Here is a 576,716-nt window from a genome sequence, read left to right on the forward strand (position 1 = left end):
CTAATTTCAACAAGCCCAAAAGAAGCGAGCCACACAAACATAATTCCTCCTCTAACAACACAAGTAATAGTAAACAACAATCATTGGTCCCTAATATCTCTCAACATCAATGAACTCAACTCCCCAGCAAAAAGACATAGACTAATAGACTGGATATGTAAACACAGGAAACACACTTCGGTGACAAAGATAGACACTTCTTTAGAGTAAAAGACTGGGAAAAAATTTTCCAAGCAAATGGTCCCAAGAAACAAGCTGGGGAAGCCATTCTAATATCAAATAAAATCGATATTCAAACAAAAGTTATCAAAAAAGACAAGGAAGGACACTTCATACTCACGAAAGGAAAAATCCACCAAGATGAACTCTCAATTCTGAATACCTATGCTCCAAATGCGAGGGCACCCATATTCATAAAAGAAACTTTGTTAAAGCTCAAAGCATACATTGTACCTCACAAAATAATAGTGGAAGACTTCAATACTCCACTCTCATGAATGGACATATCATGGAATCAGAAACTAAACAGATACAGATACACAGAGAAACTAAAAGAAGTTAAGAACCAAAGGATCTAACAGATATCTATAGAACATTTCATCCTAAAACAAAAGAATATATCTTCTTCTGAAAGTACCTCATGGTACTTTCTCCAAAATTGAGCAAATAGTTGGTCACAAAACAAGCCTCGACAGATACAAGAAGATAGAAATAATCCCTTGCATCCTGTCAGATCACCATGGACTAAGGCTGGTCTTCAATAGCAACAAAAATGACAGAAAGAAAACCTATGCACACATGGAAGCAGAACAATGCTCCACCTAATGATAACTTGGTCAAGGAAGAAATAAAGTAAGAAATTAAAGACTTTTTAGAATTTAATGAAAATGAAGGCGCAACATACTTGTACTGCTTGTTTTATGTGTCAACTTGACACAAGCTGGAGTTATCACAGAAAAGGAGCCTTAGTTGAGGAAATGCCTCCATGAGACCCAGCTGTAAGGCATTTTCTCAACTAGTGATCAAGGTGGGAGGACCCAGCCCATTGTTGGTGGTGCCATCCCTGGGCTGGTAATCTTAGGTCCTATAAGAGAACAAGCTGAGCAAGGCAGGAAAAGCAAGCCAGTAAGTAACATCTCTCCATGCCCTCCACATCAGCACCTGCTTCCTTCCCTGTGTGAGTTCCAGTCCTGACTTCCTTTGGTGATGAACAGCAATGTGAATCTGTAAGGTGAATTAACCCTTTCCTCCCCAACTTTCTTCTTGGTCAAGATGTTTGTACAGGAATAGAAACCCTGACTAAGACAATACCCAAGCTTCTGGACACAATGAAAGTAGGAAAACTCTTTGAGTGCCTCCAAAAAGAAACTGGACTGATCATACATTAGCAGCTTGACAGCACACCTGAAAGCTCTAGAACAAAAAGAAGCAAATACACCGAGGAAGAGAAGACTACAGGAAGTAATCAAACTCAGGGCTGAAATCAACCAAGTAAAGACAAAAAGAACTATACGAAGAATCAACAATACTAGGTTCTGGTTCTTTGAGAAAATAAACAAGATACATAAACCCTTAGCCAGTCTAACCAGAGGGCACAGAGACAGTACCCAAATTAACAAAATCAGAAATGAAAAGGGAGACTTAACAACAGAAATTGAGGAAATTAAAAAAAAAATCAGATCCTACTACAAAAGCCAATACTCAACAAAATTGGAAAATCTGGAGGAAATGGAAAAATTTCAAGACAGATACCAGGTACCAAATTTAAATCAGGATTAGAAAAAAACACCTAAACAGTCCCATAACTCCTAAAGAAATAGAAGCAGTCATTAAAATCTCCCAATCAAAAAGAGCCCAGGAACAGACGGGTTTAGTGCTGAATTCTATCAGACCTTCACAGAGGACCCAATACCAATACTCTCCAAACTATTCCAGAAAATAGAAACAGAAGAAACACTACCCAATTCTTTCTATGTAGCCACAATTACACTTATACCTAAACCACACAAAGACTCAACAAAGAAAGAGAACCTCAGACCAATTTCCCTTATGAATATCAATGCAAAAATAATCAATAAAATTCTCACAAACCAAAACCAAGAACACATCAAAACAATCATCCATCATGATCAGGTAGGCTTTATCCCAGGGATGCATGGATGGTTCAGTATTCAGAAATCCATCAATGTAATCCACTATGTGAACAAATTTGAAGGAAAAAACCCCACATGATCATCTCATTAGATGCTGAGAAAGCATTTGACAAAATTCAACACCCCTTCATGGTAAAAGTTTTGCAAAGATCAGGAATTCAAGGTCCATACCTAAACATAGTAAAAGCAATATTCAGTAAACCAGTAGCCAACATCAAACTAAATAGAGAGAAACTTGAAGCAATCCCATTAAAATCAGGGACTAGACAAGGCTACCCACTCTCTTCCTACCTTTTCAATATAGTACTCAAAGTCCTAGCCCAAGCAATTAGATAACAAAAGGAGGGCAAAGGGATACAAATTGGAAAGGAAGAAGTAAAAAATATCACTATTTGCAGAGGATATGATAGTATACTTAAGTGGCCCCAAAAAGTCTACCAGAGAACTCCTAAACCTGATAAATAATTTCAGCAAAATGGCTGGATATAAAACTAACTCAAAAAAATCAGGAGCCTTCTTCTACTCAAAGGATAAACAGACCGAGAAAGAAATTAGGGAAACGACAACCTTCTCAATAGTCACAAATAATATAAAGTACCTTGGTGTGACTCTAACCAAGCAAGTGAAAGATCTGTATGACAAGAACTTCAAGTCTCAGAAGATGGAAAGATCTCCCATGTTAGTAGGATTAACATAGTAAAAACAGGCATTTGCCAAAAACAGTCTACAGATTCAATGCAATCCCCATCAAAATTCCAACTCAGTTCTTCACAGAGTTGAAAAGAGAAATTTGTGAATTCATTTGGAATAACAAAAACCCAGGATAGCAAAAACTATTCTCAACAATAAAAGAACTTCTGGTGGAAACACCATCCCTGACATGAAGTTATATTACAGAGCAATAGTGATAAAAGCAGTATGCTATTGGTACAGAGTTAGGCAGGTAGATCAATGGAATAGAATTGAAGACCCAGAAATGAACCCACACACCTATAGTCTTGGTCTTTGACAAAGGAGCTAAAACCATCCCATGGGAAAAAAGTCAGCATTTTCAACAAATGGTGCTGGTTCAACTGTTGGTCAGCATGTAGAAGAATGCAAATCAATCCATTCTTATCTCTCTGTACAAAGCTCAAGTCCAAGTAGGTCAAAGACCTCCATATCAAACCAGATACACTCAAACTAATAGAAGAGAAAGTGGGTAAGAGCCTCGAACACATGGGCACAGGAGAAATTTTCCTGAACAGAACACTAATGGCTTATGCTGTATGATCAAGAATAAACAAATGGGATCTCATAAAACTGCAAAGCTTCTGTAAGGCAAAGGACACTGTCATGAGGACAAAACAGAAACTAACAGATTGGGAAAAGATCTTTACCAATCCTACATCTGATAGAGGACTAATATCCAATATGTACAAGGAACTCAAGAAGTTAGACTCCAGAGAATCAAACAACATTATTAAAAAATTCTCAACTGAGGAATATCAAATGGCCGAGAAGCACCTAATGAGATGTTCAACATCCTTAGTCATCAGAGAAATGCAAATTTAAACAACCCTGAGATTCCACCTCACACCAGTCAGAATGGCTAAGATAAAAACTCAGGTGACAGCAGATGCTGGCAAGGATGTGGAGAAAGAGGAACATTCCTCCATTGTTGGTGGGATTGCAAGCTGGTACAACCACTCTGGAAATCAGTCTGGAGGTTCCTCAGAAAATTGGACATAGTACTACCTGAGGACCCAGCTATATTACTCCTGGGCATGTACCCAAAAGATGCTCCAAGGTATAACAAGGCACATCCTCCACTATGTTCATAGCAGCCTTATTTATAATAATCAGAAGCTGGAAAGAACCCAGATTTCCTTCAGCAGAGGAATGGATACAGAAAATGTGGTGCATTTACATAATGGAGTACTATTCAGCTATTAAAATCAATGACTTCATGAAATTCTTAGACAAATGGATGAAACTAGAAAATACCATCTTGAGTGAGGTAACCCAATCACAAAAGAACATGTATGGTATGCACTCACTGGTAAGTCCATGTTAGCCCCAAAACTCATAATACTGAAGATACAATTCACAGACCACATGAAGTTCAAGAAGAAGGAAGACCTAAGTGTGGATGCTTCAGACCTTCTTGGAAGGGGGAACAAAAATACTCACAGGAGGAAATATGGAGACAGAGTGTGAAGCAGAGACTGAAGGAGACTGCTCTACCTGGGGATACAGCCCATATACATTCACCCACCAAACCCAGTCACTATTGCAGATGCCAAGAATTGCATGCTGATAGGAGCCTGATATAGCTGTCTCCTGAGAGGCTCTGCCAGAATCTGACAAATACAGAGGTGAATGTTGCAGCCAACCATTGAACTGAGAATGGGGTTCCCAATGGAGCAATTAGAGAGAGGACTGCAGGAGCTGAAGGGGTTTCCAACTCCATAGGAAGAAGAATATCAACCAACCAGACCCCCCATTACTCTCATTGACTAAACCATCATACCAAGGGTACACACAGATAGACCCATGGCTCCAGTCACATATAGCAGAGGATGGACTTGTCTGGCATCAGTGGGATGAGAGGCTCTTGGTCTTGTCAAGGCTGGATGCCCTAGTGTAGATGAATGTCAGGCTGGGGAAGGAGTGAGTTGGTTGGTGGAGGAGCACCCTCATAGAAGCAGGGGTGGAGGGTACTGGGTTTCTAGATGGGAAACCGGGAAAGGGGATAACATTTGAAATGTAAATAAAAGTTATTCAATAAAAAATAAAATACAATACATTTTAAAAAAGAAGAAGCAAATCCCGTGGGGAAGAGAGTGGACTACCCAGGAGTGCAGACATCCCGAGGCCGCAGGACAGACTGCTATCTCTGCACACCTTGGCCCACATCCCTGGTCCAAGGGGAAACTGCACAGTGCCTCTGGACAGAGGGATATAGGAACAGACATCTGCTGGTACCCACGGTTCTGGTCTGTGCCCTGGAGCGAACTGATCCCACCAAACACCTCCCTGCACCAAATCCGTGGGAGAGAGAGCTGGAACCTCAGAAGTATGGCTACTCCTGAGAAGTCAGAGGAGAATACCCTCTGCCTACAGTCCAGACCCAAGAGGGAATTGCATAGTGCCAACTGTGCTCACTGGGTGCAAGGACCTACATGAGCAATCAGGGGCAGGACCCTTTGATTCCTGTCCCCACCTAGAGCTGGAAGACAGTCTCCAGGAGTGCCGCCATAGCTGAGAGCAGAGAACCTGTTCTCAGGAAAGGCTGAAAAAAAAACAGGAAAACAGTTCTACAGGAGTGCTGACACAGAGGCCTACAGCAGGGTCAAGTCACTCTCAGAAACAGCAAGACAAGCAAACATCAGAGACAACCCAGTAGCTAGAGGCAAGGGCAGGAACCTAATCAACAGAAACCAAGACTACTTGGCCTCATCAGAGCCCAGTTCTCCCACCAAAGAAAATACTGGATATCCAAACACACCAGAAAAGCAAGATTTAGATTTGAAATCACATTTTTTGATAATGATGGAGGACTTTAAGAAGGACATAAAGAACTCCCTTAGAGAAATGCAGGAAAGCACAAATAAACAAGTAGAAGCCCTTAGAGAGGAAACACAAAAATCCCTGAAAGAATTACAGGAAAACACAACCAAACAGGTGAAAGAATTGAAAATGGAAATAGAAACAGTAAAGGAAGCACAAAGGGAGACAACCCTGGATATAGAAAACCAAAGGAAGAGACAAGGAGCTGTAGACACAAGCATCACCAACAGAATACAAGAGATAGAAGAGAGAATATTGGGGGCAGAAGATACCATAGAATACATTGACACAACTGTCAAAGATAATGTAAAATGCAAAAAACTCCTAGTCCAAAACATACAGGAAATCCAGGACATAATGAGAAGATCAAACCTAAGGATAATAGGTATAGAAGAAAGTGAAGACTCCCAACTTAAGGAGCCAGTAAATATATTCAACAAAATTATAGAAGAAAACTTCCTTAACCTAAAGAACGAGATGCCCATAAACATACAAGAAGCCTACAGAACTCTAAATAGATTGGACCAGAAGAGAAACTTCTCCTGTCACATAATAGTTAAAACAGCAAATGCACAAAACAAAGAAAGAATATTAAAAGCAGTAAGGGAAAGAGGTCAAATGACATATAAGGGCAGACCTATAAGAATTACACCAGACTTCTCACCAGAGACTACGAAAGCCAGAAGATTCTGGACAGATGTCATACAGACGCTAAGAAAACACAAATACCAGTCCAAGTTACTGTATCCAGCAAAACTTTCAATTTACATAGATGGAGAAACCAAGATATTCCATGACAAAACCATCTTTCTACAAATCCAGTCCTACAAAGGGTAATAGATGGAAAATTCCAACACAAGGAGAGAAACTACACCATACAAAAAGCAAGAGTATAATTTTCTTGCATTGAAACCAAAAGGGGGACAAACAAACATAGTTCCACCTCTAACAATGAAAACAACAGGAAGCGACCATCATATTCCTTAATATCTCTCAACATCAACGGACTCAATTTCCCAATAAAAAGACACAGACTAACAGACTGGATATGTAAAGAGGATACAGCATTTTGCTGCATGCAGGAAACACACCTCAGAGACAAAGACAGACACTACCTCAGAGTGAAAGGCTGGAAAACTACTTTACAAGCAAATGGTCTGAAGAAGCAAGCTGGAGTAGCCATTCTAATATCAAATAAAATTGACTTTCAGCCAAGAGTCATTAAAAAAGATAAGGAAGGTCACTTCATATTCATCAAAGGAAAAATCCAACAAGATGAACTCTCAATCCTAAATATCTATGCTCCAAATAAAAGGGCACCTACATACATAAAAGAAATCTTACTAAAGCTCAAAGCACACATTGCACCTCACACAATAACAGTAGGAGATTTCAACACCCCACTCTCATCAATGGACAGCCATGGAAACAGAAATTAAACAGAGACATAGACAGACTAAGAGGTCATGAACCAAATGGACTTAACAGATATTTATAGAACATTCTATCCTAAAACAAAAGGATATACCTTCTTCTCACCACCTCATGGTACTTTCTCCAAAATTGACCATATCATTGATCATAAAGCAGGCCTCAACAGATACAGAAAGATAGAAATAATCCCATGCATCCTATCAGACCACCACGGGCTAAAGCTGGTCTTCAATAACAATAAGGGAAGAACGCCCACATATACATGGAAGTTGAACAATGCTCTACTCAATGATAACCTGTTCAGGGAAGAAATAAAGAAAGAAATTAAAGACTTCTTAGAATTTAATGAAAATGAGGATACAACATTCCCAAACATATGGGACACAATGAAAGCTGTGCTAAGAGGAAAACTCACAGCTCTAAGTGCCTGCAGAAAGAAACAGGAGAGAGCATATGTCAGCAGCTTGACAGCACACCTAAAAGCTCTAGAACAAAAAGAAGCAAATACACCCAGGAGGAGTAGAAGGCAGGAAATAATCAAGCTCAGAGCTGAAATCAACCAAGTAGAAACAAAAAGGACCATAGAAAGAATCAACAGAACCAAAAGTTGGTTCTTTGAGAAAATCAACAAGATAGATAAACTCTTAGCCAGTCTAACCAGAGGTCACAAAGAGTGTATCCAAATTAAGAAAATCAGAAATGAAAAGGGAAGCTTAACAACAGAATTTGAAGAAATTAAAAAAAATCACCAGATCCTACCACAAAAGTCTATATTCAACAAAACTGGAGAATTTGGAGGAAATGGACAATTTTCTAGACAGATACCAGGTACCAAAGTTAAATCAGGAACAAATAAATCATCTAAACAACCCCATAACTCCTAAAGAAATAGAAGCAGTTATTAAAAGTCTCCCAACCAAAAAAAACCCAAGTCCAGATGGGTTCAGTGCAGAATTCTATCAGACCTTCATAGAAGACCTCATACCAATACTGTCCAAACTATTCCACAAAATTGAAATAGACAGAGCACTACCAAATTCCCTCTATGAAGTCACAATTACTCTTATACCAAAACCACACAAAGACCCAAAAAAGAAAGAGAACTTCAGACCAATTTCCCTTATGAATATTTATGCAAAAATATTCAATAAAATTCTTGCAAACCGAATCCAAGAACACATCAAAACAATCATTCATCATGATCAAGTAGGCTTCATCCCATTGATGCAGGGATGGTTTAATATACGAAAATCCATCAGTGTAATCCACTATATAAACAAACTCAAAGATAAGAACCACATGGTTATTTCATTAGATGCTGAGAAAGCATTTGACAAAATTCAACACCCCTTCATGATAACAATCCTGGAAAGATCAGGAATTCAAGGCCCATATCTAAACATAGTAAAAGCTATATACAGCAAACTAGTAGCTAACATCAAACTAAGTGGAGAGAAACTTGAAGCAATCCCACTGTACTCAGAGACTAGACAAGGCTGCCCACTCTCTCCCTACTTATTCAGTATAGTACTCGAAGTCTTAGCTAGAGCAATCAGACAGCGAAAGGGGTACAAATCGGAAGGGAAGAAATCAAAATATCACTATTTGCAGATGATATGATAGTGTACTTAAGCGACCCCAAAAGATCCACCAGAGAACTAATTAACCTGATAAACAACTTCAGCAAAGTGTTGGGGTATAAAATTAACTCAAACAAATCAGTATCCTTCCTCTACTCAAAGGAAAAACAGGCTGAGAAAGAAATTAGGGACATGACACCCTTCACAATAGTCCCAAATAACATAAAATACCTCAGTGTGACTCTAAGCAAGCAAGTGAAAGATCTGTATGACAAGAACTTCAGGTCTCTGAAGAAAGAAATTAAGGAAGTTCTCAGAAGATGGAAAGATCTCCCATGCTCATGGATTGGCAGGATTAATATAGTAAAGATGGCCATTTTGCCAAAAGCAATCTACAGATTCAATGCAATCCCCATCAGAATTCTTACTCAATTCTTTATAGAGATAGAAAGAGAAATTTGCAAATTCATTTGGAATAACAAAAAACCCAGGATAGCAAAAACTATACTCAACAATAAAAGAACTTCTGGGGGAATCACCATCCCTGACTTCAATACAATGCAGAGCAATAGTCATAAAAACTGTATGGTATTGGTACAGAGACAGGCAAGTAGATCAGTGGAACAGAATTGAAGACCTAGAAATGAACCCACACACCTATAGCGACTTGATCTTTGACAAAGGAGCTAAAACCATCCAATGGAAGAAAGATAGCATTTTCAACAAATGGTGCTGGTTTAACTGGAGGTCAGCATGTAGAAGAATGCAAATTGATCCATTCTTATCACCATGTACAAAGCTTAAGTCCAAGTGGATCAAGGACCTCCACATCAAACCAGATACACTCAAACTAATAGAAGAAAAAGTGGGGAAGAGTCTCAAACACATAGGCACTCGGAAAATTTCCTAAACAAAACACCAATGGCTTATGCTCTAAGATCAAGAATCAACAAATGGGACCTCATAAAACTGCTAAGATTCTGTAAGGCAAAGGGCACTGTCATGAGGACAAAACTGCAACCAACACATTGGGAAAAGATCTTTACCAGTCCTACATCTGATAGAGGGCTAATATCCAAAATATACAAAGAACTCAAGAAGTTAGACTCCAGAGAGCCAAATAACCCTATTAAAAATGGAATACAGAACTAAACAAAACATTCTCAGCTGAGGATTATAGAATGGCCAAAAAGCACCAAAAGGAACACCCTTAGTCATTAGGGAAATGCAAATCAAAACAACCCTGAGATTCCACCTCACACCAGTCAGAATGGCTAAGATAAAAACTCAGGTAACAGCAGATACTGGCAAGGATGTGGAGAAAAAGGAACACTCCTCCATTGTTGGTGGGATTGCAAACTGGTACAACCACTCAGGAAATCTGTCTGGAGGTTCCTCAGAAAATTGGACATTACACTACCTGAGGACCCAGCTATATCTCTCTTGGGCATATAGCCAAAAGATGCTCCAACATACAACAAAGGCACATGGTCCACTATGTTCATAACAGCCTTATTTATAATAGCCAGAAGCTGGAAAGAACCCAGATGCCCTTCAACAGAGGAATGGATACAGAAAATGTGGTACATCTACACAATGGAGTACTACTCAGCTATCAAAAACAATGACTTCATGAAATTCATAGGCAAATGGAATGAACTAGAAATATCATCCTGAGTGAGGTTACTCAATCAGAGAAAAACACACTTGGTATGCACTCTTTAATAAGTGGATATTAGCCGAAAAGCTCAAATTACCCAAGATGCAATCTACAGACCACAGGAAGCTCAAGAAGAAGGATGACCAAAATGCAGATGCTCCCACTCCTTAAAAGGGGGAAAATATTCATAGGAGGGGATATGAAAGCAAAGTTTAGAGCAGCGACTCAAGGAATGACCATTTAGAGCCTGACACATATGTGGCTCATATAAATACAGCCACCAAAACTAGATAAGATTGATGAAGCTAAAAAATGCATGTGGAAAGGAACTGGATATAGATCTGTCCTGACATCTAGAGAATGTCCAATACAGAGGTCAATGCTAGCAGCAAACCACTGAACTGAGACTAGGACCCCCTTGGGGGGAATTAGAGGAAGCATTGAAAGAGTTGAAGGGCTTGCAACTCCATAAAAACAACAATGCTGACCAACCAGAGCTTCCAGGGATTAAACTACTCCCGAAGGACTACACATGGACTGACCCTGGGCTCCAACTGCATATGTAGCAGAGAATAGCCTTGTTTGGGCACCAGTGGAACGGAAAGCCCTTTGTCTTGCCAAGGTGGGACCCCCAGTGCAGGGGAATATGGGGGAGGGCAATAAGGGGGATGTATAGGGGGAACATCCGTATGGGGGAGGGGGAGAGGAGGGAATGGGGGTTTATGGACAGGAATTTGGGAAGGGGAATAGCCTTTGAAATGTAAGTAAAGAAATATATAATAAAAAATTAAAAAAAGAAGAAAAGGAAGTTTTAGGTAGGTGATGTTGAAAGATAGGGTCAGTTACTATTATGATTATTATATTTACTGCCCATTTTAGTAGAGAGAGAAAATGCCCCCTTTCAAGCAAAGAATGAACAGGATTGTTTGCATCTCATAACAAAATTTGCGGCTCCTCTAGATCAGTGGAAACTCAACAGACCCAAACCTTTAAGAATGAAGTCTTTCTGTCATTCCTGGTGGACGAGGGAGCAGTGAAAAATGACGTTCTTCAGTAGTGTCATTTTCTGCCGTGCCTTCTGTTTATAGATAAATACCCACATCCCTACAGAAGGATTATCAGGAAGAGCTCAGACATTACTACCTACTGACTTTTAGAGCCGGATATCTTACAAAATGCGATTACAGTTCTAAAAACAGTTTGCTTACCTGTGATATCTGTTCTGTGCCGGTTCTTGGCATGGTAGAATGTAGCCTCCTCAGACATGTAGATTCATTGTATCAAAAGGAGCTGAAAATGTGCCAAGTTTTCCTCCGACATTCATGTCTTTCCCCTAGTAATGAGAAGAAGAGGGCGGGTAAGAAATGACGTAATCAGTAATGTAAGATGTAAGAAAGTACATCTATGAAATTAAATGTCATAATTTTCTACTGAAAAATGAACAAAACACACATTTTTAAAAGAAATCTTCTCATTTAAAATGTATTCTAGGATTGGTAAAGACTTTCCCCAATCTGTTGGTGTCTGTTTTGTCCTATTGACAGTGTCCTTTGTCCTAGAGAAGCTTTGCAATTATATGAGGTCCTATTTGTGGATTGTTGATCTTAGAGTGTAAGCCAGTGTTCAGTTCAGGAAATTTTCCCCCGGGCCTTTGTTTTTGAGGTTCTTCCCCACTTTCTTTTCTGTTAGTTTCAGTGTAACTGGTTTTATGTGGAGGTCTTTGATCCACTTGATCTTGAGCTCATTTTGTATCCTAGCCTGAAGCAGGAAAGAACCCTGAAGTCCTTCAATAGAGTAATGGATACAGAAAATGTGGTACATCTACACAATGGAGTACTACTCAGCTATCAAAAACAATGACTACATGAAATTCATAGGCAAATGGAATGAACTAGAAAATATCATCCTGAGTGAGGTAACCCAGTCACAAAAGAACACACATGGGATGGGTTCACTGATAAGTAGATATTAGGCCAAAAGCTTGGAATACCTAAGAAAAAATTCACATCATATGAAGCTCAAAAATAAGAAAGACCAAAATGTGGATTCTTCATTCCTTCTTAGAATGGAGAACAAAATATTCATGGGAGGAAATACAGGGACAAAGAGTGTAACAGGGACTAAAGAAAAGGTCATCCAGAGACTGTCCCACCTGGGGATCCATTCCATATGCAGCCACCAAACCCAGTCACTATTGCTGATGACAAAAAGTTGCTTGCTGACAGGAGACAGATATGGGTGTCCCCCGAGAGGTTCTGCCAGAGTCCTACTTATACAGATGAGGATCCTTGGAGCTAACCTTTGGACTAAATAATGGAGTTCCAATGGAGGAATTAGAGAAAGGACTGAAGGAGCTGAAGGGGTTCTTCCGTAGGAAGAACAATAGTATCAACCAACCAGATCCTACCAGAGCTCCTAGGGACTAAACTACCAACCAATGAGTATACATGGAGGGACTCATGACTATAGCTATATATGTAGCAGAGGATGGCATTGTCCAGCATCAATAGGAGGAAAAGCTCTTCATCCTGTGAAGGCTCATTTCCCCAATGTAGGTCAATGCCAGGGTGTTGAGTTGGGAGTGGGTGGGTGGGAATGGGAGCACCCTCATAGAAGCAGGGCGAGGGGGAAGTGGTATGAGAGAGGGGGGAAAGGGGACAACATTTGAAATGTAAATACACAAAATATCTAAGAAAAATTTTAAAAAAGTTGAAACAAAGGAGCTCTGATCATCCAAAAAATAAAATAAAATAAAATAAAATAAATAAAATAAAATAAAATAAAATGTATCCTAACCTAAAGTCCTGGTTACATTTTCATCATTCTCAGATGTCATTTGGTTTCAGATTTCCTATACATAGAAAGTGTGGAATTTACAAGGTCACAAAAAAGAAGAAAAAAAAGAAGAAGAGGAGGAGGAGGAAGAGATAGAAGAAGAAAAAGGAGAAGGAGAAGGAGGGGGAGGGGGAGGGGGAGGGAGAGGGAAGGAAGAAGAAGAGATGGACCATGAGCACATGACCAGGAGAAACAGCAAGTATTTAGGGAGCACCACTGGGGAAGTATCCAGGCTAGCAGTGAGAAAAGGAGATTAGGGGTGACCCCCAGTAATTGTCAAAGCCAAATAAATTAACCATAGTTGGAGATAAGTTAACTAGTTGGCGATAAGTTTAAATTGGTTGTACTATACAACTTTGATGTGGTGGATTTTGTTTTGTCTTGTCCTATTTTATTTTGCCACATTTTGTTGTTATCTTTCTCTCTTTTTTTAAAGTCTGATAGAACTCTATGCTAAAACAACCTGGCCCTGGGCCTTTTTTGGGGTGGGTTGAGAGTGGGGAGGGACACTTTTAATGACTACTTCTATTTCCCTAGGTATAATAGGTCTATTTAAATTGTTTATCTTTTCTTGATTTAAATTTTTAAGTGGTATCGATCAAATAATTTATTGCTATAGTTGTTAATTTTGTACAGTACAAATTTTTGAAGTATGACCTAATAATTATTTGGATTCCCTAGCTGTATGTTGTTATATCCCCTCTTCTTTGTTTCCGATTTTATTAATTTGGATCCTCTCACTGCCTTTAATGTAGTTTGGCTAAGGGTTTGTCTATCTTGTTGGTTTTCTCAGAGAACAAACTTCTTTGCACTGTTCCATTTGTTTAAAATTTTTTTTTAAAGATTTTTTAAAAATCAAGCCCTGAGGTTGATGTTCTAGAGCTTTTAGGTGTGCTGTTAGGTTGATGATATGAGATCTCTCTAATTTCCTTTATAGGCACAGTATCAAAAACTGCCTTCTTACACCATTTTTTTCTTTATTAACTTGAGTATTTCTTATTTACATTTCGATTGTTATTCCCCTTCCTCATTTCCGGGCCAACATCCCCCTAACCCCTCCCCCTCCCCTTCTATATGGGCTTCCCCTCCACATCCTCCCCCCATTTCCGCCCTCCCCCCAACAATCACGTTCACTGGGGGTTCAGTCTTGGCAGGACCCAGGGCTTCCCCTTCCACTGGTGCTCTTACTAGGATATTCATTGCTACCTATGAGGTTGATATCTGTTATTTTCTTATGAGAGACCAAAAGGGAATAGATCAGGGTAGGAGGGAAAGTGAGGAAGACTAGAAGGAGTGTGGGGGGAGTGTAACCAGAATAGATTATGTGAGAAAATATTTCATTTTCAACTAAAGGGGGGAAGAATTGCTAACATCTTCTGATTTACTTTTACTGCTTTGTTCTGTTTTGTATTGACTGTATCTTCTGTTCTCAACATTTTCCTCTTCTAGGTCTTCACTTCACTTTTGCTATCTTATTCTTTTACTCAGTGGGAACTTTATTTTGTTCCTTTGGTTAGTCTCCCCATCCAATCATGGATATGAATCAGGGTTTTTTTTTTTTTTTTTTTTTTTTGCATTCTGAGCACCCTTTAAATTTACTATGAATACTTGACTAACCACATCAACTGAGAGAAAATAAAGTAATATCTGAGTACCTTAGAGATTACTAGTGGCTATTTACATTTTCATTTTTTATTTTTCTACAATTGAAAGATTTTTTCATACAACACATTCTGATTATAGTCTTCCCTCCCTCAATTCCCCGAAGATCCTCCCCACCTCCTGTCCCTTCTGTATCCATGTCTTTTCTGTCTCCCCTTACAAAATAAAGAGGTATCTAAAAATAATAACGAAGTAGAACAAGACCGAACAAACCAGAATAGAAACAAACAGAAGAAAGAGACCCCCCCAGAAAGGCACAAATAATATGTAGACACAGACACAGACACAGACACACACATACACACACACACACCCCCACACACACACCCACCCACACACACACACACACACACAGGAATCCCATAGAAACATAAAACTGGAAGTCACAATATACACATAAAAGATCTGTAAAATAAAAAAGAAATAAAAATTTCCTGAGAAAGCATTAGGAGACAACGGATCTTCAAAGATTCTGTTAAGTTAATTTTGTATTGACTGTCTACTGCGGGCCGTGGGGCCTGCCATTAAAGGTGGTTTGTATCTCCCTTAGACTCCGTTGGAGATAATTAAATTCTCACTTACAAGTGGTTATCAGTTGCAGATAGCTTCTGGGTTAGGGATTGAAGCATGTGTCCTCTTCTTCTTTCAGCACTGTGTGCACATCTGTCACAGACCTGTGAAGGCCCCATGCATGTTGCCACAGTCTATGGGTTCATATGTGTCTAGGTTGAGCTGTGGTTGGAAGGCTCCTTTCCTTTTGCTGTTCTCTGTCCTCTCTAGCTCTGACAATCTTTGCATCTCCTCTTGCTTCCTCTTCCAAGGGATTCCATGAGTGTGTGTGTGTGTGTGTGTGTGTGTGTGTGTGTGTGTGTGTGTATCCATTTTAGTTTAGGACTGAGTGTTCCAAGGTCTTTCGCTCTCTGCACATTGTCAGGCTATGGGTCTCTGTATTTGTTCCCACCTGCTGCAGGAGGAAGCTTCTCTGATGATGCATTGACCTACGAGTATAGCAGACTACCATCATGATATCGATGTTATGAATATATATATATATATATATATATATATATATTAGAAAAGTAGTATTTAACTTTCCCCTAGGTTCCTGGCCTATCTGGGCTCAGATTCTTGGTCACCCAAATAGTGTCAGGGACAGATTCTATTTCATGAAGTGGATCTTAAATAAAATTAGATATTGGTTGTTTACTCGCACAAGCTTTGTGCCATTATTGAACTAGCCCATTTTGTAGTCACTGTAACTAGAAGAGTTTGTCACTGGATGGGTGTTTCCTTTCTCCTTTGCTAGCATGCAGAGTGAACACGGCTCAAGGTACACACGACTTCATCTACAGCCTGCACTCCACCAAGAGGAGCTGCTTGCTCAAAGAACTGCATCGCTTCCAGCCCATGGCCATCGCACAAGAAGAACTGGAAGCTCTACCACCCACTCCAGGACAGCTGAGATATGTGTTCTTCCACAATTTGATACCTTTCATAGGATTTGACTTTTTGGATAACGCAATTATATTGTTGCAGGAACCCAAGTTGAATTGTCTATTAGAATTAATTTTGTAAATGTCAACAATGGCAGTCAACATGTTATCTTTTCCTTCTATGTATCAACATAATATTTAACTTTCAGTTATTGATACTGTACTGTACTGATTGGGATTTGCTTATTTCTGACATAACATGCATGGGATACCTATTTATGTCCTTTTTTTTTAACCTTATTCTTCACGTCCTGAGTGACTTCCTGAGTCCTGTTACAAAAGGTAACTGTAGAATGCTTATCCCATCACTCACCACTGAGATCTGCGTCGTCCGGGGAGAAACACACACCAAGCCTCTGAACCAAGGTTGGGCAGTCCATGGTTGCCAGAAGCGGGGGAGCAAAGGCTCCAAGGGGGGAGTAAAAGCTCTGAGGGGGAGCAAAGGCTCCAACGAACCAGGAAGACAGGCCTGCTTATTCACGGGGGACGATGTTCTCCTCCAGGAGAACTCCAAACGGCCCTACGTTAGGCACCATTTTTACGTGACAGGTATGAAGGTACCTGGAAGAGAATGGGGGACAAGAGACACGAAGAAGGACGCCAAGAGTCTGATCAAGGCAACAATTTTATTTTTCCCCAAGGCTGAATTTATACCATAACATGGGTAACAGAGGGAGGGGGAAGTAAGAAACATTTACGCAGGTCAAGAACACAATATTCATGTGGTCAGGGAGTAGGCTGATGTCGACAGGTTGTCAGAAAAGTCACAGGTTTGTCATATCTATTAGTCAGCAGGATGTTGGTTTTAGCTTTATCATATCATTCATCCTGACCACCAGATTTGTATTAGTCTTCTGCAGCTGGCTGGGGATTTTCCATGAACCCAGTCATACTTAATTCTAACCATAATAATAACATCAACAATGGAGGGCTTCAAGGGCATCACTCCCAACAGCAGAGTACCTTCCCATACCATGAATACTGGTCTATAGGGGTGAAGGCTCCAGTTAGGCACCAGCTTAACTCCATGTTTGGTGAGGTGTGTAGGTGGTGTGTTCTACAACAGGGCATTACTGTCAGTTTGTGGAGAGAGACCAATGACTTTGACAATACCCTGGGTTATTTAGGGGATCCCACAGGCCCCTCTGGTCATTAGTTGGATTAGATGCAACACATTTGCAGCACTGGAAGCTTCATTTGGTAATGAAAGATATCCAGTTGCAGAACCATCCCTGCCCTTACTTGGCAATTCCGTTTAGATCACCTTCATACAAGTATATAGTTTATGAATCTTCTTCTATATTAGATTTACATGACCCTTTAAATGGCTCTTAGTTTAATCAGTTCTTCCTCATTAAAAGGTAGGAGGCGGATACCTTTTAAATTTTCATTTATTAAATTTTCTGTTTTCTTGTTATTTTATACTTATCTGTAAAATTCAGTTATTTATTTTCTATTATCCTTTAGACTTACTGATTTTTTTTGGTTGCATCTCATATTCTGTTTTTTCCCCCAAACTCTTCTCCTTTGAAACCTATGCCTTGGACTTCCTTCTCTGCAGATCAGGAAACCATAAACTCCATATCTATAAAAACCAACAACCACAACACGCAACAAAAATTACTCTGATTTTTCTAGTTACTCTAGGTTTTAATTTTTCATTAAATTATTTTTATCTATTTACATTCCAAATGTTGCACCCCTTCTAGGTCCCCCTTCAAGAGTTCTTCACCCCCTCTCCCCTTCCCTTTGCCTCTGAGAGGGTACTCCCCCTACCTTACCCCCCTCAGCATTCCCCTTCCCTGGGGCATCAAGTCCTTACAGGATTAGGTGCATCCTCTTCCACTGAGACCAGACAAGGCAGTCCTCTGCTACCTATGTGCTGAGGGGCCATGAACCAGCCCATGTGTGCTCTTTGGTGAAGAATGGATACAGAAAATGGGGTTCATTTACACTACAGAATACTACTCAGTCATTAAAAATGAGCACATCATGAATTTTGCAGGCAGATGAGTGGAACTAGAAAGCATCATTCTAAGTGAGGTAACCTAGACCCTAAAGGACATGTATAGTATGTACTCACTGATAAGTGGATATTAGACAAAATGTATAGAATCTCTGGTACTCAGAACAGAACTCTATTTCTCTAGAATATTTTCTTATAAACCCTAGTTTTGTCTTCTTAGATCACCCAGGATTAGTACATTTCTTTACGTGACAATTCCAAAATGTTTGAAAAGCCAATGCTGAATTCTCTTTCCTTGGTGACAATCTGAAGTAAAAACAGGAATAGGTTAAATGTGTATCCTTGAGGAGTTCTCTCAGCAACAACACAGACAGTAGAGACATCATGTCTCTACAGGGAGAGCAGGGATCATGGAAGGTAGTGCTTTTGGTTGTTGGGGAAGGATGATAGGGTATGAACTCTTACTGTGGAATGACTGAATTTGAACATATAAAGGTAAGAATCATAGAGTGTTTAAGAGAAACTTTGACAAGGTATTTTAATTATGTTACTCCTCAAGCAGATATACATTTTTTGTAGTTACAAGAAGACCATAATGTAGACCAGGCCATAGGCAGAAGCATCATATTCTGAACCCTCCCAAAGATGGCAATGGGGCTTAATACATGTCCTTCCCATGAGAACATGGTGAGGACCTTGGAGGAACTGCACTCGAAGATGGCACCATTTAGTGCCTGCTGCTGACCGGAGAAGGCAGGACAGAGAGACAAGAAAGAGCTTTTGACAAATTCTAATTGGTGTAGCTTGAGATAGAAGATTATTTGTGATTTGCTGTTGGATGTGGCTTTAAGTATGGTCTATATGTATTCCAGGCTTCTGACTTCAAAGCAGGCGCCAGTGAGTAGTACTGTTCATAAGGGCCAATGAGCAATGAGTAGTACTGTTCGGGAGGTTTGGGGGAGGGAAAAGAAGAAGAAGAAGAAGAAGAAGAAGAAGAAGAAGAAGGAGAAGGAGAAGGAGAAGGAGAAGGAGAAGGAGAAGGAGAAGGAGAAGGAGAAGGAGAAGGAGAAGGAGAAGGAGAAGGAGAAGGAGAAGGAGAAGGAGAAGGAGAAGGAGAAGGAGAAGGAGAAGGAGAAGGAGAAGGAGAAGGAGAAGGAGGAGAAGGAGGAGAAGGAGAAGGAGAAGGAGAAGGAGAAGGAGAAGGAGAAGGAGAAGGAGAAGGAGAAGGAGAAGTGGAAGAAGAAAAGTATTGACTTGCATCAAAGCTTTGTTCTACATCTAAGAGCAAGAAATGCATTCTGCTTCACTCAATATTTGGGTTGATGTTGACCCAGGTCCTGTGTCAAAGATCCAAGGCAGAAGCCATTTTTTGTGACTCTAAGTAATGAGGAGAGCTTAGATTGAGCACTCTCAGTTCATTTTTTTCCTCACACCTTGCATCTGGTGGTAGTTTACTGGGGTAGGTAGATTTATAGGTTTGATTGCTATAGCTCAGTAAAATGACTCTTTGTAAAAGAAACACATGGCTTTAAGATTATAGCCTTGAAATCCTTAACTAATGATAGTAATAATGCAAAACAGGTAAGAAGAGAGTCTGTGCTGACACTTCTCTGATGCTCAGTGTGAAATCAAGAACATAATGTCATGTAAACAAGAACTTGAAGATCTCTTGTGTAGTTCCTTCTCCACACTACTGTATGCCAAGTACCTGAAATTCTACCAGCCATTGGAGTTGGGTTTGAGGCTTCACCAAACAAAGACACCACTGATGAGGCACACAACCTGAATTTCTGGAGCTGTCTTTCCAGCTTGCAAGGAAATTCTATCAGAGTCTCCTTTCCTCGGCTATTGTTTATGGCCTTTATAACCTTGGGGTGGGGCCTAGTGAGTACCATTCTTTTCAGGAACTTCCTGGGCCTTGCAAGCTTCATTGTCTTCAGTGTTATGAGTTTTGCTTCAAAGCACTACCTTCCCATCTCCATTCAGGAAAGAAATTTCAGTTTCCAGGAAATAGCTACACAACAGAAGGGGTAATGGCTGATGGATAATTGTTTCACAGTGAACAGTCTACTGCAGTCTTAATGTTCTGGAGCATCAAGACCAAGGCTGTCACAGAAGATATGTTTAGTATATGGCCATTGCTTAGAAGAGTCTCCCATAGAAACCTCTTTCTCATCTTAGGACATAGATCATTGTGGAAAATATGTTTTTTAATTTTTTTATTTTGAAATTCTCAAGTTTACAAAAGGTCTGAAAGATTAGTGCTATGAACAGTTGTACAACTTTTAACCAGAATCACCATCTGTGAAAATTCTCTCCCTAGCACTTTTCTGTTGTATCTCTTGCTCTGTCTCTCACCTGCAGATAAACTTAAACATATACTGCAAATAAAATGCCCACATTATGGTACTTAACTCCTACTTTCCCCTATCTCTTAGAAATAAGAATGTTCTGTTGCATAAACACAATGCTATTATACCACACAGTATCACCATTATACAATATTCATTATTCAATAAGACCATGTATACATTAAAATCCCCTCGTTTATGTTAGAGTTGTCATTTAGTGTTCAGATATTTTCATTGATCATTATAGCACTGTAGTCTCCTTTATTTGGAATAGAGCTAAGATTTACTGGGAATGTTGATTCTTTTTCTCTCATTTTTTCAGTTGTTCCTTAATTTAATTCATGCTAAACATTTTGGCAGCAGTATGAAATATCTGTTCCTAGTGCAACACATCAGGAGCTGCAATGTGTCAGGTCGACTGGTAGCCCGTTTACAAATGGTGCTGTTTGATTAAGTGGTAAGTTGACGAACATCACATCTTTCTACTAATAAATCTTTCTCAGGTGGCACTGGCTTACAATCTCAACAAATGGTAGTAAAAATGCATGAACATGAGGCCATCCCAGACTGCTTGCACACTGAGACCGAGTCTTAAAAGTAAGAATCAACCAAACAAACAAACAACTGTTGGAAACAGCTATGATTTTCTAGGGGGTCAGAACGGGGAAGATGCTTTGAGACTGTCAAATGTACTTTTAAGGTTTATTGTTGCTTAAACAGTCTCTCTGAGATTTTAGTAAACCAAATTCATTCCGCTTTTAATTATTCTTCATGGTCATGTTACATCTAAGCTTCTCAAATTATTTCAAATGACGTTTGCAATAAAATGGTAGTAAATGTACCTTTTCAGCCTCTCCTTATAAAGTCATCGTTGGAGTATTTCTGTGTGCATTTGAAAATCCAGTTGTAAAACTTGCCTAATAAACATGTTTCCCCTTATTCTTAACTAATCTTAAGATACATGGCTTAATTAAAACTAGTTGCATAAATATTTATGTCAATATGAGGTTACACACTTGTGAGATGCATGATAACTAATACGGAAATAAAGAAAAAACTGACAACACAAACACTTTTGACCCAGAACAGATGAGAGAGGGAGGCCCGAGAGTGTTTGACCACACGGGTTCTCAGGGGCTTGAGTATCCGTTCTCTCTGAGTGAGGATGGCAGCCCGAGCCCCAGCCCATTTTCCTGGCCCCTGTAGACGGTACTGGTAGGAGGTGCAAGGACCATAGAAGATTTCCTTGGCCAGCTTTGTATCCCAGAGGAGAAGAGAGAGTAAATTAGGTTTGACACCTATCTCAGAAGCAATTTCATCCATGTAGTCGATGAACTGTACTCGGCGGCTAGAGTCTTTGAGATTTTTAATAGCGCTGGAGTGGGAACAGAAACACACAAGCATTAGATATTTCAGTCACCACTGTCCCCGAGATTCCAGTACAATTTGCTTTTATTTGCTTCTTCGCTGCTTTAGACTTGTCAAATCTTAATTTAATACACTCTCCTCAACTCCCTTAGGCACACTATGGTCTCTTAACACATGACGTAAATCTCTGAGGGTTTTAAAGTTCCCACATACCCAGCAGAGTGACTGGCATATATAAAAAGGAGTGACATATCTGGATTTCCCTTGTAGATACAGAATCCAATTCTATCGTAAGAATTAAATTACCAAGGAGTATACAAGTCACAGTGTATGAAACGCCATTGCTTACTTCATGGTTCCAAACTGCGTAAAGTGTCTTCTCCATGTACTAATTCTGTGTACAGTTCTTCCTTTGGATATTCCTAGATAACTATAAGTTACTATCTATTTTTTTGTAATTTTCAAATACTCGAGAAATAGAAGCTCCTCTGCAAGCAGGCACAGTGGCACACACTGGTAGTTCCAGTGCCCAGGAGGTCAAGGAAAGAGAATCATAGTAAGTGCAAGGTCAACCTGGGCTATGCAGTGAGTTCAAAGCTAGCTTAGGCTATGAAATGAGGCCCTATCTCAAAATAAAAGAATACAAAACCAAGAAACCACTCTTTTAAATTATCTCTGGGGGTTGGGAGGACCACAAATAGAAAGTGCGTCAATTTAAAAAAAATTAGAACTTTTCACAATGTTGAGAGGAGATAAATTTGTATCATTTAAGATAAACATAATAAAAAATAAGTTAGAAATAGATGCAATAAGGCTAAGGAAAGCAGCACTAAAGCGCTTATTACCGAATTCATGTTTGCAGAGGAAGAGTGGCCATTATTGATCTTACTCAGCTGTGAACCTGTCAGGCAAGCCCTGTGCCCACTGGTACGTCAACAGCAAGACTGATCAGGGAGCATCCAACCAGCCTCTGACTGGATCTGAGGCCTGCTCCTCAGGAGGAGACTTATGCCTCATCCTCTAAGCTCCGTCATATGACAAGCTCCAGGAATGACAAGTTTCGAGGCGATAGGAGAGAATTTACTATTTTGTAGTTAAACTTGTGTGGCTCCAAACTACCTTCTAGACATTTGTGTTTCTACTCTTAGGCAAATATTGCTACTCTCAGCCTTGATCGAGCAGTTTCCCTTTGTAAGGAGTGGTGGTGAATTCATGACTGCTGGGTCTGAGAACAAGCAATGGCTAAGTGCTCAACCCTAGGCAGGGTATGTGTATTACCCTCTCTAAGGGTTAGGGAATACCAGAGAGGACCAGAAGATAAACCAGATCCACTGGGAGACAAAGAGAAGGGCTGCAGAATGCTATTTTCTAGGTATGATCCACCCTTCTTTGTTCTGCTTTTAAAAAATTAAAAATTTAAAAAATGACACAGGGTTACCTAAGAGAACTTTCATACAAGTATATGATGTATTTTGAGCATACGACCCTGACCTCCCTACCCTTCCTTTCTCACCCCATTGTTCTCTCTAGTTACCCATATTGCTTTGTTCCTATTTCCAAGTCACCGGTACATATGACTGTATTTATCTGTACTGTCTGGGACCAACAAATGAGAGAAAAATACAACACCCTTTTCATTTATATATCTATTCTTGCAAGTGGTGTACTTTATTCTACTTTAGATTGAACATAATACACAACTTCACCTTATTCCTCCGGACATTGCATTCCTAACCGAGCTAACTGTGACTAGGGCTTGCCGGACATACTAATATGCAGTTTGACTCCATGCTGTGCTGGCCTAGAGTCTTTTGGGTAAATTCTGAGAAGTGATATATCTGGTCGGTATAGGTTTAATTTCTTTTTTAACCTCTATTCTTATTTCCACAGTGAGTTTATTTTCGACTCATCATGCAGACTTGGTGTTCTGTGGTTATTTAACACATCGTGTCAGATTTAGGTTCCACAATCAGACCCACGTGAAAAATGTCAACAGAATATCACTAAGCTAAGCTTATTATATTAGGGCACATGTAGGTGTAAACTATATAAAAAGCAAAACCAAATATCCCCCTCTGAACAGGTTTCATTTACTTTAACAGAAAATTAGGCTCCTTACTCTTTGTCTGCTTGATGCTTTCTGTAGATGTCGGCCATCATGGCTTTCTTTGGGGGTAACTTTTGGAGTCCTGAGAAAACAATATATAAGTATTGGAGGGTTGACACGTGGACCAAGGTACACACATAAACAAAAATAATGATTCTGAAATAGAACAGAATCTCCAGACCTCTATAAAATTAATAATCAAAGCCTCAAGGTAAAAACCTTGCAAAGGAAGAGAATTTCTTCTACACCATCATGCCCAGGAGGTCACTTCTTAAGTTATTTAGCTTTCTTTTCAGATAAATAGCGTTTCAGTGTACACTCAACATTCCTGAATACTATGAATACCTTTCAGGTGTTTTGAATAGTCTTCCAAAGATCCTCAACCCAAACTGGGACCTGACTCAAAGTTTCATGTATCTGAACATTGCCTAACATTGAGCTTACATTCCAAATGCATTTTCCCTGTCTTTTGAGTTGAGAACATCTCTTAGTTTTTCCGAAATCATACACTGATAGAAACGACCCCTGAACTGGGATAACTACATTTTGAAAGGAGAGTAAGTAATTGCTGACAGAAATTCTGTATGTACGAATGTGTCACGGACAAAGAACATCAAACCAACAGAATGTTAAATTATGCTAGAAAGACAGGACAGTTGTAGACATGATGCTTATAGACTGTTTGCCTTGTTCTTTCAGCAGGTGTCATACGGAATTAGTATCTGCAAAAATATGACCTACACACAAGTATCCTCAGATGTTTCAAAAGACATTTTTAAGCATGAGTATGCAAAGCATGAAAAGGAACAGGACTGCAGAATCGAAAGCTCATGAAGCACACTTTAAATTACTACTGTACATGTATACATACATTGCGAAACATCAATTGTTCTACAAATACACCAAATGAAAAGGAACTTACTCAATGAAATACACATGTGTCCTTTTCCATGCATCAGTGTTTATAATAATTCTAAGTGGCCCGTTAATATAAAATAAGTTGTATGTATACATACACACATGTATATGTATGTATGTATATACATATACATATATCCCATATGCCTATATTGAGTGGATAAGAATATGGAGTGCTATATTTTAAGTGAAGAAAATGACTGTAAAAACAAGGATTCATTTGACAATATGGTGCTAAGAGGAAGAAGCCAGACATCACACAGTGCATAGTCATCCAGCATTCCTCCTTCAATTCCTTTAGATTACTGTGTTCTACTGCCCACCTCTACTATATTTTTACTTGTGTTGTGAGACCATAGGTTCCTATTTATTTTCCTTGTGCACACTTCATTTTGGCCAAGGCTTTCTCCACCCATTTTTTTTCCTCCCTTCACATCTCTCCTCTATCTGCTTGAACTGCCCTGCCCCCAGTGTCCATATAATCTATAATTCCATTTGCACAAAGGAAGATTAAAGCTGCCTATCAGAAATGAACATTGTTTTCTTCGGTGATACTGGAGAAAGGTGAGGCTGGAAATGCATAAAGAGGGAGTTTCTGAATTTTAGTTATTCCATTTGTTTTTTTTATCTACTTCGCAGTTGATTGTGTATGTGTATACACATAGTTGTATGTATATTTGATTCGTGAAAATTGTTCAGTGTGTGGTATATGTGCTTCTGGATGTGTATATTTTACTAGACTAGTTCATCAGATAAATTTTCTTTACCAAAAGGCAATTCAATATGAAGAGAAGACCCAAAGTATAATAAATGTTGTAAGAAATTGTGTAACTACTTTCTCATATGTTCATTATCATATTATCCATTTGATGGAAGTCAGCAAAGAAGACATAGTCATCAGGACAAACAGAAGCAAGAAATACAGAAAACAGAAACATAGAGCTATGCTGTAGAGCTTTGAAAAAGCTTCAAATGGGTTCACCTGAAACTTCAAAAAATAAATGGCATAAGAGAAGTTTCAGGAGCCACTATTTCCACTTCACCATGGAAACATGTTCAAATCTCGCTTGGGGAATTGCCACATTAATGAGTGCTGAGGCCTTAGCAAGGACGTTTGTCACAGTGTGTCAGACTGAGGAGGAACTGTCCTCATAAGGAAGAACCCTGGCTACTCATTAAATAAAGTATAGAAAACTTGGTCAAGATTGTTTGGGGCCTCGAGGGGAAGGCTGTATGTGATTCAATCTCAGAGGCTGCCAGGCAATTCCTCGCAAACTGACCTTGATTTCATTCTACTAGTCAACCTGTTCTGCTCAGAAGCATCACTTTGGGTAATTATTTGGGAACAAATTGAGAATATGAACCACAAACTTGGAGTTGCTTACTACATATCTGAAATGTGTCCCGGGGGTTCATATCTTGTTTGTTTTCCTACTTTGGATCATTTCTGTGTCCATAAAACCTTACCCTAAATTAGTTTCTGCTGAAAAGAAACAGATAAGTAGACAGTCACATTAAAATATGCCCTCATTATGATTTTCTTGGTTTTACAGTTTTTGTAATTTGTGTTTTCAGTTTTAATAGAATTCTCTTGGAAATGAAGTATCAACCTTGAGAGGAACCCATGGTAGTTTACTTTTAATGGTGAAATTTCAGACAATTTAGTAGAATGAGAGAAGCCAACAGAATAGTAGACCTCTGTGTTACTTTTAAAATCACAGAGAATTTGGATCACACTCTACTCATGGGAAGACAGGTACATACCTGTGAACACACGCACAACCCATCGGCTTTGGAGCTCAGACGTGGGAATGATGGCTCCTGCTGGCTGTAGGATTCCAATGAAAGCTAGAGTTGGCTTCTCTAGCTCAGGAGGGAAGACATATTTAAACATGGAGTACTGGCTGTCTAGTATTCCTGAGTCATCACTCAAGAAAGGGAATGTCAATTTATAGCCTGTGGCAAAGATGACAACGTCTATGTTCTCCTCGGTTCCATCCTCAAAGATGGCTGATGTTGAAGTGAACGTTTTAACATTTGTTTTTATCTTTACTTTTCCAGTAATGATATGACTTGGCAGGTCATCACTGAGAACTGTTCGGTGGTCAAGAATTCTGTGTATAAGGAGATAGGTATACAACTTTTTAATAAAAATGCAGAAGCATAGGCAAAAGCTGTGGGAAATGTTGCACAGCATCAGCGATTTTCATTCTGCTTTTCGGCATCCTCAGAAGGCCACATAGATCATTAGTAAAGAGCTGGTCGTCTGATTCAGAACTGAACTGTGATACTTGTTCAGTCTCTCATCCATTGGGAGACCTTGGACCAGCCATGAAACATTTTGATTTCACTTTCCTAATTGTAGAACTGTAAGAATGTTGTAACACCAGATCAGATTTGTTAATATATACCAAATATCTTTAGATAATAATATTTTTTCAAGGAATAAAGTGTTTTCATCATTTAATGAGTCAGGAACTCACTATGTAACCCTGGCTGGCCTGGAACTCACTTTGTAGTTCAGGCTTCTCTTTAACTGACAGAGGTCTGTCTGCCTTTCCCTCCCAAGTGATGGCTGACAGAGGTCTGTCTGCCTTTCCCCCCCAAGTGATTGGATTAAATGTATGTTAATTTTTGCTGTATTTATTTACTCTTGATACTATGTAAAATTAGTTGACATTAATATTTTATTCATTTATTGATTTATTTTATGTATTTAGCGATCTCACCCTCTCTCTCTCTCTCTCTCTCTCTCTCTCTCTCTCTCTGTGTATGTGTGTGTGTGTGTGTGTGTGTGTGTGTGTGTGTGTGTGTGTGTTTGTGAAGATGTGGAGATCAGAAGGCAACTTGTGGAAATGATTCTCTCCTTGTACCACGTGAGCTCCAGTTTCAGGCTGCGTGACAAGTGCCTTTACTTGCTGAACTAGCCTGCTACCCCAGTTGCTATTATTTTTAAAGACCTAAAAGATACATCTGCAACATTTAAAAATGAATCTTGAATGAGAATATTTGTGACTAGTGGCACTGAGACCTTTGGTCAATTTTAATTGAAGGCTTTAGTTATGAATTAGTATTAGTCTCCTGTTCATATATTAATACAAAAGTAATATTATTAAACCTATCTCATATATTCTGAATACTTTCTTCCCTAAAAAGAAATCAAAGTTATACATCTGACCTTGGTTAAGCACAAAACTATGTATGTATACTTCCAGATATCTATTCATATTGATTTTCTGTTTTCATTAATTCAAACCTTTATTATATTTTCCTGGAATTAAACTTTTATTTATTTATTTATTTATTTATTTATTTATTTATTTATTTATGCCCATTAAGTGTGCTGCAGTGCATGTGTGGAGGTCAAAGAGTAACTTGTGGGAGTCAGTTCCCTCTTCCCATCATGTGGATTCTAGGGGTCAAATTCTGATCATCAGGGTTGGGAGTGAGTACCCCTATCCACTGAGCCATCTCTCCACCCATAGGATTTGAAATTTTAATACATGTCTTAGTGGGGAGAAGAAGAAGGAGAGGGAGAGAAGGAGAGGGGAGAAGAAGGGAAAAGAAGAAGGGAGAAGAGAGAGGGGAAGAGGATAGGGGAGAAGGGAGAAGGAGCAGGAGGGAGAGGAGGAAGAGGAGGAGAAAGAGAAAACACAGATGCAGATGCAGAAGCAGAAGCAGAAGCAGCAGAGGAAAAGGTGCCCACAAAGTCATAAGAGTCAGGGAAGGCAGTCGTGGGATCAGAGAAATAGACAGAACTGGCTGGTGTTGTGTGAGGTAAAAGAAAGAAAGCTAAGGATTCTCAAGTACAGAATGAGTTTTGGAAAGATGTCTATAAACATTGCAATTTTCAGTGTTAAGGGCTATCTTGACTGGGGCTGGTAATCATGCAAATGGGATAGGACAAAAAGTCAGTGCAAGTGAAGAGGTCGAAGGGCATGAGGTTGTTGTATATGGGTAATGGTCTTGGTTGATGGTGGGTTTAAAGGTAAGCATGCAATCAGAGTTCTTAATTTAGAGAGTGAACACACGGTAGTTCACAGAAGATGGTAGGAAAGCAAGAGAGTGTGGCATATTGACCTTGTGTGAATTTCAAATAAGTCAAGGCTTTAAAGTCTTCACTTCCCCAGCTGTACAACTCTCACACCTCAGTGGAGTGGTTCTCAATCTGTGGGTTACAACCTCCCCTCCAAGGGGAGACATATCAGATATCCTGCATACCAGGTATTTACATTAAAATTCATAACAATAGCAAAATTTACAGTTAGGAAGTAGCAACAAAAATAATTTCATGGTTGGGAGTCACCCACCAAAACACAAGGAACTGTTACAGCATCAGAGAGGTTGAAGGTCACTACGTTAGTGGGGTCACAAAGAGCTTTCAATAAGAAGGAAATAATTTGGATATTCCTCATAAAAACAAATACTGTGTGGAATTAATGGAATTGCTCCTCCCAAATATGAGGACATATTTAATTGACTTAACTATTCCAGTTACTCAAAAGTATTGTCTGCTTCAAATTCACAACTTTACCTGTGCTGGGGCAGCAGCCCGAAATTGGCGTGGTTAAACCTTGCATTTAACTTTTTCTCCATCTGTCTGTTGATCAGGTATCTGGGGCAGAACTTTTGGACAGCTCTATTATAACGTGTGAAGAGTGAGGCGTCCATGGGGTTCCCATGATCCCAAACTCGACTCCATACCCATGCCCCTCGTCTTGTGCTGAGGAAAACCTTCAAGAGAGGAGTAGTTGCTTAGTGAGAATTTAGCTGCTAATCAGATCCTCAGAGATTTTTGTTGTTGTTTGGTTGTTTTTGTTTTTAAGTTCTTGTCCCCCTCGCCTTCTTTTCCCTACCCCTAATTGAGCCTCGATGGGAAAGGATGCACCCAATTCTGTAGAGACTTGATGCCCCAGGGACCGGAGATCCGTGTGGGGGGCGCGGGGTAGTTGGAGAGTAGGTGTGTGGGTGGGGGAAGATAAAAGTGGGGGTGAGGATGGGGGAGTACTCGCTCAGAGGCAAAAGGGAGGGGATATGGGGTGAAGAACTCTTGGAGGGAGGACTGGGAAGAGGGGCAACATTTGAAATGTAAATAAATAAAACAATTTTTAAAAAGAATAAAATATATAAAGACTACCACCACCAACCACAAGGTAAAAGATCCACTTACTGAAAGTCATTTCAATTAACTTAATGTTTGTCATGGATCTACCCACCTTGTGACATTTGCCCCTGCTATACTAGATGTCTGAAGTGTCTGAGGTCCCAAAATATAGAGAAAACCCACAACACCGCAATAGGTTATTACATTGAGTGTTAGAAAATAGTATTCAGATTCCATGAGCTCTCTCCCTTGAAATTTCCAAGAGATGAAGAAGCACATGTTTAAAATGTTTGGGATCAAAACAAAAATCGGGTACAGAAATCCACAGTGGAATTTACTCACTTTTTACAACTGGAAAAACCCTAACAAAATGTTTGCAGTGCAAAAAAAGGGGGGGGATATATCTTTTGATAAATTGATAAATATTTTGGTCTATTTTGTGTTATTTAACAGAGACCTTGAAAAGAAAGCTTTTTCTTTTTCTTTTTTTGATGTTACAATCACCAGTGTGATGTCACAGATCAGTGACTCAGGTGTCTCAGAATCATGGCATGGTTAACTTAATTTCCAGTGCTCAGTACTGGAAATCTTGTGTCTTTTCCTACTATGAAGTAGGAATCGAGAGTTAATTTTGACTTGTACGACTGTCCTTCCATGCTCTTTACGAGTAAGCAACAGTTCCTGCAGAGGAAGGATTGCTCCTCCTTTCCTGCATTTATTTCTTCACAGTCTTTGGGAAACTATTAAATCTCTCCTTCACACAGACCAACTATATTTGTGGACATCGATTGCTCTTTAAACTTCATCTCTAATCTGAAACAGCGCCTTGCAGTAAAATTAACTTCATTTAGAGACTTCTCATTTAGCTACCTGTATTTAATTATAAGTTTTCTGACTCTGGTTGGATTGCTGCTTCCCCTACTCCAGTGCATTATGGGCTTGGAGTTTTGCTACTTTGGAATTCTGTGCTTTCTTATCCATATTTAGTCAGCAGAAAAACATGTCCTCACACTCCAAAGGGGAACATGACTGTTAAAGGACGTCTGAGGACGTCTAGACTCACAGTCTCTGCAGGTATCAAGGTTACACCCAAGAGCAAAATCAGGATATGATACCAAACCTGGTCAGCGACCCTGCTGATCTCGCCTGCCACGTCTGCTCCAGAATTCCCAATGCCAATCACGACCACTCTCTTACCCGAAAAAGAGTTTGGGTGTTTGTACTCCCAGCTGTGGAGGCAGCTGCCTTGGAACTTGCTGATTCCTGTGAAGGAAGAATCAAGGCCCTCAAGTCGCAGCAGAAGTAGAAAACACAGCTTGATAAATTTCATTCCTAAGCTTGAAGTTCATGTTATTTTATTCTGTTCTTTGCGCTTGGACTCCATGCCACTGTTAAGGAATATTGTCTTCCAGGGAATAAAGCATTCAAAGGCAGTGACTGGATGGCCAAGACCAAAATTGGAGCAGAGTTTTTTTTTTAAGTAGTTGATGAAAATATACCCTTCTAAGATTTACTCAGTGTGCTAACTCTTTGTCACTTTAGAGTGCTATTGTATTTTTGTAATTTTCTACTCAGAGATATAAGACTGTCTCTTTACTTTTTATAACTCTTCCAAAATCCACGTTTGCAAAGATCCTAAGTAGTGTATTGGTGTTATTCAGAAGCAGCTGAATGCCAGCCACACATTTTTTTTCAGTTGCTTGTTCAATTAATACTGTTTACATGCAGTAGGGGAGTAGAGAGATAGGAGTAGATATAGAAATTAAGAAGAGGAACTAGGGGTTAATATGATCAAAATACAATGTATGGAATGCTCAAAGAACTAATGGAAGGAGTTAACAAAACTCAAAAGAGAAGAAGAATTTAGTTTTGTCATTGGCACCTACCTATAGGGTAGTGAACTACCCCTGGACTCTCCCGTATCAGAGTATTGTACGCAAAACACATAAGACATTATCTGCTACATTTTTCTGGCATGAGAAGAATTTTTTTTAAAATTAAAAAAATGTTTATCTTTATTAACTTGAGTATTTCTTATTTACATTTCGATTGTCATTCCCTTTCCCGGTTTCCCGGCCAACATTCCCCTAACCCCTCCCCCTCTATATGGGTGTTCCCTTCCCTATCCTCCCCCCATTACCGCCCGCCCCCTAACAATCACGTTCACTGGGGGTTCAGTCTTGGCAGGACCAAGGGCTTCCCCTTCCACCGGTACTCTTACTAGGCTATTCACTGCTACCTAAGAGGTTGGAGCCCAGGGTCAGTCCATGTATAGTCTTTAGGTAGTGGCTTAGTCCCTGGAAGCTCTGGTTGCTTGGCATTGTTGTTCATATGGCATCTCGAGCCCCTTCAAGCTCTTCCAGCCCTTTCTCTGATTCCTTCAACGGGGGTCCCGTTCTCAGTTCAGTGGGTTGCTGCTGGCATTCGCCTATGTATTTGCTGTATTCTGACTGTGTCTCTCAGGAGAGATCTACATCCGGTTCCTGTCGGCCTGCACTTCTTTGCTTCATCCATCTTGTCTAATTGGGTGGCTATATATGTATGGGCCACATGTGGGGCAGGCTCTGAATGGGTGTTCTTTCTGCCTCTGTTTTAAACTTTGCCTCCCTATTCCTTGCCAAGGGTATTCTTGTTCCCCTTTTAAAGAAGGAGTGAAGCATTCATTTTAAAATGCAGTTTTAAAGTCCAGGGAGCCCAAAAGTACAGCGAATGGTAGTAATTTTAGTCCGTATTTTACTTAACCCAGGATACTCTGAGATGCTAATATATGGTTATTGGTGAGATTCTCTACTGTGTTTTCTAAGTGTGGTGAATATTTTACAAAGGAAACATCTTAATTTTGTGTGTTTCACATATTAACTGCTCATCAGTGACATCTGGCTAGTGGCCACTCCCTACTCTCTAAAATATAAGCATGGGATAGTAGAAGTTTCAAGGCATTCTGGAAAAATTATACTTCAAAAATTATAATTGTCATAAATTATAAAATTCCATGATTCATAATCTGTCATTCATTGAGTGTTCCAAAGACTTCTAAATTATCTCCACAAGTCCCTACTTCTGTTCTTTTGTTCAGTTTTCCTCATCGTTATCTCTGAAATGGACTGTTTAAAGTCTTTATTCCTGATGCTTCTGATTCAACCATATTCCCCTACTAATGTTCCGCACTCTTGCAGAGATGATTATATACTTGCCTCTTCTGCATGCATGTGCATACATGTGTGCATGCGCACGTATGCATACACACACACACTGAAATGCTTTCCCACTAACTCTTACATGCTTCTCCTAGTCACTCCAAGTGTGGACCAACTCCTGAGCTCTCTCCAGGATTGCCAATCTACTGGCTTTCCTCCACTGCTTCCTCATCCATGAACGTCTCTCCTGGACCTTGTTTGTCCTAGGAACTCTGGTTTACAGCTCTGCCTTTACCTTCTTGCTAGACCTTCCCTGACTGTTCTATGAACTTATGACGCCCCCTCTTGGATCTCCTCTGTATAAACACCGTTTGGCCAATGCCTATGATAGGAGAGGCATTAAGATATTTAGAATCCTAAGGTTTTTCTCACACACACATTAGAGAGATACCTTCAAAGTCTTGTAAAGGAAAGTGCTTCTCAGTGTAGTGACCACTGCAAACCATTATCCCATCAAAAATGTAGGTTTTCTGCGTCTCCCCAGTCTCTACCACCACGTCCCATTGACCAGAAGATGAAAAATCAGGGCGTTTCTTTATACTGCACACCTTTGTCTAGGAAACAAAGAACAAACAAAGCCTTATCTCAAGGAAATTTTTATCCTTTTTCTTTTCCTCCTGTAGAATCCTATGTTTAAGTAGCTCTACATGGCTCCTAGGTACTTAGGAATTGTGTGCACATAAAATTCCTAAGATGATTACATCCCAAATGTCACAGCTTGTTAGAGCACAAATGCATTGGTTTTATTTTCTAGGACTTATGTATATTTACTTTACAAAAATGAGCAAAAACTTAGAATTTGGGTTCCAGCTGAGACAGTGCTCATATGGTGGGCAGATAAGACAAATATATCTTGGCAAATTGTGAGCATGGGGGCAGGTGGGAAATGCAGGCTGAAACTGTGCCCAGCTGGCTCTGTGTGTGGACTTTGCCTTGACCAATGGGAAGGCAGTGGGCGGGGTTTCGCTCCTTACCTGGAACTGGATGTGTTTCAGGAGCCCGAAGTGCCTGGCATACATCCTGAGATACTCCATCATTTTGGAGTTGTGCATGTAGTTGGGGTAATGGTCAGGGATGGGATAGTCGCTGAAGGCTGTCATCTCCTTGGATGTATTGCAGGTTAAAGATTTGTATATCCCAAGATTTCCACTTTTTGATATTTCCTAAAGGAAACAAATTGACCCATGGCTTTGGGCATGCAATATAGAACCAGAACTGAGGTGTTTGAAAAGCCACAAATGGGGTTGGGGATTTAGCTCAGTGGTAGAGCGCTTGCCTAGGAAGCGCAAGGCCCTGGGTTCGGTCCTCAGCTCCGAAAAAAAAAAAAAAAAAAAAGAAAAGCCACAATTTCGTTTTCAGATTTTGTGATAGAATTCACCAGGATGAGGGCATTAGACTCCTCATCTAGGGGGTGGTGGCAACGATTGTTTTATACCAGTATACCAGGAAAGAAAGAGATAGCAGGTTCCAAGTATGCACATAACACAAACTAAGGAAAAAGTAGAAAAATAACACAAAGAAGGATCCAATGAGAAACTACCAATGGGCAAAATCTGTCTCCCAACTGAGGGGATTTCATTTAAGAGAATGTAATAGAGCATGAGACGCTTATTGGATTTGGGTTTAAAATATATTAAAATATAAAGGAATAATGATGACTAAGATAAAAGTGGCGATTAATAAGGACTGCTCTTAATGATCTTATATCGTGCTTCAGTAAGACATACCCAAGTTAAGACTCCCCTTCACCCTTCTCACTCCTGGAGACACTGTGAGATAGGCCCACTCTTTTAAGCTACTACTCTTGACTCTGTAAGCAAGCACACACACCTTTCCTGGTAGTGACATGCCTTCCCAGTAACTAATAAGTGACACAAAGCAACACATGGAATGATTTACAATACAGAAGAAAATGCCACAACTAAGAGTTTGTTCGAGGCAGAAAACTGTTCGCATGCATGTTCTTTGAGTTTCAGAACTCTTAGGCAAAATCTGGATCTCAATATCCTGAATGTTATACGTGGGTTTGTGAGGGACACAAAATTAAATAGAATTGTGCATGTCCCCTAAGACATTTCAAATTTATCGAAAGATTTATCACTAATTTGGAAAGTGTACTTAAGGGACAATTTATGTTTTCAGAGTTTATTTCTGAGTTGAATAGAAACAACTCCCATACACACAGATCATGTCATATTCTGAAAATATTTATAAAATTACCTCATATTTCCACAGTCCTCCAATGTCACTCCTCTTCTCAAAACATGTAGGTTCCAGTCCCTCATCCAGACAGCACTTAATGGCGCCCAATCCACTGACCCCTGCACCAATCACTGCTACTTTTTTTACCCCCATGGTTTCTGGAACTAAGAAGAATTATTTCACTTGGTTTTGAGCAGCGATGCCCAGGCTCATCACCGTGTTTGTGTCCAACCTCGTTCATTTTAGCCTTGACAGATTTCGAGGCCACAACTTTAACTGCTTTTATTATACCTTATATTATCTTGGCATATATATTCTATTTTAATTCTATATTATGTAACTTTTTCTCCATTTCAGAACACTCTGCACCCACATATTCAAACAACAACAGATGGAAATTTTTCTTAAAATGTACATTTCTACATTTCGTTGTTATCTCTTAGAAACCTATTCTTTTGTAACGAGAGACAGAAAAGGAGATCTGGATTGGGAGGGAGGAACCGAGAGGAGTAAAAGGAGGGGAGACGGTACTTAGGATCTATTGTGAGAGAAAAATCATCTATCTTCAACTATTTTTTAAAATGCAACGAGAATTCTAACACATGATACATGTGATCTCAGCGACTCTATCTGGCTCCCAAGGCTCTTGGCAAGTGAGGCTTCACCTTGCCCTTCCGTCTCGCCCGACACTGCTCTTGCTGCTTTCCTGTCAGCATGCAACCACAGAGCACTGTGACCATCTTCCTCTGGTGTCTTCCTGCTTATTTCTCCTTCTGTACAGAGATTATGATCTTTTCCAACTACGGCCATCTGTAATTTTCACTGCTATCTTCTCTTCTCACAGCTGACAAAACACAGCTCCGCACTTCACTCTACATTCTAATTCCCCTTTAACGTGATTAGAGTATACCATGCCTCTTCCTCACTTAGGTGGTGACATGTGAATATAGGGACATCACATTCTCTGAGAGTAAATGTCATGGTGCCAGAGGGCAGTGTAGGGACTCAATGACAAGTAGGTCCGGTTTCTTGAAGGCCAAGAACTGTTTTTCCTAGTCTTGTCTCCATAGAGGGATTCCCAGTGTGCTTCTGTTTTAAGAGCCACTTTCAGGTATTCTTGTTTCTTCCTCTCACTCTACGCTATGACTATTAAAAATGACTTATGTGTATGGTGTGTTTCGCCTACATGTATGTCTGGGCACCACTTGAATGCCTGGTGCCAGCCAAAGTCAGAAGGTGTGGGCGTCCATGGAATTGGAGTTACAGGGAGTTGTTGAGTCACCAATAGGTGTTAGAAATGGATGGGGTCCTTTGCAAGAGCAGCCAGTGCTCTTAACCTTTGAGCGTCCTCTTTAGCCCTCATACATTTGAGGAATGGCCCTACTGAGGTGGGTTAAAACTCTGCTGTTCTATTTTAGGAACTGAAGCAAGAGTGGGGCTCCCCTGTCTCTTTTTCTGAGGTTCTTGCTTCTGGTCTTGAAGGGGACGGAATATACAGCGGTCATCCATACAAATGATAAGCTATCTGAAGTGTTCAGTCTCTCAGCTCTGTAGCTTTCAAAGTATAATGGAAGAAAAGAACAGTAATCCTGTTCAGGTTGAAGCGTTAGTCACATTCTGCAGCTTGGAGTGTATAGGGAGGCATGGGCTTTGTGAAATAAAGCCACTGTGGTGTCTTAATGCCCAGCTTTCTTTCTTTTTCTCTCTTATTAGAACTAGTAAGTGATATTTTATATATATATATATATATATATATATATGTGTGTGTGTGTATTTTTAAAAAGTAAGATGTATATATTTATATAAAGTAATACATATAGATTTAAAAAGTAATATATACATATATAACATACTACATAAAACACATTGCTTTATAAAACAATTTATGAATCATAATCACATAGGATTTTCTATATATAATTTTTAAATGGATAGTTTAGATTTTCTTCCACTATTATTAGTGAACCAAAGCTTTCTTTTTGATGCATCTTTTCTTACTATAAAGGTAATTCTGCTTCATCTGCATCTGTTATATCTATCATTCTTGGGCTCCAAGGACACAGGCATCACTCTTGGAATGGTGCCTGGGGCATTGTACCTGTTTGTCAGCGAATGAGTCTGCTGGGCTCCCTACCTGCTTGTATATGCTCTTTCCATTCCGTTAGCTGTCATTTCTGATTTCCCCCCTCTTTCCCTTAATTTAACGTCCATATAAAATTTCAATAGAACAGACTTGTATTAAGCAAGCATAAGGTAAACTGAAACAGTTTATATATTGTGAGGAACATTTGGTTGGAACCACATGCACCAGGGTAGCAGTCGGGATGGTACAGAGTGAAACCTACATGCCAAGCTGAGAACTGCTACGTCACAAGAGTATATAGTAGGTGCTCATTTAAATTGCATTTTAATCTAGGAAGAAAAACTATTTTAGATCAAGAGATCCTGGCAATTCGGAGCTATAGTTTCGCAGTTGGAGAAGAATGGTCAAAAATGAATGCAATATGAATTTAGGGAAGAGGAGACAGAGGAAGGCAGGGAAATCTATGGAAGTGGCTTACTAAGCACAATCCCTTGGTGTCCCCAAAGTACTGTTGTCCAACTTACAGTCTTCGAGGAGGGGGGTTGTCCTTTTACTGGATTCAGCGGTGTTGGTTTTCCTGCCCTTGATCCCTCAAGTCGGGTGCTTATGTACCCTGGTGTGCTCAGGGATTGTGAGCAGAGCAGAGCTGCAGTCAGATCTCCTTGCCGCTCCCTGTGGTTCCTTTCCTGGGTGGCTTCTCCCTGTAGAAGAGTTGAGCTACTGTTAGTTCCTTCCTGTTCTCAATCCGCTTTTATGTTAATCTCGTCCCTTTTTTTTCCCATGAGAAGGCAGGATCTTTCTACATCTTCGTAGAAGGACCCACCCTTTCTGATTCTTAGGAAAAAAAAAAGTCACGATCATTGCAGATAGAAGTAAATGTTTCCACACAGCTGCCAAAAATCATTTCCAAGAAACTTTGGTCTCCAACTTCCCCTTTTGGCACTTTCAAGCACAAGTCAATTCTCCTTCACAAGTTTGTTCAGGAAAAACACCTTGGAAGGAGGAACGAAGCATCACAAAGTCAGTCCCAACAGGAGGCTCCTTACCTCCTGTGTTAGGGCTCTCCGGCCCGCATCAGCAGACACCAGAGCACAGATGAAGCAGAAGCAGAGGCATGGCAAGGGACTCTCCGTAGCAGTTTGCTTATGTGGCCATGCCACTTGGTGGCAGGAGTACCTCAGGCCAGGCACTTGGTGGTCACAGCTTTCCAACCACAATTGGAAGTCTGGGATCCAGAGAACTGAAGTATGTTTGTTTGCTTTTAATATTGATTTCATTACTTTATACTAGTTGCACAAAGTATAAAGTTTATAAAGCTGCACAGTTTTCATTGAGACATTTCCATGTACATATGAAATGCCATTTGATCATATTCCAATCACATCTCTTCTTTTAAAACTTTAATTTTCTGAGAATTTCATACATGAGAACTATGTTTAAATCATTTACACCTCTTCTTCTCCCACTTCAGCTTCTTCTTTGCCCCCCTCGTCCCTTCAAATTGATGATCTCTTCTCCTTAACTATCTTTGACATGCACACAATTTTTAATTTTTTTAAATGGAGTTAGGTCACACAGGGTGATAATGATTTCTCCAAGAGTCATAAACTAGCAAAACCCCCAGTGCTAGGTCTGGAAAATACCCATTTGAATGGTTGCCCCAGGGAATTCAAGAGACTCCTCAATCAATATATTACCATCGCCTCTGCTTGCTCCACAGAACTTAAAGGCAAGGACCTAATGCTGAAGGCATTATACTTTGGGCACAGATCTTGGAGGACTTGAGCTAGAACTGACCTGCAAACCTCCTCCTGAGGACTAGCTCCCATGTCCTCTGAAGGAGTGGTGCAAGCAGCCATGGAAGACAAGTGACCAGTAGTTCTACCCGATGTTAGAGCCTGTGAATGACACGAGTGTCCTGCTCAGCAAGACATCACGGTGGTGTGATGGTGGCACTTCTGTCATGAGAGTAACCCCTAGCTCTCTAATGGGGACTGAAGGGGCACTCAACAAGAGGAACTCCATTCCTGTGGCTGCTAACCTGGCCAACGACTCATGGCTGGTGAGGTCATAGACCCTAGAGGAGAACCTACTACTACCATTTTCCTGGACCAGTATAACTCTAGTTAACTGTATTCTAAGTAGTTAACCTTATATCCACAGGTCAATGCACCTCTCTTAAGGATGCTTCTGTTTGCAACAGATGGAGCCCCACTACAGATAAACTCAGCTGCACATAATAGAGAGAATGAGTGACCTTGGGGTGCCCAGTCCCAGTCGATATGTCTGTAGTACAACCTGTATACCAAAGGCTTAGGGAAGATCAAAGAAGAGGGGTGGAGAGATTGTAAGAGCAAGAGGACCAGGATGCCTGCTGCAGGATAGTTCCTTCTAGACATGACATGGGAGATGTGCCCACAAAATTGCTATTGTCAATGCTGGAATCCCAAATCACAAGAGCTTGGAGTTCTGACGTCCAGAGGTGGAAGAGCATTCCAAGTCAAGGAAAACCAAGAACTCTTTTCTTTCGCACCTTTACTCTATTTTATGCCCCTGATCATTTGGATGGTGTCTAACCACACTGAAGTTGGATTATTCCAATTCAGTGGACATTTGAGTCTCACACCAGTCTTTGAAGACAGCTTTGTGGACACACCTGACTTAGTTAAATCATTCTGATGAAATGCCAAAATATCTATTTCCCATCCAGCAAAAGAGGAATTGGCTTACTGCTTAGTGACCTTTAAGAATAATGCTTCGCCACCTTGGTATCCTTTAATCCTGTCAAAAGTGTGTAAAACTAACCACCTTTTGTTATTTGGCACCTTTATGCTTGTCCTTTAACCCTACTTAATCTTCAAACAGGCTTTTCTAACGATACAGAAGTTCATAACATGTATGGACTTCAGGCCTGCTTAATTTGTGTGTGTGTGTGTGTTTGTGTGTGTGTGTGTGTGTGTGTGTGTGTGTGTGAGAGAGAGAGAGAGAGAGTTTATTTCTATGTTTTTATAATAAAGTTTATTTTAAAAAGCAAGTGAATTCAATGAAAATGTAATAGCTTCACCCAACATGTCAATGTGCTATAACTATTCTGCAGGTGAGGGAAAGAACACCAAACTATTCCCTAAAGAGGAGAGAATAATACTTGAGTGAAGTTGTTTATCTTCAAATGTCCCTAGTCTCAAATGCTATGATGGACATGAAATATAAAATTAACACTTAGGTATTGATGTAAGTAGCATGTACATGAAAGGGTGATGAGCAGAACTAAAGCTATGCCAGATACTCACAAACACATTCATACAAAACATATCATAACATAGTAAAGACGGAATGTTCCCAGCAATCATAGTACCATTCTTTCAACCGTAGTCATAATTGGTCGGCACCTAGAATTTCTAAATCGCTGAGTCAGCTTGTGTCCATTCTTGACGAAGTGAATCTGTACAAAATCATGTTTACCCACAGGTGCCAAGCTCGGGCACCACGAAACACTGTCTTATTGCTATACATTGCAACTTGTGCAGCTTCTGTACTTGGCCTTGAAACAAAAGGTTATCCCAGGTGTGGCATGGCGTCTCCAAATCCACGCCAAGTACTCAGTGTTATGAACCTTTTGGGACTAGGCTAACTTAGTATTTCCTTTTCAGGCAGTGGATTCTTGTCAATGTCAACCAGTGTGTGATCTGGGCGCTCACAGAGGTCTACTGCCAGGGAAAGGCCCTTTCTGGGCCCAAAGTACAAAGTTTCCCTCAGGCCTTGGGTAACAGTCTAGAAAAAGAGTCTTCCAAGCTTCTTGAGTTCTATTCGGACTCTGGATTGTTTTGGGAATCTGATTTGATGGTACTCTGAAGTCTTGGTCTTCTCGGCCACGTGGACCTGACAGTCATCTCAAATCTATTATCTCTACTTTCATCCTTGAATAATCTAGAATTTGACTTCTAGAATCAGGACTCAAAGAATTGGTCTTGTTTCCAATTTTTCTCAGGACCGGGATCCTGGTCTTGTTGGGTCTGGAACATGTAGGAGTGGAATATGGGGTCATCATTTACTCATTGTCAATACCCCTGGTGATCTCTGATGCATGTTGATGTCTTCAGCAGTGAGCCTGACTATGGAGCCACTCACGTCAGGATCCTGAACTGCTGCTGCATTGAGAGGCCTATTGGGAACACAGACTTGCTTCCTGAGTGACAATGGTCTAGTCCAGGAGATGCTGGTGAAGGTGTCCTGCGGGCAAGTAAGGTATTTAGTGCTTTAAAAGGTGTAGATGATTTCTGTCATTGGAAAGGCACTAGGCAGTGTCAAGAGCGAAGAATCTCTCTGCCAATATGGAAGCTTATTATTGCTCCAAGTTTTACATCATAAGGAGTAAGTGTTTGGACCTCAGTTATAACAGCATCTTCGTGTGGCCTACTACAGTAGCCTGGTTCTTGATGATGAAGGCTCAAGAGAAGTGCAGAGCGAAGTTCAATTCCATTCCTTGGAACTCCAAATGCTCCATGTGTAGCCATTCAAAATAATGTTATCCATAGACTTGTGGCTGTTTAAGTACTCCAAATAGGACAGTATACCTTGTATATGTAACTCAACTTGCCCCATGGAACATTGCAGGTAGCAGAGGGCAGGCCGTGATTTGCTCACCTTCTTTGCTCACCTGGGAGAGGGAACTTGGAGTCACCAGCACACCCCTGAGCTCCACTGCTTTTGTCCAGCTCCATCCTCAAACCAGACTGTATGATTAATCTTCTGGGCTGTATTTAGATTCATCAGGAGGGCAGGACATTTTGCCTGTTGAGGTGAAAGTGCTCAAATCCTTCTACTGGTGTGGAATATCTATCTATCTATCTATCTATCTATCTATCTATCTATCTATCTATCTATCTATCTATATCTATGTATCTATCTATATCTATATCTATCTATCTATATACATATATATGCTATGTTTTTTAGGCAACTGGGGGACCCTGAGACTGAAAATTACTCAACATTACTCTCTTGGCTACTCATAAGCCCATCTGGAAAAATCTCACTACCAGCCCATTTTTAACTTCTTATAACAGGCCTGGATCACCAGCTGGCTAGAAGCAGAGGTCTTGGAGGCAGACCTATCAGCTTTGCTCTTAACTGTAGTGACAATGGCAGCCCTTTACCCCCTGGTTGAATGAACAGAGCCTTTTACTACTCAATGGGTTTTTCCATTCAACTTCCACTTGAAGGGTTTTTTTTTGTTTTGTTTTGTTTTGTTTTTTTTTGTACCTGGGAGAGTGATCTACACATTCTGTTTGAGAAATCTGAGTAACTTTCATTCTTATCTAGATCGTGTTGTAATTTCCAAAGTGTTTGGAAATCAGTCTAGACTCCAAGTTTAATGGAAAACACCAAATTGCAAAGAGAAAGAAAGCATTCCTTTCTAAGGAACAAAGACATCTAGGTCAGCAGAGGATAAAAATCAAAGGAACAGGAAGTAAGTATTTGCTAATGGGCCATTATTGGTAACAGTGACTAGGTCCACTTCTCATTTCTCTCCTCTGATTCTTGTCTTTGTGAATCCCAGTGATGGAGGAAATGATTCATCATGTTAGGTGCTGCCTAAAATCCTATGCAATGGGGCTCCAGGGTAAGATGGGAGATTAGAAACTGACTAGGTAACAGAGGAGAAGGAGTGGAGTAACAAAGAATGGGTTATGTTACAGAATCAGATATCATAAAAGAGATGTTAGGGCAGCTGAAAAGTGGAGAGAAGAGAGCTACACAGCGAAATGCAAGAGCTGGTGGCTTCCCACTAAGGCCCAGAAAAATATTTCCCACAAAGTACCCTAAAGTTGCCAGTGAAAAGAAACTAGAAGTCTGTTAGAGCATTAAGTCCACGTCTCTCAAAACCCTTAAATCCAGTAAGGGTGCTTGGCCTGACTATGGGTCCTCTTTCATGACAGTTCACCATTGGGAAAAAAAAAACCTGCTTATATCTTGGAGTGCTATAGCCAGGCACAATCTCGAGAGAGTACACTGTTTGAAAATGAGCTACGCACAATGAGAGCCTGAACCGAGGAGTAATCACAAGTCAGAGAGCCTGGCACAATGTCTATGTGGGAGATGGCTATGCCAGATAGTGGCGGACAGGAGAAGGCTGAATTAGAACACAGGAAAGAGTCCAGGTGGAGGAGACTGAGGGTTTGCAGGCATAGTGAGAGCAGCCATGCAGGATGTAGTAGGGAGCAAACCCATCGCTTGAGGACACCTATGGAAAGGAACAACTGCCCCCTGAGGTCGTCAGAATCATTAGCCCTAGCAGTTGCCTCTCTGCTGCTCAGCTGTGTGGGTACTTGCTGGCGAGAATGCTTGGAGCTTATTGGTTACTTGCTGGCGAGAATGCTTGGAGCCTATTGGTTACTTGCTGGTGAGAATGCTTGGAGCCTATTGGTTACTTGCTGGTGAGAATGCTTGGAGCCTATTGGTTACTTGCTGGCAAGAATGCTTGGAGTTTATTGTTTACTTGCTAGTGAGAATGCTTGGAAGTTATGCCCAGTTTCCACAGCTTCCTCATTCCTACATGATGTTTAATGCTAGGTGAGATTTGTATGCAAGGAGACCAGTGCTGTGGTCCACATCCCACTGCTGTTTGTTTCCCACACTCTCTAGCACACTTGGGTAGTAGCCCTTGGCTTACATATTAGCTACTACAAGAAGACTGATTTTGAGAGACTTTGGAGTGAATGGGAAAATGCCCAGCCCACAGGCTGCAAAACTAAATGAAGCCAGTAATGTCTGCTGGTACTCAGAGAAGTGAGGGTCTAAAGTGAATACAGATCTACTAGCAACCAACTCTAGGGTGATCTAGGACCATCACCTGCCTGGACATCAGAAACACAAGGAGTTTCCACTCTAGACTTAGAAAATGCCAGTACTAGAGGAGACAGAGAGAAGCTGAAGTAATACTTTGAAATAATAATTTGTCCAACTATTTCTTCCTTAGTGTATTCCCTTTGTTGAACTTGTAATAATTTTTATTACCTTTTTACTTAATAAAAGGGGCTTGTTTTATTTATTTGTGTGTGTGTGTGTGTGTGTGTGTGTGTGTGTGTGTGTGTGTGTTCGTGTTCACTGAGGCTAGAAGAAGACTTTGTCTCTGTTGGCTTCGAGTTACAGGTTGTGAGCATGTGCACTGGGGAGTAGAACTCCGGTCCTTTGAAAGAGCAGCAAACTTTTACCACTGAGCCATCTCTTCAGTCCTGCTACTAAGGCCCCCACCCTCCCGCAAAAGCTTTTCTGTTTTATCCTCGTTCTTCTTCCTATTTCTATGAAACTTCTTTTGCATGCTTTACTGATCCCTCTCTCCCTAACATTCTTCACTTTACTTGTTCTTTCGCCTCTTTTATTTCAACTTTCTATTTCTTCTTTCATTTTTTCCTTTTGTGGTTTGAATGAAAAATGTTCCCCCTTGGATGCATAACTTCGAACACTTGGTCCCTACCTAGTTAGTGGCAAAACAAACCCTTTCTTCCATAAATAGTTTTTTGTCTGATTTATCTCCACAACAAGAAAGCAACAGATACATCTGTCCCCTCCATTACCTGCCTATTTGTCACTTGCACTTTGACTATAATTAATTTTAACTTTATGCCCTGTGCTACCTGACTTTTGTCGTTTTCTTTTCTGTGGTTATTGGTTTGGTGGTCTTGGTTTCGCATGGCTTTGTTCTAGTGGGACTCAGAGCCTATAGGAGATGGCAGCTCACTCAGGACGCTCAACATTGTATAAACTGGATAAAAATATATGAAACACAAAGGTATCGACCCAAACGCGTACCTCAGTAAGCAAGTCAGAAGACACTGAAGTGCTGAACGGGGAAGATAAAAATGAACAGAAAATTCAAAGCGCTATGAGGTTTGAATCATTCTTGCTTTTCCAGGGACACCGGGTGCATCATTAATTTGTGCAGCCATTTTTAACCTTCCCGGTTTTTAAATGTAAGTACTCACAGGCACACGAATGATTCTTTAAATAGCCTTACCTGTCTCAAAGGTTCTGCTCATTCGTGCTTTCATTTTCATTTGATTCTGTTAACTTGAAAATTCCTTTTCTGCCATACGGGACATTAAAGAATGTATTGTTCAGTCTCCATCTTTTTGTGTAGTTTTTGTAGTCTTTCTTGTTATCTATTTCTAATTTTATTATTCTATGATCTGATAAGATAAAAGAAATTATATTGATCCCTTTGCCTTTTGAATCAAATTGTTTTGACTCTTTGATATTTATTTATTTATTTAGGATTTTAAAATTTACATTTCAAATGTTATCCCCTTTCCCAGTTTCCCATCCATAAACCCCCATCACATCTCCTTCCCCCTTCTTCTATGAGGGTGTTCCTCCACCCCTCCACCCACCCCTTCCTCCATCCCCACCCTGACATTCCCCTACATTGGGAGGATCCAGCCTTGGCAGGGCCAAGGGCTTCTCCTCCCATTGGTGCCCAACAAGGCCATCCTCTGCTACACATGCAGCTGGAGCCATGAGTCTGTCCATGTGTAGTCTTTGGATGGTGGTTTAGCCCCTGGGAGCACTGGTTGGTTGGTATTGTGATTCTTTTTTAAGACTTCATTTGTGGCCTGTAGTGTAATGTATTTTAGTTTATTTAGTATTTAGTTTCCATGGGTTTCTGAGAAGAATTTGCATTCTGTATGTTAGGTGAGATACTCGGTAGATGTGTTAAGTCCATTTGCTTTATGATATAGTTTAACTATGAATGATCTTTGTTGATTTTTTAGTTTGAACGACCTATCTGGAGATGAGTAGTTTACTGAAGTCACCTACTATCATTGTACAGGGACCTACTTGACTTATTATGCTTAATAAACCTTGTTCTATGACATGGGAAGTCTGGGTGTTTAGTGTATATATAATATATAATATTGATATAGAATAAATATACCTAGTATATGTATAATGTATACATATATATTTACAATGGTTATATCTTCTTGATGGCTTGTGCTCTGATTAATATACAGTGGCTTTCTTTATCTTTCATAATTTCTATGTTTACTTTATCTGTTATTAGTACCACTATCTTAGCCTACTCAAGGTTTCTGATGGCTTGATAAATTATTTTCCATTCTTTGGCCCTCAGTCTGTGGGTGTCTTATATATGATATACGTTTCTTAGGAACAAAACAGATAGTCGGCTAGATGTTTAACCCACTCATCCAGTTTCCAGTTTACTGAAGTGAGTCCATTTATATTAATAGCTGTCACCGACAGATATATACTGATTTCTGCAACATTGTTGGTTGTTTTCCCTTGGTAGTTGGACTACTCTGTGTTCTCTGCTTTCTCTTCTGCTTGTAGCAGGGTTCTTTTTGTGCACCGCATTAGACATATTTGATTCCTTCTCGTCCTTCTTTATCTATTACTCTCACGAAACATTTCCTTCCCTGTGCTCTTGTGACTAAGACTGTGGCTCTCCAGTGTGTATAGTAGTCTAGTCCATTGAGTAACTTCCGTAGTGCTAGCTGGCTGGTCATAACATGCTTTCATTTGTACTTGTCATGGAATGACTTTATTTCTATGTCTGATTTTATAGGACAGATTACTAGACGTAGTAATTTTTATTGGAGGTTCCTGTTTTCAGAGTTTGAACCATAACTCCATGATTTACTGGCTTTTAGGGTTGATAAGAGGCTGATGGTGTTTGTGTGTTTCTGCCTTTGTGGTTGTGTTGTAGATTTAATCTTGTTTCTTGATTCTGTATTTTTGACAGATTGATGTTAATATCTCGTGGAAAGATTCTTCTCTGATCTTGTGCATATAGGTTATAAATGCTTCTTATGTTTGCATACCTATTTCCCTTATATCCCATTTCCCTCTGGATTTGGGATTTATTTTTACTCTAATTTCATTGAATACATTTTTTAATTCTTTTCATGTTTTTTCTAAGCTCCTTTTATCCCATAGAGTCTTAGGTTAGTTTCTAGGTCATAGGTCATTTTTAGAGCTCTTGGACTTTATGACCATGCTCAGTTTGTTTCTTTTCTGAAATTATTTTCATTCTGTGTGTACAAGTGCTTTACCTACATGTGTGCTTGATGTGCATGCTTGTGCCTGAAAAGGCCACAAGATGTCACCAAATGCCCTGGAACTGAACTCATAGATTGTTCTGAGCCATGTGGCTGATGGGAACTGAACCTGAGTCCTTGGAAGAGTAGCCAGTTCTCTTAACCACTGACTCATTTCTCCAGCCACTCTTTTTTCTTTCTTTTTTTAGTCATTCATTTATTCACTTTACATCTCCATGGCTAACCCCTTTCCAGTCAACCCCTCCCACAATCTCTCTCCTCATCCCCCTTCCCTTTTTCCTCAGAGAGTGTGGAGAACCTCCTGTCCTCTCCCACAGTCACCCTGGTACCTCAAGTCTTTATGGGGCTAGAAGAATCCTCTCCTGCTGAAACCAGATAAGGCAGCTCAGCTAGAAGAACATGTCCCATAGACAGAGAACAACTTCTGTGACAGCCCCTACTCTAGTTGTAAGAACCCACATGACGAGCAAGCTTCACAGCTGCTGTGTATATGCAAAGGCCTAGGCTAATCCCTTGTGTGCTCTTTGGTTGGTGGTTCAGTGTCTAAGACCTGCAAGGGTCCAGGTTGGTTGACTCTGTTGGTTTTCTTGTGGAGTTCCTATTCCCTTTGGGGCCTCAGTCAACCTCCTTAGTCATCAGGGAATGCAAATCAAAATGACTCTGAGACTGCATCTTGCACCAGTCAGAATGACTAAGATCAAAAATTCAAGTGACAGCACGTGCTGGTGAGGATGTGGAGCAAGGGAAACACTCTTCTACTGCTGGTGGGAGGGCAAACCTGTACAACCATTTTGAAATTAATTTGGTGGTTTCCTCAGAAAACTGGGAATAGTTTTACCTCAAAACTCAACTCCTGGGCATATACCCAAAAGAGGCCTCACTATATCACAGAGACACTTGCTCCATTGTGTTCATAGCAGTTTTATTTGTAATAGCTAGAAATTGGAAATAACCTAGATGTCTCCCAACTGAAGACTGGATAAAGAAAATGTGGTACATCTACACAATGGAGTATTACTCGGCTATTAACAACAAAGACATCATGAATTTTTCAGGCAAATGGATGGAACTTAAGAATATCATCTTGAGAGAGGTACTTACTTACATCGATACTCCTCATACTATCCCATAAAATAGAAAAGAATAAACATTGCCAATCTCATTCAATAAAAACATAGTCACCCTGATATCTGAACCATACAAAGACTCAAAAAGAAGGAGAGCTTTAGACTAATTTATCTCATGAACATTGACGCAAAATTACTCAATAAAATACTCTCGAACAGAATCCAGGAACATATCAAAAACATCATCCACCATGATCAAGTAGGCTTCATCCCAGGGATACAGGGATGGTTCAATATATGAAAATCCACCAATGTAATCCACCACACAAACCAACTGAAAGAAAAGAATCACATGATCATCTCATTAGATGCTGAAAAGGCCTTTGACAAAACCTAACCCCCCTTTATGTTCAAAGTCTCAGATTAGGGATACAAGGCACAGAACTAAACATAGTAAAGGCAACATGCAGCGAGCCAATAGCCAACATCAAACTAAATGGAGAAACTTAAGGCAATTCCACTAAAATCAGGCACTCATTTTCTTTTATGTTTGCGTGGGTCAACTTTTTCTTCCATCTCTAATATTTGTTCTTTAGCTTCATAGAATCAATTGCCATTTTTTACATTTTTTAAAACAAAATTTGTTTCATTACATTTTCATTTCCAACAGTATGTTAACTGTCCCTCAAATCTCTGTTGTTGAGCTGTCCTTCCACACTGCTGGCATTCTACTCCGGTACCTGATTTTGTTCTCATTGCTCTGTTTTCCCTATGTGTAGCTGACTTTCCCCTCCAGTCCTGTGTCAGCTGCATCTGCTTGATTGTATTCCGTTTAAGGTCAATGGTCTTTTAAAATCAGAAAGCTTTTGAAATTTCATCTGGCATTTTCTCGATTTCAGTGCCTTTAAGGGGTTGCCACCTTTTGGAGGAGTCATCTCACACAATTTTCATGTTTATCGTGTGTCTGTCCGGCACTCGGCACATATGTTGGCGTGTATATCTCTTGGTTTTGTGGTGGGGAGTATATTCTTATCTGTCAGCCTACTCTCGAAGGCTCCAGATCACATTATCTCCCAGTGATGATAAAACAAGTAAAAATCAAATAGAGGTTCTGCTTTCCCTCCTGTCATGGGACAGAGCATGCACGGAGGTGTGCCAGGCAGAGCATGCATGCATGTCTAGCTTACTCATCTGTATAAGCTGTCCTGTTATTTTTCTCCCCAGATATGTTTTGTGGATTTCCAAAGCTTTTCCTCTCTTTTTCTGTCTTGAAAAGAGCCTATTTTTTCTTACTGTCTCTAAGTCTACATCACCTTACCCAGAAGGCCTAATTTTTGTTGTTGTTAATTTCGTCTCGTTTTGCTGTTTCTTAATTTCCTCTAATTACATATATTTAGGGCAGGAGAATTGAGGGTTATATAATGCTTCTTAAAGGAAGTGGGACTACAATCATGCTTTGAGAGATGAAGGACAGTGTTTATGTCAAAAAGAGAAAAGTGACTGTTCCCAAACAGATTAGTCTATACAATGTGAAACAAAATGCACTTGGATTCATATGCCTGGAGTGTAGGAATTAACATCACAAAGAAATGTCTTCACAGAGGAATGAGACAGAAAGAGTGGGTGAAGGGTGGTTCTAGACAGCTATTCTTTTTGTAGCTGAAGAGATTTTAAGGGATAGGGAAGGTGAGTTTTTCTCCCTCAGATCTAAGCCTGACCATGGTGTTGAGGAGGGTGGGCCAGGGAGGAGCTGGACAGATGACAAGATTATCAAAGGGAAGAATACCTAACTTGTTGAAACGTGAAATTGTAAATAGTTCAACTTTTTCAGTGGCAGTTCTCTTGGGAAGGGTAAAACAGGTTTTAGGGATGCCCAGAAGAGAAAACCAGGGAGTATTAGAAACACAATCTGCAGCTGGAGACGGAAGAGCATCATAAACCTCTAGACTTTTCTTTTAGACATTATCAGGTTGAGAAGCACAGAAGAAAACATATTCTGTGTCAATGGAACAAGGTCTTTCTTATGTTTTTATCAATTGAGGAATGGTGTTCCTTTGATGTACTTTTGACATTAAATGTGAGGTGTGGGCCAAGAGAGAAGCCAGTGCTCCAGTGTTCATTCCTACATGAATATTTTTTAAAATTTATCTCAATCACATCTGCAACGTTCCCTGTCTTATATTTTTAGCTTCTGAGAATTAGTTTCCAGCAGTTGTCAATGGTTCCTGTGGTCAAGTGCAACTGCGTCAGATGACTACGTTATCATCTTGGGTAGCAGTGGAAGTCCCGAGACACAGAATTCTCTTCACCCCTTTCCATTCCTGGAATGCATGTGGGCATTTTTTTCCCATCTCAGAAAAACAAGTGGGCTTTCAATTGAGTTACTCTGCTGAGCAACTAAGCTGTTTCTCAGTGAGCAAACTTTCCTCGGGATGCTTCAGCTGAGTGAGGCTTCTTCTGGGATGCAAGTTCTCGTGCTCCTTCCTCTCCCCACTTGGTCTTCACAGTTTTGTCCCATGGTTGTTTGGCATTTTATAATCAGGAGAACAAAATGGCAGAGGTGGAGTCTTAGGAGACACTTTCTGGTAGTTGGTGGAATGAGAAGCCATGTATCCCACACAGGGAGAGAGCGGTCAGAAAGCCAGGTGAACTAACAGAGCAGCCGGAGACTCCTGGTTGCTCGTTAAATCTCCATTCCGCCTTAACACAGCACAGCAATGACCTATTTCTAAGTATTGAGAGTCAAAGTAGGTTATTGACAGCTCTGACACATACTCTGTTTTATTCTTTAACTCTTTAAACATCATAATTTAAACGAAAAGTAATTTTATTGGTGCTAATCAGTTGAAACACAAAACATTCTGACATATTTTTAAGCTTCCATGTTTTAAACTTAAGCTTTCATGTCTTGACACAAGTTAACAGAATGAGTTGGATGGAAAAAAAAACTAAGTGGAAAATAAAATCAGTGCGGAGTTAATATTTATAAATTCCCACAAATATAACCAACCTTGGTGGAACCAGTTATGTTCCACTTGGGGGCAAAAGTCTCTCCAGCTTTAAATAAGGTCTCAAGACTGTTTTAAACATAAACTCTTCTTATGCATTCAAAATGTTTTATAAATGTTAATGCACACCCATCTTAAAGGACTATACTACTTATAAAGTATATCTAAACATTTCTGTAGCTATAGCAGGGTTAAATGAGATTTCTGTATGCTACTGACTAAAGGCTTTGCCATAGTCTACAATTAGTAGAAGTACATGTTTTCCCTGCTAAACAATTCACTCATTCATTTACGTTTCTCATAACAAATATAACTAAAGTATATTAAGCTTATAACCAGAAATGCCAGGCCAAATAGTGTCATCTTTATCCAAAAGAGACCTGGGGCAGAGTGACTCTTCTCACTAGTAATTCGAGTCTTCAAGGGCTTGATGATCCGCTCTCTCTGAGTTAGGATGGCCCTCCTGGCCCCATCCCATTTCCCTGGACCTTGCAAACGGTATTGGTATGGGGTACAGGGCCCAAAGAAGACTTCCATGGCCAGCAATGGATCCGACAGAAATAAGAGCAAGAGGTTGGGCTTCACCCCAGCCAGAGCGGCAATCTCATCCATGTACTCAATGTGGTCCACTTGGATTGTGTGCCTGACTGTCTTCACATACCTTAAAACACAGACAGAATATGCAAGATTCAGCCTCCAGTACTGGGCAGGAGCTTTAACTATGTCTACCTTAGAGGTAAAGAAATTGAGAGTGAGCAAACTTCCCCGAGAAGAACCCAGCACCACCCAGATGTTGAGGAGAACAGAGGACACTGAATCCATGTTTTCATTCCCCTTGTACCATCATTGACTTTTGGTATTAGGACGTTGAATTGCAGACCACATTCACAGTGATCTCTATCCTTTAAGATACCTTTCTTAGAAGGGATTCTTTCTTTCTTTCCTTCTTTCTTTCCTTCTTTCTTTCTTTCTTTCTTTCTTTCCTTCTTTCTTTCTTTTCTTCTTTCTTTCTTTCTCTCTTTCTTCTCTGTGTGTATGTATGCTTGTGTGTGTGTGTGTGTGTGTGTGTGTGTGTGTGTGTGTGTGTGTGTGCATGCACATAAGTGCTGCAGTGCACATGTGAGGAGGTCAGAGACAACCTCATAGGAATTGGAGCTTTCTACCAAGCCCGATGATGTGAGTTTGATTCCCAGAACACATATAGTGAAATGGTAGATTGTTTTTAAATGAGAGTTTTTGATGTAGCCAAACAGCTGTGTGGTGTATAGATGAGATGGAGAACTTAGCTTCTAATCCCTCTCTGTATTTATTGTTAGCTAGAGATGAGTAATCAGATAATCACTACTGCTCTGGCCTCAGGTCTTCAAATGTACCTTAGCCTTAGGCTACTAGTTGGTCAGTGAGAAATATGGTTGTGGTGAAACCCAGAGACTATCGTCATTTTTGGGGAGTTGGTTAAGCTTCCATGGTGAGATGTGAAGTCTGAAGTGGTGAGTGCAATTGCAGATTTAATAAGAGTTGGAAAGGATAAATACACAGTCCGGGCCACAGGACCAGGCCAGAGGCCTAATGGGTGCTCTTGATTGTAGGGAATGGAGAAACGTGAGACAGGGAGAAAGAACAGAGTTAGAATTCAGCACTAAGAATCCTGCCATCCTTTGATGTTTCCAAATGCTTGCCACTGCATTTTTACTTACCGTTTCGCCATGGCCTTTTTCCTTTGGGCCATGTCTGCATTCATGATCTTCACTGAGGGCAATTTGCTCAGCCCTGGAAGTGAAAATTCCATCAGGATTTGCAAGAATAGGAAGGGCATGTGTAACTTTAAGACCTGTTCAACATCCTTAGGCATTTGAGAAACGTAACTCAAAACTACTTCGAGATTTCATCTTGTACCTGGCAGAATGGCTAAGAAAAATCACACATGTTCTAGCTCAGGAGAGCATCCATCCATTGCTGATGGGAACACGGACTTGTAGAGCCAATATGAAAATCAGTGTGGTGGTGCCTCAGAAAAAGGGAAACCCATCTACATCAAGATCCAAGCTCTAGCACTCTTGGCATAACTCCCAAAGAAGTTTTATCTTACCACAGAGACACTTGCCCAACCATATTCACTGCTGCTTATTCATAAGCCAGAAGCTGGAAACAACTTAGATTTCCCTCAAATGAGTAATGAATTTAAAAAATGTAGTGCATTAACCCAATGAAGTATTACTCAGCCATTAAAAATGAAATCCTGGAATTTGCAGGAAAATGGATGAGGTAACTCAGATGCAGAAAGACAAATATGGTATGTATTCACTTATGTGTGGATGTTAGCTGTTAAGGTAATGATAATCCACAGAACCACAGAAGTTAGCTATAGAGAAAGGGACTAGAAGACAGATAGATCTTACAAGGAAAAAGAAATGAAATGGCTTTGAATGGAAGACAAGGCTGTAATGGGAGGATCAAGTGGGGAGAGGAAGGGAAGCAGAGACAAGGGAGGGGATTTTGAAGAGTTAACTAAAAGTAAGTGTAGTGGGGGGGTGGTCTTATGGAAGCCTAGTACAGTAGACTCTTCCCAAAATTTATACACATATGAGGGAAATCTAACTGAAATTGCCAAGTAACATGGGAGACAGATCTCTACCTGGCCATCTCTTGTCATCAAGTGAAGCTTCTAGTAATGGGACTGGGTTGTATCTAATTGAGTTGTTGACCAAAGGGTTTCCATGGCAATCCCTAAATAGCCCAGGTTTTTGGTTGTTCCTCACGCACTGACAGCCAGGCCCCACTGCTGAGGACAACTCCATAGAACTCCTTGAACACAGACATTGGACCAGTGCACACATAGAACCATCACCAGTATGTGCTAGCGTTCATACAAAAAAGTACTCTGCATGCACCCAAAGAGAAATCGAAACACCAGTCCAGCTACAAACTGTTTGATCTACAGTGGTGTCCTCGCTCTATGATATGCTTGGACAATGGAGACACAAAGCTTGTGAGAGTAACCAACCAATGTCTGATTTGACCTAAGGCTCACACCATGAAAGTAAGGTTACCACCCATACTCAGCACTGCTTGGGTGACCAAGAACCTGAGACTAGATATCTCCAGTTACCTAGGTTAAAGCAAAATACTACCGTTCTAAAAACAAACAAACAAACAAACAAACAAAAATACAGCAATGAAATGACTCTTAATGCCATTGTGCTATAATCATAGATAAGGCCGTGGTCAGCCACCATCACAGATGGAAACAAACATGGAGGCCCACAGTCAGACATAACGCAGAGAACGCCAGGTTCCTGGAGCCCGGCCCCAAAAGGAATGTTTCCATCAAGTGCATCTCCCTCCATCTCCAGGTCTTAGGGAACGCTGATGTAGAGGAGACAGAAAGAGTGTAATAGCCTTAGGGGACAGAGGCATCAAGCAAACAGGCTCTCTCTAATCAAGAAGACTGACACAGAGCCTGAGGCGGCATGGACAGGGCCTGCACAGGTCTGCACAAGATGGGGTCCTAGAGCTGAAAGGAGAAGTGGACAAACACTCCAGCCCTAACTCAGAAGCAATTTCCAACTAATCAGCACTTGAAACTGAAAATTTATTTGTCTCCAAGAGAGTCTCACTGTGGAAACAAACTGCTCTTAAGAGTAGGCTCCATAGCCAGCAGTAGATGGACAACAGAAAACAAACTTGACAGCCTTGTCGCAGGTTCCTTGCCTCTTAGTGTGACAGTGCTTTTCTATTATTTAAAAATTACATTATTATTATTAGTAGTAGTAGTAGTAGTAATAGTAGTAGTAGTAGTAGTAGTGTTGTTGTTGTAATAGTAGGAATAGTAGTAATAATAGTAATAGTAGTAATAGTAGTAGTAAAGTAGTAGTAGTTGTTGTAGTAGTAAAGTAGTAGTAGTTGTTGTAGTAGTAATAGTAGTAGTAATAGTAGTTGAGTAATAGCAGTAGTAGTAGTAGTAGTAGTAGTAGTAGTAGTAGTAGTAGTAGTAGAGAAAGAGATCCTCTTTCTCTGAGTAATAGTCCTGGATGACTTGAAACTCACTTTGTAGACCAGGCTTGCCTCCAACACAGAAATCCACCTGCCTCTGCCTCCCAAGTGCTGAAATTAGAGTCATGCACCACCAGCCTGGCTTTTCTTTTTAATTTATTTATAAACTTTTCTCTCTCTTTTTGCATTATATGTCCTTTGCATATATATTATGGGTTCCAGTGTAGTGTTTTTATGGGATTCCTTAGTGTGTGAACAAATGGGTCTCTGTTTTTTGTACCTTCTTTTGGGCTCTTTTCCTTTTATTTGCTTGTTTTGTCCAATTCTGATATGTTAGTTTCTGTTTTATCATTATATTATATTATATTATATTATATTATATTATATTATATTATATTATATTATATTCCCTTAGAAACCTGTTTGTTTTCTAATAAGAGACCCAAAGAGGTGGATCTAGATTGGAAAGGAGGTCAGGAGGAACTGGGAGGAGTAGAGGGAGGGGCAATCATAATCAAGATATATTATATAGGAAAAATCTATTTTCAATAAAAGCAAATGGAGGCCATGAGTAATCAGGAAGAGGAAACTACCATGAAGAGAGAAGAGGGCTCACTGTAGGGGAACTGGCATACAGACCTTTGAACACCCGCACAGCCCAGCGAGACTGAAGTTCTGCGATAGGTAGGACGATACCCAAGGGCTGGATGAGTCCAATGACAGCCAGTGTTGGCTTCTCCAGGTCTGGAGGGAACATCAGCTTATACAGGGACACCTCATTGTCAGTAACTGCAATCAGATCCTCAAGGAATGGGAAAGAAAAGCTGTATCCTGTGGCAAAGATGACAACGTCAATCTTCTCCTCCACTGTGCCATCATCAAAAACAACGTCTGTTCCCCTGAACTCCTTCACATTAGGTTTCACTTGGACTTTCCCGGAAATGATGTGGTTCGGAAGGTCATCACTGACGGTGGGGTGCTGACTCAGCGGCCTGTGTATGAAAATAAAAGTCTAAGCAAATCTAAGGAAGAGAAAGCAAGGTATGGGAGAAGGGATTGAAACTCCTTGTCGGTTGTCTCTGCAAACACACACGCACACACGCATGCACATATATGCACAGGTATGCCTACATACACAAGCAGGCAGCGGTCTGAGAAGGATGTAAGGCATCTCACTCTATCACCAGCTCTTATTCCCTTGAAATAAGGTCATTTACTGAAGCTAACGCTTGAAGTTTTGGCTAGGCTGCCTGACCATTTTGTTACTGGAACTACCTGCTTCTGCCTCCCAAATTTGAGATTCAGGATTTGGCAACACCTAGCTTTAAACTTTATTGTTTACATGGGTTTTGAACAGTCAAACTGTGGTCTTCATGCTTGCACATCAAGCACTCTTATCTACTGAGACATCCCCTTTCTTCTGGAGTATATTCTGTACTCTTGACTACTTAGTGGCCTTCTCAGATCTACTTTTCTTCAAGCATTTTGTGTTGTATTTGATCTTGAAAAACATGCATGCATGTATCATTCATTCAGATAGTTCTCATTTGTTTTGTTAAAAAATATTTGCACTTTTTAGATTTTAGGGAGAAAAATGATGCTGGACTTTTGAAAACAAGCCATAGGCTACTTTTAGTTTTCCTCCTTTCTCTCTTCAGACCAGATAATTGTTGCTTGTAGGGAGATTAAAGTCTAAAATAGATGTAGGAAGCTTCTGCAGCATGGGTAGCCACAAGGCTGCCTGGCACCTTAGTAGCTGCTCAGGTATTTGTAAAACAGGTGAAGTGTTGCCTTGAGTAACTGAGCCCCAGGCACTGAACCCTTACTCCAGTGAGGAATTGTGACAGAGAGAGTGGAGACTACACATTCTGACTGTGGCCCTCTTCTGGGTACATACTCATCTCCTCAGAATTATATTCAAAGAAGTCCCATTGGAGGAAGTCACGTCACCTGACCACACTGTCCAGCCAATCTTCTGTTCCAGGACAGAAGAGGTATGTAGTAAATAACTGAACAAAGCTCTTCTACAGAGGTAAGATTTGGACTGAAAATAAAATAGAGAAGTGATTTACTATGATTTTAAGCCACATATATATATATATATACATATATATATATATATATATATATATATATATATATATATATATAGTCAGGTCAGGAAAAGTAAGAGTAAATAGTTAAATAGTTATGTGCTACATTCAGGGTATTTGTTAAAACCTAACCCACCAAAATATATGAGTGATGTTTTAAAATTGCGTTTGAACAACAAGAATGTCATTTAATGACAACATAGCCATCATAATGTAGCCCACTGCTCATGTGTGTGGTGATGCTGGCATAAAGCAGACTACTGACTGTCTGCCTGGCAGGTGAAAGCCAGCATGTACAATTATGCACAATATGCAATAGCTAGAAATGATGATAACTAGCTCCCATGTATTTCCCTTACTATATAAACACCTAGTGTTATTTCTGCTTATAAATAAAAACATGGCTGGAATCAGTATGTTGTATTACACCATCAGCCTTGTATACAAGTATGTGTCTTATGATATGGTGTGAGGATAGCTACAGGATGGAGTGAAGGATTCTCAGAGTGTAGGGCTAACTGGTTTTCACTCAGCCTGAGGGTTTAGGGCTTCTGATTAACGTGTGTTGCTAGATCTCCCCCTTTCAATCATCATGGGCAAAGAAATTCTTAAGTGATTAAATATTTATGCTCAAAAATATTTAAAAATTCTAAATGTAGTGAGTAAATTTTGAAGACTAATTTTATATTCTTGAGGCAGGTGAGCCTATCTTTATCTAGGTTTTAAAAATAAATTATAAGAGGAAAGATGGACATGTGTGAATTTTTTAAAATTTAAATCTTTACATAGTAAAGCAGTGTCTCAAGCTAAATCAATGTGAAAATAGGCTTAAAAGAAATATGATACATATTATTTTAAAGTAGATTGGCTTCCATAATATTTCAAGAGTACCATGAAAAAAACATGTGTCTAAATTAAGAGGGATCTTGATCATTCAATTTATAATTCCAGCAGTTTGTACATTTTCTGAAGTTACTTTTTATCTCATATAAATTCCCTCATCATTCCGAGAGTTTATGAAGGTGAACTACATTCAGGTATATTTCCGTTCACTAGCACTTTGGCCACATAGCTCCAGAGGACATGAACTATAACTTGCTTCTTTAATCCATCCATCCACCCACCCATCCATCCATCCAATACCAAAGGGAATGAGCTATAGCTTGCTTGCTTCAATTCATCTATCCTTCCTTCCATCTATTCTTCTGTCTGTCCACTCACCAACCCACCCACCCATCCACCTACCCCTTACCCATCCATCCATCCATCCATCCACCCACCCATCCATCCAATCACCTGTCCATCCATCCATCCATCCATCCATCCATCCATCCATCCACCCACCCACCCACCCACCCACCCACCCACCCACCCACCCATCCATCCACACAGCACCAGAAGGAATGAGATTTAACTTGCTTGTTTTAATCCACTCATCAAACCACTTACCCATCCATCCATGCATCCCCAGAGGGAATGAGCTGTAGATTACCTGCTTTAATATATCCTTCCACTCATTGCTACTTCCTTCCATCCATTTATCCATCTGTCTGTCCACCCACCCACTCACCTACCTAATCCCATAATCATCTGCCCTTCCTTCTTTCCTTCCTTCTATCTTTTTCTGTCTGTTCACCCAACCACTCACCTACTCCCCATCCATCCATCTACCCATCATCCACCCACCACCCACCCATCCATCCATCCATTCACCATTCCTTCCTTCTTTCCTTCATTCTTTCTTATTTCTTTTTGTGTCTTTACTTCTTTTTTTAATCTACCTCAACAAACATTTAATCACACATACATATCTATATGTCACTCGTCACCTTTCTCCTTTTTCTTCCTCTATTCTACTGAGCTACCAGCTCTGACTCTTCTTTATTGTGGACCCAAACTCACATGACTTTCTTCTTATGGATTTGGGAGTCTGAGATTGATACATTTTCTAGCAGAATCTGTAGATTCCATTGCAGTGTAGTCCACATGTGTAGATCAACAAGAACCAGAGTGTGTTTTCTTTCTGCTACTTTTTTTAATGAGTGGAGTCCTATTGGTACAATTTACCTAAGAGTTTTGTCTGTCTAAGTGTTTGGACTGGAGACACTCGAAGCAACCCTAAGAGGTTATTGGGTAGCATTCTGAAGTAAGGCGTACGGAAACAGGCTCATATGTTTGAGGAATATACTAGAGGACATCCCTGGGTGCTGCAGTGGGTCCTGGTAGAACAAGATAAGGGATGACCCAATGAGCAGACTGGGCCATGGAGTTTGTAGATGCGTTAAAGAATTTAACTTAAGGATGGGGTTTTAGTGTTCTGAGAAAAGACCTAAAGGCCTTCATAAATGCCTGGGGTTCTTCAAGACCAATTTCAGGCTAACCTGCAAAGACAAAACATATGGCTGGTCAATATGGTTCATTTAGGAAGAAAAAACCTGGGGAACTGAGGGCCTTAGATGAAGAGTGTCTATGTGCATGTGTGTGGTCAGTATTGTATCCTGGAATCCAGCAACCCCCTTTTCAACCTGGAAAACCTTTTCTTCTGTTCCTTATTTAAGTATTGAATGTCTTCTATATTCTAATTTTTCATCTTTCTAGCAAGCATTTTCCCTGCTACTTGCTTTGGCTGTTAATTGGGAATGGTATTTTTAATTACCAAAGAATAATTCTATGTAGCCTTGAATCTCTTTATGAATGCTTTGTATTTTCATGCAAGATGACTTCTCTTCTCCACTCAACTTCCTAATACTTGCCCTGATTCTCCAATATATCATCTGTCTGGATTCTGGTCATTGACATAAAGAAGTTATTCTCTTGACACATTCTATGTTCTACAAGCTGCCTTCAGTGATGGCAGGAACCTTGGGTTCTGCATGTGGAACAAGGTAAATGGACCAACTCTGTGAACTAAGATGAAAACTCCTAGCAAACATCCCTGTTCTTGCTGAGCTATCCAGAGAGAGCCTTCGTCTCCTTCCTGGGCTCAATGACCTCAGTCAGGATTCAGTTTATCCTTCATCATCTCCACTTCATCAGTGCTAGGGCACTGCTTCAGGAAGAACTGATGTTGCCTTTTAGCAGAATCATATGCCAAGCTCTTCCCAGGATGCACTGGTGTTTTTACCTTTGGGATCCTTAAAATTGATCTCTGGGTACTTATCTGACCTATGGAGAAGAAAGACCCACGCTGTTCAAAGACATAATGGATCCTATTGCCTCTTAGCCCTAGACATTTAAAAATGTAGTCGTATCATATGAGCCCCGAATCTTTATTCTTAGTATATACTCAAAAGGGATAAAGTCATGGCCATCAGGACATATCTGCATCCTTGTTCATTGACTCACTCATGATAACCAAAAATAAATAAATAAATAAATAAAGAACCTAAATGCTGGTCCATAAACTAATGATTAAGAAACATGTTTCTCTAATCTATGACTATGATACATGCATACAATGAGATGTTATTCAGCTTTAGAATTACATGGTAGAACACCTGTCTAGTAGGTGTAAGAGCCTAAGTTCAAAGGACCAATGTCAAGCAATACATGGTCAGCATAAAGTGGACCTGATGGTTTAAAAAAAAATCACAACTGGGGTGTGCAGATTTGGCAGGAATTTGGGGAGGGGTGGATATCATCAAAGTACATTATAGAAAATTCTTTTAAAAACTAATAAAATCTGATAAAAACGAAAATACTGCCAGTTTTCACAGTCAGTATAATGAGCCTGAAAAATAGTAGGTTCTGTAAAATATGCCAGATACTGAAAATGAGTATCATAGTATATTCTTACAAGTTGTATGTGGAAAAAGTTAGAAGAGTAGAGATTACAGTGGCTGTTGACAGGTTTTAGGGGTGGAGGAGAACATGGAGAGAAGTAGGCTAAAGGATATAAAGTTGCGAGTCAAGGTTCCAGTTCACAGCATGGGGATAATAGCCAACAACACTATAGCCTGAAGAATTTGCATGCTTTTACCAAAAGGTTTAGGTGAGATCATGAATGTTTTGATTTGCCTTACTATAGTAACAGCTTCACTGTGTGTGAATAACAGAACATTATAGACTCCTTAAAATTATGCAATCATCTCAAGAAGGGACAGAATCCAAATTTCGGCCCACGTCCCATCCACATTTGCCTTGGCTTCTGCCTATTTGTGATCCTCTTGTTAACGTCATCATGGTGCCAGATTCTCTTCTGTTCCAACTTTTGTAACTGGCTTCTTCCTAGCCTGAGAATCACCCTAGAGTCTTTTTGCCTGGATGACTTTTTACGGTGGCTCCTCCTTGCCTGTTAAGTCTTAACTTGAACATCACTCCTTAGAGTTCTTTCCTCCACCATCCAATTAGTCGATCCACCTAGCTCTACCCCTAGACAGTCTACATCACGTCCTAATCCACTTTCTCCATAGTTTTAATGACATTCTATAGATTTAAAATGCATTCATCATAGAATGTAACATTTTCATCCACAGCATAAGAGGTCACTAAATATATTTTAGTGAACAAACCAATACATGTCACATTATTTTCTCCCTTCTAATGAAACGTGTGAGGGGTTAAGGAAGCCAAATAGCTAAGTCCATAAGTTCTAGCGGTGTAAGGATGAAGACCTGAGCTCCATCCCCAGCACCTGCATCAACCTGGGCACTGTAGTGAGTACCTGCCTTCCCAGCTGTGAGAAGGAGAAGACAAGAGGGTCCTGGGACACGCTGCCTCTCTAGTGCAACTGAATTAGTGTGCACCATATTCAATGAGCGATCTTGTCTCCAATAACTAGGTGGAGAGCAATTTTGCAGGACATCTGACATCAAGTTCTGGCCTCCCCACGAACTGACACACACACACACACACACACACACACACACACACACACATACAGAGAGAGAGAGAGAGAGAGAGAGAGAGAGACAACTATTCATATTAGAAAGATAATATTTGTTGTCTTGTCTATTTATTAGTACAATATACAAGACTGGGTAATTTATAAAATTGTATAACACTTATTGATTTAGATGAGTTATAGAGAGTCAGTGTCAAGGAGTCACACCTAGTGATTTAGAAAACCACATGGAAAGACCGAGCAAAACCTCTTAGTTATCTCTTCCCCTTCTTATAAAAACCCTGAGCCCTCATATGGGCCTGATCCTCATGATCTCATCTAATATCATTTACTCTTGATGGCAGCACCTCAACATATCATTGAAATATGAATTTGAAGATAAGCGAATTCTGGGGAACTTAACTTGTTTGAATATTTCTTTGTTATGTTAATTTTTCTCTTAACTCAGCCTAGCCCTGGTCCTACTCTATTTTTTGCTTATTAATTAGAAGCTACTGACAAATTTTGAATCATGAAAGACTCATGGGTTAAGACTGGAGTCAGAGGGGTGGCACTCTTACAGAGGGGGGATCCCTTAGGTAGCCCCCCTTCCATGAGAATTTCACTGAAACTTCTACCCCAGCTTCAATGAATGAAATTCATTCTACCCCAATTTGGACCCAGATGCACCCTGCTCTAATATCCACCATGTCGTCTAGCACTGTTTTAGCACAGACCTAGGTCTATGTCTTCTCTGACCTGTATGGCTAACATCTATCAAAGGGAGGAGTGTTCTGTTGCCTTTTGTCTGAATTTTTAACATATACCAATCAAGTGTTAACTGATTGATGAACGGATGAGAAAAATACAAGTTGTGCCAAGGAGTATGTGCACATTTTCATGCAGTAGTGTCTACTATACAATTTTAAGTGCTTTTCCCTCTTAAAGGCATGAGGTCAACCAGGAACCAAAAGTTGACTTGTCTTCAAAGCAAAAAGCCTGCATATCTCTTCATGATTACCCACACCCAGCTCCTTGTCACCTGTGCTGTGGCTGCAGACCATAATGGGCATGGTTGAATCTCGAGTTCATCATCTTCTCTAGGTACTTATTTACTGCTTCTGTGCTTAGTAGCTTCTGGAGAAAGCTATTGAACCGAGTGAAAAATGAACTATCCATGGGATAGCCATTGTTCCAAACACGGTGCAAAATCCATGATCCTCGCCTGGTGCTGAGAAATACCTAGAAGGCAGAATACACAGAAGACAGAGGAATGTTTGTTTACCTGTCGTACTGTTCAAGTGTTAGCCATTACCACTGCAGAACAAAAGGCAACGTGCTGTGCAGTGGCCACCACACTGTGCTTTGCCAGAACTTTTACTGAGCCCTAGAAAACCAACACCAAATTTTTAAATAAAAACTAAAATGTAATTCACTTATCTACCTGTAACTGAAATATCATTAAAAATACTCCTGGATATTGACATATTAACTTCATATGTAAATAAGGATTTGAAATCATTAGTTAATTGCCTTATTGATTGCTTGAAAAAAATCTATATTGTTTTCTCTTAAATAAACCCATGGGAAATGTCTCACTAGGTAGGTGACAGAAACCCAGACTCAGGAAGACAAATACCATGTGTTTTTCCTCATATGCAAATCCTACCAAGAAAATCAGACTAGTTATGGAACATTGCGCCCTATGATTCAGCCACTTGGTAAGTCGTTTACATGCCTGTTCCCATTGTATAAGGGCTTTATTTTACATTCATTTTCTACTCAGAATGAACTAAACATCTTGAGGGTAGGCCCTTAGATTTCTCCACATTTCTTTTCTGTCCAAACTCGCATTCATGGTGACATCTGTAAGTGCACAGGACCCCACCGGTAGAGTCAAATTAGTGGTCACCAACAAACCTGTTTTGCTACACGACCGAGTTCCACAGCGATATCCACACCGGAGTTCCCAATGCCAACCACTATGATTCTCTTTCCCACATAATCCTCAGGACTTTTGTATTCCCGGCTGTGGAAATAACAGCCTTCGAACTTCTCAATACCTGTGGTGGAAGAGACCAATTTGGTCCTCACGAGGAGAACTTTCACATCTTAACACAGAGAAGAAAGTTATGTTCTAAATGACCCGGAATACCAGGAAATAAAATCTGAGTTAGCCACCTGATGATCACATAGTCTTTAAATGTCCTTTATCTTTAAGGGAGCTCAGGGAACGGAGGGCAAAAGTCAGAATTGGAGCCCATGGGTTCCAAATACAGACTTGTGACCTTATGAAGTATTTACGAAATAATAGAATGTCTGTCTTGACTGTGCATAAGTGAAAGGTGTTACAACAGCACCAGGATCTGACGCTGCTCACTATTGTGCTGCTTTCATGGTTCTAAGAAAAATAACAAAGCAGGGTGCTGGGTGTTGTACTGTTTTACAATTCTCTAGGATTCAGGCTCCTTCACTTCATTGGTTTCTCCTCGGCCCTAGGTGCCTGATGCCAGTACCCGATGCTGTACCTGGCTTAGCTGCATGGTTCATAAAACCCCCAATCTGTCTGGAACTGCCAGGCTGCGCCCCATCAACACGTTTATGCTTCTCTATAGAGGGTGTCTCTTTTCTAGGAAACATCGACCAGATGTTGATATAGTACCTCATTGGGTAATCTTTAGATTGTTTCATACTTAGAAATGTTTTCCTGAATCTGTTGCATTATAACATTCAAAAAATCAGGAACTTTTATAGATATTTGTATTGGTGTGCAAAAGGATTATTTTTATTCGTCCAATTCACTCAGAATTCTGTGCAACCATTTAAAGTAGTCTTATTTACTTTAAGTCCATTTCTCATACTATAGAAAGAACTTGAAATATAAAACACCTTCTAATTGATTCCTGGTGGTAATCTGATGGAAATAGAGGGCAAGCCGGTCAAGAGTAAGGGGAGGGGACTTGTTAGGGAAGGTAGGGAGCTAAGATAGTCCCTCTCGAGATGGGTACCATTTTACTACCCAGAACTACAAGGGAGTGATAAACTGCTTGTTTGGTTTTATTAACCAATGAAAACCAAAGATGTGGAAGGGAGAAATCTATGGACCCCACATCCAGACTGCAGGTGAGCAAGAAATGCTAAGAGTTAGAAAAATATTCTTTTCCAGAAAAAAGCCCCTTTAACTAGTTATCCAACACCAAGTTGCCAGCCCATATATATATATATATATATAAAATATATATATATATAATATATATGTGTGTGTGTGTCTAGAGATAGAGATGTCATATGTATCATATGTGTGTGATTAATATGTATGATTTATGTATTATGTATATTAGTAATAATTGAAGAAAAAGGTCATGACTTTGAAGGGAGCAGAGAAGGGTACATGGAACTAGTTGGAGTGATAAAAGGGGAAAATAAATGATTATATTTGACTTAAAAATTAAAAATAAACTCATGGTAAATAAATGTGCTGAAGTTCATTCCTCATATGTTAAGATTTCTAAATTTATGGATTTGCCAGCTGTTTGCTTGTCATTTGTCTTTGTGCTTCATTTTTATTAATTCCACTTTCTCTGTAATAGGCTGAGATCAAATAAATGGAGAAAACGGAAACCATTTGAATGTGGGCTGACTTCCATTATATATTAGAAGCTGTCTGCAATGGCAGAAAGCAAACAAGTGTTGTGTTTTCCTTTTAAGAGAGGATGAATGCTTTGCTACTGAGGGGCACCAGGGGTAATTCACTGAAGCATAATGAAACTTAATAACATTGATGCCCACTCCTTCCTGCCTGGAACATTTGGATAGTAGAGTCTTCATGACATACCTGGGAAGGACTTGAGTGGCAGGTGGGGGTCAGTGTGATGGCCACTGCAGACCAGAATCCCATCAAAGACTAGGCTCTCCTGTTTCCCATCTGCCTCCACGATGACATCCCATTGTCCTTGGACACTGAAGTCTGGACGCTTTCTCACACTCCTCACTGTGGTCTAAGGGCAGAAACACAGGTAGAAACTCACTTCACAGTTCCTGCTAAATCCTCCTCTTTAGGCCCCACAAATCCTGACAGAACACTTATCTAAGGCATTCACACCAATATAGTTCCTGGTTCTCCCACAGGAGGATCATTATTGAGGGTGTTTTTAACATATTAGGGATATTTTAATAGGAACAGTTGAGGCTTTGTGGAGAATTGGGGTGACTGAACCTATAGCATTAATGTCCTCCTAGGAAGACGGCCGTATGCAGGGAGATATCCTTCATGTTCCCTTATTTAGCACCGGCTTGTCCACTTGCTTCAGACCTGTGTTTTGAATTTTAAAAAATTAAAACTGCATCTGAAATTAAGATGGGTTTGCATGTTTGAGTGGTAGTGCTGGCCATAGACAGATAGAAGGTAGGAAATAAATGAGTATTCTTTATATGTGAGCCTTCTTTCTTTGTTCTACAAGAAACATGATTTGGCTCAATCACCATTGCTATCATTCTCAGTTTACAGACATTTGGATTTATGTCTTAGAAAGAGGGCTGCACCACTGCACTGCACTGTCAGAATAGTTCTGATGAGCAAAGTCTTCCAGCCTCAAGGAAAACTGTCAAAATATTTCAATCTGTGATGATTTTCTAATGTAGGAAGCTCCCTGATAACCTCTTCTTTATCTGGAAAAATCAGAATGTGCTGGATAAATCTCTTGCATGTCCACATGCATGTTCAAGTGCACATGTGTACACACACACACACACACACACACACACACACACACAAATGCACACACGATGCAATGTTTCACCTTAAATCGAATGTGATCCAGAAGGCCAAAGTGCTCTGCGTACATCCTGAAGTAGTCCATGAGCTTGCAGTTGTGCATGTAGTTGGGGAAGTGGTCAGGGATGGGAAAATCACTGAAGCACATCATCTCCTTTGAAGTGTTGATGGTCACAGATTTATAGATACTGGGCATTTTCTCCGAAGGGTTTTTCTGCAAGAGAAAACTCCTCAATACAACAAACTTTGTAATTACAAGGTAACAACATATTTCTAAATGTCTCCAAGTATAAAAAAAGCAGAACATTGCTTTTTATGGATTGTCGAACATCCACTAATGTTTACCCCTACTTCCTATATTTTCTAGAGGGCAAAACAAACAAACAAAGATCCCTACACATCACATTGAATCAACAACAAATGTTGTGTCTGACTCCTTGATCAGAAAGATGGATGTCAGGGAAAAGAATAATGTCTCTTAAATGATAAAATCAAAATGATTGCCTAGATTTTGAAGTCCAGTAAAAATTCCCTTAAAAATGCACAAGGAAAGCATTCGAGGTGAGCAAAAGATGGGCAACTACTGGCCATAAAGACTGCACAAAGTGTGAAGGGCTGGCACAGTTCCAGACATGACCCATTCCTGCAATCTCCACACTCCACATTTTGATGGGGCTCGTGGCTTTATGTATAAGCTCTAATGAACAGCTAACTTAATAATCATAGTAACACTAATATTATGTAATGTTAGGTAAACATTCTCTTTTTCTAAAGAAACAAGATTCTTTTATATATTAACAAAAGGAACTACCAATTAAGATACGTAATAACAACCACCTTATAAGCATATCAGTGAACATTTGTGTATATGATAAAACTGCTAAGAGGAATGTAGTAGATGTCAACATGGATGATAAATTATATCATATTTTAAATGAAACGAATTGCTACACTCTCATGAATCTTGATACGGTTTGACATAATATCATATTTATCTTATTATTGAGAATCTTTGAAACTAGGCACATTTGTTTATCCTTCTTTTTAGTCTATTCTCTGCATAGCAGGTTGGTCCTTCTCCAGTTTAAGAATGTTGCTCTTTTCTGCAATCTCAGTATCTGTCAAGTCCTTACTACAGTCTAAACCCACTGACAAAGCCCAGCCTCCCACATCCCTCAGATTCACATCTTAGCTTTCTTTCCTTAGGTACTACAAGTCAACCATAGAGATTTCTGAGTCTCCCTACCATGCCAGACATATTCCACCTCATAGATTTGTACCTCAAATTTCCTCTAAACCTCTTTATTTAAATAATCTCGAGGATAGCTTTTTAGATTTGAAATCTTTGTACCCAAATCACTTCATGTTGAAGTTGGCTGCGACTTTTTATTTAGATGATCTTTCGAACCCTCAGCTCCTGCTGTACTTTTGCAATATGCTCACTGATATTAACTATACTATTTATTTCATTTTCTTTCTCTCATACTAGTGTTGAAGCTCTCCAGCACCAAGGATTTTGCATTCATACTTATTAGTATATTCATCAACTATAAAAGTTCCTTGTATAAAGCAAGTATTCAAAAGGATTTATTGAATGAATGAATTCTTGCATTAAGGAAGAAACAGTGTGAATATTGATATTTAAAATGAGAATGTTAAGGCAGTCCTTGGAAAAGTCCCATGGGCTGCAGAGAAGCATTTGAATCCTGTCAGTACCATGTTTGGGAATGAGTGGGAATCCTTCTTGAACACTCATTTGTCCAAGATGAAGGGGAGATCCCTATACGACATTTATGCACATTACTTTGTTAAAGACATTTATGCACATTACTTTGTCAGAACAACTGCTGTCCACAGGAACGAAGGGATCTCATATTTTAGCTGTTGATATGCATATTGAATGGGGCTAAAACCTAAGACCAATAGAAGAAACTTAACTACACTGTCATAAGACCACCCTTGATTAGTGATTGGAATGATTCTGTAGGACAGCAGAACTGGAAAGTGTTGATCACGAGTCCTGGATTTCATGGGCATGTCTAATAGTTGATAAGTGAAGCACTAAGAAGATGGCCACTTGGAAACTTGAGCCTATAAAGCGTTTAGCACCATGTTTGCATCCATCAAGGCCCTTCATCTCTTGCTACTTAGAAATAACAAACACTAGCAATGGCCTGTAAAACACACATGCATAGAGAAATACTCATGCACATGCACAAACACATGCACATACAGAGATCTAGATCCCTCTACTGTGCCCTGAGACATTTAAGAAAAGATAGCATGCAGACATTACCTCAGGATAGAAGATCAAATTACATAGAAGAGGGTCAGCAATGGGTCACCATCCAATCCTGCAGCCCAGATCTTTGCCATCCCTAACTTTGAACACCAGCACATCTGAACAATTAAGAGGAAACTCTTTGCCACCACCTCCATACTAATGTCTAATCTCTGTGATGGTCACAAGGGCTTTCAGCTGCCTTGAATACAATCTTCCAAGTTCCATTCCTCATCTAAAGTTGGCATGTATCTACACAGTTCCTTGCTCAGTGACTTAAGCACAAAGACTGGGGTCACTAAATGACCCTGATTGTGTGGTGTGCTTAATGTTTCCTTTATCAAAACCATTTAGATTGTTATAGCTACTTTACAAAAGAGTACTTAAGGTCAAAGAAAATGCAAATATACTTGAAATTTCCACAGGCCTCCGATGTCATCACTTCTTTCAAAGCAGGTGGGCTCCAGGTCTTCATCCAAGCAACACTTGATGGCTCCCAGGCCACTGATCCCAGCTCCAATGACAGCTATCCGCTTCTTGGCCATGGCGTTACCACTGATCGATAAACATTGAGAACTCCCACTGTCATCGGATCCATTAAAGCAAGATTGCTTTGTCACAAAGACCTCTTGTTTGCCATCCTAAATTCTTTTTATTGGTCTTACTAGCAGTGCGAACACTAATATATTGACTCCTGCCTCGGATGACAGTAAAGCCACCGCACACAACAAATGCACACACGTCTACTTCTTCTGCCTGCAAAATCTTATTTATGGTCAGCCAGAGAGACACAGATGTGTAGGTCTAGGCTGTTTCATAAATGCAATAACAACGCTACACCGCATGTACAGGCGGGCAGCACAGGGAAGACAGAGGAAATGCAAGAGATGTAAAGTTAGCTAGATGTGTGTGTGTGTGTGTGTGTGTGTGTGTGTGTGTGTGTGTGTGTGTGGTGTTGTGTGGAATGTGCAAAATGAAGACAATCTAAATGATGGTAGAAAGATGAAAAAAAAAAAACCCAGCATGGGTGGGCAGAGCTAGAAGCTGTCTGGTTCAATATGACAGGGCCTGAAGTAGGTCCATTATGTGCCAAAACCGTGAGCTTATGTGACCTTTAGCAGAGAAATTTCAACAGCACGCTGGGGTAGAAGGCATCAGAGGAGAAAATAAGACTGGTAAAAGCGGATGGTGAGCAATGATTATGCTCCATAAATGCTTATAGAAGCAAAGTTAATTGCATGTGATGCAGTCCTCTCTTTTTAAATGGCATTATGAAAGCCAAAAGATATAATTGGGGAAATTATAGAAACTATCATTCAGAGTGTTGTCATATCAACATTTAGTATTTCAGAGCCATAGACTCATTCATTTACTTACCCTTTTTATAAATTATTCAAACTGTGGGTTGACCCCAACTGTGATTGCTGAAGAGGCCACAAAAGAAGCTATCACACGGTCTTTGAATTCAGAGGATCCAGCCTAAAGGAACAGAGAGGTGCAAAGAAAGGGGAGACACCACATGATGGTGAGTGTTGTGACAGGGGCATATTGTGTTTCAGTCTCACTGAAGCACCGCCAAGTCTGGTACATCCTGCTCTTCTCTGGTGAAGATGCCCTTTGCTGAAAATGCTGGTTCTACTACCCTCTTTTCTTTTTTGTCTAATTAGATATTTTATTTATTTACATTTCAGATGTTATCCCCTTCCCCAGTTTCCCCTATGCGCTTCTGTGTAGGTCTCTGAGCAGGTTGGCTTAAGTAATTAAGCCCCTCTTTCTCTGTAACCATAGTGACTTGTGCAGATTTCTTATTACAGTTATGACACACCTTTATTGCAGTTCTGTCTTCCTGTGGCTGAGCAATAAACTCTTGGCAACAGTTGAGATTTATAAGATGCCATGGCTGAAATCTAATAAATGTCTATGGGCTGAAAAGAGTGAATAAATTAATTCCTTAATTTTTAAGCTCGCTTCCATGGTTAGAAAGTATTCTGCCATCTACTATAATCAGATAAAATATATTAACGTCTATCTCAAACTTCACCTACACGAAACTGAATATTGTAAGGAAAAAGAGAAGATACCAACCCTTGGGAAGGAGGAAATTGAAGTTTAGTTTGGGCTTCTTAATGAAGGTAAAGATGTCCTTCCTCCCGTGCTCTTGAAGATGAAGTCAAATTCCACAGCAATGTGAAGTCTTTTATAGCTGATTGAATTGACTAATGTATAATCCCTTCCCATGACTCTTCCCATGACTCTTCTAATTTGGATTTAAAAAATGTCATGGACATATTAGGGAAGGGACTATATCTAATGTGGAATTTATAGTTATCAACTGACACTGGTCTAATCTGCATTTTAACGCTGATTGACACTTCGTAAAGATGATCTAAGTGAAATAGTGTTTGTCAGCCAGGGACAGCATAATAAAAATTGAGAAATATAAGCAAGTTGCTTTTTAACTGTACAAGTGTTTCTTTCTCTTTTTTTTAAATTTTATTTTTTATTAAGTATATTTTTTTATTTACATTTCAAATGTTATTCCCTTTCCTGGTTTCCTGTCCATAAGCCCCCATCCCCTCCCCTCCCTCATACGGGTGTTCCTCCATCCAACCCCCCTTATGGCTCCCCCTCCAACATTCCCCTGCACTGGGGGTCCAACCTTGGCAGGATCAAGGGCTTCCCCTTCCACTGGTGCTCCAACAAGGCTATTCTCTGCTACCTATGCAGTTGGAGCCCAGGGTCAGTTCATGTATAGTCTTTGGGTAGTGGTTTAGTCCCTGGAAGCTCTGGTTGCTTGGCATTGTTGCTCTTATGGGGTTGCAAGCCCCTTCAGCTCTTTCAATCCTTTTTTTGGCACTTTAAATAGTTTTAAGACAATATGGTCCACAAGTTAATGTTCACTTCTTAATCCTTATAATTTAACTTTTATAAAAACCAAACAGCTTGTAAATTACAAGCAACCTGCTAAGGAATAAATTAAAAAACTCACTGTTCTCAGTTTATTAAGTGTAAAAATGCCTATGACAAAAAATGTTTTCTCAGCTAAAAAAAAAATACTCATGATTATATCCCTAAACCGTCTGTGAGCTGGGGTATTCTATAGGATCAGGGACACTGGGGTGGTCTAGAATCCTGCCCACTACCCTTGCCCTGTCTCCCTTCCCCCTGACCTTCACGGGTTCTGCACACCGGCATCGATAACCTTTGCACATAGTAGGCTGCCCTTTTGTCGGTCACCACACGTGTGGTATCTGACCGCAGAGTGGAGCTGATGCAACGGGAAAATTGTCTTTATTTTCCAGCTTTTGACAGTGTCCTGAGATCTGTGTTGAGGAAATGCCTCTGTCCCTATGCATGTTGACCGACTACAGTAAGTGAGGATGAGAAGGGATCCTCGGGTCTTCATATTGAGGGGGAAACATTCTCAACACACGACTGACAGAACATTACGTGCAAATGTAGACAGAGAAAGATCTGAATGCACAGAAGGTTTTCGGACACACTTTAATTTTTTACCAAGTAGAGGTTGGCGTTCTGTTTATGTGAACACCATCTGATCCAGTGACTGCCTTTAGCATTTCCTGTCAGTGTCTCAGAAGTTGCAGCATGCTGAAGAAATTATACATTTATTCAATTCAATGAAAGCCTCAAACGAGCTTCTTGCTCCTCTAAAATACCCTGCTTTCCCCTTTCCCCGGGCTCTATTCATTTAACTTTCTTTAGATTGTTAGTGAGCCCTGTCCAAGCGCGTGATGGCACAGCCTCTCCAGCCCTGTAGGCTTCTTCCTCAGCAGAAGGCAAATATCATCCTCACAGCTACCGGCTCACCGTCACATTTGACCCTACGTCTTTCAGCCGTTGATGTGAAGGGAAGTCCAGACATAAGCACACAATATACAGTGACAAACACATTTCCCTAAAATGTTCGCAAACCACTTGTCTCTACCATATAAAGCGCAGTAATTGATCTTAACTCAAAGGCTGTCAAATTATACCATAAATTCCTTGGTGTGACAGATAGATTAATTTCTCCGTGCTTACAAAGTGATGGATGAGTGCATTGTCTCCTGTGGGTTTTTTATTTTTATTTTTTTTAAAAACCTGGATTAGGTTTATCTTTTTGGTGATGGTTCACATACGAAGATACAAAGATAAACTTGTGTTCACCTTTTCCCTCAGCTTGGTGTATGACTTGTCGGGGCAGAAGTTAGCTAGAGGTTTGTACTGAAGAGGAGAATCTGTCGATCAAGAGTTTAATTTTGGTAGAGGGACTGAAAGAAATAATATCGTGGTAGTGCAGATTTCTTTGAACCTGTCACCACACCTACTGTGTTATTGCCACTTCTCTCTGCTCGAAGTTCATGCCCTGCCGCTTGGCTCCTCTCACACTTGGGAAAGTCTGAGAGATCACACTCTGCTCACCCTCTGAGGTATTTCTGGATCCAAACTATATTTTATTTCTTTTTCTTTTTGGAAAACTTCTGTCTTTCTCTCTGAATCTCTCTAGATCTTTTTTTTCCCAGAGAATGAGATCTCAAGGTTTGGACTCAGTGTCATTTAGCTGTTCTGTAAGGACACAGGGGGAAAGGTAAGAAGAGAGGGCAATCATTATAAACAAAAATATAACGGAATGACTGCTTCTTACGAAGAAGAATGGCCCAGTGTTTAGTGCCTCAAACATGAGCATTCAGTAGACTTTCAGCACGAATTTCCCCACAGCATGAACTTTATTCAGAGTTTCAAGACTCTTCGACAGAAACAATCTCTATTGAAGGATCTAATTAAAGATTGGTTAGAGCAAAGCAGTATCCAAGTCTTAGCATGTTGGGCCAGGGCATTTCAGGGCAGTCCGCTTGCCTGGATGGACCCACAGGTCTCACTCTAGCTCCCCATCCGTGACCTTCCCTTCTGTCCCTTGTACGCCATGTATCTGCCAGGCCACCTTGCTTCAGTTTTCCTCCATCCCGCACCTCTGTCCAACTTGTGTTTGAGAACATTGATTGAGGGTGCTAAGAGATACTCCTTTTCAGATTGGCTTTTCAGTATCTCAACTGCAGAGAAAATCCTGGGAAATAGTAAAAGGCAGAGCACCTCACTTGCATATACAGGAGACCGGCCTAGTTATAGGATTCTGGGTTTCATGAATCCCTTCAGCCCGTCCTGATGTTTGAGAGGGTCCCGTGGCTGCTGGCTCACCTAGGCCAGTTGTGTTACTCTTCAAAATCCTCATGTATTCACTCACCTACAGTAAGCATTTAATTATATTAAATAATCTGTCTTGAAGCTATAAAATAAAGAACTTTCTATTTCAGGCCCATCTATCAATAGGTACATTTTATTTTTCTTTCTTTCTTTCTTTCTTCCTTCCTTCCTTTCTTCCTTCCTTCCTTTATTTCTTTCTTTCTTTCTTTCTTTCCTTCTTTCTTCTTCCTCTTTTTGTACTAATAAGAAATGTGACAATAAAATGGTTGTTTCTTACTGATAAGTAGGTTTTTCTTCCTTAATGCATTTGAGTTTGTTTTTCTTTGTTGCAAATGTTATGAATCTTCTTTATGTTTTTGAAAGCTAGCCATGGGCCAGACCTCACCTGGGGATGGCTATGGCTCTTCTAGGGCCTGTAGTTAGTTCCCATCAGAACAGACTGAGGGCCTTTTACTACTAGTGGTAATGGAAAGGAAGTGCCTCAATCAAATTCTAAGTTCTAATTATTTACTGAAACGAAAACATTTCTCTGGTTTTTCACAGGACATGGGTTTGTGTTTGGCCTGTCAGCTACTAATATACCAGACTTACAGTCTACAAAGGAGGTGGTGGGTAAAAGCATGTGTTAAAAAAATTAATAAATCTGGCATAGCTACCATATATTTGTTCTAAATTCACTCCCCTGCATTTAACCTATGGGCTAGCACTGGCACAAATCCTGTGTTGTCGGAAGGTTTGAGGCACAGATAATTTGTGGTGATCCGTGAAGATGTACAGTGCTGGAACATGTCCTGGATCATAGTCCTCGCTGGGTCCTTTGCTCTTAGCATGTTATGGTAGGTAGCTGTTTACCTGAGCTCTAGCGCATAGATTTTTAGAATTTATCATTCAAGTGCAATGAAATGTTTCATCACAAAAAAAGGACATGCAGCTTCAAATAGGTATTGCTAAAAGATCCTGCTTGAAAATAATATAAATAATACAGTCACAGGATTTTGTCATACCCAGTGGAAGTCGTCGTGCCCCATTAAGAGACAGAAAGTTAATGCTGGGCACATTAAATTGTTCCAGTATTCCTGTTTGATCTCTGTAGAGAGGTGCTGAGGTGACATATAGCAGAACACCAGGCTACTAAGAGAGCCCTCCTAAAGCTGCTTGAATATAAGTTCTTCGTTACACTTAAATTGCTGGTGTATAAAAATGTGGCATCTCACCGAAAGTGTTAAACTGTGATCCATGGGTCAAATCCAGTCTTCAAAGCAAAGAATAGACTTTGCTCTCTAAATAGCTGTGGTGAAAAAGACTACTTCATGATACTCAGAATTGCGTTTGGCAGTTATTGGTAATGTTTTACTGCAACTTTTCGACTTTTCGGTTTCTGTTTAATTTATATTCTGTTTCTGTTTATGGACTACAAGAAGAGGGGTGGATATTTGTATGGAGACCTCATGTATTGAAATTCTAAAATATTTAATTTAGGGGGTGTTCCCCTAATCATTTCCCTGATTGTTGATTGGCTAATAAAGACAGCAGAAGGCAATCTCTGGGAAAAGCTATGGAGGTGGGATTTTCCAGGCAGGACAGGAAGAAAAAGAGGGAGAGGATTAGGAGTAAAGAAGTTGCAGACATGTAGGTTTCTCGGGGCACTGATAGTTTGTGGCCTCCGCAGGCTGGAAGATGGGGCAGGATATTCTTTGCCCAGGAGTTGGCTGGTGTTTTCCATTTGCAACGATTTAGGTGGGTGAAAGAGAGGGCGAAACTGGAGTGGTCTTTGGCAGTCAGTTTAGCCAACCACCCGGGTGATCAGTCCGTGGAACTCCGGCGGTAGGTCCAGGCGATCACTGGGTTTGGGCAGATTGGCAAGACAGCTGGCGAACCAGGGCCGTTTACAGCATCCGGCAAAGAAGGAATGGACAGGTACTAAGTGTAGAGCATAGCTGAAGCCAGCATGGATTTTTAAAATTACACGCAACAATTTAACATCTGATCCTTCGGAGAAAAAACTATCTTGGCACTTTGTGGCTAATGAAAGTAGATTATAAAACTTACATGGAAGAAATTTGAATGTGAAATTCTTTATCACCGTGCAATTATTATGTCTCGTGATATCAACTGTGTGAATGAATAATGAAAATACATTGGTTGGAAAAAACAAATGTGCCTCTTCTCAGAGAGCTTAGTCTTTAATGAGAGGACCTGTCAATAAGTAACCAACAAAAGGTATACAGCATGGTAGTTGATGGAAATGGACATAAAAAAGGAAAAGCACAGCCTGGAAATATAGCTGATGGTGTGGAGTATGTGAAACGCGTTCTATTTTGTTTCCTTCAAAATATATACACAACTAAGTTGCAGTTGGTAGACTCATTACTCCAGGGTACTAAGCCTTTCTGTGAAAAGTATGCATAACACACACACACACACACACACACACACACACACACACACATAAAACAAAGCAAATCTATTGGCTTTCTTAACTGTAGGAAACAACTTACATTTTTTTCTAAAGTTGCTTTACCTATAGAGGGATGGTTATCTGTTTAAAGTGTTCCTGAATCAAGATACATTATTCAAAGTCAAAATAAGCTAATGATCTACAAGGTTTCTATGTTCTGGGTTATCTGAAACACTGTAAATAAACTCTGCAGATTAAAGGTTCTCCACCCTGGCACACCTTCCTACAGAAGCCAAACTCTGACAGGTGAAGCAGAAAATCCTCTGACATGGACCGTAAGCCCAAGTCAGCAGTTTTCCAGTGAGATTAGCCATAAAGGAGCAATGTTTTCACAGCGATATTCTGTAGTGACAGCTGTGGATGAAACAGCTAAGCCGCACAGATGAATTCCTCTACCAACAATTCTATCCTGTTTTAGTCTCATGGGCAACACCTCTGTGATCATTTCAAAGGTTTGGTTCACATGAAAACCCCGATGACAGTGTTACTTACCATGGCTGCCTGTGCCCATGTGGCTAGACTAGAGAGTTTGTTCTGCAAGAGCACATCTATTAGTAGCTGCCTTCTTTTCTCTAATCCATGCAAAGTTCCATGAGTGCTTTTATATGACTGTCTAGCTTCTAAGTATTATGAACACAAACGAACAAAATAAATGAAAGAAATGGGAAAAGAGGCCCAAGGTCTATCCTAACATCTGAAGAATTGTCATGATGAAAAAAATTACTAAAAATTCGGTGTTTCCAACATTTCTAGTCTGACAATATTGATTTTGACTCCCTTAATTGACAAGCCCAATGTCTTTCTGCTATTTGTCTTGCCAAGAAAATAAACCAGAACTCGTCATGAATAAAATCTCAGTTTATAGGTCTATTGTAAATATGGTCCCTGAACAGAGATGGCTCCATGAAATTTCATTTTTAGGAGAATTAATTTTCATAACCTGTTTAAAGCATGTATGTATATTGAATATTAATGTTAGTTATCAGACATCACTATGTAGCCTGACCTGTAACATGATGTGATTCTGTTGGGAGATTACGGAGTAGTTTCTTCAAACCATTTTCTTGACCCCTTTATTACTTAAATAATAAAAATCAATTCACATATCTACAAAGATGCCAAGGACCCTACTAATTATTAAAATAATTGACAATATGATGGGGAAGTAGTTTCAGAATTAAGCACAAATTGTTTTTATGATTCAGTGCAGTGGTTCTTACCCTGTGCATCATGACCATTGGAAAACATGTATTTCTGAAGGTCTTAGGAATCCATAACCATAAATGTATTTGTGTTGCTGCTTCATAACTATAATTTTGCTACTGAGTGGTATTTCAATTCCTAAGACCATCAGAAATGAGTGTTTCTCATGACCCCCAGAGTATGAACTGCTGATGTAGCTTAATGACAAGTGTATCACATGTAACAGAATTTAAATAGATTTGATACAAAATTTGTAAGTTATATCTATTTCTTCCTTTCTATAAACAAGAATCGGCATTGAACTTTGAACAATATTTGATAGGCTCTGGTTCTTTGTGTAAGTTCTTTGACTTGACATACTGTTTTTAAGATACAGTCTCTGTTGAGTACACATAAAACTGAAGTAAGGAATGAGATTAGGACTTAGATCGAAGTCACTGGATTGAGGGCAGAGAGTAGGAACCAGAACAGAAGCACAGCAGTTGAAGAAAAGGCGATGAATGGATGAAGACGAAGATGTTTAGCATCAGGACAGGATGAAAAATGTATTGCCCACAGTAGAAATAGCAGAGAATAAATCCTCAACAGTGTTCAGTATTGGAAAGCTCCCATCATGCCTGGAGGAGTCCTCACAGTGCAGAAATCATGAAGTTATAAGAGGACTGGATTATCCTAGCGAAACCTCCCCTCTCTAGAATCTCAGGAGCAAATTAAGTTTGATTCTTCAGTGATTCTTGAACAGTGTCCAACTTGTGGCCAACATTTCTATTTCCTTGTGGATCCTAAAGGTACTATGATACACCAAGGGAAGGCTTCTGGGCACTCCCAGGTCCTACCAGGCCAACTTCAGTAGACCAGTAATGATACCATGTCTTATATCTGGAATGAAGTCGGCAATCTACACCTTAGAAGAAAGGTTCAACAAGGGCAATGTTGGCTAAGTTGTGGTAACAGCGTTGAATGAAACATTCTCAGGAGCATAGACTTTGGATTCTTTCTTGTTTTAGTGAGTCTCAAATAAATGGTGCCAGTAGGAAAAAACCAAAACCAAAACAAAAAGCAGTTAAGACATAGTCAAAAGTAGTAGGAAGAGAGAAACAGCTGTCACATTGAGCAGTTAGTCTCTCTGCATTTCTAAGTCTGTATGTGTGGTAGCAAACAGCCATGGTGAGCAGGGTATTCATAAAGATGGCTCAGAGAGCATGATGTTAAGCAGAGGCTACAAGATCTGGGCCTTGGGTGTCTGTGCCCTTCAGGTACTATTAGGCTAATGCCTTGGTTCACTGGTCCAGTCCTCATGCTCTCTACACTTAAGGCACACACATATATTTTTCTATACTCATTTTGTGATAATTCAGTTTTGTTCTATTAACTTGTACTGTCTGTATCACTTAAGGTCAAAAATCAAACAGCCTTGATAACCTATGTGTCCTCAATGCCTGACATACAGTTGTAAGTAATCTTTTTAGGTATTTGTATGGCTAGACTACCGGTTTTCATGGTCAAACAGAAACCTAGATGTGAATTTTTTTTCAAAATAGCATTTAAATTAGGAAGCCTTGAATAAAGAAAAAACTTATTTTTTCTGTGAATGAGATTCATGCAATCAGCTGAAATCCTTACTGAATGGGGAGGAAGTATCAAGGAACTCAAGAAAAGAATTCTGTATTCAACCTCTGAACTACAGAAGCTTGCCCCTGGACCTGATGATGCTGGCCTACTGCATAGATCTCACAACTGTTAGTCCTGACAATCTTATATGTCTTATCTGTGGGCTACTTACCTTAATATTCAGAGATATGGAAGGAACAGGTTCTTCTAGGGTGGGAGTAGATTGGCTCCTGGAAGATAATTTCTCTTCAGACCAATTTTCCCAGCTATGGAGGAACCTTCCAGACCTTTCAAAGAGAAGAACATGTACCACACCACAAATAGGCAGGCTATATATATTCTGACTCCAGTTGTCAAAGATGAATCCAAGATAAGAGAAAGGACACAGCAGGACACAAATGTGGTGGTTTTTCTAAAATGGAAAGCATCTTTGTGAACCCATCTTGGCTTAATGAGATTGGTGGCATCCTTGTGAAGGCTACAGACACGTGCTACACATACTGCCTCAAGTGTTTGGTGTCTGCTTTGTCAGATACTGTGTCCTCTGTGGTGTTGTAGGGTTCTCACAAACACCATCCCCTGAAGAGAGGACTGAAGGAGGAGGATGGAGAGGAAGACTGATAGTATTTTCTAGTATTTTTACCTTTCATGATTTCAAAGAAGTAATTATGATCTGGGGTATTAAATAAGTCTCCATCTTAAAGATTTCATGGAGGGGTTTAAAATAAAATTAAAAAATGAGTTACTTGTCCTAAGTGTGTGCTCAGTTTCCTGTATCCTTAATAAAGGCTAACATTTCATGTCAGCATATTAGTACTGTTATCACCATTGATTCAGCCTGATTTTATTATAAAGCTTATTTTATCCTTTGCAGTCTGATCTCAGGGTCACTAATCTCCTGTTTTAAAAAGTGAAACAAAACAACTTGTGGTAATTTAAATAAGGAATGTCCCATATAGACTCAAGTATTTGAGTACTAGGGTCCCAATAGGTGGCACCGCTTGGGGAGTAGCAGCCTTGTGGGAAGCGGTAGCCCAAGGCACGGGCTTTAAAAGTTCCTAGCCTCACCCTCACCCTAATTTGCTCTTTGCTTCATGTTTGCATTGGAAGCTAGCCCTGCTGCTGTGTCTGCTGCACGCTGCTCTAACTTTTAGAAGTCTGACATTTGGGGGCTATTTGTAATGCCAGCAAAATCTGGTCTAAAATGACAGCGGAATTGGCGTTTGGAGTAGAAGGCTGCCATGGCGAAAGTCTAGCAAAATGTTAGTTGTCTCAGTTGTGCAGAGCCAAGGCTTTGGGTAAACAACCCCAGTGATGACTTGGAAGACAGGCAATGTGCCATATAGCTCCAGAGCAAGAGTTGGCCAACTACCACCAATCTGGTCCATTGCTGCTTTAGTAAGTCCTTTAGGCTAAGAATAGTCTTTATATTTTTAGATGGCTGACACATAATACAAAATTCAAATCTGAATGCTTATACATGGAGTTTTATATGAACCAAGCCCATTCCTCCTGTGGCTGCTTTTGTGTGCCCCAGGCAGAGCAGAGTTCTGAGGCAGGACTACTTGGTTTATAGATCTGAAATGGTCTCTCTCTTGGTCTTAACTTACAAAATCCACAGACCCCTGTTCTAGACGCTAGTCAAAAATATGGATCAAAGTACTAGGGGTACACATTGCTGTTAATTGGTTTAATGCTGAAAGGAAAAAAGAAGTGTGGGCTAGAAAGTTATCCAATTAGCAGTCAGGGAAGACAAAGGATGAAGAGAATACAACCATTTCAATTCTTAAAAGAATGCAAGGTAAGTTGCTCTTAACACAGAAAGTGAATTATAAAACTAGGAAGAACTTTGCACAATAAAGCTGACCTTAAGACCAGGCCAAATTCATTGTGCAGCCTGTGAGGAGATTAAAAATGTCAGGTACAGCCAGGGCCCTAGCACCCAGAAAGTCTTTGTAGTAGACTCAAACCATGCCAGCTATTACCGTCTCACTGAGATACAAGAGCTCCAAGTCTGTAATGACTTCATGGAAGGGACAGTGAAGAGAGAAATGCAAGAAAGAAGGTAGAGGCTGTTGGAGTGGAGAAGTGTAGACAGGAAGGCAAAAAAAAAAATAACAGTAGTGGACACCTCCCACTTGGGAGGGAGAAGAAAGCAACCTCAATGGGGGAGGGAGGGAGGGATAGGGGAGGGAAAGAGGATGGGGATTGGAGGGAGAGGAACATGATCTGGTATTGGATGGGGAAAAGGATTGAAATCCTAAGGGCCAGTAGAAAGAATGGAAACAGGCGACCTTGGGAGGAAGGAGGTTGGGAGGACCCTCCAGAATCTACCAGAGACCTTGGAAAATGAGAGACTCCTAGGACTCAAAGGGGATGGACCTTAGATGAAATGCTCTACAGTGGGGAGAGGGAACTTGTTGAGCCCACCACCAGCAGAAAGACAGGGCATCAAGTGAGGGATGGGGTTGTTATCCCACAGCCAAAGCTCTGACACATAATTCTTCCTGTCTGAAAGAAATGCAGGAATGAAAATGGAGAAGAGCCTGAGGAAAAGAAGGTACAGCGACAGGCCTGAAGTGGGATCCAGCTCAAGGGAAGGCCCCCAAGACCTTACACCATTACTGAGGCTATGGGGTGTTTACAAAAAGGGACCTAATATGACTGCCCCCTGAAAGGCCCAACAAGCAGCTGAAAGAGTCAGATGCAGATATGTGCACCCAACCAATGAACAGAAGCTGGTGACCCTTCTGGTTGAATTAGGGAAAAGCTGGAGGAAGCTGAGGAGGAAGGCAACCCTGTAGGAGGAACAGCAGTCTCGATTAACCTGGACCCCCTAGATCTCTCAGACACTGGATCAACAACCAGGCAGCATTCACCTGGCTGATATGAGGCCCCCAACACATATACAGCAGAGGACTCCTGGGTATGGGCTCAGTCAGAGAAGATGCACCTTACCCTCAAGAAACTGGAGGCTCCAGGAAGTTTAGAGGTCTGGTGGGGTGGGTGGGGTAGGGACATCCTCATGAAGATGGGGGTAGGAGGGTGAAGGAAGGAGGAGGTATGGGATATGGAACAGTCAGAGGGTGGACTGGGAGGGGAATAAAATCTGAAGTGTAAAAATAAATAAATAAATAAATAAATAAATAAATAAATAAATAAATAAGTAAGTAAGTAGAAGTGACAGAGACTCTGTGATGAATGGCTACTTGTACCTGGAGTATACCAGAAGTAAGTAGACAAGCACTAACTTTAACACTAACTTTTTGAGAATTATTCTTACCAGGCAGTCTTTGTAAAACCAAATAGAATTGTTTGAAACTAAAAATGACCACTGGCCTGGCCAATCTCTCTCAATATTGACAGTAAGTGGGAATATCAGCTTTCCTATTCAGTATTGGGCTCAAAGCTTTAAAAAAAAATTGTTGGGTATTTCTAAGTATCTCTAGTTTCTGAAAACAATCTTAACTCTTAACTCCCAAGATCTTTGTTTTTGAACTCTTAGGTTTTTTTTTCCTTCTTTGGGGACTTTCCACGGCTCCACAAAGGCTGAGTAACTGAGCGATGCCGTTGTTTCAAGCATAAGACGTAGAGCTTAGGTGTCAATGGTTTGCGTCTCCACACCCAGTGACTCAGTGGAGCCTTAAGTCATACAGCTTAACAGATCTGTTTCACTTACCAAGATGAAAGGCTACTGAGCCTGACCTCTGAAAGATCTTAACAAAGATTTACCCAATATAAAAAAAGTTTACAGCACAAACACAATTATTACTTCTGTGTAATAGACACCACCAAAGATTCAGGATAAGCCCAATGACAAGTAAAATACATGGAAAGTGCTTTCTCTATCAAATTTGGGTTCAGTGAAAGCCATTCAAGTGAGTCAGCAGTAAGCATGGGACAGGCAAAAGCTGAAACAGCAGAATGACTTGGCCCATTGGCTGATGGAGTCTCTGAGTCAACCCAGCGCTAACCTTTATCATTTCTCTGCAGTCTCTCCAAAGGAGGTATTGACCTACCTCTCCAGGGTTTCAGAGCATCTGGTACCCCACTATCTCTCTGTACCTCCAAACACTGTACAGCAATAGATTGGGGACTTTCACTCCACACTTTGGTCATCTTGGATGAGTTTATCTCCCAAGGACATGGGAAATGAGGTGGAAAGTTGTCTTGTCCACATGACCACATCTGTTGAAGGACAGTAATTCTTAGACTATGGTCCCTGCGGATCAGCATTGTCTGTCAACTTGGAACTTGTTAGAGATGTAACCTCTTGAATCATACCTAGACCTACCTAGTCATAGTGTCTGGGAAGAACATAGAAGCCTGTGCTTTGAAAACCTCTCTGGGGGATTCTGAGGTCCATCGGCATTTATGGAATCATGGTCCTTAGAAGAGTACTTGTCAGTGAGAGTTTCAGACCACAGCCATGAAAGCTAAAATAAAACAGCAGTGAATGTGAGACAAAGGCAAAAATGTTTCAGCTGATTATAATTGACCTGCTGTGATAACATCTAAAAGAACCTTGTGGGGAGATTAGGCAGGTGGAACTGTCTTCTCGGAAGTGCGAAGCCTGCCGACAAACAACTGCTGTGGGGCAATTGAAGTGTGTATCAGCTTAGAATTTGAATTCCAGCATTGCCTTCCCAGATTAATAAAGAAAACCGGAAATAACCCAATTTTTAAAATGGGGTATAGAGATAAACAGAATTCTCAACAGGGGAATATCAAATGGCTGAGAAACATTTAAAGAAATGTTCAACGTCATTAGTCATCAGGGGAAGGCAGATCACAACAACCCTGAGATTCTACCTTAAATCAACCGAAATGGCTAAGATCAAAAACTCAAGTAACAGCACATGCTGGCGAGGTTGTGAAACAAGGGGGACATTCTCCACTGCTGGTGGGAGTGAGAACTTCTATAACCACTCTGGAAAATGGTGGTTCTTCAGAAAATTGGAAATAGTTCTACATGAAGACCCAGCTATACCACTCCTGTGCATATACCCAAAAGATGCTCTACCATCCCACAAGGACACCTGCTCCACTGTGTTCATAGCAGCCTTATATGTAATAGATAGAACCTGGAAACAACACAGATGTCCCACAAACAAGGAATGGAAAAAGCAAATGTGGTTCATTTACACAATGGAATATTATTCAGCTATTAAAAAAGGAGGACATCATGAATTTTGCAGGCAAATGAATGGATCTTGAGAATATCATCCTGAGTGATGTAACTCAGACCCAAGAGGACATGCATGGTGTGTACTCACTGATAAGTTGATATTAGCCAAAAAAGCACAGAGTACACAGAATACAACACACAAACCATAAAAAGTTTAAAAAGGAGGGCCCAAGTGAGGATGCTTCTAATCCAACTTAGAAGGAGGAACAAAATAATCATAGGAGGCAGAGGAAGAGAGGGAACTGGTTGGAAGAGGGAAGGGAGAGGGAAAAAGGGAAACAGAATCAGGTATGGGGTGGGATAACAGAGAGAGGCCCAGAGGACCAGGAGAATGAATGAAATTATGGAGCTTCTGGGGATGGGGGTGGAGCTCTAGAAAGTCCTGGAGACCTGGGATATGAGAAACTCCTAGGACTCAATGGGATTACCTTGGCAAATTGCCCAATGGTGGGAAGAGGGAACTTGAAGAGTCCACCTCCAGTAGAAAGACAGGGCTCCAAGTTGAAGGACAGAATACCAACTCAAAGTCAAAATTTCTGACCCAGAATTGTTCCTGTCTAAAAGAACTACAGGAACTAAAATGGAGAAGAGACTGAAGGAAAGACTGTCCAGGGACCAACTTTGGCTCTATCTCATGGGTGGACGGGCATTGGTGGGGGCATGACACTATTACTGATGCTATGATGTGCTTACAGACAAGCATCTAGCATGGCTGTCCTCTGAGCTGTCCTTCACTTGAGCGACTGAGACAGATGCAGATACTTACATCCAACTATTGGGCTGATGTTGGGGACCCCTATGGAGGAATTAGGGGAAGGATTAAAGGAGCTGAAGGGAAGGACGACCCCAAAGGAAGACCAGCAGTCTCAACTAACCAAGACCCCTGGGAGCTCTCAGAGACTGAGCCACCAACCAGGCAGCATACAAGGGCTGGCCCGAGGCCCCCAGCTCATATGTAGCAGAAGACAGTCTGCTCTAGCCTCATTGGGAGAAGCATCCTTTCTTGGGTCTTCCTTCTTGTTAAACCTCTTGAGGTCTGTGGGTTGTATCCTGGGTATTCTGTACTTTTTGACTAATGTCCACTTATATGTGAATACATACCACGCATGTCCTTTTGCGTTTGGGTTGCCTCACTCAGGATGATATTCTCAAGATCCTTCTTCTATTTGCCTGCAAAATTCATGATGTCTTCCTTTTTTAATAGCTGGATAGTATTCCATTGTGTAAATGGACCACATTTTCTTTCTTTATTTTTCAGTTGAAGACATCTAGTTTCTTTCCTGTTTCTGGTTATTACGAATAAAGCTGCTATGAACCTAGTAGTTGAGCAGGTGTCTTTGTGCGATGGTGGAGCATCCTTTGGGTATATGCTAAGGAGTGGTATAACTGAGTCTTGAGGTAGAACTAGTCCCAACTATCTGAGAAACCACCAAATTGATTTCCAAAGTAGATGTACAAATTTGTACTTTCACCAGCAATGGAGGAATATTTCCCTTGCTCCATATCCTCGCCAGCATGTGCTGTCACTTGAGTTTTTGATCTTAGCCACTCTGACCAGTGCAAAATGGATTTTCAGAGTTGTTTTATTTACATTTTCCTGCTGACTAAGGACTTTATCCACTTCTTTAAGTGCTTCTTAGCCATTCGAGATCCCTCTGTTGAGAATTCTCTAACTCTATACCCTATGTTTTAATTGAGTTATTTGGGGTGTTGGTGTCTAACTTCTTGAGTTCTTTATAAACTTTGGATATTAGACCTCTGTCAGACGTAGGGTTAGTGGAGATAATTTTTACAATCCGTAGGTTGCTGTTTTGTCCTATTGGCAGTATCCTTTGCCTTACAGAAGCCTTTCAGTTTCTTGAGGTCTCTTTTATCAATTGTTGATCTTAGGGCCTGACCCATTGGTGTTCAGTTCAGGAAGTTGTTTTCTGTACCAAGGAGTTTAAGGCTGTTTCCCACTTTCTGTTCCATTAGATTTAGTGTATCTGGCTTTATGTTGAGGTCTTTGTTCCACTTGGATTGAGTTTTGTGGATTCAGTTTGATGTCAAGTGAATAAATAAAAAGAAAAACGAAAATACACCATAGGCTTACTCAGAAGCCAATCTAGTGGGAACGTTTTCTCAATTGAGGTTCTTTCTTCCAAAATTATATAAAAGTAGGCAGCATAGCAACTAAAAGGAGAGATCTTAAAGGAAGAATTATAATGGTCAGGAAACACTTCAAAATTGTTCAACATCTTTAGCCATCAAAGAAATGCAGATTAAAATTATTTTAATATTCAGTTCACAACAACCAGAATGGCATCACCATCTGTACAAATGACAATTGCTGGTATGGATATGAGGAACAGAGAAGGTTTGCATGTTGCTATGGAGATATAAACTGCACAGCCAGTTTAGAAATGTGTCTGGAGGCTCCTCAAAAAATCAAAACAAAATAAAACAAAACAAACAAAAAAACAGAGCTAGATGCACCATATGACCCAGCTGGACCACTTTACATTTCTCAGTGATTTCTAACAAAACAAGTCAGATGCATGCATTTCTCCACACGAGGGCTTTAGATACTGACAGGCAGGCTTCAGAAGACATCCGTGTCCTAACAGTGTTCTTAAATTTTGTGTCGTAGTAAGCATTTGGCTCTCATTTGAAACACAAACTCATCTTGTTTTGGTCGTGAACACCATGGCACATGAATTGTGTGGGCTGGATATTAAAGATGTCTATGACATGAATATTATTTTAATTGTTATTAAAAGGCAATTTCTGGCTGAACTTCTTACATTAACTTGACATCTGGCTATCCTTAAACAGACACCCTTTGCTTTTTCAGAGAACATGCTGTAATACACTGTTCATTCCCAGAGAATGTTTCTTGAATAGAAATAAATCAATTCTCATAAACAGATGAGAATAATTTTCCGTTATGAAAATCTGACAGGGTCTGAAAACCTCTGGCTTTCTATTGGACTTCTCATTAGATCCTGTGGTGATCTGTAAGCTCATTTTGCACATTAATTTATCTCCTCAACTCCATAAAACAATCGGTTTTATACCACTTTCCTCTGTCATATACTTTGAATTTCTAAGGTTATAATAAATCTGTGACTGTTAAAAAGATTCTTGTGCTTTAAACAGAAAATTTGGGGTCTCACAAAGGACCGCTCTCAGATCTGTTTTGCTCTAAGCAAATTCCATATATGAAATGTACAGCGAACAGGACGTGAGTGAGTTGGTGGTTATGAGATTACAGATTATACAGATTATAAACACTAATGGTGCTGCGCTAGCTCCTGATCGTGTGTGTGTGTGCGTGTGTGTGTGTGTGTGTCTGTGTGTGTGTGTCTGTGTCTGTGTATCTGTGTGTATGTCTGTGTGTGTGCATATGTGTGTGTGTCTGTGTGTCTGTGTGTATGTCTGTGTGTGTGCATATGTGTGTGTGTGTGTCTGTGTGTGTGTGTGTACACATATATGGTAAAATGCCACCCCACAACCTCCTGAATTTTGAGAGACTGAATATTTCAGGGGGGAAATGAGAACCTTCTTAAGGCAAAGGAAAACAAATGAGCCAACTGACTTCAGTTTGAATAACGTCACTCCATAAAGATAGTCTCTGGCTCTTACAATCTCCCTGCCCTATTCGCCTCTTCCACTCTGTTCCGCAAACCTTGAGTGTGAGAGTTCTGTTGTAGATGCATCGGTTAGGCACAGACACTGCATGTTCACGTATTCTCTGCATTTTGATCTGTTGTGGATTTCTGCAATGGTCTCTGTCCGTTGCAAGAAGATATTTCTTTGGTGAAGAATGAGACTTATTGTGGGTATGAGGGTGAATAGCTAGATGGTAGCTAGAAATATCAAAGAAGCTATACCCAGAAATTCTCACCAACCTCTATGCTTAAACAAGACCAGAAAAAGGACAACACCAGGAAACACACTACTGTCGAAAGGGGAAATCTAATGGGGTCTCAACCCTGCACAGGGAACTACAGAGAGCTAAGGTATGCAGAGAGAAGGGGAAATAGTAATTCCCAGGGAAGACCCTCTAAGTTGGTTATGTAATACCAAGTGACCAGCCAGAAATAATATACATGAAAATAAAAATATATGTGCTGGACAGTTTGTATTTATATGTTTGTGTGTACATGTGCATGTGCGTGTGTGTGTGCATGTGTGAGGGTGAGTGTTGACAGATGAGTAGAGTCCATGTGTTTCATAGCATACATAGGAAGGAGTGGAGGGGAGAGAGGAAAGGGAAGAGGGGAAATGATTTAATTATGTTTTATGTCCAAAAATTGAGAAAAGATTTTGAGCTTATCTTTATTTCATGATTAAATCAAGCATTTAATTTGTTCTCTGCATATCTTTTAATTGAGAATGTAAAGGTTTTTCAAGATAATTTAGATGTATGAAAAAGATGGTGTCTGTGGATTTTAGGTCCATGCATCTAATCATGATTAAAAAAAAAAACAACAGGGGAAATGCAAATAATTTAAAAATTTCTGCTTTGTTTAACACTTTAAATAGTTCTCATTTGGCTCATGAGGATATTTCATCGAAAATTGTCTCCTTATCTTGAATTAAGGTAGACCAACACACACACACACACACACACACACACACACACACACACACACCCCACATACACACCACAACACCACATTCCACACATATGCACATATACTGCACACATACACACACACACACATTCACTCCTCACCACACATACAAACATATACCGCATACACACACACATACAGACACACGTACCATGCACACACACACACTACAATATACAACTCACATACAGATACCTCTCTCTCTCTCTCTCTCTCTCTCTCTCTCTCTCTCTCACACACACACACACACACACACACATCAAAATTTAATGATGTTTATCTAGTGTTCTCATTTTTTTAAGTGTGTCTCACCTGATGAAACCTTACACACTCTTTGGGAAATGACACTCAGTACAATTTAAAATGCCTATTTTTATCCCATTCTTAATCCCCACTGTATTTCCAAGTTGTCAGTCAGGAAAACAGGTGTGAAGATGCGATGACCAATCAGGACCTAAGCACAGGCTACAAACAGGTAGCAATGCTTCTCCACCAGAGCAGGGGACAAGTACCAAACGGCAGAGTTGTAGGAGCCACACAGAGCTTAGCTTACAAATTAGCTTGAACTTCCAATGCTGGCTACAATTATTTTCATCTCCTGAAATGTCTCGCCACACAGAGCTTAGCTTACAAATTAGCTTGAACTTCCAATGCTGGCTACAATTATTTTCATCTCCTGAAATGTCTCGGTGTTCTTGTATCCCCAAATGTGTATGTCTTGATTTTTGAACCTTTGAATCTTCGGTACAGAAAAGAATTACTTGAGTGTTGGTGGTTGTTTTTTCTTACCTTACTGGGTTAGTTTTTTCATCACTGACAAGTTCCATGAGAAAATAAACGTAAAGAGAAAAAAGATTGATCCTGGTCTCCAGAGTCTGCATCTAAGGTTGGCCTAGTAGCTTTGAGACCTGTGGTAAGTAACCCACTGTGATCGCAAGAGAACGTGGCAGAGCTGATTGCTTACCTTACGGTGACCATGAAGCAAGACTGAAAGAGGAGGGGCTAGCGTCTTAGAGTTTCTTCTGTTGCTGTGACGAAACACCATGACCAAAATCAAGTTGGGGAGAAAACGGTTTATTCAGCTTACACTTCCATACTGGTTATTATTGAAGGAAGTCAGGACAGGAACTCAAACAGTGCAGGATCCTGGAGGCAGGAATGAATGAAGAGGCCTTGGAAAGGCGTTGCTTACTGGCTTGCTTCCGATGGCTTGCTCAACCTGCTTTCTTAGAGAATCCAGGACCACTAGCCCATGGATGGCACCACCCACCTTCCCCATCAATCACTAATTAAGAAAATACCCTAAGGCTGGATCTCATGGAGGCCTTTTCTCAACTGAGTCTCCTTCCTTTCTGATGACTCTAACTTGTGTCACAGTGACACACAAAACCAGCCAGTACAGCTAGGTTTCTAATATCCTCTTCAAGGACCTGCCCCTGGTGATATAACCTTCCTCTTCTAGGCCCTACTATTGGAAGGTTCCACCAGTTTCCAATATCAGAATCAGCTGGAGACCAAAACTTCTACTAAAGACCCTTGAGCAATATTTAAAATAATTCTAAACCACAGTATGTTGTTTTATTTTATGTTTATTATTAAAATTATGAAACTTGTGATGTTTATTATTAAACTCACACAACACCCTGCTTCAACTTCTCATTGCTGGTCTACTGAGCCAGTTCTGTGAACTATGGCTGCCCGATCACTTCAGGCAGAATGAATTCTCTGACAGCTCCATTCTAGACTGTAAATCTCATGCTCGAGCAATGCTCTGGAGGTTTCCGTGAAGCTCAAATAGGTATCTTATTCCTGCCTCCTCTTCACCCATATTCATACACCCTGACAACCTTTTGAGGCTTTTATATATTAAGGACTGAGTTCTTCTTTAAGTAATGCATCTTTCTTCTGTCACATATTATTTGCCCAAGTCTGGCTTCCTTAATCCCAGTTCCATCCTTTCTGGTTCATTCTTCTCTGCTAAGACCATTGCTCTGTTCTACTAAAGGTAAACATAAAATCTGAAGCTAAGGTGGTACCTTGTTCCGAGTAGAAGAGAAACTTCACATGCCAATGGCCCAGAAGCTGAGTGATTTTTTTTTCAGGATTTGATTAGTTATGTCTGCACATATGGACTTTCTTCTTTTTTCTCCAGGACACACGATAGCCCTGTTTCATCCAGATTAAATCTTTTCTGTGTTCCTTTTTCCCTGCAAAATCTGCTCCAATATTCCACCCTTTCCTTGGGAACAGTCTTTCAACACTCACTGGTAAACTCATTGTTCTCAAGCTCTGGCTTTGCCTGTAGGTAGAGTAGACTCCCTGTCAATGAACTCACTGAGGTCATTGCAGTTATTTTCCTTGTCTTGGGTCCTACTGTGAGCTTCTCTTTTCCTAAAACTCTTTAGCATTCGTATAAATACATTATTAAGTTTCAGAACTTTAAAACTGGCTGGTTTTAATCTACTTTGGCTGTAGAGAAAAGGTGCTCTCTTCTGTTTAAACATGAACTCACTGCTTGGTAAGCCACTGTGGAAGGGGACACTATGCCTCCCTTTGAGGACATCACCAGCTCTTTCCTTGGGGATTGCATCTACAGGGTATAAAGTGGAAATCACTCTGTCTCTTTCACAGGAATGGCTCAAGGATCCCTTGGAAAGCTCTCATTTTGAGCATTTGCTCTTCCCATTGTCATGTGCCTTTTCTGAATGAGCAGCTCAGGGGCCTAGTGATGCTTCCAGTTCCCCACCACAGCCCCTGTCCTTCTCTCCTCCATCCTCTCTCAGCATCTCTGCTTGGTTAGCATTCTTTATATCAGATAAGCCTCCTCGCTCAAGCCCATGGTAGCTCTGATTGCCTTCAGGATAAACCAAACCATTTGAACCATGAAGTTGTGTCTAAGATCCAAGCTCCATCTCTAGTGCCATCACTCTGGCCCATGCTACTTCTGTCTCTCGTCTCACCCTCAGTTGAGTGCAAGAGGCTCTTCCCTTGTCTCCAGCTTTCTGTTAATATCCATTTTCCAACCATCCTTAACTCAGGAGCCAAAGTGGTGATGTATGCCTTTCCTCTGCGCAGAGCTTCTGACAATTTCATCTCACTCAAAATCAATAGCCGAAGTAGGGTAGCTGGAGAAGAGATTTCTTCTTGATCTGATCTCCCATTACTGTGTGACATCATCCCACCCCACTACTCTTTACTCCAATGGAGAAGGGTTTTTCTTGATCTGATCTCCCCATCACTGTGTGTTATCTTTCCTTCCAACTTTTTCCTTTATTCCAGTCAAACATAATCCTAAACAAACCATCTGCACTCACTCTTTCAGAAAAGTACACTTCCCAATATCATGCCATCCCTTCCTCAGCTTTGAATAGTTACTCATTGTCCTTTTCTCAATAAAGCCCTGCCTGGAAACCTTATCTGATCTCACAACAAAGCATTCTGTTCCTGAAACCTCTTCTTTTTCTTTTTAAACGTTACTGCCATTGACAAGTTTGCCTATTGTTTATCTTCATACCCTGGTAAACTTCTGACTCACATTTGAACTCAATAAACATTTTCAGAAATAGTGTTGATTGAATGAATAAAACAAGAGTAATTAAGTCTCTAATTAACAATACATTAAAAATAGTTCTCCCTTGGCCAATTATCACCCTGTCGTCTTGCCTATTAGAAAATAGGCATTCTTAGCAACTGCAGTGGGAGATTCCAACATGCCACTGAGATCCCCAGGGCTTGACATTCTTCAAGAAGGCTAATTAATTAGACCTCCCACTCAGCCCCAGAGCAAGCAGGGAGTGGTGATGGGGGAAGTCATCCCTTCCTCATTTGTCAAAGACAGGTTGCTTTAACTTCCAAATAGCAAACAATAGCACCAAGTTCTGTTCTAAGATACACTGAAATAGCACATTGCTACTTGTATTTGCCATGATATCTATAGCTATCTCTATGTGTGAGTGTGTGTGCTGCATTATATGTATGTGAACACATTCAGAAATGCAGCCAAATCTTAAAATGTCTTTAACTCTGTTCTTACTATGTACTCTACCAACACAAGACAGTCTTCTGAATGTGGTAAAATATACCCCAAGGGATGGGATAGTAATGATATTTTTTGTACTTAAAATAAATTACATTTTTATTTACTTAGTGTGTGTGTGTGCGTGTGTATGCATACCATGGGCATACATGTAATGGTCAGAAAACAGCCTGCAAGAGTCAATTCTTTCCTTTAATGATGGAGTCAAACCCCAGGGATTGAAATCAGCTAGTTAGGATTGGAAGTGCATTTACCTGCTGAGCCATCTTGCTGGTTTAATGTTCAATTTTATAGTCTTATGAATGATTTGATTAACGTTTCAAAATATATTCATTATTTTGCAATCAGAAGAGGCAATATCCACTGTGAAAATAAAATGAGGATTGGTTTCAGAGTTCTAATCTCTTTTCAAAATATAATGGTGACCCCGATACCCCCTATAAAACCAGTGCCATAGCGTTTGGAATGACAGGAATGGAACATTCTGCAACAGGGAAATTTAGGTGAGTAAAAGCACTGTGTACCATAGTTGAATCAAAGGAACAAGCCTCTGCTTCCTGTCAGTCTCACTCTCACCACAACAGAAGGCTCAGCACCGAGAATGGAGCACTTGATGTCACAGCTGCCCTTCCTTCCAAGAGTTGCCAGCCTCAGTGAATAATGTTGGGTTTACCCCCCTCTCCTCTGGGCTGCAGTAAAGACTTCCTTCAGGGTTGTTTGCTCTGTTGTGGGTTTTTTCAGAAGAGGTGTAGTCTTACTTCCAACTGAGATTCTTCTTGTGTGTTTATTTTGTCAGGTTGGAGATCACAGCCTTGTTCATGACAAACATACACCCCTCCCCCTGTGTTCCCAGCCCTTCCACACACACCCCACCTCCCATGTGCCCAGCACTTCTGGCTGTTGTTCTAAATGCAGTGGTAAGTCGGCCTCAACAGGCTTCTATCCTCGGTATCTCATGCCATCAGAATTAAGAGATAAGTTATTCATATACAGCACCGGAATCAGTCCTATAAAGCACATTTTTCACCTTCATTTTCAAATCATAATTAGAAATCTGTTGAATATACAACATACCTCACAGGAATTAGAAACCACTCTTGAGCTTTCTGAGTGGAAGCTAGACAGCAAAACAGGACGTACAAATGTGGAATCCCTGTTATTTCCAGTGAAAGAACTTGTATAATAATCACAAAGATATCATTTTGCTTTATACACACACGAGACAGGATTTCTTGAAAACTCATGTGCAATATTGGTAGAAGATTAGTAGTTTATATACTGTGAATATCCTAAACTTTAAGGTGTAAAATGTCAAATACAATTGTTGGTAAAGAAAATGAGGCCAACGAATTGCTGTGTTTTCTTTTAACAAGTTGCTAGAGTTTTATTAATAAAACTAATATGCCAATACCTTTGAATCAGCACCCCTCCTGATAAAGACAGTCTTTTAAAATGCGATGGATAAGTTTTTATAAGTGGGAGCTTAGCATCTGAACATCTTTAGTGAGTCGGACAGCATGGTGTAGTATTGTGTGACTTTCTGCCGTGTCCCTGGGCTCCATCGGAGCACAACGCATAAAAGCAAACTCTGTGGGCTTTGTCGTTGTTTCATTTTGCTTTGCTTTTGTTTGTTTGTTTTATTTTTGTTTTTGTTTTTGTCTTTTGTTTTTAAATGACAAGAAGAAGCAGAGTTAGGTTGAATTGCAAAAACCAGGAAAGCATTTGCCTGAAGCAGGGAAGTTAGGTAGCTGTTTATATTGAGAACCAGAAGAAGACTTTAGAAAGATTGAAAATAGAGAGGCCAATGAGACAGACCTAGCCAGAAAGGCCTTGTGTTGGAACAGTGATGGCTAGGGTTGTACTGGTAAGAATGGAGGGAACTTACAAAAGTGAACAGAGGAAACAGAGTCCACCAGCACACAGGGGGCCTTGTGATGTAAGCTTATTCTAGACTGGTAAAGTCTCTTGAGAAGATAATTGGGAGAATCAGGTTTTACAAGGTTTTGCTGAAAGCTGAGAGTTATCTTCTGTTGGGAGAGCCCTGCCCACCATTTCATTTTTTTTCTTCCCCTCCCCCATCTATATTTAGTTGGGTATTTCTTATTTACATTTCAAATGTTATTCCCTTTCCCGGTTTCCAGGCAAACATCTCCCTAACCCCCCCTCTCCCCTTCTATATGGGTGTTCCCCTCCCCATTCACCCCCCATTACTGCTCTCACCCCAACAATCCCGTCCACTGGGAATCCAGTCTTGGCAGGACCAAGGGCTTCCCCTTCCACTGGTGCTCTCACTAGGCTATTCATTGCTACCTATGAGGTCAGAGTCCAGGGTCAGTCCATGTATAGTCTTTGGGTAGTGGCTTAGTCCCTGGAAGCTCTGGTTGCTTGGTATTGTTGCTCATATGGGGTCTCGAGCCCCTTCAAGCTCTTCCAGTCCTTTCTCTGATTCCTACAACGGGGGTCCCGTTCTCAGTTCAGTGGTTTGCTGCTGGCATTCGCCTGTGTATTTGCCTTATTCTGGCTGTGTCTCTCAGGAGAGATCTACATCCGGTTCCTGTCGGCCTGCACTTCTTAGTTCCATCCATCTTATCTAGTTTGGTGGCTGTATATGTATGGGCCACATGTGGGGCAGGCTCTGAATCCTGAACTGAAGTTTGAACAAGGGAGCAGAGACATGTTCAGATTCAGTGCACACACACAGAGACAGAGAGAGAGAGAGAGAGAGAGAGAGAGAGAGAGAGAGAGAGAGAGAGAGAGAAGAGTCGAGTCTTTTATAAAGTAGAGGTAGTGTCCAAGAGCTGGGAAAATCCAAGGAGAGGAGAGGTGGTTGGCCCACAGCTGTGATGACCTGTCCTGATTGGCCTTGAACTCTTCCCCTTATTCCACCAACCCATGACCCTACTGACAGGGAGATGAGAAGAGATACTGAGCCGCACATAGCTAGCCTCTCGGCCAGTAAAGTCTGCTCTTGCCTTTTTGAGGTTAAAAGAAAAGCAAACTGATATGAAATCGTTTCTCTGAATTGAATTCGTATGTGGTTCTTCTGAGACAATGTCTTCTCTTACACTCCAGGCTAGCTTCAACCTTGCTGTGTAGCCAAGGATGACCTAAAAATCCTGATCCTCTTGCCTCAACCTCTCAAGTTCTGGGATAACAGGAATGTCCTGTCATGCTATGTTTGAACCTTTTTTATTTTTTAAGCTAAGGTTTCACCATGTAGCCCAGGCTAGAATCTTACTTTAGCTGAGGCTGACCTGGAACCCACTACATAGCCCAGGCTAGCCTCAGATTTATAATGTGAATCAACTTCTTCTTCTTCTATAGATTAGTTGTTAAAGACTCCCTAATTCTCATATGATACTTTAGGCCTACAATACCACCCAGTCTGAAGAAAGTAACACAACTCATGCACCATATACTGTAAGTCTGAAGCTGGAGATCCAATGATAATTGCTTAGGCAACTGAAGATATTTTCTTGTGTCCCTATCAATAGGGATGCAGAGTTTGACTGTGAAAAAGTTTAGCTAGCCAAACACACATAGCTAGGCTATGCTAAAACTCTAAAGATAAGCGTGCACATTTTTGTGGCTCCTGAAGTCATGGGGATGAGGAGGCAGCTAAATAAACCTTCAAGGATCCACAAGCAGCCAGAGGCTGAGGTCAGGTGGCAATGATAAAAAAGCAATGGGAACCAGAATCCCAGGAACTAAGGAAAGTATCTTAGAAAGAAGTTGGTTTAGAAAAGAGTTGTTTTAAAAAAAATCAGAGATGCCTTTGAGGAAGCAAGAAATTCTGAAAATCTATTCATTTAGACAGTTGTAGTAATGAATGTAAGAACACTTTTGAGGAAATGCTGGGATTTCCCACAGTCGAGCAAGCAGTTGGGACATGTAGAGAAGTGTACCCTACTCCTGCAGATGCTAAACTTTGGGAGACAAAGGGATTGTTTGAAAAGCAACCGTGGTTTGTAATAGCAACACTAGAGAATTTGTGTCTCAGCTAATTAAGTAAACCGTAATAGCATAGCCCCATCACACTTGGAGGGATTGGCATCCAGCAATGGCTACAGCGATGAATACGAACTACTGTTCTGGTAAAGCCATTGCAAATAAACATTGTAGTTGTTGTATCCTTATGTCCTAGACTTGGGAAAATGTCATCATAGATAATACTCATAAGACTATCTGAACACACCCCATACTTGTGTGGTCCCCTAAGGCAATTGCTTCTCTCAGAACAGGTGGGTTCAGGAACTTCTCCAGTCAGCTCTCTGTGTCACTTGACCCTGGTCCCCAGCTCCAATGTCCACAATCTTTTCCTAAGTACTATGTCTTAAACCAAAAAACTTTAAAATGTGAAAGCAGATCTTCTTGTTACATGTAATATATATATATGCATATATATATGCATATTATGTAACAATGAGCACTATTTCCTTTCTAAAGCTGCTGGTTAGTGCACAGAAGACACTATAGAGGCACTTAACTGCTTTCACAAGCTCCTCGATGAGTAACAAATGCTACCTCACACAGCTTCCTCATTCAGTTATCAAGTAGTTGTGAATGCTTTAGTTGAAGAATTTCACTCCGAAAATGTGTCTAGCCCTGAGATTATTTTTTATATTCGCTTTTTGATATTTTCTTTTACCTGACCTCTCTCTCTCTCTCTCTCTCTCTCTCTCTCTCTCTCTCTCACACACACACACACACACACACACACACACACAGAGAGAGAGAGAGAGAGAGAGAGAGAGAGAGAACACTCAGTACACAGATTTTTACCAAAGCTGGGCTTTAATTTCCTATGTTACTGTTACTGCGACTGTGAACACACTTACGTGGGGTAGCAGTTTTCAGTTTCTTCAGGACCGGAGTCTTTACTTTCGCCTGATGGAAGAGTTTGACATAAAGGGAGACGGAAGCCACCACGGAGCATTTCAGCGTCGTCCCTCGTCTTCACACAAAGAACGTGCCGTGTGTGCCCCTTCCCCATGGCATCCAACCTCATGACTATCTGCTCATATTGGCTTCAGTAAACTGCTCTTAGGTGCCAGTTATGTTCCCTGCACTCCTTCAGTGGAGGCCGATACAAGAGAGAATACATCAAACCCGATTCCTTTAAAACGCAGAGAAAGATGAAGCAGGGGAGAAACAAGGTGTGAGCCACAGAAAAATCTGTATTATCCAGAAAAGAGAGCCAGACTTGGAGTGGATGGCGAGAGGCAGAGGACTTAACACTGAAATCAGAGAGACCAAGGTGGATATGAGCATCAGAGTCTGATCAGGCTGTGACTGCTTCCGAAGAACGAGTAAAGAAATATAGAAACTAAACAATGATGACAGATACTCACTAAGGCTACCTTCCTGTCTGTGGCTCTGGATGGACACCTCTTGGAGGGTCTATTCTACAAGGGTGCATTTCATCCCAAACCATTGAGCCAAATCACAAGACGACGATAGGTTTACTTACGATTGGTTTCTTTAATCAATTTTACACTGGTGATTTTCTCCATGCTCCCTACCTTGGGTTAACAGTGAAACTGAAGAGACTTCAGGACTGCATTCCAGCAAGTTCACAGCAGGTATAGCTAAGAAGTGAGGGCTTTGTAGACTGAGAATCCCTTAGTGCATTCTGTCTGCTTAAGGCTTTTACCCTTGCACGGAGTATGGTGTGTTGCTACTACTTAAATAGTGTGCACACACTCATGACCAATGTAGCACCTCATACTACTAACAGACCAGTTCACTGAATACATGTGTTAGCATTGAGGTTTTCCTAGAATCAATGAAGTCAGTCAGCCAAAAAAAAAAATCTATATTTTTGAGGGAAATAAAATCACAAATGTCCACAAAAAGAACATTTCATTTATTGATTTATAAAATAGACCCATACATTCTGTACCTACGTTAAAATGCCAAACATCTTGTTTCCATTTGGGGAAAAAATAGCTTTTAAATATTATGTCAAAAAATGTGCAGGTGAAGCGGTTTCTTTAGGTATATGAATTCTTGAGTTGTTGGAGAAAACAAACTTCCAGCACAAAGATACACACTTGATACCATAACGGTATCAAGTGAATTAATTAATTAATTAATTCTACCAGGCCATAGAATGATCAAGGCAACAAAGATCACACAACTAACTTACAGGGTTGAGAGATGGCTCAGTGGTTAAGAACACTGACTGCTGTTTCAGAGGTCCTGAGTTCAGTTCCCAACAACCATGTGGTGGCTCAGCCATCGATGTGATCTGCTGCCTTCTTTTGACATGCAGGTGTACATGCAGATACAACACTCATATATGTAAAATAAATCAGCAAATCTTTTTTAAAATGCTAAAAATAAAGCAACAAAACTAACTCCCACCAGAAAGGAAAGAAAAATCAAACTTCCTCCAAAACCCTCTGGTACTGAGGTAGGCAGGCTCCAGGAGAAAGCTGGCCACCGCAGGGCAGCGGTGCACCTCTCTCCACTCCACCTGGCGCTGAGGAAGTCCACTGAGGCAGCAGCTGGATGTTGTCCTATGATCGATAAATTGCAAAACCTCTATCTTGTGCCTCCTTCTCTTTTAGTGGTATGTTGTCAACATTTTCTAAACACAGTAGTTGTGCTGAAGATACGAAGTCTAATTAAACTCCAGGCATGAAGAAACCCAAAAGGAATCTCCTTTTGTGATGGTCTGTAGTCAGGAAACTGATCCGTAGCGAAACTTGCAAAACACAAGGAAACGTCGCAGGAGTGGATATATATCTGTCTCAATGGGCAGAGCTTAGTCACAGCGCTAGCCCTAGCGAGGTCATCTAAGAGGTTAACCTGAAACCACCTCATGTAACTTTGTGTCAACTTCACAAGTTCTCTTCGTGATTGGTTCCTACAACAGGTATGACAGCAGCTGAAGTCGTAGGAGGAGCACTTTGTTTTCATGATGGAATAACCCATAATGTAGCATCTCCCAGGATTAAATCAGTTTCGATGGTGATAAGTGATGTCTGAAGATACTTCCTTTCTTCATGGTATTTTCAACTGGAAATATTAGTCACATCAGAAGAACATGTCTCATTCTCTCCTTCCTCTGGATGTCTTGGGACCTCAGGACATATGAATTCTGTTAATATATTTGAAGACTACTTGTCTTTCCTCAGGTGACATTGGTGAGTGCAATTTCTACATTTCAGTGGGGCTTTTTGTTTGTTTAAGGAAGCTTTTCATATTATAAAGCGAAAAAAATTCCCTTAATATTAATTAAGAATACATTTTGTATATTTTTTCCATTTTGTCATTTGTCATTTAGAAAAATCCATTGATTTCTCTCCCTTGCTAAGGAACTGAGTGTGCACTTTCTCTCAGAGTTGCTTGTTACTGGGCTGTTGAGGTGGCTTTGCAGGAGAGACAGCAGCTGGCAAGTCTGGTGGCCTGAGCTTCATATCTAAAACTGCTGACCTGTACACATGTCCTGTGTGCACACATCCACATGTGTGGATGCACACAAAATAATTAAATATTAAAGACAAAATTTATAGTTATTGGTTATCGTGTCATGCTCTGTCATAGACCTCTCTGTCTTCAACATTTTAATTGTTTCTTCATATTACCTCTTAAGTGACACTATTATTGTTCCCGAAATTTATTTATGTCTCTAAGTGTGAGTTGCAATTATTTCTCTTCTTATTCAATGTTTTCTTTCTAAAGGTGCATTTAGTCTTAGTTTGTGTGCCTGAGTGTTTTGCCTGAATATGTATCTGTGCGCTACATGTATACAGTGCTGGCAGAGGCTGGTAGAGGCTTTACCGGAGTTATGGTGGCTGTTAGCCACAGTGTGTGTACTGGAAACCAGACCTGGATCCTACAGAAGAGTAGCAAGTGCCTTTAATTGCCACATTGTCTCTCTAGCCCTCGATATTTTCTCAACTTTTCTATTAAGATCATTTCCGTAATTCAGGAAATAGACTGTGTCTTTGTGTCATGGTGCATACCTAGAATCTTGGCGCTTAGGAGGTGCAGGCTGGAGGACCCTGCGTGTGAAGGCCAGCCTGGGCTACACAGCCAGACCCTATCTTAAACAACAAAGAAACAATTTGTTAAATTTACCAGCTCATTATGACACAATTGATGCCTTTAGAACACAGGATTGCTTTGCTCAGTAATATTTTTTGTTTCTGACAGTAACATTTTCTTCAGTGGGCTCACAGATTTACCATCAATTTCTAATTCATATCTTCATATCTTCCTGTTACTGGCAACGGTGATTTTTCTAGTAAAATTCCTAACTTACTTTTGCTGGTGATCTGAAGAGTTAATATTCCTATGCATTTTACTTATTTTTAATAAAACCACACATACACTGTATTTTAATAGCACATGTATACACATGTAACTTAAGTTGCTTTGTAACCCTTGTTCTGAATATTTCATTTTCATTCATCAGTTCAAGACTCAGAGAATCAAAATTATAATATTACATGTTTCCCCCCTTCAAAGTCCCCACATTCCTTCTCATTCACTGGGTTGTCTAGGACAACTTCTGATGGAACATGGTTTCTTTTATGTCATCCTGTGTCATCGGCACAGAGAAACATATGGACCATACAAGATCATAGTTTGCTTCTGTATGATTTCTTTTAAATTATCAGTTGCTTTGTCCTTGTATCTGGACAAAACACGACAATCAACAAACACTAAATGGCAATAGGTTTGGATTTTATTATCGAAGTGGCCCATAGTTTTAGAGAAGAAATAGTCATGATGTTGAAGGTTATATTTTCACAGAAGTAATATACATGCTAATGGCACAGGTGTGCTATTAACATAATGCATTAAACTGTAAAATTACATAAGAAAAAAGACTGAGATAAAACAAAAATTAGAGTGATAAGATTCTGTGTAACATTTTCCCCTGTGACTAAAATTTTACAATATTACGGTGACATTTTTATTATGGAGAATTTTAATAGGGAATACTTTCTTGATGTTTATTTTTATAAGGGAAATTTTAATAAAAGTTCTTCCTCAATAGCTAAATTATTTAAAACAGATAAGACAACTTGATAACTTAAAACTCAGGCATCTTAAATGAAGAGAAATTTACTTCGCAGCATGCGTTAAATGCTTATTTCGCTTTTCATTTTGAGATATGGTCTCTCGGTGTAGCCCAGCTGGCCTGGAACTATGGATCAAGTTGTCCTCAAACTCATAACCTCCTCCCCCAGCCTCCTGAGTGCTAGGATTGTAGGCAATGCCCACCATCAAGACTCTTATATTTTAAAGATAACCTAAGCAATATCGGGCCTGTTCCTGGAGAAGTAGTAAATTCTTGGAGAGCCTTACTCAAAATTAGGAAAGGTCTTTATAGAGATTTCTGAGGAACCCTGAGACCTGTGGACGTACTGATTAAAGCTTTTCCCTTAGAAGTGTCAGAAGACAAGCTAAATATGACACTTTTCACTGATGCTCAAGTTGGAAGTCAAATGATTGCTCCAGTACGAAACTTCTGCCAAAAGTGTTGAGGCAGGATAAAAAGATGAAGAAATTATGGAGACATGGCAAGAAAGGAAGCCCACACCCTGGGGTCTGGTTAGCGCTTCTTGGCATCTGAGAGTCAAGAGTTCCAGCACAATTTATGATGTAGGGCAAGGTGACAATTAAAAACTAACCACCGCGCCCTTAATTGAGGCCACACATTAATGATTCTCCCTGGTACCTCTTGTTCAGCCTTGCATCCATAAACTGCTCTTGAACATCAGAGCTGTAGAGATTAACCCGGTGATCATGCTGCCAATCAGATGGGCGGGGTTCTGTTGCTTTACCCAGATAGGAATTGTGGGTAATTCTAGCATTGGTGCTTAGCGTCTCTCAGTAGGACTTTTCTCACTGCTGTGACAGAGCAGCTTAAGAGAGGGGAGATTAATTTGAGCTTGTAGAAGCGTCTCCTTTCCATGAAAATTGGAGATTATAACAGATAATGTTTCGTACAGCAACTTGACTAAGAAGCAGAGGGTTAGATCAGAGCGTAAGAGGGGACAAGTGTTAATGGCGCATCCTTACTAACCTAAATCTCCCAACCAGACTTCACAGTTCGTGTAGTGCCACCAGCTTGTGGGGCTTCCCAAAACAGGGTCTCTTGCCAGGGACCAAGTGCTAACAACACTTAAGAATGATAAGACCATTACAAACTCAAACCATAAAATTCCACCTCCTCCAGCCTTCATATACCAAAGGTTCTGTAATTTTACCAAAACAGCACCACTAACAGCAGTGAGTGGAGTGGGGAGGGACATTATGTCATGGGGACAAAGGCTCATTACATGAGCCCGTGAGGAATATTTTAGATTCAAACTGTAACTCTGTAACTGTGGCTTTGCACCTAAGAGCAGTAGATTACATGGCAGACTGCATTAAGGCATGGTAGACAGTGTTCTCAGGTGTTGGCATTCTCCTGGGGGCCTCAGGTATTGAAACACGAGATCCAGTGGTAACCATGGTTACCAACTCAATGGATGCCACCACTTATCATTGCTGCCACCTCCACCATTGCCATTGCCACACTCTATTGCTCCAGTGTTACTATCTCAGCTCTCACTACTACTGATATCATTGTGGATTTTGTCACTATAGAGGATCCTTCAACTCCTGCCTCTGCCACTGTCACCATCCCTCTGTAGCTGCTCCATTGTGTTGTCAGACCTGCTGTACCAAACCAAGACACAACAGTCCACAACACTGAGGAAACTTTCAGAAGGAATCTTCAAGCTAGGAATGCCCATGTTAATAATTTTAGTTTAGAAAGTAGATGTGTACTTCAGATCTTAGCCAGCAGGGCTGAGGAGTCGAAATGAAATATGATGCCTCACTGTGTGTGGGATGCTGAGGAACACAGAAGGCTGAGTGTTTGGAAATTATTGCAAAATTACAATTACGATTACCCTTGCAGGTAAAGATAGCAAGGATGTGCAATAGGACCCGTGTTATAAATTCAAAACTGCAGGATGGGCAGTGTAGGAGGTAGAGAAACCTCGAAGAGATTTCAATCATTTTATATCCACTTTATATTCACTTGGAGCCATTGACCATGGACTTTCAATTCCAGTCAGAACTGCTACCAGCCCCTCCTTGATTGGTTTTAACACTTCCTGAAACCTGGGTTGTATCCTCTGGCCTCCACCACATATGTAAAGTAGAAAACCTCCTGAACTCCATTCCTGCAGATTGAATTTGCAGCTAATTCTGTATGATAGACATCACCAAGTTTTCGTGTCCATCCTGGTACATCCTAGTACAGCATTGCTTATTGACACCTAACTTCCAGGATGTCAGAGCTCCTCTGGCCCTACACTCCTGCCTTGGTACCACATCACCCTGACAACTTTCTGAACTAGAAACTGAAATATAAAGTCATTGTGTATCTTATTGTCCCCCCATTTTTTGTCCTCGGTCCTGTTTCCTTTGATCTCAAACTCTTCTTTGGGATTCAGAAAGCAATAAACCATCTCTTACTGGTTCTAAGCCACATGGATCCCTAAGATAGGACGGTCGGGTCTAGGGCTCAAAGGCCTTATGCGTGCAATGGCAGTTTGGAGGGCAAATCCAAAAAGTTCATCTTCACTGAAGGAATATCTGGACATGAAGTTCAAAAATTAAAAGGTCCTTGTCAGGAGTTAAAATACAAAAATCTTAGAAAGCCCCAAATATATCTAATTAATCCATGAGAAAAGAAATTCTAAAGACTATCAAGAAATTTGAGAATATGTTTTCACCGCAGTGGTGGGCAATCACACGTGCATACTGACTGATGCTAGCCAGGATTTGTAACTGAAGAATAGGTAAAGTTGGTGGACAGAAACCATAGTCAGGTGAGGCTCATGTTCCTCGGTGATCTCTGGCTTTCTGAGGTGACCTGGGACTCCACAGTAATGTCTAAAATTGATCATAGGAGCTGTAGATAGGAAGACATGACCATGGGACCTGGACGAATGTTCTTCACACTTTATAAACTGTGTCGTTGCTATTATCCTCTGATTATTTTCCAAAGTGAGAGGTCCCAAAACAAACCAAAAAAAATACTTAGTTTACTTACTTGGGAGATTTTATTTCCAAGCCTATAGGTGAGGAGACCTCAGAAATAAAGCGTTGATAAGCTTAAAGCACACAGCAAAGGAAACAAGCCCCTGGGTGCAGAATACACGTGGAAGTCGGGCTTCCCTCAGTCTTCACAGGGCTCAAAGCCCTCTTGGTATTGACACACAGAAAAGCAGTAGAATTCAGAAGCCCGAAGTGCAGGGAAAAAGCCGGAAGAAACCACCTTGTCTGCAGCATCTCACCTGTCGGAGGCACAAGCCTCACAAATGCCTCGTGGTAGTCTTAATTATGAAAATGTTCTAAGAATCCAGTTTGTGTTCTCCGAGGTGCTGACTCAAGTTTTGCTTTATAAATGATGAAAAATAAATTGAAGGCGTAGACAATTGTTTCTTGATACACTTAATTTCGGGATAATGAACTATGACATGATAATCACATCTTAATAACTTTGCCTTAAATCTGATTACCATTTAATTAAGTCTCTTGCCAATATCTCTCTAGTTAATTAAAGTTAGGGTGTCTCCTTGATGGTTAATGTGATTATTATAATTAATTAAAATCAGACAAGGTGAAAAGTCTCTGAACTAGAGATATGAAGGATTGTATTTTTTTTAAATATTGAGTCTCCAAAGCCAGCAGCCACAGGTCTCCTTTAGAGAGTCTGAAGAGAATGAAGAAAGAGACAAACTGGAAGTTAATACCCTGACTAATAAGTTCACACACACACCTCACATACACACATACACAAACACACACACACACCCCACATACACACATACACACACACATAGACACACAGAGACTCATACATATATTACACAGACACCACACAGATATATACACAAACACACACACTCTCACACACAAACACACACATACACACAGACACAGACACACACAGACACATACATATACACAGACACACAGAGACTTATACATACATCATATATACACACAGATATATGTACAAACACACATACTCTCACACACAAGCACACACATACACACAGACACACAGAGACGCATACATACATCACATATACACACAGACATACACACAAACACACTTACACACACACACCCCACATACACACACACATAGACACACATAGATTCATACATACATCACATAGACACACAGATATATACACAAACACACACACTCTCACACACAAACACACACATACACACGAGCACACACAAATATACATATGAATATGCATATATACATTTTGACTATTAAATGTTATTTATGATCACTGGCTGTCACACTATTTGTGTTACATCAATGACACAAAACCCAACTACTGATGATTTAAGCGAAGGTAAAATACAAACGGAAACTGCCAGAAATCCTGGACCACAGAGTCAGAAGAATTTTGTATTTTCTGTGAGAACATAGGCAATGACTCCAGTTTCTAACCCTGAAGTGGAATAATTAATATCAACTTACAAATTCTCATACAGCTTAAATTTAAAAAAGAAAAAACCCTCCACTTTGAGACGTTTTCTTTTTTTTTTTTTCCTTCGGAGCTGGGGACCGAACCCAGGGCCTTGCGCTTCCTAGGCAAGCGCTCTACCACTGAGCTAAATCCCCAACCCTTGAGACGTTTTCAAAATAAAGCATGACTTAATTTTTTGCTTTTTAACCCAGAAATTTACTGAACTTGATCTCCAAGTCTGGTTGGGATTTAGAATCACTTGGAAGGTAAGTGAGTGCAAACTGATCTTATTTATGTTAAATCTGAATCTGAAAGAACAGCTCTAGGCATCATGGTTTTTATTAAGCCACAGAGTCACTAGAGACCTGTATCAATAAAAGCATCAATATCACTGTATCAGGTACTGTGCTCATACAGGTTGTCAAGCGCATACTTGGCATCTCATTTAGACGTCATGAGAACCCTGGAAGTCAATATCATCTCCATTTTACCCATCAACCAAGAATAAACTAAGTGCTAAGTTTCCCAACCTCACACAGCAAGTGCTGGTTAAACCTCATTAAAACCTGAAAACCTTTCTTATTTTGGTATTTTCAGCTTTCAGATTCTTGCAGTGCATTTTAAGATTAGAGCTTGTACACTTGAACGGTAGAGCAGAAAACTCTGTAAACTTGATGTAAGCCATGACCAGCGTCTTACAGTATCCTAAGCAGAACACTGGCATTTGCTGCCTCCTGTTAGATCAGGAAGTGTTTCATGCTCTACCGGTCATGTGAGCAGTCTTGGGCACTAGCTTCCCTGCCACCTTGTGCCTTGCATTTCTTAGAAATGTTCAAATCTTTAACATCTAGCAGCTGGATGTGTCTCTGTCCCTAGGCTGTAGGTACTTGGACAAAAATACTTTGTGCATGGTGACAAAAAAACTGACAGTCCAATAAAGAACTTGCCATGTTCCCATTGGCTGAGTGGGGGCCTTTCTTTGGGAGGAGTGAATACGGTTAAATGCTTCAGGTTGTGGAAGGGAAGTACTGAACTCCAATATTAAATTATTTTGTTCCTGTTGTTAAAGGAGAGGGATGAATGGCACAGTATATATAAATAATAAACATGTAAATAAAGGAAGAGAGAAATCCTGGGTTTGCCTGCTTGTTTATCTCACACAAGTGTAATCAATACAACACAATGAAAGTGAGTGCATAAGAAGGGGTGCTGCTTCTGCTCATTTTGGAGGCCTAGCATCCACATGAGACCTATATGCATGCATGTGCATGTATATGCAGTAGCCTCCACATGTGATGTATATATGTATGTGTATGCACACATGCAATATATATGTGTGTATACACATATATGCAGTAGCCTCCATATGAAATTAATACGAATATATATTGTATGCTGAATACATGTAATACATATGCAGATGTATACACATGCATAGGCATATATGTTACTTGCTGAAACATAAGAATATATACATTTAGGTGTGATATATTGAGTAAAGGAAAAATATTCACCCCATACTTATCAATTCTGATATTTTTGTCCTTGTGGGTTCAGACTTTTTATTTCTCAGTAATGAGAATTGAGCAAAGACCTCAGACATAAAAGGTAAGGGCCATATCACTCCTGCACTCTCTCTCCATTTATGTATATATTACCATTTCAGTGTGTGGGAGTGTACATTGTACATATGTGCATGAGTAGGGACATGAGTGTTCGTGTATCTACAAAATCTTTACCACCTTCTAAAGTTATATGAATTTATTAAAGCTACTATAAAAATATAAAAGCTATACATGCACACATCTATGTGTATATAGAAGTATGTGCATGGGAGTGTGGTGATCAGAGGAGTTGAGTCCCTTGAACTAGAGTTACTGGAGAAAATAAAGTGCTTTGCATGGATGCTGGGAACCAAAAACAGATCCTCTGGGAGAGGAATTGGTGCTATTAATGGCTGAGACATTTCTCCAACTAATAACACCTCATTGTAAGTCTTACTTATTTGTTTAAATTTTAATTGTCTAGAAAGGCATATAACTTTCAAATATTTCTTCTTATCAATAATCTACTGACATGATATAATTGCTTCTTTGCATAATAGGAAACAATAAGCCCTACCATTAACCCTAACCCTAACTTAACCCAAACCCAAACCCAAATCTTAACCTAACTTTTACACTAACACTAACGCTAACCCTAACCTTAATCTAACCCAAACATTAACCCTAAAACTAACCTAACCCTAACTCAACCCTAGCCTAACTCTAACCCTAACCCTAACTCAACCGTAGCCTAACTCTAACCCTAACCCTAACCCTAATCTTAGCCTAAATGGAATTTGGGCTTCCATTTTCAATAACAAAAAAAAAAATTGCTGCTGTATAAGGCTGAGGACAGAGTTCCAGCTTGTCAGCTCCCTGACTATTTTCTGACTGCAAACCTTGGGTTATCTTGCTATCTAAGAAATGTAGAATGGAGATGTGAAAGTTTTATAAGTACTTTTGTGTGTGCTATCACTATTTCTTCACTATCACTCTTAGGCTCCATAATTTGTGGATCTGTTTCCTCTTCCCCAGAGCTGGTTTTTCTTCGTGGAAAGGTTTTTAAGTCTTGTTCCCTAAGCTTGGCAAAACTCATGAAAGATAACACTCAGAGCACCTATCCTTCTTGTGCTGAGTGAGGAGTTACGGTGAAACTAACTGGACCAAGGCTCAGTTTTAGAAACCAGATTAAAACCGTTAATTGGTTTTTCGACACTAAGTAGTCAACCCTGGAATCACGTACATCTAAGCAACTCTAAAGCGACCGAGCACGTTGTAGTTGAACATTTATGTACACACTTACGTAACAATAATAATAAAGGAAAAGAAGGCCATGGGCTTGAAATTGTTTAAGGTGAGTGGATATTAGGAGGAAAGGAAAGGGGGAAGTAATGAAATTATATTTTGATTAAAACAATAAGGAATATGCATTTTGTATATCAAGATATTAAAATATCACAATCAACTCCTCAATTACATCTATCTTTAGAATGGGGTAAAAAACAAAGCCATCATCACCATAAAAAAAAAAAAAAACCCAACCGCTGGGTTCTATTAAAGCAGTATTTTGGGAGCAGATGCTAAGTCATAAATGGTTTTTGGGATTTGCATTTAAGGACAGTATAGTAAAAGACTATGTACTCAGACGGTTTGACAACCCACAAGCTCATCTTATTGATTCAACATTATGTTTCTCTACTCCAATACTGCTAGCATTTTGGGTCAGGTGGTTTTTGTTGCTAAGGAAGGGTGCTGCCCCGCCCTATCACAGAATGCTAGCAACATGCCCACCTATAGTTCTATGGATGCAATAGTAAACAAAATGGTGATAAAATTCAACCTCCAACAATAAGTCAGAGAACGGTCAGGTGGACACGTGCCTCAGTAAATAGTGTAAAGATAACGTCAGCTGGTTAATGCATTAAAGATAAACTCAGGGGCTGGGGATTTAGCTCACGGGGCTGGGGATTTAGCTCAGTGGTAGAGCGCTTACCTAGGAAGCGCAAGGCCCTGGGTTCGGTCCCCAGCTCTGAAAAAAAGAACCAAAAAAAAAAAAAAAAGATAAACTCAGACACGGTGATGTCCACGCAGCTGTAGGGAATGGAAACAATGTAACTTTCTCTCGGATTAGTTTAACCAACAGGGAACCCACATTTGAATGAACAAAGCAGTTGAAAAGACAGGCCTTCTCCTTCATTATAGGGTTTCTTATACTATAGGGACAAACCTGTGTACGTGATCAAAATTAGCATACTGAGAAGAACCCAGTGGGATCAATCATTCCAAGTTGCATTGAATCCACTTAAGTCTCACTCGAGGTTTTATTAAAGCAGACAGATGCTTAACGAGGGATCTGGAAGTTTCTTTGTGTAATGAAGGAGTTGGATGAGACCTTGAGGCTGTGAGTAGAGATGGAAAAGTCTATAGATGAGCAGGACCTCATCTGTGGAAGTCCGTCACCCACCTGCGTTTAACTTAGGCTTCCTTTGGTTTTGATCTTGGGCCGCATCTCACCTACCAAACAGTAGTGTGGCTTTTGCACTGCTCTTACAGTTAATCTTTCAAGTTTACTTTTATTTGAAGCACACTTATTTATTTGTGCTAAATTGATTGATTGATTGATTGATTGATTGATTGATTGATTGATTTTTGAGAAAGGGTTTCTCAGTATAGCCCTGGCTGTTCTAAATCTCACTCTGTGGACCAGGGAGTGTGTGTTTTAAAAGGTACTATTAAGATTATTTTTTAACTTTAGTGCTATTTTAGGTTCATAAAGAATTGACTAAAACACACAGAGGTTTTTCCTTATAGCTTAGACTCCACATCTCACCGCTGCTGGGCACAACCTGCAGCGTTCACCCTTGGTGTTGTATGTCCTAAGAAATGTATAATGGCTACACATCCCACAAGTGCAGTATCCCAAGAAATGTTTGCACTGCCCTGAGACTGCACTCTGGCTCCTTCTCCTTTCAACCTGGTCCAACCACTGTATTTTTTTTCTGTCTCCATAGCTCTGTCATTCTGGAAGAGAAGTCGGTGTCATAGGGTGTATAGTCTTTTCCAGCGGCTTCTCTCACTTAGCCATATGCATTTTACTTTTCTGTGTCTTGTCAGCCTTGGGTAGTAATCCATCATCTGTGTGGACTGTGCTTTCATTGTTCAGTACTGGAAAACACCCCCCCTTGCTTTCAGGGTTTTTTTTCAGTCATGAATAAAGCCGCTATGTGAATCCTGTGCAGGCTCTTTTGCGTACATAAATTCCCACATCCTTTAGATGCCTGAGAATGCTGCAGTTGCCAATGTGTTTTTGTTTCAAAGAATACTCTGGGCTGGCAAGATGGCTCAATGAGTACAGCATCTGCTGCTGAGCCATGGTGTTCTGAGTTCGACCCCCAGAACCCACCCGGTACAAGGAAAGCGTGCATCAACCCCCTCGGGTTGTTACCTGGTCTCCACATGCTCCCATGCCACCCTTCACCCCAAAATCAATATGACAAATAAATAAAAATTTAAATTAATATTTAATCTATGCTGTTCATTTTTTTAAAAAAAATTTCCACAATTTACTGTGTTGTCGTTCGATAGAAGTAGATCTGGGTGATCATAGAAAATTTAAGTGTCACGAGGTTGATGGGAAGTGCAATCTGCATGGCTGTCATAGTTCTCTCATTTGTTCATTTGTGCGTAGTGAACGGACATGCGACATCCTAGAATAAAGACTTTGGTATGGATCCATCATACAGCAAGCATTATTTAGTCTCAAGATTTTAAGTCAACAATCCTTGGAAGAATTAGAACAGGACTTCAATGTTGAAGGACCGCCGTCTGCTCTTAGCATCTGACGTAAGGATCTAGTTTCATATGATGAGATGTAGACTGAGTAAACATGTTAATTAAGATTTGTGATCTTTTGTATGTAAATAACTACTAGGTAGCCCATTTACTGTCAAAGCATGTTTGGTAAGGCCTTTATTTTTTCCTTTAAGCATCTGTATCGTGCATGCTGGAGTTTCCTCCTCTGATTCCAGTTAAACCCCATAGCTCCCACTTCCTGCACAGCTCCCAGGTAAAGCTGAAGGAGCGGCAACGATGGTGGGACTGATGGTCCAGATGGTGTCACCGCTAACACCTAGTCCATCTTTACTTGACCCAGGAGCTGCTTCAGGCTCTCCTGTGAGTCTTTTATGCTTTTAAATTAATAATTCCATCCCTTTACTTCTCAAATGATATCCCACGTCACAGTTACCCCTCCACAACCCCCCTCCCACCCCTGCCCTCTCCCCCCCCACACCTGCCCTCTCCCCCTCCCCTTTGCCGCTATGAAGGTCCTCACCCACCCACTCACCCTTTCCCACCCCTCTGCTCCAGCATCCCCCTGAACTGGAGCATCAAATCTCCACAGGACCAAGAGCCTCTCCTCCCATTGATGTCAGACAAGGCCCTCTTCTGCTATATATGTATCTAGAGCCATGGATTCCCTCCTTGTACTCGCCTTGGTTGGTGGTCTAGTCCCTGTGATCACTGGGTGGTCTGGCTAGCCAACGTTGTTCTTACTATGGTGTTGCCATCCCCATCTACTCCTCCAGTCCTTCCACCAGCTCCCCACCAGGATCCCGAGCTCAGTATGATGGTTAGCTCCAAGCATCCACATCTGCATTGGTCAGTTGCTGGCTGAACTTCCCAAGGAACAGCCACACCAGGTTCCTGTCAGCAAGCGCCTCTTGGCAACAACTACATTGCCAGGGTTTGGTGACTGCAGACAGGATGGATCTTCAGGTGGGGCAGTTCCCGGATGGCCCTTCCTTCAGTCTGTGCTCCATTTTTGTCTCTGTCTTTCCTTTGGACAGGACATTTCTGGGTTAAGAACTTTGAGATGGGTGGGTGACCCCATCCCTCAACCAGGAGCCATGCCTATCTACTGGAGGTGGTCTTTACAGGTTCTATCTCCCCTTCGCTGCACACTTCGGCTAAAGTCACCCCTGTTGGGTCCTGGGAGACTCTTGCTTTCCTGGCATCTGGAACGCTCAAGCGGCTATTTCTAGTTCCCCGTCCCCCCATCATTTAATTCTACAAACCAGGTTTTATTAGCCCACAGTTTTCAGAATAAAACGTCATGAAGAATAGAAGTTCAGCAGCTTTACCAAGGTCACACCCAAAGCAGCAAGTGGCTGACCTTGGATGGCCTCAAATAGTCCAGGTCCTTAGTCATCTCTGTTGATGAGTGGTGACAATAATATAAAGGTTATTCTTTTGTTCTGAAATTGGCAAATATCCACTTCTGGATATATATATATATATATATATATATATATATATATATATTTTAATTGTATGAAACTTAGGTATGGATCTCCAGAGAATAAGCCATTGTTTTATACCTTTAGTCCTACATACACCGCTACATCCTACATATAGTTGTAGTATTGTTTCCTATTCAAAATGATATTCTAAGATATCCCCCCGCCATGTTGTCAACTGAGTGTTTCAACTACCATCTGAGAAGCTAATGATAGAACATGTGTTTTCCCTCATTTACTTGATGAAACAAACTATACTGGTAGTTTGTCTAATGTCCAAGGATTCTCAGCTCTTAAGGGCCCTGCTGCATGGTGGTGATGATAATTTTTCTCAGAACTCTTGATTAGTTTTATTATTCTATTTAAATTGGATTATCTAGTGTTGATTATATATGACAGTCTTTGAAACTGTCAAATTCTCCATCATTTTTATAGTCTGAGATAATTTAAATAACGTAAGATATAACCATTTCTGATATTTATGAAAAAGTCATAGAAATACTCAATCAGACTGAGTTTTGATGGTGTTTACAGTATCAGGCATGAGTTCCCTTCTGAGAAACAGGCTTCCACCCAACTACAAAGCATCTCGTTAACCTGTAAGACTCATATTACCATTGTACCAGTGGGCATATCTTGCCAAGCAGGTCAATATTACAGTACGCAGGCTCCAGCACTGGGTAAGACCATGATGTCTTTTCTCCCCCAGTTACTTACATAGACCCTCCTGGTACAATGAGAAGGAGACAGCAAGAAGTGATTTGCTGGTTGGTTTAAGATTAGTGTGAAGTCTTCAGGAATGGGGTTTTATCACGTAGTTATGGTGGGTAAACAAGGGCACATACCTTCCTACCACAATTTTCATGTAGCAACTTGTGTCTTCTGGAAGCAGAATTGTCTATCCATGCATGGTACCTCTAATTAAACTCCTTCTTAAAGATTTACTTTTATTTATGTGTGTTTGTAATATGTCTATATGATGGTATGCAGTGTGTGTGTGTGTGTGTGTGTGTGTGTGTGTGTGTGTGTGTGCCCTCAAAGACTAGAAGAGGGCATTAGGTCCCGGGGAGGTATAGTTACAGGTGGTTGTGAGCCACATATGTGGGCACTGGGACTCAAACATGGGTCTACTGGAGTAGCAAGAGCTCTTAACCACTGAGCAATCTCTTCAGCCCCGTACTCCTTTCTAACGAGCGAATTTCCATGAAGTTTTCCATAAATCCTCAGTCTTTGCAGTATCCCTTATAGTTATTCTTTAAATGTTTTCCATTCTACTTATTTGCATTCTTTTCAGGTGAACACATTTTAAGTTTTTTGAAGCCTGTCAGTAACCTTAAATTTGTTCTCTATTGACTTCTGCATTGCCTTGCTCATCTTCCTTCTTTCTGATTTCTTCATGGTTTATTTTCTTGTTCATGCTCTGATTTTAAAAATCTAGTATCTTAGAGCTGGAAAGAAAGTTGGTGGTTGAAAGTATGTACTACTCTTATAGATGACTTGAGTTCGGTTCCAGGCACCCATGTGAGACACTTTACAGCTACCTGTAACTCTAGCTCGGTAGGATTGAGTGCCCTCTGCTGGACTCCACAGGCATCTACACTTACAATGCAAATTCCTATATAGACACACACATACACATAGCTCTAAAATGTTTTCAATCTTTAAAACATCGAATAACTTTTGCCATGTTTTTTAAGACACAGTTATTAGATCTTCCTACACAGGTGCTTGTTAGTCCCTGAGCAAGAAATACATAAAGCTAATTCTCTAACAAAAGAGAGAATCTGGGCCTAGTAGTGTGTACTTTCAGGCCCAGCTATCAAGAGAATGAGGCAGGTGGATCACTTGAGCACAGGAATTTGCATCTTACTTGGGCAACACAATCTTCATCCACTAGAAAAAAGGAGAGAGAGAGAAAGCCAAAGAGACAGAGACAGAAGTATCAGGCCATGGTTTCAGATTTTAAAAACTCAACTATATCACAAATTGTGTCCCTTAGAAAAAATAATGTATTCAAAGAAGAAAACTTAACGAGGTCAGAAACAGAGGTATGAGAGGTGATTTTTCCTGACTGATGTTTCTTGAGTTGAGTGTCGCTGACCATCTCGCTATATTTCTGTGAAAATATGCTAAAGAAGAGGGCAAGCTGGCCTGTAGGTGCTCAGAATTGGCTCCAGGCATGAAATACCTATTTCTTCTTGGGGTTTCTTAGGATCATAGATTCTCAGGCCCACACAGAAGCACATGAAATGTTTCTCATACTGAAGAGCTCTCACTTTATTGGGACTGAGGCTGAGAGAAAAAGTGAAGCTATGAACAGTGGGAAAGCAGCCCTGACTAACCCAGTGGCTTCTGGTTCATTCTGCTCTTTGCAGAAAGCTTAGTTTTCTAGTGGCCCTGGTGGCTCTGGTGGCCTTGGAGCAGTATCATTAAAGTTCTGCTGACATATTTCAGGGATGTCAATCAAGCAAGGCACAGGTCTATTGTAGACAGTCGTCCCTGTGTGAGGGAGGTCGCAGGTGCCTAGCCTAGGAGCTCTGATAGGTGACACCTCTTCCTTTAGAGTTGCTGGTATCCTTACCTCTTCTTCCTCATCTCTGGGATCTGGAACAACTTTCTCCCCCTACTTTAAATCATGGTCTGGATTATGTCCTTATTTTCTTTTCAATCAGAATTCTCTCAGTCCAGTTGGACACTCCAGGCTCCAGTGTTTATCTCCATAAGCAATCAGAGGTGAATAACAGTTGTTTGTATTCTGTTTCTCTATCTCCATGCACTCCTGACACTCTGCCCTGCATCAGAGTGCACTGGCCATCACACTTCCTGGAATATTGATTATTTGATTTCTCAGGAAGTCTGTCTTTGACCAAATACTCTATGTAAAACAGAAGTTCATGTTCGGTATTTCTATAGCCCTTTGGTTAGTCCTACATTTTCTGATGTATTTATCATCTTGTATGTTATATAGTTTATTAACTTGTCATATCTAGAAAAAGACAAAGACCTTTTAACTGTGTCATTTACAAATGTATCCTATGTAAAGTAGTGCTTTGTCCTACATAGAGCCTCCATAAATATTTGTTGAACTGACTTGAGTTGAGCTGAATTTTATTGAAGAAAAAATCTATCATCATGAGAGGTGAATGGTACATGTGATCCCCTGTGCACCATTGTCTAGCTTTGGACTTGCTCCTGGAGGAGCCTGCAGGACCCAAGAGCATCCTGCTTCCATGTGGAAACCTTAAGGGCCCCAAAACTAACCATCTTGGAACCCTGCCTGACCACCCATTCTAGTTGGATCTGCCCACTACCCCAGCTGGGCTTGACTGGGACACAGCCTGAAGAGTAGGGTCCACCCTGACACAGTGTTCAGAGTGGGGTTCCCTGACCTTCATCATCTGGCCCATGACTCCCCTCACCTTCCTGCTATCAGGATCATCCAGCCAACACCAGGGAAAACCAGATGCCTAAAGGATAGTGTAAGAACACAATCAAGACCTAGGGCAATATGGCCACCAGAGTCCAGCTATCCTGCAACAGGAAACCCTGGATGTCCTAATTAAACTGGAGGATAAGAAGAGAATTTTAAATCCAATCTTATAAAGATGACAGAGGACTTTAAAGAGGACATGAATAAATCTTTTAAGGAATACAGAAGAATACATTCAAACAGGTGAAGGATATGAATAAAGCTGTCCCAGACCTAAAAAGGTAAATGGAAGCAATAAAGAAAATACAAACTGAGGCAATCTTGGTGATGGAAAACCTAGGAAAGAGAACAGGAACTACAGACGTAAGCAACACCAGCAGAATACAGGAGATGGAAGAGAAAAATCTCAGGTGGAGAAGATACAATAGAAGAGACCAATACATCAGTCAAAGAAAATGCAAAATCTAAAAAATTCATGACACAAAATATCCAGGAAATTTGGGACACTATGAAAAACCCAAACCTAACAATAATAGAAAAAGAGGAAGAAGATGCCTCCTTCAAAGGCAGACAATATCTTTAACAATATCATAGAATAAAATTGTCCTAACCTGAAGAAAGAGAGGCCTATAAAGGTACAAGAAGCTTACAGAACACCAAACAGATTGAACCAGAAAAGAAAATCCTTCTTCCACATAATAATCAAACCACTAAGTATACAGAAAAAAAGAAAGAATATTAAAGGCTGCAGGGGGAAAAGACCAAGTAACACATAAAAGCAGACCTATCAGAAATTACACTCAATTTCTCATCTGAGACTCTAAAAGTTAGAAGGGCCTGGGAAGAGGTCTTGCAGACCCTAGGAGACCACAGATTGCAGCCTAGACTATTATACCCAGCAAAACTTTCAATCACCATAGATGGAGAAACCAAGATAACACATGGTAAAACCAAATTCAAACAATACCTCTCCACTAACCCAGAGCTACAGAGGATATTGGAAGGAAATCTGCAACCAAATAAGGCTAACTCTACTCAAGAAAACACAAATAAATAATGTCACACCATTAAAACTAATAGAAGAGAAAGATACACACACACATACACACAATCAACCATGACCAACATCAAAATAACAGGAAGTAACAAGCATTGGTCATTAATATCTCTAAACATCAATAGACTTAGTGGATTCAATACCCCAGTAAAAAGGCACAGGCTAACATAATGGATGTGTAAACAGAATTCATCATTCTGCTATATACAAGAAACATATTTCAGCAAAAAAAATAGTCATTATCTCAGAATAAAGGGCTGGAAAAAGGGTTTCCAAGCAAAAGGACCCAAGAAACAAGCTGGAGTAGTTATTCTAATATCTAATAAAATAGACTTTCAATCAAAAGTAATTAAAAGAGACACAGAAGGATACTTTATATTCATCAAAGGAAAACTCCACCAAGAAGACATCTCAATTCTGAACACTTAAGCACCAAATGCAAGTGCACTCATATCTGTAAAAGAAACATTGCTAAAGTTTAAATCACACATCAAACCACACACATTAATATTAGGGGACCTCAACGGCCCACTCTCACCAATAGATAGGTCACTGAGACAGAAACTAAACAGGAAAATAATGAGACTAACAGAGGTTATGAGGCAAATGGACCTAACAGATATCTATAGAACATTTCACCCAAACATAAAGAATATATCTTCTCTCAGCACTTCATGCAACCTTCTCCAAAACTGACCATATAATTGGTCACAAAGCAAACCAACAGATACAAGGAGATTGAAGTAAACCCTTGCATTTTATCAGACCACCATAGATTAAAGCTGGACTTCAACAACAGAAAAAACAGAAAGCTCACACACTCATGGAAACTGAACAACTCTCTACTCAATGATCACTGGGTCAAGGAAGAAATTAAAGATTTTCTAGAATTCAAGTGAAGGTGAGGGCACAACATACCCAAACTTCTGGGACACTGTGAAAGCAGTACTAAGAGGAAAGTTCATAGCACTAGGTGGCTACATAAAGAAATTGGAGAGTTCTCATACTAACGAATTAAAAGTGCATCTGAAGACTCTAGGAACAAAAGAAGCAAGCACACCCAGGAAGAGTAGAGGTCAGGAAATAATCAAACTCAAGATTGAAATCAATCAATTAGAAACAAAGAAAACAATACAAAGAATCAGCAAAACCAGGAGCTTGTTCTTTAAGAAAATCAATAAGAGTAGACAAACCCTCAGCCAAACTAACTAAAAGGCAGAGAGACATTCCCCAATTAATAAAATCAGAAATAAAAAGGGAAACATGACAACAGATATTGAAGAAATCCAAAGAATCATTAGGTTTTTACATCAAAAGCCTGTACCCCACAAAATAGGAAAATCTAAATGAAATAGATGATTTTCTAGATATCTATCAATTACCAAAGCTAAATCAAAATCAAGTAAACTATCTGAATAGTACTATAAATCCTAAGAAAATAGAAGCAGCCATTAAAATCTCCCCAATCAAAAAAAAAATGCTCAGGGCCAGATAGCAGATGGTTTTAGTGCAGAATTCCACCAAATTTTCTTTCTTTCTTTTTTTTTTTTTTGTTGAAATATTTTTTTTTTATTAACTTAAGTATTTCTTATTTACATTTCGAGTGTTATTCCCTTTCCCGGTTTCCGGGCCAACATTCCCCTAACCCCTCCCCCTCCCCTTCTATATGGGTGTTCCCCTCCCCATCCTCCCCCCATTACCGCCCTCCCCCCAACAATCACGTTCACTGGGGGTTCAGTCTTAGCAGGACCAAGGGCTTCCCCTTCCACTGGTGCTCTTACTAGGATATTCATTACTACCTATGAGGTCAGAGTCCAGGGTCGGTTCATGTATAGTCTTTAGGTAGTGGCTTAGTCCCTGGAAGCTCTGGTTGCTTGACATTGTTGTTCATGTGGGGTCTCGAGCCCCTTCAAGCTCTTCCAGTTCTTTCTCTGATTCCTTCAACGGGGGTCCTATTCTCAGTTCAGTGGTTTGCTGCTGGCATTCGCCTGCCTTTGTATTTGCTGTATTCTGGCTGTGTCTCTCAGGAGAGATCTACATCCAGCTCCTGTCGGCCTGCACTTCTTTGCTTCATCCATCTTGTCTAATTGGGTGGCTGTATATGTATGGGCCACATGTGGGGCAGGCTCTGAATGGGTGTTCCTTCTGTGTCTGTTTTAATCTTTGCCTCTCTATTCCCTGCCAAGGGTATTCTTGTTCCCCCTTTAAAGAAGGAGTGAAGCATTCACATTTTGGTCATCCGTCTTGAGTTTCATGTGTTCTATGCATCTAGGGTAATTCAAGCATTTGGGCTAATAGCCACTTATCAATGAGTGCATACCATGTGTGTTTTTCTGTGATTGGGTTACCTCACTCAGGATGATATTTTCCAGTTCCAACCATTTGCCTATGAATTTCATAAAGGCATTGTTTTTGATAGCTGAGTAATCCACCAAATTTTCAAAGAAGAGCTAGCACCAATAGTCCTTAAATTGGTCCACAAAATAGAAACTGAAGAAACACTGCCAAACTCATTCTACAAAGTCAGAGTCACCCTAATGCCTAAACCACACAAAGACTCAACAAAGGAAAAGAACTTCAGTCTAATTTCTTTTATGAATATTGATGCAAAAATATGCACAAACAGAATCCAGGAAAACATCAAAAACATCATTCATCATGATCAAGTAGGCTTCATCCCAGGGATGCAGGAGTGCTTCAATTTAGGAAAATCCATCCACATAATCAACTATATAAACAAACTTAAAGAAAAAATTCCATGATCATCTCACTAGGTGGTGAAAAAGCATTTGGCAAAACCCAACACCCCTTCATGAGAAAAGTTTTGGAGAGAGCAGAGTTATGAGGGGCATACCTAAACATGATAAAGGTAGTATACAGCAAGCCAATAACCAACATCAGATTAAATGGAGAGACACCTAAAGCATTTCCACTAAAGTCAGGGACAAGGCTGTCTACATTTCATATATCTCTTCAATCTAGTACTTGAAGTTCTAGCACTAAGAAAACTAAAGGATATTGAAGAAATACAAATTGAAAAGGAAAAAGTCAAAATATCCCTATTTTCAGATGATATGATAGTATACATTCTTCAAAGATTCTACCACAGAACTCCTGCAGTTGATAAACACCTTCATCAAAGAGGCTGGACACAAAATTAACTCAAAGAAATCAGTAGCCCTCCTTTATACAAGTAATAAATGGCCCGAGAAAGAAGTTAGGAAAATAGCATCCTTCCCTCATAATAGCCACAAATAATATGAAATAACTTGGTGTAACTTTCTAATCAAGCAAGGGAAAGACCCATATGACAAGAACTACAAATATCTGAAAAAGGAAATTGAGGAAGATATCAGAAGGCAGAAAGACCTCCCTTACTCATAGATCAATAGGGTTAAAATTGTGAAAATGGCCACCATGCCAAAAGCAACCTATAGATTCAGTGAAATTCCCATCAAAACTCCAACCCAATTCTTCACAGATCTTGAAAAGATAATTCTCAACTTCATATGGAAAAACAAAAAAATTCAGAATAGCTGAAATAATCCTGAACAATAAAAAAAAAGTTCTGGAAATATTTCTATCCCTGAATTCAAGCTGTGCTACAAAGCAATAGTAGAAAAAACTGCCTGGTATTGGTATAGAAACAGAGAGATGGATCAATGAAATCAAATCAAAGACACAGAAATAAACCTATGAACACTTGATATTTGTCTAATAAAACAGAGAGTGGAGAATACCCTTGAACTTGTCAGTGCAGGAGACAACTTCCTGAACAGAACATTAATGTCTCAGGCACTAAGGTCAACAATTGATAAGTGAGACCACATGAAACTGAAAAGCTTCTGTAAGTCAAAGGACACTGTCATCAGGACAAAATGGCAGCCTATAGATTGAGAAGAGGTCTTCTTCACTAACTCTACATTTGACAGAAAGCTAATATACAACATATATAAAGAACTCTAGAAGCTAGAGACTGAAACTGGGATACAGAGCTAAGCGAAATTCTCAGCAGAGGAATCTCAAATGTCTGAGAAGCTCCTACTGAAGAAAGAAATCAAAGAAGTTCTCAGAAGATGCTCATGGTAGGATTAATATAGTAAAAATGGCCATTTTGCCAAAAGCAATTTACAGATTCAATGCAATCCCCATCAAAATTGCAATTCAATTCTTCATAGAATTAGAAAGAGCAATTTGCAGATTCATTTGGAAAAGCAAGAAACCCAGGATAGCGAAAACTATTCTCAACAATTAAAGAACTTCTGGGGGAATCACCATCCCTGACTTCAAGCAGTATTACAGAGTAATTGTGATAAAAATTGTATGATATTGTTCTAGAGACAGGCAGGTAGATAAATGGAATAGAAGACCCAGAAATAAACCCACACACCTATGGTCACTTGATCTTTGACGAAGGAGCTAAAGCTATCCAATGGAAAAGAGACAGCATTTTCAACAAATGGTGCTGGTTCAACTGGAGGTCAGCATGTAGAAGAATGCAAATCAATCCATTCTTATCTCCTTGTTTAAAGCTCAAGTCCAAGTGGATCAGAGATTTCCATATTAAACCAGATACACTCAAACTAATAGAAGACAAAGTGGGGAAGAGCCTTGAACACATGGACACAGGGGAAATTTTCCTGAACAGAATACCAATGGCTTATGCTCTGAGATCAAGAATCAACAAATGGGACCTCATAAAACTGCAAAGCTTCTATAAGGCAAATGTCACTGTCAATAGGACAAAATGGCAACCAACAAATTGGGAAATGGTCTTTCCCAATCCTACATCTGATAGAGGGCTAATATCTAATATATACAAAGAACTCAAGAAGTTAGACTCTAGAGATTCCAATTGTCCTATTGAAAATGGAGTATAGAGCTAAATGAAGAACCCTCAGCTGAGGAATATTGAATGGCTGAGAAGCACCTAAAGAAATGTTAACATCCTTAGTCATCAGGGAAATGCAAATCAAAACAACCTGGAGATTCCACCTCACACCAGTTAGAATGGCTAAGATCAAAAACTCAGGTGACAGTAGATGCTGGTGAGGATGTGGAGAAAGAGGAACAGTCCTCCATTGTTGGTGGGATTGCAGACTGGTACAACCACTCTGGAAATCAGTCTGGAGGTTCATCAAAAAAATTGGGCATAGTACTACCTGAGGACCCAGCTATACCACTCCTGGGCATAACATAAAGAGGCTCCAACAAATAACAAGGACAAATGTTCCACTATGTTTATAGCAGCCTTATTTATAATAGCCAGAAGCTGGGAAGAACCCAGATGTCCTTCAACAGAGGAATGGATATTGAAATGTGGTACATCTACACAATGGAGTACTACTCAGCTATTAAAAATGACTACATGAAATTCTTAAGCAAATGGGATTGGACTAGAAAATATCCTGAGTGATGTAACCCAGTCACAAAATAACTCTAATGGTATGAACTCCCTGATAAATGGAGCCCAAAAACTTGGAATATCTAAGAAAAATCCACAAATCATATGAAGTACAAGAAGAAGAAAGACCAAAATGTTGATGCTTCAGTCCTTCTTAGAAGGGAGAACAAAATACTCACAGGAGGAAATACAGAGACAAAGAGTGGAGCAGGGACTGAAGAAAAGGCCAGTCAGAGACTGCCCCCCTGGAGATCTATCCCATATGCAGCCACCAAACCCAGTCACTATTGCTGATGACAAGAAGTGCTAGGTAACAGGAGCCAGATATGGGTGTCTCCTGAGAGGCTCTGTACAAGCCGTACTGATACAGATGAGGATGGTTGCAGCTAACCATTGGACTGAACAAGGGGACTCCAATAGAGGAATTAAAGAAAAGACTGAAGGAGCTGAAGGGGTTTGCAACACCATAGGAATAGCAACCATTTCAACCAACCAGACCCTACCAGAGCTCCCAGGAACTATAGTCACATATGTAGCAGAGGATGGCATTGTCCAGCATCAATAGGAGGAAAAGCCCTTGGTCCTGTGAATGCTCATTTCCCCAATATAGGGCAATGCCAGGGCATTGAGACTGGAGTGGGTGGGTGGGAGTGGGACCGTCCTCATAGAAGCAGGGGGAGGGGTATGGGAGAGCTGGGAAGGTGGAAAACACTTGAAATGTAAATACATAAAATATCCAAGAAAAATAAATTTATGCACGTGCTGGTGAGGGAATGGAGAAGGGAACACTCCTCCACTGCTGGTGGGAGTGGGAACTTCTACAACCTCTATGGAAATCAACCTGGCAGTTTCTTAGAAGACTGAGAATAGTGCTACCTCAAGACCCAGCTATACCATTCCTGGGCATATACCCCAAAGATCCTCCACTTCGCAAGAACACTTGCTCAACTTGTTCATAGCAGCTTTATTGTATTTGCCAGACACTGGGAACAATCTAGATGTCTCTCAACTGAGGAATACATACAGAAAATGTGGTGTATCTACACAAGGGATTACTACTCAGCCATTGAAAACAAGGACATCATGAATTTTGCAGGCAAATGGATGGATCTAGATAATAGCATGCAGAGGTAACCCAGACCCAAAATGACATGCATGGTCCGTGGTCACTAAGTGGATATTAGTCATAAAGTGCAGGATAATCATGGTGGGGAGTAGGGAGGCGATACCCAGAGGGGGGGTTCCCTTTCTCAAAAGAAGGGGAAGGGGAGGTTCAGGGAGGACTTTGATGAGGGGGTACTGAGAGGAACAGAAGGGCTGATATTGGGTTGTAAAGAGAATAAATAAATACTTTAATCATAATTAAAAAGAGCTGTCACTCACTACTTAATAAAACCCACACCCAAAGGGCTATTGTCTCAAAAATGATTCCCATCAGAAGATAGAAGTATTTATTTTTTTCATCAAAAACAAATCTCAGGAGTGGTGAAATGGCTCAGAGAATAAAGCACTCTCTGGGCAAACCTGATGGTCTAAGATCAATCCCCAGGACCCAAATAAAGGTAGGAGGAGAGGACCAGCCCCACAAAGTTGTCCTCTAATGTCTATCTGTATACCATGACACATAATTACCTATGTGTCATTTTACACACACAGACACACACACAGACACACAGACACACAGTCATACATACACATACACACTCAAACCACACAGTGACACACAAACTCACAATCATACACAAACACACACACAAACACGCCCCACACACATGCACATACATAGTCACACCTTACACTGATACACAAACTCACAGAGAGAGAGACAGAGACAGAGACAGAGACAGAGACAGAGACGAGTCTGTTGACATCTGTTCGTCTCTCATCAACCCACCACCTAATCTCTGCTCCTTTTGGAGTCAAGATTATTGAAAATGTCAATATCTCTACTCGCTTGCTTTTCCCTTTCCTGGGCACACATACCACCACCCATAGAGCCCTGTCTTCTCTCTTCTGGGTTCATGCACTATTCTCTAAACTCTGTCTTCTGTATGCATTTGTTCCCCCTGAAATCTGTTTACAACACAGCAACTGATACATTGGCCCCAAACCAAATGGCTTCCAACTCTCCACTTCAGTGTCCAGTTTGTCTGTCAGGCTAACACAGCGAGCACTTTTACCCATGGAGGCAGCGAGCTGACCCCTTAGAGAATATCTTCAGACAGTTGTTGGTACATTCATTTTATCGGAGGAACCGATGTGGGAAAATGGTAGGATTTATCATCAAGTTACAATGAAGTGATCCTAGCTTTGAACTCCAGCCTGACAGTAGGTAAACCCCATGCCCAGTACTAATGGCAGTAACTAATGTGCTAGAATAAGGCATTGTAATGGGGGCCTTTATCTCTGAAAACTGCTTCCCAGCCCAAAATGTCTTCTATTTCTCAAAATGGTAGTTTTTTCAGCATCCTCTTATAATCAGGCATACAGTTTCTCACTTAGAAAAATTACTTTACATTTTTTTAGTTTCTCTTGAAATACAGTATTTAATAATATTGTCCATTATATTTTCATCACAATGATGTTATTTTGGTTTGGATTCTGTCTCTATGATGTAAACACTGCTCAAAAAGGAACTTGTGGGAGGCAAAGGCTTGACTTACAGATTGCATTCCATCATCCAAAGCTGGAAGTTGGAGGCAAGAACTGAAGCAGGGATCATGGAGGGGTGCTTCTTACTAGCTCCTTCCTTGGTCTGCTGAGCCACCTTCCTGATACAGCCAGGCATGGCACTGCCAACAGTAAGCTACCCCTCCTACATCAATTAACCATCAAGAAAATTTCCCAGAGTCATGCCAAACTGGAGGCAAGCCCTCATTTGAGGATCCCTCTTTTCAGGCGTGTCCACGCACCTGTGGTTCTGTCTGCAGCCTAGGCAATTGCAAAGTACTATCACATGTTACTCACATGGTACAACCATGCTTTGAGAATGGAAAACTAGAAGGTGACTAATTGAATCTTATCGGTGAGATGAGGTATTGGAAAGAGCTAATGATGTCGTACAAGTGCTGATCTGACAGTGTCACTGAGGGTCTTGCCTTTGTGTGCCATTCATAAATCGTCACCCTCCCAACCTTCGTGCAGAACTCACCTTCACCATTGGGTTGTTGCTTTTGTTTCTTGGTCACTGAAACGCAAGGGAAAACAATCCAACTGGGGGGAGGCTAAGACAGAAAGAGAGAGAAGTAACAGAAGGAAAGCACCAAGCAATCGGATCAGAGCTGGGGTCTGTGCACATTTCAAATGTTTGCATAGATGGCTAACTCCATCGCTCTACAAAGTATTTCCCGAATGATAGCTACAAATCACTGAGTGCCTCCAAAAGCAGTGTTAGACAAATAAGAAAAACTAGGAGTGTAAAAACAGACAACAAGTTCAGATATACAGCCCATGCATTAGAAGAAATGAAATTGCTTTCTTCATCAAAATGATCAATGTAAAGAGAGAAGGCAGAGTTATTGTGTTTTCTGGCGGGGTGACCAGTCTGGTTTCCTCAGGATTAATGTTGTGTAAACATGTTTACTGTCAACTGAAGAATAAATCCTCTGGTTCAGTGGGAGGGTGAAACACTACTCGTTTGGTCTCAGTTAAAGCGATCCTTCTATCTTTGGGACACTTAATTTGTATAACTTTAAGCTATTTATGGTAGATACAAAATTTTATAATCAAATACCATTTTTTTAGTAGGACCTCAGTATGGAGCCTAGGCTGGCCTGGAACATGCTATGTAGTCCAGGCTATCCTCCAGCTTGTGCTCTTCCTGCCCTAGGGTACAGATATTATAGATGTACACAACCACCCTTGGCTCAAGTCGTATACTTTTTCTATAATCAATGTCTGGACCTTCTGGAGAGACTATTCTGACATTCTGTCTTGGACAGTTGAGTCTTATGCTCTGAAAGGGTGGCCAAATAAAAGGAAACAGAACTATTTCAGTTTTGTTATCGCTAAAATTATGTACGAATATCCAGAAAAGGTTCTGCGGGTTTAATTATAAAATACCTGACTAGAAAACTGAAAGAAAGAAAAGAAAATTATCTTATTTTTACCTCAAAGGCATTTTTTAAAAGAGAATTCAGCTGTATATGTCTGGAAACACTTAAGAGTTCCATAATTTGTAACAAAAATAAAGGCAACTAAGTTAATGCTACATACCTGTAGAGGTTGGTCTAACAGGGCATTAGACAGTCAGCAAACTGATGAACATTCCGTCTGACAAGACTAAGAGAATATTTGCAGCATAATATTTCGAAAAGTTTAGCACAGAAAGTTATATCTACACACTGTAATTACATCCACATAGAAACTATTTATACAGGTAAAATGTGAAGGGAATATGCAGAAGGCGAATGTGCATCACATTAGCTCATCAGGGAGTAGATTCTGTTACGTTATGGTAGTGAAGGTCCCTAAGTATTTGTGTCTCAAGGCAAAGCACTGTACACTGCAAGGCTCACTATCATCGCTCCGGAACTTAGGCTAAAGCTGCCCTCGGTTGTCAGCCTTGTCAGAGGAACATGGCTGCTACTGTGTCTTGTAGATGCTGCAGGAGGGTAAAATAGGTCACTCTGCTTGGGTTTACCTGCCCGATGAAAACCATCACAACCATCACACGTGGCATCAGAGGCGATGAGGGAGAGAAATCGTACCATGTGATCAGAAAGAGGACAGAGAAACACTGATGGGCGATGCTACTGATCTCAACGAGATTGGTGGAACTAGGTTTTTCTCAAATGTCTTACCGTGATCAAATATGTTTTCTGTGATCATTACTTGCAATTCCCTCTGGGAGGCAGAAATTGAGAGTTGGGATGTAGAGCATGAATCTTTCAAAGGGAGACTTGGAACGGGAAATTCTTTCACACAAACACTTAAAGTGCATCAAGATGATAAACAGGTTCATGTTGGGAAATACGATTTGATTGAAAAATATTTCTGATTTCACATCCCTCTAATATGCAATTTATCAATTACACAGAAGAACCGCACTGTGAGGAGGCGCTCTGCTATAAATATTTATAAATGTAGTCAGGAGAATACATATTTTGCCTTTGTCTATTAGAACAGTTTGCCTCAGCAAGCAATCAACAGTAAAGAAAATACATATTACAGGAGTGAAATTATAAATATCCAAGTAAGCGAATGCCTGAGAAATATCAATGGACAATGAATGGGATGTTTAGCAAAGACGGCAGCTTTCACGTCAAGTGTTCAGACTTTGGACCACGATTTATTCATTACACAACCTCAGGCAATTTGGACTAACTGAGTGCAAGTTTTCTCCCTTTCAGGCATTAAAACTTAAAAGATAACAGATAGAAGCCACTTAGGGGCACACCTGACAGCCTGCAGATTAGTGCTCATTTATTTGTGTGTGGGTTGGGTATTGCATAAATGTTTGTAAGGATCCAACTTCTCAGAAGTGACTTTCTGTTAAATTCCTCTCTGTGGGGCACAGAGAGACTTAGGTAAAGCCACAACCATCCAGCTCTTCTTCCTAAATGAAGACACTGTTCAAATGGGATTTTACAGGTGCCCGTCTTGCAAGACGTAGTCAGAATGGGATGATAGCTACTGCTGTGTACGAAGTTATGCTCATTGTAAGCACTGGTAAGTAACCAAGGGCAATCGTGGCAGCCAGTCAAACACTCTCTTGATGATACGTGATGGACAAACTCTGAGAGCAGGCCAAGGGACAGGAACCAAGCCAGGCCCAGGCAGGAGAAATTGTGCAGGAAGTGGGAGCTGGTTTAGAATCAAGCTGCCTTGGCTCTGTTCTGTCATCTACAAAGCTAGAAGGGGTTACTCACAGGTCACCTCTAACACTGAGGTGTCCGTGTTATGGAGCAGAGAAACCAGAGTCACATTGGTTTGTGGGACTGAGGGACACCTGAGTCTTCGTGTGACTGACTGAATCCATTCCTCTTCTTCCTCTTCCTCTTCCTCTTCCTCTTCCTCTTCCTCTTCCTCTTCTTCTTCTTCTTCTTCCCTCTCTTCCCTCTCCCTCTCCTCCTTCTCCCTCTCCCTCTCCCTCTCCCTCTTCCTCTTCCTCTTCCTCTTCCTCTTCCTCTTCCTCTTCCTCTTCCTCTTCCTCTTCCTCTTCCTCTTCCTCTTCCTCTTCTTCTTCTTCTTCTTCTTCTTCTTCTTCTTCTTCTTCTTCTTCTTCTTCTTCTTCTTCTTCTTCTTCTTCTTCTTCTTCTTCTTCCCTCTCCTCCCTCTCCCTCTCCTCCTTCTCCCTCTTCCTCTCCCTGTCCCTCTCCCTCTCCTCCCTCTCCCTCTCTCCTCCCCCCACCCCATATGTGTATGAGAGTGGTGTGTGTATGTGTGTGTGTGTCTGTGTGTCTGTACTGTGTATGATATGTGTTTGAGTGGGTATGCTCATCTGTACGTGGGCACACAGAGGCCAGAGGCTGATTTCTGGTGTCTTCGTAATGCTTTTCACTTTAACTTTTGAGGCAATGCCTCCCACTGCACCTTGAACTTGCTGTTTTGGCTAACTCGGTTGGCCCAGGACCTGCGCTTCTCCTTCCGCCTGGTGCTCCAGACGTACACCTTTCACTTTTACTTGGGATCTGCGGATCTGAACTCAGACTTTCATTCTTGGGCAGTGAGCATATTACCTATTGAACCATCTACCTAACTCCATTCTTCCCTGCTCGGGATCGTTCTGTGGGCCCTGCTTCCTTTGTTTGGTACCTTCAAGCTGTGTCGGGATAGGCGCACAAGCCAATGGAAACCTCCAATACAGCTAGGGCTGTATTGAGTAAGAGAGACGACAAATTGGATTGGTTCCTGCCAGAGAGGTGGGATTACTCGTGAAGTTCCTTCTGATGGTGAGCTGAGGGGCCTGAGAATACCCAAATGCACCACAAAGAAAAAAAAGATGTCAATGTCACCATGGCCTCAGCCATGGTAAAGCCTATCTTCAGTGAAAAGCCTGTTTCTGATCACTTTCACTTCCCCAGATGGCCATGACAGTCCACTGCTGTGTTTCTGTGCTTTCCGGACTATCTGAGTATGTTCCTTCGTGTACAGGAGTCTTGTGTTTTCGGTAACACTGTGAGCTGTTCACAGATAAAGACAGGATCCCGTGGTCCTTGGCTCCTCCGCACAGGATTCACCAGTGTTTGCATACAGAGGGACTGTTGACTTAAGTGTTCTCTGAAATTACAAGGGTTTACTTGGAAACCTTGATGCAGAAAGGGTAGATTTGGTTTCTTTCCAATCATATTCTAAAGACCCAAATACAGACATATTAAAAAACTATTAAATTACATTTTAATCCTTTCTCTCTCTCTCTCTCTCTCTCTCTCTCTCTCTCTCTCTCTCTCTCTCTCTTTGTGTGTGTGTGTGTGTGTGTGTGTGTGTGTGTGTGTGTTTCATGATGTGTTTGTGGAGGTCAGGGGACAAGCTTTGGGAGTTGGTTTTCTTTTCCTACCATGTAGAGACAAGCAGACCCTGGGTTCTAGAATACTGGAACAGGAAATCTCAAAGGCAGTGAGAGACCCTGTCTCAAAAAAGAAGATAAAAAATGATAGAAGAGGATACTCAGTGTTGAGCTCTGGCCTCCGTAAGCACACACATGACCACACAAGCCTGTGTATACACACACGAACACACATGCGTATAGCACACAGAGAAAGAAACTCTTTCTTTTGCTTCCCTTGAACTTTCACTTTACAGTTGCAAGAAGCTATTATATTACTGTTTGGTTTCTCAGCCAGGGTTCAGTAAATGTAACGTGACCGTCCTAATGCTTGCTCTCATGTAAACACCATAATTACTGCCTGACTACCATGTGTACTGTTCATCCTTGCAGCTCTTGTCAAAGAATATGCAGCCCACACTGCTTCCTTTCTCACTTGATACATAAACCCGAAACAGACAACCTGTACTTAGCATTTTCAGTGAAATAATGTCGATAAATTTTGCATGATGATCTCTAATCTTGGCTCATTAGTGAAAGCCCTGGGTCATGGTGGCTAGATGGCTGTAGTATTTACAATTACAGCAAACAAGACAAAATCAATGTGCCCCCAAAATAGCAGGAAGACTAGGTCATAGAGCCTATGATTGAATCTTGAAATTTAGCTATTCTCTGACTACTTATTTGACATAGATGATTATCATCAAAGTCTTCTTGATTTGTATTGAAATGAGTGGAAATGGCAGGGCCCAAGAGAAAAGCCATCCTCCTGAACACAGTGAGCTATCTAGGACTGTCATCTGGTCTGAACAGGGACTTGAAATAAAATGATCTTCAGAGTGGGTTGAGTCCCCCTAGGCAGCATGCGAAAAAGCACAGAAGCTCCCTGATCACTTTAGTTAAAACAGCCCTACGAGCTCCCAGAGGGTGAGTCCCCAGCCAAGTTCATTTGCAGCATTTCCGGCCGAGGCGGGCTCATCTGCAGTACTTCCGGCTGAGGCAGGCTCTCTGAAACCTGTACGGAGCTACCGCTGGAGAAATCATGCTGATGGTGCTGTCTGGAAAGCTGCACTCCACTCCCCCATGCTTGAGTACTCATGAAAACAGGACAAGCGTCCCCACATGAGGTGACTCTGCCTTCTTCCTGCTAATGGTTGGGTCTCTCTCGGGATCAAGCACTTTATCTACGAGCTCTTCAGCCATGCCTGGCCTGCCACAGCCTCTTGTGTCTTCGACCTTCCAAACTGTATCAGGCTCTAACCAGGGCTCCTATTCTTCAATGCTGTGGAGGTCTAGGATCAGCTTTCCTAAGATCCAAAGGTCTAAAATCCTCATGTTCGTTCTTCAGTTTACTGCCTGGTATCCTCGACCACTCTGTAACTTCAGCCATTACCTTCTAGGAGAATTAATTTGAATAACTATGTAAGGTATAGGTGAGTTATTCTGTGTCAAATTGGGGACCACTGCTCACTACAAAAGCAAGCAAGCAAGCAAACAAACAAACAAAATACACACGTCTAACAAATTCACTAGGAATGAAATCTCAATTTTTGTACTGTCCTTTTCTCCTTTTGTTCTTACGTTAAATGTTAATGCCTTGAAGTTTCAGGTTTTATTTTAACTCAAAAATAAATGGCACCTAAGTAAAAAAAAAATGTATTCATCACTCCCCAGTTCTAAAATACCTTTTATCAATGAATACGTTCAGCTCATTTAACTGGTCCAAGTAACTATCAAACTTTCTTTTAAAAATACAAAGTTTTCTAAACCACTACTGAAAGACTATACATGGACTGACCCAGGGCTCCAACTGCATATGTAGCAGAGAATAGCCTTGTTGGGGAACTAGGGGAAGGGGAAGCTCTTGGTCCTGCCAAGGTTGGACCCCAGTGTAGGGGAATATGGGGGAAGGCAATAAGGGGGATGTCTAGGGGGAATACCCATGTGGGGGAGGGGGAGGGAAGGGAATGGGGGCTTATGGACAGGAAACCGGGAAAGGGAATACCATTTGAATTGTAAGTAAAGAAATATATCTAATAAAAAATGTTTTAAAATACAAATTGCAACTTCTTGAACACACCAAAATGCCTCAGACATGAGTATCGTACTTGATTGTATATGACGCATAGAAGACGAATGACAAATGCCTTTGGGTAAAGAAAGAACGGGCGCTATAAAATCTCTGTGCTTTTCCCCGATGTGGCCAGCAGATGGCACAATTGCACACGCACAAAACTGTCCCTTGATTGTTGTTACCTCCCCTCAGCGTTCGATCAGATTATTGTACAAGTGTTTAGCGCATTTCCAGCAGCTGTTCTGCTTGTATCTTGTTACCTATACGAAGTGAGCATCGCGCTTGTTAGCGAATTGTCCTTAGGCCTCTGGGTGAGCACATCATTTAAACAAAACAAGATTTGGAGACTGTGCTTCATTCATGGCAGCCTTCTTTTGCCGTTCAAAAGCCTAAATATTCTTTGGTTCCAGAGAAGTTCCAACCACCCCATCCAAGCTAGCAAAAAAAAAATTGTTGGGATTTTTTTCTAAGCTCTTGCTCATTTTCCTTGTGGATGGTCAACAAGCTGCCAGGGGAGGTAATCAATCACCGATTACAAAGACATCAGGATGAGAGGGAGATCAGCACAGGCTTTCTAAGTTCAAGCGTCTGGGGATCTGTATAGATAATGACAGTCAAGCTCTCTGAGGCTAGAATGGGCCCCGGAGAAAATGTTCTGCAGTTCATTAAACAGCGACTCCTCTACAGAGAATATTTTAAAAATATTTTGAGTTTATAAAACACAAATCCCAGAGAGAAAGTCACATTCTTGATGTATATATACTCCCAAAGATCCAGTATGCAAGCAGCAAGATTTTTGCAGATAAACTCAGTATTGCCTTCAGTTCAATGGCCTTTTAGCAATGACTAGAGTGGAGTTTACACTTCTCTGAAATGGGATTTAAAATGTTGTGTTTGTGTTTCTGGGAGAAAGGTAACAATTTCCCTCATCAGATTCTCAAGGGTTGGTTCATTTAACAACAATAAAAAAATCCTAGTTTTATCTGGAGATAGACGCAGTTCGGATGATCAGAGTGCATTGGACACAGAACTTAACTAAGTCCACGGTCACCGTAGGGACCCCCAAGTCATGTGCAGAGTTTAGAAAGTGATTAGACCTGGTGACACCGCTAAAAAAAAGCCACTCCTTGGCCATGTGATGGTCACAGATCAGAAGAGTTGGGCCTTCCTTTGGACTACTCCTTAGAAACAAAGAGAAGCACTTCCAGTGGGCCTCTCGCAAATAATGCAGTGGGTGATGCCTGTGTTTCAAGAGGAGCCTGCAAGCGGACTCAGAGCCCAGACTTCGTTGGGAGGAAATTATCAATGGGATAATTGATAGGTCTTGTAATCAAATGCCCTTTCCCCTGCCTGCTTTCTCTGACCTGAGTCATACTTAGTCTCTTTGGAACTGTCCTAGCGGTTCATATCAACAAGGAGAATAGATGAGTGAAATTAAGCTCTGGGATCCTAGGTCCTATGCTCTCAACGATTTCACCGTTAAAGGCACAGATGTAGCTGGGCACAGTCCTCAAGCTCCCCAACCCTGGAATCTGCCTTCCGGCATTCTTAGGAGCAGCATGAGATGTCCCTGAGATCTGTGCAGCTCTGGCCACTGTCACTCCTCCATTTTTCTTCCCCCCATCTGCCCTGTATCATCTAGAAGAATAGAGACTAATGCAGCACTGGCAATCCTGAGAAATGACCATGGGTAATCAATCACTCAATCCAGAGAACTCTCTAAGTGTGTTTAGAAATTAGCCAGTGGCCTAGAATGTTGGTCATTTTCCTCCTACCTTCCCCCTTTACTGTTCTTTGTCTTTTTATCGTTTTATTTATTTACATTCTAAATGTTGCCCCTTCCCATCCCAGAGTTCTCCGTCCTCTTCCCCTTTGCCTTGGAGAGGGTGATTCCCCCTCATCTCATCCCCCATGCCATCCCCCTTCCCTGGGGCATCAAGTCCCTACAGGATTAGGTTCACCCCCTCCCACTGAGGCCAGACAAGCGGTCCTCTGCTGCATATATGCCACAGGTCACGGACCAGTCCGTGTACACTCTTTGGTTGGTGGCTTAGTTTCTTCGTGTGAGGGGTCTGGGTTAGTTGATCCTTCAGCTCCTTCAATCCTTCCCTGACTCTTCCACAGGGGTCCCTGGCCTCAGTTCCGTGGTTGGCTGGTAAGTATCTGCATCTGTCTCAGTCAGCCGTTGGTAAAGCCTCACAGAGGCCAGCCATGCTAGGCTCCTTCCTGTCTGCAAGCACAGCATAGCATCAGCAATAGTGTCAGGATCTAGTGCCTGCCCATGGGATGGATCTCAAGTTTGGAACAATTCTGGGTCAAACATTTTGAAGGTAGATGAGTAGCTCTGTCCCTCCACTGGGTACCCTGTCTATCTACTAGGGTGGTCTCTTCAGGTTCCAACTCCCACTGTTGGGCATCTCTGCTGAGGTCATCCCCATTGAGTCCTGGGAACCTCTCATGTCCCAGGCCTCTGGGACATTCTAGAGGTTCCCTCTGTCCCCAACCCCAGAAGCTGCATGTTTGCCTTCATTCTCCTGGCCCTCTGAGCGTCTTGCCTGTTACCCCCTATACCTGATTCTGTTCCTCTTTTCCCTACCCCCTCCCTCCTTCCACCCAGATCCCTCTCCACCCCCTGCCTCCAATGATTATTTTGTTCCTGCTTCTAAATGGGATCCTTCGTGTTAAACTTCTTATGGCCTGTGGGTTGTATCCTGGGCATTCTTTTCTTTTGTGCTAATATCCACTTATTAGTGAGTACATACCATGTATGTCTTTTTGGGTCTGAGTTACATCACTCGGGATGATATTTTCTAGTTCCATCCATTTGCCTGCAAAATTTGTGATGTTCTCATTTTTGATAGCTGAATAGTATTCCATTGTGTAAATGAGCCACATTTGCAGTATCTATTCCTCCTCTGAGGGCTATTGCCAGCTTCTGGCTATTATGAATAAGGCTGCTATGAACACAGTGGAGCACATGTCCTTGTGGTCTGGTGGAGCATGTTTAGGGCCTATACCCAGGAGTGGTATAGCTGGTTTTTCAGGTAGATCTAATTCCAATTTTCTGAGGAACCCCCAAATTGATTTCCAGAGCGGTTGTACCAGCCTGAAATCCCACCAACAATGGAGGAGTGTTCCTCTTTCTCCACATCCTCACCAGCATCTGCTGTCACCTGAGTTTTTGATCTTAGTTATTCTGATTGGTTTGAGGTGGAATCTCAGGGTCATTTCATTATACATTTCTTTTTTTTTATTAACTTGAGTATTTCTTATATACATTTCAAGTGTTATTCCCTTTCCCGGTTTCCGGGCAAACATCCCCCTCCCCCCTCCCTTTCCTTATGGGTGTTCCCCTCCCAACCCTCCCCCCATTGCCGCCCTCCCCCCATAGTCTAGTTCACTGGGGGTTCAGTCTTAGCAGGACCCAGGGCTTCCCCTTCCACTGGTGCTCTTACTAGGATATTCATTGCTACCTATGGGGTCAGAGTCCAGGGTCAGTCCATGTATAGTCTTTAGGTAGTGGCTTAGTCCCTGGAAGCTCTGGTTGCTTGACATTGTTGTACTTTTGGGGTCTCGAGCCCCTTCAAGCTCTTCCAGTTCTTTCTCTGATTCCTTCAACGGGGGCCTATTCTCAGTTCAGTGGTTTGCTGCTGGCATTCGCCTCTGTATTTGCTGTATTCTGGGTGTGTCTCTCAGGAGAGATCTACATCCGGTTCCTGTAGGCCTGCACTTCTTTGCTTCGTCCATCTTTCATTATACATTTCTTAAAGTGCTTTTGGGCCATTCAAGATTCCTCTGTTGAGAATTCTCTGTTTAGCTCTCTACCCCATTTTTAAAATCGGGTTATTTGGGCCTTTGGAGTCTAACTTCTTGAGTTCTTTATACGCTTTGAATATTAGCCTGCTATCAGATGGGAGGTTAGTGAAGAACTTTTCCAAATCTGTGTGTTGCTGTTTTTTTTTCCTATTGACAGTATCCTTTGCCTTACAGAAGTTTTTCAGTTCCATGAGGTCCCATTTGTCAATTGTTGACCCTAGGGCCTGAGCCATTGATGTTCTGTTCAGGACATTTCCCCCTGAGCCCATGTGTTCAAGGCTATCCCACTTTCTCTTCTATTAGCTTAGTGTATCTGGTTTTATGTTGAGGTCCTTCATCCACTTGGGCTTGAGCTTTGTACAAGGTGATAGGAATGGATCTGTTTTCATTCTTCTACACACAGAGTGCCAATTAAACTAGCACCATTTGTTGAAAATGCTGTCATTTTCCACTGTATGATTTTGGTTTCTTTATCAAAAATGAAGTGTGCATAAGTGTGTGGGCTCATTTCTGGATCTTCGATTCTATTCTGTTGATCAACCTGTCTGTCTCTGTACCAATACCATGCAGTTTTTATCACTATTTGCTCTGTAGTACAGCTTAAGGTCAGGGATGGTGATTCTCCAAGAAGTTCTTTTAAGGTTGAGAATGGTTTTGGCTATCCTGGGTTTTTTGTGTTCCCATATGAAGTTGAGAATTGCTCTTTCTCTAGGTTTGGATTTTATGAGCTCTTATGTTGGACGTTGTTTGTAACTGGGCTTTTCTAAGTCTGCCCAGTTCCAGAATAAGGACACAGAGGTTCATTTTTATTTACAGTGCTTATGGCCTTAGCTTATGCTTCCTCTCAAACTAGCTCTTAACTTATATTAATCCATTTATACCATTCTATGTCTGCCAAGTGGCTGGTTACACTCTTCAGTTTCATTGTCCAAATTCCTCTGAGTCCAGATGGTAAATCTCCCTGCCTGACTTTTCCCTAGAGTCAGTTGGTCTCCCCTCCCCATCTCTCTCTCTCTCTCTCTCTCTCTCTCTCTCTCTCTCTCTCTCTCTCTCTCTCTCTCTGTGTGTGTGTGTGTGTCTGTCTGTCTGTCTGTCTGTCTGTCTGTCTCTCTGTCTATCTCTACTGCACTGATGTGCACTAGAACAAACTCATCAATTTGAGCCAGGACTCAAAATGAAAAGATAAAACTTTTAAATGAGGACAGTGCTTCCGAATGTACATGAAGGATGTCATAGCCTTCTGCTCAGCACCCTTAATCCCTGAGAAAGAGTCTCAGGAAGGAGCTAGAGCAAAAGTTGCCCTGCTTCGCTTTGTTCAAGCCACCATGTGCAGCTGCTGGAGACCTTCATCGAGATTTAAAGAAGTCTTATCTGAGCTGCATTTTCACACACTGGCTGCAAAGCATTACAGAAAGGGACAGAAAATATATATCAAAAGCCCCATATTGATCTGTCAGCCGTTTTATGATCAGATATACAAAAGTGGGGTGATAACATGGAGGCTATTAGCTTACTGCAGTAGCAGCAGGGAAATAGATTAGTCTTGAGGTATTATAATGAAATGCCTGTGGTCTCTCACAAGCCAAGGTTTATTTAGCTCCTTGTTCTGGGTTAAGAGGATGATTCTAACACAGGGCAAGTTCCCAGCGCCATCGTCAGGCAGTTGGTAGCAGTAGGCATGGACGATCAAGAGATGACTTAGTGGACCAAGAGCATCACTAGATAGCAATTGCGTGGAGCCAGACGTGGTTCTTTTATAACCACCTTCTTGTGTGAGCCCCAGGAGTTGCATGAGGACCACCAAGGAGATGCCACAGGAGCAGCCGCAGGCTCCACTGAGCTCACAGGCCCCACTGCGTCATAGATGCAATGACCTAATGACCTCTGCATTAGTCTTTCTATCTGGATGAAATAATGGACTCATAAGGAAAAAACCTATTATTGTGGTCACATTTGGAGGTTCTAATTCATGATCAGATAGACACACGGTTTTCAGGCTTTCGGGTAGATCACCAGAGGGCCATGAAGCCAGTATATGGCAACTCAGAACAACTCACCTCATGGGCCGGAAGCAAAAAAGAGAATAAAATGGGCCTAAAGGCCAACAGTTCCCTCAAGGGCCCGCCCTCATGACATGCTGACCTCCCAGGAGTCTCCACTTTGCAAAAGCTCCTTCAGCTCCCAAGAGTACAAATCTGCACACTAGACTCTCAGTGACCTTCGGCAGGGACACAACTAAACACCTTCACACCACAGTGATAAGTGGAAAGAGTTTAAAAGGGAAAAAATATTAAGCATTAAATTTTCAACATGAACTTAAGAAAAGCAAATGGCTGAGAAGCCACCGCTTCAGAGACTCCATCAATTCACAGATGCCATTAAGAGAGCCAGAGAGATTCTAGTCAGTGATTTGTGAGTTCACCTTACAAATGAGATTCCCAACATCTTAATACTATTGTGGAAATGAAGAATCGTTCTCTTCAGATAATCTGCATGCTCCAAACCAAAATTAGTTGGCTAAGAGACCTTTGCCAGAAATTTGAAAGACATTATTCACAAGAAATTGGTGCCCAGGTGTTCGTCTTATTTGATAAGCTCATTAAGTTGAGTGCTATTTCTCCAGTACGTGGATCCCACCATGGAAGGGTTCAAGAAAACTGAAGATGTTTCCCTCAGTGGACACATCTGGCCACTCCCTTAGGCACCATGATAAATCACTCTTTGACTGATTTGATTTCTGTAAAATGAATTGATGAAAATATAGAGCAAAATTCATTTGTAAAATCTTGGGAAAGTTTTTTACGTGAGGTAATGTGACAGCCTTTAAACGGGTCACCTGCTTTTCTGTTTTTCTGCCTAAAACCATCAGAATTATCTTTGAAATGTCTAGCCATGTCACTTTGATGTTTAATTCCCTCTGGCAGATCTCTGTGGCCCCCAGAGTAAGCTGAAATCTCTTTAGCCTGGCACTCAAAGTCTCCATTCCAACATTTTGGCTTCCTCCCCCTTGCCATGAGTATGTACACATGGCACTCTCTGTGAGCTAGAAACTATGTTCAGAATTAAATTCATTGGCTTTTAGATCTCATGAGGAGCCTTTTAGAAGGGTTCTTTGACCACCGTATGATGAAAAAGGAAAAAAAAGCAGACTAGAAAAGGCCAACTAGGCTGCCCACCCACAGCAGCACACACAGCACATGACTGTGTTAGGGGTTCTCTTGCTACTCTGCCCATTCAACTGACCTCCCCTCACCTCTTCAGTGAGGGCCTTTAGTCTGCAGTACTTTTTTTCCTACACCCTCCATCCATCCCCTCAGGAGCCAGTTCAAACCCTTCTCCCTGGCAGATGGCTCCTGTCAGGGCCCCCCCCCCACCTCTCCCTCTCTCTCTCATCTGCTCCTTATAGCATTTCTTTCCTGTTCACTTGTCTTATTTGAAACAATCCCTCAATGGCAGGGTCTGCTTCTTCTTTGTCCCACAAAGAACTTATGTGGAATCAATTATTAATTTGTGTAGAGCCAGTTTGGGGGAGTTCAATTGAACGTGGCTGATTAATAACTCACTCCATTAAATTGCAGACAGTCTCGTTCATTAATAGAACAGCTGGGAGCAAATCCAGGGTGAAGACCTACAGGATAAACACAGATCATTTAACTGAAAAAGAAATGTTTCAGTTAGACAACCTGAGTTCCAATAGTGGATCCTCCTCTTAACCAAACATCCTTGGGGACATTTTTCAATCTTTCCTAAACTCTTCCTATCCCTTAATGGGTATGCTAGCACACGGAACCACATTTAAACAATTGTAGCCACCGTCATGGCATGCTCATGCGGTAGCTGATGGCAATGCCTTTAATTACTGTGTGTATTTGGCTGTTATGATCTTAGTATAAAATGTCTCCAATTTGTTCTTGTTTTGAATGTTTGAGGGGCGGAGGCTAGCTGGAGCATATAGGTATCTAGGAGTGTGCCCTTGAAGGTTATATGGGGTCTGAGGGACCCTTCTCCATCTCTGCTTCTTGTAAGAAGCACTTACACACCATGCATTCCCTCCTCCTGGTGCCAAGCAGCCATGGACTGCACTTCCTGAAACCATGCACCAAAATGAGTCTCTCCTATCTCGTTTCTATATGTCAGAGTGACAACAAAATATATTCTTGTCATGTCCTCTAACTGGCACTCAACCATCTCCATCTTCCTCCTTCACCAATTAGCATCGCCCTTCCCACAGTGCTTCCGTGGGAATGAAACGTTTACTCATCACTCCCTCATAACCAGGGTTCCACACTCCTTACCCCCTCGTGCCAATACAGCAGAAGACTGTGCTGCCCCAAAATATCTAATATCTGTCTGTTTCTCTGTCTGACAATGGCTGTCACTCTATCCTGAATCACTGTTAATTATTCCCTTCCTTGGTTTTTGCAATAGATTCTAAACAAGTTTCTGGATTCACTTAAGACCATCATTCCACTGTTCACACTGCAACTCCTCGTCTTTTAAAGGTGTCAATCAAATCACACAAGTCCATGCTTGAAACCAAATGAAGTTTCATCATCTGTGAGTTAAAATATGGCCCCTGGGTGACCTAGCTGTGCTGGTCATCTGACCTACCACACCATTTTTATCATCCTTTCTCTCGGTCAATTTGACTGTCTTTTCTTTTTTCTCTAACATGCCAAGCCCACTTCTAATGTCCACTGGCTTTTCTACCGTCCCTCAAGCTCACTGTTACAGTTATACATGTTGATACACACTCTTTGTGTGATCCTTTATTGTCAAATTTTAATTAGCACAAAATGATGGCTTTCATCATTTTCAAACATTTGCATGCAGATTAATCATTGTCGTTTGCTCTCGATTGCTCTCCACTAGCTACTCTTGCCCAATCTCCACTGGCCCCTACCTCCTTCCAACCAAGTTTGCCTCCTGCTTTTGTGTAGTGTGTGTGTGTGTGTGTGTGTGTGTGTGTGTGTGTGTGTATCTGTGTGTGAGTATGTATGTGTGTGTAAGTGTGTCTGGGTGTGTGACAGTGTGGGGTAGGAGGGTTGCGAGTGAATGTATGAGTGTATATGTGTATATGTGTGAATTTAAACCTAACTTCTTCATATGAGAAGAATGCATAACTTTTCCTCTTGTTCTGCTCCTTACCCTTTCTTGTTCCCTCAGTTTCCCGTACAACACACACATGTACATGCCTGTGGAAGCCAGAGGTCAACCTTGGATATTTTGAATCACTCTTAGTTTTTGAGGTGTGGTCTCTCACTGCACTTTGGATACGCTGATTCAGATAGACTGGCTGGCCAGTTTGTTCTAGGGATCTGTCTGCTCTGCCTCCTAGAATTGCGTGTGGATTCCACTCCACTCAGCTTTTTTATGGGGACCTGAACTTGGGTCTTCATGCTTTCATGACATACTTTACTGAGCCATCTCCTCAGCCCACACTTTACTATATCTACATATAGTGTAGAGTCTTCACATGAGAGAACATGTAATGCTTGAATTTTTTTCTTGTAGATTTCATTTGGCTTTCATCTTTCGTCTATTAATGTATTGCCTCTTTGTTTCTTTGTATTTGCATTATTTTACACACACACACACACACACACACACACACACATATTTTCAAAACCTGCTTTGTAATTAAATTTTTGTTGTTGAAAGGATAAGTCATCATTTTGCCTGCTGTAGATAATAAACACATATTTGCTAAACATCACTGGACTTGAATAGTAGAACACACTGTAATATAACAACTATAAAATTATTATATCCATTTATCAAGCACTTGTTACTTAGTCTATTCCAGATATTATGCTGTTAGTGGAAAATGGAAAGTAAAGCACATCATTAGCCTCCAAGGAGCTAACATTCCCATGCTGTCTTTGTTGTGGTAGATAAGACCCTTTCACACTTTCTGTCACGTGTGAGTATGTGTATACACACTCCCAGGCATTCCAGGTCAGAGACTAAAGACTGGAATCCTTCTCCATTGCTCTTCCTCCTTACGCTGAAGCCCTGTCATGGCTAATCTTGGATGTCAACAAGACACAACTGGGAAGAGAGAATCTCAACTGAGGCATAGCTTATACCAGAACGGCCTGCAGTCAATGGCTGTAGGGCATGTTATACTGCTAATTGATCTAGAAGGCTCCAGCCCACTGTGGGTGGTACCATCACACCCGATCACCCCAGGCAAATAGGCCTGGATTATAAAATAAAGGCGTGTGATATAAACCTGGGATCCCAGCCAACCAGTAAGGAGCATCCCTCCATGGTCTCTGTCAGGGCTGTGTCGAGGTGCTGTCTTTTATCCCTGGACGATAACCCATACGCCAAATAAACCTTTTTCTCCTCGAAGTTACTTTTGGTTAGTGCTTTGTTCTGATAGAAAAGCAAACTAGAATGCAAATGGATAGCACTGACTGAACTTGCTGTAATGGGTCTGACCACACGGCTTTTATGTCTTAGAGTTTTATTGGAGGAAGGTGGGGGTTTGGGGAGGGTTAGAAAGGCCACTGAGTGTTCAGAGGCTATTACACTGTTGTTGGAACTCAGAGGATAATACTGAGAGCAATGAAGATGCTTGGTTTGGGAAGCTTGGGGATGGGAGGGCAAACACTCTACCAGGTCTATTCGTGTGGTAATATATTTGAATCAGGAATCTGTGAAAGTAAATCTTCTACTTTACTGGAGAAAGTGTACTTATTGGCTCAAGCTGAAATATTGATCACAATGAATAAGAGACCAGCATTGAATGGACAGAGGTCAAAGTTAGAATTTTAACAAAGAGAAAACATTCAAAACAGACATCTTGGAAGAGAATACTGTAATTGAGTTTAAAAATAATAGAAGTGTTTAAAAGCAGACTGTATTAAGCAGAAGAAATAATTATTCAAGTTGAACACAGACCATTTAAAATTATCCAAATAGAGCGGGGGGGGGGGAGGAGAAAATAATAAAGATGATTTCAGGTGCTTATCAGGCGCCATCAAACGTACGCCATTAGAGTCTTTAAAAGAGAAGAGAAAAATGACCAAAGGCTTTATTCAGAAAATTGATGGCTGGAAACCCCATATGTACAAAAGGAAGTGATCGACCAGATGTATAAAACCCAAATGATCTCAAATAAGATGAACCCCTCAAAAGCACATGCTGATAACTGAAAGTGAGCAGAGTTAGATTTGGTGGCATAAGGCAAAACAGCCTTTAAGTAGGGAACATCCAAGAGAAACAAAGAGAACACTACAGAGAAATAAAAGGGTCGACCCATAATAAAGATATAACAATTGTATATAATTATGTTATACATATGTAATTATATGTAAAATCGATATATTTGTAGTTAAAATATATAATTATATATGTATGTACATGTGTATATATGTATACCCACACCTATATATGTAGACACATACACACATATATATGTATATATAATTATATATGTATGTACATGTGTATATATGTATACACACACCTATATATGTATACACACATATATATGTATATATGCTACAATATTAGAGAACTTAAACAGCCAGAATGAACACTGATGTCAGAGAAAGAATAAATGGATGGTCATATGACGACAGCAGGAGATGTCAATTTCCCCTCTTGATCAATAGACAGTAACGGCAGAAAATATTCAAAACGCAAACTTGAACAATGCCCATAGGCCTAATGCACCTGAACATTTAACCCTACAACAGCAGAGCACACATGTTTCTAACGTGTGTCAAGGGCATTCTCTAAGACAGACCACATGTGAAGGACAGGCCTTAACAATATTAAATAGATTGAAATTCTACAGAGAGTCTTTACCACCAGGAAATCAAGCATTTGATTCAGTATCTGAAAGAAACCTAGACATCACACACTAGAAGAAATTAGAACACACACAAACTCACTGCACACATTCGAAGAACAAGCGGATCAACAAAGGAAGCAAGGGAAAAGTCAGGAGTTTCTTGAGACGAACGCAAAGGATAACACAGCATGCGAGCCACTGTGGGGCGTAGGAAAGCAACACAAGTCGAGCATCCTTCATCTGCAAACTCAAAGCTACCATGCTCAAAACTCTGAAGCTTTCTGGATGCCAGCATGATAGCACATGTGAAAACCTCCACACCTGACTGCCTGTGACAGGTCACAGTAAAACACAGCTACACTAAAAATACTGTATGAAATTATCCACAGCTTTTGTGTACATAAAACAGAAACGAATTCTGTGTTTAGACTTGGGTCCCATTCCCAGGGTGTCTCGTTATATATTCCAAACTCTGAATTATTTGAAAATCCTAAACACTTTTGGTTCCAAGCATAAGGTATACTCAGTCTGTAACACATTATTTTTACAGTGACAAAAACCTACATTCAAAAAGAAGTGTGTCAAATAAAAAAAAAAAAACCTAGGTTTACACCTCAAAGGATTAGAAAATTAAGAAAAATCTAAACTGGAGGTTATTATAATGGGTGTGTCATCAGAGATTCAGAGTGGAAATAAACAAAATACAGAATTGAAAAATAATCAGAAAAGTCTATAAAGTAAAATTTAGAGAAACAATAAAAGAGAACTATCAAGTGCTTAGCTAGACTAGATAAGAAAGGGGGGGGGGGACAATGGTAACAGCTGAGCTTGAACATGCCGATCAATCTAGAAGAACTTGGTCGACTCCTAGAAACACACAACCTACCAAGAATTAATCACGAAGAGATGGAAAGTCAGAGCAGACTGATAATCATATGGAGATTAAATCAGTAGTCAAAAATTTTCCAACAAAGAAAAGCCTGAGACCAGATGGTTTCTCTGGCAAGTTCTACCAAACGCTTAGAGAAGAGTCACGGCCAATCTTTCTTCAACTGGTCCAGAAACACAGGGAAAAAAAGAGAACACTCAGCTCATATTATTAAAGCCAAAATCACTCTGATGTGAAAACCAGACAATGATACTCCAAGAAAAGTACGTGATAGTTCCCTGATTAATGTGAACGCAAAAATCCTCAACAAATAGCAAGCTAAATCCCACAACACATTAAAACGATCACACATCATGAGCAAATCTCTTTATTCCTGGGATTCAAGGATGGTTAACAATACTTAAATCAATAAGCATTTTACAGCACATTTAAAAAATGGTGGACTTTTAAAGCTGTCACCTGACCATTTTAGTGGGTGCAGAAAAAAACTTCTCGTAAGATTCAGCATCATTTTTTACAATATTAAGAAGTTGTGACAAACAATATCTATGAGGACTAATGAAGCCAGTTGAGGCCAGATACCCTCAGCTCATGCTTAACATCACAAGGGTGAGAAGTTGAGGGTCTTCTCATCAATGGCTGAAGATCAGACAAGAAATTCATTCAGCTCACCTCACTTTCGTACAAGTCTTAGCCAGAGCAAGTAGGCAAAAGAATAGATATGAAGTTTTCAAAGCAGATGAGAGGAAGTGCATTTGTCTCTGTTCATTGGCACAAGGTCTTATAATGGTCTTGAAAGCTTCATCAAAATAAAAAAATAAATTAATTCAATAAAGTTGTAGGATAAATAAAATACATACAAAATCATACAAAAACTTCTATATACTATGATCTAGGCTGTGTACAACTTCCACGTGCTAACAGATAAACTATGTGATAAAGAAATTAAGAAAATAATTCCTCTAAGGATATTATTAAAAACAAACTGAAGTACACAGAAGCAGATATAATCAATGAGATGAAAGTGGTCTACTATAAAACTTATAGACTATTGGTGAAGGAAGCCGTTGGTGACACAGAAGACCGGAAAGACGTCCAACATCTATTCCCGTGTCTCTACTAATCAGAGATTTGCATATTTAATGAAATTCCTATCATTATGCCATTTTTCTGATAAATTTAAAAATTCCTTAAGTTCATATTGAACAAACAAAAGAACTTTCAAATACACGCAAAGCGTTCTTGATTTAAAAACAAAACAAAACAAAAACAGCCAAAGGGCCATCAGTGGAAGAATGCTGTGATCCCCCTAACAGGCTCATGAGCTAAAAGCTTAGCCACTTGGAGGAACTCATTGTGTTAAAATACGTTTTAACCTTACCAGGAGATTAGTCTGTGGATAGAATCCTAAATCGATGGCATTGTTGGAAGAGTGGGACTAATCAGAAAATGTAGGTCCTGGAGAAGCCTAGAAATGTAACCAGCTGATCAGAAACCTCTGAAGCCCTGACATAAATCTTTCTTTCTTTTGTATATGTTCTCAGAGGTCATAGACTAAGCAAAACAGATAGGGTCTTTTTTTAAAAATGATGTGTATATTTATCTCAGCATACTATTTCATTGTGCCATTTAAAAGACCTAGAAAATTCTGCTTTTGTGACAGGTGAACCCAGACATTACTCTGAAATAAATAAAGCACAGGGCTACAATTACTACATGGTATCCCTTGGATGTGGGATCTAAAAATATCTACAGCAGCTGGAGGCAGGGGCTGCAGAGAAAGTGCGTATCGGAGGTGCAAAGCTTTGAATTCTGGTCATCTCGGGCCCACCCAATCACTACAGTTCATGATAAACAATGGGAGCTTAAATAGTCTAGCCACAAAATGGCAAATACTTAGGATCAGAACAATAGTGAGGTACTTCGAGGTAAACACTCGAAGACAGTTCGCTATTGCTTCATTTATCCTCAGTTATCGTAACAAACACCCCAAATGAATGACATAGGGCAACACCCACTCGCTTATGCTTATGGTTCTGTGAAACTGTAAAGTAGAGGGTGAGGGATGGGACTCAGTACCTGGGAATGCCAGAGACCAGTGTTGTCACTAGAGTTCTGTGCTGGGACCTTCTGAAGGTTTCTTTACTCCGGGGTCTGGTGATTGGTTGCTGGCTAGAAGCTATGCAGAAGCTGTCGGCCAAATACCTCTACAGCGCCTCTCCGTATGGCTGCTTGGCTTTCTCCCGCATAATGGCTGGCTTCCATTGCATAAGAGTTGGGAACAAGTTTCTTTCCCCCTTTTTTAGAATGCACCCATCACTTGACATCAGTTTTTATTTTATTTTTATAATTTCACGTATGAGTACTTCTTTTCCCATTTGTAGTCCTTTAATTTCCTTCTCTTACTTTACTGCTTTAGTCAGTGCTTTGAGCACTGTGGTGAAAAGGAGCGGGTGGGGATGGTGGATGAGGCTGTCTCCTTCCTGATTTTAACGAGATGGCTTTCTTTTTTTTCTCCATTTTTGATGGTGTTGCTTGAGGGTTTGCCATAGATAGCCTTTATTTGTTGAAGCGTGTTCCTTCCGGTAGTACACTCCTTGGGACTTTTATTTTGAAGGCACGTTGAGTTTTGTCAAAAGTCTTTTCTGCGTCTATTGAGATGACTGTGTTTAAAAATCAGAAAACGACCAACAGCACAAAAGTTAAATCTGTATCTGTATACGGATATACAGATATCAGAACAAGCCTCGTATTCAGAATCATGGACAAAGAAGGAAGAGGAATGGGGTTGGGGATTTAGCTCAGTGGTAGAGCACTTGCCTAGCAAGCGCAAGGCCCTGGGTTTGGTCCCCAGCTCCAAAAAAAAAAAAAAAAAAAAGGAAGGAAGAGGATTGGCCATGTATTCTCTCAGTAGAGGAAAAGGTCTTCACTCCCAGCCCAGGAGAGGGTCATTATTCCCGGCACCTACTACTTGGTATTGAAGCACCCACCTGGATGCTGGGACAAAGAAGGAGACATGTAGTCGTTGCTATTTTGAAAAATATACCAGGTTTATCATTTCCATTATTAATCGAAAATTAGATTTGAAATTCTCCATTTGCCTTTTAATCCATAGGCTACAACCACACGGAGCTCTAAAATGAGTTCTATTATGCAGTCAGTTACATGGTCCCAAAATGTAATCTCCTCTGGGCCTCAGAATAGCATTGTTTGTCACAAAGGACCATAAGTTTAGTTCTTAAATGTTTGCACAGTAGTTACAAACTCACTGTATGGCATCCTGATTATGACTGATGTGTGTGTTCATTTAGGAAGTGGGCAGGTGTGTATGCCTGAGTGTGCGCATGTCGAGGCCAGAGAAGTATTTGGGTTTCTTCTGTTGTTCTCTGCCTTGTTCCCTTAAGACAGGTTCTCTAACTAAACCAGGAACTCACTGTTGGCTGAGCTGGCTGGTGGTTAAGCTCCTGGGGTTTAATTCTCTCCATTACCCCAGTGCTGAACATACGGGCATGAGGAGTCGTGCCTGGCATTTTTAATGTCAGTGTTTGGGATTCAAACTCAGGTCTTTACATTTGTAGAACAAACATTCTCACCAACCAAGCCATCTCCCCCACCTTTTTTTTATACATTCATTTTAGAGCATTATCTGCTGAAAATACTATTACTAGCTTCCAAAGCTTGTTATTTGGCAGGAGGAGGGATTTTCATACTGTAGCTATATGGGTCTAGATGTTCATATACATGATAAAATGATAAATAAATATCATTAAAACACAGCCTTATAAATCAGACAGGGGGAGGGAGGGAGAGAGAAAGAAAGTATGCATACTGAGGGTTTGTAATAATTAATTTTGTCACATAGATTTTTTTTTCTTAGTGACTATGTAAACAAAAGAAAGCAATTAAACTTTCACGTGCCATGATCACAGCAAACATTCAGATGGGTTTCTCCTGGGTTCTTCAGTTTCTCCAAAAACTGTTTAAATCTCCATCAAATAAATAGGCAGCGAGTAACATCGAGAAAAGGGAGCAGGTGACTGAGTTCCTTTGCATCAGCTTCTGGGTGTTTCAGAAAGAATTCCATTAAAGAACACATCTTATTGAGCATATGATTCTGTCAGTGTGACAGAAAAATTCTAAAAATAATTTTAGCGCTAAGTTCTTAAACAGCCAGCTTTTAATGATTTCATAACCTTTGTCACACAGTCAGAAGCCAGCTTTATTAAAACATATTTAAGTTGTCAGGCATTTGCCGAGTTCCTATTATTAGCAAGGTGCTGCACTAGGCTGCATGGAGGCTACAATTCTTAAGGAAGAAATTGTCCTTCTTCCAGGAAAAGGCACAGAGTGGAGAGACATTTATGTATGAACGGCTACAATGACTCAAGACAGAAGCTGTTAAACATTAATAACAAAACTCCAGAAGCCTATAAGAGTAGATAGGAACCAAGTGTGTGGACTTAAGGCCAAGAAAACTCTCAAAAAGGAGATGCTATAATGTAAGCTGGACTGAGAAAGTAGAAATGTCACCAGATGGAGAGAGATAACAAGGTCGTCACAAGCCCAGCACCTGTCAGAAATCTAAGACAAGAAAATAATACAGTGTGCTCTTGGAGCAGCACAGACTTGGTGGTAGTGCATATCTTGAATTTCTAGAAACTTGTCTTACAGCCAGAATTCCTAGAGATTGAAATGTGTTGTAAAGGATTTAGTCTACTCCACAGCGTAGCACATGAACATGGAGAGCTTTTGCGTTAAAATGGTTACATGCAAGGAAGAAACTGGAGGTGAGAAAGGTTATGATAACAACCGAAGCACGGACAAAGGTAAGGGATGAGAGCTAAGACCGAAAAGAATCTCTAAAGATCTTCTGCCATGAATCTCAACACACAAAGTCCACAAAGACAGGTTCGATCACGAGCCTGGCAAAGAGGAATGCTTTACCTGGGAGATCCGGGATATGACCTTGGGGTGTGACCTTGGTAAACTGAGAAAGCAGAGCTCGGCAGAAGTTCATCTGAATTGGGGAAGGGTAAGGCGCATCAGGTAGATTACCCAGTGGTTGTATTTGGCCAACCCACGCTTCATGGAAAATAATCATGTTCTAAGAGGCTACGTGCTTGAAGATGACTTCAGGTAAACCCAGTGAAGTCAAAATCCCGTGTACAAACCTTGCCTGACATGAACTGACAGTATAATTCGGAATGCCTCCTTCAATTTGATAAACCTTGCTTAATTAATTGCCATTTATCATGCCTCCCTGTTAGTATTATGTAGATTAGAAGAGACACAGTAATTTCTGGGGGAAAGCACAATAATTTTGCTATTCTAGCTTTTAAAAGACAATCATTTTAATTTGATTCCAAAATGAGATGGACAGGCTTTTTCTTGTTTCACCTTTCAGTGCTGGAGATAGATCTCATTGTTTGAAAAATTCACAATGTGCACCTTACTTTTGAGCCACACCCCAGTGTGGGACTCTCAGTTTTAAAATCTTTTTTCTTTCCAAAGCTTTGTTCTGGAGCAGCTTAAAATCATACACACTGCTCTACGCCTGAACACATGCGGCTCCGTGGGATCTGATGGTGGTTCCAGGACCATGCTCTACCAGTGAGAATCTCTCTGTTATGGCTTGGATCTGAATGTCATCCCCACAGACTTATAATTTGGATCCTGTTCTCTAGAAGGCGGAACTGTTTTCTAGAGGTGGTGGGATCTTCAGGAGGTAGGACTTAGCTGTCAGAAGTTGATCGCTAGCAGCAAATTCTGAAGAGGATAACCCTGGCCCACTTCTAATATCAGATCTTCTCTGGTTTCTAGTCTATCACCCTTTAGATTATCACGGTCATGAAACCCACCATGATGGACCTGCAAACCCTCCAGGTGGTGTGTCTGCCTCACTGCTGGCATACCTGAGGGCCATCAACAAGCTTCTCAGGGGATGTAGAACACAGTCTGTAATGGGAGTCCTCAGTCCAGGGTCTTCTTGGGAGGGAAACAGCAGAGTCTGTGAGGGTTGCTCTAGTTCTCTGTCTCCTGTGTACCCAGATACCACTGGGAATTGGAACAGGGGTCCAAGGTCTGTGCTTTCCTTCAGGGTATCTACTAACCAAGCAGGAAGGGGAAGGCAGAATCTAGGACAAGGCAGAACCAGGTTTGGTTCTGAATGAGTGCCAAGTGTCCAGGAGGGCTGGGAGAAGGAAGACCTTCTCCAGAGGATTTAGGCTTGGCTCTTTATGACAAAGCCTCCTCCCTCCAATCCTTGATAAAGAGTTGGTCCCTGCTTATCCTGTTTTATTTGATGGCAGATGTGAATTCATACACCTTACTCAGGGTGAACCAAGGATTAAATACTTTTGAGTGGAGGAATGCCCAGGAAGGAAGCTCATTGGCTGAACACTCTATCTAGATACCTCATTAGCATGGAGAAGACCAGGTTTTCATGCTATGTGACTGACTACCGTGGTCCTCTAGGTGGGGTGTCATGGTTACCTGTTCTAGATTGGGCAGTTTGGCAGGGAGCGGGCTCCACTCCCGCCATTCTTAATTCTGAGATTTCCCTGGAGTCTGAGCCTGCTCAACCTTACCAGTTCTCTGTCTGGTGGCATGGTCTACTTGCCCCACACAAACCTCTTAATCATGCACCAAAATATATCTTTCTTCCCACAAGATAGTTCCATTGGGCACTCTGTTAAAGAAACACGAGAAAAAAACAAATGTACTCACTTCTGTTCTGTTCAAAGTTGTCAAGAGAACAAAATTAGAGTATTATCCAATGACAATTCAACTCAACACTTCACTCACCTTTTACTTGTAGAGGCTGAATGTAAAGAGGCCTAGCTAGGCTTACGTGTCTGGACAGTTATTTCCTGGGTGGTGGTTTGATTGGGAAGATTGTGAAACTTTTAGGAGGAGGAGCCTCGCCTGAGAAAGTCTGTCATTGGGTGCAGCTTTATAGCCTGGCCTCACTTCCTACTCTTTCTCTGGCTCCTAACTGTGGCTAGCATGTGAGCAGTCAGCTTCCTAATTTTGTTTCCATGACTTCTTTGGTGTGATGTACTGTATCCCCCAAACACACCCTTTCGCCCTTAAATTGCTTTTGTGGGAGTATTTTCATCACAGCAACAGAAAAGTAGCTAAGGGGTTGGGGATTTAGCTCAGTGGTAGAGCGCTTGCCTAGGAAGCACAAGGCCCTGGGTTCAGTCCTCAGCTCCGAAAAAAAAGAACCAAAAAAAAAAAAAAAAAGAAAGAAAGAAAGAAAGAAAAAGTAGCTAAGACAGGATGTCTACCATAAAGTTAGTGATCTTTGCATCAGTGGATTTTTTGCTGTGCATCCTGAGATCTTAAGGGTAGAGAGGCCCAAGCAACTGGGTGAACAAGTTCCTTTGAGTAGGGTTAAAACTCAGATCTGACCACCACAATGCAGCCCCCAAGGAAGTGATTGAAACAGATTAAGGCCCACCCTGGCAAGGATGGGCAGGAAACACTTCCTACCTGGAAATAAGAAGTAGGTTAACCTACTTCTAGTAAGGGGATGAACGGTCAGAAAGGAAGGAGCTGACTTATTAAGTCTGAAGTGAGAGGCAACACAAAGACCCAACCATCTGAACAGAACTGAATCTTTCCCATTTCATCCTAGAAATAAATCTAGAAGCAGAGAATGGAGGTGGCTAGACATGCCTCTCTGTGCATGCCTTCGACTAGAAGTTTGCTAATGCCAGTTAGCTACTCCATTGAAGGGAAGTGATTCACACTTGATGGAGGTCTGAAATGGAAACATTCCTCAAATGCTACACCCGAGCTTCCACTGTATTGCTTAACCCAGAAGAAAAGACTTGAGGACCATTACAAACAAAATAAGAAAATTCAAACATGGATCTAGCTTTAAGGTAAGTATAAATACCAAATGTCATAGCGATGTTCTGTCATCTGACCAAGAGGCAGCAGAGCATGGAAGTTAAAGGTGAAGATTCTGTGACTGGCTGACCTGGGCCCACATCCTGTTCTATCATTTGGTAGCCATACATAGAAACACTAATTTCTTGATTCCTTGGTTTCCCCAGCTGTAAAAGGGGAGTGCTGATAATTCTGTATAACAGAGGTTTTATAATAAACAAAAGCATGGAGCCGTATCAGCTTTGGCCAATGGTATCTACAACTGAGACAGGGTTTATATAAAAGAATATGCACTAGTAAACTTTTTTACTTTATTTTTTTTTTATTATCTTGAGTATTTCTTATATACATTTCAAGTGTTATTCCCTTTCCCGGTTTCCGGACAGACATCACCCTCCCCCCTCCCCTTCCTTGTGGGTGTTCCCCTCCCAAACCTCCCCCCATTGCCACCCTCCCCGCATAGTCTAGTTCACTGGGGGTTCAGTCTTAGCAGGACCCAGGGCTTCCCCTTCCACTGGTGCTCTTATTAGGATATTCATTGCTACCTATGGGGACAGAGTCCAGGGTCAGTCCATGTATAGTCTTTAGGTAGTGGCTTAGTCCCTGGAAGCTCTGGTTGCTTGACATTGTTGTACTTTTGGGGTCTCGAGCACCTTCAAGCTCTTCCAGTTCTTTCTCTGATTCCTTCAACGGGGGACCTATTCTCAGTTCAGTGGTTTGCTGCTGGCATTCGCCTCTGTATTTGCTGTATTCTGGCTGTGTCTCTCAGGAGCGATCTACATCCGGCTCCTGTCGGCCTGCACTTCTTTGCTTCATCCATCTTGTCTAATTGGGTGGCTGTATATGTATGGGCCACCTGTGGGGCAGGCTCTGAATGGGTGTTCCTTCAGTCTCTGTTTTAATCTTTGCCTCTCCCTTCCCTGCCAAGGGTATTCTTTTTCCTCATTTAAAGAAGGAGTGAAGCATTCACATTTTGATCATCCGTCTTGAGTTTCCTTTGTTCTAGGGATCTAGGGTAATTCAAGCATTTGGGCTAATAGCCACTTATCAATGAGTGCATACCATGTATGTCTTTCTGTGAGTGGGTTAGATCACTCAGGATGATATTTTCCAGTTCCAACCATTTGCCTACGAATTTCATAAACTCGTTGTTTTTGATAGCTGAGTAATATTCCATTGTGTAGATGTACCACATTTTCTGTATCCATTCCTCTGTTGAAGGGCATCTGGGTTCTTTCCAGTTTCTGGCTATTATAAATAAGGCTGCGATGAACATAGTGGAGCACGTGTCTCTTTTATATGTTGAGGCATCTTTTGGGTATATGCCCAAGAGAGGTATGGCTGGATCCTCAGGCAGTTCAATGTCCAATTTTCTGAGGAACCTCCAGACTGATTTCCAGAATGGTTTTACCAGTCTGCAATCCCACCAACAATGGAGGAGTGTTCCTCTTTCTCCACATCCTCGCCAGCATCTGCTGTCACCTGAGTTTTTGATCTTAGCCATTCTCACTGGTGTGAGGTGAAATCTCAGGGTTGTTTTGATTTGCATTTCCCTTATGACTAAAGATATTGAACATTTCTTTAGGTGTTTCTCAGCCATTCGGCATTCCTCAGCTGTGAATTCTTTGTTCAGCTCTGAACCCCATTTTTTAATAGGGTTATTTGTTTCCCTGCGGTCTAACTTCTTGAGTTCTTTGTATATTTTGGATATAAGGCCTCTATCTGTTATAGGATTGGTAAAGATCTTTTCCCAATCTGTTGGTTGTCGTTTTGTCCTAACCACAGTGTCCTTTGCCTTACAGAAGCGTTGCAGTTTTATGAGATCCCATTTGTCGATTCTTGATCTTAGAGCATAAGCCATTGGTGTTTTGTTCAGGAAATTTTTTCCAGTGCCCATGTGTTCCAGATGCTTCCCTAGTTTTTCTTCTATTAGTTTGAGTGTGTCTGGTTTGATGTGGAGATCCTTGATCCATTGGACTTAAGCTTTGTACAGGGTGATAAGCATGGATCGATCTGTATTCTTCTACATGTTGCCCTCCAGTTGAACCAGCACCATTTGCTGAAAATGCTATCTTTTTTCCATTGGATGGTTTTGGCTCCTTTGTCAAAAATCAAGTGACCATAGGTGTGTGGGTTCATTTCTGGGTCTTCAATTCTATTCCATTGGTCTATCTGTCTGTCTCTGTACCAATACCATGCAGTTTTTATCACTATTGCTCTGTAATACTGCTTGAGTTCAGGGATAGTGATTTCCCCTGAAGTCCTCTTATTGTTGAGGATAGCTTTAGCTATCCTGGGTTTTTTGTTATTCCAGATGAATTTGCAAATTGTTCTGTCTAACTCTTTGAAGAATTGGATTGGTATTTTGATGGGGATTGCATTGAATCTGTAGATTGCTTTTGGTAAAATGGCCATTTTTACTATATTAATCCTGCCAATCCATGAGCATGGGAGATCTTTCCATCTTCTGAGGTCTTCTTCAATTTTTTTCCTCAGTGTCTTGAAGTTCTTATTGTACAGATCTTTTACTTGCTTGGTTAAAGTCACACAGAGGTACTTTATATTATTTGGGTCTATTATGAAGGGTGTCGTTTCCCTAATTTCTTTCTCGGCTTGTTTCTCTTTTGTATAGAGGAAGGCAACTGATTTATTTGAGTTAATTTTATACCCAGCCACTTTGCTGAAGTTGTTTATCAGCTTTAGTAGTTCTCTGGTGGAACTTTTGGGATCACTTAAATATACTATCATGTCGTCTGCAAATAGTGATATTTTGACCTCTTCTTTTCCGATCTGTATCCCCTTGATTTCCTTTTGTTGTCTGATTGCTCTGGCTAGAACTTCAAGAACTATATTGAATAAGTAGGGAGAGAGTGGGCAGCCTTGTCTAGTCCCTGATTTTAGTGGGATTGCTTCAAGTTTCTCTCCATTTAGTTTAATGTTAGCAACTGGTTTGCTGTATATGGCTTTTACTATGTTTAGGTATGGGCCTTGAATACCTATTCTTTCCAGGACTTTTATCATGAAGGACTGTTGAATTTTGTCAAATGCTTTCTCAGCATCTAATGAAATGATCATGTGGTTCTGTTCTTTCAGTTTGTTTATATGATGGATCACGTTGATGGTTTTCCTTATATTAAACCATCCATCCCTGCATGCCTGGGATGAAGCCTACTTGATCATGGTGGATGATTGTTTTGATGTGCTCTTGAATTCGGTTTGCCAGAATTTTATTGAGTATTTTTGCGTCGATATTCATAAGGGAAATTGGTCTGAAGTTCTCTTTCTTTGTTGGGTCTTTGTGTGGTTTAGGTATAAGAGTAATTGTGGCTTCATAGAAGGAATTCGGTAGGGCTCCATCTGTTTCAATTTTGTGGAATAGTTTGGATAATATTGGTATAAGGTCTTCTATGAAGGTTTGATAGAATTCTGCACTAAACCCGTCTGGACCTGGGCTCTTTTTGGTTGGGAGACCTTTAATTACTGCTTCTATTTCCTTAGGAGTTATGGGGTTGTTTAACTGGTTTATCTGTTCCTGATTTAACTTCGATACCTGGTATCTGTCTAGGAAATTGTCCATTTCCTGAAGATTTTCAAGTTTTGTTGAATATAGGTTTTTATAGTAAGATCTGATGATTTTTTGAATTTCCTCTGAATCTGTAGTTATGTCTCCCTTTTCATTTCTGATTTTGTTAATTTGGACACACTCTCTGTGTCCTCTCGTTAGTCTGGCTAAGGGTTTATCTATCTTGTTGATTTTCTCAAAGAACCAACTTTTGGTTCTGTTGATTCTTTCTATGGTCCTTTTTGTTTCTACTTGGTTGATTTCAGCTCTGAGTTTGATTATTTCCTGCCTTCTACTCCTCCTGGGTGTATTTGCTTCTCTTTGTTCTAGAGCTTTTAGGTGTGCTGTCAAGCTGCTGACATATGCTCTTTCCTGTTTCTTTCTGCAGGCACTCAGCGCTATGAGTTTTCCTCTTAGCACAGCTTTCATTGTGTCCCCTAAGTTTGGGTATGTTGTACCTTCATTTTCATTAAATTCTAAAAAGTTTTTAATTTCTTTCTTTATTTCTTCCTTGACCAGGTTATCATTGAGTAGAGCATTGTTCAATTTCCACGTATATGTGGGCATTCTTCCCTTATTGTTATTGAAGACCAGTTTTAGGCCGTGGTGGTCCGATAGCACGCATGGGATTATTTCTATCTTTCTGTACCTGTTGAGGCCCGTTTTTTGACCAATTATATGGTCAATTTTGGAGAAAGTACCATGAGGAGCTGAGAAGAAGGTATATCCTTTTGCTTTAGGATAGAATGTTCTATAAATATCCGTTAAGTCCATTTGGCTCATGACTTCTCTTAGTCTGTCTACATCTCTGTTTAATTTCTGTTTCCATGATCTGTCCATTGATGAGAGTGGGGTGTTGAAATCTCCCACTATTATTGTGTGAGGTGCAATGTGTGTTTTGAGCTTTAGTAAGGTTTCTTTTACATATGTAGGTGCCCTTGTATTTGGGGCATAGATATTTAGGATTGAGAGTTCATCTTGGTGGATTTTTCCTTTGATGAATATGAAGTGTCCTTCCTTATCTTTTTTGATGACTTTTAGTTGAAAATTGATTTTATTTGATATTAGAATGGCTACTCCAGCTTGCTTCTTCTGACCATTTGCTTGGAAAATTGTTTTCCAGCCTTTCACTCTGAGGTAATGTCTGTCTTTGTCTCTGAGGTGTGTTTCCTGTAGGCAGCAGAATGCAGGGTCCTCGTTGCGTATCCAGTTTGTTAATCTATGTCTTTTTATTGGGGAGTTGAGGCCATTGATATTGAGAGATATTAAGGAATAGTGATTATTGCTTCCCGTTATATTCATATTTGGAAGTGAGGTTATGTTTGTGCGCTTTCATTCTCTTTGTTTTGTTGCCAAGATGATTAGTTTCTTGCTTCTAGGGTATAGCTTGCCTCCTTATGTTGGGCTTTACCCTTTATTATCCTTTGTAGTGCTGGACTTGTAGAAAGATATTGTGTAAATTTGGTTTTGTCATGGAATATCTTGGTTTCTCCATCTATGTTAATTGAGAGTTTTGCAGGATATAGTAACCTGGGCTGGCATTTGTGTTCTCTTAGGGTCTGTATGACATCTGTCCAGGATCTTCTGGCCTTCATAGTTTCTTGCGAAAAGTCTGGTGTGATTCTGATAGGTCTGCCTTTATATGTTACTTGACCTTTTTCCCTTACTGCTTTTAATATTCTTTCTTTATTTTGTGCGTTTGGTGTTTTGACAATTATGTGACGGGAGGTGTTTCTTTTCTGGTCCAATCTATTTGGAGTTCTGTAGGCTTCTTGTATGCCTATGGGTATCTCTTTTTTTAGGTTAGGGAAGTTTTCTTCTATGATTTTGTTGAAGATATTTACTGGTCCTTTGAGCTGGGAGTCTTCACTCTCTTCTATACCTATTATCCTTAGGTTTGATCTTCTCATTGAGTCCTGGATTTCCTGTATGTTTTGGACCAGTAGCTTTTTCCGCTTTACATTATCTTTGACAGTTGAGTCAATGATTTCTATGGAATCTTCTGCTCCCGAGATTCTCTCTTCCATCTCTTGAATTCTGTTGGTGAAGCTTGTATCTACAGCTCCTTGTCTTTTCTTTTGATTTTCTATGTCCAGGGTTGTTTCCATGTGTTTTTTCTTGATTGCTTCTAATTCCATTTTTAATTCCTTCAACTGTTTGATTGTGTTTTCCTGGAATTCTTTCAGGGATTTTTGCGATTCCTCTCTGTAGGCTTCTACTTGTTCTCTAAGGGAGTTCTTTATGTCTTTCTTGAAGTCCTCCAGCATCATGATCAAATATGATTTTGAAACTAGGTCTTGCTTTTCTGGTGTGTTTGGATATTCCGTGTTTGCTTTGGTGGGAGAATTGGGCTCCGATGATGCCATGTAGTCTTGGATTCTGTTGCTTGGGTTCCTGCGCTTGCCTCTCGCCATCAGATTATCTCTAGTGTTACTTTGTTCTGCTATTTCTGACAGTGGCTAGACTGTCCTATAACCTGTGTGTCAGGAGTGCTGTAGACCTGTTTTCCTGTTTTCTTTCAGCCAGTTATGGGGACAGAGTGTTCTGCTTTCGGGCGTGTAGTTTTTCCTCTCTACAGGTCTTCAGCTCTTCCTGTGGGCCTGTGTCTTGAGTTGTCTTAGAGGATGTGGGCAGGGGTGGGCAGTGTTGATGGTCTCCTCCGCTCTGCAGCCTCAGGAGTGCCCACCTGATCAGGCGGTGAGGTCTCTCTCCCACGGGGTTTGGGAGCAGGGAGCTGCTGCGGTCCGGGATCCGCCGGTGTGGGACTTCCGGTAAACACAGGAAGTGCCCGGCCTTAGAGGAATTTTGCCTCTGTGTGTCCTGGGTTCACCAGGCAGGTTTCTTGCAGGGGAAAAGTTGGTCCTACCTGCGGTTCCAAGGCTCAAGTTTGCTCGTGGGGTACTGCCTAAGTCCTCTCCGCTGTGGCAGCAACCGGGAAGATCTGCGCCGCTCTTTCCGGGAGCCTCCGTGCACCAGGGTTCCAGATGGCGTTTGGTGTTTTCCTCTGGCGTCTGGATGTGCGCAGAGTGCAGTCTCTTCTGGTTTCCCAGGTGTGTCCGCCTCTCTGAAGGTTCAGCTCTCCCTCCCACGGGATTTGGGTGCAGAGAACTGTTTATCCGGTCTGTTTCCTTCAGGTTCCGGCAGTGTCTCAGGCGCAGGGGTCCTGCCGCTCCCGGGCCCTCCCCTACGGGAACCCAGAGGCCTTATACAGTTGCCTCTTGGGCCAGGGATGTGGGCAGGGGTGGGCAGTGTTGGTGGTCTCTTCCGCTCTGCAGCCTCAGGAGTGCCCACTTGATCAGGCGGTGAGGTCTCTCTCCCACGGGGTTTGGGAGCAGAGAGCTGCTGCGGTCCAGGATCCGCCGGTCAACTTTTTTACTTTAAATGTACAACTGTGCCCTACTACACAAACCATTAGCAAGAGATTCGAGAAAGTATCTGACTTCTTTATCTCTAGAAATAGCTACTGAACAATGACAAAAGAGATAGAAGATAATGGAGCATTTTTTCCTGTGGAAACTTCTAAATAGCCTTGTCACCTTTCCTGGGCCTCTATGAATAATACTTAGTGATGTATATGTTATGGAGAGCAAAGAACACATATCAAGGCTCTTTAGCTCGCAGTCCTTGTAGGAGCCGACTATGGGTGTTAGTGCGTACACAGTAGGTAAGGAGGTGTAGATGAGTGAGCCTCAGACCTGTCTGCTCACTTTCTGTAAGCACCAGACTTGAAAGCAAACCTTATCTTCCTAGACAAGATGGATTGGCTTGGGGTTTACCTTCCAGTAGAAACATGGAGGAATGTTATAAAGAAACAGCCATAACAGGAAAGCTAAGGTATTTGGAAACACTGAGCTGTCAGGACTTTAGCCGTGGCCTGTATGGAGGAGTGAGGTGCCATGCACAGTCAGTCCAGTCATAAATCATTCATTTTTTTCAAAGGATGTTTTCCAGTGTCTCTGCTGCCCTCCTCGTTATAGGCCCTGGCTGCAGAACTGCCTAGCTCTGTGAGATTTGCTATGCAAAGTGGATATATTCCATTTTGTACCAAAATGAAAACAACACGTGGATATAGATGTTCTTCTATCTTTATCAGTCTCAATGAATGATTAGAGCAAATGAAGACACCTGTAAAGGGATAAAACAGCCACAGCCATCCGGTATGCCAGGATTCCAGGAAGAATAATTCCCATTATCATTGTAAAACGTGGTATTCTGAAATCCAGATAAATATTTTAATAAAGTTCTCAAAGTCTCTCTATACAGGTAATACTTTTCCAGACACATCTAAGGCAGTTTTTATTTGCTGAAGTCACATTTTCTAAACTTTTAATCTTCTTTTCAAACCATATTTACACTTGCAACTCAAGTTAAACTAAGCATCTCTCTACGGGCATTGCTGTGCGCTTCCTAAGGAGCAGCAGAGCCTTCTAGAACTCTCGATAGTTCCATAGAGTGTGGTTTGGTGGGTCTAAGTTCAAATGGCAGTGTAGCTGGGAAATGAGTGTGCAATCAGTCCCATCACCAAAAGAGAAGCAGAGAAGGAGGAGGGGGGAGGGGAAGAGAAGGGAAGGGAGGGGAGGGAAAGGGGGAAAGGGAGGGAAGGGAAGGGAAAGGGAAGGGAAGGGAAGGGAAGGGGGAAGGTAAGAGAATGGAAGGCAGAGAAGGGAGGGGATGTGAAGGGAAAAGAAGGAAAAAGAGGGAAAGGGAAGGGAAGAGGAAGAGAAGAGAAGGGGGAGAGAAGGGAAAGGGAAGAGAAGGGAAGGGGGAGGGAAGGGAAGGGGAGGGGAATGGGGGAGAGGAGCAGACCTGGGCTAGAAGAAGCAGAAGTACAAGTTTTCTTTCAAGTCAGGCATGGATTTATGACTACATAGCAGAGAACCAAGGACAGGTAAATAGCACAATGGAAGTCTATGGACCCAAGTTCAGATCCTCAGATTCTATGGAAAGGCATTGAGCAACCTGCAACTGCAGCCATGGAGGACAGAGATAAAAGGACAGAGATAGATAGAGCCCAGGGCTCACTGGCTAGTCAACCTGGCTGGGATAGAGAACTCCAGACCACACAATGAAACACCCTTTTTCCAAAATAAGCTTGAGAGCCACCGAGGAAGATATCTGACATATCCCGGGTTTCCACATGAAAATACACACACACACACACACACACACACACACACACACACACACGCACGCACGCACATTTGTACATGTAGACATACATACTTACTTACACCCTACTCCCCAGACACAATTTTAGAGAAAAAGAAAAGAAAGAAGAAAGAAGAAAGGAAGGAAAAAAGAAAGGAAAGAAAGAAAGAAGGAAGGAAGGAAGGAAGGAAGGAAGGAAGGAAGGAAGGAAGGCAGGCAAGCAAGCAAGCAGCTTATAAATTATGGTCCAAAGCTGGTAGTGACCTGCTTGGAAGACCATAGAATCATGAGCCTGCATCTTCAATGAGCTAGAGCACAATTCATGCTTGAAATAAAAGATACAGCTTAGACAATACAATGCACTGAGCCTATTTAAAGCACGCCATTCAAGTCTGAAGAATTATGTTGGCTGTATGCCACAGTGGCTAACACCTGAAAGCTTTGGTCAAAGATAGTTCTTTTTCAAGGGAGAGTGTTGCCTGTCTTGGAGAGTCTTTCTTGAAAGGAACAATAAAGAAGAATAAAATGTATACTCAAACGAAGTTATCAACATGTATTTTAAAGGATGATCATGGAGTAGGTTCTATAGCACGAGAAAGTGAGCAAGGCTGGACCTTGTTGACATTTTCTTCTGATGTTGGAATCCTGCCTTTTCTACAGCTGCTTTTGTTTTGTTTGGCTTTGTTTTCATCAGGAGATACATGATTTCCTACTTTCTTGTTTGTTTTTCACATCCGATTCCAGAGCAGCATAGGATTAACCAGAGCATGGTTCACTCATTTTCATGGGGACCAATGAGAGGCTCCCTTGATAATTCATACCTGTGCATAAATACCCACTTTAGAGCTAAGGGTTCAGTCACCCTGAGGTTAATTAGTAGGTAGTAAATTTCCAGCTCATGTCTTTCTTGAGAATTTAATGTATTAGTAGGAAGAACGTTGCTTTTTTTCCCCCAGAAGCAATGCTGCAGACTGATTATCGATGGTGTGTGCACCTGAACGGTTCATTTTCATGCCTATTCTCTTTATAATGGGCTCCTCCTATGTCTGGTGATCCAGTTTCTGGTCACGAACACAGCACATCAAGAATTCATGCAGTATCAGTTCCACAGTTCTGTCTTTATTAGCATTATTCTTTGTACACCTGAGCTAAGGGGATGCTTGTGAAACCAGGGAATGCTGTGAGGGGGGCTGTGTGGATTGAGAGCTCAACTCTACACGGGAGTTCGGCTTCCACTTACCACTGTGTGGCAGTGGGGAAGTTCCTCGTCTCCTGTGTGTCTCATTATCCATTTATCAACACAGAATATTTGCCAAGGCCTTCCTCTACCAGGGCTGTGCTAGACAGCCTCAGATGAAAGACTGGCAAACAGATCAAAGATGCTGTGGATAGGCACAATAAAAATTCATGTAGAAAAGAGACAGCATTCCACAGGCTCCATTTCTAGAAACCAAAAAGGAAGGGGGAAGGGATAGAAAACTCACCCTGACACAACAAATATTTAGCAAACACTTCCTAGAGTCAATGATGTAGGCACCACTGAAGGGGATTAGAAAGGTAGAGAAATATACAAAGATAAATAATGCAGGACTCTATTCTCCACTACCAGCTGGGGAAATGGTCATAGAAACAAGTAAAGGCAGACAGAGACAATCGCTGCTGAACTGTTACTACTTACTCATTCTAACAGGGGATTGCAGATGTAGCAGTTGGGCCAAGCTGTGAAGAAGTCTGAAAGACAAACCAAAGAGAACATAAAATATGGACACCATGTCCCCAGCACAGACCCAACTCTATTCTGAAAGGTGAAGACTGCTCTCCTTTTTTCTGTGCTACAGGTAGAAAGTTGACAATACCTTCCTCCTCCTATACATCATTACTTAGTGGTGAATACAAATATATACAAATACATAATGGAGAGATGTATACTATTTTTTTTCTTTCTCTGACAGTTGTAACTTCTTCTCCCTGCATCCTTGTAGCTTAGAAGAAGTGAAAAACAAAGGCATCTTAGGAAGGGAGTAAAGTATAGGGAAACTTGCTTTATAGGGAGCAGTACATATCCACCTTCCTCAGCCCAGTTTACTGTAGTAAGCAAAGGCTAGCAAGGTGGCATGGCTGGCATGTGTGCCCTAGCTTCCTCTTCTCAGAATAGAACATAAATGAGATATAAGATGGTCCTGCCACATTCCGATTCTTCCTGTGCCCAGAGCTGTCCTGTACTACAGCTCTCTGTACACAGATCCCACTTGGAGAAAGCCAATCTCCAGGAGACAGGCTAACACACCTGAGAGCACAGATAAGACCACAACTTCTGCTCCGAGGGACCCACATGGAGTCCTCAGGACATAAAAACCTAGGAGCAGTCTGGGACAGGATCATTCCAGTTTCCAACTCACCCAGAGCTGACCCTGTCCACAGCTCTCTGTACCCAAATCCTGCTGGGAGAATGACAGGAGAAAGTCTCCAGGAGTGTTGACACACAGGCTTACAGAAGGGTCAAGCCACTGTCAAAGACAGCAAGACCAGCTAACACCAGAGATAAGCAAATGGTGAGAGGCAAGGACAAGAACCTAAGCAAGAAAAACCACTTGGCACCATCAGAAAATCCCCCACCACAGCATTCCTGGATACCCTAACACACTGGAAAAGCAAGAGTTTGATTTAAAATCACAACTCATGATGATGTTAGAGGACTTTAAGAAGGACATAAATAACTCCCTTAAAGAAATACAAGAAAACACAGGTAAACAGGTAAAATCCCATAAAGAGGAAACACAAAAATCCCTTAAAGAATTACAGGAAAACACAGCCAAACAGGTGAAGGAATTGAACAAAATGAACCAGGATCTAAAAATGGAAACAGAAACAATAAAGAAATCACAAAGGGAGACAACCCCGAAGATAGAAAACATAGGAAAGAGATCAGGAGTCATAGATATAAGCATTACCAACAGAATACAAGAAATAGAAGAGACAATCTCAGGGACAGAAGATACCATAGAAAACATTGACAAAACAAAGAAAATGCAAAATGTAAAAAGCTCCTAACCCAAAACATTCAGAAAATCTAGGACACAATGAGAAGATCAAACCTAAGGATAATAGGTATAGAAGAAAGTGAAGATTCCCAACTTAAAGGGCCAGTAAATATCTTCAACGAAATTATAGAAGAATTCCCTAACCTAAAGAAATAAATGCCCATAAACATACAAGAAGCTAACAAAACTCCAAAAAGACCGGACCATAAAAGAAATTTCTCTTGTCACATGGTAGTCAAAACACCAAATGCACAAAACAGAAAGAATATTAAAAGCAATAAAGGGAAAAGGTCAAGTAACATATAAAGGCAGACCTATCAGAATTACACCAGACTTCTTACCAGAGATTATGAAAGCCAGAAGATCCTGGACAGGTGTCATACAGACCTTAAAAGAACACAAATGCCAGCCCAGATTACTATATCCATCGAAACTCTCAATTAACATAGATGGAGAAACCAAGATATTTCATGACAAAACCAAATTTACACAATATCTTTCCACAAATCCAGCCCTACAAAGGATGATAGATGGAAAACTCCAACACAAGGAGAGAAACTACACCCTGGAAAAGGCAAGGAAGTAATCTAATTTTAACTAATGCAGAAGAAGATAGCCACACAAACATAATTCCACCTCTAACAACAAAAATGACAGGAAACAACAATTATTGGTCCCTAGTATCTCTTAACATCAATGAACTCAATTCCCCAATAAAAAGACATAGACTAACAGACTGGATACATAAAGAGGACCCAGCATTTTGCTGCATATAGGAAACATACCTCAGTGACAAAGACACACACTACCTCAGAGTAAAAGGCTGGAAAACAATTTTCCAAGCAAATGGTCCCAAAAAACAAACTGGAGTAGCCATTCTAATATCAAATAAAATCGACTTTCAACCAAAACTTATCAAAAAAGAGAAGGAAGGCCACTTCATATTCATCAAAGGAAAATCGACCAAGATGAACTCTCAATCCTGAATATCTATGCTACAAATGCAAGAGCACCTACTTTCATAAATTACTAAAGCTCAAAACACACATTCACTTCACACAATAATAGTGTGAGACTTCAACACCCCACTCTCATCAATGGACAGATCATGGAAACAGAAACTAAACAGAGACACAGAGACACCAAAAAGTTAAGAACCAAATGGATTTAACAGATATCTATACAGTATTTCACCCTAAAACAAAAGAATATACCTTCTTCTCATCATCTTATGGTACCTTCTCCAAAATTGGCCCTATAATAGGTCACAAAACAGGCCTCAACAGATACAGGAAGATTGAAATAATCCCATGCATCCTATCAGATATCCATGGACTAAGACTGCTCTTCAGTAACAACAAAAATGACAGAAAGCCCCCATACACATGGAAACTGAACAATGCTCTACTCAATGATAACTTGATCAAGGAAGAAATAAAGAAATTAAAGTCTTTTCAGAATTTAATGAAAATGAAGGTACAACATACCCAAACTTAGGGGACACAATGAAAGCAGTGCTAAGAGGAAAACTCATAGCTCTAAGTGCCTGCAAAAAGAAACTGGAGAGAGCATACACTAGCAGCCTGACAGCACAGCTAAAATCTCTAGAACAAAACCAAGCAAATACACCCAAGAGGAGTTGATGGCAGGAAATAATCAAACACAGGGCTGAAATCAACCAAGTAGAAACACAAAGAACTATGCAAAGAATCAATAAAACCAGGAGCTGGTTCTTTGAGAAAATCAACAAGGTAGATAAACCGTTAGCCAGACTAACCAGAGGGCACAGAGACAATATCCAAGTTAACAAAATCAGAAATGAAAAGGAAGACATAACAACAGAATCAGAGGAAATTCAGAAAATCATCAGAAAAAGCCTATATTCAACACAACTGGAAAATTTGTATGAAATGGACAATTTTCTAAACAGATACCACATACCAAAGTTAAATCAGGATCAGATAAATCATCTAAACAGTCCCATAAACCCTAAAGAAATAGAAGCAGTTATTAAAAGTCTCCCAACCAAAAAGAGCCCAGAACCAGATGGGTTTAGCGCAGAATTCTGCCAGACCTTCATAGAAGACCTCATACCAATACTATCCAAACTATTCCACAAAATAGAAACAGATGGAGCACTACACAATTCCTTCTATGAAGCCACAATTACTCTTATACCTAAACCACACAAAGACCCAACAAAGAAAGAGAACCTCAGACCAATTTCCCTTATAAATATCAATGCCAAAATACTCAATAAAATTCTCACAAACCAAATCCCAGAACACATCGAAATGATCATCCATTATGATCAAGTAGGCTTCATCCCAGGGATTCAGGGATGGTCCAATATACAGAAATCCATCAACATAATCCACTATACAAACAAACTCAAAAGAAAAAACCCCACATGATGATCTCGTTAGATGCTGAGAAAGCATTTGACAAAATTCAACACCCCTTTATGTTAAAAGTCTTGGAAAGATCAGGAATTCAAGACCCATACCTAAACATAGTAAAAGCCATATACAGCAAACCAGTAGACAGCATAAAACTAAATGGAGAGAAACTTGAAGCAATCCCACTAAAATCAGGAACTAGACAAGGGTGCCCATTCTCTCCCTACCTATTCAATATAGTACTTGAAGTCCTAGCCAGAGCAGTCAGACAACAAAAGGATGTCAAAGGGATGCAAATTGGAAAGGAAGAAGTCAAAATATCACTATTTGCAGATGATATGATAGTATACTTAAGTGACCCCAAAAGTTCCACCAGAGAACTACTAAGCCTGATAAACACCTTCAGCAAAGTGGCTGGGTATAATATTAACTCAAACAAATCAAAGGATCCTATTTAAAGGATAAACAGGCTGAGAAAGAAATTAGGGAAATGACACCATTCACAGTAATCACAAATAATATAAAATACCTCTGTGTGACTCTAACCAAGCAAGTGAAACATCTGTATGATAAGAACTTCAAGCCTCTGAAGAGAGAAATTGAAGAGGATCACAGAAGATGGAAAGATCTCCAATGCTCATGGATTGGCAGGATTAATATTGTAAAAATTGCCATTTTGCCAAAAGCAGTCTACAGATTCATTGCAATCTCCATCAAAATTCCACCTCAATTCTTCATAGATTTAGAAAGAGCAATTTGCAAATTCATCTGGAATAACAGAAAACCCAGGACAGTGAAAACTATCCTCAACAATAAAAGGACGTCTGGGGGAATCACCATCACTGACCTCAAGCAGTATTACAGAGCAATAGTGATAAAAAAAAAACACCAAAATTGTATGGTATTGGTACAAACACAGGCAGGTAGATCAATGGAATAGAATTGAAGAGCCTGAAATGAACCCACACACCTATGGTCACTTGAACTTTGACAATGAAACTAAAACCATCTAGTGGAAAAGAGATAGCATTTTCAACAAATGGTGCTGGTTCAACTGTCAATCAGCATGCAGAAGAATGCAGATCGATCCATGCTTATCACCCTGTACAAAGTTTAAGTCCAAGTGGATCAAGGACCTCCACATCAAACCAGATACACTCAAACTAATAGAAAAAAAAAGTGGAGAAAAGCCTTGAGCACATGGGCACTGGGGAAATTTTTCTGAACAAAACACCAATGGCTTATGCTCTAAGACCAAGAATTGACAAATGGGACCTCATAAAACTGCAAAGCTTCTGTAAGGCAAAGAATATTGTCATTAGGAGAAAATGGCAACCAACAGATTGGGAAAAAATCTTTACCAATCCTATATCTGATAGAGGGTTAATATCAAAAATATACAAAGAACTCAAGAAGTTAGACTGCAGGGAGAAAAATAACCCTATTAAAAAATCCAGTAGAGTTAAACAAAGAATTCTCAGCTGAGCAATGCCAAATGGCTGAGAAGCACTTAAAGAAATGTTCAACATCCTTAGTCATCAGGGAAATGCAAATCAAAACAACCATGGGATTCCACCTCACACTTGTCAGAATGGCTAAAATCAAAAAATCCAGCAGCAGCAGATGCTGGTGAGGATGTGGAGAAAGAGGAACACTCCTCCATTGTTGGTGGGATTGCAAAATTGGTACAACCACTCTGGAAATCAGTCTGGAGATTCCTCAGAAAAGTGGACATAGTGCTACCTGAGGACCCAGCCATACCACTCCTGGGCATATACCCAAAAGATGCTCCAACATATAAGAAGGACACGTGCTCCACTATGTTCATCGCAGCCTTATTTATAATAGCCAGAAGCTGGAAAGAACCCAGATGCCCTTCAACAGAGGAATGGATACAGAAAATGTGGTACATCTATACAATGGAATATTACTCAGCTATCAAAAACAATGACTTTATGAAATTCATAGACAAATGGATGGAACTGGAAAATATCATCCTGAGTGAGGTAATCCAATCACAGAAAAACACACATGGTATGCACTCATTGATAAGTGGCTATTAGCCCAAAAGCTCGAATTACCCAAGATACAATCCACAGACCACATGAAGCTCAAGAAGAACAACCAAAGTGTTGATGCTTCAGTCCTTCTTAGAAAGAGGAACAAAAACATTCATAGGAAGAAATACAGAAGCAAAGTTTAGAGCAGAGAATGAAGGAAAGGCCTCCCATAGACTGCCCTACCTGGGGATCCAGCCCATACACCTACAGCCACCAAACCCAGACAATATTGCTGATACCAAGAAGTGCGTGCTGACAGGAGCCTGTGATAGCTGTCACTTGGTCACCAAAAAATGAAGGGAGGAGAAATTTGTGTCTGACTGTGGTTCTGTTATTTCTTTACTCTCATGAGTATGTGACAGATGGATGAGAGAAAAAGTGAGATTCTTGGGGTTAGGGAGATGGCTCAGAGGGTTATTACCCTGCAAGTATGAGGAGCAGAGCTTGGATTTAAGACCTCGAGTAAATCCTGGTAGGCATGGCCAACTGTCTGTAACCCAGCAAGGAGGCAAAGACAGGAAACACACAAAGCAGTCAGTTAGTCCAGGGAACTGGAACAGTGAGCTCTGGGTTTATCCAAAGATGCTGCCTCAATATATAAAGTAGAGGAAAAATCTAGGAAGATACCAAAGATATAAAACTTTGACCTCACACACATGAGTACTGGCCTGCACACACACATACATTGTAGAGGAATTTTAATCCAGCAATATGGCTACTGTGGCTGTAGTACAAACACACCTTAATCCCAGGAGACAGAGACAAACAGATTTCTGAGTTCAAGGTCAGCCTGCTACAGAGCAAATTCCAGGTACAGAAAAGCTTAGTTCCAGGCAGAGTTGGTACATACCTTTAACCCCAGCACTCAGGAGTCAGTGGAGAAGAAGTGTAGTGGAGTTTAGTGTTAGCAGGCCGTTCAGTTGGTGGCAGTGCAATTTGTGGAGTTCAAAGGCAGTTTTTACATGAACAGTTTTACAGAGATAGGTAGTAGAGAGGACAAGCTAGATACTGGTGAAAACAGAATGAACCAGAGAAAAAGAAGGAACCAGAAGATTAGAACAGATTGCCAAAGTTATTTTTGAGGTCAAGTAGGAGAATTCAGTCAGAAGCTGAGAGAAGCCAGGTTGAATCAATCAGCTTGGAAAGGAGTTTGAAAAGCTGAGTTGAACCAGCCAGCCAGAGTTCTGTTATACATTTCTTACAGGAAGTCAGTGAGATATGTTATCTTATTATCCATAGTGGGCACTATTTGACCTTCTGGGCACTTAAATTATTCCAGAGCAACCTCTCCTTGGAAGCTGCCTTGAAAGCTGACCAAACCTTTCAGTCCTAGTCCACCTCTCACATCTGCCACACGCTGAGACGTTAACCATCAGGGCATCCCCTTGGGATCCAGAGACTTCTTGTTGCAGGAGGTTGCTCTGTAGAATTTCGTGGAACTACAGCTCCTTTGCACAAGGCAGTGACCATCACTTTGTTTGTGAAGCCTCTGAGATCTGAGGGGCTGTTTGTCATAGCAGCACAACTACACTGATCAACACAATTGCCATAGCAAAGTAACATTGGCCGGGAGACATGATTCAGTTCGTAGCAAATACTTGGCCTATCTTGATTAAATCAGGAAAAAATGAACAATTTTAAGATTTTTAAAAGCATCTTGGTACTTATTTTCTGGGGTTTAAACAAAAATGTGACACCAGTTTTGTCATCGTGAATGTTACTGTCTTTGTCACTTTAGTCACTTTTCTGTCAATGTCCGGTCTGCAAATTTTAGAATTATACCCAGAGAAGCAGGTCATTGTCTCTTAAGTCTGCTAATATCCCAAAAAAGTCCACTCTATGGATCCTTTTTCATTCTTTTTTTATTGGATTTTTTTAAATTTACATTTCAAATGTTATCTCCTTTTCCACTTCCTGTCCATAAACCCCTGATCCCATTCCGCTTCCCCCTGCTTCTATGAGGGTGTTCCCCCACCTACCCACCCACCCCTTCTCACCTCCCCGCCCTGACATTCCCCTACACTGGGGCATTGAGCCTTGGCAGGACCAAGGGCTTCTCCTACCATTGGTGCCCAACAAGGCCATTCTCTGCTACATATGCAGCTGGAGCCATGGGTCTGTCCATGTGTACTCACTGGATGGTGGTTTAGTCCCTGGTGGGTTGGTATTGTTGTTCTTATAGGGTTGAAAACCCCTTCAGCTCCTTCAATTCTTTCTCTAACTCTTCCAAAGGGGACCCTGTTTCAGTCCAATGGTTGGCTGCAAGAGTCCACCTCTGTATTTGTCACACTCTGGCAGAGCCTCTCAGTTGGCCATGCCCACCAGGATTTACTCGAGGTCTTAAATCCAAACTCTGCTCCTCATACTTGCAGGGTAATTACCCTCTGAGCCATCTCCTGAGAATCTCACTCTCTCATCCATCTGCCACATACTCATGAGAGTGAAGAAATAACAGAACCACAGTCAGACACAAATTTCTCCTCCCTTCCTCGTTTAGTGACCAAGTGGCTGTGTGGAGCTTCTTTTTAAGATTTACGTCGTCTATATACTCAATAATCGCTCCACTTCTGCAAATCGGATTACAAAATAATTACGACCGCCAAATGTGATTCAAATTGTCTCTTACAGTTTGAGGCGGACAGGAAGATGGTGTTAATTTGCTGCACAATTGCTCCGTGCATTTCTGGGGCCATTAAAATAAATGTTACATCACAACAGCACACAGCATCCTGAACATAGGAATTCATGGCCCTGAAATTTCCAAATGCTGTCATTTTGGGTGAAGCTCTCTAGTTGTGGAAAGCAGGAGAGTTGTGCTAATGGAGTTTGGACTGACAGACAAAGCCTGTGGTTCGGGGACTGTGTGTTCCTGAGTTCTCATTAGTATGAGGTCACCAAGTCTCTGCTCTTGAAGCAGAATTAAAAACCTAAAAAGAATCTTCCCTTTTTTCATTTCCTCTGCCTCTATGATGTTTAGAATCAAATTTCTAGCTTTAATGATGAATGACCCTCATTAGAAATAGAAAATTCATATTAGAATTTCTATTCTTCTTTCTCTTAACTCTGATACCTCTTTCCCTAAGAGATGGTGAAATAGAAGTAAACAGGATGCAGCTAAAACTTGGTGGGAGGACTTCAAGCCTGGCGAGATTCCAAAATATATCAGGGACAGATCTTTCCACTGTTTTAAAACAAGGACGAATGAAGCTCATCTGCACAGATCACGTGACCTATTGCCTCAGTCAGTGTGTTTTCCCCTGTTGTACATGTTTATGGTTAGTCAAAGTTATAGTAAAGGATTCTGTTTCCAATACTGGTTTCACAACATATTGGAATGACAAAATACCTTTCCAGTATTGAATTAATGTCATCAAAAATCCCTATATCTCCCAGGCATACAATTAAACTCAAGAGGCATTACGCGCTGCTGTAGAAATTCACTGGTGAGACCGGGTGCAGGCTGAGAGGCAGGCACACTGGTTACCTTTTCATTACGGTTACAACGCATCTGACAAATACGAGCTAAGGAAGGAAGGGTTTGTCTTGACTCCTGGTTCACAAGGATAGAATATTTTATGGTAGGGAAGGTCTGGTAGGGTTCACAATAGCAACAGTATAGTTATAAGATTTCTCACACCTGTGCAGAACGGGAAAGAGCAAAGGGTAGGATGGTATTCTGTTTCTCCTTTTTATGCAGCCTGTGACTCTCCCTGCCCTCAGTGATGTTCGGCCAATAAGGTCCACTAGGGCAATGTGAGCAGAGAAGGCTAATGGGTGATTCAGAAGCCCTGTGAGTACAGAAGTGAGTAATCACACCTAGACCAGCTCTGGGGACCAGCTCAGTGCAACTTTACTCCAGGTGATTCAAGGTTTATGTAATTTGGGGTCATGGAGGGTAGGAATATCCAGGATGGGTAAAGGTCATTGACTGGAGGCTTAGGGTACTGGAAATGCCTCATTAGCATGGGGAAGCATTTTAGGAATCTCAGGTGCTAATCGAACAGGTTATTACCAGGAGAAAAAAAGTTGATCCTGTAATCTGACTAAGGCTATGTGGTGACATTGCTCAGGTAGAGGGGTTTGAATTCTCCAGACAAAGTCAGAGAAGGAGACACCCTGCTAATGAAGGGAGCCCTTCATATTGTGCAGAGTCCCAGAAGGCTATCAGGTCAATGGTGAACTCCGACTTTAATTAGCAGAGTTTTCCCACATAGCCTGGAGACCCAGCCCATAGGATACCACCACCCACATTCAAGGTAGCTCTCCCAGCCTCAGTCTAACCTTTCAGGAAACACACTTAGAGATAAACCCAGAGGTGGGCACCTAGTCCAGCTGACAAAGAGAATTACCTACAGCAAGTAGTATGAGCTCTTGGAAGGAATGTGAATGTTACAGTAGTTCCTATGTGATATTTTCCTCAAGTCACATGCATTTAATTATCAATAGTGGTTATTATTATCAATAGCAATTATTATCAATAGTAGTGGGATCATGGGCTCTTTGTTAGGACTGTGCTCTATTGTATTAATTTTCTTAAAAGTACCCGAGGAAATAAATGGCTGCTCTTATAAAACTCCAAGCACATGGAGCTGCCACTGGCTTATTTTGTTGCGGAACCCACGTGGAAATAGTTGCCTGTAGAGTTTGGGATCCAAAGGAAGGGAATCATCTATTTCAAAAGACTGGGAAGCTTCCTGGTTGCTGCCGCTGCAGAGAGCCCCTGGGCAGCACCCCACGAGCGAACTTGAGCCTCGGGACCACAGGTAAGACCAAATTTTCTGCTGCAAGAAAGCTGCCTGGTGAGCTTGGGACACACGGAAGCAGAATTTCTCTAGAACCGGGCACGTTCTGTGTTTACCGGAAGACCCACACCCGCGGATCCCGGCCCGCAGCAGCTCTCTGCTCCCAGACCCGGTGAGAGAGAGACCCAACCGCCTGGTCAGGTGGGCACTCCTGAGGCTGCAGAGCGGAAGAGACCACCAACACTGCTCACCCCTGCCCACATCCCTGGCCCAAGAGGAAACTGTATAAGGCCTCTGGGCTCCCGTGGGGGAGGGCCCAGGAGCGGCAGGACCCCTGCCACAGACACCGCCGGACCCTGAAGGAAACAGACCGGATAAACAGTTCTCTGCACCCAAATCCCGTGGGAGGGAGAGCTAAACCTTCAGAGAGGCAGACAGGCCTGGGAAACCAGAAGAGACTGCTCCCTGCACACACATCTCGGACGCCAGAGGAAAAAGCCAAAGACCATCTGGAACCCTGGTGCACTGAAGCTCCCGGAAGGGGCGGCACAGGTCTTCCTGGTTGCTGCCGCTGCAGAGAGCCCCTGGACAGCACCCCACGAGCAAACCTGAGCCTCGGGACCACAGGTAAGACCAAATTTTCTGCTGCAAGAAAGCTGCCTGGTGAACTCAAGACACAGGCCCACAGGAACAGCTGAAGACCTGTAGAGAGGAAAAACTACACGCCCGAAAGCAGAACACTCTGTCCCCATAACTGACTGAAAGAGAGGAAAACAGGTCTACAGCACTCCTGACACACAGGCTTATAGGACAGTCTAGCCACTGTCAGAAATAGCAGAACAAAGTAACACTAGAGATAATCTGATGGCGAGAGGCAAGCGCAGGAACCCAAGCAACAGAAACCAAGACTACATGCCATCATCGGAGCCCAATTCTCCCACCAAAACAAACATGGAATATCCAAACACACCAGAAAAGCAAGATCTAGTTTCAAAATCATATTTGATCATGATGCTGGAGGACTTCAGGAAAGACCTGAACACACTTAGGGAAGCACAGGAAAACATTAATAAACAAGTAAAAGCCTACAGAGAGGAATCGCAAAAATCCCTGAAAGAATTCCAGGAAAACACAATCAAACAGTTGAAGGAATTAAAAATGGCAATAGAAGCAATCAAGAAAGAACACATGGAAACAACCCTGGATATAGAAAACCAAAAGAAGAGACAAGGAGCTGTAGATACAAGCTTCACCAACAGAATACAAGAGATGGAAGAGAGAATCTCAGGAGCAGAAGATTCCATAGAAATCATTGACTCAACTGTCAAAGATAATGTAAAGCGGAAAAAGCTACTGGTCCAAAACATACAGGAAATCCAGGACTCAATGAGAAGATCAAACCTAAGGATAATAGGTATAGAAGAGAGTGAAGACTCCCAGCTCAAAGGACCAGTAAATATCTTCAACAAAATCATAGAAGAAAACTTCCCTAACCTAAAAAAAGAGATACCCATAGACATACAGGAAGCCTACAGAACTCCAAATAGATTGGACCAGAAAAGAAACACCTCCCGTCACATAATTGTCAAAACACCAAACGCACAAAATAAAGAAAGAATATTAAAAGCAGTAAGGGAAAAAGGTCAAGTAACATATAAAGGGAGACCTGTCAGAATCACACCAGACTTCTCGCGAGAAACTATGAAGGCCAGAAGATCCTGGACTGATGTTATACAGACCCTAAGAGAACACAAATGCCAGCCCAGATTACTGTATCCAGCAAAACTCTCAATTAACATTGATGGAGAAACCAAGATATTCCATGACAAAACCAAATTTACACAATATCTTTCTACAAATCCAGCACTACAAAGGATAATAAATGGTAAAACCCAACATAAGGAGGCAAGCTATACCCTAGAAGAAGCAAGAAACTAATCGTCTTGGCAACAAAACAAAGAGAATGAAAGCACACAAACATAACCTCACATCAAATATGAATATAACGGGAAGCAATAAGCACTATTCCTTAATATCTCTCAATATCAATGGCCTCAACTCCCCAATAAAAAGACATAGATTAACAAACTGGATACGCAACGAGGACCCTGCATTCTGCTGCCTACAGGAAACACACCTCAGAGACAAAGACAGACACTACCTCAGAGTGAAAGGCTGGAAAACAACTTTCCAAGCAAATGGTCAGAAGAAGCAAGCTGGAGTAGCCATTCTAATATCAAATAAAATCAATTTCCAACTAAAAGTCATCAAAAAAGATAAGGAAGGACACTTCATATTCATCAAAGGAAAAATCAACCAAGATGAACTCTCAATCCTAAATATCTATGCCCCAAATACAAGGGCACCTACATATGTAAAAGAAACCTTACTAAAGCTCAAAACACACATTGCACCTCACACAATAATAGTGGGAGATTTCAACACCCCACTCTCATCAATGGACAGATCATGGAAACAGAAATTAAACAGTGATGTAGACAGACTAAGAGAAGTCATGAGCCAAATGGACTTAACGGATATTTATAGAACATTCTATCCTACAGCAAAAGGATATACCTTCTTCTCAGCTCCTCATGGTACTTTCTCCAAAATTGACCATATAATTGGTCAAAAAACGGGCCTCAACAGGTACAGAAAGATAGAAATAATCCCATGCGTGCTATCGGACCACCACGGCCTAAAACTGGTCTTCAATAACAATAAGGGAAGAATGCCCACATATACGTGGAAATTGAACAATGCTCTACTCAATGATAACCTGGTCAAGGAAGAAATAAAGAAAGAAATTAAAAACTTTTTAGAATTTAATGAAAATGAAGATACAACATACTCAAACTTATGGGACACAATGAAAGCTGTGCTAAGAGGAAAACTCATAGCGCTGAGTGCCTGCAGAAAGAAACAGGAAAGAGCATATGTCAGCAGCTTGACAGCACACCTAAAAGCTCTAGAACAAAAAGAAGCAAATACACCCAGGAGGAGTAGAAGGCAGGAAATAATCAAACTCAGAGCTGAAATCAACCAAGTAGAAACAAAAAGGACCATAGAAAGAATCAACAGAACCAAAAGTTGGTTCTTTGAGAAAATCAACAAGATAGATAAACCCTTAGCCAGACTAACGAGAGGACACAGAGAGTGTGTCCAAATTAACAAAATCAGAAATGAAAAGGGAGACATAACTACAGATTCGGAGGAAATTCAAAAAATCATCAGATCTTACTATAAAAACCTATATTCAACAAAATTTGAAAATCTTCAGGAAATGGACAATTTCCTAGACAGATACCAGGTATCGAAGTTAAATCAGGAACAGATAAACCAGTTAAACAACCCCATAACTCCTAAGGAAATAGAAGCAGTCATTAAAGGTCTCCCAACCAAAAAGAGCCCAGGTCCAGACGGGTTTAGTGCAGAATTCTATCAAACCTTCATAGAAGACCTCATACCAATATTATCCAAACTATTCCACAAAATTGAAACAGATGGAGCCCTACCGAATTCCTTCTATGAAGCCACAATTACTCTTATACCTAAACCACACAAAGACACAACAAAGAAAGAGAACTTCAGACCAATTTCCCTTATGAATATCGACGCAAAAATACTCAATAAAATTCTGGCAAACCGAATTCAAGAGCACATCAAAACAATCATCCACCATGATCAAGTAGGCTTCATCCCAGGCATGCAGGGATGGTTTAATATACGGAAAACCATCAACGTGATCCATTATATAAACAAACTGAAAGAACAGAACCACATGATCATTTCATTAGATGCTGAGAAAGCATTTGACAAAATTCAACACCCCTTCATGATAAAAGTCCTGGAAAGAATAGGAATTCAAGGCCCATACCTAAACATAGTAAAAGCCATATACAGCAAACCAGTTGCTAACATTAAACTAAATGGAGAGAAACTTGAAGCAATCCCACTAAAATCAGGGACTAGACAAGGCTGCCCACTCTCTCCCTACTTATTCAATATAGTTCTTGAAGTTCTAGCCAGAGCAATCAGACAACAAAAGGAGATCAAAGGGATACAGATCGGAAAAGAAGAGGTCAAAATATCACTATTTGCAGATGACATGATAGTATATTTAAGTGATCCCAAAAGTTCCACCAGAGAACTACTAAAGCTGATAAACAACTTCAGCAAAGTGGCTGGGTATAAAATTAACTCAAATAAATCAGTTGCCTTCCTCTATACAAAAGAGAAACAAGCCGAGAAAGAAATTAGGGAAACGACACCCTTCATAATAGACCCAAATAATATAAAGTACCTCGGTGTGACTTTAACCAAGCAAGTAAAAGATCTGTACAATAAGACTTCAAGACACTGAGGAAAGAAATTGAAGAAGACCTCAGAAGATGGAAAGATCTCCCATGCTCATGGATTGGCAGGATTAATATGGTAAAAATGGCCATTTTACCAAAAGCAATCTACAGATTCAATGCAATCCCCATCAAAATACCAATCCAATTCTTCAAAGAGTTAGACAGAACAATTTGCAAATTCATCTGGAATAACAAAAAACCCAGGATAGCTAAAGCTATCCTCAACAATAAAAGGACTTCAGGGGGAATCACTATCCCTGAACTCAAGCAGTATTACAGAGCAATAGTGATAAAAACTGCATGGTATTGGTACAGAGACAGACAGATAGACCAATGGAATAGAATTGAAGACCCAGAAAGGAACCCACACACCTATGGTCACTTGATTTTTGACAAAGGAGCCAAAACCATCCAATGGAAAAAAGATAGTATTTTCAGCAAATGGTGCTGGTTCAACTGGAGGGCAACATGTAGAAGAATGCAGATCGATCCATCCTTATCACCCTGTACAAAGCTTAAGTCCAAGTGGATCAAGGACCTCCACATCAAACCAGACACACTCAAACTAATAGACGAAAAACTAGGGAAGCATCTGGAACACATGGGCACTGGAAAAAATTTCCTGAACAAAACACCAATGGCTTATGCTCTAAGATCAAGAATCGACAAATGGGATCTCATAAAACTGCAAAGCTTCTGTAAGGCAAAGGACACTGTGGTTAGGACAAAACGGCAACCAACAGATTGGGAAAAGATCTTTACCAATCCTACAACAGATAGAGGCCTTATTTCCAAAATATACAAAGAACTCAAGAAGTTAGACCGCAGGGAAACAAATAACCCTATTAAAAAATGGGGTTCAGAGCTAAACAAAGAATTCACAGCTGAGGAATGCCGAATGGCTGAGAAACACCTAAAGAAATGTTCAACATCTTTAGTCATAAGGGAAATGCAAATCAAAACAACCCTGAGATTTCACCTCACACCAGTGCGATTGGCTAAGATCAAAAACTCAGGTGACAGCAGATGCTGGCGAGGATGTGGAGAAAGAGGAACACTCCTCCATTGTTGGTGGGATTGCAGACTGGTAAAACCATTCTGGAAATCAGTCTGGAGGTTCCTCAGAAAATTGGACATTGAACTGCCTGATGATCCAGCTATACCTCTCTTGGGCATATACCCAAAAGATGCCTCAACATATAAAAGAGACACGTGCTCCACTATGTTCATCGCAGCCTTATTTATAATAGCCAGAAGCTGGAAAGAACCCAGATGCCCTTCAACAGAGGAATGGATACAGAAATTGTGGTACATCTACACAATGGAATATTACTCAGCTATCAAAAACAACGAGTTTATGAAATTCGTAGGCAAATGGTTGGAACTGGAAAATATCATCCTGAGTGATCTAACCCACTCACAGAAAGACATACATGGTATGCACTCATTGATAAGTGGCTATTAGCCCAAATGCTTGAATTACCCTAGATCCCTAGAACAAACGAAACTCAAGACGGATGATCAAAATGTGAATGCTTCACTCCTTCTTTAAATGAGGAAAAAGAATACCCTTGGCAGGGAAGGGAGAGGCAAAGATTAAAACAGAGACTGAAGGAACACCCATTCAGAGCCTGCCCCACATGTGGCCCATACATATACAGCCACCCAATTAGACAAGATGGATGAAGCAAAGAAGTGCAGACCGACAGGAGCCGGATGTAGATCGCTCCTGAGAGACACAGCCAGAATACAGCAAATATAGAGGCGAATGCCAGCAGCAAACCACTGAACTGAGAATAGGTCCCCTATTGAAGGAATCAGAGAAAGAACTGGAAGAGCTTGAAGGGGCTCGAGACCCCAAAAGTACAACAATGCCAAGCAACCAGAGCTTCCAGGGACTAAGCCACTACCTAAAGACTATACATGGACTGACCCTGGACTCTGACCCCATAGGTAGCAATGAATATCCTAGTAAGAGCACCAGTGGAAGGGGAAGCCCTGGGTCCTGCTAACACTGAACCCACAGTGAACTAGTCTATGGGGGGAGGGCGGCAATGGGGGGAGGGTTGGGAGGGGAACACCCATAAGGAAGGGGAGGGGGGAGGGGGATGTTTGCCTGGAAACCGGGAAAGGGAATAACACTCGAAATGTATATAAGAAATACTCAAGTTAATTAAAAAAAAAAAAAAAAAAAAAAAAGACTGGGAAGTGGGTGTGATTGGAGTTCATATGTAAAATTCCCAAATAATCAATAATAACATTATGTAAAGGAGAAGGAGAAATGTAAAGTGAACGAGTGAAAAAAATACCGTGTGACTAATAGATTAAACAAACAAACAAAAGTATTGGAGTCTATTAACTCAGCTGACCACTACTTCTACCAACCCATAAACTAAGACTGTTATCAGATAGTATCTTGGACCTACAGAAAGGCTCCCTCCCATCTCAGTGTAATTGCCTTTGTGTCTACTCACCAATGGCTTTGAAACTTGCCTTGACTCATGACAGTCTTTGTTCTGAGAAACTATAGCATTTCATAAGGCTGTTCTTATGTTGGTTGGAACACGGAATTTGGGGTAACCTAAATCTGTGTATCCTAGGCCACAGTTGTTCAAAATGGTTCAGGAGTAAATTATCTCTTACTCCCTTTAAGTTGAAAAAAAATGAACTGAAATACACTTTATAGAAATGAATAGTGACACTCATTGGATTTTTCTGTGATGACAATGTAAACATAGTGTGGAAATGCCCAGGTCAGCTGTGGGAGCACAAAGTGTCTGCGACTCTGTGCTGATTTAAAGTTCCTACAGAGAGACCAGAGGTTCTGTTCTCAAAGACTGAAAGCTCAGCTTTTTAGCCATAGATAACTGCTGTCCTGGAAACACTATTTTATAAATGTAGAAATGAGAGTTAGAGAAACACAGGATTCTCATGGAAGGAGAGTAGTAACCAGTCAATCGCTATGGATGGCACACGTGGGCTTCCTGGACGCAGATTCTTCCTCAGTGCCAGTCATCCCCGGGAGACTTTGTCCTTGGGTTCCTCCCCTTTCCCCACTTATACCAGAGGCTAGAAAAGAACTCAGGCTGTAATGCGCTGCCATCAGCATCTAAAGCAACAAGCTTCAGATATTGGTAAAAATAAACTGCTATGCACAAGCCAGAGTTGCTAACACACTTCGGAGGCTGAGGGAAAGCTTTCTCCTATTTGCATATGTCAATGACAGCAACCAGAGTAAGCCCTTTGAGTGGTGCTCCAGGGACCCAAGAAACCCAAGGGAGTTAAGGAAGGACAGCAAAATCTAGCTAGGTGACAAGCCGAAGGGTTACTGTTCAGCTATCTCTTCCCCTTCATATGATCCCTCCCCACCCTACACATACTTAGACACACGTGTGCACATATGCCCACTTCTTAAGCCTCTTCACCCTCATCATCTAATGAGGATTCTTAACATAATTTAGCCTCTACAGTGCTGCTATGACATCTGAGCTTCCTAAATCCCAACTCCATTCCCTGAACACTGGTGACTGAGCCTCACATGGGCTAGCCAGGTGCTCTAACAACTGAGTGGTATACGTGGCAATCAGTAGATTTTAATAAAATTATACTATCTATGCAACCAATGTGTAGATTTAAAAATATGTCACATGACCAGGACCCATGGCAAACATTTTGCTCCAGCATTGACCACCTTCTCAGTTTTAAGGCATAGATTAGTCTTGCTAGATAATGTGCCCCCCAAAATTAATTTCTATGCCATTCTGTGTCTGACTTCTTTCATTGCCAAGCTTATGATCGTCTTTATTTCATGTGGTTGTTGGTTATTTCCATTGCTGGGTTTGTTGTGTGACTATAAAAGTGCACGTATTCATTCAAATAATGCTGGACATTAGGCCAATTGCAATTTTTCTCTCTTGTACATGAAGCTTGTGTGACTATTCTTAAATGTTTTTGAAGAACCACGTACTTCTGGCATATGCCTGATGAAGATGATGCTGTTGGGTCTTTGGGGAGGCACAAAACCTAAGCAGAGGCCATTGGATTTCCGAAACGACGATACAGCTTTACACCAGAGAGAAGCACAGTTACCCTGCACCCTGGTCATTGGCTTCTCCCGTCTCAGTTCTTCCCAGGGCTATGGTCTGGCCAAGAGTTTGTTTGTTTTTCTACGAAACTGATCATTGAGTTGACTCTTTTATCCCTTATTAATTTGTAATAATTCATTTATCATTTAAAAATTGAGTGTATGGGGCAGTGCACAAGTATAGCAAGTGCTTTTGTCTATGTGGGGAACAGAGGCAGATATCTAGAGTCTATGTATGTCTGTGTGGGGGACACAGGCAGACATCAAGTGTCTATGTGAGGCTGTGTGGGGACAGAGGCAGACATCAAGTGTCTATGTGAGGCTGTGTGGGGACAAAGGCAGACATCAAATGTCTATGTGAGACTATGTGGGGAACAGAGGCAGATATCTAGAGTCTATGTATCGCTGTGTGGGGAACACAGGCAGACATCAAGTGTCTATGTGAGGCTGTGTGCGGACAGAGGCAGACATCAAGTGTCTTCCTCTAACAATTCTCCAGCTTATTTCATTTGCTTGCTCGTTTGTTTGTTTACTGTGGGAGGGAGTCAGAGGACAACTTGTGAGAGTTAGTTCTCTCCTGCCATGTGAGTCCTGGGGATCAAACCCAGACCATCAGTCTTGGTGGCAAGTGGCAAGTGCCTTTGCCCACTGAGTCACCTCCCCTGCTCCTCTTCATTTTGTCTTTGAGGCAAAGTCTTTCATTGAACTGGGAGTTTACTGATTGGTAGACTGGCCATCCATTGAGCTCCAGGGATTTCCCTATCTCTTCTTCCTTGTTTCCCCAGCATTGGGGATATGGATGCCGACTGCCACCACTGGCTTTTGCTTAGGAAATAAACCTCACAGCATTTAGAAACAAACTGGCTGGCTTAAAGGATTCTGGCAAAAAAACTGATTTATAGTACCAGACATCGTTATTATAATTATCAATATGCCAGCAATTATAAAATGAATTTAAATATTATTATATACCATTAAAGAATTTAATATTACCCCCAAATCAAGTTACAAAGCATAATGTCATGTGTAAGAAGGATTCCATTCCAGAAGGATAGAAAGTGAATAAAGATCTTGCATCTTGGTGACGGTAAATGGCGCATTTTAGCATCGACTCTTCAAAGGCACAGGCTGAGGGATCACGGTGCTCTTCACGGATGTCCCCTGTGCTAAATGCATGAACCTCTTTGTCTGAACTCTGTATGGACTTTTTTATTACAACATTTTCCTAGAGATCTGACAGTTGGCATACTTGTTACATACTGATATGTGACCATGGCATTTCCCTTCACATATCAGACGCAGCCATGGGTGTCTGCCATTGCTGCTGCTGGCCAAGTTAGGGATGTTCAACATACATGGAGTCCAGGTAATTGTTTGAAAGACACTTCACATAGCCAGAGCTGTAGGGTTTCCCAGAAGCAGTGACTGGTAGCGTGGGAGCTGGAAGGCATCAGCACACATCATGCACTAGAGGGTGCCAAAGTCCTGAGGAACTGACTCTATCCAGGAAGAGTTTGTCTTCACGTTGAAGCCTCAAAAAGGAGCAGCACCAACAGAAAGTCCCAACTCTTAGAGATGGGCTGGAACAGGACCATCAGCACTTTTGATATCGGAGGGATCATTCCAAAACATTGAACAGGTGAGGGTCCTTGCTGGTGTTAGAGATTTTCAATGGCAAGCTCACTAATTTTGGATGACTACACTAACGGCTACTTGTTTGTATAGCGTTTTTATAATTCTGTGTGCAGCTGTGAACATTTTACGGACATGGGCATATTAAATCCTCCCAAAGGGTTATTTACAGTTTGTAAATAAGAACCGATAGGAAGTTTGTTAATGACTGTAAAACCAGTAAGTGGCAGGGCAAGCTCAAGTCTAAGAGTCCAGTGTGAGTGATTCTGCCTCCGTCACAGGTCAATCCGACATGCAGAGCTACTTGCCATGCTTCTTCTTGGAAAGAAATGATACTCCCCAAGCAAGCAATGGTGCTCCCCAGACAAGCAATGGTGCTCCCCAGGCAAGCAACAGTGATGCTTACAATGGCTTACTAGAAAACTCTCCAGTTCTCCCTTTAATCTGCCCCACCTCCCACTGTGACCTCGGGTCCTTGTCTTAAAAATGTATTTGCATGTCTATTTCACCTTAATTTTTTTCATATTATGGAGTTTTGACTAAATATGTTCCCCTTCAGCAAATGGCTTCTCCATGTCAGGGTTCCAAAACCACAACTGACAAGCCTGTCTCTCAGATTTCTAATCACATAGGGCTCAGATCTCTAAGTCCCGTTCCTAAGCCATGGGGAAAGAACTGAGGGAGACCTGGAGGGTGAGGTTCAGTGACCTGTGTAAGTAACCTCATGAAAGTCCAGCCCCACTGACAGGGAATATTAGAAAAACAACTGGGTTTTAAAAGAACCAAACAACCTAAGACTCCAGAATTGGTTTTGCTGAACAAACTAATAAACAAACAAAACCCAGCACATTTAAGGTTTCCTCCTGTCTTCCTTTATTGTTGAAAAAAATCCTTAAATCTATTCAGTACTAATGAGGCCTGGGTTATTTTTAATTTAACTCCCTTTCTGGTTCCTACAGCAACCTGTTTTCAGATGTCACTGTAAAGTTTCCTCATTTCGTGGAGACAGAGAACCTACAATACCCATGATGATTAGTAGAGATTGACAACTTGACAAGATTGAGAGTCTCCTTGAAGACAAACCTTGGGGCCCAAGTATGAGGAAGTTTGTAGAATGGGTTAATTAAGGTGTGAAGACCTACTCTAAATATGGTTGCCATGATGGGCTCAGCCAAGTGTGCTGAGATCCTAGACTATATAAAAAGAAGGAAGGTGGGTGAGAGACCACACATTGTGAGGGACACAATGTGACCAGCCACCCGAGTTCCTTCTGCCATGACCCCCATTCCTGCTACCATAATGGACTGTAGTTACAAACTGTGGTCCAAAATAAACCCTTCCATGTTGAATTTGTGCTTGTTGGGTATTTTGTAAGAGCAATAAGGAAAGGAACCGAAACAATACACTTTCTTTAAAAAGCCTCAGGCACATTAGATTGTGGAAAATCAAACCATATCTTTAGGACACTGGAAAGGAAACAGTCTATTATAAGGAATCTTATGGTTATAAAGAGAAGGAGACTTCTCTCTTCTTATCTCTAAATTCCAATCTATACATACCAGGATTTTCTTAAGATGTTCAGGCCAAGTTGACTCCTTGTAGACACGTTAGGTCTAGAACAAAGTCAACTGCTTCTGAGACAGGAGTATAACACAATGCCAGAGCACAGGACCTGCTAGATCTGGGTAATGTGGTGGGGTTTCACTGCTTGCATTCCAACCCTAGATTCTCTGCTTTTCTGCTGTAAAAATCTGATCAAAAGTTGCATTTTCTCATCTATAGAATAGGACTAAAATAGCATCTATCCTCTGGAGAGGTTGCTCAGGACTGAGTACATTTACATATGTAAGGCATTTTCAACCACGCTAACTCTGAACACTAAAAAATTATATGTGTGTGTGCATGTATATATAATGTATATGCATGTTACTAGTCACATTTATAGGTACAGCCACAATTTTCATTTCAAAGTTTTCTAGAAAAGAGAGAGAGAGAGAGAGAGAGAGAGAGAGAGAGAGAGAGAGAGAGAGAGAGAGAGAGAGAGAGAGAGAGAGAGAGAGAGAGAGAGAGGGGGAGGGAGAGGGTGGACAGTGCCTCCAGGTTGCTACCCTTAGAAGGTACAAACAGAATCTGAAATAAAAAGGGAGCAGGTTTTCTCAGAATGCCTGTGCATAGCATCCCTCCCAGGCATCCCGCTGTGGCTCTGAACTCAGGTGAGGGCTGGCAAAGCGAAGCAAAGCCAGAGAATGTAGTTCAGCAAAAAGGTCAGGCTTCACTTGTCACCTGAGTCATAAGGCCATTCCAGGAAGGCTTAGAAAAGAAGTCCCACTGTTTTGCCTGCTGATTTGGCAACCGGGTCACCCCTCAAGACTCATTCATTCGACCCACAAGTGCCCCCCCCCACACACATACAACTCCTGTCTTCTAAATTGGGGGCCAGTGATTGTATAAACTGAGGATAGCAACTCAGTTGTAACTAGGACCTTACCTGCTGCTCAAAGAACTGATAACCAGATCTCACGGCTGTAGGCAGAAAGGGTACGTTGCAAACATGGTCTCCAGTAATGGCAGACACCCAGTCTAATTACAACAAGGCCAACCTTGTTTTGTAAATGCCAACCATTGAGCACCTGTTCGTAGCCAGTTTAAAACCTGGAGGACTGTAGAGAGAGACTGTGGAAATCATTGACGTCAGCTTGTAGGCCTCCTCCAAACTAAGAAAACCCCCAAGGAAATCAATAGTTGAACTGTTGATACCTATGAGGATTGAAGTGTTCTCATCTTTAGATGGGATATCACCCAGAGAGCAGATTTATTTTGTCTCTGAGAATATCTGAAAGAAAGCTAGTAGGGTGAGGTCAAGAGGAGGCCCACACAACTAACTTCCATGTCTACAGGCATGAAGATGTTTTAATAAACTTTTGGTAGTTTTGTTCATTTATAGAATGTATTTTAGTCATTTTACCCTCTCCTTTCTCCTTCCTCTTTCACTGAAAAACTCTTCTTCCCAGGATGTCCTGCCAATATGCCCTACTGTCCCCCGTCCCTTCAGGCTTCTCCCCTTTCCACCATTATCCTCTAATAGCCTTTTTCTAAGTTCCTGGCAATTAGCAGTGCTAATAATTAAATACCCTACTCTAAAACTTCATATTAGGGATCTGCATATAAGGAGAACACATGGCTTTTCTATGTCTAAGTTACCTCACTCAGTATAGTATTTTCCAGATCCATCTATCTTCCGGCAGATTCCACAATTTTATCCTTCTTTTCCATTGAATAGGACATTGTGGCTATGTACCACATTTTCATCATCCATTGATCCTCCGGTGGGCATTTGGCTGGCTCCATTTCTTTGCGATTGTGAGTAGCATGCAAATGTGACTACCCTATGAATAGCCACATGAACAGGGCAGGTCCCTGTTTAGGAGGGCATGGGATTTTTGGAGTATATGCTCAGGAATTGTATATCTGTATCATCTTAGCTATTTGAGGATTTCCACATTGATTTCCACAATGGTTGCAGCAGTCTGCACTCCCACCAAGAGTGACTGCGCGTGTGCCTTTCCCACGCATGCCTGCTAGCATTCATAGCCACTTTTTTGTTAATAGCCATTCTTATTTGAGAAAGATGAAGTCTCAAAGTAATTTTATTTTGCAATTACCCAATGGCTATATATTTTAAACCCTTTTAAAGTGCTTATTAGTCATTTGTTTAAGAACTCTCTGTTCGGTTCCGTGCTCCATTTTTAGTGAAGTTGTTTGTTTTCTTGACATTTAGTTTTTAAAGTTCTTCATATATTCTAAATACTAATCATTTGCCAGAAGCATAGTGAATAAAGATGGTCTCCCATTCTCCAGGCTGTTCCTCCACTTTCTTAAGAGACTTTTAATTTCATGAGCTCTCCTTTGACTGCTGTTCTTATTTCCCTAGTGGCTAGCATCCTGTGAGAAGCCCTAGCCTATGTCTATATCTTTATGTTACTCTCTCCTTTACCTATAGCAGTTTAGGATGATTTGCTTTTACACTGACTCTTTGATCCATTTGTAATTGATTATTGGGCAGAGTGAGAAACAAGAATCAAGTTTCATTTTTCTAAGTGCACACTTTCAGTCTTCCCAATACTATTTGTCAGAAAGGCTGTCTTCTTTCTAATGCGTATTTTAAAGCTTTATCAAAAATCAGGTGGCTATGATTTACATAGTCTTATGTTGGAGTTCTCTATTTCATTCCATTGATCTGTGTCTCTATCTTTGTGCCTGTACTGTAATTTTTTTCTTACAGTCATGTCTCTACAATAGCTTAAAATCAGGTATTGTGATATTTACGCAGTGTTCTCATTGTTCAGCATTGATTTGGCCATCCAAGATCTTTTGTACTTATACATGAATTCTTAAGATTTTTTTTTATATTTCTGTGAAGAATTGAGTTCTTATTTTGATTGGGATTGCATTGAATTTGTAGATTGCTTTTGATAGGGTGGCCACTTTCATAGTATTTAATCCTACCAAATCCATAAGCATTTAAGACCTTTCTGTGTTCTAAAGTCATATTCAATTTCTTTCTTCAGTGTTTTAAAGTTTTGTTGTAAAGTTATTTTACTTCCTTGGGTTAATTTCAAGGTATCTTTTATTTTTTTCAAGTTTATTTTGAATAGAATTATTTCTATGTTTTCTTTCTTAGTATATTTGGCATTGGTCTATAGGATGCTATTGATTTTGGTATGTCAATCCTGTAACTTGCTTCTTTGCTGAAAGTGTTTATCAACTCCAGGGGTTTCCCTCACTAGTCTTTCCACCCCCCATCTTTATTAAATTGGGTATTTCTTATTTACATTTCAAATGTTATTCCCTTTCCCAGTTTCCAGACCAACATCCCCCTAGCCCCAACCCCTCCTCTTCTCTATAGGTGTTCCCCTCCCCATCCTCCCCCCATTACTGCCCTCCCCCCAAGAATCCCGTTCACTGGGGGTTCAGTCTTGGCAGGACCAAGGACTTCCCCTTCCACTGGTGCTCTCACTAGGCTATTCATTGCTACCTATGAGGTCAGAGTCCAGGGTCAGTCCATGTATAGTCTTTGGGTAGTGGCTTAGTCCCTGGAAGCTCTGGTTGCTTGGCATTGTTGTTCATATGGGGTCTCAAGCCCCTTCAAGCTCTTCCAGTCCTTTCTCTGATTCCTTCAACGGGGGTCCTATTCTCAGTTCAGTGGTTTGCTGCTGGCATTCACCTCTGTATTTGCTATATTCTGGCTGTGTCTCTCAGGAGAGATCTACATCCGGTTCCTGTTGGCCTGCACTTCTTTGCTTCATCCATCTTACCTAGTTTGGTGGCTGTATATGTATGGGCCACATGTGGGGCAGGCTCTGAATGGGTGTTCCTTCAGTCTCTATTCTAAACTTTGCCTCCCTATCCCCTCCCAAGTGTATTCTTGTTCCCCTTTTCCTGCAGTAGTCTTCATGCTTCCTTGTGTACAGAATCATGCCATTTGAAAATGAGGATGCATTAACGTCTTGGTAACCCTTTTATTCCCTTCTCTTGTCTTGTTGCTTTAGCCCCAGGTACTGTATAAACACGAGTAGAGACAGCGGGCCTCCTTATCTTGTTTCTGACCTTGCTGAAAATACTTTGGGTCTTTCTGCATTTGGCATGATATAGGTTTGTCACATCTAATCTCTATTGAGTTGAGATATTGTCTCCTCTATTCCTAGTCTTTCTGGGACTTTTAAAAATAAATTATTCCTACTGATTCTTTGAAATTTTTAGATAATGCATTTTGATCATATTCATCCCCTACTTCTCCTCTCCTTCCAGATCCAGGCTCCACCTCCCCCTATTTCTAACTTTGTGTTTTCTCTTTTAATAGCTAACCAAATCCAACTAGTGCTGCCCATACATGTACAGGGATGTGGTCATCCACTGGAGCATGATCGGCCTTCCAGAGGTCACACCCTTAGAGAAAACAGAATCCCCAGAGGGACGTTTGATTTTGTCAAAAGTCTTCTTTACATCTGTTAAGACTATGATGTGATTTTTATCCTTGAGACCATTTGTGTTATGGGTTGCATCTAGTGATTTACATATGTTGAGTCAAGGGATGCACATGAGTTTTCTTCAGGCTAAGCAGAGGCATCAGAAGGATCACGATGTAAGATATCTTGCTGTTACCTATACTAAGAGGATTGAGCTAGAGGAAGAAAGCAGTTCTATGGGCCAGAAAGTCCATTTTCCAGAAATGATCAAATCAGAGGTTTGGGAGGACAAAGAATGGAAAGCACCCCCCCACACACACACACATTCTCAAAGCCTGAGTCCTCAAAGGACTATATTCAAAGGCTGTTATACAGAAGGCTTTAGGGAACAGTCAGTGTGAGTCAGAGGAGAAGTAGCCAAAATGGTGCTCTGACAGCACACTGGAGGAACTGACTTATCCTGAGCTGTGAAGAAGCAAGAGAGGGTATTAGCTACTGGGTCTCTTCCATAGAGCAGGCCTGTGTGTCTCAAGAACTAAAGTGATTGACACATGATGGGCTTTGCCTGAGATGTCAACAAAGACACAGAAATGGGGATTCGATGAGCAGAACACGTGATTGGAAAATGTTTGCTGTTCCCATGGAACGAAGTTCAAGCTGCCAGGAAGAGAGACACTGGATCACTTTGGCAAGGACAGTTTGCTTCTAACTAAGCCTTAATAGGTGTCTGGTTCTAATTGGTTTTGATTCTTTTCAGAATGTACTCAAATTATTCCCTGGGTTGTCGTCTTTGAGTCTGACTTGCCAATTTGGGAACTAAAGGAAAATTATCTTTAGTGTCTTGTTATGGGCATCTTCCAAGTGATATCTATTTGCGGAAGCCCACAGGTGAGGCTCTGTCCATAATTCTGTATTTCTTATGTAGATTCCAACCTGTTCATGAGTGATTTCATGTCTAGGGTCCATGAGACTTTTAGCATAATTCTCAGCTGCTGAACAACAAAAAAAGTATCATAAACTATCCTAGATACAGGTCGCTTGATAGGGAAACCAATAAGATTTTCATTTTCAATGTTTTCTCCTCTTATGAACTGTTCTTTCCATTTATATTTACCCATAACCCTTTGGGAGAGACCACATGCCATAATGAGGAGACAAAGTACCCGAATCTGGGAAGCCATACGGAACAAGATCTGAAGGTTCCCTGTATGATCTGTTTCTGGTTCAAGAGCCACCATAGGCCATCTCCAGGATACAGATCCAAGTGGGGCCCACCACCCTTTCCTGATGGTATGTTCATAATAAGAGAGAAACTCAGGCAGAAACCAAAGTGGGGAGACCAGGAGAGGAAATTAAAATCCTTTAGTTGTAGTGTATTAAGTCGTTGCAGCACTCAAAGGCAGCCATTCAAATCATGCAGAAAGTCCTGAATAAATGTTTCAGAAATGAGACATGCAGAAGGGAGTGTGTCACCCTGTGATAGCCTTCCCTCACGGAGTTTGATTTAAGGTTGGTATCAAAGCACGAACCATGCTAAAATACAATTAAGAAAGAAACGGGAATTTCATTAGTGGGCTGCAAGGAACAGCTTAGGAGGCTGGTGAGAGCTGATAGGTAAAGGCAGGAGTGAAAAGGAAAGAAAGGCAATATCCATGGAGACAGAGCCCACTGGTCTTTCTGCTGCCACAATAGACAGAAGGGTGGAGAAGCTGACTTCGGGAGAGGAAGAGAAGAGAGGATGTCCTACTTGTGCTGAGACATGAGTTTGAAGAAGTTTCCGCTGCCTGTGATGGCTACCACCCCTTTGTCTCCAGGCATCCAGCATACCCTGCTTCTCTACTCATGGGATACCGATAAGCTATCAAAAAACACAATTCAGGAGAACTGAGGTAAAAGAATCAAATGACTAGAGGTTGAAGTCTGAGCTCTCCTGTTATCGCCTATGAGCACATGGGTACCAGTAACTTCCTAAAGTGTCTTCATCTAATGCCATGCTTAGTGTCCATCTGTGAAAGAGGAACTGGTACTTACTGAGGACTCAGTAGACAAGACGGTGCTAATAGTCATTTGGTTCCAAGGGAGGAGATTGATGTGAATGCTCCCCAAACATAAGGAAATGCAACCCAAAGTGCTCAAGACACCAAAGTCATGTGACGAGAGTCTCAGAACTTACACTGACATTTATATTTTAAGTGAAAGAAAAGACTTAAGCTTTATTCATATTTACTTGAGTTATTAATTTAGATAATTATGTGACATATCCAGTGAACATTGTAAAAATTGGTATAAATTATATAATTTGTATATATGTGTATGAGGTAAGGGTTTAAAATTATTGTTTTTAATTTTTTTCTCATACATCTCAATGACAGTTTCCCCTCCCTATACTCCTTCCAGCCCCCCTCTTCCATCATCCCCATATCCACTCTTCCTCCATTTCCCTCCAAAAAAAGAGAGAGAGAGAGAGAGAGAGAGAGCAAGCTTTCCAGGGATATCAAATGAACATAGCAAAACAAGTTGCAATAAGACCAGGCACAAATCCTCATATCATGGCTGGAAAAGGCATCCCAGGAAAAAAAGGGTTCCAAGAGCTGGCAAAAGAGTTCATGACACCCTCCACTCCCAATATTAGGAGTTCCACAAAAAATACCAAACTAAGAACCATAACATATGTGCAGAGGACCCAGCATACAGACTCCATGATTGCTGCTTCAGTCTCTGTAAGTCTCTATGAGCGCTGCGTAGTTGATTCCATGGGCCATGTTCTCTTCATGTCCTAGAGCCCTCTGGATCCTATAATTCTTCCTCCCTTCTTCCTTGGGCTTCCCCGAACTCCAAAGAGAGGGACCTGGTAGAGATCTCCAACTGGGCTCTCTCTCTCTCTACCTAACCTTTGGCTGTGGTCTCTGCATTTGCCCCCATCATCTGCCCAAGAAAGCCTCTGTGATGATGTTTGGGCTGGGGACCAAACTATGAGTATAGCAGAGTATCACTGGAAATCATTTTATTGATATTCCTTAAATTATAGAGATAGTCAACTAAAAATTTTGAGACCATTTCCTAAACAATTAGTGATCTAGGCTTAAAGAGAAAGAAAAAGAAAAAAAGACATTAAAAAAAAACCAAAGACAATATCTCAATTAGACATAAGTGTCCGCAGATAAATAGTGTAGTGAACAGTCTTTATTGTCAGGGTGACTGGATAAAGATGTGTCCATGGTGACAGTGTAGCATGCTTCTGGGTGTGTCTATGATGATATTTCCAGAGACCATTAGATGACAAAGTTCTGAAGTAATCAATGGATTAATCCATTGACTGATTTGTAACATGCTAGTATTGTTGGCCAGTAACTAAAGAGGAGGTAAATCACTGAGAACATGTCCTTGGAGATACACCATGGCCTGGCTCCCTCCTCTCATCTCTTTCTATTCATCCAACTCTGGAGAACAGCTTCTGCCACATGCCTCTTATTTGTCATGATTTCCTTACCAAATGTGTGAGGTCAAACTAGCACTTGAACCCTCTGAAACCTGGAGCCAAGATAAGCTCTTCCTCCATTAAGCTGCTTCTATGGGCTACAAAGTCACAGCAATGAGAAGAGTGTTTGCTACAGATGGTGTCTGCTCAGGATTCCCCTTTCCTATCCCAATCTCCACAGAAGAGAGTCCATTCTTCTATTCTGAGAGTGACCCAGAAATTTTTATTCCTTTTGGAAGTGTGAGTGGCTGTTACTCTATTTTAGGAACAGAGGACATACTGTAAGTCTTTCTTCCTGTTCCTCTTCCCAGGTGGTATTAATGGGTGGGAGTTATTCAAGAGCATCAAGGATCCTTTTGTAATAAGGTGAGTATCTTTCAATACATAGTTTTACTAGTCATCTGATAGACTCTTACACAGAAGAGAATTTCTGCTTCTAACCATGATGGAATCTAGTAATCTGGTAATCACAGAGATAAATGGTTTAACGCATCACAAACGACTATCAGGGAATTCTGAAAGTAGAAATTAATGTTCAGATTAAGTTGGAAAGTCAAAACAATCAGTACTCAACTTGGGGAAACTCATTAGCTATTTGTTCTCTTTAGTCCCTTGGTTTTGAATAGAGGGTCCCCCTGTTGTGGAACTGGACAACATGGATGAGCTACAGAATGGTAATAGAAACCAGCTAGTCAAGGTGTATGGTACAAGAGGGAACCAGTGCTTTAAAACAAATTAAAACAATGATATTTACATAAAAATAAAAATCTCTGTCTGGAGAAGGGGAACAGTAGTTGAGTGTGTGCCTGGCATGCAAAAGTCCCTGAATCCCTGGGTTCACTTCCTAGCACTGAGAGACAGAGGCAGACAGAGAGAGAGAAAGAGAGAGAGAGAGAGAGAGAGAGAGAGAGAGAGAGAGAGAGAGAGAGAGAGAGAACACAGGTGAATCTGATACAAACTCCTACCTTAGGAAAACAAAACAAAGAGTAAATTGAATCCGAAGCAAGCAGTAGGCGATACTAAAGATCATGACAAAAATCGACGATCTGAAATTGAACAGTTTGAAAAACAATAGAGCGAATCAATGAAAGTTAGCGAAATTCTTAAAAAAATCGATAAAAACACAAATTACTAATATCAAGAGTGACATTGCCAATATCAAGATACCACTGTACCTCCCTCCCACTACCAGTACCAGTCTATCAAGTGCATGCTAGTAATTCTGAAACCTAAGGTGAGATGGATCAATACTTTGATAGATACGAGCAACTAAAACTCGTTCAACAGAAGTAGTCTCAATAATCAAATCTTTATGAAAGAAATTTAATCTGTAGTCCAATTCTCTCCGCAGGTAAAGCTCTGCCTTTTCATGCCCTACCTCATGAATCTGCCAAGCACTCATTTAGGAGGGAAATCACATCACTTCAGACCACTTCTTCACGAAGCACCTCCCAACCCATTTTATGACATCATCGTTCTGACTACATACAGCATTTTATGACATCATCGTTCTGACTACATACAGCATTTTATGACATCATCGTTCTGACTACATACAGCATTTTATGACATCATCGTTCTGACTACATACAGCATTTTATGACATCATCGTTCTGACTACATACAGCATTTTATGACATCATCGTTCTGACTACATACAGCATTTTATGACATCATCGTTCTGACTACATACAGCATTTTATGACATCATCGTTCTGACTACATACAGCATTTTATGACATCATCGTTCTGACTACATACAGCATTTTATGACATCATCGTTCTGACTACATACAGCACTGCAAGGAAAGAAACCGCAGACCCAGGTACTTATGAACCCAAGAGCAAAATGCAACCACAGAGCTGAATACCAACAAAGCAGAAGTCACTTCCAGTGATATCTAGAGATCTAGCCTGAGCAAGTGGAACTTAACTCCAAGAATATAAATCTGCTGATTTGTAAAATTCAAACAACACGATCTCCACTTCTATTCGGGAACCTGGCGCTATAGGTGAGAATGGAACACGGGGGCACATGAAAGGTACCAGGGTCATCATGCGTCTGTCACCAACAGTGGTCGTTTATCTTAATTACTTCTCACATTGTTGTAACCAAACACCCAACAGAAGCAAATTAAAGAAGAAAGGGTATTTGGGGCTTGCAGTCTAAGAAGGGATAGTCTGCCATAGAGGGCAGGCAGGGATGTGGCACATTGCATTTGAGCCAGGAAGCAGAGAGCCGGCAGGAAATGAAGCTCAGATATTAACCTCCACTTCCTCCAGTGAGGCTCTGCCTCCTCAAGGTTCCACAACCTTCTGAAATAGTCTTCCATTTGGGGGAACAAGTATTCGAATGAAGAAGCCTTTGGGCACAGTTGACTTGAACCCACAACCCAGAGTGATATCACAGAATTGCACTGGTGACCTCTTCTGGTTGTCGTTGGAACATAATCACTCAAGATATTCTTATGAGCTATCTCTGGGGAGCCGGACATGGCTGTGGGTGTGATACTGGCTAGAGAAGGGACAACAATGCAGCCCACAGCCTACCGGGAAAGATCCAATCTCGGGCCTCAATCCATATCAACTGAACCAACAGTAGCTCAGAAAAGGACAAGCAAAAAATATTTTCTGAAGAAATTAGCCAACATAGAAGCTTTCTTCAGCAGATAATGCACTTATACAAACATCTGATGACCCCTTTCTTCCTAAAGTGACACCGAGACCTGGGGACTGGCTGTTCCTCCCTTGACAAGAGGCCCCGTTGCAACAATCCCCTAGGACTGAAGCACAGACGGGTACAGGCCTGCCAAACATCCTGACTCACCAACCAAATGGTACTCCAAGGACACCCAAGGACATGGCTAGAGCTGCAGCCACCTGCGAAGCAAACTGAGAACCAGGAGGCTGCCCAGACCCAGGCTGAGTTTGTGGGATATTTTGTGGGAAGGTCAGCCAGATCTCAGCTCCACCCTCCCCACCTCTTCTGTCTTTGGTGGCTAGTTTTAGTTTCCAGTGCTCACAGGAAGGCCAAATCTCTTTCACTAAGACTCAGACAAAGATACACACATAAAGAATGGAGAAACACCTATATTTTTTATGGGAATGTTGGAAAATTAAATGAAGTGAACAGCAGTCAGAATTGAAAAGTTGACAATATATATTTGAAAAGGGCTTCCTTTTATAGAGGAAGAGATACTGGGATTCCTCCTCTTCTAGGTCAAAAAGGGAAAGTGAGCCTTGAACCTCCAAATTTATTCAACAATCAGATCAGTGCAACTGAAACCTCACAAATTTCATCTTAGACATGTCAAGGCCACATATGCCAATTGTCAACTCAAGTCAATTGTCACTAGCCTGTCCTCCTGGGATCCCTGACCAGGCATTCAGCCCATGACACCACAAGCAGCTTAGATGATGTGTACACTTCAGTTCGGACCCATCTTGGGGTGGCCGGAGGCAGGGAGTAGATTCAACTCTTCAAGCTGCGTCATATCACATGGTTCCCGGTAAAACATTTCCCCAACCAGTTCAACTGGTGCAGAAGGCAAGACCAGCTCAGCAAAGCCCTTAGCAAGACTACGTATTTGATGCTGGATTAACTGATCCTGAAATCAATAAAGAAAATACAGTCCCCAAACAGTTGTCTCCATCCTGTCAGCCTCCCCTAATCAATTTAATTCCATCTCTCTTGTTTTCTTTAAACTCCTTATGCGCTAACCCTCTCCCTGTGGCTGTTTACCCATCCTAAGCCTCATTCGGCCGAGTAGGAGCCCTCTTGTGGCCAGGATGCTATCTTCTCTGTCCTCAGATGCCCAGATCTCAGCATGGTGCACGTCACTTAGACTCAATAAATGCTGAAGGAATGGGCAGCATCCCGCTATGTGAGTGGAAAGATTCCCCTCCAAGTGTGCCATCTAAATGTTTCTCTCTGAGGACATGGGCCTGCTATTTCCCTGTGGTGTTATAAATGGGAGGAGGCTGACTGAATAATTCCATGGCTTCCTTCTGAGCTTCTCCCTTAAACACAGACCCCTGTCAAGGCTGCTAATACCGTTTCCCTGGGCGCACCATGGAGGAGGCCAAGCTTTATTACTCTAAGGTGTTTGCTTCATGTAGCAACTCGCTTTTTAATGAGCTTGTTTATCTCACCATCTTGGATGTTAATATTGTCGAGAGGGACGCATGCTGATTGACTGTTAGCAAGCTCCAGGGAGAGCATCAGATACATGCTATGTGCTAACAATCTTTTCAATAACTAAACTTTCTTTTTCAAAAAAAAAAGAGAAAACAACAAGAAGAAGTAGGAATCAAGCAGAAAATGAGTCGTAGAAAGCTAGGAAAAGTTGGAAAGTTGCTTGCATTTGCACCTCTAAACTTCTAGCTGGAGCCTGCTGGACTGTAAGCTGATTTCTGGGACATCCAGTTTACAGAGAGAGAATAACTCGAGGCATAAAGATAGCTTTAAGGCCAACTATTCCATCTCTCTCAATTTGTCCATTTCTGATTTGTTTTCATGGTAGCGGTCTGTTTACTGACCTCTGGTGCTTTCTTACAGGACAGCTCCAGCTCTCGCAGCTCTGTTTTTGAAACTGCCCCCGCTCCAGATTCAGTCTCTACTCTTCTCTGTGATACGTTGTGACCAGAGGCTGGTCTCATTGTCAACCCAGCCTAGGTGGCTTTCCTTCTGACTTCTACTGGACTTGGCCTCTCCTGTCCTATGCCACTTCAGTACCAAGTCCCCTCATAGGAGCTTCATGCTTCTAGGGTAACCACTGCTACCAGAGTTCCTTCCTCTGAGGTACGCAGTTCTAATAACACTGTCTTTCTCCCTAAGTCCTTGAGGTGACAGCTGCCTCTCTCTATGGCGGAACTCTGTGTGCCTCCACGTGTGTTGTCGGTTGCTTTAACCCTGGCCACACCTCTGTAGTTTTAAAATTCACATTTCTTAATTTACCTATTTGATATCGGTTATTTATGTAGCCTGTGTAATACACATCAAATCAGCGGTGGCAACTGGCTACCACTTTCCATTTCCTGGTTCTCTATAGGCTTTGAGAGCTCACGCCATTCTTCCATCAACATGTTTGGTCCCCACTGTAATCCAGTTCTTATCCACAATGTGCAATTAAGGAAACTGTGACTCTGAAAGTAAGACACTTATCCAAAGGTATTTAGGCACCTAGTTACTTTTTATTAAAGAAAAACAAGTTCATGCAACATAAGCAAACATACTCTGAAACAGGAAAACCTTTCAATTCTTCTTAGGGAGGTGAATAAAACAAAAATTGTGTGTGTGTGTGTGTGTGTGTGTGTGTGTGTCTATGTGTGTGTGAGTGTGTCTATGTGTGTGAATGTGTATATGTGTGTGAGTGTGTATATGTGTGTGTATGTGTGTGTCTATGTGTGTGTGTGTCTATGTTTGTGTGTCTATGTGTGTGTGTGAGTGTGTGTCTATGTGTATGTGTGTGAGTGTGTGTATGTATGTGTATGTATATGAGTGTGTGTGTATGTGTATATCTGTGTGTGTGTGTATATGTGTGTGTATGTGTGTGTCTATGTGTGTGTGTGTCTATGTGTGTGTGTCTATGTGTGGGTGTGAGTGTGTGTCTATGTGTATGTGTGTGAGTGTGTGTATGTATGTGTATGTATATGAGTGTGTGTGTATGTGTATATCTGTGTGTGTGTATATGTGTGTGTATGTGTATGTATGTGTCTATGTGTGTGTGTCTATGTGTGTGTGTGAGTGTGTGTGTCTATGTGTATGTGTGTGAGTGTGTATGTATCTGTGTGTGTGTGTATCTGTGTGTGTGTGTGTGTGTGTGTGTGTGTGTGTGTGTGTGTGTGTGTGTGTGTGTGGTGGATGGATCTCAGAGAGAAGCCAGACTATTTCTCTACGACAGGCACCTAATGGAACGACCATGTGACTGTAGGTGCAGAGGTTTGGAGAAACTGTCTCAGATAGTGAGGCACATTTGTCGGGCTGTCTTATTTGAAGCAAACACAGCAACTGAAGGGAGTAAGAGAGATTGAAGAGAACGGGGGAGGGCATTCAGCTATCTCAAAGATGGGGAGGTGAATGAACTTCTCCATTTAGAAAACACAGTTGGATGGCATGACATAGCCAGTGTAGAAAAGTCTTTCAAGGTTTGTGGCCAGAAAGCAATTGAAGATGCCCAGAAGTCTTATTTTCAAACATGTGTCCCTGTCTTTCATCCGTGCTCAGCTTCTCTCAGGCAAATGGAGCATTTGTTTAAATCTCAGGAAGACTCTGCTAGCTGTTTACCACAGGGGGCGGGGAGGGAAGCCAGGAATTTTTATGAAGGAGTGGTTGTGGTGCCAGAATGCGGACTCCAGGTGAAGAGGAAAGAGGATGAGGTGAGGTAAGGGAGGGCAGGAGCTGGTAGGGCTGGCAGATTGCTGGTCTTAAAGAGGTAGAAGGAAATGTTTAGGTTAGCTGAGCTGAGAGGACTTAACTTAATGCTTGGAGTTGGAATTTTGGATGACCTTGTGAGTCCCCGATATCTTGTTCTTCAGTTTGTCCTCAATATTTAGTGTGATGCTTGACATGAAGCCAGCAGCTCCAGATGACGCATGAAAAAGGAGGCTTGCCAGGCTCAGGGGAAGCTCAGATCTAGAAGGGGAACCGCAGTTTCTCCATCCTCTCCATCTATTTACACATAGGAAACTTCCTTTCTCTTCCCTTCCCATGCTCTTAGAGTCTCTCTGTCTCTGTCTCTCTGTGTCTCTGTCTCTCTCTGCCTCCCTCTTCCTGTCTCTCTCTGTGTCTCTGTCTCTCTCTGCCTCCCTCTTCCTGTCTCTCTCTGTGTCTCTGTCTCTCTCTGCCTCCCTCTTTCTGTCTCTCTCTGTGTCTCTGTCTCTGTCTCTCTCTCTCTCTCCCCCCTTCCTCCCTCCCCTCTGTGTAAGCAACTCCCCATTTCCCAGGATACTCTTTCTCTCCCCTTGTTCTGCCTCCTGTGATAAAACTTCTCTGATAAAACTTAGCCCAAACAGCAATCACCTTCTCTCATGGCCACAGCAGGCCATCGGTGCCCCCACTGTGGCCCCTTCTTCATTTTGTTTTAATGACAGCTATTGACAGTCTTCACTTGACCATAAGCACTTCAAAAGAGTTTTCCGGGCTGACTCAGTTTTGCAGATCCCACACTGACTACCACATAGCAGACACTCCATAAACCTTTGTTAAATAAATACATGATGTGACTAAACAAACTTCTACAAATGGGAGGGCGCTGCCTGATCAAGTGAGAGACCAGCCCAGTTTAAACTCAGGCTAAAGGAGACAATAGAACTAATGAGTGATGAACTTCTCTTGAATATGTGGAATCAAAGTCAGTTCTTATATTTAGCAACAGGGGTGGGAACTGAAATTACTGTCTCAAAAAAAAAATCAGTCTATTAGGGTAGCATCTACATAATGGCAGAATCCAAGAAGCCCTGGCTCTTTGAAATCTGCCACAGCTAACCTAGCAATGTTTGTTCGATGTGTTAAAATTAATAGTGATGGCAGACAATAGCAGCAGCTAACGTGTAAACGTGTGCTCCTAGTTAGCTATTGTGTACACTACTGGCATGCTTTAGCCCCACAATGCTGTGGGGTTGCATGTAACACACATCGCTGTAAACAAAACAAAGTCACACAGAGTTGGTTATTTATCTAAGCTTACTCAAACAACAAGCAGCCGAACTAAAACCTTAGCTCCAAATTCTGTAAACTCACTTACTTACATCCGAAAGACTTGTGATTCTGATGTTAAACAAACCCTGCATTCGTGTGCTACATAGATATCCATGAAGGCAAAATACGCATACACATGAAGTAATGAAAAAGTATAATTTTGGCCATCAGATGATCTTATATTGAAACACTTTCTCTTGTTGCTCCTTAAACAGATAAGCATCCCGCTACAGCATTGTTGATGCCATGAGAGCGGTCACCACACAGACTGCAGTACCCACGATTTCCTTCATCGTTTCAAAAGGTTCTCTGGCCAAAGACTGGCGGAGGTATCTGCTTGGCAACATTGACAATTTTATTCAAAGTGACGTTTCCATGGTGTTTAATGTTCTGCTTCTTTCTGTCTCTTGGTGACCCCTTGTTGGTTTTTGGATGAGAGTGGAGGAGGCAGAAGGTACCACCTCATCTGTGCTGTCTGCTCTGATTGGTCAGTTTCACTGTAACCATCCATCCTTCCAAGTCACAGCTTGCTTTTGCAATGTCATCACTTATGGTTTTTGGGAGGCCAAGGTGGATGTGAGGCTGACCTCACCTCTGGGGCATGTCTGGTACACCTAAGGCACACAGGCTGCAAGAGCATCTGTCCTCCCTCCTCATTTACACACATGGAAACTGAGGCCGAGGGAGAGCTGCCGCATCCCGGAGCCCACTCCGGAAGAGTAACTGGTGAAGACTCCGCCCACAGCCAGGCCACAGAAGGTGTGCACCTACTTCGATCTCGCTGGAGTCAAACATGGGACACGAGTCGGAGAAGGCTAATTTCAGATGAGCCCGGATTCAGCACGACCAAAGAAAGTTATCCATAGTCTCCTCTGAGCCAAACAATTTTTTTAAGGCTAAAAATTAAAAAAAAAAAAGTAAAACTGAACTGTCCACGTGTCTTTTCTATTTCGGTTTATGGGAGTTTCTATCACCCCAATTCCTAAGTTTAGCCCCCATTTTCTCCACTTTCTTTGGCTCTGTGCTCATCAAGTGCAGAGACTAAATGCTAGCTCCGTGTCTGCCTGCCACCATCTTGGTCTGAATCGTTTGCATCCTCCTTCTGCATCACTGTAAAAATCAGTTTTAATCAAGGCTTATCACTCCACAGTCCAACATCAGTGTAACGGCTGGGCTGCCACTAAATGTCACTCATATCCTGTCACGGCTCGTCTCCACATCTAAGCAGATCCCCATCTTATTCACAATAACTGTCAGCCCTTCCAAGGTCTTTTTGGTTACCTTTGACCATGTTCTCCGTTACCTTTGACCATGTTCCCTTCAGTCACTCCCTGCTGTGCTGCGGCCTCAGCCTCAGGTATTTACAATCTTCCCACTGATCCTTCCCTCTGCCTGACACTCGTCACTTCCTAGCTGCTTTTGCTCAGTGGTACCCTCCTCAGGGATACCCAATGCCACCCTGCTAAAAATCTCAGTATCTTTCCATGTTTCCATACATACCTTAAAAATCTACTTCTCTTGCCTGTTTGGTGTTCACATGTTAACTTCTAGCATGCTATATACCTACATACTTAAGAGTTTTGTTTTGTTAACGATCCTCCACTATCAAAATTAAGTTCTCATAATTTTTTAAAATATTTTATTAGTGTGGTCCAAGCAACTAGAAGTGCCATCTGGAACATAGTAAGTTCTCAGTAAGCAACTTCTGAATGAATACACTTTAGTACCAATAATACTACTTATTTGTCCTGGGAAGAAGACAACAGGATAAGACTCTGTGTGGTGATGTCTTCTTATCAAGTGTCACAGAGCAAATGTTTCACGGTGAAATGACTTTTAAACGTGGTGATAGAAATTAATCATTGTATAGAAACCGTAATATACTCATGCTACACTCAAAAAGAATGTGCTTTTAATATCTCCCTCTAAGTTGTTGGCCAGAAAGTCCTGTGAGGCTCCCAAAGCAATACAGACAAGCTGTTGCTCTTGGTTATCCAGCAAGACCAAAGCAGTAACATCCTATCACTGAAGACCATGCATATTTTGGACAGAGGTGTTAGAGGTAACAGAGAAATCAAACTGGAAGTGAGCTGGAAGCTCCATCTTGACTGGTATTTGTAGTGTCTGAAGGTGCTCTTCAGGATGTGAGGGAGAGAAACCATCGATATAATCTTACCCAGATGTGGACCCTGAATGCTTCAATACCAACCTTCGAGTAAAAGATATCTACTTGTGCTATAGGGGCAGGATTGTTCTTGGGTAACCAACTAGTTTTTGACCAGATCTGAGGCCCACTCTATAGGAAAACAAACATGCCAAGTATTGTAAAGTTGGTCGAAAGCTCATGGCAAGGAAGGGAAGCCATAGGCCCGAGGGGAGAACCTAGTACTGTTGGTTTGATGAATTGACATGTTGTCAAGCTGCCTTTAAATGTTTGTTTATACCTACAGACTTGTGCTGCTCTCAGCCTTGTTCAGGACTTTTGCAGTAGGTGACAGTTCAAGCACAGACCTCAGGTCCCGTAAGTGCTGAGGATAAGTGACTATTGAGCGCTCAGCCTTAAATAGGACATCTGCATCACCCCTTCAAGGTTCAGGACTGATCATAGAAGAGGCGAGAAGATTGTAGAGTTAGGGGATGAAGCGCTATAGAATTCTGTGTTCTGCGCATGATGTGACCACTGCCCTCAGGGGTACATAGCATGCTATATACTATGACCACCCACACAAAGCTGTCACATACCCACAGGCAGAGCAGGAGACAGAGTCAGAGAGGTGCAGAGACAGAGAGGGAAGCAGGAGGGAGACTAGATAGGAAGAAGGAAGGAGGTCAACAGGTACAGGAGGGGATCAGACAGTGGAGTGGTGAGAGGATAATCATAACACATTGAATACATGCGTGAGACTGCCGAAAAAGTTAAGCATGGGAAAGAATTAAATAAAAAGTTTTTCCCTATATACATTTAGGTCAACTACATTCCATAAAACAACATCATCCATTAAATTACGTTAATGCCCATTTGAATTTGAATTTTACTTTGGTTTAATCTATACATTTATTCCTTGTTTTTGTAAGTGTCCAGGGACTGATGACCACAATTTTTTTCATGTGATTTCATCTTACTAGTAATTTTAGTTTAGACAAACACACAGGTTACTTCAGAGAGTCCCAGGGATCCACAGAAACCTTTCTCCCTTCATAGAAGACTTCGTGTTCATTTGGAAATAGGGCATATCTTGACTATTTAGGGCTGTGAGTATGAGAATGCCCTTAACCTCTCTCACCTGTGCAGATGTGAGGCAAATTGGACTCATTGGTAATTCTGTCTTCTAGGTCAGCCAAGCTCATTACCACCCTCATCTCCTGCAGTTCAATGATTTGTGCTATTAGTCCCCAAACATAATTAAGCATTCATCCTATGCCAAGTCGTGACCTAAGTGCTGGGCGTGCAAACAGGAATATCTCCAAGTGTCTGCTGTCCACTTAATCCTTAACATGAATGCATTCCGTAGCCCACGATGTGCTTTGGTGCACACTTTCCCTCTGTAGCAAGAATAACAGACAAGGATGGTGACCCTCCAAGGGACTAACCGACTGACCTGCTCAAGGTCATGTGTCTTATAATGTCAAGACACAGACGTAAAAGTCCCCATTTTTAGCCCTTTGCTTTTTTGATAGCTTCTGCCTTTTACAAGCTCAGCATGTTTGGCTCCATTCTGAAACTCACACTGACCTCCCTGCCTTCTGCCAGAATTCCTGATTCCTTCCTACTTTTGTGTGGGAGGATCACAAAGCAAGAGCAACGTCCTTGTACTCTACAGTCTCCATCCTCTCCCATTCAGCTGTGAGCCCACTGGGTCAAGCATAACGTCCACAGTACAGTATGTAGCCAGGGCCACCGCTAATTAATGTCCTCTCAAGTCCGGAGGGCTTGGTGTACACAGACCCCACAAATACAGACATGGTAATGTGTTCCAGGAAAGTCAGATTATGGATCAGGAAGGATGAATGTTATGTCTGCTCAGCTTTTAATAGCATCACCTGGCAGATGGGACCAAGCCTGCGCTCTTGCCGCACTCTCAAATCCACAGTACACACTACGTTAAAAATGCCATCTGGCCATCTGGTCACATAGTGTCACACGGCACCCTCAGGGCATCCCACCAGATCGATTCTTCTTAGATTTGGCTGGTGCCGAGCCTGCACTGCGGGAAAGATTTGTAAGGACCCGGAGTCCTTATTTCACTTGAACTTAACGTTGCATGGCTACAGTCTTGAGCAGGCAGCTGAGGCCTTCTCTCGTTTCTACAGAGCACACTGTTGAGAATTACTCTGTGGATTGTTCACCCTTTGCCCTGTCTGTGCATCTGTTAAAAACAGCTAAGGAACTGACACTTCACGTGCAGCCTTGGATGGATATTTTCCCCTAAATGATGCTTCATATTAGACAGTGCTTCTCTTCAGGGATTTCAAGGGCAAGCTACTCTCTTCATCTTCATTTGCTGGATGGGAAAGTGGACGAGGAAGGAAGTGAAAGCTTTGCAGATAAGATTCTGTTTTAGGAGATGAATTTCCCAAGAACAACAACCTGGGCAAAGTACTTCAATCAGAAGTCTAACCCTGAGGACAGAGACCACAGGGGAAGGGCTAATGAAACAATATCCAATTTCTGAGTAGCTTTGGCCTGTACAGAGGGGACGCCTGATTTAAAAGAATCTCATCACATTCACTATCTGCCATGGTTAGATACGGCTTCAGTGAGTCCTCCACAGGCTCGAGTGTTGAAAATTGAGTCCTCACTGGAAGAAGTTGGAGGAACTAGGAAGGTCATCAGATTATTAAGGAAGCTTCCATTTAAAAGGATTAATATAGTTCTTGTGGGACAACAATTAATTACTAAAAGAAGTATCATTATTGAAAGAGAAATATCAGCCCCTCCCTGGGTCCTGGCTTACTATATCTTCAGGTAATGATTCTCTCCATTCTTTCTAGTTGTCCTTTTGCCATTGTGAGGGCCCTTGTCATGATATCCTCAGCCAAGCTGAGTCACTGTAATCATTACACCCTTGAATCTCTGTAACTGTAAGCTAAAGAGTCCTTTTATTTTTCTTTCATAAATATGTGTCAGGAATTTTGTTACAGCAGCATAAAGCAAACTAGCAAACTACTTCATTTTGTTTGACCTCTTAATTAACTGAGTAAGAAAACAGAGAAGGTGTGATTGTATCCTCTGTTCTTTATACCTTACTTATAGACAGGATATTGAAAGGTCAGTGATGTGGTCAATTTTATACCACACAAGCAGTAACAAAACTCCCTAGCTGTAATACCAAGGCCTTTGTTGTGTGGAACTGCTTTAGAGTCTGGACTCTGTCACTTACCAGCCAGGTCACTGGTTCAGGAGCTTCTTCAGCTAATTATTAATTAATAATAATAATGAGTTTTGGGTCTGTGTGAAAACTGGAGATAATTTACATAAAAGAGCTAGCCTGGTTGCTGCCTTAGAATACTATAGAATGGTCATTATAATTCATATTTTAGAACACATGCAGACACAATATTATTATTTCTTTTTCAAACAAGGAAGATGAACTATATAGAGATTTTTAAATGAATCCCCAAAGAATTCTGGAGTCACATCGACATCCTACTGTAGGGGAGGGTAGAAGCAAGGTAAAAACAGAAAGGAGTATGCAGGCACCGACCGGCCAGGGCCAGTGGGACATCCTCAGGACATTCCTTTTAGACATTTCTTCTAAGAGACATTTATCCACCATGCATTTCTTGCAGTAGTATGGAGCCTTTCTTTGTCTACACTGCTTCTGACCGGTTATCACACCTCGCTTGGCCCCCCGACGAGTCATGGCTCTCGCTGGCTTCTCCTCTACAAGCTCACATCCTAGTGGGTTGATGAAATTGGTGATATCCTCAACTCCATCCTGCTGAGAAGGGGTTCCAAAGTCATTAAAACTTCAGCAAGAGCTGTGCTATTGTTAGGACTAAGGTATGAAGAGATGTCATGGCTAGCCTTGAAGCACTCATTTGCAGATGGGAGACAGATGAGCGCCTCATTATTCAAGGATAACCACTTATTGTAGATAATTGGAACCGATAACCTTTGTGAAACAGACTGTTTGGAGCCACTGTGAATGGCTTCAGATTCTACTCTGTAAAGTTTATAAATGCTATCCAACTTGACCCCAGTGATCGTGACCCTGGTATTATTCTATCCTATTTTTATAGTTGAGAACATTTCAGCTTGGGTAGGCTAAATGGCTAGTCAAAGTCAGACAGTTCATTATCAGCAGAATAGTCTTCTGTCCTAATCTACCCATCTTTATATAAAATCATTCCCATAAAGATTTTTTTTAAATAGTGGTGGAGAAAGACAGGTGTTTCCCAGTCAGGAAAGTGACCACTTAAATATCTTAATAATGAGGCTTCCTTACACATTTCCGCTCTAATGTTTTGTTCAGGTTCTGGAGTCAGATGCCTAGACACAAGCCTTGGCAATACATCAATCCTCTTTGTGCCTCAGTATCTCCATCTGAGAAATGGGACTAACAGTAGTACCTCTTCTCAAGGTTTCTGTGAGGGTTTCAGATTTTTCACCTTGCCAAGAACTTAGCACAATGTCTCATGAGTGTTAAATGCCCAGTAAATGACACGCAGAACATTGAAATAATTGTTATTACTTCCTGTAGAAGCCTCTACTTCCAACCACATCCTTCATCACATCATGTACTTTCTGTCTTCACACCATTGATCAGTGTTCCTTCCAATGGAACTGTCCTTTTCATGGTCTCAGAGTCTTGTTTTATTTACCCCAACTTCTCATGTGTCTCAGCATCCTATGAGCAGCAAGAACTCCATAAATCTTGACAGTGCCACTAATGATTGGGTAAGCTAGAATTTACCCAAGATTCAGTGAGCTGCACGAAAGCAGACTCTCTTACAGTACGTTTTCTCATTGACCGAAAGGTATGCTGTGAGTCAGAGAAAAGTTATGTCCCCTATAGAAAATATGGCATATCTTACGCTGTTTTATCTCTTTAAACATTAGTTGTCCATTAACAAAATAAATGGCTTTCATCTGGTGTCTCTTCTTCAATAGAAAAGGAAGTTAACTTACAGTCAGGAAGATGACAGTCATGTCTGAATTTGAGGTTTTCATAAGCTTACCTGCCATCAGCTTTTATTCTGTCAGATTTCTCTGCATTTATCAGCAGCATGGCTCGAACTGTCTCAGGGCGCTGACTCAGTCAAGGACAGGGACAGCGCCTTGTAACCTCACCCATAGCCAACACTAAAGCACCAGAAAGACAAAGCAGGGCTTTCGTGATCAAGCTGTTGTCTCATAGACAGTAGGCCCAGGGATTGAGCACAAGCATGAGGATGAGGAGGAGGAAGAGGAAGAGGAAGGAGAGGAGGGAGAGGAGGGAGAGGAGGGAGAGGAGGAGGAAGAGGAGGGAAAGGGGAAGGAAGAGGAGGAGGAGGGAGAGGAAGAGGAGGGGAAGAGGAGGAGGGAGAGGAGGAGAGAGAGGAGGAGGAGGGAGGGGCAGCATCTGGCTGAATTCTGCCCTTTCTAAAACAGGTAGAGGTTCCCTGCCTGAAAGGTACAGCACTCCAATAGGAAAAAACATGTTCTTGACATTTACCTCTGTCTACTGAGAGGTGTCTGGTTCGATTGAATATATATAATTCTGTCATAAAAGGGAGGATGAAGTCCCGTCATTTGTGGCAACATAGATGAGTGTGAAGACCGTGTTAAGTGAAATAAGCCAGGCACAGAAAAACTAATAACCACATAACCTCCCTCAGATGTGGAATCTAGAAATGCTAACCTCATCCATTGGCTCGAGAGTCCAGTGCTTCTTAGGGAGCTTGGAAAGAGCTGATGAGAGGAGCAAGGTCTAGTGTTTTGTTACATACAGAGAGTTTAAAGATTGTAAATTTCAAAATGACTAAGGAAATGGGATTTTTGAATGTTCTTATCACAAAGAAATGCTAAATATTTAAGACTATGGGTTTGATGGTTACCCTGAGTTGATCCCTGTGCAAGGTACACATTGATGTAAACACGACTTTGAAATGAAGAAATATGAACAATTTTAGTGACAATGAAATTTCCAGCAAATTAACTTCAATTTTTCACTACCATGAAAATTTGTTCCCAGGTGTCACACAACCATTGACCAAGTCAACTTCCACTCCAATAGAGTGACGTCATCTGAAACCAACCAAGTCCCCAAGTTCTCAGGACTCTGAGAACCCATGAGAGTTCTCGCCACTGGCCACTCGCTCAGTCTCAAACACTTTACATGACCTCACCATGTGAAGGAAGAAATAAGAAAGCAGGAAATTGCCTTTGTGTTAGCAAGCAGAGAGAGCTACATGTCTGACATTTTAGACTAACCTTTTCTCCTTGTAAGAAAAGACTTTTCTTCTTGTTTCTAGTCGCTTAATGCTTCAAATAACAAACACAGGGTATTGATCAATCCAGTCATAAATAACAACAAAGTTATAATATAAAGTTAGTTGTGTTCATGATAGTTTTTTAACAACTGCTTTGACCAGATATAACGCGTGTGCTCATTTTAGGGGGAGGGATAGCTAATAGTGAGGACCTACTAAGTGGCAGTGCTAATCCGAGCACCCAACATGTATGGACCCATTTAACTTTCACAGTAATAGCAACTATTCCTCATTACTCTTATTTCAGACACATGAAAACTGAAGTATGAGGAATCTAATATACCCAAGATTGCACGGTTTAAAAATTGGCCTAGGTGAGATTTGAACTTGAGCAGTCTGGCTCTGGGGTCCCTGGCAGTTTCTTCCTCACACCCCACCTTTATATGGTCAATTGACATGGAAAGTTGATGTTTTGAAAGGGCGTGGAAGAATAAAGTATTAACTAACTGCCTGGGTCTGTTGTTGCCTAAGGAAGCCTCTACCTACACCCCTACTCTAACCATACAGAACATTTGGATTCTAAGGCAGAGTGAGTTGCTCCCATCACCTCCTTGACCCCATCCTAGGAGCATGGACAAGGAAAGATGGCAAAAGCCAAGGAAATCACAGGTCCTCAAAGACGGATAATTACACATTCTGGTAGAATGCTTCCACCAGACAAAGAATAATCATCCCGGGAGAAGCCGGGCCAGCTGTTTGACTCAGAAGCAGGATCCAGGAGATGCTGCCCCCGGTTCAAAAGGAACCCCAAAGGCTGTTCCCCTGGAGAGAGGGACAGTAGGTGTTTCAGAGAGATCATTTACCTCAAAAGACCCACCGTGCCCTTCTCCTATCTCGGTTGTAGAGGGGAACCCCAGAAATGCAGGGTAAGGGTGAAAAAGAAGAATGACACATGCATTTCTCCAAAATGTGCATTTCTCCCCTGAGGTTGTTACAGATCAAGGGAACAAACACTACTCTAAGCTCTGAGCTATGGTGGAGAGAAGAGAAGGGAATGCTATTTGAGAAATGCTTAGATGCTCATGGAGAAGTCTGATGCAGGTGTGAGTGATGCCCAGAGGAAACTAACTGAAACAGAAATGGGAGATGTGGGATATCTGGGGAGATACCAATGTGCAGGAGTGGGAAGAATGGCTGTAAAAACGATAATCTGGTTTTCTCACCTTAAGTCAGTAAGTCAACTGTGTCCTGTCCAGTTTAAGAGCACAGGAAGATGCTGGGAATCGCAGAGGAGCCATGGGCAAGCCTCCAATTTTTCCTGAGCAGAGAGGAGCTCCTCAGACACCGCCACCACTGTAACTAAACCCACTGACAATGCACTTTCTTTTGTTTCAAGGACACTTGTCTCCCTGGCTGATGGAATTGGTAATGGACACTACTGTGGTGCTTTCTTATGCCTTCATCTCTGCCCTTAGGAATGCTGATGGAGTTCCTCAGGCAGACCCTAGCACACAGTAGGCTTGCAGGAAGCACTAGTCCACATTCCAATTTGTAGGGCCTGTTTCCTAAGGCTCCTACTTTGCTATCTGCAAATGATAGTTATCTACTTCCTTCCTGTACAGGATGTCTCCCCCACGGGGCCTCTGTCAGGAGTCATGGCAGCTGGAAACTGAGCCCAGGAGAGGAAGGAGGACAAATAGGACCGTGTACTACTACCGCTAGAAGAGAAAAGTGAAGCCACACAACACCAAACAGGTCTGCCTTCTCAGGTACAAGGAATTGTCTGTAGCTTCCTGTTTACCAGAGGCCATCCCCAGAGATTTTCCAGCTGTAGATGAAACCCGCAAAGCTGAAAGGCATTTGGAACGAACGTTCGGTGCAATCACTGTGTTCCAGGCACCTTGACTTCTGCTTGGTGCAAGTCTATTACAAAAGCATCTAAGTAAATCACTGTGTTAAACATGGTGTGTGATTACAAGTGACACCCACCTAATAGAGTGATGTGCACCAGCTCCACAGGGCATAAAGCTCGCTGCTACTTAGCTGTGTGGTTACTGCTCCAGGGTGGATTCTCTGGGTAAAGGGAATATATTTCCACTAACAAGTCCAGGAGACCATTACGAGGTTGCCCACAACTGTTCGAGAGGGTTAGACAGTGTGCCCAGATGATGGCCGTTCCTTCACAAACTCTTGGCTATTTGTTTCCTCCATTTGAGGCAATCCGCGTGTTTATTCCATTTGAGGGAATCCCAAGGTTGGATTTGGAGAAAGGAAAACGGACTGGTTTGTTTGGAGTTTGGGCTGCTTCTGACTTTTTATCTTTTAGTAGCCACTGGGGATCTATGCACCAGGGGACTATTCTACACATGGATGACCGAAAGACAAATAAGTCTCTTCTTGTCACTCTCAATGCCTTTAGGAGGAAGATTCAGAAGTGTAGGAAAGTGACAATAAATTTTAAAACTCGCATTTGTACAATGATCTTGGTGCTGTTTTCGGTTGATATTTATAGCAAGTCTATGAGGTCAGTAAGTGGGAGAGTACAATTGTGTCTGGACCCAGTGGCCCAGGCCCTGAGAAGACATCCATACTGAATAACAGGTAGGTCATCATGAGAGCGGTGAGGGACCTCCAAAGTGAGGAGTGAGAAAACAGGCCCATCTGGAGCTCAAGAGTTGGAGTTAGCCATAGATAGACTGGGCAGGAATGACCTGGGGGGCTGACTGGAGGAATCTCACAGCTGTGAGACTCTGGTCCCTGTGAAATCCAGCCTGTGGGTAGTTTCATCTCAAAAAAATCAGAAGTCTGGGCTGTCTGGTGTGAAGGAGTCCAAGTATATCTTGTGAACATCATAGTTTTGATCTGATGCAGCTTGCACTGCCAAATTATAGCCCAGTCCACTGCGAAAGATAGTAATTTCCCTTTCAGTTCTCGGTGACCCCCTTTCCAGCCCAGCTGCCAGTGGAATTCCTTTTTACCCTCATCAGTTACAATTATTTCTGATTTATAAAGAAAGAAGCTCAGAAGTAGGAATGGCTGTCATCTATAGCATTCAAAGCTGCTGCGGATGGCCCGTCAACCCCCCGGACTACTGACCTCAGGCCGGATAAGTACACTAGTTCTCCCGACCCAGGCCAGCAACTCACTATAACCTGTCTTTTGCTCTATATCACTCTACCTTTCCCTCTGCCTCCCCCACTGTCTGAGTGACAGCCAGGGCTTGTAAATGTGTAGCCTAGTAGGTAGCAGTGTGGCCTTCAAGAGTGGTCTGTCTAGCCTCATAACCTGAATCTTGCCTACTTGTGTCAAGTTGCCAACATGTCTTGTTCTTGGTACCTCCTGAATTTTAAAATGGGAACAGTGTTAGTATCTCTCCTGTAAGATCATTGGAAGAATAAATTAAGTGCCTAAAATGGTTCAGGGGAATTTCTGCTGTAGTACAAAGTGCCTGATAATGAACTTAGCAAGACCATTCTCTCCAGTCTCTGTAGGACTCGATACAGTATTCTGCAAACTGATAGCTGTGGTGTAGAGGAGCCTTCTAAAATTTTAATTTGCATACAAATCATCTGGAGATCTTGTTAAAATGCAGATTCTAATCTGGCAGGCCTAAGTAGCTGCAGTTCTAGGAGCTCCTGGGTGATGCCTGCTGGGACTACACTCCGAACAGCAAGTGATTCTCCCAGCGTGTGGTTTTCAGACCAGTAGCTTTCATATTACCAGAGAACTTGTTAAAATACATGCAGATTGTTGCATGGATGCCCTCACCTTCTCTCTCTGACCCAGTGCTCTGGAGTAAGTAGACCCGGGGGTCTGTTTCGTCTGTCCTCATATAAGGATGCTGATGGGCTATTGACATGGGCTGGGGAAGAGAACTGAAAGGAACCTAGTCCTTGGCTTGGCACAGTGGATTTGCTGTGTGATGGTTGAGTGGTCTTGAAACAGTCACTTATCCTCTCTTAGCCTAGCATGGAAGGCCCTTACGTACCAAATTTTTCTAACCCACAGTGTGACAACTGCCCAGGACCCCAACTGAAATCAGGCCATATTTCACATCCTCAGATCCCAACAACGCTCTTTCTCTGTTACTCCTTCAATGTAGAACTCTTTATCAGTATGTCCTCAGAGACTCTTGCATGGTTGTGAGGAGATAATTCAAAGGCAGTTGGGAATTTTAGGAGATGAGACCTAACTGTGAAGCAATCAAAACATATTTGACCAGTGTTCAAAGAGGTAAAGTGTCCCAGGGGTAACTAACACGGCTTTGGAAAGCCTAACTATTACTAAACAAAATATCAATTATTATGAGAGCAGCATTCCTTACTAGCTTGGTATTTTCCTTGGGAGCAGATCTCTGATCACGATTGTCTTAGGAGCTAGTGTTTGACTGCAGCACTATCTGTGGGTCTGTGAGGAAGACAAATGGTGGAATGGCAACTCATTCCAGGACCCAAGCTCCTTTGTGTGATCACTTTCATCCATGGCTTAAAAAGGCAAGCAGACAAACAACAACAACAACAGAAAAAGAAAACCCAGAAAACTCTGCCACAATTGGCATTTGTTAAGCTCCCCTGTTGGCTGCAGCAGCCATTCCTTCTTCCAGCCGTGGTATCCACTCAGAGAGAAAGACTAATCGAGAAGGACGGCGAGAGTTTTAGTGTTGGTGTGTGTTTAGTAATTTTTTTAAAGTTTCAAATAACTATTAGTGGATGTCTACTAAGTTCCGGATGCAGTAATAGTAGCCAGACATTTTCGATATTTACTCACTACCATAAAACCACCTATATGAATTTGAACATCTGCATCCCAGGTGTACCTGAGTAAACTTCCACCTCAAGGAATCTTAGCTAGCCACCCCCGTCTGATAGAATCAGCGGATACAGAACATTGCAGTACAAGGGGCAGCGGCAGAATCAACAGGAAACCAAGCAGGCCTCTTTTCTCAGTCCCCTCCCTGTCATTTGGCCTCTAAGCCAGTTCTCTTATCTCCACAGTGTGACGCTAAGATGGTCTTATCACCACGTCTCCTCCGCTCCTAAGCCCTTACTTGGTGCTCATGCACATGTCCCAGGCGAATGTCACTTCAGGTGACTTCTCAGCTACACCTCCGAGTACTGCTTATCTTTCCTCTCCTCCAGGAGTCAGGATAGCTTCTACCACATGCCACTGCCTCAGGAATGTTTAATGTCATTGGCTGCAGCTGTTGTCCAGCTGTCCAGCTGTCCAGCTGTCCTGCTCCTAGCACAACCAGGAAACTAAAATGTTTTCCTGCTAAACACATTCTTTCTTGCCTACTGGTGTATCTCTCTAGTCTATTGGGTCTATGTCATAGCCCATCATGAGATGGAGACTCTGAAGATGACAGTCCTACTAGCATTTTCAGGAAACATTCACAGTTCCACATATATGTCTGTCTAACGTGGGAGAGAGGGGAGAAGGCCGTGCTGCCTGCCCTGTCTCATAGCTGCTCACTCATGAGCACCTAGCTTACTGGTAAAGTCATATTATAACCAGCGCCCATCATCAGACCACAGCACATCCAAAATTCTCACCAAGCTTCTATGCCATTGAAAGCAAACTAAGGGCTTGGGAATAGAAGGGATTTCTCCATGGTCATCTGCCCGTACCCCGTCCCATCACTCCCAGGACACGAGGGGTATTAATTCAAGTAGAGAGAGAAGTGTAAAGTATCGGACACTGCAGATAAGGATGGGTGTTCAGATAGCTTTATCTTAGCTATCTCTGGGAGGAAGCCATATTGGCTATCACGTTAGCCACAAGGAGGCCAGTGTAGAAGATCATCATGTGACACCAGTGGGGTCTGTGATAGAGACAAGTGCTATGGAGGATAGTCAGGGATGTAAAAATGTACGCGATAAAGGGATCTGACTTGGTTGCATCTACAGCAGAGGAGTAGCTTTGTCTCATAGGTCCAGAGTCGGAACGTGAGTCAGCAGTCTGGCAGCATTGTTTAACGAGGCAAGAGCAGAATTCAGAAGCAGGGAGAGGCGTAGAGCATGACGCTCAGCACGTTAGAGGGCTCTCGCTCCCTCTTATTAGCCTCTAATTGCATCTTCTGTCTTGTCCCCCCAGTGAGACCAAAAGCTCCCAAAGGACAGAGTCCACGTTTGAGTCTTCCCATGAATATTTTTACCAGTGGCAAGAAAGAAGTCTGAGAAAGAGAGATAGACATGAATATATATTTGGAATCTTAGAGCTTAGGTGCAACTGTGCACGGCTAGTTCTGCGATTCCCGAAGGCATTCACTTAGATGAGAAATAAAAAAGAACTAAAATCCAAAGCTGGCCTGACAGAAGTAATTGATCTGCAGGTAATGATCACCTATAATCTCCGGTCCTTATATTGACCTATCGAGTAGGTTTTAGTAGTCCCACTCTACAGCTAAGAAAACTGAGACCCAGAGAGCGTGAGTGCTATAACAATCCTGATCATACAGCTACCGAGTGAGGGAGTTAGAGATGTTAGAGCCCAGGGATGTCTGGCGCTGATGATCAAGTTACTTGCATTTGCCCATATGCTGGAGGGAGGCTATGTGTCATATTTATTGTAGGACAAGGAAGCAGACCCAGCCTAAGGGTGTGCTGTCCTTCTGGTAAGTAGGATAGTCCCAGCGTACACTTCCAGCCCGGCCCAGCAGCTGTGTCAGCTGAGCTGCAGACACCACAGGTCAGTGCAGAAGGTCTCAAGATCCTGTGGGTTTCGGGGAACCCTGTGGTCTCAGTCAGAGGCGAGCTGCAGACACTCTGGGGAGGGCCCAAGACTGGGTCTATTTGTGTCTTTTCCCTCCTGCTTTAGCTGACTCATCCCATTCAACTGTGAGCGTCTGTCTTGTCATGATGAAATGCGACATCTTCAAACAAGCCTCCTTACTGTAAGCTGCAAAGTGAAGTAAGCAAGAACACCCCAAAAAGAAAAAGAAGAAAAAAGTGGAAAAAGACAAAATAAAATGTTAAGTGTTAGAGTTTATTTTTTCACTTCCCCATAAACTTCTCTGAATTTCACAGATTTTTCAAAAATAAAAATCCTCTCTCTCTTTTTAAAAGAGTACTCTTTTTTCCACTTTTATCGAAAATAGATTCCTGATTACAGTTTCCTCTCCCTCTACTTCTCCCAGTTTGTTCCCACGTCCGTGGTCCTCCAGATCCAATCCCTTTCTGATGTTCAATAGATAAGAACAGGCTTCCATTTTGTCCTATTGATGGTGTCCTTTGCCTTAAGTTTTTCAGTTTCATGAGGTCCCGTTTATTGTGTTGATCTCAGTGCCTGCTCTATTGGTGTTCTGTTCAGGAGGTTGTCTCCTGTACCTGAGTTCAAGACTATCCCCCAACAGTCTCTTGTTATGTGTGCTGTGCTCATCTGATATCCCTAGGAGGCCTGCTCTTTTCTGAAGGGGAGTGGAGGAGGAGGGGGTCTGAAGGGGAGGACACAACTGGACGGAGCGGAGGGAGAGCACACTATGGTTGGGACGGAATGTATGAGAAAGGAATAAAAACAATTTTTTGAAAGATAATAAGAAGCTTTTAAGAGATAACACTCAAACATGACAAAATGAGATATCGTAACTAAATTTATTATAAGTATTAATAATATTGATATTTAATATTATAACTAAATATTATAACTACTAAAACAAAAACCATCACACTGAAGTTGGACAAGGAAAATACCCCAAGAGCAGGCACAAGAACCAGAGACCCACTTGTTCACAGGTTCAGGAGTCCCATAAAAACACTAACCCGAGAGCCATGATACTAAGCACAGAGGACCTGGGGCAGACCCAGGTTGGCCCCATGCTTGCTGCTTTAGTCTCTGAGTTCACATACACTTTGCTTGGCTAATTCCTTTTCTCCTCGTGTCCTCCATCCTCTCTGGCTCCTGTGCTCTTTTTAGTATTAAATTTTATTTGTTTGTGTGAATGTGTGTCTGCCATATCTACACAGGTGCCCGATGAGGCCAGAAGTGGGTCTTGGATCCCACTGAGCAGGAGTTAACGCGTGCCTCCACAAAGCAGCAAGTGCTCTTAACTCCCTAGTGCTCTCCCTCTCCACACAAATACTCTTCTTTCTCAACCAGGAAAACGTATAGACATATTTAAAATAATGTAAAAGTGTCGGAATAAAGAAATACCTAATGCTACAAAAGGTTTAGGAAAATATGATTCGTTGTATTAGTTTACAACTTTTCCATTGCTCTCCCTCCAGGAAATAAGCTCTGGTTTTATAATCTGAAACAGCTCCCATACAATAAGCAAAACATGAATACCAGACACACAAGCTACTTTTGAACAAAATACGTGAGCTATCAAGTTGACAAATACCATAACAGCCTTTAAAGTTCATAAATGAGAAGGGACCAAAGTGCCGGTCACAGGGATGAATTTCAGGTAGAGGTGATGTCCTCCACAGGAATCTGAGTTAGGCTAGCTGGAGGCTGTCACACAGCAGCCGGGATTCCATTCTTCTGAGGTACTAGGAGCTTCCAGAACAGAATATCCCAGCTCTGTCAGCACAAAGTTAAGAACGACTGTCCTGGCAAGGCGTGATGTATTGACCAACAGGACACTTCAAGCTTTATCCTTCTCTGTGGCTCTTTATGTTTAACTCCATCTCTGAGACGAAGAGACTCCAGATCACAAAATTATAGGGGATTGCCACTGAGCAGGATTTTAGAGTGGAGTTAACCACCTCGGGGTCTGAGGCAGATCCTGAAACTAAGTCTGAGGTGGGACCTGAAGTTCTAGAGTGCTCTCAAGCCTCCAGGTGGTGGTTTATGGCTTTTGCTGCTAGACGAGGACCACGTTTTGAACATTCTCAGCTTTATTCATCACAAGACACTGAGATTAAAGCTATACCTGGTCATCTCTCACGAGGTCTCATCATATACATTGTAGCGGTATAAGAGAGAATGACAGCAGTTAAGCGGAGCCCTCCCTCACTTCTGGTGGGAATGTCAGATGTTACAGTTACTTTGTAAAATAGTTGGTCTTTCCCTAAAATGAAACATAAATTAGTCATGTCCTCATCCCTAGAATAATCAAATCAGACATTTTACTGTAATGCATATGGTACAGTTACAGAGTTGGGAGGAGACCATCTAGAGATATCAGTAATGTGCTGGAAAACGCCCTTATCTTCTAGTCAAAGGTGTTAGTACAGACTCCTAGCTAGTCTTAGCGTTTCTGGATCTTGTTTCTTTTGGTATAAATTGAGAATAAGAAAACCTACCTGATCCTGATGGATACATTCAATTTAATTAGAAACTATGTAAGCTCCACGAACCTTCACAGATTTTATTTTATATCCTGTGATTCAGTACTCTGTACATAAGGATGACTGGTTCTGGAAGCCAAGAGGTAAATATGAAGTGAGTATGTGTGTCAATACGATTCATAATGTCCACTCAGAAGGCTGGAGCAAGCCCAGGCCCGCAGCCTGGAGGATGTTACTATTTTCAAAAATGCTATAAAGTAAGTATTTAATTACTAAAGAGAGTCAGAGTCGAAGAGATAGCTAACTAGAGTTAGGTAGAAATAGCTCCTGCAGACTGGAAGGAAGTTGGAATTGAGCTGTGGCCATGAAAGAAATGAGATCGACAGAGGGGGTGGTGAACAAAACACTTAAGGGAGCTGCGTAACTGCTTTTCTCATCCATAAAACAGAGATTAAACTAAAACTTCGTAGGACTCTTGTTGAGACTAAGTGAGATGATGTATTTACAAGGTTAGCATGTTTCTTACACACAGTATGTGCTACCCAACGGTTTTTAACCCTTTCTGCTTTATTTGAGAGAGTAATATAAGCCGTGATAAAAAGAAATTTAAAAGCATGCATGGATGAGTTTTGCTTTTAACTTTTATCTCCATTAATAGACTCCCCCTTTCTTCACAGGTCACCTCTCTTTGTAGTTCTGCAGTGTTTCTTTACACAGATAGCAACAATGGTGAACATATTCCCTTTGCTATACAAGTGAATTACCCAGTATTCAATCATGCCACCTATTTTTGTTTGCTTGCTTACTTCATTTTTGTTTCTGAGATCTTTTCTTTTCGTGTCAACCCAAACTAGTTTTAACCAAACTGACACATCTGAGATGATACTCTGAGCTTGATCCTCCTGCCTCACTCTTCCTAGTGTGGGATTAGAGGAGTGCACCACCATGCCTGGTAGGTGTGTGTGTGTGTGTGTGTGTGTGTGTGTGTGTGTGTGTGTGTGTGTTTGTGTCTGTGTGTCTGTGTGTCTCTATGTATGTGTATACCTGTTCATATGATTACATGTATGTGCATGTATGTGCATGTGTGTGCACGTGTGTACATGCGCATGTTAAGGCTAGAGGACAACCTTAGGTCATCCCACTGGCAGCTTTGTCCATGTTGTTTCTTTGTTTGAAGGGTCTCTTACTGACCTAGAACTCTTCCAGAGTGGCTAGGCTGGCTGGCAAGCCAACCTCAGAGAGCTTATCTTCCTGTCTCTGCTTCTCCATGCTTAGGGAATACACATGTGCCACATGCCTGGCTTTTTCACACAGGTTCTGGAGATTGGACTCAGGTCCTTATGCTTTTGCTGCAAGCACTTTCCCCACTGAGCTCAGTATGGCTGCCTCGCTGCCTAGCCGCCTCGCCACCTCGAAGCCACTCCCTCTGTGTTGCTGAAACTGATTAGCATTCCAATATGCAGTTAGACCACAGTTATCAAGGCCCCCATTGCTGGACCCTTGGGCTTTTTACAATATATTGGCTAAAGTGAATAACTTTTGCACACCTAACATTTTTACCTATGTACATTTTAATCTACAGATGAGATTCCAGAAGAAAGACAGGTGCGTGTGTAATTTTACTCAATGGAAGCAGCTGTCCCCTCATAGAATTCCAGTCTGTGCTTTGTGGCACTTCCTGTGTTCAGAACCTTGCCAACCGTATGCCAAGTCAATGTGGATTTTTTATCACCTTTGCTACTAAATCTACAAAATCATTTTCTTAGCTAGATCTTTTCATAGCCTTTCTAGTCTGTTTTATGGTCTTTTTGTCCACTCAGAGAAGCAGATCCCACTGTTTTAATTGCTGAAGTTGGAGAACGCCATTGCTGAAGTTGGAGAACGCCATTGCTATTCAGAAGAGGGATTTCGTCTTCACTGGTGTTTGTTCTCAGAAATCCCCTGGTTGTTCCCGTTTGTCCAACTTTCCATGTGAACTTCAGAACTAGCTTTCTTGGTTTGGGGACGAAAGAGATGAGTATCGTACCTACTGGTAATGAGAACTTTAAATGTACAAACTAAAGAGAGTTGGTGTCTCTGTGACTCTTACTCTGCCTATGTAAAGCATGACATACCTTTGCCTCTGCTGGGTTCCAGGCTTGTGTGACTTGCGTCATTCCTGATCTCACACCACTTGCTGTACAAAGGCCGTGAGATGAAGGATAACAAGTTAGAGTGACAAACAGGAAACAGATTCATCTGCGTGCAAAAGGCAGGGGGCTTCCGCATTCTGGCCACACGGGAAGAGTTAAAATTATGTCCCGAGGGAAAAGGGGGAAGAAAAAGCATTGTCTGGGCTCCGTGCTTCCTGTTGGTTATTTCAGTAAATTCTTGCTTTTCAGATCAGAACAATGCCATGAGAAAATCTGCCCCTGGGATTAATTTACCCAGAACTGCAAACCACGGGTTACCGTATGCCTCACACGGGAGCTCCACAAATGCTAGGGGTTATAGTGTTAATGAACATGAAAGTGAAGAAGCTATTATACACATGAAGTTAATTGTCAAATGTTTTAGAAGTCACCATTCAACCCTCTGTCAGCCAGCTTCTAAAACCCATACTGTACGCTGATGATTCTCTTTCGGGGACGTTCACTTAGGTCAGTTCAGTTTGACAATGTTTACCAACCATCTGCTCTAAAAACAACTTGAATATTAGCTCCCATTTCTGAAGTTACACTGGGGAAGGCTTAATAATTTATAAATAATAAAAAGACGATCATGTTCCGTGAGCACCAGAGGTGTGAAGGACACGTCAACTGATGTGACAGATTCCAGAAAGGCATAGAGTGAGGCTGGCTTCAGGAGCCTTACTCAGTGCTGTAACGGCTGTTGGGCTCAATCCTCTCCTCGGTGTCCTCTCTCTTCCAGTCACTGGCTCTCTCCTCCTCCTCTCCTCCCCATGACTCTGTGCTTGAAGTTCTCAGGCTGACTGTTATGGGAGCCCAGGCTCACATGGTAGCTCCAGGATTACCCACCTCACCCGGGTTCTCAACGAGGAATTTCTGATGAGCCATGCATCAGCCTTTCTCAGCACAGTGGTAAAAAGTAAATTGGAACCCAGCCCCTCTCTGGGCTAACATGCAGACACTTTATAATGCCTTTTAATATTAATATAACATACTAACATGGGGAGGGGTGACGAGGTGGTTGTTCTTCTAGAGGACTCAGGATTGATTCTCGGCACCCACCTGTAACTCCAATTCCAGGGTGTCTGCTCTCCTCTGCCAACCTCTGTGGGCACCAGGCACTCACACAGTGTACACACATGTGCAAGAAAAACACCCAACACATAACATAAAATAAAAATTATAAACAAATAACATGAGAATTTTTTGTTTATATTTTTAAGATTTATTTATTTATTTTATATATAAGTACACTGTAGCTGTCTTCAGACACACCGGAAGAGGGTATCAGATTTCTTTACAGATGGTTGTGAGCCACCCTGTGATTGCTAGGGTTTGAACTCGGGACCTCTGGAAGAGCAATCTGCACTCTTAACCACTGAGCCATCTCTCCAGCCCCCAGGAAGATGTTATCTCTTGGTAATAGATTAAGAAATATACAGCAGCCAATTGTGTGACTACAGCTGTGTAAAAGCTAGGTGTAAAATCTGGACAGCAAACTAAACTAAACTAAAGTTTAAAACCTGCAAAATGTGAATGCTATTCTTAGGGTGAGGTAATTTCTGATTTTTCTCCTGTCTTCTTTCTTTGCATTATTATTGCTTTTGTTGTGGCATTTGTTTCTACTTCCCCCTCTGCTGTCTCTTCCAGAAGTCTTTTTTTTTAAGTGTTTATTTTGCAGACTTGAGAGATGATTCAGTGGTTAAGAGTACATACTGCAGAAGAACAGAATTTCCTTCCCAGCACCCACAGGGGTCAGCTCATAAGTGCCTGTAATTCTAGATTCAAGAGGTCTGGCGCCCTCTTCTGGCCTCTGTGAGCAGTGCACTCACATGCACATGCATATGCTTGCATACACATATTTCTTATGTTTTTAATTCTAGGAGTTCATTACTTTTCTGGGGGTTTGTTTTGTTTTTATCACAGTATACTGTACTTGACTAATGTTTTTTCTTATGTTTGTGGTAATATAGTGTGGTTTTGATAACTTTTTCTGTTCTCTGAAGAACTATCAGTTTTCTCTAGAATTCTGTTTCTTTATTGTTTCCCAGTACTGACTTTTTTTTAACCTTTCCTCAAATAAACTCCAATAGTTCATCTTGTGTCCAATACTTCATCTTCTGTCCTCTAATTTCATGACAGAAATGATCCTCAGCTCTTGAGCTTCACCATAAATGCGGGTGGGGCAGACTCTTTATTGAGAACTCCCTGAATGTCAGTGTGTATTCAGGGAAGAATCCCTTGTTGTCCTTCCTGAAAGAAACAGAACGAGAAAATTCAGAGAAGGGAGACATGATGATGGATCCATGGGTACTCAGCTTGGTCAGTGAACTCTCTCTCTCTCTCTCTCTCTCTCCTCACACCTTCCTTTGATTTATGAAAATTAATTAATTTCATTTTGTGCTTCCCAGTTACCACATTTAAAAATCTTAGTCACGGACTGGTAAGGTGGCTCAGTGGGTAAAGGTGCTTACCACCATGCCTGAGTGCTTGCCACCGTGCCTGAGTTTGACCCCTGAGATCCCTGAGAAAAAGCCAATTCTTTGACCCTTACATATGTATGGCATGCACACACATTTACACAAACAATTAATTAACTAGTTAGCCAATTAATCGATATCTCAGTCATTTCATTTTCAAGGACTGAAGGGAATATAAATAAGACTCAGCCGACTCACCATTCCCAACTTAAAATCTCACTTCAAATCTTTGTTTTAAGCTTCGCAAAATAAATAACGTACTGTGTTTACAACTGGGGAATACAAATTTTAAATGATTAATTAAATATTTATAAGGAAAAAACCCCTCAAATGAGATTGCAAATAGTAAGAAACATTAATATGCTATTCACATATTTACATATATAAATTTACAAGTGTCCTTAATCATGAAAATGTTAAAATTTACATATAGTAGAACTGCAGTTAAGAGTATACCTGAGCAACATTTTTCATATTTTTATTATCATATATATTTTACTAATTTATAGTTGAAGAAAAGAAGGGAGGGGTTGAGAGAGGAAGGAGAGAGCTTTTGGGTTTAGCATTATAAAAAATAAAAAATTCAACCATAAAATTCTCACTTGTAGATATTAAATTTCTGAATATTTGAGGGAAAGTATTGAATAGCAAGAAAACATCATGAAAGTAACCAACAGCTTTCTGTTCCTATTTAAGTCATGCTTCACAGGATGAAACCATTATCTGGCACCATTACATGTTAAGAACATGTAGCTAGGGAGGCCATAGGACCTTGTGGAGAACTAACACTATTATTTTGCTAGGTTGACATGTATCAAATCTACCCCTAATAACTTATAGTTATACCCATGAAATAATGAGAGCTCTCCTCCCTCATCAACAGATAGTAATTAACACAGAGACCCACACTGGTCAAGGCACAGAAAATAAGACTGTAGAATACTCAGCCCTAAATGGAACACATATACTGTTCCCTTTACTGTAATCTATGCACCTTCTCCTAAGGCTCAGGGATCACTGCAGATGAGGTGCCAAAAAGAGTGTAAAAGCCGAGGAAACCCTATCTTCTAGGCACGACAGTGCAGCTGCACATAGGAACCTCCAGAAGTCACAACAGTGTGCACATCACTTGTGCAAACTTAAGACAGACTGAATCCAAGCTGGGGAAGGGGAGTTGGGCATAAGATACCACCATTAGCCATGGAGGGACTGACAGTGTTAGCTGCTGGGAGATGGAGAATCAGTTTCCCCAGAAAGTTCAATCCTTGGTAAGGTGACCGTGCTCCCAGAGAAGGCTACCCATTCAAGAATAGTCAGGTAGCACACACTGGTCTTGATTGGTTTAAAAGAAAAGAAAAGGACACAGAGTTGGAAGGAGGAGGCGTGGATATGGAAAGAGTTGGGGTGGGGTGAGTATAATCAAGCATGAATAGAACTCTCAAAGAACTAATATTTTTAGAAAAGAAAGAAAACACTAAAAGCAAAGCAAGAATGTGCAAGTTCTAAAGTTTCAGAGATGGGAGATGCTTGGATAGTGCTTTGATCTGGACCTGGGGATTATTTAAAATGAAGTATAATACAAAGCAGTGTTTAGTTAGACCATAGGAAATTGCTAGCTCAGGGGAAGTCAGTCTCAGGCAATGGCAAACCTGTCGGATGGCTGTGATGGCGAATGAAACTCTGGCTAGTGCCAGAGGCACCATTTTTGCTCACCACAGTGAAACTCCTAGGAAACCAAACAGAAGTTTAGAACTGATCATTAAAATATAGATATGTTAAAGGCATCGTGTCATTTGACCTAACTCAACTTCTACCTATTTCTAGTTTGGGGAAAGGTTTCAAGGAAATAATAAGCTAATTTATCTTGACATATTATAAGCTGAGTAAATCGTTTAGAAAATGAGCAGGAAAAAATCTGGAAAAGAAAAATAAAGGCACTGCAGAGAGCCAGGAAGTTGGTCGGTGTCAGAAGAAACCATTGCCACCAATGCCGTGCGTGGCATACACTGCTGTGCCTGTTCTAATTAGGAACAACATCACCATACATCTTCTCTATCCCATCAAAATAGGAACATTTGCTTTTTTAATTATCAAACCCACCTAACAGTGTTGATAGTTAAGAGTGTGTTGGCTCTGGAGAGAGTTGAGCAGTTAAGAGCACTGGCTGCTCTTGCAGAGGACCTGGACTCAGTTCCTAACACCATAGAGTGGCTCATAACAATCTGGAACTCTAGTTCCAGGGGGATTGGTGCCTTCTTTTGAGCCCCACGGGCTCCAAACACATGTATGGTACACATACATATGTGCAAATAAAACACTAACACACATTAAAAAAACAAACAATCGGTCTGAGGATGAGGTTCCCATGCAAACCCCTCACTGGTTGGTTGCCTATAAGCCCAGATCCGGATCTCCTGGTTTCTTCACCTATAACATAAGTAAACCATCACAGGGATGGGGATGGCTGGGAAATGAAATAAAACAGCAAGGCGGGAGACAAGTTCACACACAGTGAGAAGTCAATAATGTAAACTTCGATGTCTCCTAAAATAAAATGTTAATAATGCTCATTACAGATTCTTCCTCACTATGATGTGACAGACATCCTAGTAAACACTTAGTGTTTTGTCTTCCTAACAGTTCACTAAGCTAAGTGTAATGCCCACTTGTAGACAAGAAAAACGAGGACCGGAGAAGTGAAGTCATTTGTCCTAGCTTATAAAGAAAGTAGAGAAACGAGCTCTCAACCCGGCACTGTCTTATGCCAGGTCTCGAGCATACATTTTAAAGATGGAATTATCGATGCAACTGACCACAGCTGATCTCACAGAAACTTAGCATGTGACTGTGATCAGTAATGTGTGATAGTTTGTGGAGTCGTTTTATAACGAAAACACTGGAAGATACAATGATGACGGCCATGAACCCATGACCTTGATTCTGAAGCATGCAAGAGGGTTGCGGAAACAGAAACGTAAGCGATTTTTCTTTGGATGAGGCAATATAAAAAAAAATGTGCTAAACAGAAGAATGAGGTGGGATGCATGAGCGCGGAGGAGGAAGCAATTAATTCTGGCAGAGTGATGGGGAAAGGCTTCAGGGAGGAGCTGTAAATGAGCTGAGCCTTGAAGGTTGCAAAGATTTTGATTAGTGAGACATGTAATGGGCATTCCGTGGTGAGCGCAGGTGAGGAGGTGGGAGCGTGCTGCATGCACAGGTGAGGAGGTGGGAGCGTGCCCCCTGCCTGGGGACCGCACAAGTGATCACTGGAGAAGACTGCAGCACGCGCTAATGGCTGCAATGGAAACCGAGACTGTTAAAAAGTGGTAGGGGGTAAACGCAGATCATGAGGTCCCTGAACACTTGTTTAAAAGACTGAGCAGTACTAAGAAGTCAGCAGGGAGCCATTGGGGATTTTATGAAGACAACTCTAGCAGCTGCCTCAGAGACCACTGGGGAAGGTAGATTGACAGAGACGGGAGTGGTAGGGGGATCGGCAGTGAAGTTCAAACAGAGAGTCCGCTTTGTCCTTCCGGGTAGCTCTGTTCTAAATAGTCCCCAAACGCAAACGTGTGTACATTTACAAAACGTGATCTTGTGGGATCCTGGGGTCCCAAGAATCCCATGAATCCATGGGGATTAAGGATGGCTTATGCTCTAAGATCAAGAATCGACAAATGGGATCTCATAAAATTGCAAAGCTTCTGTAAGGCAAAGGACACTGTGGTTAGGACAAAACGGCAACCAACAGGTTGGAAAAAGATCTTTACCAACCCTACAACAGATAGAGGCCTTATATCCAAAATACACAAAGAACTCAAGAAGTTAGACTGCAGGGAAACAAATAACCCTATTAAAAAATGGGGTTCAGAGCTAAACAAAGAATTCACAGCTGAGGAATGCCGAATGGCTGAGAAACACCTAAAGAAATGTTCAACATCTTTAGTCATAAGGGAAATGCAAATCAAAACAACCCTGAGATTTTACCAGTGAGAATGGCTAAGATCAAAAACTCAGGAGACAGCAAATGCTGGCGAGGATGTGGAGAAAGAGGAATACTCCTCCATTGTTGGTGGGATTGCAGACTGGTACAACCATTCTGGAAATCAGTCTGGAGGTTCCTCAGAAAATTGGACATTGAACTGCCTGAGGATCCAGCTATACCTCTCTTGGGCATATACCCAAAAGATGCCCCAACAGATAAAAAAAGACACGTGCTCCACTATGTTCATAGCAGCCTTATTTATAATAGCCAGAAGCTGGAAAGAACCCAGATGCCCTTCAACAGAGGAATGGATACAGAAAATGTGGTACATCTACACAATGGAATATTACTCAGCTATCAAAAACAATGACTTTATGAAATTCATAGGCAAATGGTTGGAACTGGAAAATATCATCCTGAGTGAGGTAACCCAATCACAGAAAAACACACATGGTATGCACTCATTGATAAGTGGCTATTAGCCCAAATGCTTGAATTACCCTAGATGCCTAGAACAAATGAAACTCAAGACGGATGATCAAAATGTGAATGCTTCACTCCTTCTTTAAAAGGGGAACAAGAATACCCTTGGCAGGGAATAGAGAGGCAAAGATTAAAACAGACACAGAAGGAACACCCATTCAGAGCCTGCCCCACATGTGGCCCATACATATACAGCCATCCAATTAGACAAGATGGATGAAGCAAAGAAGTGCAGGCCGGCAGGAGCCGGATGTAGATCGCTCCTGAGAGACACAGCCAGAATACAGCAAATACAGAGGCGAATGCCAGCAGCAAACCACTGAACTGAGAATAGGACCCCCGTTGAAGGAATCAGAGAAAGAACTGGAAGAGCTTGAAGGGGCTGGAGACCCCTTATGAACAACAATGCCAAGCAACCAGACCTTCCAGGGACTAAGCCACTACCTAAAGACTATACATGGATTGACCCTGGACTCTGACCTCATAGGTAGCAATGAATATCCTAGTAAGATCACCAGTGGAAGGGGAAGCCCTTGGTCCTGCCAAGACTGAACCCCCAGTGAATGTGATTGTTGGGGGGAGGGCAACAATGGGGGGAGGGTGGGGAGGGGAACACCCATAAAGAAGGGGAGGGGGAGGGATTAGGGGGATGTTTGCCGGGAAAGGGAATAACATTCGAAATGTAAATAAAAAATACTCAAGTTAATAATAATAATAAAAAAGAAAAAGGATGGTATCGGCACCCGAATCTTCTCTTCATTCTAGAGGGCATTCATCTCCTCGGACTTTGCAGGGTGTTGGCATTGTGGGGTGATTAGGGACAGGGAAGGAAACTGAACAGGGGCATTTTATTCCTGCAACCAGAGTAGATCCTAGACTCGAATCCACGGGTGGGGTTTTAGCTGCTGCTGTTCAACAGTATTTCCTCAGAGTGTCCAGCACAGTGATCGTTCTGCATTTGCGGAACGAATGGATGGGAGGGCAGAATTACTGCCCAGGGTTTATTTGGAAAGAAAAGATCCCATGCAAACTGAATGAGGAAGGAGAAAAGGAGGATGTTTTAAATGATGTCTCTGAGTAGCAGTGGTTGGTAACTTTCTAGGGAGCCCACGATAGTATCTAACAAACTGAAGAATACATATATATATATATACATATATATATAATGTGTGTATATATACGTATATATAATGTGTGTATATGTGTATATATAATGTGTGTATATGTGTGTATATATATAATGTGTGTATATGTGTGTATATATGTGTATATACATATACATATATATACATATACATATAATTGCCCTAAATATTTTAGCCAGTTGTGCATGCAATCCACTTTTCTCTCTCTTGCATTACCAAAGAGGATACAAACTCACTGCCATAACTATTTACTTTTGAATCCAAATAATAAAGCAGGTCTGTGGCTCTCTTCTGTTTTTGCCCTTATCAACACAATCTTTCATAGCACACAACGCATGCCATGAGTGAAATAATGTCTCCATGCGGAGAAGCTGAGAGGCTGGTAGAACGAAACAAACTCAGTGAGATAGCTCAGAGCGCAGCCTGGAGAGCTGGAGTAATCAATCTATTCGTGAGCTGCCTGCCTTAGTTTGCTAAACCTCTGTTTCCTTCCACAATTAAATGAGACTTTTAAGTCTACACTCCATGTGAGTGTGTTGGAAATAAAGCTAAGGTGTGTCAAACAGCTCATATGGTACGTAACACACAGCACGCTAATTGTCACTTCAATGGACAATGACACAATGCGATTATAACTTTTCCTATCAAAGTCTATGTAAGGTATTGGAAAAATATTAAAAGATAAGTGATTTAAAACTAAGTCAATTGCTTTCTGAGAAAGGGAGAGAGACAGAGACAGAAACAGAGAGACAGAGAGAGACTTATAGTCAAAATTTAGAAGAAATACAGACTGTATTAGAGTACTTACGAGCAACCCAAATTTTAAAAGTCTACGTCAATAAGCCAAGAGTTCTCAAGGGAAGAAACACAAATGGCCAGTGAACACTAAAAAGTGTTCACTATCCTTAGCCATCAGGAAGACGCAGAGTAAAACTACTTTAAGATTCCATCTCACTCCAGTCAGAATGGCCGCCATCCAGGATACAAATAACAAATGTCGGTGCACACGTGGGGAAGGGGCTGTTGGTGGGAGTATAGACTAGTGTGGCCACTTTGGGAACGAGTCTAGATGTTTCTCACAAAGCTAGAAACCATATGATTCTGCCATATCACTCCTGGGCATGCACCCAAAGGATTCTGTATCCTACTGCAGAGGTCTTTGCATGGCTGTGTTCATTGCTGCTCTACTCACACTAGCTAGGAAATGGAGGCAGTCTAAACGTCTATCAGCTAATGATGGATAATGAAGATATGTTACGTAAATACAATGGAATTTTATTCAGCTATAAAGACAATAAGATTGCAAAATTTATAGGTAGATATACAGAACTGAAAAAAATATGCTGCATGAGGCAACCCAGACCTAGAAAGGGAAACACCATGTGTTCGCTCTCATTTGTGGATCTTAGCTTTGCTTTTAGTTCTGTACGTTTAATTGGAGTGCCTGTGGAAGCCAGTACACTAGAAAGAAACCATGAAAAGTGTGGTGGTTTTAATAAGTAGGGCCCCATAAGACTCATGTGTTTGAATGCTCGGCCATAGGGAGTGACGCTATTAGGAGGTGTGGCCTATTGGAGGAGGTGTGGCCTTGTTCCAGTAAATGTGTCACTGTGGAGATGGGGCTTTGGGGTCTTAGAAGCTCCAGCTACACCCAATGTGACATACGGTCAATTCTGCTACCTGTAGACCAACATGTGTAATTCTCCAGCACCATGTGTGCCTAGGTGCTGTCATGCTTCCTGCCATGATGATAATGAAACTCTGAAACTGTAAACCAGCCCCAATTAAATGTTTTCTTTTGTAAGAGTTGCCTTGGTCACGTTGTCTCTTCATAGAAATGAAACACAAACTAAGACAAGGGATTAGAGGCAGCTGTAAGATCATGGTGGGGATAGAACATTGGTAAAATAAAAATATAGAAGGGAATACTAAGGGCACTAAGGTATAAACAGGGGTGGCATGGGAGGATGGGAGGAAGACAGGTCAGGGAAGTTAATCAAAACAACTGTGAAAAGCCACCCAGCTACCTATGGTAACACGACTTTAGAATATGATAACTTGAAAGAAACAGTTTGAAGGGAGATAGTCTGCTTGGCTGGATAACACTGCTTCTAGGCACTATGGATTACTGAATCAAACTCCCAGAGTGGGGTGTGGGATACTGCATAGGAGTTGGTGAGAGAGGCCTCAGAGGCCCCTGAAACAACCCAAACTCCTGTCATTCCTCTTGGTTTCCCACCAGAATGGGATGAGTGAGTCTACGGATGAAGGTGTACACACAACTGCGAGATAAAAACAGATCGTAAGATTCAGAACAAACTGAAGCTGAGCAGGGAGCGTCCTCCCTTCTGGTTAGCTTTCATGGGGTTAAAAAGTTCTTTGCCAGCTTCTCTGAGGAGAAAAGGCATCTACAGCTGAAACCAGCCTGCGGGTCTTGTTCACTACAATACTAACCTTCCAGGCAACAAGGCCGTGATTGTTCTGAGGGTAACCAACTACTTTATGCTTGACTTTGAGGACCCAAATCCAGAAACGTGCCACCAAATAACTTGCCTGCTTCCTTAAAAATGTTTAAAGAAATTAAAGTGAAGGTGGCCAAAGGACTGTTCTTGTCAAAACACTTAATCCAAGGCAACCAAAAGCCTTGGGAATTCTGAAGTTGATCCTTTTACTACATGTCGAGCAACTGGGGAAGAAAGTCAGAGGGTAACGCATCAATGTTAATTTATTTTGATAACAGGTGATGTTTTTTGGAAGAGAACTCTCCTGTCTGAAAATACCCAACAGAGGCTGTGTAGATGGAGACTTGCAACCTCCTTTCTTAGAGTCCTGGTGGGACATGCTCTTTATGTTAGTTATTATCTGCAATTGTTTGGAAATAAGGGACACTAAAACGGAATTTCACATAGCTCAGAGACCTCCCATTCCATCCCGTGGGAGGTAAGAAGAGGAATAACTGTGCTAACAGAGGTAAGCTTCACGAGCCTTTCTACCCATTGCTTTTGTTAAGAACTGATCAGGCTTTCTGCTTTCTGTCCTTCCACATTCACTGAAGTGTTAACAACCCCCCCCCACACACACACCGCTTGCCCTCCCTTTATTATGGAGATAGATATCACCCAAGAGAGCAGCTTCATTTCTTAAGTACTTATGTCAACACGGTTATTTTCCTCTCTAGCCTTCTCAGGAAATACAAGTGTGATGTTAAGCTCCATTTCCCTTTGATCCAAGGCCGAGTCGAGTTCCTTGAGGCTTATAATTTTGTTACATGGTGTGCATCTTGTAAAAGGATCCATAGTAGAGGATTCTGGGACTGGATTCCACCTCTCGGGTATCCTGTGGGATTATTTATAGAGGTGGATGTTTTGGCAAAGGCCATGTCATTCCTGAGATGACAAGAGGGTCTTGACATGGTGAGCAAAGACTGATGAGGAACCAAGTAGCTACCCTGGACCCTGGAGGCACAGGACCGAGGTCCGGAGACGGGCTCAAGGGCTCTGACACCTATCAGAAGATGTTTGATTTGTCTCCCCTTGGTCTGACATGAGATGCAAGGAGCCAGACGGGGCTGACGTGCGCTTTGAGTTGAAAATGTTTTTCTTTCTCAACAAACAGGCCATGATGCAGCCCAATTTGATCATAGTATCTGGGTAGCCTGGACTTAGTAATGTAGCCATCAATCCACCCATTAGCTGCCCACACCCTTCTTCGCAGAGAAGACAGCGTCTCAGAATCCCCCTCAGATTCCCTTCTGCCCCCTCCTAACCACTAGATTTTTTTGTTTTTCCGCATAGCCCTTCCTTTTCTCCTGTCCTATTGTCATGTGTACTGTAACCTCTCTCCACATTTTCCGCATCTTTGATCATGGTCTCTAGGGGCCCCAGCTCTGCTACATTTAAAACTCTCTTTGTGTTGCGCAGAATGGTCTTTAAAAAGAAAGAAAAACTTTACCTTTCTCACCCTTTCTACAGATTTTATGGTGTTACCATCTTCTCAAATGCTCTCCCTTCACTGGGCTGTGCACTACTGGGTGGTCTCTCCTCACACCATCCTCCCAGCATCTTTCTCCATTGTGTCTCTCCCCAGGTTATTCTCATCTCTTTCACTCCGGTCACATACTTCGATCCCCCAAATTACCTCCAGAGCGGGCTCCAAGTGATCCGTGTATCTCCCTGAGGGACAGATGGATGGAATAACCTTCCTCCTACCCTTTACAGGGATCCGTGAAAACCCTAGGTGAGCATCCCCTGAAGGTGCTGACATTCCACAACTATGTATTCAGGTCAGATTTCTGCCTGAACTCCAGATCCGTATTCCCAGCACTGTTCATGGATGACTCAGAGCAGCATGTCCCAAATGGCACCCATCCTTTTCTTCTCTAAACCTCTTTGGCTTTCCTGCAAACCTGTGAACAGCACCACTATTAACTCAGACATCCCAGTAAGACAGCCTACAGTCAGTCATCCTGGGCTCCTCTCTTACATGAATGTCCACTCAGCATCCAGCCACGTTGCCTGTCATTTCTCCATCCTCAAGTCTCCATCACACCCCTCATCTCAGTCTCTTAGGCATAAGTCTGGGAAGACATTGTAGCCACTTAGTGTAGACACTAATGCCATTGGCCCTGCCACTAGGTTTGCCTCCCTTCTCTTTGTCTTTCTTAAAGCCCTCCAATGGTCATAATTTCTCATAAGATGCAGCTTAAACTTTATAATTAAGGAACAGACTAATGTGACTTCAACCAAAACCTCACTCCATCTGATATCCTTTGGCTACCCTCATCACCTTTTCCATTTTGCTCTGTATCTTCCAATGGTATTAACTGTAGAGTTCAAGCTCAGAATAGACACCTGCATCTATACACCTCATCTTCTGGGGTCCCACTATTTCAGCTGGATGTGCTTGGCATGCAAATTCTCTTGTAAACTCTGACTTTGTGTATCCACATCAGAAGTCTGTGACAACTGATTAATAACTTTCTTAGAACATCCAAATTTTTCTCTCAGGCCTTTACTTCCTCATTTTTATATGTATATTCCAATTTATTATTATTATTATTATTATTATTATTATTATTATTATTATTATTTCAATGTGTTCCTAATTCCCTAATAGCTGTGGTTCTCTGCTTCCTAACTGAACCCCTCAGTGGTGGAAGGTGCCTATATACACCCTTCAGGAAGTTCCCTCTGAAAAGCCTCTTGTGTCCTAGAGCTGCAGCGTTGAGAGATGAATTCAGAGGTCCCTCATGGATGCTTACTGTAGCTCTGAGCCAGTGTTCATCCTGATGCATACATACAGATTGACCCATGCAAGGGAAGCCTGGCTCTCCTTCTTGAGGTGCTGTTCCCAATGATAAATGCTTGCGTGGACACACAGACCCCATACACTACCCTCTGACTGCCCAGTAGGAGCTGGTCACTCACTGGGAGTTTCCCCATACCTTATATCTACAAGCTAAAGAGAGAAGAGCCATGGGCACCCCAGGGTGGCTCATACACATTTTCTGCTGTACCACTGCAGTCTTTGATGGGAACTTTGGAGACTGTGAGCTTCTCAAGGACTCAGGTTCTTCCTAAAGCTGTCTTATTTCTTCTTGCTTCTGGGGGAAATGCCAATCCTAGAGGAGACAAGAAAGTAGGGGAGAGCAGCAGGGAATTAGAGCAGACAGCCTGTACATTACCTAGCTGTCAACTGGGATGTTTAAATAGGAATATAATAGATGAAGCAACAGGGAATCCTTAAGCCATCAAGTGGCATCTGGAGAGCAGTGTGTCACCTCCTGCAATAAAGCAGATGGCCTAAAAGATCTGGATGCCCGGAGGGTGTTTTTTTTTAGAACAAATAACTTTTAGAAGGAATGGATGTATAGGCAGAAGAGAGGAAAAAAGAAGAGGAAATTGTGAGGCAAAGTAATTCAGGTTAATGAAAAATAGAGCCATATCTATACTTCATTCCTATACTGTGACAGGTCTTTATGTACCCCTTTCCTCAAAAATCCTACCAGATGTGGTGACTTGTCAGGGGAGGGATACAATGCTGAGAGTTCAGGGTGTAGAGCCAGCATGGAGCATTTGGAAAACTCCTAGAGCCCTGCTTCGCTTCAGGAGCATCAGGCTTTTGATGCATCTGACACTAAACAGTGTTGTAGAGACAGGGCAGTGAGAGACACATTTGATGATGCTCCAATCCCTTCAGTCTCATTTAGAGAGACATTTTCACACCACTGTGCAGAAGAGTCACCTACGGCTTAGATGGACTTGCGATTAGACCTTAAAGAGAGCAAAACATGGGGATGTTGGAACCCTTCTTCATAAACATGGCAAGTTAGCCCTTGTATTAGTTACAGTTCTGTTACAGTGAAAAACGAATGCCCTGACAGAAGCCACTTAAGGGAGAAAGGCTTGATGTTGGTTTACAGTTCCAGGGGAACATGGTCCATCATGTCAGGGAGAATAGCAGAAGTTAGAGCAGGCAAGATGACTGGCTGGTCATTTTGTATATAGACTTAGGAAGCAGTGTGAACAGGAAGTACTAATATAGACATGCTAACATAGACAGGGAAAATCTCATGGGATCCCACCCCTAGACAAAGAACTACAAACAACTAATGATGAGAGAGAGAGAGAGAGAGAGAGAGAGAGAGAGAGAGAGAGAGAGTGTTTCTCCTGGGGATGGGTTCCCTAATTGGTTATTCAATCAAATGTGGTCAGCTCTAAAATCATATACACACAAGCCACACTAAATGCATTCAACAGGATAGATTTATATATTTGTGCACATGTGTAACAATGATAATAAAAAAGAAGAAGCCATGAGTTTGAAAAGGAGTGAAGGAGAGATATGGAAGAGGTTGAAGGGGGTGGGATATGGGAATCGTTGGAAGGAGAGAATATGAGAGAGGTTAGAGGGAAGACAGAAAGAGTAAGTGATGAAATTATGTTTTCATTTTAAAACTATTTAATAAAACTGAAAAAGGAGGACACAACTGTGAGACGGATCTAGGAGAAGTAGTACGAGTCTGTGGGGATTATGATCAAAATATACTTTGTATAAATTTCTTAAAGAACTAGTAAAATGAGAAAAAACTAAATACTAAATTATTCAAAAGTAAAGTGACAGCAAAGGCTTACACTTACAGTGTTTTTCCAGCTAACCAGTAAAAACCAGTTCAGATTTAGCTGCCTAAAAGAGAATGGTTTGAACTGAGCAGGGGTGGTGCACACGGGAGGCAGAGGCAGGTAGAGCTCTGAGTTTGAGACCAACCTGGTCTATAGAGTAAGTTCCACGGCGGTCAGAGCTGCACAGAGAAACCCTGTTTGGAAAAAGCTAACAGGAAAGAGAGAGAGACAGACAGACAGACAGACAGACAGACAGACAGACAGACACAGAGAGAGACAGATGATAGATAGATAGATAGATAGATAGATAGATAGATAGATAGATAGATAGATAGATAGATGGAGACAGAGAGAATGGTTAATTATAACAGTGAATCCTTTGGCCCAAAAGTTGTACTTCTTAGGATAGTCTACAAAAATAATCCTATAAAGCAGTCCATGTATATGTGCAGAAGAACCTTCCTGAAGAATTAGCTTCAGTAGAAAAATATAACAACCTAGAGCTATGTCTGAAAATTGGTGATTAGCATGAGAGAATATTCATTGCATTTGTAAACTGAGGAAAATATAAATAAGTGAAAGAATTGAAAACAAATTGGGCTTAAGTCCAAGTGTATCAAGGACCTCCACATCAAACCAGATACACTCAAACTAATAGAAGAAAAAGTGGGGGAGAGCCTCAAACACATGGGTACTGGGGAAAATTTCCTGAACAAAACACCAATGTCTTATGATCTAAGATCAAGAATCGACAAATGGGATCTCATAAAACTGCAAAGCTTCTGTAAGGCAAAGGACACTGTCAGTAGGACAAAATGGCAACCAACAGACTGGGAAAAGATCTTTACCAATCCCACATCCAATATAGGGCTAATATCCAATATGTACAAAGAACTCAAGAAGTTAGACTCCAAAGAGCCAAATAACCCTATTAAAAATGGGGTACAGAGCTAAACAAAGAATTCTCAGTTGAGGAATATCGAATGCCCAAAAGCACCTAAAGAAATGTTCAACATCCTTAGTCATCAGGGAAACACAAATCAAAACAACCACAAGATTCTACCTTACACCAGTCAGAATGGTTAAGACAAAAACCTCAGGTGACAACAGATGCTGGCAAGGATGTGGAGAAAGAGAAACACTCCTCCATTGTTGGTGGGATTGTAAGCTGTTATAACCACTCTGGAAATCAGTCTGTAAGTTCCTCAGAAAATTGGACATTGCAGTACCTGAGGACCCAGCTATACTACTCCTGCATATACCCAAAAGATGCCCCAACATACAACAAGGACACATGCTTCACTATGTTCATAGCAGCCTTATTTGTAATAGCCAGAAGCTGGAAAGAACCCAGATGCCCTTCAACAGAGGAATGGATACAGAAAATGTGGTACATCTACACAATGGAGTACTACTCAGCTTTCAAAAACAATGACTTCATGAAATTCATAGGCAAATGGATTGAACTAGAAAATATCATCCTGAGTGAGGTAAGCCAATCACAGAAAAACACACATGGTATACACTCACTGATAAGTGGATATTAGCCCCAAAGTTCGAATTACCCAAGATACAATCCACAGACCACATGAAGCTCAAGAAAGAAGGATGACCAAAGTGCAGATGCTTCAGTCCTTAAAAGGAGGAACAAAAATATTCATAGGAGGAAAAATGGAGACAAAGTTTGCAGCAGAGACTGAAGGAGCGGCCATTCAGAGCCTGCCCCACCTGGTTATCCAGCCCATATACATACAGCCACCAAACCCAGACAATATTGCTGATGCCAAGAAGTGCATGCTGACAGGAACCTGATATAGCTGTCTCCTGAGAGGCTCTGCCAGAGCATGACAAATACAGAGGAGAAATCTTGCAGCTGAGAGTGGGGTCCCCATTAGAGGAGTTAGAGAAAGGATTGAAGGAGCTAAAGGGGTTTGTTATACCATAAGAACAACAACATCAACCAACCAGAGCTCCCAGGAACTAAACCACTACCCAAAGACTACACATGGACAGACCCATGGCTCCAACTGCATATGTAACAGAGGATGGCCTTGTTGTGCACCAATGGGAGGAGAAGCCCTTGGTCCTGCCAAGGCTGGACCCCCAGTGCAGGGGAATGTCAGGGTAGTGAGGCAGGAAGGGGGGTGGTTGGGGGAGGGGGAACACCCTCATAGAAGAAGGGGAGGGAGATGGGATAAGGAGCTTATGGCCGGGAAACCAGGAAAGGGAATAACATTTGAAATGTAAATAAAAATCCAATAAAAAATGAAAACAATATATGTTATATATGTATGTAGGAGCCAAAATAGTCTGGCTGTGGGATCAAACCTATGTTGAAAAGAGGTACACTAGTATTATTGATAATCTGACCTCTCTTATGCTTTTTCGCTTCTGCACAGTTATGTTTCCATGGGGTTGTAAAAAAGAAAAGAAAAGAAAAAAAGATTGGAGAGCACTGTGCACAGTAAGATTCACCTTTGGAAGGGTAAGAAAGACAAATAGAACGCCTTCTACAGTGCTTAAGTGCTTCATTTGGAAAGGTAGAGAGATGGGAGGGTGGCAAGTCTTCGCTTCATGTAATTTTGCAGGCTTTGAAGCTGGTAAGATGTATGTATAATTTTGTATTCATGTTCTAAAATATAGAATGAAATATATTTATATTTCATTAAAAACGAAAACAATAAAGTGTTGGGAAAGAGTTATGTGGATAAGTGAAAACCATAATATGTCACGAGCAGGAGAGCTCAGAAAAGATAAAGGGCTATTATCATATGTGAGAGCCAAAAAGCTTTCACCAGGGAGAACGACTTAGAGCTGATGACAGCCCCACAGAAATAACCATAGACCAAGGCCTGGCTTCCTGGGTTCAGTAATGCAATTCAGAAATGTGTCTGGAGTGCCTGCCGCATGCTGGGACCTGGGCTAAGTACCCTTCGTTTAATCACTTTGGCGAGCCTATGAGGTGTGAACTGCAGTTGTATCTATTACAGATGAAAAGGCTGAAAGTCAGGTGTGGCCAATCGGCATTGGACTCAGGAATAAAACCCATATCATTTCAAATATTGAGCCCAAGCTCTCACCCACAGATTCTGGTGTTTCTATTACTCCTTCTGTCAGTTTGTGTAGACTCGTGAGGAACGTTTCTAACTGAGCAGGTTAGTAGAGGATGAATATCCAGGCTATTTATGATAATCAATCCCAATATCAAAATACCTTCCTTCCCTATATGGAGGTTCTGGGACCAATAGTATCACGGCATTGATGACCAGCATTTGGATAATGTAGAACATACTTTATTTCAGCTAAGGAAAACTGGAAGGAAGAATCAAGATGCTGGGAAATAGAGTGGCCAAAACTATTGCCCTGGAGACAGACAGGCCTTTCTTTGCATCCTGTATCTCCAACTGACAGGCTTAGAAAACCCCATCGTCAACAATTTCCTCATCAAAACCTACAGATAATGATACTCTTGTGTCATATTATTCTTACAAAGATTTTTATGACATGGCCTTTGTACTCTTAAATTCCGTGATTATCTATACAAGATCTGTACAGAACTGGGCCTATCAATATCCTAGCTCATGGAGTGGGGGATGGGTTCAAGATACCCTGAGAATTTTTATACAGGTAATGATTAGTAATGAGAGGTGTTTTCTTCTGTGTTTTAGAAACTGGTGAGGTATTCATGCTTCTGTAAAAATCCTCCACCGTGTAAGCAACTCCAGTGAGACTCACTGGGTCATGCAAAAAAAGAAAAAAATGAAAATTAAATGGAGACTAACTGGGAAGAGTAAAGGGATCAGCTGAAGTGGGAAGGCAAGATAGGGTAAAAGGAGAGAGCATGATTAAAATAGATTATATATATAGATATATACACACACACACACACACACATATATATATATATGTAATTGTTGTGATGAAATCCACTGCCATGTATAGCTAAAAATATTCAGTAAATGGAGTTGCAGACACATACTTTATATTTTAACATTTTTTTTCACTCTGACTCTGTTCCTGATGCAGGTCTTTATGAGACACCGCATCTTAGTCTGACTGACAGACTTTCCACCTTGCTGAGTAAGTGAATAAGCCCCTTCTGCCTGACTCATTACCATGTGCCACACAGCCCACACCCTTCACTCGGCCAGGTCACTACTCTGTTGATTTGATTGTAGGTCTCCGTGGAAACCCGCTGCCCGTGAAAATCTTTGGTCACTTCAATTGGATACCTGCCAAGCTTTATCAGGAACGCACTCCTGGATCACCAGTAAGTTCATTTCTGACAAAGCAGGCTTTCTTTTCTATTGACTCGAAGGGGGTTGTGCTTTCTAAGTGTGCCCTGTGTCAGCAGAGCTCCCCTTGGAAAAGCAACAGATCAGACTAGAGCAATGGACCACATTTTACAAACTCAAGATTATTTTTCTTTGATCATTTCTCTCGTTTTTACTTCTTCTTCTGTTTTTTCCCAGGAGGATCCAGACAGGACATCAGCTGCCTGGTCTTCCTCACCTGGCCTGACTTTTACTCCCCTGGATGGCTGGGAGAGGGCTGTGCTCGTCATGAAGCGCTGGACTGCACGATTCACACACAAAGATGCTTCCGAAGCCTCATCTGTGGTCGATTTTCACCCTAGCATTTCCAGCTCTGTATCACCCTGGGCTCTGTCCTTTCTATAGTCTTCTAGCCACACAGCGAGATGTTTGGCTCTTGACTCTGGTCCTACATGGAAACATGAGTAAGTACCAGAAAAGAAGCTGTAAATTCTGCACAAAGACAGTGTGTTATTCTGCGGAGTACCTCCATTACTCAGCAATCTGCCAGTGTCGGTGACGAGTGACCTACAAAGATTGCATTTTCCATTTAGCCTGCTGGTACCAAAAGAGTCACCAAATAAGAAACTGACAGGCATGTGGAAGAGGGGACCAAGAGGGATCTGAGTACAGGCTGGTCACTGGATCTGTAGAATCAAAAGCCAGGAGGGCAGAGCAACTGGGACGTTGTTCTCAATGCTAGAGAGAGGCCTTGCATCCATGTAAACCATCAAAATGGTTTCCTATGACTCTCAGTAGCATTGGGTGGGGTCTCTGAAACCTTTACTTATGACTTTTGTTTGTTTGTTTGTTTGTTTGTTTGAGCTGATCTAATGCCCATCCCATCTTGGAAACACTAATCTACTCTAAGTCACTTGCGTTATGAGAAACTGAAGCTGAGCACGAAATGGTTGTGACTTAGAGTGACTTACAGCAGAAGTAGCTGGGGTTTTGGGGGCTTGGGGGGGTGTTCACCAGAATAATACCCCATCGTCAAGGCATTAGCACAAATATTGTCTCACATCACTAGAAAAGAATGCTCATATCAAGAATAAATAGGGAAACCGATGACTCAGAGAAGACAGCCACCCTGACCCCAGTGCCAGGCTCGAGGTACCGAGGCAAAGAGGAGCAACTTGTCAATTTGCAAAGGAAGATGTTACTCCTGCCATTACCTTCAAACGTCCCCTGGTGCCAACGGGCAGACTGTTGCTGCTTGCTCTCCAAACATCTCTCCCTCCTACATTCATACTTGGTACAAATGGCAGAAACCCTCCATTTGTTGCCATGGTACCCCTAACAATAAGCTGTTTTGAAGTGTTAGCTATTCTGAAATGGCAGGCTCTGTTTCAAGAAACGAGAGTGCCTCAGGGGTCAGTGAAAATTGCTGACCTTCTCTGCATCCTGGTAATCATGAATCAGCTGGGCCACTCTACCAGGGATTTATCCCAAGAGCACAGATCCTGGGTTACACCAACCGACCCCAATCTGAGGGCTGTGTGTGTGTGAAGACAGCTCATTTCTACTGGGTGCTCCGTTAAAAGGCCTCAGTCACTCAGTGAACAGCCAGGCCACGGGGCTGTATATGCCTACCCTTCAGTGGAAGGCCGAAGTACATGGATCTGAATTGTGGGAGGAGTGTTGTTCCGATGGATACAGTGTGTTCTCTGTCCCTTCATTTTTGCTTAGCTGCATTTTCCTCATCACAAAAATATAAAGATGAATTGACTGAAAGCTTATCTATGAAGAGTGCTTACATTGACACCTATGTTTTAAGCACAGCCCACAAGCAGCCGTGGTTTATTCAAGGCCTTGTCCTTTGTCTGTGGGATGTACACTCGACTCCCTCTCAGCATTGCTGAAGGTCCTAGAAGAGTCACAGTTCACTCATCTCTCTAACTACAAGTGCCTGGCTCATATTTAAGCACTCATTAATGTCCGTCAAGTATTCAAAACTAAAAAACAAAAACCACAAAACAAAGCAAAAAATAAACCATTATACAACAGAATTAGACAGACCCCAAGTCTAGACACCTCAGCGGACTTCTATAAAGTTAGAATAGGCATCATGGAGCTTCACAGAAAACTTTACACTTTTAGTACTGAATCTATTTTATGCATGTGTCCACTTTACAGAATTTATCAAATTAAAACCTTAAAGTATTCAAAACTTTAAAAACAAAGAAAATTACGTGTATATGCACACGCTACATGTGTGTTTGAGTGACATGGATATAGGCCTGGCTTAGCGAGAAAATGGTAAGAAAATCAAGGAAGAGAAGGGTGAAAGCTATCTTACAAGTTATCCCTGTTTCGCAGTATGGTGGCATGTGCCCCAGGAGTTCACTTTGGTCCACATCCCTAAGTCCTGCAATATGGGATTCATCCAGCTGAGAAAGAGGGCCAGAATCTTTTGAACACAGGTCCCCCGGGTGTTCCTCTATGCACTAAGAACTTACTGGTAGATTAAGACAGAGGGGTGAAAAATACCTAACCCTTGAGAGCTTTACGCTTATGTGATATACAGCATTTCCTCACGGTTGTAACTCGCACATACTAAACATTTTGGCGTGAAACCAAACACGCTGGATGCAAACACACGGGAAGACACAAAATGACCTGCTGTGGTGCCAAAATCTGTGTAGCAAGCGCCAAGTGCATCGGAAAGACTCCAGAGAGAGATGAGACTTAAATCGAAACATGGTCTTTTAAGGAAAAGTAGACTTTTTTGTTTTTTTTTTTTTGATGGAAATCTGGGAGAGATTTCAAAACAACTCAGGTCCTAAAGTCCATCATGTACTGAAATCCTAGCAGTTTCTGAGCGGTCTGTTAGCTGGTGAGGAACGGGCGAGATGACCAGCTGCCATTCCTGTCTCCACTTAAGGAGAGGACTCTGCTATAGGACCTGAATATACGCCCTTTTATCCCAATGTTGTGAACACTCACCATGCCCAGGCTGCTCCCAGGCTGCCATGTTCAATATCAACCAACATTTTAGAGCTATATATAAATAAAGCCACACTTGTTCTAACAGATAAGGGATAGGTCACAGAGGGGAAGAAGAAACACCAAATACCAGGGGAAGCAACCTCTGTGCACTTGACTTGCTTGCCTTCCCAGCTCTACTCTAAGGCATTCTTCACTGGGAATGAAAAGGAATTCTTTTAAAGTTAGTGTCAGATAAAGGGAAGCACAAACCTGAAAAGAATAGGGAAAGGCTTCATAAATAAACACCTGACACCAAGGGGTTAAAGCAACCTTCTGTACTTTGGGAAGAAAAAAAAAATCAAAGGAAGCGAGTTAAGAATCTGCTCTGTCAGTAAAAGCTTAGAGAGAGGAAGAGAAAGAGAAGAAGGAGGGGAACCACGGGAGATTAGGAAAATAATAAGGACCTTTTTCTTATACACCTGCCCCAGGGTAAAAGAAAAGACTGGGGCAGATAAAGCCCACTGGCAAATGGAAGGCACATTAGCTAACCGATTAGCAGAAAATGATCTACGTGCTGAGCCTTACTCACAGAGAAAGAGAAGGATGAGAAGCCAGGGACAATTAGGAGCTACAGAGACGACTCGGATCAGAAAGCCATAGGGGAGCAAGTGCCAGAAGCAGGGGAGGGCTCTGGCAGCTGGAATGCAGCAAATTAGCAGGGCCCCTGCTTCCTAGAGCCTAGGGAGTTGGTAATAAACCTGGTCTTGCCAAGGCTGTCTTGTCAGATGGAGCCACAATGTGGGGTTTCCGGGGGAGGGGGACTGCAAAAGTGTGTTTCCAAATTTCTCCAGAGGCCCCGGGAAACTGTGGATGGTGCCAAACAGTGAGACCATCCAAGCGCATCTGTGTAAACGCATGGTGCAAAGAAATAATATGTGAGCACACACTGTCGACGAGGAAGACAAGCTTGCCCATTGCGTAGGGCAAAGTACACTGCCCTTAAAATCCATGTCTCCACGCACTGAGACTATTTCCATTGGCAAATCAATCTTGCTCCAGAAGTCGCACAGAGCAAGTACTGCTGGGTGTCCCTAACGCCACTGTCGAAAACATTTACCTTTAATAATCAAGGGCCACATGTCACGTGCTACACTGTGGTTAAGCATGCCACCTGCTTTCATCTCAATCACCTCTCAGAACAACCTTAGGCTTATTCTCATTTTAAAGTTCAAAGACTGTGAATGATCTTTAAACTGCCACCACTTACCTATGGACCGCAGAGAAGGAAGGTCTGCCCGGATCAGTCTGCCTTTGAATAAACTTCAGTCTTAGCATTCGTTCACAGTAGGAACCAAAAACTGTCCCTTTACCTCCCATAGCATAACTCACATTCCTGATGTGGGGTTGAATGGAATGCCACTGTGAGTCACCTAATGCCACACGGGCTGCCCCTCTGTTACAAAGAACAGAAGCTTAGAATTTTCAGGCTGAGTTTAAATCTTTCTACAGCCGAGATGCTTTGACAATCCATCTGGACCTCAGCTTCCTCGAGTACGAACAAGGAAATCAAACACGGCACACATGATTCTTGTAAACTTCAATAAGCCAGCTCCATAGACAGCTAGCAACCTTACAAGTTTAGGACTTTGTCATAGTTGTAAACTAATCTCACTATAGCTACGTGCACTGGAAAGATAGCCCAGTGGCCACTGCACAAGCATAAGACCTGAGTTCAGATTCCTAGCACCCCACTGGTATGAAGCTGGGGGTAGTAAATGTACATTTGTAACCTCAGCACTGGGAGGCAGAGACATGGGGATCCTGGGGTCTCGGTGACCAGCTAGACTAGCAGAAACACTCAGATCCAGGTTCAGCCAAAGACTCTCATCAGAAACTAAGGTGGACACAAAGTTGACATGAGTGGGGGCAAGGCTTATGGAGGTGAGGGTGGATCTGGGACGATGAAGAGAGGGGATTGCAGGCGGGCATGCTCAAAATACATTGCATGAAATTCTCAGCGAAGTTGTTAATTTTTCATAAGGTTAAAGTGCAGAGCAACGGAGGGTTGACCTCTGGCCTCTGCATGTATGCTTCTGAGTGCATGCACACATACACGAGAGCACAAACTTCCAATCCCAAATGGTCAGCCTCAAAACCAAGAGGAAGCTGTTCTCGATGAAGGGAAGTGTCACACGCTCACTTATCACTTTCAATAAAGAGGCTGCGTTCATGTACTAGAAACTCTTGGCAGAATCTGTGCCTCTTTGTTTTAAGACAATGTGTATTTCTATTTGTAGACTCAGAAATTCTTTATTCACTTCGCCATCCACTTCAAGGGTGCAGACTAAATTAAGTGTCAGTATTTCATTGGGTCAGAACCATTCCTCCCTGAATCCATTCTTATGCAGTTCATTCACATAGGTGAGGAACACCAGAGGTGCTGGATGACTGAGTTGGATCAAAGACTGATAAGAACATAATGTAAAAAAAACACCAGGGAAATGGAATAATGAAGAAACTGTCGTATCCTGCTCTGAAGAAAGGGAATCCCAGCCAGCCTTTATGAAACACTGTTACAGGGTTTTCTAAGTTTTAAATTTGGAGTGTTATGGTTTCCATATGCTTGGCCCAGGGTGTAGCACTATTAGAAGGTGTGGCCCTATTGGAGTAGGCGTGTCACTGTGGGCGTGGGCTTTAAGACCCTCGTCCTAGCTGCCTGGAAGCCAGTATTCTGCTAGCAGCCTTCAGATGAAGATGTAGAACTCTCGGCTCCTCCTGCACCATGTTTGACTGGATGCTGCCATGCTCCTGCCTTGATGATAATGGACTGAACCTCTGAAGTTGGAAGGCAGCCCCAATTAAATGTTGTCCTTTATAAGAGTTGCCTTGGTCGCGGTGTCTGTTCACAGCAGTCAAACCCTAACTAAGACAGAGCGTTTAGTGTTCATCATACTCAAAACTACCCTATGAATGAAGTGACAGATTAACCTCATTGTACAGCTAAGGAGATTGGAACATCCCTAGGCAAGTAACTTCCCAGTCCCCACAATCAATGGGTAAAAGCGTTATCTTCATCCAGCCCTATTCTGGGCCTGAGCTTCTAACCTGAAGTCCTTATAAATAGTCAAAGCTTTTCCTGTCCTCTCTGGGTCTTGGATCCCATGGGTGTTCATTGTAAAGGCACTCCACTAAGATTTTAACTACCCTCTTACAATGAGGTCTTTTCATTAGCAATAGTGGTGTTCACACCTGTGTGGCCCAACACTGCCTACAAGTCATGTGATATGGCTCTATTCGTGACCTTTAGAGCACAGGTAGGCACAGACACTATCCGTATCTACTGCAGAGTCTGAAAGGCATGGTGCCTTGTTCAGCTCATCAATGTCACACACAAAGAGGATTCAAACCCAGTACTTGGGATTCTAGCCCTGGATTCTGCTGGGAGTTTTACAGGCCTTACGAGCTCGAACTTCACAGAACTCCCTGGACAGCAAGACTGATAATCATTGTGCATTTCTTCTGCCAAGTGCTATGTAAAACATTTTATTGATCTTGCTCGAGCCATTCATACCCCCCCAGAATGTGAGTTGTTCGGTTACATGCATTTTAGAGAGGAAGATTTTGAAGGTTGGATAAATTAAGTAGCTCACCCCAGGCCATACGACTGCACACTGACCTGAGAACCATCTACCCCAAGCTGGGTCTGATATGCGAACATCCACTTATTGGATTACAAAATCAATGTAGTGAGAGCATATTGCTTAATGTTGAAGAACATTGATTTTTGTGAGATATATGTGACCATGAACCACTATATAAACGAAAGTTCATAAATTAAAGATCTCACAAGAAACCCAGCAGCTGAGAAGAGGTACTGGGGCTTTAGAACCGACGCGAAACTGGACTTCACAAAACACGAGTGCATCCTACAGGGCAGAACCAGAGTCTGGAAGGAGTCTTCATTGGTACTCTTTGATACAAAGCCTCGATAAATCAGGGAGGGCGAGCCGGATGAGGAATCATACAAGCAAGCTGTTTGCAAGAGGCAATCTGTCAGAATGGCAGGAGGAAGGGGAGACTCTCTATATTTGGAGTGCACTGCTGCTCAGTCTGGTTTGGCTGAGGAGAATGATGGAAGGCTGGAGGAACACGCTCTGCAGACAGCATCCTGTCATAAGAAGGATCTCCTCACGCTTGGACAAATCTCAGCACCTCCCTCCCCACCACCCATACGCAGATCTCTGGAATGTTGCTCACCCAGAAGGGACAGACTATTTCACAACGAGAATCAAGTTTAAGGAATCCGTGGATACAAACCCAAAAGAAATGGAAAGGGCAACTGCTTGAGAGAACACGCACAAGAAAACGGTTGGAAGTTTTGAACAACTATTACAATTTTAAAAACCAAAATCATCACCGTTAGCAAATTCTTGAATTTGCAAAATCTCAGAAGAGATTTAAAGGCTCAGAGGAGATGGAACGATATGGCAAGGTGATGGAAATTCAAAGGTAAGGTAGTTAAAAAAAAAAAAACACTGCAATCACAAGTTAAAAAAAAAATTAAAAGCACCAGGAGAGCAAAGAAATCTTATTGAAAACGTAGCAAAGAACAGGAGTGTCAGGACAAAGGAAAGGTAAATGAAAGGAAATGAAAAAATGTAAAATCATGAAATCAGAGTGAACAAGTAACTTCCAGGACCAACCCAGCAGAAGAAAGGACACGGAACACTTGCATTTCACTCCCTAATGGTGACCCAAACAAAGGAAAAATAATGGCACTTCAACTCTTGTGATGGTCTGTATATGCTTGGCCCAGGGAGTGGCACTACTAGGAGGTGTGGCCTTGTTGGAGTAGGAGTGTCACTATACATGAGGGTCTTAAGACCCACATCTCCTGGCTGCCTGGAAGTCAGACTTCTCCTAGAGGTCTTCAGAGGAAGATGTAGAACTCTCAGCTCCTCCTGCACCATGCCTGCCTGGACGCTGCCATGTTCCTGCCTTGATGATAATGGACTGAACCTTGAAATCTATAAGCCACCCCCCCTCCCCAATTAAATGTTGTCCTTGTAAGAGTTGCCTTGGTCAGGGTGTCTGCTCACAACAGTAAAGAGACACATGGTGAGTCTCTCTCTCTCTCTCTCTCTCTCTCTCTCTCTCTCTCTCTCTCTCTCTCAGCCCTTGCAGATCCTGATCCCAGTTAGGGAAGCTGCTTGCTGTTTCCACACTGCTGTACCCACATACAGAGAAGAGTCAAGCCAATGCACACCATTCTCCAACAGCTACTTCCCAAATCCTACCCTCCAATATGAGGCTCAGCCTCCTAGAGCCCCACACGATATCCAAGCAGCCCAAATCATCCCACCACCCTGTAAGCATCCACACAATTGCACTGATGTCCAGTCAGCAGCCAAGTGACCCGACATAAATATTGTCAGCCTTGGGAAGCAGCCAGGCAATCAGCCTTGACAGCCTTAGGCCAAAGAAGCTCCCAGAGGCTCTCGGAAACAGAAGAATCCATGCTCGTCCACATACAGACTTGTGAAATATCCCTGCCTTTTCAGAATGGCTTGATTCACTCAGACACTTAGGAAGTCTGTCCTCTGAGGCCCTAGGAAGCAATGGGACTGGGAATGCCTTGCCACAATCACATGACTCCATCACAATGACCTTTACTGGACATATACAAATTTATGGCTCATCTACCCCCACAACAAGGAATACTGTACTCAGAGCTGCTCTACAAGCGAGCAATATAATCCCATAATTCCTAGACCCTAGACCACTGAGACACTCACCGATGCTGCCAATGTTGACTACAGCTAAAGAAACTGCATGGACATCAAGGCCCACTTGAACCAAATCCAAGGAATATATCAAACGATACCCTGGGGCACAAGCAAACAGAGAGGCTTTTGCTATTAAGGTCAAATTGGTCTAGGCAACCTCAGATGTCCGTACAAATGCTGACACAGGGACCCAAATAAAAATAGTAAGGTAGCATGATGCTTGCAAAGAAATGTACAAGGAGCTGATTTTTGAAAAGGAAATTAACAAAATACCTAATTCAGAAGGACAGCTTCAAGGAAAAAGATTCAAAAACAGAGTCGGTTCAACAAAACTAGTTAGAAAATTCATAGTGTGAGTGAGAAATTCAACAAGATACGATTTACAAGAGAGAATCAAGACAACATCCCAGAGCTAAACAACTCAGCAAGTTAGATGAAAAGTATGGCTAAAAGCTGCAGCAGCTGCTGCAATAAACAATAAAATGTAATAACTAATAAAGAATGAGAAACTATAAAAGCAGACAAGGTCACTATAGCATGATAAATGGGAGAATAATAAAGGATCAACAAGAAGAAATAACACTTGTAAATACTACACGTCAGATGCTGCACTGTCCAAATAAAGAACATAAACATTAGACCTCAAGGAGAAGCACATAGAAAAATAATTGAGGACCTCATGGTCTGCTTCTGTCAATGGATGGATCATTGAGTAGATGGATCATTGAGATGGAAATGTCAGTGCTGTACAGGTCTTTCCATCTCAATCAATGTAATAAAATCAAATCTTACACACAATGCTCACAGACCAGACCAACCTAATCCAGACAATCCCTCACCAAAACTTCATCCCTATGATTGTAGACTGACAAGCTGACAATTGGAACTAAAGCAACATATAAGCTGTTCTACTGTTATCAACTACATAATAGAAGGGTATAACATTGGGAATTCATTATGTTGGCAATGATGTAGCTAGACACATTCCCCTCACATAGCTGATGGTCACATAATCTATTAAAACTCTGTCTCTCTGTCTCTGTCTGTTTCTCTCTCTCTCTCCCACTCCCCCTGCCACACATGTACACATGTGTACATGTGTGGGTGTGTCTGTGTGTACAAGTACATCTTAGCAAATGTAATTTTAGGATTTTACATATATGAGCCGTACACATGTGAAGAACATGCCTGTTGTAAGTCTTTGCCTGAAGCTTTGTTCGTAGACGCATTCTATTAGAAATGAAGTGTCAGTAGGGAACTTAACAAACTGAGGTTAGTATAATCGAACAGTATGTAGCTATTACGACATAAAGGGCCAGCTGAATATGAATTGACATGATCTAATCACCGAGGACACTCTATCGTCAAGTGGAAATGTTCAGACTATAAAAGCCAATATTCATTTTTTTGAAAGAATAAGAAACACAGACATGTTTTGTGTAGGTCTAGAACGTGACTTGCAGGATGTGTAAGAATCTGCTAGAAGCAACTGCTTTGCAGAATGGAAGCTATATGGTGAGGCAATCCTGCCATTTACCGTCAGCTTTCCTGAACATTTTTACTTCAAACCATGCCTACATATTATTTACTTAAAAGTAAGATAGTATTTGCATAAAAGCAAAAAGTCATATTAGCACTTAATGTAAATTTGAGTTATAAACTGACTCAGTTATTCGGCCCCCGCTCCCTTTTCCTACAAAGTTCCATCTCCTTGAGTCTTGAAGATTCAAAAACCAGTCGTTCTGAATGGCTTTCGAGTTACGCCGACTGCTCATGATTGTAACTGTTTAACGTACACCCCTCCAGTTCTAAGTTGGCTAAAATCTCACTGCAGAAGTAAAGGACTTACAGGCACAAGAAGATACAATGGAAGAGCTCAGTCAGCAATTCTGAGGGTCTCAAAAGGGTCACAAACCCTTGCCTTTGCTTATCTGTTTGTTTTGGTTGTTATTTGGGGTTTTCTGTTTTGTTTTGCTTTTTTATTTTGTTTTCGGTTTGTTTGTTTGTTTTTGAGACAGTCTCATCCTGATTCCCTACCCTTACAGAAGAAAACCTGTAATGTACCTTATGAGATGTGTCATAACAATTCTTTGGGGAATTTTTTGGAAACTTTAGGTGAGGTCTGGCTAGAAGAGGAGGATAAGATCATTGGTGCATGTCTTAGGGGTAGGTACCTTATCCCTAGCCCGTATTAGTTCCTCTTAGCTTCTTGCCTAGTATGGTGTGAATAGCTTTCTTTCTGCCGATCACTCCTACTGCTATAGTTTTCCTACCAAGTACACAAGGTCAAGAAACCACAAGCTGAACCCTATGAACCCTGGAGCCAAAATAACCCTTTTCACTCCAACTTCCACACGAAGGAACCAGAAGACTCTCTAGATGTTGTGGTACACAGCTGCAATCCCACCGAGACAAGAGAACCACCAGTTTGAGGTCAGTGTGGCCTAACCAGTGAGATAGCATTTTATGTAAGCAGAAAATGAAAATAAATGTCTCTGTCAGGTATTTGGTCATACTAATAAGAAAAGCACTGAATATTGGTATCTCGAGTAAGTTCTTAGACCTTCACAACTAGTTCAGAAGTAGTTTGCTGGAAGAGTTTGAAAGAGTTTGGAGATGAGGGCCAGAGACTGTTGCTAACAGAGTGTACTTAACGATGCAGGTTAGAGTTGGAAAGAGTAGACTGCTAGCAGGAATGTGGACCATAAAGATGCAGCCATGAAGTTTCAGACAGGAACAAGAACTCTGATGAGAGTTAAATTGGAAGCCGTTTACGTTATATGCTGGCCAATCATTTCCCTCCATCTCGTCCTTGCAGGAGGCAGAGTTTAAGGTGATCCTGTCACATGATTTTGACTGACTTCCTTTAGCCAGATTCACGGGGATCATCTGAAGTAAAAAGCAAGAGGGAGGATTTGGAAAACATGCTACATAACCATAAGAGGAGTAAGCTACAAGCTGTGGACAAGAACTGTATGGCTTGATGTCATTAAAAGCAATGCCAGCTCTGTGTACCAGGACAATAGAAATATGGTCTCAAGGCATTTCAGGATTAGCCAGACTGCCCACCTCAGGTACTGAACTCTATACATTTTAAAACTCATTGAGAAGAGAGAGCTACTGAAGCACCTTGTTTGTTTGTTTGTTTGTTTGTTTGTTTGTTTGTTTGTTTGTTTAACAAGGGTACCTACAGAAGCGATTTCTTGGACTCAGCTGCCAAAGCATTTAAAGGTCCAGAACCCATGGTCCAAGGAATCATAGCTACTGCTTGAGGTGATAGGGGACCTTAGCGTTATCTGTGCACTGTGATTCTGTGGGTACACAAAGAAGGAGAGTTATGGGATCATGAAGTTCCCACAAAAAATCTTAAGAAAAAGTCATCTGTGGAGGGCATACATTATGTAGAGGAGTCATGTTCCCTACCAGAAGCTCCTTGAGAGGACAGTTGGTCAGCCTGTAAGGGTAAGGCTTCGGTTGGGAATGCAGACTCAACGATAATACTGACATCAGGAATATGGACTATCTCCTGAGGAAAGGAGCAGGTAATGACTAAACTAGTATAGGAGAGAGGTCATATGGGTGAAGCTGCCCAAGCCCCTTGGAACTCATGGTGTACACCTAGAGTGCTCTATCTGTAAGACGTTGAGCCATAAGATCTACTGATTGTCCTGCTGACATTAGATCTGGCTTTGAGCGGATCCTTCCTGGCTATTCTCTAGTTCTTTCTCTTGAGATGGGAACATTCATTATGCACCATTGAGTCTTAGGAGAACATTCTTTTGAATCTTACAGGTGTTCACAGATAAAGGAGTGCCTTGACTTATAGGTTCTAAACTTCTAATTTTGAACAAATGTTAGAATTGTTAAAACTTTGGGGATGCTCAGAGCAGGACTGAATAAATGTATTTGCATATGAGATGGCCATGAGCCTTTGGTGGCAGGGGAACATTATGTTTGAATATGACATGTTTTTCACGGGGTCATGGGTTTTATTTAGTCTCTAGCTGGTAGCACAAATTTGGAAAGTGTCAGCACCTGTTAAGAGGTGAGGGATCACTGAGGGAAGATCACAGGACACATGTTTTCAAGTAAACCTTGTCCCTTGCCACTGTCCCTATCCACTTCCTGCTCACAGTGTGTGAATGGCTGTCCTTCACCATATTTCTCTCCACTGTGATGTTCTGCTTTAAGTGGCCACCGAACCATCCACTGAACCTTCTGAACCCGTGAGCCAAAACAAAAGTTCTTTCTTAAACATTTGCTCACAGAGATCAGGAAACATTAGTGAATCCAGTGTGTCATGCCATCTCTCACCTCTGTTCCTGAAGCCACACTTATGTAGGCTGGAAGGGAAAAAGGATCCCCACACAATGACCACAGCAGTGTCCTTTATCTAGAACAGTAAACATCATTTATTTGGATTTTGCTGGTGCCAAGATGCCCTGACTCCTGAAATTTAATTTACAGTGTGCCTTCAGCTTATTTGGGGCTCCACGGAACAGAAATTACTGTGTGGTAGCAAGAGTCTCCAAGAGGGGGAGCCCAGTCAATCTTAATGACCTAGCGTTAAGACGAGGGCAGAAGTTAAAAGTGATAAAAAGGAGCAGCCTGCTTAGAAATGACTGGAAACATCTCTTATGCTGTCCCCTGCTTCCCTCCCGTCTTTATTAGCACCTAAAGCATTTTTAGTACATAAAATTCAATCTCCAGGAGTGTCAACCATATTGGGTTTTTGTTTTTCTTTAGGGGTCCCCATCAACTCCGATAACAGGGAGCAACATGGCCACAGAACACGCATGGAGAAGAGGGTTGATCTGGGGAGGCTCCAGGGGACAGTTGAAGGGCCATACTCCTCAGCCATCCCCTTCTAATCTCTCGATTAGAACAATGAGGTGAGCTCCAGTAGAGCGGTCTGTATTATATCAACTGGTTTTTCTCTCCTCGGATGCAAGAGAAAATCAAGGTACTAAGTTTATGTTGCAGAAATATAAAACTGTTTCTTCTTCCATTGCAGAAATATAAAAATAAGCAGACCCCTTCTTCCATTGCATAGCGAGCAGCTGAGCACACACTGAGCATTGGTCTACCGAAGAGGAAACTGACCCATGGTACCAGAGAAGTAGAAAGTCTGTACCGCACTCATCAGGAAGTGCAGTCTAGTTGGTAAGATGTGGTAACCCACATGGAAAGAAATAGAAGATGAGTTTAAAACCATGCATCATCCTAAGCTAGCAGTGGTTACTCACATTCAATATCTGACAGGTATTCTCACATCCTGGTTTTGTTGAAAGGGTCTCTAGTAATGCAGGGCACCAAGAGGCTGCGAAAGGCAGGACTTTCAACAGGGCCTCCGGGGTGTTCTTGATACCTAGGGAGAAAAGAGGAAAGTTGATCTCTGAAAGCCCTCGCATTGTTTCTGAGCGTGCTCAGTATGCTAGCTGACAGATATCCATAGACAAGCTTCAGGGATAGAAAGCTGACTCAAGACCGGCGGGAGAAAGATGGGGAAGAGTTTAGACCTCTCTTTGCTATTTAGATCACTCAAATCTGAGAGCTGAAAGTGAGGAGAACAGAGTTTAATTATTTTTCCCTCTCAGCTACTTCCAGAAATATAACAGAGATGTGACGAGAAAAGGCAGAGTGGAGTGGAGTCTTCATAAAAAAAACTGCCTGTAAATAATGAGACCCAAGCTGGATCCAGGAACCAAAGAGACACAGGAAGTGCATGTCAAGCAAACAAACTATATAACCCAACCATTGGAGGCTGGAATGGCCTTTGCCTGGGGCGAGTTGGATGGGGCCTGTGACACACATTTGTAGAGTGGAGAGCTTTGGGAGGCCTCTCATTGAAGGGCCAGCATGTAGGACAGGAAGGAGGTCCCCATAGTTAACGATAGCAATTTTAAAAAATCAGAATTGTTAAACATGCGGGCTTTTCTGTTCAGTGGATGGACTATGCATACCTGTTTCTCATACAGAAGGCTGGGAGTGGATAATAGCCTGGTGATCTTCAACCATCTGCACAGCCAGACCTCACTGGAACCACTCGTTCTTATGAAAGCGGTTCCATGTACTCTGCAAACCAGCTTTATCGGTGTGCTTATTACAAATCTTCCCTCACTAGGCCCTTATCCTGACCATTTCTCACCACTAGATCCCCTTCTTACAAAAGAGGTCATAGGTGCTTTGCAAAAGAGAGGTACTTTGTAAAGGAGTTTCGACATAGTCGTGCCTTAACCTTTATCGCGATAACTGTGATGAGTTGTACTGTCTTCAAATATGTAATAACCAAACAAATTCTTTGGAGTCAGACTCCAGAAGTTTGAACCAGCCCAGCTAAGTTTTGCTGAGCCAGATTTCCTTCTTGTCTCTCTCGGTTTGGCTCCCAGTAGGCCTTAGCGTTTGTGGGACCTCCACGCCAGCAGGAGAGCCACCTATCTAGAACTAGCCCTTCCATACCTGGAAATGTCACTGACATGCTGAATTCAGAATGTTCCAGTAATCTGAAGTGACCTAAGTGATCTAAGACCAAGACTTTTCTAGTCAGTCTGAAGGGAGACTTCAGCAACACTCCTCGGTCTAAGTGGTTGAAGAACACCCAACATCACAATTGCGGGGACATGTTAAATGTGTTCCCTCAAAAGGTAAAAAGATAGAAGACCATCCATATAGTACCTGTACTGCATGCACGGTGGAGGAAAACTGACACCAACTGCTGCTTGGAGCTTGGAGATTTTGGGGCTCCTGAGTGACAAGGATTCAAGTGTGAGATTGCTAAAGAGGGGGACTGTGGTATTTTCTCATTTTATGATTAGAATAAAGGCCATAAATAATTTCCATTTAAATTTGTGAAAATATAGGAGGCAATCCTATTTCAGATTGTGAGCCTTGATGTTTTTTGCCTTTTAAAAGAAATAGATTAATCAGAAGTGCCCTTCCTGTGTTCAAAGTGAGTCCCCACTGCCCATAGAAAGTTGCAATTTCCACAACCTAAGAGCCCGCGTGTGGAGTCACGGAGCCAGGACTTAACAGTTTCCATGGGTTCAGTACTCTTCAGCAAAGCAGAGTCCCCAACCCAGATGCTGAGGCCTGAGAAGGTAGCCTCAGGGCTTTTGGGATTTTCTGCGGCTCTAAGAAATTAAGAGAACACAAGTTTTCATATTCTGCCATTTAAGTTGCTCCCAGTTAAACATGATGGGAAAATATTACATGGAAAATCACAGAAACAACTTGTAAATGTATTCGTTACTTTTATTATTGCTACGATCAAATACCTGACAAAAGCAAATTACAGGGAGATTAATTTTGCTGTTCGGTTTAAGAGACAACAGTCTGTTTCGGCAGGGAAGGCACGGAGGAGGGAGGGGACGCAGGAGCTGAAGGCAGCCGGTTACATTGTATCCACACTCAGCCAGCAAAAGGTGAACAGTTCATAGGGCCAGGCTATAAAACCACAACGTTCACCTCCAGTGACTCATTTCCTCCAAACCACAAGTTTTATTACATGCCATTCTGAGAAGTATGGTAAAGTTTCTGAATCCACCCTCTAGCCTTCCTGGGAAATGGCTAGGGACTCCGTAATGTATATGCTACCCTCCCGCTCAACAACTGTTTCAGTTACCAAGTCCACTGTTAGAGTTCTGTGCTATTTGCTTTCCATTATCACTTACTTCACTTAGTTAAGGCCCCAGCCACATGCTAGTGACATCAGACGGTGCTTCCCCGAAGTAGAAAGGCAGTAAGACATTTGATGAGAGTGCAGGTTTCCATAACTGTTTTCACAGTATGCTGCCATGAGTGTTCTGTGTTACTAGTTATTATTTTAAATGTTCTTTCTCTTCCTATTCTATTGGATCATTTGAAGAAAGTGGGCATTTTTTTTAAAAAAATTTGATTCCAGTAGAGTGCAGCAAAATATCTAAAGGAATAGTCTCAGTATTATTTCTTTGTTCTGTAACCATGGCACTTTAATCATGGCGTGATGTGCAGTGATTCTGTCCTGGTCATGTATACTTGACCATGTAAATATCTCCTGTACTTGGATGCCCATTCATTTCCCGAGATGTGGCAAATTCTCTGCTATAATTTCACTGATTGAAAAGGTTTTAATCCCTTAGTTACGCTTCAAAGACCTCAATTTCCTTTATTGTCACTTGAATATAAATTTCTCAATCTCACCTTAAATTCCAGATATTCCCTTGCTGGAGACATTAAGGTTTTCATTCCCAATATTTACCAACCCTGGCCCCAGCATCTTTGTGGTTTTTTGCATGTCTCTAATAGATGGAGATCTTCCAAGTTTTGAATTGAATTATTTAACCCATTCATCTATTTTTGAGTCTTCTTTGAGGTCACATGTTATTTTTAATATCAGATTTCTAAGTTCTGTTTTACTCTCTCAACCATTTCAATATTGTTGGATTCAGTAATTAAAGTTTAATGAACTTATTAAAAATAAAATAGTCTTACTATACCTACATTAAAGATTATCACATATAACATATATGATGTATGATATATAATATAACATATATCATGAAAATCAAACATACATATATATATGTGTATATATATATATATATATATATATATATATATATATATAGAGAGAGAGAGAGAGAGAGAGAGAGAGATAGGAAAAATCCAGGATATGCCAGAAAGGATTTGGTACTGTCCAAGCTGTCCGATCCCTTCCAGGGCTTTGACACAGCCCTTGGGAAGAAAACTAAACCCACAAACACAGCTGGTTCAATCCAACACATTTGCTTCATGAATGCCCATCTCCATAGCCATATGTGAATTTGTGTTTTATGCATATGTAAATGCATATAATATTAATAGCGTGTATTTTTTATTTTATTTTTTATTTTTATTTTTTATTAACTTGAGTATTTCTTATATACATTTCAAGTGTTATTCCCTTTCCCGGTATCCGGAATAGCGTGTATTTTAAACATCATGATGGAGTTAATTTTTTATTATGATTGGAGAAAATTAAAGCATTTCGGTGGTCTCTAAATGTATTGTGGGACCGAGACGCTGTGTCTACTGTACTTACTTGGCCCAGATAAGGGTCAGGATTAGATTAAAATGTGATGATAGTGTGAAATACATTAAAAATGTGAAAAACCCCCAAGCATCACTGAGGGGACAGAATGGTGGGTTTAAGAGAACTGTAAATGCATCTTTATCACGGTCCCCAAACACAGTCGGTACCTGAAAAGTTCTGGAAAGTTGCCTTCCTAAAGTTTGGAGACTTCGCCCATATTCTATTCAGTCTGATTACAGCCTAATGCAAAGCACTGGGACGACCGCCCTCCAGGAGCCTGTGTTTTGTGATTGCTTTGCAATTGTCTCTCTGCAGCTGCTTTTCTCTACATGTGCGCTGCATCAATTCCAGCTTCCGATTGAATTACCGAGCAGTGACTTCATTTGATTACTCGTAAACTGTCATGTAACGCACATAGTTGCTTTAGCTCCTCTTTCCAGTAATTTCTATATAGTAACCAGAGGACGGTCCTTGCCAGCTAGTTTGGCCAAGCGCCAAACAGCCTGGAGAATTATAAACAACCTCGTATCGATTCATTAGAACATTCCCTCTTAACCTGTGATGGCGACACCTGGCTTGAGTTCTCGCAACAACCAGTCTGGCACTCTCGCTTGCCAGGCAGTTACTAGGGCTTCCTTAGAACAGCAGAGTAAGTCTAGAATGTGAGTCCTCGTCCACGTCCACCAGGTAAGAGAGTGTCCACCATTTGCGATGTTCTTTGCCTTTGTGTCGTAAAGGTGAAGTATTTTTAGGCAATCTGAGTGTCTATATGAAACAGGCTTCTTTCCCTCCCTTCTACAAACTGAAATGGACAAGGTATCTGCTTCTGGGAAGGAAGGGAGGGAAGAAAGGAAGGAAGAAAGGAAGGGAGGGAGGGAGGAAGAGAGGAAGGAAGGAAGAAAGGAAGGGAGGAAGGGAGGGAGGGAGGAAGGAAGGAAGGAAGGAAGGAAGGAAGGAAGGAAGGAAGGAAGGAAGAATATTTCTCTCATAGATTAGTGACTGTCCCATACAGAAACTGGTGCTTCTGCCCTGTGCGGCTCACTCCAGCTGCGCATGCGCACTGGACTGCTTTCCCTTCTCTGAGGGGCATTTCCTCATTGATTCTCCCGCTTTAAACCAGTTCCCACTCTTACTGCCTACTACATTAGGAGGACTTTATCTAAGAGGGATAACTAATGTCAGTGGAGCACTTACTGGTCCTCGGGCTCTCTCTCAGCATTATCTGACTTAATCCTCACACCACTTAGAAGTGGAGGTAATAATCCTCAGATGATAAGGAAATGAGGCTCAGAGAAGAAAGAAGTTGAAAGGATTCCACCACAGAAATGAGGAGAATAAAAGGTATAGGAGACAAAACCGTATCCTGAAAGCTAAGGAAACGTTATTGCAAAAAGGAAACTATTCCTCAGTGAGGAACACCCCCATGTCCCACAAAAAACAAAAACAAAAAAAAAAAAACAGGGAAGGACAGACAGACAGCTGTAGTTTTACATAATACACAAGTTAACATGGGAACTATTTATCTATGAGTCTGATTGGAGTCCTACAGAAGGACGGTGGTGACTGTACCTTGGGACATGCAACCACACAGTGTAGGCCTCCGTGTTTAGGAGATCCTGGGTCACAGAGTAATAGCAGAAGAGTTCTCAATAGTCGAAATTCCCAGGTAGCACGTTGCTGAGCAAAAATTCAAGACTGTCAGTTTTGTTCAAGACAAATCTCATTAATCCCTGGATAGCTCAGGAGAGCTGACCACCCTCGTGAGCGGGAAGGGAAGCCCATAACGCACCCTTCTACATGCTCCTGTTAGCGATGTTTATGTATGACTGGCTGAAGCATCTGAGGAGAGTGGTTGTTAGCAAAGGTCAGTTGGTCTGGAGTTCAGACATCTTCAAAACAGATGAGTAAGGCAAGAACTGGTGTGAAGGGTTATACTGGAGAAAGGGCTGGCGGTTGGCCACGCTCTTCGACTTTCTTTTAAGGCTCTTTGGCTTGGGTGTTGGCTCTGGGAGGAGTGTTAGCCACTGTCTCGGTTACCTGAACTAAGCATGATCTCAGCATCTTCCTAGACTTCCTCAGTTTAGACATGACCCTTCATGGCTTAGATCAAGCTGTCTGGCGTCAGATTTCAGGGTAAAGGACCGGCTATGAGATAGCCTTGAGTTTGGATAGGGATCCAGACAGCCAGCTTTTAACTCAAGGGAGAATCACGTTCAACAAATTAGAAGAGAAAGGTAATGTTAAGGATGGTAGCCAGAGACTGGAGATTGAAATTTTGGTATATACTGACAACTTGGTCAGAGTCCATTTTTAATCAGGCATGGGGGTGCCAAACATTAAAGTCGCTAAAAGACAAGACAGTTTTCTTATGTTTCATTCACCTAGAATTTTAAAAATGGATAATCTGATGAAAAGTTGCCCACAAAGAAACTGTGTCTGGAGGGACCAGGGGTAAACCTCGATGGGTAAAATGCTCACTATGTGAGCATGAGACCCTGAGTTTAGATTCCCAGTACCAATGTGAAATGCCCAGCACATCAGTGTGTATCTTTAATACTGCCACTAGGAAGGAGAGACAGGACGCCGGAGGCTGGGTGGGCATCCGGTCTAGAAACTGGTGAGTACAAGCTTCACTAGGAGGCTGAATAAATGTAAACTCTCCAAAAGTTTAAACAAAGTGCCTATAAATATAGTGATTAACCCTATTTTCAAAGAATAATAGTTGCTACACTTAATTTTAAAAATTAGGGTAAATAGTCTTTTGTCTTCAAGTTTATGACTCCAAGTTTAATATATTATAAATCACATATATATAGCATATCTGATATTACATATGTTACACATGACTCTCTGATATAATATAATAAATCAGACATATAATATATCACAAAGATGTCAACCATGTTATTAAATACCAAAGCCATATCAGAAACGTAAAGTAAACATAAGCAAGGGGATTCAATAATCTAGGGATGGGCCCTAAATACTCAACATGTTAAATAAAATTCCATAGGCTGAAAAATAAACTACTTGAAAAAAAATCCCAAGCCTAGAAGATGCTAGATTTAAACCAAATAAACTCATCTTAGGGTTAGAGCTGTTAAGGGCACATGATGCTCTTGCAGTGAAATAGAATTTGGTTTCTAGCACCCACATCAGACGGTTAACACTACCAGGGACTTCAGCTCCAGGGAACCCTATTCTGGCCTGACCAGACCCTCACACACATGTATACACACACAAAAGGGGGGACATGGGGATGAGCATGTCTACATATAAATACAATTTAAAAATAAAAAATTGCAGCAAATACTATTTTTAAAACATCCGGAATTGTTCTGTGCACTATTGCTGTATTAACCTACTTTGAATCTGAAGTTTAGAGCCTAAACTGTCCTCCAGAAGCTTGTGTGTTAAAGACAGTCTCTAGCCTGTTCCCCTCTAAGGAGATGCGGAAGATTTAGGGAAAGATCTAATGGGGAAAGTTAGGTCTTTGAAAGCTATGATATTAAAAGGAATGTAACCCCAGCCCCTTCTCTTCTTGCCTTTTGCTTCCTGCCACCACAGAGGAGTGAGCCTTCTTGCCAAGTGTGCTTACCAGGTTATACTCTGCAGTCATTAGCCTCAAAGTATCTGGACCATGTAACCATGGACTGAAAGCTCCAACACTGTGAGCCAATTTAACCTTTCTTCCTTATAAGTTGTTAATCACGGGTGTTATATCATAGTAGCAGGAAGTAGACTGACATGTTTAAAATCAGGCAAAATACTACCAAGACTCCAATGAAGAAAAGTGATATACATAGGAAGGGAATCCCAACCAGTGTATGATTGTCAGGCATTCGTGTTGCTAAGGTCAGCCATGGAAACCTGGTGCATGGCTTTGATTAGGAATGCCCCTCCCCACACCGGTAGACCCATATGCTTGAGTTGCACTATTAGGAGGCGTTGCCTTGTTGGAGGAACTGTGTCATTATGGGGGCAGGCTTTGAGGTCTTATACACTCAAGCAACACCCAGTCTGACATACAATCTCCTTCTACTGCCTGTGGATCAAGATGTTAGAACTCTCATCTTCTCCAGCGCAATGGCTGCCTGCACACTGCCATGTTTCCCACCACGCTGATAGTGGACTAAACCTCTGAAACCGTAAGCCAGCCCCAATTAAATGCTTTCCTCTGTAAGAGTTGCTGTGCTCATGGCGTCTGTTTACAGCAATAAAACCCTGAGACACCTGGCTTCAGAAGGTTAAGCCTCCATCTGTTTGACAGCTCTGCAATGCATCAAACCTAACTAACACCTATAACGACCTTATCTTTCTCTAACAACTCTCCTTCACAGAGAACAAATCTGCTGTGCTCTTCAAGGGCCTCCTAAAGAACCACAAATACAGTTCTAGCTGCAAAAGATAGCGTTCATGATTTGATTTTAGAAAGGCAAAAATCAAAGGTTGTTAGGAGATTTGAATACCTAAGAGGAAAAAAAAATGGATTTTGAGGTGCCTGAAGGATGGAATCTTACTATTGAAGAAATAAGCATAGAAGACATTTTTGCATAGATATTTTTTTACCCCTTTCCTAAGTGAGAAAACATATTTGCTTAAATCATCAGAAATACCATAAAACTGACATAACCTATTGGTTATTCTGTTCAGATGCAAAGTCTTTGATATCTAAGCAGATTACATGAGGGTAAGAAAATTATTTTATAACTTTGTATCAAAAGGAGACTGATAATCCAAGAAAAGAATTGTTGTTTTAGTAGAAGTGGGAACTAAGGTTTTATTTGCATCGGATTAATATTTGATATTAAAGCTCTTCCTGAAATCTTAAGTAAGCCCATCACATCCTAGTTTTGTCAACAGTAAATAATACAATATGTACTTATAACATTCCCCAAATTGTCACACGGTTCTGTGTATTCAGCCTTGATCCTGCTCTGCTCCCTCATTCTACAGCATCCAATCGTTTTAGTTCGGGGTAAAACTGCTCTCTGTTTTCATTAAAGAAAACCCACTCTGCCTACTTTGCATAAAACATTGTTCCTCTGCCAATATTGCTCCTACTGGAAGCTCATTCACATGTATTGATTGTAACTTTTAACCACAGTAATCTCTATTCCTTAGAGAAATTTGGGAATCAGATAACTGAGAATGGTCTATCACACATCAGCGTTTTTCAGATCAGCCAAGCTCCCAGCTTTCTACAGCCACGTCTCTAACGACACAGTGCTTCAAACTGGCAAGAGAATGAACCTATTCCTCATCACAGTCAAAGTCCACAACCACTCTGCAGAATGGGCAAGTAATGGGCAAACCTAAAATTATTACTACTGATGAATATTTCTGTACTCTGTCTTCTATAGAAATACCGCAAATATATAACAGATATCTCTGAATTAGTTTAACTTAACAGCAATGTCAGGCCTCGAGCTATTCAGAGGCCTTTAAAACTACCTTCAAGTTCTCATAGTATAAAACCTAGTGAGTAAATTTTTTTCAGATTAATGATTCAATTTGGTTAAATACAAATATGTTTTAATGATCTTGAACATTAATTAGAAATCATGCCAGTTTGTCTGGACAGTAAGCCTATAGAAACTTAAAGACCAGATGCAAGTAAAGTAAATAGGCAAATTTCTAATGTGATGTTAGTAACTTAAATTTTTATCAATCCAAAACTATTTTTTGATTATTCATTCCATTTGTTTGCATCTCAAATGATATCCCACTTCCCAGTTACCACTTCACAACACTCCCCATCCCACATCTGCCCTCCTCCCATTTGCCTCTACTAAGGCGCTCCTCCACTCACCCACCCACCCACTCCTGCCCCACTGCTCCAGCATCCCCCTACACTGAGGCATCAAACCTCCACAGGACCAAGGGCCTCCCCTTCCACTGATGTCAGTCAAGGCTGTCCTCTGTTACATATTATCTGGAGCCATGGATTCTTCCCTGTACCTTCCTTGGTTGGTGGTTTAGTCCTTGGGAGCACAGGATGGTGTGGCCAGCCTACATTGTTCTTCCTATGGGGTTGCAACCCCTCTCTGCTCTTCCTGTCCTTTCACCAGCTCCTCAACCAGGTTCCCCAAGTTCAGTCGGGCTAATCCAAAATTATTTAAACTAGTCTTATTTGCCGAAGACCTCCTTTAACTCTTGATATATCTCTGAGTTGGCTAACACAGCAGAATTTTTCCTCATATTGAGGCTATTTAAAGTTGAAGTCCCTGATTCCCAGAAATTTTAATTTATGTAAGCACTAAGTTGTTCTGACTAGAGATCTATCTGGAAAATTCAGAATCTAATATGGCAATACCAACATGAAGTAGGAAAATATTACATACTAAAACAATAAGAGGTAAAGGTCTCCCCAAAATATAGACAGTAAGCGTGTGCGCACACGCACACATGCACTACAATTTAAAAGTGTTCACCAGGAGTCAAGCACAATACAAAATACAAATCTAAACTTTACATGAAAGATCTGTTCTGTTCATAGTGGGCACAAATTCCTGACTGTTTTGACTTCAAACTGGGCACACACACAACCTGAAAAGACTAATACACCAGCTTATTTCTCACCTTTCTTCCAACAAGGACAATATCTGCTTATATTTTTTTATTATATCAAATGTCTTTTACATTTTTATCCATCTAGTCACTGATGAAATTGATTTGCTAGCCACAAACCCAAGGAAAGCCAGTACCGGATGTCAAGTACATACTCAAAAAGGGGTAAAATCAAATGTTCACTATGCCACCAATAGACAGGAGCCCAGGCAGAGTGCAGGACCAGGAACTGGGGCCACCATTGCCTCCGTGAGACCTAAGTGAGGAAGGGACCACACATTGCTCTGAGAATTTATGCTACCCTACAGGGAGTGCATGAGGACTCAAAGGGAGGGCCCTGATGGGTTATACAATGCCAAGAGGTCAGTCCTGAAATCATGAACAACACTTAGCAGACTGAGCAGGTTATATTTGTGTGTTTGGGTGTAATATCTATGTGTAGATAAGTAATAATAATAACTAAAGGAAAAAAGGCCATGATTTTGAGATGAAGCAAGGGGAAGCAGGAATTGGAAAAATGAAAGAGGAGCAAGTTACTGTAATTATATTTTATTTTTAATATTTTTATTTATACATTTATATCTACATGAATATATTTGTAAAATTTATATGTTAAAATGTATTAAGTACATTAATAATTATTAACGTAACTATTATTATTTTAATATTTTTTAAAGTGAGGTGTAATCCTGCTTGAGTCACCATGGAACACGCCAAAGACAGAAAACATGAGGGAACAAAGAGATGGTTCTGCTTAGGATGCTCCAACAGAGAGAATGTTCATTTTTGTCAAGACGGGGTAGGAGGAACAGGATGGAAAGTTCTAACAGCTGCAGGTAAATAAATAACCCTCCACTAGCATCATGGGCGTCATGAAAAAGAACGGAGACAGGTTTGCTCCTAGAACACAGAAGAACAGATTGGTGTTTTCTGATTGGCCACCACAAAACACCGGAGAGTAGAAAGATTTCTGCGCCCAGTCATCGAAGGCCTTGTTTCTTTTAAAGGTCAGTTCATTTCCCTCGTCCCTCCAGCTTCCCTCGTCCCGGTTCTACTTCTAAGCAGACAGACAGAAGCGGCTTAATAAGCGCCCATGGATCTTGAAATGTGCTGATGGGAACTACCTGGCAGCGAGCAAGGAAGGAACCGGCTGGTTGTACTCCAGAGAGAGGACACGCGGGTCAGTCTCCGAATGAGAACCGTGAATAAATCCATTATTGGAGTGGATACTTTTCAAAGTTCAAATTTAGCTATGCCCCTGAGAAAGTTAAATAATTTTTCAGAGACTTGGTTATTTTCTTTCATTTCTAAAATTGAAATATAGCATTTCACAGGGTTTCTCTGCACCTTCAGAGGCGTAATAACACTGAAGCCCTGTGTGTGTTACAGTGTCCAGCCTTACCCAACTCTCAAAACCTTGTCTTTGTAACTTGGCTGCAGGCCCATTTCTCTGCTCTGGGAACTTCCTGTTGTCCCACTTCAAGCTCTGTCTGGAAGGGAGCGTGTGTAAACCACACATCTGACAAAGGACCCATATCTAGGAGCTCACAAAATTTTTAAAAATTTTACCTCCAGAACAAGCAATTTAATTAGAAAATGTGTAAATGTGTGTGTATGCGCATACAGGTACATGTGTGTGTTGTGTGGTGTGTGTGTGTGTGTGTGTGTGTGTGTGTGTGTACTACTACAGAAAATCACAACTAATCATGATGCAGAGTTGTGGAGCTCAGTCCCAGTGGCTACATCTACGAAACACTCCTGTTCCTAAGCCTCAAGGAGCATTGTGGAAGACAGGCAGAGAGACTGTAAGAGGCAGAGGAGAAGGGAATTTGCTGGGAGATTGTGACTTCTAGTAACAGTAACATCGGGTGCTTCACCCATGAGGTCTCATCAACATGTCTGTTCAGACACGAGCTGAACCAAGGTGATATCAATGAACATGACAAATGGGTCAGAGAAAAAGCCCATGAGGCCTCGGTCCTACACCCACACACAAAAATTATAGGCAACTAAAGAAAACTGGGAGCCAGAGAGGTGGTTTTCCCCAAGGTTGAGCAGATCAATTGGTTTTCCAATGCCAAATGGTCAGTCCTGAAAACCTACCTACAAGTAGCATTATACAAACCCAACAAGTTATATTTAGGAGTATATGTGTGTATATACAAATGCATATGTGCATGCAAAAACAATTACTGAAAAAAAAAAAACAGACCATGAATTTCAAGGGGAGTAGGAGGGGTATATGTGGTGGTTTAAAGGAGGGCAATGGAAGGGAGAAATGTCATAATTAAATTATAATCACAAAAATTATATATATATGCATATAGCTAGATGTTTTACTGAAAAGCATGTACGGATGTCAGATACACACGTAAAAAGAAGCTCCGTGTCATTCGTCATCGGAAAACATCAATTAAAGCACCAAGTGTTGTCAGTACGTGGTTGCTGGATGACTTTCAAAAGGGACGGGTCTGGGGAGATGGCTTAGTTAGTAAAACACTTGTGATGTAACCATGGTGGGTGTGCGATAGATCCCCAGCAACCACATAAAAAGCCATGCCCAACAGGGGACCTCATAATCCCAGTGCTGGGAAAGCAAAGGCACGAAGATCCCTGTGGTTTATTAGCCGGCAGTTAGACATCAACCTCTGGTCTTCGCTTGTATGTGTGCTTGCACATGTGCACTCTCTCTCTCTGTCTCTCTGTCTCTCTGTCTCTGTCTCTGTCTCTCTCTCTCTCACACACACACACACACAAAATAGTTGTCAGCACAAAGTTGTATGAGGATGTAAAGAAGCTGAATCACGCGTGTACTCCTAGTGAGAACACAAAGCTATAAAAGTATTCTGGAAAACGATTTGATGAGCTCTTACGGAATTAAAAACACATGTGTCATTCAACCCAGAAGTTGTTCCATTCTTTCCTCCCAAATGGATGCACACGTCCCTCAAGAACCTGTAGTCCATGTTTGGAAACAATCAGATCTTCTTTAGTAAGTAAACCGGGCCTACCCTTACAATGAAACCCTAATCAAATTATGTCGCAACTTGGATGAATCGCTGATTTTTAAGACAATCCTAGAACACTCCATACTGAACGGTTCCCTTCGTGTAAAATCCTTGAAATGTCAAAACCACAGAGACATGAAAGAGACCTGAAGTTCGCAGGGCTCAGGAACAGTAGGGAAGTGGGTGGGGTAGAGAGTGTCTTGAGGGATTTTTGTGGTGGTGGAATTGCTCTGCATGTAAACAGAAGCATGCCACCGAGAGCAGGCAAAACAAGGGCCATATAGCAACAGGGAGTTAAAGAAGGTAGGATGTCACGGTGTCTGTGCCACTTATGAGCCCTGTTCTTCTGCAGTAATAAGAGGAGGTTGCCCTGGCCTTACCTCATCCATCTTCTCCTATCTGCCTCGTGACATAAGAATATTAGCATATGGCAGCAGATATCCCACCCACCCACCCTAAAGGGAGAAGCAAGGAAAAGAGCAGCTGTTTCTTTGCTGGTTAAATACGGAATTTTTATTATCCCATAAGAATTCCCCAATGGAAAAGATTAGAGAATTAGAGATAAACTCGTTTTTATCAGATAACAAAATAACAAGCCGAGCTCTTGAGAGCTTGGACAGAGCAAACAACAATGAGGTTATTTTCTTCTTTAAGCCCGGGGTGTATGAATCATTTAAATAGCAAGAGGGATTCTTGGAAACAGCAAACATAAACTGTTTTAATTATCTGCGCTTTCTGAGGTAACGAGAACTGTATAATAGTGCATGGTACAGAAGGGACTGAGGTCTGGTTGACCAGACCTAGAAGCGCCTTGTACCCTCGGAATTAGTTAGGCGGCTTTCACTGCCCGGGAAGTCCTTAAATCACCCATGTGTTGATGTGTGCTTCCCTGCTGATTGTTTCTCTTTAATGTCCACATTCCTTTAGGAGTGCAGAAGTTTCTGTCCTAGGCTCTCTTCAAGAGACAGGCAATTCTTTTACCTAGGCTAGCAGAAGTGCTAGGTCCATCCAGAAGACTCAACACAGCTGCCAAGCAGAAGGCAGAAGAGGAAGAATTGGGCTCATGAATGGCACTTTGTTTTGCTCTGTGGTTCCTTTGCTCATGCCAAGGCACTCCCCACTTGCTCACCATAGTTCTACTGCTTCAGAACAAGGTTTCTAACTAGAGAAGATTTCTCCTTTCTCTTTAGTGAGGGTAGATTTATCCGGGAGCACCTGGGGGAAAAGATTGCAACGAAGGACCCAAACAAGGGACATGATCTTTGGTCCCAATTTTTGATACAACCTTATTTACTGAACAACAATTAGTGGTAGCTTCACCCCAGAACGACTCTGACACTTTCTATCATAGTATCTGACCTTCAAGTCGGTGTGGCATCTGTGATAGCCTAAGGACGGCTCATCACAGCATTGCTGACCTTGTGAGCAGGTGTGAGCTTTATATGTGACCTGCATCCTTTGTCATCGCGTCCTTTTTTAAAAAGATGGCTTCCCTCAGCAAATTCTGCTCTCTGCTATTTGTATAACCAGTGATGATTTGTCTGTGTCAGTGGTTTCAGAGTTATTGTGCAGCAGAATCACCTGGAAGGCTGTTTAGAACACAGTTTCTGAGCTGGTACTTTGGGATGGGGCCCAAGAGTTCACATTTCTAAAAAGTTCCCAAATGTCGATGCTGCTGCTGCTGCTGCTGCTGCTGCTGCTGCTGCTGCTGCTGCTGCTGCTGCTGCTGCTGCTGCTGCCTGGGGACACATTCTGCAAACAATGTGTAATGATCTCCACTGTCTCCCCCAGAGTTTCTCCTCCTGCTCCCTATCTCACTCTTAGCCATGCATGAATCAACGGATTCATTATCAAATTACAGAAGTGCTGTCCTGTCTTATTTGTGCATTCTACCCTCACTCAAGAGTGAAGGATAATAAAAGCATCAAACTGAGCTTGGAGATCTGGGAGGATAATCAGGGAAAGCAAAGTTTGAGGACCAACAGATCTCGCCTAACACCCACCTGCCATTCACTCCCAAACACAATGAAATGTTTGCCAGCGCAAAACCCAGCTCCTTCCTTACGTAGCATATCAGCATTGCTTCTGTGATGATGACTTCAGCAAGTTCTTTTGGCACAAGATTTTATTAAAGAACAACTTCTTCTAGAATGATCACTTTTGGTTATGTAACTCTAAACCAGAAGGTATTCGGTAGACAAAGATTATAACAACTTTGAGGCTTGATGTCCTCTCTGGTCCTCCTGGTGACCAGAGCTGAGGCAAGGATGGGTTTGGATAAGGATCTTAGAGGTCTATCGGTGGGAAGAGACAGTGACAATTATTTATAATAGTTCTCTATTGTCAGTAAACAAAATGTCCAAAATTTAGCCCCCTCAAGTAGTATCTACTGATTGTTTATTCAAGACTGAAAGTCCAGACATAAATGAGTGAGGTTTCCTACTCTGCCTAGAAATCAATAAAAACATTGGGGGGGGCATTTATTCCCCTGGAGTTCCAGATTCTCCTTCAAGTTCCTGCCTTGGTAAGTAGGATTCAATTTTGTAAGACTCTATGATTAATGTCTTTATTCCCTTGCAGGATGGCTGCCAGGGGCTGCCCTCAGCTTCTAGGAATTGCTTGCATACTCTTTCTCCCTCCCAGTGATTCTCACATCCAGAATCCTTTCTTTGTGAAGACTAGAAAAGAAGTGTCTCAATTGTTTTAAATGCACCTTTGATGACGTCAGGCCCATCTAATAAAACTGTAATTCATTCAACTGATTCATTACCAATTTATGGAAGTAATGTCCCATCTCATTCATGGTTTCCACCTGCACTTAAGGGTGAAGGGTAATAAAAGGATCAAGCTGAACTTGGAGGACAAGGAGGATAAATAGAGGCAGTAAAGTTTGAAGACCAACAGATCTTGTATAGCATCTCACCCCCATTACTCTCATACTAAAAATTACTGAATCATATTGGATGATGTGGTTGAGGTAAAACTAACAAGCCAGGGGACCTATGAAGTACTTCGAAGGGAATAAAAAGATGGCAGAGGTGACCTGGGCTTCTATAAAGGTATAAAGACTTCTGGGAAAGGAAACATTTATGGCTCAGTAGTTGGCTGAGCTATGATGATTTCACTGGGAACAATGACCAAGAAAAATGTAAGAGTGAGACCAAAGAAGGGATCACACTCTGAATGGAAGAGGTCATGGGCATCTTGAAGGTATTGGGGAGTCTTTCACAGCTATGCAGACAATGGCGTGGCTAGCCTTGTTTTAGAGATGCAAGCTAACAGTGATGTCAGGAATCCATTGGATAGTAGAAAACTAGAGGTTTCAAGAAGCTTAGTCATTATCCAACTAACTTCAGAGAAGTTGGGCCAGCTAGAGGTTATGAACATACCACATGGGTTGGTGTCCCCTAACATCAATAGCTCTTCATCACTGATGAATGCCAGTGTCTCTACTAACATTGAGACCTTACCATCCCTCCACTGGACCAAATCATCAGCCTGCTGCATTCTTGTGAAATGAGGGGTTTTCTAATAAAAGATTCAAACTTCTTGGTCTAAAATACAGGACTCTTTGTGGCCTGGCCTGGCTTGCCCTATCCAGCTTCAATTCTGCCTTTATCCAGAACACAATTCCTAAGTCTTACTAATCCTATAACAGAAGGCGCCATTGAACATATCCTTTCAGCAGAAAAAATTGCCAGAACAATCCTTCCTCATCCCTCAAGACCCTCAAATCAAGTGCCTTTACCTTTATTCTATAACTCTGTAGTAGGCTGAATAACTATTCCCATAGAGTTCCTAAAAACTGTGACTGTTGCTAAAGGGATTGCTAAGCTCCCTTGACTTGGTTACAGACCTATTTGAATGATGACAATGTAAGAAAGTGACTATTAGTTATTTGAGGAAACAGGTTTGTGTGTAGACATAGGCAAAGCCAGGACTGAGCTGTAACTCTAGCTTACAGCTCTGAGTCCATTTTTCACTTTGCCAAGATTAATGAGAATTATGTGCATGCCAACAGCTTGCACATAACATTTTGTTTTCCTCTTTTGAACTGTGCCATTCTAAATAATTTGGTTGACACGGATAATATGGAATATGACAAGCACATCTTACTCTTTGCTCTCTTTCCCTCCCCTAAAGAATGGGTTACAAAGGAATTAGGTGAAAATTTACTTAGTGACCAAGACTGAATCTCCCTACTCAACCTACTCATTGAGAAAGCTAGGTCAAAACACCTTTATCTTTAATTTAAAGAGCTTCAAATTATGTACTGGTACACATTTTACCAAATCAACCAGAAGCCAGGGATGGCTACACTGAAGGGGGAGGGTCTGTTGGTGTGGTAGCATCCTTGGGGCTACCAGATGAATTTGATCTCATTTCTCCCATTCCCAAGCCAAATGACCTTGGACAAGTTCCCTGCCTGCCATGGCCTTCTTTCTTATTTTGTTAAAAAATCCCTAACAGCATTCACCTTAAGGACTGTGGTGAGAATTACATAAGTAATGGGTTCTTTGGGTTTCTGGCCTGACACAGAAGGGCTTTGGAAATCACCACTCAATATTAACAACAAGGAAAAAAACTGAACAAGCTTTAAAAACTGATGATTCTTAGGTTCATCAGAGAAATGAGCTCATGAGGCTAACGACTGCTCTTAAAATTGGAAAGACAAGCAAATTCAGAAAAGTGCAATTGAGGAAACCAAACACACACACACACACACACACACACACACACACACACACACACACACACAAACGCAGAAACCTCCCTGGGAACAGTTATAGGGGAGGAGAGCCAGAATTACAACTCACGTTCCGGGGGACCAGAGTATAGGAAAGTCTCAGAAACAAACCTCCAAGGGTGAAGGGGTATATTCATAAAAGATCTTGCCTCTAGTGAACTTTCTCTAAGAGGTTGACCAGATGGACATGCTGAAGATCAGAGGGGGGGAAAACACAAATTCCTTTGCATTAATGTCACACAGAGTGAAAATGTAGTCAATTTGAAGTGTTCCAGAACATTCTCTCTTAAAGGAGCCTGGTCTCAAAAGAAGCTCTCCCAGGGCCTAACCCATTAGGATTTGAGTAGAGATCCTGGACTAGAGAGATAGGAGTGCCCAGCTCTATCCCAGCGCAGTCCTCCTGAACCATTTAAGGAGAAGGACACTTGAGAAGCAAGTATGTGATTCATAGTGCAAGAGCACAGGATCACTAAAAGAGTGAGGCCATCCTAGTACATAGAATCTTTCCTTTCCTCCATACCTTAATACTCAATACTGAAGGCTTATTGTGGGAGTCAAAAGGTATGTGTGTGTGTATAATGAGCGTGCATGTGTATGTCTGTGGTGAGTGTGTGTGTGTGTGTGTGTGCGCGCATGTGTGTATGTGTGTTTGTATGGACACATTTCTGGTGTGTATACAGAGGTCAGATAAAAACCTCAGATGTTGGTCTTCATCTTGCACCTTGTTTGAGACAGGGTTTCTGCTGTTCACCGCATTTACCAGGCTAGCTGACCTGTGAGTCTCTAAGGATTCTTCTGTCTCCCCTCCTGTCTCATAGTAAGAGCATTGGGATTACAGACACAAGTGACTAGGTCCAGATTTGCATGCCTTATGCACAAATGTTCTACACACTGAGTCATTTCCCTAGCACCAAAAGCTTACTAATCACAGTTTCTCTTACACAGATCATCTTGTCCTGACACTATAGAAAAATTATTAGGTATATCAAAATGGAAAAAAAAAGCTCAGAGAATATTAAAAGGCTTAACAAGTATCAGAGCTAGAGCTAAATATGGCAGGAATATTGAAATATCAGAAGTAATTATAACCTTTAAATTGTGATAGATATGCTATGAGTTATAATTGGTATATTATAATGAATATAATAATAAATGGGTAATTTAAGCAGAGAGGTGGAAATTCTAAGACTTAAAAAAAAGCGTGTTAGAGATCAATGGCTTTGTAATGAGAGTTAAAGGCGCATTTGAAGGGCTTATTATTACGCCGGACACAACTGGAAAATGTATCTCAGCTTGCAAATATGCCAGTAGAAATGCCTTCAGCAGAAAAGTAAAGGGAGAGCAAAGAAAGGGAGAGCAGAGCATTCCAGAATGGTCAGATAGCTATAGTATGAGTAACACCCACATAACAGAAATGTCAGAAGGAACAGATGCAAGATTTGAAGCAAAATGACCCAACCCCCCCATATCATTGTCAGATACAAAATCACAGATCCAGGAAGTTCAGAGAACACCCAGTGAGACAAAACTCCACTGCTCATACCACCATTGTCAACCTGCAGAAAACCAAAGACAACAGGTATCTCAAAGAAAGTTATGGGTGAAAATATTTCTAGATAAGAATTATATCTAGCCAATAAGAAATGTTAAAAGATAATTTTCAGAGAGAATACAAATTAAATAGATTAGAAATCTATTTGAATCTATTAGAAATCTGGTTCTATTTGAAGAAAAAGAAAGCACTGGGGAAGAACTAAATGAAAAAGAAAAATGTACTTTCCTGATTTTAATTAATCTAACATGTTTGTACAAAATAATATCAACAACAATATATTTGATGAGTATAGCATACACACTATATATATATATATACATATATAAATGTTATTAATTGTTACTATGACAGCCTTGTCCAAAATGAACTGTGTTTTATTTGGAAGTACAAGTGGATTAGTTATAGCTGTTAGTTGCAAACTATAGGACAGTTAAATAAAATTTTCAAAGAAGTACAATTTATATTCAAAAAAGGGGGAGGAAATCAAATCATATAAACTCTGAAGAGTTAAATACCCTATCCCATTAAAATTACAAAAGTCAGAAAATATAAAACACATTTTTAAATGGGAATAAAGAACAAGGGTGCAAGCAGAAATTATTAACAATTATGATAAATATTACTCTAACTGGAATGACTATTCCTGGTTGTAAACTTGACTACATCTGGAATGAACCACAATCTAGAATTGGAGGGCTCACTTGTGATTCAGATCTTGAGTCTGACACAAGTTTCTAAACTGGATCTTGGCATGGAGATCTTGAGGCAAAGTGGCTATGAAGCTTAGGCCCAGGCAAGATAGTACACTCGTTTAATCCCAGGAGACTAAATCAAAGAGATCTCTGAGTTCAAGGGCAATCTATAGAGTTAGTTCCAGGAAAGCCAAACTTAAGCAGAGAGGGAATCAGAAAACTGGTAACAGAAAGAGGGGGACCCAATGGAGGAGTTAGAAAAAGGATTGAAGGACCTGAAGGGGTTTGCAACCCCATAAGAACAACAATACCAACCAACCAGAGCTCCCAGGGACTAAACCACCATCCAAAGAGAACACATGGACAGACCCATGGCACCAGCTGCATATGTAGCAGAGGATGGCCTTGTTGGGCATCAAAGGGGAGAGAAGCCCTTGGTCCTGCCAAAGCTCGATGTCCCAGGGTAGAGGAATGTTGGGGTGGGGAGGTGGGAAGGGGTGAGTGGATGGGTAGGGGAACACCCTCATAGAAGCAGGGGGAGGGGTAGGGGATAGGGTGTTTATGGACAGAAAACTGGGAAAGGGGATAACATTTGAAATGTAAATTTAAAAAATCCAATTAAAAAATTTAACCCACAAACATAATCCATAAAAAACATTAAAATATCTAACAAGGATGAGCTGCACACGTTACATTATTTTTACCACTGGTTTTCATAACGGCAAACAACTTTATGTATAAACCTTTCATTAGTGTGATCCTGTGGTAGTGATTTATTTGTTTCTGTGAAAATATATTGTACTTTGATACTTAAATTCTGTAAAATGTTAGTTTTTTATTCCTGCTGGTAAACTTAACTGTTTCCCATAAGCACATTAAAATTGATCAGTTTCAAAAGAAAAAAATAGAAAGAAAGAGGGGGACCATTTTCCAGGCCCAGCAAGCAGTAGAACATGGCAGCTTCAGCCATGTAGCTCTGACTCTAGAGTGAAAAATAGAAGGGACTACTGGGACAATTGATGCTGGTCAGATGGAGCTAAGAAATTAGCTATGATTGAGACCAGCATCACTGAGGTGATATCTTCTAGGAAGTGTTTTCCAAGAGCACAAAGAAGCTGTGCTCCAGAGATAGCCAAGGTTGTACCTTGTGCTACAGCTGTACTTGGTAATGGGTAAGAGTTACTCAGGTGGTACTAGTTTTGAAGGCATGAAGGAGTCATGAAGAGCACTCGGAGAGGGCATGGAAGGTCATTGGTGAAGGTGCAGCTTCAATTGTAGTTGACAGCCCAGGACTGAAGGAGTCATGCAAAGGAGTTGCGGCTTAGCACCATGAAGGGAGCCTATGAGAGGATATTGGTGAAGCCTAATTGCAGTGAAAGACCACGGCATATTGGAGATGTCAGTACCACGGGCTGGATCACCAAGAGCAGCAGCAGCAGTGCAGTGGAGTGGATCAACCTGAGCTTAGAGTGCTACAGAGGGCAGAGCTGGAGAAGTGACACCAGACCTTAGCAGGAGCCCAGAAGATCATGTGTGGATCCCAGACACTGAAACAAGAAGCTGTAACATTGAAGTTGCCTTGGAGACCCCAAGATGTTCCAGATGCCAAAGTGGTGGGTTATCTGCTGAGGAAAGCTGCTAATAGGAAGTGGAACCAGCCCAGGAGGAAGAAGTTAGTTGCAGTGAACAAAGATGAAAAAAGAGTTAAAGATATGAAGACTGCTTTCACATCAGTCATGGAGATGCAGAGTTTGGAGTTTTCCCAACTGATTTCCTGTCTTACATTAAGAATTACAATTAAGTGATTGGATGACTCTTAGAAGAGGCTTTGAGCTTTAGACTTTTAACATTGTTGAGACTGCTATAGACTATGGAGACTTTGGAACTTGGAGTAAATGTATTTTGTATTATGCTATGTTTAGGTATGGCCCCCATAAACTCTTATGTTTGAACAAGCCTATGGGGGCCAGGGAGTGGAATGTCGTGGTTTGGATATGCTTGGCCCAGGGAGTGGCACTGTTTGGAGGTGTGGCCTTGTTAGAATTGGTGTGTCACTGTGAGCTTGGGCTTTAAGACCCTCATTCTAGCTGCCTAGAAGTCAGTATTCTGCTAGCAGCTTCCAGATATAGATATAGAACTCTCAGCAGCTCCTGCATCCCTCCCTGCCTGGATACTACCATGCTCCTGCTTTGATGATAATTGACTGAACCACTAAACCTGTAAGCCAGTCCTAATTAAATGGTCTTTAAAAGAATTATTTTATTTATTTATATCCCAAAAGTTTCCCCACTTTCTGGTCCCTCCTCCCTGAGTTCTTCACCTCCTTGCCCCTGCCTCCAAGAGGGTACTCCCCAACCAGCCCACTTACCCTCTCCTCACCCACATCAGTATGGGGCATCAAGCTTTCTCCATGGGGCATCACGCTTCCACAGATTAAGGGTATCCTCTCCCACTGAGACTAGACAAGACAGTTCTCAGCTTTGGGGCCATGAATCAGCCCACAAATGCTTCTCAGTGTTTGGCTTTGTCTCTGGGAGCTCTGAGAGTTCCCAGTCAGTTGACACTGTTGTTCTTCCTATGGTGCTGCAATCCCTTTCAGCTCCTTCAGTTCTTCCTCCAGCTCCTCCATATGGGTTCCCAACCTCAATGGTTGGCTTGAAGTATCTGCACTTGTCTCAGTCAGATGCTGGTAGGGCCTCCCTGAAGACAGCCATACCAGGCTTCTGTCTTCAAGCACAACATGGCCTCAGCAATAGTGTCAGGATTTGGGGTGCACACATGGGATGGATCCCAAGCTGGACCAGTCACTGGGTGGCCTTTCTTTCAGTCTGCTCCATTTTTGTCCCTGCATTTCCTTTAGACAGGAACGATTTTGGATTTAAGTTTTTGAAGATAGGTGGTGGCCCCCTGCCTCAACTGGGGTTTCTTCAGGCTCCATCTCCCCTCTGTTGGGCATTCTTTAAAAAGAAAAAGTCTCTAGAGTAGTAACACCGTAGTCATCACTACTGAAGGCTTTTCATTTCCTTTGTTCCTAGCTTTCCTTTCCTTTCCAAGTTATAAAAGCACTGGATACTCAAAACACATGATAAAATTTATGTATGTTTGTAATCTTTTAATAGTTTGCTGGCACACTATAATAGTCATTAATGATGTTTTTTAAATTGCTCAACTATAGCATTCAGAAACCTGTGTGTGCATGTGTGTGTGTGTGTGTGTGTGTGGGGTCAGGGGAATAATGGGAATTGAACTTGGGTTTGTGAACCCAAGTAATTGCTCTGTTACTGTGCTATATGTTAATATTTTGTGACTGAGCACTTGTAACATTTGCTTTTTATATTATATTAGGTGCCCATTAATAAATGTTTTTCCTAAAAGTTGCTTTGGTCATGGCGTCTGTTCACAGCAGTAAAACCCTAAGACAATAACTGCAACAATAATAATTTTAAAGATTTGTTTAGTTTTTTGTGGATGAACATTTTGTCTGCATGTATGTAAGGAAGTATACCACTGGGTTCAGTGATGCCCACAGAGGCCAGAATGGGCCATCAAATCTCCTGGAACTGGAGTTACAGAAAGTTGAGAGCTACCTGTGGGTCCTGGGAACCGAATCCAGATCTTCTGAAAAAGCAGTAAATGACTCTGTTGCTAAACTATCTCTCCAACTCCCATCAAGGATCATTTACACACCATGTCCTAAACACACCATTGAAAAGACACAGATTGTCATCATAAATTTGAAAATAGTATGTTACATAAGGAACCTACTTTATTTTTTTTAAAAAAGAATGTATTTGGGATCATAATTAGAATAAAAAGTTGTGAAATCTTTAGAAGATAAAATGAAAGAGAAATCTAGATGATCTTAGGTATGATAAGAAAAACTTTTAAAAATATACCACTAAAGGCACAGTTCATAAAAGAAATAATTAACAATCTGCCCTTCATTAGAAGTTTAAACTCTTTATCTGCAAAAGGCATTATAAGAGAATGAAAAGACAAGTCACAGACTTGGGGAAATACTTGTGTAAGATATATGTGATGTACTACTCTGGCAAAGGGGTGCTGACTCTGGGAGAGGCGTGCACATACAGAAGCAGGGGTGTATAAACTTTGTGTCTTCCACTCAATTTTGTAGCAAACCCAAAGCTGCAATAAAAATAAAATCAATTTAAAATAATAATAATAATAATAATAATAATAATAATAATGCCAATACTCAACATGCATGAAGGAGTTTCCTTGTATAAGCATTTTCCTCAGGAACTTAATTAGAATCATGATCAACATTTATTGAATCATTACTAAATTACAGACTATTCTAAATATGTATATTCCAATTTTCTGAGTAAGTCTTCCTTGTGTGTGTGTCTAGGGTTTGAACCCAGGACCTTGCACATGCAAGGTAAGTACTCTACCACTGAGCTATAACTGCAGCCCCTTCTATTTTGAGACAGGCCCTCTCAATAAATTGCCTAGACTGAGTTTGAATTCATTTGATAGTCCAACTAAATCTTGAACTTGTGATCCTTCTGTTTCAACCTCCCTAGCAGCTAGGTTTGTAGGCCTGTGATACAAGGCTCAACACTGCTTTGTTTACTTTTCCAATTAAAAGCACACTTGAAGAGGTTAAGCGATTTGTCCGAGGTCACGATGCTAATAAGTGCCTGGGCTGAGATTCAAACCCATGCTTTTAACCTCGACCCAGAATGCTTGCAGAAGCTCAATTCATGGCAAGAAGCCAGTACACAACAAAATAAAACTTAGTTTTCTCCCTCCTTCCTTACTTTCTCCTTCCTTCCTTTCATAGTAGCAAGTTGAAGCAGGCGACTTCTCCATCATAGCTCTTAGAACACCAAATCAAGGTCTTTGAGCCACATAGATAGATATTTGGAAGTTCAAAAACAATAAATCTTCAGTACAGGTTCAGAGCCTAACAAAACCATCAAAGCAAAGACAAACCATGCAGCCCTGGTGGAGATCACTTCTCTGCTGGGAGAACAAGTAAGCCTTCAAACAGGAAGGGGTTTCGGTGATAAGAGGTAGAGAATGGGACATACCTAATGATGACAGTCAAAAACACTTCAATGCTCGGGTTCACTGTCATCAACTTGATACTAACCTGTCAAAGCTGCCATAGCAGATCAGTCACCTGTCTCCTCCATTCTCAGTAGCATTGGGTGCGGCTTCTCCCAAGAAATGCTCACCTCAGAATTATTGTTTCTCTAGAACACATTAAGTCAGTTACTTAATCAATTATTGTAATAATAATCAAATTCTTGACAGGAACCTGAGCACATAAAAAATATCACACACACACACACACACACACACACACACACACGGTTCCTAGAGTTGTGAAGGGGCAGGAGAAGTTGCTAATCACATTACACACTGAGGGAAAGATGATGTAACCCAACAGAAGTCTGTCTTGTATTAGGAAAGGAAATGGTATGTACAATAGCTAGTATCCAGGAAATGCCCACCTTGGTCATCTGAAGATTCCTTGGACCTCTCTGTCAGCTGGGTCACCTAGAAAAAAGGATCACAGATGTGCTGGGAATATGTGCATGTCAATTAAGGTGGTGAGGGACATCTCATTTCATTCTCTACAACCTTGTAAATTGAGTTTAATTTCACCATTCAGTAGGCAACATAAGGCCAGAGGGTTTAAGCAACTACTCAAATTTATTGAGCCAGTAGGTTATGAAGCTTGGGTCTGAAGCCAAGGCTATCTGCCTCCAAAGTTCTCTCTCATTTTATTGTGCACACAACACAATAAATTATCTCTTGGTCTCCAGGTCTTAGCAGTTAGTGAACATAATGGAGGATCGAACTCTAAGACATGAAACGCTGTGAACCAGGGAGAAATAAGAATGCAAAGCAGATAAGTAGAGTAACACTGACCGACAGTACAGATGCTCTCCTGATGTGTAATCTCCTATTAGCATATTCTAGGGAATCCAACCCAGAATTGTGCCATCCAAAATAAATCCTCATCATTTGAAGTAAAATGATGTCACATGATTTCACAATGAGATCTAGGCAGAAATGCATACCTACAGGAAGCTTTTGGAAACCTCCCAAAGCACACCTGACAAGTACCCTTTCCCCTTCCTCATGACTTCAAACCTCTTTCTTGTAGAATGGCTAGAGGATGTGTTGGTTACTTGCCTCATTGTTACATCAAGACACTGGAGAAGAGCGGCTTAAGGAGAGAAGAGTTTATTTCGGCACTTGGTTTCAAGGGTACAGTCCATCATGACAGAAGTTTGTTCTCAGCTCTTTCTCCTTCTCATGAGGCCCAGGACTCTAGACCATGGAATAGTACTGCCTACATTTATAGTGGGTCTTTACACCTCAATAAAACTGATCTAAATAATCCCTCTTAAAAATGCACAGAGACTTATTCCCATAGTGATTCTAAATCCACTCAAGTTGACAGTCAAAACTAAATACAACAGTGCTACCTTCTTGCCAACCTGACACCCAGCACATCACTTTGAAACCATAACTTTCTACTCATGGTCCTCATAGACTCATGGCCATCTTGTAATGCCAGATGCACTCATTTCAACTTCAAAGGTCCCCACAGTCTTAAAAGTTGTAACACTTTAATAATAGCCCCCAGAATCCAAATTTCTTCTGAGACTTGAGGCAAGATCTTAACCAAAGCTCCTATAAAATAAAACCTAACCCTATCTTATGTGCCTATCACAGAATAAACATTTCCATTTTACATCCAGTAACCAAAATGGATGAACGAGGAAAACACCAAATCCTGCAGCTTCGTGTCTCTCATGGAAATAAATGCCCATTCTTTCTCTTGCTTATCTGTATCTCCCTCTCATCTTCTTCACTATCGTCAGCACATGAGCACACTATCTGTTCACTCATACTCACATTTCCTTCCAGGTATTTCATCCCTTCTTTGTTCCTCTTCAAAATTCCTGAATGTTCTATATTACTGATGTCTTCACATCCTTCCTCCCTGTTCTCTGTGGTTCTAATCACATAGAAACTAAAGGTCTTTAATTGTTGCATCTGGGGCTCAATTAATATGCTCTCACCTTAATTGGTCCATCAGTAATATTTGGCACTCTACTTGGAACAAGTCCTCTACTCAAAAACACTGTCAGATACACTTAAACTTCTCTCCTGACAGCTGGGCACCTTTCCTTTCCCTGGCTTATAAGCCTCCCTTCCTTGACTTCCAGCTGTATAGTTGCTCAAGATTTATTCCTAAACTCTTTTCTATTTTAGGGGTAAGGACTCTCACAGTGCAGCCCAAGATGGTCTCAAACTAACAGTAAATCCCAGGCCCAACTTGAAGTCTGCCTTCCTTAGCCTCCTTGGTGCTGTGCTTTGCACACAGGTACCACCACATCAAGCTTCTGAGCTCTTTCTACTCTACACCTAAATGTGCTCCCACTGGGAATTCATCCAAACTCATGGCCAAGAAACCTATCAGAAACCGGCTCTGCATGGTGAACTTCTATAGCTACAAATAACATCTACATTAACTCCCTTTCAAGGTTCTACTGCTGACGTGTCACCTTCCCAGTGAGGCTTTGACGAACCATATTTCTGATGCAATCTATGGACAGTGAAATAGCTCAGTTAGTAAAGTCCTTTGCTGTCAACTTGAGAACTTGTGTTGAATCCCCAGGACCAACACTGTAGGCAAGAACTCTCTCCCACAGGTTGTCTCCTGATAACTTCTCACATATGGGCGCATGCGCGCACACACACACACACACACACACACACACACACACACACACACTCACAATGTAATAAAAAAAGATGCATTCAACTTCTACTCCATCAGAACATTCCCTTTCATCCCCTTTATTCTCCTTCATAATACTTTCTATTTGCTATTATGTTATATATTTATTTATGTTTCCAAGTCCTGGACTGTGGCTATATGAGAACACGGACTTTTGTCAACACTATATGGTTATAATCTTAGAATTTGGAATAGTGTCACACATAGAAAGCACTTAATAAATATTGTAAAAAGAATGAATGGGTAGATGTTCTTATAGGTGATACCATAATACTAACAAAATCATAGTTCGAAGCATCCATTCTCATACAAAATTGTTGGCTCTAACAACAACATCTGTATTATTACCTCTAAAATCTTTCTTTCCTTGAACCTATATTATTCTTATTATCTATATTATTCTTTTAGCTTTCAAAGTGCCCACAGTGATACTCCTTACAGAATCCTGAAAGATACAAATATGAGAGACAGATGTCTACTCTCCAAGAGTTTGATTTCCTAAACACCAGAACCTACAACTGTCAATTATACAGCAAAAGTAACTTTACAAACTTCTTGTTATCATAGAACAGGGCAGGGAGACAGCTCATTATACCTGTGGACCCAAACTGATTACATGAGCCCTCTAGGAGAAGTAGGCATTAGGAAGAGTAATGAGAGTCCAGTGCTAGCCTTGGAAGAAGCCATTAAGTCAGGGAGTGGAAACATCTCATGGTTTGGAAGGAAACTGTCACGTTCAAGGGAGTAAATTCTGCCGACCACCTGAGCAAGCCTAGGAACAAGCTCTGCCCGAGAACACCCAAATGAGAGTTCTTCCTGGCCAGCATCTCAGCTTGGCATTTTAAACATCTAAACAGAGAATCCAGCCAAACTATCCTGGACTTGTGCCTAACTACAAGGACAAAGAATCAGTGTGTTTTAAGCTACTAATGAGTGCGACTGGGACAAATAGACACTAATCTACCAAATGGCTATCAGTGAGTGACTGGGAATTCTGAAAACCTGTAACCTGAGAATATTCTCTATTCTCTAAAGAGTCCAGCCTACTCTACCAGAGTTGGCTTCCATTAGATTCCTAGGATGTCAAGCTGATATATTAACCTACTGTCAAAGGCCACTTTCTTTTGATTTTCTTGGTGTCAGAACTTTAAAGAAGCTAAAATATAGAAGGTCATTCTATATCTGTTCCCGGTTGTAGGGGAAATACTCTCAAGCCTTCGGACTCTGCATCTGCTAAGCTAGGTTTAACGAACGGTCTGCTTTCCTATTAAGCTTCAGGGAAGTTAAGAAATGGCTGCTTTCATAGAATTAGCAAATGCCACCAAAACTAAAGGTCAGACCAAGTTGACATTAAATACAGTATTCCAGTGGGGCAATACGGGGTACTTTAAAGAGCAGTCCTCACACGCCCCAGCATGCCCTATAGCAATGGCTATTCATTGAGCACAATGTTTTGAGTGCTAATGGAATCCAGTTCAACTCTTTGTCAGTCCCTGCCCTTTGCCACCTGTGACCCATATTAGCCACAATAAGTCTATTTTCATCAACAAAGCCCCCACCTCAAGTGCCCAAGGAGGAGAAGGTCCTTGTGGCTGGGTCCACATTTAAGATAACACAGCCAGCATTCAGCGCCAGCACCACTGGACACTCGTGTATCCTCTCAAGTGGCTTTTGCTGTTAAGGGCAGAGAAACAAAAGAGGATGGGCAAAGGGAAGACTCTAGCTGAGCTGAGTCTGTGCAGGAAACTCCAGCAGTCGAGTGAAGGAGTCAGGTGTGTGAGGCACAAGGAATGCATGAACGTGGAACCAACCTCTGGAAGATGCACATCTCAATTCTGCCTCTTACAAAGTCTGTATTCTTGGACGTACTTTTAGCCTCTGGTTTGCTCATCCATTCAGTGAGGATAGTAATGAAAACACGAATTAATATGCATTACTATTTCAATTTATTTTATCAGTTTTCTCTCTCTTTTCCTTTTTCCACCCAATGGCACTTATTAACATCTGACATCCGCACGTTCTGTATAGTGATGAATATTTGTCCCTATCTCCTCTATCCTAGATGTGATTGAAGGCTCATGGCAGTAAGGATATTCTCTGCTCCCTGCCATCTCCATTGTGATGACTACACCCAGAGTGTCAGCTAAAACAAAACCTTCTTTCCTTCAACCGTGTTTGTTGCACCAACTTTAAAAGTAGTTGATACAAAAAAATTGGTTCTGAGAAGTAGGGCAGTTGCCGTGATAAATCTGACCATGTGGTTATAAGTCCTTAGCGCTGTTTTGCAGGAGGCTTGTGGAAGAGCTTGAAGCTATAGGGAGAGACGTCCTAGAACAGTGTTAACAGAGCGCAACCGCCATTCTAATGGGTGTGCGGATAGCCAGGATGACAAGAGAGACGAAGACAGTTAACCCATTGAGGTTTCAGAGGAGAATAAGAATTTGGTTATAGGACATTTGTAATATTCTGACCAAAAAAGAAAAAAAAACTAGCTGCTTTCTACCTGAGTTCTAAAAGCTGATGAGGTTTAATGCAAAAGAAACATACTATTTCTTTCTTTCTTTCTTTTTTTATTATTTCAAGATGGGGTTTCTCTTTGCAACAGCCCTAGCTATTGATCCTGGAACTTGTTTTGTTGTCCAGACTGGCCTAGAACTCATAGAGATCTGTCTGCCTCTACCTCCCTAGTTCTGGGATTAAGCGCACGTGCCACCATTTATCATCTGGGTTTTTTTGTTTTGTTTGTTTTTTTGTTGGGTTTCGAGTTTTGGGGTTTTGGGGGACCTCTTTGCTTTTTGTTTTTCACTTTTTATTTTTCATTTTTTATTTTTCTGTAACAACAGAAATTTTTTAAGACAACATAACAGCAGGCCCCCAGCCTTAGTACAACTAACGCCATTCTGGGAACGCCATTCAGGCCATGGGAGCCAGGACGTGGCAATACCACCTGTCAAAACAAAATCCAAAGCCTAATCCATCTAAGTGCACAGTTCTGGGAAAGTCCCTAGGTGTGCAAATCTTACCTTTAGCTTCTTTAGTTCCATTTCTGGCTAATTATTCTTGCTAATTGAGGTGTGTCAACCCAGGATACGTATTAGTAATTAAAAGCTCACCCTGAGAAAGGTTCAGGGCTAGACTTGGATCCCAAACACTCAGTGTAGTTGCTGGCCAGCTAATGAAGGTTTCTATTGGCTCAAGTTCACAACTGAGTAGACATCTCTGGTGGCTCGCTACCTCTCAACAACAGCAGCATTCAACTGTTGGCATGGTTATTACATACTGACCTTACTCAAAGTTTCAGTAAGATAAAAAGTAGGAAAAATAGAAGAAAATGTGCAATTTAGTGCACAAAGCTGAAGACAAAGGCACAGGCAGTAGGGGAAACGGGCATAATCCTTAAAGACTCAGCATCATTAAATAGAGATCTCACAGCAGACAGCAGAAAGGGTGCCCTGAGGTCAAGATCCTACTCATTGAAAGCCCCATCTTATAGGAACCCAAAGTATTTGAAAGTAGAGAGCCTGACTTGGAGTGCCGCTAACAGGGTTCTCTGCCCCACCTAGAAAAATCTCTCACTGAATTGAGCTACCAAGGCACATCAAGGCCACTATCACTGGTAGGGCGACAGATTACATCCTGAGCTAGCAATAAAACTGACCAGCCTTGCCTGCATGGTTCTCTTTACTCAGAATGCAAATGTAAAATGCCAGAGGGACAGGGTCATAGAGGCTTGCACCAGGACTCCAGAAAGTCACAGAAGCCGGGTGAGTTGTAGGGGGATCAGATTCCCTTCAGAGAAACTCTAAGAAGTCATCATAGGAAGCTGTGATGGTGAAGCATAATTTGGGACAGAATGTTAGAAAGCTAGAACTATGAACCGCCCCATAAAGAAAGCTACAGATACAGAACAGAGCTGGCACTGGAGTGGCCACAGTTCACACGTGCTGTAGGCAGCAGAGCCGGAGAAATAGGGTTATCTGAGGACACTGGAATCAAAAGTGATTCTTTCGTCTCCAGCTCTAGATGTGAGAAATAACGCTACAAGATTTGGTGTTTGTCCTACCGGATTTCAGTCATGCTTTGGCTCAATCTTGTCTTATTTGCCTGTTCTTACCTTTTGGAATTGGGTTGCTTATTACATATTATTAAATATTGGAAAAATGTAACATTTTAACAAGTGCTCACAGATATCAGATTACATGAATCCTCTTAGACCATCCCGCATTTAGGCTTTTGAAACTAAACTATAAAGAACATTCTAAGTTATAATGACTTTCATTGTGAGATGGTTATGAGCCTTTGAGGCTCATGGGTCAAATGTTGTAGTTTAACAACGATGTTCTGGGTCTCGAGTTCACAGAGGATAGAGGGCATGCATGTCTTTGAGATGTTCCTGGGGATGTTTCATAAAGGAGAGAAGGCTAGCCCTAAATGTGGGCAGTACCTCCACAGACTAGAATGCTGCATGAAATAAGAAGAATAAAGTGAGTCAAACACTAAGTCTCACCTCCTCCATCTGCTTCCTGACACATAGGTGCCCTCATGTTCCTGCCACAAAGCTGGAGCCAGGCCTCTTGCCACACCCCTCTGCCATGGCAAGCTCTACCTAAACTTTGAACCAAACTAAACCACTTTTCACTAAGTAGCTTTGGTCAGATAGCTTGTCATAGCAGCAGGGAAAGCAGCGTGTTCACTTTTCTCATTTGGGAGTTGAGAATAAGAACAGAATCTACCTGAAAGACAAGTCAAAGATTAAGCAGTGAAATGTATGAAGTACCTTTCAGAAGGTCAGACATACTATGAGGTCACAATGACTGCTGGCTAATATTAGAAATACCAGCCCTATTGATAAGGAGGTAGTGTTGGTTGTGCAAATGAAATGAGAACTTGTGAACCTCTTTATCGTGTGTCTAGTGCACAGTGGTTCTTCAATAAGGAATTTTATAGTGGTATTCTGGACATATTCAACACCAGGATCTTGAGTAGAGGTACACAGTAACACCCCATTACAAAATATGTCTAGTATACAGATTGCTATAATTTCTTGTCCCTTTAAGCTGCGTTCAGTTAAAGGCTATGTTTTCAGAACAGGAGTATTGGGAGGTAGAATGAAAACTTTTATGAAAGGATGCCTCACGGAAGGCCCTTGGAGTTCTACAATTAGAAGGTAGTTTCCTACACTTCTTTGAACATCTGTAAGACATGAATTGTACAAGAAACAGCCTAGGTCCCACCCAGTTCCCTCTGACCCTAGCTCAGTGTGGATTACTTGTTCTCAAACAAGACTCCATTACTGCTATCCACACTATGAGATGGTGCAGCTAGGAGTTGGCCTTCACTGGGCCTAGACAACTTTATACTTAGAATATTTAGAACTTGGGGCTGGAGAGATGGCTCAATAGTTACAAGTATGAGCTGCTCTTCCAGAAGAGTTTGCGTCCCAGTACCTCAAGGTGGCCTATACCCATCTTTAACTGTAGTTCCAGAGGATCCGGTACCCTCTTCTGGTCCCTTAAGGCACTGTACACATGTGGAACACATACATAAAATGAAAGCATATAAAATAAAAATAAATCTGTCTTTAAAAGAATTATCTACAACTGTGAACTAAATCTCTTCTTTTTTCATGAGAGTCTAAATGAGTTATTTTTTTATCTTTATTAACTTGAGTATTTCTTATTTACATTTCGATTGTTATTCCCCATCCCGGTTTCCGGGCCAACCTCCCCCTCCCCTTCTCTATGGGCTTCCCCTCCCCCTCCTCCCCCTATTACCACCCTCCCCCAACGTGAGGACAGCAGCTAAAGGGAGGGAGGAATTGTTCTGGCTCATGGCCCGCCCAGGTAGGGAAGCCATGGAGGCAGAAGCCTAAGACCAAAAGGTCACATTGTACCCACAGTCAGGGAAATGGGGAGGGATGAATGCTTGGTTTTAAGCTCTCTTTTTAAGTCAAAATACATCAGGACACCATCCCATAGAAAGCTACCGCCCACAGTGGGCAGGCCTTTGCACCTCAACCTGTGTAACTAATACCTCACAGGCATTCCTAGACCCTTGTCTCCTAGGTGATTCTAGATCCCAACAAGTTGCCAATGATGATGATTCATCATAAAAGCACTTGTTAGATTATTAATTATAGTGATGAAGAGCTGACACGGGAACAATGACTATGTGTAACTGAGATCATAGCTAGTAGCAAAAATGATTATGAAGTAATAAGTATTGTTTTTACCTTTTAAAATATAATTTAATTATAAGTTTATATGTTACATATCTTAATAACTACTTAATTTGATAACTACTTAATTTAATAACAAGATCTCAATTTTTCCTGGAAATTTAACCATTGTCTCTTGTGTACCAGTACAATCTTTCTTTAGCACACTACTGTTTGTATAAATGTTATATTTTTTCCCTATCACTAGCAAATGTCTTTTACTTGCTCCAGACAAATAAATAAAGGTTGAAATGCTCATGCCAAAAACTAGTGCAGACTTCTTTCTAGGCACTACGTGGGAGTCAGGCCCTAAAGGGGAAGCTGATATAATCCTCTACCAAGCACTCAGACAATGATGATGACGTAGGGCAAGGCCTAAGCTGCTCGCCTCCAAAGCCTGGCCTAGAATCTGTGACTATGCTGGCTTCTTACTGGGTCAAGGACTGACAGAAATAAATAGGCAATTCATTAAGGTGTCAATCACTCTGGATACATGGTTATTAAGAAGCTAAAACGTAGGGATTTGTCTAGACTGTAGAGGAATGAATACAAAGAGCCACATATTGAGAGGGTTACAGCTGTGGGGAAATCACTGTCCCAGCTATGATATGTACAGGCTCAGGCTAATCAGCTTTTGTATTCTCAACTCCACATTCAGGAAAAGAAAACAACATGGTAACATTTGGTAACAACATTTCAGTAAAACAACTAATATTCCTTTTCTCCAGTGACCACAATCTAAACCAAGCACCTCTGTTACCTGAGCCATTTCTTGGAGCAGATGCATTGTGATCTCTCAGGAGGCTGATTTTCTTGTTAGCACTCTGGATTTAGCATAGAGAATTCAAAGTTCCAGAAAATTCGCCAGTAGTTATTCATCATATCTTTGGCTCTTGAGGCCAGTAATCTGTGGGTTTTGTCTTCCAGGAGAGGCTCAGAAAATGGATTCAATGGTCATCTTTAGACCATAAGCATAAAGAAGCAAAACAGAGAATCAAGGGGGGAGAAGAATTTGACATGAGCAGTCATCACAAATATGTCAATAGGATGTACTAAAGGGGTCCACAAATGCTTACAGAGACATCCAGCAGCAGCAGAAAAGGGTATTTCTCTTGTGTTTGCGCTCTCTCTCTCTCTCTCTCCCTCTCTCTCTCTCTCTCTCTCTCTCTCTCTCTCTCTCTCTCTCTCTCTCTCTGTGTGTGTGTGTGTGTGTGTGTGTGTGTGTGTGTGTGTGTTAGAGGATAACTTAGAAATCGGGTTGCTCCTTCCACCTTGTGAGCCCACAGGATCAAAGTCAGATCCAAGGTTTCACAATTTCTTCAATGCCAGAAACGAACATCTAAAGAGCTCCGAAGGGCATCCCCACCCTCTCTGTGCCACTTGCACCTTTCTTTCCCCTCTTGTTAGCCCCGCTTGAAGTGATGACAGCCCCCACTAGATAACATTTGCAACAGTAGTGCTGGTTCAACTGGTGGTCAGCATGTACGAGAATGCAAATCAATCCACTCTTACTGTCCTGTACAAAGCTCAAGTCCAAGGGGATCAAGGACCTCCACATAAAACCAGATACACTCAAACTAGTAGAAGAAAAGTGGGGAAGAGCCTCGAACACATGGGGCACTGGGGAAAATTTCCTGAACAGAACACGCAAGGTTTATGCTCCACGATCAAGAATCGACAAGTGGGATCTCATAAAACTGCAAAACTTCTGTAAAGCAAAGGACACTGTCATTAGGACAAAACGGCAACCAACAGATTGGGGAAAGATCTTTATCAATCCTATATTCAGTAGAGGGTTAATATCCAATATATATAAAGAAGTCAAGAAGTTAGACTCCAGAGAGCCAAATAACCCTATTAAAAAATGGGGTACAGAGCTAAACAAAGAATTCTCAACTGAGGAATGTCAAATGACTGAGAAGTACCTAAAGAAATGTTCAACATCCTTAGTCATCAGGGAAATGCAAATCAAAACAACCCTGAGATCCCACCTCACACCAGTCAGAATGGCTAAAATAAAAACTTCAGGTGACAACAGATGCTGGCGAGGATGTGGAGAAAGAGCAACACTCCTCCATTGTTGGTGGGATTGCAAGCTGGTACAACCACTCTGGAAATCAGTCTGGAGGTTCCTCAGAAAATTGGACATAGTACTACCTGAGGACCTGGCCGTAATACTCCTGGGCAGATACCCAAAAGATGTTCCAACATACAACAAAGATACATGCTCCACTATGTTCATAGCAGCCTTATTTATAATTACCAGAAGCTGGAAAGAACCCAGATGTCCCTCAACAGAGGAATGGATACAGAAAATGTGGTACATCTACACAATGGCATACTACTCAGCTATTAAAAATAACGACTTCATGAAATTCATAGACAAATGGATGGAACTAGAAAATATCATCCTGAGTGAGGTAACGAATCACAAAAACAAACAAACAAACAAAAAAAACCCACACATAGTATGTATTTACTGATAAGTGGATGAGCCCAGAAGTTCAGATTATCCAAGAAACAATCCACAGACCATATGAGGCTCAAGAAGAAGGACAACCAAAGTGCAGATGCTTTAGTCCTTCTTAGAAGGGGGAACAAATATATTCATAGGAGGGAATATGGAAACAAAATTTGGAGCAGAGATTGAAGGAAAGGCCATCCAGAGACTGCCTCACCTGGGGATCCAGCCTATATACATACAGCCACCAAACCCAGAAAATGTTGCTGTTGCCAAGAAGTGCATGATGACAGGACCCTGATATAGCTGTCTCCTGAGTGGCTCTGCCAGAGCCTGACAAATACAGAGGTGGATGCTTGTAGCAAACCACTGAACTAAGAATGGAGTCCCCAATGGAGGAGTTAAAGAAAGGATTGAAAGAGCTAAAGGGGCTTGCAACCCCATAAGAACAACAATACCAACCAACCAGAGCCCCCCAGGGACTAAACCACCATCCAAAGAGTACACATGGTCAGATCCATGGCTCCAGCTGCATATACAGCAGAGGATGGCCTTGTTGAACATCGATGGGAGTAGAAGCCCTTGATCCTGCCAAGGCTGGACTCCCCAGTGTAGGGGAATGTCAGGGTAGTGAAGCAGGAAGGGGGGTAGTGATTTGGGAGGGGGGAGAGTGGTTGGAGAGGGGGAACACCAGTATAGAAGAAGGGGAAGGGGGTTAGGGAGCTTATGGACAAGAAACTGGGAAAGGGGATAACATTTGAAATGTAAATAAAAATATTTAATTAAAATAACAAAAGCAATGCCTTTGTGATGCCCTGAGTCTCCTCTCTGGACTCTCCTACCCAGACCATCAAGAGTAAGGAGAAGCACTCATCAGAGACTCTCTGCTGCCCACCAAGTGAAATGAAACTACCCCTCCACACAGACCAAAAAGATACCTCCACAGCCGCCTCCTTTCCAGAAAGATCTGAATCAGAATATCCCTGATGCTCCCTCTCTACCCTACAGGGGTGCCACTATTCTTCCCAGAGGCTTATTGCAAGAGCCACCAAACTCTCTCCTTTTGTCCCTGACTCACAGAACTCACTGAGAACCCAAGGCCTCAGGGGCAAACTTCTCCTCCAGAAGCCTTCAGTATGACAATTTGTCACCACAGCTTTCATTTCTAAAAACTCAACTTGGTTCTTTTTAAAGCCCATCTCTTCTTTGTCACTCTGACCCACTTCTGTCCTACGTTTCCTCTGATCAGCAGTATTTATGGTACGTATTCAGAGTGTGGTACAGATTATAGCCACCTGCCATGCAATTGATTACCGGCTAACCCAATCAGCTTCCAAGGAGCACTGGAGCTGTAACAGACCACACAGCGATACTGAAGTTTAAAGGCGGTGAAAAGGTGTTTCTCTTCAAGCAACATCCAGAAGTAGATGGTGAAGGTTAATGGATGGTTTGAATTCATGCCATTATTGTAAGACATTGTCCTCGCGCATTCGTTTGAAGTCATTGCTACTGCAGCTGGAGTGCAGCTAACTTGGAAAAGAATGAATTCTTAGGAGAGAAACACCATTTCTAGTTACGTGCAGGAAGTGTCATCTCATTCATCAGGGAGAAGTAGGTCATGTGGCCCTACCTAATGGCAACAGAGGCTGCGAAAGTAGAATAGTCAGGTAGCCATCTGCTCCTGTGTCAGTCCATCTGTATGAAAAAAGAGAAACTAACAAAGGAGGCCTCTTGAACAGCAGTTAAGAGGCAAATCATGCAAGAGCCAGCTGTTCAAATCTAGCTTCATCATTTGCTGACTGGGGCTACATTTGACAAGATCCCCCTTAGTTTTCTCACTTGCCTCTCCGAAATGCTCCTCATAGGTTCTGAAGTTTGAATACATTAGTACCAGTTGGTGGCACAGTTTTGGAGGTGTGGCCTTACTGGGGGTGGGCTTTGAAGACAAAGTCATGCGTTGTTCCTAGATTGTTTTCTCCATCTTGTGCTTGAGGTTCAGGATATGAGCTCAGCTGTTGCTGTGGTGGCCACGCCTTAACTCCTCCATCACTGATTTGCATCCCTCTGGAGCTGTAAGTACACACAAACCTCGTCTTTGGTAAGCTGTTGGTGTTTTATCACAGCAACAGAAAAATCAACTAATACGTAAAAGTAATGCCTGGAAAATGCTCTCCTGGAGCAGTGTGCAGCATGGTAAAGACTATCACTCTTACAGGTACGTATTTCATTGCCCTTTTTAGGACCTTTGGATTTATACAATTCATGAAAAAACTCTCTTGTTTCCTTCCTTGAACACCTTTTCCTTGCGGAACACTCCCTAGGCTAACCTATGATATTTTTTTTATGTTAAGCTTTTCAAGAGCAGGAGTTCCCATGGCTTCATCGCTAGAGAAGTTCCATAGCAGCCTTCACCACAACCCCAGGACTTTTACTGGCGAGAGCATTGTTTTCTCCTTCCGATTGTCAAAGTGCCATTCTGCAGAATAAAGGCAAGGTAGAATTTTGACCTTTTTTGAATATCCAAACATGATTCATATTTAGAGTTTTGATTTTTCTGAGGAGACATTATTTCTATGCAAGATCTCAAACAGATGGCAAACTCCCCAGACCAGTAGCGAATCTCTAGTCTTCTCTCCAAGGAAAATCCAGCCCTTTGGCTCAATGCAGGTGGCTCCCTTTTAACTCCCTGTCTTGTAGAGACTTGAGAACTCAGCTCCTCTTTCTTAGCTGGGCATAAAAGCACTCCACCTCCAACGCCCTTTATCTGACCCACTTGAGTATCCTAAGATCAGCACCTATGTGCCAATCAAGCCTTGGACTCCTTTTCCATTCTATTACCTGAAATTTTTTTTCTCACTGTCTTTCCAGCTCAGCAATGGATCTAACTTAAAATCTTTAAGTGTTTTACTGACATTCTTCTGTGCCAAATGTGCGGGAGGGGTTTCCACATCTGTTCCGTCTGCCAAGTTCTTCACAAGTTTGTTTTATGCCTAATGAGACACGGAATGGATTTCTCTAGGGGAAAGAACAAGGAATTCTGCATTTTTTTTAAAAGAATGTGTTAGTAAGCTTCATAGGATGACAATGAAGAAGGGTAATGCACTGGTGGGCCGGCACTGAGATTCCATGATCTGTACCTTCAACCCACAGAGCAAACAGACACTGTCATCTTTCCATAGTCTGAGTCCCCAGTGTGGAAAATGGGAGCTTAATAAACTTATCTGTATTCAGAACTCTAAAATCAGTTAATTAGGATCAGAAGAGAAACAAAGAAAGTCATAGAAGGGACCTTCATGTCTAATGGTCAGATGTTGGACCAGACCCTGAGTTAGACGATGACCCAGGAAATGTTAGAGTAAAGAGACAGAAGTTCACTGTGTTGTCCATCCTGGTACTGCTAATCACACAGCCAAGAGTAGGAAAATTCCTGGCCCAGCTTCCTTTTCGATGCTTTGCTTCCTCATCTGTCAACCCACCTCTGCCACCTCATCCTGGGCTTTGGGAGACCCCTGGATGATATGTGAAGTCTCTGTCAGGGGACAGATAAGACTCGCTAGACTTGCTTGTTAGAATTTTTTTTTTTGCAAACCACAAAACATTTTGTCTACTAGTGCCTGTGTGGATAGGTACTCTCAACTGCACTAAGTGTTCCAAATATTATATGAAAACACTTTCATAGGATTATATTGGAGCTGAAAAATTCCTATGACCAAAGTGACAAGATAACTATCATAGAATAGGTAGGGTTGATCAGACCAACTTGCTACACTGCCTATTACAAAAGAGTCTACTTCATCCAATTAAGCTTAGTGTTTGATACTTGATAATGACAGCAACCCACTTGGCCATTGACTTCTTTATATACTATACTATATACTATAATTTTATCATTATTTTATCTTTCCTCATTAAAAACTACATGCATGCATGTTAAACTAATGGTAGCCTCACATATCTTGTGTTTATTGTGTCTCTTGATTGTATCAGGGTCCCATGAAGTGATTGGCAAACACCGTTCAACATAAGTATGTACACTTAGTGGCGCTCACACAGTTATGAAATCACCTAAAATACATTTTCAGGAAACACCCTCTCATTGAAAGATATGCACAGTATAGGTTATTTTTAAACTTGTATTCTTTCTCTGTAGCTATGAGCAAAAATATTAAACCTCAAAGTAAAATTTTTGCATTTGTATTCACAAATGTCAGAATAAGTCTTGGCAAAAATAATAGTTACTTAGCTTATATTCACCTAAGATAAAGAGAATCCACTGGAGTTTGCTGCTTGTCTTCAAAGCTTCCTATTCCATTAGAGAAAAACAATAGCTGCATGGGAGCATTTAACAAAGCAAGATAGAAATGGAAAAATCCAGAAGACTGCAGGGAGGGGGATGGTGGCAGTTGTTGAGCCAGTCAAGGATGCTAAACAGGGTGGAAACCATGCCAGAAAGGCTACTTCTAAGAGTGACTATTTGCTGTAATTTTGCTCTGCTGAACAAAGCCAGCAATGAGCCAACCCAAAGAGTCCCTGTTGGTGAGCAAATTATACATGAAAATATGATGTTCTGAAAACCATTGCCAAACTAGACACCAAACAGATCTTGAATGAAAGGTCTAGGTTTTCGATTGATGGGTCAGCTGGCTGGTAGGTAATTTGTTCCCCAGAAACAGTCTTAATTCTCTTGATTACAGGAAACTAAGATTGAACACTTTATTAAGAGCACTAACTCTTCCCAGAACTAAATTCTGAGCTTCGACTTAGAAAATAATTCTGTTCTAGTATATATTTAAGACCTTTTTGCTTTAACAGTAGAGGCACCCACGCCTTCCATAAACTTGCTTGCACCACTACAAGGCAACACAGGCTACAAAAACTCATCGCCTTGTATAAACTTTTGATCAAAGGTTATGTCTCAACTCCCATATTCATTCTCGAAGGAGGACTGTAATTGATGTCTATATGCAGGTAAGGGCTGGTGCAAGATAAGGCAAGGCCTGTGATTGGGCAGTGAAAAAGTAAGGCAGGAACAGAGTTCTTGTAAGGCGGGAGAGAGGAAAAGAAAGGGAAGGAGGAAAAGGACGACCCAGATCTGTGTGGCCTTTAAGGGCCACGGGTAGTTATGAATATTTCATAAGGGAGGGATTTCTATAGGTCAATTTATCTTATCTAGGTGAGTGGTTTGTATCATTATCAATTGGTTGTGTGGATGTTTTGTGGAATGAGAATTTAAGATATAAATCTGATTGCTAAATTATAAGCTTATTGAGTTTTGATTTTAACGGGTTATTGGGAGTTGTGACTACAACCACAGGGGGCAGATGCTGGGAATGTGACCAGAGTCCAAAGCAAGAGAGTTGCAAGAGGGCGGCTGCTGCTGGGCTCAGAGAGTGGCCGGTGGAAGCGTGGGATGGACATTGGGAGCTTAGCGGTTGAGATGCTTTGCTGATTGAGATGAAAATAGCCCACAGATGCCATGTGGCCCTATGGTGCCAGCACTAGCGTGGGATGTGGATCATTTTATTATTATTTTCCGCTACAGAGGACAGCCCTGCATAACAGACATCGTGATCAGGAGCAGAAACAGGTACCCTTGAGTCTATAGCTTGTGCAGGAAAAAAATACAAAATGTGGGGGCTGGACAGATGGCTCAGTGGTCAGGAGAACTGGCAGCTCTTCCAAAGGACTCAGATTCAGTTCCCAAAATTCAGTGTCTCACAGTCATCTCTAACTCCAGCTCTAGAGGATCCGATGGCGTCTTCTGACCTCTGCAAATACCAGGCATGCACATGGTGCACAGACACACATGTAGGCAAATCATTCATACAAATAAAGCATTAAAACGATATTTTTAAATACAAATTTTTAACTAAAGATAGGTGTAACATAGCTATTTATGTAAGATGGGGAAATTATCAGAGGAAACCCCTGGATCCTAGGTGTTAAGGAACTGTTTCTTCCTAATTGAAATATCCTCTCTGGGAAGGAGGAGAAAGGATCCTAAGACTCATTAAGCTAAGAAAACTTTTAAGACTCAGAGAGCTACAAGTTTTTCAAGATGTCTCCCTAAGGTTATGAGAGCAGTAAACACTGTCTTGGGAGAAAATTCTATTTGACCAACTGAGCCACCCGGAAGTCGCACCGGAAGCTTCAGGGATGCAGCTGACGTAAGTTGTCATCCGCACTGGGGCCGGGCTTTCTGGTGATGTAGCTGCCTCCGAGGCACCCATTCTCCTCCAAGTTATCCTTTACCCATGCTCCTGGAAGTAGTCCCTGTGAACAGACTGGTTCATTAAGTTAGACTTGAATAGATCTGTTTCCAGTGCCCCCCACAGGGGAGAGGGTGAATAAATGTTTGCTCATCCCTCCCCCAGGAAAAGCCATACAACAGCTGTTCTTCAGAAACCTCTTACCTATAAATGGGCTTGGGGCAACGCTTACAACCTGTTTCCTGGCTTGCCCTCCCCACCAACGACACAGTGGCTTCCCGAATCTCTGGCTACCCTGCTCAAACTCTGAACTCCACCTACTACCAGGCTCCTCCTGAAGACAGACAGGCTCGCTTCTTGGCCCTGAGTACCACACCTACTCTGGGTAGTCAGTACCCAGCCACCATGCAGTCTGCTTTGTCTACAGATAGATTCAGCAATCATCTGTTGACCAATAGGTGCAAAGCACCACACTTCGATGGGGATGAACTTTCTAGTAAATGAGGATAATATCTACATATTTTGAGGAAGTGAGTTCTCATTCCTCCATTTATTTTCACGTTGTTTACTGTTAGAATTACCTATGCGCCAGGACTTGAAGGACACATCAACGAAACCAAACGAAACCAAACGAAATGAAACTGATACTTCTCTATCACACGTGAGGACCTGGGGCTCTCAAACCTGCTAAGATTCTGCCAATAGCAGAGCCAGGGTAAGAGAGGTGAGGGGTTTAACCATCTGGCTTAACCACCTAGCAAGAGCCTTCTCTTTATGATGCAGACACATACACGCAGACATGCTCACACAGATAATAGGATGCTTATGAGCTGCCATTCGCAGAGCATTTCTTTAGAAAGTATATCATCCATCTTCTAATAACCCTGTGAAGGCCAGTGGAGAAGGGAAAGAAACAAGCCAGGTCCTCACGCTGTCAGCGGTAAGCCTGGAGGAAACCCTTTCTGGCAGAATCGGGAGGGTTCTGATTAAATCATTTCTAAGGCGTTTTCATGGCTCTGGTGTCCTTTGATCATTCCTCTGCCAACTCCAACCATATATCCCTTCCCACGGGCCCCGTTGTCATGTGAGTAGAATCAGAGGAGGCAACTGAGTAGGAAGAAAAGGAGGGGAAAGATTGATGGCAGGGTTTGAATCTGTCCAGAGGCAGGAGCAAATGTGCAGCCACAAAGAAACTTAAAGCATTTTTGGCCAAAAGCCCTGAAGCTGAGGAGTTCACTAGACGAAAGGATTTGTGTCAACTCAGCCAGCTGCCAGTGAGCAAGCTTCCTGAGCTCTGTCCATGCTAACTGGGGTCTGTGTCCCCACCTCCCCCAGTTCTTAGTTCTCCCTCCAGCCTTTCCTTTCTCTTTCCAGGACTGAAGACATACTGTACATGGTACTAAGCATCCCCATGAGTACCAGATTCTAGACGTTGCTCCTCAAGAGACTAAGGGATGCTGAGCAGAGAGAACCTACAGGCAAAGACCAGGCTGCCCCGACAGCTCAACAGACTCAGAAGCGCTGTATTTTAAAGCATAGGGGAAAGCGATTCCTAAAATATTCGGTAATTCTCTTTAGGGAATTTGATTTTTTATTGTTGTGCAGTTAAGGCTACACCTTGTTTCTTTTTGAGGAAATAATTTCTGTTCAATCTCTATTTGTCAACCCTTCAGTTTTCTGATCTGGGCTAATAATGAACTCCGAGAAACGTGCAGACCCCTAAAATTAAAAGCAGATTGTCAAAGGGAATTGTGGTCCCACAGAAGCATGTGCAATGCCAGCCCTTGGCCCCAGTGTTCTTGAGTTAAAAGCAAAGAGCTTTGAAAGCCCGGGCTGAGTGCTGTGGATAAGTGGCAGGTGTGTGAGCATCCAGAGAAAGGTCTCCTTCAGCGATCAGAAGCAACCACCTCAATTAAAAGCTGTACTCTTACAAACATGAGCTTGTACCACTGTGGGGGTCAAAGGAGGCGGTACTTGTTTAAATTAATTAGATTGGGAAAAGGAATATGAGTAAATTAATTAGTTGCAAATTGCCTATGCACGAAACCCCCAAACAAAAATAGTCTGTGGCTGATTCAGACTCTGTCCGTGATTGGCAGCAATGTGGCTCCGTCCATTCCGCACAGTTACATCATAGGCTCATCTTTAATTCACCTTGGGGGTTGGGGGTGGGGGTGGGGTTGGGGGTGGGGGTGGGGGAATTGGTGATCTATGATTCTGAATATCTCTATGCCCTGGAGTTTGCAACATTCCCCTAGCAGGTTCCCAGGGGCCTCATCTAGCATTTACTGGCACAGAACACTCCTGAAATAATGTATCACCTAATACTGGAATGTTCCAATACTCTTTCTTATTTCCAACAACCTACCTAACAGAATGAAATTTCTTACACCTTCTTTCCTTGGCCCTTCACATTCCTAAATCCAAAATTCTTCCCCACATCCCACCTTGGACTTTTCTTCAGTTGATCTGATCTGCTTACTGTTAATCAACACGTTCGTCAGCCCAGCCGCCTCCCTTCCTGGATCACCCAGGCATTTTCGTGGATTCAGCCCACCTGGGTCCAATCATCTCCTTTCTCTGGGGCTCTTCAGAACCATCTAGTTTCCCAGTTCTCCTCTCTGCAACTTCCTACTCACAGTCTACTGTTTTATCTCCCAACTTTCTGTATCTTGCTCTAATTTCATTTGGTCCCCTCTCTCTCAACTATGAATTTTTGAGGACACAACATTGTGTGTGGTCATGTTGAGATGCCTACTGTGTGAACACAGTGCTTTCTTTGAATATGGTAAGAGTTCTATTTAAAAGGCAGCACAGGCCTTGCCTCATCCTCCTGGATCAACATTTTGTCCAGTGTCTACAGGCCTATGTCCTGGAGGTGTTCACTGTTATAAAGCTTCCATTTCTTCATCTGTAAGTGGAAATGGTTGTTGAGGCTATGTTTTTTTGTTTATTGGGTTTTTTGTTTTGTTTTGTTTTGTTTTGTTTTGCTGTTATTGTAATTCTAAGTGCTGGGCCCTCAAGATCTGGAGTCTGCATGTAGCTTCTGGGAACCTGCCCCCAGTTAATTCTGATTGGTAAATAAAGATGCCAGCAGCCAATAGCTGGGGAGAAGAGAGAGAGAGAGAGAGAGAGAGAGAGAGAGAGAGAGAGAGAGAGAGATGGGATTTAGGCTTCCCAGGCTTGGACCACTAGGAGGAGAGAGGGAGAAACAAATCCAAGGATGTTCAGGAAGAGACTCCATGCCTTAGGAGGTGTGTAGGAGGGAGAACCAAAGCACTATGTAAAAGGGCCAAGAGGACGCAACCCAGAAGGCTGCTCAGTTGGGTCAAGAGCAGCCAAGATGGAACCTAGAAATTAGTAAGTAGTAACTCAGAGTTATCGGTAGAAAGTAGATTCTAACAGCATGGAGATTAGGCGTTTGCCCAGCAATTGTGCTGACTAAGGCATATTAAAAAAACGAAGGCTGTGTGTGTGTGTTTCATTCAGGAATATAAACCATTGAAGTGGGTAGTAACCCAAGCCAGGATTTATTTTCAAAAATAATACTACAATGGTTGCACTACCCATTTCAAAAAGGCACTGAAAAGGTGGAGGTGAGGCATATCCAGTGTTCAGGAAAGTCTGGCATGTGGTATTCAACGCTGGTGAGATGTTGTTATCGGCACCAGCTATTACTGGAATCTAAAATATGTGAGCTGTGCTGGGTAAATGCTTAACCAGTAAAGGCAACTTCCATGCAAACCTGGTGACGCGAGTTTGATCCTCAGAACACACATAAATGTGGAAGAAGAGAAAAGTTGTCTTCTGATCTCCACATGAGTATGTACACACACACACACACACACACACACACACACACACACACACACACAAATATGCCGGCATATAATAAAGCTTTTTAAAATAATAAAATAAGCTTAGTCAAACTGAGAAGAGGGTCAAGCCTTAAATAACGATGGTCCTTTAAGTGAAAGCAGACACGACAGTGAGATAGCCCTTCCTAACAAATGTACAGAAGAATGTCAGCTATAACAAAACTGGATAAACAAGAACTGGAAGAAAGCTTCTTTACACAGTGTTGGCCAACCAGGCAAACTCTCACCTCTGAGTGGACAAGCGCTCCCCGACCAGAGATCTCTATGTCAAGGAACCTTCCCACTGAGTGTTTTCTATATCCCTTCTGTCTGCCCTTGACTCGCTCCTCAGTCTCCACACAATCCATACTGCCCAGTCACCTGCCTGAAACCACCATTCCAGATGGTAAAATAGGAAACAACACTGAGAAAGGGAAAGCCACCTTCTCATTCTGTGTTAGCCTCAGAGCCCAGAGCTGGTGCCTTGTGGCCTACAGTCAGCAACTTTCTATTCCCAGGGAATGCTCTCAGCTTTGGTTATGGCTGCAGAAGTAGTATGTGGCCACACCATTCTTAGCACTGTGATTAAGTTTCCCTGTGGAATCTGCCCATATTCTGACCCTGCAGGATTCCATTGAACAGTTTGACTCTAGCACTCAACGTTCAATATATTGTCAATGCCCCTTTCTCTGTACCAGGAAAGAGGCAGTATGAAGATAGACACTGTATTTGTTAAAAAAAAATAGTAATTCAAGAGTAATTACCCTCCACAGGCAGACAGTGTTACTCCCAGAAGGTGCAAGTTATTAAATAAAAATCATAGTACAAGTCATGAGCTATCTCTCTATGAGTTATTGGTCAAAGAGGCCCCAGAAGTCTCCAAAGCAACATAGGCTATTGCATTGACCTTGGTTACCCACCATAACTGCACAGTAAGACCTTATTGCTAAAAGCATCACACACGTTAGCTAGAGGACACAGGGAAATCAATTTCAAACTAACCAGAACATGTCTTCCCTTCTGGCTAGTTTCCATAGTTCTGGAAGGTGCTAGGCAGGCTGCAGAAGAGAAAATATCCCATGGTCATATCCAGTGCTGGACCCTGCATGCCACAACAGTAACATGTCCAGTAAGATGTGCTTATGGTGCAATAAGGGCATGACCTACTCTACAGGAAGGAGTTTCATGACTACTGCTGTAATTTGGGTCAAAAGTCATGGCTGCCAAAGTAATAAATCTTATGATAGAATGTTCTATTGTTATTTTGTCAAACGATCAGCTTGTTGAATTGCCCTCTAAATGTTTGTGCCCAGGATGTTCTCAACTTTGGTTGGAGAGGCTTCTTCGTTGTGGTTGGAAGCAGTCAACGGAGAGATGTATAAGTGCTCAAAGTGCTGAGAAAGACAGAGAGACTTCTTAGGACATAGGACAATATTGACCACCCAACCACCAAGGCCCAGGAACATGACGAAAGAGGGAGTGGCATGGAGAAGAGTCCTGTGAAATGCTGGCTTCTGGAAGTAACATGGCTATCACAATCATGACCTCTCAGTAGCTGAGGTTACCTGCATAAGATCTACCCCAGATCAAGCCAACAAAAATCCCCACATGGTAGGTAGATGATCTCCAAGCCCACCCTATACTCAGGAGCTATTGGAAATAGATTTGCCAAAGACAGGAGGAATTTTTTTCTTAAGAATGTGGTCAGTGGTGGTTTCCCATGCTCCAGTGGCCCATATACCCATGCATATATGAGTAGCACTGACTAGAGGAGGCATATTGGGGAGGACATAAAGGGGGGAAATGGGAAGTAGACATGATCATCTTTCATTGTGTTCATGTATGAAACTCTCAAAAATAAAGACTAAAAACAGAAATTAGTAATGCAAATCCCTGCCTGGTACTATCCTATGTAGTAGAAGAGACTGATTAAATAAGATTATTTTTTCTGTCCACTATTATCCATTTTCAATCACTTAGTGTGGCCTGTTGTTGTTCTTGTTGTTGTTTTCTCTCTGAAATACAAATCAGTTCTCATCATTCCCCTCTTAAAGAACCACATGCGCACACACACACACACACACACACACACACACACACACACACACACAGAGCTAGCTCGTCACTTTATTTTCCACCCCTCTGGTGTACATTTTAGAAGCATTGTCTTTCAGGGATGGGTATCTCAGTGGTAGAGCATTTTCCTCAAATGCATGAGGCTCTGGAGAGAAGAAAAAGGGATGGAAATGGGAAGGGAAGTTAAAGAGGGAAGAAAAGGGGAGGAGAGGGGGAGGGGAGGAGGGGAAAGCAGAAGAAAGGAGAGGAGGGAAGAAGGTTGGCTTATGCAGCTCTTAAAAGAGAACATTTTTAATTGCAATAAATGTTTGTTGTCATATGAAGATGTTGTCGAGGAGTCTGTGAGTGTGCACGGATAGGTTCTGGGCTAGAGAAAGTGAATGACCTGGGTTGATTCTTCTCACATTTCTCTGCCAAATTGTTCCATGTACTTCTTGAAAGGTGATCTCTCCTAAAGATAATATTCTTCCTCTCAGATGCTCACAAGCCAATAGGCAGTCTGCTAACAGGATACAACCCCTTGTAGCGCCCTGCAATGTTCTGTCTCATTTCCCCAAAATGTGTCTTCTTCGTTTATCTGATATCAGCTCCCCTCACTACCCTGACTCTTGGAAGTCCTCAAAGCCTCATACTCCAATCTCAGGCATCTACCCATTATCCCTCTCTGGATATGTGCTATGTGCCCAATTCTGATAGCATCGGCTCTATGTGTTGCTTTTCTGTGCTCATAAAAGATTCCTTATTCCCCGTACAAAATTTGTGGACTCAGACGAGCTTCAGAGTTCAGATCTTGCAAAGAAACAGACGTTTGAAGTTGGCCACCATAGTCAAACACAAAATGCTTGTGCAGTGAAACTGAAGAGTTCACGTTGAGTGGGATTCCTGAGATTATAATTAGCTTTATTAATTCAGGATAGGTTTCACCACAAGTGAGTGAGTGCGTGTGAGTGTCCCTGTCTGCTAGCCCTCTGCGATTATATAAGCGATATATAAGCCCATGCCTTATCTTATTTAACTCTACAACAGTGCTACATGAAGGAGATGCTCTTTTCTACACACTATAAATGGGGAAAGTAAGACTCAAGGAGGTTAAATGTGTTGCCAATGTGAAATCTAAAACCAAACAACAAAAACCCAAAACAAAGAAGAAAAAAAGAGGCTCCAGGTTTCTCATACTCTTGTTCAGTGGTAGTACCATTTCCATATTGGATGGACAATGTCCCAGGCACAGAATGGGATATACAAATGCTTGCCAACTATGAAAATCAAACAGGAGAGCATTTCAGTTTGTAACTGTAATTTTCAAGTTATACCCATCTTCTTCAAGAAGGCGTCACAGCACCTGAAGTAAGGAAGGCTTCTAAAAGGTAAGTGCCAGACTTCTGGTAACCAGGACACGAGTGCAACAGAAGCCATCAATAATGATACCAAGTGATAGGTCCCAGTCTAGTAGCACATAGGTTATGGTCAGATGATCTCTTGGGGTCTTACAGAATCTATGACCGACATTCAAACCTCAGATTTCATTTGAACTAAATAATTTCTCTAAATATTAAGAAAAATTAGACAGCCTCCCAGTATTCTCAGACTGTCCTAGAGCCCCCTATGGAACCCAAACATGACCTGGACATTTTTACATAGCTTGGGTGGCCCATATTTTCAGTGACAGTAACTCTCTTCTCTTCAGCTCCCAAGTGCTTGGATTGAATGTGTAAACCATCACACCTGACTTTTTAAAATATTTTTATTGTTTCTTGCTGTCGTTGTTGTTGTTGCTAATTTCTCATCGCTGTGACACAATAATCGGCAAGAACAACTCAAGGAGGAAGCTTTGTTCGGTCTCACAGCCTCATCCCGTGTGTAAGCGCACTAAATAGCATCCTCATGGGCAAGAAAGACGGTGCTGTCCATAATCACAAGTGCTTGCCACTTAGGCCCTCCCTTCTGGAAATGCCCACCCAGCACTTGAAGTGTTTCTCAGTCTGGTTGAGTTGATAGTGAAGATTACCCCTCTTCTCAAGGCACTTTATGTGAGAACACCTGGATGTCCCCACCATTCCTTCGTGGTGATAAAAGGATGCTGCTGGAAGGTTAGTGTTCTCTACCCTGACGCAGTAGACTAGAAGACTGATCTAATCTCTAGGAAGGCTGGGAAGGCAGGTATAATGGTGGAGGAGGACGGATGACTCTTTCCGTGGAAAGAGTGGTGTGTGGTGGGGTGGGTGGAGGACAGGCTGACTAGGAGCAAAGGACATTCCAAAAGCACAGGAAGAAAATTCATAGGCAAGAGAGTCTGCAACATTGGTAAAAAGAAGATAAACTCACTTCCTAACATGATTTATTGCTCAGGGGAAAAAATGGTAGAAGGGCCAGATAACTAAGGGGGGAAAATACAACTAAGTAGGCGTTTTAAGTATTTTTGAATAATTTCCAAGAGGACAGAAATATCCCTAAATTTCAACAAGCAGCAATAATAGAAGATCATACAGACAGCAAGTGAGAAAATGAAGCCAGAGAAGGAATAAAACCATATATACTAAACTGAGAAAAACCATTTCCTGGGGTTTTCTGGTTTCTAAGGTGATCCAATCCCAAATCTAAGTTTATGAAGTTGGTGACCTTCCTCAAGGTCAGTAAACGCCCCCCCCCCCTTCTAGGGAAAGCTTAACCAAGTTTACATTATAATTGTACAGTTGTGGTGAAAGACGAGAGTTCCCTTCTCTCCTACGCTGGGAAGCCAGGCATTTGTCAGTTGTCCTCTGAAATTGAACAGGAAGCATCTGCTCTTGGGATATTGTTTCAAAGACATGAGCCTACTCACTAGGGGCTCCATCTTGCTTACAGAACTCTCAGGGAGACTCTCACAGTCAGGTCTGGACAAATAACCATGCCAAGGCTTGTCTCGGCAATCGTGGGCATAAAAGGCCTTGAGCAGATCTGTTCTACAAGACTCATTTCTCTTGGAACCAGCCTGACTTCCTGTCAAGATCATCAGTGACTCTGAATTTGGAGTCCAAGCCAGTAGGCACAGCCATCAATGTCATAAAGTGAATAGCAGCAAGATTTTGATAGTCTTTTAACAGTTTCCAAAATGTCCAGATCAGCTCAGTTTTCTGGGCTTGGGAGAGAAAGCTCACTGGGCTCCTGGTGTCCTGAGGGAGGAGGTACTTGCCAAGTTTCCTCTCTGGGAGCCAGAAATGTAAAGCAGATAAGGTAAATTGCATTGTTGTTTTGGTCTGGGTCTAAGAGGCAAACATCCAATTTGAGATCAAATAAATGGATTCTGGGCCTGAATAAGCTGATTAAACAGGGCTCGCTCTCTGGGGCAGCCAGAAAATTAGAAAGAAGAACCAGAGAAATTCTGCCTGTACATCCCGAGTTAAAACCAAAACACCTTACGTGGAGGAGAACTAGCTATGCCAGACTCTGTGCCTTGCACTTAGAAAGGGGCAGCTACAGGCTTGGGGAATACACAACTCTGACTTAAATCAAGATAAACAAAACTTAAATTTACAGCACCCGTGGTTCCGAAATCCCAGAAGCTGGTGTTTGTTGAGGGCTTACTGTGTGCTTAGCACTGATTCGAGTAATTAATAATTACTGTGCACACTGTGCTTCCTAACTCCTTGCAAAAAACAAATATCCCCAAATATGAGGGAAATACTATTATAATTTCTTTCTTACAGATAAGAAAATTGAAGAATAGATGGATAGATGAGGTATTAGCTGGTGCCAAGACTCAAACCCAAACTGTCTGGAAAGTAAATAGGTTTTATTTTCAGTATACGTTGCAATATTTATTGGAAAGTACACGGCTTCAAGATGTTGATTCTCTGATGTGGCATCCGCTATACTCCCCTCCCAGTAGGTGCTCTTGACTTTTCCTACACAAAACTTCAAGTTGTTAAAGAACTAGCAACTAAGAAAAGGGGTTCTCTTTCAGACCTCGAAGATGAACTAGGATGTTTCTGAGCCATGAAGGCAATTCTTTGCTGGGGATTAATGAATACCTGACACAAGTCTTTCTGTAGCCAATGAGACCTGGGAGGAACTTGCTCCATCATAACTGCCTTAGTTAGGGCTTTACCGCTGAGAACAGACACCATGGCAGAAGTGACTCATAAGGACAACATTTAATTGGGGCTGGCTTACAGGTTCAGAGGTTCAGTCCATTGTCATCAAGGCAGGAGCCTGGCAGCATCCAGGCAGGCATGGTGCAGGAGGGGCTAAGAGTTCTACATCTTCATCTGAAGGCTGCTAGTGGAAGACTGGCTTCCGGGCAGTTGGATGAGGGTCTTAAAGCCCACGCCCACAGTGACACACCTACTCCAACAAGGACACACCCCCAAATAGTGCCACACCCTGAGCCAAGCATATTCAAACCAGGACAATAACTAAAGACACATTGAAATTGTTAATCCCATTTTTTCTTTTCTTTCTTTTTCTTTCCCCCAATTGGGATATCAGCATGTAAATACAGCACAATGCGTATGAACTGTAGAGCTTAGAATTGAGTACTTTGGCCATCTCAGCCTATGTGTAGCTATGTGCACTGGTTAGTACTAACAGTCAACCTGACAAGAACTAGAACCACTTAAGATAAACCTCTGGGCATATCTGGAAAGGAATTTCTAGATTATGTTCCTTGAGGTGGGAAGACCCACCTAGGTTTGGGTGACATCATTCCATGTACTGGTCTTAGACTGAATGAAAAGGACGGAGCAGGCTGAGCGCCTGTATTTGCAGCTCTCCACCACCGTCATGCTCCTGCCGTGCGTCCATGATGATTGTTCCCTGCAACTGCACTGCACACTGAAATAAATCCTTTCAGTAAGTTGCTTTTATTAGATGTTTTGTTACGATATAGTAACTAAGTTTATAAGATAGTTGGGTATTACAGGAAAGACATTTTTAAAAGTCTGGATCTCTAATAACAGACAAAAACTACTATACCACCTAATCCCATAATCCCTAGTCTTCACATTTCTTGCTACAGAAGCAGTGGTTCTCAAATTGTGGGTCCACTTTGGCAAACTCTTATCTCCAAAACCTGATTATGTTATAATTCGTAAGCAGTAGCAAAATTACAGTTATGAAGTAGCCACAAAAATAATTTTAGGGTTGGGGGGTCACAGTGTTAGGAAGGTTGAAAACCAGTGGCATTGAGGAGAATTGCATGTCTGTTACTTCATTTTGGGGCAGTGTGACATTTTGTATCCTACTGCATTCTAACCTAGATCATTTGTCTACACGTGACAGATGTCTGCTCACTGTTCACCTTCCTAAAGTCCAATTAACTTGTGGGTATTTGTTCAAATAAAACCAATTAATCACGAGAGGAAAGGACATATATTTAAGCAGGAATTGGTCAATATGTTCTGGAAAAGGGAAAAGGATGTTTAAGGCTGGTGGTGTCCTGTTATTTTCCAACTCCTTCTCCCAAATGCTGCAGTTGTCTTTAAGCTATGAGTCAGCAGTAAGTAAAATAAAATGCACCTCCCAGGTACCTCATTAGGAAATTCAGCAAATTGAGCCAGATGATGCTTACATAAACTTCAACGCTAACATCTTAGGCTTGATCTACTGCAAAGTCTATGTTGTAATAATTCTTAGCAAACCCTATTAAATAATGAATACTTAGTAAAGCAGTAAGAATTTATCAGCAGCTCTAAGTCCTTCCCTTCTGCAGACCTCAGTCCCTCATCAGTAAAACTAAATCAGAAAATTAAATCAATCCCTTTTCAAGACCTTCTCCAGCTTGGACACTCTTGAATCTGACTGGATTCTTAAACACATGGCTCTGATCTTAGTCTTGTTCTCTGCAAATTATAGGACCTGACAATTTTCAAGTTATGTACAAGTTTGTGTGCAGTAATAGACTTGTGTGTTTGTTATTTGTTTGTTTGTTTGTTTGTTTGTTTGTGAGACAGTGTTGCCTGTATCCAAGGTTAAACTCCAACTTGCTGTGTTGCTAAGGATGGACAGAGCCTTCTGATCCTCCTGCCTCTGCCTCCTGACTTCTGGGATTACAGATGTGAACCCAATGCTCAGACTCTCACAAAATCTTTGGTGCTGAGTCACCGTGTGCTTCATACACCTTCTGTGTTCCCAAATTCCCAGGCCAGTGTGGTACATAGAAGGTTCAGTAATTATAGCAAAGCACACAACGGCCATCTGTTTGGCAGCATCTCCCTTTACAGAGATACTTTATACCCAGGGTTCCCTAATTCCTCACAAAGTGTTGCAGGGGCATAAATGTTATATTTGTAATCAGAATAAAACTAGGCTTCCTTTTAGGCTGGTCTTCATACAGTGCCGCATCAAAACTAAATAGAAATGAGGCTGAGGAGAAGATGCACTGGGTTAAAGGGCTTACGCAAGCTTGAGGGCCTGAGTTCACATCCCCAGCACTCACATAAAAAGCCAGGCCTAATGGCTCACACTTGGAATTTCAGCACTGGGACGCAGAGACAGGAAGACCCAGGGGAGTCAGTGGCCAGCCAGTCTAGACAACCAGCACAATCTCAGTTCTTTCACCTCTCTCTCTTCCTGATGTCTTTCTGTAGTTCCATTCCTCAGAGACTCTTGATTTCCTCCTATCCCAGATTCCTAACAGAATCCCTGCCAAGTCTCCATCCTACTTTACCCCAGTCTTTTCTTCCCCTTAAGGGTGTCTTGTGTAACATAATTAGTTGAAAAGTTCAACCTCTTCAAGAGGTTGGGCTCCAGTGCCCACCAACCACCCTAGCTATACTCTACAGGTATTCACTGAGCCAAGATTGGAACATAGTCCTCAGGTCCAAAGCCAGCACTTTCCCATAACACTGAATGCTCTGTTTACACAAAGCTATTCTCTTTGCATATTAACATCTGTTAACCACAGCTGCCTCACAAGAGTTTCTCAAAATCACAGATAATCCAATGCCCACTCCAGTCTCTCTGAATTGGAGAGCCACAGGATAAGACCCAATAGTCGACATTTTTAACAAACTTCAAATGTAACTCTGAGGCAGAGTCAGGTTTTGAGGCTCCCCTTTGTATCACAAAGACCTTAGAGCTGAGGTGTAGAGCAATCATGCTCACACAAGCCATCCATTCTTCTGTTGAGCATTTAGTCTTCCTGACAACACCTCGATCTATGCACACAGGCATGGGACTTCAAAAGGAAAATACTAATGGCAGTACCCACCTAAGAAAGCAATACCCAGAGAAATAGAGAGAGACCACAGATTCCAGTAGGCCTGGCATGGAAGGCCTGCGTCTCATCTTCTTTCTAAGAACACTCGGTGCTGGAGCTTCTGAAACAGTCTCTCTGTGACCCTCTCTTTTCCCTTAGAAGCTAGTGATGGGAGGGGATCTCACGGCAATAAAGAGATATAGTGAAACTGGGGGTGAAGGCAGAAAAGTTGTGTTCCATAAAACCTCTAGGAAGTGATCCTAAGTAAGAAACATAAAAAAAAAAAAGGCAGGATTTTAATCAGAACGCCTTTATAGTGACATCTGTTACAGAAATCAGATGCCCCAAGGGCACTTTCAATAAGAGGAGGAAAAGGATTTGAGGACACAGTGACTCCACTGTGACCACAATCTCTAACAGAACAAAGTAAGAAAGAAAAGACTCTCTATTTTGGCTCACGGTTTAAGTGGGTTTCAGCTCACTGGGTGTGGAAGACAGAGAAGAGCAGCTCAGTGATGGGAACCGGGAACTGGACTGTGGGGCAGGTCGTTCACGTTAACGTACATCTGGACGCAGAGAGAGAAAGAGCAGGAACCAGCAGGAACCTTCAAAGGGTCTGCTTTGCTGACCTACTCCTATCAACTGCGGCCCACTCCTAAAAGTCTCACAGCCTTCCAAAACAGTACCAGTTGCTGGGGAAGAGTGTCTAAAACATGATTCTGGAGGCACACATGGGATAAAACTAAAGCCAGAACAACAGGCAGGAGAAACTCCCAGTGTCAGCAGCTAGGTGTCCAGTCCTTTGTCCTTCATGCCAGGATCCTAATTAGGGTAAGAATAAAACCAGCTGAAATACTACATTTCCACCTGGTGGGTGGTGTGATGCCACACACCTTTAATTTTAGCACTCAGGAAACAGGAAGGTGGAACTCTGAGTTCAAGGCCAATGTTGTCTTTTCCAAGACAGCCAGGGCTACACAGAAAGATATTGCCTTGCCTCAACCAACAAACAAAAAGCCTGCACTTCCCAGCCTGACTTGCTGCTAAGTACAGCGAGGTCTGTGAGGAGATGTTGGCCAAAGAAGATATTAATGGAAGTGTTAAATGAGATTCCAGCCAGGTATGTTGATGCATACCTGTAATCCCAGTGTTCGAAAGACTAAGGCAAGAGGGTCTGTAGTTCAAGGCCAGATAGGAGATACCTAGTGTCTTAGTTTTTTCTGCTGTGAACAGACACCATGACTCTTATAAGGACAACATTTAATTGGGGCTGGCTTACAGGTTTTGAGGTTCAGTCCATTATCATCAAGATGGGAGCATGGTAGCATCCAGGCAGGCATGGTGCAGGAAGAGCTGAGAGTTCTACATCTTCATCTGAAAGCCTCTAGGAGAAGACAGGCTTCCAGGAAACTAGGCTGAGGTTTTTTTCTTTTTTTTTTTTTTCTTTTTTTTTTTATTAACTTGAGTATTTCTTATATACATTTCGAGTGTTATTCCCTTTCCCAGTATCCGGGCAAACATCCCCCTCCCCCCTCCCCTTCCTTATGGGTGTTCCCCCCCCAACCCCCCCCCCATTGCCGCCCTCCCCCCATAGTCTAGTTCACTGGGGGTTCAGTCTTAGCAGGACCCAGGGCTTCCCCTTCCACTGGTGCTCTTACTAGGATATTCATTGCTACCTATGAGGTCAGAGTCCAGGGTCAGTCCATGTATAGTCTTTAGGTAGTGGCTTAGTCCCTGGAAGCTCTGGTTGCTTGACATTGTTGTACATATGGGGTCTCGAGCCCCTTCAAGCTCTTCCAGTCCTTTCTCTGATTCCTTCAACGGGGGTCCTATTCTCAGTTCAGTGGTTTGCTGCTGGCATTCGCCTCTGTATTTGCTGTATTCTGGCTGTGTCTCTCAGGAGCGATCTACATCCGGCTCCTGTCGGTCTGCACTTCTTTGCTTCATCCATCTTGTCTAATTGGGTGGCTGTATATGTATGGGCCACATGTGGGGCAGGCTCTGAATGGGTGTTCCTTCAGTCTCTGTTTTAATCTTTGCCTCTCTCTTCCCTGCCAAGGGTATTCTTGTTCCCCTTTTAAAGAAGGAGTGAAGCATTCACATTTTGATCATCCGTCTTGAGTTTCATTTGTTCTAGGCATCTAGGGTAATTCAAGCATTTGGGCTAATAGCCACTTATCAATGAGTGCATACCATGTATGTCTTTCTGTGATTGGGTTAGCTCACTCAGGATGATGTTTTCCAGTTCCAACCATTTGCCTACGAATTTCATAAAGTTGTTGTTTTTGATAGCTGAGTAATATTCCATTGTGTAGATGTACCACATTTTCTGTATCCATTCCTCTGTTGAAGGGCATCTGGGTTATTTCCAGCTTCTGGCTATTATAAATAAGGCTGCAATGAACATAGTGGAGCACGTGTCTTTTTTATATGTTGGGGCATCTTTTCGGTATATGCCCAAGAGAGGTATAGCTGGATCCTCAGGCAGTTCAATGTCCAATTTTCTGAGGAACCTCCAGACTGATTTCCAGAATGGTTGTACCAGTTTGCAATCCCACCAACAATGGAGGAGTGCTCCTCTTTCTCCACATCCTCGCCAGCATCTGTTGTCCCCTGAGTTTTTGATCTTAGCCATTCTCACTGGTGTGAGGTGAAATCTCAGGGTTGTTTTGATTTGCATTTCCCTTATGACTAAAGATGTTGAACATTTCTTTAGGTGTTTCTCAGCCATTCTGCATTCCTCAGCTGTGAATTCTTTGTTTAGCTCTGAACCCCATTTTTTAATAGGGTTATTTGTTTCCCTGCGGTCTAACTTCTTGAGTTCTTTGTATATTTTGGATATAAGGCCTCTATCTGTTGTAGGATTGGTAAAGATCTTTTCCCAATCTGTTGGTTGCCGTTTTGTCCTAACCACAGTGTCCTTTGCCTTACAGAAGTTTTGCAGTTTTATGAGATCCCATTTGTCGATTCTTGATCTTAGAGCGTAAGCGATTGGTGTTTTGTTTAGGAAATGTTTTCTAGTGCCATGTGTTCCAGATGCTTCCCTAGTTTTTCTTCTATTAGTTTGAGTGTGTCTGGTTTGATGTGGAGGTCCTTGATCCACTTGGACTTAAGCTTTGTACAGGGTGATAAGCATGGATCGATCTGCATTCTTCTACATGTTGACCTCCAGTTGAACCAGCACCATTTGCTGAAAATGCTATCTTTTTTCCATTGGATGGTTTTGGCTCCTTTGTCAAAAATCAAGTGACCATAGGTGTGTGGGTTCATTTCTGGGTCTTCAATTCTATTCCATTGGTCTATCTGTCTGTCTCTGTACCAATACCATGCAGTTTTTATCACTATTGCTCTGTAATACTGCTTGAGTTCAGGGATAGTGATTCCCCCTGAAGTCCTTGTATTGTTGAGGATAGTTTTAGCTATCCTGGGTTTTTTGTTATTCCAGATGAATTTGCAAATTGTTCTGTCTAACTCTTTGAAGAATTGGATTGGTATTTTGATGGGGATTGCATTGAATCTGTAGATTGCTTTTGGTAAAATGGCCATTTTTACTATATTAATCCTGCCAATCCGTGAGCATGGGAGATCTTTCCATCTTCTGAGGTCTTCTTCAATTTCCTTCTTCAGTGTCTTGAAGTTCTTATTGTACAGATCTTTTACTTGCTTTGTTAAAGTCACACCGAGGTACTTTATATTATTTGGGTCTATTATGAAGGGTGTCGTTTCCCTAATTTCTTTCTCGGCTTGTTTCTCTTTTGTATAGAGGAAGGCAACTGATTTATTTGAGTTAATTTTATACCCAGCCAGTTTGCTGAAGTTGTTTATCAGCTTTAGTAGTTCTCTGGTGGAACTTTTGGGATCACTTAAATATACTATCATATCATCTGCAAATAGTGATATTTTGACTTCTTCTTTTCCGATCTGTATCCCCTTGACCTCCTTTTGTTGTCTGATTTCTCTGGCTAGAACTTCAAAAACTATACTGAATAAGTAGGGAGAGAGTGGGCAGCCTTGTCTAGTCCCTGATTTTAGTGGGATTGCTTCAAGTTTCTCTCCATTTAGTTTAATGTTAGCAACTGGTTTGCTGTATATGGCTTTTACTATGTTCAGGTATGGGCCTTGAATTCCTATTCTTTCCAGGACTTTTATCATGAAGGGGTGTTGAATTTTGTCAAATGCTTTCTCAGCGTCTAATGAAATGATCATGTGGTTTTGTTCTTTCAGTTTGTTTATATAATGGATCACGTTGATGGTTTTCCGTATATTAAACCATCCCTGCATGCCTGGGATGAAGCCTACTTGGTCATGGTGGATGATTGTTTTGATGTGCTCTTGGATTCGGTTTGCCAGAATTTTGTTGAGTATTTTTGCGTCGATATTCATAAGGGAAATTGGTCTGAAATTCTCTTTCTTTGTTGTGTCTTTGTGTGGTTTAGGTATAAGAGTAATTGTGGCTTCGTAGAAGGTATTCGGTAGTGATCCATCTGTTTCAATTTTGTGGAATAGTTTGGATAATATTGGTATGAGGTCTTCTATGAAGGTTTGATAGAATTCCTCACTAAACCTGTCTGGACCTGGGCTCTTTTTGGTTGGGAGACCTTTAATGACTGCTTCTATTTCCTTAGGAGTTATGGGATTGTTTAACTGGTTTATCTGTTCCTGATTTAACTTCGGTACCTGGTATCTGTCTAGGAAATTGTCCATTTCCTGAAGATTTTCCAGTTTTGTTGAATATAGGTTTTTATAGTAAGATCTGATGATTTTTTGAATTTCCTCTGAATCTGTTGTTATGTCTCCCTTTTCATTTCTGATTTTGTTAATTTGGACACACTCTCTGTGTCCTCTCGTTAGTCTGGCTAAGGGTTTATCTATCTTGTTGATTTTCTCAAAGAACCAACTTTTGGTTCTGTTGATTCTTTCTATGGTCCTTTTTGTTTCTACTTGGTTGATTTCAGCTCTGAGTTTGATTATTTCCTGCCTTCTACTCCTCCTGGGTGTATTTGCTTCTTTTTGTTCTAGAGCTTTTAGGTATGCTGTCAAGCTGCTGACATATGCTCTTTCCTGTTTCTTTCTGCAGGCACTCAGCGCTATGAGTTTTCCTCTTAGCACAGCTTTCATTGTGTCCCATAAGTTTGGGTATGTTGTACCTTCATTTTCATTAAATTCTAAAAAGTTTTTAATTTCTTTCTTTATTTCTTCTTTGACCAGGTTATCATTGAGTAGAGCATTGTTCAATTTCTAAGTATATGTGGGCATTCTTCCTTGATTGTTATTGAAGACCAGTTTTAGGCCGTGGTGGTCCGATTAGGCTGAGGTTTTTAAACTCCACACCCACAGTGGCACACCTACTCCACCAAGGCCACACCTTCTAATAGTGCTCTCCCTGAACCAAGCATATACAAACCATCACACCTAGCAAGACTTTGTCTCCAAAAAAAGGCAAGTAGAATTCCTAGAAAGAGTCTTTAAAACATAAGTTGTGGGTCTTCTGCCTGCATTTTCTCCCTTTCTGCTGCCTACTATATGCTTTGGGGGCCATTTTGAATAATTATATTACCTTGAACGTAGAGTCTATGTTCTAGAAGAGGTCAGGCAGACAAACTAGAGTCTGACCCTAAAACCACGACTCTGCATTGCCAGTTCTGTGCTGTCTAACCCTGGACTTCTTTGAAGTAAGAGAGTAAACCCTGTATGTTAGATACTGTTCAGGGTTTTCTATAATATGCAATATCTATGTTTGAGTCCCAAAATATGCAGAATCTGCCTGCAGTTAAAGTTCCCAGAAAAAAATTCCACTGGGAACCTCTACAAATTACATTTTAGAAAGAATGACTTGTGGAAAACTAGGAAATGAACGTACAACTATGATCCGTGTCGTGGTTTATAAAATCATGGATCTAGGTTCTAGAAGAGCGTGCCTCTCCTACAGAACAATCTTTTTTTTAAAGATTTACTTATTTATGATATACAAGTACACTGTAGCTGTCTTCAGACACACCAGAAGAGGGCATCAGATCTCATTACAGATGGTTGTGAGCCACCACGTGGTTGCTGAGATTTGAACTCAGGACCTCTGGAAGAGCAGTCAGTGCTCTTAAACTCTCCAGTCCCCTCTAGAACAATCTTACCAGAGCAAGACCAAGAGACTAAAGGGGTCAATAAAAGGGATTTTAAATTATTGCTTAGTGAAGACAGTTTAAGTGTAGCTTCCCCTGAGAATGTCTCAGTTGTCTCTTTGATGAGCACTTGAGGCAGAAAAGGCCCTGGAAGCGACTGATTTCGGAACAGAAACTCACTCTTCTACCTAGACCCAAGACCTTGAGTAAATTCTCTGATTTCTCTGGTCCTTGGGATGCTTTGCACAGTGCAGTGTGGGTTTACAAAATAACCCAAATGGAGTATACCACACATTTCCTGTTTGGGGAATAAGCTCGTATCAATTTTGTGACACAGGGCAAAGTGAGATTAGAACAGTGATTCTCAAACTTTCTAACGCCTAATGCAATCTTGCTACTGTTATGAGTCGTTATGCAAATGGCTAATATGCAGAATATCCGATAAGCAACCCCTGTGAAAAGTTCATTCCACAACCCCCCAAAGGGGTCAAGACCCACACACAGATTGAGAGGCACTGAATTAGAGGACTGCTCTAAGGAACAATCTTCTAAAAGTATTTGAAAATAGCTTTTGTGAGATATGGAGCCAAAGAACAAGGGGTTAATGATGTTTGCATGCATGCCAATTCTGTGAATCTAAGCAAGATGCCTTTTTAGTCCCCAGTTTGTTGTCTGAAAAGCAGAACAGAAGTATCTTATACAGGGTTGCTGGAAGAAAATCATTACTGACAGAACAAGACACATGGCTAATTATTTTTAAGTCAGATCACCTCCATAACCCTTGCCGCTTAACTTTCCCAAATGAAATGTCTGTTTCACGATTTTATTTTTCTTTGTGTTTAGATAGGTACATGAGTGCCTGTGTGTGTGTGTGTGTGTGTGTGTGTGTGTGTGTGTGTGTGTGTTTATGTGTGCTGCATGTGACATCTGCATGTGGAATCCAACCTGAGGTCTTCTTCAGAAGTCTCTCTTCAGAAGTCTTCCACCTTGTTTTTTAGGATGAAATCACTCACTGGAGCCTGGGCGTCCCTGCTTAGGCCTCCAACAAGCCTCAGGGAAATGCTACAGTTGCAAGATGCACCACCCGCATGTGCCTTTTTTTTAAACTTGGACTCTGGGAATTGAACTCAGGCTTCATGCTTTTGAAATGAGCACTTTACTAACAGGGCTATTTCTCTGCCTTATGTTTTCTTTCTTTCTTTCTTTCTTTCTTTCTTTCTTTCTTTCTTCCTTTCTCTCTTGCTTGCTTGCTTGTTTGCTTTAAATGTTAAACTATAACCAGGTCTCACTTGGATTTTGAAAATCATTCACAACAATGATGTTTTAAAAATGCTAACCCCAAGAAAAGTAAAAAACTCAGATTTGTGTGGTTGAGAAAAAACAGGGAACATACAATAATGTTTCTTCAAAAGAAAGTGGTAATTTCTCAAATCATAAAGACTGCTGAGGAATTGTCAAAATGCAAGATGTCTGCACACCAACAGACATAATTAACAGATGAAAAAAGAAAACCTACGAATGGATGGAAATATTTCAAATCATGACTTCAGGAGTGGCTACCCAGACTGGAAATGACAAAACCCAAGTAGCTCAATTTAGAAATGGGCGAAGATACACAAATGACCAGCATGCATGTGTAGAGGTACCTGGCATTGCAGATCACGAGGGAAATGCAAATGAAAGCCACCAGGAGACATCACCCCAAATGCACTGGGATGGCTGCCATCCAAAACGGAAAGCAAGAAGTGTTGGAGAGGACGCAGGGAAACCGAAACCTCTGAGCAGTGTCAGTGGGAGACTAAACGGGGCAGCTGCTGTGAAAAACATTATGGTAATTCCTCAAAGAGCAGAAAATGCAATTACCATGTGATCAATATTCCAATCCTGTGTACACGTTAAATAAATGAAGAGAATAGACGTTTAGATGCCCAGACTCCTAGCAGCATCATTCACACAAGTTAAAATACAAAAACCTCGCACATGCTCAGCCATGGATGAATAAATAAGCAATGGTGTGTCCTAGACATACAGCAGACTATCAACCTGTCTTCAACACCGAAGGGAAAGGATGACGCGAAACACAAAGACAGGCGTGCTTATTGAAGTAAAGCCGGGGCAAATGTTGTAAGGTTCCTCATAGTTCAAGCTCCCACGAGATGGGCGTTTATATAGACAAAGGACGACGGAACAGTGGCTGTCAGATCAGAGGAGGAAAACACTCCTGGAGCCTGGTGTGAAGAGGGTGTCACTTGGGTTTTGAAAGGCGAAAGCATCCTTCAGATTGGCCTGTATAAGAGCATGAACAGTGTCATCCACTGAACTGTCCGTCTGGACGCGGTTAAAGACAGCAGCCTTTAGGCTGTGCGTAGTTAATTGCAACAAAAAAAAAATAGACATGTTAAAAATCTGTCAGGAAAATAGCAATAGCAAGCAGGTAGAAAAGACAGAATCAAAGAGTGAGCGAGGGCTGGGGGGGGGCATAATGACATTATGTGGGTGGCAGTGATGCATTTGATGACAACTTCTATAAAATCTGTGCTCAGAATTAAATCGGCCGGTGTTGGAGCACCGTCATCTGAATGGAATGCGGCGTAGTGGAAAGACTGTATAATCAGGAGTAAATGGGACCACGCTGCTTGGAAGCAAAAGGTCCTCTGGGGCACATCAGAGGCTGGTACTGGAACTGTCCTTGTTTAACAAACTCATTAATGACCTAGAAGAAGGCGGAAACAGCCACTGCTAATGAAATTTGCTAAGATATGTTGGCAATGCCCTGGACTTGACCATAACGGCATAAGCATCGCTGGGATGGAGAGAGATTTTCCACCAGGCATTTAATTAGATTAAAACAATGACTTCCTTGGATAAGGACATTTGCTCATTCCCAACTCTTCTTTCTAGCCAGAATGCAGATTCTGGAATGTGGTTCATGCAGTGAATAAGGCCATCCTTGTCAGAGGCCAGCAGGAGAGGTTCCCACAGCACAGTTCTGCTTTTGACCTTCGCATATGTTAAAAAAAAAAAAAAAAACAAAAGTATAATGTATACAGTCCTTTAACTACGAGGAAGAACCAAGGGGCATAAAGATATAGTGTATCTTCCACAGAGGAGTCTGGGGAGACTATCTAAATGTACAAAACCTCTAAAGTTTTAAATAGAGTTTGTCTTCCATGGTTCCTCAGGGCTCGTAGAAACTCAAAGCCTTTACAAGTTCCACAACGATTTAGCCCTGCCTCGCCATCCACAAACAGCACCAAAATTCTCCTTGGCAGATTCACTTCCTCCTGACTCTGAGTCACTCACCATTCCATCCCTAGCCACTGTGCTTGGCAGACAGGGAATTCAAGTTGTTTAAGTCTTTATTCCAGGACTTTAAAAGCAACAATCGGTGCCGAGATTCTCTTTTTTGAAAAGGCTTGTCTTCAGCAGACTGAGCTTCTCAGATAAGGCTGCTGGTAGCCTCCTCGCTAGGATGTCATTGTCCCTGTTACTGTTGTTGAGAACCGCTCTACACACACCACACACCCTGCAAGCATTTGACACCCCTGCCTCTCTCCACTAAGTTCCAGATGTGATTGTGAGCCTCTGTGACAACAGCAATGATAAAATGTCTGAGTCCCTGACATAGGAGAAACAAACCTGAGTATGAGGCACTTTGCCTGGGCAAACCTACCATCACTTAACCTCCATGTCACTCCCTGAGGAAGCCTCCTCATATCTCGCCCACCTAAATTTTGCTCCTATTACAAAATCCTCTGGTTCTTTGGGCTTCGGTCTACACCATTTTACAAAAACGTTTCATTGGGTGGTTGGTTGTTCAATAAGCATTTTCTCCCACTTGACTGTGAGTGTAATGAAGAAAGCAGAGGGCCACCGTCTAGTTCTGTTTCCAGGGACCAGTGCTTAATAAATGTTTGCCGAAGAAGAAGTGCACTGTGATCTGAAAGTTCAGGTCCCCGTTTCAAATGTGACGCTGAGACTCTGCCAGCCTTGTGTTACACAAAGGGATCTTTGGGAGGTGATTTGTGTCATGAGGGTGGAGCCATCATGAATAAAATTAGAGTCCTTATAAAAGAGGTCTCAGCATTTCCACCATGACATACATGAGGAAATGGGTTCCCCTAAGACACCAAATTAGCCAGTTATTGACCTCGGATTCCCCAGACTCCAGAATTGCATGATCTAGATTTAGGTGATGGATGAACCACTCACTAACTCTATGCTGCCCTGCTGTATCAGCCCCAATGAACAAAGACCAGAGGTAACATTGACTTGGTGGCTAGAATCTCGGGCCATTCCTCAAAACCCTATTTAACTTAGAAACCTAAACATACTGTCCATTCAATTTGTATGAGAGAGGGGAAAAACTAAAGTTAGTTTTAGGACTGCATGGCCCTTTTACCTCTCTCTAAAGCCAATTCTGGGAATTCTCATGTCTCCCATTAGGATAGGTCCCACTCCAGAGACGAAGGTACTCTAGAAGGGTAAGATTGGCAGCCTGAGTCCTTCTAGCCCCAGAGTCCAGAGAGCTGGAAGACAGACTGAGCATGGGGAAGGAAACTGTTTTGCCACCTGCTTTCCTGCTCTCTCCTCTCTAAGTCTCAAGAGTAGCATTGGAGCTCCAACCATAAAGGGTGCAGATGGAGATTGAGGAAGGCAATGTTGGTACCATGCTAGAAACCAGAGACTTGGAGACCTGGAAGAGAGCTTGCTTAGTGGTTATCCCATACTTTTCTCCATTTCCTAGCACACTTATATTCTATGAGAGAAACTAATCTTCCTGCCAGGGGTGCCCAGAGTCACATGGGAAACCTAATGCTTGCCTCTACTTTGGAAACCAAAGGTTTGGGGACTCTCCACCATTGCTGCTCTACAGAACATAACTGATGTATTCTCTACCAGGAATTTGAATCTTAAATAACCAATATAAGGACAAAAAATTCTGAATAGCATCCCACTAGTGACATGACCCTAACCAGTAGGCCCCTACTGCACAACCAACCAGTCCTGACTGTTTGTCCCTGAGCCTCTGGACATGCTGGACCCTGCCCATTTCCAAGTCTTCCCTATGCTTTCCCGTATTCCTGGGCTCTCTCCATATTATTGCAGTCAAATGCCCTTCTGCAGCATTTGCAGAGCCAGAGGCTTTGTTTTTGATATAGGGATCCGATGTATTTCCAACCAAGTCACTCACTGCAGCTTTGTATTTGAAGTCATTCATTCCAAATACTGTTATGAAACGCCATTGTGCCCTGTGCAGTGTGCCAGGAACTGGATGCATAAACACAAAGATGACTCAGACGCAGGCCAAGAGGACCGTTTGGGGTGTCAGAGAGAAAGGAGGTCAGTTGAGGCACATCAAATTAAGTTGGGAGGGTCACGATCCCTTGCAGTGAGGTTTGTGAAGGCAGCAACTTCTTGGTCGGGTTTAGGTTTTCATTTCTGACTTTGCTGAGCCTACTGGCCCTGGAGGCCTAAGCCCAGCCCACTCCGGTGAGGATCTAAGTGTCGAAGAACTCTCAAATTGACACTGCCATGGGCTGGGCGTGCAGATGGAGCAGGGTTGGAACTCTGCCGAGTAAAGTCACAAAGCGGGACATCACAGAGCTGCTGTCTCTACAGAAGTCGGCCTGAGGTCCCAAGGCAGGGACAATTGAGAACCTGAGGGAGCAAGAGAGCCTCTTCCAGTGCCTTGAAAATCCTTCAGCTCCCTTGCTCTCTCTGCTGCACTGTAAAGAAGCTGTGACCATAGTAAGGCAGGTCTAAGCCCTGGGAGAGTTCCAATATCTTTCATCTGGCTTCCAGAAAGAAATGTCTATCAGAAGAAACCAAAAATTTGCATAGTGGACTAGGGATGTTGATGAGGAGTTTCTTTACCAGATGTGTATACCTGCATCTGCATGAGGCTGAGGTCGGAGGATCACTTAAACTCCTGAGTTCAGTGGTAGTGATAGAGAAATCAGATGAGAGGAGAGAAGAGAGAGAGAGAGAGAGAGAGAGAGAGAGAGAGAGAGAGAGAGAGAGAGAGAGAGAGAGAGAATATTTTGAATACAAAAATAATGAGTACTTGAGTTTCGGCTACAACATATGACAATAAGCAGAGCACAATAGTCTCCTGGGACCTTAAAACAACAAGAACATCCCGTAGACCGAGGATGTGGCTAATTGGTAGAGCAAATGCTTTGCATTTGAGATGGCTCAGGGTTGAGACTCTGCAAACAGGGTAGAAGGAGAAAAGGAAAGAACAAAGAGAGAGGGAGGGGAAACTTGAAGAAATCAGAGAGCAGCTATTATTAAAATCTGTGTTAGAGACCAGATGATCCAATATGAAATGAATGTTAAATACAAAGAGAACTTTAAATCCTGATAAGAGGCTTGGGACTATGTGAGCCACATGTGTGGATGGCAGGCATTCCAGGAGGGGAAGTTACAGCTCAGACTTCCTTTTGTTCTCACAAGACATTAAAGTAAAGGACCACACCAAGGAATATGCTAGTAACATTGTCCAAACTGGCCTAAAGAAAGTCTTGGCAAGCAAGACAAAAGGGGTTTAAGGTGTATGACGAAAAGTAACCAAACCGATCATATTTCTTCACTGTGGCCTTGGAGGATGAAGAGTGTGCCGTCTGTACACTCTGCTAAGACCACAGCTGAGGCCCTGCACTCATGCAACAGCACTCCCCCTGAATGAAAATGAGCAGGGTGTGTGCAGAAATCTGACCCCATCCTCGCTGTAGCCCATTGTAAGGGGGAAAAAACTAAAATCAGATCAAAACAGCAAAGTCGGTCCTCTACAGAACAGCATGCAAAAACGTAACTCAAAATTGAGCCTAGACCTAGGAGTGAAAATCAAACACTTGAGAACTCCTAGACAAAAGCAAGGAGATACAGTGGTCTCCTCAGTGACACTGAAGTCATAAGCAAGCAACAAGTAAGAACCCCCAAAGGTTCATAATTCACAGGGCACCATGAGGAAAAGGGCTGATGAAAGGGCTCTGTGGGCAGCCTTTCTGTCAGCTTGACTACCTGATTTCAATCCTTGAGGACCAAATGGTGGGAGAGAACCAACTCCTGAAAGCTTTCCTCTAATCTACACACATGCATGAGCGTGTGCACGCATACACACAGTTAATTAATTAAGAGAATGAAATATATTATACACAGAGTAAAAGACGTTGAAAGTGTTGATAAGGACATTAGAGCCAAACTATTTTTTAAATGTTTGTCAACTCAGATTTAGGTGATAGCCTAATCTAAAATGTGAAAAGGATTTCTCCAAAAGCAGATATACATGGAAATGGCCAATAAACGCATGGCTATGAGTTCACTAGTGCTGATGCACTGTAAGTTGTTAAAGACTTGTGAATGAAATCCACAGTTAAATCTCACATCATAGACACCAAGGTCTATGCAATAAAAAGAGAGACAACAGCAAATATGGGGGTAGGAAGAAGTCAAATGTCTTCACACGTCACTGAAAACAACACACACACACACACACACACACACACACACACACACACACACACACACACGAGTATTGGGACTGCCCAGTAGTTAGGTGGTTTCTCAAAATGTTAAAGACAGTTCTTCTATATGTAGGTATACACCAAAGAAAAATGAAAACATTATTCATTCAAAATTTTGCACATAAGCATCATAGTAGCCCAAATCAGGAACAATTCAAATATGACAGTAGTATGATTGGCATATCCTACATGCAACTACAGAAGGTCACATGCCATTTGATTACATCATAGGAAATGTCCAGAGTAAGCTAGTAGTTCCCTGGGACTTACAGAGATAGATGGGGTGGGAAAGGGAAGTTACAGGTAATAGGAATAGGATTTCTTCTGAGGTGTGACAAAAAAATCTTCAGAAGTTTTATTGTACCAATAGTTGACAGAATGGTATACTTTAAGAGCATTATATCTTTTTTTTCCATCTTTATTAACTTGGATATTTCTTATTTACATTTCGATTGTTATTCCCTTTCCTGGTTTCCGGGCCAACATCCCCCTAACCCCTGTCCCTCCCCATCCTCGCCCCATTAATGCCCTACCCCCAACAATCATGTTCACTGCAGGTTCAGTCTTGGCAGGACCAAGGGCTTCCCCTTCCACTGGTGCCCTTACTAGGCTATAAAAGCATTATATCTTAACAAAGATGTTTTAAAAGTAAGTTCAACTGAGTGTGGTGGTGCATGTCTGTGGTGGTTTGGATGACAAAGGACCCTGTCCTGTTTATTGTTGCTGTCGCTTTGAGTTTTGGGTTTGGGGGGCATTTTTTGTTAGTTTGTTTTGGCTTTTTGTCAACATAAGTTAAATATAGTCATATGGGAAGAGAAACCTCAATTCAGAAAACCATCAGATTGCCTGCAGGCAAGCACGTAGGGCATTATTTTGATTACTGACTGATATCGAAGGGCCCAGCCCATGAGGAATGATGCTGCCCTTTGGGTAGGTTTAAGAAAGCAGAGACTGAGGGAATGGCCAACCAATGACTGGCTCAACTTGAGACCACATGGGAAAGAACCAATCCCTGACACTATTAATGATACTCCACTGTGCTTGCAGACAAGAGCCTAGCTTAACTATCATCTGAGAGGTTTCATCTAGCAGTTGATGGAGACAGATGCAGAAACCCACAGCCAAACTTTAGGCAGAGCTCCAGAGTCTTGTAGAAAGGTTGGGGGAGGAGTTGAGTGAGCCCGAGGGGTCAAGGACTCCACAAGAAGACCTAGAGTCAACTCACCTGGGCCCATGAGGACTCACAGAGACTGACCACCAACCTAAGAGCATGCATGGGCTGGACCTAGGCTCCCTGCAAATGAATAGCAGTTTGGTCTTCCTGTGGGTCCCCTAACCATTGGACCAAAGACTGTCTGTGACTCAGACTCTTTTACCTGCCTTTGGATCCCTCTCCCCTAGCTGGGCTGCCTTGACTGGTCTCAGGGAGAGGATGTGCTTAGTCCTACTGCATGCAACTCGATGTGCCAGGTTGGGTTGGTATGTGGCTGGAGAGGGAGGGAATAAAAGCAGGGAAAGGGTGGGACTAGGAGTAAAGGAGGCAGGGGGCGGTGATCAGAATGTAAAGTGAATAAACACATTAATGAGGAAAAAAAGAAAAGAATGCAGGCTAAGCAAGCCCTGGAGAGGAATCCATTATGCAGCATTCCTCCCTGACTTCTGCTTCAGTTCCTGCCTCCAGCCTCCTGACCTGACTTCCCTCAGTGATGGGATAAGACCTAAGAGTCTTAAGATGAAATAACTCCTTTCCTCCTCCAAGGTGCTTTTGTTCGTGGTGCTTTGTCACAGCAAAGAAGGTAAATTAGACCAACAGGCTCATGCCATTGAACACTTGGTCCCCGGTTGGTGGTGGTACTTGAAAAGGTTGTACAGCTTTTAGGAGTGAAGTCTTGCTGAAGAAAGTATGGAGGTGGGACTTGGGCTTTTGTAGCCTTGCCTCTCTTCCTGCTCCCTTGCTCTTGCTCTGCTTCCTGTGTGAATGAAAATGAGGTCAGCCAGTTTTGTGCTCCTATCGCCATGCCTTGCCTTCTGCATCAGGACGGACTCTCTCCCTTTACCACCATAGCTAAAGTAAATTGTTGTTCCTTCTTAAGTTGTCGGGGAATTTTATCATAGTACAGGAAAGTAACTACTACAGGTTTGCAATCTCATCACTCGAGAAGATGAGGCAAAAGTATCCAAATTCCAAGACCAACCTGGACCAGGGAGAGTCTGTTGCAAATTCTAAAAGCCAAAATTAAATTTTAAATTAGTACCTTCAGGGCCGGGGATTTAGCTCAGTGACAGAGCAATTGCTTGCTTTTGGGTGAGGCCCAAAATTTAATTATCAATACCATAGAGATTAAGGAGACCAGAGAGAAAGAGGAAAAGAAATGGGAAAAGAAAAGGAAAAGAAAGGAAAGGAAAGGAAAAGAAGTAATTTGAATCATTTGTGCACGTGTCTTTGTGTGTATATGTACGTGTGCATATGTGTGTGTGATTCTCTGCATGTCTGCATATATGTGTGCATGTGCATATGCATGTGTGTGTCTGTGTGTGTACATATGTGTACATGTGACTCTCTGTATGTGTGCATTGTGCGCCTATGTGAATGCATATGTGTATATGTATGCATCTGTGTGCACATGCATATGCATGTGCATGTATGTATGCATATGTGTGCATGTGTGTGCATATGCATGTCTGTGTGTATACATGAATGTGGATGTGTGAGGGAAAACATGAGGGTGGATGGGGATGCATGTACATACCTGGGGTTGGGCTGCTATGGATAAAACCCAGAGCCTTGTAAATTCTTGGGCTTTACCTCTGAGTTACCCTTTCAACATGCATAATAATGAAGTCCCTAACAACGTGACATTCATTACTAGATACTTGTGTAGACCGAAAGCACTTGAAAACCTAGAATTAGCAAAACAGCAGTGAGATAGAAAGGGAAAAGTTTAAAAAAATCTTCCTAGAATTCTCATCTTATAAACTTGGAGAGAAGCTGAAGATAACATGTTTATGGAGACAAATGTGCATCTTGGTGGAGGAAACAGATGACACGTCATCACTGTCAAACAATAGGAAGAGCATGTGTTTGCTTACTCGGGGCCAGAAGTGAAAGGGTGTTAATGCAAGGGAAGGCAAAGCAGAGCTATGGACAAGTCGGGACGTGGGAGAGCAGAACAAAGAGCAGCCAGCACACAGAACTGTGGCGTGTCCCTCTCACCCGCAGTTCCTTTTCTAATCTTTTCTACATTGGTGTATATTAATATGTATTAGTGTGGTTATCCAAAAACATAAAAATCATAACATTTCATATTTGCAAATACGGTTTGGGGATGGGTTATTTGTTTCATTTTTTTTTTAAAAAGTTGACACCCAAAGTGATGGGTTTCATAGTGGTGTTCTATGTGGGTGTATATCATAACATTTTGTCCTTATTCTGAGAGGATGGATTTAACCAGAGCCAGGCTGACTCCATGACAGGTTGCAAACTGGCAGTTTGGAGACTTGGCTTAAATTTCTGTTTCCCGGAAATGAGAACCCAGATCCAGGAACCCGTGGTCAGCCAACCGCAGCTGTGAGCAGCCAATCTGAGGATGCCTTGCCACCCCGAAAAGTCCCCAGAGCCCTACCCAGTCACAAAGGCATCCATACCCCTGGAGATAGAGCCAACCAATCAAGGGAAAGAAAGGCAAAAGTCACCCAGGCCTACCGTAACTGGCTTTAAATTGACCCTGCAACGCACACAGCTCTGTCTCCCGTCTCATTGTATGGTGGGCCCTGCATGCTGGCTCTCTGCAGAATAAACGCTCTATGCTGTTGCCCACTACTTGAGTCTGAGGTGTCCTTCTTCAGCGAATCATGGACCCTCCTTGCTGCATGCCTCATGATCCTACCTCTCTCTTGCTAACCCTCTTCCTGCCCCTAAATATTCCTCCCACTGCTCTCCACATCCTGTGAGTTCCATTATTCCCCAGCCCCACTCACAAGCTCTTCTTCCCAACACCTGGGAGCTTCTGATATTTTGTCAAAATCTGGGAAAGCATGACCCAAACGCGAATGATCTCCTTGCCACATACAACAGGGCACCCACATACTGTCAGTGATAATATTTCCCTCCCTGAATTGGTATTTTCCATCCTTCTCCTCTAGAGTAACTGTTGTTCCCTCCTCCTCTTTCTAGGAGAACTATTGTTCTCCTTTCTCTCTTTTTCTTGAGAAGCCAGGGACTAAATCTAGCCAACTCTCAAGCAGGAAGTGAGACAAGAATTAAACTCCGCCTCCTGCATGAAGGGGAAATGCCTGACTATTGCATTTGGAATTACTGGTGATTTGTTTTCATAAACAACCCACAAGAATATAATCATGTATATAAGTCACCCCAATAAGTGTGAAGTAACTACATTAAAAAAAGAAATAAAAAAAGAAAAGAAAAGAACTCAGGGGCTGGAGCGATGACTCAGCAGTTAAGAGAAGCTGCTGTTTGCCCAGAGGACCTGGGTTTAACTTCCGTCACCCACATGGACCCTCATAACCATCACTAAGTACGGTGACAGAGGATCCAGTGCCATTTTCTGTCTTCACTAGGCACTAGGCACACACATGGTGCACAGACATAGCACCCATACACATAAAATAAAAATAAAATTTAAATTAAAAAGATTTAGAGCCTATCTAAGAAGAACAGGCAAATGACCTTATGCTGCTGTTACAGTTTTCATATGCTTGGCCCAGGGAGTGGCACTATTAGGTGTGGCCCTGTTGGAGTAGGTGTGTCCCTGTGGCTATGGGCTATAAGACCCTCATCCTGGCTGCCTGGATGTCAGTCTTCCACTACCAGCCTTCAGATGAAAGTGTAGAACTCTCAGCTCCTCCTGCACCATGCCTGCCTGGATGCTGCCATGTTCCCACCTTGATGATGATGGACTGAACCTCTGAACCTGTAAGCCAGCCCCAATTACATGTTGTCCTTTATAAGATTTGCATTAGTCATGGTGTCTGTTCACAGTGGTAAAACCCTAACTAAGAAAGCTGCTAACTGGAAACAGGTTTAAAACAAGGAAAACATGTCAGTTATCAATTACTCAGAGAAGTGGGCACCAAGGAACTTCTTGTTCAAGGAGGAGGAGTTAATATCAGATAAGGTAAAATTTTAATTTGAAGGTACTAAACAGGAAATGTAATACTTTAAAGCATTAAATGGATGGTGCTCAGACGTATTTTGGTTCATCAACCTGTATATCTGCTAAATATTTAAGTAAAAGGCTGTTAGAAGCTGGAGGTGGTGGCACATGCCTCTAATTCCAACACTCAGGAGGAGGCAGAGGCAGAGGCAGAGGCAGAGGCAGAGGCAGAGGCAGAGGCAGAGGCAGAGGCAGAGGCAGAGGCAGAGGCAGAGAGGCAGAGGCAGAGAGGCAGAGGCAGAGGCAGAGGCAGAGGCAGAGGCAGAGGCAGAGGCAGAGGCAGAGGCAGAGGCAGAGGCAGAGGCAGAGGCAGAGGCAGAGGCAGAGGCAGAGGCAGAGCAGAGGCAGAGGCAGAGGCAGAGGCAGAGGCAGAGAGAGAGGATCTCTATGAATTCAAGGCTAGACTGGTCTACAGAGTGAGTTCCAGGACAGCCAGGGCTACACAGAGAAACCCTGACTCAAAAACAAAACAAACAAATAAAACCAAGACAAAACAAAAGAAACTCAAATGTGGCAAAACTTTATCATAAACCTTTTGAAGAGTTGGCAGATAAAGGGGAACATCAAGAACAATGAGTAATAAAAGATTAAAAATGGTATTGTTGAAATATTTATAACTAAAAATCATCAAACAAAAAACTATGATATTTTCTTCACATTTCTGTGGTATTTATTAAAAATTGACCATATGCTTGGCCAGTAAAAATATCTTTTTTTAATAACTCTTCTTCTGGTTTTTATTTGAATATGAAAAAATTATCAAAACTTGCCAGGTCATGGAAAGACCAGTCATGAGAGTAGAATACAAGATTGATCATCAGTGTCCTTGGGAAAACCACTTGATGCTTCCGTGGTAGCTACCAGAACCTTAGCTATAAAAGCTAACAAATTATATTGATAACAGCTGCATGTTTACAAACCCACCCCAACCACAGAGCACAGCAAAACCCATAGGCTTTTATCACAGAGACATCCCACCTTCAAAGAAGTAGCAAAAATAAACAGGAACTAGATTTAATGAAATTAATTCACAAGCCAGTGCAATGCTTTAGAATCATTGTGCTAGAGATTTGCTCACGGGAGCAAATTTTATAGAGACATCAACTCTTCATGAAGAGTTTATAGAGACATCAACTCTTCATGAAGTATCTTAGCACTTCAAAGTGAGACTTCTGTGAGAGGCTACACAACATTGTGGTTTTTTAAAAATCCAATTGTAAATGTTTCTGTTGTCCTAGCATTGATAGGATTAGTCTATTTTACCCCAACTAGCAGGAAAAAAAGTTTTAGTTTTTTTAACAAAGCCAAACATATACATCAAAATAATTACATTCAAAGCCAAAAACAGAACTGTCCGTCAAAGTTTCCCTCAGTAGCACACATGTGAGGTGATCAGGAAAAGGGGCAGTGAAGTCGGACTGCTTGTCCACCATGCCATGCCACCACACAGACACTGGGCTTGGTCTTGAGGGACTTTCTGAGCACTGTCAAGTCATGGATTCCATGCATTCCAGTGCAAGGGAATGTAGTTCAGTAGTCAAGTTTTATTTTAAAATTTTTAACACGGGTTTGACAAAATTTGGAAGTCCATATTTTAGTCAAATTCAACAAAAGAGGAAATTACTCACAAACAATATAGTCAAGAGAAAAACAACAAAATAGAGAAATTACAAAATTTTCAAAGCTTGTCATTAGATAAAATAGAGATTATAAAAGGAAGTCTTAAAGAAACCATTAGAAACCATGATGCTTAGGGCTGGTTCTGTGGTGCACAGTAGAGCACACACTGAACATGCGTGAGGGATTAGGCTAATCCCTACTGCTTAGGGGCTGTGGGAGGAGATGAACAAGAAAGATACCATAAGATTGTATAATTTTACACTGAACTACTGATGTGGGGAAAATTAATCTAATTTTAGCAGTGAAAATTTTTAAAGTAAAAAAAAAAACCAATTCTTAATTCAAATATTTTAAAACAAGCAATGACATCCATTCACCTGGCTTATTGTGAAAAGAAAAATAAAATTGGTGAATCTGAGCTCAGGGAAATTGTTTCGGCAGGTAAAGATCTTCGCGTGTACACTCAGGGCCTGAATTCTGGTCCAGATCTGATGTAACAGTGCGTCTGTGTAATGCCTGCATCCTTAGTGTGAGAGGCAGGCAACGACAGGAGACTCCCTAGAAACCTGCAGCACGGGACCTGTCTCAAACGAGGTGAAAGGTTAGAACAGCCTACCACAGTGTCCCCTGATCTCATGTGTACATCATGCTTGCACATGCAAATGTGTACATATGTGGGCACACACATGCCATAAAGAGTGAAAAATAAACTTTTGTAACTCTGGCTAAGAGGGAAAGAAGAGAAAGAAGGAAAGCAAAAATAGAGGTAGGAATGAAAAAATGACAATAAAAGAAAAATAACCTTTTTCCTCTGTAGAAAACTAGAGAGACAAGTGATATTCTAGCCAAATATAATAACAAACAAATCTGTGCAAGAATAACACAAATTTTTAATACATAAGACACCATGGAAAAGGTGAGAATAAATGATAAACTACTACCTTTAAAGTCACCAGAATTAGAAAGACTTATAGCTGGGCTTCAACTTTTAGCATGAGGTAATTATCAATATTATATAACCTATGTAAGATCTTGAGTGAATATTGGAATGTTATGCAATTCGTGTTTGTAAAGATATGGCTTCAGTTTAAAAACTTACTTTTTAATGAAGTACTACAGAAATGTAAAAACCAGTCTCACATAAATATAATCAAAACATTTTAAATAAAAACAAACAGAATCAGCCCATCAAAATGGAGTGCGCTGTTCAATAAACAAGAATTACTTCATGAGGACAATGGAGTTTAGTAACAAAATCTATTAGCACAACAACTTTCATCAAAGAAAAATAAAATTCATATAATTACATACATAAAACGTTTGCGTGGCATTTGAAAGAACTCAGTATACAATCCCATTAAAATATTAAGAAGAACACATCCAGAAGGAACAGTACAGCTTCTTTAGACAATATAAATTCTATACATTTGACAAGAAGTTAATATAAGGAGCTCTATTCAGTAGGGGGAAAAGAACAATAGGTCTAAGTAGGTATTTTCCAAAGGAAGACATATAAAGGACCAATTAGTATATTTCAAAAAGGTTCCACTTCAGAGAAACACAAATCAAAGCCCCAGCAGCTAATAAGAAAAAACATTAGGAAAACCATAAAGATAAAAGTATATGAGCAAGTAGATGGAGGGACCGGACCCTTTCATGCTGTTGGCAGGCGTATTAGGGTAGCCACTGCAGATACCTATGGGGGAGCATCAAGATGAAACTAAGATGTCAGTAACCCCAAACCCATCCCTTCACAGCCTCTGGCTAAGATCAAGGGTGGTACAATCCAGCAATACCCCTCTCGGACATATATCCAAAAGAAATGGACTCAGTCTGTTGAGGCACTCTGTATGCCCATGCTATTGCAGCAGCAGTCACAATAGAAGCTGTGCGCCCACTAAGACAATGTGGCAAGCATGTGCAACAGAATGCTATTGGTGCACAAAGAGAGAAAATCCTGTTATTTGTAACGAAATTGAGAAAATTAGAGATGGTGTGTGTGTGTGTGTGTGTGTGTGTGTGTGTGTGTGTGTGTGTGTGTGTGTGTGTATGTGTGTTCAATTATGTGCATACCACACCACTCATGTAGATTGGAGAGAATGACACTCATGAGTCGGTTCTCTTCTGGCATCATTTGGGATCCAGGGATTCAGTTCTGATCATCAGACTTGTGTGCAAAGGCCACTACCCACTGAGACAAGATGGAGGCCCAGGATCCAGAGCTCCTTGTGTTAAAACAAGTTGGGCACAGGCAGACAATACTTCATAATCTCACTCCTATGCAGTAGTTGGGGCTTTGAGGGTCATTACAAATATTGGATCAAACAGTAGAGAGGGAGGGTTTGGGTGAGGTTAACAAATATACCCAGTTACAGTTGCGAGTTCAAATGTGTATGTTCTACTCCATGATAGGGTGACCATTGATAGCAGTAATGGTCTGCATCATTAAAAAAGAAGAAGAAACTGTAAGCAAGGATTTTTTTTAAAGATTTATTTATTTATTATATATAAGTACCCTGTAGTTGTCTTCAGACACACCAGAAGAGGGCATCAGATCTCATTACAGATGGTTGTGAGCCACCATATGGTTGCTGGGATTTGAACTCAGGACCTCTGGAAGAGCAGTCAGTGCTTTTAACCACTGAGCCATCTCTTTAGCCCATAAGCAAGGATTCTGAAGATGCTATGAGGAATGGGCTCTTGCATACACTGAATATGCTGGCGTCCTGACCTTTGGACTGTCTAGCTTCCAGAAGTAACTATGAGCAATAAATTCCCATTGCTTATAAATTATCCAGTCTTGATATTTTTGTTATAGCGGTCAAAATAGACTGTGACCGGATTGAACATGAAAGCTAAGACTGTAAAATTCTTAGAAGACAGTGGAGTCTTGGCCTAGGATTAAGCACATCCCCCTTAAATATGCCACCAAATTTGCACATGACACTGATAACTGAATTACACTACAATTTTATTAAGATTAAAAATTACACTTCAAAGAGTAAATGAGAAGGAAACCTTCAGAATGGGAGAACATATATGCAAATGACGTGGCCAACAAAAGTCATGCAGTGGAGCCATAAAGACTTCATACACATCGGCAGTGAAAAGGCAAAAGGTCCAATTTCTAAGAAGCAAATGGTTAGAGCAGGAACCACTGAAAGAAGGTGTACAAATGGCAATGAGTACATGACACACTCATTCAGTGACATGATCAGCCACGAGGGAGCTGCCAGTGAAACCACGGTGAGACAGTGCTTTATGCCCACAAGAGAGATCAGACTCAAAAAGAGGCTATGTCGGAGTTTCAGACGCTGCTGGCAGAAGAACCGCTTAGGGAAAGTCTGGTGTTGTCTAAAAACAATTAAATGCTAGGTCTCCATATGACCCAGCAATTCACTTCTCAGGTTTAGACTCGGAAGAATTGAAAACCCATAATTCAAACAGTGGTGTGACGTCAGGTTCACAGTAGCCATACACGTGATAGCTGAGGGCAGGAAGTTGACAAAATGTCTGTGAATGCAGGAAGGCACAAAAGCTGCCATAGTCATGCAATTTATTGACGTTTTAATGCCATAGCTGTATAAAGGGATAAAGTACTAATGCATGCTGAATCGTGCATTGTGGTGGTTTGAATGAAAATGGCTCTCAAAGGCTCATAAAGTTAAATGCTTCGTCACCAGGGGGTGGAATTATTTGAGAGAATTAGGAAGCGAAGCCTTGTTGGAGGACGTGTGTCCTCTTCTTCCTTGCCCAATTCTCTTCTTCTTCCCTAGTAGTTTACCTTCTGGTTTATCTCCTCAACATCCACCCCACAATCCCTGGCTCTACGTAGGAGACAAAGCATATAGCACCATCTTTCTTAGTCTGAATTATTTTGCTCAACATAATGTCCTCTAGCTCTCTCCATTTCTTGCAAATGATAGAATTTTGTTCTTCTATACAGCTGAATAATACTCCATTGTGTGCACAGCACATTTTCCTTATTCATGTATCAATCTATCACTATGCATCCAGCTAGCCCCATCTTGCTCTTTGAGACAAGGTCTCTCAATGGTTTCTTGCTGACTGGCCATTGAGCCCCTAGGATCTACCAGCGCTCACCCCCTCGCCAGCTCTGAGGTTACAAGCACATGCCACCAAGGTTTGCTTTTCACGTGTCTGCCAAAGATCCAAACCCAGATTGTCATGCTTAGACACCAAGCACTTTACCCACTGAGAAGTCCTGCCCTTAGTGTTTTAAGGAATCAGCAGAGTATCCGGTTCCTATCCCTGCACCCTTGTAAGCACTCTTGGCTTCTGTTTTCTTGACAACTACCATTCTGGCTGGGATGTGATGGATTCTCAGTGAAGTTTGTATTTGTACTTTGGATAGAAGTCTTCTCTATGGGTACCATAAATGTTCTAAAGGAATATTGTTTGTGCGACTCTGAATGTTTGATGACCATTGAACTATTTTCTTCAGAAATATAATCCTCACTTACAAAATACTATACATTCAAGAATGTTTATTGCATCATCGCTCATGCAACATAACGATTGTGATAATTCAACCTATGGTTAACATTATGGAAATAAAGGGATCACCTATAAAAGATTGTCTCTATTAATATAATAGCTTTATATAGTAAAGCATCATTTGGCCACTAAAAACAATGAATCCATGCCCTAGCCATTACCTAGAATAAATTTCTATAAATTATTATGAGTAAACAAATCAATTACATGACACATTTATAATGTGATTTCATCTTACGTATAAGTGACAAAATGTGTTTCTTGTGTGTGTGTGTGTGTGTGTGTGTGTGTGTATTTACCTGTGTGTACAGAAACATTTTACATAATGACTTGAGCCTATGAAAGATACCCCAGAAATGGGTAAGTCATAAGAGCTGTGAAAGAAAATTATACTGGATGGGTTTTCTAAACATACTCAAGTTAGTTAAATGTCCACATCTCAGCTTAAGCAGAAAGCTTTTAAACTGTTAAAATGTAAGCAGTCTATAATTTACATGTAAACTCCGTAAGATCCACTCCCTGACACCTGTAAATGTGTTGTACCGGGCACGTTAACTACTTTCTGCCTTGATTTCCTCATCCAAATGTGAGTTCATAATAATATTTACCCCATGGAGTGAGTTAAGGCTTGAGAGAGCGAACACACATAAAACTCAGAATTTTGCGATTTGTCATTTCCTATTTGCTTGCCTGGTTCTTTGCTGAAACTTGTGTCCAAAACCATCCATCCTGGGAACCTGATTAGTAAGTAGTTTGCTTGTGAGCTTTTCTGATTAACTTCTCCCATCTCCCTTTCTCCCCTTCTTTTTCTTCTCACTGGAAGGAAGTGTATCCCTTACTTGTCCTAGGAAGTTATGGGAATAGTGAACAAGGAGTAGACCAGCCATCCAGGTCATGTGCTAACACCGAAGGATTAGCAGGCTAGAGGCCCAGTCAGCACATCATGAAGGGAGATTTGTCTTGGGAGGAAAATGAAATTAGTCCAACTAGGAAGATGTAATTCAATATCTACTCCACGGGGAAGGGAGGACACACTTCAGATAAGGAGACCTTGGAGAGCAGGATGAGAAAAGGGTAGGAATGTGGCCAGTGTCCCTCTCCTCACAGCATGGCCACAGGAGAGTTAGGTCCCAGGTGACGTGCACACTGCAAAGCATCTCCTCCTCCTGCAGACTAGTCATGCTTGCTCGATTTTGATTTTCAATTCTAATAGAGGTCAGTGGTCAAGCGGTAGTTGCAATCCTGCACCAAAAGAATATTTTTACCAGTTATGTTAACCATTGGTCAGTTTCAACAACCAAATTGGAGCAACTACAAGAAGTCTCAACTTCTCCTGGGTGCTGAGCCCTGGTGATAAATACAAACATTACATCTACTAAAAGGGAAAGTCTCATAATATTGTACAGATATCACCTTTGTCCCCAAAACCTCTTCTCAGAACCATGCTACGGTCCAGAGAGGGACCCTTCATATATATATATATATATATATATATATATATATATATATATATATATATATATCCTATATCTGTGCGTCTAAACTTCCTGCAGCAGAGGCCTGCCTTTCTTCTGATGAGTCAGGTCACCTCACAAGACTTTGTGTCTCTAAAGAGGAGTGACATGCTCCTCACAACTAAGAACTAAGGCTTTAGGACACAGCTGATCAATAAAGAAATGATCCTACCTGAAAGGGCACCATCTTAATTGGCTTAACACTAATATCATTGGAGAAAACAAAGAGAGCTGTTGCATAATTATCTATTGACACAGGACTGTGGGGACCAGGAACAGTAGACCAGAAGAGGCTGTCTATCTCCTCCCTGCACCTGGGCTTCTACCTGTATCACACCCCCTTGGGCATGCAGGATCTTCTGATGAGGATTTTTCAGCAGGGGAATCCAGAGAGACTCACAAGGACTTAGAACATGGCCTGCTGCTCCTTCAAAAGGCATCCTAAGGAACTCTGTTTTTCTTCATAGCACAGCATTAGGCTCTCTCACTCTCCCTTAGAAGCCTCCCTTGGATCTGGATAGGTCCCTGAGCTGGTGTCTGTGCTTCAAAGTCCCCCTAGCTTCCATGCATCCCCCACTTCACTCCTATTTGTCCTGAAATTGACCCTTTAAAGACTGAATTTTATGTGCCCAAGTGATCTATTTAAAGCATCAATCTAACAGTGTCAGCTTCTGATCCTCTAATTAAAAACGCTCAGCCTGGGGCTGTGAGTCCACACAGCTCTCATGTATACAGAGCACTGTGAAACACTGAGAACACGACACAGCTCTGCCCTCAGAAAGCTGGTGAGGCCAGACAGCTGACCAGTTCCACAGCACCCATGACTCAGCAACAGGAAGAAAGGAGCCATGAGAACCTCCCTCGGGAGCCCCGAGGTCAAGAAGGGGCTCACCTGCAGAAGAAACACGAGCAGAGATGTCAATGATGAGTGATGCACTGAGGACCGAAGACCAGTATTTCTTGAAGCCTATTGATATTAGGTGGAAGCAATTATTCAGAGTGTTGCAGCCACTGTCCTCTGAGGCTCAGGATCATGGTAGAAGAAAGGCTAGAAAGATACTAGGAGTCAGAGGGAGTGGATGTCTGCAGCAAAACAGAATTTGCCAGATGTGACAGTGCACTTACACACATGAATTCACGAAGGTTGGGACTAAATGCACAAGATCAAGTTCAGACCAAACCCCAGCCCTGAAGGAGGGGCTCGTGAAATCCCATCTCTATCTGAAGAGCTCTTGATGGTAGATGGCTAACGGGGAGGGAGAATCACTTCCTCAGAGATGCAAGTCCTGAGAGGCTGCCCATGCTGCAGTAGGTGGTACCACGTGCATATAGGCAGCATCAAGTGGACTCAAGGTATTCTCTAAAGAGAGAGAGAGAGATCACATGAAATTTGGAGGGAAAAGGAAGGAAACATCAAGGAGGAGTTGGAGGGATGAGGAAGGGAAATGAATTGGTTACAAATACATTATATGTGTGTATAAATATCAAATATTTATTTTTAAAATAATCTTTTTTTAAAGGAAACAATAAGCTGAACTCTAAAAGAGAAGAGTTAGGGGGAGCGGAGGGAAGAGGAGAAGGAGAGTTGGGGAGGGGAGGGGAGGAGAGGGGAGAGGAGAAGGAGAGTTAGGGGGAGGGGAGGGAAGAGAAGGAGAGTTAGGAGGAGAGGAGGGGAGGGGAGGAGGATTAGGGGGAGGGGAGGTAAGGAGAGGGGAGAGGAGAAAGAGAGTTAGGGGAGGAGAGGGGAGGAGAGAGAAGGAAAATTAGGGAAAGGGGAGGGGAGAAGAAGAGTTGGGGAGGGGAGGGGAGAGGAGAAGGAGAGTTAGGGGGAGGGGAGGGAAGGGGAGGGGACAGGAAAAGACAAGCATGCATTGCAGGTTAGTGAGAAGGGGTACTACTTCATGCAGTGCTCATAGAGTGCAGCCATATTAAGTAGTTTCCTCACTTTGTGCTGGGAAGGAAGTAGAGAAGAGGCTTGGAACAGCCAAGCACATCCCATGATGGGAATGGTTCAGTGGGATGAGAGGGAATACGAGGTATTTACTTTCAGAGAGAGGCAGGGAGGAGAGAGAGGATGGGGGAGGAGAAAGAGAGAGAGAGAGAGAGAGAGAGAGAGAGAGAGAGAGAGAGAGAGAGCCCTCAGCATGCATTCAGTAACTACACTTTCAGTTCTCTGACCAAAGCAGCAGAGAGACCACAAAGATCCATGCATGACTTCCTGTACTGATACATTTACATATGTGTCATTTGGAGAAAACAACCACTAGAGCCAAACATGATTCCAAGGAAATTGCTTCAGCCGGAGACCATCTCAGAGGGCTTCACGAGTGGAGGACTTTCCTTGAGCCCTAGAAGATGGAAAGGAATTCAGCAAATATGAATTCTGGGAAGGAGAACATAGGACAGGGTTCCAAACATTCTAGATAAGGAACCAGAGTGGGAGTCAAGTCCGTAGAGGATGCGTTTGGAACATGGTACGTTGGTCTGAAAAGATCAAAGGCAGCCATAAGAAGTGAGACTTGGAGTGGCAGGTGGCACTCAGATCAAGGCATTGACTTCCTGGATTTAAAAAAATTTTTCTTGGGGCTGGGGATTTAGCTCAGTGGTAGAGCGCTTACCTAGGAAGCGCAAGGCCCTGGGTTCGGTCCCCAGCTCCGAAAAAAAGAACCAAAAAAAAAAAAATTTTTTTCTTTTAAATGAAATTTTCCCCGAAGGCAAAAGCACACAGGAAAACTTACTAACAGGGAAGAAACATACACATTGCTGTAGCAATGGGGACAGGAAAAATCAGTGACAGTGACTTAAACACAACTAAAAGAAGGCACCAAGATCTCTGAGCAACAGGTCTCAGGCCTCAATGGGCTAGCAGAGACAGCAGCTTCCCACAGGGCCGGCTAATGTCAGGATCTATTGTTTCCTCTCACTTGACAACATGCACAGGTCTCATAAGCCTTCACTACCTCGGTGTTATCATCTATGAATCGTGGATGCTGCAGAGACTGGGGAAAATAAAGTTTGTCCAAGCACATAGATGTTTACCACTCACTAGGGAAACGTGCTACAAATCCAGTCTTAGCAGGCCCTCCCCGCCCCCGCCTCATAAAAAGCTCTATATCTTAGAGCTGACGCTTTTCAGTTCTTCAGACTTATTGTCAACCTACCTCAGTTTCCTGTAGCTCAGTGGTTCTCAACCTTCCTAACACTTCCACCCAGTTCCTCATGTTGCATTGATTCCCCAACCATAAAATTATTTCCTTGCTACTTCATAACTGCAATTTTGCTACTGTTATGAATCATAATGCAAATATCTGATATGCAGGATATCTGATAGGTGACCTAGTGGTGTCGTGACCCACAGGTTGAGAACCATCGCCTTAACAGGTCGAAGATTAAAAATGCTGAGAGCAAAAACAGACTAGAACAAGCCTCACTGTAGAATGGTTCTGTAACTAATGACAGAGTCATGATTTGCCCGGGAATCAGAGAATCCAGCTAGCTATGGCGGTGCTCGCCTGGGTGGTGGTGGCTGTGAATAAAGTTCAGCTGGTAAAGTGCTTGACCTAACACGGGCAAGGCTGCCACTGTGGCTTTGCTCCTCAGAACTTAATAAGGCTGAGTGGGATATCTGCCCTCTTGATGTGAAGACAGAAGGATGTGAAATTAAGTTCAAGGCCTGCCTCGAGCTACGTGAGAACCTGTCTCAAAAAAAAATGGGGCATATAGAAACAAAGAAACAGAAAGAAATGAAGGAAGAAAGGAAGGAAAGTCAGTCAATCAGTCAATCATAGGGCCTGTCCCCATGTGGTGTTGTAAGTCCATACAGAACACTGACAGATCTGCTCATTTCCTGTCTGTCCAAGTCCCTAGTCTTGAGTCACTGTTAAATCATCATCTCCATGAAAGGACCGAATGGACTTTCTCATCTGACGTAGCCTTAGCTCCTAACATAAGCAAGCTATGCCTGAGTGGGTGGACGATGGTCAGAGTCTTCCGGTGAGCACAAGTATGTTCTCTACTACCCCGGATGCCATGGGCTCTCTCTCTCTCTCTCTCTCTCTCTCTCTCTCTCTCTCTCTCTCTCTCTCTCTCTCTCTCTCTCTGTGTGTGTGTGTGTGTGTGTGTGTGTGTCTGTGTCTGTGTCTGTGTGTGTGTCTGTGTCTGTGTCTGTGTCTGTGTGTGTCTTTGTGTGTCTGTGTGTGTTTCTCTCTGTGTCTGGGTATGCATGTGTATGCTTCTGTGTGTGTGTGTGTGTCTGTGTGTGTGTGTGTGTGTGTGTCTGTGTCTGTGTCTGTGTCTGTGTGTCTGTGTGTGTCTTTGTGTGTCTGTGTGTGTTTCTCTCTGTGTCTGGGTATGCATGTGTATGCTTCTGTGTGTGTGTGTGTGTGTGTGTGTGTGTGTGTTTCTCTCTCTCTCAATCTGTGATCTGTGTGTGTGTATGTTTCTTTCTGTTTGTCTGTGTATGCATGTGTATGCCTCTCTCTCTCTCTCTCTCTCTCTCTCTCTCTCTCTCTCTCTCTCTCTCCCCGTGTGTGTGTGTCTGTGTGTATGTTTCTCTGTTTGTGTATGCATGTGTATGCTTTTCTCTCTCTCTCTCTCTCTCTCTCTCTCTCTCTCTCTCTCTCTCTCTCTCTGAACTTCTAAATTCCATGTTCTATCCTCTGCCTTCTTTCTGTTTTCCTAAGGCTCTTTACATACATTACATGCACTGGAAAGTGTCAGTTAAAGTTTCAACATCAGGGTCAGGACTCTTGACTAAGTGACAGACTCCTATTCAGACTGTCTCATATAATAAGGTAGTGCATTTATGAACTTGTCTTCAGTCACTGCTGGAGTCTGCACATGCAAACCCTGATGACCAGAGCCTGTCTCTCCACTTCTAGTTTCTTCTGTCCTCAGTGCTGACTTCACCCCTCAGATCCGAGTGGCAGTGAAGACACAGGGAGTCCAAGACCTAAAGGCTTAAAATCCCAGAAAAGAATAGATTGTCCTTTTCAGATAGTTCTTGCCCTAGTCTTAGGTGTCTGTTCATTGGCTAAGCTTGGGTCACGTGCCCATCTAGAAACCAACCACTGGGACACCATTTGTCCAAATCCAGCCCTGGAGCAACAGGAATGAGATTGAACCACAGGGAATAATAAGAGAGGAAGCCTGAGAGATGAGTGCAATCCCAAAAGAAAATCAGGTGCTACCACCAGCAAGGGTAACAGATGCTCGGAGAGGCTAGTAGGCAGATGTTATCATCTCCAGCTATCTAAATCAAGAGTGAGTAAAGCCCCATCTGATAGACTGTCAGGAAGCAATTAAGCCTTTTGTCACTGTTGATGCTGCGCGTGCATTTAATGATAACAGATGTGCCGAGGCACCAGTGAGCAGCTGCAGAGAGGGAGCCAGCGGGGCTGGAAGGAAAAGCCAAGCAATCCATCTTCCAGCCCAAGAGTTTCCCCGCGTCGACTGTACTGCTCAGGATGACCAAACTGACTTCGGTACCTTCCGAGTTGCAAAACTCTGCTCTGGGATTCAGCAGCTAGATCTGAAACTGCTTTATGACCGACAGTTAAAGCGAGGTAAATTAAGGGAGAGAAACCAAGGATATGGTTCCGCGCATAAAACCCAGCCATATAATTAACAGAGCCCACATCAATCACGCATCAGTTAGGCCTCACTGGTTTCATAGGTATTCGATGGTGGAAATGAACCAGTCCTGATAGACAAAAAGAATTGAAGCCAGTAAAACTGAAATACTTAAAAGTGAGGCCCCTGTCATTAATTAGTCAAGTTCCCACTCTCTTTGTGGTATTTGTGGGATATTTAGAAATTAGTTTTTTTTAATGTTTCTTCCTCATTTAGTTTTGGCTTCTGTCGTTCCCAACCTGTCTTTGTCTAGGCATTCCATGCAGACGAAGTGTATTTTTAATAATAATAAACCCTTGTGCTGCAGATCACTTTGTCCTTTATAAAAATCACTCACTGGAGTTGCCCAGCAACGTTGGAGACAAGCAAGGCAAACCATCCTCCCAAGTAACTACTGGAGCATCTGGCACGGCACCGCCAGTGGAGTCTGATTTGTCTTGCAATGGGAGTAAAGTGTCTCTGCGTTGGAACGATGAGGCATCAGAGCTCTGGTGCTCTGAGTTCTGAAGATCTGACAGACCGGTGGGTTGACCTAATCAGAGCAGAAGCACCCTCAGCTTTTTTGGTTCCTGGGGTTTTAAGTCCATTCTACGTAACTACAGAAGCATTAATAACCTGAGCTTCATGAGTCAGCCAAGTGTACCAATGGTAATCCTCTGGGAAGGGAAAAACGACAAAAACAAACGGTGGTACTTTTTAAAACAACACAAAGGTTGTTTGATAAAGCCTCAAGGAACTTTATTATTTGTGTGTGTGTGTGTGTGTGTGTGTGTGTGTGTGTGTGTGTGTGTGTGTGTGTATACATATATAATATCTTAAACCTTTTATGGTACTTGGACTGACTGTTCCACACTAGAACCATAGACTAACAAAATCCCCAGGCACAAGAAACCTCCTTTTGATTGGATGGTCACTGTAGTCCAAATGACTCCCATGGCAATATGGACTATTGATGTAGCCCTTGGTTGCCACCCAGAGGTTGAAGACAAATCCTTATTACTGAAGACACCACACACTTAAGACAGAGGACTAACCTGAAACCTTCCTCCCTGTGGCCTTGCTCCCATGGTATCCGATGATACTGTGCAAGCTTTGAAGAGAAGGAGTGATAATAGTCCCTCTCAGCTATGATGCCTTTGAACCGCATCGATGACCAGCATGGCAGGAGTCTATAAAGGTGCAGTAAGTGGCACTCTCCTGGTGGTGTAACCAACAGCTGTCAAGTGAACTTAAGGTCCACTCAACAGGAAGGAAATCATGCATGGTACTAGAAACCAAGCCTACAACGTGGGACTAGTGGGGTCACGGATCTTAAAAGAGAATCCACTACTTCTACTTGCTAGAGCAGCAGAATCCTAACTACATTCTAAATCTTGTCTTTATACCGTAGATAAATGTAGCTCTCACCCTTCAACAATGAAGTGTCTCTTTACAGCAAATGGAGACTCTCTCTCTCTCTCTCTCTCTCTCTCTCTCTCTCTCTCTCTCTCTCTCTCACACACACACACACACACACACACACACTCACTCTCTCTCTCTCTCACTCACTCACACATACACACAACTAAGCACAATGCAGACATGGACCAGTGGTGGGGAGCCCAGCCCCAGTGGATGTATTTACATCCCAGTTCCTGCAGTAATGGCTCAGGGAACATCACAGAAGAGGGGACAGAAAGATTAAAAGAGTCAGAACACCAGGATGTCTGCTATGAAACAGTCTGTTTAGAAATGGCTGTATAAACAAGACTGCACAACAACAGTTATCAACTGCTGGCATGCTAATGAGGAAGGGGGGAAAATCTCATGAGGTTACAGCCCTGGACAAGGAACTACAGGCAATGGCTGCTGAGGGAGAGAGTTAGCCCCTCCCAAGGACTAGGCCCCCAATTGGTTATCCAAATAAAGTGGTCATCCCTGAAACCATATACACACAAATAACAACAGCGAACTCTGTAGGGTGTAGTTATATATTTGTACATATGTATGTATATATGTACATTTAATAATAATAAAATAAAAACTTATCAATTTGAGAGTGAGGAGGCAGAAACACATAAGGAGTTAGAGGGGGGAGACCTGGGAAGGGCTGGAGGGAAGAAACAGAAGTGGAGGAAGGATGTGGCTATTTTTTTAGCTTAAAAAATGTATTAAAAGTAAAATAAAAAATAAATAAAGTAAAATAAAGCTATACATACTATATTTATTTATATTTATTTATATAAAACTATACTATAGAGAAATATAAATAAGCAAAAAATACTTTGATAACACTACCCATTCGAATTGTGGTTTATAATTCTTGTCTTCTTATTGCTTTCAAGTGCATTTTCCCCCCTTAGATCCGAATCTTTGATGACTAGAAATGCCAACGTCCTGGGACTTTGAAAAATGTTACAGAAAAGAAGCAACTTTTGCATTGTTCCCACATTTTTGGCTCTTACTTAGACCTTAAAATCAGTAAATGTATTCAGGATTTTCTTCTTGTAATTAGAAAAATAGTGGCTCATTGAATTAATTCCAGCCGACTTTTTGCAGGGCCCTAAGGTCCACTCTCAGAACTAGAATCCTTGAAGATGATTGTTCTAAAACCAAAGGTGGCTGAAATCACTTTCAATCACTGGATCACTTCCTCACTTGTTAGTCTTCAAACATTTTCTCCGAAGGACACCAAGTTCTGCTGAAGACAAATGGTGGGAAGATGGAAAACTGCAGTCCCTAACTGCAGCGGATAGACATTCAGCCACCACTAACGCAGCCGTTCAGTTGCGATAGCAAACAGTACCAGACCTCTCTGAGCTCCTACACAGGTACATAGGCCAGGTCCTATGCCTAAGGCTTTTCTTTTTTACACTATTTCTTGTGGTTTGACAATGTAATGGCCCCTATAGGCTAATGTACTTAATACTTGATCACCTGCTCATGGCACTGAGAATGCTGTGAAACTTTAAGAGGCAGAGCCTTCCTGAAGGAAATAGGCCGTTGGAGGCAAGTATATTGGGTGTGTGTGTGTGTGTGTGTGTGTGTGTGTGTGTGCGCGCGCGCGCGTGTGCGTGCGTACCAGGAACAGTGGGACTGCCTCTATATAAACACTGGGGGCCAAGAAGCCACAAAGCATCTCCTGCAAAAGGACCTAATTAAGGACTGCCTGAGAGACCAAGGATTGCTAGTCCAAACAATGCCAGCCAATCAGGAACTGCTGTTTAGAATAAATACTTTCTTGGGACCAATGGGGATGGGTGGAGGATATTAAAGGCGCTTACAGCAGTGCTCAGATGAGCTTGCTGCTCAGTGTTTCTCACCTGCCCCCGGAGTCTATGTCATTGACTCTGTGCCAACTCTCCCCCAAACCCCAAGGGCAGGTAGAGTCAGGAAGGGAGATGTGTGTGTGTGTGTGTGTGTGTGTGTGTGTGTGTGTCAATGTGACACAATCTAGGACCATCTGGGAAAAGACCCATCTGATACGTCCATCAGATTGGCTTGTAGGCCAATCTGTAGAACATTTTCTTGATTAATGATTAATGTGAGATAGCCTGTTGTAGATGTGCTACTCCTGGGTAGGTGGCTCTGTAGTGTATGAGAAAGCAGGTTAAGCAAGCCATGAGAAGCAAGCAACACCCCTCCATGGCTCCAAATATCTTGCCTTAGAGTTCTTGCTCTTGATTTCCTTCAGTGATGGGCCATAAGCTATAAGCCTAACAGGCCCTTTCCTCCTTCTAAAAAGGTAGCTTTTGACCGTGGTCTTCATCACAACACAGAAAGCAAATACATACAGCCAGCCTTGGGGCTTTATCCTCTATTCATTTCCTGCTCACTCTCTGCTCCCTGAGTGTGAGTGCAGTATAATCAGCCAGGCTTTATGCCTGCCACCATGCCTTCCCTGCCTGGTCCCATGTCTTCTCCACCATGAAGGACTGTATCCATCCAGAACTGTAAGCCAAAATAAACACTGTCTTCACTGCAGTTTTCAAGGTATTTTAATTACAGCAATAAGGACGTAATTAAGAGATTCTTTCTTTTAACTCTTCTTGTAACAATTAGATAGGCATTTATTAATTAATGCCTTTTTATGTATGAATAAACTGACAAAGTGGAGAAGTTACTTGCCCAAGTTCACGTGGTCTTTTAGAGGTGAATGTAGGAGCCAAGCTAGGGTGCATTCATACCATAAGTCATGGTGGGGATCAACTCCAATAGCATCATAAAGAAAGAAGCATCAGATGTCTGCAAAGGAGTTAGTTATACATTACAGAAACCAGATTATTTTTCAGCATGGCTGATGTGCAAAGATGGGAGGAATCTCAAGGGAGCCTCTAGCATTCACCAGACCAGGGTGGCCCTTGGCTATGAGGAGAGGATGGCAGGGGGACAGAAGACAAGGCCAGAGGGAAAAGCATCTCATGAAGCTTCAATCAATTGAGGTACTGATGCGGTTACCTGCAGATATGAAACACCTGTAATTTAATCCTCTCCTATTGTCTCATAATTAATAGCTTCCAGTGCCTGAGTTGCTCCAGCGTGAACTTGGCTTGCCGTTCTTGGGCCTTGTTTTCTTGATGGATGGGCTCATGTCGCTGCCGCTTCTGTTTGTCAAGTCTCGGACAGAAAGACTTCAACACCAGGTTTGTTTGGGTCCTGATTTTTCAACCCTGAGGGAGATTTAAAACGATACAAATTATCTTCAGAACCTAAGCTAATTAGTTTAGACTGGTGAATCTGGATTCATCAAAACGAGTCCCTAGTCCACCTCATCACAGCTGTGTGTTGAATACAATCAGTTTAAAAGACTGGCTAAAAACACACCAGTATTTTAAGAATTGTGGGGTTTTTGACTGGTTTGTTTATTTACTTCTTTATTATGCAAAGGGTCAAGTCCAGGGCCTTAGAAATGATAGGTAGGAGCTCTATCTCTACCACCAAGCCCACAATTTATCTTCAACACTAGAAAGTGGTCTCATTTTTTTTTAATTTCCATAAGGAGCCTTTGCTATTGGGAAAGATGAAGCAAGTTCTAGATTGGAGAGCGGACACCTCATCAAGTCAAAATGACAAAGGGACACAGTTCAGAGCCTTTGCCAGGGGACTGATTAAGAAATGATAGTTTGCCTTTGACTTCCATCGTCCCCGTCCTCCTCTGAAGTCACGCACTGACATTTCCGTATGTTCCTTTATAACTGCACAGGCACAGTGAGTTCTTCTGTAGTTCGATGGCGTCCAGGAGTTGATAATAGATTACTCAGCTCATGCTCACCTCTCCCACTACACTCATCTACTTTCTGATATATTCATGCGGTTCTGCTTACTTCCCCCATGCCTGACACTTATTTCTCGGTGTTCAGAGGCAAGTCTCTGGCAAAGGCCAATGGCGTCTTTACCTTTCCAATTTCTGGAAGCTTATTCCACTTACTGCAGATTATCTCTCCTAACGTTCCATTGGTTACAAAGAGCTCCCCGGTGCTTCTAGATTAGCTCCCAACCCTAGTCTTACTGTGCAACATGCTTTCTCTGTCGGTTCATTCTGGAATCAGGAACGTCAGCGTTTTCTCCATTATTTAAATGATTATAAATGTCTGACCTAGCACATGTGTGAAGTAGAAACTTAAGGGTTCTCTGGACAGTTAGTTATGTCAAGTGATGTTTTGCTGGGGCACACAGGTACAAAGACGTTTTGTTGGAGCAGACACAGGGAAAGACTGTTTTCCTGAAGCAGACACAGTTGTAGAGATGTTTTGACACAGCAAAAACAATGTGAAAGGAGGCTTGAAGGAGTATAAATATGACCTCGAAGACAATGGGAGAGGAGCCCTGAGCATTGGTTTGGTTTGCTCTGCCTTGCTATTCTTTGCTAATGACGTACTTGTTTTGCTTTGTCTTACACAGAATTTTCGAGCTCAACTTGTGATAATGCTGCCATCGAGAGACACTCACTCACCCAAGCACTGCTTGAGAGGTTCCTGCAGCCGCTTGCCTCAGGCCTGTTGGTGAGCCTGATGGTTTCTTCAGGATTGAATGGCAGCTGCTGGTTCATTCTGGTGTCTGCTTGCCAAAAAGCCTGGGCCGAAACTGCAAGTTTGTGTCTGCTGTCTCCCTGCCTAGAGGATCGGTATACAGCTATTTGGTGTTTGAAACAGGACTCAGCTACTGCCCAAGAAGATCGAGCTCACCCCCAAAGAACTATTGCTCAACGGGTCCACCTCCCCCACATCCTACTAACTTCTCTCTTCCACCACCTCTGCTGGGTGGTGGGCTAGAGGAGAGGTCAAACCATTGTTAAAAGTAGGTTGCAAAAAATATACGCCTACACCCATGTTTTTGTCACTTCCAATCATAACCCAATTTCTAAATTTTCTGTCATATCTGGTACCCTCCCAAGTCCTCCTTTTCCCTCAGGCCTTCCTCCTAGAGCTCCCATCTTCCTGCTTCCATCTGGACTGGCTGTTCTGTAGGCACAGCGGAAAATGTAGAGGCTCCCGGGTCCCTTTTGTAACAGATGAGCAGAATGGTGAAGAATTTAAATTCTCACTGAGGAATCTCTCTGCCCCTCTCCCCACACTGCCTATTCCCCCTGCTGCACCAGCACTCCGCCACATACATCTTACCTACATACTTGGTTTATTGTCTAATCTGAATGTAAGTTCTATAAAGGAAAGAGAGGGGCTTTGGGGGTGACTGTGAGTGTGTGTGCACACTTCAACCTGTTTTTCTTCTACGGGTCGCCTCATTTGTTTGTTCGCTTGCTTGCTTGAGACTGGTTCTCATCTATGCCTTTTGAACTTTCTAAAGAGACAAAACTGTCCTTAAACGTGTGATCTCCCTGCATCTTCGTCAGATGTGCTGTGATTACAGGCATGCGCCACACACCTGCCATGAGGGAAGTTCCTGTGTTTTTTTTTTTTTATCTTCTGCCTTGTCTTCAGTGCCTCGGATGGTGCCTCGCACAGCGTGGACACTGAGTGGGAGGATCAAAACTACTCCACCTCCTTTACTAAAGGCTCTTCAAGGAGTGGGTAGCCCAAGGCCAAGTGGCCAATGAGATAGGATGAGAGTCTACCAAGAAGGAAATACAGTCAGTAGGTCTTTCCAGAAATCTGAGAACAGAAGTGGTTACTCGGGTTACGTCTGTCAGTCGTCTTATGAGCAATAAAAGAGGCGGCCCTTAGGACAAACCCAAAGCCAAGCATGAGAAGCTGAAGACATCGTAAGTTTGTAAACCATTTAGTCAGGGACCAAGCCCTACTTTGGGCTGTATTTAGGCCAATTTGAATTGATTATTTTATTTGCCATTAAAAAGTCTTACCTGCTACCCCAACTCTGCCCAGCACAAGTATTTCCTGTCAGCGTTTTGTTCATTATTGTTGGTTGGTTGGTCGGTTTGTTTTGATTGTCATTGCTGTTGTTTTGTTTAGTTTAACTCTGTTTTTCAAGATATCATCTTGCCATATAGCCCAAGCTAGTCTCAAACTGTAACAGTCCTCCTGCCTCCATCTCTGGAGTACTGGGGATTGGAAGCATACAGTGCCACACCCACATTATACCAATTGTTTTATAGACCTCTCCTCTGCTTTTTTTAAATCCCAAATTGCCCTTTATGATCCCTCTGTCTCTTCTGAGTCACTCCATGCTTTAACTGGAACACATCCGGGCCAACTGTCTAAGAAATCTATAAAGAGAATATTTTCTGAGTCCTTGAATGTCTTAAAATGCTTTCATCGCTCCTCTTGAACGTCTCTGAGGAATCAGGTAGATATGGGACTGTGGGTGGGAAACCACAGCATCTTAGGATTTGAAAACACCCTCGAATTGCCTTTTACCATCCCCTTTGCTGATGGGATGTTTGGTGATCTAACTCTATTTTGAGAAATAGGATGGCTACATTTAGCAAATGAAAATACAGGACACTGATTAATTTTGTGTTTCAAATACCCTGTGAAATATCTGGGGCATACTCAAAAAACGTACCCAATATCTCTCTGGTTGTTAACTATCAGCCCTAGATGCAGTCACTGCTATATTCTTAATTTACTTGATGTATTTTTTTAGTATTATTTAACCTGGCTTTTCTTATTTTCTTAAACAATGCATGATATTAGAGCTAACTGAAGACCAAGAGAAAAAGAGTATGATTCTTGTTGGCATGTTCGGCTGGCAGATCGCTTTGCCTGGCAGAGGCTACATTCCCCTGTCAACCTGAGTTTGAGGACCCATGGAAGAAAAAATAGTATCATAGCATATTAATCTTAGTATCAGAATACCTCTAGAGAAATTCATTATTAGAACAGAGGTCTGGGGAGACTAGCACACTCAGCATAGTGCCCTGTAGCCTAGTTAAATTATCTGATTTCAACCCTGGCTACCCAGCTGACATTTCTCACAGGCATCCAGTAAACAACCTCTGAAGGGGGCCAAGGGTTCAAACTGAAGAAAGCTTGGCTTTGTAAGAGTGAATATTCTAGACACATCTTGAACTTGCCAGGTAATTGCTCTGCAGTGACCTGGCAAGGAGATGAACTATCTCAGAAGGAGAAGGCGATTAGCTTTTTTACATATTTCTTGAAGTTATCTCAAAGTGAACCAGCCAGAAAGTAGGTGAAGACGTATGGAGATAAGAAGCAGTGTAGTGGGAAAACTGGGCAAGATCAAGTAAGTTTAAGAAGTTGAAAGATCTATAGTCAGTGGAAAGAGATTTTTAAAAGACAATTTTAGAATCACTACACTAAAGATAACCTTAGATATCACCTAATCTAGGCCTGGAAAGGATGCAGCCAGCTCAGTGTGGAAGAGTATCTATCTGCCTAACATATAATAGACTGTAGTTTTGATCCATAGCACAAGCAGGGAAGTGTGAAGAAAGGAAGAGGGAGGAAGAAAGGCTGAAAGGGAGAGAGGAACCTAATCTAGTCCTTCCTTTTACTCCTGACACTAACAAGAATGTCACTTGCCTCGAGTCACAAATCCCAGAAAAATTGATCTTCCTGATTCCCAAACAAGTGTTCACTCTGCACCATGGTTGCTGCTGTCTGGGACCTAGTATACAACAGTCCCGTTGGATCCTCCTGACATCCTCTACAAGTGACAAGCCTCCACGATCCATCTCAGCTCAGGGGAGCAAGCTTCACCCCAAATCCCATCACAAAGACAGTACAACTCCAATTGGGGTGGGCACCTAAGGGAAAATGTTCCCTTCACCAAAAACATTGGCTATGTCCTTGAGACTATGAGCATGTCTGTTGGAATGTAAATGGCTACCTTGGGCATCTTGCTTGGGTCTTTGTAAAAGCTCCTAAACGAAGGCAGTTCTGGTGATACATAACACAGGACAAATGTGGTTTGATTGGGCATGGGTGGCAGGATTAGACAATGGTCCGGATTGTATCAGGACCCTTCAGGTGCCATGGCTACAGGTGTACACTTCACCGTCCCTTCACACGAGAACAAAGCAACAGATTTCTCTGTGCACTCATCCCTTTTCCTGTCATCAGACTTCGCTTCTTGGTTCCTGGTGTCACAGCAAGATATTTTAGTAGACCTAGTTTCCTTGATTACTTGAATAATTCACACTTTCTATCTGAATATGGGATGTTTTCAGCAGGACAAAACTTCTCTGAATGGTGATTTTGATTTTAGATCACGTTACCTGAACTCAAAGTTGAAAGAATTGCTTATCATTATCCGTGAAGGTCATTTGCCTTCTTCTCTCGGCAGCCAAAAGTTATGGAAGAGATCTGAAAGGTCTCCATTTTTAAAGGAATGAGTGACTTTAATTTTAAACAGACAGTGTAATAGAGGGTAGACACCAGACAGTTCTTTCTCTGTTTTATTAAGTTTCACGTATGTGGGAAAGTATTGAAAATTAATGTTAACAACCTTCTTGAGGGATGATCTCATTGTGTAGCTCTGGTTTTACTGGAACAATCTTTGCAGACCATGCTGGCCTCACATTTAGAGATCTGCCTGTCTCTGCTTGCCTAATACTGGGATTAAATGCATATACCATTTCACCAGGCTATATGAACAACTTTTAAGAAATTTGACGGGCGCAGATCTTCCTGGTTGCTACCGCCGCAGAGAGCTCGTGGGCAGCACCCCGCGAGCAAACTTGAGCCTCGGGACCACAGGTAAGACCAACTTTTCTGCTGCAAGAGACCTGCCTGGTGAACTCGGGACACAAAGAGGCAGAATTCCTCTAGGACCGGGCATGTCCTGTGTTTACCGGAAGTCCCACACCCGAGGATCCTGGCCCGCAGCAGCTCTCTGCTCCCAGACCCCGTGGGAGAGAGACCCCACAGCCTGGTCAGGTGGGCACTCCTGAGGCTGCAGAGCGGAAGAGACCACCAACACTGCCCACCCCTGCCCACATCCCTGGCCCAAGAGGAAACTGTATAAGGCCTCTGGGTTCCCGTGGGGGAGGGCCCAGGAGCGGCAGGACCGCTGCCTCTGAGACACCGCTGGAACCTGAAGGAAACAGACCGAATAAACAGTTCTCTGGGAGAGAGAGCTAAACTTTCAGAGAGGCGGACACGCCTGGGAAACCAGAAGAGACTGCACTCTGCACACATTACTGATTCCAGAGGAAAACACCAAAGGCCATCTGGAACCCTGGTGCACTGAAGCTCCCGGAAACGACGGCGCAGATCTTCCTGGTTGCTGCCGCCGCAGAGAGCTCGTGGGCAGCACCCCGCGAGCAAACTTGAGCCTCGGGACCACAGGTAAGACCAACTTTTCTGCTGCAAGTGACCTGCCTGGTGAACTCAAGACACAGGCCCACAGGAACAGCTGAAGACCTGTAGAGAGGAAAAACTACACGCCCGAAAGCAGAACACTCTGTCCCCATAACAGGCTGAAAGAAAATGGGAAAACAGGTCTACAGCACTCCTGACACACAGGCTTATAGGGCAGTCTAGCCACTGTCAGAAATAGCAGAACAAAGTAACACTAGAGATAATCTGATGGCGAGAGGCAAGCGCAGGAACCCAAGCAACAGAAACCAAGACTACATGCCATCATCGGAGCCCAATTCTCCCACCAAAACAAACATGGAATATCCAAACACACCAGAAAAGCAAGATCTAGTTTCAAAATCATATTTGATCATGATGCTGGAGGACTTCAAGAAAGACGTGAAGAACTCCCTTAGAGAACAAGTAGAAGCCTACAGAGAGGAATCGCAAAAATGCCTGAAAGAATTCCAGGAAAACATAAATAAACAAGTAGAAGCCCATAGAGAGGAGACACAAAAATCCCTGAAAGAATTCCAGGAAAACACAATCAGACAGTTGAAGGAATTAAAAATGGAAATAGAAGCAATCAAGAAAGAACACATGGAAACAACCCTGGATATAGAACACCAAAAGAAGAGACAAGGAGCTGTAGATACAAGCTTCACCAACAGAATACAAGAGATGGAAGAGAGAATCTCGGGAGCAGAAGATTCCATAGAAATCATTGACTCAACTGTCAAAGATAATGTAAAGCGGAAAAAGCTACTGGTCCAAAACATACAGGAAATCCAGGACTCAATGAGAAGATCAAACCTAAGGATAATAGGTATAGAAGAGAGTGAAGACTCCCAGCTCAAAGGACCAGTAAATATCTTCAACAAAATCATAGAAGAAAACTTCCCTAACCTAAAAAAAGAGATACCCATAGGCATACAAGAAGCCTACAGAACTCCAAATAGATTGGACCAGAAAAGAAACACCTCCCGTCACATAATAGTCAAAACACCAAACGCACAAAATAAAGAAAGAATATTAAAAGCAGTAAGGGAAAAAGGTCAAGTAACATATAAAGGCAGACCTATCAGAATCACACCAGACTTTTCACCAGAAACTATGAAGGCCAGAAGATCCTGGACTGATGTCATACAGACCCTAAGAGAACACAAATGCCAGCCCAGGTTACTGTATCCTGCAAAACTCTCAATTAACATAGATGGAGAAACCAAGATATTCCATGACAAAACCAAATTTACACAATATCTTTCTACAAACCCAGCACTACAAAGGATAATAAATGGTAAAGCCCAACATAAGGGAAGCTATACCCTAGAAGAAGCAAGAAACTAATCGTCTTGGCAACAAAACAAAGAGAAGAAAAGCACACAAACATAACCTCACATCCAAATATGAATATAACAGGAAGCAATAATCACTATTCCTTAATATCTCTCAACATCAATGGCCTCAACACCCCAATAAAAAGACATAGATTAACAAACTGGATACGCAACAAGGACCCTGCATTCTGCTGCCTACAGGAAACACACCTCAGAGACAAAGACAGACACTACCTCAGAGTGAAAGGCTAGAAAACAACTTTCCAAGCAAATGGTCAGAAGAAGCAAGCTGGAGTAGCCATTCTAATATCAAATAAAATCAATTTTCAACTAAAAGTCATCAAAAAAGATAAGGAAGGACACTTCATATTCATCAAAGGAAAAATCCACCAAGATGAACTCTCAATCCTAAATATCTATGCCGCAAATACAAGGGCACCTACATACTTAAAAGAAACCTTACTAAAGCTCAAAACACACATTGCACCTCACACAATAATAGTAGGAGATTTCAACACCCCACTCTCATCAATGGACAGATTATGGAAACAGAAATTAAACAGAGACGTAGACAGACTAAGAGAAGTCATGAGCCAAATGGACTTAACGGATATTTATAGAACATTCTATCCTAAAGCAAAAGGATATACCTTATTCTCAGCTGCTAATGGTACTTTCTCCAAAATTGACCATATAATTGGTCAAATAGAAATAATCACATGCGTGCTATCAGACCACCACGGCCTAAAACTGGTCTTCAATAACAATAAGGGAAGAATGCCCACATACACGTGGAAATTGAACAATGCTCTACTCAATGATAACCTGGTCAAGGAAGAAATAAAGAAAGAAATTAAAAACTTTTTAGAATTTAATGAAAATGAAGGTACAACATACCCAAACTTATGGGACACAATGAAAGCTGTGCTAAGAGGAAAACTCATAGCGCTGAGTGCCTGCAGAAAGAAACAGGAAAGAGCATATGTCAGCAGCTTGACAGCACACCTAAAAGGTCTAGAACAAAAAGAAGCAAATACACCCAGGAGGAATAGAAGGCAGGAAATAATCAAACTCAGAGCTGAAATCAACCAAGTAGAAACAAAAAGGACCATAGAAAGAATCAACAGAACCAAAAGTTGGTTCTTTGAGAAAATCAACAAGATAGATAAACCCTTAGCCAGACTAACGAGAGGACACAGAGAGTGTGTCCAAATTAACAAAATCAGAAATGAAAAGGGAGACATAACAACAGATTCAGAGGAAATTCAAAAAATCATCAGATCTTACTATAAAAGCCTATATTCAACAAAACTTGAAAATCTACAGGAAATGGACAATTTCCTAGACAGATATCAGGTACCGAAGTTAAATCAGGAACAGATAAACCAGTTAAACAACCCCATAACTCCTAAGGAAATAGAAGCAGTCATTAAAGGTCTCCCAACCAAAAAGAGCCCAGGTCCAGACGGGTTTAGTGAGGAATTCTATCAAACCTTCATAGAAGACCTCATACCAATATTGTCCAAACTATTCCACAAAATTGAAACAGATGGATTACTACCGAATTCCTTCTATGAAGCCACAATTACTCTTATACCTAAACCACACAAAGACACAACAAAGAAAGAGAACTTCAGACCAATTTCCCTTATGAATATCGACGCAAAAAACCATCAACGTGATCCATTATATAAACAAACTGAAAGAACAAAACCACATGATCATTTCATTAGATGCTGAGAAAGCATTTGACAAACTTCAACACCCCTTCATGATAAAAGTCCTGGAAAGAATAGGAATTCAAGGCCCATACCTAAACATAGTAAAAGCCATATACAGCAAACCAGTTGCTAACATTAAACTAAATGGAGAGAAACTTGAAGCAATCCCACTAAAATCAGGGACTAGACAAGGCTGCCCACTCTCTCCCTACTTATTCAATATAGTTCTTGAAGTTCTAGCCAGAGCAATCAGACAACAAAAGGAGGTCAAGGGGATACAGATCGGAAAAGAAGAAGTCAAAATATCACTATTTGCAGATGATATGATAGTATATTTAAGTGATCCCAAAAGTTCCACCAGAGAACTACTAAAGCTGATAAACAACTTCAGCAAAGTGGCTGGGTATAAAATTAACTCAAATAAATCAGTAGCCTTCCTCTACACAAAAGAGAAACAAGCCGAGAAAGAAATTAGGGAAACGACACCCTTCATAATAGACCCAAATAATATAAAGTACCTCGGTGTGACTTTAACCAAGCAAGTAAAAGATCTGTACAATAAGAACTTCAAGACACTGAGGAAAGAAATTGAAGAAGACCTCAGAAGATGGAAAGATCTCCCATGCTCATGGATTGGCAGGATTAATATAGTAAAAATGGCCATTTTACCAAAAGCGATCTACAGATTCAATGCAATCCCCATCAAAATACCAATCCAATTCTTCAAAGAGTTAGACAGAACAATTTGCAAATTCATCTGGAATAACAAAAAACCCAGGATAGCTAAAACTATCCTCAACAATACAAGGACTTCAGGGGGAATCACTATCCCTGAACTCAAGCAGTATTACAGAGCAATAGTGATAAAAAACTGCATGGTATTGGTACAGAGACAGACAGATAGACCAATGGAATAGAATTGAAGACCCAGAAATGAACCCACACTCCTATGGTCACTTGATTTTTGACAAAGGAGCCAAAACCATCCAATGGAAAAAAGATAGCATTTTCAGCAAATGGTGCTGGTTCAACTGGAGGTCAACATGTAGAAGAATGCAGATCAATCCATGCTTATCACCCTGTACAAAGCTTAAGTCCAAGTGGATCAAGGACCTCCACATCAAACCAGGCACACTCAAACTAATAGAAGAAAAACTAGGGAAGCATCTGGAACACATGGGCACTGGAAAAAATTTCCTGAACAAAACACCAATGGCTTACGCTCTAAGATCAAGAATCGACAAATGGGATCTCATAAAACTGCAAAGCTTCTGTAAGGCAAAGGACACTGTGGTTAGGACAAAACGGCAACCAACAGATTGGGAAAAGATCTTTACCAATCCTACAACAGATAGAGGCCTTATATCCAAAATATACAAAGAACTCAAGAAGTTAGACCGCAGGGAGACAAATAACCCTATTAAAAAATGGGGCTCAGAGCTAAACAAAGAATTCACAGCTGAGGAATGCCGAATGGCTGAGAAACACCTAAAGAAATGTTCAACATCTTTAGTCATAAGGGAAATGCAAATCAAAACAACCCTGAGATTTCACCTCACACCAGTGAGAATGGCTAAGATCAAAAACTCAGGTGACAGCAGATGCTGGCGAGGATGTGGAGAAAAAGGAACACTCCTCCATTGTTGATAGGGTTGCAGACTGGTACAACCATTCTGGAAATCAGTCTGGAGGTTCCTCAGAAAATTGGACATTGAACTGCCTGAGGATCCAGCTATACCTCTCTTGGGCATATACCCAAAAGATGCCCCAACATATAAAAAAGACACGTGCTCCACTATGTTCATTGCAGCCTTATTTATAATAGCCAGAAGCTGGGAAGAACCCAGATGCCCTTCAACAGAGGAATGGATACAGAAAATGTGGTACATCTACACAATGGAATATTACTCAGCTATCAAAAACAACGAGTCTATGAAATTCGTAGGCAAATGGTTGGAACTGGAAAATATCATCCTGAGTGAGCTAACCCAATCACAGAAAGACATACATGGTATGCATTCATTGATAAGTGGCTATTAGCCCAAATGCTTGAATTACCCTAGATGCCTAGAACAAATGAAACTCAAGACGAGAGACGGATATCAAAATGTGCATGCTTCACTCCTTCTTTAAAAGGGGAACAAGAATATCCTTGGCAGGGAAGAGAGAGGCAAAGATTAAAACAGAGACTGAAGGAACACCCATTCAGAGCCTGCCCCACATGTGGCCCATACATATACAGCCACCCAATTAGACAAGATGGATGAAGCAAAGAAGTGCAGACCGACAGGAGCCGGATGTAGATCGCTCCTGAGAGACACAGCCAGAATACAGCAAATACAGAGGCGAATGCCAGCAGCAAACCACTGAACTGAGAATAGGACCCCCGTTGAAGGAATCAGAGAAAGAACTGGAAGAGCTTGAAGGGGCTCGAGACCCCATATGTACAACAATGCCAAGCAACCAGAGCTTCCAGGTACTAAGCCACTACCTAAAGACTATACATGGACTGACCCTGGACTCTGACCTCATAGGTAGCAATGAATATCCTAGTAAGAGCACCAGTGGAAGGGGAAGCCCTGGGTCCTGCTAAGACTGAACCCCCAGTGAACTAGACTGTTGGGGGGAGGGTGGCAATGGGGGGAGGGTTGGGAGGGGAACACCCATAAGGAAGGGGAGGGGGGAGGGGAATGTTTGCCCGGAAACTGGGAAAGGGAATAACACTCGAAATGTAAATAAGAAATACTCAAGTTAATTTTAAAAAAAAAGGAAAAAAAAAAGGAAATATATGTCACATGCCTAGGACAAAAAAAAAAAAGAAAGAAATTTGACTATGACCCAAATACAAAATACTTTATTGAAATGTTTTGCTGGATAACTCATTGGTTAGTTTTAAAGGTAGAGGAGACTTGAGAGTTTCTGTTAGCTTGTGGGTGTAGACGGATACTTTCACTTTGACATCTGTTTGGGAGGATCAATATCACAACAGCCAACAAAGACTTCATCCAAAGTCATCCATTAGTCAAGGGTCCAAAGTATCAGACATAAATCCAGGAGAGAATCAACTCCAGCAAGATATCCACATGTGTGTATGTGAGGGTGCTCTCAAGTGTTCGTGTGTGTGTGTGTGTGTGTGTGTGTGTGTGTGTGTGTGTGTGTGTGTGGGTGTGTGTGGTGTTGTGGTGTGGTGTGCAGGCATATGCACATGTGAGCAAGCATACATGAACACACCACAAAATATTTTTAAAAAATTCAGGTCCTAGCCAGGTGGTGGTGGTGCACACCTTTAATTCCAGCACACTTGGAAGGCAGAGGCAGTGGATCTCTTGAGTTTGAGGCCAGCCTATTCTACAGAGTGAGTTCCTGGACAGTCAAGGCTACACAGAGAAACCCTGTCTCAAAACAAACAAACAATTCAGGTTCTTCAATCCTTTGTATGCTTATACATGCTATCCCTCCATTTGCTTCATATAGTTTTCAGTGGGTCATACATGGGCACAGGTGCCATGACTGTATGAACAAGATTGAAAGAGGCTGCAACAGGCCATGGAAGGAACGAGGAAGCAATCACTTGATCAGTGATCAGTGTATACTTTCTGTGTGCTAAACACCGTGTGAGCACTTTCACAACACTAAGCTATTTGCATCTTCAGAAGTTGTGTGAAATGGGCAATGTTATTAAATCTCTTCCATAAGTAAAGAAACTGAGATTCAAGGAGATTAACTAACTTGTTCAAGACCACAGAGTTAATAAGGAACCGATCTGAGCCTTCACCTCTTGAGTCTTACTATCTCATAAGACTGGTTTAATATTACTAATTAATAACATGTGAAAATATCATGACTTATGTGCACAAGATGGCCTTATGGATAAAACACAAGGCTGACAACTTGAGTGTGACAGTTGGATTCCATGGTGGGAAGATAGCATTGACTCCTAGTACTTGGCCACACACACACACACACACACACACACACACACAAATATACACACTTATGGAAAGAGAGCCAAGGCCACCTTTGGTCATGTTTTCTGCAGAGCTACCAGGAGGCTTCAAGAGAGATTCAATCCTCTGCTGTTTTTAGCAAGTGCCACCTGGTGCCCAGGGAGAAGAAAATAAAGCCATTCCATCAAAATGCCAGAACATGGGCCCTGGAGCTGCCTTATCAGAGATCCAGTGACAGGATTCATAAGTAATAACCAAGAAAACTGTTTCCAACTGGAACAAATTCTTAACAATATAAAGCGGCTCGTGGCTGCAGTGCTAAACTTTCCTCCTCAAAGTGACCTACAGAGAGGCTCTTCAAGTCTGTTAAGTAGGAATTTCAGGCCATTGTTTTGGGCCAGACTGGAAAGAAAGATGGAGTCACTAATGCTAAAGTTTTAAAACACAAGGATGAAACTGAGATTAGAGATTTAATAAAGTCCCCAAGCAGGACAAATTTAGTTGATATACTAATGATGTTCCTTGTTTCTTAAACTTAATGTTCCCAAAAGTTGGCTTAAAAGAACCCAGTATAAACTACAATTTCTTCTCCATTCTTCCATATCTATGTCCTTTCCTTATACGATGCATGGCTTTGAAATAACTAACCTGCTTTTGAGATTTTTCTATTTTCTTTAAACCATGCTCCATCCCATCTGAACTCTCATTCTATTTTATATGTTAAGTGGCTTCCTGATTCCAGAATAACAATATAGGCAATTTTAATAGTTATTTAGCAGTAGTTGTCAACTTCATAGTCTCTAGCATGCTTAGGAAAGGTTGGCTTAACTGGGTTAATTAGGGAAGACCCACCCCAAAAGTGGGTGGCACCATTCTCTTGGATGACATCCTGGTCTCTGTGAGGAGGAAAGTGTGACAGGCAGTTGTTGCTCTCTTCTCCGTGGCTGGCGACGTGATATGACCAGCTGCTTCAAGGTCATGGTGCCTTGATTTCTCCACCATGATGAACAGAACTGTGAACTTTAGTCAAAATCCAGCCTTGCTTCCTTGAGTAGCTTTTGTGTTCTCACACAGCAAAAAAAGTAAGTAAGACTCTTAAGACTTGGTCGTTTTGACAAATCACTGTCTGAAGAGATAATGATTTGCAAAAAGACCACCCCCCCAACACACACACACACACACACACTCAGGTTTTTTTAAGTGTCTATCAGTTATGAAAACAAAAACCCACTAGTTTGAAGCAGAATGATTTAAAATAGAATAAAGGCATTGTTTATCTTAGCATCCCTATTTCCCAGCACAATATCTGGCATATGGTAAGGGCCCAGTAAATTTTGTTTGATTGATGAACGTTATCCAGTATAGAATGATGGTTGTGTCCACCACCTGTGTTTCAGTCTTCAAAACACCCAGATACACTTACAAAATCCACTTAATTGGAGAATACTCATCTACAGGCCTCAAGGAATTGCTTCAGGTTTTACCTTTTGGACATTTAACTCTAACACATTTTGAGCCCTCTGACTTTAAGAAGTAATCTTGTTAGCATAGATAAGTTTCTAGACCAAGTGCTAAAATCCTTTTATCTGGTATTGAAGAATGATACTAGCCAGTACCATTGATGTGATGGTTTTTCTTGGATGTCAATTTGACTGCATCTGGAATGAACTAAAACCCCAGTGGCTGGGTACACTTATGAGGCATTTTTCTTAATTAAATAATTTGAAGAGGGGAGATTCACCTTTAATCTGGTCTATACTTTCTTCTGGCAGCCTGTATAAAGGACATGGAAGAAGGCAGCTTGTTTCCTTTGCCTGCTTGCCCTCAATCTCACTGGCAAGTCTGTTCCTTTACTGCCATTAGAGCTGACTTCTTCAGGATTCTGGCATATACTAAAGACCAACTAAGATATCTAGACTCACTGACCACACAACTGCTAGATTCTTGAACTTTCTGTTGGTATACAACCATTGTTGGACTAGCTGGACCACAGCCTATAAACCACTGTAATAAATCCCGTATATATTTATTCTTTCATTTCTGTCTCTCTAGAAAACCCTGACAAATACAATTTAGGACCTCCTTCTCACTGTAATCATGTCAAATTGGGAACTTTTATTTGGAATTCAAATCTCAAGCAGCACTAAGAGGAATTCTCCTGCTATAATCCATCTTTGAATACAAAAAATTCCTAGTCCTCTTCTCACTGCATTCCCAACTATCTTTCTCTGCATCCACATGCTACCCACTTCTCCTCTGGTTTCCTGATTCTCAGGACATGGTATCATCTGCCCAGTTAGACTGATTATTTTGAAATCATCATCACCTTGAACACTTCATTCCTCGAATCTATATAACAGCCACTGAAGTTCAGCTCATTTTTCTCTGACTACTACTGCAAAAACATCCCTGAGTTCCAGAAAGGAAAAGAAACTACAAATGAGTGTTTTCTTCTATACATACTAAGTTTTTGTAAGGAAATTGTAAGCTGCTGGACTCAGTTGAACACAGCTCTAAAGCTTTGGAATCCAGAAAGAGCTCCAAGAGGAGGCTATAGTTTTCAGCACCTTGGAGAGAGCAATCCGCACCCCAGGTTTAGAGGCACAAAGATCAGGCATTCAGTGCTGAAGTTGTAAACACTGTGGAATGCTGGGAAACGGGCAGGCTAGACATTCCACTCAAACCAGTTTGCTCTCTGACCTAGGAACAGTCACACCCATTCCTGCCAAGAGGCGTTGGCTCCAGGGCTTTCCCCTGATCACATCCTTCTTCTCACATATTTCTGGCCATGAAGGTCTCCACCCCATGACTTTGCAGAAAAGGCTTCCCTCAGTTGTTATCGTTGTATTTTACTTTGCTCCTCATGTTGTCCACATTTGAAACTGCGTAGTTTATTCATTCTCCTGCTGAGCTGTTTTCTCTCTGGCCCCAACAGAAAGTGGATCCTATAAAAGAAGAGACCATCCTCTGTTGTTCACTACTGTCTCTTTCGTTTCAAGCCTATCTGACACCTAGAATACACTCTGCAAATATTTGACAATTAAGGAAATGAAGCAAGACAAGCAATAGGACCATGAAATTAGACCTGGAGTGTAGGAGACAAATGAAAACCCTGAACGGCACAGTTTGAGCACTCTTCTTATTGGTTATAAAAATGTGACTATGATTCAAGATACTACATGTCTGTTCCTTAGCATGGCCCATGCAAGAACAAGTATCTAGCATACTCATTAAATGGCAAAGCCAATACTAAATTGAAATTTCTAGAGTAATTAATACTTTTTTTTGTAGGTGGTGGGATCTTCTGTTTTATTTTTATCTGTTTTTTTTATAGTGTCCCCCTATGCAGCCCAGGCTGGTTTCAAAGTCTAGATCCTCCTTCTTATCCCTCCTCAGCCTCCTGCAGACTGGAATTACATGCATGTAGGACAATCAATACATTTTGAGGCTTTTTTCAATGGTGTGAGTATTGGGTGCTTTGCCTGTATGTATGTCATATATGTGTACATGTGTGCAGTGCCCACACAGGCTAGAACAGGGCATCACATCCCCTAGAACTGGAGATACAGACAGTTGCTAGCTGCCATGAGTGTTCTGGGAACTGAACAGGAGACTTCTCAGAGCAGACAGTGCTCTTAATCATTGACCCATATCTCCAGCACCAATTAATACACTTTTTAACTAATACAAACCAAGCAAAGGCAACAAGGAAAGCAGATTTTCTCAAAGACATCAGTAGAGACTGTGAATAGTTGACAATTGTCAGAATAATTGACTGTTGCCTGAGTCATGGCCCCTAAGTTGTTCACTACTCAAAAAGATGAGAGCATCTCATGGATGTTTGGGACCTACATCTCTGAACATGGAGAAGAGATATATGGCAAGTAGTAGACAAACTGCTTATGCATAAATGAGTCTTCTAAATCGTCACCAACGTTTTGAGAATTAAAATAGAGATAGCTATCATTTTTTAAAAGTAAAGAAGTTCTGGAAATAATGGTCTTGGAATTCCCACAGAGCAATAGTCACTTGACATTGGTTAGCAACTGCTACTTTAAAGGAGATGTGTGATCTATGGGAAGTCATGGATCCTGGCACTTCATCCGTGCAACACTCAGCTTGATTTATTTGCCTAGATTAACTGCATGGACCTCGAATGCATTTGAGTTTGAGAACTTCTACTATGGAATAGGTTCTGGTCTAAGAATTGTGACCACAAGGCCAATTGTCAGGATAAGTGTCTATTTAAAAATAACATCACCATTTTCCCTCCAAAAACAATCAATCTATAATATGTTACAAGCACGGAACTTGTAATTGAATGTATAATAAAGACATGCATAAGGACATAACATAGTTGTAGAGAAAAATGTGTGTTGTGTGTGAATGTGTGTGTGTGTATTGCTGCCCCTTAAAATGTTTACTGCATAAATTAGTAAGAAGCAAGCGAGCATTTACCACTATTCTAAGTTCTAAAATATTACGACTTGTAACTATGCATCTTACGGTTTCTGAATCTACTAGATTTTTCTCTTTTTTTCTCCTATTTTCCTCCAGGTTTTATCTAGAGATTAAGAAAAGAACAGGTGCTTATTTAATTAAAACTTAATCAATTAATCAACGTATTAATCTTCAGTTGGTCAGTCACATTAGTGTGCTGCAATTCTGTAGTGCATCCATCAAAGTAATGAACTCAAGTGTTCTTGATCTGAAGACGTGGATCTGGTCCTGGTTGTGATTCTTTGAACAAGTCTCTTGGTTTTCTAGTCCAAAGTTTTCCCATCTGTCAAACTGTGTTCTCTCAGGGTGACTTCTATGAAGACAAGACACATGGGAAGTAAGCAACTGGGAACTCAGAGCTAGCAGAACTAGATAGCAGGGAATGAGAAAAAGAGACACCCTTCCCCAATAATTAAGGCAAAGAGACTTCCAAATGCCTGGGCAGCAATCCATGGAGGACCAACGATGGAACATGAACTCATTAGCAGAATGTTGAGTAAAACTCAGAGAGGAAGAGAGGGCTGATGAGGAGGGAGTCCAACTGGAGACAGGGGATTCTAATGAAAGAATGGGGGAAGTATTGCTAATTGGGTCATTTAGAAACTGAACAGCTGAATGTAATTCCTCCTGAAGCAATAAGAAAACAGCCAGGGGAGGTATAATACTACAAGAATGTATGCTAATGGGCAAAAACAGGATCCCCAAGTAACTCAAGACAATAATGCCCATGCAAGCTAATAGACATCAGATGGAAAATAGCTCCTGATCTCAAGCCAATCTCACTTGAGGACACAGACTTAAAAAAATCTGTAAAAGGAAGCACATAGTAAGCACTCAGAAAATATTTGTTAAATTGAATTATATTTGCAAAAGCTCAGGTGCACTTTAATATTTTAAAACCCAAACTTAAAAGAAATTAAAAAAAAGTTCAACCAACCTCAGTGATTATTCCTTTCACAAAAGGAGTCACCAAAAATATATTCCAAGCAGAAACCTTTTATATTTAAAATATAAAATTTTAGCCTTCCAGTTTCCATCTATGCCCAGAGCTGACCCTGTGCCACAGCTCTCTGTACCCAAATTCTGCCTGGTGAGAGTTGGTCTCCCAGGAATACTGATGCACAAGCTTACATGAGGAATAAGCCACAGTCAGAGACAGCAAGATCGGCTAACACGGGTGTTAACCAGATGGCGAGAGGCAAGTACAAAAACATAAGCAACAGAAATCAAGCCTACTTGGCATCATCAGAACCCAGTTCTCCCACCACAGCAAGCCCTGGAAACCCCAACACACTGGTAAAACAAGATTCTGATTGAAAAATCAAATCTCATGATGATGATAGAGGACTTTAAGGACATAAATAACTCCCTTAAAGAAATAAAGAACACAAGTAAACAGGTAGAAGCCCTTAAAGAGGAAACACAAAAATCCCTTAAAGAATTACAGGAAAACACAACCAAACAGGTGAAAGAATTGAACAAAACCATCCAAGATCTAAAAATGGAAATAGAAACAATAGAAAAAAGTCACAAAGGGAGACAACCCTGGAGATAGAAAACCTAGGAAAGAGATCAGGAATCATAGACACAAGCATCACCAACAGAATACAAGAGATAGGAGAGAGAATCTCAGGGGCAAAGATACCTAGAAAACATTGACACAACTGTCAAACAAAATGTCAAATGCAAAAAGGTCCTAACCCAAAACATCCAGGAAATCCAGGACACAATGAGAAGATCAAACCTAAGGATAGTAGGTATAGAAGAGTGTGAAGATTCCCAACTTAAAGGGCCAGTAAATATCTTGAACAAAATCATAGAAGAAAACTTCCCTAGCCTAAAGAAAGATGGCCATGAACACACAAAAAGCCTACAGAACTCTAAATAGATTGGACCAGAAAAGAAATTCCTCTCATCACATAATAGTCAAAACACCAAATGCACAAAACAAAGAAAGAATATTAAAAGCAGTAAGGGGAAAAGGTCAAGTAACATATAATGGCAAACATATCAGAATTACACCAGACTTCTCAACAGAGACTATGAAAGCCAGAAGATCCTGGGCAGATGTCATACAGAACCAAAAAGAATACATATGCCAGCCCAGGCTAGAATACCCAGAAAAACTTTCAATTACCATAGATGGAGAAACCAAGATATTCCAGGACAAAATCAAATTTACACAATATCTTTCCACAAATCCAGCCCTACAAAGGATAATAGATGGAAAACTCCAACACAAGGAGGGAAACTACACCCTAGAAAAAGCAAGAAAGTAATCTTCTTGCAACTAGCCCAAAAGAAGAGAGACATACAAAAATAATTCCACCTCTAACAACAAAAATAATAGGAAGCAAAACAATCACTATTCCTTAATATCTCTTAACATCAATAGACTCAATTCCCCAATAAAAAGACATAGACTAACAGACTGGATATGCAAAGAGGACCCAGCATTTTATTGCATTCAGAACCCACTTCAATGACAAAGAGAGACACTATCTCAGATTAAAAGACTGGAAAAAAATTCCAAGCAAATGGTCCCAAGAAACAAGCTGGAGTAACCATTCTGATATTGAATAAAATTGACTTTCAACCAAAAGTTATCAAAAAAGATAAGGAAGGACACTTCACACTCATCAAAGGAAAAATCTACCAAGATGAACTCTCAATTTTGAACATCGATGCTTCAATTGTAAGGGCACCTACATTCATAAAAGAAAATTTACTAAAGCTCAAAGCACACATTGCACCTCACACAATAATAGTGGGAAACTTCAACACCCCACTCTCATCAATGGACAGATCATGGAAATAGAAACTAAACAGAGACACAGTGAAACTAACAGAAGGTATGAACCAAAAGGATTTAACAGATATCTATAGAACATTCCATCCTAAAACAAAAGAATATACTTTCTTCTCAGCATTTTATGTATCTTTTTCAAAGTTGATCATATAGTCAGCCACAAAACAGGCCTCACAGATACAGCAAGATTGAAATAATCCCATGCATCCTATCAGATCACCATAGACTAAGGCTGGTCTTCAATGACAACAAAAACAACAGAAAGCCCACATACACATGGAACTTGGACAATGCTCTATTCAACAATAACTTGATCAAGGAAAAAATGAAGACAGAAATTAAAGGCTTTTTAGAATTTAATGAAAATGAAGGCACAACATACCCAAACTAGGGGACACAATGAAAGCAGTGCTAAAAGGAAAACTCATAGCTCTGAGTGCCTCCAAAAAGAAACTGGAGAGAGCATACACTAGCAGCTTGATAGCACACCTGAAAGCTCTAGAACAAAAAGAAGCAAATACACTCAAGAGGAGTAGATGGCAGAAAATAATCAAACTCAGGGCTGAAATCAAGCAAGTAGAAACGAAAAGAACTATACAAAGAATCAACAAAACCAGGAGCTGGTTCTTTAAGAAAATCAACAATGTAGATAAACCGTTAGCCAGACTAACCAGAGGGCACAGAGACAGTATCCAAATTAACAAAATCAGAAATAAAAAGGGAGACATAACAACAGAAACAGAGAACATCCAAAAACTCATCAGATCCTACTACAAAAGGCGATACTCAACAAAACTGGAAAATCTGGAGGAAATGGACAATTTTCTAGACAGATACCAAGTACCAAAGTTAAATCAGGATCAGATAAACCATCTAAACAGTCCCATAACCCCTAAAAAAAATAGAAGCAGTCATTAAAAGTCTCCCAACCAAAAAAAGCCCAGAACCAGATGGGTTTAGTACAGAATTCTATCAGACCCTCAAAGAAGACCTAATACCAATACTCTTCAAACTATTCCACAAAATAAAAACAGAAGGAAAACTACCCAATTCACTCTTTGAAGCCATAATTATGCTTATACCTAAACCACACAAAGACCCAACAAAGAAAGAGAACTTCAGACCAATTTCCCTTATGAATATCAATGGGAAAATACTCAGTAAAATTCTCACAAACCAAATCAAGAACACATCAAAATGGTTATCTATCCATGATAAAATATAAAATTAAAATTATTCTATTTGCCAAAATTTCTCACTAGCATATACCACCAGGATGGAGTTCAGGGTCTGTGCCATTGAACTCTGCATGCACTCAGGTCTAACACTGTCAGGCACAGTAACTTTGAATGAATACATGCATAAGTTTTGATCATCTGTTGGTAAAGAACAAAACATCCCAGATTAATAGCCTCAGACAACAAATACTTTCTTTCCCATAATTCCACATGCTTACTGACTGTACTCTATGAGAAGTTCGTTGATGGTTCTTCTTTATCTCATGTGATGGTCATGAGAAGTCAGTTGGTGGGAAGTTTTCTAGAGACTATGGTGACTTTCCTTCATGATTTTGCAGCCCTATCTCACACCCCATGGAGCCTGTTTAGTGAGGTAGACAGACATGTCACATGGTGGGTTAAGTTATTCCAAAGCACATAGTCAGAAGCTATCAGGTCTTCACAAGCTTTTGACCTAGAGCTGTGACTTCTGGAATATTCCACTGATCGCAGGGTCAACCTGTGATTCAATGGCTGAGGCAGCTACACAAGAGTATGACTGAGGAGAGATTAACTGAGGTTTGTCCTCATTCTTCCTATGGAGCAAGAGGCTTAGAGTCATGTTCTTATAAGCACGTACCATTCTTTAGGTTCAGGAAGAATGACTCAGAGACAAGACCCAAAGTCCAGAGGTTGAAACCAAGGGCTGAAAAGAACAATCTCAGAAAACTAAAGCAAGGTTTGAACATGGAATGTCTCTTGCCTTAAGTGAAAGAAACCGGGGCCTATGCCAGTTTGAATTTCAGAATTGCTATAATCCGCTGCTGCTTCTTCTTCTTCTTCTTCTTCTTCTTCTTCTTCTTCTTCTTCTTCTTCTTCTTCTTCTTCTTCTTCTTCTTCTTCTTCTTCTTCTTCTTCTTCTTCTTCTTCTCTTCTTCTTCTTCTTCTTCTTCTTCTCCTTATTCTTCTTCCTCTTCCTCTTCCTCCTCTTCTTCTTCCTCCTCCTCTTCCTCTTCTTCCCCCTCTTCCTCTTCTTCCTCTTCCTCCTCTTCCTCTTCCTCTTCCTCCTCCTCTTCATCTTCTTCCTCTTCCTCCTCCTCTTCTCCTATTCTTTCTCTTCTTCCTCCTCCTTTTCTCTTCTTCTTCCTTCTCCTCCTCTTCCTCCTCCTTCTTCCTCTTCCTCTTCCTTTTTATTCCTCCTGCTCTTCCTCTACTCTCTTCTTCCTTTTCCTCCTCTTCTTACTCCTCTTCCTCCTCTCTTCTTCCTCCTCCTTTTCTCTTTTCTTCCTCTTATTCCTCCTCTCTTCTTCCTCTTGCTCCTCCTCTTTTCTTCCTCTTCCTTCCCCTCCTCTTCTTACTCCTCTTCCTCTCCTTTTCCTCCTACTCCTCCTCCTCCTCCTCCTCCTCCCCCTCCTCCTCCCCCTCCCCCTCCTCCTCCCCCTCCTCCTTCTCCTCCTCCTTCTTCAGATCAAGGAACAACTATAGTTTTCTGACCCTTCCACTACTCTATGGGATGAATGGAGAACAAACTATGATTCTCTTTCTTGATCCTTGCTCTAAACCTGGGCACATGAGTCTCAACCACATTGGATTGTGATCCTAGACTTTCAACTGAATCTATGTAAAGCACAAGGCTTGCAGATGTGAGGGAATTTTTCATATAGGAAGAACGTGAATCATGAAGGCTGCTTCAATGGGTCATGACCTCTACATCTGCCACTACACGCAGGCACCTCTCCTACTTCCCCTGGAATTGTGATATGATGGCATTGCAGAATCTGGAAGAACTGACACCCTGATGGGTACTGGGGAGTTTGTAGAGTTGAAAGCCTCCATTCCCTTCATTTTTTTTTCAGATGTTGTGCTTCTGTATAAGAAGTCTGGCTGTAATACCCTTTAGGATGATATGAGAGTCCATGCAAAGAGGGAAAGGTCCTGAGACTGATATTAAGAGAAAAAGAGGCCAGCCAGTCCAACATCCCAGCTAAGACTCCACCCACCACCCCTACCCAAGGGAATTCAAAGAGATCATCATAAAAACTGTCTGCCAGAGCTAGGTCAACCATAACCATACAAAAACAATAAAGCATTTAGTTTTGGCCATTGAATTTTAGGACAGTTTACCAATATAGCTACTGGTAACCAAAAACAAACAAACAAGCCCAGAGTCATGGGTGATTATGGGCAAAACATAATGCTTAAAGGAGGTTGTTATGATATAAAAACAAGTTTAGAAACATAAGGAAACTTATGGTAATGTGATTTGAAAAAGAAACCTCTCATCTCTGCTAGCTATGAATCAAAAGAATCTCACAAACAATTATGAACCATGTTTATAGTCAAAACATGCCTCAAACTCCTCACAGCCTGTGGATAATAGGGCTTCCTTTACCTTTTTCAATTTTTGTTTTTTATCACATCATCTTGTAGACCTGTACAGTGTTTGTGTGTGTGTGTGTGTGTGTGTGTGTGTGTGTGTGTGTGTGTGTGATATTTAAATGCAACTCTATTGAAAAGCCTGTGCTTACTCTAGGACCCCATCCTATGTCCTTTGCCTATGCCCTGCCCCAACAGTGAGCTTAAATCTAACTAAAATAGTCTCTTAACTGATCTCAGCAATCGAGTTATTTTGAAATTCTTTTCTACGCCGTTAAAGCAAGAATTCCAACTTTACTTCAGATGAGATCTCTGAAAAGAACACATCCAGTTGCTCCAACCAGCAGCATTAAGGTGCATCTCTCAGTTCAGTGCAATTTCCAATGCTATCCAAATGTCTTTTCTCACTTCAAGAAATATTGGTTGAGGCCCTGTGTGACGGAAAAATGGAGCTCCTTTGGATCCACTTATATGTTTTTCCCAGGGGACTCAGGCATAATCTTAGGCATAGGAAAAAAGTTTTAGTTGCAAGCTAGACATCTCCACACTATCGATTCCAGCATCCTTAAGGAAGTTTTGATGCAATAGCAGCAGCAGGAATCCACCGCTCCAGAGACCAGTGACATGGTAACGTGATGTCTGAGATGTTCATCTGACAGGAGTATAGAGATGGATGAATGGGAACAGATCTAAGTCTAACCCATGGTAGACATAAAAGGAGAGTGCTGGGTGAAGCATAGAATTTTAAAAAATAATGAGACTGGGGATAAAAATGGTGCCATTAACATAAAAATGGACAAATGTGAGACAGCTAGAAAAGCAGCAATGGATGGAGAATCCACCCAGAAATACACTCTCTCATTTGGATCAGAGGATAACTTAACAAGGCTGTCTTATGGGCTGATGGCAGGAAATAAGGGGCCAGGAAGCAGATAGTTAACACAGGAAGGTAGGAGTCCAGGATTCCACCACGTGCTCCTATGTGTAGCCCATTCGAATCAAGCTTTGCTTTACCTCACCTTTCAACTGACTTTGTGTTCCAAGACGTGACAAATGTCTGGATCTGAGGTCTGGGTTTCCAGAGGGCTGCCTCACCAGACTTCTTCCTGGGATGACATCATACCCCTAGATGACCCCTGAGTCACGGTAGAAAGGAAGTCCTACTAGGACAGAGGACAAAACACCACACCCAATTTTACACCCTAAGGAGATTTATTATTACCTACCCACCAAGCAAAGGAATGAAATCCCATTATTTAAGCTTCAAACAGACACTGCACATGAAAATGAGCTTGATTCATTACCAATAACTTGGTAACAACAACGCAGCCTCCTTCAAGTCATCGGAAAGAGACTTCTTTCTGTCTTCCATCACTTGTGGGTCCAGGTATTCCTGTATTTAAACCAGAAACTGTAAATAAGCAAGGCTGTGGCGATGATACATGCTTGGGTGGCTTCAGTCCTGTTGTGTGTGTGTGTGTGTGTGTGTGTGTGTGTGTGTGTGTGTGTGTGTGTGTGACCCATTGCTTTATGCTCACAAGTTTAAATCAAGAAAACAGAATCTGGAAATCATGCTCAAGGGGCTCCAGGACCCAATGACTCTTTAATGAGTTTTCATCATTTCATTGTTTGCCCCAGATTATACTCTTACATATAATGTGTTCTGTATATTGTGTCCTCCAACTCTCTATCCCCCCTCCACTCAGCCCCTGCCACCTCCTGTCAGTTTCCTTTGTCCCCTCCCCACAGACAATTTTATTTCTACTCCCATCTCATGTGTGTGTGTGAGAGAGAGAGAGAGAGAGATTTGTGTATTTATATAAAAACCTAGGAACCACAAAATGATATACAATATTTGCCAATAGTTTTAACACTTAGCTCTTCTATGTTTTTTTGAGACTTTCATAGATGAATGTTGTTACATACTTTCTATTATCAGTCTTTCTTCATCCTCCAACTCCTCCCGTGTCTCTCTCACTCCACCTCCAACTCACAAGTTCTTCCTCTTTAACTATGGGGATACACACACACACACACACACACACACACACACACACCACACCACACACACACACCACACACAACATACTCCCACCAGATGGTCCTTACCTTCTTTCTGTGTCTCAGGGATGAATGCGGAAGACACAGTGGAAGACTTAAAGGAAGGAGCCTGGGCCCGTGCATTAGAGTTCCACAGAAACATGGAATAGGATGTATGTACATATATATAAATCCACATATAAGTACATGCACACACCCATAAGCCATAAACATAATATACACATATAAGCAGATTTGTTGTGCAATTTTGGCTCACAGAGTGACAAGGACTGGAGAGTCTTAAGACCTGATGCTCTCTGTAAACTGGGGACCCAGCAATGCTGGTGATACAGTTTAAATCCCCAAGAGCCAGAAAGTTGTGGGCAGAAGACTGATGCTCCAGCCCAAGCCGGAGAGTCGTCCATTTCTCTACCCTTTTCTTCTACTCAAGCCCTCAGTGGGTTAGACAAGACTATTGCATTTTGGGGAGGGTAGACTTTTTCCTCAGCATGGCAATCTTCCTTCCTTTCTTTTTTTCTGGTCTCTTCACGGCACATGCCCACAGCTTTCATTAGCTGTCACTTGCTGGAGCGGGCTTTTGTGGTGCAGCTACTGAGTCATTTATGTTCTTACAACGTGACCTCTTGCCCACAGAAATAATATTTAATCAGATACCTGGACATCCTGTGATCCAATCAAGTTGACAACATAAAGTTAACCAACACAATGCCTGAATCGCTTCATGGATATATGTAAGCACAATCAAGTTCAAACCAATTTTCTGAAAGATGAATTGTCACACTGTGTTGAAACAAGCCATCTCAGCTGAGCCAGCTAAGTTTAGCCAACCCTCGGCCCTCTTTGCAGTTGATCGCAGATGTGTGAGTTACAAAATATCCACAGACTAAGTCAGGAGAGACGTGCACTTTCATTATGAGATGACACTATGAGTTTCATTTGAGTGAATAATACACACACACACACACACACACACACACTTAATTAACTCAAAAGCCTGTGCTTTCCAGGAACAGAAATCCAAAACTGGTGATCAATATCATGTCAAGGTAAGAAAACTGACCCTAAAACCCATAACACACATGCTCTTGTCAGTAGTACCAGGCTCTAGGGGGTAAAAAATGAAACCTTGGGAAATACCAACATTGAAAAGCTTTTAATATGTGACAAGCCACCCCAAAACCAAATGGCTTACAAAGAAGCAACCACACACAAATATAGGCTCCAAACCTCCACAAAATATATATAGGCTCACAAATTTGAGGCTCTGCAGTGTTTGCTAGGCTTAACTGGGCCATTCTGCTCACCCAAGCTAAGCTCTGCTATTATCAGCTGGGTTCTCCCAGGTATCTATGATTAGCTGAGAGTCAGCCATGATGGGGTAATGAAGTAAGCATGACTCAGCCAGTTGCCTCTGCTTGAAGTGTCTCTTCCTCCAACTGCCTTCTGAGCTTGATAACTTGATAGTCATGGCAGAGGCTGCAAGAGCAGTAAGAAGACAAAATCACATTTTCAAGTGACTTGGCCAGGTTATCAATGCAATGGGCATGGAGAGACGAAAACGAACAGGCTCCTTACTACAACCAATATGCTACAATATCCCAGGATCACTGTATAGGAACCAAAGTGAGAACACTCACATCCCCCAAAGTCTTCTTCAGGCCTCTGATCTTAAAACCTCCAGCTATCCAATAGTAGCATTGTCTTCAGGACAGCAGCAGCAGTCAGCAGTCTTTGGAGTAGGTAAGAAGCCTTACTTGGAAAGAAGTGACCGATTCTCTGTTCCTGTGACTAGTTGAGCAGAACACTGGCTCCATCTGACTGAAGCATGTTTCCACAGGATGTGAGAAATCTCCCTTCAAAGAATGGATTGTGCTATACCAGCTCCTTGCCTCCCTATACTCCTCTACCTGGCAAAGATGCTGTATAGCAATTGCCTGAGACAGAGCCCTCCATCTCCGAGGGAAGCTCATTAAGCTGAGCAAGTAAACAACTTGGAGGCGTCAGGAAACCGCTGAAACTGACTAGATTCATTGGGCTCCTACCTCCCCAGTATAATCAGCAAGGATTGCTACAAGACCATCTCAAACAAACTGAACTGCCTAGAAGACTCTCAGACAAGTGGACCTGCCTAAAGAGCAACCCAGCTTCCTGGAAGAAGCAGAGATTAACCTGGTTATCTGGAAGACTCAAGGGCCAACTGGTAGACCTAGAAGAAGCAGGGGTCAGCTGGGCTGTCTGGAAGAGCAGAGATCAGCCCCAGTACCTGAGAAAAGCTTGGGTAATCGGAGATCCCTGAAAGAGGCCGTCCCCTACCTGGGGAGCTGCCTGCAGTTCATGCAATGAATTATTGGTTTCCAGCTTTCATTAGCTGTCACATGCTGGGGTGGGCTTTTGGTGGTGTGGCTGTCTGAGTCATTTATGCTTTTACAATGTGACCCCTCACCCATATATTTTAAGTAACTCCCATTGAATCAGTACAACATCAGGGTGTTGTGGTAGCATCCTGACTGGTCTGTCCTTGATTCCCTATAGGGGATGAGTACTTTTTGTTTACATCTCCATAGGAATATTGTCACACAATAGACAATGTGACCAACACTCACCTGAATACAGTACACTTTCCCCCTAAAGAAAAATAAAGATAGTGAGGTATTGCGCACACACACACACACACACACACACCACCACCACCACCACCACCACCACCACCACCACCACCACTGGAGCTACTATCCAAGTTGCTACCCAGTTTTTATTCTATTAAAGCTTCCTCTTTGCCTTAGTTTCTATATACAAGGGCTTCTCTTTGTGGCTTGTTATTTCTATAAAAACCAATTTCATTTAATAACATCTCAGCCAAGAAAACCAAAATCTTGAATGACAACAACAAATCATTCCAGTGACTTAAGGCCAGACCAACAGCAAACTGTTAGTGTGAGTTGTGTCTGCTTCCAAACATGGATGTTCAAGTTCAAGTTCTAACCCCAGAATGTGAGCCTCCTTGGGAACAATTAGTGAATACAATTAGTTACTCGAGTGTCATACAGAGGTGCACACAAAGGGAATAGCATATGATGATGTAGAGGCTGGGGTGACCCAATAGAAGAAGCCAAGGAACACCAAGGATTGCCAACAAGGGAGGCGTGACTCAGTTGTCAGTTTGTTAGCCTAGGATGTCTACTGTCTACATGTGTAAGCCAGCCAACCTGTGGTCATTTGTTATGGCCGTCCTGGAAAATGTGTGTGTGTGTGTGTGTGTGTGTGTGTGTGTGTGTGTGTGTGTGTGTGTGTGTGTGTGTAATAATGTAGGTGACTACATTACAGGCTACTGCACACTTGTCTCAGTTTTTTGTTTCTTACCCTTAAGGTTGCTGGCCCCCAGTTCCAACTATGAACACATAGTTTTCCTGGACACAGCCAGCATGGCCAAAAGCCAGTTCAAAGCCCCAATCTCTTGACTAACTATGCACTTCACTTTGCACATTATTACTTTGTAGAGGTCTCTAACAACAAAAATGTTGAGAACAAAGCAAAGACTGAAGCTGCTGCTGTTCGAATTGTGCCCCCATTGTGCAATAGATTAGTTTCTAAAAGAATTAGTTCTTAATCGATTCCTTATAAACTCAATGGTACTTTAAGCCCTCCCAAGGTATTTCCCATTTTTAAAATGCCCTGTGGGAGATCCTTTTGTACAGAGAAAGGTATTTTTTGGAATGTGAATGATTACCTGCTTCCTTTTAAATTTGTTTGCTTTCCAAGTGTAATTTCCTTTCGTATAAGAGATTTGTGTGTCTGCGTGAAAGGAGGCCTGAGGCCTGCCTTCAGTTCTGCGCCTCTCTTTGGCCGGCGGGGGTTAGCAAAAGCTTGCCTCTGCCATCCTAGTTAATGATAGCAATGAAGGCCACCCACAAGTTGCAGAGCTTTTTAAATACCCTTGGTGTCTGAAATGCCTCCCTCCGTTTCCAGCCATTTTGAACATCCTCAACTAAAAGGGGGAAACATAGTTTCATTAGATGCCAACTCTGAGCTGTTAGTTACTCCCTAACTCTTAGTGACCTCTGTGTTGATTACTATTACAGAGACCTTCTGTGTGTAAAGGAGCAGGTTCTTTCTTTCCTTCTCTGGGTCTTCATCTAGGCTGCCTGTGTAGAAAGACTAGTGACTCATGAGAGAAGGGATAGCTATGGCTAATAACACGACTAATCTTGTGTCTTTAATATCAGTCTCTAGGGGCAACAGAAATGGTTCAGTGGTTAAGAACACTTGCCTGGGTTCAGTCCCCAGCACATACATGACAGCTAATACATGTCTGTAACTCCAGTTCTAAGGGATCACATGCCCTCTTCTGGCCTTCTTGAGTACCAGGTATGCATGTGGTGCACATACATGCATCTGGGAAAACATGCATGCACATAATGAATCTTTAATAACAGTTTCCATTGGGGGATGAAAGTTGCCAATGCTTTTATGGTTCTTTCCTGCCATGGCTTGTGTTATTGATTTACTTCATAAACACCTATAAAGATCTCAAGTCAGGGACACAAAGGTGAAAAGGACTCTGGTCCTCTCTCACTTGTTCTATCTCCACTGAGAAGATATATGTGTAAAGACTAACCACATCAACACAGAATTGCAATATTAGAGAAAGGTGCTTTGGGAACACAAAGAGAAGTCCAACATTGAAAGAGCATTTTCCAAGAGTTGGTGGTAGTCTTTCAAAGTCTTGAAGAATGAGTAAGAATGTGCCAAATGCATAATGTCATTCAGGACCAAATCCATGAGTTCATACAGGACCTCTCAAGAAGAGACAGTCCTATGAGGCAGTGATGTGATCCTGGTGTTTAGAAGTTGGTGGGTGATAGGACACAGAAAATGAGGAGGGAGTAGGGAATTAGTTGAAAATGTTCATAGTGTTCAAGACCACAATAGAGCTTGGGCACTTATCTGCCATGGAAGAATTTCATCTTGGGTGGATGTCCTAGTTAATTTTCTATTGCAGTGAAGACACTACAACCAAAACAACTTGGAGAGAGAGGGGGAGGAGAAGAGGGGGAGAGGGAGGGATAGAGAGATCTAGTAATGGTATAGGCTTTTAAAACCTCAAAGCCCACCCTCAGTGACACATTCCTCCAACAGGGCCATACCTACTAATCCTCCCCAAACAGGTTCACCAACTGGGAACCAAATAGTCAAGTACATAGAAACCAAGTATTCAAATACCTGAATTTATTTGAGCCACACGAATAAGGAAAGAACATTATAAAATTTGACAACCTGGAAAATGGCCCAAAATCTGTTGGGGCTGAGGGCAGGAAGCTGAACCAAAAGACAAATACAACGTCAGGGCAGCAACTGTGGGGAAGGGGAAAGGGCGAAGCATTTACACAAGAGTGATGAAGTGAAATTCAACAAATTGATGACTGAGATGAGAGAAAGGGATCTTGGAAGATCACACATCTCAAGCCTCAGCATACAGGTGGCCTTAGAGAAAAAGAGATGGCAAAGCCAAGGAACAAGCTAATGGACGTCTTTCTAGACAGCAGAGGAGTCAGGTTCCCACTCACTCCTAGATATGCAGGTTTGGGACCTGCTTGTTCCTTTTGACCCAGCTATTCCTCACAAATTTTACTTTCAGTCAGAGTAGAAATGAGTTCAATTTGCACCCACATACACAGGAAGCATTAGCCCTTAACAATAGACCATTGAGAGTTGTATCTGCCAGATCCTCAGTTCTGAACAGCAGAACTTTCTGGCTACTTCAGTCAGGAAAGGAAAAAAATATTAAAATATATGATTGACTAGGAAAATTACCCAGAAGGCCAGGGTTAGAAGCATCATGGCCAGGTATGACTTGGGCCAAGTCATACCACTGATGTTAGGCCCTGGGAGTCTCAAATTCTGCCTCTGTTACTCAAGCATCACACATCAGAAGATTGTCTACAGTCCTTATTTCTTCCCACCAAACTCTCCCATCAGTGCATGTAATTATTAAAACTTGAATTTATAGATATGTCCAGGAGGTAAAAGCACAATACCTAGCTCCTTCCTTAAGAAGGTGAGATTCACATGGGCAGGAAACGTCCCATAAATAGGGAAACAAATATTGCTTGAGAGAGCCACTGTGGAAGAAGAAGGAGGCACTAAGAAATCCCTTGTTCCTATAACTTGGGAGCTGGGATAATTGAAAACCTTACAACTTTGTGCTTTCCATAGGATAATTCTCCCCATATTGGAGAATTCACTATGGCATGTGAAGTATTTTCGACTTTGTGTGGAACGTTGTTGGTACACACAGCCGGTACAACTTCTGTGACTGTGGCCCTCTGCAAGGCCATGGCAATTATGAAGCTCTCCGCTTATATGTTCAGTGAGGACTGACTGCATCCCGACGAGTGCCCTGACCTATATTTGGCATTACAGTCAATTGAGCAGAAGTATTGGACACATCTGTGCTCGCATCATCCCGTGTCATGTTCACGGAGATGACACCTGGAGTCTGTGATCATGACAGCAATCTGTCATTGCTACAGAAGCAATTACAGTTTGCCCTGACAGGAAGACCTTCGTGGTCACTCGGGGAGGTGAGAGCTTGCTCGGCAGTTGCAGCAGGACCACCCTGGCTACACCTTCCAGTTAGCTGCTACAGACTCTGCCCCAGTAAAAGGAAGCCACAAAGGAAATGATGCAAGGCCCAAGGAGAGATAGGCCGATTGGCCAGACTCTTAGAAATGAAGATTGCAGGCACCGGAGAGAGACTCATTCTCCTGATAACCATTTCCATCCCCCCCACCTTGAGGGCAGTCATCAGGAACACTCAGCCCATTGGACTTCCAGTCACTGTGCAACACAGGAAGGCTCCTGGCCCTTATTCCTTATCTTCAGATTCTCTCCATTCTAGAAAAAATCTGAATTATCTTAAGGAAAAAAATCATTTTGCTGCAGAATTAAGCATCATCCTAAGAGGCATATGTGAGCTATGACAAAATGGCTTCATGTCTCAGTCATGGGTTAATGTTTAGGTGTGAAGAGGCCCCATGGGCTCAGGCCTGTTTCCCTGGAAACATGAGGAGAAACAGTCTTCAAGGAAACCAGGCAAGTACACTATGGCCAGATTCCCATGAACATTTGGTCCCCTATGAGTAAGATCAGAATCCCAGATTCTGGTGTAGCTAAGACTTCCCCATCCAGCTCTATGCAAGCTTTCAACAGGACCCGTATACAGGTCTGACATGTGACTATGCAAAGTTTAGGCAATTTGAGGGTATTGTTACATTAATATTCCCTACCTACTCTAAGCTTCTGTAGTTTCATTTTTTACAGCCATGGTATTGTTCCTTTGAATTTGAGATACGTTTGAAATGTAGTATCTTAGTAATCTCATCCTAAGATTTTTTCCTTAACTTTTTATTGATTCTTTGTGAATTTCACATCATGCACCCCAATCCCATTCACCTCCACAGACCTTCGTATCCTCCTCCCACCCTCGCAACCTCTCCCTCAAAATAAAATAAAAAATAAAAAATGAAAACAAAACAAAAATTTCATCATGGAAGCTGTAGTGTGTCACACAGTGTGACCCACACTTTTGTCTACACATCTTTACTTGCAAATGTTCATTGCAATGACTCATTGGTCTGGTTTGAGGCCTCTGGCTTCTGCTATATCATCCATACTGGATCCTCACAGACTCTTTTCATATTCTGTTGTTGCTCTGTGTCGTGAAGATCCTGCAGCTTTAGGTCTGCAGGACCCTTTTCTTTATGTGCCATAGCAGTTCATAGACAGGATTGATGTTGGGGTGGACCAACACAAAGCCTTGGGCCTTGGTGGTAGCTGACTTGGTCAGTCAACCAGCTGTCCCACATCCACACCACCAGCAAGTGCTCTCTTGCACTGTCCTGGCTAGCCGACCCAATGTTGCAGCCAGCAAGGGGCAGGGCCAGCTCTGTGCGTCTGCCACCAGGGTCAGCTCTACTGTGCTCCCCAGCTGAGGTGCAGGGCCCATTCTCCCAACGGCTGCAGCAGGTTAAGGACAAGGCCAGCTCCCACGGACCCCCTTAGCTATTTTATATCTGCTATTACTTCCAAGAAGGTGAAATAAAGATGACTCAAATTATCACCCTTATGCAAACAAACAAAAAAAAACTATGAACACAGTCTACTGAAAAAATTTTCAGGCATCGTAGGATAGATAGATAGATAGATAGATAGATAGATAGATAGATAGATAGATAGATAGATAGATAAGTAAATAAACAAGTGGGCACTAAATAAGTGCCAGATCCAGGCCTGCAAAGTTTATTATACTTACAACAGAAACGATTTCCCAGGAAAAGGAATTTACCTGAACTGAAGAGCCAAAAGTGTATGCTTAGAAATCACAAAACAGCTAGATTTCACTGAGCAAATTATCAGAGAGAATAGATGGTAGAGTTTGCATCTAGAATGTTCCTCAAAGGTCTGTGCTTATGAAGGGGTTGGAACCTCACTCAACCTCTTTTTCTCTTTCTCTCCACTTCCCAGCCACCTTTGACTGAGTGTCTTTGCTCAATGACACTCTCCCTCCATGATGTTCTGCCTTGCTCCAGGCCCAAAAGCAATGGCACCAAAAGATCATGCACTGAACCTCTGAAACACTAAACAGAATTGAGGCCTCAAATTTGTTGTTATAGTGGTAGGTGACAAATACAACTTGCTCGGTGAGATAGCAATAGTGATCTACAAACCACTTCCCTTCAATGTGTGGCTCAACAGAGTCACTCCTTGATCTCCACAGTGAATTGGTTCCAGGAAGTCCCACAAAAACCAACATCTAAGGATGCTTAAGTTTAACATGCAAAATAGCATAGTTCACTTGAGTGTACCCTACACACATGCTTTGAAATACTCAGCTCATTCCTAAGTTACTTATACATACTACAACACAAATGTTATGTGAATCAGGGTTATGCTGAACTGTTTAGGGAGGAATGAAAGGGGAGCAAAAGATCACTGTAGAATTTAGTATAAACACAACTTCTTAAGAATATGCTCAATCTAAGAATGGACAAATCTGCAGACATGAAATCCAGGGATACAGAGTGGGCACTGTTCTGGTTGAGATCCTGTGCAAGAAAACTGCCTGAGGCAGAAGAACCCAAACAGGATAAAGAATTCTTGAAGCTTGCCCAGGTCTGGGACTCATTAATATTCCCAAAACTTAGAGCAGAGAACCCTGCAAAGCATCAGGAGTAAGAAATGCTATCCAAGAGAACACTGTCAAATTAGCCCTATGTACAATATTGACTGGTCTCCCTTAACCAAATTCAAAAGAAAGCCTCAGAAGGCTTGCAGTATTTGATCCCTGACTGTTGCTTAGATCACAGCACTGGAACATTTAAAGGTATACACTTAAAGGCGTACAAAGCTTCAGCACTCAAGAGCATGAAGTGTAAAGTACTCGGCATACAAACTAAAGTGGGTGACCCACAAGGAAAACGTCAATCAGTGGAGACAGACATGGAAATGGTGTGGATGGTAAAATTACTAAACAAGCACATTATGCACCTACAATAAGTATACCCTTGCCTGGTAAAATGGGTAGCAAAAATAATTAGCACGGAAAAAAGAGGCATAAATGATGTTTTTTTAAGTGCAGCTGGGTAAGACAGTGTACACTTGTAATTCCAGCTAATCAGGAGGCTGGAGAAAAAGGACAGCTGGTAGCCGGTAGCTCAGACAATTTAACAAGACCCCGTCTCAAACTAAAATTGTTTTGTTGAATCCTATAGCTATTGAAGAAATCACATTTGAAACAAAAGTTCCCAGAAGGAAAGCTCCAGGTCTAGTGACTTTACTGGCAGGTGCTATGAGGTCTATACCATACAGATACTTTCAAGAATCAAAAATTATTATAACAGGCAAAGTAATTGTCCCTTCTGGATGTCCATGTTGAGATTCCTTGAAGCTATGAATGTGTTGCCTTGCATGGGAAGGGGGAGTTTGCAAATGTCGCCAATGACAAAGTATCCCGTGTTACCCAGGTGAACCCAATGACCAAGGTCCACTTAACTGAAAGGAAAGTAGAGAGCAGAATGAGAGAAATGCTGAGTCCTGAGTGGCTGGCTTTTATACACAGTAAGATGAAGGACTGGGCAAGGGGTGGAAGGACTGAGCCAGCCTCTGGAAGCTGGAGAAGCTGAGGAACGAATTCTTCCCAGAGCTCCAAGAAGAAACTCCACTCTGCTAATGCCATTATCTTACTAAGGATAAATCATGGAACCGCAAGAACTTTGAGATAACATGATTTACTGTTTCAGTCAGTGGCGGTAGTGATTGTGGTGGTGGTAGTGGTGGTGATGGTGGTGGTGGTGGTGGTGATAGTGCTGGTGCTGGTGTGTGTGGGGGGGGTATGGTGGTGGTGGTGGTGGTACTGGTGGCTTGAGAGTTTGAATTTTTGAGGCAATGTCTCACTAATTCCAGTCAGAACTCAAGCTTACACTAGAGTGAGCTGAACTCAGAGTATACTCTAGGCTGGCCTAGAACTAGCTGTCCTCCTTCTTTAGCCTAACCCAGTACTGAGATTATAGACACATGCCATAACATCTAGCTCGCTTTCATTGTTTGAAGCTGCTAAATTTGAGTTAGCCTGTTACAAGACATAACATAAAATTCATACCTGGGAAGGGCATTTCCAACTTATTCTATGAGGCCCACACCATCTTAATACCCCAAACAGACTGTAACAGTAAAGAAACTCACAAAACCATTACCAAATTAGCAGGCCCTTTCTATGGAAAGAGGACAAGTTGCCATAATTGAGTGTGACTTATCCCAGGTAAGCTATAACATGTTCAAACTCCAGTGGTTTCCTTGTGTCCCAAATTCCTCCAGTGGTTTTGACATCCACCAACACATCATGTGTCACCCTTTATTTTTCCCTGTGTTGTCCTTAACTCAGGCTTCACACACAGAAGCCATCTTTCTGTTTCCTAACTTGTCACATGCTTTCTGTTTCCTACCTTGTCACATGCCTATGACAAGCTCAGTCTCCTTCATGCTCTCTTAGGGACCATCTCTTACTGATCCTATAGCAGATGTGCCCTGGGTTCTGCCTCAGGCTTCTTGTCCCCACCTCTCCCATCTTTCCACCACATTCTATTAAGACTTTTGTACCAAAGCATCACTAATTGTTAATTTAATTTTTGTCTAGCCTGTGAACTCCAACAAATTGAAAGTACTATTCAGAGCATCTTTGAGTCTAAATGCTCGACACCATGCCCGGCATATGGTAGACCCTTCATATATATCTATTGATTTGTATCTATTGAATAGTCGGTACTACCTAGAGATAAATCCAGTGTTGCAGGGCTCAGAGATGACTAATTAAATAAGTGGTCCTTCCACTGGAGACTGGAGGGTTCCAAAAACAAACACATTTCCACTGAAAAATACATCATATAATTTGCATGTATTCATAGGCTTACCATGTCAAAGCATTGATCATATGCCAGCCTATCTGAGGCACTAGGAAAAATGTGGCTAGGTCTATTTTTCTGATTAGAAAACTGAGACCCAGGAAAGAAGAAAGATAAGCCTAAGATTCTGGTGTGCGATGAGGTAGACCAGTTAGCCCCATCTCCAGTTGGCTTATTCAGTGGTGTTTAGTTTTGTCTGCTCTCTCCTATATGTGCTTCAGCCCCAACCCTACCTACAGAAAGCAGAAATTAAGAGCTTTTGCACTTACCTCAGGCTTTGTACATTCTGTCTCTATTTCAGTTCTTTGCCTTCTATAACAAATGAACTGCTACAGGTTTAGGCAGCCCTGTACCAACCAGAGTTAACCCTCTGGTCCCTAGACTTTCTGGGCATTGCTTTTTTTTGCAAACAGACTACCTCCTTTACTCACCTCTTTAAATGCTAATAAAAATGAAAAAGAGCCTTTGAACGAAAGTTGATTAGATACAACAGGCCAACAGCCCATTGTCTTTCCTGCTTCACATCTTGCACTCCATCTCATCGCAAGATACAGCCCACTAGGTCTACCACAATCATGTGCTCCTCCTCAGCGATGATGAAGACCACTGCTGATCCTGTCTAACGTTCTTGAGTGGCTCTTCTGTTCTTGATTGGTGTGTGCCTTACTGTGCCAGTTTCCCTCATCTGCCCACTATTTTCTGCTTTCTTCTTTTTGTCTTCACCCAACTGCCCCATTGCTTCCATTTTCTTGTGAAAAGAAGGCCTCCTTCTTTTCTGCCTAAGTTTTCTCATCTTGAGAACTGTTTTTTGGTTCTGGTATTCAGGTCCCATCGCTCTTTGTCTTATAGAAAATGATCTGAATTTCCTTCCACTGACTATCCATTTTTTTTCATTTGTTTGATGTCATATTTTAATTTATTTCTTTGCAGCCATCAAATTGCTCAGTCTCTTTAGACCTCTGCCAAATTCCTCAGATTTGCTTTTCTTTTTTCAGTCTAGTACTACAAAATGTTCAGAAAGATGTTTCCTAGTGGGTGGTCCTTGATCCCCAACAACCATGAAGAACAAAGAAACGCCTTTGTATTTTATAGTGCAAATCATAAATTGAGTCCTGTACTAGGGATTCCTAAGGGAACAGAAATGATTATGTAATATACAGTAATATATGATATATGGGAAATTTATTAGATCAGCTTACCGGATATGTTCTGGTTGGTCCAACAATGGCTATCTCACACTGGAGAGACCAAGAATCAATTGCTCAGCCCACAAAGCTGCATAACTCAGAAGTCTGAATCTGGCACTGAAGGTTTAGAAGATTCCTGAAGAACTCCTAAGCTTCAGTTTATTTATAAGTCACAGAGAGAGAGAGAGAGAGAGAGAGAGAGAGAGAGAGAGAGAGAGAGAGAGAGAGAGAGAAATGGTTCTAGCATTGGTGAATGAATTCCACAGCAACAGGACCAATGAATTTGCCAATGGTAGTGAGAGAGAGTAGGAAGAGAGCAAAGTTCAATGGGCAAGGCATCCATCAGTCACATCTTTCCATATGGAAAAGCACCTCCCATATTGAGGGAAGGTCCTCCCACTTCAAATAACCTGATCAAGATAATCCCTCCCAGGAGTTCCCAGCAGTTAGTGCTTTGGGTGATTTCAGATGGGTCAAGTTGACAACCAGGATTTGCCATCACTAGCGCCAAAGTCTGAGGACACAGCAGAGTATGTTAAGATCTTAAAACAGTGATATGTATCACTTAGAAAATTCCCCACGTGTGTCTGATATACAAAGAAAGCCTTGCAAGGAAATCATCACCGTTTGCAGCAGTAATGGAGGTCCTTACTGCAAGAGTTAAGTGCTCACAGAAATCTCTGCCTTTGTGCTGTGTTTACTTCCCCCATTTTGTGTGTCTCCCTTCTTAGGATGGTTCAAGCACCCAGCACAAACCCTCAGAAAACCCATTCCCCTTTGCAAGATTTCTGTCCCAATGACTTTAATTCTCCATTCTCCTTCGGATTTGTCTTCATGTCACTTCTCAGCACTTGAACTCCACTGTCAGTTATAATTGTTCCTATGTCTTTATCCTAGAGTTGAAATCGATTCAGACATGAACTCAATCTTATTCTCTAAGCTAGGTGGCAGGGGGACAAGAAACAGAGAGGGGAAATGTTTTGACTGTAAGGAAGATTGGGTTCCAATTTGGAGAAACAGAGTAAGTAGCTGTGTGTGTGTGTGTGTGTGTGTGTGTGTCTTTGTGTGTTTGTGTGTCTGTGTCTGTGTGTATGTCTACGACTACATGTCTGTGTGTGTCTGTGTGTTTGTGTATTGTGTGTGTCTGTGTCTCTCTGTGTGTGTCTTTGTGTGTATGTCTATGAGTACATGTCTGTGTGTGTCTGTGTGTTTGTGTATGTGTGTGTCTGTGTGTTTGTGTATGTGTGTGTCTGTGTGTGTCTTTGTGTGTGTCTGTGTGTCTGTGTGTATGTCTATGAGTACATGTCTGTGTGTGTCTGTGTGTTTGTGTATGTGTGTGTCTGTGTCTCTGTGTGTGTGTCTGTGTCTATGTGTATGTCTGTGAGTACATGTCTGTGTGTGTCTATGTGTTTGTGTATTGTGTGTCTGTGTGTATGTCTGTGTGTATGTGTGTCTGTGTCTGTGTGTGTCTGTATCTCTGTGTGTCTCTGTGTATGTCCGTGAGTACCTGTCTGTGTGTTTGCTTTTGTGTCTGTGTATGTGTCTGTGTGTCTGTCTCTGTGTATGTGTGTGAGTGTGTGTGTGTGTGTGTGTGTGTGTGTGTCTGTATGTAAACAAACCTCTTAAAACTGAGCCTCAGGACTTCCTTGTGAGAGGTGGGCCTCCTTATTCGTTTTGATTGAAACTATATTTGGATCTTAACTGTCCCTACAGAGGCTAAAATCTTTAGTCCCCTATTTTGCTCCAAGATACCCTCTTGCTATGATGTGCTGCTTTGCCACAAATGAAAAGGAAAAACTGTCAGTCAAAGTAAATGTCTTCTTTTTGTAAATTGATGATCCCGGGTATTTGCTATAGTACCTGAAAGCTCACAGAAAGAGTAAGCCATCCATCCTCTGGTCTCTCCTTTGTCTTCTCCTTCTAGTCAGTCTTTTCCTATTCTCTAACTTCATGTCCATTTCTCTAAGAACACTTAGTCGCATCTTTGAAAAAAAAACTGGGCCTTAAATTCTTTCAATAAAAGTCACTGAATGAGGGTGTGTCAAGGGTGAGACGGGACAGCACCTCTGGACGAGTCAGAACCCTCAATAGGTTACCAAGTAACTGTCAATTCTTTCCCATGACAAAGCAGTGGGAATCTAGAGACAGCCACAGAGATGGGTATTTTTAATTATGAATACAAACAGGGAAACTGAGGCAAAGGAGTTCATGTAACTGCTAATTCTTTGTGAACTGAAAGACACAAAGCCCCAGAGAAACAGTTTCCCATTACTGGTCCCAGTGCTGGGCTGTGGTCCTATTTTAAGATACAATCAATTGCGCTTCGAACATTTTAGGGAAACAGCATGGATTTCTCCATGCAGCTCTGCAGGAGGGCTGTGAAATAGAATTGCCGTGTGTGTGGCCTGCTCCTGGCTTGCCTCGCTTTGGTGCAGGATTCTGGGTGCCACCCTCACTTTCCCCAGGAAGTGTGAACACTAATGTTATTTCGCCTTCACTGTGGGTGATACTTATTGAACTGATCCAGATAAAATTAGTTTCTAGTCCAGTAAATACAATACTTAATTTGAAGAGAACCTCGGGTTTTCTCTTTCCCTTCTGTATTATTTTTTTCCGTGGATACTGCTCATTTCCTTTATTTATAATATGTTTTGGGTTTTCTTTCTGTTCATAAATCAATAGTTTGCAGCAGTAATAAAATATAATTACATACATCAATGCTAAAGGGTCACGAAGATTGCCGTTCTTCTGTTGTATTAACTTAGCCAAGTCTGAGGTCCGAGTTGTATTTCTTTCTAATGGAATCTCACAGAGACTAAGGCGTAGCCCAGGCTGTCCTCAAACTTTCAACAATCCTCTTGCTCTGTAGTCCTGAAAGCTGGGATTATAGGTGTGAGTCACAGTGCCCAGTGTTGCATTGTCTAAGTAAACAAGGGAAAGATTTCCTAAAGATCCCCATACCAGTCCCTCCTTTATATGTGTGGCTGGGGAACCACTTGTTGTGTGCACAATTTGGGTGGTGCAACCCAGGAGTGTAGAACTTAGGACCCACAAAAATGGGCAGTATTTGCAAATATGAGAGTAGGTAAAACGTCCTATGCCCAAGGGAAAGTCCAGAGATCTTTTATCCATCCAGATGTTGGCGCCACATTGATAGAAGGTATGGGGTGCTGTGTGGGTTGCCAATGCACATTCGAGAAGTATTTGTGAATGCCTACTGTGTGCTCATCATTGTTTTGAAGGCTAGAGAAATGATAGAAGAAAGATCAATATAGTTCCCCACCATTACAGAGTGTGTAACCTAGCGAGAAAGACAAGTCATAATTAAATAACCAAACAAACGATAAGATACTCATAGGACAGCTGAGGCGGGGAAGAGGTATGGGGACTTCAAGAGCTCACAATAGTGATTCCCAGCTGGGAAACTGAAAGGAGAGTGACATTTGTGGGTTGAGCTTTAATAAAACTTGAGTTAGCTATGTGACAGACCGGAGGTCAGAAACTGGAAAAGACAAGAAGGAAGAATGATACATCAGGAAAAGGACCCTCTCTCCACAAAGGCCTAAAGGAGATGCACGCGGCTCGACTTAGTCAGTGAGGTGACAGAAGGAGAACATCCAAATGGACTAGCTAAGATGGTGCCTGGTGAGGCAGAAAAGCAGCCAGAGGCCACATCAGGAAGGATCTCATCATAGCCATGGCTCTCTGAGGTCCTTAAAGCAGTGGGGAATCATTGAGAGGTATTCATGGAATTTTTTTCAGAATTTATGATGTGATCTTATTGGATTTTTCAAAAAGATACTTGTCAGTTACACTATAAAAAGTAGTTGCAGGGGAGGGGGCACTGGAGAGAGCATCATGTCTGCTGTGCATTTGTGAGGGCCTTATTTCAGATCCCCAGGACCCATGGAAAGAGCGAGCATGTCAGCAACATCTGTAATCTCAGCACCATAGAGACAGACAGACGGACAGACAGACAGATACCTGGAGCTCGCTGGCCAGCCAATCCAGTCAAATCAATGAGTTCCAGGTTCAGTGAGAGACTCTGTCTCAAAAACTAAGGTGGGGAGCAATTGAGAAAGACACTTCCAATTGACCTATGGCATCCACATGTACACATATACATGTATACATACTCATGCGCATGTACTAACACACACATGACCACATGCACGTGCGCATACACATCATAGTTTCAAGGCACCTGGAAAAGAAACATGGAAAAACCAACTAAGTGCCTCCAAAGAGTCAGAAAGGAGTCTGCTCCTACACGGAAGGCTGGTGGGGACTGTAGCCAGGACCAGGGGCTCAAAGAAGCCCTGGGCCCGTGAGGCTCTAGGTCAGATCAACCTGAAAATGAGGTTGCCCTGGTATGGCTAAGACTCAGAAAAGCAAGTGGCCTCCTATTTCTTCTGCTAGTGAAGAGCAGGTACAAAGGTATCATTTCTGAGCACCGAGCTAGAAAACGCTAACGTTAACTCTCACCACCTGATCTATGAGGAGGAGCCATGGTGATGCACACTTAGCCTACAGTTAGTCCGTGATTTGGTTGAAAAATGTAACAGTGCAGGAAGAAGGGTGGGGTCATGAGGCTAGAGAATGTGAATAAGCCAATGGGGATTTAATGAAGGCATCTACGTTCTACTGAGGTGGTCCACAAACCTGGGTCTGTTTGCAAGTGGGCCGCTGTACAGTCAGTTAAACAGCTTACCCCTTCCAGTTTGGAAAGGAAACAGAGAAAAGAAAAGATGGAGGGGCTGTTATTGGGAGACCTCTGCACCTGTGGTGATCTGATCACTCTTGACAGTCAGTCATACAGGCAGGGATTGGGCATTTTCCACTTGTCCACAGCTCACATTGCCCAACATATTTAATTGTAGCAATGATCACAAGTAATTTCCACAGAGTAAGATGTAAACATGCAGAGGACATGGCCCGGCCAACAGGGAAAAGGGGGCTCTCCAGGAAAGGTGATTTGTCCACTGGTGCTGAGCACAAGGGTGGGTAGGAAGCAGAGACAAGGCCAGAAAGGCACGCTGGTTCTCAGTGCCCTGTGATGGGCTCCTAATCTGTCTTGTTTGTCACATTCAGAAGGCTGATGTTCTAGAAAACAATAGGGAAAAGGAGAATAAAGGATCTAGGTTGGTTTAGTTTCAATACTGAGAAGACACTAAGAGCTTCAGCTAGAAATTGTTGTTAGAGGCTCTGGCTGGCTGGAAGAGCATATCCATTCATTGATAGAACAGAAAGACACTCAAAGAAACATCTACCAGGTAGACTGGAACACCTGCTTTGATTGAGAAAAAGTGTCTGGCTAAAAACATGGAAGACACTAACAGACAATAACAGTCAAAACCGATAAAAGTCCTGAGGAGAGCCCCTTAGGAAATGCTACCCCAGGACAGGAGGAAAATAAGGGAGTCAGAAGCTGAAGGAAATCAATATGAGGTGGGACCCTGGGCTTAGAGAAAGGAAATAACATCACCGTACTGATAAAAACTAAGAACAAAGACTTTTGAGTGTGTCAGAGATGGGACCTTTGACAGCACGGAGAAGTCAGAGCGTATCTCCATGAGCTTTACAGAACCTAAGACAAAGCCGTCAGACTGAAGCAGTCCTGGATCTCAGGACTTGGTGAATCCTGCATCTATGATTGTGGTCCATGGTGAGCTTCTTAACCTATCTGGGAAAAAAAAAAAAAAGATCGTTCAAGCCCTAAAGTCACACTGCACAAAGTAATACACCTAGATGGAATGGTGCCTCTTACTTTGTACCCTTGCAACCTGACGCTTCATCCAGCCTCTTCCCTGTCTTCAGGCCATCTTAGCCAGGTTGCAACCCATCTCCACTTTTAACAGTTTCAGAGGCAATTCCTCAGCTTTGGGCAGTCTGCCCTGTGGTTTCTGGAAGTCCTCGACCAGGTCAACAAGAAAACAGGCCTCTCTGACCCATAATTTCTAAGAAGGCATGCTTGACACACTGAGGAATGACTCAGTTAATAAGAAGAGTCAAGCCAGAGATTTCCCTCTTGTGAAAAGTCAGAGCGCGGGGCCACTGCAGCTGAGGCAAACAGGCTGCAGTCCCTCAGAGTGTGCTGGAGGGAACTGAAGACCTCTGTCCTACCCCAAACCATCAAAAGCTTGGGGTACAAAGAACCATCTGTACCACACCCCGAGAACAAGTGCCAATGACATTATTCATAAGGAATGGTTGTCGTCAAGGTCTTGCCATTGGGGTTTTTCCAACTTCTGGTACCCAGAACTGAGAATCCTTCAGTCAATGTACAGTGCTTAAAGCAAAGGGCATCAGTTAACACCAGACAAGCATACTGAAAGCCCAGTGGGATGGGAAGCCCAGGATCTAAACACATCCTTACTGTAGGTAATAGGACAGCTGGCAGGCTTGCCGGGAAGGGCCGGGCAATACGGTTCCATCAGCTTTCCAAGACTAGAAAGTGTGTCGAACACGTGCTGAGTACTAGGACGGCAGAGCATGATGTCTTTCTGAGGAAGAAACTGCCTCCTTCAGGAGATTAGTGAGCAAACAACAATGAAATGATGAACAGCACGAAGGCAGCTAGCAAAGGCAGATGTGTGGTGCTGCCAGAGGACACTCATGTGAAAAAGTGGAAAGAGAAACTTAAGAGGGGCTCTGTACAGCTAGGACATGGCACTTGCCTAGGATTTGGCAGTCCTAGGGTAGATCACTAAGACCAGAAAACAGGGAAAGAGGAACACAGAATAGCTTCATGGAGAAGCTGCTGAGCTTGTAAACGCTTCATCTGTATTACACGAATAGGTACACTGGCATTTCACAGCCAACAGTTGGGAAGGGTAACCGGCCCCAGCCAATGACCCAAAAGGTCCATGTCGTAAAGTAATTTGCTGAGATGGGAATTTGAATGGGCTTCCAGAGTCTAGAGAGTCCTTGCCAGCCATAGATCGAGTGTGTACCACACTGAACACCTAACATCTGTGTCTCCACACAGCTTAGCTCACTCCTCATTGACATTTACACAGTAAGTCTCTCACTGATTTTTTTTTCTTGTGGACTCGGGTAATAATGCAGTTGATAAGATAACAACGCACAGCAATGAGGTAAGTTTATTTTAATTGCAAACTTGACGTAAATACCTTTAGAAATGATCATAATCCCGTGTTCGCTTAAGATCCATTAAGTCTGAAAGGATCCCTTACATTTTATGACTATAATGTACTGCATTTTATGGTTGAAATCATCATGGTGGCATTCACGATTCTGGAGATTCACCAAGGTGAACGTGTCAAGAGAGTCATCGATCAAAGACTGTAGGTAATATATTTTATTGACACTGTACTAGATACAACAAAGTCTTTTAAGTTTTAAAAATAAAACATATTCTCCCTTACACGATTTCTCTACAAGTTGCAGACAGCTAACAGACCCTCCCCATGTCTGACTACTTGGCTGGTACTACCAGAAGACAATGGAGATTTTTATCCACACAACAGCAGACTGACAAATTATTCAAATGAGGATGATAACCTAATTCTCAGGCTGCATGTTTTTCTTTCAGTCTATCTCCTAGAAGATAATAACCACTGAAATGCAAACTCTGGCTCCCTCCCCCAAACCGTCTCTTGAGCACCTCCAACCTAACACAATTCGACTCTCAACCTCCACCTGCTACTACTTTTGCCTTCTTCTGACCACGTGTACCTGATCACCAAAGCTGGAAAACTCGATAGTTGGCCCCGACCTTCCTCCGACATTAATCAATCACTGAGTGGATCAAATTTACCTCCTAACGACTCTCAGTGCAGCCAGGCCTCCGGAGTCCCACAGCTCTACCCTAACTGAAGGCCAAACCATCTGTCAATCACAGACCCTGAAATCTTGTCTATTTCTTAGTCTCCACAGTGATAGAGAGACATTCCCCCAACCCCTCATATTGTGTAACTTGTTTTTGTGGCTTCTTCGGAAGACCTGGTTTGGGGACCGGGATTTGAAGCCCGTTGCCCACAGGTAACGTTGAGAAACTCTGACTAGCGGCTGGTTTTCCCTGGGTGTCCCCAAGCTCTTTCACATCTCTATGAATTTTACTTTTCACCAACCCATCTCCTTCTCATCCTCACATGCTTCCCTTCTTGGCCCATCGCAATCTGTCCTCAGGATGTAATTCAAATGCCACTGTCTCAGCAGAGCCATCTATAAATCTCAGTGGCTCTCCCGTCTGGCCTCCCATGGCACTGGATATAAGTTTCTATTATAGCAGTGTCACAGTTGACTGTAACAACTTGTTAATAGATTTATCTTCTGGAGTGAATCACGAGCACTGGTTCAACCCGGAGTTGCTAGTACCTAAAACACAATACTTGGATCCTTCCATGCCATCAGGAAGTGTTTGCCAAATTACAAGGACCAGTGAGGGAGGCCTGCAGCGACATCATTAAATGAGCCATGTCATCAAAGAAGGAGATTGCCCGTGTGTGTGTGTGTGTGTGTGTGTGTGTGTGTGTGTGTGTGTGTGTGTGTACGATAACGAGAACCCAACGTGTCAGAGAAGGTAAGGCAAAGATGAAGCCTGCTTGCCTGCTTTTAGAGCATTTGCAATTTATCTATCCTAACCAAAGACTAACCCCAGCAGCCTTCTGTGGCCCGTTCGTTAGAGGAGTTCACACTTGAGTACCAGATCCAGCAAATGCTCAATGATTGTGAGGGGAAAAAAGCTAAAAGAAGCTGCTGGTTCTGAATTATGTGAGAAGATGCACAGTAAAAAAAAAATTATCTGCTAAATATTCTTCCTATTTGACACCCGAGATCGCAGTAACTCACACATGGCAGATACACGGAGTGGAACGTGCCGCACATCTGTGGCGTCAGTTTCCATCTGGAGCATAGACAGGCTGCTCTTCCGTCAAGATTTCACTGGCACAACTGGTAGGAAATTACTATGTGCTGGTCACTACGAACCTTCTTCCAGAGAAGACAAGAAAAGATCCCTAAGACTCCCAGCTTTCTACAGCATGGATGATTTTCTACAAATTGGTGCCCTGACTTTGTAATTCTCCTGGGTTCCATAAAGTCCTGAACTTTTGCTTGTACATAACAGGCTTTAGGTAACATTGGGAGGGGAGCTAAGTGTGTTCCGGTCTAGCTAGACGGTTCCACTAAGTACAATTTGTCTTAGGATGCAAGACATTCAAAGGGCAGTGTTTCTCAAGGAGCTTCAACCCCTCAGTGTGTGTTGTTCTAAGTATTTTCAGAGGTTACCGAGGGGTTATATGAAAGCAGGCCATGAGTAGGCTGAGCTCGTTCCTAGACTAACACTGGCTTTTTAGGTGATTTTGTGTCAGCCTCCAACGGGATTTCTCAGGTATCACTCTCAATACTGTGATGGGGGGAAAAAAAAAAGCTTCTACTAGACAAGAGGAAAACGCGGGTCAGTGAACGAGGTGGTAAATCTATTTAATGCCACTGCTGGAGCTCACACTTCAGCCTTCTTCAGGGTAGGACAGCAGAGGAGGTCACACCCAACTCTAACAAACTCACAAATAATGAGACATCTCAGATAAGGCTGATCCTCCAACCCCTCGGCTGCCTCAAACATCTCTCCTCCCGCAGCCTGTACCCCACTGTGGTTCCCTCTATACTCTGAACCGTCGCTCTCGGCCCCACCCACCCCAATAAGCAGGGTCCCGCTTCTGCACCCCACTAACACCCGCGGGGCGCCACCTACCGGGGTCCCGGCCCCGCCCAACCCCACGTGCCGGGCCCCGCCCGGGAGCTAGCGGCCCTTTAAACACCCCCACCCTTACACACTACCCCCCCCCCGGACGGCAGCCGAAGAGGGACAAACTCATGGCGTACAGCCAGTCTCTTCCGCGGAGCATGTCCCCCGCAGCCCTAGCCCGCTGGGCTCTCCGCCCGGGGCTACGGTCCCCTGGCGCCCCCCACACGCCCCCGCGACCGGACGCAGGAGTGTGGGCGCTGTCCGGCTCCAGGGCGGGGCGGGAGGGAACGCGGTCTCCGCCACCGCCGCCGCCTGCCTCCGCCTGCCGCTCGGGCCGCCCGCTCGCCCGCTCGCCCGCCGCTGGGTGCGCTGCACGCGGGGGGCAGCCGCGGTGCAGAGGTTCATGCAGCGGCGGCGGCGGCGGCGGCTGCTGCTGCTGCCGCCGCGGAAACAGACAGACCGGTCGCTGCTGCCGCCACCCTCCCGCAGCTCCATGCCGCCGCCGCCGCCGCCGCCTCCTCCTCTCCGGCGAAGGGCGGGGGGCTCCGGCCCGGGGTGGGCACCACTCCTCACAGCGCCGCTCCCCTCCCTGCCCTCCGCCGGGGCGCGGGAGCCGGCGAGAGCGCCCGCCGCCTCCTAGGAGCGCACGCTCCGCGCGCCCTTGCTGGAGCGAGGAGGCGGGCGTGGGCGGGCGTCGGGGCAGCCGCGACCCAGCGCGCGGAAAGGGGAGGGGGCTTCCCCGGAGGATGCCCCGCGGCGGCGGCTCCTTGCTCTTAGGCGCTAGCTGAGCTGGACCGGGAGCGAGCGGCGCGTCGCCATGCCGGCGTGACGGGCGCCCGCGGCTGCCCGCGCCGGGCCCCCGCGCTGCCCCACGCCGCGCCGCGCCGGCGCCGGGCGGCAGGATGGGCTGTATCCAAAGCATCACCTGCAAGGCGCGGATCCGGCGCGAGAACATCGTGGTGTACGATGTGTGCGCCACCATCGACCAGTGCCCCACGCGCATCGAGGAGACCTCGCCCATCGTCCTGCGCTACAAGACCCCTTACTTCAAAGCCTCGGCCCGTGTGGTCATGCCCCCCATCCCCCGCCACGAGACCTGGGTGGTGGGCTGGATCCAGGCTTGCAACCAGATGGAGTTCTTCAACACCTACAGCGACCTGGGCATGTAAGCGACCGGCCACGCCACGCGGCGCGGGAGCGGGGTCCTGGCCCCTTTCTCCACTCTCCATTCCGATCCCCCTCCCCAGCCCCTTCTTACCGTTGCCCCCATCTCTTTCCGAACCTTCCTCCTGCCTCCCCACCCACCTCCCTCCTCCCTGCGCTTTTGTTTCAGTGACAGGGCGGGTGACGAGAGGCTCCTCGCGAAGGCATTTTCTCGTGCTTTGCTTCTGACTTCCTCAGAGAGGCGAGGAGAATAGTGAGGGGCAGGAAGAAGGCGGCTGGGAGGGTTCAAGAAGCAAAGATGGGGTTGTTGGCGATTGTCGTGGGAGTTTGGGGGCACAGTCTGCATTTGTGGGTCTCCTCGGGAAGTTTGGGGAGAGGAGTGGAGTGTCGGGGGCGCATGGGCTGTGTCGTGCGTCTTTTGGAGAAAATCAGGCTGGCTTGGAAGAGAAGGTCTAGGTTTTAGGAATGGGAGTTAGAGGTTCTGCCATCGCCCCACCCCCCCACCCCCCACACTCAGGTCAGCGAGCCTAAGGGCATCTCTGCCCGGAACCTCCAGCCCCGCAGAACGTCCCTCTAGCTATGCGCACCGAGGACCACTTCTGGGGCGATGGGGAACTGGAAGGCACAGGATGCTCCTGGACTAAGAGGAACTGGTAGCCTTGTTCTAGCAGTCGCCTAGTGTAGCACGAGGTATTTCTTAGGCTCGAGGGAAGGATGAGTCCCTTCATCTGTCTGGGGTCTTTACTTTGCAAAACTTTCCTAATTGCGACGCTGGAAGGAATTCCCAGGCGCCCACCGCCTATCCAGTCGGCTGGCTGGGAGCTCTCCAACTTCCTTCAGCAGCGCCGGTTAGTGCGCGCTGAGGGTTTGGCAGCTGCACCTAGATCGCCAGGGCTCTGCCGCCGCCAGGGGCGGACATCCTGCCCTGGAACCACACAGGCTTTGAGAGGTCATGTTCTGGACTTTTTTATCTACTAAATTTTCATCTGCCCTCTCGCCCCTTTTCGGAACTAGACTCCGTGTACTTGGCTACTACGTTTGGCTAGATTTGGGGCCTGCATTCTACTTACTATTACAGTGTCAGTCCAGAACACCCTAATTAGCTTGTAGCCTATAGGGAAACCCCTTTTCTGGAAATTCAACCTCATTTTATCTCTTAATCTAAAACTGTGGCACTCCCAAGATTTACCTATTTAATATGGATATGGGATGGGGGAGTTCTCATTTTAAAAGGTCAAACCATCGTTTTAGCAGCAGTTTTTAGGCTTTCTTCTTGCACTCTGGGAGCATGTAAGTTAACACTAGTCATAGGTGCTAAGAGGAATTTTGACAGATTGTTTTGTTTCCTTTTCCTCCCAGAGTTTGCACTTTGCTCTTTAAGCATAAAATCTCAGGAGGGATGGAGGGATGGAGGGATGGAGGGAGAGAGAGAGAGAGAGAGAGAGAGAGAGAGAGAGAGAGAGAGAGAGAGAGTTGGTGAGGAAGAAATGCAAACCCCGCTTTGCAATACGCCTGTGCATGCTGTGTTCTTGCCTTTCTGGAAATAAGAGAAATGGGGAGCATATTATTTTGAGTGAATCATACCACGTAAAAAGACACAACCTGAGAGAGTAGTTCAACTTGAACACGTGTGTTAGAACTGTTTGCTTGCTTGTTTGTTTGGGGGCTTTTTGAAAGTCATTCTTTCCAGCCAAGTAAGAAAGCCTGGCAGGGGAAGGGTATCTGTCTCATGACCAGCTGTCTGGGGGAGGGGTGTTACTTAACCTTGCTGGGGCAATTACAAAGCCTGAAACCCCTAGTTAAGGAAGGCTGGGAGGAGTGGGCAGAAGCTGCGCCCCACCCATATTTCTCACGACTACACTGGGGAGCCCTCTGTGGCCTCAAGTCTCCTGTAAATCATTAAATACAAGGCATCTATATTCCTCCCATAAAATATAAAATATTTTCTGCCAAAGAAGTTCGGTTGAGCTATACCCAGGCATGATAGTGGAACTTCCTTGTCTCTAGGGAAGGGTGTGTCCACCTTTGAACCAATTTTCGCAGGCATGGATTCCTAACAGTATATTCTCCTCATAGACCTTGCTGAGTTCTTGCATTTGGGGTTTGGAAAGATTGCGTTTGTTTCATTTAACTGCTCCTTTCAATATTTCAAGATTGCTGGTTTCTGTGTTGTTGGTGAAGGGAAGCAAGAATAGTCCCCAAGAAATCATAAATTGCATTAGTATAGATCTGTATCCAGAATCAATCTCTCTCTTTGTGGTTGTAATAATTGCTATGTGTTCCGGGCCACTTCGGAGCCTAGATTTTACTGAACCAGTTTCTACAGAATATTTATGCCCTGAAAACTTTGCCGATATAAACTTTTTAATAGCAACTCATATGGCATGGAAGTCACCTCAGTCTGTGGGTTGCCGAGGCTGCTTTAGCCACTACTGTGAGTGGCAGACTGGGCAGCCTTGGTATTCACTCCTGTGCAGCGTCCTCTCACAGGAGCATGGTGCTGTGAGGTTCGGGTTAGGAGGGCAACTTCTCAATATTTTGGAAAGAACTGTACAAGACTAAATCCACATCTAAAACATCAAGAAGCTGCTAGTTCCAGGATTGAAAGAGAGCATGTCTTTGTGGTTTAAATGTTTTGTTTCCTAACGTGAAGTGGGGAGTAGGCTTTTTATTAGCATACAGAGAACTAGGTTTCATTATGACACTTTTCAAACAAAATGTTTGCCGGGGGTGTCTCTTCACCCCACCCCTACCCCTTAGTCTCCTTTCTTTCCTGTGCCCTTCAACCCCAGTAGCCTCCTTTCTGCTTTCCTGATACACATGACCTTTTGACCTCTCACCTCCTTCTCAACAGTTCCTGTTCCTCTCTGGTGGTCTCCTATGTAGCTTCAGAGTCTGTACTCACTCTCTTATACACACCCATTTGCAAACTTACAGACGCCAGAGAACATGAAATTTGTGTGTATGAGTTTGTGTGTGTGTATGTGTGAATGTGTGAGTGTGTGTGTGTGTGAGAGAGAGTTTGTGTATGTGAGAGAGTGTAAGACAGATTTTGTGTGTGTGTGTGTGTGTGTGTGTGTGTGTGTGTGTGTGAGTTTTGGGGAGTTGATTTTTTGTCTTTCTGAGTCCAGGTCACCTTAATTTAATATACTTCGTGAATCCATCTGTTTTCTTGTAGATTTTATAATTTTATTTCTTTTATGGGTGAGTAAAGGTGAGTAAAATTCCACTGGGTGTATGTGCCATGTTTTCATTCTTTATTCCACTGTTGATGGACTTCCAGCTAGGTCCGTTTCCTTCTTGTTGTAAATGATGCAGCAACATGGATGTATAGATGTCTCTGTAGTCGGATGTAGAATTCTTTGGGTATATATGCCTAGTAGTGGTATGGTATGGTATGGTTTGGTATGCTATGGTATGGTATGGTTTGGTATGCTATGGTATGGTATGGTATGGTTTGGTATGGTATGGTTTGGTATGGTATGGTATGGTTTGGTATGGTATGGTTTGGTATGGTTTGGTATGGTATGGTATGGTTTGGTATGGTTTGGTATGGTATGGTATAGTTTGGTATGGTATGGTATGGTTTGGTATGGTATGGTATAGTTTGGTATGGTATGGTATGGTTTGGTATGGTATGGTTTGGTATGGTATGGTTTGGTATGGTATGGTTTGGTATGGTTTGGTATGGTATGGTATGGTTTGGTATGGTATGGTATGGTTTGGTATGGTATGGTTTGGTATGGTTTGGTATGGTATGGTATGGTTTGGTATGGTTTGGTATGGTATGGTATAGTTTGGTATGGTATGGTATGGTTTGGTATGGTATGGTATGGTATGGTTTGGTATGGTATGGTATGGTTTGGTATGGTTTGGTATGGTATGGTATAGTTTGGTATGGTATGGTATGGTTTGGTATGGTATGGTTTGGTATGGTATGGTATGGTATGGTTTGGTATGGTATGGTATGGTATGGTTTGGTATGGTTTGGTATGGTATGGTATGGTTTGGTATGGTTTGGTATGGTATGGTATAGTTTGGTATGGTATGGTATGGTATGGTTTGGTATGGTTTGGTATGGTATGGTATGGTTTGGTATGGTTTGGTATGGTATGGTATAGTTTGGTATGGTATGGTATGGTTTGGTATGGTATGGTTTGGTATGGTATGGTTTGGTATGGTATGGTATGGTTTGGTATGGTATGGTATGGTATGGTTTGGTATGGTATGGTATGGTATGGTTTGGTATGGTTTGGTATGGTATGGTATGGTTTGGTATGGTTTGGTATGGTATGGTATAGTTTGGTATGGTATGGTATGGTATGGTTTGGTATGGTTTGGTATGGTATGGTATGGTTTGGTATGGTTTGGTATGGTATGGTATAGTTTGGTATGGTATGGTATGGTTTGGTATGGTATGGTTTGGTATGGTATGGTTTGGTATGGTATGGTATGGTTTGGTATGGTATGGTATGGTATGGTTTGGTATGGTATGGTTTGGTATGGTATGGTATGGTATGGTATGGTTTGGTATGGTATGGTATGGTATGGTTTGGTATGGTATGGTATGGTATGGTTTGGTATGGTATGGTATGGTATGGTATGGTTTGGTATGGTATGGTTTGGTATGGTATGGTATGGTTTGGTATGGTATGGTTTGGTATGGTATGGTATGGTTTGGTATGGTATGGTATGGTATGGTTTGGTATGGTATGGTATGGTATGGTATGGTATGGTTTGGTATGGTATGGTTTGGTATGGTATGGTTTGGTATGGTATGGTATGGTATGGTTTGGTATGGTATGGTATGGTATGGTATGGTTTGGTATGGTTTGGTATGGTATGGTATGGTTTGGTATGGTTTGGTATGGTATGGTATAGTTTGGTATGGTATGGTATGGTATGGTATGGTATGGTTTGGTATGGTTTGGTATGGTATGGTATGGTTTGGTATGGTTTGGTATGGTATGGTATAGTTTGGTATGGTATGGTATGGTTTGGTATGGTATAGTTTGGTATGGTATGGTTTGGTATGGTATGGTATGGTTTGGTATGGTATGGTATGGTATGGTTTGGTATGGTATGGTTTGGTATGGTATGGTATGGTATGGTTTGGTATGGTATGGTATGGTATGGTATGGTTTGGTATGGTATGGTATGGTATGGTTTGGTATGGTATGGTATGGTATGGTTTGGTATGGTATGGTTTGGTATGGTATGGTTTGGTATGGTATGGTATGGTTTGGTATGGTATGGTTTGGTATGGTATGGTATGGTATGGTTTGGTATGGTATGGTATGGTATGGTATGGTTTGGTATGGTATGGTATGGTATGGTATGGTTGTTCTATTTGAAGTCTTTTCAGATACCTCCATACTGATTTCCATAGTGGATATATCAGGTTTACACTCCCACCAACAGTGAATAATGGTTCCTCTTTCCCCACATCCTACCAGCATTTATTGTCATTTTTTTTCTTGATCATAGCCATTCAGAATCCCAAGGTGGATTTCATTTCCATTTTCAAGGGGTAGACTTCTAAAGGAATATTTTAAATAGTCGATGGCCATGGTGGTGTAATTTGAACTTGAACTCAAGTGACTATGAGGAGTCAGAGTGGTGAATCCTCGCCATGACTTGTTTATTCCTAACTTGGGTCTGGTAGATCTGGTTAATGTGGACTTCAGCAAAGTGCTCAAAGTCTTCTTCCAGCAAGGAGAGCCATTGACTTCTCAATCAGCCTTCAATGAACACAGATTTCCCAAGGGTCTGGATATACAAGCACCACGGGGGGGTGGGGGGGACAAGGAAAACAGGGACTGTGGTGGAGCGTTCACAGAGAAACGTAGCTGAAGTCTGACAGACAGATTGGGGTCTCTTGGGAAGCATCACATAGCAGTCTATAAAAGGAAAAGTTAAGGTCAGCGCTTCATGACCATGGGGCATTGGGAGTTTCTCTGTATCTTCTTCATACCTCGTGATGCAGAAGCTGCCCAGCAGAGGCAGAAGAACAGCGCTGAACACTCAGTACAATACCAAGAGATTTCCTGGGTGTGGTTTGAACAGAAATGGAGCTTTCCTGCTAGGAATGAGTGAGGTGAAGCTGAGATCAGGGGAAGGCTGTGGCTAGAGAGCCTCTCCTGCACAATGTCTTCTCGGGCTGTAAAGGGATTCTTCCACGAGGGGCTCAGACCCGCCCATCTGGAGAACTTCAGCTTGGGTGAAATTTAGGAGGTCCTAGCCCACTCCTCACTTTCAAGAGAGCCCCTACCTAGCTCCCCACTCCTTCAGTGCCACGGCCATTGAGCATCTAGCCAGACTAGACCCCACCTCTGAGACCCGTTCACCACCATCCAAGCTGTTCTCCATCTTTTCAGAAACCTATTCATCTTGAGTTTGCAGTCCCCATGCTATTAACTCTAGTGGAGCTGCCTAGGAAAGGCCCTCGCCTTTTCAATGAACCACAATTGACTGACAGCTCTCTGTCCTGGCTAACTACCCTCATCTTTTAGCTCTCATGCCTTTTTCAGCTGTCCCTACCTCTGTCTTACCTCACACATCTTACTCTATATCACTCAACACACATACTTCTCCTCTCGTTCTACACTTTCTCCGAGTAATTCCGTCCACCCCAATAGCTGCAGAGGCTCTGTCTCTGGTATGCGGCCAGGTACATGTGTTTATGTGCAGTTCTGCTTGACTGGTAGAAAGGTATCTCTGGCTTAAGATTTCTACTCTTAAGTTATTTTCTGTTTATTTCTTTTGGTGGCAGTGGTATTTAATCCTTTCAAAAAGATTGTACTGTGTAGCCTACATGGTCTGGCACTTGGTATGAGGCTCGAACTGGCCTAGAATTTGTGGCAGTCCTCCTAATTTGACCTCCTGCACACTAGGATTATAGCACCGAACCACACCCAGCTTCTCTCATAAATGTTTGCTCTCCACTGAGACATTCATCATATTTCTTCATCCACAGTCCTTCCCCATCTTACTAAAGAGTCCCTCCACTCTCTGAGTTACACAAGCCAAAACATCTCATATCATTGACGATATTCCTCCACTCATCCAGTCTATCATCAGACCTACTGACCCCTCGCCATGTCTGGGACACAGCTCCCGTCCACCCGTACTTACCAGCTCCATCCTTTCCCTTCCCTCCAGACTCTCCCGCACACAGACAGAGTGATATGTTACACAGATGTGGTCCCTTTCCTGCTTAAACGTTTTAGTGACTTCTCATCACAGGTGGTATAAAATGTATTAAACACTTTCCACTTTGGATTTCTGTTTCTAAGCTGTGTCAGCTGTCCCCCAGGTCTTCAGTGGAACTGGCTCTAGCCTGCTCAGAGCATCGCCCCTGGCTGACCTGATGTATAAAATGCTCCTCCTGCCCACCCTGTTCTAATTCCTGTTCATCACACAAGTCTCAACTGCCCCTTAGAGGCCACCATTGGCTTTACAGTTCCAGTGGGATTCTCCAGTTCTGCTCTTCTAACTTACAGCCAGGGGAGTGCAGTGGTTCACTAACTTCCTATATGTGTATCATGAAGTAGATATTATATCTGTCACGTCCTCCATGACCACTGCCTGGACCATAGAAGATATCCAGGAAACATGTGACATCGTTAAATACGTGAGCCATTTTTATGACTTTCAATCACCAGCGTCCCCTTCAACAGACCATGTCTCTTCAAAATTAGCTTTTCATGTGAATCTTCAGTGTCATCCACAGAACTGACACCCGGGCAACTGCTTAGCACTGCCACACATTCTAACTGCCTGGAGTGTCTGTGTCAGTTTCGTTCCCCTGGACTTCACTGGAAGGTTTGCTTCTTGGCTTGTGGCGTGTATCTTTCACTTCCTCCATCTCAGCTGGGTCCTGTTCATCAAACACCGTGTATTACCAGGTTACCAGGTAACCTGCTGTAAAATGATACTTAGTATCCGCCCAAAGAAACATGGGTAGGAACCCTGTAGCCATTGCTTCTCCTGAACCGTGATTCTATAAATCCCAGGATCTGCGAGGATGGAGACATGAAGGTCTTGCCTGATTGAGCGGTGAACCCCTAAGCTAGCGTTCGCTTTTTGTTTCAGGATCCATGCTGCTGTGCGTACAGGGTTGTTTGGAGAGTGGCCCTCACCGATAGGCACAGCTGCTTTCAGCATTTGCTGTTTCTTCAGAGGATCTAGTGAGTCTGGACTGCTGGACCATTACCTGTGGTCTCTTCCCATGACTATAGGGAGGCTCAGGAAACACAGGGGACCCTAGTTTAGAGAGAGCATCAGGTAGGAAACCAGATCCAATTCCTTGCTGTATGTCCTGAGTGCCCTTGAAGGGGAGATGGCCTAACCCTTTTCCTCTAATCTCTTCCATCTCTGCAAAAGAGGAGCAGCAGAGGATTAACTGGTTTTATCAGCAGAGCATTAAGCTCCCTAGAGATAAAGCACAACTCCTAAAGGGGCAGAGAGTGTACGCGTGGTTAGAGGAAAGGTAGAAGGAAGGAAACAAGATGTGCTTTGTGCCTGGGTGCTAGACTGTGGATACGCAGGCATGGTGAGAAAGGAGAACTCAGGGAGAGGGTAATTTGAGGTCACTGGACTTCAGGATGCAAGTGACCTTCCACTAGGCAGACAGCAGGAGTACATAACGTCTTTGGGGGCAGGTCCTAGGTTCCCTTCTCCCAGCTTCTTTCCTGTGTCTACCTTATTGCATTAAGAAAGTTGCCAGGGATAACAGAAGCCACTGTTTCTGTTAACACTCAGCAGGAAGTGGCTACAGTTTCAAAGTTGATTGTTATGGATTCCTTGAAGAAGAAGGAAAAACCAAGAGGAAATAAGTGGAAGAAAGTTCAGGTGACTACTCCTGAGAGGGGCAGATCTCACACAGAGCTGAGGGTCTCTGGAAGGGTAGGGCTGGAGCCCGACCTCCAATAGAAGAGACACCCACAATGTGAAGTTAGCACCCACAGACATACCGTGGGGCACACAGCCTCCTGTTCCTGCAGGTTCAAATCAATAGGATCTTTAAGGACTGGCCCCATAGCTGTCAAGGATTTCAGTACAAAGCAGGTGTTGACATGTGTGGGAGAATGTCTAGAAAATCTGGGTGGTTTCGCTTGAGAGGGACATAAATAGCACACACCATAAACATCAAACAACATGTTCTACGTGTTAGAGGCCTGTGTGTGTGCCGCAATACTGAGTCCCCTCCTTATGTAGCCTCATGGAAACCTTACCCAGCAAAGGAGGGTTTCCTAGTCCAAGGTTCAGGGAAGCTTAGCAGCCTGCCTCAAGTGTCGTAGCCAGCAAGAGGCCCAGCCAGGAAGCCAGCCTGTTGGTTCCCTGGCCCCTCCATTTCTAATGGACCACTTTGCCTTCCAGGAAGGAGGCTTTCCAGACTGGCTCTGTTAAATAGAAATAATGAACTTGGTCTTGTTGTTTTTCACTGATTCGTGAATTTCCTCAGTGCTTTGGAATTGAGTTCAGAGAACAGGGAAGCAAACCTTATAGAGACTCCATCTCACCCTCCCTCCCTATCTCCCTCCCAGAGAAAGAGTTGTGATTAGCAGTAAGAACAACGTCTTTGTAGGAGGGTTGGAACGAAGAGAGTAGGGAAGGAGCTCCATCCATGCTCATGATTTCTGGGAATAGAGGTGCCATCTCCAGCCATCCACGCACCGCCCCCCCCCCATTGGCTGGGTTGCAGGGTTTTGGACCCCTGCGGTTCCCGTGTGGCCCCGTGGATGACTAGGGAAGCAGAGAGGGATGCTTTTTGTTGACTCTACCCTTAGACATTCAGACATGTTTCTGGCTCCCTGCAATTCATGTGCCGTTCCTTTCATTAAAGCCCATCAGACCAGGGCTGGTGGGTGGACCCTGCTTCTAATTAAGTTCTGGGAGACACACCAATTGGAACTATTCACCGTGCCAGATTAAAATCTAGCTGCCGGCTTCTCCAGCACAGAGCTAGAGTCAGAGACCTGGGTTCCAGTGCCAGCTCTGAGACCTTTGGCAGGGTCTTCAAAATTCAGCGTCTCGTCTGCTTGTACATAAATGAGCAATCATGTCTAGAGTCAACTGAAATGAAAGCTGTGCAAAGGCGTTCCAAACAGTGGTGTGCTGTGGACACGTTAGCTTGATTATTATAGAGCTTATCAGTTAGTCTTACCCGTCAGTGACTCCAGATAAGCCTAAAGGGAGAAGGAAGTTGAGGTTGTGGCTCTCTGGCCTCCCTGGGCAGAAAATTTAGACCTTTGAGAGGACCCCGAACATGGCAGGTGCCTAACAGCCCTCCACAGAGCTAGAGGAGAGAGAAAAGCTCATCCTGAACCTCTAAGTCCATGTTTTCCACTCATGGTGAAAGGAAAGCGAGGGAGAGACCCTGATCCACCAAAAAGTCACCGTCCAACTGTGCTGCATGAAGCATTTAGGACCCTGCTTTGAGGTCCTGAAGCTGACTGCTGAAGCTTGGCCACTTCCTCAAGGCCACCTACCCCTCACAGAGCCCTCTCTTAGTGACAGTATCACTTGTAGTGACAGTATCACTTGTACTTAAGCTACAGGGTACCCCATGCAAGGAGCAGGGGACACAGCCATGCTGTTCATACCCAAGAAAGTCACAGGTATTTCATTGTTTAGAAGTCAGAAACCAACATATAAAATCATTTATATCCTAAACTATTTTTAATATCCTTCTTTCTTTCCAATTGTGAATTTTTTTCACATTTTCATCTCTCTGTAAGCAGATGTCTCATAATTAATCTTACAATAATCACAAAACAGATTTTAGAGCAACAGTTATTCCCTGTTTTGGAGAAGCAAGCAGAGGCTCGAAGGGATTCAATAATGTGTTCCGAGTCACCTTGGGAAGGGTTGGTGGGATTAGGCCAGGTATGTGATTCCCCCACTCCCTTCTCCAGTGTCCTCCCACAGGTACACAGGAATTAGGCTTGGGGAATACTATCCTTAGGACCAGGTGTGTGTGTGTGTGTGTGTGTGTGTGTGTGTGTGTGTGTGTGTGTGTGTGCGCGTGCGTGTGTGTGTGTGTGTGTGTGTGTGTTTTGTTCTGAGCATGTTTAGGGACATCAATTATAGCCCCTCTGAAAACCAGAGAGGGAGAGACAGGAACATCCAAATGTGTTCAACAAATGCGAAGAGAAATTTCAGGCTGTCCAGTTAAAACAAAGTAAATAAGGCTGTCTGATGGTCTAATGGTCCATGAGTGGGGTGATGGTGTCAGTCCTGTCTCTGGAGCATCCACTGGCTTAAACTCCTGGGGCCTGACCTTTTCTAGCTGGCTTGCAAGCCTGTGTCAGGCCAAGGCACTCAAAGGCCGCCAGAGGTCTGGCTAATGGGAAACAGTAAGTCGACATCCTCAGTCAGCAGTCACAGCAGCCTCCTAAAGGGGCAGACAGGCCAGAGATGCCAGGGAATGAGTGGTGCAGAGAACAGGCTTTGGCAAGACTGAAAGCTACCAGAAACAGGTAAATTAGATCTTGCCTTGCCCTCCGCCATGGGGTTGGGGGTGAGGAGGAGTTTCAGGGGAATCAGAAATGCTGGTTCCGTGAGGAAACAGGATCAGACTTCCTCATTCTTTTTTTAACCATGAGAGTCACACCATGAGCCGCCATTGCAAAATGTCAAGAACATCAAATCAAGAAACTGATTGTCTTAAATGACTCAACTCTTCCAAATTTTCAGGAACCATCATCACATTGTTTAGAGAAGATGAGAGATTTGTGCCACCAAACCGATCCCCCAGAGCTCCTGGGGAAGATGTTCTCTTGGTCTTTGAAACAAGAGAGTCAGTCTTTTATATGGACACCTGTCCACTTTGAGTGATTGACAGGCATCTACTTAGCAGGTCTCCCTGAGCTACCATAAGCAACTTAATTATTACAAAGCTATTTGTTGAATGCTTAAATAGTGCCAAGTGATTCGTGTGCATTGCCTCTGATGTAGGAACCACCCTTGTTTTCCTCAGAACAAAATAGTGAAATAGGAATAAAGAGGTTCCGGTGGCCTGTCTGGCTTTAGGCAACTAACTAGTGGGAAAGGCAGATTTAGAAACAGGTAGAACTAATTGTAATGACTGTGTTGGGCTGCCTTAGAAGAGTTGAATAAATGGATGGGTAGGTGGATGGATGAATACATGGGTGGATGCATGAATGCATCTGACTGTTCTGGACGCTGTCTGATTGCTTGCTTTTGCCCTTGCTGAAGAAACCTAGGAAACGAAAGGTTTAAACGAAATTGGATTTGCCTAGGGTTCTCGCCTCCCAGCTGCCTAGTTCATTCAGCTGGTCAGGGTCTGATGCTAATGAGACCAAGGTCTTAGGAAGAGATCCAAGAGAGGGCATGAGCACCTGAGTCAGTGTGCTCTGCCCTTCCAGCTCCCTCACCAGCAGCTGTCCCCAACCAGCTCTTGTTCACAGCGAGGTTAGACCGACAAATAGTGGAACAGCTAGGAAAAAAAACGAAAAGGGTATTTCAACAGAATCCTCTTTGCCTCATCAGGTGTTAGATAGCATAGTAAATCATACAGCCCAGAAGCACACTTTACAGATGAGCTTGATGGAACCCAAGAAGGGCAGCGTGAGAATGTGCATATGAGTCTCCGATGTTGAGACCCAGGTCTACCGGATGCCATTGCTAATGCTTCCATCCCTGGGCCTTTTTACTGCCTTACTCTGTGGGTCAAGAATGGAGACATACCTAGCCCTTTAGTTTAAATATCAGTAAACAGGGGGATTTACCTTCTAACTTCACACACACACACACACACACACACACACACACACACACACCCTTGTTTGCTGAGAGTCCAAGTCTGCTGGCATAAATGATCACCTGTATCAGAGAGGAAGCAGACAGAGCACAGGAAGAGTCGAATCCCTTGGCAGCTCAGAAGGGAACTCAGATCAGCCCAAGGGATGTCTGCACAATTGCCAGGAGTAGGGACCAGACTATGCCAGTGTCTGTGCACAGCGATTAGCAAGCTAGAAAGGAGAGGGTCTCCCCAGAGACATCCATCACAGATGGCAGGAAATATGAGGCCCTGGCAGCCAAGAGAGGCTGGACGTATGTATGGAGAAACTGGGATTCAGCTGGGGTCCCCAGCAATTCAGAACCCCTGTTCTCCAGCTCTTTCAGACCTACCCCACCCAACCCAGCTGCTGATGGCAAGCATTGTCCTCCTGGCTCCCTGCCCACAGACAGGCATGGTACCCTCATGTCCCCTGGCAGCTTCAAAAGAAACAAGATCCAAGTGGTGTCAAAGATGACAGATTGTGAGGGGGCAAGAGCCCTCCCCTGACGGCAGGGCTCAGCTGGGAGGCCCTGGAGAGCAGAACAGATGGGGGACATCTGAGAGGGATATCCTAGCAGCCTGGGGACTCTGTCTCTGTTGTGGCTTTTAGTTGGGTTTCGGCCATTTGCTTTTTAGCATTTTCTTTTTGTGTTAAAGGGGTTTAGCATAGGAATCTGATAGTCTGTCTCTCTGAGAGAGAGGGGGGGGCTGCGGAGAACAGGTCCAAGCCACTCAGTCGTGCTTCAGTCTTTCTAGGACTTAAGATGAGGATGGACGACTGTCAGAGGGCAAGTGTAGGCTTCCCAGCAGTGTGTCACAACTCCAGAACCGTCACCTGTAACTCTCCAGGCCATGTCTCAGGAGGACTCTACAAATCCAGGACGATGTCAGCTGCTCAGCCTCCCCTGACTTGACCCTATTCCAACCTTCCTTCCACTCCCAATGACTGCACTCAGACCCAGTTTCTGTCTTGCCTGAAGGAGGATGCAGCCTCAGAACTGCTGGGTAACTTAGGCCCCCGTTACCGACGACCGTGTGGCAGATGTCTTGATGCCTGGGTAGGTGTGATTTGTTAGTGTTTGCTGCCAGGCTTCTGCTTGCTTTTGTCAAGATTTATTTTACCTGACTTTGTGTCTTTTGCAACTTCTAGTCGTCAAGTTCCCCCACTTTCAGCCTGTCACCATTTTAGACCGGTAGCCCTCACTTGCCGGGTCTCCTGGCTCCTCTGACTTTTAATCAGTCAATAACATCCTTCCTCGGGCTCACCTACCTGAGGCTGAGAGACAAATGCAGAGGGGGCCACCACTGGAGCAGCAACAATATATACCCTGAAAGCAGGATCTCCCATCCTTCTGGGAGCCTGGGTGGGCAGCTACTTTCCAGAAGAAAACCCTCTCCTAAGGATCTTTATAGAAATTGACCTGTGAAAGTATAGCTCTGGATCCTGTGTATTGGATCATGGTGTTGAGGACTGGGAATAGGAAGGGTTGGGGAATCCAAGGAGAAAGCAGTGCGGGGAGTGGGAAGGACCAGTCAACAAGCTTCAAGGACCATTTTTATTAACACAAATACCTGGCAAAGAGAGTGATAGGGAAGACCTTGAAGAACATGGTTTGCTCCCCATTTTCTTGGTAACCATCCGAAGGCCCTAGATGTCAAAAGCAGCTTCTTATGATGCAAAAGAAGGAGGGGAAGAGGAAGAGGAGGAGGAAGAGAAAGAAGATGACGACTCCTCCTCTTCCAAGTGACATCTGAAGTAAACTCATCAGTCAGGTATCTCCAGATGTGGACACACTGTCAACAGTTAGACAAGAGTAGATGCGCTCTCAAATCCAAATGCAGCTGTGTCTAGGTCTATACCTTGAGAGAAAAAAACGGCTGTGTGGATGCTGAGAGACTTTACAAATATTTATAATAATGTGAAAATTATTAACTTTTATTTTATGTGTATAAGCATATGTGCCCGGGACTTCCTGAAGTGGTGGGCCACTTACACTGGCAGCCAGAACTGTATACATTCCAGAATCAGACACAAGCAAGCAAACAAACGAAAAGTGTCCTGGAATGTTTTTCTGCCTTCTTCCATAAGCATATGCACTGGAAGATATTCTAGTGCAAACCTTGCTGGTTAAACTGGAGCTCCCAGACTATACTCCAAGGAGATCATAGCCTTGGACCTGGGTTACACCATCCACCTTCCACATGGCTCTGATTTGCTTCTGTAGACGTTGAAAAGAAGCCGTATAGGAAACTTGTCGCAAAGGTTGCATAGATGTCCTGTGTTCTAGATTATTGTATCTTGAAAATGTTGCACACTCTAGATGATTCTATCTGCTTCGACTGCCAGTCACAGAGAGGGTCTTGTGAAGTGTCTCTGTCCTCTAAAGGGCTCGTGACTCCTCTTTCTGTTTTTCGGTTTTTAACTTGACAGGATCCTTTTCAGGCTGAGCCTTCTTATGTCTTGAGTTTTCAGTTTTTTGCTTCATGTTTGGACTCCAAGAAATTTACTTTGCAAACTCAGCCATGCATTAAGAAGCGATCATAAGGAGGAGATTTTCCAAGGTGTTTAGTTTATCATGGTTAGCTCCCTAGATCCCTCCTTACTCGCTTATGGACAGGAGTTAGCTTCTTGTGATTACCCTTTCTGGATTGAGTGTGTTTTCAAGTAAATTGGTGTTGAGGCAGCACTCGTTTAGAAGAAGTACTGATTCTAGGCCTTCTCTATTAGGAACTGAGATGACAGCCAAGGTGCCAGGAGTCTTCAGATTAAGGCCAAGGTCAAGGGGAGCCCAGCAGTCACCTCTGCTGTGCACTTGACAGACCAGTGTCATATAAATGCCTCAGCAGATCTAGTTTTCCTGATGGATTATAAAGGACTCTGGTGAATGACAGTGATCTCTGTTCACCCAACTGTACACATTCTAAGGCCCAAACTACTATGACAAGCCAGAAGATTCTTCTAGAAAGAAACCTGTATTCCTAAGATGCCTCCAGGCTCTCCTGCGGTCCAGCAATCCTCAGTATCTCCCTGCAGCAGAAGAGAAACACAAGCAGCTGGCTCCAAGTTTTCCGGCACCTGTTCTCTGGCCTTGCCCCAAGGGCTCATTTTGCACTGGCATTTGGCTTCTGGCAGGCAGGAGCTTGTCTGCTCCTTCTCTTCCAGATGGCTCTGAGAAAGACCAGCAGAGGAGGGGATGGGGTGGAGATAGAAATCAGGACCAGGAGGCAAAATGCCTGCCATTTGGAAGATGCAACCAGGGACTCCTGAGGAGGCTCATGTGCCTGAAGTCAGCCTGGCTCTTGATGGTCTGACTCTAGATGGGGGAACAGAGCACAGGACCCCTATGTTGAGTTATTCTGGGACGCAGCAATCTCAGGTTGGTTGGAGCCATATAAACCTACACTCTCATAAGCAAATGAACCAACAAACAAAGAAACAAGCTAGAAGGCCAGACTGTAGCCAAGTCGGGTAGAGATGCCGCCATGTGTTGCTTCTATGGAGCACCCACAGGTTGTAGAGAGTTAGAAATTGGATATGGAATGATCCTTCTCCAGAGCACACATGGACAAACCAGGGTTCAGCACGCAGAACTTAGCAGACAGGGTTACAGGGTTAGGAAGTGTTGACAGTCCCTATCTTACTCCACACTGATTGTTCCTTAAAGAGCTAGTGCCTGGGGCTGGTGGTCAGTGATTTTCAGAAGCTAAGGGACTGGAGACTCTAGTGCAATTCCTCTCTTGCACAGGTAAGGGAACCTCTTAAAACACAGAAAAGAGGGCTGCCCAAGGTCACTCAGGAAAACCGAGAGGTCTGCAAATGATGGAGCTTCTTTTAAAAGTCTGAGTTTCGAACTATTTTAATTCAGTCAATCTCATTTTTATTAGTGCTTAACATTTCTCTTAGAAACCTACTCTATCACGGATTGACAGCCTATAGGAATGGCCCAGCCTAACAGACAATTAATTAATTGTGCTGAAAGAAAGGATCTCAGGCCCCATTTTCATTTCTGCCTGTGCTTCTTGATTCAAAGATACAGAATGGGTTGTCTCCTTCTGCTTGGTTTCCATTAAAAAAAGTCTGAGCTGATTTTTACTTACCCCCCACCCCTGTTAATTATCCATCACTGATACCTGGTAACAAGTAAGAAGGGGGAGAGGAAAAAGAGGAGGGAGGGAGAAGGAAGGGGGAGGAAGACAAGGAGAGGAGGAAGAGGGGTAGAAAATGAGCATGAAATGCTAAGTGTTTACACAAATTTGAACTCATTTAAAGCTCATTCAAATTCATATTACCTCCATTCCATATGTAAAGACACAGGGACTTTTGAAAGGTATAACTTACCCAGGCTCACAAAGCAAAGAATTCTAAATGAGTACCTGATCGCCAAGCATGCAGGTGTTTATCTTAAAAACAAAAACAGAAAACGTGAATATCAAATTTAAGTAAGATTTGACAAAACCATAAGCCACAAATAGTTGAAACATTTCAAACAAAACCACTGCAAACACACTTCCCAAATTCAAACTATACAAAAGGTATTGACGAATCAGCCACAAACCAGACACTAAGAAATATGTCAAAGCATTGAGTCCCTTAAGTTTTCAGCTCTCTGGGCCCTTCATAGCATCCCTCAGGGGTTTCCGGGTAGGTAGAGCACAGTACTGAAGATCCACTTTTGTTAAAGTTGAAGGTCTAACTTAACAGAAAGGTGTGACTCAATAGAGAGAATCACGAGATCCAGAAACCAACAGCCAAGAATTCATTACCCCCGACTCTCCTTTCATAAGAGACAACATATAGAAAGCACGGTCCAAGGAATCTTAGTAAGTAGGTTTGAATCCTGCCCTCAACAACTTACCAATGTCTCTGTCTGCTTCCCCACTGAGAAGGAAGGGTAGTGATGTTCCCACTTGTCAGCATGGTCATGATGGTCATGAACTTGTTGGCAGCAGTTAATGGGTTAACATTGTAAAGTGCTTTAAAGATACACTGTAGGCATGATTTTTAGAGAAAAGTTGGATACCAAGGGATATCATTTTTTTCAGTGCTATAGCCATTAATAAGTTCATGGTAAATGTTCATGGTATGAATCCTCCTGTTGGTTTGGAATTACCTAAATGTACACCTCAGGACTTGATACCAAACACATCCACCATGGGCTTCCCAGTCAGTGAAGCCCACTCTAAGTGAGGCAATCCAGTAGACCCCATAAGACCTTGACACACCTTACGTGGCCTTTGCATCCAGACTTCTGCAGGCAGAAACTTGCCAGGTCCTGGCAGTGCCCTAGTGATTCTCACTTGGTTCAGAAGCTCCAGGCTAAGCCATCTGCAGCCCTGGAAGGACTTTCCTGTCTGTCCCTTCTGCTCACCCATCCTGTCTAGAAGTTATTGGCACGGTGAACCACAGTATGCCAATAGGAGAGGTTGTTTCTTACCATTGACAACTCGAAGACTGTCTGCAGTAACCAGCCCGTCCTGTCCTAATGTCCAGCAGGTTTCCCTGTGTCCAGAGCAGCCCGGACTGAGCTAAGCTTTCTACCCTGCTGAGCATCTATCCAGGACTGAGGCTCTTTTTGATCATCTCCTCTTAGACCTTGTCTTTACTGAACTCCAGCCAGGCAAGAATTAACTAGAAGCTCTAGGGTAATGAGCTCAGAGTTCTGGGAACCCTGATAGATTTTATGTGTGTCCTGGGTGGTTTGGGGACCTTGGAATCAGTCCTAAAGAAATCGAACAGACCATACAAAAGACAAAAGTGGCCAACTGAGCCTGAGTTCTGAGGACAGAGAAGATGAAGGGCCTGAAGGAGGCAGTGATGACTGTGTAGTGTCACTCTGTGGCTCAGAGTGGAGTCGAAGCAGATGTTCAGTAAGTGGCCGCTTCCTTTGCCAAGAGCAATGGTTTTTATCAAGTGGGTCGTGACCCCTGTGAGGGTTGAATCCCCCTTTCACAGGGGTCAAATATCAGGTACCTTGCCTATCAGATATTTACATTCTGATACATAACAGTAGAAAATTACAATTATGAAGTAGCAACGAAAATAACTTTACGGTTGGGGATCATCACAACATGAGAAAGGTCTAAAGGATTAGTACTAAAGGTCTGCAGGACTAGGAAGGGTGAGGAGCACTGGCCAAGAGCTTGGCTGAGGAGTCTCCTGGGGTTTGTTATTCTGATGCCTTCTGGGTATTGAATTTGAGCATTAGTTTAATGTCTACCCTGATCCATTGTGTATTCTCTAAGATCCTATCTAAACCATCTTGGACACTTTATAGGCTCCGGCCCCTGTCACCCTAACTTCAAACCTTTTCCTTCGGTGTAATGAAGCTTTGACCTCACAGCACAGCCTTGGCTCGCTGCTGGTTACTAAGTCTCCTAACACCAGGAAGTAAGAATAGCTTACTTTCCATCCCTCTTCTCTCGCAGAGAAGTGCATCATTCTAAGTCACCCACTAGTTGGCCTTTATTCATTATTTTATCAAATATCTCTAAGATTTATAGTAACCACTATTCTAAGCATGGTGAAGAGAGGGGTAACAATGGGACTCTGTAAGTTTAACTCGGAAACAGAATACGTGTAGTGCTTGATGTCCTTAAGTACCATAAAATGTTGTATGAGGAACAGAAATTAATTCTTGGAGTCAAAGGCCTTTGTAAGAAATGGTGGTCACAGTGGACTCTGAGGCCCCAAACACCCTGCATTGTCCTCTGGGAAGACGCTGAACCAGTCAAGCTGCCCTGATACTTATCCTTCATCTAGGCCCTGTGTACACTCCACTACCTTCCCTTTGCTCCTCCAACTCGATGTGTGGGAAGGGCAAGGATGTATCGTTTGTGTTACCCATGAAGAAACTGAGGCTCTGAGAAGGTCTGTGATTTGTCCACAACACGGGGGAGCAGACAAGACTGAAGAAGTGTCTCTGACTCCCTGCCCGCCTACATTGTCATCCCACTAGCCTTCAGGTTCTGAATTCCATACCCACTTAATGTGCAGCCCACAGGAAGTAGGCGTTAGTCACCTCTCTCCTTTGGAAAGCTTGCATGAATGGGCTCTGCTGAATGCCAAGAATGTGTCTGACTTGGGCTCGTCTTCGAGTCTGTAGAACTTCCAAGACTGGACATTTTGCTGACTTTAGCTAAGAAAATGCTCCGTGGCCCATCTTTGAGTCATAAAGCTGCTAGAAGGGACTTTGGAAAAATATCTGAATCATGTCTTCCCCTCCTCCCCGTGACCCACAGGCAGGTGAATGTCTCCTCCTTGCAGGCCTGTCTGTGTTCCCACTCTCTACAGAGAAGCCCTCTTCCCTGTTAAAAACCTAGACCAAGGGGAACCACAGCCTTGGTCATCAGCTTGCAGAATGCTTAGGTGGAAGATGCTGGGCACACTCCAGGAGGCCGGATCAGAACAGCGAGGCGAGATAACAAAGCTTTCTCAATATAAAATCCCACCCCTCCCCCACCGTTCCGTGTTAGGGCCCCCTCCAATTGTATAAGTGAATTTGGAGCAGATTTAATGGAAGTGGGAGGAATCTGAAGTAAAGATGGTGATTTCTGCGTCATGGCTTCCCAAGTCTCTGCGTATCAGAGAGGAGGTCATGGTCTATAGTCCCGGACCATCCTTAATGGTGACTACAGTGACTACAGGGGACTCCTGATTTGAGAGGATTGTCCCAACCTCCTACCTGTCTTCTTTGACAGAGTTTATGTTTTAGTTGCTTTTCTTGTTGATGTAACGAAATACCTGAGAGAAGAAGCTTAAGGAAGGCTTTGTTGTACTCATAGCCTGTCATGGTGGGAGATTATGGAGGAGCTGGAGACAGCTGGTCACATTGCGTCTAGTCAGGAAGCAAAGGCTCCTAGTTTTCTTTCTGTCGCTGTGATAAAGGTCATAGCCAAAGACAACTTGGCTTACAGGGCCCAAGTCACAGTCTTGGGGAGGGCAAGGCATGAACTCAAAGTGGGAACCTGGAGGCAGGAACTAAAGCAGAGGCCATGGAAGAGGGCTGCTTAGTGGCTTGCTCCCCGTTACTCAACCTGCTTCCCTTCACAGCCCAGGACCACCCACAGGGGACTGGGCCCTCCCCCAGGACCACCCACAGGGGGCTGGGCCCTCCCCCAGGACCACCCACAGGGGACTGGGCCCTCCCCAGGACCACCCACAGGGGACTGGGCCCTCCCCAGGACCACCCACAGGGGGCTGGGCCCTCCCCCAGGACCACCCACAGGGGACTGGGCCCTCCCCCAGGACCACCCACAGGGGACTGGGCCCTCCCCAGGACCACCCACAGGGGACTGGGCCCTCCCCCAGGACCACCCACAGGGGGCTGGGCCCTCCCCCAGGACCACCCACAGGGGGCTGGGCCCTCCCCCAGGACCACCCACAGGGGGCTGGGCCCTCCCACACCAATCATTAAGCCAGTCTGTTGGGAACATTTTCTCAGTTGAAGTTCCCTCTTCTCAGATGAGTCCAGCTTGTGTGAAGTGAGTGGATTGAAAAACTAGCCAACAGCCAGAGCCCAGTGCTGTTGGGTGAGCTCTCCCAGGATTCATCATTCCAGGACCCCAGCCTATGGATGGCACCATCCACTTTTAAGGTAGTTCTTCCCACCTCTGTTAACCCAATCTAACTCCCTCACAGAATGCCCAGAGGTTTATTCCCACAGTAATTGTAAATCCCATCAAGGTGAAGGTTAAAATTAACCTTTAACAGTTTGGGGTGCAGAGGTACTAGGGCAGGTGTGAGCCTTCTATTTTAAGTTGTAGCTAGTAGCTAGCCAGCACTCCACTCCACTCCTGGGGTTTCAAAGAAACCCCAAATTCTTCATGAACAAAGACAGGAAGAGAGGTTGCCTTTTTAAGGCACCTCTGGGTCAGGTTCCATGAGGACCAGAAGATGTCTTGTAGGAAGGAATGGCAGGCCTCTCCTCTGTGCGCTGTATACCTTTAATGTTCCCTGCTGCAACTGAAGATTGTGCCCTGAAGGAAGTTAGTTTACACCTCTTTACTGAAGAAAATAGCTGAGATTTCAAAGATAAACAGCCACCCACTCCCTGTCGATCAGAAGTGGAGCGGTTTAAGATGAATGGAGACCTCTGTCTTCTCCACTCCCCGCCCACCCCTTCTCCCTCTGATCCTTCCTGCTCCATCAAGAGGACAGCCAGCCTCCTCCCCATCCCTGCCTCATACCTTTAGAGGGAGGCAGAGCAGACCTGGGCTGATCCTTTGGGGAATACTTCCTGCTCACATGCCTCCCTTGCCTAAAAGCAGTTTCAGGGTTCCTGTGACTCTGGGTTTCAGTCCCTTTCATTTTCTACAAATTAATTGCCATCTGTTGATTTCATTTCTGTGACACCCACATCAAGATCATTCATAAGGAGAACTAGACCACTCGTAGACCCCTCCCTTACTGCTTGCTCCCGTTCAAATGGCTGAGCCTAAATCTGTGAAAAGTCATATTCTCTCTCTCTCTCTCTCTCTCTCTCTCTCTCTCTCTCTCTCTCTCTCTCTCTCTCTCTTTCTCTTTCTCTCTCTCTCTCTTCCCCTCCCTCTTCTTTCATCCTCCGAAAAGGATGATGGTTTCTGGAACCTTACATTTGAGCCAAGGGTTTCCCCTGCGCCTCGCCATTACTTAATGAGACTTCACCCTTTTCATTTTTTAGCAAAGGTGCACAGGCAGGCGCTATGGCCCATCTGTGCTCCTGAGAACACTGCTCCCACTCCATCCATTGGGCCTCCCTACCACACGCCCAAGGGTTCAAATAGGACTGCAGAAGTGCTCTGTGAGCTGTGTTGGCCACAGGGCCAACACATGCACGCATAGACACAAACATACACCTTATGCACAACACACACACACACACACACACACACACACACACACACACACTCAATTTGCCTAAGGCTCCTCTGCTTTCAAGAGCTGCAGCTTGAATCCAGTGATCTGACCCCAAAGTTTACGCTCTGGATGTACACTCCTGGAGCCCTGTACCCTCATAAAGCACTATGCCATCCACCAAACCACAGCTATTCGAGAAGGTCACCTGAACTGAGGAGCCATGGGCTGCTATCCAGGTTGGAATTCTGGAGCCAGATCCAGGCCACAAACATGATCATTTTCACAGCTAAGCCCTCTGTCCACCCATCTTCCCAGAATTATCTTACTCCGAAGATCTCAAGGCTAACCCCCTTCTTCCAGCCATGTGCTTTCTCACTCCAATAGACCCGAGTTGGTCCTTTTAAGTGAAGTCTAGCCCCTCCCTATCTATGTGTCTATTCATTGCACAGCGTCCCCTAGTGACCTACACGGGTATACATCCGCACAAGGCAACTTACCTCTTCTGTGCAGACATGACTCAGAGCAGAGCAGAGCTAGTCATCCTCAAACCCAGTCTGACCCTTTAAGAAACTCTACTGGGGCAAAGACATTCAGGACCTGTCACTGTTGACCTGCCCTGCTGGGATGTGTAGAGAACCAGTGCAACTTTTCATGACAAACCCTTGCCTTCGTGCCTCCTCCCTTCCTCTCATGCAGAGCATCAGCCCCCCCACCCCAGAGTGTATGGACCTGGCATGAAAAGCTTTGCCCATCAGGTATACACAGAGGACAATGCAAGTCGTCATGGATTGTGCATCCAGGTATCTGCCCTGCCTGTCTGCCTTTCACACTTTGCCTTGATATACACCACCATAACATCTCCACGCTGGAATGTGGGACTGCATTTACTAATTAGAAAAATGCTTGTTAAGTGCCTGTTATGAGCCCAGCTCTCAGACATAATAAATAATTAAAAGTAGTGTTAATAATCTCCCCTTGTGACAAAGTCTGTCTAATCATGTGAAAGCAACACGGGGAAAGAAGGATATTCTGTCTTCTTTCTGTGGTTGGATGATCTGTGTGACTAGAACCTCAGGGAAGGCATGTCTTGTTCCGAGTAAAACTCATGTGGCGTTCATGTTCCCAAACCACCAGAGTGTTCGCAACATTTGTTTGTCTCCCTGTGACCCAACTGAATGTTGACTGTGTCTGCTGCAAGAGGACATCGGATCTGTGTCCCTTACAGACAGATGTCCTCAGTTCTTAGATCAGCCTTTGACCCCAAGTAGGCCATCCTGGTGGGATCGTGCTGGGGCCACCTTTGTGCCTGTTCACCTTCTCGCTGGCCTGTGGTGTCAGGGGAGCAGTCCTGGCTGTCGAATGGACACACATGTTGTAGACATTTATTGTCCCTCTAATGCAGCCACTTTTGCTTACAGGGGGGCTGCCTTCAGAAGAGCAGACGGTAGTCACACATAGACTCTTGGCTGCCTGTGATTCCTCTAAGCCATGGTCTCTTAACCTGGAAAATTAAGGGATGCTTTGTAGTTACACCTCCTTCCCAGGGTTGTCTTAAAAGTGACGATAATTATAAGATGCTATTGTGTGGTCTTCAAGGCCTGTCCTCTCCATAGCAGGCAAGCAGAAGCCCAGTGGTTAGGGTGAACACCGCTCCCGCCCTGTGCAGCCGTTGGGTTGTGTTTTATGATTGAACATTTTCTGAGAGACCCTCTCATACATGAAATCGTCATTATTTCCCCACTTGCTCTCACAGTTACGGATGCACACCTGGACAGCCTAACATCAGCTAAGGGTACAAGAACAGAGGTACCTTAGAGATAAGTCCCATCATTCCTCCTGCATGGATGGTGGCTCCTTTGTCTGTCTTCTGGCTCAGTTAAGAAGACAAGTTTCATATTTATTAGTGGCCCCAACTGCTGTTTTCCCTAAAAGCCCTGAGCTCTTACGGCTGCCATCTGGCTTCTGAGATTTATAGTCACCATTTCTAGCCCTTAACAATGTCTGCGGTTTGATTTGCATGTTCACCTTCCCTGTCCAATCTACATCCACCTAAGTGGCTGTCATGCTAGAGGTGGACCTTTCCTAGCAAGTAAGCCTGCTTTCTCCAGCAGAGCGGCAGTACTTAAGAGCCACGAGTTGACGGTGGATCAGGCCGTGGGAAAGAACCAACTTGCATGTTGGAGGGCATAGAGGGAGAGAAAGTGGTGTTTCTGCTCATGGGATGTCCACACTGTGGCCACAGAAGTGTTCACAACTTCCCCACTAACTAGAGAGGTTCTCACAACTTAGAAATAGTCCTGCCCCACCAGAATGTGTCAGGGTATGATTGCTGTAAATTCTCTTTCCTGTTTGCCTAAAGAAGTTTTCCAAAGACATCTGCTGAAACTGCTTCTACCTTTCTCCTCATTCTGCCTGACCTCCAGCTTATCCCACCCCCATGGGGCTCCTGGCAGTGATAAAGACTAAGAGAGAGCACCTTCCTTCCCCCACCCTCAGAATAGAGCAGTCCAACTGGATATTTATGAGGATGTAACAGAAAGGGAAGTCCCTCACAAAGGCCTTCAGCGGTCTCTCTCAACAACCATGCTTTCCTACTTCTAGGGCAGCACAGACCTAGTGTCCACATCAAGAGTGGTCTCTGGGCGGTTGGGGATTTAGCTCAGTGGTAAAGCGCTTGCCTAGCAAGCGCAAGGCCCTGGGTTCGGTTCCCAGCTCCCAAAAAAAAAAAGAAAAAAAAAAAAAAAAGAGTGGTCTCTGGGATTCTACACACTGGCTAAGGCCAGCCTGCAGCCTCCTCTGCCAGCTGCACACCAGACACCTGCAAATAAAAGCCATTCACAACTGAACTCTCGATTAGTTAGGTTCTCGATTGCTAAAATGAAACTCCATGACCAAAAGCAAGTTGGGGAGGGAAGGGCTTATTGGGCTTATACATCCACATTATAGTTCATCACTGAAGGAAGCCAGGACAGGAACTCAAACAGGGCTGGAACCTGGAGGCAGGAGCTGATGCAGAGGCCACAGAAGGGTGTTGCTTACTGGCTTGCTCCCAAGGGCTTTGCTCAGCCTGCTTTCAGTTATAGCAGCCAGCACCACCAGCCCAGGACTGGCACCACCCACAATGGGCTGAGCCCTCCCCAATCCAGTCACTAATTAAAATGCCCTGTGGCTGGATCTTAGGAAGGCGTTTTCTCAATTGAGTTCCCTCCTTCCTGATGACTCTAGCTCCTGTCAAGTTAACGTAAGACCAGCCAGGACCCTAACCTAAGCAAAGTCATCTGCTTGTTGCTCAAATGCTGCTGCCTCCCAGGAAACATTTGACTTGAGGACTTCTGGTTTTCTCTGACATCATTACACCATTATGGTCATTTTGTGGGATTGTGGAATGTAAGTGCCAAATGTGTAGAGATTTTTCTTTTTCAACTCAGCATTCTGAAAGTCCAGCGTGGTTCATAGTACATGTTCTTGATATGTGCAGGGGTGGGGAAGCATGTACAAGGTCCTGGGTTCTACAGACACAGACACACACACACACACACACACACACACACACACACACACACACACACAGACTGCATCTGAATCTCCAGTGGTTTAATTTGAACTATATTAAACAATTCTGCTACTCTCGTGAACATCATTGTAAATTCATTGATCTCAGATTTGTTTTTCTACGAAGTTTCTACATGGTAGAGCTTATCTCAGTTGTTTCTTAGAGTGCCCCACTCAGGGCAGTGTAAGCCTTATATTCCCAGTCAGCCCGGGCTTCTCCTTCTAATGTAGCTATTATATCAGATAGCCCTCCATTTTCTTCTCTTCAGAATGAGAGTATTGTAGTTTTAAAAATTCACATTGTCCCCTGCTCTCTGTGACCCTGAAGCTCCAGTAAGGCAAAGGGTCTGGATCTTCTTCCCATAATATAGTTCGGCGAACTATAAATGTTTTGTCCGAGAAGGAGATGACTCAGGGAGCATGACAGCTGCCTCAAATTGTTTCAGGGGCTGTCATGTAGAAGATGAAAAGGGTTATATTTTTTTTTGAAGGGCCTCAAGGACTATAAACAAGACCAATTATTAATTCATTCAACAAATATTTTCTGAGTGGATGCCATATGCTGTGCACTATTCTGGGCAATCCCAAGTCAGTGGTGAGAAAAACCATCAATAATCCATACCTGTTAGGAATTTACATTTTAATGAAAAGAGATTATCTGAAACCCAGTGAGCTGAACGGAAAGGGACTTCACAGATGTTCAGCATGGGCTTCCGTGAGCCCCTGAGCTGTTCTGGCGTTAGTCAATGTCCCATCACTGTAACCGGAGAGAAATCTACCTTCACTAATCACACTTTATTTTGGCCATGGTTTCACAGGCTTGATCCAAGATCAGTTGATTTCATCATTTTAGGCCTGAGGCAAGGTGGGATATGATGGGGCTGGGAACTTTAGCTGGAAGAGGCTGCTCACTCCATGACAGTCAGGAAGCAGTGAAAGGAAAGAGAAAACAGAAATGGGGGAAATACACCCCTCAAAGGCACGCCGCCAGCGACCTGCTTCCTGCAGTTAACCCCTGCAAAATAATAGCCAGTCCCGCTCAGAACTCATCAATAGAGAGACACAGTGGTAAGACCAAGGCTCTCACTAGCTAGCACCATTCAAAGTCCGTCACTAAACATTGCTGCATCAAAAACCAAGCCCTCAATTACCTGACGTTTGAGGGTGCACTTTGCATCCAAACTGTAACATTTGCTCTTGTCCCCCAAAGACTCATGACATCTCATAATGCAAAATGCATCTATTCCATCTCCTAGAGTCCCCCAAAGGTTTAACAGTTCCAGCACTGCTCAAAAGCTAAAGGCTTCTCAGAGACTCAAGGCAACCATTAACTTTGAGCCTCTAATGTTTCTACTGCTTTGCTAAGGCACCATGACCACCATGGCTTATAGAAGAAATGGTTTCTTGGGGGTTACAGCTTCAGAGGGTGAGTCCATGACCATCATGATGGGGACCATGGCAGCAGGCAAGCATGATGCTGGAGCAGTAGCTGAAAGTTCATATGTTAGGACAACAACCATGAGACAGAAAGCAGGAACTCACTAGAAAAGGTATGAGCTATTGAAACCTCCAAGCTTGCCCCTGGTGACACACCTCTTCCAACAAGGCTCATCCCTCTCAAACAGTTCCACCAATTGTGGACCACACACCAACCATATGAGCCAATGGGAGCCGTCCATATTCAATCCATTACACACAGGCACAGTAGATGCAGAGTTTCCCTTCCAAAAGGGATAAGGAGAAAATGGAAAGGGGAAGTGAGGCCAAAGCAAAACTAGACCCCACAGAGCAAACAATAAACCCTGTGGTTCCACTTCCAACATATAGCTGTAATTTAAACTACAAATTGCTTAAACAGCCACACCCATATGACCTTGCGGGCTGCAGACCACTTCCTTTGGGCTGGCTCCATTTGCTTCCTGTTCAATTCTCAATAACATTACCGTGCTGCTGAGATCTCTTAACTTCCTGGGGTCTTTACCACAGCCTCAGTGTCACGCAGATTATATTATTCATTGACTACCCCGGAGCTGCCATCAGGGACCCTACTCAGCTGCCTGTTGCCTCTCTTTGAATTCTGCATAAGAACCTCCATTATGCCGTAAATCTTACATTCTGCTTTCCTGCCAAACAAGTGTCAGAGGGACAGCATAAGGTCTGCTTCCAGTGTATGTAGAATCAGGCCCTACTTAGACCACAACTATAGGACCCTCCAAGTTTCAGAATAAGTAATCTGGTGGAATGAATCCTGGAGTAACACCTTTTTAGGCAATCCTGTCTAAGGAAATATTGTAGCAAGTTTATTACAAAACTATTTCTAAAGAGTTTACACTTTCACACCCTGGAGCACTGGGTTTAGCTGAAGTTCTCCCAGGTGCCCCGCCTAGTGTCCTGGCACAAAGCCCTGGACTTCCTTGCGATGCAACTGTGTCTTCATCAATATTTCTTCTCTCTGATTTTGGTTTCAATTCTCATTGTGAATTTGGCTAAAAGCAGCTAACAACACCAACATCATAGGCTAAATGCTTTGGTGTCTTGAAATTTCGCCTAGCAGTCTCATGCATTATCTTTAAATTCTAGATCCTGCAAAGTCTGAGAACATAAACAAAACAATGACAAATGTCTCTCAGATGATAAAACAAAGCTTCTAGTTTAATTCCATTTTATCAGAATTTTGCCATCAGAATAGACTATTAAGGTCCGTTTATGGCATTTTAACATTTTAGCCACCTTCTCCAAGCTTTTCCAGATGTCTCCTACAGACCAGTTCCAAATGCTTCCTGCCTACATCATCAGGTAATATCACAGCAACCACCCCACTCCTGATACCAACTTCCTGTATTAGCTTTCCCTCAGTGTGAAAAATACCTAGAGATTTATTATCTAATTTAGGTTCATGGTTTCGGGAGCTTTCACCCACAGTTGGCTGTTTTTCTGCTGCTTTGTTCTTGAGGCACGATAGAGCATCATAGTGATAGGAGTTTGTAATAGAGAAGGCTGATTACTTGGTGGCATCCAGAAAAGAAAAACTGAGACAGGGCACAGAGAGAGACAAAGAGAGACAGAGAGAGACAGGGAGAGTGAGGAAACAAAATTAATCCTCCAAAGGCATACCTCCAGTGACCCAGTGCTTTTTTTTTTTTTTTTAAGAAGTGAACTCAATTCACTGATCTCATTGATTAGTTTAGCACTTTTTCCAGCCACCTCTCCAGACCCCACCTGTGGAATTGTTAAATCATGGGTCAAACCTTCACAAATCCTAGAGGAAGGGGATACTTTCTATTCAAGCCAAAACAGTGTTCAAAGACATATCTATCTAGTGCTGAGGATCCTTTTCAGTAGCTTGTTAGATCAAACAACCTGTTAGTCCTTTTAGTGCTGTTATCCCACTGGTGTAAGGCTAGTTAAGATGAATAATATCTTACATGCTAACATTCCCAACTCCAAACATGATCTCCACTCTGGGCAGCATCTAGTCAAGGTAAATGTAGTTGTGAAAAGCATCAAGAAATCATGCTTTAAAAATCATTCATTGTAGTAAAGAGATTTTTTTTGTTTGTTTTGGTGGTGGCAGTAGTGGTGTGTGCGTGTGTGTGTGTGTGTGTGTGTGTGTGTGTGTGTGTGTGTGTGTGTAGCCTACTCTACTGTCTCTTTGGGGAATCATGGTTTGTGCCACCATGCCTGGCCTGGGGAGATTGCTTTTATTTAAGTCACCGTGCTTCTAAAGCTGAAGAAAGACTTTAGGAGTTGGACATTTTGGTTGAAGAACCAACAGAAGTGTGCTGAAAGGAAGAGGAGGAGGTTATAAAAGACAAGCAAGTGAGCTTCTGGCAAAGAGAATAAGGAGGGGACAGAACTAGGAGATAAACCAACTGTGAACCACCCTGGGCCTAGGAATCCTGGAGGACTCCTCCTCTGTAGTAGGATGCCCTACGGCCATCAGCACCTTCTTAGGGGGTGGAAGTCTAGGAAGCGTTTCTGGTTCCAGCTATGAATTCATTCTCATGGAACAGGTCTGGGACACTCAGCCTGAGAGCAGAGGAGAATGGGAAAGAGGGATTCTACCCTGATGGAAGTGGTCTCATTCCTACCACACACTTCAGCCTAAAACTACGTAGAACCAGCTGCCTCAGAGAAAGTGGGATCATTTCTGCAGTTTGCCTTGATGTCTTCTTGGGCTCTTATACACAGGGACATAGAGTAGAAGCCTGTAGGTATGTAACAGGTATAACTGAGGCAGAGTCTACTGCTCCAGATGCCTGACATCCTGTAAGGCCCTGCATCTTGTACAACTGCCTGCCTTTATTATTTCCTTATCTGTGGATAATGTCATGATACAATAGTATGGATGTGGACTAGCTTTCAATCCATGTTTTCCGGTGCTTGAATCTATTACTTATAAAATAGGTTGGACTAGAAAAGGGAAGTAGGTCAAATAGGTGGCATCTAGGGAATTATTAGCCCTTTCCTTGTCTGGGTCAGATCACCACACACTATCCCACTGAGTCCAATACACCCCAAGTCCTCAGTGCACACCTTCCAGGAGTCAGCAATCCTTGCTGAACATCAGTTCTCACATGAAGCAAATGCTTGCCCTCCCTCAGCTAGCTGTTTGCATTCTTTTCCAGGCTAACATTCTGGTCTTAGACAACTAGCTTCCCTCCTTTTCAGCATCACACTTTCTCCAGCTCGTTCTTGAACACTCCTGTCCAGCAGTTCAGTAGAAAAACAAAACAGGGGCTGGAGAGATGGCTCAGTGGTTAAGAGAACTGACTGCTCTTCCAGAGGTCCTGAGTTCAAATCCCAGCAACCATATGATGGCTCACAACCATCTGTAATAAGATCTGATGCCCTCTTCTGGTGTGTCTGAAGACAACTACAGTGTACTTATATATAATAAATGAATAAATCTTAAAAGAAAAAAGAAAAAGGAAAACAAAACAGACTGACGATGAGAAGACCTCAGGTCCGGCCCCTTTTCTGGCCATTATAAACTTAGTTTCCTTGTGTTTGTGTGCAGTGGATGTAGTTGGGGAAAGTATGTAGTTACAGTAGATAAATACTTTTCTAAACTGTAAAGCGCAGTGCTGGGCATTCTCTTGGCAGACCTCATTATGTACCCAGTTTGTGCCAGGCATTGTGCTAACAAACAGGGACTTAAGATCCTCACCAAGCCTTTAGATCCAGATCTTTGTCCGTTTCTAGGGACGATGGGGACCAGCAGACGCCTGAAGCCTGGACCACTGGGCAGACCGCATTACACCCTGTTCACCGTCTTCCTTTTGGTGGATCCTCTCGCTCCCCTTCGCTTTCTTATCAGCTCTTTGCCTCTTCTTTATTCTTTGCTTTATTTGTTGATAAAGTGGTGCTGCTTAAAGGAAGAGAAGAGAAGGGTCTGATTCCTCATAACTCTGGGACTGAGAATTGGCAGGACAGTCGCAGCTGAGAGGGCAGAGATGAGGCGTCTGGAGACAGCTGCCCCGCTCCCCACATCATAGCTCTGCTCACGGAAGCCAGCACACAGCGAGAAGTCAGCTTCCGCAGCCCTCACCCTGTCCCCGCAGGCAGGCTCGGGCTTTCCATTACCAGGCTCTGTGAAGATTAACGTGTCATCTTTAAAGCACTTGGCACTCCTTGGGAAAAGCCATGCTGTGAATTCAGGCATCGCTAAAAGATTGAACTCTTATTAAGTCTTCGACACCCTGCGTGCATCAGAATCCTTATAGCCTTTGCTGTTACATCTCCAGTGTCCTGGGTTAGTTCCCAGCTGGTCCTATAGACAAGCAAATTACTGGCAGGCTCTGGTTAACACACTGTACTTAGCACACCTAGAGTAGTGAGTGACAAGGCTCCTTTTAAAAGGCTGTTTGAAATGAGGCTTGTCACATTCCTCTATCCCCTCTACTCCATCTTGAGAATGCAGGGGCCTCTGGGGATTTCATAGGTCTTGGGAAACTAGATCTCTTAATATACCAAAAACCAACCTTGGAGAATAGGCTTTCTCTGTACCGATTCTAAAATACTTAGATGTTAACCTTTGTTCTCCTCTCTCTCTCTCTCTCTCTCTCTCTCTCTCTCTCTCTCTCTCTCTCTCTCTCTCCAACAGAATGTGTCTGTCTGGTGGGGAGAAGCTCATCTGGGCCTTGGCTTCCCTTCTTCCTTTGGCAGAGTCGTAGTATAGAGTTTCACACCCTGTTCTTGCAGCTGTGCTGGGTGAGGCAGGGAATCAGAACCAGACCGTGATGGAAAATGTTCCGTCAGGAATCCTCTCTGGCTTGGTTCCTCTTCCACCCCTTTTCTCCCCTGGCTCAAGAGAAGACTTCAGAATGCCACCTGACTGCCGTGTCTTTTCGTCAATAAAGAGAACATCCTCCCCAATATGCCCCTTGCCACTTAGCCGAGCAGACCAACAACCGAGACTTAACCCCTCCGTAGATGAACAAAGCTTTATGAGGAGGGAGGCTCAAAATACAGTGGGCCTTTCCTCAGGATGGTAGCTCCTGGCGGTCCGGTCTGCCCTCTTTAGATACTAGAGTCAGCCAGCTCTACCCAGCATGGACCAAAGTGGGGTTGTTCTGAGAGCATTGAACTTTGAAAACAAAAGAATGCATTTTCAGGAGTCACGGCTGGTATATTTTAGCTGTAGTCTATGGATCGCTACCCAACCCAGTGTGACTCCAGGGCCACCCCAGTTTCACTTTTGCCTTTTCTCTTTTGTATCAGAGATAAACCAGGCCCATACAGGTATCTAAAGCAAATTCCCACTGAGGTAGGTTCTAACTGGAAACCAGCCGGGGAAAGTTACAGTGTACATGGACTGAACTTTTCCACTTGTTTGCACTTGTTGGAACCTCAAAATTGGCCTAATTAATGTGTTTGCATAGTATTATGCCTGTTTTCATTGTCGGCTTAATTAGCTTCTTTAAAAATAATTCCTCAGGTGAAGGATGTTAATGGCTTCGCATCCTGCCCTGCTGCGCAAAGCCAGAGAGCTCGATAGTTTTAGGGCCGAATAGAAGGAAGTAGTACTTTACCCTGCAGGTAGTCCGTGTGTGGAAATCGTTACTCTAAGAAACAGTACGGGCTGGAGTTATAAATAGACCCCAGGAATGAACTTTCAGAGAAAGTCACAGATGACAGATATAAACTGGGTTATTAAAGGAGACTCAGGACATTTCCTACATTTTTAAAGTTAACATTGTAGATGAGTCACCCGTATTCTCCTGGGACAATTGTGATGCTATCCTCAGAGACAGTGGGAGGTAGTGACTTCTGTCTGACCTACTGAGCTGTTTCAGGATATTCGTGCTCCATTCTTTTTTAAGCCAGTTTAGTTACTGTACTCCAATCACTCTTGCTGTCTTCGTCACCCCCTCAGTGTGCTGATCTTTTAAATGGGCACTTCTTCAGAACTCTGAAATGACTTCAGAAGGTTGAGAATGGTCAGCCTAACCATAAGACAGGAAACTCAAGCTCAGATTTTGTCTCTGCCACTAACTAGTGGCCAGATGAATACTCGTTCCCCATCTGGGCTTCATTAGCCTTTGCATCCTTCCTGCCACTTTATTATAAAAAGAGAGGTGTGGATTCAGTGCTGTCCAGGATCCCACTGGTGACTAAAGTCTGACTCAATCAGTAAATGTTACATGCACTCATTCAGAGACCCCTGAGATGGAAGAATTGTCACCAATAGGGACAGCATATTGAAGGAAGTAGCATAGGAGGGTCCGAGCCTGCGCTGCACAGCTATGCAGGGAACACGTGCTAATTAAGTCATCTGTAGTCAGTGGTGGAATACATTCTAACCCGTAAAAGTGAGATGCAGTGTCCCATATTATGTCTAAGTTCAATTTTTTCAAGCTTGTTCTTCAAAAGTTGCTTGCCTTTTAATTAATCACCGAAAGTCGATACCCATTTGTGGAAAATCCTTTAAGTGAAACATTGTTGCAGTTTGGTTTGTAGTGCAGCCACCTGCTGGTGGAGTATGCAAATTGCAGACTCTTAGAGAATTACCTCTTTAAAGTTCATCTCAGAAACCTATACAACATTCATCCTTCATGCTGTGAGCCTTCCCAACCAGCTCTGGGGAAAGCCCAAAGCAGCACTTACCAAGGAGTCTCTAGCACTGCGGTGCAGCCGCAAATTGGGGCCACAGCTGGGCCAAGCCCAGCCCTTGTGCCCACCCAAGAAGCGTAGAGAAGAAACTGGACCAGCCTCTAGTGGAAAGCTTGCTCACTGGAAGAAAAAGAACCACTCTACCATCCTCACTAAAGTCAGCAGGGCCCCTCCAAGACACTGCCACTCCTTCCGTTTTTAATGGAAGCTCCAGTTCTCGATAGATTTCCATGACCTGAGACCAGTGACACAGCTTGTTCCGTATCCCAGGAAGCCTAAGATGGTGGGCAACTTCACAAACGTTTCCCTCTCAGCATCTTGGAGGGTCATTACATGCCAGGAAGCAGCAACTCCCTTGTGTTGAGCTGGTAGTGTAACTGCAAGTTATTTCAAAATAATCCAAAGTAATACAGAACAGAGCTAACTTGATTGGATCACCTAATGGGTGTTTTGGGGTTTGTTGGTTTGGTTTGGTTTTTTGGTTCTGTTTGTTTGTTTGTTTGTTTGTTTGTTTGTTTGTTTTTACAGTGCGTCCTTCACAGAAAGCTGGAGGAAAGTGACTTTAACTTTGGGACTTCATCCAAACATGAGAATCTTTGCCTATTAGGTGGGATGACTTGGTGCAGGACAGCGACAGTTAGGTAGCGAGCCATCAGACAGGGCAATGGAGGGGATCTCCGCTAAGGAGAAGGATGCTATATGGAGAAGCCCTCTGTTCTGATGGCTGGCCCTCACAGCACATGTGTGCTGTGTGTGTTCTCTATTTTAATTTCTCCACAAGCATCTCACTTGCTCCCTGGCAATGCCAGCAGTCTAGTAGAAAACAGCAGAGGAAGTTAAATGACTTACCCAGTGTCCTTGTGTTAAATTACATCCCTGGATTTTCAGCTCAGGTAGTGTTAGGCTCACCGTAGCCTGATATTCATACTGTGAGTTTTCCGTGGATGGAAATGGTTAGATTGACTGCTGAGTAACAAATACAGAACAAAGTCTCCTTAAGTTACATATGTGAATGCTTGTTATACGGTAGCGGTGACAGGGTATCACCAACCCTATCATATCCATTGTGTGGTAATTGTGCTTCCTTGTGATGGTTGACACATGCTCCAGTCTTTTTAGCCTGCTCTTGCTATAGAGACATTTCCTGACCAGTCAGGAATTTTTGTTTGTTTGTTATTTTTGTTTTGTTTTGTTTTGTTGAGACAGAGTCTCACATCCCTGGCTGACTTGGGCCTTGCTCTGTAGACCAGGCTTGTCCTAAAGTCACAGAGATCTGCCTGCCTCTGCCTCCAGCGCTCTGGGATCAAAGGCACGCACAGCCATACCCCGCTTCTGACAAGCTTTTTAATTGGCTTAGGGGTGGGCTGCTTTGGTTTTACTCTTTTCCTGGTTTTCTGCATCGGGTGAAAGCAGAAGTCTTTATCTGAGGAGCTCTTTGACTACACTGAAAGTACCCTACCATTTGGGGGGACGGGATGTTCCAAGCTACATCAGGCACTCTGCTGGAGTTTGTTCTTGTGGTTTCAGCCCAAGCCCTGCAATTAGCACGCAGCAGAACCTCCTTCTTGGTTTTATAAAAACTTTCCAATTAGAACCTTTTTAGTGTCCCTTAGAAGTCATCCAAATCACCCAGTGATATTTTGCCATTTTAGATAATTTTCATCAAACTCAAGTGTGGCATGAATCTCCCTCCTGCCCACCAGAGCCCACCAAGGTGCCTCCCATAAATCTGCATGGCTACCTTGCAGGTAGATCCTAAAATGTGTTCATGACCCTCAATCTCTTCCTTCACATACCAGTCCTCACAGCTAAGTCACTTGTGCTGGAGGCCCAGTTATCCATCCTTTGGAGGTATCTTCCTTTCTCTGGCCTCTCCTCCACATGGACCAGTACACTTGCTTCAACCCTGGAGCACTAGGGTGAGGCCTAACTGTGCTCTGGGCCGCCAGTACGGCTGCCCTCACTGTCCTGTTCTATGTAAAGGAGCTGTAGCAAACACACAGAGAGGAGCTGGTAGGCCAAGTTACTCTGCCTGCACCCTGCGACCCGTGGTCACTTTGACATCCACCAAGCTGTACAGTGACAGCATTGTTTATCAGGCGTGACACTTCTTGGTTCCTGCTGTGACATCTGGTTATGCAGGTGGACACATGACCTAGGAGGAAAAACACTACTCAGAGATAAAAGCACGGAGCACTAGACCTCGCTCTCACTCCTGTTGGCTGTTATCCTGGGGATGGTGTGTAATTGTGCCTCAGCTCCTTCTCCTGGAGTGAAGTTAGGGGCCATCTTACATTAATTCGGGTTTTCTTGCCAGTGCCATTCCTGACATTTTAGCCTCTCAGCTATCCTGTCATATGCTCAGCTGCCTCTCTGACCACTCCCACTAATGCAAGTAGCATCTCCCAGGTGTAACAGAGAAACTGTCTCCAGACTACTACCAAGGGGCGCCCCTGAGAGTAAAGCTGCCCCAGGTAGACTGTCCTAACTCATAGGTTTAGCAAAATACATTCATTCTCCATGTGAGGAAACACAGACTGGTGGTTTTCTCTTCCTCCTCTTCCTCCTCTTCCTCCTCCTCCCCCTCCTCCTCCTGCTCCTCTTCCTCTTCCTCCTCCTTCCCTTCCTTTTCCTCCTTCCCTTCCTTCCCCTCCCCCTCCTCCCCCCTCCTCCTCCCCTTCCCCCTCCTCCTTCTGCTTCTTCTCCTCCTCCTCCCCCCACCCCAACCCCCAGCATCTTAGTTTCCTCTGGTTTGTCTGCACTGAAGTAAAAGCAAGAAGAAGAGACAGTGCTTTTCATACCACATCCTTCCGTGGTCCAGAAAGTATCTTGATAAGCCTCTGTGTTATGCAATTCAATGAAGCTTCTCTCTTTTAATGTATTTAAGAGCTACTGTGTGTGAAGAGTCACAAAGTAATGGTGCCTGTTTTCCTGGATGATGCATTCTTGTGGGAGGAATATTTAAGCACAGAAATGACTAGAATACAATGTGCACAGACCTAAGACCAATAGTACCTTTTCTCAGGTAGCAGAAAAGGTAGAGAAAGATGATGTTTGAGATGGGCACTGAGGGTAAAGCAGGATTTTAGCCGGCAGAGGTAGGCAGTATACCCTGAAGGTGGTCCGAGCTGAGTCTGCTAGGGAGGAGGAACTGAGTGAGTAAGGATGTAGGAGGCCAGTTACAAAGCAAGGGTCACTGGATTAGGCAGGGCAAGTGAAGACTAGCCAGGAGAGGGGAACACAAGCTAGGAGAGGAGAGCGGCATCAGGGTTAGAGAAGGGTAAAGAGTAGGGAGGCAGCAGAGGGGTAGGATTACAAACCTGAGTCCCCGAGAAAATGATTTCCATTAATAGAACCGTAAGCAAAAAGAGTCGGAGTCAGGAACTTCAAGCACTGGACAAGCGCCAGGGAACAGTATTAAACTGGAAGGTTTCTGGACTTTTCCACACCAGTGTCTGAAAGGTCGCCTATACTTCCTGTGAGGAAGCACTTGGGCTTTTCCTCAGAGATTTGTTGTTGCCTGGGAGACAAGCTTCTCAATTCCATTTATCATTTGAAAGAGGAGCTGGTTATAGGACCCTCAAAAAGTAGCATTCAGGGTTCCCTTTTTGTTGTGTTACATTTTATGGAAAACGGCTCACCTTGGTCTCCTGCTCACTCTGAGTACAAAGAATCAGAGTTCAGATTTCCGCAGGCTGCCAGCAGGGACAGAGTTGCACGCGGTCGGTGCGCGTGCCATATGCTGGCACTCCCTAATGTTCCAGCAGCACATCAGGATGCTCTGAGTCTGTAACCCCAGGAGAGTATCCCCAGCAGGGGCCCTGGCACTAAACTGCTGCAGCTGGCCTTCCCACTATGTTCACAGAGCCAGAGGGCAAGGCAGGACCTGGACTGCCGAGAGCATGAGCAGGATCCATGCTTGTGCTCTCTCAAAAGGCTCTCATCCTTCCCAGGGACTCCATTCTGTCTTCTCCATAGGGGATGTGACTTTCATCCATTACTGTCCCCAGGATCACCTTGTCTTGCCTCTCCTTCACCTCCCCCTCCCCCACTATTATTATTATTATTATTATTATTATTATTATTATTATTATTATTATTATTATTTCCTTCTGACACTCCATGCAATCACAGTGCTGAGCTCCTTAAATACACTGAAGGACACCCGTCCGTCATCCGGCCTCTATACATAACTCGCTCTCCAGCCTTTATCTGCTAGCAACCCAAGGGATACTCTTGCATCAGTAGGTGCACCCCAGGGAGGAAAGCCATCCTTCCTGGTCATGCTCATTCTTGAACCCCATGCTATGTTCACTCCCAGTGAGACAGAGGGGCCTGCCCCACCCCCACCCCACTCCAGCGGTGACTGTGGCAGTGAGTCCAGTTCTAATCCCCGTTGCAGCTGGTATTCAGGAAATGTGGCTTCCCTGTGGGGAGCTCATCACAACTGTGTGGGCATCTTCCACACCAGCCCGTTCTGTTACTGTGAGAACTGATACAGGCAATAACTCGCTGCTTTATAAAGGGTGAAGGTGACCTTGAAGGACCAGACCAAGGCTGCGCTCACCGCTGCCTCGGCCTGTGTTTTCTTTCCATCTCTTTCCACGGGCTCCCTCTTCCCTGCTCCACTATCATTAGGGAACTGCACGGAGTGAGAAGTAAATCCAGGAGAAATGAACTAACTGAACAAAATTGATGAGTTAAGAGCATGAATGAAGAAATAGGTAAATAACGGAAGAATAAAAGGAGAGGCGGGGTCAGTCAGATAGCCCAGCCAGTAAAGGCAGTTGCCACCAAGCATGACTACCTGAGTTCAGGTCCCAAGACCCATATGATAGAAGAAGGGAATTAGCTTCTACAAATTGTCCTCTGGCCTATATATGTGTGTGGACTGTGGCACGTACACACACACATGTATACACTAAACTAATTAATTAATTAAATAAAATGTTAAAGCCGTGGAATGCAAAGACACCGCTAGCTCCTGTTGAGTGGCCTGATTAGCATGTCAGACCTGTTTCTGTACAGCTAGCTTTTCTGGTTCTCAGTATGCACACATTGTTCAGCCCTCTGTTCACAGCTTTTATTTCTTAGGAATTTCCCAGTGTCTAAACTTAAGTTTGTACTCCTGAGTTCACAGGTTGTTTTTATCAAGTACCATAACTCTTCGTCGGATACTAGTCGTTTCTAAAATGATCCTTGTTGCAAGCCAAACACATCTGTGTGGATCCATTTGCCACCATAGCTAAGGCAGTCACAAATTAGGTCAGGTTAGCACGCGCACGCGTGCGCGCACACACACACACACACACACACACACACACACACATACACACACACACACACACTTTCTGATCTTGGATTTATCATCTTTAACCTCAAAGAGTGGTCAAACAGTCCTGTGAACTAAGCATGCCTTCCTCTTCTATACCAAAATTATCTTTGCCAACATCTGTTCAAACTGGCTATACCTTTTCTGGCAGCAACAAACTCCAGTTCTACCAAACGACAATGTTCAGTGCATCCAACGTGTGTCTCTAACACTTCAGACAGTGCTGTATACATGTGCAGTAAGTTCCACCTGGTGAGAGAGAGACCATGATGTCTCAAGGTTAGAGGGATGTGGAGCATCAGATTCTGGGTATCTTTCAAGGAAGCTGGACTGAGGTGCAGCCTCCCTAACTTCAGGTTAGGTCCCCAGGACCAAACATCTCATTGGACGCGGTAATTGGAATAGAGTCTGTATTCTGTCTCTGTCTCTGTCTGGAACAGGGTTAAACTTGGTGACAGTCAGTGACTATAGCTGTAAGAAGCTGGGCCAGGTGTAAGAAGCAGGACCTGTCAGCAGTTTCAGAGCCCTGATACATTGATCATTTAATTTAATCTCCCCAGTCCTGTAACGTTGGGATGATTGCACAGTAAGAAGAACACTGGCATCCAAAGACTATGCCATGTGTCATCCAACAAGCTCGAGGAAGGCTCGAGCCTTCCTTCCATTACACCAGAATTAGATCTCTGAGATTCCTTCCAGATAAAAACTGAGTCTCTTGTCCTTCCCAGCTTCACCTGCTTGACATTGCAAGCCAGACGTCACTTCTTGGCTTGCAGTGCCTTAGAGGTATATATTAGGACGAAAACATGAGCCTGGACCCAGAGGACATGGATTTATTTCCTGCTCTGATATGTACTGGTCATGTCACCTAGGACAAGTTCTCCCTACCCCATTTTTCTAATCTGTAAAAATGGGGCAATAGTAGTACTTACATTGTATCCTGTATAAGAGAACAGTAGAAGATTTCATGCATTACATGATATGGCCTCAAGTCACACCTTATCCTCATCTCATTTCTACCCCTTCTTGGCCCCACCTGCCCCACCCCCAGCCTTCCCATAAGCACCTCAGGAAGTGATCCCACCCTAAGCATTCTTGCCTAGAATGTTCCCCAGATATGCACATGGACACTGTGTTGGTAAGGGTGTCTGTTGCTGTAGTGAAACACCATGACCAAAAGCAACTCAGGGAGGAAAGGGTTTATTTTCCTTATACTTCCACTCAGTCACTTAGATGACTGAAGGAAGTTGCAGCAGGAACCTGAAGGCAGGAACCGAGACAGAGTTCATGACTGCTGAGGCCATCAGAGTGAGCCTCTATGTGCAACTGGAGCATTTAGTTACTTATCCAGCATTTAGTCTGGATACAAATTGTAATGGAGAGACTTTCTGCTGTGTTAGAAAGAAACATTTCATGGATGTGATCTTGAAGGGTGCAGGGTTCTGAATGGGTTAATTGGTGTCTTATATCCCCTTCTCACACCAAGTCGTCCAAGACAGCCAGTTTGGGGCCCAGCTTCACTGACCAATTCTTCCAGCCGTCCCTTAAATCTAACTCCCATGAACCCAAGTGGCCTCCTCTTCCTCCTTCCCCCTGCTGCTGCCTGGTGAAGACTGTTTCATTCTGTCAGTGTGGCAGGGGTGTGGCAGCACTAAGAAATATGAGGCTAACTTGTTGGTATGTTTGTTTTAGTTAATTTATTGGGTTCTTGTATTTACTTCCTTTCCAATCTTTCTTGCACCCTAATCCCCTCACAGCACCTCCCCCCCCCCCCGCACTAGGTAGGAGAGAAAGGAGGTTAGAGTGGAAAGGGGGTGTAGACCTTTTTGGACTACTTCCTGCTAATTAGGGGAATCAGGTTCCTAGGTCCCATCTTAATCATCAGAACATCCAGCAGCAGGGGAAGCAGCAGTCACCACAGGCTCTGTTGGGGCTCTCCCATTTATTCTCTCTCCAGAGTCTCCAGGATTAATTATCTGCAGCAGGCAAACATCACACCCCTGCTAGTGCATGAGGCAAATCATAATCACCTGCTGTGAATCAGCCTCTCATCCCACACCTGGGATTAAAACAAAAACATAGTCACCTAAGGTAACTGGGTTTTTAAAGAAACTCTCACCGCACTGGCTGTCACAGGCCCTGGCTCATAGGTCAACTGGGTAGACAGGGACCTGCTGAGTTAGTTCTACAGAGCTCAGACTTAGAGCTACAGTGGCTCTGCTACCTGCCACATGGCTCTGCTGTAGCTTGGTGAGACCACTGTGGTCTCAGAAAAGTTATGTGGGCCACCTGACCTCAGTTTACTTCCTTCAGAAAGTGGGACTGATCAGGGGCTTACTGGTGTGGGAAATACATGAATAATAGTTAAAATGTATCAAGTGCCCAGAATGTGGCTTGGCCTATAGCAGATCTGCCACGTGTTTGTTTCTGTTATGGTTCTCATTTCCATTGTTCATTGTTACTCTGTAGCTACAATAAAAAACTACAATAAAGGGACATAGGTGTACTGGGATCACCAAATAAGATACTTGGCCTAGTCTAGGAACCTAGGAAGGGCTCTTGGAAGAGGACAATGAACTGAATCCCTAAGGATGAGTAGTGTATATCCTAGCAAAGACGATATAGAAACTGTTGCAAGAAAATATGGTAGAAGCCATAACCAAGAATTGGCAGGAGGTGAGCCACCACACAGGCCCTGACACTGCTGTGGTATCACATTCCAGGTAGGGGTAGCAGAGATGTCGCAGGGTAGATTGTGGCTACCTTTACCTTAATCAGCTCAGCACCTCTTGACCTCTTTAGCCCATATCCTATTCCTCTGCCCAACTCTGGACTAGGCTTCGTCTTAAAACCTAGGAACCATGTTCTTTCACTGTGCTGTCCACAGTATGGAGAGGAAAACACATGGCTTGAGGTGACCAATCATATGTTTCCCGGGATTTCTGCCAGACAGCATCAGAATGCAGCTATTCCCTTATGACGATTCTGGGAAGAGTGATTCTGGGCTATGGGAGGCCTTTGCCCTTGTACTAAGCCTGGCCTTTGAGCTCCCAAGAGTCCTGAGATCATCCATTCCAGGAAAGTCCCTGTGTCTTTTCCTTCTGTGCTATGATTGTTCCCAGTATCCTGCCAACATACCTTTTTTTATTATTATTAAAAATAAAAAGTTTTCTGCTTCCCTCTGGTCTCTCACATCTCTGAGTGAAAAGGGCCTAGTTAATAGACTAAAGAGTGTGGATCCAATCATTCCTTCACCAAAGAGCTATTGAGGGGCTTAAATTTGGGTCAGTTGTGCATTTTACAGCTGTTACTCTGACAGCAGTGTGAAGCAAGACTAAGAGAAAAGGATGTTGGAGATGGGCATTCTGGGTAGGAGCCATTGTTCAGTCTGTAGAATATAGAAAGAAATAGAATAGAATGGATGGGTGAGTGGGTGGGTGGGTGAATGGATGGATGGATGGTAGATAGAAATATCTATAAATAAATATATAGAGGGAGATATATATACATATACATACATATATATATACATACACACACACATATATATATATACATATATAGATATTCTGCCTGGCAGAATATATAGGGATAGATATATAGGAATAGAAAAGGGAGGTGCCTGAAATGATGTAGGGTGACCAAGAGAAGGTTTATTGGCGATTGTGCGTCCATCTGCAAAGCTGAGGGCCCAGCACACATGGTCTATGCATGATCTATGCATGGTCTATGCATGGTCTGTGCACGGTCTGTGCATGGTCTGTGCACGGTCTGTGCACGGTCTGTGCACGGTCTGTGCACGGTCTGTGCACGGTCTGTGCACGGTCTGTGCACGGTCTGTGCACGGTCTGTGCACGGTCTGTGCACGGTCTGTGCATGGTCTGTGCACGGTCTATGCATGGTCTATGCATGGTCTAGTCCCAGAAGCAGGCAGCTGGCAGAGACAGCCGAGGTCTGTTCTCTCCTATGTCCAAGCCTTCCTGTCACACCTGACTGTCACCTTGCTGGGAGGGGTCCAGCCCTCACTGCCTTGCTTCTCCTCCACTGAAAGATGCCCATAGACTTATGTGTCTAGTTCTACCTTCCTGAGAAAGTTCCCTGCCCAGAGTAGGCCCGCCCCTGTCTCTTTGTGCCTTTCTTCTGAAGCCTGGTCATGTTTGCCCCATAGAAAACAGCATCACCTACAGCTGTGAGCAACCCTCTCCACAGATTCTCGAGAATAAGAATTGGCAGAGGCTCAAGGAGGGAGGTGCAGAAGTTAGAAATGGCCTAAGAAGGGGAAGTGACATTTTTAATGCATGTTTTACATGCCAGAAACTATTGCACCTATTTCTTGTGGTAATCCTGTGAAGCACCTGCTATCCCATCTCCATGTAAGACAGCAAGGTTCAAGGATAACCCCACATACCCGCTAAGGGAGTGGATGAGATTTGAACCCCACCCTGGAGCAGTTCACAGCACACTGCCTCTTTCACCTGTAGGGCAACCATCTGTGAATGGATGGGATGCAGCCGGTCCCCATTCTGAAGTCCAGTCATGTCTAAGATGAGAGTTGGCTTGGGCATTATTGGATGGCTAGCCTTACACGTGGATATAAATATCATTTTCCTTGCCACCCACTCTGCTTAGGCTTCTAGGAGGACCTACCCGAGGGCGATGTCACTTGTTTCTTTGGCTCACGGTTCTCCCCAATACAAGCACAGTTCCCATCGCTGGCTGCTGGAAACCCTGCTCATCTGAAGGTTACCTCTTCCTTCGGGCTTGCCAGTGCCCTGCCCTTAGAAGCCTTCTGATTCTCAGCTGTGGTGTCTGGGCACCAGTGTCCTCCCGTGGGGATCCAGTGCTTTGCCTGACTCAGCATTTACCTACGGCTTCCCAAAATGATGCGTCAGCAGTTCTACCGCTCAGAGCCAGGAAATTCACCCGTGATTCAGCAAAGTAGTCAACATGGGGCTGTGGCAAAGAGAAGTTCTGGACAGTGTAGTCCACAACTGTCCAGCGGGCAGTCTGGCTGGGAGTTGGCTTCAAGGCTGAGCTCTGGGAGGCTGTGTTAGAACCTCTGTGTCCTTAAGATGAGTTTATGCCCTGGGTGGAAGAGGGAGGACCTAACTCCATTACTAAAGAATTCTGGGCAAGTTGCTTACCCACTGAGTCCTAAGCTCCTTGTCTGAAAATCCACACAGAGTAATATCACACAGGGTTTTACGAAACAGAACAGCACATGTAGCCTTCTTAGGGCAACTGTCCATTATAAACATCTTTAGTACACAATATCTGGTGAGATTAGCAAAGATTACTGTCATCCTTATTCCTGCCCTGGTCCCTGTGCTTCAGGGAGCCCCACTGTACCCCTCTTATATGATTTCACTCATGGGATTTGAAGTTCTGAAGGCCCAAGAACTATCCTTCTAGACCATTCTTCAGTGTCAGCTAGGACTCTAGAATCTCCCACTTAAACAGCTTAGTTTCCAGAACCCACATAGACATTTTCTAAGAATGGACTTGGATGCCTTGTGAACTCTCAAAGGCCCAAAGGTGTCAGGAGGTCAGCATGGTGAACCGCGTCTGATCTCATGCACTTCTGTGTCCTGTGGTGAGTACGTGCCTCCTTAAGAATGGTGGCATCCACATGTTTATTTCGGTGTAGACTAGGGATGCTGCATTCCAACGGTGGTCAGAAACAAAGATAGTTCTTGAGGTAGGAGACTATCTCGAATTTAGCAACTTGCAGGCTAAATTGATAACTTTTAAATATAAAGTCGTAAATGATAGGTGGGTTTGGTTTCATTCTTGTTGAAGAGCCATGGTTTTAGGAATGGCCTTGATCATTCCTAGAGGAAAAGCAAGATCAGAGATCCTAGCTCCTGGAAGTGACCCTGTTACCACAGTGCTATGTGCCGTGATTCCTCCTCCTGCTCGCTTTGCCCGGGTAGACAGGGGTTGGGGGGTGGGAGGGGTGGAAACTGGTTGCAGATAGGACCCCGTGTCCATCCATTCTCTGTGGTTCACTGAGTCTGTTAGAGAGATCAGGCACCCCCACCTCCCCACCCCCTCCTGTTCCCAGGACCTCTTGCTCCTCCCTTTTTCACCCTCCCACCTCACTCCTGGAGGGAGGGGTGGAGGGATTTTGTCAGCTTGTTTGTTTGTTTGCTTGTTTGTGTGGTTGGTTGGTTGGTTGGTTGGTTGGTTGGTTGGTTGGTTTTGCTATCTTAAGCTTCCTCTCAGGGACACCTCTTCATGTCCCAAGTGAGCACAGTTTTCTATACGGCTGGCAGGATCATAGCCATGATCGATTCACGCCAACATAAACAAGTGTATCTCCAGGAAAATCAGCTGTGTTTTCCTGTCCCGCTCTCCTGCCTTGGCTCTGCAAATGGTCTGCAGTTTGAGTGTGTTCCGTTTCAGTGTGCTCTACCCACACTGAATGCATCTATGCCCGAGTGCCTGTTCCTGGAGCTGCCGGACACCCTGTTGGGTGGGTGAGGCACAGTCATCCTGCAGCCCTGGAAAAGGGCTATCTTTCGAATGTGGCCACGGTGCCATGTGACGGAATTGCCCCCATTCCACCACTGGCTCCCTCCATGTCTCTGCTGCAGTTACTCAGCGTTGGTTTGTGGGTGCTACATATATAAAATAATAACGCTGCTGACCTGTGGCTGCGTGAGGATTAAAAGAATCAATACCTATGAAGCGCCAGACACGGCCTCTCAGTAACTCTTTTTTTTTTTTTTTTTTTTTTTTACATTTTCATTCTTTCATTTTCCATTGCTGAAAGGTCTTAATCAAATGAAAGAATCTGAAATTCAAAGTATTTTTGATACTTAATTATAATGCAAAGGGCTTAATCTCTTTATCAATCCCCCTTCAGATTCTGTCTAAATTTTTTTCTGTTTACTTGCTACTACTGATAATCTTTAAGCAAAGGACAACCTTGATCAGATATCAAAGGAGGTTTAATTATGTGAACATGTTGTTCTGAGAGGCAGTATCAACTTTGACCAGCTTTGTCTTCAGTAAGTGGTCTTTAACTTGACACACCACCTATGTGTAGGACTACTAATCAAGTTAAATGCCTTAATGTCTTTTTTTTTTGCCATTCTTTTTTTTTTATTATTAACTTGAGTATTTCTTATATACATTTCAAGTGTTATTCCCTTTCCCGGTTTCCGGGCCAACATCCCCCTAACCCCTACCCCTCCCCTTCTCTATGTGTGTTCCCCTCCCCATCCTCCCCCCATTGCCGCCCTCCCCCCAACAATCTAGTTCACTGGGGGTTCAGTCTTAGCAGGACCCAGGGCTTCCCCTTCCACTGGTGCTCTTACTAGGATATTCATTGCTACCTATGAGGTCAGAGTCCAGGGTCAGTCCATGTATAGTCTTTAGGTAGTGGCTTAGTCCCTGGAAGCTCTGGTTGCTTGGCATTGTTGTTCATAAGGGGTCTCGAGCCCCTTCAAGCTCTTCCAGTTCTTTCTCTGATTCCTTCAACGGGGGTCCTATTCTCAGTTCAGTGGTTTGCTGCTGGCATTTGCCTCTGTATTTGCTGTATTCTGGCTGTGTCTCTCAGGAGAGATCTACATCCGGCTCCTGTCTGCCTGCACTTCTTTGCTTCATCCATCTTGTCTAATTGGGTGGCTCTCAGTAACTCTTAAACGTAAGGACCCTGTCTGTCTCCACCCCCCATCCACAACCAGTGCCTAAGTTCCACATTGTCTTTCCGCTGAGAGGAGCTGACTTGTAGAAAGGGGAAGACTGAGCTCTGAGGGACAGGTAACAAGAGAGTCCCTAGCTGAGCCCCAAGCAGGACGGCCACTGTAATCATCATCGGTCAGCCTCAGCTTTTCTGTGGCTGCAAAATGTCACCCTTGAAATTCAAGCTTGGCCCGAGGTTGGCCCGAGCTCTACAGCCCAGGACACAACAGGCAGGTGTGGTGCAGTGTGTTGCTTCGTCCAGGCCTCTCGGGGGAGTCGCCTGTGACCACTTCCGATATGCGTCCCTTATTCTCTCAGCCGCATATGCCCAGACTGTTAAAATGTACTTTCATCTCGCCTGTGAAAATTCACTCCTGTCTGTCTGAGAGAGAGACTTGCTAAAGTGAGGGACCTGTGGGCAATGAAAAGGGGCATTGCTTCAGAGAAGGATGAAAACCTCCTGGGGAGAGCTGGAGAAGGGTTGGGGGGGGGTGGCTTTTAGTGTGCACTGTCCTGGACGAACGTAGATTGTTCTGGAGATCTGATTGATTCTTGTCACTCTGGGAAATCTCGTACTCAGAAGGCGGAAGCCCGATGGGGGCCTCGAAGTGGCCATTTGTTCCTTTAGATATAGCTGTGGGCAGGGAGGGCTTGTTTTCCCGGCTTCGTGGCGTATCCTTGGAGTCTCTTACTTCAGAGGAAGGTAAATATCAAGCTCTCGTGCATTACGCTGTTTGTAGCAGATGCTGCCGAAGGAATTGAAGACAACTAGATGTGTTAAAATAGTTTTTTAACCCATCAGGACTGCTTGGAGTAATTTCCCATGAAACCCATGAAAGGCGTTCTCAAGCTGAGCTCGAGACAGTTGTAAATATGTCCTTTTGTTGGCTAACAGAAGGTGAATGCTGATGCTGAGGGGGACTCAGAGAGCCAAAGGAGTTCTTGTCTGCAGAGCTCTCAGAGTGCTCTCTGCCTTCCTTACCTCAGTTCCTTGGCAGATACAGGTGGGTCTGGACCTGCTTCTGAAGGTTGAGGCCTAGCCTGTGGAGAGCAGACAAGTCCCGTGGCGTTCGTTGGGGGCCCAACAGACAATTTGGCCCTCTTGGCCTTGGTGTCTATAAAGTCACAGTGTGAAGGATGTGAAGAAGTGTTGGTTGAGAAAGAATCTAGGAATGAGACCCGGGAGCTGACGTAGAGTAACACCACCACCACCACAAGGGTCAGTGCCCTGACTCTTGGCCCAACTCAGTCACTAAGTAGCTTACCTGAACTAATTCATTTAGCTCAGTCACTAACTAGCTTACCTGAACTAATTCATTTAGCTCTGTCAGCGGTAGCTTCCTTGTCTACGAACTCAGGGAGTTAGATTAGATCAAAACATGAACGCATTTTCTCTCAAGAGCCAGATAATAGTACGTTTTAAGCTTCAGTGCTCATATGATTTCTGTCTCAGCTACCCAGTTCTAGCACCGTAACCTGGCATCAGTCAAAGACATCTAAACAGGTAGCCATGGCAATGTACCTTTGTGTGTAACTTTATTCGTAAAAAACTGATAGCAGACCATACTTTACCGACCCCTGGATTACAGTAACACAACATTCTTTCTTAAACTTTTATGAATTTTATCGTGTGAAGTCGTTTTCAAAAGTATTTAAGTGTAGGACTATTGGTTCTTTTATCTAACGTGTGATCAGCTGCCCTCTTGGTGTCGCACTTTCTAAAATGTTAGACACACCAATGCCCTTAGAGGCCAAGAAATCCCAGCCCTTGCCCTACTAGAAGCGCCTCACCAAGTCTCTGGTTGTGTGTATTTATTTAGTGCTTGTCATCGGGAGACACGGTCCCTCCACCCAAGCACCTCCACCTGTGGTTAGACCTAATGAAGGCAGAACTTCCTGACCTTTCTTCACAGTCCTGGTGCACCACCTCCTTTGTTCCCCCTTCCCTTCCTTCCATGGATGGGCCTGCTGTTTTCCTGCAGAGCCCATGAAGCCTCAGCTCCATCTCCTTCCCTAGTTAGCACCGCCATCCCCATGCCTTGCGCTGCACATGCTCCCCTTTGCCTCGTCTCGTGAGGAGGACAGTGGTAGAGCACTGTCCACTTCTTCTCGCTGCACTGCTGACCCCGAACCCAACGTGTGTACTTTTCCAGACGTCCAGAAGCTACTTTCTGAGTCCCAGTTTGTCTGGAATGGGGGATTAGAATATTTAATACACCTTAGGTATTTGGTGTCCACTCTTTTCCAGGCCAGTCGGAACTTCTGGGTATCCCGTCGTATACCCGCCCGTGCAGTTCAGCAATACCTGCATGAATGAAACAGCTAGCTGCCTTCCCAACAAAAACCTATGCTAATACGAGTGTGCATGCATAGAAAAATAAATACCATTAGGACTGGAATGAAATGCAGGCCCTTGGAGTAGCATTTCCCAGATAGGAGTAAATGGATACTTAGGGTTATTAGCCTATCGGAGAGACGGCAGCTTGTGCAGATGAGAGATTGTGATTTGGGGATGCTGAGACTGTAATGGCTGAGCCTCTAAATGAAGGAAGGGAAATGTGCTATTTGGAAGCCTATTAATCTGCCGTCGTATTTACTGAGCACCAACAGCAAACTACATGCCCCGCAAGATGCAAACTGCCGAGTGAGGCGGAAGTCTTGCTTGGGGAGCTACAAGTTTCCTCAGACAGTCAGGGGTGAGGAAGGAGCACACAGAAGCAAAAGTCAAGGTCGAAGATGAGGGGCATGGTCAGGAGACACCCTCAGCCAGGATAGATGACAGGACAGTGCCATTCGCACCAAAGGACTATGAAGTCCAAGAGGTCCAGGCTAGGAGAGATCTTGGACTCTTGCGTTAGTCTAGCCCTCCTCATTACAGAAAGTCATTGATACCTGAAGAGGGCTCTGGTTCTTCATCCGAGCCACTGTTTTCCTATAAGCTAAGAGTAGGCATTTCAACCAAGGAGGTAGACTTACTGTAGCCCAACTCTAGTGGGGAGAGAAAGTGCAGTGCAAGGTGGGATGGATAAGCCCTGAGTCGGAAAAGCAGGCCCTTTCCTGAAGTGACTCCCAAGAAGGTGGGTGGCTCATACATCATTCCAGCTTCATCGCTAGGAGTTGCTTCATTCTGAACTCTGCCCTGGCCAATATGCTGATAGAAATTTACTCCCTAGTCGCGCCTTCAGTATGCTGAGAGTACAGGTTCTTCTTTCCTTGGCTGAGTGCCTCCAGCTACAGAGTAGCACAGTTCTGGGCCAATCCAAGACACCCCTCTCCCAAATGCAGACATGTTACAGTACAAATCCCCAAGCGCCTTGAGCCTGAGGGCTGCTTGGGGTTCTGGTTGGAGATGATGAGGCACCCGGAAGCAAAAAGGATAAGGCACGCACACTTGGACAATGCCAGTTAACTATTTTGGTAAATAACCACAGCAGCAGTGTCTCTGAAAGCCCCACTGAGAGCTAGAGTCTGCACAGAAGCCATCAGGCCTGAGATGAGAGACCTGACTGTAGATCTCTATAGACCAGGAGACTAGCTTGGCTAGACCATTGAAGAGATCTGAGGAGCTTGTGCATCTGCTGTGTGCATGCTCACACGGGGTCACAGGTAGATAGAAGCAAGAACAGGGAGCTAATACCAAGCACAGGACGTTTATCTAGGACTCACAGGCCTCAAAGCATTTTCACACCTTGGCCTTGTCTTCTCCAGAGGAAAGCCTTGTTATCCTCATTTTATGCATGAGGGACTTGATCCTCAGGAAGATTAAATGTTAGACCAAGAGGAAAAGAGGGCAACTCTGATTTTGAGGCATAGCCACTCAATAAGACACCACTACTGTCCCCACAAAGTTTACTGTGTTGATTCTGAAAGCCCTTCATGAGCCCTGAGTCCCTCCAAGCACCCCAGCACTTGCCAAGGGGTCCTCACCTCAGCTTCTCCTTTGCCCATCATCCCTTGCTGGATCATCAGATGCATGAAGTCAGAGCCATGGTTTGTTCATCTTTGGGTCCCCAGACACTAGGAATGGTTAACCAGACACATAGAAGATGTTCAACCCAAGTCCACCAACATGGCTTCCAGGGGCCCAGAGTATCTGTACCACCACTGTGCTCACTACTCTTCCAACTTCTCCTCTCCCCGTCTTCCCTAAGCTGGCCTCGGGTGCACAAAATACATTCACACCCCCAAGCCTTTGCTCTTGTTGTCCATGTAGTCAGAATATCTGTCACCAGATATCCCTTCTCCTTGTTGGCATTCATTTAAAATAGTGAAGAAGCCATCTTTGCCCCTCAGTCTAGAAAGCAGCTCCTGGTCTCATTGCCTGTTTGTTGCCTACAGGTAAGGTTTCTTGGAGAAGGGACTTTACATTGTTCACTGTTGCAACCCCAAAACTTAGGACAATGTCTGAACCCAACAAACATCTGCAGGAATGTCAGGTCATGCCATCCCATCATACTCTCTGTCTCTCCATCCCATCATGCTCTCTGCCACTGTTTACCTTTCCCCCCACCTTCCTGAGACTTCTCGTGTCTCTATGCTGTCAAGTGGTGACTACTAAAGGGAACTTACTCTGGAAGATCAGGCTTTGACCCTGTGGTCTTAAGGAAAGAATTACAGGCAACTAAAGAGTTCTGTGAGCGGAGAAATAGTGCTCTCTAGGGAAGAGCCCTGAGGTTGGTTACCCAAATGGTCAGCCCAAAATTATATACATACAAGTAACATTACATAGAACAAGTGGATCTCACTGATGTGTTTAGGAAGATGTGTGTCTTTGTGTGTGTGTGTGTGTGTGTGTGTGTGTGTGTGTGTCTGTGTGTGTGTGTGTCTGTGTGTGTCTGTGTGTGTGTCTGTGTGTGTGTGATATTTCTGTGTGTGTTTGTATATACACATACACACACATACATACATACATACATACATACATACATAACAACAGTTAAAGAAAAGAGGCTATGTATTTAAGAACAATCAAGGGGACACATTAGAGGAAAGGGATGGAAGGGACAAAATGATGTAATTGTATTTTAATTTCAAAAAAGTAAAAGCAAAAATTATACAAAAAAATCTCCAGACCAGGCTGTCCCTGGCATCAGGAGCCCCTGAAATGCTGAGTCAGACCCAGGAGAAGACGCTTGCTGGCACAGCTCTGGTTTCTGAGTTTTGGTAGAAAATGAATAGCAAGAAACCAAAGACTAAGAATCTAAACTATAGTGCTACCTTTTAAAATAGGGGATCTATGTTGTCGTCCCCTCCTAAGCAGGCTCCATGTCTTCCCCTGCTGTGCCCTCTGAGGTAAGTAGCATGGAGAGGGTGGGCCATAGCTGCCACCTCCTCAAGCCCCACCATGTTAGAATGCAGGATGGACCACGTTGTTTCAAGTCCTGCTGGGAATCTCCTAGTTAGAAGCCTTCCAAGCAGACACCAAACTTCCCTACTGAAAAGTTAGTGAAGAATTTATCTCAACCCTTATGGGACATACAGTGCATTCACAGTTCACGAACAACCTTCTAAATGCTGGTCCTTGTCAGAAGTTGACAGACCTCTGCCAAATAGCCACAAAAATCAATCCTGAACAACCTCAACCATTAATAAAGAACAAACTAGTGAATGATTGAAGCTGCCCGTGGGCTAATTCCCATTTCGATGCAACTACCAGTGGACTAACTCCCATTTCATTGAAGCTACCCATGGCCCAAACTCCAGCGTTTGATAACTGTCTTAGGGCAGTCTCCCTCTGAGCATCAGTCTGCCAGCCTCTAAGTGAGCGTTTAAATCCATCAGTTCATTTCAGGAAGATTCAGTTAGAATCTGTGTGCGTAACTGTCTTGAAAGTTTTTTATGTACAATAGTATTTTTATTATACACAGCACCTCCCAAAGATGCCCAGCATAGAGTGTGCACAGAAGATGCTAACGGCTGAAAAGTGAAAGAAGAGATGGGATCCATTTGGTTTATTCCTTGGGCTGGGTCTTGTTACTTAAAGAATTTGTGCACTTGATCTGAAAAATCACAGCAAATGCTACTACTAAGGCAACCTAGGCTACACAGTGAGATCCAGGGCTAGCCTCCACTAAGCAACAAGAAGATCTGTTTATTTGCTTCCATTTTTTTTTGTTTCGGGTGCTTAGCAAGTCCTTATAGGCTGAGGAAATAGCTCAGGTGTAGCGAGACAGGTGAACCTGTGGTACTAGTGGGTGAGCCCAGTTCAATGAGAGACCTGCCTTAAAACACAAGGAACATATCAACTGAGAAACATCACCCAAGGTCGAATTCTGACCTCTACCTGCATACACACATGCACAGCATCCTTCACACATGTGCATACATGTATGGATACAAAAATTAATTATTTGGTGCCTTTAAGCTGGGTAGTAGATCTATATGTGGATCCTTTTGGTCTGTGTTTGGTCTTCATGGCCTTTTGGGGTTTAGAGCCTGACAGTTCTGAGGTGGCATCTTTCCCATCCCCCATCCTCATCCCACCTCCATCTTCCCACCCCATGTGGGACAGATCTGAGTAAAGGCCTTGTGTTTCCATAGCCTCGTCCATCCACATGCAGGTCCCAGGGAACCTTAGTAGTAGCAGTGACACCAGTCGTTGGGTGTCAGGCTGCTCGGTACAGACAAGGGCAGCCAGAGAGAGCAGGGCAGTCCTCACCCAGTCCTTGCAGCCAGCTGAATGAGTACAGAACTCTTGACTTTCTGGTGCCGCGTACACAACCACCTAATTGGAACCTCGTTTATTAAATTCCTCTTTCAATGATCAACTATGTTTGGAATCCTAATTGTTATCCACACCCTAATGAAAATACATTTAGTTATGGGCTTAATTGCTGAGGTTTATAAAGCTTCTCTCACCACACATTTAATCTTTATAACTCTGTGAAGTACCTGTGAGCCCCGTTTTAACACCTGAAGAAACTGGAGCAGTAACCGGGGAGCTTCAAGGCAGAGAGGAAGGATTTCAACATAGCCTTATCTCTCTGCTGAACATGTCTCTGCCCTGTACCACTCGGTCTCCCAGGAGTCTGGAGGTCTGGAGGAAGCAATCACCTGTTTAGGGAAAGGGCTTCAAATCAAAAACCTGCTTAAGGCAGACCCTGGCCAAGAGTAGCCAGTTTGGTCCAGAGCCCCCCTAGTGAGAGTGAGCTTTCCCATCGACTGGGCACTTCTAGCCCCACCTCCCAAAAGAGGATGCCTAGGGTCTATGGGATGCTGACCATCATTTGGCTGAAATGACCATCAGAGGAGGCACAGCTGAACCTAGCTTATGAGGGATTTTCTGTATCTTCCTTTATTTAATTGGAGAATGGTTGTTTAAAATCTCTCATGTCTCTAACTTAACCATTTGAACAAGGCACTTGAAATGGTTTTCCCAAGATTAGAGACACGAGAGTCCAGTGGTTCGGATCCCAGCTGTAGCAGTTGTTGATGTGATTTTGGGTAAATTGCATAGTCCCTGCAGGTCTCAGTTTCTACCATCTGTAAAATGCCTGTGCCCTGGACATGTATCTGACAGTGATAGGTGAAAGGAGGTAACTGGTATATTGAGTGCACAGCACACGGCAGGCACAAGGGAAACGCTCACGGAATCCTGGGTGGTCCAGGACCTGGCAGTCATAACCCCGTGCACTAGAGAACACTTTAGGCAACACCCACTTGTGGCAGGCACTCCTTGAATAGTGGAGAAGGGAGTGGCGGGCGTGGGAAGTTAGCGTATGCTGTCTTCGCTGTCAACAGCATCCAGCAGCCACAGCTTCATGGATGCTCTTTCAGAAATCCGTCTCTGCCGTGGCCATGAGAGCCAGAGCTGGGTCTGAAAGCATAGACTGAGGAAACGCACCCTCTCGAGCTCCCGGTTTCTCTCAGTAACTGCAGGCTGCTCACCCAGAACTACCGTTAGACAGTTTCATGAACCAGGTGACATGGAGATCAGAAGAAATGGAATGGGCTGGGCTTGTAGACCCTGCTGTGGACTCACACCTCCCTTTTCCTCAGCCATGGACTGTCTTGTGTTAGTCTATCCAGAGACCGGGTTTGTGAGCACAGTTATAATAGAAACATAATAAACAGCTAATCACTAGTCACTAATGAATCTATCTAAAAGCTGGGAACGAAGGAGCTGAAAGAGAAACTCAGCAGCTCAGGAGAGCTGCACCCTCAGAATGTAGACAGAGTCAGCGATGCCAGAGAGGCCTCTACCTGCTTTGAGGTGAAACTGCAGAATTCCAGCCGGGGAGGCCACGGCACTGAGTAATGTCTCCTGATGTTAATAAAGTCTTTGAGAGCCCAGATCATGCAGCTTATTGACCTTAATTTATATTCTCTTAGGCAAAATCACCATGGCCTGGATAGAAATTTAGCCAGAAAGTAATAAACCATGGCAAGCCACAGGTTATGAAGCACCCTCTCAGCAGCCAGGAGCCCTGCTCTCTGACTCGCTGTATTTTAAATGCTATAGGGGACTAGGTAATATTGGACATTTATTAAGTGACTTTTACGTGCCAGGAATTGTGCTGTGAACTCTGGTGACCCCCATTCACCAGACGCCCTCAGGAGCCCTCTGCAGGAAGACATTCCAGTCAGATCTTTTTCTGTTATAAGGTATGTCCTTTGACCTTGGGAGTTTGAGTTTGAGGTGGCCAAAAAGAAGTCATAGCCCTGGTTACTTGCAAAGACATCAAGAGGCTTATCACATTTCTGCATCAGATCATTAGCCAGGCTGAGACACAGTCCCCAGTGGTCCTCCTCAGTGGAAGACAGCAGTTCTAGCCTCTGCTGCAAGGAGGGAATACTTCTGAGATGTCTAGGTGTCACTCCACACTTGGGGACATCATGTGCTTTATGACTCTCAGCCAGATAGCAGAGGTCCACAGTTGGGGTGCAGACAACAAGTGGAATTCCAACTTAGCACCACCCTTACCACCCTTTCTGCCTCTCCTACTGACTTGGAGAGAGTTCTCACAAACTCCATGAATCAGGGGACTCTGTGAGACAGAAAACAGAAGCTGTTGTCCCCAATAGAGCCCGGCTACCTGGACCTCCTAACTGCTTCACCCAGGGGAGATAACATAAGACAAGGTCTGGGCCAGTGTTCCTAGGATGGTCAGGAGACCCTGGTATGCAATGGTCTCTCTGCTTGTCTCTCCCTCAGAAGCCTCACACCTTCCACCCTATGGATTTGTTTCTTAAAACCAGTGGTTCAGGGCCTGGAGACACAGCTGTTTGGTAAGGTTCCCAGCACCCATGTCAGAACTGAGCTGTAACCCTAGCCCTCAGGGGAAGTGAAGACGAGCAGATATCGGCTACCACTGTCAGACCCGTCTAGCCAATAGGAGCACTCTGGCGCAGTGATAGACCCTGAGTCAAAAATAAATAATTTGGTGGGGAGAGAGAGAGAGGGAGTTACCCAACATCAACCTGTAGCCTCCTTACACATGCATATATATGCACATTCCCACACGTAAAACTAGACCAGTGATTCTCAACCCTCCTAATGCTAGAACCGTTTAATACAGTTCCTCAGGCTGTGCTGACCCCCAACCACAACATTATTTTCATTGCTGCTTCATGAGTGTAGCTTTGCTACTGTTGTGAATCATAGAGTGAATATCTGTGTTTTCTGATGGTCTTAGGTGACCCCTGTGAAAGGGTCACTCAACCTCCAATGGGACTGTGATCTATAGGTTGAGAAGTACTATAATGTACACACACGCGCGCGCACACACACACACACACACACACACACACACACACGATGACAGTTCTTACTTACTATTTCATTTATTGCAGCTCCTGCATTCTTGTTCATAGTTGTTGATGGGAACCTTTGAGATTTCTCTGACTCCTATAGGGATGTATAGAACACAGGCCCTTCCAAAGCTGGATGATTAGGGTCAGGATTAGTTCACTCTTAGAACTTAATTCATAACCGGCCCTGAGACCACTCTGGCTTCTTAGACCATCTTCCTCAGGGGTCCAGATATGCTCAGCTTTTCTGAGCTCTGCCGATGCAGTCAGAACTGGAATCCAGTAGTTAGGGCCGCACACTATTCTCATCAAAGCTGGAGATTTTCAGTGTTTTCCACGTGGTTTTATGTCAAGTTGCATGACAACTAGAGCTGCTGTCACCGTCTAGCCACCGATGTTGTGCACATGGGGTATAGTTGATGTTTCTGTGTTGGGCAATCAGTAAAGAGACAGTGTGATTAGTTACTAGGTGGGCTTTGGGCAGCATTGAACAAGAGGGAAAGCCAGTGGCATCCGGTGATGAATAAATTCCAAATAATCAGAAGAAAGAAATCAGCCACAGTCTCTTCCTGCCTGACTTCAAAGATGGCCAGCTGTGCAAACTGAGGATCTGAAGTAGGGATTTCATGATACTTGAGGAATAACGAGGTCAGGACCAGTAATAAACCCAGAAGATCACTTATCGTCTCTGGATCCTAGGGCCCTAGACTGGCTCCCCTGTAAACTAGCTGAGCTCCTGGATCAAAGGTCAGAGGGAAGGAGTGGGGTTGAATGACCTGCCTGCCACAGGAAGGTAGGTATGCAGGGCCAGCTGCTGAGGACAGATAACAGGTTTAGGAATGGAAGACAAGAATGTTAGAGCGATCATTTGTTTACATTTTTAGAGCAGTCAGGAGCATTCCCTGGTGAAGAAAGAGCAGCCTGACATGTTAAGCAACTCACCCTGGGTCTTCTTATTGAAGAAACAGATTAGATCTGTCAGGGCAAGCATTTTCCTTCTTGAAGAAAATCCATAGGGATTGTGCATTTAAGGCTGTTGTCTTAGACAGTTGATTGAGGCGTGGCTGCGCAGGTGCAAACTGAGACCACCAGAATGTGGCCACTGCCTCACCTCTGCTGAGTGGCCAAAGAGTATTCTGTCCAACGACCAGCCTGTCCCCAGCAGTGTCTCCTGGGTAACACCAGGCATTCCAATACCAAAAAGAAGGCAGAAATTCAAATGTGTCTTCTTCCCACCAGCTAGAGCAACTCAGGGTGGATAATTTGCTGAAAGTAACAGAGACTCCTGGGACGACTGGCAATTCGAGTTTCTCAGAGACAGACAATATGTTGGTACCAGATGTCATTTTGAGCTAAAAACCTATGGTTATGTTGCTTAGATGATCTTCTTTATTTACTCTAACCCATAATTCCCAAGCCATTCTAGATTGAATGTGGGCTGCTGAGTATCCCTGGGAGAACCACAGCTCAGTATTTTTAGGTGATGCCATTTCCGGCTGGGGAGGAACTTCTGCCTGCAGCTTCCTGCATGTAGTATCTGATTGCCTCTGCATCTATTCTGTTCAGGGTCCTCAGAAGCTGGCACCTTGCTTCTCTCTCCAGGGGAGTGTCACCTCCCTCACCCCCCCCCCAAATTGTGTGCTCACCTGCTCCAGGCCCAGAGGCCTCCCTGGGAGAGTCCACATCTCACTCACTGGATCTGTCTCTAGGACAGGTCCCTGCCCTCTCCCCCCTTTCTACTGCTCCTTTCTAGACATTGCTAAGAAGAGGGAAAGGACCAGGGACCCTGTGGGTTCACAGAAGTAAGGTAGGCAAACAAGTGTTCTCTGACAGGGCCATGGCTGAGAGTCTGGAGGAACCAGCTCTCACGTGCCCATCGGAAGTGCTGCCAATGCCCTCAGTCCCCTCCCTTGGAGGCATTGGGAAGCTATGAAGGATGCCTTTGCCCCACATACATCCGAGCCTCTGGCCAGCACTAGGCCTGCTCCACCAGTCTGTGTGTCTTCCAGTCTGTCGTGGTTCCTACCTGCTCCGTTCCACACTGCCCCCTGAACCCCATGTCACTGGTGGGATGGCTGGGATGGCTGGAGAGGCTGGTGTATAAAGTTGAAGGAAGGAAAACTTCCGGGACGGAAGTCCCAGGCAACTCCATTTGGGAATAGAGAAAGTTCACAGTCCCAGAATGCCCCTCCTGAGGTTCTGCATGCTTTGTGTCCAGAGCTTTGCTCCTGAAGAGCTCTCTAGAGTAGCATAAGCACACCGTGTTGACAGTGCATACAAGTGAAGCAGTGTCCTCACTGAGTGTCCTCAGTGTCACGGAGACTCACTTATGTACATATGTATTTATGGTTGTGCATGTGTCAGGTTGTCTGATGTGTGCGTATTTGTGCACATATGAAGACACACATGTGCGGTGATGTGCATGTATGGGTCGGAGGACAATTTTACCATGGGTTCCAGTGGTCAAACTCAAGTCGCCAAGTTTGCATTGTAAGCTCTGCGCCATCTTGCCAGTCCTTTACCCTGTTTTGTTGTTGTTGTTTTGTTGTTTGTTTTTGGTTTTTGGGTTTTTGGTGGTTTTTTTTTTTTTGAGACAAAGTCACCAAACCCAGAGCTTGCTGATCCAGCTAGAATCTCACTAAGGTTAAAGGTGCATGTGCCCTGTGAGCTCTTACTTGTGTGCTAGGGATCTGACCTCGAATCTAATGACAAGTGAGCCCGCTTCTCAAACCTCTGACAAGACCCTTCTGAGTTCATCAGAAGTTTCTTTAAAAGCACTTGACATACCTAACCTACAGGCACACCACAGACTGTCAGTCAGATACTTATCCTGCGGCTGCTCACTGCTGCTCTCAAGCCCAGCACTGTGAAAGTGTCAGCCATGTATTGCTGGCCCAGGAAGAAGAGAACTCCAAGTTTAGTCTCCATTGAATGCTGACTTACATGGGGTTGTTCTCAGGGTTGAAATGAGGGGCTGTTTGTTTGTAAAATGCTCCCTCCTCTGGCATTAAATGGAGCTGTTAGCCTCAACACTGCTGTCCTGCTGCTGTAATACAGGGGAGGGAGTGGCTCAGCCTCACTGCTCCCCTCTCCCACTGGCCTGCCCCTCTTAGAGTTTGCTCTAGAATGTGCAGCCATTCTAGAGCACATAGGGGGCATTAATGCAAGGTCAAACTATTCACTGAAGGAAAACAAGGCATACCCCAGACAAATACAGCAGTGCACCCTCAGTCTTCCAAGAAAAGTACAGGTTCTTGGAAGCCGAGAAAAATCTGCCCAGACAAAACAGTGACAGTGTGGACATATAGGCTGATTTCAGCACAGTGCAGCATGAACAAGGGCAGTTCTAGGGCCACCTCGACTGGAAAATGCCTGCTGTAGCATTCATACCATAGCATAGTGCTTATTTCCATGGAGAGTACAGGGCATAACCTGTGTGACTGTCCCCATGCACAGTGCTGGATCCCTGCTTATACCTCTTTCTCTGGACTGCATCTCGCCTCTACTGGCGCCCACATGATTGCCATCACCCCCACCTCCCTGTCACTGACCCTCACTTGACACCATTCTCTTCTGGCCTGTGTGAGCTTGGACATGCAAGGCCCATCCAGATGGCTTGTCTCTGGGACAGCAGTGGGCTCTTCATGCTGAGATAAGGCCCCTCTGCTCAACCTCGCATCCCGCCGGCTCCATAAAACTTGAACCCAACACCACACACAGGTGCTCTCTCCTGCCCCCAAACTCCTCTGTGCACTAAGGCCCATCCATGGTAGCCCTGTCCTTGACCAGCCCCACCAGTCAGGGAACACTGAGAAGCAATTCAAATCTTCCCTTTAAAACCCAGAACTTGCCCTTCCTCCAATGCCCAGTCTACACCTGCTAATTTTGTCACCTTCTTTAAAAATATAATAAAGAAGGCTTCCCATGTGACTGCATGTCTGCCATTCACAGGCCCCTGAGAAGCCTCTGCTGGTGAGGAGGCTTTTATTCTGACAAGAATTGCTTTGACACGCTTTTCTCTAGTGCGCTTGTCTTCTATTAATTTAGCACAGGTTCAGTCTCTTCGATTCTTTACTTGTGGGAAGGGACCGAGGGATACTATATGTTACAGAAAGTCTTCAAATGGAGGCCCATGAGCCATGAGTCCTAGAGGGTCAAACGCATCAGGGCTTTTCTAGCTCCTCTAGCTCAGAAGGAATGGAAGTAAAGGGAACAAAATGTAGCCTGCCCCTGTGTTTTGGGAAAAGCAGGTTCTTGAAACAGACGTCTGGAAATGAAAGTTTAAGGCCACCACCTTTTCACCACCACCTTTCCCCTCTGCACCTCACAACAGCCATTCATGGCCATAGTTAGGGCACAACTTGTCCACACAGTCCTACACATTTGCCCCATACCTGTGCTGGGCAAGTCTCATTAACAGGCCTGCCCCACTTTAGGAGAGTAGATGGCAAGGAAGAGGAGGGAGGTTTACTTTTTCTAGTGTGGCGTGTGTGTGTGTGTGTGTGTGTGTGTGTGTGTGTGTGTGTGTGTCTCTACATATGCTGAGAATCAACTCCAATGTGGGGAGTGGGGGGGTCTGCATATGCTGACAATCAAACCGTGTGTGTGTGTGTGTCCATGTGTGTGTCTGTGTGTGTCTGTGTATGTGTGTCTGTGTGTGTGTGTCTACATATGCTGAGAATCAAATCCAATGTGAGGAGTGGGGGGGTGTCTGCGTATGCTGACAATCAAACCCTGTGTGTGTGTGTGTGTCCATGTGTGTGTCTGTGTGTGTCTGTGTGTGTGTGTCTGTGTGTGTGTGTCTACATATGCTGAGAATCAAATCCAATGTGAGGAGTGGGGGGGTGTCTGCGTATGCTGACAATCAAACCCTGTGTGTGTGTGTGTCCATGTGTGTGTCTGTGTGTGTGTGTGTCTACATATGCTGAGAATCAAATCCAATGTGAGGAGTGGGGGGGGGGGGGGTCTGCGTATGCTGACAATCAAACCGTGTGTGTGTATGTCCATGTTTGTGTGTGTGTGTGTGTGTCCCGTGTGTGTGTGTGTGTGTGTGTGTGTGTGTGTGTGTGTGTCTGCATATGCTTGTAGCTGAGGCATACAGAATAACCAAGGGTTATAGTCTTCTAGATGACGAGACCAGATTTAAAGAAGCCATAACTAGGGAGTGGGCAGAGAACCAAAATGGCTCTAAGGTGAAGGGTCTCCAGGACAGAAGAGGCAGGGGAGAATTTCACTGTAGGAGCAGGATATTGGGAGCCCTGGCCCAGGACAGGCACCTTTAAAGAAGGCCTTGCATGAAAAGAGGCAACTGGGAGCATGAGTCAGGGTGGAACATTTGGCCTACACAGTAGCCAGGCCAGGGTGGCCTCACTCTCCAAAGGATGGCTTCCCATAGCTTTTCCTCCTCCCCATCAGCACCTGCCTGGATTGGCACAGACAGGTAACACTGGTGACAGTTCTTCAGCTAATTACTCCTGGCTCCTATTTACCGAATGTACTACAGGGAGCTTAGACCGGTCTCCCTGGAAGCCACCTTCTGGAAAACGCTTCTGAAGACGACATCAGACACAAAAGGAATTCACTCCTTTTGTTCTGCAGAACATAGTGGTGGCCCCTCCGTGAATGGCGGACCACGGTTTCCAGGTTCTCTCGTGGTGTCAATCAGTGAAGATCAGGAGCGGTCAGTGGAAAGCACAGAGGCACGTGTTCAAGGCTTAGGTCCGTCTCTTAGGATCTATTGTTGAACTTGGAGGGAAAGAATCTTCAACCTTTCTAAGCTTTGATTTCTTTTTCTATTAAGAACAAAATGGCTACTTGGTGGGCTCACCATAAACACGGGGGATGTCTTGTGAGATGTACGAGAGAATATCTGGTTTCCATTCCTTTCTCGTTCATCCAGTTACCAAGCATGAAGGAAGCATCTGAGGAGCAGGAAAGATGGTGGAATAACAAAAGATTTATGGGTGGGGTTACACCTTCTGGACCACCCAGACAGGCAGCCCTGGGACAGTGTCACGGCCACCATGTCCCACTCTGCCTGCTCTATTTCTTGGACCAGCTTTATGTTCAGTTAATACAGAAAGTTCCTTTACTCTCTCTCTCTGTCTACACCAAGCTCGAGACTACTGTTCATGCAGCTGCCTCTTCATGTTACATTCAAGCTCTGCTCAGGAGCCAGTCAGCCTGTGTTCAAGTTCTCTGTTGTCCAAGGCTGGTTCCTCTACCTCTCCAAACCTCATCCCTCATTCCCCTTAAACAGGCACAGTGGTAGTACAGACGTTGGAGGGTCACTGCGAAAGGTCCTCATGAAGTAGTCTGTATGAAGATGTATTGTCGGTGCCTGTGCAGTGTGAGCTCTGAGCAACACCAGCTGTTGTCATTGTCACAGACATCCTGCTCCTCCCAATGCCCGGGTCCTTTTGCTGTTGCTGATCCACCCTGAAACTTCTGTCCCCAAATACCCCACATTGTGCTTATGTGACTTCCACAAGTCTTTCCTCTCCAGATGAGAGAGGACCCCCTCTCAGAACAGGGACACTGTCTTTATGAGTCTTGGTGTCTCCTGCACAAACAAGATGCCACACCCTTTGTAAGCAATCAAAAGTCATTAAGCTGACGTCAAATGAACCCTCTCTCTGAAGTCCTTTTCTGCACTCCTCTCTTTGGCTGGGGTCATGTTCTCTCCAATAGAGTTGGTTGTAGCCAAAGGATGGCTTGTCCTTCTTTTGATCTTAAATAGCTCTCACTACACCGACACTGGAGAACTGGCTTCCTGACACACATGGCTCTGCTGACTTGCACCTTTTGGACTGTTCTCATGCTGAATAAGAGGTTGCTTTTTGTGGTAGAGCATTGCTCTCCCTGCCCAGAGTGGCTGGCTCAGGTATCAGTGAGAGATCAGGTGGCCTTGATGGCTCTGGCCTGGATAATGTAAAGTGATTGATTCTGGCTGTGGATACCGGAGGCCTAAAAAGTGGGGGGGGGGGGGGGGCTTCCTATTTTCCAACTTTTATACTGGTATCTTTCTACCCACACCAGAGTGCATGATTCTAGAGTGGACACTGAGGGAAACTTAGGGCTCTGCAAGGGATGGAGGAGCTTTATATAACTAACCTGGGTATGAACTCGTTCATTTCCAACAGCTGTTTCTGCAGCCGACAATTATCAGCTTCCTGTCTGGCTTTCCATCCTCCCCTGCCTCTGCTGTTCAACTTTGTAAGTGCTGCCAGGAAAACTAGGGCCTTGGTACCGCTCAGAGACAGCAAGAGCAGAATCCCAGGAGTCTAGCCCGGGGCTGCAGACTACCAAGGAAAGGAGACTATTTACCCCGCACCCCTGTATCTTAGTTCTGTCAACATAGTCCTGTCTCCCCAAGAGAGGGCCCTCATCTGGGTTCAAGGGACACTGGTGAGGTTCCAGTCCTCTCAACCAACTGCAAGGCAGGGCCACCCTTCCCATACAGATGATGTCAGACCCCTCCCTAGAGCCCGCTCCTGCTTCTGAGTTCCCAGGAACCACATTTTGGCATTGATTGGAGCACTCACTGTTCCTGCTGCCCTCTTGGAATCTCTCCATACAGAGACCCTCATGGCTGTACCTCTGAAACCTTAAATTCACACAGCCCACTCCTGGCCTTTCTGCTGTATCTGATCTGTCATCCCTCCAAGTCCCTGCTACCCCTGCCTGCCCTTCCCTGCTGCTGTCATGCCATTGTCACCCCTGCCTTCCCCTCAGCTTCTGCCATATTTCCCACAAAGGAAATGGACATTAAGCTATAAGTGGGTGTACACTACATAACTAAAAATAGCAGTAAGGTGCATGAATCAGGAAAATATGGAGTTCTAAAAGAGACCTAATTTAGTTCAGCGTGGGAAGATAGAGGTAGGTGGATCAAGGAAGGAGTCCCAGAGGAAGTGATTCTTAACACTTCCGTTCACACCCGTGGACTACACACAGTTAACCAACTAGGTGATGGGGAAAGAGCGTACATCTCCCAGAGTACACGCTAAGGCACTGGGGCAGAGATTGGCATGTGTAAGGACTGCATGAGAACGTAATGGTGACAGAGTGCTGAGACTATGGGACACTGTGTGTAGGAGACAGAGCCAGGGGCCTTGACAAGAACTAGATTGTGGTCTCTGAGGAACAAATGAAGGGTTTATGTTGTGTTCTAGTGACAACGAGAAATCTTTCAGGAGTTGTAAACCAGGGAACCCAACCTGCCCAAACTTCAGGTCAGCCCCTTGTCACTCCCTCTATCTCCCGTCCTAGGGTAGCAAGGTGCTCTGGAATAAAGCACACAGCCCTCCAGCACAAGGGAGATGGGAAGAATCAGGAAGCCCATGAAAGTGCACTGAGTGGTGGAATGGCTAAACCATAGTGGGAGCCACTTGACAAAGCCGAAGATGTGTCTCTGTAAGAGAACATTACTATCCTATCTTTCAGCTTAGGATCCTGAGGCCTGGTAGAGCCTCAGTGGCAAAGTTATGCAGCTGACTGACAGGTCAGAACACAGATCCAGATCTGATTCCAAAGCCAGCATGGTTTCTGCACCCCACCCGACCCCCAACGAGGTCTGCAAATGAGAACACAGACCCCGGGAAGACACAAGTAGAAAAAGCACCTTGCAGGTGTGCTGCGGTTCCTCAGATTCCCTCAGCAGCTTGAAGGGCCCCCCACTGAAGGAGATCCTGATTTCAATCTCACATCTAAGGAGCATGAGGCTCCTGAGCCCTGTGTTGCATGCTGGCTCCCCTGCTGGCTCTCCACACTGACAGCAGAATCACCAGAGCAGAGATGATCCAGCCAAGGACAAAAGCCAGGGCCCTGAGCCTTTGAAGGGGAGGAACAACAGCCTGAGCAGAATGGGTTCCGAGCACCCGCAAGTTGCCTTTTACTAAGAGCTGTCTATCTCTGAACTCCTGCTCAGGGAGCAGAGAGAGGAAGCAGCAGACACTGATGGAGCCTGGCACCCCAGAACCTCCTCTGGCCTCACCAACACTGCTCCCCTACATCCATTACTGTGGTCACTTATGTAGGACCTATGCCTGCCAGGAACCGGGTCACAGGCATCTTTATGACCCTCCCCATATACTGCCCTGGACATGGAGGGCTTAAATAATTGCTTGTTTAAAAGGTTAGCCTATTGACCCACAGGCGGAGTAGTTGGGAGGATGCAGGTAAATGGTGCTGTCTGTAGAAGGTGAAGCTGAGCTGTCACGTCGGAGACTCTCTCGTGGATCTGAGTCTCAGCTCTGACATAGCTAATCTAGTGGACACGAGTTCCCACACACACACACCCCACATTCAAGCTACAGCATTTGCAAGACAAGGCTAACTGTGCCTCCTCCACCAGCACTGTGGAGTACCAAGTAAGCACAGAGCACCGTGCAGTGGGTAATGGATCGTGGGGCTTAAGGACTGGCCTTCCTTGCAAGAAATGAGTATACTGCCACGGCAGCTAACTCCGGCTCTCGTCCTGAACATCACACAAGCTCTCTCTATGGCTCCCTCCTTTGCCAGATGGGGCTGGTGCTACAATGTAGGTGCACCCCTGTAGACCAAGCGAGAGCAAGGATTGTACATCCATAATAGTTACCAGGGCCTCTCATCTAAACACACTGCACATCTAAACACACTGCACATGGGGTCAGCTAAACGCCCTGAGAAGTCTTGCAGAGAAATGGTTCCTTCACAGTTCAGAGATTACCTTGTGTATCTCTCTGTCCATGTGTGTGTGCGTGTGTGTGTGTGTGTGTGTGTGTGTGTGTGTGTGTGTGTGTCTCAGTGTGGCCCCAGCGCCGCCTCTTGTAGCTGGGTACCCACTCTCTGTGCTAGTAGGACATTTCCACAACTCTGTCCTCGGGGCACACACAGCAGTGAGCACCCCAGTAGCTCCTGCCCAGGCCGAGCTGCAGCTGGTAACCCCTCGCTTCTGTGGCCCTGCCCAGCAAGCAGTGAGATGCTGCATGCTGAGAAAACCAAGTGGACCATTAATGAAAACAATCCAACCTGGATCTTTACATCTCTGCCACTAGACCATGCCCCCTCCATTCTTCTGTTTTCCTAGGCCTGCCTCCTCCCTCTGTTCAGCATCCATGAACCTGGTCCCTCCCCACGCCTTTCCCTCTCTCCTGGGTGCTATTCTGGGTACCAGAACTGGAACCCTTTCCATCTTCCCACCCCTAATACCAGTGAAACAAGTCAGTGTTCCCAGAAGCCGGCTGGCAGCACTGTCAGACAGAGTCTTGATCCTCTGGCACCCGTCCTCCCCTGGGAACATGACTCAGCTCTGATGTCACCTGTGAAGGGAACCAGTGCTTGGAGGATGGTGGGGAGAGGATAAGTGTGGAGGACCCAAGCTTGTACTGGCTGTGACAGCCCGATACTGACTGAAGAGTGTGCACGGGAGCTGCAGAGTTGGTGCCAGGCCTCTCCCACCTCCGCAACGTCCTTGCTTTGTGACATTATTGAGTATTATTGAGTGACTTGCCTGAGTTTCAGCTTCCCCATGAAATAACCAAAACGACATGCCTGCCGGAAGGTTGCTGTGTGGATCGTTTGGTAGGCTGCTTGGCATCCAGTTAATACTGGTAGTGGTAACATCACAATCTCTGACTTTGGAGGCTCCTGCCCTCTGTCTGCCCTGAGCATCTCAACTTAGTCACCAGGGCTATTTTGCTCTGTGGTTCTCTTCATCCTGAGATGTCGTGGTGCTGGTGAAGCTCAGTATAAGCAGAACGTGAGGCTGGGAAATGAGAAACCGCCACTGAAAGATAAGGCCTCTGCCAGGACTTGGGAGTCTTGGGAAGCATGGGGAAGTTTCTTTTCTGCGATAGAAGAGGGAAAAAATATGTCCGCCTGTGTGCCAAAGAGAAACGGATGTGGTCAGAAAGGAAGGAGGTGGAGTGGAGGTGGGCGGATAGTGTTTATAGGCATCTCAGAGTCTGACATAAACAATGCAGAACTAGGAGAATCCTAATTTTAAAACCTACTCTGCAATCATGGTGCAAACCATCCGAGAACTGGGACATGGGCCAGGGCCAGGGCCAAGGCTGGGAATTGGTGGCTGAGAAGCTGGGTGGCTGCTTAGAGACAGATTTGTGACTCATCAGGTGACACGCAGGGCCTTGGCCTCCATCCCTCCTCACCCACCTCTGCCACAGCTCTCTCCCCAGCCCCGGGCCCAGCTCTCCCCTGCTCCATACCTCTCTTATCCTCAGCCACCTGATAAGGACCAAGACAGATCCTGTCAGGGTGGAGTTTGAAGGGAGAGGTGCTACAGAGCCTGAAGTGATAGAGCCTGAAGTTCCTGGACAGAATGCTCGTCACTGTCTTCAACACTAGATACAGAAACGCTTGAGTTCTCAGAGTAGGCGAGTAACATTCTTTCTCAGGATGCTAATTCCTTAGACTCTATCAGTGAAGATTAAGAGCAAAGATCTGAGGCTCGTTCTCTCCCTCTAAGTTCAGCAGTTAACTTGGCAACTGGTATCCCTTTAAAGAGTAGGCTCAATCCGGCGGTTAGACCACAGGCTCTCAGCATAGGATCAGTCGTGAGTATGTTGCAGTCAGCTATGAGGGAGTGACATTGTTAGACCCACAAGGAGAACTGGATGGTGGAGGTCCTCTGCTCTGCCTGCGTTAACCCTTGAGGTTGGCAAATTTTGAAGAAAGGAGGCTTGAGTAAACCTAGGGAGCCAGGGTGAAGGCCCTGTGGGGAGGAGGAGAGACTGTCTAAGCCATTCCACAATGTCTTGATATTGATGGCCACGGCAGTATCCATGTCCTCCATGACTACTACTCTTATCTCTCAGGAGTCCGGGGCCATTGAGTACCAAGGAGGCACTGCAAGAAAAGCAGGCGATTTAGAATCGGACCTCTGTTCTGTCCCTCAGTCCTGACCCTCCCTAGCTGGATGACTTTAAACATGTTTCCTGTCCAACAGCACAGCACAGCACAGCCCCCAGCCCCATGGCCTCAAAGGATTGGGAAGAGGACAGGGGACCCTTCTCAGAGAGGCTGCTCATTCCTACCCCTCTTCACACCTGGGACACCGGCCAGGTCAAAGAGCGTGCGCTCTCAAAGAGAGAGCTCACTTGAACGAAATGTTGAGTATGAGCTGTGTGGTTGAAGTCATCTCTTCTAAACGGGAGGCAGAAAGCATGAAGGTTGCAATAATCTATGTTTTCATTATTAGGCCCATTGGCAGGTGCATTAGCTTTGAGCTTTGGGTCAATGGCTGATTGTTCAAAACGAAAACACTGTTTATCACAGTGAAGAGGGAGGTTGTGGGAGAAAGCAGCGATAACCAATAAATTGGCAGAGAATGGTCTATGTCACAGAGCGTTCACTCATACACCAACACTTTGTCTTATCCTCGCCATAACTCTCAGATGAAGGGATGCTCAGAGCTGGTTCTCTTCCCATTTTTACACATGAGGAGGCCCGAGGCTGACAGAAGGGTTTGCCGGAGGTGAAGCAGGTCTTAAGAAACTATAAAGAGGGGCTGGGGATTTAGCTCAGTGGTAGAGCGCTTACCTAGGAAGCGCAAGGCCCTGGGTTCGGTCCCCAGCTCCGAAAAAAAGAACCAAAAAAAAAAAAAAAAAAAAAAGAAACTATAAAGAGATGGACGGGGCGTAGAACAAAAGACTGAGCCTTCCAAAGTTCAACTGTTGAGAGATGAGGCGAGACCGGTAAAGGACAGTTGTAAGCTAAGAACGAAACAAAGAGTGTCACACATACGCCTTGTTCCTAGCATTGCATTCTGGGTAAAGGACACCATGACAAGCATGGTCATGTCTCACTGTTCCACGGAGAAGTTGGGAGCTTTAAACCCTGAACCCCATTATGTGTGCATTAAGGAATAATGGCGGAGTGTCAGGAACAGAGAACTATAGACGACTCGTGGTCAGCAAGTCTGAGTGACACTTCGGCTGTATCTCTTCCTGTATCTGTAATATGCTATGGACTCCCACAGCACCGAGGGTCTACCTCCGTTGTAACTTTCTGATGTAACTCTTCCTTCCCCTCAGCCACCAGCTTACGTGAAGGCCCCAATAAAGATTTTGTGAGCCAGGCCTGATGGCACATATATGTATTCCAGTTACTTGGGACAGGGGTAGAAGCAGGAGGATCAATGATCTAGGGACATCCTCAGCTCACACATAGTGAATTCTTGGCGAACCTCGACTACATGAGATCCTGTCTCCAAAAACAAAAGCTAAAAAAAATAATAATAATAATCAATAGGTAATACCCGCATTGTTGTAAATGTTCCTCCTCATCCTTGCTGTCCCATCTACACTTAACTTCTTTTAACCTCACTGTTCCTGGCCCTGCAGCCTCCAGTACAAGTCCTGACACCCCTAGGATGAAGTCCGAATGCCCATTATTCAAGACGCCCCTCAAGCTGAGACCACTGTATCTATTGCCTCATTCTCACTTTCCTCCGTTCACCGTCCCGAGCTGTCTCCTGTTTCCCGCGCACTCTTCTCCATGATGGCTGTTACTTTGGCCTGTGATGAAACCTCCAAGCTGAGATGGGCCATCTTCCTCTCCCATAGCCCATTTCCCTCATCAAAGTTTCCTCCCTGCTGTGGCCCTTGTGGATCTCCACACATCCAGAGCCAGTGACACTTGGAGTCTGCGTTACTCATTTTCATGTTTGCTACGCAGTGGCAAAAATAGTCCCTGAAATACATTCATGCTTACTAATTTGCTCATTTTAAATGTGGCTCGCCTCCCCCTTAAGACAAATAACGTTCAATGCAAGGTGTGCAGCCTGTCCTAATAATAGATTCTGGATGAATAATAGATGTTAGGTTTCTTAAAACAAGCAGAGATACAGAGGGTAAAGCCGCGATCAAAGATTTCTGTTGTGTACGAGTTCTACCAAGCCCTGTGAATAAAGGCATGAAAATAATTCAAATACAATAATCCTTGAAGAAATATTAATGTTTTTAAAATATAGTTCATTAATTCTTTGAGATGTATACAATGTGTTTCTGCTCCCTCCTGAACCTAATTTTTCCCATATACACTCCCCATCCTTCCTCCTGACTTCATACTGAGGTGGGGGGGGTTGTGTGTGTGTGTGTTTGTGTGTGTATGTGTGTGTTGTGTGTGCGTTGTGTGTGTGTATGTGTGTGTTGTGTGTATGTGTTGTGTGTATGTGTGTGTATGTGTGTATTTGTGTGTTGTGTGTGTTCATGTGTGTGTATGTATGTGTGTTTGTGTGTATATATGTGTGTGTTTGTGTGTGTATTTGTGTGTATGTGTGTGTGTGTGTATGTGTGTGTATGTGTGGTGTGTGTGTATTTGTGTGTATATGTGTGTTTGTGTGTGTATGTGTGTGTATGTGTGTGTATGTGTGTGTTTGTGTGTATGTGTGTATTTGTGTGTGTTGTGTGTGTTTGTGTGTTGTGTATGTGTGTGTTTGTGTATGTATGTGTGTTTGTGTATGTATGTGTGTTTGTATATGTGTGTGTATGTGTGTTTGTGTGTGTATGTGTGTATTTGTGTGTATGTGTGTTTGTGTATGTGTGTGTTTGTGTATGTGTGTGTATGTGTATGTGTGTGTTTGTATGTATGTATTTGTGTGTATGTGTGTATATTTGTGTGTATGTGTGTGTGTGTGTGTGTGTGTGTGTGAACCTACTGAATCTAGTTTGTGGTGCTCATATAATCACAGACGTGGATCCACTCAAGAAAAGTTAAGTCGTAGTCCTATGCCAGCTATGTACTAGATGCTGATTCAAAAATAAGTAACAATTTCAAGGAAATCGACATCTAATTGAGAAAGAGACACAAAACTATAAGTTAAATTAGAATCTTTCAGTCCAAACACATCCATAGGCTCATGGAAATATAGATCTTCCTGTGGAGGAGTGACTCAGGATGATTCTCAAAAAATTAATGGCTGGATATAGTGGACTTTTATTAAGAGGAAGAGCAGTGTGGGCAAAGGATGAAGCAAGACCCAATGGGTAAAGGTGAGACACAACGTGGGAATAGGGTCGGGGAGAACAGGTCACAATGAGCCAGGTCTCCTCTGGTAAGGAGCTTACATTTTATCCTATGGGTGATCCAGTACTTTCCCTGTAAAGAAGTCTTAGAAGTGTTTTATTTACAGAGCAAACAAGTCTGAGAACTTGAGAAGCCTACGAGATGAGCTGGAGAGAATCAGCATTGAGTGCAGAAACCAGTCCGTAGATGGTGATGGTAAACCGGTTAGGGGATGCTGAGGGCTGAGATTAAGTGAAAGCAGTGAGAGATGCATAGAGAAAAGGAGTAAATTCCAATATGACTTGTGGGACAAGTCACAAGATGCTTGTGGGATCTATGGTGGTCTGTGGGGGATGGGAAGAGCCAAATATGACCCTCACTTCTGACATGAAAGCTTGGCTGCAGCAGAGAGGGGAAGGCCTGCTCTAGGGTGGAGATGAAGAATTCAGTTTGGACCATGTGGAGTCTGAAGTGCCTCTGGCATCCTGTTCAAGATGTCCTTTTAATGACCACTGAGGGAATCTTGAGGTCACCATTCCTAGAACTTTGCAAGGACCTCTCTGAAGCCCGAGCCACCTTACCTTCTATGTGAGGTAGTTATGCATTTTATAGCTGAAGCTCTTTCAAGCTCCTGCCTTGGAATAAATACCTAATTTTCATAGAAGAAATGGAAGATACCATACTTTTCTAATACTAAGCAACTTCCCCTTCACTAGATTTAAGCCATATTGACTTGGGTTATTTCCTAAATTAAGCCACCCCTCCATGATGTAGATAGAAGTAGAAATTGGTTCCATAGGGGGTGTCGGGAGACATCCCACTTTGAACTCAGGCAATCCTAAAACAGAAGGCACAGTGCGCCTGCCAAGGCCACATACATGAGACTGTGCTCAGCCAGGTATGTCCTGGCTGTGATGTGGTGGCTAAGAAACTTCGGATAATTTCAGCACTGCAGGGAATCCTTTGAGACAGTCTCTTCCTTCTTCCTGAGCCTGGATCCTCATCATATCTCCATTCCACAGGAAGCCTGGGACCAAATTAAGTTTTATTATTTTCCAACCAGACTGACCTCCAGACTCTAGACCCAAGCCTCTGCCCTCAGCTCTGGGAAGGAAAATGAAGGTGAAATGTGAATGATAATGTAGCTATAGACACGGTAACTGGATTGACCATAAAGATGGCGAGTCCTCGAAAGGTCAGTATGTAAGGAGAGCATCCACTTGAGAGGAGGCGCTCCAGATTAGATATACCCCAGTCGACCATGAGTAGGAACAAGCCTGACGTGGCTTTTGTGGGAATTCCTGTCCTCCCGTCACTCAGAATGTGTCAGACGGCTTGGCCAAAGTAAAAACTGAGATTTGGAAATAATGTCTGGTGATGGAGAAATTGTCTCAGCCCATTAGCTCAGCCACAGCAGCTCCAATGCAGTCATTTCATGAACTCAGTAAGCAAATTAGCCACTCGCTTCTCTACCACACTGACTCCTACACAATTACCTTACACCCAAACAGCACACACTCCTTTCGGTACAGTAAGAAGTGGCATATGTGTATGTGTTTATGTATGGATAGATTGAGGAGTGAGTGTGTGTGTGTGTGTGTGTGTGTGTGTGTGTGTGTGTGTGTGTGAGAGAGAGAGAGAGAGAGAGAGAGAGAGAGAGAGAGAGAGAGAGAGAGAGAGAGACAGTAGTTGATTTTAAAAAGAGGCCATGAAATTTGAAAGAGAACAGACATGGGTATATGGTAGGGTTTGGAGGGAGAGAAGGAAAAATGTAATTATAATTTCAGTGTGTGTGTGTGTGTGTGTGTGTGTGTGTGTGTGTGTGTGTGTGTGTGAGAGAGAGAGAGAGACAGAGAGACAGAGAGACAGAGAAAGAGAGAGAGAGAGAGAGAGGGAGGGAGGGAGAGAGAGAGAGAGAGAGAGCAGGCAGGCAGGCACCACAGAGGGATCCAGGCACTCGCCCAGCACAGCACAGCAGCATGGGTAGTGAGATGAGCCTCTTTGACTTTGCAGAGCACAGCATCATGGGTAGTGAGATGAGCACTCTGACTTTGCATCAGGTCAGTCTCTGTTACTTAGACTCTGCCAACCGTAATACACTACAATTATTCTCAACCATTATCAAGGGCACGAAGACAAGAGAAAAGCCTCTTGCAGCTGTGGGCTCACCTCCTCCCCAGGCGGTCCAGCCCTCCCGTTGCTTATGATGGGATGACTGGCATAGAAAGTACCGTGGGGGTAGCCAGAAGCAGCAGTTGGTGTTTCCATCTTCCCTAGTGATGGTAGGGATGCTGAGACATGATCAGTATCAGCTTGAGCGTGAACTTCTTTTCTACCGTGTGGGTAAGCCCTGCGGGATCTTCTGTCATCTGGGATGGGGAAGAACTTCATATCAAACAAGGCCACCACCTCTTAGCTAGTAAACAGAAAATTCACCATTCTCTAATTATTTAATTCTTAGGCATTGTTACCAAGCAGTACCACTATTCCTGGTTCCATGGAATCATTTGAACCTAAACTGTGATATCAGAGTATGTAACAGAGTATAGGCAGGGCAAGCGCTCCATAGCCACGGCCGCAGCATTAGGGTCATCACTATTGTATGCAGCATCTTCTGGGAGGAGGTACACCGGATGTTCTGTCATTCCTGGCAAGGCTGAGATGGACAGGAAGTACAGACAGAATGGCAGACTCACAAACAAAGTAGTGCGGCCTGCAGCCCGGACACGAAGCCAAATGCAGAGTGGCCTGTGAGGGAGCATGCATGCCAGCCTACGATTTATTCCCACAGAGCGTTTTAGCTCTCAGAAATGACTCCATCTCAGCTTCTTCTTTCTCTGTGTTTTCTGAGTGTCGGGTTGGTTTAATGGCAGAATTTAAAGATTCCATGTTGCATAGAAACTCTACTATTGTGGCTTTTCCAAGAAATTAATACAATGTTGAACTTCACCTCTTCTACCCCTCCTGTTACCTCCTCTCAAGTACATTAAATTTCAGATCACCTCTTCCCCTGATCGAACCTTATACACACCCATTCTCCCCTAAGAAAGCACATCCGGCCCTGGGTCACCTCTACACTGTTCTTTGTCATCGTCCCAATGAGTTGACAGCTGTTATGGTCTCACCTCTATCTCCTTGGGCTTGTTTTCCACTGGGCAAGCTTAATTTGGCCTTGCTTTTTTTTTTTAATGTCACTTTGATTTGGTTTTTTTTTTTCCTCATTTAATCTTGATACACCCCCGGCATAGAACTTTTTGAGTTAAACCCCCTCCTCCATCCAAACGTCCCATTTTGCCCAATTTAACTGTGTTAGTAAGTGATGGGCATGTCTCCAGCTTATAAAAAAGAAAAAAAAGAAAAAAAAACCTCACTCAACTTCTTCCTTTCTTGTGTATCCCTTCTGCTTTTCCAGGTCAAGCTGGGAACTGCCTGACTTGAGGGAAGGAAGAGTAAAAGCCATCAGTGACTCAGATGGGGTGAGCTACCCATGGTACGGGAACACGACAGAAACTGTGACCCTGGTTGGCCCCACCAACAAGATCTCCAGGTTTTCCGTCAGCATGAATGATAACTTCTACCCCAGCGTGACATGGGCAGTGCCAGTGAGTGACAGCAATGTGCCACTGCTCACAAGAATCAAGAGGGACCAAAGTTTTACCACCTGGCTGGTAGCCATGAACACCACCACCAAGGAGAAGATCATTCTGCAGACCATCAAGTGGAGGATGCGAGTGGACATTGAAGTGGACCCTCTTCAGCTGTTGGGGCAGCGGGCCCGGCTGGTGGGCAGGACTCAGCAGGAACAGCCCCGGATCCTGAGCCGGATGGAACCCATCCCCCCTAACGCACTAGTGAAGCCCAATGCCAACGATGCCCAGGTCCTCATGTGGAGGCCCAAGCGGGGGCCACCTCTGGTTGTAATACCTCCTAAGTAAAAGCAGACTGCCCAACTGTGTGGAACACATGCCACTGAGACCCGCAGTGGGGTGACCAGGGGTGGCAGGAGCCAAACTGAGTTTCTGAGCCAAAGCAGACCTCTTGGTGTGCCAGCCTTTGCAGCTACTTGTGACGAGTACAGCTGCTCTTTGGGCGGTAGAACCATAACCCTTAGGAAAAGCCCCCTTCCTCTTAGGAATAAAGAAACCACTGATTTGATAGACTTGCTCTGATTACCGTGCAAGTAGCCATATTTTGGAGCTGACCAGGACGATTCTTTTATTTGAACTATTGACCATTTCTTTCCCGTGAGATGCAGGGAATGGAAATGAAACTAAACAGTGCCTGTGGCAGATGCTGCTTCCCAACCAATTAGAAGCGAGAGTGAAAACATCCACACCAGGTGTTCGTAAGACAGTCTCCTTGTGGGACTGGAGGGTGCTGGGGAATTGGGTGAAAGATCCTGGGTGCTGGGGAGAGAGGAGAAGAAGGTGTTACTACAGGTTACTATCAAGTGTTAGCTGATGGTCAGTACATCCCCTGGAATGAGAAGGGACACTTAGGGAACTAGAAACATAGTGTGCCCTTTGTTTTGAGGGAGAAGCTGGTTTTGGAACTGTCCGAGGTGCTGATGTCAGCAGCCCCCGTGGAGACTGGCTGCTTCCATTCACTCACCTCTTTCCAAAGAGATTGCTCATTCTAAGTGTTGTTAGTTACGGTATCGGATGTGTAGTTACTGTTTTTCTGTAGCGAATATGGCGTTGGGTCCCTCTTGAGTTCTTAGTCACTCAATCTGTGACTTTGTTTACAGCCAGTGATTCCTATCACCAGCCCTCGATTTACAAAGATGTGTAAGCCTCGTGTTTGTAGGGTTTCGGGAACATCTCAACAAATGAGAAAAAAATTTTCAATTCTTAGTTTATAAATTGTATGGGCACAGGAAGGGCACACATCTGTGCGCACACGAGGGTGCTCACACACCAGTATTTAGAATGAAAAACAACTAGTCTCGCCAGTAGTGCCTGGACATTCATGGCCTTTAAACGCAAATAGTACATACACCGTATGCCCACGTAGGTTAACTTCAGCTGTCCTTACAAAAACTCAACTTCAACTGCTTGACCAACTGTAGATGAGAAATGTTCAGGCTTCTCTAGTGAAGGTCTGAGCCTTAACGCCATCTTGTGTTGCTGACATCCAGCCAATAAAGATGAGAAGTGATCTTCCTTTTAGTCCAGCAGTGTAAAACTTTTTAAAGAGTTTCCAGTGTTTACAGTGGTAAGATTTCCAACCCTTCCCACCGAAGCTATCGTGCCCCACACCCCAAAGAAAAGCCTCCCCTGTTATTCTCAATGGCACAGATTGTGAAATACATCCTTCCTTGTTCAGAAACTCCTCATGTAACCTGACTACAGAATTTTCACAATGTTGTATACTGAGTAGGTAGATTCTTTAAACCTAATTTCAGAGGTGAGAGATTTCCAAGTCCAGAGCCATTATACAAATCCTGTCATTGACTCCAAATCTTCCAGAGTTTGGGGACAGAGAATGCAAACCAGTAGGCTTTCTCATTACCCTTGTTTGCCATGTACTGTAGTCTAATTTCCTTCATGCTCTGGTCCCAAAGGATGCTACTCGGAATAATGTAGCACTAACTTCACACTCCACCCATCAGCTTCTCTCACCTAGATTAGTTATCGATGGCAAGTTATTTATAGCAACACATTAATAGCTCATTGGTAACATTGGTGAGTTGCAAAGACTCTATTTAGAAATAATTCAGCTGTTAACTTTTGGATTTCCCATGCTTCCCTACTTTTGAATGGCAGAACTGACCTCAGAGACCTACAGATTGAAGAGTAAAATTGCTTATTTTCCATGCTAACATCAGAAGCAGCAATCTCTCCCTTGTATTGAATTAGATGCCACTCTTATGAGATTTGGGTCAATGGATGCTGATCTTGGAATCTAAGCCATGTAGCACCACTTTAAGAAAATCTGATTTTTTTTTCTTACATCTAAAATTGTAACAACAGATGAATAAGTTTATATTAAAAATTCTATGCAAGGTTTCAGACTTAAAATGTTTCTAGCACATTAAGATATGACTCACACAATTACATTTACATATAATATAGCTTTTCAAAGGCTCGTCTATAGTTAAAAGCAAGGTGCAGCATGCTTACCTAGACTTATTCCTCCTTAAAAAGAATCACTCCAGATTTTTAAAATAAATTACCCCAAGGCAGTTTCCTGAAGATGATGTAATAAAAGATGATGAGGAAAAGAACGTATGAGAAAGGGCAAATGTGCCTTACCATTGTTGTGAGTTACTCCTGCAAACTCTACGATTGGATCTCTCACGTCTGAAATCAATCTGGCAGAACACTCAATTGCCCAGTAGCCAATTATTTTAAAATTATCATTGTTTTACAAGGAGATGACCCCTTTTCTCGCTATCTGTAGATCATTGCCATTTAGCTTAGTCAGGGCATTGCCAAGCGAAAAGGATCTCTTAGAGGAGAGAATTAACCTTGAGAGCTCTGCTGGGGTCACCTGCATCTTCCCACCAGCCTGCCTTCCCTTGAGAATGCACGGTCTGATACCAGACAACATCAGTTTCAAAAGGGCTCATTCTGAGCCTTTGGTGTTAGTTAGGTGGTCTCCAAACTAGATTTGGATTCCATTTATGTACAAGGTTTCTTAGTTGTACAGGGGTTTTAAATTCCTATATTTGAAAGAGCCTTCCACCAGATCTTAAGTTCTTAAATGAGGTCACCTTTGAGATCTTCCACACTATGGTCTCCAAGGAAATTGATGCCCATTTAAATTAGGTCATCTCTTCAGGATCACATATCTAATCAGCACAGGCCAAGAAAAGGCCTGAGTCTCCCAGATCTCAGCTTATGATACAGGCACATTACCCAGGACCTGGGGTTCTCCCTTGTTTCCAACCAGAAACATTGTCATTGTCCTGAAATCATCACCCACAAATCAATTAGCCTAGAAATTAAAAAACAATTGGGCCCAGAACACTTTTGTTATAATGTCAAAAACAATGACTATTCCAGACTGCTTTCTATCTGTGACCACTGTTTTGATATTGAACCCTTGACCTCTGTTCTCTGCTGCATACATACCACATCCTCAAGTCATTGCTATGGCCCACAACACATGGGAGGCTGGAGGCTAGCCCACTTCCTGCCTTTCATCCAATGAACCATCGCTCACCACCCCCCAATGGATACCTCAAAGGCCAAAGTCATGGTCTAAAAACAATTCTACATAGTAAAATAAAACAGCAATGATTTATAAAAGATTTTACAAAAGGCTTCCACATGCATTTTCTTGTCCACAGGTGATCTTAGAAGAAATGTTGTACGATGATGGTTGTGGTGTTACTGTCGCCATTTTACAAATAGCAAGTCGACACCAAAAAGGTTAAATGGAATATCCACAGGCACACAGACAGAAAAATGCCAAGAGCCAGGATTCAAACTGGGCCTTTTGGCTTAAACCCTCATGTTCTTCCTCTGTATCATGCTGTCCCTTAGTTTACCCCTTAGCACAAAGGAGAAGAAAGAGAAGGAGGAAAGCAAGTCACTGTCACCTGCACAATCCCGTAGTCCTCCCCTGCCTACCAAGTGGAGTCATTAAACATGAGAGAATGAAAGCTGTTTTCTTCCTCAAAGAACCTTGCAATCCCCAGGGAGGTTGGCCCAGAAAAAATGCCTGTCAGGGACCGTGGTGTGGGGGAGGCAGCTGTCATTTGTAATTAATGGAGTAGGAACGCTGTTCCCCTGGTCTCTGAATCCCTTAAACACCACAAGTACAAAGACAGGCAGGAAGCATGCATCTTACAGTTGAGGTCCCAGCTGAGCACTGCCTGCCACCCGTGGTCCCTCAATGCGCACACAGGAGCAGCCCATGGGGCGGAGGCAGTGGAAACAATGGCTTTCCAAGGCCTTCTTGGCACACTGAATGTTCTTGTTAAGAGCAGAGGGCACAATTAAACATTGATAGAGTCAGCTCCCAACTGAGTTGAAAAAAAAAAAAGATATAAACACACATACACACACATGGACAAAGACCTACCGCGCGCGCGTGCGCACCCGCGCGCACGCACACACACACACACACACACACACACACACACACTTTCCAAGCTGAAAAGAAAATTAATCAAAACCCCAATGAGTGCCTGAACTCTATAATTAAGCCTAAATGATCCTTAGACAGAACAGGAGCTGGCTGAACCAGCTCAGTGAGCAAGCACACAGATATTTTTACCACAGACTCTTACTGCCATTAATTTCTTTTGAGATCTTGAGTACATCTGGTCCCCATTTCCCTGGTTAGGACATCTGCCTATACAAGGTTATCGGACCATTCTCAAGCACTTTAACAGGAACTCCTGTGGGGCGGTGTGGTATCATCCCCAGGTCAGTCTCCTATAACAGCCCATCACTAGCCTCAGTAGACATTGGGGTGATCTCTGAAACGCTCCAGAGAACCTCAATTCAGCACTGCCTGACGTGAGACATTGCCCTATCTGTAGACACTCTGTGCTGGAGCTAGTTAATGAGCCCTCAGGCTTCACCTACTTGGAAACCCAAAGCCTCATTCAGTCTCTCTGAAGTGAAGCCTGGTATCAGAGAAGGTCGGAGACCTCTCAGCTCCCCAGCATGAGCCAGTTGGCTGAGAGAAGCCTAAATCCAGGCAGAGGCAGGAAAGGATGAAAAGGAGAATGCCACACGGTCTTGCAGGTAGCTAAAATTTCGTGAAGTCTTTAGGAAGGGACAGGTGGTTGTGTGGCGGGGCCAGATGGAAAATCCCAGCACAACTTGCTGGGTTGGAATGGCCACAAAATCCATCATCCCATAACAGCGGCATCTTCATTCTGTGCTCATGTAGCAGACAGACAGACAGACAGACAGACACACACACACACACACACACACACACACACACATGCTGACCTGTCCATCCCTACAGTTTTGGCTAGGGACTTACAATTTATAAGCCACTTTACCGATTTGTCATCTTGAAGCACATAAAATGAGGAAGTGTACTTCTTACACTGCACACACACACATCCCAGGCTATCTCAGTGATGGCACTGTGATTGGGTATGGCCTCTCTCTCTGCATCTGCCTATAGTGAGCCCTTTATCTGTGGTCTCTCTTGGACCAGTTTCAGAGTTTTCTTGAAGCCTGCCCCAGTCTCCTTCTCATGCCTAGAGCCTCTTTGATCTCTAAGCCCACATTTGGCTAGCTTACCTAAAAAATGTGGTTTTATCCTTAAAACAACTGAGTGCTGATTCAGAAATACCTAGTGGAGGGACACACACAAAACACACATACACACACACACACACACACACACACACACACACACACACCATACAGGCACACAACACACATAGAGGAGGGAGGAGAAAGAGCGCATAGCAGAGCCCAGTGGCACATGGCATTTTAAGGAATATGGACAGATCTGTGATAGCTTTATTGAATCAGGGGCTGGATAAAGGCCAGCATTACTGGAGCAAGAAGGAGATGAAAATGAGGACAGGATGCTTCATCACTCTGTAGGCCTAGGGTGAATGTGAGCCAAGCAAGGCACCCTAGACCCAAGGACTTCTAGAATTTAAAGAGATACTCACTCGTGGTCCTGTGCAGGTTTCTGTGAAAGCCAGCCTTTTGGGTGTTTGCCTCCTTCCCAGGCTTCCCTCCTTACACTCAGCCCCACTTCCCATCCACCTCTAATTCTCTGCTTCCACACGAGAAGAGCAAAGCAGAGGAGGTATCATGGGATATCTCTAAAAGCTCACTCTTCCAACAAGCCTTTCTGTGGAGTGTCCTACAGACTTGACAAAATGGAACCCTTGCTCTCAGGGACAGTGCTCACAGGAAGCTGTAGGGCGCACTCACTCCCATTGGGTCATACATTGTGAGGAAGCCCAGGACTTCCTCAGGGTTTCAGAGTCATCTCTCTAACCAGTACATCAACCAGGCTAACTAGTCTGACCCCTCTCTAGTCCTTAAGGGTAGCTAAGTGGCAGGGCAAGCATGCTGTCCCAAAGGAGCACAGAGAAACCCTGCAGCCCCATCAGTATGTACCCAGCACTTGGGTGGAAGAGACAGTGGCTAACTCTCCATCTGCTGGGTCCCCTTTGCCCCACCCTAGAAACCAATTACAGTATTTCACACAGATATGATCCAATGAAATGTTACTTGTAAAACATAAAAAAAAATTAAAAAAATAACAGGAGAGATAATACATGCACTTCAGGCTGAGAGCTATTTCATTAAATTGGGCTTTGAAAGCAAGATAGCCAATTAAATTATTTCTCACTCCGCTCCCTCACGCAACAGAAACTACAGGAAGCTATTACTTCTAATTGATTAGAGAAAGACTAAGCACACGCATATCAGATGAACGGGAGACACTTCCCCACCTGTCTATGCTTGTGCATACACATGGGCATGCACACAGGACACGCATCAGAAAACTAAGGGCTTTCTCTACTAAAGAATTCCATGGGCTTTCTTAAACAGACAAAAAATTTCTAGGTCCAGGAAAATCAAAGGATTTGATTTTCCACTGACAAAAATCAAAGGATTCCTTCCTTGAGCACATTCATGAGAAGGGAAACAGGACACTTCTTATTAATAAAATAAACAGCTTTGAAGTTGGTTTAATTACAAACTTTCTGCACGAAAAAAAAAGGGTCTTGTGTTTTTGCCGTTGGTAAAGTGGGCATTTCCACCCAGCCCTCCCTGTACATACCAAACATAATGTTCAGTGACACAGACTAACCTGGGGACCTGATCTCCTGAGGCCTGGATTTGAATTATATCAGATTGACCTCCACTCATTTCTGTGTGACACGGGAAGGAGGTCCCTTCTCAGTGTCACGTGCGCCCCACAAAATGTTTAAGCTCCTGAGAACACTCCACAGAGATCTGTGAGCTGCTTGTGCCTTGCCTTAGGGAAACTAATGGGCAAAAGTCAACCACACAGTTAAAATGTTTTCTGCTAAGGCATCACTAGTAACTAACGCAGGGAACGGAACTGATATGCTAATGGTGTAAGGACTGACGTAAAGGACAAATAATAAAGGGCACGGCTGCTAAGGCAAGCTGCTTGGCGGTGTGACTCTTGCCCATGAGCATCTGTGTGGGGTGCTCTGTAAACATCAAGTACGCTACGAGCTCTGCTCAGGCCTCTGCTCACATGTGCTAACCTCGTACCCAACCTCCTCCCCTTTCCTGCTATGCTTGTCCTGTGTGATGCCAGGTATCGAGGGCTGGCAGAGTGTTGCACACTCCGCACCTCTCACCCATGCTGACTAATCACATTCCTGCAGAAATGGGAACTGGCATCTACAGAATAGCGTAGCTGCTATTCTGGTGAACAGGGTACACGGAGGAACGCTTTCTAAGACACATTTTAGACCAGCCCCTGTTCGTATATGTCATGGGTTTATCTTCTGAATTCGGAGTATCATGACAGGTTTATTTAACCATCTACATAAATATTTTGGGATTTTCCTTCCTAAAACTGAAGCCATATATATAATCCTAGAAGGCAAAGTTATGTTACCTAATGCGGAATCACAGAAACGTGTGCCATAGCAATGCTGTAGTCAGGTCCAGCGCACACAAAATCTAGACAGGGGACAAGGCTCATGGAGAAAGCATGAGAATTTGAGATCGATACCAGACGCTCACCTAAAAGCCATGCACGAGAGCATGCATCTATATCCCAGTGATAGAGGAGGCTGGCAGTGAGGAAGATCACTGACTAGCTTGCTGGCTAGACAGCTTAGCTAGACTAGTGTGCTCCAGGCTCAGAGAGATCCTGTCTCAAAATATAACATGTAGAACTACTGAGAAAGACACCCAATGTAAACCTCCAGCCTCCACATGCATGTGCACACACATGTAGACACATGCACTTATACACATATGTACATACCTCCACACGCGCGCATGCGCGCACGCACACACACACACACACACACACACACACACACACACACACACACAAATTCAGGAAAGAAAAGGGTTCCCATAATTGGACTTTATCTCAGAACAACTTCCTTCATGCATTCAAAAATGGTTTTTATTTTATTTTTAAAATTGGGTTCGTCCACTTCTTTAGGGCTTCAGCTGTTGCATAAAGCAGTATTTACAAGTGTTCCCCCAAAGAAGAGCTGCTGTATATTTTCTTTCTAAAGGAAAGTTGATTGACTACTTTAAGTTGAATGATATAGACACATAGTCAAGGAGGCTTTGGCAACATTGGCATATGGTCCATGAGAGAAATCCTGCTATCACCAAAGAGCTCCAGTGCATCCAATGAGCCCTGTTTCTGCAAACCTCTGTGCCTGGAATACTAAGGAGCAGTGTATGAGTCCCCACCCATCCCTGTAGATCCTTTTGTGCTTTCCTAATAGGCTGAACACAAAAATGACTTGGAATCCCTTTATATTGTTTTAGTTTTTAATCTCCTAAGAATAGATGAAAGTTACAGAGCTCCTTTATAGAAAAATGTATATGAAGCTACTCAAAATTTGCACAAATTTTAAGCTATCATCCCTGGCTGGATTATGAACATCTGCTTTTAAGGAACAGTGTTTCCTCAGCCACTGTCTTAATGCACACTGTTTGCATGTTTCCGTGTCCACATGCAGGTCTCCTAGTAGGACAAGGCTAGCCCACCCAGCAAGCAGAACCACATGGCAAGACACTGAGGAGGAGGATATGAGCTATGGCTGGTGGCTCAAGAAGCTGACGCCCTGGACAGCTGACTTCCTATTAAACAAGAGTGCCATCTTGCCAGTCTCTTCACCACCCCTCCTATCCTGTGACCAGTACCTCCTATCCCCAGCACGTGTGTCCAACCAGGCTAACTGGTTGGCTCATGGGGGAGCTTTGTTAAAGTGGAAGTTGTGCCTGCTGCACCTTTTATGTGTGGAAAGATTGAGTTCATCTAGACCTTCTGCTCATCCCCTCCCTCCACATGAAGCCTACCAAGGACAAGACTGCTCATCCTGGACTGAAGAGACCCCACACACAGCCCAACCCTGACTCCCAAGCCTGCCACCCCACCCAACGTTATGGGGTGTGAGAATATATATCTCCCCTTCTCATCTCTCTTCTCTATGTGGATAGCCAATGTCAATCATCCCCTGAGGTGTCTCTAAGGTCTTTGGAAGGCAACTGTTTGCCTTACCATGGACAGGCTTGGTGACTTCAAGATGACCAAGAGTAGCATTTATATCACCAAGATCAGTAGAATGAGAGCAGAACTTCCCCAACAGGGCAAAAGTGCTGTATGCTATTCTACCAATTGTTTTATTTATTGGTATGCTCCCTTGTTTATTCTTTTGTTTGTTTAATTATTTATTTATGGAACCTGTATTTATTATATATCAGAAAATCTTCCTCCATCTTTCAAACATCAGCTCCAAATTTGTCTTCTCGGTCCCCTCACAGAGCACAGTAAATGATTCCTCTTTGAAGCCACAAAAAAAGAGAGAACTTCTTCTCCCTAGTCCCAAATACTTCTACCCTAGCCAGATTTTCAACCCAAAATGAGATCAGAATCTACCAGCTAGTTTTAAGCTGTACAGCCACACAAACCAGCACAGGTTCCACTGTCCCGACAGAAACAGTCTTCCACGCCCCCCTGCTTTTGCGCTGTTTTGACTTCCATTCCTTCACAAGCCCATGCAAGACTAACCACCTAATTCCAGCCTGACTGTACAGAGTGCTTGACACCAGACACACATCAGAATCTTTGTTGGGTGCTTAAAGCCACCTGCCTGAGTTCCACCTCAATGTGTCCATAGCAGAATCTCTGAGGGGCTGAGCAACAGAGGTCTTCTTAGTTGCCCAGATTATTCTAACTTGTAAATGCAGTTGATAAAAAAAAATTTCTACTGTCTTCTTCATCCCCAACCACCTCCAACATCCCTTCTTACTTTAGTTCCCAAACTTTCTCTGGACTCCTCATTTCTTAGTCTCTTTTCCTCATGTAACCTTCCCCCCCACCCCAAGCCCATTGGCACCATCAACATGAACAGACTCCAAAGAGGTGACTGGTCCTAAGAGTCACACCAGAAGCCGATGCCTGCACTTGACCCTCTTAGAAGCAAATCTTGTTCCCTGCCCAGAGTCACTTTCCATCTGCACACTCCTTATCACACATGCCTCCCTCCAAGAGGTTAAAGGTTAACACGGCTATTCCTCTGTATTCCAATCTTAAGGAAAAGCTCATTCCAGTCTTTCTAAGCCAATGGTTGGATGTTTCTGCAGAGCAACACGAATTACCTGAGGTTAATTTCCTGGTAACAGAAAGGGTTATCTTGTCCCCCAAATAGTCCCTTGCCCAGTGACCTGATAGCAATCCCCTGGCACACAAATGATAGCTGACTGAGAAGAGACTTCTCACCCCTCATGTTGACAAGTTCTCAAACGATGAATATAAGTGAAGGTGTGTGTGTCTGTGTCTGTGTCTGTGTCTGTGTCCACGTATGTGTGTGTGTGTGTGTGTGTGTGTGTGTGTGTGTGTGTGTGTGTGTGTGTGTGTACTGCCTTCACATAAACTACTAGATGGACCTACAGAGATGCTGAACTTCAACTTCACAGTTTTGACATTTACTTGAGAACAATCAAGAACTCGTGCTGTCTTTCACTCAGTGGATTCACTTCACTCCTTTCCTCAAAGACCCAAGTGAATTCCGTAGCAGCGCTTCATGCAGAATGATATAATGTCTGAGAACTTTTGAGTGTGTTAGAGACTGTATATGTCATATGCACAAGAGAGTGCCCAGGATAGAAAGAGTTCATCTTCCTATTCCACCTCCAGCATCTAAACAGGTTCCCAGAGCAAGTAGATTTCTCCTGCATTCATAGCACCATGCCTTCTTGCCCCATTAATCAGACTGTCCTGCACCAAGTCCCATCTCTCAGGGTCCCTGCTCTCTGATAGGCAACAGTTCAGTCAGTGGGTGCTAAAGAGTTGAGCGTTACACTTCTTAGGTGACATTTACCTTTTAATTGGGGCTATAGACAATGCCTTAATCTGAAGGAGTAGCTTGAATGCTGGGAATTTCAGGTGCAGAAGTGGGCCAGTAAGAGAGATAGGTTTTTTTTCCTTAGGAGGGCATTTTAGAGCCTCCCCTCCCCAGTACCCATCTTTAAAGTGAGTTCATAAGTACATGAGCACAAGCAAGCACACTTACCTACATTCACATCCCATAATTTTGGAATACCTCCCTTGCATTGGCCCTATCTTTAAACATAAAAATAAATTAAAAATGAACCAGCTAAATTAATTTAAACCTCACTGGGAAATGCAGCCTATTTTTTCACCGGCCACCAGCCATCTGGTCTACCCCACCCTGCTCCATTTCCTTCCTGCTCCTTCTCTTTTTGGCTACTGGCCTATCAGTTAATTTATGTGTATATGTACTCTGCTCTTCCCTTGCTTCCCCCTAAATGTATTTCCCCCCTTGGATTTGTGTTGTTTTTGGTGTTGTGAAGGACAGCAGTGGAGGCTAAGAGCATGAGCATGTGTGTGTGTCACTGAAGACAGAGAAGCCAGGTATTCTGCTACAGTTTGAAGAATAATGCCACAAAGGAAGAAATGAAAGCTGGCTCTGCAGAGTGCCTTAAAAATGACTTTAATTAGGAAATTCTGAGTTGTCAGTCTTTGGATGTTACATAAACTCAATGGATGTTGCATTTCACTTCTCTGGGATTTAAAAAAAAGTTAAATACAGTATGTATTCAACAATGACAATCAAGTATATTCTCTCTTTAATTTAGTCCTTAAAAGATTTAGTATCGAGGAGGTCTGGGAGACTGGGACTGGAGAGATGGCTCAGGGGTTAAGTACTTACTGCTGCTCTTCAGGGGGACCAGAGTTCATTTCCCAGCATCCATGTCAGGTGGTCCACAGCTACCTGTAGTGCTAGCTCTAGGGGATATGTAGACACATATGCATACACACACATGCACAGCGAGGGAAGAAGGGGGAGGAAATTGGGAGGGAGCTACACATACTCATAAATAAAATAAATCATTTTGTTTATTATTTAGTGCTTGGTTTTTCATAAAGAACATGGGAAAGCTACAAGCATATACAAGCTCTGGGGTGTGCAGGGGTAAAAAAGTCAGGTCCTGCATATTTAAGAAAACTGCCAATGAAGGCCTCATACCACAGCCAGGTTCCATTCAGTGGGCAATTTTGCAGTGAGAAAGAAACAGACTATCCTGAGCAAGGAAAGAAAGATATTTCCCCCTTCTCCCTGATGGTACACTATTGGTCTTCATCTGTTGAGACTGCCATAATAAAATGTCCCTAACTAGGTGGCTTATATACAAACAACATTTATTTCCCAAGGCCTAGAGGCTGAGAAGTCCATTATCAAGTTCCCTGCACACTTAGGGACTGTTAAGGATCCACTTGCTAGTCCATGGACTGCCTTCTCCTATGTTCACATATAATAGAAGAGTGAACAGGCCCCTTTGGTCCTCTTCATAAGGGCACTAATCCAGATCACAAGTACTCCTTTCTCTTGATTCCATCGCCCCTCAATGCCCCACCTTTGACATTATCATCTTAGGGATTAGGATTCAAGTATATAAATTGGGGGAGGATAACTAGTATCCGCCCACATCACTATCGTAGTCTCTGCTTTGGAAAGTTGGATAAATATTCCAGGAATGCAGAGGCTCTCCCTTGTTACCACTTCTTCTCAGAGAACCCCCACCTTTGCCACCCAAGGAACTAACCCAAAGCTAGTTATTGTGAAGTGGTTGAGTTCTTGAAGGCAGTTGAGTTTCTACACTGATACCTTCTCCTCAGAAGGTTAAATTTCTAAAAGATTAGATATCCTCAAGCAAGAATTGGAGAGGCAGAGTTGAGAGTGAGGTCCTTACATGCTCTCGAATTCTGAGATGTCCGTCTAGTTGGGAAGAAGCTGAAGGTCCCAGCTCTATCAGTCCTCTCCCCTATCTCTTCCACCACCTGCACCTTAGTCCTGCCTTGCTGGCTGGTGCATGGCTGCTGTCACTCAGCTAATAGCTGCTCCCTCTTACAGCCAAGTCTATTATGGTAATTTTCCACAAGAGGTATGACCCTTCTCTAGGGATAGTAGTTTTAAGAAGACTGAGAGTCACTAATTCATATTCAATTTATCCTTCTCTTTCCCTCCTTCCCTCCCACTCCCTCCCCCCATATGCATCAAAACAGCAAGGAGGCACAGATACAGAGAAAAAGATAATAGTTTCCACTAATCACACCTCTGTCAGACACAAATCATGAACTCAAATGGATGAGGGCATAGTTTTTAAGCATTTGTATTCTTAAGCTAAAATAGCCCCATCCTCCCAAGTCAGCAGGGCACTGCATAGTCAAATCTGTAGGGAACAGTTCCACAAACAACTTACAAAAGGGAGTCCTGTGTCATCCTCACCTCAGCATGATCATATATGTAAAGATACTTGCTGGATATGCATAAGACCATGGGTCAATTCCTAGCACCACTACCTACACACACACACACACACACACACACACACACACACACACTTAAAGAATATCTGTACCTTTTCTAGTTCATTCATATTAAACAATCAACAGTGATCCAGGCATTCCCAAGCCCACTGTAGCATGTATTATGTATATACACAAAGCTGTTCTGTAAGGGCAAGGCTCAGGGAAATGTAGCAACAGTTGAGGCAAACTGAAAATATAAGTAGTATTCATTTCCCATTTTAAAAGAGCTGGGAAGTTTTGCATTGAGTTCTGTGATGACTTGGGAGAAGGAACAGGTATGTTCCTGATTTTCAAGAAACTAAACTACCATATATTGAAAGAAGAGACTTTGGGAACTAAAAGAATAGTCAACATACAGAAGTGGCACAACATGTCTAAATATCTTGGGCTACAAATATGGTCACATAAAGTGTATTACATATTAATTACCGAAACCCTTTCATGTTCTCATAGAAGAAATGCTGTAATGAATCCCTTTCTGAAGTTGCTCTACCACTCACCACCATTTTCCCCCAAACCCTATCCCCTTAACCCTATTCAGAAAAAGAAAACATAGGGTTCTGTCAGCTGTTCCTTCTAACCTGTACCTTCCCCACCCACTGCCTGAAGCAGCACAGAAGTTCATGGCAGTCGGGTTGCCCAGGACACTGGCTGAGCATGCCACTCACTGTCATGCCACTCACTGCCCTCAAAGCATAAGGATGTCAAGAGAGTCAGAACTTGAATTTTACCACATCAAAAGCTTGAGCTTTTTCCCCTCCACAACACAATGACCCTCCACATATTTCTTAGGCTCTGAGCTGAAGTCCAGACCCCTGGGAGACTCTAATGTCCAACCCAACTTCAAACCTTGGGAAGATGAATTAAGCTTTTTTTTTTTTTTTTTTTTTTTTTTGCCTCCCAAGATGTCCCAGGTTCCCTTGGCAAGTTAATCTCTTTCTTCCACACCCCCTGTGCTCTCTTTCACCAAGGGATCCTATATTTGCATAACTAAAGGCTCCTGGTGATCTAGTGATCTACCTAGTAAAAGGATTGCCTTTCTATAGGACTGCCATCTAAACAGATAGACTCTATCCCTCTGAGAAGCTCTTTTCCAGTGGGGGAAAAATCTATACAATAAGAAAATTATATACTAGAGAGTATGGAAAGGACAGATAAGGGGAAGGGAGAAGATTGGGGGTGTTCTGTCTGAATTCTACTAAAAGTAGCTGTCAAATAAACTTACTACTAAGAATGATGTTAGCTTCCTCAGGTCCCCTCTGAATCTCTGCAGTCATGGGCATGATAGTCCATAGAAGCCTCAGCTCCATTACACATTACACAACAGAAACAAGTTTATTGCCTCTTACCATTGCAGCAACCCATGGAAACTATTTACTGCAGGAGGGCGGGGGAGGGAAAGAGAGAGGGAGAGGGAGAGGAAATGACTCTGTCAAAGTCACACAAAGTCAGACATTGGAATAAGGATCCCAGTATGGCTGTTGTGACTCTACTATATGATTTTTCTCAATGCTGTTGTAAAGAGAACAAGACACAATTCCAGAATTGAGACCCAGGCTAGGCATTTAGGTCAATGGGTGGAGTGATAGCCTAGCATCCTAAAATTGAGATCCAGAATGCAGAATGGCTTCTTGCTAGGTGTATAAAACATTGATGGGCTCCCTGCAAACATAAGGTAAGATATGAAATTCTAATATAAACTATTAGACACAGAACAAATATGAGATTCAGGGGCAGCTCTGTATGCTGTCTCAAAATGCCACTTAACCTACTGTCTGTGTGATTCATTAAGTAAATAAATATAATTAAAGGGAGCTGTTTTTATAACATGCTACACACAATTCCCAAAGCAATTAGTCGAGCTGAAAAAATTAAAACAGTATATATTTTCTGTCTATAAACCAATTATCTGATTCACATGGATTCAAAGCAAACCCACTCCCAAGGTGTTTTCTAAAAGTGTGTGCATAATTGCCCTAAATATATGGAGGGAGCACCAGCCCATGGCCTTATATGAGTCTCTGAGCTCTGTTCACAGCACCCAGGAGTGAAGAAAAGAACATTCATGTGAGACCCTTCCATGAAAGCTAAGTGTAGCTGAGAGTACCCAGTGAAATGTGCTGTGTGTTTGCAGAACCCTGCTTCCTCTTTGCTACTCTAGTCATCCGAGTCTTTCTATGCCGTAAGGCAGCTGGTACCAAGTCTGGCATCTAAGCTGCTGAATAAGACCGCCCTGCATCGGGGCAGGCTCAGAAGAAACAAATTCTAAGAAGAAAAACCAATTCTACTCTCTGACAGGGTCCCGAAATTGAGCTAGCTTCTTTGAGAGAGATATTGTAGCCTTTGAAAAAACTACATTATAATCTGAAAAATAGAGAGAGAAGAAAGAACACATACAGACAACACAGAAGAATGAAAGTAAATCTCATCTTCGCAGGACTGCCAAATGTTGCCAGCCCTTTCTCCCCAAAGTCAGCGCATTGGACTCTACAACAAGGAAAGTCAACCTCACCGTCACCCTGCCAGCGTGGGGATGGACACAAATGTCTGCACTGCCTCCCTTGAGTCTCTCCTGATTGTGATTCCAAGAGAAATTAGAAAGCAAGCACACAGAAGACAGCGATGTACACGAAACCGGTGGGTGAGTTTCGCTTTCAGGCAGAGAACATCTCCAGGACAGAGAAAGTAGAGGTAGAGGAGAAGGACGGACTCCAGAGAATAAGAGGTGCTAAGAGTCACGGTAGCCTCCAAATTGAAAACTCCCGTCCCAGCATAAGAGAAAATGTAGTTTAAGCTCTTTTGCTCCCAATTCCAGGAAGTCCGTGTTGTAGCAATGACCCTCCATGGGGAGGTTATTTATGTTGTTTTCTATGGCTTTGGAAAGGTGCAGAGAAATGGGCTCCCAGTGAAACTGTTGGTAGCTTTTGTGAAGGTTTTGAGAGGATAAAGAAAACGGTTCCTGTTTCTCTTTCTCTTCCGGTCCCAGGCGCTGCGGGAGCCGCAGCTTACCGTGCAGACATGGCCAAGTCCAAGAACCACACCACACACAGCCAGTCCCGCAAATGGCACAGAAATGGCATCAAGAAACCCCGGTCACAAAGATATGAATCTCTTTAGGGGGTCGACCCCAAGTTTCTGAGGAACATGAGCACAACAAGAAAGGCCTGAAGGAGATACAGGCCAACACTGCAAAGGCAGTGAGTGCTCACGCAGAGGCCATCAAGGCCCTCGTGAAGCCTCAGGCTGTCAAGCCCAAGGTGCCAAAGGGCTCCAGCCCCAAACTCAACCGTCTGGCTTTCATCACTCACCCCAAGCTCAGGAAGAAGATTCAAAGCTACATGGCCACGGGTCGTAGGCTCTGCCAACCAAAGCCCGAGATTCAAACCAAGGCAGAGGCTAAGGCCCAGGGTGCAGCTCCAGCCCAGGCTCCCAACGGTCCCCAGACCCCTGTGAAGGCCCCATAGTAAAGGGACAAGAAAAAAAATAACTTGAGACAAGAAAAAAAAAAAAAAGAAAAGAAAACGGTTCCTAGTGGAGAATCTTGTTGTAAAAAATCTGAGTTGCTCCCTTCCTTGCATTCTCCTCTGACCCACAATGGAAAGTCCATAAGACAAAGAAGGCAGAGTTGGTCCTGGCAACATCTCAGTTAACCCTGGCTCTTTCTTCTAAACACCAGGTATTAAACTGATGTTTAATAGTCTCTCATTTTGGATGGGAGATTCCCAAGGTCTGTGCCCCTCCCTGCAAGCACCCACAAATACCACTGAAAATATGGAGGAATAACACAAGTCCCAATCAATAGATCCCTAAGCTCATCCACATACCTGCTTGCTCAGAGACTGAGCCTCAGCCCTACTTGAGCTCCTTTCTATCTTCAGACCCCCAGAAAATTATGGCTCTTTCTGTCCTGCACAGTAGGTGCTGAAGCTGATCAGGCCTCCAGGATATCTGAGTATAATGAGACAGTCATAGGGTGGTTGGTTTTAAAGAGACTCCAGGCTGGCTTATGCTATCTACAGAGAAAGATCCTAATCCCAGCTTCTTCCTCAGTCTAGCTCGTCACAGTTTATTCCTGGGAATGTTCTAGCAACACAATCCTCATTTTCCCCCCAAAGACTGGGGAAGTCTGAGTTGACAGAATGAGAATCAAAATCAGTCCTAGGTGACACGAGTCTGGAGGAGGGGAGGGGGGAGATGAGCCATTCATTCAGTAATCAGACAGCCTGAATTCAAGCAGACAAGAGGAAAGTAAAAGCAGTGTTTGTGGAGTGTGCATGCTGCTCCTGCCTCTCTCTGTCCTGCCAACTAAGGGCCTTCTTGCTGCTGAATAGCGCCTTGTATCTTCATTGCCCTAGGACACGACTACCACAGGTCGTAAGATAGTAAGGAGAGGGGCCCAACCATTCCAAAACACCAGCAGGCACCCATTACTCAGGAGAACAAAAGAAAAGTGCCCTCTCTCAGCCCTGCAGCACCTAGGTGAGCCTGGGACTAGCCTCTGGTCAAGGGATGTGATACCCTGAGGAAAGGACCATGGGCCTTAGAGTCCAGGGAATGTTGTCTGAAGGCCAGGCACAGGATTTCCTAGTTAGTCAGTCTCCCTTGATGCACAACCACACCCCAGCCTGCGTCAGCAAACACACAGGATGAGCCTGTGTTCCTCATTTGATCCTGGAAACAATGGATACACTGTTCTCTTTATCCAAAGAAAATGTGGGACACATCTACCTGAGACAGGCTGACTCCATGACAGGCTTCAAATTGGCAGTTTTGGAGACTCAGCCTAAGAACTAGGCAAGCCCAGGCAAGTCAGTTACTAGGAGGGAAAAAAAAAAAAAAAAACAGGCTTCGGGCAGCTAGTCCGAAAACCAACCTGCCATCAGAAACCCCACCCCCACCCCAGTTACCTGGTCTGAAGCAAGGGCAGTGGGTCAGCAAGTTTCCAGCCCCCACACCCTCATAATGGATGCCCCTAGAGATGGAGCAAGATGAAGTTCGCCTACTCCGGAATCCCCTGATCTGCTTTAACTCAAGCCTGTGAGCTCACTTGGTTGTCTTGGAATGACAGCTCCCCCACATGCTGGACTTCCACAGGATAAAATGCTCCTTGCGATTCCATACTATTTGAGTCTAGGGTATCTTTCTTCTGCGAGCGATGGGCTCTTACAAACCTTGCAACAGAATGTATCTGGGTTCCCAGGGCACAGGAGTGAAGGAGGCAGACAAATCTTTGGGAGCTTGCAATCTGGATGGGGGTTCTTAAAGGTGAAGAGTTGAAGAAACTTGGAACAATGTATGCTATGCTGGAGACGAGGGCTCTACAGGAAAGGAGAATAGAACCAGAGAACTGTATATTGATGAGAGCCTAAAGAAACATGGTGCCGGGAGATTCCCTGAGATGATGGAACAGAGTCCTAACAGAGCAAGCCGTGTAGACAGCTGAAGAAAGCACTTCCTGGGAAGAGAGAGGGAGCTACACAAGGGTCCCAGGTTGTTCCCACAGGCCTGGAACATGGGATGGTTGCAGTGGGGCAGGACTTCCCCAGAACCCTGGCCAGCTGGACCCAGCACATCTCTTCATCTTCACGAGGACATAACAGGAGTCACTAGCCTCTTTGGAGAAGGTGGAACCGGCGGCCATAGAAAAGATAAATGAAGCCCTAGCCAACAGTGCTTTTATGAGGTTTTGCAGTGTATTCCCCTACTGAAGAGACGGGGCCAAACACACTCTCGGCAAACAGTTCTCAGCCTTGCTTATCTCTTGCCAAAGGGAGAACTCAGCTATGCCATTTTGCTGCTTAGACAAAAGTCTAAGGGCTTGATCTTAGCACTGAAGACTGTTTGGCAACAGAAAGGGAAAGCCACTCTCTGTTGAGAAGAGCAGTGGTATCCACAGCCCCCCACACATGCCCAGGGAGGCCATTTCTGACGTGACATCCATCCTTCATGACATCATCCTTTAGACCTTTCCAAAGGCATAGAGCAGCCTCTGGCTTTCAGCCACCACACAGAAGCACAGCAACAGCCACTCCAGGTGCCAGGGAGGCAAATAGATTTTTCTAGGTCATTGGAGTGTGGGGAAGCAAACCCTTTGCAGGATAAATGTGGAGAATGTTTTTGTTCCATTGCCCATTTCAGACCATGTTTCCTATGGCTCTGGCTCTCAGGCAAGAGAAGCTGAGTAAAAAGCCTTGTAAGTTGAAATGACTGCCGCGTAACAGTGAAAGTAAGAGTCTCTACATCACAGCATGGGCAAGAACGCAGCTGAAGTTCTGCCACAGCGGGCAGCCTTTAGTTTCCAGGAGATTCCTTACCTCTGTTGGAAACTTCACAGCACAGCCTTTACTGTCTGATTGGCTACCAGCATCCTCTGAGTCCTTGCTAGAACTGTCCATTCATCTGTACTTAGAGCAGTCCAAAGTTTCTCTAGCTGGCTTCTCCACACCTTCCTGAATCCCTTCCACGAGCCCATTCTGAAGGCTTCTCCTTGTTATCTCAGGTACAACCATACCAATGACCCACTTCTTGGCAGCCATTTTCCATTTCATCAGCTTCCTGCTGCTATGATAAAATGCCTGAGACAATCACTGTACAAGGAGGGAAGTTTTATTTTGGGCACATGAGTCTGGAGGGTTTCGTTTATGACTGTTAGGACCTGTTGCTTTGAGCCTATGATAATATGAGTTGTCTGCTGTGTTCTGTGGGATAATAGACTGTTCCTCATGATGGCTAGAATGGGAAGAAGAGGTCCCAATCCCTTCAGTGACTTACCCCTCAATGACCTAACATCCTCCTACATACTAAACCAGTGGTTCTCAACCTTTCCTAATGCTGCAACCCTTCCTAATGAGGTGATCCCCTGAACCATAAAATTATTTGTGCTGTTACTTCATAACTGTAACTTTGCTACTGCTGTAAATTGCAATGTAAGTATCTTTGGAGATAGAGGTTTGCCCGAGGAGTCGAGACCCACAGGTTAAGAACCACTGTACTAAAAGATTAACTACCCCTCAGCAGCACCTCAGTCCAAGACCTAAGCTTATTGTCCTTTGAGAGACAGCCGGATCTAAGCCGCTGCAACGCCCATGCCATTCCGGTGTTGCTTTTCTTCAACAAGCAGCGGACTATTCACAGACCTCACTAAGTGCCAACTGCTTCAACAGTCCCCAGTTCATCTTCCAGATGACAACAGAGGAACCAATCAGCCTTCCTGGAGAGGAAACTGAGCTTCTCCAGTGTTGACTCACACCAGAGCACACAGTCCGTCAGTAGCAGTATCATTTAAAATCCAGGCCACCTGATGACAATATCAGACCCACACTCTTGACTTCCATATAAATCTTGAACAAAAACTGTCTAAGTGAGATAAGAAAGAAGTTTCCAGAAAGAAAAAAAAAAAGATATTCAGCATAATATTAACTGAGTGGTTTAAAGAGAAAAGCAAGCCATCTCCTCCTTCTGCGGGCCCAGAAATGGTTTTGTTATTGTTATTGCTTTGTTTGTTTTTGTGTGTTTTTTTTTACATCTCCCCCAGATTTCCTTTGGGGTGTTAGCTCCATGGATTTCTCCCCTTTTTTTGTCATCTCCTGGACAAGCCCACGGTGAGCCTTTTTAACCTCCTGTGAACATCTCCTGTCTGAAGGGTTGTGGTGGGTCCTGTGTCTGCTCCGCCAGAGGCCACGGCTGCTGGGGAGGCAGAACACGGGAAATTTGATCATGCTTACCCCACACCCTCACTGGGCGTTGGGCCATAGGGAAGCAAGCCTCCAGACACCTCTCCAGGGGTAGAGAAGCATAGTCTGAGGTGTGGGACAGCTGGAGCTGGCTCAAGAGTCACCAGGACCTGCAGAAAGGCCAGGCTGTCAGGTTCTCAGGCTCTTGGACACCCAGGCGTTGCTGGGAGCTGCGAAAGAACTGAGAATGAAGTAGGGGCCTGCGGGTCGGATCTAGCCCCGGGTCTGGGGGCGAAATGGGGGAGCTCTGGCTGGTTCTGAAGGGTGGAGTCTTTGGCTTGAGAGTGCTGGGCTGCAGGCTTGGTAGTGGCCACAACTGGTAGCGTAGAGAGGCCTTCTATGGGAGATTAGACGGTGGCTCTATAGGCCAAGACCTTCTCCATGGCTCCCCATGGTGGTTAGCTTTAAGACATCTATTGTCATGGCAGAAAGTAGATGAGTAAAACCATACCGAACCCCACTTCTCAGGGTGGGCCTGAGGTTAAATACCTTTTGCAGGGAGGAGTGTCTCTGAAGAAAAGGTGATTGGCTAAGCCTCCAAGCCTTTAGCTACCTCATTATAATGGAGATCTGTCTTGAGCCTACATGACCAATGGTCACATTCTCTACCTGTGGAGGGCTTGGGTCATTTGTCTTATGTGACTGATAGCCACAAATCTATGAAAGGCTGTGGCTAGTGATGGGGCCTGGTTTCCTGAGAGTCAGGCTAAACGCCTACTGTCCCTTTAGGGTCACCGGGATTTCTAGCCAGGAACCAGGCTACCTTTCATAGTCCCACACATGTCCACATATGTTATAACTCAGGCTTATAGCCACAATTTCAGATTCGTTGAACCAATACTTTAACATCAGAATATGGCTCTACACTAAGACCTATGGGTTGGAATTAGCCCTGGAACCAGGCAGAAGTAGCAGAACAAATGCAATGGCTGGACATTGAGGAGCTCCATAGCTCGACTGTGTTCTTGTATACACAGACCTAAGGGCAAGTCTTCTCAGGGGCCCCAGGAAGTACCTTATAACTATACCTCACACCCTCTGCTCCAAAATCCACCTCCTACTCCAAAAGGATCCTACTCCAAAGGGAACCACCATGGTTTCCTTCCTTTCCCTTTGGGCTTTAATCCTGTCCAAACACACAGCTCTCACCAGGGCAGCCTACTGGGATGTGACACACCCCTTTCCCACTGCCCTTGGAGTGCTATGTCGTCCTGAACCTGTGTGCTCAGAGGTGCTGAGGTGCCCCTTACACTAGACTCATCAGTGACAGGTTCTGTTATGACAAGTTTCTGGCAAGGGGCAGTCAAAAACCTAGTCCTGTTGCCACGAGACAGGCTCACTTTACCTGACTGCCTTGCCACATTGGAGAGCCATGGGCATCGGAAGCCCCATCTGTCCTTTTCCCTTCCGGGTCCCTCTTCCCCAGTGGCATCAGTTTGCTTCTACTTAACGACTTCCTTTTGCATCCTGACAGGAACCAGCTATGGAAAGCTCTCCAGAAGATCATGTATGGAGCACTCTAGCCAGGTCCTCCTGATCAAGTGGGGAGGGGGACTGGAGAGAGGTCTGGAATGTGCCAGCATCATGGCAGTAAGGGTAGCATTTCAAAAATACAGCTAAAACCCCTCAGCTGAGAGTCCCAGTAGTCTTCACCTTCCAGAAGAAGGCAAGCAGGTTCCGTGCTTTTGCAAAGCTTCTCTGGCTGGCCACTGTACCCCTTTTGAATGATATCTCCCTGAGCAGGCCTGTCATCAGTGCTTCCCGAGGGCCAAGAATGCTCACATTGTTCACACATGTTGGTTAGGGCATCAAAACAGGAAACAGCGACACCGTTATTTACTAAACAGCTTTTGTTTGTTTTTATCAGTATCCTGGCAAGTCATCTTGCTCCACACTCGTGGTCCTTACTTTCCTTATGACTCTCATGCAGAAGTGGGGAACACAGTAGCCCCCCCTTATTCACTGCTTTGCTTTCTAAGGTTATGATCATTAGCAGTCAGATATGTTTTTTAAGCTCCAAATAAAAACATTCCAGAAATAATTAATAAGGTTTAAATGACCCACATTATCGTTTGCTGTTTTAATTGTTCTTCTTTATTTCTAATTATTGTTGATTCTTTACTGTGTCTGATTTATAAATTAGACTTCATCAGTATGTATGTGTGTATGTGTGTATATGTATTGTGCACTTATGTATGTATGCATGTATGTATTGTGTATGTATATGTGCATGCATGTGAAATGGGGACTGTGTACAGGTTTAAGTACAAACCAAATTGTGGAGCATCTTCTACTGGTCTTACAATTCACTCCCTGCAGGTGACCATGTAGTCATCTTCGCTATGGCCATGGCGTCATAGACAAACTTCAGCATGGCTCACTTCCCATCTCTGAGCCTTTGGTCAATGTTACCTTCTCAGAGAGACTCACCCAGATAGCTCCCAATAAAACAGTAACTCTACTCTCATCCCTAATATCCTGCTTAGCTTTCCCCCCGAAGCACTTAACCCTCTTTCAAATCGCAGAGCACTGATTGCCGGTGACTTCTTGCAGGCACTCCTCTAGTCCTGTGATGCTCATATAGTAAAACAATCTTTTTCAGTCTGTGAGAATGGCGATGGCGACCCAGGTTAACAACAGACACAGCAAGGAAGCCATGCTGTCATTCTGTTAAGACAGCCTTCCTCCCCCAGTTACGACAGACATGTGCTCAAATAAGGAGTAATTCATAAAAAGAAGCACCACGATTGAAAATCAAGCTTCGAGCTAGAAACTTCTAAGGGACCGAGTGAGAACTGCCTGTGTCACCCCATCATAAGCTACTTTGTCATCTCCTTCACAGTTTCTACTCTTCTCTTCTCCTGTTAAGCCCCAGGTCTCCTGTGGATTCGCTCCATTCCTGGGCCACAAGTCCCATCCAGCTTTGGTCTCCTTGTGATCTTCCTCTGTCTGCTCCCACTTTGAGTTGGCTGCTCTGTTTTCTGGAAAAGGATTTCTGATTGGCTGCTGCTTGTCAGGATGGGTCAGCTGACTGTGGCTAGCCTTGAGTCAGCTGTGTTTCATCCAGAAGACTCAGGCAGGAAGCAGCAGTGGCTTTAGGTATGAGTCGGTCTCCAGCTCCTTTAGTAGAACTGTCTTCCAGACCATCTCCTATAGAGATGAAGATGGGGAACTCATGGAAAGGGGATGTTGTGAGATCTGGGTATCATGGACAAGCTTTGTAGAGCTGAGCACAGTCTAAAGACACTAGGCACCAAGAAACTCCATGGTAAGAACAGGAAACTGGCAGAGTAGTTTCCACCGAAGAAAGGAGTGAGAAATCTCCAGCTCTTTTCTGTCATGCTTTAAGTCAGGCTTGGCCTAGCCCTTACCCTTGGTCTCTCTTCAGTCTCCCTTCAATTGCAATAAATTTTAAAGAAACTCGGAAGCAAAACTCCAGGTGGGTTGATATAATTCAGATGCGTGGAGGGGGGTGCATGTAGAACAGTCCTATCTCTCCTACCCACTGCCCCCTTCTCCTTCAGAGCCGTTGAAAGGCCTGGCTAAGGTGAAACTTGGTAACTCTGCCCTAATATTCAGTCATCTCTAGGATTCAAAACCTCTTCTCTTAACTCAAACCCCTGCCCTTTGGTGAAGCCTGGCACAGGGGTGGTGCCTACAAAACTGCGGGTAAAGCGGTGTTTAGCTTGATGGTAGTCCCAGGGCAGTAGAACCTGAACAGTATCTCCTTATTCCTGCAAGACCTGAGCAAGCTGGACTTTACTTGATGGAGTGGTGATATCTGTGTGTATCCAAGGACAGCTACCTGGCATTCACTTCAGACTAAACAAGCCTTCCCAATCAGTGAAGAGCTGTGACAACCTTCCCCCTGCTATACAAGTGATAAAGGAAAAAACCCATCTCAGTCCTTCCACAACTAAGACCAGAATCCTTCTCCCATTCCAGCAGACCCAAGGAAGCTCTCCTGGTGGGTATTGGATGCCCATAGTCCTCAGATTAGGGAGAAAATCCTATTCCTCAGCCTCAATATCTTTAGATACTTCTGCCTCACCCTGGATGGAATAGTCCTGGGAAGTTTTCATTCATACCAGGTATGATATAGGTTTCAGAACTGCAGTGGAAGTCACAGCTACAAACACTGATAGTACTGGGTTTTTGATGGGCTGTATCTTCAACAGTTTGTGTGCGTGTGGGTGTATGTGTGCATGTGTGTGCACGTGCGTGTGTGTGTGTGTGTGTATGTGTGTGTGTGTCCTGTTATATATAAATTCTGCACTCCTACTTATCCTCTCTCTCCCTCTCCTTCTCTCCCTTTCCTCCCCTTCACCCTCAGAACTGAGGAATGACATACGCTCTGAATCACTAGAAATGCCAAAACAGTCTCAAAGCCTTCAACTTCCTACCCACCAACTAGCCCACCAAGGTCTTCTTAGGGAAGCCAAGGCCTCTTACATTCAAGGCATCTATTCCCAGTCTATTGGAGTCTGACTTTCAGTGTCTCTCTCAAGCCATTGGAACTTTTCTGCATAGAAGCTTAATTTTAAGCTTTGTTTTTATTTCATATATATGTGTGTGTGTGTATGTATTCATATATATAAATGTGGAGACTCATATATATGTATATGTATATATATATATATATATTTATGTATGTGACTAATTGATGCCCATGGAGGCCAGGAAAGGACATCAGATTCCCTGGACCTGGAATTACAGGCATTTGAGGGCCGCCATGTAGGTACCAGAAACACAGATCTTTTGCAAGAATAGCAAGTAGTGCCCTTAACCAACTCTCTAGAATGTATATATGCATGCATACACACACACACACACACACACACACACACACACACACACACACACACACACACACTTTCAGGTACCTGTACAGAAAAGCCTTCTAGGCTCTGTCTATATATAGGGTCTCCCGTAACTGTCTGAGCCTACGAGCTCTCTAGGCAAAGAGAGAGGAGGCCTCTGCTTTAGGAACTCTCTTTAATAGCCTTCCCGGGGTCTTTGCCTTTGTAGGCAGAGCTCCTTCAGGTAAGGTGCAGACCCCAGAGCACTGCTCTTCCTCCGGCTCTGAGAGACTGTTATTTACGCCTCCTTAGTGTCTCCTTTCCATCTCCGGCTTCTTAAAAAGCACTAAAACAGGAGGCACACTCTAGCTGCTCTAAACACTCACCTGGCTGCAAACAAAGGCTTCTTCGGCCCCACCCTCACCACGGGTCCAAGCAGGGTTTCCCACACGCTGTAATTATACTTCTGTTCCAAGGGGATCTGGAACCTGCCTCTTGAACTGTTTAAAACAGGATGGTGTGTTTATGTGTTAGTAAGGGCAAGACCCACTGACCTGTCGAGGTCAGGGCTGAGTGCATGAATTAATCCAGGAGACTGCCAGCACTCAGGGTAGGCAACCCATCAATAAAACATCAAAGGCCAGCACTGTCAGAGGAGGCGCTGCGTGATATTTTATTCATGACTGTATTTTGAAGGGGCTTGCTCATGACTCACAGATTATTCATGAGCTTTCTATTTTTAAATGTAAATTACAAGGGTGTTTAAAGGGGCGGAAGGCCAACACCCACCCCCTGGTACCACTCTGTTATTTTGGGAAAAGACTGTCCCCTCTCAGGTGAAGCCCTGTCCCACAGTACAGGCCATTGATCCCTGAAAGAAAGGTCTGTTCACTTGGGAGGCAGACCAGCCTGCTCCTCATTGTGACAACAGCTCCTGGCCAGTCAGAACCAAACATTGTCCCTCCCACAAGGACATCAGCTCCTGCAGCATACAAGGCTGAGGAAGTGACCACCTGTGGCACACACACACACACACACACACACACACACACACACACCAGCCCCCAGTTCAAGGCACAGATCCCTGGACTCCTCTCTGGCTGTCTGAACCAGAGCTACTGGAGTGGGGCCCACATATTTCCATTTTATATAAATACCCCCACAAATTCTCACACAGGGTGCTTTCATCCCAGTGACACTTTACACTGTTTCAGTGTTACCCAGACAACCTGTGAGAAGCGGCTCACTGGTCTACCACCAGGGTTTCTGATACTGTAGGCCTAAGAACACCTGAGAATCTGTATTTCCTCAGTTCTCCAAGTGTGGGTGCCTCTGATCTGAAGACTGTTCTTTGTTACCCACTAATGTACGGCCACCACATTTCTGAGGAATGTTGAGGCCTACCTCTAATGGAGTCCACACAGCTGAGGAAATGAGTGGTCCTGTGAGCTCAGAGCTCCCAGAGCTACAGGGCCTCAATTGGCCATCATCTCTCATCACATCCCAGAAGCTTCTCCCACTTTGAACCTGTTCCGGGGGTCCTCTGGCCTGCCAGCCTATAGCCAAGGTGATGACATCATCCAAATGCCAAGGCAGCTTTAAAAAAAAAAGTTTACAAAATGCTTCCTTTAAATCCATCAACCCAGAATTTTCCACACATACTATGAAGCCTTTTCACAATGCCCTGGCTGCATTTCTTCATCCAACAGACACCAACTGAGTCCTCACTATGTATCACCAAGCAGGCAAACATACAGAGTCTCTGTACTCAAGGACCTGACACTACAGAGAAGCAAACACAAGCAGGTCATTATAACACACTGGGGTCTAGGCACTGACGTATGTAAGGACTCTTGGGCAAGGGTTGGGAGCCTGAGGAGAGTGGTTACTGGAACTGAGTTTTGAAGGTGACCCAGAGTGTAGAGGAAGGGTGATTGAACTTCTAGAGTGACATTGAGTATCATTCATGAGTGGAAGGCCCAGGAGCACAGAAGGTGAGTTTCTCTGGGTCCTTGGGCTGTGGTAACACCACTGATGTTTTCTAGTGCCCCACCCAAGCTTGTCTGAAGGGAACTATGGGTTGGAGGGAGGGTCTGGAGGGGGGAGACACTTTTCATTTTTTGTGAGCTGGGCCCAAAACCCAGAATAGAGGACAGCTGTTAGCCTATGACACTGAGTCTGCTCTTGAGCAGCTCCCTCAGGAGAAGAACTCCAGCCCTAAGGGAGAGAGGGCTGAGACAGGAAGTTGCTAAAGTTTCCCAGACAGGCCCAGTAGTTGGCCTAGGGGAAGTCAGGTCCACTGGCTAACTGGCCTCAGGAGAACCCTACATCTAACAGTGGCTGTTCCTATCACTCCTAGAACAATCAATCTTGTTCTTCAAGGGAGATATATCCTTACACACTCTTTTCTCAGAATTTCCCTGTTCCCTCACTTAGACTCCAGTCTTTCACCTCCTACAGCATCTACTCTGTGCTTCCCTGGTATCGCACATCTCTCTCTGTGTGCTTGTGATTCCATAGATCCTAAGGGCAGAAGATGTACCTCATTCATCTTTGTTTGAGGCATATAGCATCCAAGCATACTATCTAGCACATAGTAGGGACTTTAAAAGATGTTGGATAGAGGAGGAATATATTGACTGAAACTATTTCCCATCATGGCCTCAGTCCCAGAAGGCGGACTTGCCACCACGTGCTCAAAATGAATTGCCCAATAAACGTTTGGTGTTTTTTTTTTATGTGTATGATGTGCATACGTGTGTGTATGGGTGGGAATGGGGGTGTTTGTGTTGAGAGTACATGTGCACATATGGATGCATGCATATACAGGGTGGGTGTGTTTTAATCTATGTGCATGTACATGTGTATGCACATTTGTGTGTGTGTGTGTGTGTGTGTGTGTGTGAGAGAGAGAGAGAGAGAGAGAGAGAGAGAGAGAGAGAGAGAGAGAGCAGAGAGGGAGAAAGGGAGTTAGCCACAAATGATTCCTGTTGAAAGGATGACTGGGGGTTGTGCCTAAACAACTTTGCTTTCTCCGTGGCCTCCCTAAAAAAAGCTTCTTCCAGCTTGGAGTAAGGTGTGGTGTGGTGTGTGTGTGTGTGTGTGTGTGTGTGTGTGTGTGTGTGTGTGTGTGTGTGCCACAGTGCAGATGTGGAGGTAGAGAACTATCTCAGTTCCGGTTCTCACAGTCTGCCTTGCTTGAGACAGGGTCTCTGTTGTTTACCACAGCATTTGCCAGCCTTGCTGGCCCATGACTTTCTGGGAATTCTTCTGTGCCTGCCTCCCATCTCATTTTAGGATCATTGGGTTTACAGAAGTGACTTACTACGTTCAGCTTTAGAGTGGTTCTGAGCCTTCACACTCATTTCTCTATGTTTGTTCAGCAAACATTTTACCCGACAACCTTCAGCCCCTACCTGGCATTTTTGTGAGTGTTTTTGTTTGGTTGGTCATGGTTTTGTGTTTGCTTGCTTTTTTTTTTTTTTTAAAGATGGGATCTCCCTAGCTGGCTTACAACTCTATACCAGACTGGCCAAGAACTCATAAAGATGTCTACCTTCCAAGTGCTGGGATTAAAGGCATGTGCCACCACACCTGACTCCTCAGTCCTCTAGTTTTTACATGGATGCTGGCAATGTGAACACCAATCCTCATATTTGCATGACAAGCAACTGTCCCATCCACAGGGTCATCTGTGCAGTCACACAAAGAGCTTACTCTTGATCACTAGGTGTTACTAGTGGACATTAGGTCACAGTTAATGGACATCTCCTATGCAGAAACCCTGCAAGGAGATTCAGAGCTGTCTGGCCAGAGCCCCTGGGACCCAACAGACAGACAGGGCTGTCAGAGCCTTGGATCCCATCAGGAGCTGACAGGTCGCTCTATGTATGCTCAGCAGATAATTAGCTTGCATGCACTAGGGACCACAGACACTTTGGGAAAATAATTATAACAGGTCAAGAGCTCAGCTCAGGCAAAATCGAATGAAATCATACTGACTTGAGGTCAGAAAAGAGCTGCCCTGGTCTCTGAAATCCCATCAAAGTAATTAGGAAAGGACAGGGATGGGTGAAAAAGGGGGATGAATGAGAGAGGAAGGGTCAAAGTCAGATTCCTACCTAGGATGACTGTCAACTTGTCAGGATCTAGAATCCCCTAGTAGACAAGCTTCTGGGCAAGTGTGTATGAAAGTTTCTAGACTGAGGTTGGAAACCTCAACTTCAATATGGGTGACACAAAATAAGAAGGAGAACATGAACTGAGCACCAGCACTCTTGGTAGCTCCTCCCCAACTGTGATGCGCTGGGACCAGCTGCCTCGTGCTCCTGACACCATGCTTTCCCCACCATGGGAGACTGTGGTGCCTTCAAACTGTAAGCCAAGAGAAACCCTTCCATCCCAGAGTTGCTTTTGTAAGGTGTTTTAGTATGGCAATAAGTAATAATACACTGCCTCTAATTAAACTCAAGTCACTCTGGGAAGATGTAGACCCAGTCCGCCAATAACATCCCATCTCTGACTTCTCACATGGAGAGTAACAAGGGCACAGTTTCCATAGATGTCCTGCTCTTTTCCTCACTGTACCACACACACATTCTAATCTCTTCTTGAAGCGGGTTAGGAGTGAGGATTTCTAAATGAAACATGAAAATCACAGTGCAAAGCGACAGAGTTTCTTAGAGACGGCTCCATTCTCCAGGCAGAAAATCAGGTGAGTCTGTGTCAAGCAGCAGTTGGGTACCCTGATTTGTGCCAGAATCAGAAGCTGGGTAAAGACAGAAAAGACTTCCTGTCTTTACCCCACCCCTCAGCCACTGATGCTTTAGCTCTCAAGTTTGAAGGAAAAAACTAAGGCATATGAAAGAATTGCTCAAACACATGGCAGGCCAGGAGTGGCTGTTCAGCAGTGGCACCCAAAAAGGGAGGGTATAGAGGACCATCTCCCCACTCAGCTTGAGTCCTGAGGTTTGGGGTGTGCCTGGAAGATTTAAAAGCAATAAGCCAACTAAAGGTACATCTGTTTCTTATTGTCACCACTGTCTCAACTCCGCAGAGTGACCGTGATAAATCTTCCTCTACACAGCAGCAGATGGCCTTACCACACCCTCCCCCCATATGCCACTGCTGTTAATTAATTAGAAAAGAAAAACGGGTGGGGGAGTTAACGTAGATTCGATTTTAATAATTTGGGAAGACTTTGATAAGGCAAGATCAATGGCCTTAGCCTGTGAAGAGTATTTGAAAATCAAGGTATGGTATAGAGACTCTAGATGCCATTCTGCATCTCTAAAGCAAAGAGTCCTTATTGGTTTCCCCCAAAAAACGGGTGGGATTAGGAGGCAGCTTTGATGATTGGTCTAGATTCCTGTGGTACCCCTACACAGAGAATTGTCTTGTCCAAGCAACCCTAGGATGTGCCTGGAGCCTGAAAAGATCCACAGAAGACTCGTGGAAGAAAAAGCAGCCGTAGTAGGGTGCTTGATGAAGGTCTCGTCCTCAAGCTCCGACATGAAATGAGAAAGCCCTTTGAGACGTAGGGGACAACAAAGTGTTTGTCAGAATTCACAGAGCAAGCAGCAAACACTAAGAGGCTATGTCCTTTGGGCAATTTCTCTCTCTCTCTCTCTCTCTCTCTCTCTCTCTCTCTCTCTCTCTCTCTCTCCCCCCCCCACCCTCTCCCCACATTCAACCAATTCAAAAGCAACTCACTTCTCAGCAGGGGAACCTGAGAGGTGGCTCCATGTCACAAATGACTGTCAGAAAGGAGAAGACTGAACCTCACTGTGTAACTCCAGAGACAGAATTAGGCTCCGTGGGTAGAAATTATAGGGAGAGAGGTTTCAATACAACCTTGCCCTGATGTTGTCTTGCCATTAGAGATACCACACAGTATGGCATACTGTCTGAGAGATGGAGAGTGCCCAGGAATTGCAAGGGATTAAAACCAAATAGCTGGATGGCCATTATACTAGAGGACTAGAGGGTGACAAATCCCATCAGTGAGCTTTGCCCTCAGAGGTCACTTGAAGATGTCTCTTTAAATCCAAAGTCCTATAATTCCAAGTTTCGTCTTTGACCAAGCTCTATCACACTACCTAGTATCCAGCCTTACTGTACTAGTCCTGGAAATATAATAATCTCTGGGGAATCTACTCTCCCAGTTAGCCTACTTGAACCCAATATTAGCGATATTAGTTTTATTAATAGGGTCAGTAAGGACACCAAACTCAGAAACACGAGACTGAAGGTTGTCTCTGATGTCTGTCAGTCAGAAACTCTGAAGTCTTGAGTAAGTCTCCTCTCTAGCCCTTTACTGCCCATAGCATCTAGTAAGGAAAGTTGTCGAAGCAGTTCTTATTCCCCCCAGCCAATCAGTTCCCTTCTTCCTTCATGCTCTAGCGAGGACACCGAAGCAATCAGATGAGAACGACCTCACTTCCCCTCTTGCCCCTGAAGCTCTCATTCTGCCTTCTCCTTTGCTGGAATAGAGAAGCATCTGCCCCTTGCCCCACTGCTGGAGTCCACTTTTCTGCATGTGCTCTGACTGCCAAGTCTCAGAGGACATGGGTCCTGCCATGAGCTTCTCACTTTCCTGTATGAGAGACTTTCTCCTCATCCAGTCAGAACAGAGGCTTGAGAACTACCAATAGAATCATGTATAGACCTTATGGAGAAAGGCAATCTGATTAAACATTCATTAAATATTCAGTTATTAAATATTTAGTCATATCAGCCATGTGGCTCTGGCTTTAGAGTGAAAAAATAGAATGGACTATTGGAACAGTTGATACTGGTTACCTGGAGCTAAGAAGTGAGTTGTGATTAAGAAAAGACCAGCATGGAGTTGGAGATTTAGCTCAGTGGTAGAGCACTTGCCTAGCAAGCACAAGGCCCTGGGTTCAGTCCCCAGCTCCGAAAAAAGAGAAAAGAAAAAAGAAAAGAAAAGAAAAGAAAAGACCAGCATCACTGAAGTGAAATCTTCTGTGAAGTGTTTTCTGAGAGCACAAAGAAGCTGTGTTCCAGAGATAGCCAAGGTTGTACCTCGTGCTGCAGCTGTACTTGGTAATGTGTAAGAGTCACCCAGGCGGTACTAGTTTTGAAGGCATAAAGGGGTCATGAAGAGCAGCTGAGGCTTGGCACTCTGAGACGCCATGGAAGGCCATTGGTAAAGGTGCAGCCTCAGTTGCAGTTGACAGCCCAGGACTAAAGGGGTCATGCAAAGGATTTGAGGCTTGCCACCATGAAGAGAGCCTATGAGAGGCTATTGGTGAAACCCGGTTGCAGCAGAAGACCCCAGTGTATTGGAGATGCCAATACCACGCGAAATGATCACCAAGAGCAGCAGCAGCAGTGGTAAAGTAGATCAACTTGAGCTTAGAGTGCTACAGAGGGCAAAGCTGGAGAAATAACGCCAGCCCTTTGGTGGAGCCCAGAAGATCATGTGTGGATCCCAGACACTGAAACAAGAAGCTGTAACATTGAAGTTGCCTTAGAGACCCCAAGGTGTTCAAGATGCCAGAGCCGTGGCTATCTACTGAGGAAAGCTGCTCACAGGGAGTGGAACCAGCCCAGGAGAAAGAAATTTGTTGAGGTCAACGAAGATGAAAAAGGAGTTGGAGATCTGAAGACCGCTTTGACATCAGACATGGAGATGCAGAGTTTGGAGTTTGCCCAGCTGGATTTTTGTCTTGCTTTGGGGATTACAGTTAAGTGGTTGACTGAATCTCAGAAGAGACCTTGACATTGTTGAGACTGAAATAGACAATGGGGACCTTTGAAGTTGGACTAAATATGTTTTGCATTATATGTTTAGGTATGGCCCCCATAGACTCATACGTTTGAACAAGCCCATGAGGACCAGGGAGTGGAATGTGCGTATATGCTTGGCCCAGGGAGTGGCACTATTAGAAGCTGTGGCCCTGTTGAAGTAAGTGTGTCACTGTGGGTGTAAGCTATAAGACCATCACCCAAGCTGCCTAGAAGCCAGTATTCTGCTAACAGCCTTCAGATGAAGATGTAGAACTCTGAGCTCCTCCTGCACCTTGACTGCCTGGATGCTGCCATGTTCCCGCCTTGATGATACTGGACTGAAACTCTGAACCTGTAAGGCAGCTGCAATTAAGTGTTGTCCTTATAAATGTTGCCTTGGTCATGGTGTCTGTTCACAGCAGTAAAACCCTAACTAAGACATATATAACTATTCTGCTCAGACCACTCTACACTGTATAGTCCTGGGTCCCCAGTCCCTTGAAATGGTGCAGCTCATGGTGGCTGGGTCTTCCCACAACAATTAGCATAGTCAAGACAGTCCTGCATAGGTCAACCTGATTTAAACAGTCTTTCACTGAGACTTTCTTCCCTAGATGATTCTAGATTGTTGACAATTAGCACTAGCTATCACAAAGACGTCTATGGGACATAATGAAGTCTAGATGAGATGAGGGTCCCTATCCCTAAAATATTTTATTTGTTATGCAAATATCCCTCAAACCTGAAAAAGAAAAGTCTAAAACGCTTCTCAGACATTTCAGATAAAGGATATTCAGCCTGTGTTTCCTCACTTTTATATATGGTTGTAATTTTCTAGTTATAAGTAACGATGAATGGATGAAGAGGCCAGCGGACTTTATATCGCCTCTTGGAAGTGTTCTCACGGAGTTGAGATGCCTTGGCAGAGAGGAGAGGTAGGTGGGCACAACAGATAAGAGGACTCATCTCCCAGAACACAAAGAGACAGGGTACGAAAGTGTCCCAGGATCCCACCCTACAGTCTGAGGTCCCAGGATTCCTTGGTCCTGACAGGAGCAGCAGTCAGGTCCCACAGAGAGATGGCATCCCAGGGCCTCAGCTATACCTCTCTCCCACCACCTGGGGATCCAGGTTGAATCCATTTATCCAGTGTTTTCTGCTTCCCGCCACACTTGCATGTGCCTTATTTTGTTTCTCCCAGGCCATCCATTTCAAGCTGTTTTTATCGGCCTCCATTTTTATTTATTTTATTTATTTTTTATGATGAGAAAATGTAGGCTCACAGCCAAACAGAGCTGGGAGTAGAAGTTTTGACTCCTAAACACACACACACACACACACACACACACACACACACACACACTCATTCTGGAAAAGCAGTTTAACAGAGACACTTTTCAAAGAGGCATTTATTGCAACGTAGTGTTATAGACATAAGGAATATGCCTTCTCCCTCCTAGGAAGATATGAATTGCCCTCTTCATGATTCTGTGGCCTCTAGGAGACCCAGGCTAATAGTCTGGAAGAAATAGTTGGAAAGGCAGAGTCCTTAGCCAGGCAATGCCTCCGTAAGAAAGCAGAGCAGGTTCCTTACACTCTCTCAGCTGGAATATAGATAGAATTTCGTAGTGGAATGGAACTGGAATTTACAATGTGCATGCTGATTTCTTCAACTGTTGACATGTGTCACTTTTTACAACTTTTACAAATCACTTTCCCTCTGTCATTAAAAAAAAATCACATTGGGATGCTGGGAATCACGCTTGTTTCCCATCCCTCCATGGTCACCCCAGAGTCAGACACAGGAAGGGTAGGATCCTTCTCCATCCGGTGACATCAGATTTCCTAAAGCCTGTCGATAAGTTGGCAGAAGCTTTCTGAATTCCCTGAGAACACCAAGCGCCTTGGTCCTGGCAAATGGCGAGACTTAGCATTCCGAGGCATCCTGAACAAAATTGATTGGTTAACAGGGAGTGGGGAGGGCTGGGGAAATGCAAAGTTTAATTTCCCTCTCTGGCTCCCTGCCAGCTGGATATGACAGCATCTGCTAATATATTTCCAACAGCCGGTTTCACACACTTGTACTGTAAAAGCTAGGTTTTTCTCAAACCCCAGGAAATTGTGAATGCCCACGGTTAGCGTAATCCAGGTGGTCATGTTCACAGGCCTTGACCCTGGCAGCTCTGTTAGAGAGTGGCTCACTAACCACTCACTAACCTGGCCTAAATTCCTCCCGCCTTGAGTGAAGAATCAGAGTGTCTGCCAGGCACAGTGTGTCACTAAGGCCACCATGCATTTTGAGTTAGCTGTAAATTTCCAAGGGACTTTAGGAACAACAACATAAAATAAAATATCAGAAAGACTCAGACAAATCAGGCACAAGGCAATTGGGTTTTCTAACCAGTTCCTGACATATCCATGAGTCTCCCAGTTGAGAATAGGTCAGCCATGGTTTAGATTTGTTGATTGAAACAATGCCCAAAGAGGGCAGTCCAAACAGACACCTAGCCATGTCATTCTAAGACCTTCCTCCCCGACCAAGGAGCTGGAGAGAAGCACCCCACACCTCTCACTCCCATACCTCTCCCTTCCCCCACCCCTGCACCTCTCAATGCCATAAGAAACTAACTTACATGACCGAGGCAGTGACAAAATAAATGGAGATTCCCTCAGATTAGCTTCTGACTCAAGCCTTTGAGGAAACATGCCAGGTTCCTGGGGAGAAGGGAACTGTGATTAAAAGGCTACAAATAAAGACTCGTGGCATCTGAAGTGTTGAGAGTTCTGTGGACACTGACACAAAGACACAAAGACGGTCCTCCTACCCTCACCTCCCCTTGCGGTGAGCAGCAGAGCAACAGGAAGAAATGCTAACACAACAGAGCAGGGGCAGGCACCAGGGCTACTTACTGGCTTTCCCTCAACCCCAACCTAGGTTTTCTCACTGATTTTAACCCTGATTAAATTGTATAGTGAGGCTCTGCAGCAGATAATTGAGAAAAGACTTCAGCCCAGTTTCAAAGTGCTCTCTAGGATACCCCCACAAGTGAGACCAACTGCACTTTAACAAACATACTGAAATGTCTGTGGTAAAGACAGATCCAAGGATAGCTCCCTTATCAGGGGATGCCTCTGGGGCACACCAGAAACCAAAAGGACAGGTGTCCACATGGACCTGGCACTGAATACAATTATGGAGCACACTCATGCACACACATTCTATCTCCAAAGTAACGAAAACAAGTCAGGTGGGACCACTTTTGGAATTAGGCATGAGATTCTGCTTCAAGGACCTCGACCTTGACTCAGGATTCCTGAGGGAATATCCTTAAAAGAGGTATCTACGAAAGGAATGTGTGCCATAACGATTCAAAGACCTGGGACCAAGTGACTCAGCAGGAAAAAGTGCTGGCAGCCCAAGCCTGACGGCCTAAATTGTCATCCCTGGAACCCACATCAATAATAAATAAATAACCAGAATTGGGAGTGTGCACCTGTAATCATAGCACTCCAGCAGTGAGATAGAGCTGGACGGGAGAATCACCAGAGGCAGGCAGGCAAGCTAGCTTACAGTATACTACACACTGATGGAACAAGAGAGAGCTTGCCCAAACAAGGGGGAAGGCTAAAACATGTTGCCCTCTGACCTCTGCATCCTTACACACATCGTCATCATCCATACATACACACATATGTCATATGTAGACATCAGCTGTACACACATGCATACACACATTCACACACACACACACACACACACACACACACACACAATTAAGTGGGGAAAAAAGCTGTGGGTGCACTCACTTTGCATGTGTAAGGCCCTGGGATCGGTATTATAAAAATGATAACTACATCCAATAGAGGGCTAACATCCAATATATTCAAAGAACTCAAGAAGTTAGACTCCAGAGAATCAAATAACCCTCTTAAAATATGGGGTACAGATCTAAACAAAGGATTCTCAACTGAGGAATATCAAATGAATGGCTGAGAAGCACCTAAAGAAATGTTCAGGGGGCTGGGGATTTAGCTGGGGGCTGGGGATTTAGCTCAGTGGTAGAGCGCTTGCCTAGGAAGCACAAGGCCCTGGGTTCGGTCCCCAGCTCCGAAAAAAAGACCAAAAAAAAAAAAAAAGAAAAAAGAAATGTTCAACATCCTTAGTCATCAGGGAAATGCAAATAAAAACCACCCTGAGATCCCACCTCACACCAGTCAGAATGGCTAAGATCAAAAACTCAGGTGAAAACAGATGCTGGCGAAAATGTGAAGAAAGAGGGACACTCCTCCATTGTTGGTGGGAATGCAAGCTGGTACAACCATTCTGGAAATCAGTCTGGAGGTTCCTCAGAAAACTGGACATTGCACTACCTGAAGACCCAGCTATACCACTCCTGAGCATACACCCAAAAGATGCCCCAACATACAACAGGGACACATGCTCCACTATGTTCATAGCAGCCTTATTTATAATAGCCAGAAGCTGGAAAGAACCCAGATGACCTTCAACAGAGGAATGGAAACAGAAAATGTGGTACATCTACACAATGGAGTACTACTCAGCTATCAAAAACAATGACTTCATGACATGCATCAGCAAATGGATGGAACTGGAAAATATCATCCTGAGTGAGGTAACCCAATCAAAAGAAAACCACATATGATATGCACTCACTGATAAGTGGATATTAGCCCCAAAGCTTGGAATACCCAAGATACAATCCATAGACCACATGAAGTTCAAGAAGAAGGACAACCAAAGTTCAGATGCTTCAGTCCTTCATAGAAGGGGGAACAAAAATATTCATAGGAGGAGATATGGAGACAAAGTTTGAAGCAGAGACTGAAGGAAAGGCCATCCAGAGACTGCCCCACCTGGGGATCCAGCCCATATACATACAGCCACCAAACCCAGACAATATCGCTGATGTCAAAAAGTGCATGCTGACAGGAGCCTGATATAGCTGTCTCCTGAGAGGCTCTGCCAGAGCATGATAAACACAGAGACAGATGCCTGCAGCCAACCATTGAACCAAGAACAGGGTCCCCATTGGAGGAGTTAGAGAAAGGATTGAAGGAGCTGAAGGGGTTTGCAACCCCATAAGAACAACAATGCCAGCCAACCAGAGCTTCCAGGGACTAAACCACTGCCCAAAGACTACACATGGACAAACCCATGGCTCCAGCTGCATATGTAGCAGAGGATGGCCTTGTTGGGGCACCAATGGGAGGAGCAGCCCTTGGCCCTGCCAAGGCAGGACCCCCCAGTGTAGGGGAATGTCATGGCAGGGAAGCAGGAAGGAGTGGGTGGATGAGTGGGGGAACACCCTCATAGAAGAAGGGGGAGGAAGAAGGAGATAGAAGGTTTATAGACAGGAAACCAGGAAAGGGAATAACATTTGAACAATGTAAATTTAAAAATATCCAATAAAAAAATAAAAATAAAAAAGATAACTAAGTAAACAACCAAGCCAAACAGTGACCTGCAGGCTACTATCTGGTTGGTTGGTTACAAACAGACCAGTTATCTTGCAGGCTTGCTCAAGGTATAGGGTGAGGCTGGTCACCTTAGGTACAGAGGATAAGCAAATTAGGAGCCCTCTGGTTTTAGTGCCTCTGTAATTCATCAAAACTGCTAAGCTCCATCTTCTCACAAGAAGCTTGCCTGGTTTGCCTCCTCAGCCTGTTTATTACAAAGGCTGCTGACTTCCCATTTGCATTGCAAATGCATCTTTTGTGTTGACATTTCATTTGGACTTGAAGGGCCCATAATATTTTTCCACAGTTTGGGCGGGGTTAGTGGCTCCCCTCCAGAAACCAGTATTTATTCATGTCCTCAAAATACAACAGATGCTCAGTAATTCGAATGAACGAATAAATGAATGAATGAATTTGAAGATAGGTTTACAGCTTCGCAGGAGCAACACACATCCAACTGTCTCTAAACAATTAGGAAGTCAGAACGTTTTGATCCTTTTGAGATTAAATTCCCGTATTCATTATTTATTCATCCATCTTTTACAAATGTTTGCACAATGCCTCACCTAATTCCCATCAGAAAATGAAATGCAAGGAGCGCACCATGCTCAACTTTGTGCCTTCAGTACCTCCCAGTTCGCGTGAAGTGCTCCGTAAATATTGGTCTGGTGGAAATGGAAATTCTACATGCCATCTCTTTCCCAAGGGAACGCCCAACACACTCAAGCTAAGAACTTGATGCACGCATCACGCCTGTAATAAAGTAAAATGTTGGCACAGACACAGTCTTGGTGGCCCTTTGAATATGTGCAGCACATAAGACTTGAAAAGTTGAAGGGACCCATTCTTACACCAATCTGGGATGGAGGATGCAGAGCTGAGCCTGGCCTCAGAGTTTCATTGACTGAAGAAGAAAAGGGGAGATCCATGAGTACAGCTATGGGGAGAGGAGGGGAGCTTAACATGCCCCTTGGTTCTGGAGCCAGCTCCCTAAAAATATTGTAACATCACTATTTTATATATTTATTATATAATATACTATTATAATGTTTATTGTATATCATATTATAAATGTTTATTATATAATATAATGTATGAATATGATAAAATATAAACACAGTATATTATACATAATATATACTGATATAATGTTATTAATAACATTAAATGCTAATATATATTAATTACATATAATTATATATTATTAATTGTATATATGACAATATAATAATTATATATAATATAATATCATATTATCATATAATGTATTAATGATTATATATTTATTTATATGATGTAATATAATAATACATTGGTAATATTAAATATAAGAGCAATATTTAAGAGAGACTAAAAAATAAAGACTGAGAGCCATGCAAAGAGGGCAGAGTTTCCTAGAGCCTATGATCCCACCTGAGAAATGCTCTATCCGGAGTTGATCGTATGACCATGAGACCTGAGGGTCCTAGCACTCAATCCTTGTGTTGAAGAACTAGGAGAAGGCTGAAGGGAAGAAATAAAACATCTAGAGCCAATTTGGTGTCTCCCTCTCTTTCTCAAAATGATCCATGATAGACCGTGAGACATGCTTCATTACTAATGGAAGGGACTAGTTTCATTACCTTGCATGGATAAAGCATTCTGACTGGGAAGGAAAGGATTTGTTTGCTTGTAGTTCCAGGTCACAGTCTGTCATTGAGGGGAGTCAGGGCAGGATCTCCAGCATGAACTTGAAGCACAAACTATATGGAGGAATGGTGCTTGCTGGCTCAATGGAAACCTCGTGCTAGCTTTCTTAGACAGACAGCCCTCTCGGTTCCATCTAGCCGGTGTTGGTACTGCCCATGGTGGGATGCGCTCTCCTACAGCAATCAACAATCAAGTCAGTCCTCACCCCCAGACATGCTCACAGGTCAGTTGGATCTGGTCAGTCCCTCCGTTGAAACTCCCATCTCTGGTGACTTTGGGCTATGTCAGGTTGAGAGACAAAGTTAACTAGAACAGAGGAGCTCCAAAGGAAGGAATTCCTCATTGAAAAGGAAAGGTATGTATGGACCTAAAGGGAAGAGGTGCTGTCCTGCGTGCAGAAGAACTGAAAGAAACTCAAAGCAAAGCGAGGAGAGACATTGTTGAGGAGACAGGTCAAAGCCTACAGAACCCTTCATTTCATGACAAACTCAACCCAGTTCCTAAGAACAAGAGGATGTGGAGACTGCTAAGTCGGCACATGACATCACTATATTAATAATTTTGAAATGTCTCTGCCTGCAAGATCCTCTCCAGGAAGCATTTATTCAGCTGAGCCATGATGGCAACTCAGGCTGGTTGGGGAGGGGAGTGTCTGGGGGAAGGCAAATGTCACAAAGTAGATGAATCTCAAGAGCCTAATGAATCTTGGGGCCTTTCTTAACCTCTTGCCATGTGCCAGCCTTGAACTGTCTTCTTGAATTCTCCTCCTACCCTCTGAGGGTGGGTGCTGTCTATTCTTATCTGCATTTTTCACAAAGCAGAAGCTGGGACATCAAGCAGAACCACCTAGCTTTGTAAAGCGCCAGAGCTGAGACGCAGGCCTGGCACTCAAGTACCAATCTTCCCTTAATCATCACATCACACCATTGAGCTCTCTGACTTGGGCAGTGGGGAGAATGATGGCACCATTTACTGAGGGACAGCAGCACACAGGAAGATTCATGAATCTGAGTGGAAGGAAAAAAATTCGAGTGGGAGGGACATTCATATGCAAATGAGGAGCAAAGAGTGGAGAATTCCTAAGAATGGTTTGGGGAGCACCCGGCACAAGACAGAGATTTGAAAATAGGCAAGAAGCACAGCTCACCCTTGCCCTCCTTTGCTTCCAAAGCTGAGTTGGGATACAGCTTCGGTGCTTTGGAGTGAAATGGAGCTGAGATGTCAGTAAAAACTTAGACTACCTGGAGGTACCGGGAGCTCCAATGAGGTCTCAGATGGGTTCTCATCCACCTCCCATCCCACACTCAATCGCCATTCACACGGCACCAGGCTCCTGGCATTCTGGGACCCAGCCCTCCCAAGCCATCTGGGTCCTGATGTTGCATGTCTGTGACACAGAAGCAGCCGCTCCGCTGTTTTCATGCAGATTAACTCCTCCTTAAGAAACTCACGTCTCCACGGCAGCAGCGCCTGCCAAAATGGTAACAGACAGATAATGCACTGTGTCATTAACACATCCCTGTCTATTTAAAACTCTCCAGAGAAGCAAGCAGATGAGCCTTGGAGTTAGCGCAGCAGTGGGGATTATTGTTTGGTTAATTATAAGCATCGCTGTCAGGCTCTAGCAGATGTTAAGAGAGCCATAGCCACTCTGTCTGCCCTGAAGATCGAAGTGTGACTGTTGAAAGTCACCGGCACAATAGTCCAGATACCTGGAAATCAGCACTCAGGAGGCTGAGGCAGGAACAAAAGCCCAGTCAAAACTCCCTGGCATCAACCATCCCTTCTCCCCCTAAGCACCCACGGTCTCCTCTCCCACGTTTGCAATGTGGTGTGAATTTGGGGTTTGGACCTGTTCAGTAATAAAAATGCAGTATAAGTGTGAGCGTTTCAAAGATAGATCGCCAATGGCTTTGCTTTGCAGTTTCCTTACTGGTCTTTTGGGTGACTAACCAGGGGTACCTGGATCATGCTGTACAGTGAACACACTCAAGCAACCCTGTGAAGAAGCCCATGTGGTCACGAGCTGAAAGCCCAGACAAGTGCCGGTTCCGGTCTGTAGGTTTCCAGTACTGGAAAACCCACATTAAGCATCTATTTACCCCAAATAGTGTAGTGACAGGAGACCGAAAGAGAAGACTCCACCAAAGCCTAGCCCGGCAAACAAATGAGTTCATTGGAGTGACTTGGAGGAACATGGGTGACGGGTTACATGAGGAACATGGATGATTGAGGGGCACCACCAAAAAGTCCCCTCTGGCATGCGTGATGAGCCAGGAAAGCTATATCCCTGTAGTTTTCTACCCAACCAGACAGCTCTGCCTATGCGGCCCCTCTCCCCCACAGGAGCTTGTGAATCTTGTCATTTTCTGGGCTTCCTGAATCTTAGACACCCCCCCCCCACGCCCAGCCTGAAAAGGCCTGTGTGAGCAGAGTTTAGCATCTCTGACCTGTCTGGCTTCCAAGCTTCATCTTTCCCTCTTCTGTGCTGAGCCTCCCTGGAGATAACGTAAGACTCTACCTCTAAAAGCCCAGTGGTTGAAGAAAACGGCCTGTCACCCCCAAGCTCATTCTCTCTGCTGCAAAGTGGCTGGCTCTGAAGGCCCCAGATATTTCTAACGCTCTTTAACGCCACGACTCTGTCTCACTATCAATAATGCCTGCCTTCTGTCAAGAGCAGGTTGTTCCCAACCAGTTCCCCCTGGCTCTGGCTCTAGCGTCAGCTCTCTCGAAGAACTGACTTCCACTGTGCCTAGGGGGCCTTAAGAAACGCCTTGAAGCCCAGTGTAGTGAGTGGCACTCATCTTTAATGCTTGCAGCCCGGAGGCCATAGCAGAGGGATCTCTGTGAGTTCGAGGCTACCCTGGTCTACACAATGAGTTCCAAGAGAACCAGGACTACATAGAGAGACCCTGTCTCAAAGAAATCAAAATAAGTAAGTCCCTGAAAGATCTGAGAAATTTAATTTATGGAGAAAGCGCAGGAAACTCACTTCATCAGGAGCTTTTCCAACGAAGGTAATGAACACTATCTGCCTAGGAGCTCTTACTCCAGCTGAGAATATCAGACTGGAAAGAACGGAGTGCTGTGTGTTCAACGCTCTCTTACTTCACCCTTTCTTGTCCTGGGACTAGAACACCCGGCAGATCTAGGAGCCTGACTGATCAGTAGCTTCTTCATCCAAGGACTACAGAATCATTGCTCTCACATTTACTAATCGCTATTTGAAGGTTTTCAAAACTCTGGTATTAGAAAATCGCCTCAAAGGAGAGCTGGTGGTACCACGTCCATGTATTTCTAATCTTCTAGAACTTGAGGCTTTCTTTTTTTTTTTTTTTGTGCAAATAGTGGAAATTTTTCTGTACAATATTTTACAATGTTGTTAGTTAAAATATATTGTATTGTTTAAATGGCAACATAGATTAGAAAAATAATACATTGAAATAATTACCTTATAAGTTTCATGTGTATTTTTTTTCAGTTTTTATTTTTTTTATTTTTTATTTTTTTATTAACTTGAGTATTTCTTATATACATTTCGAGTGTTATTCCCTTTCCCAGTTTCCGGGCAAACATCCCCCTCCCCCCTCCCCTTCCTAATGGGTGTTCCCCTCCCAACCCTCCCCCCATTGCCGCCCTCCCCACAACAGTCTAGTTCACTGGGGGTTCAGTCTTAGCAGGACCCAGGGCTTCCCCTTCCACTGGTGCTCTTACTAGGATATTCATTGCTACCTATGAGGTCAGAGTCCAGGGTCAGTCCATGTATAGTCTTTAGGTAGTGGCTTAGTCCCTGGAAAATATTGTGTGCACATCTATGATGTATCTTTCAGTTTGGATATGCTTGTCATATGTTTCCATGTGGAGGTCAGAGCACAGTTTTGGGATCTATACTTTACATTTGTTATGAGATCTGGAGTTGGAACCTGGCAATCAGGTTTTTTTTTTTGTTTGTTTTTGTTTTTTTTTTTTTTTGGTTCTTTTTTTCGGAGCTGGGGACCGAACCCAGGGCCTTGCGCTTCCTAGGCAAGCGCTCTACCACTGAGCTAAATCCCCAACCCCAACTTGAGGCTTTCTTACTTCCTGTTGGTGCTTTATTGTTTTCACAGGGTTCTTTCCTCCCTCTACCCTCCTTCTTCCTCCCCTTCCCTCCTTCCTCCTTCCTCCCTCCCTCCTCCCTCCTTCCTCCTTCCTCCTTCCTTCTCCCTCCTTCCCATCACCTCTGTCCATCTCATCCTGACTTTCATTTCTTCTCTCCCTCTACTCATTCCTTCCTCCTATACTCTTGGCTCTTACATAGACTGTGCCAAGAGAAACAAAGAAGTAAAAGACACAAGGATACACAGTTTAGTGAAACTGATACAGTAATCACAGAGAGAGAGAGAGAGAGAGAGAGAGAGAGAGAGAGAGAGAGAGAGATTGAGAGAGAGAGATTTCCTGTGCAAGATTCTAGGCTAAGCTAAGCCAATGATTATAACCTGGTGTTACTATCCAGGTGAAGAATGAATAGGAGCAGAAAGAAGGGAGGAGGGGTTGGGGGTTTAGCTCAGTGGTAGAGCGCTTGGGTTCGGTCCCCAGCTCCGAAAAAAAAGAAGAAAGAAAGAAAGAAAGAAAGAAAGAAAGAGAGAGAGAGAGAGAGAGAGAGAGAAAGAAAGAAAGAAAGAAAGAAAGAAAGAAAGAAAGAAAGAAAGAAAGGGAGGGTGTTTCATCAAAGACATCAGATTTGCATGAACAATTTGAGTAAATAATGAACTATTTCCAACTTAACTGAGAAATCTGCTCAAGGGCAGCCTAATGTCCTATAAGTGATCTATAATCAATCAAAGCACAGCTAAACACACAGCTTGAACTCCGGTGTTTGTCAGGTGCCCCAAACTTATGGTTGTGTAGGTTTGAGACAAACTCACACACACAGAAAACATTCCATGTGTACGTAACAGAATAACTCACAGACACACATTTTGTCCTACTGAACTGTTCCTTATTAAAAAAAAAAAAAAAAAAAAAAAAACAGTCCTTCCACAGGGAACTCCGGACACTGAGGATCCTTTCGTAGAGACAGCAGAGAGCTTTATTGTGTAGACACAGCAATGTCCTGATACTCACTGAGATGAGGGATTTTCCCCCTTCTTTTCGAACAGCTCCACTCATCTTTCTAATTTCCTCAACCTTCTTATGAGAAAAACAAAAACAAGATAATAACTCTCTTGTTTTAAAATTGATTTTATTAAAATGGTTTAATGTGGATGAGCCAGCTACATAACGAGCTATGGAACCCTCCTGCTGTGCCTTTCCCTCATCCATGGTGACTAATTTAGTTGACCCACCTTCAAGGCCACAGTCTGACATAGATCCAGGGAACTGAAGGGCAAGTTTCAAGGCCCGGTCATTAGCATTTTCTGGATCTGTCACTTGGCCCAAGTCATCATGTGGCCCTGCCTCCCCTATCTGACACTCTGAACAACAATTAGTCTGTGTTTACAGTGCCAGGCATGAATTCTCTCTTGAGGAGAAGGGCCCAAATCTAATAAGCAAGCATCTGGTTACCCTCAAAAGAGTTGTACCACCATTGTACCACTGGACCCCTCTTGCCTGGCCAGTTGGTGTCATAGTTCACAGGCTTCACAGCTGGGTTTGGTCACTGATGCCTTTTCTCCCACCAGCAGTCTGAATGCCACGTGTCAGCATTATGACAGCTAGACAGTAGCAAGGAAGCTTCCAGCTCAGACCCAGCTTAATTTAACATATGTTATAACCAAGTTGTGTGGTATCTTCAACAATAGGATCATAACATCTAGTTCGGGTAGGCAAACAAGAGTGATGACCACAGCCTCTATTTGGAGGAGGCTTTGGGGTACCTCACAGCTAACAGTGGGACATTTACTCAAAAACTTATGGATTCTAGAAATAGCATTTTCTAGCCAAGTAGAATGTTTCCCTTCTAAATTTTTAAAGGAATTTAAGATGTATTGTATTGTATTGTATTGTATTATACAGATGCTTTGTCTGCCTGTATATATGTACACCACATTGATACCCATTGACTGAAAAGGTCAGAAAAGGCATCAGAACTGGAGTTCATAGATGGTTGTGACCTGTCACGTGGGCACCAGGTCCTCTGCAAGAACAAATGCTCTCAACCTTCCAGCTATGTCTCCAGCCCCCTGATTTTATTTTTACTTGTATTTTGTAATTGTCTTACAGAATAGCAAGTTTCCATGTGGATTTTTCACATACTCTTCCTTTCGGTAACCCCCATCCCCTCATCTCTCCCACCTCTGCCTGCTCATCCCTGTTTAAACATTCCCACCCCCAGTACTCCCTCTCTTTATGACTGGGGAAAGTCATAGACCCTAGATAAGAACTTACTACTGTTGTTCAGTCAAATCGACATGGGTCTTGCCGACTTCTAAACATCTTTGTCTAAACTCGTAGACAACTGCTACTGTGAACATTGATCTGAGAAGTTTCTACAATGTGCAGTGGTGACTACGGAGACCTGTGCTGTCCAAGGTGCTGAGAGTAAGGGATGGCTGAGTTCTCAGCCTTAGACTGGACATTTATTTATAGTACCTCCTCTAGGCTTGTAAAGTAGTACAAAGAAGGGGTGGAAAACTGAGAAGCTGAAAGATAGCGAGGGAGACAGAGTACAAAATGCTATCTTCTGAGCAAGACACAGTCACGAGCTCACAGCAACCTCACATGTCTGTACTGGGCCTGCACAAGACTGAATTTGTCCACATCCAGAGATGGATAAGAGAAGGTCTCATAGGGCCCTTCTCCCTCCCTGCTGAACTATTGGCTACTGGGGGATTCTTGGGGGGAGGCAGAATATTTCTCCTCTAACTTTTTTTCAGAGTTGAAGACTTTATTGGATAGCTCTGCACCCACGGTCATTCAGATGGCCCTGGTTAAACTCAGTGGGTCACAAAACAAAACAGAAGGTGTGGAAAAGGACCTACATGGAAGTGAGGGGGTGGGCAGGGGTGGGAGGAGATAAGGGAGTGTGGTGAGGTAGGAACGATACAAGTGCACTATATACACACATGGCACAGTCAAAGAAAAATTTAATTAAGAAAATAAATACTGAACTGTCTCTAAGCCTAATTTTCCACACCTGAAAAAGGGGATTAGTGCTGCCATGGGGCTAAGTTAAATGAGATAATGCACATGACAAGGGTTTGTAAATGGTAAGGGGAACCCAGGCTGCAAAGAATGAGCTTAAGACTTGGATCTGTATTTAGTCATGTAAATTCTACATTGGGTGTGAGATTGGGTATTCTGTCAACTCTAAATTAGGCATGCATTGTGGTTAAAGTGGGGTTTGATTATTTTGAGAGTTTTTTTGGGGGGAGGTTAATTTCAAAGATGCTGTGGTGTGATGTAGATACACTATATCGAAATAGCATACTCTTTAGGGCCAAATGGGAGGAATAGAAAGAAAGGCGTCCTGCTGGTGATGTCAGGAAGAGTAGTAAAGGCCATCTTGTAAAGATGATCACATCGTCTGCCTCAGCCTAACCTCACTGAATTACTGAACATTCAGCAGTCCTCTCAACTCATTTAACTATTATGGGTTTTAAGCTATCATATGGTCTCCTCCCCTAATTAAATTTGTGGTTTTTAACTCAGCCCATCAGCAGCCCCTGACGAGGCCTAAAACATCATGTCAGGCACTTGACAGGAGGCAACGGCAAAGCCAGGACCACACTCTTCTCTTGATCTCACTTGGCCATGCTGGGTGCACAAGAACTCATTTGCGATATCATTCAAGTCAGAATACAACCAGTACCTCCCTGTGGGTCCTCCTGCAGGTCTATCGGACCAAACATGCTTCCATTGTTGTGGTGGTTCGAGTAGGTTTGGCCATCATAGACTCGTGTGTAGCCTTGTTGGCATAAGAGGGTCTTGTTGGAGGAAGTACGTCAGTCTAAGGGCTTGGAGGTCTCCAATGATCAAGCTCTGCCCAATCTGGGACACAGTTTCCTTCTACTGCCAGCCACCATTACATGTTTTTATTTATAAGAATTGCTGTGATTATAGTGTCCCTTCGCAGCAGTAAAACTCTAACTAAGACAGTTGTCCTGTGTGTATGCTATACTGCAAGTTTCAGCAAGGGCCTGACTTAGAGAAGGATCCCTTCTTGGTGAGTCTCTGAGTATATTCAGGTGACTGCTACACTGCGCAGTTGAGATGAATGCCCCTTTTGTGGGAAAAATACCCTGACTTTGATGACCTGCTGGAGTCTCTGGCTGAAGTGGTCTTCAGTACCTCTGTTAGGAGCATAAAGAGCAGTGAGACTGAACCAGGGGCGAGCCCATTCGTGCAGAGAGCAGCTCAACCTCCAATTTTCTCAAACTGAAAGAGGTCTAAGGAGTCCTCCAATTGCCCAGGTACCTCAAAGAGCAGATGTAGGAGCCCCCAAAGGTGGAAGACAAAAATGGAGTCAGCACCCTGGTGATGGGGCAAAGAGACGCCTTTTTTGGTAATGTTGTTCTTTTTTTTTTTTTTTTTTTTAATTCGGAGCTGGGTACCGAACCCAGGGCCTTGTGCTTGCTAGGCAAGCGCTCTACCACTGAGCTAAATCCCCAACCCCGGTGATGTTGTTCTTATATCAGTCAGGGGCAGAGCGGTTGGCAGGCCTTTGATCATCCTAGCTTGATGCCTGGATTAGTAGTCAAAGCTGTTTTATGCCTAGGACACATAATAATCCAATCAAATCCAGGCATCACAACAAGGGAGGAGAAAGACAAACAGAAACCTGTTCCACCATGCTACTTGAAGCAGGTAGAAAAAGACGCCCACAGACCTGCTCTCTGCCCATGGTTTGGAATGGAGTGGGCCGTAGACACTTAGAGCCCCTCCTACCACCAAGCAGCATGGCATGGGAAGAAGAAGACAGGCAGAGACCTTTGGACCACTGCGCCACCCACAGACCTGCCCTCAGGCACCCAGCACTGATGGCTGTGACACCTGCTTGCTGCCACACCACACAACACAGACTAAAGATGTCACCCAGGAGGTTGACAGCCTCATGGTCAGCCTACAGCTGAGAGCCACCATAATGTGCAACAGTGGGGTGGTCAGATGGGAGAGAAAGAGAAGTGGAACAGCTTGAGCTTTATGAAGAGAGCTGGAACTAGAGACTTGAGGCAGAGAGGAGTACCCTGCCATGAGTGGCCAGCCCTGTCACCTGGGGTCATGGTAAGTGTCCAACCCAAGCTGCCTCTGAGGGTCATGTCTGGGTCCATGGCTATGCAGTGGCAGGGGTCTGGTGTAATTCTCTATTGGTAATATGAGCAGATGTCCATGGCTTATATTACCAATAGAGAACAAGGGGATATCCCTGGTTGGGGCACCCACAGGGGACCATATGGATGTCCAGAGACTATGCAGAACAAACCCTACCCTCATTGAATGCTGCACTCTGGAAAGCTGGCCCACCTCTCACCTACCTGCCACTTGTCTGCTGTGAGGTGACCTGTGTGCAGTGGTAATGCCCTTCCCCCAAGTCCCTCACCAGCAGAGGTAGCTGGGAGAGTTAATCCAAGGGCATGCATGAGAGCAGGAAAGCTAAGCTTGCTACCCCTGCTGTCTGTAGGACTTGGAAAAGTAGACCCCAGGCCTTGTAACACAATGGCGCTAACCCTAACGGCTAAGCTATCACTAACGGCTAAGGCATGGGTGAGCCAGCCCTGAGGGTGTGAGAGTAGAGAGTTAGCCCTGCTCCATCACTGGCTGCAGCCTTGGGAAAGTGGGCCTTTGGCTGGGCAGCACACTAGAGCTGGCTCTGGAGGATGGGAGCAGGTAAGCCAGCCCAAGGGCAGGAGAGCAGGAAAGCTGGCCCTCCTGAGGTCGTCTGCTGAGGGCAGCATGAGTTGGCCTCTCTGGAGCAATGCTGGAGAGCTTGCCCTGGTGGTGCTAGATAGACAGTCGACAGGCTGATGAGCTCAGCTCCCATCCAGGCCCAGATCCAGAGCTCCGAGTTGGCCCACCCCAAAACATATACCATCTGCAAATGGTTGGGACTTGTGAAAGGGCCAGTCTTACTGATCCGAAGCTTCAGGATCTTTGTGACACTGAGGAACACTAGGATAAGTGGGAGGAGTCCAGGTGAGCATCCAATATTGATGGTGTCACAGAAGCCAGAGGCCTTGAACCAGACCAATGACTCATGGCAATGAACATTTGCAAGTGAAGATGTGTGGGCAGAGGGATGTGCTGTGGGACACACTGACACACTACAGCTTCCACGATGAGATGTTTTCCTATGCTTTCGTTTGTGTGTGTGTGTGTGCGTGTGTGTGTGTGTGTGTGTGTGTGTGTGTGTGTGTGGTGTTTGATTTTGTGGGGAGGTTGCAAGAGGAAAGAGTGGATATGATGGGGCAGAGAGATGAGGGGAACTGAGGTGCCTGATGGGAAACTCACAAAACATCAATAAACGTGTTTTTTTTTTAATGGAGTTGGATTCAGGGTATTTTCAGATAAACAAAAGCAAGAGAATTTGTCACACACAGACATGCATTACAGGAAACTTTGGAGTGTTTCAAACTGAAAAGAAATCAAGCCAGATGAACCGACATCGATGAAGCAAGAAAAAACATGGAAGGAGAAAGTAAAGTACGTGTGCGATGTCGGCTGCAGAAACTAATTATAAATGTGCCTCGAACACTTATTATTGTATAATATACACAAGCCAAAACCATGACAACAGCAGCATTACGTCAGCAAAGATAAATGGATGTATTATCTGAGACCAGGGTGAGAGTATCAATTACTAATGGGCTGTACGAAGTCAAAGCACTCAATAACATAATGATAAAAATCTCTAACTTTCAAAGCTAAAAAAAAAGGGGGGGGGGAGTAAATTTTTAGAAGTCAGTCTAATAGAAAGGAGGAGAAGGAAAAGAATTTGAAGCAGGTAAGCTGAAGGAAAACGGACAAGATGGTGGAGATACACCCGAATGGATCGAGATTATATTAAATGTAAATCAGACAAATCCTCCCATCAACAAAATCATCCAGCTGGACATAAAAATGAGAGTGGGCAGGTCCTCTCCCCGGGAGCTACGGCGGGAGCACCAGCAAACCAGGAGATTGACAGTAAAACACCAGGCAGACTCACGTCACACAAATGCTTACACAGAAAAGGCTCATGAGCCCTGCCTGTCACAGAGCCGTTGACAGGGAGCACTAAGAGGCTACCTCGTTGGAATAAAAGGCTTAATTTGCCAGCAAGACATAACACTTTAGAATTTTTATGTACTTAATAACTAAGCCTGGAAACAAACAAAGCGAGAATCTGACTCGACTGCTAGGAGAACAAACAAATCTATAAAAAAAAGCAGTGGGAGATTTCAATACACCTCTCCCTAAAACTGATACAACAGGCAAGAGAAGAGAATGAGGAGATGGGAAAGCTGAGCAACTCGTGTAACAAGCCTAACCTAATTGACATATTTAGAACACTGTACCAGCAACTGCAGATCACACATTCACTGCGAGCGCGCTCAGAACACTTTTCAAAAAGCGAACCATATGCTGCGCTGTAAAGCAAGTCTCAACAAATTTCAAAGGATAGAAATCAACTGACTATCTTTGACTACCAGGCAATTAAGCCAGAAATCAATAAAAAGATTACTAGGAGCCCCATATGTCTTGAAATTAAGAAACACACCATCTAAATACCTGTTAAAGAAATCACAATGCAAATGAGACTGCAGTCAGCCTTCTGTATCTGCAGGCTGGGCGTCCACAAATTTAGCCAACCAAAAACCAAGAATGCAGTTAGAGCAGTAATGGCTCAATGTACACTGAGCACACACCGGGGTTTTCAGGTCACTTTTAAGTAAGCAGTGGCATTCGCATTATTATTATGTATTCTAAGTAATCTAGAAAGTATTTAACATATATAAGAAGCTCTACATAGGCTATATAAAATATGACATTTTATGTAAGGAATTTTTGGTTTCTTAGTAAACAATAGCGTTTACATTGCTCTTAGGTAATATAAGTAATCTAGAAATTATTAAGTACATACAGGGATGTACACAGACTATATTAAAGTATTTTATTTTATGTAAAGGACTTGACCATCTATAAGAGGTCCTATAACCCATTCCCAGAGGACTCTGAGGGACCACTATATAGTTTAAGTGGTATAAAACACTTACTTGAGCAGTGCTGGCATATATGCCTTTAATCGAAGCCCTCGGGAGGCAGAGGCAGGTGGATCTCTGAGTCTGAGACCAGCCTGGTCTACAGAGCAAATGCCAGGACAGCCAGGGATAGGCAGAGAAACCCTGTCTCGGGAGAGGGGGGGCCTATAGTTAAAACTAGTATCAAGGATTCACCTAAATCACTACTAGAAAGGAAGCTGAGGCTTCAGGAGTTCTCAATCACACTTTGTCACGTCGATGTTGACCTTCCAAAGGCCAGTCCATACATGTCAGTCAGCTCCCAAGACAGATGGCCTTGGTCAGTCTCCTATTGAACCTACCCCATCTTTATCTTATTTTTTTTTCTTTTTTGAGTACAACCCTCCATGTAAATGAAGCTTACCCTGAAGAGCTTTCTGAGAAAGATTGTGTGAAATAATACATTTTACACTTCTCGATTGTATCTTCAGTTATTACTTTGGATAAAGAATTTTAGATTAAAAGATATGCATACCTATCTACCTCCCACCCGGCACACCACACACACACACACACACACACACACAATGCTAAGCCTGAGCTATAGCTCAGTGTATAATCCTTGCCTAACATGTATGAGGTCCTAGATTCAATCTCCAATATTATGAATGAATGACTATAAATAAATAAACAAAATATATGATCATCTCAATAGATAAAGGAAAAGCCTTCGATAATAGTCAAAGGATTAGAGAGCTGAATCAGCAAGTAACAGCTTGTTCTTGCTCTTGCAAAGGACCTGAGTTTGGTTCCTGGCATCCACATGGGAGCACACAACCACATGTAACTCTAGTCCCAGTAATTCCATGTCCTCCTCATACCTCCACAGGCAATAACACAAGAAAAGGAAATTCATGACATCCAAGGCAAAATGAGTAGATTAAGTCAGCCTTAAATGCAGATGACCTACCTATATACATCGAAACATTAAAACTCTACCAAAGGTAAAATTAATCCTAGTACTGGTGAGGCAGAGATAGGCAGATCTCTGTGAGTTCAAGGCCAGCCTAGTCTGCATAGTGAGTTCCAAGACAGCCAGTGCTATAAAGAGAGAGACCCTGTCTCAAAAAAGGGGGCGGGGGGAGAAAGAAAGAAAGAAAAGAAAAAATTCAAAAAGTAAAATAAAATGCGCCAATAAACCTTTAGAACTGATAAAGTAATTTAGTGAGGCTGCACAGTACAAAGTCCATATTCAAAAACCAATTAATTTCATGTTCAAATAGTGAAAATGTTGACAAAGAAATAAACAGGTGATCTGCTCACAGAGATTTCAACACACACACACACACACACACACACACACACACACACAAAATTAAAAATTATCTAGGAATGCATTTAACCAAGGAAGTACATGATCTTTACAATGCAATTTGTAAAACACAGAGGCAAGAAATTGAAGCAAATACAAAAACATGGAAAAATATCCCATGTTCATAGATGTCAAAAATTAAGATTGTTAAAAGTTACCATACTACCCAAAGGATCTAAAGAGTCGATCCAATCCCTATCAAAACAGTAATAACTTCCCTCACAATATTCTTTAAAGAAATAGAATAACTGGTACCAGATTTTAGATAAAGTCAGAAAAGATCCTAAAAGCCATCCACAGGGGACTGGAGAGATGGCTCAGTAGTTAAGAGCGCTAACTGCTCTTCTAGAGATCCTGAGTTCAAATCCCAGCAATCCCATGGTGGCTCACAACCATCTGTAGTGAGATCTGATGCCTTTTTCTGGTGTGTCTGAAGACAGCTACAGTGTACTTATATATAATAAATAAATAAATAAATCTTTTTTTAAAAAAAGCCATCCACAGGCAAAATTACCAAAACATGAGGTATTATAATTCATTATCTCATACTATAAACAGAAAAGAGGGAGTGAGGGGAAGGGTTGGGTGTCAATCAAAAGTAACAAACTATAAAAATAAAAAGGAGATCTAATATTTAATAAGCTAATTAAAAATAAAAAATAAAATAGAGGTAACCTATTTAGGTGGATTGAAGTCGAAACTTCTTTTAGAAAGTTAATTATGCCAAATGATGTTTCACTGGAGCACACAGGTGAAAGGACGTCTCGCTAAAGCAAACACACGAAAGACTCTTTTCCTGAAGCAGACACAGGTTAAAGGATGCTTTGTTATTGCAAACACATGAAGGGACGCTTGATAAAAGAGCATAAATATCCCCCACAGACGGGGTGGGAGACAAGCACTGAGCTTTGGTGGAGTTTTCTCTGCCCCTCATTTTTCTTCGCTAACAACACACATGTATTGGTTTGCCTTGCACAGAACCGTTGAGCTCAACCTGTGAGAATGCTGTCATTGAAAGAAGCTCGCCCAAGTACTGCTCGTGAGGCTCCTGCAGCAGCTTGCTGCTTCAGCAGTCTCCCCTCAGGCTGGTTGGCAAGCCTGGTGCAGTTTCTTCAGGATTAAACTACAGCTGCCTGGTGTCTGCTTGCTGAAAGAATTAGACGACAGTTGCCTGTTCGTGCCTGGTGTCTGCCTGCCTAGAGGAGTGGTCCGCAGCTGCTGAGTCATATTTGCTGTTCGCTATGGGACTGAACTGCTGCTGCCCAAGAAGATGGAGCTCACCCCAAAGAACTATTGCTGAACAGGTCCACTCCCCCCACATCCTAATAACTTTTCTCTTCCACCACCTCTGCTGGGTGGTGGGCTAGAGGAGAGGTCAAACCCTTATTAAAAGTAGGTTGCAGGGCTGGAGAGGTGGCTCAGTGGTTAGAGCACTGAGTGCTCTTCCAGAGGTCCTGAGTTCAAATCCCAGCAACCACATGGTGGCTCACAATCATTCTGGTGTTCTTGACTGAAGAAAGCAACAGTGTACTCACAAAAGATAAATAAATTATTTTTAAAAAAAAAAAAAAGTAGGTTGCAAAAAAATTGTGCCTGCAGTGGGTAGAGCAGCTTTGAAAGCTCAAAGTCTATTAAATGAGAATCTTGGTGCCAGATAGTCTACCTCCCTGTAAGTTATTTGTCAGGGAGGTCCCAGAGGCCCCCAAAACGATACAGGCCCTTACCACTATTGTTTGCTATGGTGGTTTGAGTATGCTTAGCTTGAGGAGGTGTGTCACTGTGGGGGTGGACTTTAAGAGACCTTCCTCCTAGCTGCCTGGAAACTAGTCTTCTGTTTGCCTTTGGAACAAGCTATAGAACTCTCAGCCCCTCCTGCACCATGCCTGCCTGGATGCTGCCACGCTTCTTGCCTTGGTGATACTGGACTGAACCTCTGAACCTGTAAGCCAGCCCCAATTAAATGTCCTTTATAAGAGTTGCCTTGGTCATGGTGTCCCTTCACAGCAATGTAAACCCTAACTAAGACCATTGCCCAACAGAACTACATAGAAAGGCAGGTTGCTGAAGAGATCACATCTCTTTGTTACAGAACAGAGAGAACTCAAGCCAGGCTGGACGTTTCCTCCTTGCTAGCTGTCACCCACAGTGTCTAAAGGCACTGTGCAGGCTGTTAGAGAGAACTGTTCTCAACGGTCTTACTCAGATGTGGACCCTGGGTCCAACCATGCCCGCAGGTCAGGCAAGGTGAGCCCACTCGTGCAATAGGGGAACGGCTGTTGTGGACTTGACAGAGTCAGTTCCCTGACAGAGTCTGATTCCACCTCCATGGCTGGGAACTCAAAGGCCCTAGTGAGGAAGCATCTGGTGTTGTGCTGAACAGACAGGATACAACATCAAATTACCATCTAAATAACCATGTCTACGGCCATGGGCTAGTGCTGCTGCCCTCTTTGCTGTAAGAACAGATTTTACAGTGCTCCGCAGAGATGCATTCCGGCCAAGGTCCTGAGAAGAAACAACTGTTGAAAGCCCAGCCATAGATGGGACTGTTCTACCCGGCTCCTCTGAAGCTCAGGAAACATTGAAGAAGGGGTGGAAGGAACTCTAAGAACCAGAGGAAGGCAAGGAATGGGGTGGGGCACTGAGCGTTGAGCTTAAAATAGCTGGTGAATCTTGAACTTAACGCTGTATCACCTATACAGGATTGGGGCAGTTACACCCTGTCATAGAAGGAGTAGAGGCTTATGGGACTCTCTCTCCCTGAGGATTTATACAAAACCAACGGTTGCTAGCATGCAGGGAGACATCTTCAGTGGTATAGCCACTCATAAAGGGCGCATGCTTCTGTAAACACCCTAATGAAATCCATAGGGGCTCACACACACACACACACACACACACACACACACACACGTAGTAGAAGGGAGAGAAAAAGGATTTTTATGAATGGGAAGGAGGACAAGAAAGAGGACTAGGGGATGAAAGTATCAAACCGTATTATTAAAAATTAAAATTTGGGGGCTGGGGATTTAGCTCAGTGGTAGAGCGCTTACCTAGGAAGCGCAAGGCCCTGGGTTCAGTCCCCAGCTCTGAAAAAAAGAACCAAAAAAAAAAAAAAAAAAAAAAAGAAAATTTGATCATGAGATCCTTTCGGTTCATAAAGCGTGATGACTGGGTGTTTGTGCCATTGCATGCAGGACATGTGCAATCCACTAAACCTTGTTACGACATGGGCACATTACCCATCTGACACGAAAAGGAAAAAATGTGATCATGAAACCCTTTGTTACATACAGTTAATACATACTAACAAAAAAAATTCAAAACGCACCACAAAATGGTAGAAACCAAAATAGCACAGTGCTGGCATAGAAAGTCAGAGAGGCAGGAGAAATAAACCACGTAGTTGTAGGCCAACTAGTTTTCCATAACAATATTTGAGAAAGTCTCCGTAATGAATGGTGCTGAAGAAAAAATCCAGGCCTCTCTTCATCAAGGTTAAAAGTCAACTTAAAATAGATTTTAAAAACTTAAATAAATTCCATCTAAGCCATGAAACTATAGAAGGAAACAGAAGTGCTCCGGGCCACTGGCCTGGAAAAAAAGTAGTGAAATCCCCAAGACACAGGCAACGGATGCAAAAATTAAACAATGGGATTACATAAGACCAAGATGCCCCTTACAGTCGGAAAGACAGCCAGAGTGAAAAGACGACTGGAGAATAGGAGCAAATGTTTGCAAACGTTTGACAAGGAGCTAAATTCAAAATACATGAGGGACTCGACATCAGAAGCTGAAAATATTAAAAATCCAAAATCATCTGATCTTAAAAATGACTGTACCTGAAAATTTGACATTTCTAAAAGGAGTACAAAGAACAACCAACAGATATGTTTGTTTGTTTTTTTTTAAATCCTCAATATCACTAATCAGCAGAGAATGAAAACTGACCCACAAAGGGAAGTCATCAAACCCTGGTCACAGTGGTCACTTAGCAGCTATGCTACCCATGTCCCTTCATGAAGAAGTCTGTTGAAGTTTCTCATTCTTTGTGTTACTGCGAGATTACAACTCCCTCATGGCTGTACTGTATCCATATAGGACAATCTTAGCTTCTCTCACAGAGAGAGGCTATATCCATGTGTCCTCTGACTTGGAAGCTGAGATTTTATGTCTATATCTGTTTACCCACTGTGGGGAGCAAAGAGCAAAGACCAACAAGTTTCTTCATCTCTAACTTTAGTGCCATAGAGCTAGCCTCGAAGCACCCGCTAAGTTTAATAGAAGTGTCAGATCGATTCAACTATCACATCCTCTGTGGTAATTAGGACGAACCAGTGGCCTTTTGCACAGTAGGCATACACCCTACCATTTCGCATAGGTGTGAAAGCTCAAGGTTGACAGAAAGAGTCTCCTCATTCTCTACATCAACAGAAAGCAAGGTGCCCAGGGTCTGTTGTGTATGCTCTCTCTCCCAGTGACAGCTGCCAAGTCTTTAAGGAGACTTGTAATAGCAGTTTTATGATAACCAGTCTCCAAGCCAGTGAGGATAATACTTCTAATGAGCTCTAGTCCATTGGTGAGAGCTATATAAGTTGACACTTAAATGTGAAAAGTTCTGAGAAATCTGGGACTATACCTGATACTGTGTTGACACTCCAGCAACAGCTTCATATACAAAGATTCTGCTAGAGTAAATGTTTATTTTTTCGTTCTCTCATGTGTATGTGTGGGCATGTGTGAAAGCTCAAGGTTGACATAAAGAGTCTCCTCATTCATTGAGGCAAGGTCTCTCAATCGAACCAGAGCTCACTGATTGAGCTAGCCTCGCCCCCCCCCCCCATTCCTTGTCTCTGCCTTCCAAGCACTGGGATTATAGGCAGGCCACTATACCCATCTGGCATTTATGTGGGTCCTGGGGATTGAACTCTGTCCTTGGGAAGTACTCTTGTACTTGGGAAGCAAGGACTTTAACCATTCAGTCATCAATCCAGCCCTGGTGTGGCCTTTAATAATAATAAACGAAATTGAGAGAAATGTCACTTACTTTAACCCTGACAATTTCAGGTGGAAAGCAAGATCTGCCTGCTTTTTCCTCACTGTGAGAAATGGCTGAGCATCGTCCCAGACACCGCTGCTTTTATTTTGAATTGATAAACTCCAAAGATATTGAGGTGAATTAAGGGATTTTCCTTCTTATCAATGTCTTAGAATCCAGCTAATAGCAGATGAAAGAGTCCAATGCACAGGATTGATTTTTTTTTCCCTAGGCATTTACAAGAAAGCGGCCACTCAATGTCCAGGAAGAATAGCATCTCATTTCTCTCCCTTTGTCTGCGCTGGCTGGTAACCTACAAGAATCCGAGAACAGCCGGAACTGAAAGGTCAAGCTGGAAGGTGTACTCATCTCCAAAGAGGTCACATAAATCCTTGAATTACCTGAGATAACAAAAGCCCACTGAAAACACCAGGGAAGTCATGTGATTCCGCTGACTCCGCTGGCTGCTCCCGCTACTCTTACAAGACCGCCCTGGCACTGTAGAAAAAAAAAAAAAAAAAAAAAAAAGAGTACATTGAGTACATTGCCTGCCTTCGGATCCCTTTCCCCTAACTGGACCACCTTTTCTAGGTTCAATAGGAAAGAATGCGGCCTGGTTCTAGGGCAAGTTGATTTACCAACCCGGGTTGATCCCCATGGAGAAAGGGAGGTGGGAGGAGAGGAGAAGAGGTGGGAGGGAGAGACTGGGAGGAGAGCAGGGAGGAGAATCTGGGATCCGGAAATAAAATTTTAAAATTAATTAATTAATTAATTAATTAAAAGCAAAGGCCTAATGGCCCCTAGAATCATTTGCCTTGGTTGTTCTCCACCTGTGTAATCTTGGGGAACGTTTTTTTAGAATTTCCTTATGTATAGGACTACTAAGGGAGATTTAAATTTAAATTTAAATTTTGCAAATGCCAGTTCAACCTTTGCTACTTCGGAGGGACGACAGCCATGCCGCCACCCGATGAGGGAGCTCAGAGCAGCAGACTCCACTTTGTAGACGCCTGCTCTATTGGGCAGAGCCGGCCAATGCCACAGGCAGAGGAAAAGCTGGTACTTCATTATACGTAACCCGCCCACGCTCCTCTTCCTTGTCATCTCCTTCATGTTTTTCCTCTCTCTTGTTCTCTTTTCTTTCCTCCTCCTCCTCCTCACCCTGTACCTCAAGATAGATAGAATGTATCCAATCCATTCTCCAGGCCAGACCTTGCCGCTCTGAACACTAGGCCTAAATACCCAACAGCCATTTAAAGTCTCCACATCTGTGTGCATAAACCCTCAGCCTCCTCATTCCCAGCCTGACTCACCACTCCCCACCCACCCTCTTGCCTACCACCTGCTGGTGCCTCAGAAAAGCCCATTTTAAGTAATGGCACCATTATCTGCCCAGATTCCAAGGGCAAACAAGAGGAGACAACTCAGCACTTCCTGTCCGTCAGCTCCCGCGCACCTCTGGCATCCGGCTCTCAGGCTCTCACCTGCCCACCTCCTCGGTCCTGAGCCTGCCTCCTCTGGCTCCTGCTGGTATCTAGATCTCCGTTTCTCTCTCTCTCTCTTGACTTGTAACTCCTTTTATTGTTTTTTTTTTTAATGCGTTCCAAAATTTTCCTTTCACATGAACTTCCAAATCGTTAATTTTGCTTTCAATTTGGCAAACTCCTCTTTGACTTTTAAAGTTAAAAATCACCGCTTCTGTTGGTTTTAGTCTTTTTGTTCCAAGTCTTTGGTATACATGTAATTGTTTTTGTCTTGGGGGAATTTGTTTTGTTTGTTTTTAATAAGATTCAAGTTCATCTCCTCCATTAGCTGTCATGAAAGCAGTTTCTTCTCATGGAGTTTTTGCCACCCTCTGATGTTATCACTGAAAACACCTCAGTGCCCTGAATTTTTTTCTTTGTGAGTTCTTGACTCTGTATTGTCCTGGATCCCAAGTCCAGCTATAAAAATGGCAATGACTTCAGGAGCCCTGGAAAGGGATGCATCCGAGATGCCAGGTAGGTGACAGGACACACACACACACACACACACACACACACACACACACACACACACACCAGAGGGGGTGAGGACCTCTGCATGAAGTCTGCTGCTGGTTGGGGATTTAGCTTAGTGGTAGAGCACTTGCCTAGCAAGCGCAAGGCCCTGGGTTCGGTCCTCAGCTCCAGAAAAAAAAAAAAAAAAGAAGTCTGCTGCTCACCCTCTACTCAGCAAGGGAGCCAGTTCTCAGAAGTGAGGTGGCCCAGTTCACACCACATGCCAACCTACTACGGTGTAGCAGAGGCTAGCAGGTCTCCTGGGTCCACCAGCGCTGACGCTGGGCTTTGAAATCCCTGTAGTGAGGGATGGTGTGACAAAGTCTTCCTTTCCTAGAAAGAGGGACAATGACTCTAGAACAGGAATGCCTGGATTGTGATCCCACCTCCTCCACTAACCAGCCGGGTGTCTTAACCAACTCACGGCATCGCTCCGGACATCTGTTTCCTCACTGAAAAAACAATGTGATAAAATATGCTGTGTCTCCTTCGCAGGATTCTATGAGGTTTTAGTAAAAAAAAAAAAAAAACGTTTTCAATGTATGTTTTGAAAACTAAAAAAAAAAAAGGTATAAAAATCAAACTGCCCTACTAAGCTATAAACGTAAACGTCAGAGAGAAATGACTCGGCGGTTTAGAGAACTGGCTGTTCTTGCAGAAGACCCAAGTTTAGCTCCCAGCACCCACTTGGCAATTCACAAATACCAGTAACTCCAGTTCTAGGGGCTCTGATGCCCTCTTCTGTCCCTCGCGGGCCCTCCAAGCCCATGGTGCTCTAATGCACATTCAAGCAAACACTCATGCACATAGAATAAATACACCTTTAAACATAAGCATCCCTTTGTCGGGGAAGACTATGGTTTCTACCAAGAAAGCCCCACATTGAACTGAGGCAATGCAGCCCCAAGAAACCACAGAGTCATGTGCGCTCTGAAGGAGGGAAGAAGGAAAATAAAACCGAAAATTATTAAGGTTCGCTGCTATAGGATGTTCTCATGAATTTACTGCTCTGATGGGAATTCCAAGGGGGTAGGAAATGGGACAGGTTATGGTTTTTAGGAGAATAAAGGAAGATATCCAAGGGGATTACCCAGAGAGGATCCGGAAACTCAGTGGAGATCAGATGCCCTGACCGCTGGAGGGTAGTCAGAAGGCCTTCAATTGTGCCAATCCTCCTCTTGATTTTATATTGGTAGGACTTCGTTGCTTCACACAATCTCGTTCCTCTTCACGAAGCAAGCATTCCATGGATGAGAGCGAGAAATGAGAAAGCCCCGTTCTCGCTCTTTACTTCTCTTCAACCGTGGATGCTGGGTGACATTTTACTCTCACGCTTTATTAATCTAAGACACCATCGATTATGAGACATCGCAATTTTATGTAATACTGAGAAGGAGAAATTATTTCCAGTTTAAATTTTGGCACATCAATGATGAGAATTATTTCCACTTCAGAGATGATAAATGGGGGGGGGGGGTTGATCTTAGAACCCTGAAACATAGCGTTGATTGGGCCAATGGATCAAAGTAGCTTCCACTAACTGCACCATCCATCTACAGGGGCTGGGCTGGTACAGTGTAGAATTCTCCAGAACTCAGAGTACGAACAGTCTCTGCCAGAGAGGATTATTGACGGTGATCACTGGGAAAATTTTCTCAAGGCCAAGATTCCTCTGAGGGAAAAAAATGGGAGAAATAAGTACAGAACATATAAAAATGGTTTTTGGAAAGGAAACAAATGCTTTATTCCCAGAGATGAGGAACAAATTTGACCCTGGCTACCTTGTCTCAACACATAGACCAGTGCCCATCTGTGGATCCTTATAAGGGCCTAGAGTGCAGAAGAAACCCAGACCTCATGGGATACTGTGGTGGGTTGAATATGCTTGACCCAGCGACTAGCACTACTAGGTGGTGTGGCCTTGTTGGAGTAGGTGTGTCACTGTGAGTGTGGGCTTTAAGACCCTCATCCTAGCTTCCTGGAAGTCAATGTTCTCCTAGTGGCCTTCAGATGAAAATGTAGAACTCTCAGCGTTTGTTGCAGCATGCCTGCCTGGATGTTGCCATGCTCCTGCCTTGATGATAATGAACTGAACCTCTGAACCTGTAAGCCAGCCCCAATCACACATTTTTCTTTATAGGAGTTGCCTTGGTCGTGGTGTCTGGTCACGCAGTAAAACCCTAAGACAGATACCCTCAGAGGACTGATCATAGTACAGCCCCAGGGACCCTCTAACCTATCCCCAGAGGCAGGAGCTCCCTGTCCTAAGGGTCCTCATGTAACCTAAGGACATTTATTGCATCTACGCTTTGGTGAATAATAACTGTTTGCTCAGAATCAAAGATAAAAGGGAAATTGATTGTCTACTCTCTGCCCTATGGCTCTTGACATCTTTCTCATTATTATTATTTACATGTGACTCCTCTTTTTTTCTTCCTTTCTCCCTTTTTTCTTTATGTCTAAGGTTTTTTGCAATATTGTATTCTTTAAAACTTTACATGTTTTTGTTATTTACTTTCATACATTTGTATAATTTTTATGAATTTTCCATTCTTGAGCAATATTTTTCTTTGTATTTTTTTCCTGATGTTGTTTCCTCCCCCCACATTTGGTATTATTTTACCTTATTAGCTTAAAAAATACTCTTACAGCGCTATTGGGTTTTTTCAAATTATTATTTTATTTTATATCTGTGTTCTGTTTGAATGTGAATATGTATATCACATGCATGCTCAGTGCCTATAAAAGGTAAAAGATGGCCTTGGATCCCTTGTAACTGGAATTATGAATGGTTGCTATTCACCACGTGGTTGCTGAGACTTGAACCTGGGTCCTGTGCAGAAGCAACACATACACTACTAAGCCACTGCTCCAGCCCCCACATTTTTCTTTTTCATTCCTAGTCTTACATTTATGCAATTTTGTTTTTAAACTTTCTCACTATTAGGGAATCTTTTTGTTTTGTTTTTTCTATTTTTCTTACTTTATTTGTTCTAATTGCTGCGTTCTTTTTTCTCTTCCATTCCATAACATTCTTTTCTCTCCTCTTCTTTCTCTTTTCACCAATTTCACTGGGGTTCTCTTTTTCTCTCCTTTCCCTGTCTCCCACCTTTATCTCTTTTGTGAGTAGGTCCACAGTTACCCTAAATCATTTATATCTTCATCACACATTCTACAGTATTAGTTTGCTATTCAGTTCTGTGGCCATTGGTAACATATTAATGGGTTGTAATTGATTTTAAGAGTATTTCTATATTTTGCATCGTCAACATTGTTACAGCTACAATAGGCTGCCTCCTCCTCTTACTCCTCCTCCTCTTCATCCTTCTTCTTCCCAATTGGTACTAGGCATTGAGCCTTCAGTAATTACACACACACAGAGAGAGAGAGAGAGAGAGAGAGAGAGAGAGAGAGAGAGAACCTAGAATAGCCAGCTCAACCAAGACATGCCCAAATCATAATATAGGAACACCAGAAGCATAAAATAAACATCAAGGCAACATGCAAGCTCCAAGACATTGAAATAGGTAAAATGCCAGGTGAATATTTCAGAGATTTCTGGTAAAATATTTCGGTGACATGAAAGAGAATCCAAGCCCTAAAGAGAGCAGAAGGAATCAGGGGGGAAAGAGTCAGTCAAATGAATGAGAAAATGAATGGGCGATGGGCAAAAATGAGTGAGAAATGTGGAAGAGAATTTTAGCAAGGAAACAGATTTAGGGGGGAAACAAATATAAATGTCAGAATGAAACATTCAACAGATTAAACAAATGGTACAAGGGGGAGCACCACCATCCGACTCAACCAAGCCAACAAAAGACTAGAAAGGATGAATGGATGCAGTTCATGAAGTACTGCGTTCAGACGCTGACAAGGAAAAATAAAGAAAGAGCATGACCACAACGTGTAAGAACGCTGACATACTGAACCAAGGGGCCAAACCTCAGACTCTGTAGGCTACAAGATGCGGTCAGCCGAGAGCAACACTAAGCACATTAGAGGATCTGCTCAATGACGTTAAAGTAGACATTTCTCTGAATCTATAGCAAAAAATAAATACCACAACATAGGAAACATGGAGAAGTCCAAATAGACATGATCAAAGAGCTTCCACAGCATAGTATAGCCAAGATGTCAAAAAGCAAGGAAACCATATCAAAGCTACGAGAGAAATATATCCCACAAGATGGAGACATGAAAGTAATATCAACTTTACATCAGCCCAGCCAACCTCGAAGCTGGGAGAGCATGGAATGATGTGTTTCAAGCCCTGTGAGTAAATGACCACCACCCAAGCGGGCTACAACCAGCAATGCTCTCTTTTAGGAGAATGAAGGACATTTCAAAACAAGCTCGACTAAGGCAGTCTCCGAGCACAAAGCTGGTGCTGCAGAAGATACTTCAAGAAATCCTGAGGAAGAAGAAAAACAATGGCAATTACAAAAGCACAGGAGAATGGATTTCATGAGAGGAATGGTTAAACAAAGGAGAGACAGGAAGGAATCCGTCATGTCCAACACAGTAAACCAGCAAATCTTGGTGTTAGTAGAAAAGAAAGTAACAAGTAATACTCCGACCGAAAATCCATGTGCTACGAGAAGGAGCTGAGATAAACTCCAAAACTCATAGAGAGTCCAGTCAATGAATTTGCAGTAGAAAATTTTCTCAAATCTGGAGAGATAAACAGACATATAAACAGAAGAAATTTTTAGAAATCCAAATAGACAGAACATGGGTGAGGAACATGCAGGAGCACGGGTGACGCTAAGCAGCCAGGAAAGCAACCAACAAAATAAAAGGGGCACGTGCACGTCCGTCAGTGATAACTTTATTTTTTTCTTTATTAGCTTGAGTATTTCTTATTTACATTTTGATTGTTATTCCCCTTCCCGGTTTCTGGGCCAACATCCCCCTAACCCCTCCCCCTCCCCTTCTATATGGGTGTTCCCCTCCCCACCCTCCCCCCATTGTTGCCCTCCCCCCAACAATCACGTTCACTGGGGGTTCAGTCTTAGCAGGACCCAGGGCTTCCCCTTCCACTGGTGCTCTTACTAGAATATTCATGGCTACCTATGAGGTCAGAGTCCAGGGTCAGTCCATGTATAGTCTTTAGGTAGTGGCTTAGTCCCTGGAAGCTCTGGTTGCTTGGCATTGTTGTTCCAGTAATAACTTTAAATGCACGTGTTCTCAACTCACCAAGGGACATACACCATCTGACTTGCATTACTTCCAAACTTCTACTTCAGGATGTGCCCTTTACTGGTAAAGGCACCTAGAATGTAGAAGTAGGAAAAGCAGCTGTCGTCGCTATTCAGGTAGCAGATAAAACAGACTTCTGATCAAAATTAGTCAGAAGAGATAAAGAAGGTCACACTTGATCAAGACAACCGTAGCAACTGATAAATGCATACAAAACCATGAATCAGCAAAGCTTCTGAGGCCTCACTTGGCTCCTGCAACCTCTTCGGTGTGAGTTTCCACAGCCAAAAATTGCTCCACCCGTGATCAAAACAAGTAAAGCCCAAACCCAACCCTCACAAACAACGTAAGATTGGACCTAGAGCCTGTGAATTCTAAGCTGGGTTCTTTGGCCTAAGATGTCTTCACCATAATGTGACCAAAATTCCTACTCTTGTTCATTATGTTGTAGACTCTGATATCCAGTATTTTTCAAATGAGACTTTGAGGAAACTTTTTGAAAAATACTGACTTTTAAAAGTTATGTGGTCATGATGGGAATCAGGAAGTCACTGCATCTAAGAAATGTGCTGTTGAAGAGATTTAGGGTTGGAAGACAACGTGCAGGCACGGTCTCCCAGATTCTCCAGGGAATGAACTGGGAACCGGGAAAAACAGGAAAACAGCTACCAGAAGAAATGAGGGGCAGCCAACAATTTCTAGTTTGATAGCAGAGTCAATTAAGAAACATTACAAAGCAGAACAGGAAAAATACAGCACATAACATGCAGGACAATTCAAGGAAGTCCTCATGCGGGGGATGGGGGAGGAGGAGGAGGGAGAGAGAGAGAAAAAGAGAGAGAAAAAGAGAGAGAGAAGAAGGGAGAGAGAGAGAGAGAGAGAGAGAAAGAGAGAGGAACCATACTTAAGCAGGGAGTCTAAGAAAGGCATTGTGCTCCTGCACTCCCATAAAGACATTTTATAGAGGAAAACTATGATAGGAGACAGAGTTGTATGCAGCAGAGAGGAAAGACTCCATGAGAAAGCCTTTCCTCTAGGAGCACCTGCAAAATGCCATTTTTAAAAAGACCCCAGTGAGTCACAGATCTTCAAATTATTGCACTCTTAGGAAACTCAAGCAAGTATCACAGGGATATCTGTTGAAAAGCCAGGCCAACAGGCTTCCTCTCTATGGAAGGTGTTCTGATAAGTCTCCCCCTGGAGGGAAATAAACAAATGTCTACCCCCTCCTCCTAAAGTTCCAACAATAAAGTACAATTCCACTGGAGTCCAACTAACAAAATCTACGAGTTTATTGGTGTGACTTACAGAGCAGGGGTGAAGGATTATTACTAGGAGCTTAGGAGTACAAAGCAGCCTCTCCACCAGAAAGCCTCACCCCTGCCTGAAACGATGTAGCTGGATGATGGAGTTAACACCACCTTCAACCAGCATTCCCAAGCCCACATGCTCCAGCACCTCCAAAAGCCCCAAGACCCACATGCAATTAGGGTGGATTGCATACAAATGGCTGGGAGGTACAATTAAGGCCAGAATCTCAGATGAGGGTCCAATGGCCTTCCTTACATTCTCCTATAAAGGAATGTCAACAGTCAACAAACCTGATCTCCAGGGTCTCTTGCAAAGGGGCAAGTTGTTCTGATGGAAATGGTGGCTGTTTTCTTGATGGTCCTTTCTTGAAGGACCATGTTCTATAACAGGGAAGAAACTTCACACCAGAAAAACACAGCATTCGGTGACACCAAAACCTGCTACTTAGAGCCAGATCCATAGATTCCAAGTGATATCCCCAACAATGGGAGAGGCAGTCCTGATGCTGGGCCAGCATTTACCATCAAGGTTCTGAGAGATCACCCAGAGGCATGCCCAGCATCAGTGACCTGGTTCATAAAGGCTTGGAAGATTTTAAGCTCAGAAAGATAATGGTAAATCTAGACTACAATACCATATTAGTTTGCTTTGTCAAGTTGACAAAAACAAAAAGACCAAACCGGCACAAATACTCAGCAAAAGTAACTGTCATAAGTGATAAAGAATGAAAACCATTTAATAATGGGAGCATTGTAGGGGATTGGGAAATAACTCAATGGTTGAAAAGTACACACTGCTTTTGCAGAAGATGTGGGGTGGATTCCCAGCATCATCAGAAGGCTCACGAACACCTGTAACTCCAGCTTCAAAGAGATCCAATGCCTCTGTCCACAGGTACCCACCCCCAAGGACACTGACACAGACACTTAATTAAAACTAAATCCTGTTTTAAAAAAAAACACTCCAAAGTAATTTAAAAATCACTAAATCAGACCTCCAGGGGATACTGGAAGGAACATTTTGGTGTGAAGAGAAAAATACAACCAAAACGATGCAAGATGTAAATGATGCTAGGATAGGAGTTAAGCAAGAAGGATTAGGAAAGCATCAGACAGTACACAGTCAATGAATTAGATAGATAGATAGATAGATAGATAGATAGATAGATAGATAGATAGATAGATAGATAGATCATACATACATACATAGATGATAGATAGTAACTGAATATTAATAGTTTCAATTCTCAAATCAAAAATGCATGGCAGACTGGATTAAAAACCAACATCCATCAATATGCTGCCTCCTCCGGGTTGGGGATTTAGCTCAGTGGTTAGAGCGCTGACCTAGGAAGCGCAAGGCCCTGGGTTCAGTCCCCAGCTCCGAAAAAAAGAACCAAAAAAAAAAAGAAAAGAAAGAAAAGAAAAAGAAAAGAAATACATCTCACCAACACATAAACATGGCCTTACATTGAATGGGGGCAGAAATATTCCAAGCAAATGGATTTAGAAAATGAGTCATTATTCTAATAACTGACAAAGTAGACTTCAAGCCACAACTATTCCAAAGAGACAATGGTGACTTTGCATTAACCAAAGGAGCAATCTATCTAGAAGTCATTACAATCCTAAGCGTACATAGACATACTTGTGCACCTAACACTATTTGAGCACCCAATTTCGTAAAATACTACCACTAGATCTAAAGTCCCGGATCAATACCTACACCATAGTGGTGGATGACTTCAATACCAGACTCTCACCAACAGACAGGAAATCCTAACAAAAACATTTGAGTAAAGAAGGTAAAGAATGAGATGGGCCTACCAAACATCTACAGAGCATTCAGCCACTGCAGAGCATGCATTCTTTACAGCAGCCATGGAACTCTCTCTAAAATAGAGCGTATTAAGACACAAAGCACACCTCTACAAACTCAAGAAAATGGAAATGGCTCCTTGTATTCTATTTTACCATAATGAAATAAAGCTGAAAATCAAAAACAGAGAAAACACATAGACTCATAGGGATGAAGCAACACACTGTGTAATGAATAGCTCATTAAATAAATTTTTTTTAAAAAAAGTCCTAGAACTGAAAGAAAATGAAGACACAGTATATCAAAATCCCTAGGATACAATGAAAGCAGGCCTGTGAAGGAATTTATAGCTAGAAATGTCTACTTCTAAAAGTCAGAGTTCTCCTGACTGGAGAGATGACTCAGCCCAGTTCAGTTCCCAGTGCCCATATGGTGGCTCACCTCTGTCTGTAACTCCAGTTTCAGAGGATTCAATGCCTTCTACTGACCCTCATGGCCACCAGCCATGCACATGATACACATATATACATACAGGCAAAAACTCATATGCAGAAAATACACATAATTCTTTTTTATTTCAGTTAATATTCTCAAGGAAACAATGAAATCCTTTGGGACTGCACACATCGGGGACTACCCTCAGCCCACTTACCATCAGGTCTGAGGTTCTCATTGCCAGATGACTGATAGATAAGGTCCCTAATGCTATATTACTGTGTTTTCTTCCTAGGACCACTGCTAGTACAAAAGGTCTTAAATTGTGTTTCTAGGAAGCAGAGATAGACTAGAGTGTATGTAAAGTTATATCAAAATTCGCTTGAAGATACAGTGATAAGACAAAATGGAGCAGGGGAGACACCAGTCCTCAATGAGGCTACCAAAAAGACTCTTGCCAGTCTAACAGAATTCTGGAACAGGTTACCACGCAGAGACCCACACTGAAGCAGAGTCACTGTTTGCCCTAGTCAACTGGTTTTTGACTGAGCACCATCTCCTTGGAAAGAGCAAGACCAGAGAGAGGCAGCTCTGTGTGGAGCAGAGCAAGTCTGTGAGAGCTGGAGCAAGTGTTGCTCATCCAAAGGTAGAAATAACCATACTGAGCCTGAAGAAGATCTTCGGACAGAGCTCACCACACAGGTGTGGGTTCCCAATCAAAAGAAGGGATCAAGGCCCTATTTATAACAGCCAGAAGCTGGAAAAAAACCAGATGCCCTTCAACAGAGGAATGGATTCAAAAAATGTGGTAATCTACACAATGGAGAACTACTCAGCTTTCAAAAACAATGACTTCATGAAATTCGTAGGCAAATGGAATGAACTAGAAAATATCACCCTGAGTGAAGTAACCCAATCACAGAAAAACACACTTGGTATGCACTCACTGATAAGTGGATATTAGCCCAAAAGCTCGAATTACCCAAGATGCAATCCACAGATCACAGGAAGCTGGAGAAGAAAGATGATGAAAATGCGGATGCTCCCACTCCTTCTTGAAGGGAGAAAAAATAATATCCATAGGAGGAGATATGGAAACAAAGTTTAGAGCAGCGACTGAAGGAATGGCCATTAGGAGCCTGCCCCACATGTGGCATATATGTATGTATGTATGTATGTATGTATGTATGTATGTATGTATGTATACACACACACACACACATACACACACACACACACACACACACACACACAGCCACCAAAACTAGATAAGATTGATGAAGCTAAAAAATGCATGCTGAAAGGGACCGGATATAGATCTCTCCTGAGAGACACATCAGAGCACGTCTAATACAGAGGTCAGTGCTAGCAGCAAATCACTGAACTGAGAACAGGACCCCCCTTTGGGGGAATTAGAGGAAGGATTGAAAGAACTGAAGGAGCTTGGAATCTCATAAGAACAACAATGGCAACCAACCAGAGCTTCCAGGCACTAAACCACTACCCAAAGACTATACATGGACTGACCCTGGGCTCCAACTGCACATGTAGCAGAGAATAGCCTTGTTGGGGCACCAGGGGAAGGGAAGCCCTTGGTCCTGCCAAGGTTGGACCCCCCAGTGCAGGGGAATATGGGGGTGGGGGTAGTAAGGGGGATGGATGGGGGGAATACCCGTATTAGGGAGGGGGTGGGGATGTGGGTTTATGGACAGGAAACCGGAAAAGGGAATACCATTTGAAATGTAAGTAAAGAAATATATATAATAAAAGGAAATTTTTTAAAAAGAGGAATCAGAAGGGATTCAGAGGTGGGGACATCTTAGACAGAGGAAAGAAAATGCCCCAGAAAGGGACAGCAAATGGGTTTTCAGTGAGGAGTGTCAGGCTCAACTGAGAGATAGGGAAGGATCCAGGCTTCCCAGCTCAGTGGGAAACTGTCAGAGGTCAGGCTTGTGTTTCATATTTCTAAGCTTTGATGGCAGTGGAGAGAGAGACTTGGCAGTATGTGGATGGAATGACCTAAGGACATAAGCATAACCAACACTCCAAATGCCTCGTTCTACTGTCTATAGAAGAGGCTGCAATTATTTCCCTTGTCAGCTGCATCCAGTTGCAACCAGATGGCCAAGATGGGAACTTGTCCTGGTTCCCATGGACTTAACACAATAACAGTACATAGTAGCACTAAGGAAAACTGCACAGGAAACTGGACATAAGTTCAAGGCCTGGCTCCCATGTGGATTATGCTGAACTCAAGCATCCATCCCTGATGTAGCCATCCTCTGCGCTCACTGGATCTCAGATTCTGTATTTTGTAACCTTTTATGAAAAGTAAGAAACCACTCTGATGTCGAAATCAATCCGGAGTCTTCTTTTGGGCAAGGTTTTTGGTAATGAAGCAAAAGAGAAACAGGGACCCCAATAGCTTAGGAGCCCTCTCTGGATGCTGACTTCCCCCTAAAATGAGAATTACATTGCATTCTTCTGTCATTATCTGTGTTTCTCACACTAGCAAAAAGCTACCCTTTCTAATCACTCTCCAACGTCTTCCTAGGGCCGTCTCCTACTCTCACGCCATCTTTGTTCTGTGGGGCACACCATAAGAGTCACAAGCATACCAACTTCTTCACCCAGGGACACATGGCAAGCCTTTGTCTAAGCATTAGGTAGACTAATACTGAATTATAGATTTAACTTTGTAAAACAAAACACCAATCCATTATTTATAACTAAGGAGAAACCTATTAATGTTCTGTCCTCGGGTTGTGATAGAGTACACCAATGCCTTAGGTATGTTGACTGTCTTCATAGATGTTAAAGATCGGCTCGCCACACGGTACATCAGAGCACATTAGCAGACTACACGTATTACTTATTTAACTGGTGTACTTCTTCAGTGGGTCAACTAACAATATATTAAGATGTAACATCAATTTAACAGGTGTTCACCTGCATCAAATATTTATTGCCAGTGGTCAATTTGCTTCAGAAAGAGACAACAGCCTCCCCACTGACCATGTGATTCTGGACCACTTGCATAAGCAACAACTGGCAGTATTTCTTGGTCAAGGCATCCAGGAGGTTCCCACATGGACTGTGCTTCTAACGGTCTCGGTCCCCATCCTTCATCCTATCCATAAGTAGGTGATGTGCATCTACTCTGTGCCTGGGCTGGGCATGGGCGGGAGATGCTGTAAAAGACAGTGAAAGATCACAGGCATCTAGTATCCTAGTGATATTCCCACTGCTACCTCTAGCAAATGGTGCGAGCTTTGGCAAATCTCTTCACCCCCTTGAACTTCATTCTCTTCATCTAAAGAAGGGTCCTACAATGCTGCTAGCACCATAGTAATTACCATAGAGATGCACATATGTGTCCTTGGTAAAGCTTAAAGAACTCCCTCAGAATTACCTCTGCTTGGTTTTTCATTTTCATTTTTTTAAATGGACTGAACTTCTGAACCAGTAAGCCAGGGTCTTTTTTTTTAAAGATTTATTTATTTATTATATACAAGTACACTGTAGCTGTCTTCAGACACACCAGAAGAGGGCATCAGATCTCATTACAGATGGTTGTGAACCACCATGTGATTGCTGGGATTTGAACTCAGGACCTCTGGAAGAGCAGTCAGTTCTCTTAACCACTGAGCCATCTCTCCAGCCCAGTTTTTTATTTTCAATTATATCACAGATACTGTCCCATTCACCTTCAATCTTCATTGCCTGGCCTAATCCTGGCATGACCAATCGTGTATGTGTGTGTGTGTGTGTGTGTGTGTGTGTGTGTGTGTGTGTGTGTGTGTCCATATGCATATATGTGTTATGTATAAGTATATAATGTAAATGTATTTATATACATGTGAGATTTATTAGAGTGGTTTTGCAGGCTGCAGAGCCTAACAACAGAGTCTAACAATGGCATCTCCCTTTGGAACAGCCAACAATCCAGTCCAGTCCACCATACTAGTTGTCTCAGCTGTCCCAGTCTAATGCTGGAGTCCCAGATTACTATAAATTAAGATGACTCTTAGTTAAGATTACTATACCTCAGGAACAGGAGAGAGAACTCACCAGCAAGAGTGAATGCAAGCGGGCAACGGGCAAAGCTTCTTCCGTGTCCTTTCACATGGGTTGCCATCAGAAGGCATGGCACAGATTTAGGGTGCATCTTCCCCACCTCAAATGATCTAGTCAGGAAAATCAGCCATGTGTCTGCTCAGCTGCATGGGTTTTACCTTACTACAGATATGATCAAGTTGACAACCAAGATTAGTTGGTCACATTGATCATAATTTTGGGGTTTTTCCCTTCCTTTTCACATGTGTGTGGTGTGTATATAAGCATGTTCACATGCATGTAGGCATAATTACTTAAATGTGTGCCTGTGTATGAACACATACTTGTGCACACTGACGGCAGAATCTTTCTCAATCACGCTTCTACCTTATTCTTACAGGCAGAGTCTTTCAATCACACCCAGAACTCACCGACATGGCTGGCTTCCAAGCCAATTGCTCTGGGGATCCCTTGTCTCTGCCTTTTAAGGCTGGAACCACAGGCGAGTTACCATGTCCAGTTGGCACATACGCAGGTTCCAAGAATTAGAAGGCCAGTCCTCTTGCTTCTGCAGCAAGTGCTTTAATCCATTGGGCCATGTCCCCCTGTCATTTGTTTTTAATTCTTACATTTAGAGTAAAATAGCTATAAGAGAAATAATTTTTATTCTGTTTTGCTTTCTGAGTCTCATGTATCTGAAGCTGGCCTCAAACCCACTATATAACCAAAAATGGCCTTGAACTTCTGATCTTCCTGCCTTCACTTCCTGCAGGCATGGACCACCATGTCCAATGTTATCCAGTGCCGGACTCAAATCCAAGGATCCAGTACAGGACATAAGTACTTTGCCACCACCTGACTTATATTTGTAGTCCTTGAATCATCATTTTTAATGGAGAGAGCATCATTTTGACAAAAGATACATGAAATATTTACTGTAGACACATTTACTCAATGTATTCAATAAACATACACTGAGCCCCTACTAAGTGTCAATGGCTGTTCTAGGTGATAGGAGCAAAAAGGAGAACATGACACTCGATGTTTCTGTCTTAATAGCAATAGTCTAATAAAAGGGAAAGCAATAAATAAATACACAGGCATCAAGGCAACCCCAAGAGCTGTGAGCCAGAGAGGCGGTTCAGTAGTTTAAGGCACTTCCTGCCAAACCTGATGACCTGAGTTCAATCCCCAGGACCCACATGATGAGTGGAGAGAACCAATTCCCACGGGTTGTCCTCTGTTGCCCCCACGAATGATTGACATGCCCACCCATGGAGCAAGTGTAATACATTAAGAAATAAGAATTTTAAATAGGGAAGTTTGCAATCAGTAGAGTAGTGTCTTAAAGCAGGGGATAGTTGACACAGGCAAACAGTCATGGAGGTTACAGAGCCGAAGCACTCCAGCCGAAGAAATATGCACAAATGGTTTTAGACATGAGCAATTGATAAGTTCAAGTTGCAGGCCGTGATTTAGTGTGTCAGCAGTGACGGGAGAGGAGCTCGTAAGGCCAATGTCTGTCCTACTGAGCTATATTAGGAAAACGGGGTATTAAGTGGAACGAGATGTGAGCAGAAGCCTGTGATCTACTTTACATTTTTATAATTTCAGCCTGGCTAATGTGCAGAAAAGATTCATAGTGGGGAAGAGGCTATTTAGGTAGCCAGAGGCTTAGTTTGGGTTCCTTACAAAGCATGAGGACAAAGATCCAAGCACGGTTAATGCCCTAAGGAAATAGGAGAGACACCTTGGCCAAAACACGGAGAAGTGATTCAGAAAAAGGAAGCAACAAAGGGTATATTATTAACCAGCCCCAGGGGAAGTGTCTGGAGTTTAACCCTGCAGAGAAGTTCAGGAAACTAGTTCAAAATACACCTTGAGCTGCTTCCTGCCAGAAGGCAAGGAGCTGGGGTGTTTGCAAGTGGATACACCTACTTGCCAAGTCTTCGGTTGAGCTTCTCTGGGAAATGGTGGGTATTAATTCTTCAGTGCTAACAGCCTGTACTCAGTGGACAGGGTGGCCCTTTAAGATCAGAAGGGAGCAACCTCTAGCTTCAAGGCACAAGCGTGAGCCCTGGAAAGTTGGATGAGAAGAACCTGGGGATATGAACGGACACTGCACTGCCTATTACCTGTCAGGTCTAATGGTAGTCTGAAGGGGACATAATAGTGATGGTGAGACACGAGTAGATTCAGGGTCAAGCTGACAAGCTTTCGGGATGTCCTCAGAGTGATGAAAAGAGAGAAATTAGGGATGTTTCTAAGCCCAGACCCTTATCCGCTGAATAGACAGTAGGCCAATGTTATGAATGGGGAAACAGAGGAAGGAAATCACTCCTGGTTTTGTCAACCTGACAGACACCTGATGCAGTGTAAAGGATGGGGCTGTTTTATTTGACCCTCATTGGTTTCAGTCCATGTTTGGTCAAACAGGAGGATTCCATGTTTCTGGGCCTACCGTGTGGTAGTCTTTTCTGGAGAAGGATAGGATGGGAGAGGGTTGGTCAGTTCCTGGCAGTCAGGAAGGAAAGCAGTGTGTGAAGAAGGCCTCCTTCTTCTTCCAGTCACTCCCATAGCCTGTTGAACAGTGACATCCATACTTGGGTTGGGTCTTCCCCTCCCCCCCCCAGTACACTTCCCAATCAATTTGATGATCAAGCTTAGCCACAAGATGAGGCACGGAATCTGAAACTTTCATTAAGATTCCCATTAAGATTCAAAATGGAACCGTCAGGTACACCATTAGATGTACGTGTTGAACTAATGTAAGTCAGTTATGTAGGATGAATAAATTCTAGGACTCCGTTGTCAAGGAATGTGGCTATCACTATTATTCTATTGCCCACTTAAAAATCTTAGAATAGATTTCATGTCACAGGTTATTACTATAGTAAGATAAAATTCAAAAAAAATTAAAAGTGGAGCGCATAGAAAATGTCCTTTTTCTCAGCAGGCATCCCCCATTTCAAACAGAATAGCATGGCTTATGCCTGTTTTGTAAGCTGACTCTTTTGAACTATTTCATCTAAATTAATTATTATGCTATGTCCAAAGTATTTGCAAACCAACTATGAGTTAAAAATAGGCTACCAGCAGAAATCTTAGACCTGTTGTTTTATGAGAAGCTATGAAATGGACTAGGCTGCCACAAAATTTTTTCTCTTTTGAGCCTCGAATAAACCCTCCAGTAATAACTCAGATTTATTGCTGCTACCTTCTAACCCAAGCAAACTGACTCTGAAGACTAGCTGATCTATCAACATTACACTGCAAAGGAGATTGGACCAGTCCAGGTCCCCAGCCTCGAGGCCACCCTCATTCCCTCACACCTCATGGCCTGACTCAACGCCTGAAGGCTGGTCTTACTCCCCGGCTTGAGAGGTTGATCCTGAAGGACTTGGACTTCACGTTTTACTATTTATGAAACACACACACACCCCGCCTAAAGAAATTAGAAAGGACAGTAGCCCCATGAACACTTCTCAGGCTCTCTAAAAGATAGTATCACCCCCAAACTGTCAACCTGAGGAAATACCATCCAGTATATGCTTCTCTTGCAAGGTCACAACATGTCAGGCTTTTTATGAATGTGGTTAATGTCTTTATGACAATGATGATTTTGATGTATATCAAAATACATTGAACCATATACGTTGAGTAAATGGGCTGTACATAGTGCCTCAAATATATCTTAATAAAACTATAGAAAAGTTAAAGAAGGCAGAATGAAACAAAACAAAAAAGTCAATTGTCATGCTGTTTTGAGTAATGTGGTTTTGCAGTATGTTTTAAATTTATGTGGTAGAGGGCCTGAAGAGATGGCTCAGAGGTTAAGAGCACTGACTGCTCTTCCAGAGGTCCTGAGTTCAAATCCCAGCAACCACATGGTGGCTCACAACCATCTGTAAGTGAGATCTGATGCCGTCTTCTGGTGCATCTTTAAACACCTACAGTATACTCATATATAGTAAATTTTTTAAATGTATGTAGTAGAATATCTCCTGCTTTATTCCTTTTTTGGGGGGGTTGTTAGTCATTTCCTTTGTTTTGTGCTGGCTAGTCTTATGTCAACTTGACACACAAACTAAAGTTATCTGAGCAGAGGGAACTTCAATTGAGAAAATTCCTCCATAAGATTCAACTATAAGGCATTTTCTTAATTAGTGATTGATGGGGGAATTCCAGCCCATTATAGATGGTGCCACTCCTGAGCTGGTGGTCCTGGGTGCTGTGAGAAGGAGGGGCAGACTAGTAAGCAGCACCCCTCCATAGCCTCTGCCCCAGCACCTGCGTCTAGGATCCTGCCCTTTTTGAGTTCCCATCTTGACTTTCTTCAGTGGTGAACAGTGATGTGGAAGTGTAAGCCAAATAAACCCATTCTTCCCCAGCTTGTTTTTGTTTGTTTGTTTGTTTGTTTGTTTGTTTTCGGTCACAGTGCTTGATCACAGCAGTAGAAACCCCATGTAAGACAAATTTCCATATAGGTTTTAGGATTACTCTTTTATTTGTGTGAATTACATCATTGATATTTTTGTTATTGAGTCTGATCACTTTGAGTAGCATGAACACTCTAACAATACTGATTCCTCCAACTCATGAAAGTGGGATGTCTTTGCACTCTTTCAGTTTCTTTCAAGGTTTTGTTGACTACAGACTTCTTTCATGTTTTGGTTAAACTTTTCCTTCGTATTCAGTATTTTTATACTCGTTATAAAATGGGATCGCTTTCTTAATTTTTGATAGTTCTCTATTGGTATATAGAACCGCTGCCGATCATGCTAATATTAAGAATATACAAGGAACTTTAGAAATTGAGTAGCATAAAATAAAGTTAAAACATCCAATGTTAAATAAAACAACACAACTAGGCTGGTAGTTGAATATTTGTAGCCACGGTACTTAGGAAACTGAGTCAGGAGGATTTCCAAGAGCTCAAAGCTACCCCTGAGCCACAAAGTGAGTTCCAGGCTATCTCAAGCTACAATGTAAGACTTTACCTTCAAAAGAAAAAAATAGACAATAAATCAAATTTCTGAGGAGACATACAAATAGATGACATGTTTAATAAAAAATGTTCAGCATCACTAATGATAAAGAGAATGCAAATGAAAATCACAGTGAAATATTACTCCACTCCATCAAATGGAGTACATCAAAAGGACAGACGATAATCAGTGCCGGTTAAAGAGCTAAAGAACAGGAAACCCTGGCAGATTGTCAGGGCTAATGAAGACCAGGATGGCTACCAGGGGAACAACATGGAGGTTCTTCCAGAAAAGTAGAAATCAGACTAGTGTCTAACTTGGGGATTCCACTGCTAGATAAGTACACAAAGGAGACTCAATCAGCACATTGAAGAGGCACCAGAGGACCCATGTTCACTGTGATAGTGTCCACCATAGTCCAGAAACCAAATCACCCCACATGGCCACCGACTACAGATGGATGAAGGAAATGAGAGTGTATGTGTACTGGAGAGTAATACCATTCAGCCCAGAAACTGGATGAAATCTTGTCACTTGCATGGATGGAACCACAGGTACTAGACATACAAGCTCACACAGACAGATACCATATAATCACACACACACACACACACACACACACACACACACGTCTGAATCTAAGAGTTGATCTCATAAAAGCGAGTGGTAGAGTGGAAGGGGAAGCCCTTGGTCCTGCCAAGGCTGGACCCCCAGTGAACAGGATTCTTGGGGGTACAGCGGTAATGGGGGGAGGGTGGGAAAGGGGAGGGGTTAGGGGGATGTTGACCTGGAAACCAGGAAAGGGAATAACATTTGAAATGTAAATAAGAAATATCCAATTCTATAAAGATGGGGGGGGGATCGAGCGGTAGAAGGGAGCTTACTAGTGTCTGGAGAGAATAAAAGGAAGGGATGGATGAAGAAAGATTGGTCAGTGCACACTAAGTTAGACTGAGGTGAAAGGAGAAAGAAGTTTTGGTGTCACTTTGCAAACTAGGGTGAGCGCAGATCATAACAGATCGTACATTTCAAAAAAGCTACAAGGATCTTGAACATCTTTATCACAAAGAAATGTTTAGAGAAACAGGCACACTTATCTAGATTTGAGCAATACACAATATATACATCTGGTAAAATATCACATGACTCACGCACACACCACTAGTGAGACAGAGACTGGTGGATCTCTAGGAGTTTAAGGCCAGCCTGCTGTATATTGTGAGCTCCAGGCTAGCCAGGAGTAAGGAACATGCCTCAAAAGAAAAAATTATCACATGAGCTCTCATAAATAGATACAATGTCTGTGTTGGTTAAACATGTGTGAGAAGATACTTGGATACATGTTTTGCTCTTCACAAAACTGTACTTTAAGATTTTTGTCACCAACTGATATTTTTGCCTGAATCAATAGTTACAGTTATGACTTAAACATCACTACTGTAAGTTTATTTTCATTATATCATGCCAGCTGAACTTGGAAGCCAGGCTGGATCGATAAGGGCATGTGGTACCTTTTGTATCTATCTCTGACATCTGAAATCCATTCATCATCTTCTGTTATTTCTTTAGCCTGGAGTTTCAGTAGGGGGACAAATTTCCAGAACTGTGAGGGAGGACGTACAGCCTAGCTGATGATGGCAAACATCTGGAAGCAGTCTCTCTCTGCCCTCTTCTAGCTCTAAAAACACACGAGGGTTAAGTGAGGGCTGTACTGTCCTCCCAGTTCTTCAACTCTGAGCTCAGTGGTCTTGACCCTGGTCTTATTGCAAATACTCAAGAGATCTCTTTTTATTTCAGCTTTCTTTTTTACTACTTAAGTGGTCTTTAATGAAAACCATGTATGCAACGCCCCTTCCTCTGTATCTTCTCCATCATTTTGTCCCTGTATTTGCTCTTCTGTCCTCCTTCCAGGACTTGGCCTTCCTCTCCAGGATCTTCTTGCAGTGCTTGTCCAGCTTCAGCCTGGTGATAAGCACCTTCCTGGGGTGGATGCCCACATGGACAGTTGTGTCATCAGCCTTCTCTCGCTTGACTCATTCAACGTAGGTGACGTATTTCTTCCTGTACACTTGGACCCCTTTGCCAAACTGCTGGCCTTTGTAGTGTCCTCGAACAACCTGAACATCATCATCCTTTCGAATGGGCATAGATCAACCATTATACTCCCGTCTTTGTTCTTTAGGAAGAGGGGGAGCCATTATCTTCCTCTAAGTGTGAGGAGGTGCACTGAATGCTGTTTGCACTTCTTGCTTCAGTCAGGGATTGAATTTCATTTTGGCGATTGCAATCCAGTGATGGCCGCAAAAGGAAAGAATTTGGCAAAAAAAAATTTTTTTTATCTTTGGGGTTTTTTTTTCATTTATTTTATAAGCATTTTGCATGTGTATGTCTGTATAATAGGGCATCAGACCCACACACACACACACCCGGAATTGAAGTTACAAATGGCTGTGAGCCACCATGAAAGTGCAGGGAGTTGAACCTGGGTCTTCTGGATAAGCAGCCATACTCTTTAACTGTTGAGCCATCTCTCTGGCCTAAGCTTTGACCTTCGAACTGAATTTAGACTTTTGGTTAAGAAACCCCCAATTTCTTTACTAGGTTGCCTTCGGAAATCAGCTCCAAAATAAGGTTGCTCTCCGATGCCTGGCAAGAGTGCATGGTGGTTTATGTCAACTTGATACTAGCTAGAGTCACCTGGAAAGAGAGAGTCTCATTTGAGGAAATGCTGGCCTGTGGGCATGTCTTTGTACCACTTCGTTGATTAATGGTTAATGTGCGAGGGCCCAGACCGTTCTCTGAAGTGCCACTCCCAAGAAGGTAGTCCTGGATTGGATAAGAAGGCAAGCTGAGCAAGCCACAGAGAGGAAGCCAGGAAGCAGCATTCCTCCAGCCTCTACTTCTGTTCCTGCCATGAGTTCCTGCCCTGTTCATAGCAGCTTTATTCATAATAGCCAGAAACTGGAAATAACCTAGACTTCCCTCCACTGAAGAATGGATAAATAAAAGGTGGTACATTTATACAGTGGAGTATTGTTTAGCTGTTAAAGACAATGATATCATGAAATCTGCAGGCAAATGGATAGAACTAGAAAAAAAATCATCCTGAGTGAAGTAACCCAGAAAGAGCATAGCAGATTCTATAGAAAGACCCAGAAAGACAAACATGATATATGTTCACTTATAAGTGGATATTAGCTGTAAAGTAAAGGTTAACCATGCCATGACCCACAGACCCAGGAAGGCTAAGAAACAAGGAAGGCTCAAGGAGAGGATGCATGGATCTCCCTGGGAAGGAGAACTAGAATAGACACTGCAGGTGAACTGGGGGTTAGTGTGGATGGGAACAGGAAGGATCAGGTTAGGGGAGGATGGAGGGAGAGAGTGCTAGGAGAGACTAGTAGAATTTAGCTGCAGGGGGGCGAGGGACGTAATTTGGAGGCAAGGTAGAAACCTAGTGTAATGGAAACTCCCAGAAATCTATTAGGGTGATCCTGGGGAAGACTCCTAGTAATGAGATACAGAGCCTAAACTGACCATCTCCTTTAACCAGGCATGACTTCCAGTGGAAGGACTGGGACACAAACCCAGCCATAAAATCTTCGATATGCAATTTGTCCTGTCTATAAGATGTGTTGGAGTAAAGGTGGCATGGGAATTGTGGGTGTGGCTAACCAATGACTGGTCCAGTTTGAGACCCATGCCAAGAGAAGGAGTCCGTCCCTGAAACTGCCTGGAGGACTAGAAACTAGAGGCTGGATGATCCAGAGACAGGACTGGCAAAGCAACATCAAAAATGTCAATGAAATGATGTCTAGTGGTATTCTCCTACGCTCAAAGATTGGTACCTAACTCAAAGGTTCCATCCATCAACTGATGAGAACAGATGCAGAGACCTACCACCAAGAATTAGGCAGAGCTCAGGGAATCTTGCCAGAGGCTTGGGGGTGGGGGTTAGGAGCCAGTAGAGTCAAGGACACCACAAGAAAACACACAGAATCACTCCTCCAGCAGGAGCAAGATGCCCAAAGGAAAGAAGGCCAAGGGGAAGAAGGTGGCCCCAGTCCCTACCATCATGAAGAAACAGGAGGCCAAAAAGGTGGTCAATCCTTTGTTTGAGAAGAGGCCCAAGAACTTCTGCATTGGGCAGGACACCCAGCCCAAAAGAGATCTAACACGCTTTGTCAAATGGCCCCACTACCAGGATGCAGCGGCAAAGAGCCATCCTCTATAAGTGCTCAGTGTACCTCCTGCCTTTACCCAGTTCCCCCAGACCCTGGACAGGCAAACAGCTACTCATCTGCTTAAGATTGCCCACAAGTGGGGCTGGGGATTTAGCTCAGTGGTAGAGCGCTTGCCTAGCAAGCACAAGGCCCTGGGTTCGGTCCCCAGCTCCGAAAAAAAGAAAAATAAAAAAAGATTGCCCACAAGTACAGGCCAGAGACAAAGCAGGAGAAGAAGCAGAGGCTGCTGGCTCCCGCTGAGAAGAAAGCTGCTGGCAAAGGGGACGTCCCAACTAAGGGACCGCCTGTCCTCCGAGCAGGGATCAATACAGTCACCACCTTGGTGGAGAACAAGAAGACTCAGCTGGTGGTGATTGCCCGATGTAGACCCTATTAAGCTGGTGGTTTTCCTGCCTGCCTTGTGTTGAAAGATGGGGGTGCCCTATTGCATCACCAAGGGAAAGGCCAGACTGGGGCGCCTGATCCACAGGAAGACGAGCACCACTGTTGCCTTCACCCAGGTTAACTCAGAAGACAAGGGTGCTCTGGCTAAGCTGGTGAAGCTATTAGGACCAATTATAATGACAGATGTGACAAGATCCACCACCACTGGGGAGGCAACGTCCTGTGTCCTCAGTCTGTGGCTCGCACTGCCAAGCTGGAAAACACAAAGGCTTTAGAACTCACCACTAAACTGGGTTAAAAGTACACTAAGTTTTCTGTACATAAATATAATTACAAAATTTAAAAAATACACACATTCAACAAGCCCAGACTCATAGGTGCTCACTGAAATTGAGCCACCAATCAAGGAGCCTGCATTGGTCTAACCTAGGCCTTCTACATGTATGGTATAGTTGTATAACTTGGTGGTTTTGTGAGACCCATAACAGAGAAAGTGAGGCGGTTTCTGACAAATTTGCCTGCTTTCAGGACCCTTGTCCTCCTACTGGGTTGCCTCATCCGGCCTTAATATGGGGGGAGGTGCCCAGCCTTATTGCAACTTGATATGTCATGTTTGGTTGTCACCATTGGGAGGCCTGCCCTTTATGAAGGGAAACGGAGAAAAAGTAGACAGGGTGTAGGAAGTGAGGGGAAGGAACCGAGAGGACACTGTGATCAGGATATAATAGATGAGGGAATAAATTAAATTTTAAAAAAAGTAAGTCAATGATTAAAATTTTTTAAAGATAATATGAAATATATGCACAATGGAGTTTCTCTTAGCCATAAAGAAGAATAAGAATATGCTGCTTGTAGAAAAGTTAATGTAGTTGGAGAGCATCGGGTCGAGTGAAATAATTCAGCCCCACGAGTTAAATGCTGGTTACCTTCTTTCAAGTGTGGAAGCTGAGGCGTTGAGAACAAAAAGCCAAAAGCAGACTTCTAAGTGGCTGAGGAAGGAGAAGAGGAAAGGGGTGGGGGTGAGGAAGATGAAGAGAGGGCGTTGATTTTGAACTAAGTACACCGTATGTGTGGATATAAGTATGATAATGGAAGAATTTTGTTTAACTAAAACATGTTAACAAATGTAAACAAAACCACATCTATCTATCTTTGCTGAATTCATTTCCTAAACTCTAACTGCACCCTGATTTTACAAGAGCCCCATCCCCACCCCAGGGTAAGTGGTCCTAGAACAACCAAGTCCCAAATTGAGCTCAGTCAGCATGGTTCAGCCTCACTCTACATCTCCCCACCCCCCAACACCGCCCCCTCAGCCTTGGACTCTGTGCCTTTAGACTCTCTGCTCTCTGAAAACCAGCCTCCCCCTGCTCGGAGTGGCAGCTTGCTGCTTCTCCACTCAGCTCACACATTGGGATGGTGTCAGGACCTTGGCTAGGTCTGACCGCTCAGCAGAATGAGTTGGCTCAAGACAACATCACACTCCTGCTTGCTTGCCTTCCAGAGACAAAGCTGCCGGCTTCCCTAAGAATCCACTCAAGGCCTTTACTGAAAGGCAAGCTAAAAATATACGTACTATCATTTGTCTACAGTGAATCCCTAAGTCCAGCTAAGAAGCAGCCCTGGGAACAGTTAGCTGTGTGTATTTTGTGAGGTTACCACAAAGAAAAAGATGCCAGGCCCTTATTCAAAAGGGAGGGAGAGGTTGAGGAAAAGGCTCTGTCAGTAAAGTGCTTGGTGTGCAAGCCTATCCCCAGCACTTGTGTCAATAAACTGGGAGTAGTGGTGTCAGCCCATGAGCCCAGCATTGAGGAGGAAGAAAGGAGGGGCTACTGGCCAGCCAGCCACTCCAGCCAAATCCACAAGCCACAGATTCAGAGACAGGCCCTGTCTCAAAGACTGAGATGGAAAGCTTTTGAAAACAATCTGACAGTGACCTCTGTACACACGCTCACACATACACACACACGCACACAGACCTGCACACGTGTGTGCACACACACAAGTACACAAAAAAGCAAGCCTAAAGGTGCTGAGAGATGAAGTGTTTTTTTTTCTTTTAAAATATTGTACTATGCATAAAGCACGATGAGGTGACCTACACATTAAGTAAAGTTATAAAATTACAAAAACATATGCTATCGTAATCGTGTGTAGCCCCATAACTAATACCTTATTAATGAACCATTGTCATGATCATAAGTTTTCTGGCTTGCCTTCCTGGAAATTCAGTTATCAAATTATCAAAATGCAGAATGATTCACTTCCTCTTTAAAAGCTACTCCTATTTCTCTGTACGTACTTACAGGGGAGAGTCCATTTTGATCCGCACGTAGAATACTTACTGGTCAAATCTAAGTGATCGGTGTTTGCATCTCATCGTCACTGTGTTTGGTGGCTTCAAGCTCCTTCTGCAATTTATATTCTTAAGATATGTACCAGGTGAGTGCCCCCACTCTACTGCACAGCACCTGAACTTACTACCACTCCCCTGCCTCCCTCCCTTCCCGTCCCCTTCCCACAGGAAGCAACTCCTCTACCCTCAGACTGACTGTCTTGGCGCCTGCATGTGAAAAAGAGCATCTAATGTTCGCCTTCTGGTGCCTGTTATCTCATTTAACATAACATCCTCCACTTTCCTCTGTGTTGGGGCAAATGGTAGAATAGCATTTTTATGCTTGAATAATATTCCACTGTGTACAATCCTTGTTTGCTTTCCTCAGTCACCCACTGAAGAGCATCTAGGTTAATCCAAGGCTGCCCGGCTATAAAATGTGTGGCCAAAAAAAAAAAAAAAAAATGATCATAGAGATACCAGTTCCTGTGGCTGTAATGGCTGTAAGCCAGTGTGGAATCACAGGATCACACAATAGATCTATCTTTAAGTATTGAAGAATCTCCCTATTATTCGCTCGTAATTGCTTTATTAATTTACATTCCTATCAATGGTTCGTAAGAATCCCTATATTTTGGGGGGCTGGCAAGATGACTAAGTAAACGCACTTGTGACCAAGACTTAGTTCAGTCCCAAGACCCACACGATGGGAGAAAAGAACTCATTTCTGCAAGTTGTCCTCTGACTTCCACACACGCACGTGGCACACCACATGGACACACACATAAACACACACACATAAATACAATGTTTTAGGGTGATACCCTATTCGCCACATCCTTGCCAACATCTTTATTATTGATCTGTTGCAAACAACCGTTCTACCCAGTGTAAGAAAATCTCGTTGTAGCTTTGGTTTTCCCAATGGGAGAGAGCATTTGTCCGTACATTTGAACAACTTAATTTTCAGTTGACACAACTGCAGGCAGCAGTGCCATATTGGCAAGCGAAAGATCACAAAGGATCTTGGGTACTTTATAATTTTAACAAGTGTTTTTCTTCTGGTGTTTCTCGGTTGTCAGGAATACTCTACAGATTGTGACAACATTAGGATACATTTCTAATAAATTACCCCAAGACATAACTTTCAGCTTACCTAAAAAAGACCATCCTTACAAAAACAGTTTTGCTAAAAATACTTAATTCTTCATGCAGCTCGGTTTTGTGTAAATCTGGATTTATGCTTAAAAGCAAATTCTCAGGATGACATTTTAATGTCTCCTTTGCGGTCCTCCTGCGACTTGCAGAGGATGCGCAGGAAACGGGGAACAGCATCATAATTCAGAACATCCCGAAACACCAGACACCTGTATTTCCAACTATAAAGAAGAACTTCTTTACGTTCTCCTCATTAATAATCAGATCAGCCACAGCATCATGCAAAAATGATGTGTACGGGCTGGCACAGGGGAGGTGGAAGCAGGAGGATCCCTGGGCTTGCCCGGCAGCCAGTCTAGACGAACCGACAAGCTCTGTGCTTGGTGACAGAAACACTGACCTCTGACCTGCTTGGGGGTGGGGGGATGGGGGAGGACAGTAATTATTTTATCCTCCGACTTTCGTTTTGTAGTTACAGCTACAACCGGGCATGCCTGTGAGCAGAAGGAATGTCTCTCGGAGGCTCTTGTGCCAATTTCAAACCCTGAGTCACCTCTCCAGCCCACACCTGGCATCTTTATGAGTGTTGCAGATAGGACTCCAGTCCTCCTGAAGGAGCTGAAGGGGTTTGCAACGCCATAGGAAGAACAACAATATCAACCAACCAGACCCCCCTCCAGAGCTCCCAGCGACTAAACCACTAACCAAAGGATATACATGGAGGGACCCATGGCTCCAGACACATATGTAGCAGAGGATGCATTATCTGGCATCAATGGGAGGAGAGGCCCTTGGTCCTGTAAAGGCTTGGTGCCCCAGTGTAGGGGAATGCCAGGGCCGCGAGGCAGGAGTGGGTGGGTGTGTGGGTGGGGGAGAACCTCATGGAGGCAGGGGGAGGGGGATGAGATAGGGGGTTTCCCAAGAGGAAAGCGGGAAAGGGGATAACACTTGAAATGTAAAGAAAGAAAATATCCAATAAAAGAAAAGAAAACAAACAAACGAAAAAGAATTCCAGTCCTCATGTTTGTGCAGCAAGCGCTTTCCAACTGAGCCTCCTCCCCAGCCTCAAAATTACTAAGACTTTCAGGAAGGCGAAAGCAGAGCGTGAAACCAAACACCCGGTTCCTCCGGAAAGAAAAGCCCTGTATGCCGTGCTGTCTCATCCCCAGGGTCCAGCCCTGCCATGCTGTCTCATCCCCAGGGTCCAGCCCTGCCTGAAGCATTACACGACATACTGGCCGGAGCCCTGGGCCATCCTGCAGGTTCTATTCTGCAGATCCACTATGTGAGCCCTCCCTGCAGAGCTGTGTTGCGGCACAGACCTGTGCCTCCTTTGCCTATGTCAATCAGGTTTCCCTGCTGACTTCTTCAGGACAAAAACCTCAGCCCGTGTTCCTTTGACTTCTAATCCACGCCCTGCTCAAAAGAGTGAGTATCTGCTTTACTTTGAAACCCCTCTTCCGGTGAGTCCATCCTTGCATCTCCCACAATCTCTGCTCGTCTAACTTTGTTGGGTTCCAACTTGATGTTTTCCAATGGCAAGGGATTTGGGTTTAAAAATAAAGGGACTCACGGTTGTGATAAGAATTAGCCAGCAGCACTGACTAACGGAGGTGACTGTGGATCCAGTGACTAAGCAGAGAGTGGGCCAAGTCGCTATTATAAGACAAAGTTCACCGAGATAGCAAGAAAAGCGCCTCGCTCCTCTGGCCCTGTTCCTACTCCAGCTCTCGCTGCTCTCCACTTTCCTGGAAATGTCAAATTATAAATAAGAACTTCTTCGATAAGCCCCTTTAAAATAAATGTGCCTCAGGAAAATGGCAGCTTCCCTCTTCGGCACCCAGTCTATGCCAAATGCAATGCCGAGCAAGTTCCCTAAAAACATTTACCCCTGCAACAATCCTGCGAGCCCTTAGATCCCCTCCCCCCCCAAAAAAAAATATAGGCTAGAACATTCAGAGAGCCTGGGTCATAATGACCCATGATGATACTGGGCTTGCTGATAAGATAGCTTAGGGCATGTGGTCACAACCAAAGTGTCAGGTTATGCGAGGTCATCAAATCCCACGAGAACAATCTAGAAGAACAAACTGTCCAGCCAACAGGGTGAGCGTTTCAGGAAACTTCCCATAGACCATATAAGAGAATAAAAGTCAGCAAACAGCAGGGGGCCCCTAAGCTGGAGGGTTATGTGTGGTCATGCGGTAGCCACAGCCACTGATGTGGGCAGGCTGCCACCAGCTAAGGGAGCCAGCATAAGCATTCACTAAGAGTAGCTTTACAACCCAGGAGAAAAGGACTCAGTCTTAATCAGATTCTGCAAGGCAACACAATGGAACTGCATTTCAACTGAGCCAGGAGCAGAAGGCTCCCACCTTTAACTGGTTATGACACTGGAGTTCCTTTTTTCCTCACCACATGGTAGCCATGAGAACATAACTTCAAAGTGATCCATTCAGCTAAGCTGAGCTGGCCACTGGAGAAACTCTGGTCCTCTGAGTTTAAAAGAAGAGGAGGACGAGGAAGAGGAGGAGGAGGAGGAGTAGGAAGAGGAGCAGGAGGAGGAGCAGGAGGAGGAGGAGCAGGTAGAGCAAGAGGAGCAGGAGGAGGAGCAGGAGGAGGAGCAGGAGGAGGAGGAGCAGGAGGAGTAGGAGCAGGAGGAGGAGGAAGAGGAGGAGGAGGAAGAGCAGGAGGAGGAGGAAGAGGAGGAAGAGGAGGAGGAAGAGCAGGAGGAAGAGGAGCAGGAGGAGGAGCAGGAGGAGGAGCAGGAGGAGGAGCAGGAGGAGGAGGAGCAGGAGAAGGAGCAGGAGGAGCAGGAGGAGAAGGAGCAGGAGGAGCAGGAGGAGCAGGAGGAGAAGGAGCAGGAGGAGGAGGAGGAGGAGCAGGTAGAGCAGGAGGAGCAGGTAGAGCAGGAGGAGCAGGAGGAGGAGCAGGAGGAGAAGGAGCAGGAGGAGGAGCAGGAGGAGCAGGAGGAGCAGGAGGAGGAGCAGGAGGAGGAGAGGAGGAGGAGGAGCAGGAGGAGCAGGAGGAAGAGGAGCAGGAGGAGGAGCAGGTAGAGCAGGAGGAGCAGGAGCAGGAGGAGGAGCAGGTAGAGCAGGAGGAGGAGGAGCAGGTAGAGCAGGAGGAGCAGGAGGAGGAGGAGCAGGTAGAGCAGGAGGAGGAGCAGGAGGAGGAGCAGGAGGAGGAGCAGGAGGAGGAGCAGGAGGAGGAGCAGGAACAAGAAGAGGAAGAAGAGGAGGAAGAAGAGGAAGAGGAGGAAAAGAAAACATTTTTGAATCTGCGTTAGTCAACTTATAAATAATAAGAACATGCCAGCTTTTTGCTCTGGACCCCAACACAATTTGTTAGCTTTCTTCTTGAACACCAGTTTGCTGACTACTGTCTCTCCTGTGGTCCCCTTTTCTAGCCCCTGGCTTCTTAAACTTTACCATCACACCCATTTTTATTTAATAATTTTCTTTTATGACATCTTGGTATGTAAAACGGGTACACAAATAAAATGTTTATTGATTTATAAAAGAATCACAGGCAGATTTATTTTAAAATAATTTTTGGTACATGTATGAAAGATGAAAGGGATGTTTCACAGTAGTAAGATGGGGGAGGTTGTTTATTTTTACATAAAGGATTCAATCTTGAGATGGGGAGATGGATGAGCACGAGCTGTTCTTTGGGGGGAACCTGACTTTCAGTTCCCAGTACCTTGGTTGAGCCACTCAGCCATTTGGAACTCACCCTCTTGCAGATTCCACAGGCACCCACATGTACACTACACACACACACACACACACACACACACAGACACACACACACATCTAAAAGTAAATCATTTTTTTAAGTTAGATCTTAACTGTTGCTACTATTCCCGTACTCCAGTGGATGGCCTCATACCCAGCATGGGCAGGGTTAACTGGACTTAATAGATTTCTTTTAGATGTATTTGTTATGTATACAGTGTTCTGCCTGCATATAGGCCTGCAGACCAGAAGAGGGCACCAGTTCTCATTAGAGATGGCTATGAGCCACCTTGTGGTTGCTGGGATTTGAACTCAGAACCTCTGGAAGAGCAGTCAGTGCTCTTAACCTCTGAGCCATCTCTCTAGCCCCTTAATAGATTGATTTTTAAAACATTAAGTTGGAAGGGGGAAATGGTAAGGGACGTAAGTAGGAAGTTGGAGGGGGAAATAGATGGTAGATCATATTTCATTGTGTATATATATATATATATATATATAATTTCAAGAATAAAATAATTGAAATAATAAATAATATTAATAAAATATTTGCACAATAATCAATCACATAATATATTTTATATAGTACATGTCATATGTTATATATTATAGATATATAAAATAATAAAGATATTGAGTAAAATAAACATCTTATTAAATGAAGAATGAAGGAAACAGAAGTACAATCGAATCTTGGCTGGGTTCGCTACTGCAGAGACAGAGAGCGTTAACTTGTAATGATTTTCTATGACACTCAAGTCAACCACTCAAATGGTTTTTTAAATAACTCTAAATAAAATACAATGCAATACAAAGATAAAATAATTTAGTACTTGCTGAGGAAAGAGAGTGGGACAGTATCAAGCCATTGTTTTCCCCAGTTAAACCACCTCCTTTCTATGAGAGCAAGAACTCTGTATGTACAGACAAAGCACTGTAGTGCTTGGTGTGGAGTGGCCTGGAAACTGACCCAAGGCGTCCCAGGCCATACTTGTGGGTGCTGTGCGGTCCGGCGGCATGCACAGTGCCACATGTGTGTGTTGCATGCTCAGAGCTCAAGTGGCAGTGAGGGCACAATGCAAAAGGGACAAATGTCGCCAAGACATTTGATGTCATTCACATGTGTGCCACTGTGTCTTCAGAAATCTTTTGCTGGGACCAGCTTTTCACAAGCCCCACATCCAGTTCCACAACCCAATGTGGGTTTAAGAAGTCAGGTAATAGCCTTTGTTTGTCCTATTCCAGAAGTAACGAATGCCATTGGTTCTGTGAGTGAGGACCTCGAACAATTAGGAGCAGTCAGGTCTTGCCAAGATGAAAAATAAATGAGTTCACCAAAATGCCAACATTATTCCTCACAGGGCTAGAGAGAGACATCCTCGAGTTCATACATAGGCACAATGGGCCTAAAATAGCCAAAGAAACCCCGGGGGGCTTGGGGAAGACGTGGTAAAGACATCACCACATCTGACCTAAAACCATGCTATAATGTCAGGCATGGTGACGAATGCCTTTAGTCCCACTGCTAGGGAGGCAGAGGCAGGAGGTCCCTTGGGAGTTCAAGGCCAACCTGGCTACATAAAGAGTTCTAGACCAGCCACAACTACATAATGACACTCTACCTTTAAAAAGAAATTACACGAAACACACATGTACATGTGTGTGTTCATTTCCACACTGCATGCAGTGGAATTTTATCCACCCATAAAGACAAGTGAAATGACATGATACCGTCTGGAAATCACCATGCAATTGAAATAAATCAGGGTTGGAAAGACAACTGCTGCCTGTTTTCTCTCGTTGGCGGATCCTAGATTTTATAAGGATGCATGAAGTGATTCCATAAGTGTCATAAATGTAGAACAAAGAATGGGAAATGAATGAGTGGGAAGAGTGGGGAGGGAGGAAGAGGTTAGAGGTGAAGACGGGCAACAGGCATGAGGCACTTATATAAAAGTCCCTCATGAGAGCCATTGCTATAGACAACTAACGTAAGTTCGAAATATTAAAAAAGAATGGGATAGAGTCTTTGACAGATATTCATAGCACAGAAAACTAATCTAGAATATATGAAAGGCTAAAAATAAAGGACTAAGAATTCAATCAATAAGTGAACAAATCTCACTAGGCACTTCTCAGGAGGAATACAAGTGATCGATAAGTACACGGGAAAAAAAATGTTCAATGTCTCTAGCCACTGGGGAAAGGTAAATCGAAACCTCATGAGCTTCCACTCACCTAAATCAGAATGGCTACCATAAAGAACTGTCAGGGAGGATGACCCAGGCACTGCAGAAAGGCTTGCATGCCCGAGTTTACCACAGTCCCAGTAGCCACTAAGGAATCAGTCTATGTTGCCATTAACAATGGATGGTTCAATCCCAGCACTTGGAATGCAGAGGCAGGTGGATCTCTGAGTTCAAGGCCAGCCTGGTCTACAAAGCAAGTTCCAGGACAGCTGGGGCTACACAGAGAAACCCAGTTTTGAAAAACAAACAAACAAATGGCTAAGAAAATATGTTATTTTTTAAAATGGTGTATCTCATAGAGTCAGGAGAATCTGGAATTCAAAGTCATAATCATGACTATGGTCAACCATCATTGTCAAGACTTAGAAACCTGACTTTTTCTAGGGAGCACACTTCATTGCGGCCCCTTCACTTCCTGTGATTCTCTCAAGTTTGCAGCACCTCTCTGTGAGCACATTGACAGTTTCTCCCAGCACCCTCATGCCTAATTCATCTAGGTTTGAAGGTATGTACACCTCTGTGCACCCCTGCCTCCTGTCCCTTAGATTTCAAACCCTTCTTAATTGTGCTTGTTGTACCCTTTTCAGTTTTTTATTGGCTATTTTATTTACTTACATTTCAAATATTATCCCCTTTCTTGATTCCCTCTCTGCAAACTCCCAATTCCATCCCCTCTCCCCCTGCTTCTGTGTGAGTGCTCCCCCACCTACCCACTCCCACCTCAACACCCTGGCATTCCCCTACACTGGGGCATCAAGCCTTCACAGGACCAAGGGCCTCCCCTTCCACTGATACCAGACAAGGCCATCCTCTGCTACATATTCAGCTGGAGCCATGGGTCCCTCCGTGTGTACTCTTTGGTTGGTGTTTTAGTCCCTGGGAGCTCCAGGGGGCATCTGGTTGGTTGATATTGTTGTTCTTTCTATGGTGTTGCAAACCCCTTCAGCTACATCAGTTCTTTCTCTAACTCCTCTATTGGGGTCCCCATGCTCAGTCCAGTGATTGACTGCAAGCACCCACCTCTGTATTTGTCAGGCTCTGGTAGAGCCTCTCAGGAGACAGCTATATCAGGCTACTGTCAGCAAGCACTTCTTGGCATCAACAATAGTGTCTGGGTTTGGTGTCTGCAGATGGGATGGATCCCCGGGTGTGGCAGTCTCTGGATGGCCTTTCCTTCAGTCTCTGCACCAAACTTTGACTCTGTATTTTCTTCAAGAGCAATTCTGGGTTAGCAATTTGGAGATGAGTGGGTAGCCCCATCACTCAACCAGGGGCCTTGCCTAACCTCTGGATTAACCTCAGCATTTGTGAAGAGTAGTTGAGAGGATCCAGGAATTTAAAGTCACCTCGGCTACAGGAAGCTAATCTGGACTATAGGAGACCCTGATTAAACAGACAGACAAATACGTTTCTGGATTAGTTTGGTTTCCGTTGCTGTAACAAAACACTGATTAAAAGCAATTTGGAGAGAAAAGGTAATGTTTGACTTAAGGGTTAGATATCATACGTGTGGAATAACCAGGAACCTAGAGGCAGGAACTAAAGCAGAGACCGCCAAGGAACGCTGCTTCCTGGTCTGTTCTCCATGACTTGCTCAGCTATACGACCCAGGACTATCTGCTCAGGGGTGGCACTGCCCACAGTGGACTGGGATTTTCCACATCAATCATTGATTACAAAATGCCCCCTGTGGCCTTCACATAAGCCAGTTGGACGGAGGCAGTCCCTCAGGGGAGGGTCTCTCTTCCCAGGTTGTATCAAGTTGACAAAAACAAACCAGAACAGCAAATAAGGGAATTAACAAACTTTCTAAGTTCCCCTAGAACCTAGAGCCCCTCTGTGTGGTTCGCTAGCATCCATGGGCATCTCCTGCCTCCACCCCACCCCCCTCATCCAGGCTCTTCCAGCTCAATCTTTCTCAGAGTCTCTCCTGCCAAATCTCTCTGTGTTAAAATGTCAGCACTGCTGTATGTCTCGTCCACGTTGCTGGATGGACATCTACAGCCGTGTGTATTTCTTGTCATATTTCCCTCTTTCCCCCTTTAATAACTGAACCCCTCCACTACATGTTTTGTTTCTGCTTTTGTTTTTGTTATCAGACTCTTTGTCCATAGCTTAAAACTGATAGACTGTTCTTTCTCTTTGTCCTTGAATACCGAATTATAGCCACCTCAACCAGGTGGCTACCATATACACTAGTTAACATAAACAAATGAACCTATTTCCTCATAGTTCAAGATATTATAAGTCCAAGACCAAAGTTCTGGTGATCTTAATCCCCTGATATCCATTATTTATGATTACAGGGCTCAAGCCCTATATTGTTTCTCCCTAGTTAAATGGCCTCAATATAGGGGTTAGGGCTTTAGCACAGTGGTAGAGCGCTTGCCTAGCAAAGGCAAGGCCCTGGGTTTGGTCCTCAGCTCCAGGAAAAAAAAGAAAAAAATGGCCTCAATATTTGAATATCCCTGAACTTCACTTTCTTTCTTTTTTTTTTTTAAAGATTTATTTATTATATATAAGTACACTGTAGCTGTCTTCAGACACACCAGAAGAGGGCATCAGACCCCATTACAGATGGTTGTGAGTCACCATGTGGTTGCTGGGAATTGAACTCAGGACCTCTGGAAGAGCAGTCAGTGCTCTTAACCACTGAGCCATCTCCCCAGCCCCTTCACTTTCTTTCTAAGTCAATTGGACACAACAATTAGTATTTTGTAGATTTGGTATGGGGTTAAATAAGAATAATAAAAAACAAACAAAAAAAAACCCCAAAGAATAAGCGAAGCCAGCTGAGATGGTGCAGTCCTGTAATCTTAACACTTAAGAGGTAGAAGCAGGAGAATCAGGAATTCAAGGTCACCTTCAGTTACAGAGCGACTTCAAGGTCAGCCCAGACTCCATAAGACTATTTCAAAAAAACCTAAGACATAAAAATAAATGAATCTATAAAGTGCTTGGCATGTGTGCGTGCACATGCATACATGTGCACATGGGTACATTTACATAGGAGCCAGTAAGTTGGTAGATTCTGTTCCTCTTCACAGTGCCTAACCGGGAACACAGCACAGAGTAGGTATTCGAAACATTTTCTCATTCTTTGATTTGTGATTTGTTTGGGTCAACAAATCTGTGTTGGGTATCCTGTCCCCAAAGACCCAGCAGAGGCACAATCATGGAGAAGCCACCCCTCACTTGCTTTGCAACACCAGTGAGACTTGACCAGCATTAACAGTTCTAGAACAGAGAGTTGGGAGTGATGAGGGGATAGGGAAACTCCCACTAGTCACTAGCACTCGTTAGGAACCAAGAAGTCCCCAAATGGTCATCCCTTCGCCCTTCCCACACAACAGAATTGTTCAGTTGAGAAACTTGACTAACAGATAGCCAGAAAAGGGGTTATTAGAAAAGGCAAATGGGTGGATAACCTCAATACATTTCAGTTTTTTCCATCAGCAGGAGCATTGGTGTCTCGACTGAGCCATCATTTCTCCAGCACAAGGGCATTGTGTCTAACTTAGGGACAGAAAGGACCATTAGCTCACGGGCTGTAAGGAAAGTTCGGTGAGCCCCATGCGTTGTTCTCTTCCTACACAGGGGCCACATTGGGAGCCCATATTTCATTGTTTCCTCCAATTTATGGGACAAGCCTTGGCCCTAAAACCAGCGAGAGTGAGAAATGTCTCCATAGAGAAATATGTGGTTTGAATCCAACTGTTAAAATGTGAAGATTTGTGGGTAATTAGCTCATTTGCTCTGGGGGTTGGACTAGCAATGGCCAGGATTAAAGACCAGCTTTCACTGTTTGTCCTGGGGCTCTAATTCCCTCTCCCAAGTCCTAGCGAATTTAATGTCTATATTTTAGTAAATCACCACCTGGTCCTCAGAGCCTCTCTCCCATGTCATTTGACACCTATGAATATTTCAAAGGAAAAGCAGTCATAAAAATTGCACCTTCATTCTCCATTTATCCCTAGTCTTTTTTTTTAACTCCTAAATATTTGGTCAAATGATAACCTGTACAGACTGCGAATCTATCAACTCAGGCATGGTTTTAAGTAATTTACAAGCATAATCATTGATCCCCATAACAATCCTCTGAGATATCCATTGTCAATAACCATTTTTAACAGATGAGAAAACCAAGAGACAGGAAGCAAAGTAACTTGCCCAAGCCCATAGAGTGGAGAGACCCATAGAGTGGAGAATTTGAGCACAGACTAGGTAGTCCACATTCCTACCAGCACGCCATGTATCCCTGGGCTCATTCTATGTTACTGTACCTCTGTGCCTTTGAGTGCCTTTGACTATACCTCTCTCTCTCTCTCTCTCTCTCTCTCTCTCTCTCTCTCTCTCTCTCCCTCTCTCATTCTCAATTCTCTTCTCATTTCTGATTTATCCTTTAGAAAGCTACTCCTCGAATTATCAAGATGGCTCACTGGGGAATGCTGCTTGCTGGGAAACCTAACAACAGGAGTTCAATTCCTAGGACCTGCATGGTGGCAGGAGACTGACCACCATATATGCAGCTGCCTACACAAAAGCACACACAAACAAGTAAAGCAATACACTTTTTAGAAGATGTTTAATGACTATTCGATCTTCACAATCATGATATATTTTGAGATAATAATACGATTCAACCATCCATCCCCTCCCTTTCTTCTCTAAAACCTCCCCTAGACTCCTTGCTTTCCTTCACATTCAAAGATGATGGCCTCTTTTCTTGACTCTGCTGGAAAGGTAGGCTTGGCCTCTTTGTTTGCTCCCAGAGCATATTAATACAGCCATGTTTCTTCTACATGAGATTATGGCTCACCTACCTGTCTGTCTCCACTACATTGTATGAGGCCAAAGATCCTCAGAAGTAACCCCAAAGCCAAGCATGCATAATTGTGCACACACACACACACACACACACACTCACACACACACACACACACACACACACCATACACTCACAAAAATATTAAAAATAGGAGTACAGAGCTAAACAAAGAATTTTCAGATGAGGAATATCAAACGGCTGAGAAACACCTAAAGAAATGTTTGACATCTTTAGTCATCAGGGAAATGCAAATCAAAACAACCTTGAGATTCCACCTCACACCAGTCAGAATGGCTAAGATCAAAAACTCAGGTGACAGCAGAGGCTGGCAAGGATGTGGAGAAAGGAGAACACTCCTCCATTGTGGGTAGGATTGCAGGCTGATACAACCACTCTGGAAATCAGTCTGGTGGTTCCTCAGAAAATTGGACATTGAACTACCTGAGGACTCAGCTGAACCACCCCTGGGCATATACCAAAAGATGCTCCAACATACAACAAGGACACATGCTCCACTATGTTCATAGCAGCCTTATTTATAATAGCCAGAAGCTGGAAAGAACCCAGATGCCCTTCAACAGAGGAATGGATTCAGAAAATGTGGTACATTTACACAATGGAGTGCTACTCAGCTATCAAAAACAATGACTTTATAACAAGCATAGGCAAATGGATGGAACTGGAAAATATCATCCTGAGTGAGGTAACCCAATCACAAAAAAACACATATGATATGCACTCACTGATAAGTGGATATTAGCCCCAAAGCTTGGAATACCCAAGATACAATCCACAGACCACATGAAGCTCAAGAAGAAGGACAACCAACATGTGGATGCTTCAGTACTTCTTAGGAGGAAAAAATACTCAAGGGAGGAAATACTGAGACAAACTGTGGAGAAGAGACTGAAGGAAAGGCCATCCAGAGACTGCCACAGCTGGGGATCCATCTCACCTACAGTCACCAAACCCAGACACTATTACAGATGCCAAGAAGTGTATGTTGACAGGAGCCTAATATAGCTGTCTCCTGAGAGGCTCTGCCAGAGCATGACAAATACAGAGGCAGATGCTCACAGCCAACCATTGGAATGAGAACAGGGTCCCCAATGGAGGAATTAGAGAAAGGACTGAAGGAGCCGAAGGGGTTTGCAACCCCAAAGGAAGAAAAACAATATCAACCAACCAGACCCTCCCCCAGAGCTCCCAGGGACTAAACAACCAACCAAAGAGTACACATGGAGGGACACATGGCTCCAGCTGCATATATAGCAGAGGATGACCTTGTCTGGCATCAATGGGAGAGACCCTTGGTCCTGTGAAGGCTCAATGCCCCAGTGTAGGGGAATGCCAGGGCAGGGAGGTTGGAGGGAGTGTGTGGGTGGGTGGGTGAGCACCCTCATAGAAGCAGTGGGAGGGGATATGGGATAGGAGGTTTCCGGAGGGGAAATCAGGAAAGGGTAAAACCTTTGAAATGTAAATAAATAAAATATCCAATAAAAAAAATTAAAAATAAATAAATACACTTGGGGAAAAGAAGCAGATTTCAGTAGTAATCTGATTGAGTTCAGTGAACAAAGAAAACTATGTGAGTCAAAGACTTAAACCATATACACCAGGTGTGGTGGTGCACATCTTTCGTTCCACCACACAAGAGGCCAAAGCAGGACGATCTCTAAATTCAAGGCCAGCCTGCTATACGTAACAAGTTTTTAAAACAGCCAGGGCTACATAGAGAGACCTTGTCTCAAAATAACAAAAGACAAACAAACAAAAGCCAAGGACAAGAAAAGATTTAAACCTTATATGAATAGCTGGCTCTAACTTCCAAAATGCAGACTTGGCAAAAGTTAAATGAGATCGGTGTCTCATTTTTCCCTAACCTCTCTTTCAGCGCATTGCCTGAACAACTTTAAGGGACCCTTCCTGTGCTTTTAGCCTCTTGTGTTTTCCATCTAATTTACATATGGTCAAGATGGAAGGAACAAGGACAATGAACAACCCCCCCCCTTGTCTGTGACTTCATATCCGCTTTCAAATTTCCCTACACCGACCTCTATTCCACACAGCCAAATGTGATCGCCAAATCCTCGTGGTGCATGCAACCCCAGTGCCCTAGCTGAAGTGATGCCTTCTAAATATTTAAATAATACTATGTTTCCCCATCAGAAGGCACACTTGAGGAAAGATGCTGAAGTCATCTTACAGGCTCAAAGAAGAGAAATGTTAAACTCATTGGTTTTCCCATGCTGACCAAGTTCTATTTGGCTGGAAGCAAATAAATCAATCGCATCATTTTTCACTTAATTAGCCTTGAAGCTGCTGGCTTGGGCATTCTCACTGCCAAGCCAGCACAAGGCATGCCTTGGTCCCCTTCCCCCAGCCTCTGTTCGTTAGTCAGTAGAAGGTGCCACTAACAGTTACTTCCCCTGGGCTCCCTGAACCCTCAGCTCACATTGGTACCAAAAGATTCCTTTATTTTCCTTCACAGAGTAGGTATCTGTATCCCCACTGGGCTCTGCGTTCTGAAAAGGCACAGATAATGCTCACCTCTTATTGATCTTCCTGTTCTGGCATCAAGATGTTACTTGAGTCTCAATCAGTGACATCACCTCATGGAGGGGAAGTCATAAAAGCACACTTAGGAACTAAATCTAAACCTCTTGTTCTACCTATAACTGGATAGACATCCTGCTATCCTCAGTACAGCACAGCCCTCCAACTTCCTTCCCCTAGCTATGCATTCAAAAATTATGTATGCATCCAACTGCTAAAAGTGAAAGCCAGCCCCTGGTGACTGATTGATACCCTCTACCTGGTCTATGTGGATAAATTTACTATTCATTGGGTTTTCAAAAATGAACCGTCCAGCCTAATGTCTTGCTAATCTTATGGGCATCCTGAAAGTCAGAAAACAGTGATTACATAGTGGGAAATACATTTTACTTTTTTGAGTCAGGAGTCTTGTGTGGCCCTAGACAGAACCCACCTACTGCCCCTCCATGATTTCCTTTGCTCAGGAATCAATAGGAAACAATAACCCCCACCGTGCTTCTAATCTGAAATGAACCCCTCCAGTTATGCACAGGATCCCATCCACTCTGTGGCGCTTATTACCGATGGCAGGATCTAAAATCATCTAGGAAGTAAGCATCAAGTGAGCCTTCCAGAGATTATCAAGATAAGGTTGGCCTCTGGGAATCCCTAGGAGGAAGTATCTAGCTCATAGGTTAACGACGTCTGAAGACCCACCCTAAATGTGGGCGGCACAAGTCTTTTTAGGCTGCGGTCCATATTTCATACTCAGATCAAGGTGAGCTGAGTATAAACATTTCTCACTCTCTTCCAACGGTAGCTGCAAGGTGAACAGCTAGCTGCCTTCTGCTCCTGCCGCCACGCCCTCCCAACCACGACGGTCCGTGTGTGTCCTTAAAGTACAACAGAACAAACCTTCTTTCCTTGTGCTGCTTTTGTCACAGCTCCTCAGCAGTCCCCTACGTGATTCCACCCATTTAAATGCATGTAGCACTACTGGCTTCCACACTTCTATATCTCTTTCTCTATTGCCTCCCCTAAACTTTAGAGTTATCCAGTAATTAGCATCTCAAGCTACATGACTGTTAGCAGTTGACCTAAGCCAGGTGGATCATACACTGCAATTTGTTTCTTTTGATGAGTAATAGCAGCTGCCACTACAGAAAATAAAGGTAAGATGTTGTAATGGTTTATATATGCTCGGCCCAGAGACCAGCACTATTAGAGGGTGTGGCCTTGTTGGAGTGGGTGTGGCCTTGTTGGAGTAGGTGTATCACTATGGGCGTGGGTTTTAATACCCTCGTCCTAGCCGCCTGGAAGTCATACATCCTGCTAGCAGCCTTCAAATGAAGATGTAGAACTCTCCATTCCGCCTGCACCATGCCTGCCTGGACACTGCCGTGCTCTCACCTTGATGATAATGGACTGAACCTCTGAACCTGTAAGCCAGCCCCAATTAAATGTTGTTCTTTATAAGAGTTGCCTTGGTCATGGTGTCTGTTCACAGCAGGAAAATCCTAAGACAGATATCCTCCCATAACTCACCCTAGGCTACTGCTC

At 43.0% G+C, this 576,716-nt stretch overlaps 3 protein-coding genes, 1 long non-coding RNA gene and 1 other non-coding gene across 10 annotated transcripts; 2 read left to right on the forward strand and 3 right to left on the reverse strand.

Annotated features, from left to right (window-relative positions):
• Positions 1–20,539: 20,539 nt before the first annotated feature.
• On the reverse strand, positions 20,540–38,366 carry Fmol (flavin containing dimethylaniline monoxygenase like). The gene is made up of 9 exons (XM_087581878.1): positions 38,190–38,366; positions 35,601–35,746; positions 34,355–34,543; positions 33,772–33,934; positions 31,304–31,446; positions 29,614–29,813; positions 26,844–27,193; positions 24,174–24,243; positions 20,540–22,061 (listed from the first exon to the last, which is right to left on the reverse strand). The coding sequence occupies exons 2-9, from the start codon at positions 35,733–35,735 to the stop codon at positions 21,695–21,697; spliced, it is 1,617 nt and encodes a 538-aa protein (XP_087438004.1). The 5' UTR covers positions 35,736–35,746; positions 38,190–38,366; the 3' UTR covers positions 20,540–21,694.
• Positions 38,367–50,932: 12,566 nt separating this feature from the next.
• On the reverse strand, positions 50,933–71,954 carry Fmo9 (flavin containing monooxygenase 9). Its single transcript, NM_001109466.1, is given in 10 exon segments — positions 50,933–52,480; positions 53,517–53,589; positions 56,452–56,804; positions 63,770–63,969; positions 64,648–64,790; positions 66,563–66,725; positions 67,527–67,715; positions 70,193–70,337; positions 71,160–71,261; positions 71,868–71,954. Coding segments are annotated over 8 exon segments (1,632 nt in total). The 5' UTR covers positions 70,328–70,337; positions 71,160–71,261; positions 71,868–71,954; the 3' UTR covers positions 50,933–52,104.
• Positions 71,955–223,515: 151,561 nt separating this feature from the next.
• On the reverse strand, positions 223,516–398,385 carry LOC134481528 (uncharacterized). Of its 5 annotated transcripts, none has more exons than XR_015635592.1 (5): positions 398,345–398,385; positions 281,641–281,686; positions 281,277–281,379; positions 255,783–255,904; positions 223,536–224,548 (listed from the first exon to the last, which is right to left on the reverse strand). It is a non-coding gene; the product is annotated as an uncharacterized LOC134481528 (long non-coding RNA). The 5 variants fall into 5 exon arrangements; XR_015635590.1 differs by lacking the exon at positions 398,345–398,385 and adding an exon at positions 254,851–254,929 and having other exon boundaries at positions 281,641–281,697; XR_015635591.1 differs by lacking the exon at positions 398,345–398,385 and having other exon boundaries at positions 281,641–281,697.
• Positions 397,479–486,084, forward strand: Fam78b (family with sequence similarity 78, member B). 2 transcript variants are annotated; one of them, NR_174119.1, is given in 3 exon segments: positions 397,479–398,251; positions 473,750–474,678; positions 482,972–486,084. NR_174119.1 is itself a non-coding variant. In NM_001398658.1 (2 exon segments), coding segments are annotated over 2 exon segments (786 nt in total). In that variant the 5' UTR covers positions 397,479–397,988; the 3' UTR covers positions 474,273–476,357.
• Positions 486,085–531,949: 45,865 nt separating this feature from the next.
• On the forward strand, positions 531,950–532,057 carry LOC120096426 (small nucleolar RNA U13). The gene has a single exon (XR_015636437.1). It is a non-coding gene; the product is annotated as a small nucleolar RNA U13 (small nucleolar RNA).
• Positions 532,058–576,716: the final 44,659 nt, after the last annotated feature.

Source organism: Rattus norvegicus, chromosome 13, assembly GCF_021556685.1.
Source record: "Rattus norvegicus strain SHRSP/BbbUtx chromosome 13, alternate assembly SHRSP_T2T, whole genome shotgun sequence".
In the NCBI taxonomy this organism is placed as follows: Eukaryota; Metazoa; Chordata; class Mammalia; order Rodentia; family Muridae; genus Rattus; species Rattus norvegicus.

What these genes read in the sequence shown, in the direction of transcription:
- Fmol (XM_087581878.1), bottom strand. Translation starts at nt 35,735, where the DNA reads ATGGGGGTAAAAAAAGTAGCAGTGATTGGTGCAGGGGTCAGTGGATTG. An exon ending in TGAAACACATCCAGTTCCAG is followed by an intron (nt 33,935 to 34,354) that starts GTAAGGAGCGAA and finishes TTTGTTTCCTAG; the next exon opens with ACAAAGGTGTGCAGTATAAA. An exon ending in GGTTGTGCGTGTGTTCACAG is followed by an intron (nt 24,244 to 26,843) that starts GTATGTACCTGT and finishes TTGTTTTCTCAG; the next exon opens with GACTCCAAAAGTTACCCCCA.